Genomic DNA, 530,761 nt, shown 5'->3' on the forward strand with positions numbered 1-530,761 from the left:
GAGGGAAGTGATTAAATCATGGGGTTGGTTTCTCCTGAATGGTTTAGCACCATCCCTCTTGGTACTGTCCTCATGATAGTGAGTGAGTTCTTGTGAGATCTGATCATTTAAAATGTGTGGCACTTGTCCCTCTCTCTCTTGCTCCTGCTCTGGCCATGTGATGGGTGTGCTTCCCCTTTGCCTTCCACCATGTTTGTAAGATTCCTGAGGCCTCCCCAGGAGGTGAGCAGGTGCCAGAATCATATTTCCTGTATAGCCTGTGGAACCATGAGCTAATTAAACCTTTTTTCTTTGTAAATTACCCAGTATTGGGTAATTATTTATAGCGATGTGAGAATGGCCAAATACAGACCTCTAGATCAAAATAAAGTGAACAACCTTGAGGGAAAAGAGAAAAAAACTGTAAGGAAAGGTGAACTTAGCTGAAAAAATGATCAAGATGCTAAAAATGGAGATTATAGTGTTCCCAGGTGGAGACACTCTACAAATGGATTGGTGCAATCCTTTCCCCCATGTTATGAAGCTCCTAGCCTTCAGAGAATGTGTTCTAAATCCTCCCAACATCCCCAACTATTATTACCCCATTAGTACCTTTGTGTGTGTGGGTGTGCTTTGAGACAACTTTTCAGATGAAAGATCGTTAAAAACAGAGAGCTCTGTGAAGGCTGAAGATCTGAGAAGGCTCAAGGGCTTAAGTGATTCTGGCTGTGATCAGCAACTGCTGAGATGCCTGGAATCAGACACAAAACTAATTGAATGGTGGAGAGTTGACAGATAATGGAAAGAGGTACAAGACTGGTCATCTGGAGAAAAACTGATGCTTTGATGAAACTTTCCACTTGTTTGCTCTCTACAGGCATGGACTATATTATTCGTGTTTCATTTTTCACCCCTAAAAGCAGCTGGCAGGATGTTAGGTGTAAAGGAGGCATGATTGTATTTTTGTAGAAGGAACGTCCATGTTGGATCAGTGATGCTTATCATGCCTACGCAAGCCTTTACCTCTTCAGAGTCTTTCTTTGTAATTTTTTGGTCTGATATTTCCTCTTTAGCCAGCCTGGGATTCTTCAAGGCTCTCTCACACTGCGCAAAATTCATGGGTGCTATTAAAGTCATGGGTGCTATTAAAGTGTGTGGGATAACACACTGCCAATGAAGCTTGTTTTAACAACATTGACCTTAGAAACTCAATTGTCCTTAGAAATGCTTTAATAGATCCTGATCATCTTCAGGAAAAAGTCCAAATATCTTATCATCACACTCTAGCCTTTGAGAAACTCCTTCAGTTCATCTCTTACCACTTTTCCGTATCAAACCTTGAAGTCCCCTGAATCTGCTATATTTCTGCTAGTTTCTGAACCTTGCACATTCTATTCCTCCCTTTCCAGGAATGTTCTTTCTCCTCCTCCTCCACCAAACTCATGCTTTGCTATTTTTTTTTTTTTTTTTTTTTTTTTTTTTTAACAATTGAGCTCAGATGCACGTCCCCCTCTGTCCTCTCATAAACCACCATAGCAGTCATCATGGAATCAGAATCACGATTCATTCCTTCCTTTTCTTCCATTCTAGATTAAAAGCTGCTTGAGAGTTAGAATTCTAACTTTTTTTTCATCACTATACCCCAAGTTCAAATGGACACACCTTGTTTATTCTAGGTGTTCAATAAATTGTTTGTTGAATGAATGAATGAATGAATGAGGTGATAGGCTAAAGAGCAATCCAATAAGAGGGCAGAAGAGCATTTCTCTGTTAAAAACCCCATTCTCTTCATTTCTTCATTGAGGAACTTCACTCAATCACTGTGATTGGAGCCACACTCTGGATCTCTGAAAGCTACTGCCATTATCAGAGCTTATGTAGGGAAGCCTCACAAGGAAGTGGAAATTCTTAACCTTGGACTCAGGCTGATATTGACAGCATGGATAAAAAATTCAAAATAAATGAAAGAAGTAGCTGATCTTGCCTCACCTGTCAATGCTTACCTTTAATAATATATAAGTCAAAAACTTTACGTGCTGCAACTTTTCTCATATCGGGGGAAAGAAGGTAGAGTTGGGGAGAGACCTATCCCAGCTCATATGGAATTTAGTGTTCCTATGGTTTGAAGTTCAGGTCAAACATTGGATATCCAGGGTCCTATAGCTAGTTATGGAAGAGGTGATAAAGGGTGAGTGTCTGGATGACTAGATGAATAAGCAGGTGGATGGTTGGATGGATGGTTGGTTGGTTGGTTGGATGGATGGATGAATGGATGGATAGATGGGAAGAATGGTGGGAGAAAAGAAGGCACATTGAGCAAGAAAAATTTATTGAACTTGGTAATTCATTATATAATGGAGACAGAGGAGGCTGAAAAGTTAAATATAATTAACAGTTTCCAGCCTGGAATACTAGGAGAACCATGATAAAAACTAGAAAAGAGAGAAGGGTAAAAGTGCTTTAAGAGCACTTCCATGCTTAGGCACAGATGAGAAGTGATTTTGTCTTCCCAACGCTGAAGGATTTATTCTGATTGTAGAGATAAGAGGAGATTTTATTGGAGAAGATTTCCAAATGTTGCATTGTTCCAATAGGATCTTCAAATTTGCTTTCCACATATTTTGCTCTGCTGAAAGGGTGAAAGAACTGAGTTAGTAGTGTATGTGTACAAGGATGTATGAGTATAACCTGAAAATGTCTCAGGTGTTCAGGAAAACTGGAGGTTCTGGTACTTAAAGCTTTCTGATTACAAAACCATAGCCACAGAGAGTTGCAGACATGAGCGTGAAAAGTGGATAAAATCAAAAAGGAAAATGCTTTTATATTCAACAATTAATAGTTATTGCTATAGATGAAAACAGGCAATACAAATACAACACATGAAGGGAACAGTGAAAGGACGTATTAAGTCTGACCATGGAGAGAGGGGTAAGTTGGGGAGGGATACAAGGGGTGAGCCTGTGTCATTGTGCCAGCCCTCCCACAACCACATACAGCATTTGGCAGGACTCCAACTCTGACTCAGGAGTGCCATGGAGTAGGGTTTTGAGTGTGAAAATGATGAAGTCATATAGCATTTGCATTAATCAGAATTCACAATCATACCCACGGGGAATGAATTCACCCCTGCCAACCTCCTAAAAGAATAGCTTAAGGGCATGTTAACATTAAGCCTAAATTGGGGACTGAAACAGTGCCAAGAGGAAAATTATCTGTAATAAACACCATTTGTCAAGAAAAATGGCCCAGAGTGCACAGAAGCAGGTAGACCCCTTGGCCAATGGGGGAACCCTAACTGGAGGATTCAGCAGGTGGTCCAAGAGGCAGATGGTCACTTCCTGAATCACAACCACATGTACCATGGGGATGTGTTATGGGTCACTTGAGAGCATTCTTGTCAGCAGCTCACCTGCCCGCAAGCCCAGGAAGTCACTCAAGTTTATATATAAAGGAGGAGGGTAGATATTGTTTGTCCTTCTCTCCTTTTTTTTTTTCTGGAGTAGGGGAGACAAAAAGAGAGCAACAACAAGCTCCTTTTACAAAAACCAAGGACATTAGCTTTTATTCTTGGACTGACAAAAATAGATTTGGGAAAACATTTTCTGCAACCCAGGAAAATAAGGGAATCTGAATTAGCATTTTGAAATTCAAACTCAAGACCTAGGGGGAAGGTTTGAAATCAGGAGTAAGATTTTCCTAGACAGAGAACAAAGGCTGGAGAGTTGCAGAGGAAGGAGCTAAGATAGCTCCCGGGGATTGGAAAGAGCACCTTTCTGTGTGCTTGAGAAAGGGCACTAGGAGAAAACACTACCTGGCTAAGGAAGTCCGAGGAAATACAGGAAGGGGCTGGAGCCTCAGATTTGAACACAAAGCAGCTCTGGCTTCAAACCCCAGCCAGACCATTCACCAACAGGACAGTATGGGAGTGATTTCTTTAACCTCTGGGCTTCGATTTCCTGCTCTGCAATATATTTACCCTTCGTGGTGTCTGAATACACCATTAAGTCCATGTGAGGCACTCACTTACCAATCAGCACAGAAAGGGAGCCGGGGAGGCTTCCCGCAGAAGCGTGGTGAAGCCTTTGAGCTAAATTTTAGAGAAAAAGTGGTGGCAGCCATGGAGCTCTGGAGAAGGACTGCAGATTGCAATTGTCTACGTTTTTCCAGTGTCCTCTTCACCGAGCCTGTCTGGAGTCTCTGTGAGCTGACTCACCCCTCACCTCCCTGGAGCCTCGGAGGCTGAATTTTCAAGGGTGAAAGGCAGCCCTTCTGTCTCAAAGTAGTTTTTTTTCTTTCCCAATAGATCAGGCAAGCTCATTGCCTGGGGTCTTTAAAGAACAAGTTGTCAGCGGTTAGGCATTTTTCACAATGCCTTTTATTTTTTTTTCATCTCTGATAGGTAACCTTGGACAGTCTAAGTGTCAGCTCAGGAATCTCATGGTGACAAGCCCCTCAGCAGCCTGTCTAAACTCACACTGGGAATAATCAGAGGCAATGGCTGAACTAAGAGGCCCTGGAAGTTGAGGAAGACTTGCTGGAAAGCAAGATCTCTTTGGGTTTTCCATCTCTGGGAGTTTACCCTGACAAAGAGTAAACTCGCAGATGAGGAGGAACATCCAGAGTAGAAGTTCTTCTGGCAGAGGAGGGGCAGCGTATTGAAGAGCCTGTCCACCTGCACTGGCCACCATGACCTTTCTTTACATACCTGAGCATCTTGCTAGGACATCTGATGTGTGCCAGGCATGGGGCTGGGCTCCAGAGCCACGAAGGTGAATAATTGTTGTCTCTCCATCTCTAGGGTTTAGACCGCTATTGAAGACACACACACACATACATACACACACACACGCCAGCGCAGCATGACATTTTTAGTGAATGGCAAGACCAACCACTAGAGGCTGAAATCAGAAATTTGGTTGTCGTCTTTGATACCTTCCCACGTAGAAAAAAGTCAGCCCACGATGTATCTTCTGAGAAGAGGCAGCCCACATGGAAGATACGGGATGTACACTCCCTCTTTGTTGATGTAGCCATAAGACTGAGTGTTTAATGCCCTCAAGGAGAGCTTATTTGTACATGAAAAGTCACTCACAAATTATCTTGATTTGAAAAGTTAATATTGAATGTATAAAGTTTAAAAATAAAGTTGTGTTCTTTCTCAAGCTTTTACTTTCAGCTTATAAATATTATTCTTATGTTTGTAAAAGTCTAGCAAAAATTAACAATCACTTAAAAGGAGACCTTGATTAATATATACGTCCCATTTATAAACTTTAAGGTTTTCAATTGTCTTTATAATTTTGATACATTCTATTTTTAGTACTTTAACAAAATTTCTCATGTGCTCAAGTCTTATCACTCTAATAGATTACATTAAACTCATAAACATAGTGATTCTTATGGTATTGAAAATATTCAAGTACTGTATATAAATCCAGTAAAAATTCAACTTAAGTCCAAATCAATTACTAAATTATTCGTTTTAATTGTGATCACAAAGTTTAACTGCTATTCCAATAAACCAAACTCTCTTAAGTACAAGAATTTCTATATGAGTCATACATTGCTCTTAGAATAATGAATTAATAAAAACTATATATTATTTTTTGGTAAAAGTGTGTCCACAAGTGTATATATGTATATGTATATATACACACACACACACAGTATATATATACACACACTATATATATATACACTATATATATACTCACACCATATACATATATACACAATATACACTATATATACACTATATATATACACGCTATATATATATACACTATATATATATACACTGTATATATACACACACACTATATATATACACACTATATATATATATACACACACACTAGAATATTAGCAATTGTTAATTCTGGCTGGCGGGCTTTTGACTGATTTTTATTTTTTTATTCAAACCTTTCTCTTTTTTCCAATGAATGTGTATCACTTTTTAATCCAGGGAAAGACATAATTTTGAAAACCTTTTTAGGTGCTTGTTCTGAGATGGATCTTAGGCTTGGTCCCATGGGGTTGTCCCCAGATGTCTAGAGCCTCTGTGTAACCTCCTTCCTGGGTCAATTGGAGGCTCAACCCACCTGCTGCTCAGGCCTCATGGTACATGAATTTGATGACTCGTTTTGTGCACAGATACTTCTTGTTTCAGGCTCTAAGGTTTATTATTACTAGGGTTTAATAAAGAGAGGAAACAGAGCCATACTTCATAGTCTGAGCATTATGGGCTATAAGCAAATTCAAGTTAAATTTAAGAAAAGCATTGATTAGAAGCTGTTCCCTCGAGGCCTGCTGGACAAGTTCACTGCTTAACTGGGTAACTGATTGCCTGACTGTCAGAGTGACTGAAAGACCAATGAATAAATGAATAAAAACATGAATGAAAAAATGATTTAGCGACTAGCCTTAAATGTTTGAATATATGTGCAAATGAATGGGTAAAATGACTAATTATGTAATCACCGATTGACTGACAGAAGCAAGGACTAGCTTGATAAATGAATGAGTCAAAGAGTCAAATGACTGCCTGGGGCTAAATGCGTGTGAATAATTAATTGGCTGAATAACAGTCACAATTGAATGGATGAAAGAGTACATGACGGACAATGTATGAGTGGCTAAACTGTTGACCGACAGACTGAGTCAATGAATAGGTGAATGAAAGAGTGAGTGACGGAGTGAGTGAATTAAAGGATTGTCTGACTTCCTGATTGTATGTATGTGGATTAGTTGACTGACTGAATAATGGTGCTTCAGAACAACAAAACAATTGAAGGACTACAATAAATGAGAACCTGACTGAATGAAGGAAGGACATTTGAAGGAGAGAGCCTATCACTGGAACTGTTTACCTTGAGGTTGTCATGCCTTCCTCCCAGCACAGCAGCTTCAGCCCAGTCCTGTGCAGCCACCTCCCTCAGTGTTCCTGGGTACCTGAGTCCCACTGGGCAATGACCAAGAGCCCTCCATGTTGCCTGGCCTAGGTCCCTTTTTTTCACTTCATTTGTGGGTGGAAACTGACCCAGGTTTGGGCATATTCTTGCCCTTAGGATTTTTTAACAAGTCTTGACTTCTCGGGATTGTCCCATGATATCTAAGAACACTGGGTCAGACTTGAATCTCAGGTCATTCCACTCCTGGGCACATTGGAAAGGATCTGGAATGCAAATCTTGGCTGGGGTCCTTCCCAGCCTCTGGTGGAAGACATTGAGACCTTCGATTCTAAGGACATTCTCTGTTGGGTGAGAGGTTCTATGGCACCAGGAGCTCTGTCTGGAGGCCCAGACCTCATCCACCTCAGTACATGGGGGCTGATGATCTGTGCAAGTTTATTCTCAGGCAATGTTTACCTGTTCGCTCTTTTACTGTCAACTCACTTGGTTTGGTCTTATTCCTCTAGCTTACCTGAAGCAGATTAATCCTTAAAAGAGTTTTTGTTTAAATAAACTCTTCCCTAGTGATCCATTCAGACTCAGCATCTGGGGACACAGCCTCCCACCCCTTCTCTCCTGCCAGCTTGAAGCTGCCTCCACAAAGAGAAAGATTTTGCTAAAAGGAGGCTGTATGTATTATCAAAAGATTAGTTAATTGGGAGCTCACTGAATGCCTCTTGTTTATCAGTTTCAAATCACACAGTGGATCTATTTATATTTGTTAAAGGAGCATTTTAGTAGGGTCTTTATTCTTGAAGGGAAGCTCGGAGGTAAGTTACCCCCGAAACTCAGAGTGAAAACCTGCCAAAATTTATGGGAAAGAGGCTGAAAATAGACATAATGTTTATTCATTAGGAGCCTCTCTGAGCGTGTTATCAGCTGTTGGCATGGAATTGGAACATCACCTATGAATGCCAGGCTGGAGTGAGGGTGAGGCTGACACGACCATGGAGACAGGACTTGATGACTGTGTGAAAAATCATCCTACTTGGTTTAAACCTAATAAACAAGAAATCCTAATTAGATGTCGACTTCCCCCTCAGGATTTGCAGAGCAGGCTTAACTTCTCCCAGGATCTTTGCAAGTGTGAATAGTCATTCTAATCCTGGGAATAGGACAGAGAATTAAACCAAGTTTATCCCTCTCTCTATCCAGCGTACCCTTCTGCTTCCCATTCTTGCAATTCCCACAAACTACTGGACTGTAGCTTCACACCTATTTTACTTACCCTGTGCAGTGTCTGGCACATGACTAGTTTTGATAAGTGATTGTTGATGATGTCAATAAATAAAAGAAAGTATAACCCAATTCATCCTCCAAAGCTTGGATCAAATTCCCATCATCATTTAATCTTTCCTGACCCCACTTACAACATGGCACAAAAGAAGCATCAAGAGCCTTAGAGTCAGGTCAACTTAGTTTCATACTGCAGTTCCTGCACTAATTAGTTGTGTGTTTAACTTCTCTCAGCCTGTTTCTTCTTCCTTATTATCACTATAATCACCATCATCACAATAATGACTCCTGTTGAGAGTTTATCATGTGCCAGTTTTGCACATGGTATGGGTCATCTTTTAATCTTCATAAAACTATTATGTAAGTTCTAGTATCTTCAATGTACAGACGAAGAAATTGAGACACATGGAGAACGAGCAATGGTAGTAGCTACCTCTTTATAAAACTTACTGTTTGCTAGCCACTGCTCTTAGCATTTTTAAAGCCACTCAATCATAAAACACCCAGTGTGGGCCAGTTTGTCTACAGATATCCTAAATTTAGCACTGAAATTTCTACATCCTGAGAAAACCCTCAGTCCTGGGCAAGTAGGACAATTGGTTTGCTCTACTCAATTCTCATAACCAAATGTGAGAAAGGTATTATTCCTCCAACTTACAGATGAAGAAACTGAGGCACAAGAGGTTAAGTAACTTTCCCAAGTCCATACCTAGAGCTAATAAATGGCACAACAAGGCCATCGGTCCCAGAGTTTAGCCACTGCACTCTGCTTTCTCCCAGGAAGAAAAAGGGAAATAATTTCTCTTTCATTAGATTGTTAGAGGCAATACATACTCTCTAACATGTAGTAAGGGTATAGTATATAGCTTACTTTTCTGCCCCTTCACTTCAAAACTCCTGCTTTATCTTCATCTTTATTTTAAAGGGCCTCAAAGAATCACACTAGCTGGTCTCCACTTTCTAACTTTCCATTCACTTCCAACCTGTCCCAGTCTTACATCTGCCCCCATTACTTGTCTGAGAAAGACCTCTACCCGAAGGTCATCAAATGGCCCATGGATTGTTTTATCCATTGGTCTCTCCAAAGCCCCCATTCTACTTCCCTGAACTATAAGAGATGGTCTGTGTGTTTGTTAAATTAAAGCAAATAGAAATGAATTGAGTTGGAATAAATCCCAAGGCATTTTACAACCCTGATCTCTCCTTCTTTTTTTAAAAAAATTTTTTTCCTTGGTTCCCATGACTGAATTTTCACATGTCTGAATGCTCTCTGTCAGACTTCATTGATCCCCTTTACCTTTCGTCTTCTTAAATGTTGCTGTTCAGGGTCTTCATCTGGCCTCCTTTGTTCTCGCTATGTAGTCTCTCACTAAGTTATCTCATTCACTTCCTGGACTTAACTGCCATATTTATAATGCTAAAGTTCCCATTCCTTTCTCCTGAATTTCAGACACATATAAAAATGCATTAATAAGAATAGCATAGGTTATGTTGCAATAATAAATAAACCCCCAAATCTCAAAAATTTTATATATCAAATACATATTTCTTGCTCATGATGCATGTCCAACACAAGTCAGTCAGAGACCCAGGCTGGTGGATGCTCTGCCACCTCCAAACACGTGTCCTCCTTAGTCCCTGTGGCAGCAACATTGTGAGCTGGAGGGTTGTGCAATAACTCTCAAATACTTTGGCCTGGAAGGGGCACAGATCACTTCTGCCCCCAGTCCATTAGCAAAAACTAGTCATATGACCCTGCTTAATTGAAAGGATGCTGGGAAATGTAAGAAAGCTCATGGACATAGAGTGGGCAGTAAATGCCTCTGCCAGCTCGGCTGGCTCCTAGACATCCCACATAGCCTTTAGCAAGGTAGTTCAGATTTAGCAATTTTCCCATGGAAGTCAATACCTTCTACCAAACTGTTCCATCTCCTGTATTTCTAATCTTTTAAAAGAAAAGGGTCAATCTCAGCACTGTATCTGGAGCTGTAACTTGCCTCTGCTCCCCTACTTTAGGCCACTTGTGAAACCTGACTTATTTTATCTCCTTGATTTTCCTTGTCCTTGACTTCTTTGAATCTAAGCCTACTTGCCTGTTCCTAACCCATTAGTCTAAATTTGCTTCTCAACAGCTCTTTGCTGGATTTCTGAAGTGTCTCCTATTACTCCAGCTGTTCACACTCCTTCTCTAATTCATCCTTCCTAAGGCTGCCAGAGTGGGCTTTGTTTGTTTTTCCTAGAGTGCTAATCCAAGCACACAATGTCCCTGCTTAAATACCGTTAATGTCTATAACCTTTTGAAACTCAACTGGTCCAAAACCTAACTTCTTATCTTCTCCCTCAAATCTCCTCCCCAGAAAGTTCCCCCATCTCAGGTAAAGGAGCTCCATTCTTTAGTTGCTCAGCCAAAATCCTTGACGTTATCTTTGGTTTTTCTCTTTTTCTCCCATTGCACATCCTATCAATTAGAAAATCCTATTTGCTTTACTTTTATAAGATATCCAGTATCCAATCAATTCTCACTAGCTCTCTCACTCTGGTCCAAGCCACCAACATATTTCACTTGGATCAATGCAAGAGACTTCTAATTAGTCCCTTGCTTCTATTTTTGCCCCTTTCCATCTATCTCATACAGATCAGTAAGAGAGACCCTTTCATAAATAAGTCAGTCAATCACTTCAGTGCTCAAAACCCTCCCATGGCTCCAGATATCATTCAGGGCAAAAGCCAAAGACCTCAGGATCTCACAATCTGGATACCAGATGATCCCATCTTGGACAGACATTCGCTTCCAGGACTCTCCCTTTGGATCACTCCATGTGGTCACACTGATCTCCTTTTTCTTCTTTGAATTCACCAAAGTCCTTTGCTTCCAGGCCTTTACTATTCTCTTGGCCTGGAGAATAACCCCAGATCCTCAGGACTGGATCCCACCCTTCGGGTCTTTCGTCACATACCATCTTCTCTATAAAAGCCTTCCTTCAAGGCTGATGTAAAATTCATCCTCTCCCATTGGCCACTCCCTGCCTTACTTTTTATCCATGCGCTTATCACCATCTAACACACCACACGGTTCTTCTTCTTTATCTTGTTTATCATCTGTCTCTCTCAGGAGAAGGTAAACTACATAGAGACAGGACTTTGCTGTCTACGCCTTTACTGATAGATACTTAGTGCCTTAAAGACTGCCTGGGACATAATAGGTGTGCAATATATATATTTTAAGTTGTCCTGAAGGTAATGGCTAATCTTCTTAGTACAGCCTTCCCCTATTTGTGCAATTTCTTTGCTGGCCATCCTACCTTCTTCTTCCTGGTTTTAACCCAGGATTTCTAAATTACAATCTGGACAATGCCCATCCTGCCAGCATAGATACGTTTTAAAAATGTTTGGGAAATACTTCATATTCTTGACCCTCCCACCACCCCACAAAATTGGCTAAGTTTCATAATACATAATGGCATAATGGAAAATTCAAGAAGTACTGCAAAATGTTTAATTTTGTTTCTAAGCTTACCTGTTAGTGAAATCCTTTTAGATGATTTGTAGTAGTATCCTGTGCAATTATAGTTCCAGTGTGTGGCTTTTCTGCTGTATTGGATCTTTTAGTTATCAGAATGTATCATATTACTTATTTCGTCTCATTGTGTTTTCTCATTCTTGAATTTTCAAATGCCTCTATGCTACACGCATATACACACACACCCATGCACACACTCACATGCATGCACATACTCAAGCACACACGCTCACTGTCCAGAGCAAACAACTACTTCTTTCTTCCTTTATCCAAGTGGTCACTTCCTCTATGAAGCCCACTTTGATCCCCTACTCCTCTAAACTACTTTTTTTCTCTCGTGCCTGCATCATGGCCTGGACAGTTGCTGATCAGAGCATCCCACTTAGTTAATTCCAGGTATGTAATCACTTGTCTGCCTTCCTGATTAGCTGTAGCTTCCCAAAGGCATGTGTGGTATCATTTCATCATTATATGCATGGCATGCAACCTGCTACCTCCCACATAGAAGGGTGACCTTCATCAATAGAAACGGCAACCTTATGGGTCTTCTGGAGTTAGGCCATAAGAATCCTTGAAAGCTTCTGCCTGGTTCTCTTGCATCTCTTGCTGTCAATACTTTCCCTTTCCAAATCCGTCCACATCCACCATCTGTGAGAAGCCCAAGGCATGTAAGGAAGCCTTTTGTAGGTATTCTGATAAAGAATCCCAGCTGAACTCCCAGCTGACAGCCAGTAGTACCTGGCAGCCAGGGGATGAGCCATGTTGGGCGTCCAGACATGTTTGGCCTTCAGATGGCTGCAGTCCCAGCCACTCTCTGCCTGTCACACATGGAGACCCCAAGTGAGAACCATTCAGCTGAGTCCAGTCAACCCGCAGAATCAAGAAAGATAAAATTATTATATTAACCCATTAATTTTGGTAGTAATTTATTAGACAGCAGTAGGTAAATGGAATAGTTGTCCCATCCCGCCTTGCCATGCAACATGTAAACAAGCTTGGTTTAAACTTCCCCTTTGTGGGCAACCCTGCTTTTTCTAATGAAGTAACTTTGGAATGTGAAGCACATCCTTTCCTATTCAAAAAGTCTTGTAAGCTCTTAGATCTGCTAATTAGGAGTAATCCCCTTTAGTCCAATTACAATGTGGTCATGGTGTACCTCCTGCTAGAGTCTGAACTAAACGACCAGATCCCTCCTTTTTCTTTTTTTTATTTTTCCTTTTTTTTTTTTTTTTTTGAGATGCAATCTCACTCTGTTACCCAGTTTGACTGCAGTGGTGTGATCGCGACTCACTGCAACCTCCACCTCTGGGGCTCAAACGATTCTCCTGCCTCTGCCTCCCAAGTAGCTGGGATTACAGGCATGGGCCACCATGCCTGGCTAATTTTTGTATTTTTGGTAGAGATGGGGTTTTGCCATGTTGGCCAGGCTGGTCTTGGATTCCTGACCTCAAGTGATCCACCCGCCTCAGCCTCCCAAAGTGCTGGGATTACAGGCCTGAGCCACTGAACCCGGCCGATCCCTCCTTTTTCTATCTGTGCAAATTTCATCCTATTTAAGAGCAGGATGTCTTTTTAGAAACCTTATTCTGTAAATACCATCTATTTCTGTTTGGTATTGAGAAGTGCTCCATGAGCCAGTGCCTCAGTGTGGATAAATTGTTGTGACATATTATCCTTTGGCTATCACCCACAAGATACAGTAATTGGCTTTCAACAATTCATCTTAAGACTTCTATGTGGCACCTTCTCACTTAGGTATCTCCCCAAGTGCTCCCACATTGTGCTCTCCTATTTGCAGAGCTCTTTCATCCCATGATGGCAGCATTTCATTTTCATGGTGGCTTGGTTTACAGTGGTTTCACAGTTCAATCCCTAGAGGTCAGCCTTATTTTCTTAAATTACAAAGTATTGGTGAGACAGGGTGTGCTACTTACAGCCCTCCACTCAGGACCACCTAAAGCAAAGCTGAGATTCGGGGTAGGAAGACAATTTAGGACCTGGAGACCAGCTCTGGGGTTTCCCTGATGGATGACTCTTCAGCTGATGAGACCCTGCAAAACATTAACTCCCTCATCTGAAAATAGACATCCTGCCTCCTTATATCCTCAGGATTATCAAATGAGATAAGATGAATTAAGCTTCAGCAAGCTCACTAGATGACCTCTAAGTTACTGTTCGCTGAGGTTCTAGCACAGGGGTTCCTTCTTAATGAAAATTAGGAGGTAGAATTAGAAGTTAAACATCCTCAAATTCACCCTTGTGCTCTTTTGCCTGCATCTTTCTTCTTCACTAAATTTGCAGCCCCTGGAGGGCAGGGACTTCTGACAATTGTCAAACCTCCTCTCCTCCACAGTGCCCCAGGCCATGCCATGCATTTAGAAAACCTGAGAGGGATAGAAGCTTTTCAGGGAAATAGAGTAAGACACAGGGCAACTGGTTACATTGAAAAGGAAATATTAGATATAAAAGAGTAACCTTAGTGTAACTGGGTACTTTGGATTCACCATGTTCTGTGATTTGTGCCCTGTGTCCACCAGAGACAACCACCACTGGCTTGGGAATGCCATCACTAGGTTTAAAACACATTCTGAAAATGACCAATCATTCATTAAAGAATGATTATTAATATGGCCATGAAAAATGCATGACTCATATTTAATAGCAAAACTAACTCTGTTGCTTTTGCCCACTGGTCCTGTTGCTGCCCACTGGAGACATTCAGGTAAGCTCTCACCTTCCCAGATACCAGGCCTCTGGGCTTTCGAAGTCAGTGACCGTGTCTCCCCACCATTTCTCTCCAGTCCAAACACCCCCATTTCTTCATTTGATCCTCAGGTAACTCTTTCTAGTCCTGTCACTATCCTGGACTCCCTTCCAGGGGGAAGTCATGTTTGTCTCTGTCAATCTAAGCACATCTTCTCTAGCAGCTTGTATCTAAGAAAAAAAATTCTGTTGCATAAATACATCCAGGGATTCTTGGTAGCCATGGCTTGCTCAGAACCATGGGGCAGTTGTATCTGAGCCTGGTGAGATTTTCTTAGTGTTCCTAAACCCCAAGAGAGACACCGTGTTTCAGCTCTGATCTGACCCAAAGGTCCATATGAGACAGTCTACTTACAGCTAGACTGATCCCTGGCTTATACAGGGCTTGCACGAACTCTGCAGAGACAAAGACCCAGATCTCTTGCTTACATTGCAGCACTGAATGAAAAATCAGAGGGAGGGAGGGCATGATTGGAGGGAAAAGAAAAGAAGGAAGGAAGAAAGAAGAAAGGAAGGAAGGAAAGAACAAAGAAGGGAGGGAGGGAAAGATGGAGAAAGGGAGGAAAGAAATCCTATTTTTTTCTGGAGTGTCTTCCACATTTTAAAGGCTCGCAGGATGATTCTGAAGATGAAAGACCATCAGTCATTACAATATTCATTGCACAGGATTTTACTGGGTGTCTACACTGTGCCAAGCACTGTGCTAGTCATCATGTACATCAACATTTTAGTTATCCATAGACATAAACAAATGGAGCTCCCACCCTAGGATCCGATATAGTACAGAAAATAGACAGGAAATAAAATTATGACAAAGGAAACAGTAACACACACTAGCAGCAATGAAGCAATTATATGATACCAAACTGTGCTGCTGTTGCTTTGCAGAGGACTTAATGGTCTTACCAGGAAATGAGTTTCCTCCATCCTCCCCACACTCAGTCAGCCATGGCCTCCCAGGTATTGACAGTGAAGCCAAGGACCAGTCTGGTTTGTAGTTATTAGGAAATGTCGCAAAGCTCGTGGTACTTGCAGCCATATCAGGCATAGGTGATGGATACAAGATGAATATGCATTCTGGTTTACCCAGGACAGACATGGTTTACACCTGCTTTCCCAGTGTAATTCTTAATAGTATACTCTGTCACTCTCAAATGTGTCCCAACATGGATGGTAAATTATATGGTCACCCCAGTGATAAAATATAATCTCAATCCCAGCTTCCCTTCAAGAAGAAAACTTTCCCAAATTTTATACAGCCTAAATCACATTTTATATCCAACACTTTTCCTAATTTCCTACTTGTTCTGACCCTTTCCATCATTATTGCAAATGACATCCTATCATCAACAATGGAGGTAGTGGCTGATAGTGATTAGAAGCCAGGAGTGTTTAATTTTATTTTTTTATAGATTGTGTGCATAATTGCCCTTCTGTGGACACTTACCACCCTGCGATTTGGAGCCCCCAACAATCAGTGTCAGGTGTGTGTGACTTTGAAGGTGTGCCACACTTTGAAGCACCAAGGTCCTGCTTAGATTCATCCTTGTCTTCTAGAGTGAGTTCTCGCCCAGATGAAAAAAAAAAAAATGCCAGTATTAAATAATCCCCAGTGAGCAAATATGAGGAAACTCGGACTTTCTCAAGGGCCCCAATCACAAAGGGAGTCAGAAAAACATCCTAAGACAAAGAAACATTCCAAATTAATAAGACAAAAAATCCTCAGACTGTGTCAGAAAATGTCACAATAAAAAGGGGACAAAGGGGAATGCAAGGTAAATTGGTGAAGTGGGTTTGAGACACCTAATTTCCTAAAGAAGAGCAGGATAGTATAGAGGTTTTAATCATTATAAAGATATATCCAAAGGGATAAAGAAGAAAAGGAATTGCAGCAGCAAAGCCAACTATTTCTTCCCCATGTGTACCCATCTTGGATCATCCACTTCCCACAGTTCTGGGACCCCTGTTTGTATGGGCACTGGAAGCCACTCCTAACTGGTCACACCTGGTTGGACCAAAGGTGGACGAGTGACCCCAGACAAATCAAGCCACCAACTACCGACTGGGTTGAGCTGATCCTTCCCTTTTGTACATGCATTCTCTCTCTCTCTCTCTCTTTTTCATCATAATTTGAGCTATGTGATACATCCACAAAGTTAGGCAGTATTAGATGCTTGCATTGTAAGATCATGAGGAATCAGGGTGACAATTTCAACCTTCTGCTTCCTCAACCAAGAAAATCAGAGACAAGTCACTATGATGACCCCCCGTAATAGAAAGTTGCTCCTAGTTCCTTGTGAAACTTTCAGCCTGAGTGTGTGAGTTGAATATTTTTTAATTTGGGAGGGGGGTTGTTATTTATAGGTTTCTGTTTCTTACAACCAAGAAATCTCTAACAGAAAGAGGAAGGCAGATCAAAGTAGGTTTGAAATGTCAAAAAGCTACAGTAAAGTTGCCCTATGCATTACTTTACCTCAATTCCACGGCGTTTTTCCTTTTTAAACTTCCCCAACAGACTCCAGAAAAATACTGACTCCTCCTCCTAGGGAGAAGATAGGACATCAACCAGTGAAAGGGAACCTGTCTTGGCAAAATGGTCCTTCTTGACAGTTCTTGAATCCAGGACAGCTTTTGAGGTCTGATCTCACTCAAGAAAGCATTCCGCTCCATGCAGTAGTGATGAAGGCGAGCAGGCGTGTGAAGATTGTAATTTTGGCCAGTGTGGGAGCAGACACAAAGACTGGGAACCGTAGGAAGCAGAAGACTTGTATGAAGCACAAAGAAATGAGGAGCTAGATTCAAGCACTGTTTTGAAGACTTTTATGTTTGCTGGCCGAGAATCATTATCAGTTACTTATTGAGGAAGGCAGAGAGCAGAACTCATTATCTGTCCCATATATAAAGAGAAGAAACTGTGTATAGTTCTATTCCACAATGTAGGTTCAGTCTGTCTCCATACATTATTTATTTTCATAAATTCATGAGTTAAGAACCCCTCCAAGCTGTGACTAAGTGAAGGTATTGCTCTGTCTAGGTAGCTGGGTACAACCACTGCAGTCATTATTGTGGGACCCCCAGGGAGAAGGCTGAGCTCCTTACCGTGGACAGCCTTGGTTGAGCTATTTATGTGGTTGACCATCCAGAAGGGAGGTAGAAACCAAACACAGAGTTCCTTTCCTTTTACTAAACCACAATGGCAAACGTGTAGATGGAAATTCGTAACTCAATCTGCCCTCCCTTTTTCCACAGAATACAACAGACATACGTGGCTATCTTGGTTTTTGTTGTCTTTTAAGCAAAATTACATTGAATGACTGATCAGGTTTCTGGTTGGTTGTCTTGGTGTTGGCCTACAAATCCTTTGTGGCAGGTGGCAAACCACACACATGAGAGCATGGGCTCTGGAGCCAGAACATCTTGGTTAACTCTAAGCTCTAGTGCTTACTAACCACCTTTCCTAGAGTCACTTGAGTTCTCTGGGCCTGTCCCCACATCTGTGAAATGGGACATTATAACTACCTCATGTAGGTTATCATGAAGGTTCATTAAGTTAAATATGCAAAGCTTTTAGAACGAGTCATAGCAAATCTGTCCAGATGTGGAATGCTGGCCTCCTTGATTTTCAAAGAATGCAGAAGACCTCATATGCCCAAAGCATTTATGTGTCTGTGAGTTTTACCAAAGATCTAGGGACTTAGAGCAAATACAGGTGAGTGTTACTGTAGAGCCCAGTGATCCTAGGAGTGCTTTGTCCTGTTCACTGGCCTCCTGAGGGCCCCAGCTTCATTTCACCTCAGGACTCTTTCTCTTTCCACCTCTTTATGTACAATACTGACAGCAAGGCTGAAGGGACCTGCCCCTGGCCAGGGGACATCTTTCTGCTTTCAGGGGGAAGCCATGGATATTTCTGTGATGCTGGGGAGATACAGGATGGACTCTCCTCTGTCCTTCCTCAGGATGATTGCCAGAAAAAATACAGGACTCCCAGTGTATTAGTCTGTTCTCACACTGCTAATAAAGACATACTCAAGACTGGGTAATTTATAAAGGAAAGAGATTTAATGGACTCCCAGTTCCACATGGTGGGGGAGGCCTCACAATCATGGTGGAAGGCAAATCAGGAGGAAAGTCACATCTTACATGGCAGCAGGCAAGAGAGTGTGTGCAGGGGAATTGCCCTTTTATAAAACCATCAGATCTTGTGAGACTTACTCACTATCACCAGAACAGCACAGGAAAGACCCACCCCCATGATTCAGTTACATCCCACCGGGTCTCTCCCACAATATGTGGGCATTATGGGAGCTACAATTCAAGATGAGATTTAGGTGAGGACACAGCCTAGCCATATTACCCAGTTAATCTGAATTTCTTTACATTTTAGTATAAGCTTGTCCCAAATATTGCATGGGGCATACTTACACTAATTTTTTTTTTTACTTCATTAAAATTAAAATTTAATGAAAACTCCTGTCTTTTTATTTGACAAATCTGGCAACCTTATCTCCCAGGTCCTTCTATTTTGCTCTTATCATGTCATTTGTTTATTGCCTCTTTATGTCTCCGTCTCCCCAGTCTCATGAGGGCAGTGATGGCATCTTTTCATTTTCACATTCTCAGCATCTATACAGTTTTCATCACTTAGTAGATTCTGAGTATGTGTTTGCTGGAGAAATGATACAAGAAGCATCATTTATTATTCTCTGTTTTGCACTCCACCTCAGGTACACATACTCACAGACACATCAACAGCTTTCCAAGCACGTGGGTTTTATTTCATTTGTTGATCAACCTGCAGTGTTTCAATGCGAAGAACTCTCTGTACCTCCCCTCCATGGTCTCATGTCATCTCAGCGTCTCAGCAAGGTCTTGAAATCGTGAAAGGTCAGAGCTCTCCAATCTGTAGTGATTTGGGTCACCATTTCCTTGAGACTTCCTTCGCCTCTTCTTTGATTAAAGCTGTGTTTGCCTCGTCGTCTCCTGCTTTTTTAGCAATTACACTAATTAAGCTAATTTTTCTTTGTTCTCTCTTGCAATTTGCATAAATGGCAAATTTATATATAGTGCCCTTAATTCTTCTATAACTGCTCTGTAATTAACAGGATGCTCAGGCTAAATATAAATAAGTGCAGAAGGAAAAACAGCCTTCTGCTAAAATGCTGATAAAGGCTGGGAGAAAAGAAAGGCAGAAGAAAGAAAACAATTTTAAGCTCTGTTCCTAACCCATTATGCCTGATTGAGACACAGTTGGAGGACGCTAGCTAAAGGTCAGCCACTGCATAGGTATCTCCAAGTGCCCTGTCTCTGGAGCAATTTCAGGACAGAATTTGGGCCATTTGCTTGCAATTATAATAACATACAATTTCTCACGGGGGTGGAGCAGTGTGGTATGGCAGTCAGTGGGGTTGGGTGTAATGCCTAGTTCTACTTCTTACCAGCTGGGTCACCTTGAGCTGAGGAATCACAAAGCCAAACACCTGAACTTCAGGTGCTTTCCTGTCACCACACAGTAGAACACGCAGTAGCCCTGTTATCCCACTATTTCTCAGATGTGAAAATATACAGTGATGGAGATGTGCTTCAAAAACAGTACTAAATCAAGGCATTCATCTACAAATGTGAATTAAAGTAACGACACGTAGCTATACATTAGTCCTTTGTTAATTCGTTTAGGGTAGTGATTACAAAGGTGGCCTTTGCCCCAAACTATGAGAATCCCAGAAGAGAACTTAGGAAACACCATTCTGGACATAGGCTTTGGGAAATAATTTATGACTAAATTCTCAAAACGAATTGCAACAAAAAATTTGACAAGTGGGACCTCATTAAACTAATTAAACAAGAGTTTAATATTCTAATATTCCGAATCTATAAGGGACTTAAACAATGGAACAAGCAAAAACCAAACACTTCCATTTAAAAAATGGGCAAAAGGCATGAACAGACACTTCTCAAAAGAAGACATGCAAGCAGCCAACAAACATGAAAAAATGCTCATCACTAATCATCAGAGAAATGCAAATTAAAACCACAATGATGTTGTCAAGGCTGAAGAGAAAAGGGAATGCTTACACACTGTTGGTGGGAATGCAAATAAGTTCAGCCACTGTGGAAAGCAGTTTGGAGATTCCTCAAAGCACCTAAAATAGAACTACCATTTGACCCAGCAATCCCATCACTGGATATATATCCAAAAGAAAACAAATAATTCTACCGAAAAGACTTACATATTCATTGCAGCACTATTCACAATAGCAAAGTCATGGAATCAGCCTAGGTGCTCATTAATAATGAATTGGATAAAGAACATGTGGTACATATACGCCACAGAATACATACTATGCAGTCATAATAAAGAATGAAATCATGTCCTTTGCAGCAACATGATGCAGCTGGAGGTCATTATCCTAAATGAACTAATGCAGGAACAGAAAACCAAATACCACCTGTTCTTACTTACAAGTGGGAGCTAAACATCAGGTACTCGTGGACATAAAAATAGCAACAATAGACACTAGGGACTACTGGAGTGGGGAGGGCAGGAGAGGGGCAAGAATGGAAAAACTAACTGTTGGGTATAATACGGTTTGGTTTTGAGTTCTCACTCAAATCTCATGTCAAATTGGAGGAGAGGCCTGGCGGGAGGTGATTGGATCATGGGGGTGGATTTCCCCTTTGTCATTCTCATGGTAGTGAGTGAGTTCTCATGCCATGTGATGGTATAAAAGTGTGTGAAACTTCCTCCTTTGCTCTCTCTCTCTCTTCTGCCACCATGTGAAAAAGGTCCTTGCTTCCTCTTTACCTTCCACCATGATTGTAAGTTTTCTGAGGCTTCCCAGTCATGTTTCCTGTTAAGCATGTGGAACTGTGAGTCAATTAAATCTCTTTTCTTCATAAATTACTCAGTATCAGGTAGTTTTTTCATAGCAGTGTGAAAATGGGCTAATACAGAAAATTGGTACTTCAAGTGGGGCACTGCTATAAAGACACCTGAAAATGTAGAAGTGAATTAGGAACTGGTTAATGAGCAGAGGTTGGAAGAGTTGGAAGGGCTCAGAAGAAGACAGGAAGATGAGGGAAAGTTTGGAACTTCCTAGAGACTTGTTGGATGGTTTTGACCAAAATGCTGATGGTGACATGGACAATGAAGTTCAGGCTGAGGTGGTCTCAGATGGAGATGAGGAACTTATTGGGAACTGGAGCAAAGGTCACTCTTGCTATGCTTTCACCAAGAGTCTGGCTGCATTGTGCCCCTGGTCTAGGGATCTGTGGAACTATGACATTGAGAGAGATAATTTAGCGTATCTAGCAGAAAAAAATTTATAAGCAGCAAAGCATTCATGATGTGGCCTGGCTGCTCCCAACAGTGTATAGTCATATGTGTTCACAAAGAGATGGTCTAAAATTGGAACTTATGTTTAAAAGGGAAGCAGAGCATAAAAGTTTGGAAAATTTGCAGCCTGACCACATGGCAGAAAAGAAAAATCCATTTTCAGGGAATAAATTCAAGCTGGCTGCAGAAGTTTATGTAAGTAAAGAGGAGCTGAATGTTAATAGCCAAGACAATGGGAAAAAAGTCTCCAGGGTATGTAAGAGACCTTCGTGACAGGACTGGAGGTCTGGGAGGGAATAATGGTTTTGTTGGTGAGACCCAGGGCCCAGCTTCTCTGTGCAGCCTCAGGACATGGAGCTGCTCCACTTCCAGCTGTGGCTAAAGGGTGCCAAGGTACAGCTCAGGTCTTTGCTTCAGAGGGTGCAAGCCCCAAGCCTTGCCAGTTTCCACATGGTGTTGGGCCTGCGGGTGCATAGAAGGTAAGAGATAAAATTTGAGCCTTTGCCTAAATTTCAGAGCATGTATGAAAATGCCTGGGTGTCCAGGCAGAAGTCTGCTGCAGAGGCAGAGCCCTTATGGAGAACCTCTACTAGGGCAGTTCAGAGGGGAAGTAGGGTTGGAGACCCCAGAGAGTCCCCACTGTGACACTGCCTAGTGGAGCTGTGAAAAGAGGGCCACCATCCTCCAGACTCAGAATGACAGATCCACTAACAGCTTGCACCATGCACCTGGAAAAGCTGCAGGTGCTCAATGCCAGCCTGTGAAAGCAGCCATGGGAGGTATACCCTGCAGGATGGCCACAGGGACTGAGCTGCCCAAGGTCTTGGGAGCCCATCTCTTCTATTAGCGTGCCCTGGATGTGAGACATGGAGTCAAAGGAGATTAGTTTGGAGCATTAAGATTTAATGACTGCCCTGCTGAGTTTCAGAGTTGCATGGAGCCTGTAGCCTCTTTGTTTTGGCTAATTTCTCCCATTTGGATTGGGAGCATTTACCCAAAGCTTATACCCTCATTGTATCTTGGAACTAACTAACTTGCTTTTGATTCCACAGGCTCATAGGTGGAAGGGACTTACTTCATCTCATATGAGACTTTGGATTGTGGACTTTTGAGTTAATGCTGAAATGAGTTCAGATTGGGGAACTGTTGAGAAGGAATAATGTGTGAGAAGGGCATGATATTTGGGAGTTGCCAGGGGTGGAATGATATAGTTTAGATTTGAGTGTCCCAAATCTCATATCAAATTGTAGGAGGGGCCTGGTGGGAGGTGGTTGAATACTGGGGGTGGATTTCCCCCTTGCTGTTCCTGTGTTAATGAGTTCTCATGAGTTATGATGGTTTCAAAGTGTGTGGCACTTCCCCCTTCACGCTCTTCTTTCTGCCACCATGTGAGGAAGGTACTTGCTTCCCTTTTGCCTTCTGCCATGATTGTTAAGTTTCCTGAGGCCTCCCAGTCATGCTTCCTGTTAAGCCTGTGGAACTGTGAGCCAATTAAACCTCTTTTCTTCAAAGTTACACAGTCTTAGGTAGTTCTTTACAGTAGTGTGAATATAAACTAATGTAAGTGCTATGCTCAGTACCTGGGTGAAGGAATCATTTATACCCCAAACCTCAGCATCATGCAATATATTCAGGTAACAAACCTGTATATATACTTCCTTAATCTAGAATAAAAGTTGAAAAAAAATGGTCTTTGGATCTTGGTCTTCATTCTACCTCTGGCTCTGTGACCTTGGGAAAATTGCTTAATGTGTCAAAACTCAAGTTCCCTTTTCTGTAGAGTGGGATACAACAGCCTCATGAGGTTGTTTGTAAGACTAAAGAAATATCATTAAAACACTTAGCATGGTGCCTGACAACTAGGAAGTTCTCAACACAATTTAACTTTCATGCTTGTCAAGTCACATAATTCAGTCCTCACTGGTTTTAGGTGAACAGATCACATTGAGTTTCATATAAGTATATGGGATCCAGACCTAGAACCTTGGGTGGTTCAACCAACAAACTCCAGAAAGACCTGTCCAAGGAGAGACTCATATTTCCCCCAGTCTTGGAGTTGTGATCATAATCATTGTTAACAACAACATCTATGCTTCATTTGTCTTTATTCCCAGAAAAGTCTATGGAGAGTCAACTCTGTGCCAGGTACTGTCCCAAACACTGGGCACACAGAGATGAATGAGACCTGTAACCCTAGTACTTGGGGAGACCAAGGCAGGTGGATCACTTGAGGCCAGGAGTTCAAAACCGGTCTGACTAACATGGTGAAACCCCATTTCTACTATGAATACAAAAAAATTAGCCAGGCATGGTGATGCGTATCCGTAATCCCAGCTACTCAGGAGGCTGAGGCAGGACAATTGCTTGAACCTGGGAGGTGGAGCTTGCAGTGAGCCGAGATCATGCCAATGCATTCCAGCCTGGGTGACAGAGCAAGACTCCATCTCTCAAAAAAAAAAAAAAAAAAAAAAAAAAAAAAGAGAATGAGACCCTGTTCTCCCGGTGGGGAGACATACCGGTAAAGAGATAATTCCAAACTGTGAGTCAGAGCAATGCTAGTCTCAGGTGCTCAGGGAAGGTGGGGCCTCTCCACATGGATCAGTGGCTTCCAAACAAGATTGTGTTTGCATCATGCACAGGTGGTCCATTTCAGTGTGAGAAGATTGCTTACAGTTTCTGTTCTCTCATTTTTTATATGTGCCATTTAAAACTTATGTTTTGATGTATATTTTATATTATGCATTATGTAATGCATATACACAGGAGTTCATGTTCACAAAATTTTTACTGACAGTGGAGTGATATCAAAGGATACAAAGAAGGATTGGCAAAGAGAAGATCAAAGAAATGGGAGTTAAATGAGGAAGGTTTATCTGAAGAGAAACTTGGAAGCTGTAAGCTCCATGAAGGCAGGGACTATTTGTCTCTTGTTCTTTCAAGTCCCCAGGTTGTAGAAGGATGTCTGGTGCATAAGAAACACTCAGTATCTACTTAATGAGTGACCAAGATGTGATGAAAGTGCAGGAGGGGAGATGAGAAGCCTCCTGAAATGTTCATGTGTTATGGCCTGAATGTGTCCCCCCCAAAATTCCTGTGTTAAAGTCTTAACCCCCAATGTGATAGCATTTGGAGATGGGACCTTTGGGTGGTAATTAGGTTTACATAGGGTCAAGAAGGTGGGCCCCCATGATAGGATTAGTGTCTTTATAAGAAGAGGAAGGGACATCTCTCTCTCTCCCCCAAGTCTTGAAACAAGGATAGCCACGTGGGCATGTTACAGTAAGACAGCCATCTGCAAGCCAGGAAGAGAGGCCTCACTAGTGCCCGACCATGCTGGCACCCTGATCTTATACTTCCTTCCTCCAAAACTGGGAGAAATAAATGCCTATTGTTTCAGCCACCCGGTCTACGGTATTTTGCTATGGCAGCATGGGCTAACTAAAACACCACACTTACATGACCTTGAAGTGGCTGTGAACTGAATGAATTCTTAGATCAGGGAAGGAGGAAGCATGTTTCAGAATCAGGGAAGGGCAGGGGCTAAAGTACATAGGCTGGAGATAGCAATGTGCTCAGGGGACCACAGCAGCTTGCCATTAAGTGGGAGATGCCTGTGAGGCTGAAGGACAGACAAGAAGACAGAGTCAGGTGCTGGAGGACTCCTAGGCAGGGTGAGGAGCTTGGACTTCACACTGAGGAAAATGAAATCACTACAAGGCACACACAGGGAGCAGCATGCGTGCCTTTTGGCTGGACACTGTCTAGCAGAAGTGGAGAAGGGAACACCTTCACACTAGCAAACGGCTTTTGGATCCAGAATCTCACTGAAACTAGTTTAATTTCCTCCAAATGTATGATTGGTGGTTGGCTGAGACATCCAATTGTTGTTCAACATGCAGGAAGGTAACTGTTGGGGGTCCCCAAGACCACACCCAGGTTTAATGATTCCCTAGGAGAACTCAATCACAGGACTTAGCCTATAGTCTGACTCAGAGCTATGGTTTATTACAATTTAAGGAGGTAGAGCAGAATCAGCAAAGTGAGAAGTTGGAGGGGTGAAGTCCAGAGGAATTCAGGAGCAAGCTTCCAACGCTCCTCTTCCAGTGAAGTCACACAGAACATGCACAATACCTCCAGCAATGAATGTGACAACATGTGCCAAGTGTCTACTGTAATATATTATATAACTATAGAATATAATAATATTATAATACCAGGGAAGCTTGTTAGAGGCTCAATGTTCAAGGTCTTTAATGAGGGCTGATCATGTAAGATACCTACATGTGCCAAATTCCAGTCTCCCAGAAAGTAAGCAGATGTTCAGCATAAACCGCAATTCTTGGACAAATAGTTGAGGCACTGTGAGTCAACCTCATCAGTTAGGAAAGAGTGGGAACATTCCCAATTTCCAGCTTCCCAGATACCAGCCAAGCACCACTTTGACAGCAGGACTTTTTACGGATGAGCAGTTTCAGGCCTGCTGTGTTAACTCTTCTCTGTAGAGTGGCCTTGAACATTATTATAAAGATGTACCCACCCACATGAGAAGATACAAAATGGAATGTACAAAAATGGGGTGACTAGAACCACTCTGACTTGAATTAGAATCCCAAATTGGCTTTCATCAAGCAACTCAAACTTTCAAAAAGCCATATAATAATGTTCAGCTCCTTAGTGAAATAAGGTACCACTAATGTCACATTGTATTAATGACAGTTAAAAGGGATGATGTATTAAAGTGTCTGGCTCCATCAGGGCTGGTTTGTTTTACCTTCCTGCCCAGCATGGTGTTCAGCACAGGAAAGGCTTCCAATAAACTTTTATTGATTGACGAGGTCTCTTTAAGTAGATGGTCAGCAGGGTGTCTTTTAAAAGACCAGAATCAAAGCTGGCATTGGTCAGCAAAAATTGGTGTCCATGAGTAGACATTTCCAAGGATTCTTGAGTGTCTCCGAGATACTTCCATATTTTTCTTGTCTGTTAGAATTCAAAGACCCATTCTTTAAACATTACATCACTGGGGAAGTACTCAATTTTTTAAAAAAAAAATTGAAAAGAGTTTTAAAATTTTGGTCGGAAGAAATATTTTCAATAATTTTGGGGGTAGGTGAACTCTTTTTTACTAAATTATTTTGTGAGAAATATTTAATGGTGTCAATGGAGACGTGCCTTTTGTACGAAATGTAAGTCATTGCTGGCCCCACAAAGGCAATCTTTGTTAGCTTCTCCAATCTTGGGTGATTGTCACTTTAGCATGATGCTAGGGAAAGAACACAGATTTTGTCTGAATTCCAGAACTGCTTCAACTGCTTGTCATCCTTCATGTGATGTTAGACCAGCTGGTTAAACTTTGTCTGGGTCTGTTTCTTCTATAAATGAGAATAAAAATAATCCCAAAATAGTTTTGTTATGTAGGTAAGATAGAATGATGCAAAGCTTCTGCATAGTAAGTGGTCACTAAATATTATTTCTCTTACTGCAGGTAAACGTTTGATTGTTTAGGATCTAAACTTAAGTAGTAGTTTTACCTCCAAACCAGCTACTTGGGAGGCTGAGGCAGGAGAATCACTTGAACCTGGGAGGCGGAGGTTGCGGTGAGCCGAGATAGCGCCATTGCACTCCAGCCTGGGAAACAAGAGTGAAATTCCGTCTCAAAAAAAAAAAAAATGCACTTTTATACATGGTTCAAAATAATAATCACTACTTTTTCATTGGAGAAGATGAGGTACTCACACTGTGTTAGAAAGATTTGCTGAGGGACAACACCCAGATCTCAGCTGCTTACAGCAAACATTTATTTCTGGATCACATCACATGCTGGAAGTTGTGGTTGGACCGTGGCTGCTGAGGTTCTGATGGGCTCTGCTCCACAAGTCTTGTTCCTGGATCCAGCCTGAAGGAGAAGCCCCTATGTGGGACACACCCATCCCTGAGACTGAGCAGAAGAGCGAGACCAAGAAATTACATGACAAGCTCCTGCTCAGAAGTGGCAAAGTCCCTTCTACATATATCCTGTTGATCAAAGCCCAACAGTAACAGAGCAGGAAGCACACTTGTCCCATGTGAAAGGGGAAAGTATTTGTGAACATTAATATGACCTTCTACACATCCATGTTCTCCCATGCCTCTGCTCTCTATAAATGATGTTTGTACACTTCTTTTAAATGAATGGTGCTTGACCATTTTTCTTGTCTGAATTTGGAGTAGCATTTCTCAAAGTATTCAGTGGACATCATCAGTGTTTCCCAAGCTCATTGGATCATAAGCTACCCTCTCTCTTTTTTCCTGTGCAAGTGATCATTATTTGGAACAAGCTTTAGGAAACACTAGTTTAGAGAACATACATTAGGTTTTAAAAGAACTTGTGAGGTTCTGAGTCATTAAATAAGTACCAGAGACAAATGGCTGGGGTCAAGGGCGGATTCACAAGGCCGGAGATGAACATGAGGAATTCTTTCGGAGCACAACCTGATATGATGGGCCCTGGAGCAGCAACTGTAGAGAAGGGAGGTGGGAAAAGGTAAAACCTGAATAGTAGAGAGAGTAGGTCAGCTATCAACTCCACGCCTGGCTCGAAGTATGCAGTCAACACACACACTTGTTGAATGACTGAATAAATGAATAAAGCCCAGGGAGGCTCAACTGGGTAGGGCAGGCTTGGCAGTGCCAAATGCCAGTTGGAGAACAGGATCAGAGGATTGAGTTAGTTACAAGGGTGCTGTGGAACCTTTATACATCTCAGCCTCACCTCCTCCTTCAGCCATGGTTTCAGCCAGCTTCACGCAGGTGTGAGCTGGCGATATCTCACCAGGGAATCTGTCACGTGTCTCCTGCTTCTTCTCCTGGACTTCTCTAACCACATGTTGGAACCTTGGGCACTTATGCATATACAACCCAGAACTGAGAGAGAGTTAACACCGATGGAGTAATTTTGACCAATGGGGAATGGGAGCTGATGAATAAATGTCTTACCCATCGACCTCCCCTAGCTACTTCTAAGATACTTTCTATAGGTTTCTTGGGTGCTTTATGATGGAGCAACCAGTTACTGTTTGTGTCCATATTGCTAATGCATCTGATTTTGACTTTACGTAGTGTATTACATAGTATAATGATATTATAATACCAGGGAAGCTCGTTAGAGGCTCAGTGTCCAAGGTCTTTAATGGGGGCTGATCATGTAAGATACCTACATGTGCTAAATTCCAGTCTCCCAGAAAGTAAGCAGATGTTCAGCATAAACCACAATGCTTGCACAAATAGTTGAGGCACTGTGAGTCAACCTCATCAGTTAGGAAAGAGTGGGAACATTCCCAATTTCCAGCTTCCTAGATACCAGCCAAGGACCACTTTGACAGCAGGGCTTTCTACGGATGAGCAGTTTCAGGCCTGCTGTGTTAACTCTTCTCTGTAGAGTGGCCTTGAACATTGTTATAAAGATGTACCCACCCACATGAGAAGATACAAAATGGAATGTACAAATGGGGTGACTAGAGCCAGTCTGACTTAAATTAGAATCCCAAACTGGCTTTCATCAAGTAACTCAGACTCTCCAAAAGCTATATAATAATGTTCAGCTCCTTAGTGAAATGGGGTAGCTCTAAGCCACAGTGTATTTATGAGAGTTAAAAGGGATGATGTATTAAAGTGGCTGGTGGCTGGCTGAGACATTCAATTGTCTGAGATGCACGAAGGTAACTTGAACACAGCATTGTATGGACTCTCCCTCCTCCCTGTTCCCTCTGTCTTTAGCCCAGTGGGGCAGTGTGGAAACAAGCTTCAGGAATTATAGGGACAGAGAAAAGCAGGCTGCCCAGCATGGGCTGTGAGGGTCAGGTGAGAGAAGACTTCCTGCAGAATGTGATATCTAAGTCCAGTCTTCTTTCAGAGAGAAGCTGTCTTTCTCAATACTGAAAATCTTGTGGAGCCTGAAGGTGAGAATCCCTTTCCCCCATCTCCTCTCTGCGGCAGAGGAGCTGATTGGATGCCCAGTTGCAATTCCTCACTTCTCCTGCTGTTTTGAAAGGTTCCGATAAGAGGGAAAATATCCTCTCTGGGGAGCCCTTGCCCTTTCATGATTTGCCAAACACCTCTTCAGCAAGGTAGCCAAGAGCCTGCTGCAGCCAACTGAGATTCAAAGAGAAAGCAGATCTAAATGAAGGGTTGGAGTGAAAAGACTGTGTTTATTGTTGCTCCCTGGCATCCTAGGCGATCTTCACCAGAGGAATTTCAGCAACGGGCTCACTGCCTGCAGGCAGTCAGGGAACGAAGGGCTTCTCAGGAGCAGCAGATACATCTGTTTAAATGGGAGAGAGGCCCCAGTGGTGAATTGGGAGCTGTTTGGTGCGCTGCAGGGCTACTGCCCTGAGTATTTCTTTGGTGCTTATCTCTTAGTAATGTTAGTTATGACTAAGTATGAAGCCCATGATTTTAAAAATGAGGGAGCTTAGGGAATGAGGAAAGACCAAAACTATAGTCTAAGCCCTTCATTTATAGTTGGAATCTGAGGTCAAAGCAGGGAAATGACCAACCCCGGGTCACAGAGTGCATGAGCAACACAACAGAGCCCAGTTACCCATTTCCAGCCTCCAAGGCAAAGGATGGTCGCTAAGCTTTTAAGCTCTGGCCAGATTTATTTCCTCCAGAGGTCTCCCGACATTCTTCCAGGCTCCAATATATGCAAGTGTAGAGATCCCAATGACCAGTGTTGGACAAATTATTGCCATAAATCAATTAAATTTCACATTCACTTACTGCATTCCAGTCATAAACTTGGGTTTGTGTTACGTCCTGGATAACGAAAGGTGTGAAGTCGAAAGCAGCATCCAAACAAAACACACTCCGCTCAAATTGGTCCTGCCCTCAAGATCTCACAACTTGGTAGGAGACATAGACTTGTAAATAATCAAATATCACACACTGTGAACAACCCAAAGGTTAATATTTCAGTACAGATATACAGCAGAACAGAAAGCCACGAGGGTCTCCATGGTCATCCGTCATTGTGCCAGATTGAATAGTATTCCACAAAAATTCAGGTGCACCCAGAACCCCAGGAGGTGGCCTTAGTTGGCAAATGGGTCTTGGCAGATGTAATTAGTTAACATGAGGTGGTATTGGATTAGGACAGGCCCTAATGCAATGACTGGTGTCCTAATGAGAAGACCCTGTGAAGACGTGAACACAGAGGGACATCATGTGAAGATGGGCAACAATCAGAGGGATGCATCTCCCAGGAACACCAAGAACTGCTGAAAGTCACCAGAAGACAGGAGTGGGCCATGGACTGTATTTTTTCCCAGGGCCTTCAGAGGTGCCTGACCCCGCTAACACTTTGATTGTGGACTTCTGGCCTCCAGGACTGTAAGAGAACACACTTCTGTTGTTTTAAGACACCCAGTTTGTGGCATTTTGTTGTGGCAACTCTAGGAACCTAAGACACTCATCAAGTTAAGGGGCTTGGTTTTATGCTGTAGGGGATGGCAGGTGCCATTTTAAATATAAGGCTGTCTCATATTTCTATGCTTTTCTGCCCTTTTCTCTACCACTCGAGCTCTACGGCATCATGGTTACCCTCCCCAGCATACACACAACAAGAACTTTCTGGGCACAGCTCCCATCTATGCAGAAAATTGGCCAGGCCCCATCCACAATCTAGATGGGTGTGCTGCCTGGACTCTCTTCCCAGCCCTCCTACCATCCATATCTCACTCAGCCATCCTCTGACAGGAGAACTCACATATTGAGCAACTGTATCTCACTGAACTCAGTCTATCTATCAACAAGTCTGTGAAATATGGTCACTTTAATCATCCCTTCCTATAGATGAGGATGTGCCAGTCTCCACATTCCCTCTACCACACCTCAGGAATCTCCTCTTAGTTTCTTTGGCTGATATCTGATAATCCCATCAATGAATTCATTCCAGATATGAAAGGCTGGCTATGCCTTAATATTTACTTGTCCCAGATATTTACCTTTCAACAGGGAAACCTAGAAAAGTAACACCTTATTCCAGTAGTTCCCAGCCCTGATTCTCATCCTTGGCTATGTATTGGCATTGACTCTGTTACAAAATTAGGAAAAGAAAATAGGTTCTACTCCAGAGACTCTGGCTCAGTGGGTCTGTGTGGGCTCTATCAGCTGAACTTTTTAAAAGTGCTATCTGTAGAATTCAGCATAGACTTCACAGCCACTCATTGGCTCCTGCCCTCTCTCAAAGACAAAGCTGCTTAGAAATGTGCTCAGAACTAGAGAACAGACAGTTAAATCTGTGTAAATTCCTTGGCTCCTACCAAGAAAAATTATGTAAATGCCTCCTTTCTTGGCCTGTAAATCCTTCTGGTTTTTTTTTTTCCAGTACGTCCATCTTTCTTTCTACAAAATTACTCAAAATCCACCTGTTTAATAAGTTCTCTGCAGACCCCTTGAATCCTTGTCGTTAAGACTTCATCTCCATTCATCAGCCTATGTTGAACATTGGCTAGGTGTAGTTTGATGATTTATAACACATTTACCAGGTGCAACAAGCTTGCACAGATTTTAGTTCCTAGAACCCTCATAATAACTCTCAAAGGTGGTATTACTACGCCCATCCTTGTGAGGTCCAGAAAATCTCATTCTGAGTTGGCAAAACTCTTTGTATTAGTCTGTTTTTACACTGCTATGGAAAACTGCCCAAGGCTGGGTAATTTATAAAGAAAAGAGGTTTAATTGACTCATAGTTCTGCATGGCTGGGGAGGCCTCAGGAAACTTACAATCATGGTGGAAGGGCAAGCAGGCATGTCTTACATAGCAGCAGGTGAGAGAGAGAGTGAAGAAAGTGAAGGGGGAAGAGCCCCTGAGAAACCATCAGATCTCATGAGAACTCACTCACTATCACAAGAACAGCATGGGGGAAACCACCCCATGATCCAGTTACCTCCCACCAGGTCCCTTCCTTGACATGTGGGGATTACAATTTGAGATGAGATTTGGGTAGGGACACAAAGCCAAACCATATTTCTCCTATAGTCAGTAATGGGGAGAAGGCAGGTTAGAACCCAGTCTCTCCACAAATCCAATACTCTGTCCATGAACCACAGGAAAGAATTGTCCAAATGCAAGTATAAAAGTAAAACCTCTGTCATGTACTTCAGGAAAAATGTACATCTTGGGGTATTTATTTACTGAATAAACTTTTCCTGGCTGTCCACATGTAGTAGGTCCACTCTTCAGTCAAGGATACCTAATGGATGCCCATTGTATTCTGCTCTCATGCTGCTCATAAAGACATACCTGAGACTGGGTAATTTATAAAGAAAAGAGGTTTAATTGACTCAGTTTCACATGGCTGGGGAAGCCTCACAATCATGGCAGAAGGTGAATGAGGAGCAAAGTCACATCTTACATGGTGGAAGGCAAGAGAGAGCATGTGCAGGGGAACTCCCATTTATAAAACCATTAAATCTTGTGAAACTTATTCACTACCATGAAAACAATATGGAGGAAAGAGCCCCTATGATTCAACTATCTCTAGCTGGCCCCAACCTTGACACGTGTGGATTTTTACAATTCAAGGTGAGATTTGGGTGGGGACACAGACAAATCATACCACTCATTAAGTGCCCAGCACTATTCCACGTGCTGAAAACAATAAAAGTCAGATAAGACTCATCCACTGCATTTAAGGAGTTAGCAGTCCATTGGGTGACACAGACTGGCAACCATAGTAGCAGGGCAGTGCATTGGTGCAGCCATAGAGACAGGCACACATTATTATGGGAGCAAAGAGGAACCTGCTCCAGGAGCCAAGAGAGGCTTCCAGACAAAGTGGCCACTGAGAGTGTTTCTAAAAAATGACTAGGAATTAACTGACAGATAGTGACAGAAGAATAATTTATACAGAAGAAACGACATGGAGGAAGGCTTGGAGTCAAGAAGTAGGGCTGCATGTTTGAGTGGGTGTGCTTGTGTGTATATGTGTACATGCATATGTGAGTATGAACATGTGTGTGTACATGTGAGACAGCAACAAGGAGCTCCCTGTGGCCTGAGGGTTAAGTGTGAGGCAAGGAGAAGGAGACAGGGTTCAGTAGATAGAGTCTTGTGGCCTTTTTCCAACCTCTCATTATGTTGTTTGGACTTCATCCAGGTTGTCATGGGGAGATATAGCAAATAGGAGAAATGGGCACTTTATTATATTATTTCTCTTTTAGGAAATTTCCAATATTCAGTACATTATAGAATGTATTTGTTACTGAGCAATGGGCTCGCTGTCTGATGATATGCATAGAAGTGAATACAATGGCACCAGCTTTTGAGAAAAGAAAGGCTTGATTGCAAGCAGACTGGCAAAGAGACAGGAGGCAGCACTCAAATCTATCTCCTGGAGCTGGAGTCTGGGGGCAGATTTTATAGGCAGAGAGTAACAATGAGTGACAGGAAAATGCAATGAGGTGTGATCTGATTGGGTCATACAGAGGTAGTGCTAGGTCCTTGGCTTCTAAGTTAGTACTGCAACAAAGCAGAGTACCCCTCACTTCTTGACTTGGTCTTTCATCCTTGATCCAAGTACTTAGGCTCTGCACGTGGTTGATTTTGTCATTGTGGCTGGCTTGGTGGGGGTTGGGGAGCGCACTGGCTTTCTCTGGACATGCTCAGGTCACTGACTTGCAACCTGGGGATCCATTGCAACTGAAAAACAACTCACCATTTTGTTACTGACAAAATTGAACTGGTTCTGCAGTTACATATTGATGTGGCAAACAGTGATATACTCACCACCCAGAATTAACATAGGTTAATATTTTGTCCTCTTTAGCTTAGAACTTTTGTAAAATGTGAAACATCAAAGATAGGGTTGAGGTTCCTTCTTAAGGCTTCTAATTCCACTCCTGCTCCTTGGGGACAGATACTGCTATCAATGTGCAATTAAGGATGAAATTTCCTGGGCTTACTTTGAACATTGCACTCCATGTGCACATTTCCACCTAGATTGCCTTATGAGTTTTTGAGACTTACTTAAATGGTAATATTCTGTATGTTGCATTTTCTCACAAAGTATTTTTCAAATGACATCATGTTTTCCATATCTGTCAATACTGATACCTGTAACCCTAGTTTCCTCATTTTAACTAATAAGTAGTATTTCATGAGAATAAATAGAACTCAGCTTAAATATTCTTTTATTGGTAAGAATTTTGGTTGTAATTTTTGTTACAAAGTTTACAATAAGTATTTGGACATGTGTCCCTGTGGTCGTATGTAAGAGTTTCTTTGTGGTATATTTCTAGGTATAGAGACTTGGCAACTAGTTATGTGGATTTTCAACTTTACTACATATTGCAAAGTACTTATACCAGTTTACCACTTATTGCAACGTATTATACCAATACATACTCTCACCTACTGTAAAATAAAATGGTATCTCATTGTGGGATTTATTTGTATTTTGTATAGAACTGGTGACTTCGAGCATCTTTTCAGGTTTTTCTTTTTAATATTTATTGGCCATTGTATCCATTTTTCAAAGACTTGCCTATTCTTTCTTTTTTTTCTCTTAGTTATTTTTTTCTTTGTGATTTGTAAATTATTCATTTATTCTGGACATTAACTTTTGTCCATTACATTTGTTAAATTTTCTTTTTTGGTATGTCTCTTAACTTTTTTTTTTTTTCCTGAGACGGAGCCTTTCTCTATCGCCCAGGCTGGAGTGCAGTGGCGTGATCTCAGCTCACTGCAACTTCTGTCTCCTCAGTTCAAGCAATTCTCCTTTCTCAGCCTCCCACGTAGCTGGGACTACAGGCACGTGCCACCATGCCCGGGTAATTTTTTTATTTTTAGTAGAGACAGGGTTTTGCCATGTTGGCCAGGCTGGTCTCGAACTCCTGACCTCAGGTGATCAGCCCGCCTTGGCCTCCCAAAATGCTAGGATTACAGGCATGAGCCACTGTGCCCGGCTTTAACTTCTGTTTATGGTGTTTTTGTTGAAAAAAAATTTTTACCTGTGATACAAATATGTTCATTGGTATTTTCTATAAACTGTGATTTTTTGGCTCATTAAAGAAATCCTACCCAATCCAGATACACAATATTTTTATATTATTTTTGCAAGTTATAAGCTTTGCTTTAAACTTGCTTGTGTGTAAGAAGGGATGTAATAATGTGAGGTAGTGATCTAATTTTATTAATTTACATATAGTTACTCAATTGCTCAACACCATTAATTGCATAATCCTTTCTTGCCCACTGATTAGTAATTTCACTTTATTTTTCAAGTTGATATATATGGGTGGATTTCTTTTTAGGATCTCCTTTCTCTTTCATTGATGTATATGGCAAATTGTTTGGAAAAATGGTCAGAACTTAATGTGAAAACAGTGGTAATGGTGGGTTAACAGCCTTTGTCACATGATTTTACTCTTTAATCCATCAATGTGGTAATTTGATTAATGGATTTTTCTAATATTGAAGCATTCTTCCATTGTGTGTGTGTGTGTGTGTGTGTGCATGTGTGTTTAAATACCTTGCTGGAATGCATTGGTTAATATTAGGATATTTACCTCTTTGTTCAAATGATAGTGCCAATATGTTTTCCTACTATTATCCTCATTTTTTTGGTATTGTTTACACTAGCCTCATAACTTAGATCTTACAATACCCACAGCAATGGTCTTAGTTTCAACCAGACATTTAGATTCTAGATCTCAGTAGGTCACACCTGGCACCAGGATACACAGAAGGATGCAGGCACCCCTTTTTGGTGACAGTCCTTGTAGCAGCTCACACAGTAGTCTATTGTCTAATCTCAGATCACACAAATGACAGCTCAGGTGCAAGGGAAAAAGACCACACAAGTGGATTTCAGAGCCATCATGTCTTAAATCCCCCACCTAAAATAAGATCCAGTATAGCTGAAACAGCTCCATGAACACAGTCTCTAGAGCCTCACAAGGGATGTGCCCAGTTACCAAGTGGCTGCACACGGGAAGGTCAAAGTTCTAGCTTCCCACCAGGTATGTATGATCTGTCCGTCCACAGTCCTCCTAGGAATGATACAACTTACCCATCACAGAGCTTTCTAATTTTTTTCTAACCATACATTATGTTGCCTGGAACAGGGCTGACATTCCACCTTTATCAGTTGCCCAGGATTAATACTCAGCCACATTTGTCCATTGGGAAAGAGAGGTTTTTTGGCTTTTGACCCTTACCCACAGCTAGTGTACCTTTTTCTAGTTTCTAGAAAAGCTTGCATAAGATAGGAGTTGTCTATTCCAAGAAGGTTTGGTAAAATTTGCCTGTGAAATTATCTTATGCTGTTGCTTTTCGGGGGTGAGCAGATGGTTGACTACCAACTTAATTTACTGAATGGTCAATTCAGAATTTCTATTTTTGTTGAGTCAATTTTATTAATTTTAATTTTTCTGAAAATATGAATTTCCTTCAAGTTATCAAAATTATTGTCATAATACTATTTGCAGCATTGCTTAATGATTGTTAAAATTTTTCCTGAAGCTTCAGTTATATTTTCTTTGTTGTTCTTGGTATTGTTTGACTCGTCTCTTTTTTCTTGAGCAATGTTATCAGAGAGCTGTTTTATCAGTGAACTACCTTTTTAAAAATAAACGTCTTTATGATGTCCTTATTTTCTATTTAATTGCTTTTTGATTTTATCTTTAAGTTTCATTCAGTTAATTCTATTTTTTCCTAGCTTTTGAGTTAAATATGTAACTTTTTGTGGTTTAATTTTTTTCCAATATATACATTTAAGAGAATGTATTTCCCTCTAAGTATTCTTTAAGTTGCATTACTCAAGTTTTAATGCATAATGCCTTTATCATCATTCACTTCTAAATTACCATTATGCTTTCTACTTTAACTCATGAATTATTAATAGTGCTTTTCAATTTCTAAACATATGTTTTATTTGTTTCTTTGCATGACTTCACTCAAGTAAGGTGTTAGCAGCCTATTCTCTTTTACAGCAATAAAATAAAAGGTGTCCAGAAAAGAAATTATGGTGGAGGCCACAAATACGTTGGGTTTATCTTACAGAACAAAAAGAAATAACCTTATTTCATAGATCAAGCATACAACTGCATAGAACAATGTTTATTTACTAAGTTTATTCTACTTTTTTATGGGTATGTTATCATTCAGCCGAGGTTTAGTTACTACACAAAATATGTAAGGAATACAGTTGGTTCTGAGGACGCACTTTATTGAAGTAACAAAACAAATATGTGAACAGCTCTGTGATGGGGCCAGCAGAGAGTCTATGGAATAGAAAAGGATTGCCCGGCCCAGAGATGAGTGGGAAATGAGGAGGGTCCACAGACGCTTCTGGGAGAGGATGGCAGGGCTGCACCTTGAGGAGGAAGCAGGAGTCTACCCAGAGAGTGGAAAATGGTTCTCCAGGCACAAGGATTAGCTGGGACAAATGTGTGGAGGAGGACAGAGTAGGTGGACTTGGCCATGATACAATACTGGCTTGAGTTCTGAGTCATTTCTTAGTGTCTGGGAATCACACCAGGAAAACAAGAGGATTAGAGTATTTGGATTAAGGTAGGCTCTTCCAGTGGTGGTTTGTATGTTGTGTTTCACTTCTATCCGTAATCCTCCAGCCTTTCTGAGGAGGCACACTGCTCCCTTGCTGGTGGGCCCAGGTGGGCCTTCCTTACCGTCCTCCAAGGGATAACAAAAGCTGGTCAGTCTCAAAGCAGCTAAAATTGTTCAGCTGCCTCACATCTCCACAGGTGAACAGAAACCATAGTCCACAGTGATTGGGCTCTCACCATGTGCCAGGCACTGTGCTTGATGCCCTACATGTGTTATCTCATTAATTTTGGAGCAAGCTGGGGGCAAGTCCTGCTACCATGCTTCATATCACAGATGAGGATACTGAGGGTTCAGGCTGTTAAATATTTGCCCAAGGCCACTGCCATGAGCTGAATCATCCATAGGAAATAATTTCCCAATTTGGGGTGAGAATTTTCCCCCCAGATTCATATGTTGAAGCCCTATTACTTCATATGTTGATGGTTTCTGGAGGTGAGGCCTCTGGGAGATTAATAGGCTTAGATGAAGTGGTAAGGGTGGGGCCCTCATGATTGGATTAGGGTCCTTATGAGAAGAGAAAGTAGAGGGCTTGCTTCCCCTCTCTCTACTTTGTGAGGACATAGTAAGAAGGCAGCCATCTGTCTGCATGCCAGAAAGAGAGCCCTCACTGAGGAAGTGAATTGGCTGGCAGCTTGATCTTAACCTTCAGGATTGTGAGAAATACATCTCTGTTGTTTCAGTCACATAGTCTAGGTGTTTTGTTGTGGCAGCCTGAGCTGACTAATACATTTTTACAGCTATTAGGTTGGTGCAAAAGTAGTTGCAGTCGTTGCCATTGAAAGCAATGGCAAAAACCGTGATTATTTTTGCACTAACCTAATAGAAAGTAGCTGAGATAGGATTCAGTCTCTTCAGGCCCAATACAAGAGCCCGTGTCTCCCTCTGTCTCACTGGAAAATAAGAGCATGGGCTCAATCTGTGGGCCTCACACAGGTAATAATGCAGACTCATGAACAATTCTGAACATTGCCCAAAGCTCTGCAGCAGGTGCATGTATACAGCATGGTCTCACAGGTAAGCAAAAGCAACAGCCAGCTCACTGTGCAATTTGTCAGGTAGGACGCTCTCAGTTAACAGTAACAGAACAGCCAAATAAACATGACTTAAACAATAGTGTTTTATGTGCTTTTTTTTCAACAATAAGCTGCCCAGAAGCAGGTGGTCCCAGTACTGACTCAGCCAGTACTGACTGAGCATCTTGACAATGTCATCAAGGACTCAAGTATTCTCCTGTCTTGGAGCTGTCTTTCATGGTGTATAAATCATATTGCCATACATGGTCCCAAGATAGCAATGGCAAAAGCAAAAGGGAGGCACAAGCGCTTTGGCATTTTTTATGTGTTTTTTTTTTTAGTCTATTTTTATCATGGAGTGAGAAGGAATATTTTCTAGAAGTCTCCTCCAAACATGGGAAATTTCTCTTTATGTCTCATTGGCTCAAACAGATTCACATAGGCAAGCTGGAGAGTAAGAGCCCAGTATCTTCATTCCCATCACTGGAAGAAGGGGGGTCTGCTAGGGACAAAGAATAGGGAGCAGAATTGTTGTTGGCAACCCACAGCATCTGCCACAGAAGCTCAATTTAACAGAGTGTTGTATTGCTGTTTGCTGCTTTCCACTTATTGTCTGTTGATTTATACACATCTATGATTAATTTAGGAAGTGAAAAAATTGCTTTACTCTTTAAGAAAGAAAATTTGTTTGACGGAAACACTCTCAAAGCTGAGAGTCAATCATTTATTCAAAATGCAAAAAAAAACATTTACTGAGAACCTACTTTATGCCACGCTACGTACTGTAGACAGAGAGATGAAAATAATTTTTCATATAGATAATAATAATAATAGTGGGTTCCTTTGTGGTAGAAGAATTACAATAACCTCTTTCTTTATTAGCTCTCTTCACCTCTAGGGATGATGGATCAGTACTTATCCTAAACCATTGCACTCTCCCCATTCTGCCTCAGACAAGACATGAGCTGGAAAGACTAAAATGTGGGGCAATGCATGCATGCAGGATTTATCTCCAGGGAATTTATGAGCCAAAGCAGACAAACACCATGAGGTGGTAATTCGAGGAAACATCACATTTGCTGGTTTATTTCACAGCAAGTCCCAAATTTCATAGGTCATAGCATCCTGGGTTTTCCATTGGAGGATCTACATAATTTTACGACTTCTTATCATCCCAGAGTTTACATTCCATGCAGGAAGCGGAATCCCACACCTGTGATCCCCTGACAACAGTCCAGGTCCCAGGTGTCATGAGCGAGTCAAGCAGAGGGAGTGGTTACTGGAGGAGCAAGCTGGCCTTGCAAGGCCTGGGAAGGGTGTGGGCAGAGCAGGGGTTCGGGCCTTTCACCTGAGAGCTGGCTGCAAACAAGGCTTAGAGAGGAGAATGAACAACAGCAACAACAGTAATAGTAAAAACGGCTCTGTAAGAGCACTCAGTATGAGTTCCACACTAAATTATTTAACCCTTACTTCAAACTTGTAAGGCAACTAAGGTATAGAAAGATTTAGAAACTTACTAGAAAGCAAGGGAAATGGGTTTTAAGCCAACATTTACCTGCCTCCAGAACTTTAACCAACACATTGGGATAACACAAGTGCACCTGTTGGCCCAGAATGGACTGTTCACATACATGTGGTGGAAGTTAGACCAGGAAAATAATTTGGGTCAGATTGTCATTTATTTGAGGGATGGCCATGAACTTCTTGAGAGTAGACATTGTGTTTCATTCAATGTTTACTCCTAATACCTGGTATATAACATGTGACTGATAGGTGTTTATTAATGAATGAATGGGTGGAAAGATGTTATACGATTTAGATCAATGGAAAGTTGAATTATGGAGTTTGGACTTCAACCTTTGGTTAATGGGGAGTCAGGAAAGTTTCCTGAGGAGGAGACAGGAGAATAGCACTGTTTCAGGATTGAGTTGGCAGTAATGTGTAAAATTTTCATTCTCATGTCCTATAAGGCACAGCTAATTTGATTGCATTCCACATGGGGAGTCCTGGCTCATCCCAGCCAGCTCAGCCTAGGTTGGTGATCTCGGCCTGCAGGTCCAAAGAGGTAGAGGAGTCTGGAATAGGCAATAGGGAAGTCTGGGAGCCAAGAAGTATAGCCAAATTCATCCTCCTCTGATATCTTTCCTGCCTGCCATGCATGAGTCCACCCAGACACCCCTGATGGCATTGACTTGGGGACGCTCTCCTGGTTCCAACTCCCATTTGTCACCTGGGTCTCCCATTTGCCACCTGGCTCCCCCATTTGCCACCACTGCCATGCATTTCCTGCCTGCCATGCATGGGTCTACTCAGGCCTCTCTGATGGCATTGCCTTGGGGACGCTCTCTTGTCCCAACTCCCATTTGCCACCTGGGTCTAATGGCGTCACTGTAAATTCCCTTCAGATCTAGCTTTTGCCCCCCTGCCTGTTCCTTGGGCTTAGCCCTTTAAACTCCTCCCTATTCCTCACACAATCATAGTCTCTTCTTTAGAAAGGCTGTCTTTGTTTTGTCTGAAGCATTCCCAGAGTTGTGAAATGTGTGCCTGGCTGTCAGAAACAATGATAGGACTCTTAATGTCTTGGTGCTTTAAAATGGATATGGATATTTCATTTGCTTGCTTTTTTATATTACCTTTGAAGTCTTGAAAGACAGGTACCCTCTTCTCACATTTTATTCAGATTGCCATTAGTATAAAATACAACTTAATTGACCCAAATTAGGACGCACTTTTGGAATGGAAACACACACACACACACACACACACACACACACACACACACACACACACACACACACACTGGCTTTAATTTTTCATTTAGTCCTGATTCTGCAGTTGAGGGCAAAGGAGCATGACTTTTGAAAGTGCCAAGGTGTATGTAATTTTTGAAGACAATGTACAAATTAAAAATAAGTTGCCAGCCTTCATGAGTTTTTGCATGTTCAGACACTGTTGATTGTGGGCAGTCAGGTGTATTCGGTGTTTCAGTGAGGCATGGAAGATGGATGGAAGAGAAAACATGGGGTTGTTAGCAAGGCCAGTGTTTGAGGAGCTAGGAAAATTCTCACTTTCTTAAATTGGTAAAGCTATTGGCAATATTTTGCTTCCAGAAAAGGAAGATGAGGAAGCTAACATTTGAGCAGGTACAATGACAAACTAATTTGCCTGCAAATTCCAAGTTCCATGGAATCTGTCCTATTCACTCTTTTCCTCTCAGAGCCTCCACACATGTGAAGGCCCCCTTCACAGGGAGCTGGAAGTCATCCTTCTGTGTAGCATCAGCCCACTGGCCAGTACCAGAATAGGCTTGCAGGGGCAAAGATAAGCCAGTGTCCTAGAAAGAGGCAGACATCAAAAGCAGCTAAGCCAGATTGGTCCTCATGATCACCCCACCTTCTACCCCACCCACCATCCAGATGTACCTGGGCTTGCCTGAGAGATTTCAGTGGGCCAGGGCCCGTGCAAGGGCAGCTGCTCAGAATCTGACTAAAGGCTAGGCTTTGTTTGGCTAATCGAGGTACAGGGTATGTAAATGGTTGAGATATGGAGTAGGGGCAAGGGTTTCAGACAATAGGGTGAGGAGAGAGAGAGACGACAGCTTCTTTAGGGAAGGGAAATTTGAGGGAAAAAAATGCTTAAGGAAGAAATTCAGAAATTTGGGCATTGATGTATGTGATTTATTTCTATTCTTTGTAACCTTAAATAGCCTTCAGGAAGAATATTTTTGAAGAAATCTACCTCTCTTTTCCAGGTTTTAGGAGTTGATGTATGATGTGGCCGAGAGGGGGTAGTTTTGAGGATGTGTATGTGTGTGTTTGTGAGTGTGTCGGTTTGTATTTTCATGCTTATGTATTGAGAACAGACTTAAGTATACACTGGGGCAACCCAAGAGGTTTTAGCTAATCCAGGTTACAGCATTTTACAGACCTCAGAGTCCTTTAAAATGGCACAGGATGAAGGTGGTCAATGGAAAGCCATAACTTCCTCATCCTACTGTACCCAATTCTGAGGACTCTGTTCCTAAATACCTTCTTGGATGAGAATCCCAGGGCAACAATGAAAGTTCCTAACAGGAAGTTATGAGGGTGCTGCTAACAAGGTGACTGTAAAGATTTGACAAATATCTCTCACACGACTTTAAAAAATGGGGACCAGGATGCTCACTAAATAGAGAAAATGCAAGGGATATTTCACACATCCTAAGTGAATGATAAGGGATATTGTACAACTGATATCCATTTACCATTTCTTATTCCTAAGTAATTTTTGTTCCCTGGAGCTTGAAAGAGATGCTTGACAAGGTTTTATAAAATGCAGGTTGAAAAAGCACAGCTTGCAGAGTGATTAAAATGCATCCTTATTGTGTTCTCCTGCCATCTATTTAATATGTGTTCAACCTTCTCCTGCCCCTGGATGAAAATAAGGCAAGTCCATGACTTGTCTGGTGACTCAGGTAACTGGCGGTTCTACAGTCATTTTAAGTCTCCACCACGGCCTTGATTCAGTAATTGAGTGCTCAAAGATATTAGCCCTATATCTCAACCGGATTTGATAGTGAGTGTTCCTCCTTTCCCCACATCAGGTGTCTTTAGGCTAAAAGCTTGTGGAGGGAATGGTGGAGACCTGGGGCCTGGCTTCTCCGTTTCTCAGTTTTTGCTTCTACAGTCCCCTGAACCCCAGCTTCTCAGCACCTTATGACCCCTTGAGGATTGGAGGAAAGGGAGAAAAGGTAAAGGAACAGCACAAGTCCCTTGCAAATACCACCATCATCAGCAACCCTAGCACCCGAGGACCTGGTGGAGGCCTGGACATTCTTGAGCACTTCATGAATCCTACCACTGAGACTCCCCTGACGTTCCCCCAACCCAGATGGAAGCAACTTGACTTGGGTGGATGCTTCACCTTTTCCCTCAGATTCTAGGAATCGAGGTTGTTCATGATGGATCCCACCCCTACTTGGGGCAGCCCTATTAATTGGAATGTCCCCATCCTGGCTTTCTCTCAACCCATCTCAGTCCCATACTGACTCATGGAAAACATTCGCATGTTCCTTGTTCCAAAAAACAATGGATCCCCATGCAGCAGGTGCCCTGAGTTTTACCCCCAAAATGGCACATCAGCCCTCCTCCACCCACTGCATTTCCTGGTTAGCAGTTATATCTCAATTGCAGGGAACACATTCCAAAGCTCTTGGGGTGACCCCATGGAAGACTCACCACACTTGACGTGACACCCATAAATACAATTGCATCTCTGAGGAAACCTCCTCAGCAATTTTCTTTCTTTCATTCCCTTAACACTCTTTAAAACCACCACAAGGGCTGGGTACAAAGGCTTACACCTGTAATCCCAGCACTTTGGGAGGCCAAGGCGGGCGGATCACTTGAGGTCAGGAGTTTGAGACCAGCCTGGCCAACATGGTGAAATCCCGTCTCTACCAAAAATACAAAAATTAGCTGGGTGTGGTGGCACATGCCTGTAATCCCAGCTACTTGGGATGCTGAGGCGGGAGAATCGCTTGAACCCGGGAGATGAAGGTTGCAGTGAGTCCAGGTCGCACCACTTTACTCCAGCCTGGGCAACAGAGCGAGACTATGTCTCAAAAAAAAAAAAAAAAAGAAGTAAAAGAAAAAAAAAAACACAATGAGGAAGAGGAGCCTACTGCTTGGGCAGGTCCTCTGACATTTCCTTCGTAAATTCCATATGTGGAGACCTGGATTTGAATCTCTCATCTGTTACCTCCTAGTGCTTATCATGAGGCTTACCATGAGCCTTCAGTTTCAACATTCTGTTACAAATTTGATTCAAGATTATTTGTGTGCCAAGAGAAACTTTAATTTTTTCTCCCTTTGGTTTCCCATCCAAATGTTCTGTGCCTTTGTGGTTTTATGACTCAGACTCTAAGACACACTAAGTCACAAGATGGAATGACTCACACCTGGTCTGTACTCTCTCTAAAGCTCTAAAAAAAGGATGGCTATATTGAACTAAGTCTGAGAATTCTAGAATTCTAGGTAAAGCAGATTTAAAATGGAGAGAGGTTTTTCATACTGAGAATTAAAGGAAGAGACCTCTGCATTATTCTGGGAATATGGTAGCTATAACCAGGTAAAAGTACCTGAAAAATGAAGGTGAGATACGGTAACATCTATTTCGGCATCTACTATATCCTAAGGTGAATTGCTGTGTGCCTTATATACTTATCATTGAATTATTCAGATTATCACTTAATCTTTAAAACAAACATGCCTGTCCCCTAGCTAGCCTTCATTAAACACCCCCATCCCCAACCTTATTGCTGAGGATATTTTAAAGAATTAAGGTTAAGCTGTCAATGTTTGACTTACTTCCTGTGCTTCCTCTTCATCAACCCTCTCCTGATGACCCAGATCTGGGCACCAGAAGAATGGAAGAGCTGTTGGGGTAATGTGGATGTAAGCAATCTAGGAAGAGTCCCCTTTCAAATCACAGCATCAGCTCAGCCTGGATGATGGTAGAGACCATTAATTACGTCCCTCCTACCTTTTCCAAATAAAGCATATTTTAAGTTAGTCAAGTGAACAATCTGGAAGTTGTTTCTTTTAACATATTTAATTCTGGCAGCTCTATTGAGTGCCTGCAGTGCTGGACGGGAGCTGAGTGTCAGGAGGGATTACGGATAGGAGTCCTGTATCTGTAGTCCTGCCCTTCAGGCATTCATTTGAAGGGGAGCAGACAGTGTTCACATGGATCCCTCAGATCCAGTTATGACAAAGGCCCTTGTGAGGGTAGGTGCCTAGAGCAACATGGGCCCAGAGAAGGAAGCTGCTGAGGAGAGATTGGAAGGGAGATTCACCAAGGGGAGCTTGCAGTTAGAGAAGATGTTGGGATTCAGAATCAAGGATTGTACATGAGGGTTTGTGTATGAGGGTTCTGGGCTCACTTTCCAATTATTCCTGAACTAGCCAATGTCACAAAAGGGAAAGCCAGACACATTCCCTTGTGTCTCGGGGACTTGGGCATTAATTTGCCTGGCATAATGGAGAGGGTATGGAATGTTTAAACACCTTGATCTTAGCTTCTATTCTGCTGCCAATCTGTCTTGTGACATCACACAAACACATTTTTTACTCTAAGCCTTCATTGTCCCTTGAGCTCTCAGCAACCTGCAAGGCAGGCAAGTCAGGATTTATCCTCCTCATCTTGTGCAGAAAACAAAACTCAGTGTCAGGGAAGGGAGGAAGGAATGCTCTGATCTGAGCTTTACAGTTGCCCTGCAAGGTGAGCTATCACCCTCAGCCTCATTTCACAGATAAAGCAACATACTAGAGAGACTAAGTTATTTTCCCCAAACTTGTGCAGCTGGCTTAGGCGAAAGCAGGTGTTTCCAGCCATGCTGGCCTGCCTCCAGACAGTGTGTTCTTCCACTTCTGCTCACACATTTGGAGCACAAAACCTGGGGTGTGATTTTCAGAAAACGTGAAACATCACCTGTTCCAGAGTGAAGACGTTTCATGCTTTAAAAAATCTAATAAGGCATTCTGCCTCCTGTAGCTAATCTCCAGCTCTGAGGCAATGTCACGAGTGGAGTATCATGGAAAAGACCATCGAACTTCGTGTTGCCATGCCTTTGAGAAACCATTTTTTCCCTTTCTAAAGCAAACTAAATATGCCATCAGTGAAGCCTAATTTAATAACCCTTTGAAAAAGAAGCTCTGGCCCTCATTAAAGTGGAAGCCACTTATTACCTTGTCTATCATCATCTGGGGAAGGGTCCCATGACCTACCATACCCTGATTCACCCCAAAGCCTACAATCAAAGCCATCTTGTGCTATTATTCTTCCAAACTCTTTCTTCTTCAAATACTATTACATTTATAAAATCTTGAGTAAAATGACTTTGATCTAGTATCCCAATATAGAAAAACATCATTAATTTAGGTGTCATCAATTCATACAATGTGGAAATCTGGGCTTATGTGAACTGCATTTGCTTTTCTACTTTGTAGTTTTCTAAAAGCCTAATGCTTGCAGTTCCATGAACTCATTTCATGTCTATCAAGTTCTGCTGGTACTTATTGCCAACTTTCCTTCAAATTGGTCCCTCTTATCTCCCTCTTTATTGTTTCCTCAATAGTCCTGGCCACAACTGTGGTCCAGTTGCCCCAGACTCTAATTTTTCCAGGCCCAAGTCAAGTCTGCATAGAACAGTTGGGTGATTTGCAGAAAGACCGCATTTGCTCCACACACATCTCTGGGAACCTCCACTCTCTGCTGTCTACAAGTTGAAGTCTAATCCATCTCCTTTTCCAGGTTTTCAAGACTCTTTATGTCTCATACATGCTCCTCTTCTCTAGACCCCTCCCTCTTCACTATTATCCTTACTTGAACTCCACTCAAAACATATTCTCCATCATACTTTCCCAAGATGACTTACTTTTTCTCATCCTGCATATCTGCTCATGTTGTTCCTTTTGACTAAAATTTTTCTCCTCTCCCACCTCTGGGAGACTGCTATTCGTGTTCTGGCTGGCCTGTGTTCATATTCAGGGCAAACTCAGAAATAAACTGTAAAATCTTCCAGGAAGATTTGCCTGACCTCTTAGTCCTGAAGAGGAATGTTTCCTTTGTGTTCTCATGGTCTCTCATACTTCCCTGCTGTTGGCCAATCACCCTGAACTATTTGCTGCTTATTAATTTGTCTATATCCCTTTTGAGACCATAAACCTGCAAGATTGGAATCACCCAGGTATCCTCAGAAAAATATCTGGTGCATGCAGATTCTCAGTCAACATTACATAAATAAACAACAAACAATTGAAGATAGGCATATTGATGATGAACGCTGCATGTAAGGAAACCACAGCTCAGTTTTAGTGATTTTAGTGATTTAACCCAACCGATTTATATTCTTCCTTCACACCATGCTTGATCCATCTCTGTGTCTCCAACTGCACCAGAATAGTGCCTTGGGCACACTAGGTGCTCAGTCAATGTGTTTGGATGAATAATAGTGCAGGTCATGCTGGCTCTGGCTATGACCAGGTGGTTTTCTAGGGGCTGGAACCCAGTGTGGCCAGGAAGCCGGCAGAGGGAGAGCTCAGTAGTCCCAGTGATCTAAAAGTGAGTCCCACTGCATCCGTTTTTGTCCTCTTCTCTGTAGTCACCTCGAGAAGGATGGGGAGGAAGTAAAAACAGCTGGGTGATCCCATTAACAACCAATAATCTGGGAATGCTGCTGAATTCGTTTGAAACTGAACTAGCAGTAACTCCCTATGGGTCCATTAACCTGCAGCCAAAATTAGATTATGTAGAAATAACATTAAATAAAGAGCCACAGTGCTCAGTTAATTGAGAGGCAAACTTGTAAATTGTAAGATCATTCTCTTTGAAAGGCAGACTATTCCATCACCTCAAGACCCTTGGGGGCACTCATAAGTGTCCAGTTTGGTGTTCATTTTAGAGAAAACACATTTTCTGTAGAGGCACTTTAGAAATCTATTTGTTGTAGAAACAGTCTGAAATGAAAAAAAATTACAAGCTTTGGAGTGAAACCGAGGTGAGATAGATTTAAATCTTAGCTCTATTACACACTAGCTCTGTGACCTTAGAGAAGTGACTTAATTTCTCTGAGCCCCAACAGTCTTGCCTCTTAACTGAGGGCAATGGTGGTAATAATATGTATCTCCAAGTCTTGTGAGGGAGGCAGGCACATCTAAACATCATTGCAATACAAGGAAGGAACACATTGAGGGATGGTGTTATGGAAGCAACAAGGAGAACCTCACCTGACCAAGAGAGCCAAGAATGGTGCCTCGAAGAGATGCCAGCTGGGCTGAATTCTAGAGCATGAGCAGGTGCAACTGGATTAAGGCCGGGCCACTAGTACTTGCTTTGGAGACAATCTAGGTTTTGATCACTAAGAACACAAGGAGATGGAGGTCAATTTACTAATCAGAACTCCTCGAGTTTTGATTTTACCCCATGTGACTGAAGAAAGAGCTTTAATAATGTGCTCACAGTGAGGGACAAGCGTGAATAACTATGGCTGGTTTCCAGACTGCCTTGACTTAGTTTTGCACACATTTGAGTCCAGAAGAGACTCACTAGGTCTCGGCATAATGAAACCAGGGCCTCTTGGTCATCGAATGCCCCTCAGAGCTCTCAGTCTCTCTAAGCAAACTCTGTACAAATTTTTAAATAACACTTCAAAAAAAAGCAGCAGCAGTCTTTGGCTGGGTGCGGTGGCTCACTCCTGTAATCCCAGCACTTTGGGAGGCCGAGGCTGGCGGATCACCTGAGGTCAGGAGTTCAATACCAGCTGGCCAACATGGTGAAACACTGTCTCTACTAAAAATACAAAACTTAGCCAGGTGTGGTGTTGGGTGCCTGTAATCCCAGCTACTTGGGAGGCTGAGGCTGGATAATTGCTTGATCCCAGGAGGTGGAGGCTGCAGTGAGCCAAGATCATGCCATCACACTCCAGCCGGGGCGACAAGATCAAAACTCCATCTCAAAAAAAAAAAAAAAAAAAAAAGAAGAAGAAGAAGAGGAAATGAACCAAACTATTGGTCTGGAAGAAGGTTGCCCAGCTCCATGAGAAACAAAATTGCAGCTCTCTGAGCTCAGGCCTCTGGAACTGCGATCACTTCCATCCCCACTTCAGGACAGCACCTGGCTCAAGACAGCTGCCTGTCCTTACTGGTGGTCACTTCGACAGCCAAGTGCTCCCAGCCTCTTCAGTCATAGGACTTGATTTGGAAACCCATCACCACCCTCCCTGCCCCGCTCTGGCTGTCAGGTTGTCAGGGCTCCTCTCTCCTCTCTGGCATAGCCCAGAACTGAGTACAGCAGACCAACAGGGGAGACTGGCCCAGAAGAGCATGAGGTATCCCATGTTTCCAATGGGATGCTATGCCCCTCTTCATGGTGTCTAACTTTGTAGTTCCTCCAGGACTTCACTTACACTCTGAGTACATAGAGGATCAAAAGGGGAAGTGGCATGTTTTAGTGGAAAAGACAGGTTGTGGCTCAGAAAATTGATTTAACCTCGGGTAAGGCACTTGACAATTCTTGGCCTCAGCTTCATAATTTTACTTACCTGTAAAATAAGAGTTGTTGTGGGAATTAAATGACAGACGGCATGAAAAAGCTTGGCACCTTACCTAATACATCGGATCGGCTCGAGAAATGGTAGACTTCTTTCTGTCTTCTCCTTCCTTTCCTGCCTCCCTTCCTCCCACTCCTTCCTTCCTCTCCTCCTCCAGCCATGTCTCCCTCCCTCCCTCCCTCCCTTCCTTCTCTCCCCCCAAGCCTCCATATTTATTTCCTTCCTACTAAAATTTTCTTCCACATTCCCTCTCATCCAGTCCTCAATGAATCCTGAGGACAGCTATCAGTGGTCACTCTCTTGGGCTTGAAATGGAACAGATCTTCTTGTTCCATCTCTTTCTGATAGCGCCAGTTCCTGCTGAGGACAGAACATTGTCTTCTTTTCTCCCTGCCTCAGGCAGATGGCAGGGAGTGTTGTGTGTTCCCACAAAGGAGCGTGCTGTCCCCGCTCCCGAGTCTCTCAGCGAGCCCTGTCATGGAAGGCATCCAGGAGAATGTGGAACTCCGCACCCGCTTTCTCAGAACAGAGGAGCATCCATGACCCTCAGAATCACAGCATTGAGAGGTACCACAGGATGGGCCCCATGTTTGAATGGTCTGTGCACTAGGGACCGAGACCCTGAGGACAAGCCTGTGATTGGTGAGAAGTCCTGCACATTGCACACTGTGCTTCAGCTGATGGGGGCGGCAGGACTGATTGTCATTGTCCCTACTTTACAGACTAGAAAACTGAAGCTCAGACGGGCTTAGCAATTTTCCCCAAATTACACAGTAGTTAGGAGGTAGACAAAGTTTGCATGCCTGGTCATGGGAATCCAAGTTCAGTGTTCTTTCATTATGATGTTTTGCCTCTGCATATTAAAAAACAAAAAACAAAAAACAAAAAAAAAAAACATGAATTTTCAACTGAATGTAGGTAAATAACCCAGGAACTTAATTATATTTTTTTCCTTCTGGTTCTGGCTTTGGCTTAGCTTCTACCTGAGAATCAACCTCTCCCTACAACAACTGTTTCTTCTTTTCTGACATTCTATATTCTTTTTTTTTTTTTTTTTTTTTTTTTTTTGTGACTGGGTATCACCCTGTCACCCAGGCTGGAGTGCAATGGCTCACTGCAACCTCTGCCTCCTGGGCTCAAGTGATCCTCCCACCTCAGTCTCCCAAGTAGCTGGGACTACAGGCATGCACCACCATGTCTGTCTAATTTGTTTTTGGTAGAGATGGGGTTTCACTATGTTGCCCAGGCTGGTCTTAAACTCCTGGGATGAAGCAATCCTCCTGCCTCAGCCTTCCAAAGTGCTGAGTTTATAGGCACAAGCCATCACACCTGGTCACATTCTACATCTTTGTTGGGGGCTGCACTATGGACCCATTATTCACGCAAAACCTGGCAATCATCCTGAACTCTTACTACTCCTAACCCGTGCCCCACTCCCCGCCGGTCGCCAATGCTCTCCTTGCCATGTACAATCAATGCCAGGACCTGTACCTTTGACTTAACAAATACCTCTTGCATCTGCCCCTCCTCCCTGTACCAACTGTGCCCCCATTCACTGCTCTGCCCCAGGCTCTTCCTCACCCAGTAAAGTGCAATGACCTTGAACAGTTTGCCTTTTTAAAGGTGTTTTCTGTAAATCTATGCTCCATGCATTGGTGGGAAGATCTTTCAACACCACAATGGATACGTTCAGTGGCCACTCAGTTCCTCAAAGAAGCAACTGTTTATGAAAAAATGTGCCTGAGCCAGGCATGGTGCCACAGTCTTTGCAAGCAATAGCTCTAAATCACAAAGTAACTCTACAAAGGAAGCTTTGTTATCCCAGTTTCACAGCTGGAAAGTGGCAGAGCTAGACCTCCAACACAGATCTGTCTGACTGCACAACAGTGCTCTCTTCATACCCCACACAGCCTCCCAGATAAAATCTTGTCTCCTTAATATCAGTTGCAGCCCCCGTCTCCTGCCTCCAGACACCTCTCACGCCCTGCTTTCCAGACACATCCCCCTTCCTGAAGTTCACTCATCTCCTGACATGGTTTTGTGTTCCATGGCTCCATTTGTGTTCTTCCCTCTGCCTAGGATGCCTTCCTCTGTCCAACTGTCCCCTCAAGCACCACTCAGCCGCAAGACTAAGGTTAGAATCCAGGATTATCTCACTCCGATCTCTTCTCCTTCCCATTGCAGAGCCCTGTCTCCCACATGGACAATTTTCACTTCATTCTAGGTTACGATGCTGTAATTGGCATGGACCAGGATGGAGAAACGCCACCAGGGAATGCTTCAGTTGGTAGTTAATATAAAGGGATAGGTCTCTGTTGGCTCTTTGTGGAAAATTATTTCAAGAGTTGATTTTTAAATGTAAGGGAAACAGGACTTTATTCCCTTGTCAGACTAATTACTGCACTCCTGAGTCATGCTGATGAGATGGCTTCAGAAAAACAACAGTTCTCCCACTGAGCCATAGGTCAAGGGGTTCTGGGTGTTTTCACAGAAGGTTATTGTTTTCAAGGGGGTTATTGATGGGCTGGAGTGTGAGGTTTCTTGAGGAATAAAACTATCACAATTAATCTGTTTAGAACTTCTGTATGGGGAGAGGGTGTTATTCCTCAGCAGTGAATGACTCAATGAAAAACAGAATATTCGTGGTACATGTGCTCCATGCTGTCAGGCTTGTCAATACCAAGTTTGAAGACAAAAAATAAAATAAAATAAAATAAACAGAAAAAAAGAAGGCTTTTTTTTAAGTGATTAAGGATGAAAGTGCTGGCTGCTGACCTAGGCCTCTGTGAATTTAGAACCCAAGATGATCCCAGCTGTGTGATGGGGCAGGACCCTTAGTGTGGGAGCTGGGCTCTGTCCCTCACATGTGGGTAGATTGTGAGACCCATATAGAGTCAGGGGACCTGAAGCTGGGTAGGGTCTGCAGCTGAGCTACTGGGGACTTTCTGGTGTCTCTTAGCCTCCCTAGGACCCACATTCATTTTCTATAAATGAGATTTGAGCCAATTCACTGTCTTCCTAATAATCACTGTTTTCTTGTAATCACACACCACTGTTCTCTTAAAGCTTTTCTTTCCAGTTAATTTAAATCAACCCTGTTTTAAGACTTTGCCATTTATGAAAGAATAATATCCATAAAATCATGGCTTTGATTTGCTAATTACATGTTTTCTAATTAACACTGTATCAGTCAGAGGGTCCTTGGTTGAAAGCAATTGAAAATCTTTCAGCCATCTTAAGCAGAGTGAGATCTTATTGGAGAGATTCTCGGGGCTCAGGTAACTTTAGGAGGCTAGAAGATCAGGCTTGAAGACAGTAGGGATTGAAGTTGTCCTGGTTGACTAGACAGCAGAACCACTGCATGAAACTGGGATGACTGGTCTCTGCGAAGCACCACTGCCACACCACTGTCACCACAATGAATGTGGCTATCAGACACCCATGTCACCATATCATCTATCTGCTCAGAATTCAAAATCACAGGGACAGTGTCTGGTTGGCCAAGCTCAAGTCACACTTGCACTCTGCCTACCTTGGGACAGGTGTGAGGAGGATGAAAATCTGGTCCCTTTGACTTCCATAGGTGGCCAAGGTCCTCAGGAGTATACAAAATGGGAGATTCCCCAATAGGGAAAACAAGGTGCTAATGGAAGACAGATTGAATAGTGGGTAGTAAAAACTTGAAAATAAAGAAAAAAACTCCCCAAAACAAAAAATAGGTATTTATTGCACTCATTAAAATAAATACATAATTATTTTTTGTATTTGAACTAGAATACATAAATACGAAAATAAAAAGTTTATTCGTGTACCATAACATCATAAACTCATGTATCAACCCCATGTACCACTCTGTAGGAAGCACTGGCCTCTCTAAGGATCTCTAAGGATGCTGCAGCTTTGGCCTTTATTGTACACTAGTGAATACTTCCGTTTTGGAAAGTATAGACTCATTTGTCTCTTTCTGTAAAACACTAACCTTGGCTTTTTTTGTTTGATTTGCATGGTAGCTATTCTTTACTTGATGCTTCAGAACCTGTATAGAGCCATTTTTTTACTGTTTTAGGTTGACTGTCCACTTCCACTTTATTTTTGATGTGTTCAGAATATCATGCACCCACACATCTTTGCATTTTACTAGGATAAGTAGCAAGCAGTTCAAAAAAAGAAGAACCTGAACCTTTCAAATGACCTTGATATCCTGCTATCTTTTGATCACAGTGTAGCTTTCTGGAATTCTCCAGGCCACGTGAGGGAGTGTATGTTCCCAATGTTCAAGATATAATTTTACACAAGAATTCTAGAGACAACATGTTCTGCATAGGGCATCAGAAACATCCAAATAAGTCAGAGTTCATTCCACTCTTCCTAAACATGTATTTGGCACTTCCTATTAAACTACCCTAAACCTCATCAAATAAATGTCAGTTTTAGAAGAAATCTTAGCAATAATCTTGTTCATTTGTATTGAGAATGCAAGTGAGACTTCCAAGATAAGGGTAGACTGGGCCTAGAATATTTTGGAATTTCTTCTGAAACCCATCATGGAACTTCTAGTTCAAATAGCAAGTTACCTTTTTACTCTCTAACAGATCCCATTTCTCCTGTCAGGGAAGACCACTCCACAGTTACCTGATACTTTATGCAGAAATCAGATTACTTTATGAAATAAGATTCTTTCTAGCGATGGAATTCTGGCTCCACAGAAATTAAATACATCTAAATGCACAGTTCCTTATCCATAAATGATAAGTAATCCCCATTTTTGTGTATAAGCATAGCATGCACACATACACATGGTGAAGGGAGAAAATAAATGGCTCCAAATATTTGGATGCTTTTTTACAGAAGTTAATATTAAAGGTGAAAATCCAAAGTATGGTTGGGAAGAAAAAGATTAGCAGCTGATCTGTTAACTATCCTTTTTAAGCTGGATAATTTCAAGGAGAGATTATGAAGAAGAATGAGAAGGAGAGTAGGAAGCAGGAGGAGGAGGAAGAAGAAGAGAAGAGGAAAGAGAAAGAGAGAAAGAAAGAAGAAAGAGAGAAAGAAGAAAGAGAAAGAGAAAAAAGAGAGAAAGGAAGAAAAGAAAGAAAAAGGAAGCAAAGGAGGAGGAGGAGGAATAAGAGAAAGAAGAGGAGGAGGAAGAAGAGGAGAAGGAGAAATAAGGGGAAAAAGGAGTTATCCTGGTCAAATGTGGAAAGATTCTATTCAAATTTCTGATGGTTTTTAGTGATTGAATGATAATAAGAGAGTCCTTATCAATAGAATTCTTTCAGCAGGATATACTTGATCAATTGGTGTGGTAAACAAACCTGAAAAGTATAGATTTCTGGGGCATGGCCTGCTAGAAAGTGTCAGTTTTGGGTATTTAATTATCAGAGTATAAAATGGATTTATTTCATGCTTAAAAGTTCCCTTTGGGTCAGTGATGAACGGTATGCATCACTTAGAAGCCCCACGTGTTATACATCAGGGCACATTCTGCTGTGATGCAAAAGGGCCCAAGATGCAACATTGGTGGTCTCAGACTTCTCATGCTTCATCTGCATATTGCATAAAAGCAGAATAGCTTTTTTGTATTATTAGTAAAGTTTGATACTGAATAAGATCTCTAATTCTTATGAGTCTGATTTGATAATTCAACCCTTTGTGCAATCTTTTTTTTTTTTTTTTTCTTGAGACCGAATTTCACTCTTGTTGCCCAGGCTGGAGTGCAATGGTGTGATCTCGGCTCACTGCAACATCTGCCTCCCAGGTTCAAGCGATTCTCCTACCTCAGCCTCCCGAGTAGCTGGGATTACAGGTGCTCACTACCACGCCCAGCTAATTTTGTATTTTTAGTAGAGGTGGGGTTTCACCATGTTGGTCAGGCTGGTCTCGAACTCCTGACCTCAGGTGATCCACCCACCTCGGCCTCCCAAAGTGCTGGGATTACAGGTGTGAGCCACTGCGCCCAGTCTCTTTGTGCAATCTTAATAGCAAATGTGGTAGAAGGCAAAGATGGTCACAAACTCTTGCCCTTCCTTGATTTCTTTGTCCCTTTTCCCCCACCATATCTCCTCTTCTACCTCTGGGCTCAGCCATGTGACTTGCCTGGGATGTTAGCCATTGTGACACAAGAGAGAACTGAAAAGCACTGGGCAATAGTGATTATTTTCTCTTGCTGCTGTTGGAACCCTGTGACATGTTAATGAAGCTGGACTAGCTGGTTGGAGGATGACAGTCCATATGGACAAGAGACAAGTACCTTAACTGAGGCCCCTCTAGACCACCAGCCCTGACAGCTGGTGGAGTCCCAAGGAAAAGGGGCTGACTGGTCAATGTGCTAGAAGCCAATACTATGACACCAGATTCTGAGAAAAGAAAAGCTTTTTATTGCAAGTTGACTAACAAGGAGATAGGAATCCAGCTCAAATCTGTCTTCTTGTGCTGGCTTGAAGTCTGTAATTTGACTAGAAAAGGTTTAGGGGGTGGATTCTGAGATTAGCAGGTGATTGGTGGAAGGAAAGAGGAGGCATGGAAAGTCCTTGGGTATGAGCAGTTATCTCTTCACGCTATCTCATGGGTTATGTGCAGATTCAGGGGGAGTTAGTATGAAACGTGGTGGAATTTCAGGCTGGGATGTCAGCAAGCTTGTTCTGCGCAGACTTCAGGGGGCTACATTGGTTCTAACTGATTTCAGCTAATTTTGTTCTCTTACAAGAGGAGGGAGTTTCAGCATTTCAGCAAGTTGTTTCTTTCTTTTTTTTTTTTTTTTTTTATCTTCCATCCTGTAAACTCAAGAATTTTTGTTAGTTACTGGTTTCTTTAACTCTTTGGGGCATGGTTTAAGTGGGACATGACAGATGTATGAGTGAGTCAGCCCAGCCCAACTGCTGCCCTACAGAAATCATGAGCTAAATAAATGGTTGCTTTAAGCTATTACATTTTGGGAGTGTTTTGTTACAAAGAAAAAGCCAACTGACATAGTATATTTAAAATCCACTGCGGCCAGATTCTAGCCTTCTTTTCACAACCCTCCCACTCCTCCTGCTTGTTCCTTCTCCTTCTATTTGGGATCAGGGCTCACAAACTGGTGGCCAAGGGTTGGCCAATGTGTCCCATGAAGAAATAATGTTCAGCCAAGATTCACTGCAAAGACCATACTTGTTGATTATGCTCAGTGTACGTCTGATTTTTTCAGGGCTCCTGCTATACTAACTGCTAAATATTTTCAGTATCAGCCCTGGTCCTGTGAACAAGTTTTGTTCTATTCACAAAGTATACATCAGAAGATTTTCCATGGAAATCTGGATTTATGGCTTGCCTAAAAAAGGGGATAGGGAAAGTCTGGGAATGTTGGACTAGGATTGGGCAGGAATGACCTGGAGCTGAGAATTGACTGCTCGTTGTCCAGACAGGGCTCGTGCTGCCAGTTCATCACTGTCCCATCATTCCTAGGTGTAGCATGCTTGTCTTGTTTCACCTATGCATGTTACCTGCCGGACCTTAGAGGAAGTTGGTTGTATGCATGACACATTGGCTAGCATTGGTTTGAGGGTGTAACCATGTACTGTCATGTTTTTACACATTTTGATCTCATTGCCTGGAATGTGCATCTACTTCTTGGACACTTTACTGAACCTCTGCAAATTCTTCAAAATTTAACTTAAATGCTTCCTGTTCTATGACATATTTCTCTCAATAAGGCTGGTTCACCTTGCTCTGTGTTCCATATGACTTTGCACATAATCTCTACTACAGCCTTAACATTTTATCCATCAGCATTGTTTAAAAACTGCCTACAACTATCATGTGACCTCCTTGAACACAGGACTACCCTCTTCCCCTACTTACCCCTTGAGTAGGGCATATGGCAGGGCCCTTAATACCTGTGATGGATTAAGGAATCAACTAACTAGACATTCTGGCTGAACGTCAGAGGATGATTTAATGCAATTTGCATTTTGTGTAAAACCAAACTTATGATTCTCTATGACACATCCTCTGAAGATTTCTTTATAATCAACAATGTTCTGCTTTGATTTTAAAGAGCTTCTTTTGGCTTCAGGACAAGCAGCGTATAAAGGAAATAAAAATTATTTAAAGTATAAGAAAATCTGAGTCAAGTATCTTTGAAGAAGTATGTTTAAAGGAACCAAGAGGCTGTTGGCACCAGAATGATCCTTAAAGCTCCCCCACATTCCTAATAAAAGAGAATCTGCATTGACCAATGGAATTAACTAGTTTTGTCAGGACAGGCTAGACTACACTTTGATAGCAATCCCCAGATCCAAGTGGCTTGACAGCAAACACACTGCTTTGCTACATGAACATCATAGTGGGCAGAGTGATCTATTCATCTTGGTCAGTCAGGGAACTGTGCCAATGGAGCCTCAATCTCAACTCATGCTTCCATGATCACTTGGGCAGAGCAAAGAGAACCTGTGGCCCATACACTGGCTTTTAAAAGTGTCACCTGGAAGGGACACATACCATTTTTGCTCCTATCTAGTTGGTAAAAGCAGAGCATATTGCCAGGCCTAACTTCAACAGGGCAAGGAACAGCAATTCTTCCACATGCCAGGAAAGAGACAAGTTGGAATATTTCTGAGCAAACAAGTACTTACCGAAATTTGTGATTTTACAAAGGACCTTCACTTTTCAAAATGTATCATCATCATCTACCTGCCAATGACCCCCCCCCAAGGTGGATTTAAAGTAGAATTTGACCTCCATCAGCTGGGTTCGGGTGCTTCTCTACAGTTGTTTCAGAATGCAAGACTCCTTTGTTTCAAACTGCCACAAGTAAACAGAAAATGAGAAGAAGAGACCAGACCCCCCCTCCAGATTATACCCACTCTCACAGACACAGAAGCAGTCCATGGCAGTATAGGGTGGAAAAGGTGGTGTTTGGGGGGATGTTGGGTGCTGTGGAGGCACAGAAGAGGGACACAAAACTGGACTTGGGGCAGATGTGCTGCATGAGTGGAATCAAGGAAGAGGTAGGGCTTGGGCAAGACCTTGAAGGGTTCATTGCAGTTTGCCCATTGGACAGGGGTAGAGAAGATACGAGGTCCCAGAGGAGAGGGATATGGATGAGGTCCTTAGGGTCATGACTCTGGTCAAGACACGATACCTGCCCTAGAAGGAAATTATTTACACACATGACCTTGAGCAAGCGCCTTCCTCTTTCTGATCTGTCTCCTGCTCTACAAAACAGAGGTTATAATCAAAATCCCATTTTTAAAAATAGAGCTCAACAATCTGATTCTTAATTTGCCAAGAGTATAAATTAGTAGAAATAGCTAAGAGTATTTCAAATAAGAAATACAATAAGATCAACTTGTCTTATCACAAGTAAAATCATCATATTCTAGAGATATAGGAATTAATTTTGCTCAAAACCTGGCATTATCCAAAGACTGGCCAAATCAATTAAAAGAACAAAAAAGAGAGTCCAGAATTCAATCTGTGGTATTTGAGAATTTGTGATGAGTTTCACTTCAAATCAATTAGAAAAGAAGTAAGAGTTTAAGAAATAGTTTTGACAATTTAATAACCATTGAAAAAGTTATCTTTTAAATTCACATTATATATAAGAATAATACACGGATTTATTAAACGTTTTAAAAACAAAATTTAGAAAGCATTATAATAAATATAGAAAAATAGTTTTCTTACCTTAAGTTGGAAACATTGTCCTACAGAAGGTTTAAAATTCTTGACACCATAAACAAAAGACTTGCATATTTGATTATAAAATTTTTAATATCTTTTTTGTGGGAGAAAACATAACAAATTCAAAGAAAAGTGACAGAGTAAGAAAAATATAGCAATAGATATATAATAAATGCTCAACAATCAGAATATACAAGAACTACTTGTGATCAATTATTAAAAATATTCATGAAAAAATAGGCATAGAATATAAGAGGACAATTAATCTGAGTTATGTAAAGGGCTAATAAATATGAAAAAATTCTCAATCCCACAAGATATCAAGGGCACATACATGGAAATCAAAAGATACAATTTTTATTAAGGTAAAAAATAAATAAAATTCTAGCTGTTTAAATCCATTGGTGCCTACATTGCTTAAAAATGGATATTCTCGTTAAGTGACAAGAAATTCAAACTGGTAGAAACATGGGCTATGAAGTCACACCACCTGGGATTGCATCCTGCCCTGTGTGACTTTAGGCAAGTTACTGAATCTCTCTGCTCTATTTTTCTCATCAATAACAGTGCCTATATTACAGAGTTATTTTGAAATTAAATATGGTAATCCATGGAAAATGCTGAGAATAGCACCTGGCCCATCGTGAGTGCTCAGTGATAATTAGCTTTTATTTTTCCACTGTCAGTGAGAGTATCAAAATTAGAAATGCATATGCAACTTTATTTATAGGAATCTGTCCTACAGAAATAACCACCCATGAGCATAAATTTAGATCTTCAGTAATAACCATTTCAATATTTGTAATGGTAAAATGTTGAAAACAACATAGATATTAATTAAAAGGAGAGGAGTCACATAAATTTTGCCTACCTCCTTTTTATAGTAAGTTGCATTTATTTTATGTAACAGTTTACAAAGAATGAGACAGACTCCTATTTATTAAGATAGAATAACCACTAAATATATATTATTATATAAAAAACAAAATAGACCGGGCATGGTGGCCCATGCTTATAATTACGGCACTTTGGGAGGCCGAGGTCTGAGGATTGCTCAAGTCCAAGAGTTCAAGACCTACCTGGGCAACATAGTGAGACTCTAGATCTCTGTACAAAAGTAAATAAATACGTAAAGAATTAGTTGGGAATGGTAGCAAATGCCTGTTGTCCCACCTACTTGGGAGGCTGAGATAAGAGGATCATTTGATTCCAGGAGGATGAGGCTGCAGTGAGCCCTGATTGAATCACTGCACTACAGCCTGGGCAACAGAGCAAGACCCTGCCTCAAACAGTAAAATAAAATAAATTAAAATAAATAAATTAATAAATCAGAGATAAATTTGAATAATACAATCTTTGGAAATCATTTCAAACATAATATTTGTAAATACATTGAATTTTTTAAAGAAAGAGTCACATCAGACTGTTAACAGTAGCTACTTTGGGGGAAGAGGATGTATTGGATGATGATGAAGGCAGATTTAAATTTTACCTTCACTAGTATTTGTTTTTAAAAAAAATTTTTTTATTTCAATAGGTTTTGGGGAACAGGTGGTGTTTGGTTACATGAATAAGTTCTTTAGTGGTGATTTCTGAGATTTTGGTGCACCCATCACCTGAGCAATGTACATTGTACCCAATATGTAGTCTTTTATCCTTCGCCACTCCCCACCCTTTCCCCTGAATCCCCGAAGTCCAATGTATCATTCTTATGCCTTGGTGTCTCATAGCTTAACTCCCACATATAAGTGAGAACATTTGATGTTTGATTTTCCATTCCTGACTTACTTCACTTAGAATAATAATCTCCAATTCCATCCAGGTTGCTGTGAATGCCATTGTTTTGTTCCTTTTTATGGCTGAGTAGAATTTCATGGTAGATATATATATCAGCTGGGTTCAGGTGCTTCTCCACAGTTGTTATATATATATCACATTTTTTTTATCCACTCATTGATTAATGGGCATTTAGGCTGGTTCCATATTTTTGCAATTGCAAACTGTGCTGTTATAAACGTGTGTGTGCCAGTATCTTTTTTGTATAATGACTTCTTTTCCTTTGGGTAGATACCTAGTAGTGGTATTGCTGGATCAAATGGTAGATCTACTTTCAGTTCTTTAAGGAATCTCCACATTGTTTTCCTTAGTGGTTGTATTAGTTTACATTCCCATCGGCAGTGTAAACGTGTTCTCTTTTCACTGCATCCATACTAACATCTATTATTTTTTGATTTTTTTGATGATGGCCATTCTTGCGGGAGTGAGGTGGTATTGCATTGTGGATTTGATTTCCATTTCCCTGATAATTAGTTGGTCATTTGTTTATCTTCTTTTGAGAATTGTCTATTGATGTTCTTAGTCACTTTTTGATTTTTTTTCCTTGATGATTTGTTTGAGTTCTTTATAGATTCTGGATATTAGTCCTTTGTTGGATGTATAGATTGTGAAGATTTTCTCCCACTCTGTGGATTGTCTGTTAACTCTGCTGATTATTTCTTTTACTGTGCAGAAGCTTTTTAGTTTAATTAAACTATTTACATTTGTTTTTGTTGCATTTTCTTTTGGGTTCTTGGTCATGAAGTCTTTGCCTAAGCCAGAGTCTAGAAGAGTTTTTCAGATGTTATCTTCTATAATCTTTATGTCTTCAGGTCTTAGATCTAAGTCTCTCATCCATCTTGAGTTGACTTTTGTACAAGGTGAGAGATGAGGATTCAATTTCATTCTTCTACATGTGGTTTGCCAATTATCCCAGCACCATTTGTTAAACAGGGTGTCCTTTCCCCACTTTATGCTTTTGTTTGCTTTGTTGAAAATCAGTTGGCTGTAAGTATTTGGCTTTATTTCTTGGTTCTCTGTTCTGTTCCATTGGTCTATGTACCTATTTTTATACTAGTACCATGCATTTCAGTGACTATGGCCTTAGAGTGTGGTTTGAAATCAGGTAATGTGACGCCTCCAGATTTCTTCTTTTTGCTTAGTCTTGCTTTGGCTATGCAGGATCTTTTTTCATTCTCTATGAATTTTAGGATTGTTTTTTCTAGTTCTGTGAAGAATGATGGTGGTATTTTGATGGGAATTGCACTGAATATGTAGATTGCTTTTGGCAGTATGGTCATTTTCACAATATTGATTCTACCTATCCACAAGCTTGGGATGTGTTTCCATTTCTTTTGTCATCTATGATTTCTTTCAGCAGTGTTTTGCAGTTTTCCTTATAGAGGTCTATTAGGTTAGGTTTGGTTAGGTTTATTCCCAAGTATTTTCTTTCTTTCTTTCTTTCTTTTTTTTTTTTTTGAAGCTATTGTGAAAGAGGTTGAGTTCTTGATTTGATTCTCAGCTTGGTTGCTGCTGGTGTATAGCAGAACTACTGATTTGTGTATATTAATTTTGTATCCTGAAACTGCTGAATTCGTTTACCAGTTCTAGGAGCCTTTTGGATGAGACTTTAGGGGTTTCTAGGTATATCATCCGCAAACAGTGACAGTTTGACTTCCTCTTTACTGATTTGGATGCCCTTTCTTTCTTTTGTCTGATTGCTTTGACTAAGGCTTCCCATACTTTGTTGAACAGAAGTGTTGAAAGTGGGTATCCTTGTTTTGTTCCAGTTTTCATGGGGAATGCTTTCAACTTTTCCCCATTCAGTATACTGTTGGCTGTGTGTTTGTCATAGATGGCTTTCATTACCTTAAGGTATGTCCCTTCAATGCTGATTTTGCTGAGAGTTTTAATCATAAAGGGATGCTGGATTTTGTCAAACACTTTTTCATCATCTGTTGAGATGGTCATGTGATTTCTGTTTTTAATTCTGTTTATGTGGTTTATCACATTTATTGACTTATGTATGTTAAACTATCCCTTCATTCCTTGTATGAAACCCACTTGATCATGGTGGATTCTCTTTTCGATATGCTGTTGGATTCAGTTCACTAGTATTTTTGTCTCTGTGTTCATCAGGGCTATTGGTCTATAGTTTTCTATTTTTGTTGTGTCCTTCCCTGGTTTTGGTATTAAGGTGATACTGGCTTCATAGAGTGATTTAGGGAGGATTCCCTCTTTCTCTATCTTTTGGAATTGTGTCAATAGGGTTGGTACCAATTCTTCTTTCAATGTCTGATAGAATTCAGCTGTGAATCCATCTGGTCCTGGACTTTTTTTGTTGGCAATTTTTAAATGCTGTTTCTGTCCTGCTGCTTGTTATTGGTCTGTTCAGAGATTCTATATCCTCCTGGTTTAATCTAGGAAGGTTGTATATTTCCAGGAATTTATCCATCTTTCCTAGGTTTTCTAGTTTATGCATGCAAAGGTGTTCATAGTAGCCTTGAATAATCTTTTGTATTTCTGTGGTATCCGTTGTCATATCTCCCTTTTCATTTCTAATTGAGCTTATTTGGATCTCCTCTCTTCTTTTCTTGGTTAATCTTACTAATGGTCTATCAATTTTATTTCTTTTCAAAGAACCATTTTTTATCTTTTGTATTATTGTTATTGTTTCAATTTCATTTAGTTCTGCTCTGATCTTTGTTATTTATTTTCTTCTGCTGGGTTTGGGTTTGGGTTTGGATTGTTCTTGTTTCTCCAGTTTCATGAAGTGTGACCTTACATTGTCTATTTGTGCTCTTTCAGACTTTTTGATATAGGCATTTAATGCTATGAACTTTCCTCTTAGCACCACTTTTGCTGTATCCCAGAAGTTTTGATAGGTTGTGTCACTATTATCTTTCAGTTCAAATAATTTTTTTAATTTTCATTTTGATTTCATTGTTGACCAAATGATCATTCAGGAGCAGGTTATTTAATTTCCAAGCGTGCATGGTTTTGAGGGTTCTTTTTGGAGTTGATTTCCAGTTTTATTCTGCTGTGGTCTGAGAGAGTACTTGATATAATTTCAATTTTCTTAAGTTTACTGAGACTTGTTTTGTGGCCTATCATATGGTCCATCTTGGAGAATGTTCCATGTGCTGATGAGTATGTATATTCTGCAGTTGTTGGGTAGAATGTTCTGTAAATATCTGTTAAGTCCATTTGTTGTAGGGTATGATTTAAGTCCATTTGTTTTGTTGTTGACTTTCTGTCTGGATGACCTGTCTAGTGCTGTCAGTGAAGTATCAAAGTCCCCTGCTGTTATTATGTTGCCATCTATCTCATTTCTTAGGTCTAGTAGCAATTGTTTTATAAATTTTGGAGCTCTAGTGTTAGTTGCATATATATTTACAATTGTGGTATTTTCCTGTTGGACTAGTCTTTTTATCATTATGTAATGTCTCTCTTTGTCTTTTTTAACTGCTGTGCTTTAAAGTTTGTTTTGCCTGATATAAGAATAGCTACTTCTGCTCACTTTTGATGTCCATTTGCATTCAATATCTTTTTTTACCCCTTTACCTTAAGTTTATGTGAATCCTTTTGTGTCAGGTAAGTCTCCTGAAGACAGCAGAAATTTGGTTGGTGAATTCTCATCCATTCTGCCATATCCATTTAAGTGGAGCATTTAGGCCATATACATTCAATGTTAATTTTGAAATGTGGGGTACTATTCTATTCATCATGTATTTGTTGTATATCTGAATACCTTGTTAATTTTCCATTGGGTTATTGTTATATAGGTCCTGTGAGATTTATGCTTTAAGAAGGTTCTAGGATTTCAAGGATTTGTTTTAAGATTTAGAGCTCCATTTAGCAGTTCTTGTAGTGCTGGCTTGGTAGTGGCAAATTCTCTCAGCATTTGTTTGTCTGGAAAAGACTATCTTTCCTTCATTTATGAAGCTTAGTTTTGCTGGATACAGAATTCTTGGCTGATCATTGTTTTGTTTAAGGAGGTTAAAAATAGCACCCAAATCCCTTCTAGTTTGTAAGGTTTTTTTTCTGAGAAATTGGCTGTTAATCTGATAGGTTTTCCTTTAGAGGTTACCTGATGCTTTTGCTTCATACCTCTTAAGATTCTTCCCTTTCTCTTGACTTTAGATAACCTGATGACTGGCCGGGCGCGTTGGCTCACGCCTGTAATCCCAGCACTTTGGGAGGCCGAGGCAGGCGGATCACGAGGTCAGGAGATCGAGACCAAGGTGAAACCCCATCTCTACTAAAAATACAAAAAGTTAGCCGGGCGTAGTGGCGGGCGCCTGTAGTCCCAGCTACTCGGGAGGCTGAGGCAGGAGAATGGCGTGAACCTGGGAGGCGGAGCTTGCAGTGAGCCGAGATCGCGCCACTGCACTCCAGCCTGGGTGACAGAGCGAGACTCCGTCTCAAAAAAAAAAAAAAAAAAAAAAAAGAAAAAGATAACCTGATGACTATGTGCCTCGGTGATGATCATTTTGTGATGAATTTCCCAGGTCAGGTGTTCTTTGAGCTTCTTGTATTTGTATGTCTAGATCTCTAGCATGGCTGGGGAAGTTTTCCTTGATCATTCCCTCAAGTATGTTTTCCAAACTTTTAGATTTATCTTCTTCCTCAGGAACATGTTTAATATCGTCCCAAACTTCTTGGAGGTGTTGTTTATTTTTTAAATTTTTTTCTTTGTCTTTGATGGATTCGGCTAATTAGAAAGCCTTGTCTTCAAGCTCTGAGGCTTTTTTTCTACTTGTTTGATTTTATTGCTAAGACTTTCCAGTGCATTTGGCATTTCTCTAAGTGTGTCCTTGATTTCCAGAAGTTGTGATTGCTTTTTATTTATGCTATCTATTTCACTGAAGAATTTTCCTTTTATATCCTGTGTTATGTTTTTTATTTATTTAAGCTGGACTTCACCTTTCCTGGTCTTTAATTCACTTAATAGTTGATCTTCTACATGGATGAAGCTGGAACCCATTATCCTCAGCAAACTAACACAGGAACAGAAAACCAAACACTGCATGTTCTCATTTATAAGTGGGAGCTGAACAATGAGAACACATGGACACAGGGAGGGAAATAACACACACTGGGGCCTGTCCAGGGGCTAGGGGGTGGGAGAGCATCAGGATAAATAGCTAATGCATTGAGGGGCTTAATACCTAGGTGATGGGTTGATAGGTACAGCAAACCACCATGGCAAACATTTACCTGTGTAACAAAACTGCACGTCCTGCACAGTATCCTGGAACTTAAAATAAAATTTTTTAAAAATCATCCTTCTGAACTACCTTTCTGGCAATTCAGAGAATTCATCTTGGCTTGGATCCATTGCTGATGAGCTGGTATGATTTTTCTAGGGTGTTAAAGAACTTTGTTTTGTCATATTACCAGATTTTTTTTTTTTTTTAGTTCCTTCTCATTTGGGTAGACTATGTCAGAGGGAAGACCTAGAATTCAAGGGCTGCTGTTCAGATTCTTTTGTCCTTGGAGTCCTCCCTTAGATGTGGTGTTCTCCCCCTTACCCTAGGAATGAGGCTTCCTGAGAGCCAAACTGTAGTGATAGTTTTTGCTCTTCTGGGTCTAGCCACCCAGTGGAGCTACTGGGCTCCAGGCTGGTATTGGGAAGTGTCTGCAAAGAGTCCTGTGATGTGATCTGTCTTCAAGTCTTGCAGCCGTGGATACTAGCACCTGCTCCAGTGGTGGTAGGAGAGGAGTAAAGTGGACTCTGTGAGGGTCCTTGGTTGTATTTTTGTTGAGTGTGCTGCTTTTGTGTTGGTTGGCCTCCAGCCATGAGGTGGCGCTTTCCAAGGCACATCAGTTGAGGTCCTATAGGGAGGATGCAAACTTGCCTCCGATACCTAGTTAAGTATTCAGGTTTCTCAGCCAGTGGGCAGGGCTGTAGAGCTCCCAGGAGATTATGACCTTTGTCTTTGGCTACCAGGGCAGGTAGAGAAAGACCACCAGATGCAGAGAAGGATAGGCATGTCTGAGCTTAGCTTCTCCTTGGACAGGGTTTGCTGCAGCTGCTTTAGGAGATGGGAATGTGGTTCCAAGTCCAGTGGAGTTATATTACCAGGGGAATTATGGCTGTCTCTGCTGACTTATACAGGTTGCCAGGAGAGTGGGGAGAAAGCTGGCAGTCACAGGTCTCACACCTCTCCCATGCAGCCTACAGTCCCAGAGGCTGGTCTCACTCCCACTGTGCCCCCATAACAGCACTGACTCTATTTCCAGGCAGCCAGTGACCAGGGCTGAGTCTATGAGTTTCTCCACTGAGAAAGCAAGCAGACTCACAGTTTTTTGGCATCTCAGGGAGACTGCAGCAGTGATCCAGTTCCTTCAAAGGGTCTGTGGATTCTCTCAGCTTTCCTGGTTTGTCCCTGTGGTAGTTCTTGGAGCAAAAGTTCATGCTGTGAATCTCCACATGCTGCTCTGTGCATCGGAGCGGGAGCTGCAAGCTAGTCCTGCCTCCTATTCACCATCTTAATCCTAGTATTTATATTTTTGTACAATATATATTTCTTTGGGCACTCAAAAAAATATTTTTGGCTGGGCGTGGTGGCTCACACCTATAATCTCAGCTCTTTGGGAGGCCAAGGCTGGCGAATCACCTGAGGTTGGGAGTTGGAGACCAGACTGGCTAACATGGTGAAACCCTGTCTCAACTAAAAATATAAAATTAGCTGGGCATGGTTGTGTAATCCACCTGTAATCCCAGCTACTCTGGAAGCTGAGGCAGGAGAATTGCTTGAACCCAGGAGGCAGAGGTTGCAATGAACTGAGATCGCACCATTGCACTGCAGCCTGGGCAACAGAGTGAGACTCTGTCTCCCTGCTCCCACCAAAAATAAATAAAAAAAACCCCAATATTTTAAAATTAAACAATGTGGATTGAGCCCTATATGCACCAACTAGACATGCTTCTAACTCAAAGATTCCAAGTCTCTACTTCTATCCTCCAGGCACTAGGGAGCTATGGATGGTTTTTGAGGAGTGATTGACCTGGTCACAGTCACAGGAATTTTTGAATAAACAGCTCTTTATTTTGTTGTTTTATTTTCCTCACCTACTCTTTCCAGTGTTTACATACTTTCTTCATTTTTCTTGCCAGCAATTGGCAGTTTTTCTTTAATTTTTTTCTTCACCAAGCCTCCAAGTTTATTTCTCTCTTAAGGTCTTTATTGTTTTCCTCTTTTCAGACAAAAATTAGTTGCTGAAGCTATTTCTTCTCTGCTGCTTGATGAGCCTCCAGAGACATTGCTTACAGCCAAAGAGCTTTATCTATGACTCCCCTAAGACAGTAATAGGTGGTGGGAAACAAGCCACAGGGATCAGGGGATGAGGCTTCTGGCCTTGTCTCAGCACTGGCCTGGGGACTCTCCCTCCCCAAGCCTCAGATTCCGTGCTAACAACAAGGCGAGGACAGTGCAGAGATCCCTGAAGACCCCATCCTGTCATGACCATCTATGACCCCAAGGCAATGAGTGAACACTGAAGTTCAAAAACATTGGTCATAGAGAAAGCACAGAGCCCTGCAGAACAGCTTGTGTCTCTCATATCAAGAGCTCAAAACTGCCAGCCCCCTGCTGCCCACACAGAGAGTTTCTCAGTCACTGGGCAATGGCTGGGCAGTGGTTTGTTCTATGGCAGAGACCACGAGAGAACTAACGCTGCTGCACTCACCCCAGCATGCAGCCACATCAGCATCACAGAGATCAAATGCCTCCTTTCCTTGATGGGAAAAAGGTTCTTACAGAGATGAAGGTCACGTCCCTTGCCCAAGGTCATGTGGCTGGGTTGGGGGTGGAGTGCCAGTGATACAAACAGGAGACAGGGAAATACTGGGTAGAAGAGGGCATTTACCCAACAAAGGCCCCTCCCTCAAGCCTGAAGACCTGCTGCCCTAAATGAGGACAGGCATTTCTGTTTTTGTGCCCAAAAAGTTGCTTTTGGCCTGCCATTATCCCCCTGCTGCCCCATATAAACCTGAGACCTTAGTGGGCACACACACAAGCGGCTGAACATTGAGACCAGCAGATCAGCAGACGAGTGGACCGGCACACCAGCAATGGTGGAAAGATGCAGTAGGGAAAGAAAGAAGAGGAGGGACTACTGGACAACAAGGGGTGTTCAGCTGGGGGCGGTCAGAGAACAGTCTGGTTGCTGGGTGACCCGACTCCAGGAGAAGACCACCTTCCCACTCCATCCCCCCTTCCAGCTCCCCATCTATCTTGCTGAGAGCCACCTCCACCACTCAATAAAACTTTGCACTCATCCCTCAAGCTCATGTATGATGCAATTCTTTCAGGACACTGGGCAAGAGCTCAGGATACAAAAGGCTGTCACACTGGCTCTCTGCCCTTGGAATAAGGCAGAGGGTCCGTTGAGCTGATTAACACACAAGCTGTCTGCAGATGGCAAACCTGAAAGAGCTTTGTAGCACACACCTACTTGGGCTTCAGGAGTCACAGGCACCCACCTCTTGATGTTGCGGTGGGGCAGGAGCCCAAAAGTACTCACCTCAGCCTCTGCACCTGCCTGTCTGCATGCTTCTCCTAGGGGTTTGAGCTGCAGGGCAAACAAGCAGGTGAGCCACACCCCTGCTACACATCCTGCGAGGGAAATCAGGGAACTCTCCCTTTTCACCAGTTCATTCAATAAGAAGCTCTAAGAAATACCACCCCAGTTCCCACTATCTCCCCACTTCTACCTCTCCAGGGAGAGTGGTCTCCACTGAATTGGCATTGAGGTTAAACAGATCTAAGTTTAAAGCTTTGGTATGTCACTGACTAGCTTTGTGATCTGATTTTCAAAAGGCTCATATCTTCACATGGGTTGTTCTCAATTTCAGATGTTCTACTCCTTCTTCTTTGCCTACATCCATCTTATTCTTATCCTTTAAAATCTCTATCAGGGATCTTCTCCCTGAAGCCCTCCTGCCTCCCCCAGTCAGGTTCACTCACCCCTCCTACCCTCTTGGTAAGCCCTAGATTTAATTTGTCTCTCCCACTGGATGATGATGCTTTTTCCTTCAGTCTCTCCCATGCGAGACTGTGAGCTCCAGGTAGAAGAGGGCCACACCTATATAGCTCCCGGCAATGGGCACAGAGGACTGTAAAATGTGAGACTTTCACAGCTCAATGAAAAGGGCTGTGAGAGCACAGAGAGGACTAGAATGTAACCATCGCAGGCTCCCTGTAGCTGTAAATTCCTTGTGGATGGCAGGTGCTCAGCACAATGCTCTGTACAGGTTGTTGCTCTCAAAATATGAAACAAAAAGCTCAGAGATAAGTTGTTTCTATTAGTCATTTATACCATAGTATGAAGTTGACTGCATTGCCTGCCTCTTAGGGATGCTAACTTTTAAGTTTCTCTCCTTGAAGAATTAAAAACTTGTTCAGGACCGTGCATCCAGAAGCAGCAGAGAGGAGAAGGGAGGGGAAAAGAGAGGAAAAACTAAAGCTAAAGGATGTCAGCTTCTCTGAAAAGACATTTAGCCCTCATGCCCATGCCTCAGGATGGCTTCTTTTAGTAACTCAGAAGTTTTATTTCCATGAGTTCTACCCCTCCTGTGACCCTCCAGAAGCATAAGATCTCAGCAAGGCCCTCTTCTGACGCTGATATCTCCATCCTGGGCCTGCCAGAGGCAGTTTGTTTAGTTCTTTACCTGCTGAGAGACACAGCCTTTATTTGGCAGGAAGTGTGAACAAACAGACCTGAGGCGATTTCTTTTCATCACCACCTACCTCCTAGAACAACTGTCCCTTCCTCCTTCCTTCCTTCTTTCTCCCTCAGAGAGCTTTAATGCCAAGAATACCAAATGGAGATCACAGTTCTGGGTGTGAGTCATGGTTTCACTACAGGCTAGCTCTGTGACATTCTGCCTCGGTTTCTTCATCTGTGAAATGGGACAAAGTCCTTGTCATCTCTTCCACTATGCAGTCAGTTCAGGTAAATGCATCAACGTCATGAATTCAGCGAAATGCATCACATCTTTTTTGATGGTAGGTGCCGCAGCTGCAGAAGTGCCTAAGACCAAGTTTGTGGGAAGGATTAAATGAGGCAGTGAGGAATAAGGACCAAAGTGTGGAATTATTTTCCAGAGGATACTTTGTCCATGTTCAGGACCTATGCTTTCCTGATCCATGGGGTCAGGTTCACTTCCTGGAGAGCACTGTGGTGCAAGGACGGTTGTGGCACGCGTGCCTCTTCGTCCACCAACCCATGGCAGAAATCACTGATCAACCCAACGTCATCTCAGGATTCTCCTCAATACAGGGCACCTGCAAGCCACTGACCATCAGCCGGAAGCTGAAACCTACATGCTATTACAGGAAAAAATAGCACAGCTTTGGAGTAAAACTAATGTGGTTTGAATCTGGTTCCTCTGAAACATTGAGCAAGTTTGACAGTCTCCTTAAATGAAAGTACTCATCCATATCTGTATAAAGAATATATTTCTGCCTAACTCCCAGGTTTCCTGTGATAATTAAACAAGACTAAATATCATGGAAGCGCATATACATAGTAGTACTCCTTTTCTTTCTTTCCTTTTCCCTCTTTCTTTCTTTCTTCTTTCTTTCTTTCTTTCTTCCTTCCTTCCTTCCTTTTTTTCCTTTTTTTTTGCACTACAGAGTCTTGCTTTGTTGCCCAGGCTGGAGTGCAATGGCATGACCTCGGCTCACTGCAACCTCCTCCTCCCAGGTTCAAGCAATTCTCCTGCCTCGGTCTCCCAAGTAGCTGGGATTATAGGCATGCACCACCACGCCTGGCTAATTTTCGTATTTTTAGTAGAGACAGGGTTTCGCCATGTTGGCCAGGCTGGTCTCAAACTCCTGACCTCGTGATCCGCCCGCCTCGGCCTCCCAAAGTGCTGGGTTACAGGCGTGAGCCACAGCGCCTGGCCGGTAGTACCCCTTTTCTACCCCTGCCCTTCCAATTCTAAACAGGTCTTTCCTCTGATTCTCGGTTTTTACCATGTGTAAAATATTATGCATAGTGCTGTTCTCACGAGGTTGTTTTGGAGTTTCAAAGTGCTGCCCCTTGCATATGACAACTCTCGATCATATTGAGGTAAGAAATTATAAGTCTTGGCTGGGTGTGGTGGCTCACAACTGTAATCCCAGCATTTTTGGAGGTGGGCAGATCACTTGATGTCAGGAGTTTGAGGTATTTTGTACTCAAAATACAAAAATTAGCCAGGCGTGGTGGCGTTCACCTGTAATTCCAGGTACTTGGGAGGCTGAGGCAGGAGATTCACTTGAACCTGGGAGGCAGAGGTTACAGAGAGCTGAGCTCACACCATTGCACTCCAACCTGGGCAACAGAGTGAGACTGTGACTCAAAAAATGAATAAATGAATACAAGTCCTGACTCTCACCCTCATCACTGTCCTCTGTGCACAACTAAACCAATGTGCCCCTAGCTGAAGTTCTAGCTTGCCTCAGTTTCCCTTCCATCCTCTCCCCAGTTTTGAGACTCAGTCAGCATAACTTGGGGAAGGGCCATTATTTCCAAGCAAATAAAAGAGTTAGATCTTGGTCCAGCGTGTGTGTATGTGTGTGTGTGTGTTTGTGTGTGTTGGGGTTGGGGAGGGTGGAGAGGGGAAAGATGAGTTAATTCATTCAGCAGCAGCCCTGACTACCTCCTCCTCCTAGTTTGCTCCATCCTGGAGGGTAGGGAAGTGGAGGCCAGAGCCCGAATGTTCCTTAGAACTCTTGGGAGTCTGGTTTTCCCTCAGCCCCTTTAGGACCTTTAGTACCTCAGGGAATAAATGTCCCCACTATGCATGCTCTTGTGAAGGAAGACAGCTGGTGTGTCTCAAAGGTTTCCCCAGCTATTTCCTCTTCCCCAGTGGATCCCACCAGGGCCTGATCAGGGCTCCTAGGACACAGAATTTAAGGGGGACCTCACTCCCAGCATCCTGCAAGTGCCCATCCTGCAATTAAGAGTGAGGGCCTCCTTAAATGTAGTCCTCAGTTCCTTGCCTGCCTCATCTAGCCTGGTCCTGAAAGTATAGAAAGAATTGAATAAAAGCATGAAATGTTAGATGGGAATGTTTGAAGGAGTGGGCTTTAGAGTTGGGCCTTCCAGGTTCAAATTCCAATACCACCACCACTTCAGTTATGGGACTTCCTGTAATTTAACTATAAATTTTTTTATCTGTAAATTGGAGATAATAATAGTACTACCTTCATACTCGTGCTGTGAGGATTACATTAGGGACTGCATTAGCATAACCGAGGAAGCATTAGTAAGAATAAAAGAACAATTTTTATTAGACTGTATAATACTGAAAATAATAGGGATCCTGGGGAAGTGAAAGAGAACATATACCTACCAGGTGGCTGGTCCTATGCTGGGTGCCTTATATATGTTTTTTCATGTTAAGCCTCAAAAATCTTCTCTATATCATGATGTTAAGAAATTAAGGCCACAAAGTTTCAGGAACTTGGCCCAAGACGTTCAATGGATATGAAAAGGTTGCAGTAGTTGAGCTCATGTCCCTGAAATTCCAAATTCTCTGCTCTTACCTTTTGGCCTAAAGCCATCTTAGTGTGGAAATCCATGCACTGGGTGCATGGTTCCTCAGCTGGCTCTTCATTAGGATCATCTGTGTGGCTTTATAAACATACACTTGCCAGAATTCCAGGCTTGGCTTAGAATCAACAATGAATCTGTGTTTTGAATAAGAAGCCCTGGGATGGGCATGAACTGTCAGGCTCGGGCACCATTGCAGGCTGAGTGACCTCTAAACTCTCTCTACCTCCAATTTTCTATGTAGAGCCTCATGAGAAAATGAGAGTGAAAATGATGATTAAACTGTAAGAATAAAGTGTCTTCCTAAGGAAAGGCTGGCACTTTCTAAGGACATATAATTAAAGCCCAATAGATTAAGATTCCTTTAAGAAATGAGTAATACAAAGATTAAGGCATATCTGATGTAGCTTCTTGAATGGCTGCTCAAAGATTTACAGGCAAAGGATAAATCAGCTCTTCTGAGAGAGAAGAAGATACATCTTATTGCTCACATCTGGCAGTGGAAGGTAAAGTGTGCAGAAAAGGAGAAGTGGCTGGCAATCTTCAAGCAAGGCAGCAGAAGTGCTTTTGCAAATATATTCTGGATGAAGAAAAAGAAAATCCCCGTCAAGTGAATGGTTTAGTTGTCAGTCATGAGTCAAGTGATTTGGCATGTCACATTTCTTTCTTGGGCAGGTTTTTTATCACACACAGAAAATGAGCAAAGGAACTTAGAGTAATTAGAAGGTAATGAAGTTGTCAGAATAAGCTATTGACCAAAGAGCAGACAAGGGAATAGATGAAAAATTTAAACGTTTCTAATTTAGCTGATCTGGAAGCTGCACATCCTTTGGCCATAGGGGAATTATCCTCAGTGCCTAATGAATGAGTTTTTCTGGGCAAAGCAGGGAGCATCCCAGAAGACAAAGGAAGAAGGAATTGGAATCAAAGTCCAAAATGTTAATGGTGATAGTAATAGAAATTATAATTAATCCCTTACATTTTTATCTGTCTTTGCAAAGCACTTGAACATATATTACCTCATTCAATTTGCACAGAAACCTAAGAGGGAAGAAACATCCAAGTATGTAAGTATGGAAACTTGAGGTCAGAGAGTGCAATCACTTACTTAAGGGTCGCACACTGGGAGGAGCCAAGATGGCCGAATAGGAACAGCTCCGGTCTACAGCTCCCAGCGTGAGCGACGCAGAAGACTGGTGATTTCTGCATTTCCATCTGAGGTACCGGGTTCATCTCACTAGGGAGTGCCAGACAGTGGGCGCAGGACAGTGGGTGTGCGCACCGTGCGCGAGCCGAAGCAGGGCGAGGCATTGCCTCACCTGGGAAGCGCAAGCGGTCAGGGAGTTCCCTTTCCGAGTCAAAGAAAGGGGTGATGGACGCACCTGGAAAATCGGGTCACTCCCACCCGACTATTGTGCTTTTCAGACCGGCTTAAAAAACGGCGCACCACGAGACTATATTCCCACACCTGGCTCGGAGGGGCCTATGCCCACGGAATCTCGCTGATCGCTAGCACAGCAGTCTGAGATCAAACTGCAAGGAGGCAGCGAGGCTGGGGGAGGGGCGCCAGCCATTGCCCAGGCTTGCTTAGGTAAACAAAGCAGCCGGGAAGCTCGAACTGGGTGGAGCCCACCACAGCTCAAGGAGGCCTGCCTGCCTCTTTAGGCTCCACCTCTGGGGGCAGGGCACAGACAAACAAAAAGACAGCAGTAACCTCTGCAGACTTAAATGTCCCTGTCTGACAGCTTTGAAGAGAGCAGTGGTTCTCCCAGCAGGCAGCTGGAGATCTGAGAACGGGCAGACTGCCTCCTCAAGTGGGTCCCTGACCCCTGACCCCCGAGCAGCCTAACTGGGAGGCACCCCCCAGCAGGGGCACACTGACACCTCACACGGCAGGGTATTCCAACAGACCTGCAGCTGAGGGTCCTGTTTGTTAGAAGGAAAACTAACAAACAGAAAGGACATCCATACCGAAAACCCATCTGTACATCACCATCATCAAAGACCAAAAGTAGATAAAACCACAAAGATGGGGAAAAAACAGAACAGAAAAACTGGAAACTCTAAAACGCAGAGCGCCTCTCCTCCTCCAAAGGAACGCAGTTCCTCACCAGCAACGGAACAAAGCTGGATGGAGAATGATTTTGACGAGCTGAGAGAAGAAGGCTTCAGACCATCAAATTACTCTGAGCTACGGGAGGACATTCAAACCAAAGGCAAAGAAGTTGAAAACTTTGAAAAAAATTTAGAAGAATGTATAACTAGAATAACCAATACAGAGAAGTGCTTAAAGGAGCTGATGGAGCGGAAAACCAAGGCTCGAGAACTACGTGAACAATGCAGAAGCCTCAGGAGCCGATGCGATCAACTGGAAGAAAGGGTATCAGCAATGGAAGATGAAATGAATGAAATGAAGCGAGAAGGGAAGTTTAGAGAAAAAAGAATAAAAAGAAATGAGCAAAGCCTCCAAGAAATATGGGTCTATGTGAAAAGACCAAATCTACGTCTGATTGGTGTACCTGAAAGTGATGCGGAGAATGGAACCAAGTTGGAAAACACTCTGCAGGATATTATCCAGGAGAACTTCCCCAATCTAGCAAGGCAGGCCAACGTTCAGATTCAGGAAATACAGAGAACGCCACAAAGATACTCCTCGAGAAGAGCAACTCCAAGACACATAATTGTCAGATTCACCAAAGTTGAAATGAAGGAAAAAATGTTAAGGGCAGCCAGAGAGAAAGGTCAGGTTACCCTCAAAGGGAAGCCCATCAGACTAACAGCGGATCTCTCGGCAGAAACCCTACAAGCCAGAAGAGAGTGGGGGCCAATATTCAACATTCTTAAAGAAAAGAATTTTCAACCCAGAATTTCATATCCAGCCAAACTAAGCTTCATAAGTGAAGGAGAAATAAAATACTTTACAGACAAGCAAATGCTGAGAGATTTTGTCACCACCAGGCCTGCCCTAAAAGAGCTCCTGAAGGAAGCGCTAAACGTGGAAAGGAACAACCGGTACCAGCCGCTGCAAAATCATGCCAAAATGTAAAGACCATCGAGGCTAGGAAGAAACTGCATCAACTAACGAGCAAAATCACCAGCTAACATCATAATGACATGATCAAATTCACACATAACAATATTAACTTTAAACGTAAATGGACTAAATTCTCCAATAAAAAGACACAGACTGGCAAGTTGGATAAAAAGTCAAGACCCATCAGTGTGCTGTATTCAGGAAACCCATCTCACGTGCAGAGACACACATAGGCTCAAAATAAAAGGATGGAGGAAGATCTACCAAGCAAATGGAAAACAAAAAAAGGCAGGGGTTGCAGTCCTAGTCTCTGATAAAACAGACTTTAAACCAACAAAGATCAAAAGAGACAAAGAAGGCCATTACATAATGGTAAAGGGATCAATTCAACAAGAGGAGCTAACTATCCTAAATATATATGCACCCAATACAGGAGCACCCAGATTCATACAGCAAGTCCTGAGTGACCTACAAAGAGACTTAGACTCCCACACATTAATAATGGGAGACTTTAACACCCAACTGTCAACATTAGGCAGATCAACGAGACAGAAAGTCAACAAGGATACCCAGGAATTGAACTCAGCTCTGCACCAAGTGGACCTAATAGACATCTACAGAACTCTCCACCCCAAATCAACAGAATATGCATTTTTTTCAGCACCACACCACACCTATTCCAAAATTGACCACATAGTTGGAAGTAAAGCTCTCCTCAGCAAATGTAAAAGAACAGAAATTATAACAAACTATCTCTCAGACCACAGTGCAATCAAACTAGAGCTCAAGATTAAGAATCTCACTCAAAGCCACTCAACTACATGGAAACTGAACAACCTGCTCCTGAATGACTACTGGGTACATAACAAAATGAAGGCAGAAATAAAGATGTTCTTTGAAACCAACGAGAACAAAGACACAACATACCAGAATCTCTGGGACGCATTCAAAGCAGTGTGTAGAGGGAAATTTATAGCACTAAATGCCCACAGGAGAAAGCAGGAAAGATAGAAAATTGACACCCTAACATCACAATTAAAAGAACTAGAAAAGCAAGAACAAACACATTCAAAAGCTAGCAGAAGGCAAGAAATAACCAAGATCAGAGCAGAACTGAAGGAAATAGAGACACAAAAAACCCTTCAAAAAATCAATGAATCCAGGAGCTGGTTTTTTGAAAGGATCAACAAAATTGATAGACCGCTAGCAAGACTAATAAAGAAAAAAAGAGAGAAGAATCAAATAGACACAATAAAAAATGATAAAGGGGATATCACCACCGATCCCACAGAAATACAAACTACCATCAGAGAATACTACAAACACCTCTACGCAAATAAACTAGAAAATCTAGAAGAAATGGATACATTCCTCGACACATACACTCTCCCAAGACTAAACCAGGAAGAAGTTGAATCTCTGAATAGACCAATAACAGGAGCTGAAATTGTGGCAATAATCAATAGTTTACCAACCAAAAAGAGTCCAGGACCAGATGGATTCACAGCCGAATTCTACCAGAGGTACAAGGAGGAACTGGTACCATTCCTTCTGAAACTATTCCAATCAATAGAAAAAGAGGGAATCCTCCCTAACTCATTTTATGAGGCCAGCATCATTCTGATACCAAAGCCGGGCAGAGACACAACCAAAAAAGAGAATTTTAGACCAATATCCTTGATGAACATTGATGCAAAAATCCTCAATAAAATACTGGCAAACCGAATCCAGCAGCACATCAAAAAGCTTATCCACCATGATCAAGTGGGCTTCATCCCTGGGATGCAAGGCTGGTTCAATATACGCAAATCAATAAATGTAATCCAGCATATAAACAGAGCCAGAGACAAAAACCACGATTATCTCAATAGATGCAGAAAAAGCCTTGGACAAAATTCAACAACACTTCATGCTAAAAACTCTCAATAAATTAGGTATTGATGGGACGTATTTCAAAATAATAAGAGCTATCTATGACAAACCCACAGCCAATATCATACTGAATGGGCAAAAACTGGAAGCATTCCCTTTGAAAACTGGCACAGGACAGGGATGCCCTCTCTCACCACTCCTATTCAACATAGTGTTGGAAGTTCTGGCCAGGGCAATCAGGCAGGAGAAGGAAATAAAGGGTATTCAATTAGGAAAAGAGGAAGTCAAATTGTCCCTGTTTGCAGACGACATGATTGTTTATCTAGAAAACCCCATCGTCTCAGCCCAAAATCTCCTTAAGCTGATAAGCAACCTCAGCAAAGTCTCAGGATACAAAATCAATGTACAAAAATCACAAGCATTCTTATACACCAACAACAGACAAACAGAGAGCCAAATCATGAGTGAACTCCCATTCACAATTGCTTCAAAGAGAAGAAAATACCTAGGAATCCAACTTACAAGGGATGTGAAGGACCTCTTCAAGGAGAACTACAAACCACTGCTCAAGGAAATCAAAGAGGATACAAACAAATGGAAGAACATTCCATGCTCATGGGTAGGAAGAATCAATATCGTGAAAATGGCCATACTGCCCAAGGTAATTTACAGATTCAATGACATCCCCATCAAGCTACCAATGACTTTCTTCACAGAATTGGAAAAAACTACTTTAAAGTTCATATGGAACCAAAAAAGAGCCCGCATCGCCAAGTCAATCCTAAGCCAAAAGAACAAAGCTGGAGGCATCACACTACCTGACTTCAAACTATACTACAAGGCTACAGTAACCAAAACAGCATGGTACTGGTACCAAAACAGAGAGATAGATCAATGGAACAGAACAGAGCCCTCAGAAATAACGCCGCATACCTACAACTATCTGATCTTTGACAAACCTGAGAAAAACAAGCAATGGGGAAAGGATTCCCTATTTAATAAATGGTGCTGGGAAAACTGGCTAGCCATATGTAGAAAGCTGAAACTGGATCCCTTCCTTACACCTTATACAAAAATCAATTCAAGATGGATTAAAGATTTAAACGTTAGACCTAAAACCATAAAAACCCTAGAAGAAAACCTAGGCATTACCATTCAGGACATAGGCGTGGGCAAGGACTTCATGTCCAAAACACCAAAAGCAATGGCAACAAAAGCCAAAATTGACAAATGGGATCTAATTAAACTAAAGAGCTTCTGCACAGCAAAAGAAACTACCATCAGAGTGAACAGGCAACCTACAACATGGGAGAAAATTTTCTCAACCTACTCATCTGACAAAGGGCTAATATCCAGAATCTACAATGAACTCAAACAAATTTACAAGAAAAAAACAAACAACCCCATCAAAAAGTGGGTGAAGGACATGAACAGACACTTCTCAAAAGAAGACATTTATGCAGCCAAAAAATACATGAAAAAATGCTCATCATCACTGGCCATCAGAGAAATGCAAATCAAAACCACTATGAGATATCATCTCACACCAGTTGGAATGGCAATCATTAAAAAGTCAGGAAACAACAGGTGCTGGAGAGGCTGTGGAGAAATAGGAACACTCTTACACTGTTGGTGGGACTGTAAACTAGTTCAACCATTGTGGAAGTCAGTGTGGCGATTCCTCAGGGATCTAGAACTAGAAATACCATTTGACCCAGCCATCCCATTACTGGGTATATACCCAAATGACTATAAATCATGCTGCTATAAAAACACATGCACACGTATGTTTATTGTGGCATTATTCACAATAGCAAAGACTTGGAACCAACCCAAATGTCCAACAATGATAGACTGGATTAAGAAAAGGTGGCACATATACACCATGGAATACTATGCAGCCATAAAAAATGATGAGTTCATGTCCTTTGTAGGGACATGGATGAAATTGGAAACCATCATTCTCAGTAAACTATCGCAAGAACAAAAAACCAAATACTGCATATTCTCACTCATAGGTGGGAATTGAACAATGAGATCACATGGACACAGGAAGGGGAATATCACACTCTGGGGACTGTGGTGGGGTGGGGGGAGGGGGGAGGGATAGCATTGGGAGATATACCTAATGCTAAATGATGAGTTAATGGGTGCAGCACACCAGCATGGCACATGTATACATATGTAACTAACCTGCACAATGTGCACATATACCCTAAAACTTAAAGTATAATAAAAAAAAAAAAAAAAAAAAAAAAAGGTCGCACATTACCCTCACTAGTGCAGGATTGAGACTTGAATTCTGGTCCTTCCAGCCCACAGCAAAGCCCTGTTAATTATACATTGACATGGGGAGCATTGAGGGTAATTAAAGAAATTGACAGACCGGTTAAATTAGATCCGTGCAATGAAAATTGCCAGACCCTGTTTCCTTTCTTCTTACATCCTTCCCTTCCTGCTTCCCTGGTCCCTTCTGCCCTCTCTTCATTATTCATTATTCATTATTTTAATCTAATGAAGTGGGTTCCCTGAAAAGAATCTGGGCTTCCTCTGTTTATTCTGGCTGGTGCTGCCAGTGGGGAAAAAGACCAAAAGATAATTATTTACTTAGCACAGTTTCTGTGTTTTGCCCATGATATGATTAGGCTTTGTGTTCCCACCCAAATCTCATCTTGAATTGTAATCCCCATAATCCCCACATGTCAAGACCAGGTGGAGATAATTGAATCGTGGGGGCAGTTTCCCCAATGCTGTTCCTGTGATAGTGAGTTCTCACAAGATCTGATGGTTTTATAAGGGACTCTTCCCCCTTCACTCAGCACTTCTCCTTCCTGCCGCCTTGTGAAGAAGGTGCCTTGCTTCCCCTTCACCTTCTGCCATAATTGCAAGCTTCCTAGGGCCTCCCCAGCCATGCTGGGGAGGTTAAGTCAATTAAACCTCTTTCCTTTATAAATTACCTAATCTTGGGCAGTTCTTTATAGCTTTATGAAAATGGAGTAATACAACTCACAAGGTCTCTCTTATTCAGTGCTCAAAATCACTCTGCAAGGTAGGGTGTAATTACCCCCTCTGTTGCGCATGCAAAAACTAGGACCCAGAAAGACTAGACAACTCACCCTAAAACTCCACTAGATAAGTTGTGCAGCTCCACCCAGTGTCTCCGTAATCAGTATTTACATTCTTTTTACTATTACTTCCATCTGCCAGGTCATGTTGGCTGGAGAACAACAGGCCACAGAGATGACAATTTAGCCATGAAGGTAAAGGCTGAGAGTGAATATGGCTCAACCTGCAAGTCTGCAAAGATCCTTCCAGTCATTGGCACATTGTCTCCCCAGGCTCAGCCTGTCCCATAAATGTGCGTCTCCAGAAATCTGTGCTCAACTCTGATCTGCTTGATCCACAGCCCTCCCCAATGATCTCTTCCATGTCATAGCTACAACTGCCCCCTTCTTATTGATAACTTCTCAACGTGTCTTTTTCACCAGACTTCTTTCCTGACCTAGAAATTTCCATATGCAACTGTCTGAGCAGCCCACCTGTCTGCTTCACATCCATGTCCTACTCGGCATATGTGAAGGTGACAAGATTACACCCCCTCTTTTGGGCTAAGTCAAACCCTAAGTCTTGACTCCTCCCTCTCCTTTACACTCCACACTGAATTACTCATCAAGGTTGGGGTAATCCTATTTCCCAAAGTTCTCTTGAATTCATGCTTTTCCTTCTGGTCTTAATGCCAGCCTCATGTCAGCCCCCCATTCTCTCTCACCTATAACAGTTCCAGTAGATTGATAGGTGGTCTTTTAGCATCTACTCTTTTCTCATCTCCAACCAACTTTTCATTGTAATGCTGGAATGATCTTTCTAAAAGGAATGAATATCTGGCTGTACCATGCCCCTTCTTGTGGTTCTCTTCAACTTCATGTTAAAATCCAAGCTATGCAGCATGTGATTAAAGGATATTTGTTACTTGTTTCTGATTTCCTTCCCTTTCTCATCTTCTATGTTTGCTATCTTCGAACTTCAGGCTCCAGAAAGCCCGAACTGCCTGCACCACCCAAGAATTCTAGCCTCTCTCATCTCTTGATGCCTCTGTGTGCTATTTCTTCTGCCTGTAGCACCCATCTATTTCTTGTCCTTCAGAAAAATTTCTATTTATTCATCGAGTCTCATCTCAAGTTCTAGCTCTTCTATGAAACATTTTCTTACTCATCCAGGAAAGCTTAAGTGCTATTTCCCCTCTATTTACCCTGAACCTTGTTACGCACCTGTGTCCTGGCTGTTGGCATGCTGGGTAGGAACATCTGTAGGAATGACCGTCTTCTCCATTTGACTGGGAACTCTTCAGGGAAAACACCAAATATCTACTTATTTTGGTATCTCCATAAGGGTCAGGAAAAAAAAGTAAACATTTCTTAAATAAATTTAAGTAATCATCCAGTCTGTAAACCTCTGTCTGACCCAAGCACACTTCAAAATATATAGGCATAATAAGTCTTCATTAGTCAATTACTAAAGTGTTTTTCCATTAGAGGGAATAAGCTTTATTTCTGATTTTCCTCTAAATTATTGCCAAATGAAATTCTTTCTCCTTCTTTTCTCTGTTCTTAAAATTGCTGCCCTTATAAATAAATTTGCACAGATATTTTGTGTATGGAAATGAAATTGATACTATACGCACCTATTGGAATGGCTCAAAATGATAATATCAAGGACTAGCAAGGATACAAAGCAACTGAAAATTTTATGCATTGCTTGTGGAATGCAAAATAGCAAGCATTTTGGAAAACAGTTTGGCAATTTTTTATAAATTAAACTTCACTTACAATACGACCCAGCAATCCTATTCCTATTTACCCAAGAAAAAGAAAGATGCATGTTTACAGAAAAGCTGTACACAAATATTTATGGCAGTTTTATCCATAATTACCAAAAACTAAAAATAAGTCAAATGTACTTCAACTAGTGAATGAATAAACAAACTATGGTGCATAGTTTGTGTACCATATGCATAAGTGCATAAGCAATGCAGTCATTCTCAGCAATAAAAAGAAACAAACTGCCTAACACATTGTATACACATGCAGCTCAGGGCAGACCATACATGTGGACGTACTTCGTGAGCAGTGAAGCACGTGAAGGTGCTTTATCATTTTTAGTCTGAGAATATTCTAACCTAGACAAAGAACTAAAACAGACTTATTTTTCTCCAATCACTGCCTAGACTTGTGCTTTGTTGAATTCCCCATCTTGCCCCTTGGCGGCATCCTAGGAAGACTCCATCACTCTCCTGCCACATCAGGAATAAAGTCCAGGCTGGCTAGTCCAATTGAAGCTGCCAATCTCCTTCCAAATGCTACCCTCGCTTCTTCCCTGACCTGCAGCTCCAAGCTTTTGTGTACCTTAGGGCCTTGGTGTGAGGAAGCTGGAGGGTGTGCACTTTTATTCCTCTTCTCTTTTCTCTTCTGTGTCCCCTCCTGTCATAGAAAAGGGATGGAGGAGAGGAAAACACCTCTATAATGGGCCAATTTTTGGTGTACTCCTTGAAGCCCTAACTCCCACAGAGATGGTCTGTGGAGGTGGAGCCTTCAGAGGATGATGGGATTAGTGTTCTTATAAAAAAGGAAGAGAGACCAAAGTGCTTTTTCTCTCTCTCTCTCTCTGTCTGTCTCTCTCGCCACACACATACACATGCTAAGAAAAAGCTATGCGAGGACACAGCGAGAAAACAGCCATCTACAATCCAGGAAGAGAGCCTGTACTTGGAACTGAACGCTGCTGAATTCTGGTCTTGGGCATTCCAGCCTTCAGAGCTGTGAGAAAATAAGTGTCTGTTGTTGAAGCCACCTCATCTATGGTATTTTGTTATGGCAGCCTGAGCTAAGACAGCCTCTAACCAGTGCTGCCAAGCCCCTTGCTTGGCTGTCACTGGCCTCTGCTTCTTCCAAAAAGGAGCTTCAGATATGCATTTTCAACAACTCTCTTTGCTTCCCTGTCATGAGGAATTGCGTGTAAGGAGTGGGGAGCTGCATCTGCAAGCTTCTGGCAGGAGGAGACATGTGAAGTAGAGCTACCACTGATGTGCATTAGATTAAAGCCACTGCCAACCAGCAGCCAATTGTAATGTGAGCTAGAAATTGTCTATTGTTGTGAGCTGCTGAGATGTAGGAGTCATTTGGCACCTCAGCAAACTAATCCGCTACTTGCCCAAGCAAATCAGCAGGTGACTACAAAAGCTGAGATCCAACCTTGGAATGTGATACCTAGGATGCACTATTTTGATTGGCCAGTCACCTGTAACTTCCATGAGAGATTCTCATGGAGTTGCTTTCTTTTGGCTTTGGGACTCGGAGACTCATCTCTTGCTATGTACACTGAATTCCAACTATGCTTCCCTGGGAAAATTCCCTTGATGTGCTAGTCTTCTATTTCTATCGGCTGGAGAGGGGATGGGAGGACAGGGGATGAAGCACAGCCAGCTCAGCTGTGTCTCAATAATTGTTGGAGGCATTGTCTCCTCATTGACCTTGCCATTATTTTTGGTTTTCTATAGATAGACTGTTCTCTCTCTCTCTCTCTCTCCATCCACCGCGCGCCCCCCATTCCCCGCCCCCCCGCCTCAGCATTGAGTTCTAGTACCCAGTTCCAGGATAACAGAAAACTTTCACTCGATAGTGTGATATTACTTCTATTAACACACACCCCAAGTGATAGTTGGGCAAGACAATCAAGCCATCTCTTCTCAGGTATAGGACTGCTAAGGCAGTCCTGCATTCTGAAAATATCACTCATTCACAAGATCATTTGCTCGTGCATTCATAACTTTAACAAATACATATAAAATGCCTACTGAACTTACACAGGTGATGCTTGAGAGACACCTGAGAATAATCTTTGTAAGGGCTTTATTTGTGCAGGAAATGGGCATGACAAAGGCATGGATGAGCATGAAGCCCACAGGGGGTTGCCAGAACTCAGTAGCACTGAAACATAAGAAGAGAGTTATGACTCATTCTGGTGCAAGTGAGAGAGACCCAGCTCCAATGACACCGAGAGCAGAGGGAAGTAATGTTTTGGCCCATGCAGTTGACAAGCTTGGGGATAAGTTGGTCCAGGTTCACAAACAGAGCTGCAAGAATCTGCCTCTGTCTGTGGCTCTTCTTTCTTTCCCGCTGGTCTCGCTTTCAAGCACTGTCTCTCCATGTTGTGGCTTCTAGCTGCACTCATCAGATTTTCTTAGGTTCAAGATAAGACTCAACTTCACTGGCAGAGTTTGTAGAATGAGCTCTAATTGGCTCTGGTTTGTGCACTTTGACATTTCTGAACCAATCTCTGCAGTCAGAGGGATGCACTATTCAGTTGGCCAGGACTGGGTCATCTGACTGCTCTGAAGGCACAAACAGAGTTGGTATCACCTAAATCACAGCGATTGAGAGTGGGGGAGGGTGGTCCTCTGAAAAGAATTTGGATATTTTTCAGAAGAAGGGAGAAAGACAACTAGACAAACAGACCACAATATCTACTTTAGAGAGCACCAGGGACTGGGAAAAGAGAAGGTTGGAGGGGTGGACAGGGGCCCATCGTGACAGAGGGTAAACTCTATCTTGATGGTAGGCAGGAGCCAGGAGCAGCCAATTTATGTTTTTGAAAAATCCCTTTGATGGCAAGAAAAGGATGACTTAGTTGGGTGATGGTGAGGGGTAAAGAGAAATTAGGAAGTCAGGGGCTCTTGGGATGTTCCTCTTTAGTTATGAGGCAAAGTCCCGGAGCTGGGAAGGACAGAAGGGATGTAAAATCCTTTTACGTGTAGAATATAATTGATGTGGAGGCTGGTCGCTTGTGGTGGATGAAGGCATGGGCCCATGTTTGCAGGCTCGGGGTCCCTGGGCTCTGCAGGCTGGGGTGACTCTGTGAGATCCCAGGGAAGCACTGGTTTCTCCCATGCTGGGCCTGCTGAGCTGCTAACAAGCAACGCTGAAGTAACACACAATCTACCTGCTCAGAGTCATGGTCATGTCAAATTTTGGGCAGTACATTCTGGGTGGAAGTCCCAGGGGAGCTTGTCAGCTTGTCATTTCAAAGCTCTAGAGAGGTTTGGTCACCCAGCCCCAGGAAAATGCAAGCAATTTTGATGTTAGCAAAGATCTTCTAAACAAACAGAGGCCAGTTTTCAGAGCAAGAAAAGGCAAAGCAAACCAAAGGCAATTAGTTTCACATACTGCAAATGTTACCCTGCTCCTTGGAGTTGCAAATCTCCTTCAAACTCTGTCCAAATTATGAAGTTTGACTTAGAAAATTGGAGGAAACGGCAAACACGTAATCCATTTATATTTTTTATTATTGAGAAAAGGAAATGTCAGAATTAATAAATGTATACTATAATCACACACTAGTGATACCAAGGTTTGGAGTCAGAGAATACTTCAATTTTAAGAGATTTTGAGTCAACAAATATTTATTGAGTTCCTACTGTATACCAGATACTATATAGATAATTTTGCAACTGGGCTATAATTCTCAAATTACAATTGACGGAATGGAAGCCCAGAGAAGGCCCATGACTTATTCAAGGTCAGAGAGGAATAAAATGCATGTTTACCCCACTTGGAGGGATCACATGAAGGTCAGGTGCAGGAATTAATGGTAAAACATTTTGTGAACTGCACTGGTTTGTAAAAATGGAGTTGGGTAGGCCGGGCGCGGTGGCTCATGCCTGTAATCCCAGCACTTTGGGAGGCCGAGGCGGGTGGATCACGACTCAGGAGATCGAGACCATCTTGGCTAACACGGTGAAACCCTGTCTTTACTAAAAATACAAAAAATTAGCCAGACGTGGTGGCGGGCACTTGTAGTCCCAGCTACTCGGGAGGCTGAGGCAGGAGAATGGCGTGAACCTGGGAGGTGGAGCTTGCAGTGAGCCGAGATCGCGCCACTGCACTCCAGCCTAGGTGACAGAGTGAGACTCCGTCTCAAAAAAAAAAAATGGATTTGGGTATTTTTTATTATTTTTATGGAAGTACTTGCTAACAGACCACTTTACCATGCACATCCGCTATGCAGGGAAATGCAGTAGAATGCTAGTTTGTCCCCATAGCCCCCTGAGCCCTGAGCTCACCTCTTTGAGATTCAAAACTCAAAGTGCAGTAATTACTTGGTAGAGAAGCTGATTCATTCTATCATGTTACTAAGCAAGACAGAAAGTAAAGAAATGAGGCTCAGAATCTGGAAGACCCAAGGAAATGAGCCTGAGTCCCCTCATGCCTCCTCCTGCACCCCTGGTTAGCTCTAAACCCTGCTGCTGACCAAATGAAGCATCAACCCTCACTTTGTCTGACAAGGTCTTGTTGATGGCCTGGCCAACTTACTCCAGAGCTCATCACTTGCTCACTCAGCAACAGTCACTTGCCTGGTTTTCTCTTCCTCGGACATGCCATGTTTATTGCCTTCTGGTGGTTTTTGACTTTGTTGCTCCTTTTGCCTGCATTGCAGTTCCCCTGAGTCTTCACCTGGCTCTTTCTTCTCTTTAGGTCTCAGATGGGGTGTTTAGAGAGGCTTTCCCAGCCTGCATGGTGACACCAGGCCCAGACTTAGCCGTCTCTAATCTATTTTTGTCTAATTGTGTTCATAGCACTTACTAAACTTTTCTTGTATATTTATTTGCATACTTGCTTATTGTATTTCATTCTCATCCCCTCCTACCCACATCTGAATTTAAAAGTCCTGAGAGCAGGGCAGAAGTTGGCCTCATGCAGGGCCACAGTGCACAGAACAGTAACTGCTATGCAGAAGACATCTGATATTTATTTTTTACAAAACTGCGCTTTATCACCAGAAAAAGATCCTGTAAAGTATTGCTGACTTTAAAAGCAAGGCAGGAGGAGACACTAGATGTGCTTGCATTGCAATAGAAACCCAATATCCAGTAACTACAGAATTCAAGAACCACGCCTTTGTGGAAACCTAAGGTCTGGAAATTTTCATGTCACCTTTTTTTGTTCCTATTTCTTGACACCCATCAAGGAAAGCCCAGCTCTTGTTGATTTCACAGTCATCATCCAGCCTCAGCAGGGTCCCTTCAAGATGTGTACTCTCCCTTCACCATGCACAGGGCCAGAAGCTGCCTGTGGTCCCACCTGTGGACCTGCCTGTGGATGGCTACTTGCTCCCAGGAGAAGCTCCGATGGGGTGCTGCCTTCCTAGAGGATGGAGGTGCGAGAGGGCACCTTGAGAGAAGGGCTGAGTGCCTCGAAGGACCTGAGCAGGACTCAGCTTGAACATGAAAGGCCCTGAGGAAGTGGAGGGTTCAGAGAGGCTGGGGAAAGCCAGGTATGCAACGTGGTCCAAATCTCCTGTTCCCTGAGTCTGGAAGCAGCTCCACCTGACACTTGTGCCCTGAGAGCACGGTCAGTTTCATTCCAACAAACTAAACCCAGGTTGTGGTGACTGAAATGGGGGACAGAAACAAAATACATCTAACAGAGGTGGTTTTGGAAATTGCCTTTGAGCCCCAAAGCCTCTCCTCCAAATGCTGTTCCTCTGATCTTGTCCTATACCTGACCTCAGCCTCTCGCACCCACCATCATCCTGTAGAACTTCACTCCCCCATGATCTTAATGTCATGCATTCTGGCATCTGACCACCGTCCGGTTCATTCCTACCTGTGCCCCAACCGCAGCGGTGCTCTGGCAATAGGAACTCTTGTGTTTAAAGCCATTCCCCACCCGATTAATGTCCTCTCCTCCCTCCTTTCCCCAGGGAAATTCCACAATCACTATAATCCCTTTTGCATAATTTTAAGTCTCCTTTTCTCTCTCTCTCTCTCTCTCTCTCTCTCTCTCTCCCCCCCCCCCCCCAATTGTATTCACTTGGAAAAACTCTAACTCTAGTAAAATTCAGCTGCCATTCTATTCCTCCCCAGCACCCAGTGTGGTCTGGCGGGAGACAAACCCACAGCCACATTGACTGGTCTCATTGAAATCTATGACCTCAAACCTTAGCACCTCAGGTGGCTTTTCACTGCTGCTGGGTAACTGCCCTAAACTTCCGGACTTTTCATTTCCCTTCTCCTAGGCAACCAGACTCGCCTTTTTGCCCGACAAGCCCCAGCACTTTCGCCCCACTCTTGGTTCCCAGTGGACAGCATTGCTCCCTACTTCACTCAGAATAGTGAGGTTAGAGAAAAAACAAAAGCTTCCATGCATCTCTTGCCACACCCCGGCACCCCAGCCCACACCCCAGTTCATATCCCAGCTGCCTCAACTGTCACTGCAACCTTACCCACCCACACATGGGCACCTGCACCCACCAGTCTGCCTTCCCACCGGAGCTGCTCCTGGACCCGTCACTCCTCACATTCTGTTTTTGCCATTCTGCTGTGATGTTCTCTACACAGACGGGGCCATCCCTGCAGACTGCTTTTCAGGGTCCCACCTTGGCTGGCTTCCTGGTACATCTAGCCAAAGGGAGGCAAAGGCAAGAGGTGGAAGGGCAGGGGAAGTGAGAAGTCAGGTGGATCCAGCTTTTCCCTGAACTTCCTGTGCTCCAGCCCACACTGCTCCATCTCCCAGTGGCTCTAATGGCTCCGGAGTCGCCCTAGCCCAGGGCATCCAGCATTTCTGCCCTCAATCCCCAAGTCTGGGGGTAGCAATGGCTTCTTCTCATCTCTGAGTTACCTCAGATCACTTGTTTGTCTTCTCACCTCACCCACCACCTGTGTAAATAATTCCCTGCATCAGCCATGCAAGATAAATAAGTTCTAGAGATCTACTTCACAACATCAGGCATATGATTGACAACACTGTATTGTACAGTTAGAAATTTGCTAAGCGGGTAGATCTTATATTGTGTTCTTACCACAAAAGGGAAAAACAAACAAAACAAAGAGGCATGGAGGAAATGTCTGGAGGTGATGGATAAGTTTATGGTGGTGTTGTGGTGACAGCTGCATGGTTGCGTACTCATCTCCAAGCACATCAAGTTGCATACATTAAATATCTATAGTTTTTGTGTGTCAACCATACCTTCCAAAAGTGGTTTAAAAATTCCTGCTGTTGCAAATATATAAACTCACCCCCTTTCTTGCTTAATCCCTGAATGATTCAATTCTTGGAAATAGAAGTGAGGTTTATCCTCTGAAGGTCTCATAAAAGTGTCTTACTAAGGCATATGATTAAGTTTATGATAACCTGAAGTTATTCTCGAGGAAGATCCTGCTTCTTAAATCAGGTAAAAATATGAGGAGTTGTGATATAAATTATCCCCTCCTCCCTGTTTTATCAAGTCATCATCGATGGCATTCATCTTTGTAATTCTCCCAGAGATGAGGTATTTGCTTCCATCCAGTGACAAATAATTGATCCTATTTTGACTATAGTCAGAAAACATCAGTCTAAGAATCACAGGATGGAGTGATGGAGTTGGGAATGGGCCCTCTCGCTAGTAATTATATGACCTGCTTACCGGGTCTTTTTGTCATGTCCGCCCAACCTTGGTCTCTGCTGGTCTAGAATTCTTTATTCCCAGGAGAGGACACTTCTCCCAGGGGACAAAACACTGGTTAGTTTAACCTGGAAGTTCACAGTGCTCTAGGTTAGTTGGGTCTCCTCTTTCCACTAAACCAACAGGCCAAGAAGGGGCTCACTATACTGGATGAATATAGTGAGCCCATAGTGATCCTGATTACCAAGGGGACTTTGGGTGTTTGTTACAAAATTGGAGAGGGGAGGGTTATGCCTTTTACCAGGGGATTCACTGGGGCATCTCTTAGAACTTTCATATCTAACAGTAAAAGTCAATGCAAAACTATAGCAACCGAATAAAGGAAGGCTTGCTGAAGACTCAGACATAATCCCCTACTCCCAGAAAATAAAAGAACAAAACAAATAAAAACCAAAATGCTGATTGAGGGCAAGAATGGTTGAGCTGAAAAAAGAAATTACAAGTATCAACCATAACCTCAGACAGACGCCTGAGTAGCTCTGCATATCTTTGTTTTATGTATAACAAGCAATGGATATGCTTTTCTTTTTAATTCCCCTACTATTTTGTTGAAGACAGTGGATGTTGCCTAACTTTACAACTTAGTTCCTAGGTCCCAGACCAGGAAGAGTCTGATCCAGACCTGGGGGAGATCCTGGTCTTGAGAAGGATGTGGTGACGATGGAACTTTGTGTCTCCCCTTGCTGGGGAGAAGGGGAGAATATTCTCTTTTTAATAACAGATCATGTTTCCACCTAACACGAGAGAACAAAGCTATCATCTGATGGCTGCAAACTGATAGAAATGAATGTAAAGGAGCAAAAGGAATAGATGTTCCCGGCCCTAAAACTGTTTGTTTGACATCAAGTCCCTTCCTTCCTTGCCCCTCTCTTGTGTGCTAAATGTTACTTTGGTGGCTTCCTAGTGAATCATACTCTCCCTCTGAATCTGGGCTGGCCCTTGGCTCACTTTAGCCTATAGATTGCAGTGGATGATATACCATGCAAATTATAGAAATGAGACTTAAGAAGACCTGGCATTTTTGTTTTCACCATGTTGGAATCCAACTGCCATGTGAAAGTCTATCTACCCTGAGAACTCCATGCTGTGAGAAAGTTCAAGCTAGCCACTGGGAGGGGCCTCATGGAGGAAAATCCAGGAACTCAGTGACAAGGAGAACCAAGGTCGCCAGACCAACAGTGCTAGCTGAGCTCCCAGCCAACATTCAGCAGCAATCCACCAGCCACATGAGTGAGCTGCCTCCGAGCTGGCTCCTCCAGGGGGCCCTGTGAGCCATCCTAGCTGAGGCCTGCTGAGGCACCAACAAGCAGTGGTAATGAAGCCCTACCCTAGTAGTAGAATAATGAGCAGACACAGCAGGTTTTATGTTTTTATAGCTTTTATTTTTTTTTACTTTTAGTTTCAGGGGTACATGGGCAGGTTGGTTCTATAGATAAATTGCACACCACAGGGGTTTGTGGTACATATTATTTCATCACTCAGGTAATAAGGATAATACCCAGTAGGTAGTTTTTTGATCCTCACCTTCCTCCTTCCCTCCACCTTCAAATAGGCTCCGGTGTCTATTGTTTCCTTTTCTGTGTCATCTGTACTCAATGTTTAGCTCCCACTTGTAAGTGAGGACATGCAGTATTTAGTTTTCTGTTCCTGCATTAGTTCACTTAGGATAATGGCTTCCAGCTCCAACTACATTGCTCCAAAGACCATGATCTCATCTTTTTAATGGCTATATAGTATCCCATGGTGTAATGTGGACCACATTTTCTTTATTCAGTCCACCACTGGTGGACATCTATGTTGATTCCATGTCTTTGCTATTGTGAACAGTGCTGATATGAACACATGTGTGCATATGTCTTTATTGTAGAATGATTTTTATTTTGGGAGTATATCCCCAGTAATGGGATTGCTGTGTCAAATGGTAGTTCTCTTTTAAGTTCTTTGAGATATCACCACACTGCTTTCCACAGTGGCTGAACTAATTTACATTCCCATCAGCAGTGTATGAGCATTCCCTTTTATCCACAGCCTCACTGGCAACAGGTTTTAAGCCACAGGATTGTGGGGTAGTTTGTTACACAGCCAGAGATAACTGGAATAACCATTATGCACCATCGGAGAAGGGCTTGGCCCTGCAGGCGTTGTTTCACCAGGCAGAGTTTGGCCAGTGGGAGCCTCTGGAAGGAGACTGACAGGCTAAAGGGAGAGAGGAGCCTCAAGGTGTGTTTCTGGCGAAGCTGCTGCTCTTCTGGTTCAAGCTGTTTCCAGAAAGACCCTCTGTGCTTCTGGTTTTGCAAGGCAATCCCAGCCCATTCCCCATTACGCTGCCTGTCCCCTTCATCCCTCCAGCCTGGGGTTGGGAGTGGCTTTTGCTGTTGTTCATCACAGTCCTGTTTTCCTCAATTCTTCCAACAGTTGTGTAATTAAATGCCCACATTAAATTCCCTCTATGAAAAATAAATAATTTCTGTTTTGCTGGTTAGATTCTGACTGATACATCTCCTGTTGCAATAAATAAGCCATCCCTGTTGTCTTCTACATCCTCATTTTTTTTCGATGCTCCCGATCTCCCATCAAAGTATAAACATGCTCTTACCCTGAAAGCTGGCCCCTCTGGCCTCTCTGATACATCTCTCCTCAATACTCTGCCTTGCCTTGTGGCCTTTGCACTGGCTGCTCTGTCCGCCAAGGAAGTTCTTCTCTCAGATGTGAGCAGGGCTAATTCTCTCACCTCCTCCAATCCTCTGTGCAGGCATCACCTTCTAATAAGATTTCATCAATCCCTACTTAAATGGCAGCCACTCTGTCCTTCCTCTGGCCCTCATAGTCCCCCTTATTCTGTTTCTTTATCTCTCCTTTTTTGCAGCGCTTATCATCTGTGAACATACAATGCAATTTTCTTATTTATCCTGTTTATTTTCTATTGTTTCTCTTCCCTGTTCTACATAAAGCTGATTTATCCCACGTGCCTTGAACAGGGCTGGCACATGGCGGATGTTCAGTAAACATTTGCTGAAGACATAGATGAATGTCCAAAGCAGAGAAAAGCTACACCTTTGTGGATGAAGCAGATGAAAGGGCTGACCGCCCAGGCTGCTCACTCTTCCCCTCTCCCTCAGTGATATTCTCTTTAGGACCTCATGAACATAGTTTAAAACACACAGCTGCAGAGTCCCTGAAAGCCCTGGATTATTTTGGCATATATATTTAGTGTGGGCTCACAACTTGTTGTCTATTATTTGTTACAAAGTTTGTTTTACAAACACATTCACTGAGTTTTAACAAGTGATACACCCCAAGATGGTCTGGGAGGGGGTTATCTAAATAAAAATACAGAAAAAATAGATTGTTTGCTGCAGAATTTCTCACAGCTTTTAATAAGTTCATGACTGTTATGAATTACCAAGAGGGACTTGGAATATTTCCCAAATGTATTTGACCACAGAACCCCTTTACTACGAAAGCTCTGGTGGGACACTTTGGGGAATACAGTTCTGTCTGCTGATATCAGCCATCCACTCATTACTATAATCATTTTTCATCACCATAAATATTTAACTCATATTCTTATCTTAATCACTAATACAGTTAGTAATTCTACATTAACATCAACCCTGCTGTTGTATGATCTTAATGATTAACTATTCATTTTAAATGATCGACTGTGGTTCACCCCTCAGTGCACAGTAATGAAATTCCAGTCCTAAGAAGAAGGTCAAGATGGTGGACAGGTAGAATGAGCTCTCTGGCGGAAAGTCAGACAAACTGGATCTGGTTCTGTCTTTATCACAGGTGTGTGACTTGGGGCAGGTAACAGAACACCTGTGCCTCAGTTTCTTGTTAGCAGAGTTGTCTTGAGTCAGTCTAGATGTTGACGCTAAGATTCCTCCCACATGTAGCAACAAGGAAAGTAAGCACATGTGTCTCTGTCCCTACCCAGATGAGCTCTGCTGGCATTACTTGGCGTAGACCTGCTGCTGTGTATTGTTCACTCTCTGTAGCAGGCACTGTTTTAATAGTCTCTGTCACAATGCCTACAAAAACCAGTGCTACAAATGCTTCAAATAAGAGTAATGAAGGAGAGAATGACTGGGGATACTTTACTCCATGAAGTTTATAACTTCAATGCTCTGTATAGAGCTACACCTCTACAAACTCTTCTCTCTTTCTCTATCTATCTATCTATCTATCTATCTATCTATCTATCTATCTATCTCTAATGTGTGCATTAGAACTGAAAAACATTATGTTGCAAGAGTTTAAATAAGTGTAAGAGACCAGGCAAGCTGAAGGAGTTTAGAGAAAGGGGAGATTATCTTTTCCCAAGGAAGGTTGTGGGGTCAGAGCTTGAGGGTGTTCTCTACTCAGAAAGAGTATTTCTATCTGTAATGAGAAGCAGGTCCCCAAAGGTTGAGTGTGAGTCAATAGCCCAGAGGTAGAATGTCAATTGGATCTGCTTGGTTGTTTAGAGGTTAGACTAGAAAAACTGTAAGAATATTTCCTTCTCCAAATGCTGCCTGGAGTCCCTGAGAAATCAGATGCTAACAAATCAGACACTTACTTTTTCAGTCCGGTCCCTTCATGTGGGACAATCAGTAGTTGAGTCCATCTTCCAAAGGAAAAGAAACAGAGCACTTGAAATAAAACAGTTCTACCTGCAATATTTCCAAGTCTTTGAGCCTGTTTGAATCCTACAGGTGACATATGAAATTCATCTAGAGATGAGTCTGACCATATGCACTTATGCACTTGTACTCATCTGGAAATTATAAAGATTGACTCCGAAATCAATCAAGTCTGAAGGTGAAGGAAAAAAGTCTCAAATAGAGAATTCCCTTTTCAAAAACCTGAGAGAAGCTCTGACAAAGAAAGATGTTACCCAAGATTGGAGATAGAATAGGCTGTCTTCTCGGAGTTCCAGGACTTGAGCAATCTGAACCCAGGTCCTTAAAACATGCTGTCAATTAAAGCCAAGGAAATCAATCTCAGAGTAATGGGCATCTGTAAGTTCCCAAATCTGAGCCCCATGCCAAATATGAATGGGAAAATAGTGCAAAACAAATCAAGGAGGGTCCTTTAGGCAGGACCTGGCCCTCCCACTAATTCTTCAAGTGATATTTGGCAAGTCTTTTCCACACACTGGGCTTCAGTTTCCCCACTTGTAAAATTAAAGGATTGGTACAAGATAGAATATGGTACATGCATAGAATAGATTCCAACATTTGTGCTCTTATAGCAAAGATGGGAATTGTCATTGGGTCAAAGCACTCTCTTCTACTAAACACAGATTCTGCCTCAGAACCCTCCTCAACATTGTGTTTGAAAACCTACCAGAGATCACCTGGGCATTTTTGGATCAATAATGTCAAAAATTCTTTCTGTGGTAAACATGCTTTTTAATTCTATGAAAACCAGGCTTTTTTAGGTCAAAGAATTTTGGCCATTCTAGCGTCTTCTCACTACGTTAGTACCACCTTCACAGGTTGCCTTCAAATGTGTAAATAGTTTAAATAATGGCTTAAAATTTCTACCCAGAATGTGCATGAACCATCATTTCAAAGTATTTGCACCTGAAAGCCACTCATAACCTGAAGTCCTTGATGCTGTGAGCAATCTTCCTGATAAAAAATCCATTAGAAAGACAAAGTCATAGGTGCTGGCGGGCATCTTAATGACTAAATCCCGACTGCTTTTACAACCAAAAATGTTTTTAATTGGACTTCCTTGGAGACCACCTCCTCTGTGGTGTCTTGAGGAATGTTCTTGCATGGTAACCTTGTGTGAAGGACACTTCACAACTTTGAGTGCTAATTATCCTCTGGAGGAAAGAGGAGAGGGATCCTAACCAGAAGCCAATTCCATAATCTAGTCAACTCTCCAGAGTTGGTCTTTTGTTATTTCAATTTCCTCAAGCTCCTTATTAGGAGGAACCTATGAACTCTTAACTGGGCCCCAGTTGAACAGAATGCTCAATTTTCAGTAAGCTTTTCAGAGCTCTCCTATCAAAGAGCAAGAGGCAAATGATGGCACAACAAGTTCATGTGAAGGAACTCAGAACAGCAAAAGATGCTTAGGGAAAAAAGAAAGTATGGCCTTACAACATTTGTTGTATTATTATGTAATTTTGTTTGTTTACTTTAGTTGCTTAAAACAGCAACTTGTTTTTGCTCATGCTTCTTCCGTGGCTCAGGAGTTCAGGCTGGGCTCAGCAGGGATGGTTCATTTGTGTTTCACATGGTATCAGCTCAGGCAGCACCACTGGGTTACAGGATCCAAGGTGGCCTCACTCACATGCAGTTGAAAGCCTTGCTTCATCTCTACCAAATCTCATTCTCTCCAGATGTTCTTTCATCAGCCAGGAATCTAGACTAAGCCTTTTACATGCAACTGGATTCTAAGAATACATATTATTTGCAAAGCTTTAATTTTTACTTTCCCTGAAATATTAGTCTTTTTGGGAACATCACGTTGTGGGCACCCATAACTTTGGTAAGGAAGAGGAGTTCTTGGTTCTTACTCCTGCCATTGGGATCTGCTTACTCTCACATCCCAGGCTACTTCTGGTTTGGAGATACAAAGTAACTAGGATGCTTAGACTGGGAAAACATTAGGAAGCTTTCAGTAATTGGCTTTCTTTGGTATAAGTTAGAGTAGAAGTCTCTGTGCCTCTCAGTGTGAGATTTCTCCAAACTTATCCCTAGTACGTAGCATTATGGAGTGTAAACCATTTGTCATCCTTCAAATCCACTGCCCACATGTACTGTGTCTGAGTTTATCTCATTACCCACCTGGCTGCAGACTTCAACAGCTGTTCCATTATCCCTAAAGAATCCACTTGTACCAAAGCATTAGTGAGCAATGTGGATTAATTGACAATCACAAAATGGAAAAAAATGTACATAGCACAACCCTCAGCAAAATTAAGAAGAAATATACATCCCATGTTAGACATTTCTCTTTTCTAATTCCCATCTCCTTCACAGAATCTCTGGGAGTTTTTTCCCTCTCCAATTTCCTTCCACTACACCCAGTCTCCCTGGATCCTTTCTCACCTCTGACAGATGTTACTAGGTCCTTCCAATTCATCTTGCCTCTATCATCTAGTGTGATTCAGCTCCTTCCTTTTAAATCTTGACCTTTATATTAAAACTTTTTTCTGTTTGAAGAGCTGAGCCTATAAAACCTCCAAGGTAGAACAGAGAGGAGCATTCTGAGCCAATTCTACCCAATTGTTCCACCGTCAGTATCACCTCCATCCTCACAACCAAGACAACAGCAAAAAGACGTGACTCTAGAAGCTTGTTCAGTGGCCTGGGCCTACTCATTTATTCATTTACTCAACAAATATTTACTGAGAGATCTTATCTATGTCAGACGCTGTGCTAGTCAGTAGCACAAGACTGAACAACACATGTCTACATGGATTTCACATTCTGGTGCATAGAAACTGGCACACATAAATAGAATGATTTATAAATGGACTTCAGTGTAGGAAAGAAATAGTGTTTTGATAGGAAATAGGAGAAACTTTTTTAGACAGGGTGGTTAAGAAGGACTTCCATGAGGATGGGGCAGTTAGGCTGAAATCTGAAGGATGAAGTGAAGCATTAAACTCTTTTCTTCATCCTGACATTTTCTTACTCTCCAGGAAAAATCCCAAAGAATGTTCAGAAAAGGAGAACATCAGCATGAATGACTAAATTGGCAAAGAACTTGGCATGTTCCAGGGAGAGTGGAATACTGTGAGTAAGGGGAAAATGGCTCAGAGTGAGGCTGTAGAGGCAGGTTGAGTCCTTCTTGTGTGGGACTTAGAGGGCCAGGTATTCTTCCCAGGGTTTGGTTGGGAAGTAGAGCCACTGCAAGTATTAGGAAATAAGGGATTTAGTATAGGTGTTGCTCCTTACACACATGTGGGAGGCACTGGGAAGTGATGTATAGAAGCAGGGAGTTGAAGAATGACAGCAACAGTCACTGAAACTCCAGCAAGGTGGACAGGTTAGAGCTGGCAGAAAAACCCAAATTCAGAAGCATGTCAGGCGCCTAAAGTAAAACCATGAAGGAGCGCTCAGGATGGGTCTCTGGGAGCTGCTGTCTCTGGGTAGCAGTAGCATTTGTGGAACTGCTGTCTATGGAGTTGCAGCCAAGTGTCTGAGTTGTGGTCAGGAGCTAGGAGGGTGAGCCGGATGCAGTGGATTATGAACAAGTGGTGCCTAATGGCCTTCTCTGTGCCTGTTCATGGCCTTTTATTACCACAGCTACCTTCTGAGAGTTGAAACCCTGCTTTCCTTCCAACCAGCAAGTCCCCCTCTTGGTTAACTCTAAACCAGAACCACAAAGGAAATGGGATTTTGGGAAACAGAGCATCCAACCCCCGAGCTGAGGGTTTAGCTTTTATGCTCTTAGAAAGGAAAGTTCACTCACCTTTACCACTTCAGAGCCTATAATAGAAAACATCAGTCCCTTACCATCTACCTTAGCTTCCTTTTACTCCTCCAGCCACCATATTTTTTCTATATTTGATTATGACTAACAGAGTTATTAAGCATCAAATTCTTCAAGTCTCCCCTTTTCTGATAGACAACTGAGAGTATCACATATTCTTTTCTTGGGCATTTAAGTTCCTCCCTGAGTTAACAGATGTCAGTGCATGCCCCACCCCTTCACAGGCTTAAAGGTCTTGGGGCTGGAGGGAGGACAGGTTTTGTAGACTTGACTCAGGATGCCCACGTGGGTACTATCCACTGAATGGTAATCAGGGGCAAGTTACCTATATGTGCTCCCAACTCACCCACCTGTGAAAGGGTATGGCAAACCCTACCTCATAGAATTGTTAAGGAGATAAAATTAAATAATGCATTATAAGTGGACAGCTTGTATGCAACATGTTTTATTCACAGAAAGTGCTCAGTTAAGGTTAATTCACTTTTCTTTTCCTCCACCATGCTGCCTGGACTAACACACAACTTTGGGATTAATCCTTGCCCATTGACATTATTGATTCCTATTTCTCTTCATTGCACACCACCAATATTGCAGCCATTATTAAGCTACAAAGGCTAAACCAATTCTTTCATTTATCACCCTTTCTAATACTTCAACACTATAATTAGCTTTCTTAACTGTAAACAGGCATGGTAATAATGGTCCCTAACTCAGATTCCTTATTAGGAGTGAAGGAGATAATGTGTGGAAAGGTGTTAGAACACAGCTTGGCACATAGGAAAGACTCAATGAATGTGAGCTATTCTTGTTACCCCAATCATCATTACTATGTACATTCCTTTTCCAAAGAAGTTGGTCAAGTCCTCTGTGGTGTGGTGGGAGGAGCCAACATGGCACTGGACCCTAAAGTTTCCCCATCCTCATTAAATGAGTGAGATCCTGGCTGGGCATGGTGGCTCACACCTGTAATCTCAGCACTTTGGGAGGCTGAGGTGGGCAGATCACCTGAGGTCAGGAGTTTGAGACCAGCCTGGCCAACATGGTGAAACCCCATCTCTACTAAAAATACAAAATTATCCAGGTGTGGTGGCATGTGCCTGTAATTCCAGTTAGTTGAGAGGCTGAGGCAGGAGAATCACTTGAACCCAAAAGGTAGAGGTTGCAGTGAGCCAAGATCATGCCATTGCACTCCAGCCTGGGCAAAAAAGAGCAAAACTCCACCTCAAAGAAGAAAAAAAAAAGAGTGAGATCCTGAGACAAAGGTCAAGGAAAGGCCTTGGTTGTCCACCTTAGGAGAGCTCTAAGCCTGCGGGCATCCCCAAGAGGTCATGAAGTGAACTTTGTTCTACTTCCCTCTGATTTGAAACTCTGGAGCCTTGTTGCCCAGGACAAATGGGCAATTTTAAGCTCCTTGAATGACTTTTTGCAGGAGGTCACTGTCCTTTTGTAAAAAGTCCAGATTTGTTAGCTGAAGGGACAGACCCATTTTGTCCCTTTCTAGGATCTTCAACATAATTATTTTTCTAAGTGCTTATATATTATTTCAATAAAAACAATAATGTCTAACATTTATTGAGCACTTAATGTATACTTGCCCTTATGTTGAATGCATAAGATCCACTATTTATCTCCGCACTGACCAATGAAGTAGAAGTTATTATATCAATTTTATAGAGGATAAGACTGATATACACATATATGCACACACACACATATATAAACACATACAGGCATATATACATGTATATACACACATATATAGAGATGTACATATATATAAACATATATTATATATATATACAACTGTTTGTGTATATATATATATAAACATTGTTCTAGTGGTGGCTACTTGGCAGTCTGAAATAATCCAGAACCCTTCCTGCTACTACATACAACATACAAATAGAAATGTTGGATAAAATGTTATAATTTAAAAGACAAAAAACGCATACACATAGCTTGGTTTTCAAGTAAAGAAAATCAGCAAGTACCAGAAACAAAGAAGGAATTGAAAGTTCAAGTGTTAAATATAAAATCTTAGTGTGGCCACTGAAGGGTAGGGAGTAGTATTGGACTCAGAAAAATGCCCAAATGTTTTTGGGCCTAGATTTCAATCTCATGTTGACATAGAAGATATTGTCTGAAGTCTATGATAGGAGGAAAGTTGGAACCCAGACTGCATAAAGCTGGAACTGTAAAAAACAACAACAAAAAAAAAACAAACAAACATAAAAACAAGCCTGAATTCTTGGTGAACATAGAATTAGAAGCTGGGTGTGGTGGCTCATGCCTATAATCCCAGCCCTTCAGGAGGGTGAGGTGGAAGGATCACATGAGCCCAGGAGTTCGAGACCAGCTTGGGCAACATAGTGAGACCCCTTTTCTACAAAAAATTTAAAAAATTTACCAGGCATAGTGGTACACACCTGTAGTCTCAGCTACTCGGACAGCTGAGTCAGGAGGATCACTTGAGCCTAGGAGTTTGAGGCTGCAGTGAGCTACAATTGAGCCACTGCACTCCAGCCTGGGGAACAGGGTGTGACTTTGCCTTAATAATAATAATAAGAAGAAGAAGAATTAAATCAATTTAAAAAAAGAAAAATAAACAATTTTAAAGAGAGTAGACTTAGGAAAACTCTAACCACCAACCTTGGATATTTATTAAAAAAAAAAAAAAAACAAAAAAACAACGCTTCTCTCCATCCAGGATTCTATGGAAAATAAAAACCCTAACCATTCATTGCAATTGGGTTTGGAAACTGAACTACACAGTGTGAATAGTTCAGAAATCTCAACCTACCAAATTAATATAAAAAATAATTTCTGGTTTATGGTACCTTTGGAGCCAAAACAAAGTGCTCAAAAACACAAATTTACTCTCCAAAATGCATGAATGTCCCACAAAGCAGAAAAATTAGCTCTTACTAAATATGTATTAACAATAAAAATGTACAAAACATATGAGGAAGTGACTCAGCACAGGGAGTTTTAATGATCACAATCATTAGGTGAACCAATGCTCCCAAGAAGTTGAGACAATATAACTGTCCAAAGGGATGATAAAATAATAACTTTTAAAAATTATTAAACAAGTAAACTGTAGGGGACAATTAGATATTTTTAAAAGACCAGATTACTTTGAAAGATTGGGAAGTTAAATGACTAGATATTAAAAACTGTTCCTGAAATTCCATATCCAATGGACTGATTGACTGTCAGACTAGACACAGCTGAAGAGATAATACAAGAACTTGAAGGTCAGTCTGAAGAATGCCACACAGAGAATCAAGACATGAAACATACGAAGGAAGCATAAGGAAATCTAGTGCATAGGATAAGAAAATCCATTGTTTCACTGGTAGGATTTGTAGAAGTAGAAAATAAAGAGATCAAGTAAAGGTGATATTTACTAACACAACTATGAACTTTCCAGAGTGAATAAGATGTAAGTTCTTAGAACATAAGCCCTGAGTAAGAAGGGTTAGATGAATCTTTTCAAGGCAAAATAACTAATAAGCAGTGGAGTCTGATTCATATAGACTCAATGTGAATGCAAAGTTTTGAATTTTAACCAGCATTCCTGAAGTGCAAGCAAATCTTCGGTATCTTCCTTGAGAGCTCAAATTGTGACTAACTCATAGCACCCTTAGTTTTGTAACAAGAGTCATTTTCTATCTGGCTCAAATCCAATTACAATCATGAAGCTGCTGAGCCAACATTTTCTAAATGTGTGGTTTTGTAGTTGTTGTTGTTAAATTTGTCCCATAAGATGTTCTTTTGAGGGTGGTGAAAAGTAGGAGTGGGGAGAGTTCTCTGATCAAATAAATTTGGAAAACAACTATATATGGTGTATCTTTTTGTAGAGGCATAGGAAATATTAGTATATTAAACTTTCTGATATGTCTGGAACAAAGACATCTGTTTGACTCCAGAACCCATTTCTCCCTAAATACCAAAAACTATTGACTTTCGGAAGACTGTGTGTCACAGCCCTGTACAATATCACAAATAATTATTCAACTCTGTTTGAATATTTTAATTTTTAGGTAATTCACTACTGGCTAAGGTAGGCCTCTCTGCTTTTAGATAGCTTTTATTGAAAGTTTTTTTTTTTAAATATTGAGGGAACGTGTTTCATCTTCTACCCATTGGTACTAATCATACCTTGTAAGATTACAAAGAAAATGTCTTAACCTGATTAATTTATGTTGCAGTGACAAATGACCACTAAATTTCAGTGATTTACAACAAACTTTTCTCTTTTTTGCTCAGGTATGTATCAACTCCAGGTGAGTAGAAGCTCTGCTCTTTGATCATCTTTATTTCAGGACACATACTGAAGAAGCACCCTCTGTCTTGGTTTTGTGGCCAAGGAGAAAATGGATAGAGGAACCACACATGGTTATCAAAGCTTAATTGTGGCAATCACTATGTTCTCTCACATTTCCTTGGTCAAAACAAGTCATACGGCCCAGGCGATTATCAGAGGACGGGAAGGTATGGGCCTTCCGAGGACAGGACGGCCGATATTTAAGAACTACCATACAGTCAATCACATAGTCAAATCTCTGTGTTAGAAACATTAGAAGACTGCTGCCATGTGCTCCACAGCCTTGTTTTCCCCAGCTTCTCCCATTTTCAGTTCTTTTTCTATTCTTTTATGACATGATATTGAGCCTCTTGGGATCTTTCTTCCTTGGAATATGCTCCAGTTAATGTGAATATTAATAACCATAATGACTGCTGGTGAATATGTCTGTGGCTATGCTTTGTCCTTTACTGGCATCATCTCTTATAACCCTCACAACAGTCCTGGGGATAAGTGTTATTATTCCCATTGTACAAGTGTTCAGATAGGTACACAGAGGCTCAGCGAACTATATTAATTTAACCAAAGTCACACAGCTGGCACACAGCAGAGGCTGTCTGAAAGTTCGGCTTTATAGGCTGTCTATAAAGCTCAGCTCCTAACCTCCAAAGCAGGCACTGTCTCTCTGTGTAGCTCTGTTCCCTGGATATGTAGGAGATGCCTGAGATGAGTTGATGCCTTTCTCCTTTTAAGAGCATATGCTGTGGGATGTAAATGTTCAAAAGTAAGAAGAAATTCTGTGATACAACAATTGAATCAAGAATAAGAATATGTTGGCACATCTTTCAGAAATGCAGTGTCCTCCGAGCACCTGGAGGCCCTCTATGCATTTAATGTACATTAAAACTGTACACTCTGAGTGCAGTCATCAACAGAGCAATTTATGGACATGATCTGGATCACAGATGTAAAAAACATTTTGTTTTATATATAAACTGATATTTTACAAGTGACCAACTCGAGCCCTGTGTTAAGGAGGATCTGGAGGCATAATCCAGTGGCATATCCCACAAGCAATGTCTGATAAAAAGAAGGAAGAAGGAAGCTATGCTTCTATATACCAAGCATTTGTCATCCCTGTCCTAGGGAAAGCCACCTCTATGATCCAGAGAATAGATCTTCTTGGAGAAACACTGGACCGATATTTAATTTTATAAAAAGAAGGAGAAAGCTAATATTATTTTAGCACCTACCACTGAGCATACACTTCATTTCACTTACTTCTCACAACACAGTGCAAATGAGTACAGTGCTCCCATTTTCCAGTCAAGAAGACGAAGGCTCAGAGCTGCCAGCTAACTCTTTCTGAGACCCACAGTGAGTAAATGGCAGAAACAGGACTCAGTCTTAGATCTGATGGACTCTCGATGCTACACTACGGCACGCCACCTTCTGAAATCCTCAGAGCTCAATAAAAAGTCCCACTGTTCTATGAATTTGTTTTGCCCAGTTTCAAGATATTTAACACTGTTCTGTTCTTGCCTTTCCTCCTTCTCACTGGCTGAAGTCTCACTCTTCTCAAAACACAAATGGCTATGAGGCAAGGCACTTTGTTGGACCAGATCGTGCCTCCTAAAGGTGGCAAGTTTGCATCACGACTTTACATAAATGCTCTTGGCACTGACAGCGGGAGGCAGGCAGGAGTGCGGCTCTGCCATGTGACAAATATAGAGCTGCTGTCCTTAAAGCTCTAACAAGAGACTAACCCTCAAGGGAGACGCCATGCAATAAATAATTTTTGCCATAACACATTTCTTTCTTTGCATAAATTTAACACCCTGCTCTCTGTACAATATGTGATCTTCCTGCTAACTCCCCATAGACAGAAATAGCTCTGGTAAGATGTGATAAAAGACAAGTGGCAGAAAGGAAGGGAGACATGACACATTGGAGAACTTGACTTTAGTGTCGGCTTCTCTACAATGAATATTATCTTTTGCATTCTTCATGGTTAACAATATACAAAGAAGGACTGCAGTGGGGCAGATCATTAGTCTGATGGGATCCCCATTGCATCAAATGAACTGTTTTTGGACTGTAAGATGCTGATTCCCTGTTTGCTCTGCCAGATGTTACCTGGCTTCCAGCCTTTCTTCTCTTCCCCATAGCAACGGTCACCAGACCACTTCCTTCACCCTAAACATGAAGGTAGCCCAGACACCAGCCTGCAGAGTCAATCCTGCCTCCAATAAAAGGGTTCTGAGAAATTCTAGCAAAACTCAGATATTTATCTAGCAGATCTCTGGTTTTGTGGCTCAGCTCAGGTTGTTGTGGAATTTTGAATGGGGATATGCAAATATACTTGGGGTCCTTCTTTCTGGAAATCAGAGCACTAACACAAAATTCTGCCTTAGATGTTTCCAATCTACCTAAATAATTTGTCTCATATTTTACATCCCCCCAAAAGGGCCTTTTGGCACCTGGAAAATCTTTAATTTGGGGGTAGTATCCTGTGTTCCCTTTGATCTAGAAAGCCTGCAGAATCATGGTGCTCCAATCTCAAGGGAGGAAGCACACTGTTTAGGAAGTCCTCATTCCTGCAGATAGAGGATGCCCTGACTAGGTAAGGGTGCCTGGTCAATACTCCTTTATTGCCAGAATTCTGAGAGCAGCACCTTTTCTCTTGCATTGTCTTTCTCCCATCTCATGTCATTCTGTTGGGAATGCTAATCACAGTCACACATCCTCTGCACCTCCAAGCATCAGTGTGACCATGTGAGCACAACCCCACCTCTGGAATCAGACAAGCATTTCACAGGACTAAAGTGAGGATAATCAAGTCACATGCTCAGAACTGGCCAGAGTTTTTCAGTTTCAAGTGACAAAATCTCCAACCCCCAAAATAGAACACATAGGCCTATGTAAACTGAAAACCAAGAGTAGATTTACTTCCAAAAGAGTCAAATCAAGGACTTTGAGGATGTGGTCAGGTATGGGTCTCTCTCCATGGACTCCTTGTCCTTTCCTTCACCCCCATATCCAGGTCTCTGCATTTGTCCGCGTTCTTCACTGTCATGTGGCTCCTCCCGATGTGATAGCAAAGATGCCCGTGGACAAACCAGGCTTGGGTCCATCATGTTGGCAATCTGGAGGAAGCCGAGCACTTTTTCTCCAACTGACTCAGTCCCAGGACTGGCTCTCATTTGCCCAGCTTGTGCAGGTGAGCCTATGACTAATCCCAGGTGTGATGGGTAACATTAGGTGCCAGCTTTGCAGAGTGAGGGATGCCTCATTGGCTGGTGGAGCATTGTTCTGGGTATGTCTGTGAGGGTGTTTCCAAAGGAGATTGACATGTGAGTCAGTGGACTGAAAGAGGAAAACCTGCCCTTAGTGTAGGTGGGCACCATCTAATCAGCTGCCTGCATGGGGCATGGCTAGAACAAAGCAGCCAGAAGAAAGGGAACATTCAGCTTGCAGAGTCTCCTCTTTGTCCCCAGTTGGAGGCTTTTTCTCCTCCTGTCTGTGGACATCAGACTCCAGGTTCTTTGGTCTTTGGATTCTGGGACTTGCTCCAGAAGCCTTTTGGGAGCTCTCGTCTTCACCGTCAGATTGGTGGCTGCACTATTGGCCTCCCTTGTTTTGAGGCATTCAGACTTGGACTAAGCCACACTACTGGATTTTCTCATTCCCCGGCTTGCAGATGGCCCACTGTGGGGCTTCACCTGTGTAACCATATGAGCCGGTTCTCCCCAGTAAACTCCATTTTATATGTACATATATCCTACTGGTTATGTCTCTCTGGAGAATCCTCATACACCAACCAAATAGCTTAAGCCACCTTTAGATGGAATTCTGTCATATGCAACTGTGAGAGATGGACTAATAGGTTCCTTTCTGAGGGGTCATTGACTTAGACCTTGGCATATCAAGAACCCATAGAAAGGAGATTAAGGCTAACGGAAGACATACCAGAGCATAAACCCATGTGAATTTGGGGAGATGATAAAAAGACAGAACTCAACCCCAGCTCACCTCTCTCATCTCTTTAGAAAAAGTCACTCCTGCCTAATATTGCATTAGTGGGAAGTTCTGTCAACCGCTGCACCTGGTATGGTGCATTCCTCCCTGTGGTGGTCAAATGGGCTTGGAGTTTAAACATTTTGTAGAAGTTTACACATGAGCACTGAGACTGATACTACATTGATTTCTACCACAATGCTAGTTGGCATCAAAAGTCAAAAAAGCCTCCTTATGGCTGAGTATGGTGGCTCACACCTGTAATCCCAGAACTTTGGGAGGTCAAGGCAGGGTGATCACTTGAGCCCAGGAGTTTAAGACAAGCCTGGGCAAGATAGCAAGACTCAGTCTCTACAAAAAGGTAAAAAATAAAAATTAGCTGGGTGTGATGGCACATGCTTACAGTACCTGGGCAGTGAGGTCCCATCTCTAAAAAAAAATCTCCTGGTTACTCTCAATGATTCAAGAAACATGAAAGATATGACATGAGAACAGTAATAACTAGGCTTCTGCTGCATTCCTATGACCTAGGCTTCCATTCTTATCACTCAGTCCCAGTCTAGGTCATTTGGTCCAATGTTTCAGTTATAGTTTTGGTTCCTGGCCTGATACATAAGTCCCCCTAGGACTTTGTTCCCCTAGAGATTGAAGCTGTATCCTTGAACCCCCAGCCAGTGCTGGAGAGCTACTGTGTGCTGGCATTCTTGCAGGATGACCATAGTCTGCCATATCGGTGAAAGTCATCGAGTCCCAAGCTCAGTTACTAAACATATCCACCGATACCACCCCTGAATCAACATGCCCAGAATTAATTGCATGCACCAAATCTCTTCTTCCCAATCTGCTCTTTCTCCAGTGCTCTCAGTTTTAGTAGATAGCATCACGATTTCTCCATTTTCCCAATCCAGAAATTCAGAGGCCATGCCTGAGTCTGTTTTTGCTTACCCCCACCCCATATCTAATCACCCAGTCCTACTGATTCTACTTCTGATAATTATTGTGATCTGATTCTCTCTGTATCTACTGCTATCTCCTTGGCCCAAGCCACCAGCATCTTTCATCCCAACGGCAGAGTTACCAGTTTACATTCTTGCCTTGCTCTCGCCAATTTTTCTCATAGCAGGCAGAGTGATCTTTTCAAAATACAAGGTCAATCCCACACATGCTGTCCTCCAATTGCTCCTCTTTATCTCAGTCCCTATTCATCCTGTAGATCTTAGATTAAATACAACTGCGACAGGTCAATTTTCCAAGACAACTTTTATAGCATCCTACATCTAGTCTTCATAATGTTTATCACAACTTGAATATACCAATTATTTGTGTTACCATTTTATGTCTATTCTCCCAGGTAGATTAAATTCTATAAATGGTAAATACTGTGTCTAGTTTTCTCCCCATTTCTCCAGAACCAAGTTCCCCATATAGTTAATGCTCAGTAAATATTTAATGAATAAGTTTATAAACAAATGTCACAGCGCATTCAAGCAGTGTCTAAGCAGAGGCCAAATAGTCATCATTCTGAAATGCTGCAAAGAGAAACTTCTGCTGTGAAGTTTGGACTAGATAATTCTTAAAGCTCTAAGTATTACTTTGATTCCCTTTTAGAATCTCATTGTCCTAATGTTAAATATATATCATCAGTGCTCAATGTTACAGCTTCAAACATAGAAGATACAAGAAGTAAATGCTGAGATTTCGCTATTTGTTAACCTATCATGGTAGGTACCATTTGTTGTTACAGTGTGTTCATTGTCTCATCTCATTTCCATTTTTAAGCCCTTTCTCCCAAATATGGGAGAGAGGGACAAAATTCTATTGACCTGATTTATCATCATCATAAACATTTAAGCCAACCAATCCAATAAATTAGGGGATGGTTTTAGACCTTACGAAAGGATTCACCAAAGGGGTTCCTTGAAACAGTAGGTTCTCTGATGGCACTTAAAATTGGATTTGATTTACAAAAATTTGATTTGCACATAACTATTCAGGAACATATTGATTGCTTTAAGTGAGGTACACTGGGACATAACTACCTTTAATCTTTTATAACAAAGGCAGCAATTGAAATTGCTTTTGCTAAGCAATTTTTGAAATTGAGGGTTCGATCTCTCTGCTGGCTTTTTCTCACTCAGAAGATTCCCTGTCTCCCAACACACTTTCCTTCTCCTAATTAAATGAGGTAACCATTTTGCATTATTTGTAGACTGCAGTGGCTGACAGAATCGTACTCGCGTCTTAGGGCTACTGAAAAAGCGGCCCTAGGGGCTTAATTTCATTTGCCTCCCTCTTTGTTAATACAGACACTTCTTATTCTCATTTCTTGGAAGCATTTTAGAGAGAATTGGTTTGTTGGTTATTAAAAAATGGTCAATTACCACGGTATTAGATGGACCCATATTCCCCAACCACAATGTCACTTTCATCCCATGAAAAAGTTTGTCCTTTGTGTGCATGTCTGTGTGTTTGCTTTATTTAGCTTGTGCTGTAGAGTGCCTAATAAGGAATCCTGACACTAGTTTGCACCATCTCCAGATTGAATTTCTTTATAGATCAGCCTTAGTAATTCATTTCCCAACTGGTTCTGATCAATACAGCTTGACTTGGCTTAAGGTTAGAGAAACTAGCACAACTGTGGCGTGCATAGGGTGCCTAAAAGCACCTCCTTCATAAAGGGTCTCTTTGATGGTGACCTGTCAAACTCATCCACGGCCTCTTAGTGGAGTCAGGGCCTGAGCTCTACTCAAGCCCCAAAGCTGTCATTGTCTTGTTCTCTTTGATTCTGTGAATCCAGAGGCCAGAGAGGCTTCTACGAAAACAGCATGGTGTGAGGGCAAAATCAGTAATGGCACATCAGGGTATGTGAGCCCCTGGCCCAGTTGTACTAAGAACTGACTATTGAGCTTCAGTGAGTGGCTCACGTCCTGAGATTCTGTTTCAGCATCCATAGACTAAGGCAGCCAGACCTGTTGATATCTAAAACTCCACTGAGCTCTGAAGTACTAAGATTCTGTGTAGAGGCAGAAAGTCCTGCTGTATTTTTAAGTATTTTCCTCAATTTTCAACAGCGTACTCTGAAATGACCACCTTTTGGGTAAAGGGAAGGAAAATCATTGTTTCTAGATCATGGAAAACTGCTTTCCCTCTGCCATAAGGATCCCAAACCAGACTTTCATACTTCCCAGCTGTGTGGTCTTGGCCAAGGCACGTGATCTCTTCTAGGTTCTGTTTCTTATTCGTAAAATGGTGACACATAGTTCTTCCTTTTACCCATTGAGGGGTGAGGATCAAATGAGGTCACAGATGATGTGAGAAGCACTTTGGAAGCAAAGCAGAATGCATAAAAGAGACTGTTTAATCAGGTGGCCATTGCATTTCCAGAGAACGGAGGCATGAACAACCCTCTGGAGTTTTATAAATCTGGCTTCCTCCTACTCTGTGCCCTCCCACCCTCCCCACTGTGGCTGTAGTTCTTGCTGGGCCAGAAATCATGGCTTGTTTACAACCTATTTGAATGCAGAGACTCATTAATGCAGGCAATGACACCCATCCTTGGGGACTACTGCAGAGATTCAGCCAAATAAACTCAGCCATCCTGTTCACCCCACCTGGACAAAAGCCGTAATACCTACTTGGTCAACCAACCAGCCAGCCAGTCAATGCTCTGTCTAACACACTGCAAGTACAGGGCTCACAAATGCTCCAGGGCAGAATCAACCTTGAGGATGAGCTGACCTCATATCCTTTTAAGTCAATAGTGACATTCATAGACTATTCAGTGATGTTCTAACAAGAGGCATGTCTATACATTTTTTTTCCTAAAATATTACTCATTTTTTTCTTAAATGGCACATCTGTAGACCCTCGGATCTGGAAATATAACTACATTCAACAATCATTTTTTAAAACTATTTATAATGTCCTGCATCCTTACTACAAGTTTCATATTAGACATGTTACACAAATGTTCTCACTTAATATATTCTTTGCAACATCTCTGTAAAACAGATATTCACTTAACAACATTACTTGAATGAATGAACACATTAAAAAATTAATATGGTTAAATAATGAACACTTGTTGAATGCTTTCTACATGCTAGGCATTTTGTTAAGCAGTGGAGATATAGAAATGAGCAAAATAGGCAAGGCAGCCATTATCACTGAGCTTATGGTCTAAGTATTATAATCTCCATTTGTAAATAAACAAGTTGAGAACACAGAAGATGAATTAACTTGCCCAAGGTATTCAGTAAGACAATGTTAGGTCAAGGGATCAAAAGTTAGCCTGGCTCTGGCCACAATGAAATGACTGATACAAATTTCTCTTCCTGACCCAAACAGTGATGAACCTATACAAATTGTGTAAAGCAAATGTTTTCAGGCATTGGATGTCAAGCAGCACAGGACTATCAACCTGAAGGAAAGAGAATCACACAAGATGAGCCTCATATTTATCCTGGCTTTCCGCTTCGGAGCACTCTCTCAACTTCAACACAGAGAAGTGAAACCCAAGTGAAAGAGTATTGCTAAACCAAGGAGGCAGACCTCATGTTTGTTCAAGAGTACCCAAGAGATAGGATCTGTAAGAGGCACACAGGTGAGACATATGTTTGGGGTTTCCCGTTGCATGCGCGCCAGGGCAAGACTACACAAAGCCTAACAGAGAGCAGCTGCTGAGAGCTGAAAACTGAAGGGAAGTTGCTGAGGTCATGGAGAGCTGTGACACATTGGAGGTTCAGCTCAGACAGAGTAGATACCTCACTGAGCACCTCAAGTATTCAGCTGAGACCTCAAGGACCAACTTCAGAAGGGCCAAACTATAGGAATAAGGACCCAGCCCTCGATTGAGGATCAATCCTTAGGATAAGGGCAAAATGAAGACAAAACCAGGCTTCAACAAATTAGAAAACCAGTTTTACAAAGGAAAGATTTGAAAATTCTAAAGTTGAAAATTATAATAATTAAATGTGTGTAATGACTTAACAGCATGTTAGAGATAACAAAAGAAAGGATTAATAAGCTTGAGATAAAATCAATAGAAATAATCTAACCTGAAGAATAAATGGGAGGAAAGCTTGAAAACAGGAAAAGCGCCTCATTGGCACACGGGATAATATCAAATGCCTAGCTTATGCATAACTGAAGCCTCCAAAGGAGACAATATGCAGGAAAAATATTTCAAGACAATTTCCAGACCGTCCCAAATTTTATAAAAATATCAGCTTATAGATCTAAGAATCTCAGCAAACATAAAGCAAGGTAAATACAAAGAAACCCTGTAGTAGAAGATGATATAACAGTACTGATTTTAAAGACAACAAAGAGCTGACAAAAAATATTATAAGCATATTTTTAGTAATAAATTCAACAACTTAGATAAAATTGAGATACGGACAAATTCTTTGAAAGGCATAATGTAACAAAAGTCACACAAGTCCTTTAAAAATTGAAAATTTATTCTAAAATGTATATGGAAAAGCAAAGGACCTGAAAAACAAAATAGTCTTGGAAAAGGAAAATTTGGAAAACTCATACTGTCTTATTTCTAGATTTACTGTAAAGCTACAGCAATAAATGCAGTGTAGTATTGGCATAAGGACAGACAATTAAATCAATAGAACAGAATGAGGGAATCTACAAATAAATCCAGACATTTGGATCAATTGATTTTTTTAAAAAATTATGCTAGCAATTTAACAGGGTAAGAAAATTCCTTTCAAGAAATAGAGGGAAAAGAGACATTCTAACACTTTCCTAATCAAACATGAAAATCAATTTAAGATGGATCATGGACATATATGCAAAAACCAGTCCTATTAATCTTCTTTAAGAGAAGGAAGAATATTTTCAAGCTCTAGATAGAAAGATTTCTTAGAAACTCTACAAAAATAACCCAAAAGAAAAAAACTGATAAGTTGAACTTCATTAAAATTGAAGACTCTTAGACACACACACACACACACACACACACACACACACAAACACACACACACACTTCTGTTGATAAAATGAAAGGGCAAATCATAGACTTGGAGGAATTATTCACAGGACCTATATCTTACAAAAGACTAATATTAATAATATAAAATAATATCTGCAAATTAACGATTTAAAAAATGATGTCAGCTGGGCACGGTGGCTCATGCCTGCAATCCCAGCACTTTGGGAGGCCAAGGTGGGTGGATTACCTGAGGTCAGGAGTTTGAGACCAGCCTGGCCAACATGGAGAAACACTGTCTTTACTAAAAATACAAAATTAGCCAGGTGTGGTGGTGCATGCCTGTAATGCCTGTAATCCCAGCTACTCGGGAGGCAGAGGCAGGAGAATGGCTTGAACCCAGGAGGCGGAGGTTGCAGTGAGCCGAGATCGTGCCATTGCACTCCAGCCTGGGCGACAAGAGAGAGACTCCGTCTCAAAAAAAAAAAATGATGTCATAAAAATAGGCCAATGACTTGAGTAGACACTTCATAAAAGATATATGAATGGGCAATGAGGTTGCAGAAAAAGCTCACTATTTTTAGTCATTAGGAAAATGTAAATTAAAGTCACAATAAAATACTACCACATACCTACTAGAATGGCTAAAATTAAAAACAAAAGAAGAAAGAAAATGTGGGCTAGAATGAGAAACAATGGAAACCCTCACACATGCAGTGGAGATGTAATGACAGACTTTGGAAAACTCTGGAATTTCTCACAAAGTTAAATGTACATCAGTCCTACAACTTAGCAATTCCACTCCTAAGTATTTACCCAAGATAAATGAAAAGACATTTCTATGAAAAGTCTTGTCTTAGAATGTTTATAAAGCTAAATTTAATATCTCTAACCTAGAAACAGCCCAAATGTCTACCAATAGGAGAATGTATACGCATGTAATATGTTAATTCAATGAACTGCTAATTAGCAATAAATGCTATGAAGTACTGATATCCACAGCAACATGAATGAATCTTAAGAACATTGTACTGAGTGAAGTAGCTAGACAGAGCACATACTCCATGGTTCATTTATATGAAGTTCAAGGACAGGCAAAACTAATCTATGGTGATTGAAATTAGAACACTGGTTGCCTTTAGGGCAGTGAGGATTAAATGAGAAGAACCGTGAGACAACTTTCTAGGATGATTAAAACATCCTTTATTTTTACTGGTATTTTTTAGAGGGGGGTATGTATTTGACACAACTCATTAAAAAATACCTTTTAAAATCTGTTTTCTTATGTATAAATTTGTCTCAGTTAAGATAACCCAGTCTGTTTGACTCCAAGGACCACATTTGTTCTACCACGCTATGCTGAATATGAGGCAAAAGTTAACACCTGGAAATTTTGCTATCCTGAAATGAGGCAGTGCATTGTGGAGAAAAAAAGAATGGACTCTTCTATTAAATGAACGTAAGTGAGCAAGCTGTTTATAAACTATAAAAGTGACAAATATGTATAATTATATTTAAATGTTATCATTACAAATTGTTAAGGCAGTATTGCACCCTACGGGCTTTGGAAACCGTGACCATTTGCATTCATTATCGATCATTGCATAAAAATAATCACAAAACTAAGTGGCTTGAAACACCAGATTTTATTCTTTCATTATCTGTGGTCAGGAGTTTGGGAGTGCAAACAGTCGAGCTGTCTGCCAGGGCTGCAGTCATCTGAAGGCTGGAAGGTCTTCTTCCAAGTTTGCCCCATGGTTGTTGACCTGTCTCCGTCCTTCACTGGATGTCTACAGGAGGCCTTAGCCCTCTCCACAGACTGCCATGAGTCCATGCGACATGGCAGCTGGCTTCCCCCAAAGCAAGTAGCCCAAGAGAAAGCACAAAACCAAAATGGAAGCTGCAGTGTCTTTTATACTTTTATACTCTAATCTTGGCAGTGACATGCCATCACTTCTGCAGTATTGTGCTGGCCACAGAGCCCTCCCCTGGTGCAAGTGGCAGGAGGGTGTTCCAGCATCACTATTTCAAGAGAAGCAGGGACCAGACTATCCTGCCCAGATAGTCTGCCTAAGCACTCTTACAGTCTGCCTGTAAATCTGACTTTTGAAAATGGCACCTTCTAATTTAGGCACCTGAATCTAATAAGTTCAATAATCAACCTACATTTCGTAACTTCTCCCATCACTCTTATATGTTCCTCGTGTGTTTAGTATCTTTTTCCCTTTCCTTTCCCATTAGACTGTGAGCTCTGTTAAAGAAACTCTGTGCTTTAATCTTCTTTAAAATTTTCACGGGCACTGTTTGAAGTTCACATTGATTTTCACGTAGCCAGGGCTCAAGCTGTGCTTGCTGGTTACAAACATTTTACAAAGCAGAACACCCAGAAAGTAAAGGTAACTGTCATAACGTATATCAATCAGTTATTTCCCCAATAATAGTGTATAAGAAACCACCTCCAAACTTAAATCCATATAACAACCACTTATTCTCTTGCTCATGGGTCTGCAGGTCAATTGAGAATGGGTTGATCTTGGCTGGACAGCTCCACTTCAGGGTCAGGGTCAGCTGGGCTGGGTTTCTTGCGGCAAGTTAGACTCAGGTCTATGCCACCTGGGTTCATTCTGGAACTCAAGCTGAGGGGCAGTGTCCATTCTGAGGAAGCTCCTCTCAGGTAATAGCAAAAGCACAAGAGGGACAATATAACCAGGCAATGCATGTCAAGTTTTCTTGCTTTGTGAATACTACCATCCCATTAGCCAAAGCAGGTAACATGGGTGAGCCTAAAGTCAGGAGCAGGGAAATACACCGTTTCTAGCGGGGGGAACTTTAAAGTCACATAAGAAAGGACATGAGCAAAGGAATAAAAATTGTGGCCAACAAATCTACTATGTACTGGCACAAAGTTACTAGAGCCATCTAAGAACTAAGTGTTGCTGAGAATATTTGACTTTCTGGAAATAGTTGAGTATTCTTTTCCTTTTAGAACTGAGAAACACTTGAGAAGTAAGTTAAACCTGAAAATCAACATGAGAGTGCTATGATACGTAGCATAGATTTTAGCAATCCTACTGTCCCCCACTTACTGGTTGGGGACCCTGTCACAGTTCTTTTAACTTCTGAGTGTTTTTTTGTCCAAAGTAAAGGCAAGATAAAAATCTATGCAGGTTGTGAAAATTAACATAAATTAACATATTACATATTGGTACTAGATGTTCTCAATGTCTGTTTCCCCATCTATCTTGCTGGAGAGGCAGGGAGGGTGGAGGGAGCTTTAATTTTCCAGCAAACTTGGGAGCCTTGGACTCAGTCAGGGAAGGACTCAGCTTTCTTGAAATGAAAAAAAGGTAATGACAGAGACTCTATACCACATTCACCCTCATGTTGCTTAAAGACAAAAGCATAATCAACCGTCATTTATCTAGTGCACTGAAATACTACGTTATTGCCATAGAGACATAATTATGAGTAATTAAATGGAAGTGTTTTCTAAAATCTTTTTGAATTAAAGTCTAAATATCTACCTTTTCACTCAATTCATATAAGCATAAGTTAAACACTGCAGCACATATCTTGTTTTGCTCCAAATCAAATCAGTGAGTTATTTGTGGCAATCTTATCAGAAGCAAGTGAATGAAATCCTCTCCAGCCTTATTGTGAAGGTACAGCTTCCACTCTCCCTTAGGAGTAGAATCTGGCTTACCAAATGAAATCCTCTCCAGCCTTATTGTGAAGGTACAGCTTCCACTCTTCCTTAGGAGTAGAATCTGGCTTACCAAAGCAAACTTCAGTATAACGTTGTTTTTTTTCTACATCTCTATAAAGGTCTGCGAGCAGGTCAGTAGCTTTTGAGAAAGCTCTTCCAACAACACTGGAATAAATTGGGGCTCTCTTTGCTAGAAAATCCCATAGAGGAATCCTTCAAGATTTGAAAGAGACCTGTGAGCTCTCATCACTTCTGACTCTGTTCCTCACATGCTAGAATCAGTCCCCACCAAGCCAAAGTACATTCTGCACCCAAAACACATTTCAAATCCATCTGCACAACCCCATCAGCAGCAACTTGGGTTACAACTATAGCCTTTTTTTTGGAGTTAAGAGTCCTACTCTGTTGCCAGGCTGGAGTGCAGTGGCATGATCTCGGCTCACTGCAACCTCCGCCTCCCAGGTTCACTAGGTTCAAGCAATTCTCATGGCTCAGCCTCTCAAGTAGCTGGGATTACAGATATGCATCACAATGCCCAGCTAACTTTTTTGTATTTTTAGTAGAGACAGGCTTTCACCATGTTGCCCAGGCTGGTCTTGAACTCCTGACCTCAAGTGATCTGCCTCAGCCTCCCAAGGTGCTGGGATTTCAGGCATGAGCCACCATGCCCAGCCTATAGCCTCTTAAATGCTCTCTCTGCATCTACTCTCATTATCATCCCAATTCATTTTCACATTGCAACTACAGTGGTTTTTTACAAACCCAGAACCACATCACATGTCTCGCTGAAAAGCCTTCCAATGATTTATCATTGTAGTTAAGACAAAAACTCAAAATTGTTAAGGGGTCATCAGGGGTCCACTTGGGCCTGTTTGCTCTCCTGCTTGTCTGTATATACCTCAATCTCATCTCTAGTTACTTAACCCCACTGTACTGAACTTTCTCCCAGCTCTTTAATATTCTAGTTCTTTCCTTCTCGGGATCTTTGCATAGTTGTTCCCTCAGTCTGAACCACCCTTTCCCCTACCCTTTACATGTCTGGTTCCCCCTTATCATTCATCTTAATTTAAATTTCACCTCCACAAAGTGGTCTTCCTTGATTCCAATAGATCTCATCATTCACTGCTACCACCCCATTCATTTCCTTTAGTATTTACCCTAATTTGTTATTGTAAATAGATTTATGATTTGACTTGTTTGGTGTCTGACTCATCCATTGGATGTGCGGTCCAGAATGACAGGAGTAAAATCTGTTTGTCCACCATATCATAACAGTGCACAGCCCTGTGTTTGGCCCTGGAAGATCTCCAGTAATTATTTCTTAAATACATGGATGGATGAATAAATGAATAAATAAATGCATGAGTAAGTGAAGGAGGCTAAGTCATCAATATTTACATGAATATCCAAAATATCTTCAAACTCCCATCAGATGGCTCTCCCTGGGGCATTGCCTGTAGAACGAGGAGTCTGCTCTGAAGTCAGGCATTGTCTCTGGGAGGACAAAGCAAAGCTTGGAAATAAGAGAGCCTGGATTCTCCTGGTCTTTGATCTGTTTCCAATTTCCCACATGACCCTCAGCAAATTTCAGAGTCCTTCTGAACCTTAGCTTCCTTGTAGTTAAAATGAGGGTTTGCAACCAACTCAGGGATACTTAACCACAAGGGCCATGACCCCTATGGATGTCCATCTTATCTTATCGTGGGGTAGTTAGCTTTCAAATTTTAAAATGTTTTTTACTCCAAAAAAGGTTAAGAAACATTGGTTTAGGTTAACTTTAAAGTCTCATATGCCTCTGATAATCTGTGTTTGTATAAAAGGAAGGCCCATGTACTGGTCAAGGTTAGATATGCTTGCATGTAACAGAGACCCCAAATGACAGTATCTTAAACAAGTTGTCTGTGCTGTTTGCATGTCCATCTCCTTTCCAGATGGTGAGCCTCAGAGGGCACAGGTTGTGTCTGTTTATCTCCATAGACTCAGACTCCAGCAGGGCCTGGCACAATAGCAGTTTCAATAATTGCTTGGCAAATGAGTGAATGAGCAGGTGTTAGTCGGAGGAAGGGGAGCAGCTCTTCTAAGCAGAGGAAACAACATCAGGAAAGATATGGGAGGTGGGGTAAATTCATCTCTGTTGGAGGCCAGTGTGCTTACTGGGGCAGAGGAAATGAAGGCGGCTGGTCAAGAAGACCAGCACTCAAATGTACTTCCTCAAATGCCCTTCTAAGCCCCCCATCAGGTATAATGCTAATAGCTGACGCCTTTCTTATATGGTGCCTATTACCATTTCTAACCATACAATTGAGAATTAGTGCATGGAGATTAAGAGTGCAGGCCCACTTCCTGGGCACAGATCTTGGCTCTGACACTTCCTAGCTGTGTGACCTCTGGCAAATCACTTAAACTCTCTATAAGGTAGTTTTCTCATCTGGAACATGAAAATAAAAGTGTCTATTTCATAGACTTGTTGGAAGGCCAAAATGAAAAAAATCACTTAAAGTGATTAGAATAGTGTCTTGATCATTAGTGCTTAGTAAATGTTAGCTATTGTTAGGTAGATTGTTAGATAGATAATATACAGATAGATTATATTTAGATGGAGACAGATGATAGGTAGATGAATAATCTGTGAGAGTAGTTGATTAAGGTATATCTACCATACTACAATATAAGAAAGGGCAAGAACACATGTTACTATTACGGAGGCAGCCTAGAAAAGTGTCTGGAATGGAGAAGGTGCTTAATAAATGTAGACTGAAAGCTACATTTACCGAATGCGAAGATGTGACTGGAAAGGTAGGAGAATGACATGGGATCTTATAAGCTGTCCTAAGAAGCCTGAACTTTTCCCTGAGAGCTGGTCCAGGTTCCTGAAGGAACATGAAATGATCTAATTTGCAGTAGCACAGAGACTGGACTGGAGGGTCACAGGTGGGGAGGCCTGGAGACCAGCCACTCCAGCTGAGAGAACAATCCAGGCCCTAGTCGATGAGAGTCTGGATTGAGGAAGAGGCAGCACAGAAGGAAAGAAAAGAGTTTTACGTTCTCTGACTTTATGCAAGTTGTCTCACTCAATCTTAGTTTCCTTATTGGGAGAGCAGAGCTGAGAACACTATACTCACAGGGTTTTTGTGGGAAATATATAAAATATAGGAAGAGTGATTCACATATACTTGGTGCAGTAGACAATCAGCATGTTACTCCACTTCCCTCACCGTTTTCCATCACTAAACACATTCCTCCCCCAAAACACACACGGTTAACTTTCTTTTCATTGGTCAATAATCAGGGAAATAGAACCTAATCTTCTAATCAGATACTCTTAAGAATGAAACAAACCTTTAAGATCAATTAGTCCTACTCAGAGATGTTTAGAAATGGAAGAGATCCTAGATCATAATTTCTCCATACACAGATAGACACAAAGGATCAGAAAGCAAAGGTGATTTTCCCAACATTGCACAGCTTATAGGCATTAGAGCTGGTCAGATTTATACCCAACTGTTGATTCCACAACCACCATTTCCTTCACCTTATCTGAAAGGTTGACCAATGTGTGGTGTGATGTGAGTGTTAACATGCAGGAGTATTTATTAACTATGTTCACAAACACCAATGTCAGTTAGCTTAAGGTAAAAAAGAAACCCTGGAACAATAATATCTATGATGTATAACATAAAAATGGTGTTCCAGGGACCGAGACACTTTCTTTGTTTACATTCCTTCGTTTCATCTTCATTACTATTCCTATTTTACAGATTTAAAAAAGCAAGTCTCAGAGAAGTAAATAATTGCTCCTAAGTGATATAATTAGGGCTCAAACATGTTAATACATTAAACAAGCTGCATTAAGTAGCTTGTATTGGAGCACTTATTGTTTGCTAAATACTCTGCTAGATACTAGATCAGTCCAACTGCAAACTGAGCTCTGTCTTTATTCCAAATCAGTGCTCACTCATGCAAAGCCCCAGTTGAAAACACATGTATTGCACTCGTGGGCTAATTTTTCTCTAGGATTCTGATTTTTCGGTATTAATTATTATTTCCAAATATATTTTCATTGTTTTCAACTATATTTTAAATATCTTTATTTCCTTCCTCTAACATGTCAAATTCAGTCTGTTTAACCCAGTGGATGTTTAATTGAGTCATAACTATGTAAACACAATATAATAGAATGGATTATATGTAAATGTCAAATAAAACAGAATCCTTTCCCAGAAGGAGCTGACAGTTTCACAGTTTTATACTAGGTGGTATAAGGATTCAGTAGATGTACTAGACTGTGGGGTGGAGGGAGGAGAACAAGACATTTAATGAAGGCCTATCTTGTACCAGATACTGTTGATTGGTGCTTCCCATATATTATCATGTAAACCCTCATAAGAGTCACTTCTGGTGGAAAACAGAAGAACATTGAGGACTCAGAGAGGCTGACTAACCTACCCAAGCTCACACTGCATGTGCTAGTGAGTGACAGAGGAGGGGTTCTGCCCCCAGCCTGACCCCCAAACCTACACCCTATTCATTAGGTCACACTATCCCTAGGAAGCAACCAAATAGTGGAAGAGGAGGAAGCCATAATTCTGAGTGGGAAGCTGTATCTCCTTTAACTGTTTTTTCACTCCCATGTTTAAAATCTAGGCATACAATGTTAAAATGGTAAGGGGATTTAGAGATTATCTGGTTCTAAGAAGGCAAGTAGGTATGTGTGCATGGCCAGTGGGAAAGGTAATTCCAACCTAACAGCTAACTAATCTTACCTTCCAATTTATCAGATGAGAAGTCCAGAGCCCAGAGAGGTAATGTCTTTGTGTATGTTGAAGACCATGAATTAATCCCAGGCACATTGATTTCTGTCCCATCCCTGCAGCTGTTGATGCAGTGTGAGTTGCTGGCATAAGGATGGCTTTGTTTAAGCTCAGGTGGCTGGAAAGGGGAAGGATAGGAATGGCTGAAGTATAAAAAAAGCCTTGGAGAAAATAGTTGAGATGGATCTGCACTTCCAGAACCAGAGGAAGAACTCAGAATGGAGACATATCCAGAGGTTAGAAGAGAATGGTCAAAAAACAGATAAGAAGACCCAGGTACTGGCAAAAAAGAGGGCAGTCCTAAGACCTTGGAAACAGCCAAGAGTAGTGAGACAAAACCATGAGAAGAAGTGGGGCTTGAAATCAATAATGAGGCCATGTCACAGGAGGCAGATCAGTCCCAGAGCTAAGAGGAAAACAAATATTAACTGGACACCATGCTGGTTATTTTTGGATGCGCTAATTTATTTAATTTCCACAAATGCATTGTGGGCTAGGTATTCTAATCACTGATATGTATATGGAGAAACTGAGGCTTAGAAAGGTAAATAACTTGTCACACAAGTGAAACTGAAATCCTGATCTTTTATTTCTAGCAAACTGATCTTTTCACTGGCCTAAGGATTCTCAATTCTGGGTGAAGTTTTCCCTCCCAGGTGTGTTTAGCAAGCTTTGGGGATATTTTGCAACTGATGTTTCTACTGGCATATTGTGGGTAGAAGCCAGGGATGCTGCTCAACATCCTACAAAGCACAGGGCAACCCCTACTAACAGAGAATCAGCCAGCCCCAAATGACAACCACGTTGTGGTTGAGAAGCCTCGGTCTACACTGCTGGTGTCAAAAACAATATATTTTGAAGCAAGTGTTTTGTATTTGAAAGTATGCATTCACTCACTAGTCACACATGTATTGAGTGCTACTACTTCTAGGCACTGTTTTAGACTCTGGTAATACAGAATTGAACCATTAAAATTTTGTCACCTTGGAATTGATATTCTAATTAATATACCATCAATAAATACATCAGCCAATAATAACACCAGCAGGTAGGTAGGCAGTATACAAACCATAGAACTGAAGGAGCTTATCTAATGACAGTGGCAAAAACATTCTAATGGAGGAAGAGAAATAACAGAGTTCTGAGCCCTTAACATTCAGAGATTGGAAAGAGGAACAGCATCCAGCAATGGGGCTGGAGAGGAACAGCCATGGGATAAGAGGAGAACCAAGAGGTGAGTTTCCAAGAAACCCAATGAAATGAGTGTTTCAAAACAAAGAGAGCAATCCTCTGAGTCAGGAGATGTGGATGCAACTTCTGGCCTCACCACTCCCCTCCAGGGAAATGGATCACTAGCTTCCAGGAACTCGGTTTATCTCCCAGTGGATTAATTTGTTCTTGTAAAAATAGGACTCCTGAAGTTTGCTGTGAGAATAAAATCAGTGAATGAATATGGAATATCTTTGTAAATTGCTTTATGAATAAAAGAGATCATCATTATGCCCTCCAGAAAGCCTGTGTGTCCAGATTTTGGTTTCATGGTTTGTTTATTTTACTGAAACCATAACGAAGTGAAGCTATTGATGGGAACAAAGGGAGACGTTTTCTGATATGGCGTAGCTTACAACGTGCATCAGAAACAACCTGATAAAGGAGTGCAGGGACGATTTTTTTTCCAAATTTGTTAAGAATGCTTTGGCTAAATATTTTTGCGTAATTTATTTTTAATAAGTTTACTTAATAAGCCATTTGCTTGGCATTAGAGTAGAGCCAGTGCAATCTATAATCACACTCCATCATCATATAGGGAGAGTATTTGAAGGCATTTCCCCAAAGAATATTTTGGGCTTTGGAAAAGGGAAAATAAAGAAGTAAGTGCTGGTTGAGCAGCCAAAAATACTTACTAAGGTAATCACTTGTCCTTTAAATCTGGAGCAACCTTAAATAGAGATCCTCAGTTTTTAAAAATAACAGGTGTTTACATTGCATTTACCATGCACCAGACACTGTTGTAAGCACTTTACACAAAAAATGCATTTAATCTTCACAACAACCCTATGAGGTAGATACCACTGTGATCATTTTACAGATTAGAAAACTGAAATTGAGAAACTAACAGAGGTCACTTCGCTACTAAAGGCCAGAGCTGGGCACGCACCCAGAGCATCCAGAGTCTGTGCTTGTAACCACACTTTCACATCCCTTCGACTGTAGAGATAAGCTAACAAACACGAAGAGGCATAGGGACTTAGCCAGGCTTGCTCGCTAGTTAGTGATGGAGCAAGGGCAAGTTTGCAGTTTCTTTGTCTCATTAGTCAAGATGATCAAATAGCCACTTTTTTGGCAAATAAAGATTCTAGCATTTTTAAGGAGATGTATGAAGACAAGTGTAAATAGTGAGAAAGAGGAGGATGGCAACTGAACAGCCACTACTCATAACTACTGGAAGCTGCAAAACACTGTCCCAACAAGGCCTGACTGATGCTCTTCTGTTCGCACCATCCATAGGCCACCAGCTCTGGTGGGCAAAACAGCCTGGATGGCCTATCCCTTGGGGATATCGTCAGTATGGTTTTGATGTTTTCAAAGGCTAAGTACCCATGAGAAGCAAAAGTCTCTGCCTCTGGCAATTCTGCAGAATTAGAATTCCTCAAGTACAGCTTCTCTGGCCATCCTGGGGAAATCAGTGACCAAATCAGCCAGATAAGTGTGACTCCCTCTGGAATCCATACAGGCTACAAAAGAATTAACAAGGCCAAATTAAGGGTTGTCAGAACTTGGGAAAGTCAAGCTATTTTCCACCCAGGAGCAATCAGTTAAGACCATAGAAATCTGGACAAATAACTAGAAAGCACATCTCAGGGAACACTTTCAGTCCAGTGAGCAATACAGAATGATTGTCCAGCTAAGCCTTGTCCATCCCGATTACCTCCAATCCTATTATTGGCAGGTCTCTGTGGAACCATCTACTCAATATCATCTCACCACAAGGTGCTACCCTGGATCTGCCTGAGGAGTTAATCCTCTTTCCTTTCTCTGCTTCCTCACTTCTCCCACTCTGTCCAGGAGAACTTCAAAACAAATTCTTCAAAGAGCCACATACTTCATTTCTGATCAATTCTGGTTTATTATAAACAAAGAGGGATATATATATATTATATATTATTATATTATATGTATTATATTATATATTATAAACAAAGAGGAAGATATATATTATTAGCACATATATATATATATTTATTTATTTATCCTTAGCATATATGTATGCTAAGGCTGATGGGAAAATACAGGAAAGGGTAGAATTGTTTCTGTATCTTTGACATTGAAAACCTGTTTTTCCTGATTGATCTTGGAGCTTACGTTTTTCACTAATCAAGGAGAGAGGGCTTTTTAATACATTTGTTGTTTGTGTTTAACAATAGAACAAAGAACATCAGCAGATTCCCCTGCTTAATAAAACAAAACAAAATTTTTCCCTATCATTGAACATTTATCAAAATATACAGATGGATGGATGGTGAGTGTAGGGATATACATAACGGAGCTTGAGGTTTACCAAGGCATTGAAGTCTGGTACTGAGTCAGAGAAAAAAAAACTATTAGAATATCACTAAACTACAGTTATTTTTAGTTATCTTGAGTGTCTACTATGTGTCAGGGATGGTGTCTGAGGCTTTACAGGACTCTTAATAACCCCCAGAAATTGGTACTATTATTGTACTCTCTTATCAATAAGAAAATATAAACTCAAAGATTGGGTAACACCAAAATTACAAAGCAAGTAATTGGCAGAGCCAGAATTTAATCTTAGTTTATATCTACCACACCTCTCCCAGCACAGGCTCTTATCCGTAAAGTCCTACTGTCTTCTACCAAATGATAATTGGTATTTATTTTGCTGAAATACAATAGATCTCATCCATCATGTAATCAGAGCCCTTGGTTCAATGGAGAAAATAACCATGAAACTCACACTCATGAAACCTTATATTCATATCCCAGTTGTGACATTGATAAGGTTCAGGACCTTGGACAAGCCATACCTTTTTGAGATTTGATTCTTCACGAAGTAAAGAAATGGAACTGCAATCTCTCTAAGATTTATAAACATTTGTACTGAATCAGATCTCATGCACCACTTCCACTGTCCTTGGCTACATGCCTCTTGGGCCATACTGTAGTTCCGAGGGTCAACTGGTCACTGAGAGCACAGACCCCAACCCCTGCTTTGGCCATTCCCACACAGCCAGTCTGATCAGTTGCACTCATGGGGTTTTGGTTCCTTCCATCATTTCTACACTGGATGAAATGACACCATCCCTTAGGATGAGGGATCTGTCATTTTGAACAGTCACTAAAGAAGCCAGGTGCTACAACTCAGAAGGGCAGGTTAGTTAGCTTCTAGGGCTTTCATCCAGTAACAGGGTTGGGAGGCATATTTGTGAGTTATACAGTCATCCAACGAATGAGAAATCCTCACTCCTTTGCCTCTAGGAGCTTTCAGTCTAGTAAGAAATTATAAAAGCAGAACTTACCAAAAGCCATGACAAATATAGCCTTATATTAAACTTAAATAGTTTGTGCTAACCTGTTTTATATTTTCTGGGACAGTTTTTTAAATTATCCATTCACTAGTACTGTGGGAATTCTAACCCAGTAGGAGGTTGTTGCATTGGACCCTATTAACTCCAATAGGGATGGCACCAGGTTCAGGAGGGTGAAGAAGAGACCTAGAGTCAGCATATAGACAGGGTTTTACTAGTAGGAAACGGACATGCGAAGAAGTCCAGTGGTGGTGAGCTGGGCAGGAGAACCACACCTGCTTGCAAAAAACATGCAGTTTATATAGCATTTTCACTTAGCACCTTTCCCCTAACAACCTCCATCTAGCAACATTCATTTAACCCAAAACAAAGGGCCTCAATCCCGTGTACTGCCCAGGTTCCATGGGAGGGTCCAGGGTCTCAGATGTTACTCACAGATAAACATTGGATATACGAGTTGGCTACTCCTGGATTGCCTAGCTCTGAACTCCAAAGACACATTCAGGTGCATCTGCCATACAGGGTCATTCTCAGGTTATGCTCAAGTCAAGTTATTGCTGTGAAGTCCATCTGCCATACAGAGGTAAAAGACAGAGGAAGCCTAGCTAATAAATTATCCCTGTATCCTCCTTGTAATAAGCTGCTCCACAGTGGGACTTCTCCTACAAAGCCCATTGTATTAGTTCATTTTACATTGCTATAAAGAAATACCTGAGACTGGATATTTTATAAGAGAAAGAGGTTTAATTGACTCACAGTTATGCATTGCTGAGTAGGCCTCATGAAACTTACAATCATGGCAGAAAGCAAAGGAGAATCAAACATGTCTTATATGGTGGCAGGTGAGAGAGAAGAATGAAGGAGGAACTTCCAAACTCTTATAAAACCGCCAGTCTCATGAGAACTCACTGACTATCATGAAAACAGCCTGAGTGAAACCACCCCCATGATCAAATTACCTCCCTCCCTCGACACATGGGGATTACAATTCAAGATGAGACTTGGGCAGAAAAACAGAGCCAAACCATATCATTTCAAAACTAATCATGCCTTCTCAACAGTCCCCCAAAGTCTTAACTCATTTCAGCATTAACTCAAAAGTCCACAGTCCAAAGTCTCATCTGAGACAAGACAAGTCCCTTCCACCTAGCAGCCTGTAAAATTAAAAGCAAGTTGGTTACTTCCAAGATACAATGGGGGTACAGGCATTGGATAAATTCTGCTATTCAAAATGGGATAAATTAGTTCAAAACAAAGATCCCATGCAAGTCTAAAATCCAGCAAGGTGGTCATTAAATCTTGAAGCTCTGAAATGATCTTCTTTGACTCCATGTCTCACATCCAGGGCATGCTGATGCAAGCAGTGGACTCCTACAACCCTGCGCAGCTCCTTCTCAGGCTGGCATTGAGTGCCTGTGGCTTTCCTAGGCACACAGTGTAAACTGTCAGTGGATCTACCATTCTGGGATCTGGAAGACAGTGGACCTCTTCTCACAGCTTCACTAGGCAGTGCCCCAGTGGGGACTCTATGTGGGAGTTACAACCCCACATTTCCTGTCTGCATTGCCCTAGTAGAGATTCTTCATGAGGGCTCTGCCCCTGCAGCAGACTTCCTCCTGGACATCTAGGCATTTTCATACATCTTCTGAAATCTAGACAGAGGCTCCCAAAGCTCACCTCTTGTCTTCTGTGCATCCACAGGCCCAACATCACTTGCAAGCTGCTAAGGCTTGGGGCTTACACCCTCTGAAGCAATGGCCTGAGCTGTACCATGGCCCCTTTTAGCCATGGCTGGAGGTGGAGCATATGGGATGCAGGACATCAAGTTCTGAGACTGCACAAAGCAGGGGGACCCTGGGCCTGGCCCACAAAATCATTTTTCTCTCCTAGGCCTCCAGACCTGTGATGAGAGGGGCTGATGTGAAGATCTCTGATGTGCCCTGGGGATATTTTCCCCATTGTCTTGGTGGTTAACATTAGGCTCCTCATTACTTATGCAAATTTCTGCAGCTAGCCTGAATTTCTTTTTGGAAAATGTTTTTTTCTTTTTTACCACATGGTCAGGCTGTAATTTTTCCAAACTTTTACGTTCTGCTTCAACTTTAAACATAAGTTCCAATTTCAGATAAACTCTATCATGTTCAAAGTTCCACAGATCTCTAAGGCAGGGGCAAAATGCCACTAGTCTCTTTACTAAATCATAGCAAAAGTTACCTTTAATCCAGTTCCCAAAAGGTTCTTTATCTCCATCTGAGGCCACCTCAGCCTGGACTTCATTGTCCTTGTTACCATCAGCATTTTGGTCAAAACCATTCAACAAGTCTCTAGGAAGTTCCAAACTTTCCCACATCTTCCTTTCTTCTTCTGAGCCCTCCAAACTGTTCCAACCACTGCCATTACCCAGTTCCAAACTCACCTCCACATTTTCAGATTATTTTTATAGCAGTATCCCACTCTCAGTACCAATGTAATGTATTAGTTTGTTTTCATGCTGCAGTAAAGAGATACCTGAGACTGAGTAATTTATAAAGAAAAAAGGATTAATTGACTCACAGTTCTGCATGACTGAGGAGGCCTCAGGAAACTTACAATTATGGTGGAAGGTGAAGGAGAAACAAGCACATCTTACAGGCAGCAGGTGAGAGAGAAGAATGAAGGAGGAACTTCCATACACTTATAAAACCATTAGATCTCATGAGAACTCACTCACCATCATGAGAACGCATGGGGAAAAATGTGCCCATGATCCAATCACCCCATCCTTCAATACATGGGGATTACAATTCGAGATGAGATTTGGGTGGGAACACAGAGCCAAACCATATCACTCATCATCTCAAGATAACCAACAAGTGGAGCAGATCCCCTGCTAAGCAACCTGCTGCACCTCCTTGCAGATCATTAAATGCAATGGTCATTATGCTACTGCATGCTTTGCATTGCTTCTGTCCTTCTTTCTACCTTTCTGTCCTTGTCTTCAGCATTAGTGCCCTGAGTGTGCAACTTCCAAATATAAAGCATTAATACTTAATCCTCATCTGTGGCAGTTTTTTTCCAGGGAACTCAAGAGCAGATAACAGTCATTGATACTATGTTTATATTTGAATTCAGTGTCCGTCTGGTTATAACTACCCTACTTCTCACTCCCAGTCTGACAGAAATCTTCGGTAAACTCATCCTTCCTTCCACAGTGTGGCTCCATGGGAAGAAAAAAGCTCAGTAGTTGGAACATTTTGGTGATACCCCTCATATCTGTCAGAGCTCCTTTGAAATATTCTAGTACCAGTGAATTGGAAAATGGCCCTAGAATACACAAAACAGGTCAGTGCAAATTATATAAGTTTAATATAAGGTTATACACATCATGTTTTGTTTTGTTTTATTTGAGACAAGGTATCTCTTTGTTGTCCAGGCTGGAGTGCAGTGGTACAATTATGGCTCACTGCAGCCTCGACCTCCTGGGCTCAAGTGATCCTTCCACCTCAGCCTCCTGAGTAGCTGGGACCTCAGGCATGCACCACCATGCCCAGCTAATTTTTGTATTATTTGTAGAGATGGGGTTTCTCCATGTTTCTCAGGCTGGCATATCATGGTTTATTGTGAGTTCTACTTTATTAATTTCCCACCAGGCTCAAAGCTCCTTGAGAGAATGAACTGTGGATGACTGTGTAGCCTACAAATATTCTCCTCCACCACCGCATACTAGATGAAAGCCCAGTGGCCATGTCTATATCATATAACCCTAAGTCCCAGCCACAGCTTTTTGATCCCAGAGAGAAGATCCAACCCTCTCTCCTGTGAATTTTAAGGTTAGAACAGAAAGAACAAAACTAAAAGGACATTCAAAAATTCTCTCTTTACCAATAACTAATGCAAAGTGTGATTGTATAAAACCACTACAAGAGCCATGTGGCAAGACAAGGTCAATGATGTAGAATAATCAGCTGTTCTCCTAGCAGCTGAATGTCTGCAGACAAGACACAGTCATGGTCCCCAGTGAGATCAACAAATATTAATTGAAAGGACAAAGAAGTGAATGAATGAATTGGTGATGGCTTCTATGACATTCTGTTAGAGGCAACTTGCCATGTCCCCTCTGGTTCTCACTCAAAGTCTACTTGAGGAATCTGAACTGTTCCTCAGACCCTGAGGGTGAAGGTCTCCCTCTAGCCAGTCCTTGACCTGGGTGAGACCCTAACTGGCCCTAAAACATGTGGACAGCTCTCAAAATGCACAAGTGAGCTTAGACTCCTTGGTCTTGCATGGTAGTTTCCTAAAGATTTGTCTCCCCTCTCTCTTGCACCCGCCTCCCACCTAATTTCCCACTCCCGTTACACTTGTCATCTTCCCCAACCCAATAAATGACAAGTGCCTGATCATCTGTGGTTAGATATTACCTTAAATTGGATTCAGTGCCTGTCTAATGCTCATTCATTCATTCAGTAAATATTTATTGAACATCTACTATGTTCCAGGCCACTGCAGATAGAACAGGGAACAAAAAAATAAAAATTATTTTCCTTTTGGGACTTGCATTCTAGTGTGGGAAGACAGGAAACAAACAAATAACCATAACAGTTATGAAGAGAAATGAGGCCAGGTAGGTAGAGCTGGTGAGTCATACCCATTCATTCAATAGAGTTGTGAGCACTGACTGCACAGGGACTCAGAAGGAAACGGGAACACATCTGGACTTCAAGAGGCTCAGAGGCTGGGAGGAGCAGAGACCAAGGGCTGCAGGAGATGTTTGTGCCAGTTTAAGTAAAGGTGAAAGAAGGGAGTGGTCCCTTCTACTGAGGGGAAGGGGATGGCAAAAGAAGCTAAGGAGGTCTTTGAGAAGCAAGGGGTACTTAACCTGAGCCTTGAATTCATTCTCTGAGCAAACAAAGAGGAGGCCTATCTTCCAGTTTGAAGGATATTCTACTTCATAGCCTTGCCACCCAAAGTGTGGTCTGCAGACCAGCTATATCAGCATCACCTGGGAGCTTATTAGAAATTAAGACTCTCAGGCTGACCCTAGGCCCACTGAGTCAGAATCTTTATTTAAATCAGATGCCCAGGTGACGCCTATGCAAACTAAACCTTGAGAAGCCCTTTCTCAACTAGTGGCTTTCAAATTTTGTGGTACATTAGAATTGCCTGGGTTGGGGAAAGGGCAGAATTTTAAAAATCCTGATGCCTAGGCTACAGCCCCTACCAATTACACCAGAATATCTGAGATTGGAAACAGACACAATTAAATTAAAAACTCCTCCTGGGGTGAAAGCCCTGCCTGATAAAATTTCTTTCTCACCTCAACCTATGTGCATTGTCCTCAGTAAATACTCAAGGGTCACACAAAGGGACTACTTTGTGAAACAAGAGATCTTAACTCTCACTTGACAAATAGGGCTACATTGGTCATAAACCCCCAGAATGCTTAATCAGAGAAAGAAGAATTTCCAACTGGTAAGTGGGGGAGGATGCGAAAATTTTCACCGAGTGTGAAATGGATTTCCCTGCCTGATGACAAGCTGGCAGATCCGGCCTCCTGCAGATGGCTGGGCTGCTGCAGACACAGTGTCGCATATCTGACACATATGTGTTGGGCTTAGTGTTCCTTCCTGCGCCAGAGCAGACGGATTTGGGAAGAGAGGACAGCGGTCTTTGGCGGGAAGGAGAGCACGCTGTCCCAAGTCCTCATCAACAACAGGCTCTGTTCTTGAGGAGCAGCCAAAACACGCATTTCTCACCAAAACTGAGTCATACTGAAAAAGCAAGAAGTGGAGCCAAGATGTAAACTTTTCTCAAGAACTTTCTTCCCAGATCTGCATTGGGTACCACTTGCCTATGTATATCTTTTGAGCCATTCCTCCTCAAACTCTCCTCTCCCAACCCTAAATCTATAGGAAGTGACCAGAGCTAAAAGCATGGGGGAGTGGAATGCTCTTGACTGGAGCATCTGAGACTTTGATGTGAATCTTGGATCTGGCAGTACTTGCCATTACACCTTTAAAAAGTGATGCGAATCTCTGAATCTCTTTCCTTGGAATGCTGTAAAATATAATTGTCCTCATCATTTATACTTTCTGTTCTTTCTCCTGTCCCTTTTACCTCACTGTTATCAAGGTTGGGGGCCAGAGATCTACTGGCTCTTCCAAGAATACGACGATTTAAAGGCAAAGTCAGAGGCCATGAATTTCAGAATGCTGGATGGGTTCAGCCATGAGTCAGTCTATCTCCAACTCTCTAGTTGCTGGTTTCTGTATTCTTACTCTATGCTAGTTAGCTCATCCACTCTCATGGGTCCATCTATGTCTTCATCCCAGTGGCTCACACATCTGTGTCTCTGGTCCCAGGCTTAAGCTCCTGATTCAGGCTATCCAATTGCCTCAAATTCAAATGTCCCAAACTAAACACTGTGGTGTCTCTGTTACACACACACACACACACACACACACACACACACACACACAGACAGACATCCATGCAAGCAGAGTCACGCTCAGCAGAACTTGGGCTTCCTCCAGCATACCCTTTCAGAGAAAGTCACCACTATTCACCCAGTTACTTGTCAAAACTTGTCTCTCACCCTTGATTCCCTTCCCTTTCTCCCTACAACAAATGGATTACCAGCCCTTATGGATGCCACAGCAGAAATGTCCCTCCATTCCTGTGCATTCTCCTGTCATGATCCTAACCCAGACCACTGTCCTTTACCATCCAGAGCACTACCCCAGTCTCCCAGGACTGTCCCAGGCTTGAGTCCCTTCCATCCACTGTTCTCACAGGAGTAGAGTAATAGATCTGGAATGCAAATCTGATTACGACCTTCCTTTCCTAGAGACATTCCTATGGCTTTCCACTGTTCCTAGGATCAAGCCCAAGCTTCTCAGCCTGCCTTCAGGAAAGACCCTTCAGGAACAATAGCAGGAGCCTTTGAAGCCTCAGCTCTCACTACCCCTCCTCACACAGGCTGCTCTCAGCATAGTAAACGTCTTTCTGTTTCTCAAATGCTCTGCATACCCTTTCTCATCTCTAAATGTGGATGCATTTTCCTTTCTCTCAATGCTTTTTCTCCCAGCTAATTTTTCCTGTCTTTCAGGCCTTGGATTTAGTTCTGCTTTGTACAGGAAGTCTATCCACACAGAAACTGGACTGGGTGCCCTGTTAATTTTTCTCATATGCTTCTGTGTCTTGCCTGTCACAGAGCTTAACTGACTGCTACTGTTTACTGACCAGAGCCTGGACATGATAGTAATCTCCATGAGAAGAGGAGGCTTGTCTGTAGGGTAATAGCTCTGTTCTCAGCACCAGAACAGACACTTATCAAATATTTATTAAATGACTGAAAGTCCCCTCCTGATCTCTCAATAACACATGAGGACAAAGTCTCATCAACCCTTAGTAGTCTGCAAATCCCACTGCAGCTCAGCTAAGACTCTCATCTTTTAATCAAGCTCCTATCACAAGACACTCCCCAAATATTTTTCTGTCTTGAGTTTGGCCTGTTTTCTACCCAAGAAGCATCTTTCTGCTTCCATATCTCTTTGATCTTTTCTCTTTCTCAGTTAAAATCTTTCTGTAGATAACCATTGTCTTCAGGATAAAATATAACCACTTCAACATAGCAAACAGACCCCTCTGAGACCGGACCCACAGAGTCATCACCTCAGCTTCATGTTCATCAGTTTCTACCTTCTTCACATCTCATTTTTAGGTTCCCAAATACTTCAGGGCTGCAGGGCTTTCTTATGCTTTTAAAAATATGGCTCTTTCTGCCTGCAGTCGCCTCTGCCTTTCCTTGTTTTCTCTGTCCTGTCTTGTAAACACCACATTGTCTTCAAAGATTTATCTCACCTATTTATAAAAGTATTTAGTGGCCATCTACTAAATGCCAGGGCCTGTACCCAGCAACAGGAGCACGTTGTTGTACGAGACTAACATAGGCATTACCCCTGATAATTTGGAATCTCCTGGGGGAAAACCAGAGGCTTGTGGTTGCCTTCCTAAATGTTACCTTTTCTGCTACCTCTTCCCCTACTTTATGCCCTGCTGTGCTTGTTCACACTTCTATTCTTGTCTCTGTTTACTTGGCTTATGTAAACAAAACCATACAGATCATGCAGGAAAGGGACCATGCCTGATTCATCTTACAGCCCCCACACTGAGCTCAACGTGGTCGATATTGAATAAATGTTTGTGAGATGAATAAATAAGAAGTTAATAATTTCTTAGTTTTTGCCAGTAATTGAGGCTCTGATGAGACACAAAATTGGTTAATGTGATGAATAAGATGGCATAAAAATGTTGTTCCTCAGAAGAGGGATGGTTCAAGTTGGGCATTCCAGTGGTAATAGCTCTATAGCCAAGGGATAGCAGAAAGGCATTACTCAGTGAAAATGAAGGTTGTGACTATGACAGAATGGAGGCCCCTCCATCGAAATCTGTATTTTCCTACTGGACTGTCAATCTGTGTTCCATCCCCATCTCTTGCATATATTAAGATGGGCTTGGTTGTTGTGAGTTCAGAGCAACACCTTCAGTTTTCATAACCTAATCATGATTTAGCAACCTTGAAATATTAAGATTCGATATACCTTTGCCACATGACCTATCAATATTTTGGCAGTGTTGTGCTAATGGGAAGCTGAATCTAACTTCAGTGTGTATTACTAAGGAAATGGACTAATATAATATAGTGGATACATGCTTCAAAATTATAATCAGTAGTAAGCAATGAACTTGATGGGCTTACAATAACATGGATGGTCTTAAGAACACAGTAGAGAAGTAGTCAGTTTAATAAAAGGAAAAACAAGATTTACAACACAATAACATTTATATACTTAAAATATACACACTCAAAATGCTATACATTTTTCACAAGGATACAAGCATAATTAAGGAACATGTATCACACATTAAGGTGGGTAACTAACCGTTCAAGGGGAATGAAGAGATTGAGGAACAAGAGGAAAAACAAACTGGAATGGAATCTTAAACTGAATGATGATGTCAATGTAATGTGAACTAATATGTTACCTGTCCCTAAGGCTTAATTTTAAACATTATTGCAAGTGTATGGGATTTTGACCCACTATCAATGTGATATAAAGTAGCCTCATACTCTAGATGTTTGTTGAGCTGATCCCTCTGCCCTTCCCTCTATGCTAGCCACAGTCCCAGATTGTTGAAGGGCACAATTATTCTTGGCTTAGACCCAACCTAGAAAAGAAGGTGAATTAAATGTAAAATCTTGCAAGGCTCTATCAGAAGATATAGCATAGATTTTAAAAAGGAGTAAAATCCCCTAGTCCTAGAGGACCAAAGCTTTTAAGCCTGAAATGAGTTACTGTCTCCTCAGGAGCATCTAACCAGATCCCTCACGATAAAACCTTCTGAGGCACTGTGGAGCTCTCCTCGGTGCTGAAAAAGAAGTCCCTCTGGCGTCTTTCCTGCCATAGATCCTGGTTTTGCTGGCAGAGACCTTCCTGTCTGACCCTACTCTGTGACGGCTGTTAACCACAAGTGTTTACTAAAGGCAGAGGTTGTATCTTAGAAAGAAATAGGTGGTCAACTTAGTTTTTATATATGACTATAATTGAAAAAATTATGCTAATGATTCTCTGTCTGGCTCAGCCTACTGCCTACCCCTGTTGTCTAAGTCTTTGTCTCTGAGTCAAGCCTTGTGTAACTTGGGTATGTAACAATGTAATGATACCTTGTACATACATGTTTCCCATGTTAGAATACCTGTGTCTCTTGGGAAAAGAGAAGTGAGAAAATTACAAAAATTGGGCTGAAAGAAAAAAGGTTTAGGGAGTACATAATTTACCTCATTTCAGCTTTTCCTAATAAATGTCCTGAATGAGTTTCTAAATAAATAAATTATTAATCTTCTATCTAGAATATCTTTCTCTTTCCTACCCTAAAGGAAATTCACCTAAATGCTCCTACTATACTTTATCTTGGAACTTTTTTCCAAACAATAAAACAAGTATGGGCAGGTACTCTTAAAAACAGAATTCTGGGTCAATAAAATGTGGTCCAATTTAAACAAAGAGCACTCTAGAAAAGCAAAAAGTTCTGGTCTGAGAGCACATATCATATAGGATAGCACAGTACCTGAATTCTTATTAGAATAACACAGAAAGGCAGATAATAAACATATATTGAATATGTACCACAGTTTATCCTTAGAAGAACTATAAAAAATAGGTATTTTACTCACATTTTCTAGGTTACAAAACCAAAGTTCAGGAGATTCAGTAGGTTTCACACAGTGAAACAAAACTAATAAACAGAACAAGGATTTAAACCCAAGCCTAGTTGATTCTAAAGGCCCTTTACTTTCCTTTATAATGATAAAATGATTCCTAGTTATTAAGCACTAGCAAGGTTGGCCATGATACTAAATATTTATATGTATCACCTCATTCATTTCTGCCAAAAGCACTAGAAGGTAGACATTGTTATTATTTACATGACACTAAAAAATTTAAGGAAGAGGCCAATCAAGCTCTTGTCTAAGGTTACACAGTTGATGAGTGGTAGAGATTGGATTCAAATAAGTTCTAGTTTTATCCAAAACCTCTGCTCTTACCATTCCTCAATAGTTCTTTAACCAACCTCAAAATAGATAACTCTAAAGTTCTTTCATCTTGAAATTGTCTTGATTTTTTTTCACTGTAAGCACGATCCTAGGACTGAATGCCTATCTTTATAGACTCTGCTCCAGAAATTCATTCGTGTTTTGTCATTAGTGGATCAATGCCTTAATAACATTTACCTAGGTGTCTTGGAATTGAATCAGAGGACACTATTGGAGTTTTTCATCTTAAACTCCTTTCCCATAAGTATGCCTGCAGGTGACCACAGAAGAGACCATGAGGAAAAAGTGGAAGCTGTGATTTCCACCGGTATTGGTGGGGGATGGAGAGAGAGTGACAGGTACATCATTTGATTGTTATAACCTGTAAGCTGCAAATAATAATATCTGGCAAACTACTAGCTTTTAAAGTAATTTCCATCCTGTGGAAAATTGAGGAATAAATATTAAAGATGATGTCTCTGAGCATCTTTCCCCCTGGAGGTCACTGACCATGGAAATGATATGGTTGGCTGAATATTTAGATGAGACAGGGTACCCTACTCAAGTGGCAGAGGATTGATCCAAGACTCCATTTATTCCCACAAGCCTTTCCTTGTCCTAACTTCCTTCAGGGACATGAGGATACTTTAGGGAATGATCTCATACAGAGGCAAAGAAAGTGATTTCCTGACTGATGTGATTTACCCCCTAACTTTCCCCACAGTTGCTCCATGAAACCTAAAATGTTGTCATTAGAGGCACCACTTTAGTTGGAAAGACAGCACTGTAAAGTGAAAAGATCATGTTATGTCATTAAATGTTCTTTGCAAATATGACATTTAATAAATGCATAATATTCCATTGAATATTTGTATTATTGAAAATTAAGGTTATTTCCATTTTCTACTGCTTTAATGCTGCACTAATTTAATACTTTTATATATACATCTCTATAAAAATCTATTATTTACTTAGAAGCGTATTCTAAGAGTAGATTACTCGGTCAAAAGTTCTAAAGCTGGTGGAGATGTGCATTGTTAAAAATTTTTGAGTAACTTTTTTCCAACCTCTACAATTTTCAAACTTTTCAAATACTTTGCATATGGGTTGCTGTTAAACCAAGTCCTCCCTACCCCCTACTTGTACCATTGGTTTTTTGTGCCTGTGTTCATTTAGCACATCGGGTTACCCTTATTACCCTTGTTAAATGCACTCTTACCAGTGTGAGCCCATCACCATAATTGCCCTTTAGAGTTTTGCTATGGCCTCAAACATATGATCTCCCCCTCCCAACATTGGGTCAAAACTAAGTATGTCTTCTAAGCCTCTAGCTGGATCATAGTTGAGGCACACCACATGAAGCCTCTTTCTAGGTGGAAATGAATCCATTAATAGAGCACAAATGTTCACCCAGCTCCACATCTATATCAGTACGTTGTGAGTAACAGACTGTCCATAAGGGTGCCCTTGAAAATCATTTCTGACAGCCCCTTGCACATCATTTCAGTGACGGCATCAGTAATGGAAAATTACCTGACACAGGGTTGCATTGGCTCCTGGGAATTACTATTTCTTTTATGTACATTACCACCACTTCCTCCCGCATGTACACATACAAATCTGCAGAATACTATGTCATAGCATGTTTCTGGGCAGGAAGTGATGTCCACTCAGAGGGTATGATAGTTAAACTCAAGACATGAATAACAAGGAGGGTCAGTCACAGGAACATTGCGGGGAGAGCGACATCAAGGTTGAAAACTCGCAGTCTCCCAGGACCAGGGCAGAGGACACTGCAGGACAGCGAGTGGTGGGTTTGACAGAATGGAAAACAAGGCCTGAAAGCTGTGGCAAGAGGAGCCGAGAGAGATACCATCTGGCCAGAGCTGACAAAGAAGTAGAGTGGAAGCAGCAAGCAGTGGGTGGATGCTGTTTTTATGACATTTTCTTCAAGTGGTTTTGAGTTCTGTTCTAAGATTTTGTTCTCCTTCAATCCAGAAACAAATCAGAATTTGTTTTTCTATTACTGATGATGTTACATGTCATCTATTTGTTTATTCCTTTTTAGTTTATGCCAGAAGGATTCTTTCCAACTCCAAACATGGGGGAGTATTTGTGTGTACATGCACGTGTTCTTTAAGAACATGTGTATGCCACCCAAGGTCTGGCGGAAGAAGATTTGCAAGTCAATGTTGAAGCATTACAGGAGACCAGAGCTGTCCCTGGCACCTCTCTGTGAAATGGAAGCGTCAAGTGGGGCTTTGCCAAATTTGGCCAAAGTGCCTCCTATTACTAATGAACAAGAGTTTTGGAGTCAGGAGACAAGGGTTCAAATCCTAGCTCAGTCACTGTGACCTTGACCAGCTTACTTCACCTCTGCCTCAACTATCAAACAAAAATTCTCTGGAAGAGTCTAATAAACCCACTCCTATGCCACCCTAGTCAATAGAAGTATACTGTCTGCTATAGCAGAAATTTGAGTCATTGTTCTAAAACTCTCCTTCCACTCATATCCCACCCCTATTTTCATCCTGATGAGACCTACTTGAGTCCTTCCCCCTAGTTCTGAGCTCTGGATTTCCTACCCTGTACTGGATGATGCTCTGTCCACCCCCAGGCTCCACTATCTTCTTGGTTCTTCTAGGCAGATGCACCAATTCTTAGGAGCTAGGGTGTAGGCACCCCTCTGGCAGAATGCAGCAGGACAAAGGAGCCCTGGCTGTGTGCTAGCTATCACTTGAGCAGAAGTCCAGACTGTGTATGCCAGAAAGTTTTCATATGCTTCCTGGACTCTTTCTGTGTCTTTATCTCTTGCTCAACTTACTATTTATTGGAGGTTTGGAAGATTCCACTGTGGCTCAGCTGTGCTCTGAGCACAGAAGTGGAGTTCTAGCCAGGCATAAACTAGAGCATTGAAGACAGGACAGCAGTGCCTTGGGACTGGTGGTGGAGCAATATTTACTCCCATTCTTTGAGTTCTACTTTAGGCATTTCTCTGACCCACCCTAAGCCTCAACCTCCACCTCCACCTTGAGGAAACTCAGGAGAGAAAGCCAAGGATCCAATGAGTGAGATGGGGTGAGGCCACTGAGTTTCTTGGCAGCCTCAGGACACCCACATTTTCTGCAAATCTATGTGATTAATTCAGAAGAGTACCTGACTCTCTGCCCCTGTGGTGGGAAGGCCTGAAGGTTGGGCTGGACAAGTTAAATTTGGTGGGAGTGGAAGGAGTAGGAAACTCAGTTTGTCATAGCCACAGATTCCAAACCCACCTGTTCATTTATAGACCTGATATTTTTATCTTCATTTCTCTGACTCTTGCATGTCACCTCCTGATCTATTCCAAATTTGAAGGATATACAGGTGTTGTCTGTCATCCTTCTTAAAGTTCCGCATGTTAAAGATTTGTGTGGAAGCTTCAGAGATAGTCATTGGAATTGTCATTTGGAGCCCCAAATAGTGCAGAGAGACACCGTTTCTAGCACAACCAAGTTGGAGGCTTTGGTGCTTCAGAAAACCTTGGTCTTACAGGATTTTCACCTGTGGTTTGCAGCATTTTCTACTATGGCTTTTTGTGTGACTGTTAAATGACAGCAGCCAAAGACTATTGGTGAACCTTGATCCTGGAGTCTTGCTGGCTGATTCTGACTAGAAGAGTACCACTGAGGCAAACATCAACTTATAGGAACAGGAGTCTTTCAGGCTCAGGGAAGGCCTAGCTCAGTGCAGGCAGAGCTTCAGTTTATGGGCTTTTTAGTCTGCAGTGGGAGGAAATATATATATGGTTCTTTTACCATATTTCTTAGCAAGAACTCTAAGCCAGGACTTAAAATTGGAAAAGCTACAAAATTCCACATGGATGACAGAGGCACTAATAGATGAGGATTAGACCTTAAAATGGAAATGCTGAGGCTAAATGAATCAGCTGCCCCACGCATGTTCTGCGAATCAGTTGCACCCTCACACGGATACGTTAGTCCAGGCTGTGATTTAGATTTCAGAGTCCCAGATTGTTGCTCCACCCACTAACCAGTGATGGATTCATCTGTGCCAAAAGGAGGAGCAGAGCCCCGTAGGGCATAGGGTTAATGTCAATGTCTCAGGTTGAGTTAGAAGACAATGTAATAACAATTTCACAAAGCTGATAGACAATAAAGATACTAAAAAGTTCTGTGTATAGGAACCTTTCCTTCTAAAATCATAGAATAATTCAACTGTTTGATAATAAACACCAGATTTATTGTCAAGCAGGAAAGAAAAATGAGGTTGATCATTTTTCTTTATTGTCAAGCAGGAAAGAAAAATGAGGGTGATGAAAACCCAGGGAAAATGCAGGTGATTTTTGCAGTGTTTGAGATCTGGGTCAAGTCTAGATAGCCAAGAAGGTTAAGTCCCAGAGGACAAGCTGGACAGGTGTGAAAGGAGGCAAAGATGTACCTAGGCCCAACATTCTTAAAGATGGAGCCAATGGGAAATAAGTGGTTTTGTTGTTACTAGGTCATAGAAAGCAGTAGGAACCAAATAAATCTAATAAAAAGAGAGTCAAGAACTGAGAGAGAAAACCAGAGTGACTCTTAGAAAAGGACTCTAGGTCCAATAAAGTGTTTAGAATATAATTCCCGAAGTTCCAGGTACAGACCACAGTTGGGGAAATTTCTTGGACTCCAGGATAGCCATGCCAAGTGGTTACACAGGTCTGAGAGGGGTAAACTGAGGCAGCTGGCACTATTAAGTAAGCTCAGGTGGAAATGGTGTAGAGAAATGTGCCCTGAGGGTGAAAATCAAAATAATTTATGGAATTGGGACCTAGGGAAGAGGTCGTCATGATAGGAATACTGGAAAGTGATCAAAAATTACTTCAAGGCGTAGGCCACCTGTTGGCCTGATGGAGGACCCTTTTTTAGAAGGGATGCAAAATTCAGGAGGGTGCATCTGGTCAAGAGTTGTTCGAACTATGGATGATTCTGGAAGGCCCAGCTCTCCTTGACTTCATTGTTTTTGCTGTGCTGTACTCACAGGAGAAAATGTAGACGATGCTTGAAAACCAAATTCCCTTGTCAGTAAGACAGCCAATGAAAAGAAAAAGGAAAGGAAGAATTTCAGCCAAGAAGGCATAAAAGGAAAGGAATCCATTTAAGATTAAATATGTTAAAAGTTCAGCCAATCAATTTTGAAGCGAGTTTAGAAACAAGGAGAAAGTGGACCATCAGAGGCACATGCCATAACTGCAGGGAATGCATGAGAGAGGGCATATTTAGCTGCTACTGAAGTCATACCAATTACCCAGACCTGAACAATTACAGAGCTAGGGAAAAGCAAAGCTCTGGGCATGAGGCCATGGCAGAGGCACCAAAACTCCCCAGGCCTGTAGGTTCAGAACTTCAGAAGCCTAACCTGCATCTCCAGCTGAGGAATCTGCTAAGGATGCTTCTGCAGCTGCAACCAAAGGATGTCACAGTGGAGGCAGGGGTGCAGCCACTGCAGCTCAAGCCTGGACAGAGCTCACACTCCTCGTGGCAGAGTGGGACAAGGTTATCCCAGAACTAACAAGAGGGATGAAAATGAAGAGTCTGAAAGCAAAGCAGCATGAGAAAGTAGAGAGTCTTAGGAGGTGGCCTGCAAAAGAAAACACACCACGGGAGTATCTCAACTTTACAAGCAGACAGAAATATCTCAGGTGCCACCTTCCAAGAGCAGAGGCAGTGTGTATAGGGGGGGTACAGTTAACACAGCCCCAAAGTTAACCTCCTAATGGGAGAGTTATTTGCTCACAGCTAAGGAATCTGGATAACTGGCTTAGACTTGTCAATATCCAGAAACCAAGTATTTCTTCACTTTCCCTAAGATATCCCTGAGATTTTCTTCTGGTCTTTGACAACAGAGATAATATAGTCTAGATTAGGAACAAGGCCCTGGGAATATCACTTTTCTAGGGATAACTAGTACAGGAGTTAGGATTTTCTAAATTGATTGTGGGGTGGAGGTTGGGAACAGTTGGGGGAGATTGGCACTGTGATGTTGTTGTTTTAACTATTTAGACTTCTTAAATGGTAAGACACATTTAAGAAGATAGTCAGGTTTCAATGAACGTGGTGGACTATATGGGCGTATACCCATTCTAGTGAAAAGTTGCCGAGGAGCAAGCCCAGGTAGGCTGGTGCCAGAGTGTTCAGGTGTCCAAGTCACCTCCCTTGCAGGGTCTTTATGTCACCATTTAATCTCAGTGCAGAACATCTGGGGGTTTCCATTGGACAAGATGCTGGAGTGAATAACAGAGAGTAAATATTTTTGCCTAGAGTTCAGGGAACCTCACTTTGGGTATTCTGTGGAAAAGGTTAAACTTCTACCAGCAGTCCCAGGAGGAAGAAGAAAGAAGAATTTGGGGGAACCTATAAAGATGGGGACAGTGCTTTCAGATCTCCTCCTCCAAATGTGAGAGCTGCAGCCCTGTCTGATCATCTCACTGGATCTGGAGGACAAGGAGTCTTCAGTAACTGTTCGAGGGAAAAGCATTCCCCTTTTGGATCAAACATGCACTTCCAGCTGCTCTCCAGGTACTTAGTTTTCTGCCCAAGACAGAAGAGAGATTTATCTAATTGGGGAGACTGAGTGGAGGCAACGGGCATCTTGTTCCTCTGTTGGGGAACCCTGCCAGGTCAAATGCTGCTCTTGCAATTTGAGATTTTCAAGTTCAGTTCAAAGGGAGATAGATTAAGAAGCCCAGGTATGTTCACACAGCTAATGTCCATTCTTCAATCCTGCTTTTCCATAATAAAACTTTATTTTTAAATCTCTCAATTTGCCAACTGTTGTGAACTGAAGTGATGTTATGGATTCTGCCATCTCAGACCTCAACAGTAACTTAGTGAGTATCAGAGATAATATCAGAGATTGTGGAGGGACCTCAGGAAAAGTGGAACTCTGCGGATGAGCTAGTGCTGCTTGCCTCACGTGCTTCCACACCCCAAGACTACTTTCCTCCTTCCAGTACTCCAGACCCTCTGTGATCTGATATGCTGAGAGACATTCCCCGTACACAGAATGATATCCCATGATAATTTATCAATATGTCAGGTACAAGGCTACATGCTTTGTTTGTGCCATCCTACATGAATCCTGTGAGGAGGTTCTATTTTTATCCCCATTTTATAGACAAAGAAACTGGCTCAGAAAAGTCACATGACTTGTCCATGGTTAGGATAATAGCAGGCAGCAGAGTTGAAGATTCAGCCCTGGCACTGTCTGACACAGAGCTTATGCCACTCCATTCTAGGGCCTTTCCTGACACTTCATAGAGGCAAGGATGAGGTCTATACCCTAACCTCCAAAGTAACTTCCACAGGACTTTCAACCAATATTGAAAAGGTGGCAGTGAAATTAAAAACAATGAAGAAACTCCCATGTTGTCCAGGGCATGGGCAAACAGGAGCTCATATATACTACTGTAGGCATTTAAGCACAATCTTTACAGAACTCAATTTATTGATGAGTAGGAATTTGTTCTAGGAAAATAATTATAGCAGTACACAAAGATATATGTGCAATGCAGTTCTCTAAAACATTATTTGTAACAGTTAAAAAATGCTTTAAACAACCTAAATATCCATCTCCAGGAGGACTGGTTAAATGCATTAGAGTAAATGTATCTGATGCACTGCACTGTGACCATTTACAATGATAATATAGATCTATATGTATTGACTCGGAAATATGTTAACTGAAAATGGCAAGTAACACAACAGTATGCATAATAGCATCTCGCTTCTCCAAAAAAACAAAAAAGTGTAAGTGAGTCCACATAAAAAAGACTAAGGACCCAGAAATCAAATCTCAGCAGTGAGGTAGTCTGCTCAGTGGTAATGAAGGAGGGCTGTAGCCAGGGGACCTAGATCCCTCTCAGTTCTTGCTCGTGACCATGGACAAGTTCCTGAACCCTCTCAGCCTCAGTCTCCTCATCTGAAAAGTGGAGATTGCTGTTGCTGTTCTTATCTTTTGCTGTTGACTTAAAGATTAGATGAGATGGTGCATGTCAAGTCTCAGCATAGACTATGGCACATTCTAGATACTTAGCACATGGCAGCAGTCTTGATATTTATGGGGGTACCTGTTCTAGTTATCTAGTGTGGTATAAGTAAATCCCCCAAAACTAAGTGGCTTCAAGCGATAACCACTTCGTTACGTCTCACAAAGTCAATGGGTCCCAAATTTGGGCAGGGCTTGGCTGATTCTTTGCTCTCTGTAGCATTGCTGGGGTTATTTAGAAGTGCTTGGTTGGTGGATGTGCTGGTTGGAGCACCCAGTGTCATTTCACTCCCGAGTCTGACACCTTGGTGTGGATGGCTGGAAGCCTGGGCTCAGCTGAAACTCTTGATTGGAGTACCGATCTTTGGCCTCTCTAGTATGATGGCCTCAGGGTAAATGGACCTTTTACATGGGGCTGGCTTCCCTTAAAAATACCGTTGTTGTCATCTTTGGAAAATATAATCTGCCACAGAACCTATATCTTACATCTCAGTGTTTTGCAGATATAAAATATACACATCAATAATATAAAGTATATCTCTATAGACAGAGCTTTAGGAATAACTTTATATAACTGAACACAAATAGAGACACGTATAAAGATAAGTATACATTCTGTAGCAGAATTGCCTTGGCTGAGGAGGCAGGCCTGTTGCATGTGAAGTCTGAAATGTTTGTGCAGAAAAGCGATGGAAAGAAGAAGGAGACGCTCGCTTGTATATATAGCGTAGGTTTTGCCCTTTACAATAAAATGATGTATTTCACTTTGCTTCCCCTGTTGCTATGGTATCTGTCACCTTATTTATAACTGTGTCTGTTCGGTTGCATCCATATACTTGAGAAGCTTCTCTGCTCTAAGAAAGAACCACAGCAAGCATGGGGGGTGCACTGGGGTGGGGCGGGGGGTGTGGTCAGGATGCTCTTGCTTATGCTGTTTCTCTGCTCTCCCTGAGTTGCCTCTCCAGTTCCCCACAGCCCTTAGGCAGAGGGGTCTTGCATGCATCCTGCACTCCCCACAACTGGTCATGCATGTCAGAATTGAGGTCTGCCCTGAGCTCTCTGTTACATTGCTAGCTGTGTGACATTGGGCAAGTTACTCAGTCTCTCTGAGCCTCCCTCTTCTCTTCTGTCTTCCCTTGGTAAAACAAGAAGCCTTTAGCAAAACTTACTAAGGCCTCTTTCCAATCTACCACCCTACATGGTTCTCTCAATTTCTGGAGAAACCTGATCCCTTTCCACTTGATGGCCTTCGCCTACCTGCCCTCCTCTGCCTGTTAGACTCTTCTTCTGCTCCTCATCATCCTTAATGTCACTTCTTCTGAGGAGCCTTCCCTGATCTGCCCATCTGTCGCAGATGTACTCAGTGCTCCACCTTTAGGCTCCCATTTCCTTAGATCAGATTCTTGGCAGTCTTTGGCACACTGGCTTCCTGCGTGTATTCACTTTCAACAGCCGGCGCCGGAACCTCTTCAGCCTCAGTCTGCTCTCTGGTTCCCAGAAGCCACCTTGTCTGAATGCAAGGGCTTGGGGATGTTTGTTCCCAGGGCTGAAGGGTGCAGAAGTGTACCTGCTTCAGCACCCTCATTCAATCAGGAAAACTCTGCCCTATCCTATGTCCAGAGCTCCCCTGTTGATTGACAAGGATTTGGCTTGCATTCACTCACTTACTCGTTTCCTTCCCTTCTCCATTACACCCACCATCCCACTTCCCCACTCACCAGGTTGCCCTGAGAAGACTTCATAACACAGGGCTGTCACTCATAAGCTCTTCTCAGGGTCACCTTCTGGGAAACCCATCGTGAATCACTCTCTGAACTAGCTGAACTAGGTCCCTCTGCAGTGCTGCCTAACTCTGCATCCTTTTTGTTTCCAGGACGCCAGGCACATAGCCCAATCCATATGCATTTTTTTAACTTTATAAATCTCTCTCAGCCCCTCTAGGCTGTGTGTTTTGTGAAGGCAGAGGCTATTTTTATCATGTGTACTATTTTGTGACATGATGTAGTTTTTGGAACAGGAAATGTATGCAACAAATGTGTTAAATGAAAAAATTAAAGAATAATAGAACGATTATCTTTTTATGATGACCACCTGGGCACCTTCATCTTTGTTCTCCTTGCTGCCTAAGATATCCTCCCTACCATGCTTCCATCTAAATTCTTTTACTAATTACAACCAGTAAATAGATGCTTGGAAAATGTCCAATGCCACTATTAATTTACAAAAGCAAATTAACATTAAACCAAACATATAAAGAACTCTTATAGCTCAATACGAAAAGGACAACCCAATTAAAAATGGGTAAAGGACATAGGTTGACATTTCTCCAAAGACATACAAATGGCCCATAACTCTATGAGAATATGCTCAGCATGACAGTCATCAGGACATGCAAACAAGACCAGGCCTGTAAAGAAGACTGCTGGGATGTGGGTGCATAGGATGTTCTACTCTGTGCTTCCAAATTTTCTGTAATGTTGATATATTCATTTTATACTTTTAAAAATATCCTGTAACTTCTCAAAGCTCAGTGCCAGTCCCAACTTCCATTTGACACCCATCCAGAATAATCCCCCATGCTACATTGTTCTCTCACTTTTCCAAATTTTTAGGTGATTTATGGCTTATATGACATGATCTGGCTTGTAGTTAAGAATAATGATATTGATACCTATCATTTATTGAGTGCCTTCCAGAAGTCAGACACTTGATATAGAATATCTTACTCAATCTTCTCAATACCCTAAGTATGTAGGTACTTTTATACTCCATTTCTGGATGAAGCAATAAAAGATGAGAGAAGTAAAGTAACTCATCCGAGGCCATACATCTGTTAACAGTGGAGCTCTGACACGTTCCTGGGCTCCCTGGACCCTTCCTCTTTAGCAGCCCACCAGTGGCAGCTCCAGCGTTTCTACAGGACAGACAGTAACAGACACCTTTGGCGCCTGTCCACATGCTATTAGTGCTTGTCTTCCCCACTGGAAACTTTTTGTTCCAAGGGGGTGGGACTCTCTGGCTGAGGGATTCCTCTGGACTCAGAGCATGGCCCCGCTATGCAGAGGGTGGGCCAGAAGTATGGAGGGTGAAGAATTCCAGGAGAGGCCCTCGACCCGAGTGAATTGGAGTTGGTGGATAAGTACCCCAGCTTCCTCGCCCCTTGGGTAGAATACACCAGAGACATGTTCTGCCTAGTCTCCCAGAAGTCCCCATGGGATTGGGCTTCAGTTGCCCACAGCAGTGCCCTGCTCGCGGATGCACCATGTGTTAGCTTCCTTCTCTTTCTTTGGGCCCCTCCCCATGACTGCTTCCTTGTATTCACTTCCAAAAAGAAAAAAAAAAAAACACCTACTTGTGTCCACATATCCTTGTGTCCAGGTCTGTCTAGGGGAACTCAACTTAGACAAGGGCCGTGAGGAGGGACTTACATCTGGAAGGAAAGTGGGTCTAGGAGCCTTGCCCTGATGCAACTTTTTTTTTTTTTTTTTGAGATGGAGTCTCTCTCTGTTGCCCAGGCTGAAATGCAGTGGCACGATCTCGGCTCACTGCAACCTCTACCTCCTGGGTTCAACAATTCTCCTGCCCCAGCCTCCCAAATAGCTGGGATTATAGGCATGTGCCACCACACCCAGCTAATTTTTGTATTTTTAGAAGAGACAGGGTTTCACCTTGTTGGCCAGGATGGTCTCTGTCTCTTGACCTTATGATCTGCCCATCTCGGCCTCCCAAAGTGTTGAGATTACAGGCATGAGCCACCAGGTCCAGCTGCAATGTTTACTTAGTTTTAAATGTTATTATTGGGGGTGGCCTCAGGGGAAGGCTAGTAAAGATTGTGGGTGAGGGGCAAGGCAGCCATAAATCTCTCCTGATTATCTGCTGCAAACCAGCCTCAGATACTCACACTATGAGCACCTGCTGTTGTCGCCTGCCCCTCAGCACCTGGCACAGTTCTGACCACCTAGGAGTTATTAAGCACTTGTTTACGGGTTTCACATGCCGACCTTATTTTGCTGAACTGCTGGCTACTTTTAGGATAAGAAAGAAGACTGCAAGTTGAGAAATCACATCTCCAAGACTCAAAGGGTCCTGTCATGTGGAAATGCAGATCTGCTCTCCCAGCAAGCCTGGTTGGGCATCCTCAATCTTCTGCTTCCAAGCTGTGTGACCTCGGGTAAGTCACTTGGCATCTCTGAGCCTCAGTCCCCAATTGTGTGATGGGAACATAACAGTGCCTAAGTGAGGGAGTGAGTCTGGGGACTGAAGGGGAAATTGGCATGAAGGGAGTGCTCAGGATTGGTGTTCACAAGTAAAGTCTGCTGCTGTGGGTTGCTGGAGTATTCTGCAGCTCTGCCTGCTCTGCCCTGGAGCAGACTCTTGATCCTGAACCCCAGACTTGCGACAGGGGCCTGTACTTCAAGTAACCTCTCACATCCGCTTCAGCCCAGCTGAGCTCCCCTGGAGCCCACTGGTGTCTGATGCCTCCTTGGGGCCAATCTCTCTAGGGATGCACTTGTCTCCTCTCAGCAGCTGTCCTCCTAGGGTGTGTGCTAGACCTCGGCTGATAATTGGGCTGCTCCAAGATGAAATAATAGTAATAGTAATAATGATTACTATTATTATGTATAAGCTACTCTGTATTGGGTATTGTACATCTATTCTCTCTGGTTCCCTAATTATTATCACTATTTTACAGATGCATCCAAAGGCAACGAGTGAGCAAGGGGCTGAGCCTACACTGGAGCCTGAGGTCTTCCCAGACCCAGAACTTCACTGCCTCATGGACTCATGGAGCACATCATCAAGTCAGATGTAGCTCCAAGAAGCCCTTTGTCATAAAATTTCAGAAATTGTCAGTTCATCCCGGGTCCACCCTGCATGCTTTCTGTGTTGTGACCCCAGGTATGCGCACAGGCTTAGGAGAGGTAGGTGAGGCCCTTTGTGCTTTGGAGAAGCCCAGGACCAGAGCGGGTGTGCAGCTTCACAAACAAAATGCTTCCCAGTACCAATTGCTCATATTGGGCAAATGAGGTCTGAAAACGAATATAAACCAGCCTACCCATGTCCTGAATTGCAGCCTTGTCTAGGCACTGCCTCCTGGCTAATTGCTTTTCTTAATAGTAGACAATAAAGCTGTAAAATCCATCAGCAGCTCAGGGTCCTGCTGGGCTCCCTATGCCCTGCAGCCTCTTAGGCAAGCCCCAGCACCTTGTGCAGATAACAGAAGGCATGGGATGCCGTGGGCCAGTGTGGAGAAGGTGTCCCCAAACCCTACCCTTTAAAGGTGGGGGTCCCCTCATTGGAAGGCTCCAGATATGGGATAAGAGGGGATTGGATGGATACCCAGAAAGAGGCTGAGCCCCAGGCAGACTGGGACTGGAACACTGGTCATCATCATTCACAAGCTGTGACACCTGGTTTGCCTCACCTGTTCTTCCATCCTCATCATACAATGGGGATAGTACAAGTGCTGCTGTGCATCTTCCTGAGGATCCTGTCTGAAAATCTGAGAATATCAGGTACAGGACCCAGCACAGTGCCTGGTACATGGAAAAGTTTGGGGCTCCCTGTCCTTCCCTAGCAATAAGCCCTAATTTTGCCTTCAGGCCTAGAATGAGGACTTCTAAAAGGATGAAGAGGGGAGGTTGAGCCAAGATGGCCGAACAGGAACAGCTCCGGTCTACAGCTCCCAGCGTGAGCACTGCAGAAGATGGGTGATTTCTGCATTTCCATCTGAGGTACCGGGTTCATCTCACTAGGGAGTGCCAGACAGTGGGTGCAGGACAGTGGGTGCAGCACACCGTGCGCAAGCTGAAGCAGGGTGAGGCATTGCCTCACTTGGGAAGTGCAAGGGGTCAGGGAGTTCCCTTTCCTAGTCAAAGAAAGAGGTGACAGAGAGCACCTGGAAAATCAGGTCACTCCCACCCTAATACTGCGCTTTTCTGACAGGCTTAAAAAACGGTGCACCATGAGATTATATCCCGCACCTGGCTCGGAGGGTCCTACGCCCACGGAGTCTCGCTGATTGCTAGCACAGCAGTCTGAGATCAAACTGCAAGGTGGCAGCAAGGCTGGGGGAGGGGCGCCCGACACTGCCCAGGCTTGCTTAGGTAAACAAAGCAGCCGGGAAGCTCCAACTGGGTGGAGCCCACCACAGCTCAAGGAGGCCTGCCTGCCTCTGTAGGCTCCACCTCCGGGGGCAGTGCACAGACAAACAAAAAGACAGCAGTAACCTCTGCAGACTTAAATGTCCCAGTCTGACAGCTTTGAAGAGAGCAGTGGTTCTCCCAGCATGCAGCTGGAGATCTGAGAACAGGTAGACTGCCTCCTCAAGTGGGTCCCAGACTCCTGACCCCCGAGCAGCCTAACTGGGAGGCACCCCCCAGTAGGGGCAGACTGACACCTCACACGATCAGGTACTCCTCTGAGACAAAACTTCCAGAGGAACGATCAGACAGCAGCATTCACGGTTCACAAAAATCCGCTGTTCTGCAGCCACCGCTGCTGTTACCCAGGCAAACAGGGTCTGGAGTAGACCTCTAGCAAACTCCAACAGACCTTCAGCTGAGGGTCCTGTCTGTTAGAAGGAAAACTAACAAACAGAAAGGACAGCCACACCAAAAACTCATCTGTACATCACCATCATCAAAGACCAAAAGTAGATAAAACCACAAAGATGGGGAAAACACAGAGCAGAAAAACTGGAAACTCTAAAAAGCAGAGTGCCTCTCCTCCTCCAAAGGAACACAGTTCCTCACCAGCAACGGAACAAAGCTGGACGGAGAATGACTTTGACAAGTTGAGAGAAGAAGGCTTCAGACGATCATACTACTCCGAGCTACAGGAGGAAATTCAAACCAAAGGCAAAGAAGTTAAAAACTTTGAAAAACATTTAGACGAATGTATAACTAGAATAACCAATACAGAGAAGTGCTTAAAGGAGCTGGTGGAGCTGAAAGCCAAGGCTCGAGAACTACGTGAAGAATGCAGAAGCCTCAGGAGCCAATGCGATCAACTGGAAGAAAGGGTATCAGTGATGGAAGATGAAATGAATGAAATGAAGCGAGAAGGGAAGTTTAGAGAAAAAAGAATAAAAAGAAACAAACAAAGCCTCCAAGAAATATGGGACTATGTGAAAAGACCAAATCTACGTCTGATTGGTGTACCAGAAAGTGACGGGGAGAATGGAACCAAGGTGGGAAACACTCTGCAGGATATTATCCAGGAGAACTTCCCCAATCTAGCAAGGCAGGCCAACATTCAGATTCAGGAAATACAGAGAACGCCACAAAGATACTCCTCGAGAAGAGCAACTCCAAGACACATAATTGTCAGATTCACCAAATTTGAAGGAAAAAATGTTAAGAGCAGCCAGAGAGAAAGGTCGGGTTACCCACAAAGGGAAGCCCATCCGACTAACAGCAGATCTCTCAGCAGAAACTCTACAAGCCAGAAGAGAGTGGAGCCAATATTCAACATTCTTAAAGAAAAGAATTTTGACCCAGAATTTCATATCCAGCCAAACTAAGCTTCATAAGTGAAGGAGAAATAAAATACTTTACAGACAAGCAAATGCTGAGAGATTTTGTCACCACCAGGCCTGCCCTAAAAGAGCTCCTGAAGGAAGCACTAAACGTGGAAAGGAACAACCGGTATCAGCCACTGCAAAATCATGCCAAGTTGTAAGGACCATCAAGGCTAGGAAGAAACTGCATCAACTAACGAGCAAAATCACCAGCTAACATCATAATGACAGGATCAAATTCACACATAACATTATTAACTTTAAATGTAAATGGACTAAATGCTCCAATTAAAAGACACAGACTGGCAAATTGGATAAAGAGTCAAGACCCATCAGTGTGCTGTATTCAGGAAACCCATCTCATGTGCAGAGACACACATGGGCTCAAAATAAAAGAGTGGAGGAAGATCTACCAAGCAAATGGAAAACAAAAAAAGGCAGGGGTTGCAATTCTAGTCTCTGATAAAACAGACTTTAAACCAACAAAGATCAAAAGAGACAAGACCATTACATAATGGTAAAGGGATCAATTCAACAAGAAGAGCTAACTATCCTAAATAGATATGCACCCAATACAGGGGCACCCAGATTCATAAAGCAAGTCCTGAGTGACCTACAAAGAGACTTAGACTCCCACACAATAATAATGGGAGACTTTAACACCCAACTGTCAACATTAGACAGATCAACGAGACAGAAAGTCAACAAGGATACCCAGGAATTGAACTCAGCTCTGCACCAAGCGGACCTAATAGACATCTACAGAACTCTCCACCCCAAATCAACAGAATATACATATTTTTCGGCACCACACCACACCTATTCCAAAATTGACCACATAGTTGGAAGTAAAGCTCTCCTCAGCAAATGTAAAAGAAAAGAAATTATAACAAACTGTCTCTCAGACCACAGCGCAATCAAACTAGAACTTCAGGGTTAAGAAACTCACTCAAAACCACTCAACTACATGGAAACTGAACAACCTGCTCCTGAATGACTACTGGGTACATAACAAAATGAAGGCAGAAATAAAGATGTTCTTTGAAACCAATGAGAACAAAGACACAACATACCAGAATCTCTGGGACACATTCAAAGCAGTGTGTAGAGGGAAATTTATAGCACTAAATGCCCACAAGAGAAAGCAGGAAAGATCCAAAATTGACACCCTAACATCACAATTAAAAGAACTAGAAAAGCAAGAGCAAACACATTCAAAAGTTAGCAGAAGGCCAGAAATAACTAAAACCAGAGCAGAACTGAAGGAAATAGAGACACAAAAAACCCTTCAAAAAATTAATGAATCCAGGAGCTGGTTTTTTGAAAGGATCAACAAAATTGATAGACCACTAGCAAGACTAATAAAGAAGAAAAGAGAGAAGAATCAAATAGATGCAATAAAAAAATGATAAAGGGGATATCACCACCAATCCCACAGAAATACAAGCTACCATCAGAGAATACTACAAACACCTCTACGCAAATAAACTAGAAAATCTAGAAGAAATGGATAAATTCCTTGACACATACACTCTCCCAAGACTAAACCAGGAAGAAGTTGAATCTCTGAGTAGACCAATAACAGGTTCTGAAATTGTGGTAATAGTCAATAGCTTACCAATCAAAAAGAGTCCAGGCCCAGATGGATTCATAGCCGAATTCTACCAGAGGTACAAGGAGGAACTGGTACCATTCCTTCTGAAACTATTCCAATCAATAGAAAGAGAAGGAATCCTCCCTAACTCATTTTATGAGGCCAGCATCATCCTGATACCAAAGCTGGGCAGACACACAACCCAAAAAGAGAATTTTAGACCAATATCCTTGATGAACATTGATGCAAAAATCCTCAATAAAATACTGTCAAACCGAATCCAGCAGCACATCAAAAAGCTTATCCACCATGATCAAGTGGGCTTCATCCCTGGGTTGCAAGGCTGATTCAATACATGCAAATCAATAAATGTAATCCAGCATAGAAACAGAACCAAAGACAAAAACCACATGATTATCTCAATAGATGTAGAAAAGGCCTTTGACAAAATTCAACAACCCTTCATGCTAAAAACTCTCAATAAGTTAGGTATTGATGGGACGTATCTCAAAATAATAAGAGCTATTTATGACAAACCCACAACCAATATCATACTGAATGGGCAAAAACTGGAAGCACTCCCTTTGAAAACTGGCACAAGACAGGGATGCCCTCTCTCACCACTCCTATTCAACATAGTGTTGGAAGTTCTGGCCAGGACAATCAGGCAGGAGAAGGAAATAAAGGGTATTCAATTAGGAAAAGAGGAAGTCAAATTGTCCCTATTTGCAGATGACATGATTGTATATCTAGAAAACCCCATCGTCTCAGCCCAAAATCTCCTTAAGCTGATAAGCAACCTCAGCAAAGTCTCAGGATACAAAATCAATGTACAAAAATCACAAACATTCTTATACACCAATAACAGACAAACAGAGAGCCAAATAATGAGTGAAATCCCATTCACAATTGCTTCAAAGAGAAGAAAATACCTAGGAATCCACCTTACAAGGGATGTGAAGGACCTCTTCAAGGAGAACTACAAACCACTGCTCAATGAAATAAAAGAGGATACAAACAAATGGAAGAACATTCCATGCTCATGGGTAGGAAGAATCAATATCGTGAAAATGGCCATACTGCCCAAGGTAATTTATAGATTCAATGCCATTGCCATCAAGCTACCAGTGACTTTCTTCCCAGAATTGGAAAAAACTACTTTAAAGCTCATATGGAACCAAAAAAGAGCCTGCATCACCAAGTCAATCCTAAGCCAAAGAACAAAGCTGGAGGCATCACGCTACCTGACTTCAAACTATCCTACAAGGCTACAGTAATCAAAACAGCATGGTACTGGTACCAAAACAGAGATATAGACCAATGGAACAGAACAGAGCCCTCAGAAATAATGCCGCATATCTACAACTATCTGATCTTTGACAAACCTGAGAAAAACAAGCAATGGGGAAAGGATTCCCTATTTAATAAATGGTGCTGGGAAAACTGGCTAGCCATATGTAGAAAGCTGAAACTGGATCCCTTCCTTACACCTTATACAAAAATTAATTCAAGATGGATTAAAGACTTAAACGTTAGACCTAAAACCATAAAAACCCTAGAAGAAAACCTAGGCATTACCATTCAGGACATAGGCATGGGCAAGGACTTCATGTCTAAAACACCAAAAGCAATGGCAACAAAAGCCAAAATTGACAAATGGGATCTAATTAAACTAAAGAGCTTCTGCACAGCAAAAGAAACCACCATCAGAGTGAACAGGCAACCTACAAAATGGGAGAAAATTTTCGCAACCTACTCATCTGACAAAGGGCTAATATCCAGAATCTACAATGAACTCAAACAAATTTTCAAGAAAAAAACAAACAACCCCATCAAAAAGTGGGCAAAGGACATGAACAGACACTTCTCAAAAGAAGACATTTATGCAGCCAAAAAACACATGAAAAAATGCTCACCATCACTGGCCATCAGAGAAATGCAAATCAAAACCACAATGATACACCATCTCACACCAGTTAGAATGGCAATCATTAAAAAGTCAGGAAACAACAAGTGCTAGAGAGGATGTGGAGAAATAGGAACACTTTTACACTGTTGGTGGGACTGTAAACTAGTTCAACCCTTGTGGAAGACAGTGTGGCAATTCCTCAGGGATCTAGAACTAGAAATACCATTTGACCCAGCCATCCCATTACTGGGTATATACCCAAAGGACTATAAATCATGCTGCTATAAAGACACATGCACACGTATGTTTATTGCGGCACTATTCACAGTAGCAAAGACTTGGAACCAACCCAAATGTCCAACAATGATAGACTGGATTAAGAAAATGTGGCACATATACACCAGGGAATACTATGCAGCCATAAAAAATGATGAGTTCATGTCCTTTGTAGGGACATGGATGAAATTGGAAATCATCATTCTCAGTAAACTATTACAAGAACAAAAAACCAAACACCGCATGTTCTCACTCATAGGTGGGAATTGAACAATGAGAACACATGGACACAGGAAGGGGAACATCACACTCTGGGGACTGTTGTGGGTTGGGGGGAGGGGGGAGGGATAGCATTAGGAGATATACCTAATGCTAAATGACGAGTTAATGGGTGCAGCACACCAGCATGGCACATGTATACATATGTAACTAACCTGCACATTGTGCACATGTACCCTAAAACTTAAAGTATAATTATAATAAAATAAAATAAAAAATAAAATAAAAATAAAAGGATGAAGAGATGGAACTAGAGTTGGTAGGGGAGAGCATCACAAAGCAGAACCATGGGCTGGACTTTCTGGAGAACTCCTTCTTCCCCCTCATCAGTTTCTCCATCAGGAAGCGAGACCCCTGGGACCAGGAGGGCCCATAGCCCTGCCATTGAATGTGGCAGGGATAGGACAGTGATGGAGGCCAATGCTCTGTGCCACCTTGAGAGAGAGCAGGACTGAGGAGGGGAGGGGCCAGGAGGGGATGGAGGAAGTAGAACGGGGCTGAGCTGTGGTGCCACAGAAGGAAGCCAGGAACCTAGGGGCCAGGAATCTTGGGGAACCTAGGTGCTTGACAGTGCCAGGTTCCCCAAAACAGAGACCCTTCCAGACAGGACCACCAGACCCTGGTGCCTCCCACCCAAGGGGATTGGGACTCCTTCTCCTGCAGCTAGGAAGCATTTTTTCACGGATATGAACAAGGGAAGGACAAACAGCCTCACTGGCTCAGAATTCCTTGTGGGCTATCAGGGAGGGGATGAACCCAGGAACCCCCTGCTCTCAGGACTGTCTCCAGCCACTCTCTCCTTCTTTGCCTGCAAATTTCCCTGCCTTTCCCGATCTGTTTGTAACTGGCTGTTGCCAGCTTCATCATTTATCGATACGCTCAGAACAGTTCCTGGAGCCCTTGGGAGGCAAAGTACTCCAGAGCCTTGTCAGATCAATACACAAGGGTGAGAAATTGTTGGAGGATTATAAGTAGTGGTTTACCCTGAACTCTGCCTACTGCAAAAGGAAAGGCCAAAAGGGAAATAGTTTACTTTCACTCCTGTATGGCTTTGCCATTTCAAAAGACAACATGAGTTGCTTCTAGCCCATGAGTGGCCCTCGCCTTTCCAACTGTAGACACCTCTTCTAATGGAAAAATTGCACAGATACGGGGTTCCCACCCCTGCTAATTAAAGAGTAGCTATTGATCCTGGAAGAGTCACTTATCCTCTCCAAAGATCAGGTGCTGCTTCCATAAGACTTTGATTGTATTAATAACTAAATTACATGGAGGATAGCATTTTATTTATTTTTATTTTACTTTAAATTCTGAGATACATGTGCAGAACACGCAGGTTTGTTACATAGGCATACATGTGCCTTGGTGGTTTGCTGTATATATCAACCCATCATCTAGGTTTTAAGCCCCCCATGCATTAGGTATTTGTCCTAATACTCTCCCTCCCCTTGCTCCCCACCCCCTGACAGGCCCCGGTGTGCATTGTTTCCCTCTCTGTGTCCATGTGTTCTCAGTGTTCAACTCCCACTTCTGAGTAAGAACATGCGGTGTTTGGTTGTCTGTTCCTGTGTTAGTTTGCTGAGAATGATAGCTTCCAGCTTCATCCATGTCCCTGCAAAGGACATGATCTCATTCTTTTTTAGTATTTCATAGTATTCCATGATGTGTATGTGCCACATTTTCTTTATCCAGTCGATGATAGCATTTTAGATCTATTTAGATGTTAATTCCTCCTCTGATTTTTCTCTTATGCTCACTGTGAACTTTCTGCTTGTCCAGAAACTTTAATCCCCTAATTATTAGTAATGCCTTTGTTTTCTAAGCTTCCATCTGGAGAAGAATTAACAATATCATTGAGAAATATTTGATGAATAAATACATAAATGAATGCCTTCACCAGTTAATCATAACCTATAAAATTGATGATGGGAATCCAGAAGTGGACTAGAAAGCTTCCTTAAAGTTTCAGCACTGCTATGTGCCTGGAGAAACCTTGGCCTTAAATGGAGAGGAGGATGAACATGAAGCCCAGAAGGACAATTTTTAATCTCAAGGTAAGCTAAACAGAGAGAGACCTTTCAGAACACAGACAGAGATGGTGGATGAGAAACGGGGTGGGAACAGAGAAAAGGAGTTGGGGGAAAAAGGGGAAAGCTGGTGTAAAAGGAAACCAAAGAGCCCAAAGCTAAGGTCCCACACTCAGAGGGGCTGAAGGTGGTTACCAGGGGTGGGTTAGGCCATGAGAGTGAATTGAAGGGAGGATAATATAGCATCAACTATCTGCATCTGTAATGGTGGTCCAAGCTTTGATCCCATCATCTGACCTGCTGCGGTGGGACCCTAGGGGGAAAGCATTGATGTCTCAAGTCCTTTTTGGAATAAGCTGCTATGGAAAATATTAAAATAAAAGTAATAAACAACAAAGGAGATAGAAGCTCTGATTCTGTAAGGTTGAAATCCATCATCTGAGCCATGGTAGGCTGTCCTCGGCAGTCCCTGCCTACCCTGTTTACTAGATGACAGTAAAGCTCTTAGGCAGAGCTAGGGCCTTCTGTCTGTCAGCAGGTGTCAGGCACCAACAGTGTGAGCACTAGTCCATCCCAGTGAGGAAAACAGGAATGGAAAGCCTGGCCCAGCCCTCACAGGACTTCTGGCCTAACACAGCATCAAACACAGCATGACAGAACAATCCAGAGAGTGTGGGCACAAAGAAATGCTGTAGGAGTCTCACTCAACAAACATACCAACTATTTTAGGATTCTGTGCCTGTGCAGAGAATCTCTGCTGCTGTGCTCTCCCTCCTCTACCAGTGGACAGAGGCTACTCACCCTTCATGTTCAGGTAGCAGAGCCTCCCTCCAGGAACACGCTGTACCCACTCCCCCTGATGGAGTAATGTAGTTGCGGTCTTGACCCTCTACCATGGGGGCTTCCTGAGGACAGAAACTGGAGCACATGTGGCTAAATAGTTGTTGGATGAGGCCGGGCATGGTGGCTCATACCTGTAATCCCAGCACTTTGGGAGGCCGAGGCAGGCAAATCACGAGGTCAGGAGATCGAGACCATCCTGGCTAACACGGTGAAACCCATCTCTACTAAAAATACAAAAATTAGCCTGGTGTGGTGGTGGGCGCCTGTAGTCCCAGCTACTCGGGAGGCTGAGGCAGGAGAATGGCATGAACCCGGGAGGCAGAGCTTGCAGTGAGCCGAGATTGCGCCACTGCACTCCAGCCTGGGCGACAGAGCGAGGCTCCATCTCAAAAATAAAATAAAATAAATAAAATAAAATAAAATAAAATAGTTGTTGGATGAATGAATAACTGATGGGTTTCGGAGCCAGCAGTTACTAGCCATGAAATGCTCAATGTGGTTGGCCTCTCCTAGTCTGAGCATCCTCATCTATAAAGTAAGAAAGTGGGTAGAATTTATGATTTTTTAACCCTTGCCCCACCAATCACAAAACTTTATCCAGATTTGCTTTTGCTGTGGCTTGTACTGCCCTCCCAAATTATGTTAACTTCATAAATGTAAAGTTATGTGATAATATTTAGTATGATTTTATAAACTATAAATTCCACCCCCCGACCCTACCATCCTTCACCTCTTGAGAATCATTGGTCACTCATGGCTCCATCCTCTCAATCTGAGGGTGTCTCCAGTTCTCAGGGGTGATTTTCACCAGTTTCCTTGTTCAATACAAGTTCATTAAGCATCTATTATGTGCTCTGTGTTGGGATAGTCTGTGAGCAGAGTGTCTCTGCTTTCATGGAGCTTACCAGCCAGCAAAGAAGGTAAGCAATGAGCAGGCAGTGAGGAAATGGTTCCACAGCTGTGGCTGTGATGAAACCAACATAGATTGAAAGCTTATGTGAAGCCAGGCACTGTGCCAAGGCCCCTATGTGCAGCATTTCATTGCAACCTCACAAGAGCTGTGCAAAAGCAAGTGCTACCATCATTTCTTGTCTTATTATTGTTCAAAGTGAGACTCAGAAGGGTCAGGCCATCCGTGTAAGGAAACAGCTAATCAGTGGTGGTCTTGCAGTTGGACCTGGGATTGAACACGTGTGGTCTGTCTTCTGCCTATGTTCTTAACACCTAGACCAGATTGAGTCCTATGTTAGAGAAGTCCAAGAAGCTACGGGAGCCAGAGCAAAAGCAAAAGCCTTTCAACAGCATGTACAATGCCCCAAGGCACAAGAGCAAAGTCTATGTGAGGAAATTCACTACCACTACAGTGGCAGAGGGGGTCAAGTGCAAGGAGGAGAAAGGCCAGATACTGGACAGGCAGCTCTTCTCTGCTCCTCCTCCTGGGTTTGGGGATCCTCAAGCCCCAGGTAGAGATAAATCTTTTCTGGTCAGGCACAGTGAGTTGGGCCCAGACCCATCCTAACTAATTGCCTAGAAGTGCTGTTTTCTTTTTACCTCCTGCCTTCTGGTCCCAAGACCACTCTTAGCTTAGCAGTTTTCCTCTTTTTTTTTTTTATTTTTTATTAACCAGACCTGACAGGCACAAGGATGGAGCCACTACTTGTTTCCATAATCGTTTGACGAGCACATAATGAGAATCGCTTATCAGATAAATATGCTGCAATTAGCTTGGAACCACAATGCCATCTGTGTTTTTTTAACACCCAAATGTGGTTGAAGTTGATGGCAGGAGCTCTTCTGAAGATGCAGAGACAGGCAGAATGACACCTGAGGGGGATCCCAGGAAATGACATGGCCAGGTGTTAGAGACAGAAGTCTGAAGAGTCTGGGCCCTTTCCTGGTGACTCAGGGCTGTAGGGTCAACTCTGGCTGGGGATCTGAAAGGAAACTGTCACTTCTTAAGGTTCTGAGCTCTGGAGGAGAGAGAGGTGGGCTGAATACAGCTGTTCCTTTCTTTCATCACTTCGCTAATTGGGTCATGAAGGGAATGAGTCTTTCCTCATGGAGAACACAGTGTATTGTTCATAGCAGTCAACGAATAAATATCTTCAAGATTGAACTGCATAAAGGTTTCTGTTAAGTCTAGACTGACTCTCTAGAAGTCTTGGGCAAGATGCCTGAGCTCAGAGAGTTCCTCCAAGTTTATCACCTGGAGGTGAGTGGTGGGAAGGATCCATGTATCAGAAGTAAAACAGATCCAAATTTGGAGAAGCATAGTTTTGTTAGGTTTGCTTTTGAACAGTTAACTATGAAATGGGATTGTAAGGTTTCTTAGCATCCCTGGGCAAAATTGTGGAGCTGATTAAGTTCGTCCATCAAGGCACCTGCTCCTCTTATCTTCATCTCTCCTTTCTCTCTTTTTGAGCTCCCAAGGCAATTCCTGGAAAGCTAGTTAACACTGGTCCAAAATGCCAGCCTCTGTTAGGGCTGACGTTTGGCTGCATGATATAAGAACCCAGCCAGGGTGACATAACCAAATGAGCATCTGAAGAGAAGTATATCCTACTAGACAGCAGAGAAATAAAATTAAAGCAACAAGAATCTATTTTTCTCACTTAGAAGACTAGTAAGGAGCTAATATTTGTGAGACTGTGGAGAAAAAAGAACTTTTATACATCACTGGCAGTGACGCAAACTAGGAAACCACATAGGAAAGCAGAAAGATGATATCTGGTGATGTTGAAATAAGCCTGCTCCACTGTCCTGCAACTCCAGTGCTAGCAGTGCCCTGGGGAAACACCACAGGTGTGCCCAAGCTGTCATGCCCAGGATGGGAAAGCCAGCATTGTCTGTAACAAGTGAAAAAGAATGAAAGTCAGGGGAGAGAAGGAAGAAAATAGGAAGAAAAGGGAGGGGAGGGGAGGAAGGAGAGGGGAGGGGAGGGAAGACTAAGGAAAGAAAAGAAACCTATTTATTTATCAATAGAGAAATGAATAAATTGTGAATACAGTTGTAAAATGCAATACCTAGCCATTAATGAACTAGACATACATCTATCAACATGATATCGAATGAGAAAAGCAAATCGCAAGATCCGTAAGTATAAAACCATAAAAATATATATGTAAATATTTTAACATATACAAAACTATTATTGCTTCCAGAACCACACATACATAGTAAAAACATGAAGCTATGGTTCAATAGGAGGGGTACAAGTTTTAGAACCTGATTACCACCAGGGATGAGAGCTGGACGGAGGGGCTTCCATTTTACTTATGTTTATTTATTTTACCTTTTAGTAGTATATGAAGAAAATATCTGATTGGAGAATTTTTATCATTTGCTGTACTTTTTAGTGTAATTTTATAATTTAGGCAATTAAAGATGAGCAGATGCTTGCATGTGTGGCTGTCAGAGCCTGGGTAGTGAGAGGACCCAGTGAAACCACTGGCCCTCAGCTGGCTAGGACAGGAGGTCTCCACCCTTTTCTAAGGAGTGAGGTTTGGCCTCTCCTCCTGGTTCACCATATCTAATTTTCTTGGGTTTCATCTTTGAGATTTAAAACATAATCAGCACCTCCACGTCAAACCCCAGATATTTCTGGCCATCTCTTAATAGATCTAAGATTGCCTCTGGCTTTTAAGGATATTATTTTATTTACTTTTACATACCAGGTAGACCGGATTCTTAGCCAGGACCTTAAAAGGCTATATACAAACAAAATGAGGAAGTGCAACAGAGGCGTTCTATAGCAATTTTGTGGAAGATAAAAGAGAAAACAAAGGCAAGTTTTTATGCAAGTATCTGGTCCCCTAAACCTATTCTACCTTTAAATGAAGTCAAATAGGGGCAAGGAGGAAGAGAGTCCTAAATACTTCCTGCCTATCTGCACAGCTTAATTTATTCTGTTTGAACACTAAACTTTCATAAGCCTAGTATCCTCAGGACAGCTGATCTCATCTTGCAGATAAACTGATTCACATTAATATTGATAATAACAACTATGGGTAGGGTCCTTCCCACTTGCCAGGCACTGTGCTAGGCATTATGTACATTGTCCCATTTAATCTCCACTACTGCCATAGGGGAAGGGATGCATGTGCTTGTTCTTACTGTATGTCTGCAAAGAGGTGAAGAGATGTGTCCAAGGGCACATGACTGGTAAGTGGCAGAGCTGGAACTCAACACAACAGCATAGCTTTGTGTGTTTGTGTGTTCATACATTCCTTATTGAATAGTGCCTGTTTATGCCATTCATACACTGTAACAAATCGTATCTGTGGTCCTTTGCACTCCCTCTGCTCCACACTGCCTACCTACCATCCTCACTGGGATGTCTAATACACATGTTGAATTTAATATGGGTTCCAGGAGTGTTTTCTTTCACAAACTGTTTCTCCCCAAGTCTCCTGTTTCAGTAAATGGCATCAGCATCCACCCAACAACAAAAACTTAGAAGATGCCTCAGGTTTTCTCTGTTTCTCAAGCTCCTTCCCATCCATCAGCAAGTCCTGATGTCTTTACCTCCAAATAATGATACGGATCTGGCCACTCACTGCCCCACTACTAGATCCCATTCCAAGCCACCATTGCCTCTTCCTCAGAGGACAGCAACACCCTCCAAGCTGGTCTCCCTGCTTCCATCCCTCCCTACCGCAACCCCTCCAACCCACTCCTCCAGAGCAGTCAGTGATTTAAGTGAAATTACTCATTGTACCCCGATTTCTACTCCCCAGTGGCTTCTTACTGAGGAGACTACATAGTAAGTATTGGCTTACCCAGCCCTATACACAGCCAGCTTTGCAGGTGTGCAACCTGTATAGCCATGCTCAGAAGGGCCCCTTGGTTTAATGCTCTGCTGTCACTGTCCTGGAATTCTTAAAAATATTTGAACAAAGGGGCCTGCATTTTCATTTTGCACTGGGCACTATGAATCATGTAGCTGGGTCTGTCTACACACTAGTGTGAAAGTTGGCATTTTTTTCACTCTCTATCTAGCTCCATCTGGTCCAGTGACACTGGTCTTCTTGCTGTTCTTCAAACACACCAGGCTTATGCCCTCAGCAGGGCCTTTTTCCTTGCTATTGTTTCATCCCAAAATGTTATTCCTCAAGGTGTGTGTATAGTTCCCTTCTTCCCATCATTCAGGAATTGGCCCAAGGGCCACTGCCTCAGAGAGGACTTCTCTGATCACCCCAGTGAAGAAAGCCCATTTGTATGCCCAGTTACTCTATCCCACTACCCTGTCCTACTTAATGCATAGTAATTACAACTATCTGAAATTGCCATATTTATTGTTTTACATAATTCTTATCTGTCTTCTACTAGAAGCAAGTAGGCTCAAGGGCTTGGTAATTTTAACCAGCACTGAGTAGGCACTTGGTGAATATTGGGGAGCGAAGAGGGAGGAGAATGGAATGGACCAGCCCAGGCCATTCTGACTCCAGAACCCTCACTCTTGTCCCTTTAGGAGATGTAGAATCTCCTAAGGAACCCTGCTTGCTCACCGCAAACTGGTTCTAGCTTCTGGAGATACAGCATCAGAGTAACAATTTCTGCATTTTGCAGGTCTTCGCCAGAACACAAATAAAAAACCCTGCCCTTTCAATGATCCTACTGGGCATTGCACTGTCTTCAGCCCACCTGACTACAAAATTCTACCTGTAGTCATTCTTGTAGCCATAGCTCATTCCTTATGTAACAATGTGCCGGGATGAGTAACATTTCCCATAGATGCTACAATCCATATGGGTCCCATCAAAAGTTATTAAACCACTAGGAGAACTCCCATTATGCAACACTTTCCCCATTGAATGTGTGTTCTGATTCCTCTCACAAAACTGGCAGATGATGAAGCTTACTGATATCCTGGGCAATTCAGCTTGCTTTTCAATAACTATTCAGAGCGTAGCCAAGGCATAGAACACAGAGTCCAGTAAATGCTTGCTTTGTAAATAAATTAATGACCACCCGCTATATGTCAGGCGCTATGTTACGTATGGGAAGCATATATTAATGGAACATGGAAAGAGCCAGAATCGAAGTGAGAATTACATTTGGCAGGAGCACAAGAAAGGACTGATCCATTCTTCCATGAGCAATGTGAATTGGGTCTAAAGGATGTCTAGTTTGTGCCAAGCAGAAGGGCAGACATCCCTGGTAGCAGAAAGGTGCATGTAAAAATCTGAGACCTCAAACTACCCAAGAATCTCTGCAGGCATTTTCACAAGCCCCTGCAGTTAGTAGCAATTAGAATCATCCCCAGTGTACAGATGAGAACACTGAGACTCAAAGAAGTCAAATAACCTGCTCAAGGCCATGGAACAGAGCCTGGTTTGCCATCTTTTCAACAAGGTTTTCTCAGGTCTTTTCCATCTTCTGGAATAGATCTGCACTTGTTCCTTGCCCTTTCAGGTCTCTGTTTGGACATCCAGAGCTTATAGTGAAATGAGCTGAGTTAGAGCGGATGCTACAGCAGAGAGACTCAACAGCCAGAGTTGTGGAAATGATTCATCTAAATAGTCTGCATCTTTAATTGGAATTTATTGAGGAGTTTAAAATCCTGGTTTGAGCCCTGGTCCTGGCACTAGTTTGCAGAGTAGTCTTACACATACTAATTGCCTGCTGAGCTCGTTTTCTCATATGAAAAATGGGCTTACTCCCATAACAGAGTTAATCCAATGAATTAATAGTATACTCCATGTGATGGTATTCTGTGTGCTCTAAAGAGCTGTATACATGTTGAATTTATTATTGTATTTTATTATTATATATCATAGTATATATTATGTTATAATATGCTAATGTCATATTATATGTATCATTAATAAAAATATTTTCACAAGGAAAATATATTTTAATAGCGGTTGCTTGGGACAAAATACCATAGCTTAGAGGAGTTCTTCAAACTTCAGGTCACAGTCCAATCACAGGTCCTGAAAACAAGGTGGCATTTTTTTTTAATGTAAGCGAATACAGTTCCTCATACATAATGAATTGTGACATAAAATTTAGCACTGCTGAAGGCTCTTGATCATAAAACTCTTAAAATCTCTACAATCAGAAGAAAAACCTAGCAATGTTAGAGACCAGTGATTAAAACGGACCTTGGAGATGGTCAAATCCCACCACCTCAGTGACTAGATAGAAACCTGAAGCCCAGAGAGAGAGGGCATGATTTGATCAAGGTCTTACAGCTGTGAAATGACAGAGGCAGCTCTCAAAGCCTGGCCTCTGGGATAAGGCACTAAACCAGAAAAAGACGAGCTTAGAAATGAGAGCTCTTGCCTTCTAGGAAATGTATTCGAGTATTTAATATTTATTGAACAGCTACTCTGTGCCTAGACCCATGCCTAACTTCAAGGAGTTGCCTATTTTTTAATGAAAGTTAGAAAAATATTAACAAAAATAGTACACTGAAAAATAAAAACTATTGCTGTTTGAAATAATTCAAGGAAGGAAGTAAACAAAGGAAGAGATAAAGAAGAGTGGGGTCGAGTCTACTTGAAGGTGGTCAGGGAAACCTTTATCAACAAGTGACGCCAAAGTCGAAAGCTGACGGGTGGTGTCTCTGAGCTTGTCTTGGTCTTTTCTTCGTGATCACAGGATGGCTGCTGCCTGTGGGGTATCGTGCTCTGTTCAAGTCAGGAAGAAGGGGTAGAGGAGGGACAAAGGCGATGCCGTGTGCTTATTTATTTTTAATGAGAAAACAATTATTACCGGAGGAGAAATTTCTGATTTTTTTTAGATTAATACGTGTGACCTGGCTTTGCCCAGCTGCGATGGATGATGAGAAAGCAAGGATCTCATTTCAGCTGATCACATTGCTTCCAAACGAGAGTGGGCTTTGATCATCAAAGAAGAAAAAGATGATGTATAATGGGTAGGTGGCTAACAGTGATTGCTACACATATCATTCTATTACCTATTCCTGTGCATTTCTTCATGGAATTCCTTCTACTCAGCACATGGCTTTTTTTATCTAATGAAAGAAATTAGCACATGGCAACCCTGTTTTCCCTTCCCTCGCCCTTCTTCCTGACTCACACAGAGCACGGCGCCTCACATTACAGCAGCCATCCTGTGGCCATAAAGGAAAGACCAAGATATGCTCAGAGACTTTCATTCTGATATTGACAAGCAGCTGAACCAATACGAGCAATAGGCAACTTCCAGATGTCTCTTTATATAACAGAAACAAGGTATATACTTGTGTAAGCCACTGTGTCCAGCTTTCTCTTACTTTTAGCCAAACAGAATCCCAACTGACCTGTGGCAGAGTGAGAAGCGACTTTGCACACCATGCAGAACACCCATGAGTTGCCTTCCTTATGTGATGTGCCTTCACTTACCTGTGCACCTTGGAGAAGGAGGGCTCCACATCTCCCTGGAATTCATTTCTGCACTGTCACTCAGGTGTCCAATGTGAAGTCAGAGCCACCACAGAACCACAGTCTCCAGGAACAATGTGATGCCTGCTGCCCTGCCCGCCTGCCTGGCTGAGAGCCACTGACCTCTGATCTTAATCATCCTGCCCTGTGTGATGTTGGACTCCTCCACAGCTTTTAATCTCAAACCCGTAAGTCTGGAAACGCCCCCCGAGTCTGTTGTCTCCCATGTCTCATTCCTCATCTACCTTAACTTCCCCAGTCTTGGTTTCCAGCTGCCTTTAAGAAGGACCCTGGAATGATATGACCATGTCTGATCGTATTTTAATCTATACCCTGTAAGATAGTGAACTTTGTTTTTCTAATAAGCATCACATTTCCTGATTCATAATTGATTATACATTATTAGCCCCAGCTTTTTGTTGGCCTGATTGTTTCATAAATTGCAGGCTCCCACTTTAAATTAATGCTGATTAGGACTTTTCCAGGTGCATTATCTTACCCTTATCTATATTAAATCTCATCTCATTTGCTTCCAAAAGCTCCCATTCTTCTCTGTTCTTTTAGTCTCTCTGATGTTTGTTGTTGTTTGGAATTTGGTAGCATCTGAAATGTAATCAATTTTCCTTCTTTCTAAATCATAAATGAGCTTAGAATAAATGTCTCTAACATGTATAGGAGAAGAACCAGGATTTATTGCCTACTGACTAGGTATCTCAGCTGAGATTCCCCCAAAATGCACACTAAGGTGAGGATTTGGCACATGATGTTTATGTGGAAGGTCAGTGAGGGGATGGAGGAAAGGAAGCAAAGAGTATGTAATTGAGGGGGTTATTGAGACTAGCTTCTGGGGCTCAGCCTACAGAAGACCCTCTGAGAGACTTCATAAAGTATTCCTCATGGATTCCTGCTCACCGTGACTTGATGGTTACTTGTGGTGGGGTGTAACATGGTTACCTCTTTGGCATTTACAACTGAGCTTCAGCCTAGCAAGCTGCTGTAACCAGAAAATGCTTTCAGGCAGAGATGGACACGGATGTTAGAGTAGGAAGGCTCATCCACAGGGCTGTGGTGATCTCAGTGCTAAGGATATATAAGCAGCTGCTACAGTTCACCCTTTGCACCACTCAGATCCACTCTTGCCACCCATTAAGAACACTTTGTCTTCCCACTGGCTCTGCAAGGAATACTGGATATTCCTTATCTCCCTCCTCTACCATTCATTCGGGATTGTCCTCTGCGTTGGCTGGTACTTCTGCTGGTATAAGTTGTTTTTCCAGTGGGGAACTGAGAGTTTCATCATTGAGGATTAGGAGCTCTTGACAGTATGACAATGTGGCAACGTCCTTGTCACATCATGGCTGATGCACTCCCCATTTACAGTTTGACCACCGGGCATGGAAGCACCAAGAAACACGCCAGTGAATCTGTTGAACTCCACACTTACTCCTCTCTGCCCCTATTGCAACCAGAAGCCCCAGCTCTTCCTGATAATCAGTCATTTACCTTTGCAAGTACAGGAACTCTCTGTTTTTATTTTTATTTTTTCTTTCTGGTCCACCAGCACGAAGAGTCCAACATAACCAGGAAACAACGATAACCTTAGGTTTAATAGGATTCTTCATGTGTTACTTGGAAGAAACATCCTTGTCCTAGGAAATATGACCTTTAGTCCATCAGGGCAAACAGTTGTGGGTTTGGGAGGTAAAAAATTTTCCAAAGAGATTTACAGGGAGTGATGGTGACAGGCCAACATGACTGATGCTCTTCATGTCCACTCCATGGGTCTATCCACATGCGTCTTCCCTAGACTTCCTGGCCTTCAATCCTCCAATCATATGTCTTTAGATTTCATCCAACCAGTGACGCTATTCACCCCTGTGTATAGCCTTTCCTCAGACCAGTTCTACCTCCACACAAAGCGGAGGCATGCTGAAATGTCCCCTCCCCACCTTCACGGACACTCCTGAGTGGGACTGAGTGTGGCAGGAGACTGTGGTCAGCATACTAGCAAATCTAGGTGGCCCACCGAATAATTAGGACTGGGATTTTCCTACTCCTTTACTGGTCATAGGAAGCCCCATAGGACAGCACAGGTGTGAGTGGTGGGAGAGATTCTGTTGCAACAGAGGATCTGGGTCAGCTGTTCGTGCAATTTATCTGTGCTCCAGACCTGCCTGAGCTTGACCAGCATGGGCCATTTTCATCACAGGATGATTGTTGCACACCTGCCCACCTTCATGACCTGGTAGATCTGACAATACCCAGCTTCTGCTGAGCAGCTCCAACTGCAGGGTTATTTGATGTTCCGTGATCAGATATTCAGTCTTTACTGAGATCCAGTAACATAGCAGGATCTGCTTTTTGAAGAGTGTATAATTCTCTATGATAGAAACACATCTTTGATCCAGAAACCTAGATGTCTACTCTGAGATTACCCTGTTGAGTTTGTCAGACTCCCTTCACAGTGTCCTTATTTACCTTGGATGGGTCAGGTATCATAAGATCTGCCATATTACGTGGCTTCATGGCAGAGAAACTTACTGTAGTCTGAACCTGTTGCAGAGCCCTCTCTTTCTTTTGGCCCTAATCAAAACTGGCAGACTTCCAAGGCATCCAATAAACTGTTGGAGCAGTATTCCCAAACATGGTCCATGCAGCTTCGAAATTCAAAGAGGCCCACTAAATACTGTGCCCATCTTTTATTTGTAAGAAGCTCAAGGTGCAATAACTTGACCTGTGGTTTGGAGGGCATGTCCAGATATGCCCCAGATGATTAGACACCTAATTTCACTAATGTGGCATTCACCAGACTCCCCATGAGTTTATCTTCCATCCTTTAACAGTGTCAGGGGTGCAGAAAATGATACCCTAAAGTATGGCACTATGACATGCTAAATACTTTGAACTGAAGGCTATTGGGAGGGCCTCAGGCACAAGGTTTCTCTGATCTTCCAACCCTCCTTTCTTTCTTCCATACCCTTTTTTTTTCCCAAGGGGAATCATAGAAACCAGAATTCCTCCTGTCCCCCAATGCAAGCCATATAGCCTAGAAGCTTACCCTCTGAGCTACCTCCCTGAAAATGGCTCATATGATCCTCATTATAGGGGGTCCTGCCTCATACCCAGGGTGATATGGCTTGGCTCTGTCCCCACCCAAATCTCATCTTGAATTGTAGCTCCCATAATTCCCATGTGTTGTGGGAGGGACGTGGTGGGAGATAATGGAATCATGGGGGCAGTTTCCCTCATATTATTCTCATCATAGTGAGTAAGTCTCATGAGATCTGATGGTTTTATAAATGGGGGATTCCCTGAACAAGCTCTGTTATTCTCTCTTGTCTGCTACCATGTAAGATGTGCATTTCACCTTCCACCATGATTGTGAGGCCTCCCCAGCCACGTGGAACTGTGAGTCCATTAAGCCTCTTTTTCTTTACAAATTACACAGCCTCAGATATGTCTTTATCAGCAGCATGAAAACAGACTAATACACAGGGGGAAGGAATGCTACACAAAGAGACCAAAAAGAATCTAAACAAACAGGCCTTGCTAGGCTCTCCTCCCAAATGCATTAACATTAGATCAGACCCTTCTTATCCAATCATGTTTCTCCACAACTGTCCACTTCTTTCTTAAGATTTAGCATAAAAATACATCATTTTTCCATGGCTCTTTTGGTCTTCACTTCTGGAGGCTCCTGTGTCACACAAAACTTTGTTAAATAAATTTGCAATGCTTTTCTGTTGCCACACTATCTTTTGTTATAGGATTGTCAGGCATGACCCTTGTGAGGAAAAGGTATTATCTCTCTGCCCCTACAACAGGCATGTGAGTTTTGGTGAAGACATAGCAATCTCTGGCATGTACATGTATACATATACATATGTGTATATATATCTAATTGTTTAGATTTGTCCAACAGTTCATCCTAAGCTTTGACAAAGGGAAGCAGGAGCAGAAAAGGGAAGAATGAGGATTGTCCTTCTCTTCCGTACAAGCACATTTCACTTCAGTTTACCCAGAGTTACAATAACATCTGAGTGGTCAATATTATGGATTCACTGAGGTAAGAATCCATTCACTGAAATCCAGAAATTATGTGGAACTGTACAGACTAAACAGACTTCAGCACAATTAATGCTGTTAGTAGATTCACCAATATTCCAGTTATTTGCCAATTCCATATAGGCATAATAGTATAAAGAATTAAAAGAAACAACAAAAATTAGAAATTGAGGATGACATATGTATTAATATCATAAAGGAGTCAGAGGGAACTTTCTAAGCAAGTTTTAAGCCACTCGGTTTGTGGTGCTTTGTTACAGCAGCCCCAGAAATTATAAGGAAGGAAAAGAATGTGCATAGACCACAGAAGAATTAAATTATTTTGCATGTCAAGAGAGTATAAATCAAAGCCAAAAGACAAATGATAGATTGGGGGAAATATTTACAACTCCTATGATAGATAAAGGTTAATAGAGAGAGCTCTTACAAATTAACAAGAAAAATGCCAACAACTCAAAGGAAAAAAAAATGGGCCAAGGTTAGGAATGGTTAATTCAAAGCAGAGATTATCCAAAATGCCAATAGACATAACAGCTCCTGGATAGAAACTGATTCATTTCAATATAAAGCCTCCTCTTCTGCACATTGGAGAATAATTTCATGCCGAATAGAATGGAAATAAAGTGGCTAAGCCACTTGGAATAGGGACAAAAGGGGTGCAAATGTGAGCTCTCTCTGATTTGAGCTCAGTGGGGCAAAACAGAGCTCCCAAGTTAAGCTACCTGGGAGACTTCCAGGCACCAAGAAGTTGCTGGAAGGACTTAGGAAGGCACAGAAAAGCTGTGATCCATGATTCCCATTTTGGTAAGTAAGTACCCACTTACTTATATGCAGACTCCATCAAGTCTGGAGAATGGAAAAGAGCCAGATCTATATTTGAGCCCATCACTGACATTTACTAGCTAAATGGCCTTGGCAAGTGTTATGGATTGAATTGAGTCCCCAAAAAAGATGCAGTGAAGTCTGAACTCCCAGTACTTTAGAGTGCCACTTTATTTGGAAATAGGGTCATTGCAGATATAATTAGTTAAATCAAGATGAGGTAATAATGGAGTAGGGCGGGGCTTTAACCTATGTGACTAGTGGCCTTACAAGAAATGAAGAAGAAACATGGAGACACATAAGAAAAAGTTGGCCATAGACAGCAGAGGTGGGAGTTGGAGGGATGCATCTAAACATCTAAGGAATCGCAGGGATTGCTGGCAAACTCTGGAAACAGGAAGAGGCAGGGAGGGATTCTTTTCCCTTACAGGTTTCAGAGGGAGCACAGCTCTCCTAACACTTTGATTTCAGACTTCTCACCTTCAGAACCGTGAGCCAATAAATTCCTGGGTTGTTGTTGTTGTTGTTTGGTTTGTTTTGTTTTGTTTTACAATTCCAATCCTTATTTATCAGAAAATAAAAGCTCTCTCAAGGGTACAAAATAAAATGCAGCTGAGCATGATATACAGACAAGATTTTCCATTTTTACATACAGCAGTTTTTTCCTTGGGACCAGAGCATTTCAGAGAGGTGTCTTTCTTATTGTGGTCTCTAAGGTATATTTGCGTAACCGAAGATCTGGCCATGGGTGCATCCCTCTAGTCCCTAAAAGGCAGAGTCTTTCTGTTGTTTTAAGCCACCCAGTTTGTAGTGCTTTGTTACAGCAGCCCCTGGAAACTAATACAGCAAGTGCTGTGAAGGTAGATGCCGTGTTAGGTACAAGTGCCTCCCACATAGTAGCCTCCCCCAAATCTGCGTCTTCTTCAAGTGTTCATGTGTTCAAAAGGAAGATACAATGCTGACCTTCTATTTTCTATTAACATGTATATAGAATACATTTTAGAAATTAAAAGTGCTAGAGTGCAGTTGGGTGCGGTGGCTCATGCCTGTAATCCCAGCACTTTGGGAGTCCAAGGTGGGCAGATGACCTGAGGTCAGGAGTTCGAGATCAGCCTGGACAACATGGTGAAACACTGTCTCTACTAAAAATACAAAATTAGCTGGGTGTGGTGGCACATGTCTGTAATCCCAGCTACTTAGGAGGCTCAGGCAGGAGAATCACTTGAAAATGGGAGGCGGAGTTTGCAGTGAGCTGAGATCGCACCATTGCACTCCAGCCTAGGTGACAAGAGCAAAACTCCATCTTGAGAGAAAAAAAGTGCTAGAGTGATGATTCCCAAATTGAATTTTAAAATAAGGAATTTTAGTCCTGTCTTTCTTCTTCGGGATCCAGGATGTCACATCTTATTTCAAAGGGCCCAGGAGATCTGATGTGCAGTCACATTTTGGGAATCACTGTGAGGAGGTAGAGGCTATATAGACATCTGAGGAGTACCAGTAACAGTGGGATAGACCACACAGCAAGAAGTAGCAGGTTACCTTAGAAATAATACTAGATTTGGAGTCAAAAGACCTGGGTTCAAGTCCCAGTTCTTCCATTTCCTGGCTGTGTTTCATTAAGTAAGACATTTTCATTAGTTTCCAATGTCTGTTGTAACAAATTAGCACAAATTCAGTGGCTTAACAGAACATACATTTTATTTCTTGTATTTCTAGAGGTCAGAAGTGTGAAACCATTTACTGGGCTGAGATCAAGATGTCAGCAGGGTTGCTCACCTTCTCAAGGCCAGGGAAGAATCTGTTTCTTTGCTTTTTCCAGCTCTAGAACCTCATTCCTTACATTCCTTGGCTCTTGGCCCCGTCTTCTACCTTCTAAGTTGTCAGTGTACCATCTTGCTTCAGTTGTTCCATTGGCAGCTTCTTCTGTGGTCACATTTTCTTCTGATTCTGTCTTATAAGAACACTTATTATTACATTTAGGACCCGCCCAAATAATCCAGGATAATCTCCCCATCTCAAAATCTGTAATTACATTTTCAAAGTCCCATTTGCCATGTATGGTAACAATCAGAGGCTCCAGGGATTAGACCTGGATTTCACTGGGCCTACTACAACCTGAACCTCTCTGAGCTTCAGTTTCCTTAAAACTGGGATAATGACGCTTACCTGTTAGGATTGCTGGTATGAGTACATCGAGTGATACATTTGAAAGCATCTAGCACAGGGTGCGGAAAATAGAAGCTGAACAGTATATACTAGTTAGCCTCTGGGAATCTTCTTGCATGGCATGTAGGTAGGGGTTGTGTGAACACACACCCTTGGTAAATCCCCTTGCCATGATGCTCCTTTCATAACTTGTACATCCCCACCTGCTTCAGCTAGGGAAAGATGCTCTTGGTTTAAGAATAGCATTCAATTTCCAACACACACCCAATAGGACTATGTGACAAACCAGATTCTTCTTTCTCTGAGTCTTGTGTGAAACGGATCTTGCAGTTTTATTTTATCAAATAGAAATTGCTTTATCTTTTATTGCTCTTTCAACCTTTAGGGAAACATAGTGCTATTTTTTTTAATTCTCAAAACCTTTTAAGATGAATCTGCCAGAAGATACCCATGGCTTCAAATAACTCTCCAACACCAGGCCCCTTTCTTTTAACAGTTCCTATTTTTCTCTTTTTCTCTCTGTCATAAATCTTCATTCCCTTTGTTTATTCCTGATTCATTCAGGTAGACACACTTTTCATACTGCATTCTTGAACCAGAGTTGTGTTGTTAACCTGTTTTAATTAGATCCCTGCTTAGAAATTTTAGAAGGCACATAAAATCCCATTTTTTTTTCCTTTTAAAATTTTATTTTTCTTGCTTTCAGCTGGGATTGCAGCAAATACTCTCTATCTATCAAGGTTGACAGGTCAATTGTGAGAACCTTTCCACCAAGTCTCTGTAAAAATACCATGTGTGAAGACTTTCAAAGAGAATTCCTCAAAACTCAAATCAGCTTGATGCACTGGCTAATGCAGCTGGTAGTGCAGAAGGGGAAAAGGAAGATGCAGCCACAGGGGCCTATGCTTGATCGTTCAGTGAAGCTGTGTTCCGCGGTTGTTCTGCAGTTTCCTAACTAACCGTGTGACCTTGGGCAAGTAACTTAGCCTTTCATTTTCTCAGGTTCCACATCAATAAATGCAGGTAAATTCACTTTCCACAATGTTGTTGTGAAACTTAAACTAAGTAATAGATGTAGAGTACCTGGCACAATTCCAGAGATGCACATGTATGCACATATCTCTCTCTGTGTCATCTGTCCATCTCTTCATCCATCTATCTATCTGCCTATCTATCTATCCATCCAACCATTTACCCATCTATCTAACTACCTACCTGCCCATCCATCCATCCATCCATCCATCCATCCATCCATCCATCCATCCATCCACCTACTTGCCCATCCATCCATCCATCCATCCATCCACCCACCCACCTACCTGCTTATCCATCCATCTATCCCTCTACCTACCTGCCTATACACTATCCATCCATTCATCCATCCATCCATCCATCCATCCATCTATTCGTTTACCTATTTATACAGATAGATAGATGTAGATATAATATAAACAGCTATGGCTATAGACATAAATGTAGATAAATGTTTTCTTCCACCATAGAAATAGGTAAATCATTTAAAGACATATTAATGTACTCATCAATCACTCATTTACTCATTCATTCTCTAAACATTTATTGAGCCTTCATTGTGATCTAGGCTGATGCTCAGGGATGTAAACAGGGCTACAATTTTGGCTTTTCTTTTCTGGCAAGCACTGCTAGTTGCCCACTGTAGCAGATGCTGTTAGTGCCACACCCATATCTCATCCCACTTATCTTTCTTGTTCATGTCAGCCTCACTTCCAACTGCCAGCATCTGCATCTCTTTTCCAGAGGGATTTTCCTTGCTCCTGGAACCCATTTTGCTGCTGGCATGGCAGGAAAAGCACCAGGGAATTGGCATGCCTCTGGGAGTTGTTGTCAACCAATGACTGACAAGAGCTGGTGTATCAATGCCCCAGCTCCCTCAGCACTTGCGTGAGATAACTACTCTGAGGTGCGATGTTTAACAGGACTTCCAGAGTTCTCCAGAGGGATAACTGCATTATGCATAGTGGTAGATGAATAGATAACACAACCTGTATTGCCTGTCTTTCCTTCCCTGTCTCTCTTCCCTACTTCCCTACTATTGATTTGTTAGCAATCAAATTCTGCCCCAAGGTTGGTGCCTGGCTACCTTCCACTAGTTGACCCCTGGCGATTAAGCTTCAGCCGTTCAGATGATGCCAATGTGCTAGGAGAAAAAGAGTCACAGAATGAAAGGAACCTGGGTGCCTGAATGACCTGGGGGCAAAGGCTGCCTGTATCCATGGGCTGCTCATCTCAGAACTGCTATGTGAGAGAGAAACAGAGGTATAGTTCTTTAAGACATATGCCATCAGGTCTGTTTGATACAGCAGCTGATGCTTTTAACTTAATTAGTACATCCTCTAGGAGATTTCAGTCTAGATGGGGAGAAAAAAGATGATGATATAAATTGTGCTCAATAAATGCTAAAATAATAGTGTGTATAGGTTTTCAGAAAAGCTTATGTTTCTTTCTTTCACACATTATCTCAGATAATCATCCTGTAGCTCTATGGGGTGGGTGATTAGCTCCATTTCACAAATGTCTACTTTCTAAGCCCCTGAGAAACAGAAATTCTTTCTGTCCTTGAATGTGCCATTTCCTTTTGTTTCTAGGCCTTCTATCTGGCCTGACCTTCTGTGACTACTGTTAACTCCACCCCCTGTGCAGCCTCTAGCTGACCACATGGATCCTCAGGTCTCAGTATATTTGAACATCTTAAAGAGTCTTTGCTGATCCCAGGAGAGGTCAGCTTTCCTGATTCGGGATTCACAGAGCAGTTTGGTGACATTCATCACGCTTGTCTTACCTGTTTGACGAATTGCATCTGTCTTGCTCACTGTTTCTTATAGAAAATTTTTTTATTAATTGAGCTCAGAGAGGCAAAGAGATTTAATCAAGTTACAAGAGGTAACTTAGAACACTGCCTGGCACACAGGGAGATTGTTAGCTACTATTATATTTGTTGGTATCATCAAAGCAACACTGCTAGAACAGAGCAGGGCCAGAACTCAAATTTCATTTCTCTCCTCCTATTGATTCCCAGACTGAGCAGGAGGAAACCCTCCATTCTGCTTCTCTCATCTCCCTCTCCTGACACTGGTCATATCTGCCTCTCAAGGATGCTGTATGTGTCTGTGTCTTAATTCCTCTGTTAAATGTGAGCTCAGAACAGGGGCTGTGTCTTATTTGTCTTTCTATCCCAGGACAGGTGTTCAGTAAATGTATGTGGAAGGATGAGAGAGGGGAAAGAAATTAGTGGAAATGGAGGAAAAGAAGCAGAGGGAGGTGTTAATGATTGGACATTGGTTCCCGAGGTGCCATTTCTCCAAGTTAATGAAAGTTCTCCATATAGGATTTTCAAGTCCTTTCCCACTTTAATTCAACAAACTGCAGTGTTGCTGACAGCATGGCAGAGTGAAAAAGGGAAGACTTTGGAGCTAACAGGCCTGGGTTCAAATCTTAGCTATTCTACTTCCAGCTGTGTGACCTCAACCTCTCTATGCCTCAATCCTCACATAGTGAAATGAATAACCATAATGTAATTATGGTAGCTAGATGACGTATTTTTGTAAAACACGTAGCTTGGAGCCTGGAACACAGGATGTACTCAATAAATGGTCATAATTAGTACTTTAGTACTTTTTTGAGCCCCCACTATATGAGTGGCACCATAAGGGCTGTAGCATGAACAGGGCTGAGACCCTGGGAGAGCAGGCAAGTGGCAGGTTTGTGCCACATTGCAGTCGTATCCATTTCTTGTGGCTGCTGTAACAAGTGACCACACACTCAGAGCCTTAAAACCACTCAAACTTGGCTGGGCACAGTGGCTCAAGCCTGTAATCCCAGCACTTTGGGAGGCCGAGGCAGGTGGATCACGATGTCAGGAGTTCAAAACCAGCCTGGCCAACATGGTGAAACCCCATCTCTACTAAAAATACAAAAACTATCTGGGTGTGGTGGCACACACCTGTAATCCCAGCTACTCAGGAGGCTGAGGCAGGAGAATTGCTTGAGCCCCAGAGATGGAGGTTGCAGTGAGCCAAGATCATGCCACTGCACTCCAGCCTGGCCGACAAAGCAAGACTCTGTCTCAAAAACAAAACAAAACAAAAACACTCAAACATGGAGGTTGGAAGTCTGACGTAAGCCTAACTGGGCTAAAATCAGGGTGTCAGCAGAGTTGAGTTCCTTTCCAGAGGCTCTAGGGGACAATCCTTTTCCCTGCCTATTCCAGCTTCTAGAGGGAACCCAAATCCCACAGTTAAGCCCAGCAACCCTGCTGCAGCTCTCTATGCCCTTCTAGTGCAGCCGCACCCTCTCCTATTCTCCTGTCCTGCCTCTCTCTGCTACTTTTCAGGACTCTCATGGCTACATTGAACCTGCTCTGATAATCTAGGATAATTTCTCTATTTAAAGGCAGGCTGATTAGTAACCTTAATTCTATCTAGAACCTTAATTCTCTGTTGCCATGTAAGGTATAATAACATACTCGCATGTTCTAGAGATTAGGATGTGGACATCTTTGAAAGCCTTTTTTTTTTTTTTCATACTAGCATATTACAGTGGTTAAAAGTACTAGCTCTGGAGTAACATGGACATTGGTTCTGATTCCAACACTGTCACTTGCCAGCTCTGTGACATACCGCATCAGCAGTCACTTTAACACTAATAAGTTTACAGTCTTCATTTATCGAATGAATCCAATAACAACCAGCACTGAGTTATTATTAGAAACAAATTAGATAATGCCCAGTATCAGGTTTTGCTGTATGACAAACCACACACAATTGAATGGTTTAAAACAACATCCATTTATTTATTTCTCAATCATGCCAGACAGTTCTTTTACCTCAAGGTTGTTAATAGGATTACATGAAATAATGTAAGTCATATAATATAAGACTGCAAAAAGTAAATTCTGCATTGTATAGACTGTAGCTATTGAGATGATAACAGAATGAGCCCTAGACGAAGAGTCTGGTCTCTGACACTTATAAGCAGTGTGACCTGGGGCAAATTATCTCAGCGCTCTGTGTCTTAGTTGTCTCATAAGTTGAGTGTGAATGAGAAAGGGATACCTGTCTCACAGGGGTGGGAGACTTAAAAGAGGCAGTGTAAGCAAATGGCAACATGATACCAAAGCTTCCATGGTTATAAGGAGAGGCCCAGAGTGGGTGTCAGGAGGCCTGTGTTGGATGCTCTGTCTGCCATAATAAGCTGGTTCACCCTGGGGAAAGCCCTTCTTTTAGAGCCTCAGGGGCCTCTAACAAAACAAGAGATTTGGACTCAGTTGTCTCTAACTGAACCCGAGATACTCCTCCCATGGAGTTGGCCACACTGTAACCTGCAATGAGAGTGCCTTTGGTCCCATCCCATCTCCGTCCTCTTCCCAATTCTCAAGGATGAGATGCTATAGTCCTTCTTTGGCAGGGTGACCAACTTGTCTCTCTCTGCCCAGGGCTTTCCTGGTTTTAGTAATGAAAAGTCCTGTATCCTGGGAAACCCCTAGTTCCCAGGCTCCTGGAGTCTGAGGGCATGGAGAGCAAGCAGTCCCCTTGGAGATGCCCGTCCAATTCTGAATCAATGAGGGAAGACTGAGGGAGACATGAGGCCGGAGTCTGTTCAATGGCGTATGACCCAGGCTGATTCTGAACTTCATAAGGAACACAGTGAGGAGACTACTGGGCTGAGTCAGCCAGGACCATCCTACTTAGAAGCAACTTCCTGAGACACAGTGCTATGCTCTGTAAAAAGCCCAAAGTTGGAGTCAGCCAGACCCACGCCCAGGTTAAAAGGGTATTTGTGTGACCCCAGAAGAATCACAAAACCTCTCTATAGATCAGGAATAATGACTTGCCTCTGCCTGCCTTTGTTGGAGGTTGATATATGAGGATCACATGCACAGGAAAATGCTTTGCAAACTGCAAAGAATGCAGAAATGATAATACTGACTTATTTTTTAGATAACTCAGGAAACATGTTTAAGTGGGAGTTGGGTGAGAGGTTTCAGGGCTGTTTGTTTGTTACACTATCGACTTTAGTTTAGAAAACATAAACTAAGACACATAAGATCAAACAGGAGACAGTAGAAGCCTGGTGACAAGAGAGATCCTAATCTCAGAGAGAGGAAAAAATCTAAATCCAAATGAGAAACAAATTCCAGTTAACGAAAAGGCTGCCAGTTATTTACTCAGGCTGTCAATGTAGCTTATCCAAGAACCAGGGCCAGATACGCCTTAGAACAAGGGTACAGGCATTGCGGTGAAACACACTTAAAAACACCTTTGCTATTTATTTACATGGCCAATAAGCAGCAGAGAAATCGATTTTACTCTAACCTGCAAGGGCTCACTGATGTTATCCTATAGTATTCACAGAGGGAAATCTGAACAGGCCGTTGGAGATCACCCAGGGCAGGTGTGTGCTGCCATTACCCCATCCTGTGCCATACACAGGACATTTCTGGCCTGCATTGTCTAGACTGAGCCCCAGAATCCTTCTTAACATACCCAAGCTTTCATTTTTTCACATAAGCAAACAGGCCCAGCAAGCTTGTATGACTTAATCAAGCATTGTTTTCTCTCATGTAAGCTATGAGAAGAAAAGGATCAAAGGAAAACATTAAAAATAACACAATATAGATTGATTATACTCTACAGTTAGTTTAATTAAAACAATTCTGTCAGAAAAGCATTAACTTTCCATCGCTGTTAATAAATATACAAATTTACATTTATGTGACCTAGTTTAATCAGACTACATTCCATTTTCCCTTCTGCTCGCTTTACTCACCATCATTCAATGCATGCAATTGTGTGGTTACTCTAGAGAATTTGTATTTTGACAGCTGTCTATGAGTTCATTACCTTGAGATATCAGACTTGGCTCTACGGTCATCCTCTTCAAAGTCGGCGACTGTAAACTGCATGGCTTGTGAGCAACTTTGTACAAATGGCTTCTATATTAGTTAGCTCAGGCTGCCAAAACAAAGTCCTACAGACAGAGGTGACCTAAACAACCGAAATTTATTTTCTCACCATCTTAGAGGCCAGAAGTTTGTGACCCACATGTCAGCAGGGTAGGTTTTCTCAGAAGTGTTTCTGCTTAGTTTGTAGGTGGCCATCAGTTCCCTGTGTCTTCAGGTGACCTTTACCCTATGCTTACCTGTGTCCAAGTCTCCCCTTCTTATAAGAACAGCAGTCATATCGGGTTAGCACCCACCCATATAGCCACACTTTGGCTTAATTGCCTTTTTAGAGACTCTATCTCTAGATAAGGTCACATTCTAGGTACCGGAGGTAAAGATCTCAATGCGTGAATTAAGGATGGGGGCAGAATTCCACCTGGAGCAGCTTCTTTTCCATCTGGGCTTCATCTCTGGGTTTCTAGACCTAGAGCAGGCGTCATCCGCTTCTTGCTTGCAGCCTCGTGCTCTCTGCCTGTTGGCGCCTCTGTGACATGACCTAGAGATACATATATCCAGTGGCCAACCCCTGCCTTTGGAGCTATAGGAAACAATGGGAAAGTGCCTGTAGAGAAATCTCTTCCTTCCCACTGCAGTAGACCATTCCAAGACACAGTGTCCAGGCACATCCCACACAGCCAAGAATCCTGCTGCATATTTTTGGGAAACTACAACTACCTCAGTAATGGGCCACTTTGTACCTTCCTATCTTCCTTCCCTACCTCTCTGCCCTCTTTCCTGCTGTATTGACTGTGTGTTTCTAATGCTTTGAAATCTGCGGTTTTACTGACCCTGGAGAGGCTGCCCCTCCCAGGACTTCTCAATTCTTAGAGGAAGCAAGTGACTCACCTGCAAGGGGGCCTTTCCCATGCAAACCTTCCAATCCAGAGCCCACACCCAACACCCCTTCTAATGAGTTCTTACCATTCAGGCTGTTATTCATTCACCTTGCCCTAATTACCCTAGGGCCCGGTACCAGACCACTAGAGAGCCCCTACACTCCAGAGCCTGCTGAAATTATTCAAACCAGCCAATCTTAAACCTGTTTACCTTGCTTCACTTATTCCATTCCTTCTCACAGAACCTACAACAAAGGCATTTGTCCCCCAACCTTCCCCCACCACCAACTTCCTGACCAACCCTGCTGCTTCCCTGTGTGGCCCTATGTGGCATGGCCTGTACCCTCCTCTTGGGACCTGTAACAATCTTTTCAATGACAGTCATTTTCTGATCTGTTGGCCTCACTATACCCGAATAATAATCAAACCTACACTGTAAAACAACTACTTCTTACTATCCTAGGATTTTATCTCCAAGTAAATATTAACACACCAGATGTGCCTCAGGCTCTATTTTTCTAGGATGACTGGGCTAAGGTATTACCCATAGGGAAAAAAGACATAGCTTCATTGCTGGCCCGCGAAGTTCCAGCCAATGTACTCAGACCATCGTTTATTTAATTTCATTTGAAGTAATCCAAAGTAATTTACAAGTCAAAAAGAAATCGTTTTATAGGTGTCATTGCCTATTGCCTTTCTCCAGAAAGATCAAGCAATGTAAAACTCATGTTTCTTTCTATCCCTGACAACATTTGTTTGCTGTTGTTTATTCAATAGAAGTTCACTAGAAAATTAGAAGTGGCTTTTATTTAATGTTACTTTAATTGCTATGAAACTATGCATTTTACACAAGCATTTTTCATTGTTGTTTTACTACAAAGAAATACATTGGGTATAAACTTCCAGCCTCGGATCTGGTGGCACAGCAGACTTACAGGACTTACCTAGCTGTTGTAGTGGAGTCAGCACTGAGAACTTACTGACCCCGGAGAGACTGCCCCTCCCAGGACTTCTCAATTCCTAAAGGAAGCAAGTGACTTACCTTCAAGGGGGCCTTTCCCATGCAAACCATCCAGTCCAGAGCCCACATCCACCACCTCTTCTAATGAGTTCTTACAATTTGGCTGAGAACTGGTCTCAGTCAAAAAAGAGTTAACTTTCCATCACTCTTTATAAACATACTATCTCCACTAGAGATAGTGGAGGCCCAAATTCCTGACCTTCTTGGAAGGGGATATATCAGGCTGCGAGACCCTCTGATTTGGAGGCTGTACACCCAGCTACCAGGCCTTTTGGTGTGGCAAAGCTGCTGCAATCTTACCACTTCTCCTCCTGAGCTGCATCTCTAGACCAGGGTCTCCTTTAACCATGCTGACTTTACGCACAACCTGGGACGTCAATCCAACTGGGGGCCTTTGAACTTCCCCTTTAGAAAAATAATGCTTGTTGGTAAAGCACTTTGAGATTCTTCCAAGAAACCCAGATTCTTGAGACAAGGTGTTATTATTTAGTTGATGAGAAACAAATACCCACCTAATAACCATAATTATATTGTCAAAACTGTTTAAAATATTCACCCTGCTGAGATGACAGTGATGTCAGGGAGTTTTGTGACTAGTAAACTGGAACATTATCATGAAATTAAAAAAGAAAAGTTACATTACAAAGTAATTCATTGGAATGATTTGATATTTCAAGGATAACCACCAAGCAATTTCAGGAACATGTAATTATTTTTTCACTTGCTATTTTGTGGTGCATTACTCAGTAGCTGTGTGGTTGACTGTGCCTTATAAAATAGAAGAATAAGAAACAACAAGTCATTAACAGCTCATAGTCTAGGTGGGAATACAGCTTGGATTTTCTTGAGCTTCTCCTCCTTTTGGAACTAGGAAACACATGTGGTGACAGCATTCTGTAATCTCTCATACCAGAAGCCCATGGAACATGGCCGCATATAGCCAGGCTCAGTAGATGCTGACGTGCTAGTGGTGTCCTCATTATTTGGTGTATTCGCTAGTCTCTGTGCTGTTGCACATGCTATTTTTGTTGCTGAAATCCCACTTTTCCCTCTGACAAACACTTAATTACTTGATACTCTTCCAAGCTTTATGCCATCTGCAAATTTAATTTCTATCATCCATGTCTTCATCAAAGTCAGCCTTGGTACAGTCACTTCAATTCTCTTTCTGTCTATACTGTCAACACCTCCCTGCTGTCCAAGGATTAACAATCCAAGGAAAATCTCCTCTGCAAAGCCTTCTCTGACTTTCCGGGGTTGATTTAGATATTCCTTCCATGGTATATCACTGTACCATATACACACTCCCATTTTAGATTTACCGCATTGAATAGAAATGGTCTATTCCCCTACCATATAGCAAGTTCCTTGAGGGAAGTGGTTGCCTGCCTTCCTGCCTGACTGCCATGAGCAGAAATTGACTAAGCCCCCATATGGGTTGGGCACTGTGCTAGGCACTGGAGATACAGTGGAGATAAAACTAGATATGCCTCCTGCCCTCAGGGAGCTTCTGATTTCATGACATTTTATTTGACATTGCAGTCTGAGCTTCTGGAACAAAGCCTTTTTAATAAATGTTCAAGGAACAAATGACAAAAAGATGAAAGAAAGGAAGATGGAGGGAGGAGAGGAAGAGGGAAGAGCTTAGAAGGATCTTCACAGGAAGGATATCAGTAGAATATGAAATGTGACTTCACATTCTGAAGAAGAATGGCCATATAGAAGACCATCTCTACTTCAGTTGCTCAGGTGGCAGAATGTAGAAGACCATCTCTACTCCAGTTGCTCAGGTGGCAGAACTAGGGCCAAGAGCTGGAAGTTACAGGGGAACAGAATAACCGTGTCAAATACCAAGGGACATAGAAAGAAGAAGCTAAAGTGTGTCTTCTCAGAGCTGCTATAAATGCCAGAAGATTGCCTAGCCCAATGCCTCTACATGGTAGGTTTTTGTAGAAAGGAAAATATGGATAAAAGAAAAGAACAGGTCTCCTACCTAAAATGAGACCACTTTTGTGAAACTGCTCAAGGCTGACTGGAATAACTTAGCTCCACTAGGGTGAGCAAAAGTGGTTCTATGGCCATGGATCCAAGGTCAACAAAGAATATGACACAGTCATTGTCATCCTTTGTTCCAGACCACTCCTGCATCCACAGAGCAGTGTTAGAGTTGTGTCTTCTGGTGGGAGAGTTCCATTGCAGCAGGATCACTTTAGGCAATGTAATGGAGTAAGTGAACCAACATGGTCACTAAACTACATTGGAGGGTGAATGCACAGACGGATAGATTCTTATGGACAATATAGGCATTCATTGACATTGAGGGTAAGCCTTAAAGAAAAATCTCAGCCACCTCTGAGAAGCCCACCGTGGTATCCCACACAAAATCTTCATTGCGTTTCCTTTACCTCACTTTGATTATAACCAGTGTTATATTTTTAAATATAGAATAATGCAATTCTAGTTCTGATATCTTAAAACATAGAATAATTTTTGATATTATTATTTTCCCCATAATTCACACAAAAATAACAAATCTCATCATTTTTTTTCAGAACATCTCTGCAAAGCAGGACAAGGGTATGCAAACAACTCCAAATTACAACTGCCTACATATGATCAGACAACTTGACCCTGTGCACATGACATTTGTCCCCAACTCCAAACCCAAAACCTCAGACTTCCCAAGGAGAGACCTGGTAGCCATTGGAATAGACTAAAGGCAGACATGGAGGAGGAATTAGGGGTTAGTGAAAACCCAGGGGGGTAGTGACAGTATAGTTAGAAAGAGAATAGAAGTTACTGTACCCGGGGTGACTTTGATGAAGACTTGGATGATAGAAATTATATTTGCAGATGGCATAAAGCTTGGAAGAGTATCAAGTAATTTGAGTGACAAAATTGACATTCTAGGAGAGTGGGTGGCCTGGCATACAATCAAGATATAACAGAGTAATGGATAAAGGAAGAAGAGAATATTCAACTGAAGCAAGGAGAAGAGAGGCTAAGCCCAGCTAGCTGTGATAGGTTTAGACAAGAGTGCAGATCACTTCAAAGTCCAGGCAGGGCACACAGTAAGTTTCTAGAGATTGCATATCTAGTACCAGAACAGGGCCCTTTGTAAATCTGCTCTCTGCTCCTAGGTCTCCTCTTTCCTGACTGTTTACCTGAACTTGAGGCCCTCAGGTACCTTATTGCATTATGACACTGGCAATGTACAATAATAATAGTCATTGTCATTTACATAATCTCATTTAATCCCCTCTACGACCTTGAGAAGAAAGTCTTTTAACCTTAATTTTCGTGTTAGAAAGCCAAGTTCAAGAATATTTAAATGACTTGGCCAAGGTCATACAGCTTGGAATTGATGAAGAACATCATTTTCAAGTCATGGGCCAAATATAACAATATGAACTCAATTGAGGCAAATGTAAGGTCTTAATTGGGAGCCCCACAATTATGTAAGCCCAGGGGAGATATGACTTAGCAAAAGTACATGGGGAGACAACTCTAGGTTATAGTTTATTGCATGTTTAATCAGGAGGGAAATCAACTCAACTGGCAAAGGCATGTGTGTGATCTCAGGCTGCACTGATAGATGTTCTCTCTATTGTCAAGGTGGATGACATGACTGACTATACTGAAATCACAAGTGTCTTACAAGTACAACAGTTGACTAAAAAGTAAAAAGACTAAAAGAGATCGTCAAGTCAACAGTGGGAACTTGCTGACTTTGAGGCTGGACCTCCTTCCACAACCGGTGCCCTGGTTCCCAGATTGTGGGAGAATACGGCAGGGTGCACCAGCATTAAACAAGTCCACTGTCCAGATACCTGTCTGTTGATTAAGATACCCTGAGTTGTTCCTTTTACAGTTAGATTTGTATTATCATGTAAACTTGTCTTTTCAGAAACGTTCTGATTCTAGTTCAGACAGAGCAGTAATCCTGTTACACATTTTGCCCATCTCAACTTCAACACACGTGCCGTATGGCTCTGCAATGGGCTATATTGTGTCTCTCCAAAATTCCTGTGTTGAAATCCTAACCCCTAGTGCCTCAGATTGTAATTGTATTTGGAGATAAGGTCTTTTAAGAGGTAATTAAGGTTAAATGAGGGCATATGGATGGACCCTAAGCCAATATGACTGGTGTCCTTATAAGAAGAGGAAATTTGGACACAGTGACACACAGAGGAAAGGCCATGTGAGGACATGGGGGGAAGATGGTCAGCCCCAAGCCCAGGAGAGATGAACCAGAAGAAACCAAGCAAACCAATACTTTGATCTTAGAATTCTAGCCCCCAGAACTGTGATAACATAAATTTCTCTGGTTTAAGCCGCCTAGTCTGTAGTGTTCTGTTATGGTAGCCCTGGGAGACTATTATAGGCTCCAACACTGCAGAACATGCTTAGTCATCTAGCATAAGTAGTTCTCCTGTTATCGACTTCATCGGAAATCCCTCAGTAATTGATTTTTATTAATGACTTCATTTGAAAATACCACGACTTCCTGCCAAGGGCTGTACTGGGAATCAGATATGACCAACTCCCAAGAGAAATGCAGTTCCTAGAAAATGAAAGGAGGTATTGTGTTCTGCTTTGGTCTGCTCAGATCCTGCTTGTCTCATAATATTTCTTTCTTATGCTCAAAAATTTATATGAATGTGTCTATTCATCTGCCCCATTAGACCATGAGCAGCTTCAGGGTAGCTGTTCTCTTAGCCATTGTTGTAAGGTAAGTGCTATTCTCCTTGCCTATGCAAGTGCACACACACACACATGCACACACACACACCCCACAACATACAGAGTTTCTGGTTCAATGAACATTAGTTGGGTAGATGAATAAAGCCCAACAAGGAAATTCCTGAGAATAATTCTATTTTCCGTGATCTTCCTCATGTAGAGAAAATACAAAGGCCAAGATCCACAAATCCACTTGTAATTTAGGCCTCTGAACAGGAAGCACGCTTTCTCATTATAACTTAATCAATTGGTCTCTATTTATCTGTCACTATGATTGGTTCAGAAAGCATCAGTCTCCCTAAGAATCCATGAGCTCTGTGTAAACTTTTAGGATGGAGTTCCTGAAAAGCTAAAGAAGGCAGCTGAGCTCAGGTCAGACTTTGATGGGTGGTGGCCTCTGCTCAGATATCATCTCTGCCTCAGGCCTCAACAAACCAGACTCTCCCTTTTCTATTTCTTTTGTGGCCATAATTACCATGATCTTCCTGGGCTGGACACCAAAGGCAGGCACTTCCTCCAGCTCAGTTCAGAGAGCGCCTGTATGCACATCTGTGCCAGCTTAAAACCCTCAAAGGTTCTCTGTGGTCTCTAACAAGTAGTTTTTCAAAAATGTCTGAGAAAATGAAACCATGCTTCACACTATTGTTTCACGATTTTGGTGACAATTCAGAACTTATCTTGCAATTTTCAACAGTGTTAAAGGAAGATATGTTATTTTAATGTCTGTGGAATAAGGAAGGTAAAACTTTGTTAAAAGGCCACATTCCTTCTGATGTCTCACAAGCATGACCTGGCTCCTACTTTCTGTCTCTCAGCCTCACTGGCCCCTTTTTCCTACTAGTCTCAAAACTCTGAAGGCAGCTAGACACTTGTGTATCCCATGGCATTGCACACTGTCTCCTCCCCCTGGAACTCTCTTCCTTGGTCAATCCTGCTTATTTCCCAAGGCACAGTCCTCATCACCCAAGAGAAGCTGCCCTAGTTTCCCTGCCAGCATCTTGATTGTGCCCCTGTGATGGAATTTGGGCTAGTCTTTGTTTTGGAGCCTTTCTCCCATTAGAGACAGACAGTGGCTCTCCCAAACCTGCACCTCCATGCCCAAGACAGTATCAGAGACAAGGTGGGTGTTCATGGATGTTTGGTGTAGGAAGGAATGAGAGCCAGAGAGAATAGGAAACACATTGGAGAGGGAACTCCCAACTCACACTCCTTGAACCATGCAGCTCCACCTGCCTCTTAAGTCTTCTGAGGCCTCTGGGGAGTCCCTAATCCATTTTATATCTTACAATTGTGATGGGTCCATGACAGAGTCTTGAGGCATCTGCCTAATTCACTTACGTTAACTCAGTTTGCTTTCCTGGGCTCGCTCCCCTCACCAGGCTGTTGTGCTTGGTGTTTGTTCACCAAGTCTATCAGCAATGTTGGAAATTTAATCGAGATGTATGAACTAAAAGAGAATGTACAGTATTGGCACATGTGTATGTTGGGGTCAGAGCTAGAGACATCAATCTTGCCTGAAAACTTGTCAACAAGGTGAAATAGCCGGATGCCTTATTCTCACAATTTTGTAATTCTCTTTGAACAATAACAACAAATGCACCATCCAGAAAACAGTTTTTTGTTCTAATAGATGTCACCTCCAACTACAACTGTCTACATTAAATGTTCTAGGTACCCTCTAACTCTTCTTGCTCAGGCCTGATTTAGGCCCAAACAATGGGACTTGGGAAAATAGAAAGAGGGAGATGAAAGCAAAGTTCTTAATGGAACCAAGAATGACAAAATAGTGAAATAGAAAGCACCATTTATCATATGAAAAAAGGATACATCATAGCTGCATACTTCATGTACTCAGTAAGGCTACATATGGTCTTATCTTTAACTCTTATTCCCAGAGACTCCACTGTTGGGACTCCTTTCAACATGAACAGCTTCTAAAAGGGACAGTAAACATAGTAGATAAGGAGACATAGTTTAGAGTCAGAAACGACTTTGGATGAGGGACTTAAACACACTGAACTTCAGTTTTCTCTTCTGCTAATTTTGGTCAATAATAGTATTTATATCTTTCCATGGGAATCAAAAAGGACCATTCAGGAAAAAACACTAATCAAAGTATCTGATACCTAGTAAGCACATTATGATTAGAATATACAAGTCTGAAATACAAAACATGCAATGTAACAATGGCATTTAGTAGGAGAAAAATCAACAGTGCCATATGGTTCTCAGTAATGATGAAACTCTGTCTAGTAAAATTTTTGAAAATAGACTTTCTGGAAGAAAAGCAGAAAATGCAGGGTTCTGTGGACACACAGACCTGGGTTTGAGTCCCAGACACTCTACATTTTATTTTGTAAACTTTTTCCTATCTTTATACTCAGTCTTTAAAGTGGGTTTAATAAAACCCTCCTTATGGAGTTAATGTGAGAATAAAAGTATAACATGCAGCAAGTGTCAGGGTTAGAGCCTGGCATGTGTTCAGTAAAGGGCAGTCATGATTATTAACATGAATCCTGTTGGGTTTCCACCAAAGGTACAATAAGAAGAGCACACCGTACTAAAAGAGGAATCCTGAGTTGAGCCCTGGTTCTTTTACCAGGAGGGGTTGGATATGTATTCTTTTAGAGGCCTCTGTTTCCTCATCTGAAAAATGAAGTCAACTATATCATTTAGCTTATTGCTGCATAGTTACCTCCAAATTTAGTGGCTTAACACAAGTTATTTATCTAGCATGTGTTGCTGTGGATCAGCAATTTAGGCTGGGCTGAGTTGCGTGGTTCTTCTGGCCTGGGCCAGGCTTCTTCATGTGTCTGTGGTCAGCTTCAGGCTGGTGAAGCAGCTCTGTCTTTCTTCCAGCTGGAGCTCTCCCCCTGTGTCTTCTATCATCCAGCAGGCTAGCCCGGGCTGGTTCACAGGGCAGTGGTAGGTTCCAAGAAAGCAAGAAGCAACACATGTGGCCTCTTGAGGTTTAGACTTGGAATGGTCAAAGATCACGTTATATTAGCCACAGTAAGTCATGAAACCAACCAGATCCAAGGATTGAGAAAACAAACTCCATTTTTGATTATTGGAAGAGCTATATAAAGTCACATTGCAAACAAAGTGTGTGGATACAGAAATGTCATAACTTCGGGTAATCAGTGTAACCCGCCACATCTCCCCTCACTCCTGTGACTCAGAAATATCTCCTTCTTTCAGTTCCCTTAGCTTTTACCTTAATTCAAACCCTTACCACTTTTAATGTGGTCAATAGTAATAGCCATCTATGTGGTCTCCCTCTCTCATAAAATGTACCCCTTTGATCTACACTTTTACAATATATAGCAAATCATGACACAGTACTACATCAAAATTGTAATGACTTAGAGATGGAACCCACATTGCTTCCTGTGGCATTCAGGGTCCTTCACTGTCTTCTTTTCCATTCATGTTTTCAATCAATTTCACACACCCTCATATCCTGCATTGCAGCTCACCTGTGGCTTCTAATCACCCCTCAGGTAAGCTGAGATGAATACCTTCAGATCATCTGCCCATAACCCCTTTCCTAGGAAGTGGCCCACCTATTCCAGCAGGGATTATAAGAAGAACTGTGTTGATGCAACTTGGACCAAGCCCTCTGGCCGCAGCTGATGTGTTCAAAGATAAACATATATATCAAGACAGCCCAATGAGAGTCAGAGTCCCTTCCTTGAAATTTTTGGAATTTGGCCCATAGGAATAATTAAGTGAGTCTGTAGTTTAGGCTGTAAATTGAGGGCCACTCTTACCATTGGCGACTTTTGTTCAACCTATCCTGGAGCAGTTTCCCTGGCTTGGTTAGTAAACCATAATATTTTGGATTTTGTGAGACAATTTTTTCCCCCCTTATCTAACTTTACTTTTTCCCTTTGGTCACTTGTAATCAGAAGAGTACTGAGTGGTACCAAGATCCTGTATTTTTGCCCTCTATGCCTTTTTTTTTTTTTTTTTTTTTTTTTTTTTGAGACAGGGTCTCACTGTGTCACCCAGGCTGGAGTGCAATGGTGTGATCTTGGCTCACTGCAATCTCCACCTCCTGGTTTCAAGTGATTCTCATGCCTCAGCCTCCCGAGTAGCTGGGATTACAGGCATGCACCACCATGCCCCGCTAATTTTTGTATTTTTAGTAGAGATGAGGTTTTGCCATGTTGGCCAGGCTGGTCTTGAACTCCTGGCCTCATGTGATCTACCTGCCTGGGCCTCCTGAAATGCTGTTTAATATGAGAATTAAAGAAATAACACACAGAAAGTGTTACAGGTGTGAGCTACTGCTCCCGACCCCTCTATGCCTAAAGAGGCTGCCTTCTCCCACCCTCCTGGTCTCACTCACTCTTCAGGGTCTGGTGTGGATGGCAGCTCCTCCATGACAACTCCCTGCTTTCCTAGCACAGCTGCACCATTGCTCCCTCTGCGAGACACCAGAACACTGCTGCTTCTGCTAGGGAGCTTCCCATTGTCTGGGTATAGAGTCTTAGCTGTGTCTTTCTCTTCATTCAATTATGTCACCCATTTATTACTTATTATACATCTTAGCTTAAGTTCCCACAGAAGGGAGAACCAAGACAAGGACCCTGTTCAGGTAAATTTTTGGAAGGCAATCAGGCGGGAGGAAACACAGGAGTGAGAAAGGAGGAAAACCTGACATAGGATGTGTGGATGTGGGCACCACTGTGGGAAATAGATTGGATCTGTCTGCGGCCCCCAGGGGAGCAGGCAGACTACCTCTAGGAATTGTACCCCCGAGGTGGAGTGGGAGAAATGCTTATCTAGGTGCATCTATATCCTGTTTGTGCCTTTGTGCCTGTCAGTGAGTTTTTTCCAATATGCACAGCACCAGAGAAATCCTGAAGTAGCAAATGGAAGAAATGCTGTGCATTCTTGGGATGCGAGTTATCAGTCTGAAGTGAGTAGAAGCTTGCAGGAAACTGTACACTGCCATCAAAGCTGAAAGGAGAGGCTGAGAGGATGTGGGTCAAGTCCTGAGCACTGTCTGGTACGGCCCATCTCATACAGCACTCAGATCAGTTTGTTTACTACGTTAAATCCAGTCCATGACTGAGCCTGCAAGGTGACAGTCAGCTACGATCTTAGGAAAAGTCTTTGTACACCAACCTTAGTTGAACAAGCTAAAGGCCCCACTGCCAGTGCTGGGTCTGAAGCCATAACTGATTTCTATTTTCTCCCCCATCTGCCACACATTACAGGCACACTTTCAAATTCACCATTTCTGTTGCATGATGGGTGGCTACTACTCCTGCTTACCTTAAGGCTTTCTGAATTTGACAATCCTGCCTCCTGATGGGCAGCTCCACTCACATGGTCACTTAAGTACTGTGGTTAGTTCTCAACCTCTAATAGGTCCTAGTAACACATGAGGAACTGCTTTTTTAAATGGCAAATAGTTTCCTGACATAGGAGGCATGGTCTTGCTCAAGAACCTTAGTGGTCTGAGCTATGATTCTTGAACTGGGGCTTCCAAGAGACTTCAAATTATATACCCTGGAAATGTCTAGTGCCATTGAGTCTGCTGGATCACATGGCCTAATAAGAAATCTTACTCAATAGCCTGGAACTGTTACACCACTTGAAACTAGGAGCCTCGGAGCCAGGCATGGCACTCCTCACAAGTGCGGTCACTGCTGCCTCCCAGTTTCAATGAGGGCTCCATAGGCTGGGTTTTGCTCTTAGTGGTTGTAATACAAGATGAACATATTGCCTTACCTTAGAAGGGATGTGCTGGAATACCGCAGACCACTGACACCCAGAAAACTTCACCGATATGGCAGACCCCTGAAACTTGGTAGGTTTACCTCCCACCATCTGGCGATCATGCATCCTGTCAGGGGATCCAGGTGAGTTGCTCATTACTGCTCACCAAGCTTAATATGATTGCATCAATATAGAGAACTCTTGTGATGTTCTAAGGACTGCCAAGATGATAGAGGTCCATACAGAATATATTATGATAAACTCCTTTTGATCCTCCTTAGAGATGAGCCTTGAAAAAAATGCATGACACATTGATAGCCACATACCAAGTACCACAGCTGTTGTTTCAGGAAAGGATACCATATCTTATACAGTAGTTTCAACTGGAGTTACCCTTGGTTAAATTTACTATCTCTTGGCATACAATCCATCTGCTTTCTTTCCAGAGATCTTACTAGTGGATTGAATGTGAGATACATGGTAGGGAAGATCATCTCTGCATCCTTTATGTTTTGATGGTAATATTAACACTGTAAATCACTCAGAATTTGACATTGCTTCTGATTTATTCTTGTAGACATGTAAGGGTTATGATTTCATGAACTTCCTCTTGGAGAGAAGTTTCAGGGGGTTCCACTTCTGGGGGAAAATCTTAAGAGCATTCACTTCACCATTCCTATCTTAATGGCTCTTATTACACAGGTCAGGGGATGAGTGCCTGAGTTATTCCATCTGCAAGGGATCTCCATCCCAATTATACACTTGGAAGCCAGGAAATAACCAAGAGGGTAGGCATGCACACCCACTGCACACCGTGGAACAGACTCAGACCAAGGCTCCTTCACTGCTTAGCCTTCATGAGCCTCCCATTTGGCTGGGGCAGGAAGGGTATGATGGTATTTCAGGTCTCCAGGTATGAGTGTCAACTCATAACACCAGCCCTCAAAAATATGTGGTATTTCCCTTCCCGCAAGTTTCCAGTTACTCCAGTACAAGTTCCTTTGCAGAAGGATCAGGGAAATATTAGTTGAATATACTTGTGATGATGTTGCAAGTATATATGTGTGTTCTGAACCTATGAACTGGCTTAGATCTGGAAACTAGGTGAGGAAATTTCATTTTTCCATTGTGCTTGACAGCTTTAGATTTCTTCTGTTTATATGAATCAAGCAACAACTCATTGGCTGCCAATCTGTCTTGCTACTAGGAACCCCTTGATCTATTAGCCATTGCCTTATGTCCCTAAGAGTCAGCGCACACTAGTTGTCCTCTGCTCTCACTGCTCATGACAGCAATGATGAGTATTTTGCCTCTGATGTTTAAGTGCTGCCATCTGCTATTCCAGAATCGGAACATCCCCGTTAACACTAGGCAGCCTCATTCCATAACAGCATTTTCTATGGCAAAACCCCAACCTAGAGGGTAGGCACCACTGAGATCCTCAACAAAACCAGCGCCCTGCTACTTTTCTTATTGTCTAAATGAAAAGGTTGTCCTCTGGACTCTAAAGGAATATTGTCAGGGAGTGATTTCTCTGTTCTTATAGAATAACCCATTCTAACACCCCTGCTCTGTGAGCCTTTTGACCTCTTTCTCAATATTCTCTACCCATTTACTATAGCCCATCATGTTGTTCAAACTTCACAAAGCCATTAGCACAGTGTATGAGGGCCAGCTTTAAGTATCTTTGCCAGGATATTTAAACCCTGAGGCATAGGAGAATATTCACATTTCAATAAATTTTTCCCCATCCAGACCTAAATTCTGCCTTCTCTGAACCAATTCTGTTTGTTTTCTCCAGATTTCTGCCAAGTGATATATTGGCTAACTCCTGTCATATTTTTTTTTGCATTCATGCTATTTCCTTCTAGTCTAACACTGAATTCCTCAAGTTATTAACCTGGAGCCATGATGAGAGGCTGCTGGATATTGAAGAGAGCAACCATAATTTTGTGAGGCACCTGCCTCAGGTGTAATGTTTTCAGGTCTCTCGAAAGAAAGAAAGAGAGGGAGAGAGAAAGGAAGGAGAGAGAAAAAAGAAAGAAAGAAAGAAAGAAAGAAAGAAAGAAAGAAAGAAAGAAAGAAAGAAAGAAAGAAACAAAGAAAGAAAGAAAGAAAGAAAGAGAAAAAGAAAAGAGAAGAGAAAAGAAAAGGAAAAAGAAAAGAAAAGAAAAGAAAAAAAGAAAAGAGATTCGCTCTTCTTACAAGAGAGAAATCTGGGCTTCTTCCAGCCCAGGGGTTTTATGGGAATCAAGAGGTTAAAGGTCCTTGGATTCTCCACCCAATTTAAGTCTTGGGGTCTGAAATTAACATAGAAGACCTATTGATGCTATGAACTGAGTTTTATCTGCAGATCATCATCTTTATAATGAAACCCAGGTCTAATTTTTAGTGCAATATTTTCTACAACTGCAAGAGATAAGGGTCCCTTACAATAGAGTACAGAGACTTTCTAGTTTTCATTGTGAGCTTTGAATTGATAGGTAGCTGTCCTGAACCTGTTATTTTTTTTTCTTCAAGGCTACTAACACAGTTAAAACAAAAACAAAAACAAAAACAAAACAAAACAAAAAACAACAAAACCCACGGTAACTACCAGCCCATGGAATTACCATTCTTCATTGGCTTTCACGTAATCCACAACCTTGCCTTCCACCTGTGCCTCTTTCTGATCCACTACCAGTGCGGGTCTTCAATATTATGGTGATACTGCACACCAGTGGTTATCATCACCCCACCTACTGCTGGAACTTTCATCTCACCAATGAGTTTTCCAGTTCCAGAACCCTATCTTGAGAGACTGCTTCTAGGACCATTCCTGGTACCAACTCTTTTAGTTTGAGCTTCCTCCGGAAACCAGGGCCTGAGAAAAGGACATGTGAGCTGGTGGTTTAGTTGAGATTGAATCCGAGGGAGCAGGAGTGAAGAGCCAGTGAGAGGAAGGGAAGGAGGAAGAGCCAAGGCAGGGTGGGTCAGTGGGGTGACTGCTATGGACAAATGGGGCCCATCCTTCCTGAGCACTGCAGAAGAGTGTCCAGAATGCCTCTGAGCATTTTCTTCCCAAAAACAAACCAGAAGAAGCAGGATCCCCCCATGTTCTAGAGGTGCCCCTGTGGGCACTAACCCCTATATGTTTCCAGGTTGCTCATGGGCCTTGCTGAGGAGAAGTCTACCAGTATCGAGGAATCAGGGTGGACCAGAAAGATGTATGATGTGAGCTTGGTAGGAGAAATAGCAGCATGAGGGGATTTCAAGCCTGCATGGCATTGTTCACCCTATTAAGGTCTCAGACAAGAGAGGATTCTAGCCAGGGCATGAAGGGATATGATGCATTATATGTGGTAAATAATTTTCTTTATTGCTTTATTTTTAACTTTTATTTTAGGTCAGGGGTACATGTGCAGGTTTGTTATATAGGTAAATGTGAGTTGCAAGGATTTGTTGTACAGATTATTTTGTCATCTAGGTACTAAGCCTGGTACCCAACAGTTATTTTTCTGATCTCCTCCTTCCCACCCTCCACCCTCTGATAGGCCCCAGTGCGTTTTGTTGCCCTCTGTGTGTCCATGTGTTCTCATCATTTAGCTCCTACTATTAAGTGAGAACATGTGGTATTTGGTTTTCTGTTCATGTGTTAGTCGGCTAAGTATGATGGCCTCCAGCTCCATCCATGTCTCTGCAAAAAAACATGATCTTTTCTTTTTTATGACTGCATAGTATTCCATAGCTTATATGGACCACATTTTCTTTATTCAGTCCACCAATGATGGGCATTTAGGCTAATTTTACTTTTTTTTTTTTTTTGCTGTTGTGAATAGTACTGCAATGAACATATACATGCATGCGTCTTTATGGTAGAACAATTTCTATTCCTTTGGGTGTATACCCACTAATGGGTTTGCTGGGCTGAATGGTAGTTCCCTTTTCAGCTCTTTGAGGAATTGCCACAGTGCTTCCCACAATGACTGAACTAATTTGCACTCCCACTAGTAAGGTATAACCATTCCCCTTTCTCCACAACCTTGCAAGCATCTGTTACTTTTTGACTTTTTAATAATAGCCATTTTGACTGGTGTTCGATGGTATCTCATTGTGGATTTGATTTGCATTTCTCTAATGATCAGTGATGTTGGGCTTTTTGGGGTATGCTTGTTGGTTGCATGTATGTCTTCTTTTGAAAAGTGTCTGTTCATGTTCTTTGCCTACTTTTTAATGGAGTTGTTCTCGTAAATGTGTTTAAGTCCTAAGAGATGCTACATATGAGAACTTTGTCTGATGCATAGTTTTCACAAATTTTCTCCCATTATGTAGTTGTCTGTTTCCTCTTTGATAGTTCCCTTTGCTATGCAGAAGCTCTTAAGTTTAATTAGATCCTATTTGTCAATTTTTGCTTTTGTTTTGACTTTATTGTGTTGTGATTTTGTTGTGAATGGTAGACTGAATAAAGAAAATGTGGTACACGTACACCATGGAATATTACACAGTCATAAAAAAGGAATAAGATCATGTCCTTTGCAGTCTTCATCATTAAATCTTTGTCAGTTCCTTTGTCCAGAGTTCCTATGTCCAGAATGGTATTGCCTACCTGTGTCCAGAATGGTAGTGCCTAGGTTGTCTTCCAGAGTTTTTATAGTTTTGGGTTTTAAGTGTTTATCCATCCTGAATTGATTTTTGTATATGGTGTAAGGAAGGGCTCTAGTTTCAATCTTCTGCATATGGCTAGTCAGTTATCCCAGCACCATTTATTTAATAGGGAGTCCTTTCCTCATTGCTTGCTTTTGTCAGCTTTGTCAAGGATAAGATGATTATAGGTGCGTGTCCTAATTTCTGGGTTCTCATTTCTGTTCCATTGGTCTATGTGCCTGTTTTTGTACCAGTATCATGCTGTTTTGTTTACTGTAGCCCTGTAGTATATTGTGCAGTTGGGTAACATGATGTCTCATTTTTTTGTTCTTGTTTTTGCTTAGGATTGCCCGGGCTATTTGGGCTTTTTTTTTTTTTTTTTTTTTTTTGGTTCCACATAAAGTTTTAAAAAATTTTTTCTGGTTCTGTGAAGAATGTCATTGGTAGTTTGATAGGAATAGCATTGAATCTATAAATTGCTTTGGGCAGTATGACCATTTTAATTATATTGGTTCTTCCTATCCATGAACATGGAATGTATTTTCATTCATTTATGTCATCTCTGATTTCTTTGAGCAGTGTTTTGTCATTCTCATTGTAGAGATCGTTCACCTCCCTGGTTGAAAGTATTCCTAGGTATTTTATGCTTCTTTGGTAATTGTGCATGAGATTGCATTGCTGATTTGGTTCTCAATTTGGCTGCTATTGTTGTCTAGGAATGCTAGTAATTTTTGTACATTGATTTTTTATCCTGAAATTTGCTGAAGTTGTTTATCAGCTGAAGGAGGTTTTGGGCCAATACTATGGGGTTTTCTAGATATAGAATCATTTTGTCTGCAAACAGGGATAGTTTGACTTCCTGCCTTCTTATTTGGATCTCTTTTATTTCTTTCCCTTGCCTGACTGTGGCACATAATTGTGGATTGACTCAAATGTTTGAACCAAAATATTCCCTTCCAGTTCTATAAATTTGATTTGTCTTACCCTGAGTTGGTACAACAACAACAACAACAACAAAAACAGGTGTTGAGTGAAAATGTCTTTCAATCAAGTATGTGGTGGCAAATTTCTAAAAACATCTGGATGCTTAGTAAAATTTATATTCGGTTTGCTCTTCTGTTCACACATACACACATACATACACATGGAGAGAGAAAAGAGGGGGAAAAGCATACAGAGAGAGAGAGAGGAAGCCGTAGACTCTGAGCATCAGAAACAAAGGGGAAAGTGCAGCCTCCTCCTGATCTCATCCTACTTCTCATGCTTGAACTCACATCTATAGGCCAGTGCTTGGGAGGAGGTTCCATTTTGCAGAGACTATGATATAGGGGTAGGGACAAGAGGCATCTATATATTGAGCTTTGACTAAATCATTATCCTAAGGAATTCTCTCATTTCAAAGCTTTGGTAAATTATTTTTTACCAGAAGTGAACAATTGAATCCACCTTTGGAGCAGACCATTCTTTGTTGTAGGAAAACTACCTTGCAGATGGGAAAAGAGGAGCATTGCCCCTCAAACTTGCCCTTCCTTGCTGCTCATAGCTATGTGTACATAGAGCAAAGGTCCCCTCTCAAGTGAAGAGTTTGAGATGCTCTGGATCCTAGCAGCTAACTAAATCTGTATGAAAAGGCACTTGTATCAAGGGCAGAGCTGAATGTCTACAATGTGTGTTTCCTGGAGAGAATGTTCTTCTCTATATGGCTTTTAGAATTGAATTTTCTAATTTGTTCCTAGTGGGGTGTGTCTGTCTGTGTGTAATCTTTTCACCATGGACATAAGGAACTGAGCCCCTGAAGATGCAGGAATAGCACGAGTGCCTGACCAGCATCTCCAGGTATAGCAGAATCTGCAATTTACCCATATTAGGTTGCCAATGCCCTATATATGGTAAAATAGAGTCAGGCAATTCCAAGATGAAGATCACCAGCTAGGAGCCTTGTACTGCTTTGGGACAATCGGATTCTGATGGGACTATTCTGCTGGAAGACGCAGCACAAGGCCAACCCACATGAGGAGGGGGATGCAGGGCTTCCAAGTGGCAGTGAGCTTTCTCTGGAAAGAGGAAATCTGAAAACAGGGGAGATGTGTCTGTGGGCAGATCTTACAGCAGGAAAAAGAGAGAACTTGACCCCATGGAGAGACAGAGATGTTCTCAATGTCTCACAGATAATGTGGGGAAAAGCCTGACTTCTGCTTAGTGAGATGGCCCAGGAGTGGTCATAAGGCACTAAATACAGGACCAGCCCCTGGGGAGAGGCTCTGACAGCAGAATATGAAAGTGGCTTTATCCTGTGTAAGTGCCTCTGAATTGCAATTCCTTTGTGTTATGCTCAAGCCTGCAGGCAGGTTCTGCTAAACCTCTCAGAACCACAGACTTGGGATGGTGGCAGAAAGAACATCCTCCCTTCTCCCCAAGAGGCACTGACCAAGCAATGAGGGTGCGTCTGGAACTGCAGTGTCCTATAGAGATGAGCAATGAGGGTGCATCATCCAGAACTGCAGTGTCCTATAGAGGCGAGAAATGAGGGTGCTTCCGGAACTGCAGTGTCCTATAGAGCAGAGCAATGAGCGTGAGTCCGGAACTGCAGTGTCCTACAGAAAGGAGCAATGAAGGTGCGTCCGGAACTGCGGTGTCCTATAGAAACAAGCAATGAGGGTGCTTCCGGAACTGCAGTGTCCTACAGAGATGAGCAATGAGGGTGAGTCCGGAACTGCAGTGTCCTATAGAGACGAGCAATGAGGCTGCGTCTGGAACCGCAGTGTCCTATAGAGATGAGCAATGAGGGTGCATCTGGAACTGTAGTGTCCTACAGAGACGAGCAATAAGGGTGCTTCCAGAACTGCAGTGTCCTATAGAGATGAGCAATGAGGGTGCATCTGGAACTGCAGTGTCCTATAGAGATGAGCAATGAGGGTGCTTCCGGAACTGCAGTGTCCTACAGAGAGGAGCAATGAGGGTGCTTTCAGAACTGCAGTGTCCTATAGAGATGAGCATTGAGGGTGCTTCTGGAACTGCAGTGTCCTATAGAGACGAGCAATGAGGGTCCTTCCAGAACTGCAGTGTCCTATAGAGACGAGCATTGAGGGTGTGTCTGGAACTGCAGTGTCCTATAGAGATGAGCAATGAGGGTGCATCCGGAACTGCAGTGTCCTATAGAGATGCCATCACAACACCAGTGAGTGAGAGATGCTCACCCCAGCTGGGAATGAGATAGAGCTACAGCGGGAAAACACCCAGGAACCCTCAGACATACAGGAGGGAAGGACTCTGAAAAAAAAAGGGATAGGGCAGGAAGGAATTCCTCCATCCTCCAGTGGGGCCACAGGAGCTGCAGGGTTTGGATTTTCTTCTTTTCCCTTCGAAGTATGTAATAGTCCAACTCAATTTATTACCTGGCTGATCTCTCCTTTTAAGTCACCTGAAACACAGAAAGCCAAAAAATTCCTCCAGAGCTATCTGATGTGTGCTGTTACCATCTTTAGGTTGAAAAAGGAATAATGAAACCCATATCTTCAGAAACTTAAGTCGTATTTTTCACCCTTTCCATCTCCCTTTACCCTATTTAATAGAGAAATTGAATCTGAGCTGAGATTTTAATTAAAAATCTCATAATAACATACAAAATCCAGAAGATAAGGAAATTGAATTTTAAATATGGATTTTCTTTCTTTTCTCTTCCTTTCCACATTTCCTGTTGTTTGGCATGTACAAAGTTTACTAGAACAAAAGGAGACAGAAAAACTTTTGGCATAAAAATGAACGATGCTGCAGAAGGTTTATTTTGGTGTTGGGAATCTCATTACCTTTAATTCAGCAACCCAGACCCAGTCCAAGGGCTGGGCACCCCCTCCTAAACCTGGGAGTTTGGAGACCCCCAGACCACTCACAGCTTGCTAAATAAATGACAGTCCATGCCAGAAGTTGAATACCTCAGAGGGTCGGGGAGGGTAGGGGTGTGACACGGGGGTTAAATGGACTAAAGTCTTTAATAGAGGGGGAAAGAAAGAGATTCCAGGAAAGAGAAGCTCTTCTGACAAGTAAGAATTTTCCTCCATTCACCTTATATCTGACAGACTAATAGTAACATTGTTTAATTATGGGATATACAACCCCTTTCTTTCATGATAGGGAGTTTAAGACTGCAGTTGCAGAAGAATAAAAATAAATCTCCCATAATCCCAGCACTTTGGGAGGCCAAGGCAGGAAGATTGCTTGGAGCCAGGACTTTGAGACCAGCCTGGGCAATAAATGGAGACCCTCTCTCTCTCAAGAAAATAAATAATAATTAAAAGTGGCCAAGCATGGTAGCATGTGCCTGTAGCTCCAGCTACTTGGGAGGCGAAGGAGAGAGGATCACTTAAGCCCAGGAGTTTGAGGCTGCAGTGAGCTATGATCATGCCACTGTGCTTGTTCCAGCCTTGGTGACAGAGCAAGATACCATATCTTAAAAAAAATTTAAATGTTTAACGTTTATGAATGATGCTTATTACTTTGGTTACACAAAAATTTTTAAAAAGCAAAAATGGCACTGTATTTCAGTTTCATAGAAAATTCCAATATATATATTACCAAATTATTGATGAATAAAAGACTCTTAGTCCCTTATTTTACATACGTAGTTCAATAATTACTTCAGGTATCTGGGACGAGAAGCCTTAGAAGTTGAGAACACTGACCCCCTGTTGACATTTTCTGGTGTTGTCATAAGCCAATTCATGGAGGGTATCATCACAAGATTTTAAAATCTACAGTGGCAATCCCTGATATAAAGAACCATCTGGAATGACAAGGGTAGTATAAAAGAAAAACATTATTCAATAACACTTGTTAAAGCATGGTAAGGTAGACTTTATTCAGGACCATCGCCATTAATATAGGGGCCACCGCAGTGGAATCTTGCAGTGAGGGATCTTGCAGTGGCTCAACTCTGAATACAGCATAAGCAAGTGGGAATTTATAGCAAAGGAACACTGTAGGGGCCAGTGGATAAAAAATTACTAAAAGGAAACATTGGGGTACAGGGATTCTGGCTAAACTGGATTCTTACTGAAGACAGGTCAGAGTTTTCAGGTATCACCTGGGGGATAGAGGAGGAGAAGGAACCTGATCAGATATTGAGGATGATCACATATTAAGGACTGGGGTTGGGGTGGCAGATTCTTGCTAAATTAAACAGGGTTCTCTGTTAAAATTTGATTTTACGAGGAAGTGAACAGATAGGCCTAGAAGATTCAAAAGCCTGACTAATGTTTGGCCAAAGAATCTTTATCAGTAGGTTAGCGTTTCCATGGGGGATTGAGAGGAAACAATGATAAGAAAAGCTGATATTTTAAAGCTTGATATTGTGAATTCAGAAGGACATGTTGGTGTGTGTTTGCTTAAACACAACCTCATTATGAAAATAATTTGAGGAAGTCCTTACACATAACACAGCAAGACAGAGAATAAAAATACATTTTAAAAACTGAGGCAAAGAGAAAATATGCTATAAGAAGAAGACGAAAACAAAATTTTAAAAAGTCATCAAGCAGAAAAGCATGCTGTGAAATTCTACACGATTATTCCAGTTGGGCCACAAACTTACTTCTTAGCAGGATGCCCTAATTTTGGGAAGGCACATAGGCCAGGCTTAAAATTAGCTTTTGGGTTCATTTCCATGCAATGGGTAAAGCTAGATGAAAACTTTATTCATTTGAGGAGCGATCTGTCCCTGGGAGAAAGAGCCACGTATGTTTTTCCTTAAAATTTTTTTTAAACTTTAGTTTTTATTTGATCTGGGAGAGATCCATGAAAAAACTTCTAAGCCAGTTTGATGTATTGTAGATGGAGGATTCATCACTCATTCAACAATGATGTGTTGAGTACCTATTATTTCCCAAGATCTGGGTCAGGTGCTGGTGATAAAGGAACAAATAGCCAAGCTCACTACCCACATCAAGCTAGGGGAGCCAGAGAAGCAAAAGGCTGATGACTCAGCAGGGGTATTTCCCTACAGTCTGGTATGGGTGTGCAGAGTTGGGGCACCCTATAATGTGGAGAGGGGGATGTCTCCCTGCAGTGTGGTGTGAGTGTGCAGAGTTAGGATACCCTATACTGTGGGGAGGGATGGCAGGGAAAGGGCAGTTCCAAAGAGGTAGAAACTGACATTCCTTTGGCCTCTGTGGATTTATTTCATTCACTCATTCTTTATTCATTCATTCAACAACACTAGAGAGTGACAGAGCCACAATTCCCTGAATCTCTCGGTCAACTGACACATCTTGGCACTTCATGCCTTTTTAACTGTCTCACGTCCTCATTCCTACTACACCTGCAATCACAGAGAAGTTGGTAGTCTTACATATTTCCATTCTAACAGTGATTTTTATTATATAATTTTTACTCCTCTAACAAAAGCAATTTTGCATCTGTCCCACTATCTGCTATTGTGGTATTACCATATACCATAAAGGGAAAAATGTCAGATTGGAAACTGTCCTGGTACCTGGGAGAAGAGAATCTTCATTCAGGCCTTCCCTGAGATATTTTTACTTGTGTGACCTTGAGCAAGTCAGCTGGCCAGCCTCTCTGAGCCTCAACATCTCACCTGTCAAATGGGGATTAAACAGTACCTGCCTCACAGAATGAGAATTAAATGAAATAATGGATACAGAATGCTTAGTATCCAGAGAGTGTTTGAGAAATGTGTTTCTTCTTAGGCTAGAAAGAGTCTTGGAGAAATGTTCCCGTAATCAATTCTGTTTCTCAACAAACATTCATTTTCACTGTATGTCAAGCAGAGCAAAGAGAATAAGAAGAAATATATAATCCTGCCTATTGGAGATGTGTCTAAATGTCCACTGGTTCAATTTCACCCGCCTCTGTGCTCATACAATTCCAGGGCCTCATTCCCAACTCCTACGTGAAAATTGTTTCTCATGTAAAAGATATATTTTTTTCCCAAACCAGTCTGCCAGACACATTCATTACCCAGTATAATAGTAAGTCTCCAACTACGGCCCACAGTGATCACCACCTCTTAATAATTTTGCCCTTGTGTAAATCCCCTTCAAAATTAAAGCTGAGCTTGCATTGTGACTCGGTTTGACCATTAGAATGCGGTGGAAGTGATGCTGTCTTACTTCCCATGCTGGGCATTACAATACCCCCAGTTTCCCTCTTATCTCCTAGAATATTCTCTCCTGAAACCCAGCCACTATGCTGTGAGAAGCCCAAGCCACATGCAAGGCCACATGGAAGGGAACCTAGGCCCTCCAATCATCAGCCCCCACTGAGCTCCCGGCTGACAGCCACATGCTCTGCTAAACATGTGAGTTGGCTGTCTTGGATATTCTAGCCTGGTTGAGCCCTCTTGTGATGGCAGCCCCAGCTGGCACCATGAAGAAGGACCATCCTGTTGAGTTCAGTCACACCACGGAATGTAGAGAGATAATGAAATGGTTGTTTTAAGCCTCCTTGTTTTGGGGTGGTTACATCACACTAGATCACTGAAATAACTAGAGTTTGCCATGTTCTTTGTCTCCCACTTGTCCTTGTATAATGCTGGCAAAGACATCCAGAGAAGTCCCATTGACCCTCCTAAGGACTTGAATGTCCATAGCAAGGGTTGGGTGCTGAGGGTCCCAACCCTTCCAATGTTCTGCTTTCTGTGCAGAAGTAGAGGAAATGCTACTGCCTTTGACATTGGGGCTCCATGGTAATTCTGCATCAGCCCAGAGTCTCACAAAGTCAGTCTTATTCAGAGACTGCTTTCAACTATCTCTCCAACAGGACCCAAAATTAGTCCAAGGGGATTGTAGTGGGTGCTGTCTGTGCCCTGCTGAATGCGTTGTGGCACATAAGGCAACTTCCAACTGCCAATATGTGGGCAGATGGATTTTTCTAGGACTTTGGGAGGCTGTTCTTCCCAGTGCTTATTGGGGTTTGGTGCATAAATATCCCAGTTCCCTCTCCCCTAGAGTAAAATAATGCAGAAGCATATGTTCTATATCATTTTCCAGAGCTTGCCTATGAGATTAAGCTCCAGTGCCTGCTATGGTATTTGGCTTTAAAATTCACCCTTTAGTGGCTTACTTCTCTGTGGAAACTCAAAGAAAGTCCTTCATGAAGACAGATGCCATTCTGTTTCTGTCTAAACCTTCTCCACACCTTAGCACACATAAATTGACTTAACTTTAAATAAGCTAATAGATACTTATCTAAAGATACTTACCAACTCAGTAAATTCAGTAACTGAATTCCAATTTCTTCATTTGTATAATGGATGCCTAAAGATATTTACCAGCTCAATAAAGCCTCTGTGTTTTGGGGTGGTTACATAACAATAGATCATTGAAATAACTAGAGTTTATTAACAGCTATTATGCAAGCTATTCTGAGGTTACTTGTAAGCCTCCGTTAAAGCCCCTAACACTCTCTCCACCATGTACCAGGTGTTCAAGGAGAGGACTGTACAGAGATTGAGTACTTACTATAGTACTAATGCATTGTAAGCATTATACATACATTAAGTCATTATCTTTACAACAGCCCTCCCAGGTAGATTTTTTTTTTTTTTTTTTTGAGACAGGGTCTTGCCTTGGCACCCAGGCTGCGGTGCAGTGCCACAATCATGGCTCACTGCAGCCTTGACCTCCCAGGCTCAGGCAATTCTCCCAACTAGCCTCCCAAGTAGCTGGGACTACAGGCACATGCCACTATGCCCAGCTAAATATCGTATTGTTTTTGTAGAGATGGGTTTTTGCCATGTTGACCAGGCTGATCTTGGACACCTGGGCTCAAGTGGGCTGCTTGCTTTGGCCTCCAAAGTGCTGGGATTACAGGTGTAAGCCATTGCACCTGGATTAGGGTAGCTATTGTTATCATCTCCGTTCCATAGATGAAGAAAAGGAGGCTATGAGAGGTGATGTATCACCCCACGGCCACACAGCCAGAGGTACATTTGGGATTTGAACCCAGGTTATATGACTCCAGAGCCCACCCAGGTAAGCACAGTGCCATGCTACTTCTTACCATGGTATAACTATTAGCTATTAAAAGAAATAAATTGACCCTAGGTTTTAAATGCACTTTAGATGCAGTCAAAATATTAAAATTCAAAAGTAAAAGGACAAACCTACTGTTTTGTTAAGTTGATCTATTATTTAGCTATCTAGCTATGTAAACTCATCCCAGAAATGACTTAGATTCTTTTCTGAGTAAGCCCAAAAGCCAAGGATAGAAAGTATGGAATGACAAACCTTGGGTCATTATATAGAAAAGCTTTCTAATGGTCAAAAATGTTCAACAATAAGACAAACTGCTTGAGCAATTTCTGGATCCTTAAGAGCATTCAAGCTGATGTTACAATCACTTCTCCTGATGTTGTGCAGGGGTTTTGTGCATCCAATCGTGGTTAAACTAGGAGACATTTAAGGCCGTTCCCTGAGATTCAACAAATCAAATTAGTTGGTGCTTATTACTTTAGAGTAGGAAAGTGTTTATTGCGTGTTTTCGTGAGACACTACCATCTTTAATGTGGATCTTATTTTTCTGCACATCTTCCTTCCATCCTGCCTTCCTTGCATGATTGTTACAAATAAGAAATGCTGCCTATGATAGGCAAGTGTGGTGGGGCTAGCAGAGGGCCGCTGTTAGGACGCAAGATGGATGCTCAGTTCTATGTATTCACCGCATAGTGCCTGATGCTGTGCTAAACCTTTGATGAATGATACCTTTTTCTTTCTCCCAAGAGCCCCCGAGGTAGGATTCTTATCCCTATGAGGTAAGAGCATTGAGGCCGAGAGAGGTGCCCAAAGTCAGGTTAATGGTGGTGCCACATCTGTCTGATTTCAGAGCCCTTTCTCCTCCCTCTAGGAAGCCTCTCTCCACAGAGAACGGTTAGGCAGCATGAATTGATTGTTATCCACTGCTCACCACGACGCTGCACCTATTCTAAAATAATCTCTCCTGAGTTTTGCTAAGAACAACAGGAGTGACTTAATTGAAAGGAAGGGCATTTTGAGGTTAGAGAAGGTTGTCATTTTGTTCTTTGATTGTCAGCTCCTAAAACATACACACAATTAGTGAACTCACTAAAAGCATTGCTTCTCAGATTTTTTTCCTTGATCCCACTGAAATTGTGATTGTTTTACAATAACTGCTACTGTGACACAAATTACCTTTAGCAAACATCACACATGCTTAATACTTTCACCAGGTGGAGGGGCTGCCTGTAGAACACCCCAGCCAGGGGGAGGTTGCCAGTCACAGCATGGGCTTCAAAAGTGAAGCAAACTCTTTACCTTTGAGCATCAAGTACAGACTTACCCAGGTGAGCTTCTCTTGAAATCAAACTTATGGATGGACATGCAACTTAAAAATATTAGCTGGACAGGTTTTTTAAAGTTTTTTGTTTGTTTGTTTCATTTTTGTGAGGTTGTTTTTGGTTTTGTTTTGTTTTGTTTGTTTGTGTTTTGCCAAAGAGGTCTTTGCTTTGTAAATGATTTTGCTTCATGTTCTTCAAATTGCAGCCCTGCAAAACAGTGCAAAACCTCTAGACTGAGATGTAGCAATACTAGTTGCCAAAGCTAACCTTGTGCAAGTCATTTCACTGATTTGGACCTCATTTCTGAAGGAAAAAGGGGAGGAGGGGAGAAGAGGAAGACAAGTGAAGAAGAGAGAGGAGTAAAGGAAGATGGAGATGAGGATATGATGGGGAGGAAGACGAAAAAGAAAGAGAAGGACAAGGAAGAGGAGAGAAAGAAGTGGAAGGTAAAAGGAAAAAAACATCAAGGGATTGACTATACACCTCAGGCCATCCTGGATCCAGAGGTCTGTGATTCTCTAATAGCATACAAGATTTATTTCCTGTATCTGATTGACACACACAGTTTTAGGTGCCACATCTGTCATTGAACACAGGATCATGCAAATGAGCCACATGGTAATACGGCCATCAACCTCAAAACTTGCTCCCATGTGGACCACAGCAGATCTGTAATATCTGACCTAGAATTGTGGTAGCTAGAAACAGTTGCATCGTATGTAAAACCAATGTAAAAACCTCCCATTGCAAGGGCATCAGGCTTTGCCATGCGCTTTGCTGTGGCCAGTGGGACATAGGTGCAAGTGATGTCAACCACTTCTTTCAGAACCTCCTGTGCCTTAGCACCTGCTCCTTTCCTGTTGCCCAGGAATGACTGTCCCTTCATTCTGGTCCCAGAGCAAAGACGTAAGTAAGAGAGCAGCAGACAGAACAAGGTCTGAACTGACCCAGAAGGGACAGACTTCAGGAGTGAGAAACAAACCTTATTGTTGTAAGCCACTCTGAGTGGGGCTTGTTTGTTTCTACAGACTTATTGTGTTATTCCAGGAACTACTAGTCACAGGGAAACTGAGGGCTAGGGGCAAGTGTGGAGAAATCACACGCTGTAAGAAGTGGCAGGATCCAACACTCCTCCAAACTCACTTCAATTGATGCCCAGCTTAGAGCTTCTGACTCCCACTGAGCTAGTTCCTGCCTGCATATTCTTGCTCTAGGTGTCTCTCTCTCTCTCTCTTTCTCTCTCTCTCCCTCCCTCCCTCCCTCTCTCTCTCTCTCTCTTTCTCTCTCTCTTTTTCTAAATAAGCTTGCCCAGCCTCCCCTTAGTTTCTGATCCTGCCAGCAGGGAGAAGCCAAACCGCACTTTCTCCCAGTGGCTCTGTTCTCAGTTCTAGACCTCTAAAGAATATAGGGGAGAACTTTCAGGTTGAAATGTGAACTCCTCTGTGGCACAAAGGACTTGCCTGAGCGTTGTGCTGAGAGACTCAACTAAATTCCAGGCTGGCTTCCACATACACTAAACCTAAACCGTGTCTTAAAGGTTTTGATTTAAACCTAGGTTTCTTGGCCATGCCAAGTCTTTAACTCAAGAAAATGCAAAGCAGCCAAACCACAAGATGTATGTGGTCCCAAAGCACATTGCCATACCATTTCCAGTATTTTTTCCACTTACCCTCCTTCTACAATCTTCTATTTACCCATAGCCTCAAATCCCTTTTTGGTTTCCCCCCCGGCTTTTTTTTTTTTTCTTTGAGACAGAGTCTCACTCTGTCGCCCATGTTGGAGTGCAGTGGCATGATCTCGGCTCACTGCAACCTCCGCCTCTGGGGTTCAGGTGATTCTCCTGCCTCAGCCTCCTGAGTAGCTGGGATTACAGGCAACTGCCACCACGCCCGGCGAATTTTTGTATTTTTAGTAGAGATGGGGTTTCACCATTTTGGCCAGGCTGGCCTCGAACTCCTGACCTCAGGTGATCCACCCACCTCAGCCTCCAAAGTGCTGGGATTACAGGCATGAGCCACCATACCTGGCTGATTCCCCCTTTTCTACTTCCCATAGCTCCTTTTTGTTCTCCCTTTACAAAGCTCAGCCACCTTTGTCTTAGTTGGAGTTGAGCTCAGTTTATAGTAGTCTGTCTCTCCTACTGCAGTCATTTAAAGAAAACCTGTCTTTCCACCTTCAACAGGTGTCCAGTGTGTTTCTCTTTGACATCAAAGACCCCTGATGGGTACCCCCATCGAGTATCTTCCATTTCTAGGAACTCACACTGGAAGTTTCCATTTCTTCTCTGAAAGTATCTTGTTTCTATCAATATACACCACCACCTGGCATGTGAACTCCTTCATAAACCGGTCCCTCTGCTGGCCTTCCTGACTCATTCCAACTGCCTGCCTTTGCATCTGGCATGTTGTCTGCCTATGGGACCCCTGTAGATGTGCAGCATCTAGCCTAGCCTTGGAATCAAGGGTGTTAACCTGGGGAAGGAAACAACCAAGCTGAGCATTAACACCTGACAAGGAACTAACTGTGGAGTAGGTCAATGCAAGGAGATGCATGTATCCCAGGCAGAAGCAACAGCTGGAGGAAGATCGGGAGGCAAGAAAACAATGCCTGCAAGCAGGAAAATGTTAAGACATTTTAAGAGAGGCCAGGGAGGAAATGAGACTGCAGGGTTGAGCTAGGCCAGAGCCACAGGAGGTCTTTAAGCAGGGAAAAGTCAAATGAGAGGTTTGGAAAGATCAAAGGGCACTGGGGAGGGAAACATTCATCTTATTTACTTCTCACTACCCAGCACTTAGCAGAGTTCTTTTCCAGTTATTCCTTAGCTTATTAGCAAATGTCTGAACACTAACATTTAACCACGGGCTTAGTCCATGCCTCATACTTTGCTAGGTGCTCCATGAACACCTCATTTTATGTTCAAAACGAGCCTAAGGGAGAGGCATTGTACTTATCTTCATTCCACAGAGGAAAAGCTAATGCATAACTTGGTCCCCTAATCTATACGAGGTTGAAGAGTAAGAAAGTAGTAAAGCTGGGGTCAGACTACCTGGGGTCCAGTTTAAAGCACGCACAGTCTCAAACACTGTTAGGAGCCTAGTGTTCTCCACGCTCCCTGATAAAAGTCACCTGGGGGCTTTGTTAAATTTACAGACCAGGAGGTCTCAGCTGGGTTCCCAGCAGTCTGCCACTTTGTACTAGTCTGTTAGTTATTGCAAGAGAATAACAAGACTTGCAAGAATCCAGGTGATTGTTGTTTACAGGGAAGTTTGGAAAACATCGGGTAATAATATTTGTTGAAGTGAACCACCTGGATGAGAAATGACAGCGCAGAAAAGGATTGAGGAGATGTGTGAGTCCTGGCAGAGGGCAAGAGGAGAGCAGAGGGAAATTCGGCCCTCTCTGAGTGTCGATGCAACCTCCCAGACCCCTCCAGGATCTAAGGCAGGCAAGAGCCATCACGCCCAAGTCATCACCGCAAACATCCAGAACCTCAGAAAGATGCAATAAGACCTGGGTACCTCTCAGCAGCAAGGAACCTTCTGAGATCCTTCTCTGGTGTCACACCCCGTGTAAGCTGAGCCAGTTCTGCTGAGGATGCACTCCTAAGTTCTTCCTGGCGCAATCAAGCTCACCACCCACAGCTATTAGGGGTGTTTCTCACATCTGGCCCGACCTTCTCCTTAAGGCAGCCCCATACTTCCCCCAGTGTATCATCCCTGGACATCAAAAAGGACCCTGAGGTTGCTGGGAATTGGCTTACTTCCAACCCAACCTCCATCCCCCACCCCACGTGTGCTAGCAGCCTATCCTGTAGTAACTACCACCTACATAGCAATCATCTGCATCTCCTCACTGAACACATGGCTCTCTGATGGCAGGAGCTGGATCTTCTAGCTTTCTCTTCCCAGCCACTAGTACATTTCATACTAAGCTTTCAATTGGCATGTGCGGCATGAATTCATGCAATGAATGAACGCAACCTACCCAGGTAGATAAAATTAAGTGTATCAAAGACCTAGAGCAGGAGTTGGCAAACTTGTACTGTGAGCAGCCAAATAGCAAATATTTTAGGCTTTGCCAGCCATATGGTCTCTGTCACAACCATTCAATTCTTCTGTTGTAATATGAAAGCAGCTGTAAATGATACACAGATGAATGGGTGTGTCAGGGTTCCAACAATATTTACAAAACAGGCTGTGGGTTGGATCTGGTCCAAGGGCCATAGTTTGCCAACCCACTGGCTTAACAATTGTCTTGTTAATTTGAACAAATTACCAACTTGTATGTTTTTTTGCAGTGTCCATCAGTTATTTTACTGAATTTATCAGATCTATAAGAATTACTGGATAGAGGATTAAATTATCTCTAAAACAGACACAAGGACCATCCACTTCTACCTCTTAATTCAGCTTATGACACTCCTGCCTAAGAGAAAGTTGTATCGCTCTATGCTTAACCAACATTGAGACTTGCGCCTTTCTCGCAGATTCGGCCTTGGTTCACCGTTGCAGCTCTTAGCTTTCCTCTCGACTCAGAAAAAAAACTTAGCCCAAGGCCTCAGCTCCAAGAACCAAATCCCCTTTTCAACTCTAGCCCAGGCCCAGCCTACTCTCCATCACCATCAAAGGGGAGCTCAGGTGAATGTTGTCAAGAGGGGCAGACAGCAAATCTAAAGCACGGGTAGGGTGCCTGACACTGAAGGCACTCTGTTAATTTTCCCTTCTCTCCTTCTTTCTCCCACTCTCAGCGGGAGGAACTTGCCACCTGCTGAGAAGATGGGCTGACTGGAGAGCAGCGGTGGTTGTTAGGCAAGGGCTCTTGGCATCCCTGGGAGAGTGACAAGAAATGTAACAAGCTCCAGATCGCACCTCCTTGTCCAACTGTTCCCACCAGATTGGCTTCTCACTTTGAAAGATTCCCCAGGCAGGTGGCTCAGGACAAAGAGACACCTCTGCGTTTTACTGCAATCAGCTTCGGTCCTCGTCCTGCATTCTCATCTAACACTTGACACTTCACACATTTTTCCTAGAGCCCTTTGACCTATTCCAGTGTTTCCCAGATCCAGACCAGTGCAGATCTGTGATGTTTCCACCAGTCCAAGGCGAAATGAAGGAAATAAAAGTGGCTGAAGAGCCCTTTCCTGTTGCCTTCTCCATTTAGTATATTCAATTCTAATTCTTGTCCTTCCGAGGACTTGTCAGAACCTTTAATTATATATTTATATTAATAGCCGTCTCCCTAGCAGTCTGTATTCTTCATGAAGAAAAGACCATGTTTGTTTTCCATTCTGAATGTCCAGTGTGAAGTGTGATTTTCACAATATATCCCAGCTGGCATGGAATGCCAGGTCCCGATGATGGGGCATCACCATCGTGGTCAGCACGCTGTACCGGTGGGTTCCAGCTGACTGTCAGCCCTGCCCAAAGCCAGGCATTGTGCTTGCTGTATACTAAGTTGCAGCAAAGTAAAGTATTTATTTATATCAAATATCAGCATCTTGGGGATGAATGTGGAAAGTTTTTCATAAAGCTAAGTTTAGTCAATTTAAATAACTTTAAGACAATGTTCTTTCCACTTTCTGATGTGAAAATACTTTTCCTTTTAAAAATGATGGTAGTAAGTTATTCTTTTAATATCCTATTTAGTAGAATAAAATTATTGGCAAACGATGTTGGTCCTAAAATCATTTTGATTCATTAGAAGTTCATCAAATCAAGGATTCAGGGAGCTTCTGCCTGACAATAGCTTTCATTATCATTATTATTAAGCTACAATTCACGTACCATATATTCAAAGAGTTGCACAACCATCACCATTATTTAAATCTGGAACATTTACATCACCCCAGAAGAAACCTGGTACTATTAGCGGTCAGTCCTGATTTCTACCCCAACCCCTTCTCCTGACAACCACTAGTCTGTTTTCTGTCTCTTTAGATTTGTTTATTCTGGATATTTTATATAAATTGAATTATGTACTACGTGACCTTTGTGTCTGGATTCCTTCAATTAGCAATATAAGTTTAAGGATCATTCATGTTGTATCATGTACCAGTACTTTATTCCTTTTTACGGCTGGAAAATATTCCCTTCGTATGGATATATCACATTTGTTTATCAGTTGGGTTGTTTCAACTTTTTGGCTATTATGAATAATATTCTTGTGAACATTTATGCACAAGTTTTTATTAGAAGACCTGTTCTAAATTCTTTTGAATATATACCTAGAAATAGAATTGTTAAGTTATGTGGTAACTGTATACTTAACGATTTGAAGAACTACCAAACTGTTTTCCAAAGGGTGTGCCCCATTTGACATTCCCACTAGCAGTTAGGGAGTTCTAATTTCCCTACATTCTCAATAGTACTTGTTATTCTGCCTATTTAGCCATCCTAGTGGGTGTGGTGTGCTATCGCTGTGGTTTTGATTTACATTTCCCTAGTGGCTGCTGATGTTAAGCATCTTTTCACATGCTTGTTGACCATCTGTATGTTTTCTTTGAAAAAAAAAAGTCTACTTAAATCATTTGCCCATTTTTAAACTGGGCTATTTGTCTTTGAGTTGTTGAGTTGTAAGAGTACTTTATGTATTCTGGATATTAGTCCCTTACCAAATATGTGATTTGCAAATATCTTATTCCTTCCTCTGGTTTATTTTTTAACCTTCTTGATGGTGTCCTTTGCACAAAAGCTTTTATGAAAACTAATTTACTGATTTTTTTCTTTTTTCACTGTGCTTTTGGTACCATATCTAAAAACCATTGCTAATCTAAGATCACAAAGATTTGCACCTATGTCTTCATCTAAAAGCTTTATAGTTTTAGTCTTACATTTTGATCTGTGATTCATATTCAGTCTATAATCCATTTTGAGTTAATTTTTATATACGATGTGAGGTAGGAATTAAAATTTATTATTTTGTATAAAGATATTTAGTTATCCCTGCATCATTCGTTTTTTGAAAAGGCTATCATTTCCCCTATTGAATTATCTTGGTGTTCTTGTCAAAAATTAATTGACCATAGATATGTAGGCTTATTGACATACTCTCAATTCTATCCCATTGATCTGTGTCTATCCTCATGCTAGGAAGGACCACACAGTATTAACTACTATAGATTCATGGTAAGTTTTAAAGTCAGAAAGTGTAAGTCCTTCAACTTTGTTTCTTTTCAAGATTGTTTTGGCTATTCTGGGAACATTGCATATCTTTGTGAATTTTAGGGTCAGCTCATCAATTTCTGAGATAATGATTTAGGCCATGATCTGTAGCAGTGTGTGAGGTAGCCTGACCAGAAGCCTGAGCTTGTCCCAATGCCAGCTCATCTCTGGGAAAAATACAGGCAGGCTGGGGAAGCCTTAGCGAATGGAACCCCACATGGATAACATGGGGCTCCTAGTCTTGAATTCCACTTTTTACAGAGCTTCTGATCCTTACATTTCCAGGGTTTTTACCTTTCCTGTGTCTTTGACCAAGGGAAAAATACCAGTGATTGTTAAAGAACTTTGCTACCATGGATGCCCAGAGCACACCGTGGTTGCCTATCATGGTTCTCATTGTGCTATTATCATTGGTTAGTCTTTTTCTCTTTTGGGAAACATGGCAGAGATAGAAACAAAGCCCTTTGTGGTGGTCATGACTCTTCTTCCCAAACTATGTTCTTCTCTGGGCTCTGGTAAATAGAAGTCACTCTGAACATATGGTTGCATCCTCCCAAGGTCCCTGGATGCTTGTCTTCCTTCCAGGAGAATGCAAGACAGTTATGGAGAGGCTGGGGGTAGGGATGGGGGGATCACAAATTCACAGAACATCAGCATTCAAAGATATCCTAAAAACTGGCCAGCTTGGTATTATAAATTGGGACAACTTAGACAGCCATTAACAATCTCTAATAAAGCATATGCATAAGCAATTCCTAGACATCCACTTGTTAGTATACTTTCTGGAAAAATGCTCCAATATAGACATAGAAGACACACACACAGAAGTTTATGGCTACAGGTTTTGTGAGAACACACACATGAGAAGCTCCCTAACTGTTCTTCTATAAGGAAATATATCAGTGCCTTGTGGTCTTGTAGTGCAATGGAATAGTACACAGAAGATAAAACAAATGCACTGATATGCAAGTCAAGGCACAGGTATATTGATGATGTACTGTTGAGAGAAAAATAGCAGGTTACAGAAAAACACAAAAGAGGCTGTGCTGCTCACTTAGTTAGCTCAGCCTGCCCTAACAAAATACCATAGACTGGGTGACTTACATGGTAGAGATTTACTTTTTTCATGATTCAGGAAGCTGGAAGTGTGAGTTCAGGGTGCCAACATGGTCAGGTTCTGGTGAGGGCTGCCTTCCAGGCTTGCAGACAGCTGCCTTCTCACTGTGGGCTTACTTGGTCTTTCCTCAGTGTGTGTACACAGAGAGAGAGAGAGATATCAAAGTCTCTGGTGTCTCTTCTTATCAAGGCACTGATCCCATTCATGAGGTTTCCACCCTCATGACCCAATCACCTCACAAAGGCCCCACCTCCTAATGCCATCACGTTGGGAATTTGGGCTTCAACACATGAATTTGGAGGGAAAACATGAAATCCATAACAATTGCCGATTCTTGCCCCCCCACTAGGCAGAATGGAACCATGTGGGACTAAGGCACAGAGAAGGTCATTAGCTTACCTATGGCCCCCAGCCAGCCTTCTCAGCCCAGCCCAGTGCCTTCTCTGCCATGCCATGTTGGTCTTCGCAGCCACATCCATTCCTGTCTGCCTCCATGATTACACTTATAAGAATCTGTGCTATTATCATTACTTTCTTCCATATGCCACCCTCTACTCTCCCCACCCCAATTCTACTTGCCTTGGATTCCACCAGGACTTCTTTTACTCTTCACCTCCTCTCCTATCCTCAGCAAGGAGACTTTCTTTGTCCTTGGATTGCCTTTGAGTCCTTGTGTCTTCTCCCAAGAGCTGTTTGCCCACATGTATTTATTTAGTCCACCAATGTGTGTTGAACACCTACTACATGCCAGATCCTCTGCCAGCTCTGGGCATTCATAAATAAGATGTGGTCTCAGCTCTAACAGTGTTTGAGGTTTAGTGGCAAATAGATGTAAAACCCTTCCTATATGCCAGACATTGCTATAAGTGCTTTCCAGAAGCAAATTCAATTAATACATTATCAGTCTCATTTTATAGATAAAGCAACCAAGGCAAAGAAGTTTAGGTAAGCTCCTCGAGGTCACACAGCTACAAGTGGTACAGCCAAGATTTGAACACATGGAAGGTAGTGCCAGGGTCTAGCCATGAAGAAAATCGTCATGTAAGCAAACAAAGAAAGATCAGTGCGATGAAGACTGTGAGACCCACAGCTCAGCAGACTATGGGAACCCAAAGAGGAAGAATGTTCAGGGAAGACTGCCTGGAGGAAGGGACCTTTGAGCTGAGTCATGAGGATGGTTAGAACTTAGCCAGGTGAATTAGACACGTGTTTTCCAGACAAAAGAAAAACCACATGAAAATGTCACGGGATCCCTGAGGTGTTGCTCTTCCAGCTGGAAGCTTCTGTGGCCAGTGGTGCCTTTGCCCAAGTTTTGCTCAGGCCTGTTGGGCTTGAGCCTGGCAGGCCCTGCTCAGCTTGTGCTACCACCCCAGATTCCACACATGCCAAGGACACAGAGTGGCAAGGGATGCATGAGCAAGCGAATGCAGGGTCCAGCTACTGTGCACAGCCAGGTATACTGGCTGCTGTGGTGTGGCGGGCAGCTCCAGGCACCAACACAGGAGCTGGCTCCATGCAAGGCTGTGGCTGGACCAGGTTTACCAAAAATGGCTTATACTTCAGGCTCCAGGGAATTTGGTGGCACCCAAAAGCTTGAAGACATCAGGAACTGCAGAGCCCCAAAGCAGGTGTCACAGCTCTGGCTTGGGGAGACCCTAGGTCTAGGTTCCCAAAAGGACCACAGCTCTTCTCTCCTTCTTGTTGCCTGCAACGTGGTGAGTAGGGAGGCATGTTTCAGCCCTATTTGTGTTATAGCTCTTTCAGTCCTGCCATTTGGCAGGTCCTAATTTTTTTTTTTTTTTTTTTTTTTTTTTTTTTTTTTTTGAGACGGAGTCTTGCTCTGTCGCCCAGGCTGGAGTGCAGTGGCAGGATCTCGGCTCACTGCAAGCTCCGCCTCCCGGGTTCACGCCATTCTCCTGCCTCAGCCTCCCAAGTAGCTGGGACTACAGGCGCCCGCCACTACGCCCGACTAATTTTTTGTATTTTTAGTAGAGATGGGGTTTCACCGTTTTAGCCGGGATGGTCTCGATCTCCTGACCTCGTGATCCGCCCGCCTCGGCCTCCCAAAGTGCTGGGATTACAGGCGTGAGCCTCCGCGCCCGGCCCAGGTCCTAATTTCTTGTCCCACATCCAGGAAGAATGAGGTACATGGACAATTGGAGGGTGGGCAAGGTGCAGAGATGCTTTATTGAGTGATGGAACAGCTCTCAGGAGACCTGAAGTGGGTAGCTCTTTTCCACAGGCAGGTCATCCAGTGGAGCCTGCAGCCCTCGACAGAGAGGAGACCTGGAGTAGGTAGCTTCTATCCACAGGCAGGTCATCCTGACTTCTCTGTAGCCCTCAGCAGAGAGGAGACCTGGAGTGGGTAGCTCCTACCTGCTGGCAGGTCATCCTGATGAGTGTACAGCTCTCAGCAGGGGGCAACCCACCATGGGTAGCTCCTCTCCACAGGTTGTCCTGTCATCTATCCAAAGCTGGCTGAGTCCAGGGCTTTTGTGGGCTTCAGAAGGGAGGACGTGCATGTTGATTGGTCCATGAGCAGCCATAGGCAGGCAGGAAAATAGCACCATCAGTTCCCACTCCAGTCGCGGAACTGACAACCCAGCCCCCAGGCTTCAGGCCATCCCTGGCTTGAAAGTGGGGCTTCACTGGGGACCCACTCCTTTCTGCCCAGAAGCCCGTCTGCCTCCTGCCACCATCAACCTGCTGCCCATGGAGCCCAGGCTGTTCGTACAGAGAGGCACCTGCAGGCCTGCACTGAACTGCCCTCAGCCCCACTCAGCCTCCCTCCCATGCTCATCAGTGCCAAAGTCCAGAGGGGGCTGAGACAGCAGGGGGCAGGCATGTCAGCACTGCCCTGAGCACACACACACCCAACTGGGTCATGACAGTGCCTGGGCTTGGCCTCAACTTTGCTCCAAAATTAGAACAGGCACCAGAGCGGAGAGAGGCCAGGCGGTGATAGCAGGCACTTACAAGCTTGCTGGGGGAGGTGGGGTTCCTGGGCCCCTGAGAGCACAGGGATGCCTGGGTCTGCAGCTGCAGCTAGGAGCATGCAGCTGCACCTGGTAGGGTAGGGCTCTTGACCCTTCAACTTGGAAGAGGGTGTGGCTCTCACCTGTTCCAGGCTTCCACCAGCTCCATGGAGTGTGCAGCCCTGGCCATGCAGGAACTGGAGTTCCTGCTGCAACTGGAGTCTTCATGGAGGCCACTCCAGACAGGCTGCCACCACCATCACAAAGAACCAGAGCGCCAAGGAGTAAGCATGTCGGCATCCTGTGAGATGTTTGGTAAGGCAAGACCAGAAGGATTGAGAGAAGAAACTGGTGGAGGGCAGGCAGAAACCCAACATGCCGTTGGTCCATTTCATATCCTTGCCCTTTCTTTTTAAGGCAACATAATGTAGCTTAATGGCTAAGTGCCCAGGTTTTGAATCCAGAGATTGCTTGGGTTCAGATCTCAGCTCTAAAGCTTCTTAGCTGTATGAATTTGGAGCTCATCATGTCTCATTTCCTCATCTGTAAAATGAGAATAATGTTGTGCCTGCCTCACAGGATTGAGGTAAGAATTTAATAAGTTTATTCACATAAGTTAATGCACTGTCTTACAGCAGTGTTTTGGACCTGGTACGTGTTCTTTATCGTCATCCTCATCATCTTTATTTGTTCATTTATTTTTGGAGCACACTTATTGTGTTACAGGATCATGCAATTGGAGGATGGAGCTCTGGGGGTAAGTCTTTAAGCTCATGCTTTCAGCTATTCTTGCCAGAAAGTGAACTCAAGGCTAGTGAGGGGGGATATGCTTCCAGCTTGTCACTTGGAGTAATGCGAAATGTCCCTACATGTCCCTTCCTGATGACAGCAGGCAAGGCCACTACTGAAAGACAAGGACTTCTATTAACAAGAAGCACAAAGGAGCTCAGCATATTAACATTTGACTTTGCAGAAGGAAAGACAAGGGCATTGAGTGGGTCTCAGAAGCAGATACGACCTCAGAGGACCCTAGTGGGATCACAGCCAGTAGAGAGATGCTCTCCAGGGGCCTCTGGCAGCAGGCGACCCTGAAGCCCACAGAAAAGACCCCAATGGTAATGATCACAACATTATTATTATTACTGTTTTTGACACTTCAGTCCTAACTTACATACCTAGGATGTTTTACATTCAATTAGCACTTATGTCTATTAGTTTATTTGAACATCACCATACCCGTGCAATTGAGCCGAAGCTGGTCTTATTTTTCCTATTTTACTGATTTGTAAATAGAGGGCCAGTTAAGTGAGGTGCTTAGTGGCAAACCTGGAATCCTAATCAAGACTCTCCACCTCTCAGGTCAAAGACTATTTTACTATAAATATATCCGTCCTCCTCACTGATTGTTCCTGAAGAACCAGGCTAGTTTGGGGCCAACTTAAAGAGGAGAATTCACCATCCATGCCATTGACATGAGCTGGCAGTGGCATGGCTGCTGCAGCCTGAGCACTCTCTCCTTGAGATGCTGTAGGGAACAAGAAGTCCTACACACCACCCACAGGAGGCTGCACTAGGTCAAGGGTTCCCAGACTTTGGAATCTGATGGATCAGTACAGTTTCAAAGAATATTCGTAAGGTTCCCAATTTTGTGTTTTGTAAAGTAAGAACACACACAAAAAAACAAATACTAAGAAAAACTCGACCATATAATATCCCAAAGAAAGAATATGTCAGCATTTCCTCCAAATGCCCCATAAAGGAGAAATAATTCAATGTGAGATAAAGGATATTCCCTGCAAGATAGCAAAGTGAGGACCTTACACTGACACACATCCCATTCAGGGCTGCTGTGTATGTTTGTACAGGTTGTGCAGTGCACAACTCCAGTGTTGGGGGTGCCATTCACTAGAATTGTCCCTATTTTGCCTTTTTTTTCTCATTTTCCCATAGACCAGCAGAAACTCTTTTTTTTTTTTTTTTTTTTTTTTGAGAGATGGAGTCTCAATCTGTCGCCCAGGCGGGAGTGCAGTGGTGTGATCTCATCACTGCAACCTCCGCCTCCTGGGTTCAAGCAATTCTCATGCCTCAGCCTCCTGAGTAGTTGGGACTACAGGTGCATGCTGCCATGCCTGGCTAATTTCTTTCGTATCTTAGTAGAGACGGGGTTTCACCGTGTTGCCCAGGCTGGTCTCAAACTCCTGAGCTCTGGCAATCCGCCCAACTTGGCCTCCCAAAGTGCTAGGATTACAGGTGTGAGCCACCAAGCCCAGCCTGGAAATTCTTTTTAAGAGGTAAACTGGCAGGTTGGAATACCTTCTATGATGTCAATTCTGTAATCTGCTGTGCTCCAAGGGAATATAGAAACCATCTGGTCCAGAAACTTCAAGGTGTGCTTCAAGAATCACAAGGGAATCTACCAGGTCTTTTCAAGGGCCACTTACTCTAAGCAGAGCACTAGTCCTTTTTGTCCGATAGCCTTACGTGCAAGCATTTGTTGAAGAAAGCATTTTGCAATAACACATTATTATTAACTAAAGTCCACATTTCACTTGATTTCCTTAGTTTTTACTTAATAACCTTTTTATCTTCCAGCATCCCCTCCACATCCTACCCCAGCCACATTTTAGTTGTCATGTCTCTTTATGCTCCTCTTGGCAGGACAGCTTCTTAGACTTTCCCTGTTTGCAATGACCATGACAGTTTTGAAGAGTACTGGTCAGGCATTTTGTCCTTCAACTGGGATTTGTCTGATATTTTCCTCAGGATTAGGCTGGTATTACGGGTTTTGAGGAAGAAGACTACAGAGGTAAACTGCCGTTTTCATCATATGTCAGGGGTATATACTATCAACATGACATCACTGTTAATGTTGACCTTGATCACCTTGCTAAGGTAGTATTTGCCAGCTTTTTCCACTCTGGTCACTCTTTTTCTACACTTTCTTATTATGCTGTTTGAAAGAAAGTCACTATGTATAGTCTACACTTCAGAAGTGGGGTGTTATGCTCCACTTCCTTGAGGGCGGAATATCAATATAAATTACTTAGAATTCTCCTGCACTGAAGGTTTTTCTATTCTCCCCCCATTTATTTATTTAATCATTTATTTTTATCAGTATGGACTCATGAATATTTACTTTATACTTTGGGTTATAATCCAGTAGTTTCTTCCTCCCTCCCTCTCTCTTTTCCTCCCTTCCTTCCTCCCCTCCTTCCTTTGCTTAAATTCTTCCAGCTTTGGTCACTGGGAGCTCTTTCAGTGGGTTCCTGTGTCCCTTTGATAGATCCTCATCATTATGAACTCTTTTTTAAGACTTTCTTGCTTTTTGTCATTACAAAGTTTATTTCGTATATTCACTGCCCAGTTGTGAATCAGCTGTTTCTCCAAGGAGCTCTGATTCCTTTTATTGGAGAATGGTATTAGCAACCAAGATCTGGGCACTAGGTATGCTGTTGCTACCAGAGTGTTATTGCTTCTAGATCCTCTCAACTGACAAAAGAAGGAATATATGTGTATACACATGGATATACATATATATGTATATATAATATATATGTATATGTGTAGGTATACTGACCAATCTATATATACATATCCATAAATATTTCTAATATAACCACCTGTATCTATATTAAACTAAACGTGAGTTCATACGGATGTCTCCAACTCTAATTCATCACTGCATCATTCTAGCATTCCGCTCTATTAATCTGTAACCTCCCACATCAACAGTGAGAAACTTGACTCCCTCTGCTCACCAGTCATTTACTTAATTGTTACATTCCAGTATTCATGATGGTGGTATCAGAATTGTTGACCTGTAACCTCATAGGAAGCAACTTTATCAACTAGAATACAATGTTTATGTGTAGTTTTTTTGCCTTTGGTCTTAACAGATTCCACTCATTTTTAAAACATATTAGGTCACTAACTTTTTTCCCTGTCTCCTTCAGTGAGGTTGTCTCATATATTTGTGATACAGTTAGACTGTTTTGACACAGTCTTCATTCCATCCTGTCATCTACTGACCTCCTGTTACTTGCATATATTAACATTCACTTTTTGTGTGTTAAGTTCTACGCGTTTTGACAAATGCATAGTATCATGTATTCATCATTAACATATCATACAGAATAGTTCCACTACCCTAAAAAAAACTGTCTGCTTTACCTATGCAACTCTCGCTTTTCCCTACCTTCCAAAACCTCAGGCAATCACTGATTCTTTAGCCTTCTCTGTAGATTTTCCTTTCCCAGAATGTCATGTAATTGGAATCATAGAGTATATAGCCTTTCGAGCTGGCTTCATTCACAATATACATTTAAGCTTCCTCCATGTCGTTCATGCCTTGATGGTCTATTTCTTTTTATTACTAAATAATATTCCATTGTATGGCTGTATCACAGTTTGCTTATTCATTAACAAATGTTCTATTGAAGAACAAGTCGACTGTTTCTAGCTTTTGTCAATCATGAATAAAGCTGCTACAAACTTTCATGTGGAGGTTTTTAATGTGGACATATGTTTCCAGATCAATTGGGTTATTTACCTAGGAGCACGATTGCTAGATCAAACGATAAGACTGGTCTTCACTTTGTAAGAAACTGCCACAGTGGCTGTATCATTTTATATTCTCACTGGCAATGAATGAGCCTTCTTGGTGCTCCACACATTTGCCAGCAATTGGTATTGCCAGAGTTTTTGGATTTTAAATAGATGTGTAGAGCTCTCCATTGTTTGAATGTGTAATTCTCCAATGGCCGAAGATGTTAAGCATCTTTTCATATGCTTCATTGCCATTTGTGTATCTTTTTTGATGAGGTGTATGTTTAGATCTTTTGCTTACTTTTTATTGTGGCAAAATATATGTAACATAAAATTACAATTTTAATCATTTTAAGTGTACAGTTCACTAGCATTAAGTACATTCATAAAATTATGCAACCATCACCAACATCCATCTCTAGTACTTTTTTTAATCTTCTAAAACTAAAATTCTATACTCATTTCACAATAACTCCCCATGCTTTCCTCACCATAGCATCTAGTAACCGTGATTCTTCTTTCTCTATGAATTTGACTACTCTATGAACTTCATATAAGTGGAATAATAAAATAATCTGTCACTCTGTGTCTGGCTTATTTCACTTAGCATATTGTCTTCAAAGTTCATGTTGTAGCACATGTCAGAATTTTCTTCGTTTTAAAGGCTTAATAATATTTAGTTATATGCATAGAGCACATTTTGCTTATTCACTCATTGTTCATGAACACTTGGGTTGCTTCTACATATTGGCTGTTGCAAATAATGCTACTATGAACCTAGGTATACGAATACCTCTTTGAGTGCCTGCTTTTAAATATTTTGAGTATATACCTAGAAGTGGAATTGCTGGATGATATGGTAATTCTAAATTTAATATTTTCAAGGAAGCATCATCCTGATTTCCATAGTGGCTGTAGCATTTTATATTCTCACCAATAGTATACAAGCTTTTTAATTTCTTCACATCCTTGCCAACACTTGTTATTTTCTGGTTTTATGGTTAGTAACCATCCTAATGGATGTGAGATAGTATCTCATTGTGGTTTTGATTTGGGTTTTTCTAATGATTAGTGATGCTGAGCATCTTTTCTTGTGCTTGTTCGCCAATTATATACTTTCTTTGAAGAAATGTCTGTTTAAGTTCTTTACTTATGTTTTAGCTGGGTTGGTTGGTTGTTGTTGAATTGATTGCATATTTTTTAAAAGTGAGTTGTTTTTATAATGGTGGCTTATAGGGTTCTTTGTATGTTTTGTATATAAGTCATTTATTAGATAGTGTTTTGTAAGTATTTTCTCCCATTCTGTGACTTGGCTTTGGAATCTCTTAACAATAACTAACACAGAGCAGAATTATTTAATTTTAATAAAGTCCACTTATCAATTTATGTTCATGTATGTTTCTTTTTGTATTGTATCTAAGAACTCATCAGCAAACCCAAAGAAATGTAGATTTTCTCCAATGTTTTCTTCTAGAAATTTTCGTTTTGCATTTATACTTCATTTTATTCTCCATTTTGAGTTTATTTTAGTGAAAGGTGTAACATATGTCTAGGCTTATTTTTTATTTACTTGATATGAATACTCAATTTTTCCAGCACCATTGTTTGAAAAGACCATCTTCTCTTCACTGAATTGCCTCTGCTCCTTTGTTGAAGATCAGTTGACTATATTTGTGTGGTGCATTTCTGGACTCTATTCCTCTCTGTTGACTGATGTATCTATTCTTTCACCATTACCATGTTGTTTGATTACTGTCATGCTATAGTATGTCTTGAAATTGGATTTTATTTGTTCTCCAACATTTTTTTCTTCTTTGTTATTTTGTTGACTATACTTGGTCATTGGCTTTCCATATATACTTTAGAATCATTTTGTTGGTGTCTACAAAATACCTTGCTGGGATTTTGATTAGATATGAATTTATAGAACAAGTTGGGAAGAATTGACAACTTAACAATGTTGAATATTCCAATCTGGAAACACAAAATATCTCTCCATTTATATAGATATTTTTATTTCTTTCGTAAATGTTTTGTCATTTTCCACACAGAGGTCTGGTACATATTTTGTTAGATTTATACCTAAATATTTTAGTTTTGGGATGCTACTACAAATCATATTAATTTTTAAATTTCAAAGTTCAATTGTTCACTATTGGTATATAAAAAAGCAGTGGACTTCTTGTGTTAATCTGTTTTCCAACAACTTTGCTATAATCACTTACGTTTTGGAAACTTTGGCCATCCTTTAGGATTTTTTTACATACACAAACATGTTGTCTATGAATGAAAACAGTTTTATTTCTTCCCAATCTGCATATATTTTTATTTCTTTTCTTTTTTCTTTGTTTTTCATTTCTTTGTTTGTTTTTCTTTGTCTTATTGCACTAGCTAGGATTTTTTGGTGTGATGTTGAGTAGAAGTGGTGAGAGAGGACATCTTTGCCTGGTTACTGAGCTTAGGAGAAAACATCATTTCACTTCATTAAATATGATGTTAGTTGTAGGTGTTTTTGTGTTTCTTATTAAGTTGAAAAAATTTCCCTTTATTTCCAGTTTGCTGAGAGTATTATCATGAATGTGTACTGTCAAAAGCTTTTTCTGCATCAATTGATATGATCATATTTTTCTTCTTTTATTTATTGATATAGTGATTTTGACTATTTTCAAATGTAGAGCCAGCTTTGTATATCTGGAATAAATATCACTTGGTCATGGTGTATGATTCTGTTTATCCATTGTTGCATTTTATTTGCTAATATTTTGTTGAGAATTTTGGCATCTATGTTCATGAGAAATGTTATTCTGTACTTCCCTTTTGTCGTACTTTCTTATTCTAGTTTGGGTATTAGGGCAATACCAACCTTATAGAATGAATTAGAAAGTTTCTTTCTGCTTCTATTTTCTAGAAAATATTGTGGATAATTGGTATCATTTTTTCCTTAAACATTTATAGAAGTCACTGGTGAAATCATCCAACCCTGGTGCTTTCTTTTCTGAAAGTGTATTAATTATTGACCCAAATTATCTAATAGATAAATATAGGCCTAGTCAGACTATCTATTTCTCTTTTGGTAGCTTATGTCTTTTCAAGAAATTGGTCTATTTCATCTAAATCATCAAAAAAAGATGCATAATATTTGTTATCCTTTAACATCAGATTACTAGTGATGACTTTTCTTTCTTTCTGATATTGGTGATTTGTGTCTTCTCTCTTTTTTAAAAAACTTGGTTAACCTGGAGAGAGGTTTATCAATTTTATTGATATTTTCAAATAACCAGCATTTTTTCTATTGTTTTCCTGCTTTCAATTTTATTGATTTTTGTTCTAATTTTTATTATTTATTTCCTTCTGCTTTAAGCTTAAATTGCTCTTCTTTCTCTAGTTTCTTATGGTGGAGACTTAGAATTTTTTAATCTTAAATCTCTTTTATTTTCTAATATATGCATATAATGCTATAAATTTCTCTTGCAGCACTGCTTTTACTGCACCAATTTCTGATAAGTTGTATTTTCATTTTTATTTAGTTCAACATATTCCTTTAAAATTTTTCTTCAGATTAGGAGAGCTCTCAAGGTGAGGGCATTCTAGGTTATGGGCACAGCCTGGTAAGGAGAAGTGAGAGAATGTGCCATGTTTATAAAACACAGATTTATTTCATATGACAACAATAAAATATGGGAGTGGTGCCCAACAAGGAGAAAGACTTAAGAAGTGAGAGGACAGATCATGACCACCCTCATGTGTCATGATATAAAGTTCAGACTTTATCTCAGAAGTAATGGAGAACCAAACATTCTACTTATTAGTTTTCAATGTAGATACTACACTTCTATCAGAACTCTATGTTGTTAGGTATAAGATTTATCACCCAGCATCTAATCAGTGTAGCTTATGAAGGACAATGGTCACAGTATCCTCATGTCAGGGAAATGTGGAATGCTAGTCCCTCATATACTACAGAAGCCTAAGCAAAGGAAACAGGATATGTTCCTCCTCCCCTAGGCTATACCAGGTTGTGCAGCTATACACACACAGTCTACTCCAGAATTTCCCCTTGCATAATGTGCATCAGCATTTTTTACATCTGTCTTCCCTCACTGAGAGTTTGGATGAGAGTGCAGTGGGTCCTGACTTTTCTTCTTTAGCATTTCCAATGACAAAGCAAAATTCTAATTGCCTGTATTAAATCCCTTCCTGCTCAGAATACCTGGAGGGATTTATCTTTTCCTGAAACACATATGGTTTCAGCATTTGATACAGCATTTGGCTCCAAGAAACAGGACATCTGATGTGGGTTAGATTTGAAGGCGGTAATGGCCCCATCTCCAGTGGAAAATCAAATGTTGGGAGTGCTTGGCTAATATTGGCTGTTTGACAAAGCATTATGAAAACAAATTGTGATCAGGGGACCATTAGCTGGTTTATAAGCAAAAATAAAAGGGATAGAATCCAGAAATATGGGACCTTGAAGGATCAGAAAACCTGACGGATTCTAAACAGGAATCAAATGGCAGAAAATATGATTGAGAAAATCTTTGATCTACATAGGCAAACAAGCAAACAAACCAAACTTTGCAAGAAAGATCAGATTAAGAATGTGGCCTGTTCATATAACTCTGATAGTCTCAGTGAACTATGAAGTTGAGAGAGAAAGGCATGGGGAGGAGGAAGGGGAGGAGGAAGCAAAGAAATAAGGTAGGCTTGAAAAATACATCCAGGAAAGATCTTTGGATGTGGTGATTGGCACTTGGAACTGATTGGAAGCAAAAAGTTTAGAAGTTGACGAAGATTTTGGGAGGATTGTATTATCAAAGAAAACACGTCTAGACAAAAAAAATCCTTAACAATGTGATAATTTAACAACCATTAAAACAAGCCATTGAACCTCCAACCTTCCATAAGCAAAGATTATGGAAGCTCCAAAAATTATACAGCCCCCAAAAAGAGCTTCTTCTCAACAGCTACTTCAAATGTGCTCCCGGAAGATAGGAAGCAAGGAAAAAGCTCCCAGAGAGTTAAGTCAGGGCCATTGAGGAAAACGAACATGGTAGTTCTACTGAAGGAGCAGCATAAAAGTCTAGGGAATTCACCCTCTGCTAGGGCAAGAAAGCTTCACAATGTCTGCACTGCACTCAGGATTTCCACCTTGCTATGGTCCAGCAACTGTTGTATGCCTTCTTTTCTCTCCTTTTATGAATGGGAGACATCACTGTGTAATTTCTATCTCTGTGGCACCATTGGACATGAAGAGAAAGAAATAATTAGTAATTTTAGTTTATAAGTCCCCAGATCTTTAAATCTTCTGTGTGGTCTTCCATGCCACCTGTCTCTTTCCTACCTGCAGGCTGGAAGTTAACACCCAGGATGACCTTGAGAATCTTGCACTGCATGTGGCAGTACCCACTAACCTGGGTCCCTGAATGACCATGTGGAACAAAGCCTTCTGCTGATCCACATTATATGGTGATATGAGAGAGAAATAAATATTTATTGTTTTAGGATATAAAAATTGTGAAGTTGTTTCTTACAGCAACTGGGGTTAATTACCCTGACTAATAAACACATTGAGCAACTATCTAAAGCCATGCAACAACTCAGAAAAAAATAAGCCCTGAGCCCCGGTCTCTTGATCCTAGTCCACTAAGTTTTCTACCCTTGGACTATGTTTTGTGCTGAATCTAAAATGACAGGGAACTCACTCCCTCGAGGCCCATCTTTATTCACTAGAATAATGGCATGGTCCTGTTGTTTTTCAGCTGACCAATCTTGTCCAGGTTAGTGAGCATGATGGAGGCATGGTCTGCTGACCCAATTTCTTTCCCTCTCCTGTGTTGAAAGATTTTATGAAGGACTGTAACTACACAATCACCTTCCTCCTTTATGAGCTTAGACAACATTTCCCCCTTTTTTATTACATTTACTGTCCTTGCTTGCCAAGGCACTTTTATGACTGTGGGAGCGATTGCCTCACTCTTGAGAAACTCGGGAATATCCCTCAGTGCTTCATATACCTTGTCACAATATTTTTAACAGCAATTCTTCTTGTGTTTCTCTGTGAGAACCTCTCGCCAGCATCTCCCCTGATGACACTGTGAGGGGCTAGAGGGCTCTGGCAGCCAGCATTGCCATTCTTGCAGCAGCAGCAGCAGCAATAGCTATTTCCCAGGGCTACGTCCACACCCAGCCTCTCTGCTGTCTTAAACTTGCCACCCATGGTCTCCTCCTGAATGTAAAGCCTTGTGGTTGGAGTTTGGGGCTTTCTTTGCATAGGAAGGGAAAAGAAATGCATCATCCTGAAATAAAATATGAGGTTCAGAGGAGCAAGAGCAAATGCACATCCTTATATGGAGGTTACTAGCAGCCATTATATTAACAGCAAGCATTTGTTTACAAAGTACTTTCATATGTAATCAATTTCTACCTGGTACAACAGTCTGGGGATGGGGACATTATAATTTGGTGCGTGATCTTCAAGATTCAGACCTTATTGGTCACCCGGGGAAGGCTCTGCCACCTCCACCATCATCCCCACTTTATTTAGATGCCTTTGTCTTGCCTGTGTTCTCCCATAATACCCAATGCTTATCTCTCTTACAATATGTATCTGTTTTGAGAACAAAGAAGCCATTCATCTCTAAATCTCAAACACCCTAACCAGTGTCCGACACATAGAGAGCAATCAATATTCATTAATCCAACATCAATTGAGCACCTACTATATGCCAGGTTCTGAATTAGGCATGGATGACACATGGTGAATAACACACACAAAGCACCTGATCTCAGGGAGGTTTAATTCATGGGGGAAGACATACAAGAAAGGTGTTTAAAAAAGTAAACAAGAAGGAGCATGTCTAGGAGTGACAACTGTCATGGAGACAATATGGCGGTAATGGTCAATGGTGAATGGGCAAGGAGGGGAAACTTGGTGGCTAAGGAGCCTCTTTAAGGGAAGATGTGTGAACTGAAAACTGAATGAAGGGAAAGAGGGAGCAGGAAAGATGTGAGTAAAGAAGAGTTCAGACAAAGGGAACAGCCAAAGTCCTTGCTGCATGAGAGGAATAGCACGGACAATGTTGCCAGGTTGGAATGAGCCTCAGTAGATGAAGCTAGACAGGCAGCTGGGGACCAGGCCATGCCAGGAGCCATGAGCCATCATTCTGAGAACAAAAGGAAGCCATTGCAGGGTTCAAGCAGGGGAGCATCATGATTTGGCTCGTGTTTAGAATGATCCCTCTAGACTGCTGGGTGGGGAGTGGAGGGCAGTGTTAAGAGTGGCCACAGGAACACCAGAGAGGAGTCTGCGGCTCCCAGCAGGTGCTGAGGGTTTGGATGAAGGCATGGGGTGGGACTGAGATGTGTTTTCAAGGCAGAGCTTCCCAGAGCACAGTATCCTGCTGAGATGGAGATAATCCAACCCCAAGCACTCGATGACATTTGTAAAGCATCTACCACACGGCAAATGCTTTATATTTGTTACTTCATCCTCGCATTTATATAACATTTATGGATCATCCTAGAGGTCAGGCACTAGGAGGTAGAAATTATTGTCTCCATTTCAACACTTGGGAAATTCCGTGTCAGGAAGAGATGTAGCCAAAGCCCCTGAACTGGAAACAGGATACAGGTCTAGCTCCAATGTGCATGCCATTTCAATTACACGAAACTATATTCCCTCCTACAGTTCTCTGTGAGGTAGAAACTCCCGGGGCCTTATCTCCTTCCTAAAATCACTATAACTATGAAGAGTAATCCTACCTGACATTCCCTGAACACTTACTATGTACTGGGCTGTGAGCCTGGAGAATGATGTACATCATCTCATTTAACTCTTGACAAGCCTGTGCCGAGAGGATGGAACTGAGGATCAGAGAGCTAATTAATTTGTCCAAGGTCACCCAGAAGTGACCTTGCAGAATAGTAACAATGCAGAATATTTGCTGGTAATACAAAAAATGACTTAGTAGTAGAAACAGATTTTAAAACCCGGCTCTGTTGGGCTCTTTGCCATCATGATTTTCTGTCTCCAGTGATACACAAATAGCATTTGTATTGCTCCCTGCTGTGTGGTGCTTTCTCAGAAATCACAGCAACTCCTGTAGGAGTTATTAAGGTTGGTGCAAAAGTCACTGTGGTTTTTCCTATGACTTTTAATAGACTGTGGGCCAGATCAGGCTCAGGTAACCAAAGGACCTAGAGACAGGAGGAGGCAGGGCTGACGCGGATGCCCGCCGAGGCTCCCGCTTGTCCCACTGTCTTGTTTTTCAGAAGTAAAGCAGAAACACAGCCCAGGGTTTACCCATGTGGGTCAACTTTCAGTAAGCACATCAAAGCACCTGAAAATATATCCCAGACAGATCTTTTCAGGCTTACATAGGAGAAACACCCCTGAAAATATTGACAACATTGCCAATGAAAGTGTTGAGCCACTTTTGCAAGTGACCCAAGACTAAAACTTTTTTTCTTCTTTGCCCAGAATGGCGTCCCCTTCATCTGTCTTACATTGTAATCAGATACAACCTTGATAGAATGAAAGCAGAGGTCACACTGAACAAACTGCTACTTTACGTGCTCAGAAAAAGGCTCCTTTGTAACAGGGAAATTACAGCATCTCTATAGAGGGATTTTTCTTAAAAAGACAGGCTGCTTTGTTCAAATGGTGCTGATTTCAGCACTGTGAGGAGATGGCCCTTTCAGACTGTCGACCTGCTGAAATTTGTGGAGTTCCTTTTGTTTGTAGAAACTTGCATATATTACAGGCAGTGTATTAAAATAGAAATTGTAAACCATTGTTAGGCAATGTTTTGATTGTCCAAAAAAAGTCAGATGAAATATAAACTGGTTCCCAATTTACAGTTTGCTTAGTGTCAGACGTCATATAGGCATGTATAAAATAGAGATCAACAGATCTCTGTTGCTGCAATCATGTTGATCCTCTTAAAAGGAGAGTCAATATTTTTAAGCAATAGTATTTTAGATCATAGTATTAGACTTGCATTTAAAAGGAAAACAACAGGGTATATGCCCCAAAGAAAGGAAATCAGTATATCAAAGAAATAGCTACACGCCTATGTTTGTTCCTGCACTGTTTACAATAGCTAAGATTTGGAAGCAACATAAGTATCCATTAACAGATAATTGGATAAAAGAAATGTGGTACACATACACAGTGGAGAACTATCCAGTCATAAAAAAAGAATGAGATCCAGCCATTTGCAACAGCATGTATGAAACTGGAGATCATTATGTTAAGTGTATCTGATAAGCCAGGCACAGAAAGACAAGCATCACATGTTCCCACTTATTTGTGGGATCTAAAAATCAAAACAATTAGAGTTCATGAACATAGACAGTAGAAGGTTGGTTTCCAGAGGCTGAGAAGGGTAGTGGGAGGCTGTGGGGAGGTGGGGATGGTTAATGAGCACCAAAAAAATAGAAAAAAATGAATAAGTCATACTACTTAATAGCACAACAGGGTGACTAAAGTCAATAATAACTTAATTTCACATTTTAAAATAACTTAAAGAGTGCAATTGGATTGTTTGTAACTCAAAGGATAAATGCTTGAGGAGATGGACACCCCATTCTCCATGATGTGCCTATGTCACACCACATGACTGTATCAAAACATGTCAGGTACTCCATAAATATATACACCTGCTATGTACCCAGGAAAATTATAAATTAAAAACATAAATTAACAAATGGTAAATTAGAACATTTAAAAATGTTTATAAAAGAAAAACAATCACAATAACAACATAACCAAACTCCTGAGTAATGTAACGCTTCCTATTATGTACAGGAAGAAGGGAAATGTATCTTAGAACTGTGGTGCTTTGCAATCAGCTGGAGCTAGGCCAAAATTTGTGAAATCATATTGCAAACCCAAGTGTGAAAATACGAGATGTGTTTGAGCTAAAAAACAAGTCTTTGTGTCAGTCGAAATGCCACACATGTCATGTCTCAACATGTAACGCTATCAAAAATTAAGCAAAGTGTTTCATTTTCCCGGTGTCAATTTTAACACCTAAAAATATTTTTGGCATTGTAATTACTGTTTTCATTCCATTAGGCCTTCTGCGAGTAGGAATGTTTTGTCTACAATTCTAATAATCACTTATACTTTTCATGAGCAGATTTATTGCTTCATTAAACCTAATTTTTTATAGCTAATAATAAAAGTTTTACCAAACCTAGTAAACCTCACAATTTTGTGCTTCAAAATTGTTTGTTCCTCACCCCCTTAATATGTTATGAATGAAATCAGTATTGTCATTTTTCACAAATAGACTATATGTCATCGTGATTTTCTGTTTCCAGGCAGAAAAGTCTCATTTTAGGTAAAATAAGAGTTGTAATCTCCTCTTGCAGGTATTAAAAAAGAGGGAATTCAAGTATAATATTCTTTAATTTGATTCGCAGTGCAGAATGTTTTTTAATGTAAGTCTAGGTGAGGAGGAGCTGCACTCTCTTTAGTTTCATTAGTCCATTGTATTACTTGCTAAGAAACAGGGTAAAAGTTTCATTAATAGAAAAATTATGAATGTCTTCCGTGCACCAGACCATAGTAAAGAGGAAAGATTCAATCCTGGAGGTAGCAAGATGAGCTTGATCTCAGATATACTAGGAAAGACCTACCTACAGCCAAGAGAAAGAGCACCCTTACTACATCCATATTGCAATGCAGCCTGGATTTGCATGACCAATAAACTTGCATCATGTTAAGCCATTGAGCTTTCTGGGTTTATGCATTACTGCAGCAGAGCCTAGCCTGTTCTAAGAGATACTTACTTCTCCAGGTTGTCATGTGTATCAAATGAGATATGCATGTAGAATGTCTAGGGCACTGCCCAGCATCTTGTATGTGCTCCTCAAATGATCCTCCCCCTCATCTAACCCATACCTAAGTTGGGTCATAAGAATCAATGAAGATAGAAAGGCTCAACCATGGCCCAAGTGGCATGTTATTTTTGCCTCGCCTCTCTGAATGTCATGACAGCCCAGAAAATGTTATAGAGCTTATGTGGCCATATGCGAATGACATGAGACTGCCAGGTTTACAGCAAATTATAATGGAGCTCTTGGGCTAACAAAGGCAGCCCTGGTCTGAAAGGTTGGAGAGCATTTTGATGAATATATATGAAGAGATGTTTCTTCTCTCCCTGTCAGGCCTTCTGCAGCTGAGATGATAAACATTTGAAGCTGCCTGGGCCATTCATCAGCTATGACATTCAATGGAGTTGGGATCACAGGTCAGCCTGATGCTGGCCGTGGGCAGAGACAGTCCATGAGTTCCTATCAGACCACTTGCTCAGAGTGAGGAACTAATTCCAATGACCCCAGGAGGAAATAGATTGTTTCTTTCTGGATACTAAGGGTAGAGTGCTGGGTTCAAGTTCCTTTTCTGCCTTAACCAGCTGTGTCCTTTGGGAGGATCGGCTCTCTCTAGGACTCCCTTTCCTCCCTGGTACATGGGTGGATGGGAATAGAGAGCACTTTGTACATTTCATGCAGAAACAGCAGAATCCACTTTTCAAGCAAAATCATTATGCGTAAATTTAACATAAAAAATGTAAAAGTAGAAATGTTTAGGTTGAAATAGGAACAAGGACGGGGAGACACTCCCAATAGCCACCTCACAGCCATCAGGCAGCTCCACAGCAGCCCTTGCTCTGCAGGATTCGGTTTGAAAACTTGAGGCATGGATCATCTCTCGGGTTTTTTTTGAGTTCTACTACTCTGTGACTTTCACTGTTTTTCTTCCACACCATTTACTGCGAGGTTTCTGCCCACAGTGGGGGCCTTACGCGGCCTGCTCTCATGCTTCTTGCTTTGCAACAGTCTGTCTTGGGTTTTTCTCAAACAAAGATGGGTTCCTTTTCTTTATGTTTTTTTTTTTTGTTTTTTTTTTTTTTTTTCTGACAGAGTCTCGCTCTGTCACCCAGGCTGGGGTGCAGTAGCACGATCCTGGCTCACTGCAACCTCCGCCTCCTGGGTTCAGGCAATTCTCCTGCTTCAGCCTCCCGAGTAGCTGGGACTACAGGCACCTGCCACCACGCCCAGCTCATTTTTGTATTTTTAGTAGAGACGGGGTTTCGTCACGTTGGCCAGGCTGGTCTCAAACTCCTGACCTCAGGTGATCTGCCTGATTCAGCATCCCAAGGGTTCCTTTTCTTTTAAGGAACTGGAAAGAGGTCGTTCAACAACTCTAAAGCTGCATGTACCCCTGAGGCTCTCCCCTTCTCTCTTTCCCTACCTTGGAGAAACAAATAAGATAATAATATGAACCGTTTCCTGTGTATTTATAGGACTGTGTTTTACATAAGTAATTTTAAAGTTTTACCCAGCTTAAGGGAAATATGAAAAAGAATGAGTGCAGGTGAGCCCACCCCTCTTCACCTGCAAGAGGGTCCCCAGACAACCCCCAGAGTGAACCCCCTCCAGGTGTCATCGCCAGCCTTTCTCTCTGAGCCCTCTCACCTGCATCCTGCCTGTATCCTGACTTCTCTCTCCTGCTGCTCCAAGCCTGACTGCCTCCCTCTGGATGTTGCTTTAGCTGTAGTCGGCTTCACTCTCACTTCCCACTTTGCTCTTCCAACACTGGCTCTGCTTTGTGTGGGGTAATTCCACCCCACACCTGCAGAAAGTAGGCCGGACCTGGTGTCCTGCTCCTCCTTGACACATTAGGAGACCCCGCCCCCACTCCAAACTCATCCTGGGCACCACATCAGTTGAGTATTCTTGTAGCACAGCCTCCAGGCCCCAAAACTCCATGCTGCTCTGAGCTCTGCCAGCTACAGAGCTGCCCCATCCTTCCTGTCTGGTAGGATATACATGCAGTCTCCACCTCTCTGACTTTGAACTCTGCATACAGTCAGTCTTTCTCATCCTCCACCTCTGATGATAAGCCTTGGGAAGTGTCTGATAACCCCCTCCAATTTCATCTGTGATACCTGAGGTGAAGCCCTCACCTGGCTCTCCTTGATTCTGTCTAGAAGAAAGTGGGAGAATAGAAGGAAGAAGAGAAGGTGGAAAAAGTGGCTTTAAAGTGCCCTGTAGCCCTTGAGATGTGAATCTTATACCCTCCTATTCCCCTAAAGGGAAATGGGAACAATGAAGATGATAAGTTGGTGGGTAAAACAACAACAACAACAATTCTAAGAATTGCTAACACATATAGTGTTTATTTCGTGCCAAACATTCTAGTCTCACTTGTTTGCCGTTGGATCCTTACGACATTGCAGAAAGCACTGCTGTTATTCCCAAAGGTGTTATTTTTTCAACGTGATGTAGTGAGGTCTAGTGTAAGACAAACATAGATTCAAATTCAGCTCTGTCATATTTTAGTCTTTTCACTTAAACAAGTCATTTCATTTCTCTAAGCCTCAGTTTTCTCACATGTACTACAGAAATAAGAAAGGAGATTTGCCTATAAATGCTTAGCACAGGACAGGACATAATCCCACCACACTGGCTTTTTTCTTTATTCAGAAGGTATTCAAAGTGAGCATTACAGAAATTAACATACCTAAGTGACAGGGTTAAAATATAGGAGTTAAATGAAAAGCTCAGTATTTTCTCCAAGCTATGTGGATCCCAATTCATTCATTCATGCATCCATTCATTAAATAGATACTTTTTGAGCACCATCTGTGCTTTAAGCACTATTTTAGGTAGGTACTAGGAATACAACAATGAACAAGACAGGCAAGCCCCTACTTTTACGGTGCTTATATCTAGTAAGGTAAACTGATAATAAACAAGTAACAAGAATATGTTAAGCATTTTGAAGTAGATACAGCAGGAATAATTTAATGTATCTCCATATGCCAATACACACATGAGCACACATATACATGCACACACATGCACATAACACATGCGCATGCCCAATCACAGGCACACTTGGATGCAAACTCACACCCACACACCTTTGCCTGTGTGCTCTTTCAGTGTCTCCTTTTACATTATCTTTACCCCACTCAGCCAGAGAAATCCATTGCCTTAGGGAGGATTAGGAGACTTACAGCAGTAATACTGAGAAAGCATCTATATGGAACTTTTGATTCCCAAAATAGTCACCCAGAGTATTCAGAGACTGGAGATGTCAGGCAAGACTTCTCCTGCCAGAAAAGAAGTGGATACTTTCTGTAGAGAAGAAGTGGGATACTTTCTGCAGCAGAAGAAGGCAGAGAGCTCTGTGGGTCCTCATCCAGGATGGAGATGCTGCCTTGGTCTCTGAAAATCACCCCTAACACTCAATGCTGGAGCCTCAGCCATAAGATGGGGTGATGCTGCATAATCCCTGTGTATGTGAGGGCTCCTCTTCCCCACCATGCTCACGTTAAAGCTGGATTGGTAAGCAGAAGGAAAAGAGTGAAGCGTGTGGAGGGGTGGCCCTGAGATGCTGCTCCAATCTTCCCATTTCTAGGAGATAAAGAAGCTTCCATGTACCCCGGTGGAGGGACTGGACAATGAGGTCCTGAGTGGACAGTGGACAGTCAGAGGCCTGAAGCTGGAAGGGGAGCCACTAAGAGCTGGGATATCATGGCTAGAGTAAAGGGTGGTCTCTACCTAGAGTGGAAAGTCACTGAAAGTTTCCAGTAAGGAAATTATATGATCCAATGCATATTTTTAAAAAGTTGCCTCTGGTGATGTGTAAATAATACTGTAGGGGAACAAGAGAGGAGTGGAGATTTGTCAGAAGGCATGCCCCATGCAAGGGGTATGGCCATAGCCACACAGCTAACAGCTGAGGCTGGAGCAGCTGGAGCCCTTCGGGTGTCTCTGGTGCTGTGGAGTCTCTCCATATGTCTCTTCCAGCATAACAGCTTCAGGGTCACCGGGCATGTGCGTATCAGTCTAGTACTCCAGGTTGTGCCATAAGAGAGTAAGTCAGGTGGAAGTTGCATCACTTTTCTAACCTAGCCCTGGAAGCATCACTTCTATTCTTCAGAAGCAAAGTACTAAGGCCAGCCCATATTCAAAGGGAGTGTCTTCATCCATTTGTGCTGCTATAACACAATGGCTTAGACTGGGTAATTTATAAGCAACAGAAATGTGTTTCTTCCAGTTCTGGAAGCTGGGAAGTCCAAGATCAAGGTGCTGGCAGTGTCAGTGTCTGGTGAGGGCTTGTTCTCTGCTTCCAAGATGGTGCCTCTTGCTGCATTCTCACATGGCCAAAGGGGCAACACTGTGTCCTCCTGTGGCACAAGGGCCAAAGGGCAAAAGGAGGTCTTGCTAGTTCTCTCCAGCCCTTTCATAATGTCCCTAACTCCGTCCATGAGGACTGAGTCCTCATGGTCTCATCCCTTCCCAAAGGCTTCACCTCTTAGTACTGTTGCATTGGGGATTAAGCTTCAACATGAATTTTGGAGGGGCACAAACATTCATAGTGGGAGACACCACCTCTTGTGTAGTCTGTATAAGAAGCATGTAGATATGACCACGTGAGAACTTGGCTACCTTAAGACTGCCACGCTGGAGAGGCCACGTATTGACACTCCAGTGAAGAGGCTAGGTGAGCCCAGCTTCCAGCCGTCCCACTGAGGCACCAGACGTGTGAACCCCCAACCATCCTGGACCCTCTAGAACAGCCTGTCTACCAGTGGAATGCCATCTGGTGGACCTCCACCAAAGCCTTGTGGAAGAGTTACCAGCTGAGTCCTGCTCAAATTCCTGGTCCACAAAATTATAAAATATAATTAAATGATGGTCGTTTTAAGTCATTAAGGTTTGGAATAGTCTGTTACACAACAAGAGATAACTGTAGTGTTGGGGAAAATCCATTATTTGGAGGCAACGAAAGGTTGGGAAGAGAGAATCAACAGTTCATTTGTAAACCTGTTAGGCTTGAAGTTAATGATGTTGTCAACAAGGCAGCTGAAGAAGTGAGGCTGGAGCTGCAGGGAAAGGCTGTGTGGGACCCATGGGCTGTGTAAGTGTCAGGGGTAGCTATGATTCAGCAGGGAAGCACTGACTTGCACACTTGATAGAAATTCTTGGATCCAGTTCAGCCACTCATTCATACATTCATTCATAGTGTAGGCCTGGGTAAGGTATTTCACCTTTCTCATTCTCACTTTCTTCATTTGGAAAATGAAGAGATCTTGTGCACATGTGAACCAACACTACCTGTATAAAATCACCCAATAGACCGGGTACAGTGACTCATGGCTGGAATCTCAGCACTTCAGAGACCAAGGAGGGAGGATTGTTTGAGTTCAGGAGTTCAAGACCAGCCTTGGCAATATCACGAGACCACCTCCCCCACCACCATCATGACCCCATCTCTTCAAAAAATTTAAAACTTGCCTGTAATCCCAGCTTCTCGAGAGGCTGAGGCAGGAAAATCGCTTGAGCCCAAGAGGTGGAGGTTGCAGTGAGCCAAGATCACGCCACTGCACTCCAGCCTGGTGACAGAGCTAGACTCCCTCTCAAAAAAAAAAAAAAAAAAAAAAAAAAAAAAAAAAAAAATTACTCAGGCATGGTGGTGACACATGCCTGTAGTCCCAGCCACTCAGGAGGCTGAGATAGGAGGAACACTTGGGCTCAGGAGGTTGAGGCTACAGTGACCTATGATCACACCACTGCACTCTAGCCTTGATGACAAAGTGAGGCCTTGTCTCTAAAACAAAGAAAAAGTACCCAAAAGAGCCTCTTTCCCTATGCCTTCCCTCTAAGACACAACAAACAGCCTAAACCGAAGCCCAATATGAGGATGGAAACCCTCATATCCGCCTGTGGTATTAATGAAGTAGGAAATATGGCTATTTATATTGTCATTGTCCAGGAAAATACCTTGAAAAGGACAATGTCTTAAAATAAAGTGTAATTTCTAAATTAAAAAAATGTTGAACATCCAGGTCTCAGGTGACTCTCCCATCTTGTGGAAACAAGCAGGAAGCCCACGTTATTATTTTCTTCTTTACTCAAAACACTGAGGAAAAAGAAATCTTCTTTTCCCTTTTTTAGTCCTGAACCACATTCACATCCCTGCCTCCCATGGAGACTTTTCTTCAGCTGCAATTTACAAATGTGAAAAGCTCCCCTCCAACCCCCACCCGAGACACACTTTATTTAGGAATAAGAAGGAAGGAGGGCCCTGCTGTGTCCTCCTTTTGTCTCCGTCTTCTTTCCTCTCACACGAGTGACACAGAAAGAGAAGGAAAATTATGCATCGAGGAAGGCCCTGAATGCAAGACTAAACAAACACGCGACAACCAAAACTGGGGTCAGAGGCCTGCTTTCCAAACTAGGTCTTGGGGGTGGGTGGAAATCGCGGGAGCTGCTCTATTGAAATTTGCTCTGGCTTCTGGGAGCCACATGTCCTGTCCAACATCCCCGCCCCCCACAACTCCCCACCACCAGACAAAAGAATTTCTCTTGTAGAAAAACAAGATCAGAAGACCATAATTGTTTAATTGTTTGTTGTTGTTTTCCTTAAGTAAAACATGGCAAGTGTATGTTAATGTATTTGGGGAAAGGGAGATTTGGCTGGAGGGCACAGGAGGCTGGAGGTGTATGCTAATTGCATGTTCTCTATTAAATCCTCCAGGTCCCTAAAGCTCCCTCCTCCCTGGCACAATATCACAGAGGTCTCAGAGGCTGCTTTGAGGCTTTTGCAGAGGCTGGAAGACAACCCTTTGGAGTTCAGCTATGATGATGACTGAGTTTTATTCTGGCCCCACGGTGATGGGCTATGCCACTGAGCCTGCCTTCTCCTGGAGAGAAAGGTGCCGATTACAGGCGGCAGGGTGGGGACAGCACAACAGGCGGGCCAGAAGCCCTGGCCCGAACTAGATTTGGACCTAGAGGGCTGCTCGCAAATGAGCTCAAGCCTTGCATGCGCCTCTCAGCCGCCGGCATGGACTGTTAGGGGCTTTTTGAAGTAAGAGAAATATATCTCCCAGCAGCCTGGGATGGAGGAGATAAAGGAATAAAGATTGAAGTGACAAGGCACAAAGTGAACAGCTGCTCCTGCTGGTTTGGCAAAAGGAAGGGTGGAGAGGTTTAGGGAAAGATACACCCTGAGCCTTAAAGGTGACGTCAGGGAGCATGGCCTTCCCACAGCCACGGTTCACTGAGGTATGGCAGCGTAGTGTCCAAGGGACCTTCCAGGCAGCTTGCACAAGCCTCTCCTCCTCCAAGGATGGAATCTCCCTGCCACCCACACTGCCACGTCTCTGCCCGATTCCTTCATGAAGGGCGACAATGCCTCCCGGACACACACCCCATATTTCCAAGGCTCTGACAGCTTTGTGCTCCTCATGCAGCCTTCAGACAGGCGCCCTCCCCACCTTCCTCCCGGCACTCCGTCGCTCCCGCTGACCACCATCATGCTATACCATGCCGGGTTTTGAGGGGTGAGCTGCTAATGGGAATGAATGTGGCTTGTATCATGTTTAGGAGGGAAGCATCCCCATCTGGTATCCAGAGGCTGGGGTTTAGCTCAGCTCCCATCTGGCTCCGCAGCTATAGGAAAGTTGCTCCTCTGCTTTCAATCTGTTATCCATCTGTAATGGTGGGATGACCTGGGTGATCTTTGAGTGCCCTTGTCCCTCCAGCCCCAGTGATTCTGTCTCCCTGGTACCACGATCACAAACTGGATATTGAGCTGATGAGTTTGACCCAGCATGGCTCCTCTGATGCCGGTGGGCTTGGTGTTTAAGGCAAATTTTAATTATAACTCTAGGAGGGTGCAGCACACATCAAAGCACATCACAGAGAAAATAGGAAGTAATTCATCAGAAAACAAAAGCTGTGAGCTCTGGAGACAGAGAGTAAGGGCTGTGTTAGTTTCCTCTTGCTGCTATGACAAATAACCACAAACTTAGTCGCCTAAAACAACACGCATTTACTCTCTTACAATTCTGGAGGTCAGAAGTCCAAAACAGGTCTCACTGGCCAAAGTCAAGCTGTTGGCAGGACTGTGTTCCTTCTGAGGGTTCTAGGGGAGTGACCATCTCATCCTTCTAGCTTCTCAAGAGGCCTCCTGCACACCTTGGCTCATAGCAGCTTCCCTCATCTTCAAACCAGCAGCGTAGCACCTTCCAATCGCTCTCTGACTCGGACAATCACTCTCAGACCTCCCTCTCTACATTTAAAGGATCCTTGTGATTACATTGAGACCTCCCAGATAATCCAAGATAACTTATTTATTTTAAGTTCAGCTGATTAGCAATCATGACTCACCAAGCCTCCACAATTGCACGAGCCAATTCCTTAAAATAAATCTCTAGACAGAGAAATGGATAAACAGGTAGATAGGTAGACAGATAGATAAATAGATAGATAGACAGATACACACACACACACACACACACACACACACACACACACACACACACACACCCTATTGGTTCTGCCTCTCTGGAGAACACTGACTAATAGAAACTCCCCCAAATGTATTATAATAATTGTCTAATACCTGTATTCCTCATTAGATTATAACTTCCATGTGGCAGAAAACAGGGTCTGTTTTGCTCAATCTGAAGCACACAGGGTACTAGTCAGCATCTGCCAAGACTCACAGCTCCGTGAGTTATGATGCTTTCTTCAATGCTGCAGGTTGGATGCAGGTTCACTCTTACATGTGTTTTCACATTTAAAGATCCAGCCAATGGCAGAAATGTATAATCCTCTTACAGGGGAAAAAGCAAGTAATTGAGAAAAATACAATCTACACTATGTAGGATAGTGCCTGACATAAATATTATTTATTGAATAGTGGTGTAGATGAGCTGCCTCTATAAAAGAGGAGAGAGTTGGGAAGGATTGGGTAGGCCCTGTACATTACCATCTCTTTTAATCTTCATAACAAGTTTTCCAATAAGGACTTGTAATTTCTATTTTGCAAACGAAGCAATTGTGGGCTAGAGTGAAAATCAAATCCAGTTCTCTCTGGCTCTAGCATCCAGACTCTTCATCTAATCTTTTTACCCTGAAGAATTATTGGGAGGATAAAGCATGGCAAAATGTTGTCTTAAAGGATTGACATTTACTATATAAGCACAAATTATCATTAGCAGTGGGAAGTTTGATTAATATGAATATGGACTACAAAAACAGTAAAAAGCTGATAGATTAAAACTCTCAGGCCCTTTATATCTTATGAATGTAAAGAAATGCTTGAAGTGAGAGCTAGAATCCAGGTTTCTCCTCCATCCAGGTCCTTTCCTACCACATCTCTCTAGGCCAAAGCTTCTTTTTCCTATGGCAACATGGAGTAGTTGACATGTAACTGGCGAAAATTGCATTTGCTTTTCACCATCTACTAGGATAAGAGAGGCAATGATCCAGTAATCCAATTGCCAAGTGCCAATTTCATTTGAGATAATTGCTGATAAAATCAGAAAGAAAACTTCAGCAAATCTGAAAACAGATTATGGCAGAATTCAGTGGCACAATGGGCTGATATTAAATATTGTTTCAGTGCTTGGGATCAGACTTCATACTGACTCTAGATGAACACTGGGCCACGGGATTTGGATTAAAGCCAGGCAAAGCCAGGTCTCCTGTTATTTATGGTACTTGGATTCTGAGTTGGAAGCAGATTCCTAAAGCAACCTTACCTGTTTCCACCTGAAGCTCACAACTATTACAGATTTGGATTCAAGAATAGCTTGACCTGAAATTGCAGTAATCTCACTGTCTGTGCCACTTATGTACTCCTGCCATCATTCCTAGCCTCACGTCCTAGGAGGTGGATATTACTTTCTTCATATAACTGCTGAGAATTTGATTCTTGCTCAAGTTCACATTGATAATAAGGGACAGAGCTAGAATTCAAACCTAGGTGGTTTGTTTTAAGGGACTTGATCTCCCTATTGGACCACACTGCCTCTTAATACGTTCTGAATGATGGTAGCCATATCATATAATTGAGGGTCAAAAATCTACCTTGGATAATCCTATTTAGCTTTCTACTATGATTAGTTTAATTTTATTACTGCCACAGTCTGCTTCATAAATGCAGCACAGAAAAAGCCGAATGTAATTAAAATAGCTAACTATTGAAACAGATGTGCATCTGCAAAGCTGAGCACCAATTGAATTTTTAAGCAACATATCGTATTTTATATGCAAAAACATCTCCATTAATTTGTTCATTCAACAAACAATTATTAGTGCCTTGATGCCAGCAGTCACTTTAATAGATCCTGGGAACACAGAGATGAATGTGACCCTGTATCTGTTTTGAGAAGCAGAGACTTTAGTGAAGGGGGATGACCAAAGAAATCATGTGATGACAAGCCTCCTCCTTAGTCACCCCTCTCCTTTACACCCAAGACCACCCCTCTCACAAGGCTTCTATCCCAGGGCCATCTGCAGTCCTTTCCTGCTCTCTGGCCGTGCCCATCCACACTGTCCTGAGACTGTGGCTCTGTGAGCTCATCCTTGTCTTCTCTGCAAGGGTCCAGGTTAATTCTGAGCATCAGTAGTGGCTTCTCTACTCACATGACCCAAAGAGACCTGGATGCAATAGTCAGACATATTTCCACTGCTTCCCTCGCCTCATGGAAATCTAGCACTTTCCTATGCAATTTCTGCTAAGTCTAGGGGGCTCACTTTCTCAGAGCTTCTTCAGCCTCTTATGTTCTTATTTTATGTGCTGTTTCTGTCCTACATCATGCTGACCTCAACATGAAAGCAAGCTCATTCCTAATTTCTGCATGCATGCACAAACACACATGTATGCATGTATGCAGACAAAATGCACACATGTACACAGAGCACACATATGCTCACATTTGCACAAATACACATACACACAAGCACACATACTATGATGGATACTTTTATGTGTCAACTTGACTGGGCTAAAGGGTGCCCAGATAGTTGGTAAAACATTATTTCTGGGTATGTCTGAGGGAGTGTTTCTTAAAAGATTAGCATTTGAACTAGTAGAGTGAGTAAAGAAGCTCTGCCCTCAGTAATGTGGGTGGGCAACATGTAATTCATGGAGGCCACAGATAGAACAAAAAGGCAGAGGAATGACAAATTACCTTTATCTCGCCTTGTGCTGGGACAATCACGTTGTCCTACCATTGGACACTGGAGCTCTTCAGGACTTTGGACTCTGAGACTTCCACCAGTGGCTGCCAGGTTCTCAGGCCTTTGGCTTCGGACTGAATTACACCATCAGCTTTCCCAGGTTTCCAGCTTACAAATGGCATATGTGGGACTTCTTGACCTCCATAATTGTGTAAGCCAATTCCCATAATATATCTTCTCTTCTGTATCTCTCTGATACATTTTGTTGGTTCTGTTTCTGTGGAGAACCCTCACTAATAAACGCACATACACACACACAAACACACACACACACACACACACACACACACACCACTTATAATAAGCATTCATGAGTTTGGTAAACTTTACTGAAGATTTGGTGCTGCAGGTGTGGGGGATGGGGATAGCATTGCACACCACACAACTCCCAGCTATCTTATTTTCCCACCTGCCCTCCTTCCTGCCATCCCTGCTCCCTACTATTCCCCCCAGGATTGTCCTGGGATACTCTGGATTCTTCTTTCCTTTACACAGAATAATTCAGCTCCCACCCCCTGCATGTCCTCACATACCTATCCTGTCAAACCCAACAAGCAGAGCAAAAGGCCTTCCACATAATGCTTTCACCTTCTATACATAGCCCTTGTAATTTTAGCTTAAAAAACTTGTTTTTCTACATGCTGCACTTGTGGATTAATTCACTTAGCAAATTCACTGAGCAATCCTGTGCTAGCACTGTGCAGGGGCAGTGAGATGCAGCAGTCAGTGGGACACTCAGCCCCTGCTTGCTCTCAAGGAGCCCATTGACTGGCAATTACAGCACTCAACTGCCTTGGTTAGTTTATCACAGGAAGGGGCATTAGATGTCCCAGAACATTCAACAACCAAGGTGTTGCTCTCATCACAGCCTGACCTTCAGCACAGCTTTGCCCCTACTCTGCCTCTTTCTGCTTCCAGATGAAGGAGTCCTTGGGGTCCCCAGAGTGACTGGCAGGTGCTCCAGATGTCCACTGAGCAGGCTGAAGGTGGGGGCCAGAGGAAAAAAGAAGCAGACAAGTGTTGGTGTCCAGAGTTTCTTGCATAGACAATGAGACAGACTGGTGGAGACAGTGACAGGGTATCCTGGATGAGGCAGGGAGGCAGGCAGCCTCAGGAAACCCATTACCAAGAAGCAGGCCAAAGGCCACAGTGGAAGCACCAGGCAGCCCAGCCTTGGGAGAGGGAGGGAGGCAGAGGAGCAAGGGCCACTGGCTGGGTAAGGCCGAGCCACAGATCTGTGTACCTTCCCTCTGCATAGCACACAGGGCCTCTCCCAGCATTCATGCTCATTCTTGGAACAGAGGAGGACTGCAGACGGCATTTTGTGGTTTTAAGGATACTTTGGGGAACCATTTGGAAAATAAATTAAGCATTGGCAATGGGAAAAATCACTCCAGAAGCGATTCGGATCTGGGCCTTCCTAGAATGGACTTCTGAAAGTAGGGCCTAAAGATTCTTTCTAAGAGGACAAAGCTGCTGTTTGTGAAGACAGAAAACTTTGGGAAACTTCCAGGGGAGCCAGGTAGGAAGCAAGTGATGGTTTCTGGGCCCAGGGAGGAGAAAGCAGACTGAGTCAGTGTCCTCCAGGAAGATGTAAACATGCACACACTGATCCCTACATGTAGGGATGGAGAGCAATGTTAAGGGCCAACTTAACGACTGCTAGCACATGTCCTGTGAATTAACCCATTTAATACCCACAGCAACCTATGAGACAGGCCTGGGGCCACAGTACATAGGGAGACCCTTACCTCGTCTTCATCCTTAGTCTGTCTCTTATCACGAGGGGGCAGACATTCAATGCATGGACTGTCCAGTCACAAGTTGAAGCTCAGTCCAGAAACCTGTTGCAATCAGCAGCCCCTTGGACACCCTGCAGGCCTAGGAGTGTCATGGCACTGTCTGCCCTGAGAAGGACAGGCCAGGGAAGAAGCCGTGTGGGCCCTGCAAGGCCATGGGTTAGAGGCTACTTAGGCCAGGAATTCCTAAGCTCCTCACACCTAGAATGTGGTGTGGCAGCGGGTATGGAGGATCCCGGTGAAACGTGCCCCGGTCCCCAGAGAAGGATGTGGCTGGAGGAGGCCAGAACAAAGCTCTCCAGAGCATGGCCTAGGCTGCCCTGATCTAAGGCAGTACAGCTTGTTATCATTGGTTCCATTCTCACAGATGAGGAAACCCAGGCCCCAGAAGGTCAAGTAACTTGCGCAAGGTGAGGGAGCTAAGAGGAGGCAGAGGTAGGATTTGAATGCAGGTGGTCTGACTGGCTCTCACAGATGGCTACCCCTGCCTCCTAAAACCTCAAGGCTCACAATAAGTTTGTGTCTGTGTGTGGCAGGGGGTGCGGGGGTGGGGGGTTAAGCAATTACTTAAAAAAAATTCTGTTTATTAATTTTTGGAGTTACATAGTAGGTGTATATATTTATGGGGTACATGAGATATTTTGATACAGGCTTTCAATGCTTAATAATCACATCAAGGTAAACGGAATATCCATTACCTCAAGCATTTATCCTTTCTTTGGGTTAAAAACAATTAATTAGATTATTTTAGTTATTTTTAAATGTACAATAAATTATTGTTGACTGTAGCCACCCTGTTGTGCTATCAAATAGTAGGTCTTATTCATTCTTTCTAACTAGATTTTTGTACCTATTAACTATTCTTCCTACCCCCACCCCACTATCCTTCCCAGCCTCTAATAATGATCCTTCTACTCTCTATATCCATGAGTTCAATTGCTGTAATTTTTAGCTCCCACAAATAAGTGAGAACACGTGAAATTTGTCTTTCTGTGCCTGGCTTATTTCACTTAACATAATGATCTCCAGTTTTATCCAGGTTGTTGCAAATTACAGAATCTCTCTTTCTCTCTCTCTTTCTCTCTCTCTCTCTCTCTCTCTCTATATATATATATATATATTTTTTTTTTTTTTTGAGATGGAGTCTAGCTCTGTCACCCAGGCTGGAGTGCAGTGGCGCGATCTTGGCTCACTGCAACCTCCGCCTCCTGGGTTCAAGCAGTTCTCCTGCCTTAGACCCCTGAGTAGCTGGGATTACAGGTGCCTGTCACCATGCCCAGCTAATTTTTGGATTTTTAGTAGAGATGGGGTTTCACCATGTTGGTCAGGCTGGTCTCAAACCCCTGACCTTGTGAACCACCCGCCTCGGCCTCCCAAAGTGCTGGGATTACAGGCATGAGCTACCACCCTCGGCCAGAATCTCATTGTATTTATGGCTGCATAGTTATCCACTGTGTATCTATACCACATTTTATTTATCCGTTCACCTGTTGATGGACACTTACGTTGCTTCCAAATCTTGACTATTGTGAATAGTTCTGCAATAAGCATGGGAGTACAGATATCTCTTTAATATATTGATTTTGCATCTTTTGGGTATATACTCAGCAGCGTGATTGCTGAATCGTATGGTAGCTCTATTTTTAGTTTTTTGAGGAACCTCCAACTATTCTCCATAGGGGTTACACTCACTTACATTCCCACCAACAGTGTATGAGGGTTACCTTTTCTCCACATTCTGGCCAGCCTTTGTTATTGCCTGACTTTTGGATGAAAGCCATTTTAACTGGGGTGAGATGATATGGCATGGTAGTTTTGATTTGCTTTTCTCTGATGATCAATAATGTTAAGCACCTTCTCGTATACCTGTTTGCCATTTATATGTCTTCTTTTGAGAAATGTCTCAACCAAAACAACCCACCAAAGTGAAAAAATGTGTTTGAAATGTCAAGTTTTCTTTTAAAAATGTAAAGTTTGCACACTAGACCAAAATATCCCAGTATTTGCTTTAACTTAACAATTATGTTAAATTACTAATATTAAACACAACCCATACTCCAGGAGGGCTTTCTGTGTTGTGCTGTGTCCTGCTCAGCATGCTGCTAAGCTCTCCCAGTTGAGAGCATCACAATGAGTGATGGAGGTCCACTGAGGGTGTAGGGCAACTTGATTAGATGTCTCTTTTGAATTAAATGTTTTTTCTCTTGGATTATCTACACTGATAAAATAAGCCATCAACTTCCTCTGTTTTGAGGAGCATACACCAATGGCTTCTGCCCACAAATTCTTATTCTTCAGTCCTATATGAGGCCATATAGGATACAGGAAAATGGTTATTCTCAATAAATTATAAAAAACAATAAAAACTGTGTGCATTTGGCCTGAGTGGAACAGGAATCTCCCTTATTCCCACCTGTCTTTCAGGGAGGGGGTCCCACTCATGGAATTGGTCAGATTCCAGGCAGGTGATCGACTGCACCCTGCAGGTCAGGACATGAGTGTGACCCTGTTTCCTCTCTCTCTCTCTCTAAATGGGTTCTCGCTCCCTCTCCTCTTTTACATCCACAGTAGAAGTAGTAAGAGGTGCTCTTTCCTGGACTTACAGGTGATGGTCAAGAGGTGATAAGATTGGCAGTCTGGTTTGGGGGTGGGGTAGTAGAAACCCCCTGGACTCCTACTTGAGGCCACTTGGCTTAGCTCATTTTATCAGAGTGCTTTGCTTTGGGGGCTGGAGCCCACATCACTAGGCAATCAAATCTCACATTTAGTTTTGCCTCATACTGTTTCCTGTGTGTATGTCTCCCTGTGGATTTTGTGTGTATGTCTTGTGTTTCTCGTGTGTATGTCTCCCTGTGGATCTCACTGGAAGGATGTCTCTGGCTTGGACTAAGATTCCGATGCGCCTGTACTCCTCAGCCATAATATCATCTTAGTGCCTTGGAAAAGCACCCCAAGCCCAGCCTCATTCCTTTATTCAAAACATGTGTATCGAGCACTTACCATGTGACAGGCGCTGGGAATACATTAGAGAAAGAAGGTGAAAACTGCTAGCCTCATTTTAGGGGACAGGGAAGACACTTGATGGCAAGATGAAAAGGTAAATTATATATTATGTTATAAGGTGAAAAACGCTAGTAGGTGTGATGAAAATAAAGCAGGGCAGGGGGACAGGGTCCAGTTTTAACTGGAGTACTCAGGAATGGCATGACCCGGAAGATGACATTTAAGCAAAGATTCAAAAGAGGTGAACCCAGGCCAAGTGAGTTGTGGCTAAGAATCCCTGAGGACAGAAGGCAGGTTCTATGCAAATGCTGGGGGCAGGACAGGGCCGGATGTCTGGGCCAGGAAGAGAATGGAGGGCCAGGCCAGGAAGGGCCTGCAGGTTTTTTCAGGACTGTGGCCTTGACTCCTGGTGAGGTGGGACCCACGGAAGGTGAACACAGTCTGAGGTCTGTTTGCAAAGGTGCCCCCTGGCTTGCAGAGTTGAGGAAACAATCTGGGGAGCAAGGTGAAAAGCGGAACAGTTCAGAGACCAGCAATTCCTGAGAGTCTACGTGAGGTCATGAGGCATGGTTGATTCTAAATTAATTTTGAAAGTAAAGGCAACATGGTTTTTTGAAGCATTAGGTGTGGAGTATGAGAGAAAAAGAGTTTTCAGCCTGTGCAATGGAAAATAGGACTCATCCTTGAACTGAGATGGAAAAAATTGTGAAGGCTCAGGTTTGGAGGGCAATTCCCTTACACTTCATCCTAAATAACATAATTGTTATTTACAGGGGTACTGTTTTGGAATTGGAATTGGGCTCTGCCTGTTAGTAATGGTATAAACATGGTTAAATCATTTAACCTCTTGAGGCTCCATTTCCTCACCTCTCACCGGTACAATGGGAATAATACCTTACAGGTTTGTTATGCAGACTGGCCGTAACTTGGTAAAGTGCCTTGCGTGGTGCCTAACACATAGGGGATGTTCGATTAATGCTAGCTGAATGAATGCTTGAATAAAAGAATGAGTGAATGAGTGAAATGCCTGTGGACATGATAATTAAGTAAGGAAAGGCCAGAATGTGAAAATTAAGCAGGAAAGGCCAGAATTATGTACACTGTGTGTTCATTCATTCCTTTTTCTACTGTGCATTTAAACACATAGGAAATTTGTAGGCAGCTGTGATTCCTAGTTTAGCCAACATTCTGCAAAAAGGTGCACTGCTTTGGTGGTAGATTTTAAACCTGTAAGAAAATGGGAAAGCAGTTGGTGACTTTCTTGTCCTACCTTTTTTGGTGATGAGCCAGGAAGACAAGGCAGCAATTGTTTTTTATTTCTTAACCAATGATCCAGACAGAGAAAGCAGGCTGTTGGATTAAAGTGTTTTACTCTTCTTCTCATTGGCATCCTGGGCAGTCTACAGCTGGTCCAGTTTGTTACCAAATAATGAGATGGATTAAATTATCTACCGGAACATAATGGGTTACTTGCTTAAGGGATAGAGCCCTGTTTTTAGCTTTTTCTTCTATCCCACATAGCGGCAAACCTGAGCAGGTAGAGTAGGTGCTTAACAAATACGTGCATGGAATTTGGTTCATTTAGCAACCACGTGTCAGGGAACAATGCCAAGCTTTGGAGTTATAACTCAGAATGTCACCCTCCAGGTGGTGGACGTGCTAATATTCTTACTGATTGTAAACAGGTAATGGGCACCTGTTACGTGTCAGATCCTATAGGAGACCTGACTATGATGTAATCCCAAACCTTCACAGTAATCCAATGAAGTATTATTATCCCTATTTTTAGGATGAAGACACAGAGGCTATGAGAATTAGACGATTTGCCCACAGTCCCACCATTACTATGAATCGAAGTCAGTATATTAACTTATGTCAGCCTGACAATTTTCATTACATCATGAAAAGAAAAGCCTCACTCCCGCTTGAATAAATATTTCCTCACCAGCCTGATGAGTACAGTGGGACCAGACTCAAATTCCGTGGTTCTCATCTAGCAAGTCTGGGTTTAATTCAGTTCAATTGGCTTTCTTATTTAAGCAAATAGAGGGCACCAAGAGCTGTTCCATGCACCGTGCAGAGACGAGGAAGAGACCCATCTATGGCTGACGTCGTGCCTGGGTGAGTGGGAACCCCAGTGTCATCCTGAGTCCTGCAGGGGCTTTGCCAGCTCCGAGAGGATACACAACAGACAAAGGTGCAATGGTTTATCAAGCTCCCTATTCCCATTTCCACCAAAAATATTGAGATGTTTTGATATTTTGAGTGAGAGGGAAATGGATAGAAAAATGAAGAGACAGAGGGAAGGAAAGAAGAAAAGAACAGTAAAAGGAAGGAAGGAAGAAGAGAAGGAAGAAGGAAGGAAGGAAGAAGAGAAGGAAGAAGGAAGGAAGGAAGAGAAGGAAGAAGGAAGGAAGAAGGGAAGGAAGGGAGAAGGGAAGGAAAGAAGAAAGGAAGAAGGAAGGAAGAAGGAAGGAAGGGAAGGAAAGAAGGAAAGAAGGGAAGGGAAGGAAAGAAGGAAGTAAGGGAGAGAGGGAGGGAGCAAGGAAGGAAGGAGGGAAGGAAATAAAGAACAAAGGAAAGAAGGAAAGAAGAAGGTAAGGAAAGAAGGAACAAAGGAAAGGGAAAAAGGAAGGAAGGAAAGAAAGAACAAAGGAAAGAAAGAAGGAATAAGGGAAGGATAGAAGGAACAAAGGAAAGAAGGAAGGAAGGAAGGAAGGTAGGCAGGCCTACTGAAGGAAGGAATACTAAATGCCAACTGTGTGAGAGACTCTGTGCTTGGTGACTTATATGAAGGAAGGATTACTAAATGCCAACTGTGTGAGAGATTCTGTGCTTGGTGACTTATATGAAGGAAGGATTACTAAATGCCAACTGTGTGAGAGATTCTGTGCTTGGTGACTTATATGAAGGAAGGAAGGAAGGAAGGAAGGAAGGAAGGAAGGAAAAATGTGAGTTACTTCTATCAGAGAATTTCTGTTCAATTTAAAACAAAGCCTTAGGTACAAAGAACAAAACCACCACGGTGAAAACTCAGAGATCAATTAGCAGAAGAAGACCGTATTCAGGGATTTGAGACACATTCCAGAGATAACTAAAATTGTATTATGAGGACTCTGCCTATTTTAAAAATTTCTTCGCAGCCATGTACCATAGAGGGGGAAAAAGAGGGATGAGATGCAGGATGGGAAAGCACTTTGTATTGGAAAAATAATGGTGTTGATACCCTTCAACAGATCTTCAAGCAGTTTGTTTCTTTGCTTAATTAATTGTAGATTGCAGAGAACTCATTCTGTGACAAGACTCTGTTCAATTGACATGACTACCTAATGAAATATAATTTTATACTATTTCAGAAATATCATCTACTAGATGTTGATTATATAGACATTAAAACAAGCGTGGGTTATTTGGCCATATTTTTCTTTCCTTGAAATTTTATCCTCATAGGTCTTCAATCAATTGTTTTGTTCTGTGTTTCTTCCTGTTAACACAAACCTCCTTTTCAAAGTTAAATTATGCTGTGGAAGAAGAATGCAGCTTTCAAATATTATAACAAAACATATATGAGATAAATAAATATCTATATATTTAGCATAAAAATAATTCCCAATTATTTTGGGGATGGTAAATGAAATCACCATCATTGTTTTTTGTCAATGATTCATAATGGAATCAGAATAAAGGAAAATATTCAGAGGGTGTCTATTTCAATAGATTTAATAAAATAAGTTCATAGACCATTGGAGGTAGGAAGATCTTAGAAATAGCCTTATTCTATATTCCATCGTTTTGAAGATGAAGCAATTAAGCAAAGAGAGGCCTATGACAATGAGTCACAAGCTCTTAGGCCTCCAGTGAGGTAGGTGGAGGACTCATGACAAAGGGTTCTCCCTCTAGCCTGTCCCTTTCCTGAACATCTGAGTTAAATGGGCCACCCGCTGTTCTTCATTCAGAACATTTATCACCACTTCTCTTTTCCATATTGATGTGTGAGCTTATTTGTTTCATCTATGTCTTCCTCAGAGAGAAGCACAGGGAAGATTCCATGAAGCCACAGCCCTTTCCCTGTTGTGCCTCAGGCCAGGCACATGGTGCTCAATGATTGCTGAATAGATAAATGAATGAATGACTGAGACACATTCTGATCATAGTAGACGTAGAGATGATAACCTGAATTTTCTGAACACCAGTTATAGGAGGAAGAAAAATAACACCTTTTTTGGCTCACATAGATTTCACTTTTATTCAAATGGATGTGATTTTTTTTTTTACGTAATTGACTTTCTAGATCTGATATATAACAAACTATTAAGTAATTTCACATTCTCTTTCACACTTGGAGCTGCAAAAGCCCTGAAACTTGATGCTTCTCATGAGTACAGGAAAGTATGCCATGTATTTAAAGCTCTCCCCACCTCCACCGCCTTAAAAATTCTCCAGATAATAGCTACAGGCATTTTTTTTTTCTAAATGCTGAAACTGATTATTCATAACTAGTTTTCCTTTTCTTTTGTGTTTTAAACTACCACAGCTCAGAACAAATCAGCCCAGTATGAATTTGTTGGATATGAAATGTAGGCAGATGGCTTAAGTCACTTATATTAAAATGTATTTTTTGAACCTATTAATGGAAATACTTGCCACAAATTCAGGGCTACAACAGTGATGAGTCATTTGTTCGTCTGTTCAGCTAACATTTACTGAGAACCTCTGGGCTCTGGCCTCCAGGAAAGCACAGCCCAGTAAAGGGGATGGGTGAGCCAGCAGCAGGCGGCCATGCCATGAGGAAGCCCAAAGCTCTGGCAGCCCAGTGGAGGGGCACTGCGTCCAGGAAGGGCATGGCAACAAGATGAGTTGTGAAGGAACAAGTACAAGTGTGAGGGAGCCACAGGAGGAAGGAGGGGAGTGTGGTGTCAGTAGGGGGACAGGAAAATGATCCTTTAGGAGGGAGAACAAGGGCAGAAAAATGTGGCTCTCCCAGACCCTGGAGTACAAGCATGAAGCAGACAAGCTATAAATGCGGCTATATTAGTCTGTTTTCATGCTGCTGATAAAGACATACCCGAGACTGGGTACTTTATAAAGAAAAAGAGGTTTAATGGACTCACAGTTCCACGTGACTGGGGAGGCCTCACAATCACAGTGGAAGGCAAAGGAAGAACAAAGTCACATCTTACATGGCAGCAGTCAAAGAGAGAATGAGAGCCAAGAGAAAGGGGAAACCCCTTATAAGATCATCAGATCTCATGAGACTTATTCACTACCACAACAACAGTATGGGGGAAACTGCCCCCATGATTTAATGATCTCCCACCAGGTCCCACCCACAACAAGTGGGAATTGTGGGAGCTACAATTCAAGATGAGATTTGGGTGGGGACACAACCAAACCATATCAGTGGCTCACAGTCCAGGGGCTAAGAGACAAGTCAACAGACAATTACATTATAATAAGATGAATGCTTTGTCTGGGGAACTTCAGGGAATTAGCCCATACCTAGGATAGGGTCTCCGTGGAGTGAAGAGGAGAGATCATGGTCATACATAGACCCTGCTCAAATAAGCGGTTACGTGAGCTCAGGAAGTCTTATGATGGGCCTGGGAAGACAGGCTATGAATACATATAGGGGTAATTCTGAGAAGGAAAAGTTTCACCATTTAGTGCAATGCCTCATCGACTGAGAAGCTGAATAACCTTTGGCCTCAATTTCTTTATCTGTGAAACAGGAATGATAATATCCTTTGATAGACGCTACACAAAAATCTAATTTCAAGTACTGCCCCAGCCCCCAGCCCAACCTCAACATTCCCAATGTTTTGGCCTCTTGACATCTTCTCAGCTTCCTTCTCAGAAATCTGTCTTAATTCTTGTTTCAGAAAACGTGGCTTCTTCAGGAAAAGTACTGTTTTAGCTCAGAGATTATTCAGACATTACTTCCAGCTGTGAGGAATCAGTGCAATGCACTCATGCTGGAATCACTGGAATTGTCTCTCTTCCTCTCCCTTGCCTCTCATGCAATGTCATCAGGACTCGACAATTTACCAAGTCCCCAGATCTGTACAATGCACAAAGGGAGATAAAGGAAAAAAGAATAAAAGAGGAGGGAAAAAGGGAAAGGACAGGAGGGAAGGGAGGGAGGGAGGCAGGTGCAATTTCAGCCCCTTGAAAAGGTAAATCTTTCATAAGTTAACAAAAAGACATCAGGACTAAGTGTGGCTAAGGTCCTGGCTTTTTCAGATCACTTCAGATCTCTGTGGCCTGGAGCAATCCAGTACTTTCCTGAAAGAAGTGAATACTAATCAAGAATAAGACTGAGCACAATAGGTGTAGGAGACTGGTCACATAGGAGAATGTCCTCTCCTGAAGGAAGTCCACGCGTGGGCCAGGGACACAGGAGACAGGCTGGGACACCCTGGGCAACAAACTCCTCAGGGATGCATGGGCAGCCCCATCACTGAGCAAGTTAGCACAGCCTCAGTTCTCAGAAAAGAACAGAATGGGGAAAAATAGAATCCTCTTTACTGAGATATTGTGAAGAGTAAAGAGAACATTCATGAAAAAGGCTTGGGTTAGAAGAAGTGCTCCACCCACTGGTTAGCTACTGTGATGATTCTGGATTTGACTGGTGAAGCGGGCAGGACCGAGGGTTTGGAGTTAGATCCGCTTGGTTCTGAAGCCCCCAGACTTACTGGTTATGTGTGTGATCTCAGGAGGCAATCGTTAATTTTGGAGGATGCTTAGCATAGAAGAGCAGATGGACAGATAGAGAGCACCCCGTGATTTGTTAAATGCCTACTGTGTGAGATACTCTGTGCTTGGTGACTTATGTGAGTTATTTTATTTAAAATCTTCTGCATTGATGATGTTCTCTCTGTTATTGCTATCCCCCATTTTTATATAATGAACATTGTAGTTTTCATTTTGTAGATGAGGAAACTGAGCCTCAGAGTGCTGACATGACTGGCTGGGGACACACAGCCGGACAGCTGCAGAGCTGTTGGATCCGCAGTTGTCTATCCCGGAGACCCAGCTTTGCTCTGCCGCATCTCAGATTTGACCCTCGGCCTCTGCTGGCCATCATGGTCAATTCCTTCACATCTTAATGGTTCCCTCGTCAGAGGGCCTTTCCCTCAGCACTCCACCTAATTTTGAGATGTTCCCTGAATCATCTTTATCATTGCACTTGGTCTTTCCCTTTCAGAGAACTTACAACAATCAGCAACTACATTCCTTTGTTACCATAATAAAAATATGAAACTAGTGTTTATTAAAGATGGATATCATCCTAATATTATTCTAAGCACTTTTCTTGTATTATCCCCTTATATTTCACATCAGTCTTATGAGGCCAGCTCTTAGCAACTGACATGTTAGTTTATTTCATTCCATAACAATGCTGTGAAGATGACACTGATATTTTAATTTCTTAGATAATGGACCTGGGACACAAGAGGCTAAGTAACTCCCTCAAGGCCATAAAGCTAGTAAGCAGTATGCATGCCCCTCCACTAGACTCTATGCTTTTTGAGGGCAGGGAACTTGTTCCACAGCCTGAAATAGTAGCAGGCACATCATAGACAGTCAGTAAACACTGGAGTCAATATAGAGATGAGTACCAAGGGAAAAGAACACAAAGGAGTTATGATGCTAGCGATGAGATTTTTTCTGTGCTCAGAAACAGTTGCTGTATCTCTGACTACACTGATTTATTATGCTGATTTACTGAGCTTTGTAAGTGCCCAGGTGCTGGCTTAGGTGCTGCAATCTGGGGAGCAGTGTGGGTGTGTGTACTTGTGTGCATGTGCACATGTGCTCATGTATGTGCATCTGTGTATAAGTGCATGCGTGCATGCATGTGCATGTGTGATGGGAAGATAGGTTAAGGTTGTGGAATATCTGTTGACTCTTAGTTCACCGTTATGAAGTTCTGGCAAAGGGACCAGAACTTGAAACTATATAAGCCTATGCCACCCCCAGGGAGAGAGACCAGCCACAGAAGGAACTGTTTTCTTGGTGCAAAGAAAAGAATTATGAGTAGAAGGAAATGATGGAAATGGGTTAATAGCCAGAGTCAGAGGAATATTAAATTTTAATGCTATGAGCAGAAGGGAGCCATTCCAGGCTATAGAGCATCCATTCAAATCATTTACGATATATTCCCCAAAGCCCAAAGTTCTATGTGGCTGGAGTAATATTAGAGGAAATTGTCAAACTAGGCATGGCCAAATCGCACAGGGCCTTCCTGGCTCAATAAAGAGTTTGGTCTTCATCTAAACCAACAGCACTGGAGACCCCTGAAGGGTTTTAAGTAAGGATGAAATAACCAGACTTGCATTTTTAAAGATCAGTCTTGGTACAGTGTAGATAACGGACAAAAGGGAGGCCAGAGGCCATGAGACCAGTGAGAGGACTGTGGAGAAGAGAGAGTAGGAAGAGAGAAGTGCAGTGAATCCAGAAATATTCAGAAGGAAAAGCAACAGGAAATGCTGACAGTCGCCGTGGGGGTGAAGGGGAGGGGGTGGTATTCAGGTTTCTTGAATAATGGAGAGGCCATTCATTGAGACAGAGAAAACTGAAAGAGAATAAGAGTTGGAGACTAGGAGAAGAAGAATAAAATAAAAGCTATTTGTAAGAGGATGGGCAACTATTTTATGAAAGGTAGAGATACAAAGGCAAAAACAAGACCACAGTAATCCTTTAATCAGGGATTTTGTTTGTTCTAAGGGGTCTTAGGCTAAATGGAGGGGCCTGTTATGAGAGCAAACTTGACATCTTGGAGAAACTATTAAATGACTGACCACGACAGCTCTCCCCACACAGCCTCAGGTTCTCGGCTAATTTTAAAGGCCTGTCTAGAAGCAAATTTTCCAGCACTAGGTGTATCTCTGTGGCCTTTGCTTGAAGTAAATTGTTCTCATGTCATTAAAACTTAAAGCTTCTTCAACAGAAGTGGCATTATGTATTTGGAACATAATGTTTTATTCCTCCCTATGTTTTAGAAAATCTAGAAAATAAATCAGTGCAAGAGCAATTCCTGGAGATGATTTTCTTTATCTACTTTATATATACAGTCTGTTTGATTTGATGAGAAGCTTAATTTTATTCAAGGGGACATGAGCTTACTATGATGATTATCATTTACTGAGCCCATACAGTGTGCAGGCAAGGTATGTATGAAATATTACTTAATCAATCCCAATATTTTTGTAAAATCAATATTTACCATTGAGGAAACTGAGGCTTAGAAACATTGTCACTTGCTAAAGGTTATCCATGACCTGGCACTGAAAAGCTGAGCTCCAAAGTCTGCATTTCCTGCTATGCCTCCGAGGAAGTGGCCCTTTTGTTCAAAGTAGAACAGTAGAGACTTCTTTCTGATTAGCACAGGAAGGAAACATTGCCACACATTGCTTGGTCAGGAAAACAAATAAACCCCGATGTACATTTGGCTTCAAACTTGTTGATGCTTGACTAACTGATGCCTTCTGTGAAATTCAGTCTCCAAAATTAGATTTTATTTTAGACTTTCTCCATATTCATAGACGTTCAAAGATGAAAGGTAGAAGGAAACCACTCCCATTGACTAAGTAACTGCTATATGCCTGTAGGAATATTTGACATAGGAATTATCCCCATTTTATAGTGAGAAAATGGAGGCTCAAAGAAAGGTGAAATAACTTGACCAAGTCATACAAACAAGCCAGTAAAGGCCGGGCGTGGTGGCTCACACCTGTAATCCCAGCACTTTGGGAGGCTGAGGCGGGCGGATCACGAGGTCAGGAGACCAAGACCATCCTGGCTAACACGGTGAAACCCCATCTCTACTAAAAATACAAAAAATTAGCCAGGGGTGGTGGCGGGCGCCTATAGTCCCAGCTATTCGGGAGGCTGAGGCAGGAGAATGGCGTGAGCCCGGGAGGCGGAGCTTGCAGTGAGCCGAGATTGCACCACTGCACTCCAGACTGGGCGACAGAACGAGACTCTGTCTCAAAACAAACAAACAAACAAACAAACAAACAAAAACAGGCCAGTAAAGACGGAGCAAGAATTTCATTCCAGTTGGCTAATTCTATTATCCCTTGATCAAGAAATATTGCCAAGGCTTTGTTTTGTCTATGAGAGTTTTAAAAAATCAAATTATTCTCAGGCTATAGAATGTTAACAGTGGATTTGAGTGACTTGTATCAATGTATGGCCTCTTGATTTTGCTGACTTAAGCATTTTCTATCTTTATCCTGGACAGTCAAGCACAATTTTTGTTTGATCTCAGCACCCAAGAGAGGCCAGTACTCAGACCAGTACTGAACAGTAGGGAAATCAACTGGGCAAAATTTGTTTACTAAACTGAGAATTTTCTATGCATTTAAGAAATCTTTATAAAGCATTTACTATATGTCTTGCCCTGTTCTGAGCACTTTCAAATATACTAATTTCATCTCCAGTGAGGATGAGGTAGGTGCCGTTGTAATCCTCTTTGTACAGGTGAGGAAACTGAGGCACAGAGATGTTAAGTAACTAGCTCAAAATCACACTGCTAGAGTGAAGCTGGCTCTTTAGTTAGGATCTTAACTGCTATGCTAGGCAGCCCTATACTTGGAAGAAACCCAGTTATTTCTTGGGCAGAGGCGTCGGGGATGCAGCTCTTGTGCTTTCCTTTGCCTGAGGACTGTGAGCCATCATCCATGGGCCCTACTGTATCCTTTATTCCTTCTCCAATGCCCCAAACACTTGCTTGTCTTGGATCTAACAGGGCAAAGGAAGTTCTCTCAGAGCTCAACAGGGTGCTGTCCATGTGCCCAGTTCTGATCAGGCCTCACGTTTCCCTTGAAGGAAAGAAGGGAGTTCAACAGGTATTGAGCACACACTGCGTGCAGCTCGGTGCTTTACATATAATTGGGGACATTGAGTGTTGGCAAGTGCCACACACTGTCCCAATTACTTTTCATGTCATTGAACATTTTTTCTCACAATCACATTACATGGTGGGGACAATTTCTCTCTGTTTTGTGGATAAGGAAACTGAGATACTAAAAGATTAAGTAATTAGCCCAAGGACACAGAGCCTAAAAATGGCAGAGATGGGATTTGAACCCACAAATGCTACCTTGAGAACCTGAACTCCTAGCCATTGTGTCTACAGCTTCCACAGGGTACCAGAGGCATAGAAAACACACCACTTTAATATTCACAACTACCTAGTGAGGTGACCACTTTTCCTCCCGTGATACTGATTAGAGAGCTTGGTTCAGAGTGGCCTGTTAACTTGTCCTAGCTCACATGATGAGTTAATGAGAGAGGCATGGAGTGAAATTCTGGGAGAGCCCAGAAACTGTGCTCTGTCTGTGGCACCAGGATGCCTCTCTGTCTCTGGCTTCTCAACCAGAAGCCACGTGTGTGCATAACCTGAATGAGGATACCAAACACTGCAGGGAGAAAACATAATTAACCAGAGTAGAAATCCAGTAAGCCAGTGCCAGATGTTTCAGGTAAAATTATTTACTACAGCACATTGCAAAAGGGTTTGGTCTTCTTTGCCTCCTCTAGATCTACTCTCAACCTTTTTCAACCACAGTCTCTACCCTCAGAGGCTTGCCTTTATGGAATACATCAGTTGGGCTCCCCTGATCCCTGACTTCGGTTCCAACTCAGCCAGTGGGAGGCATTCACAGGAGATCAGAGGGTGGAAGAGTAAGGTCAGGGTGTTTAGTGCCTTGGCTCCTTCCTGGACCTGCCCCTGTTCAGCAGGGCTGGTGTCTTCTATATTCAGCCACAGCTCCTGCTGGAGGCCTGCTCCCACCTCCACAGCTCTCTCAGGTTCTGACATCTGCTCTTTCCTGGCCTCTTTAGGCACAGGATGAGAAGGTCTCCCACTGGTGGCCTAGACGGCCAAACTCTTCCCTTTGTATCTCTTTGCCTTACCCACACCTTATAAATAGCTGTTTATGAAACTCTCTTTAATGACTCCTTTTGAGTACACCATTTGTTTCCTGCCAAGATTCTGACCAATATATGAAATAATAGGATACAGGAAAGAAAACACAAGATTCACTGTAGCATGATAAGAAAAAACTCAGAGGTCAGGCGCGGTGTCTCACACCTGTAACCCCAGCACTTTGGGAGGCCGAGGCAGGCAGATCATGAGGTCAAGAGGTTGAGACCATCTGGCCAACATGGTGAAATCCTATCTCTACTAAAAATACAAAAATTAGCTGGGTATGGTGGCCTGCGCCTGTACTCCCAGAACTGGGGAGGCTGGGGCAGGAAAATCACTTGAACCCAGGAGGTGGAGGTTGCAGTGAGCTGAGATCCCGCCACTGCACTCCAGCCTGGTGACTGAGCAAGACTTCATCTCAAATAAAAGAAAAATAAAAGAAAAAGTTCAGAATAGTTTTGTTGGAAACTATGTGCTGGGGGAAAGTGAGCATTTTGTGTGCATTAGTTCATCTCAGCTTCACAATTGGCCTGTGAAATGGTCATAATATTGATCCCACTGTGAGGCTTAGGTTTTCAGTAACTCTCCAAGAGGAAACAAGACCATATCTAGGTGATGCTGAGGTTCACAGTGCATCTGTTCCTGCTCAACAATGAGCAGAGGCATAGTGGGGAGACAAGAGCACAGGGAGTCAGCATCTCAAGAAAGACCTCCAAGCTACAGCTGAGCCCATGGAAACATCTTTGGTGCCTGTAAGAAAGAAAGGGCCACAACAGGGGGCGCACACCTGCCTTCCATCTAGTCTCCCTCCTGGTTGCTTACAGCTAGTCCCCATCCAGCACTAACTTGAGCCACAGCTTCTCCCTCAGCCCCACAAAGGAGGGACCTCCTGCTCACGCCACACCTTGTTCTGCCTGGAAGACTCTACTCCTTCCTAGTACCCAGAGTCCACTCAGAAAGGCAGTCCCATCCTCCTGCCCTCCCTTTCCTGTATGTTCTGATTCCCTGGGTCATACCTGGCTGAATTGTAAGATGCAATACAGGAAAGGGAGTTTTGTTTTCTTGAACCAGCAAAAAATGTACAACCCTATTGTTTTATTTCTTTAAAGACTGTGAGTGCCTCCTCCAGATCATCTGAGAATTTGATGGTAGTTGTACAGTAATAGAGCCAGGAGTTGAAGTGGTCGTGATAATTGCAGATGCCACCTCGGATAGAGGCTGTCAGTTGCTTCCTAAACATCAATTGTCCTCTATTCCTTACTGAGGAACTCTACTTTTGTTGGAGGATGCGATGTGCCCAGGGAAAACACTATAGTTACCAGTTCTGACCCTTGCAAATAAGGGTATCCATGTGTGATACAGTTTGGTTAATGATACTTAAGAAAAAGCCATTTGATGAGGCTTCCAACAAGGCGTCCTATCAGCTGCACAGACTCAACAGGTGCTGCGAATTTTCCCTTTAGCTCTTTCCCTTTTCCTTACTCCTGCCTGGAATCAGGTCATGATGCCCATGGTGGAATGAAGACAGCCCATTTTGGCCCTCTAAGTTCGATGAAGCAGAAAGATGGCAGGGGCGTGGCACACCAACAACATCTTGTAGCTGCTGCCCCTGGCTTGGGCAGCCTACTCTGGGACTTCATGGGGAGGAGGGTAAGACAAGGGTGAGCCTATTTGGTTAAGCACTTACAGGTGTGTTTTCTAATCCACGTCCCAGAATAATCTGTACGGCCCAGTACCACAGCCACCAGCCACATGTGGCTAATGAGCATTTGAATTGGGGCTCTCATTAGTGAATAACTGGTTTTAATGTTATTTTAACTAATTAAAGTTAAATTTTAAAATGGAAGCAGTGTAAGATTTTTTTTTCATTAAACACAATTTTATAGTTTGGATAGAACCGCATTTTACCTTAGGTGTTGAAAATTTTACATTGGATTGACATGTACTGTAGGTGCAAACTACACATCAGATTTCAAAGACTTAGTCAAAATAAATAAGAATGTAAAATATCATTAATATTTTAAAATTATTGATTATATATTGAAACAGTATTCTGGATACATTGGATTAAATAATCCTATTGAAACTAACTTCATCTGTTTCTTTTCACATTGTCAACTGGCTTCTAGAAAATTTAAAATTAAACATGTGGCTCACATTAATTTTGGACAGTGCTGCTCTACTGATGCTGCACCCATTCTATGCCCCTGGCGTGTCAGGTTCTGTGATAAACACTTTAAATACATGCCACTCATGGAGGTCCTAAAGTAACTGTTTGCAGGGGAGGGGGTAATACTGCCTTCATTTTGCAAGTGCAGAAAGAGAGGCACAAAGAGGCTGCCTTGCCCCAAAGCTCCCAGATTATTAGGGGCAGGCGCACAGTGGTATCAGACTCCTTAACTTGTGGCCTCAACCGCCATATGCTCAAGGGTAACTTACTCTTGAACTGTGCACAGATCATGATAGTCTGTATATCTAAGTTGCTAATGCTTGCAGACCAACAGGTATGGCTACGAAGACTGAGAGAGAATTTGCTCTCAGGATAAGATTTGCCAGAGGAAGCTGGAGCGTTGCACATGCCAGCTGTCATTAGAGGTGTGATAAAGTTGATCGAGGTTGCCCAGGTATAACCAGTAACCGCAATCTCTCCATTAACAACAAGCAATGGATTTTGAGGCATTGTGTCTCCTCTTGGTATAAATCCAGACATGGTGGTGATGAGGGCTGATATTAGTGGGAAGGCTAGTGCTACGCTAGAGAAACGCCAAAGAATGAAATTCACAGAGACGTTCAGTGAGTTTGCAGTTGAGTCACCAACAAAAGTCGACTTTGATTTTGAGAAAAAATGTTTCTCTTGTAATTCAGTGATCTAACTTAAGTCCACAATCTCAGCTTTATGTCCATTCTTTTTCCACAGCCATTTTTGTTAAGTTTGTTTCTTCCTTTCTTAACTAAAGAAAAACACAAGCCCAAGCTGGCATTTTTCTATGAAACCCGGATGTGTTCACATTTGCAGTGGGCACTAAACACTTTATCACCCCCTTGGTAGCTGTTCGGACACTAAGGGTAACTTGACACTGACAGAAATATTTTGTTTCTGATTATTTTGCCAAACTCAGATATGTGCAGTTTTGCTGTAAAACATTCTACTAATGTGTACAGAATTGTTTCATGTGTATCTCTATGCATCCTGACAAGAAATAGTGGACTAGGAGATGGACACGGATATTTTTACTACTGTGGCAATAATGTTTTACATTTCGACAGTGCTTTCCAAATCACAGCATCTTCCAAAGCACCAGAGGTGGTGATAACTTGATGCACTGTTGAAATACACCAAGTACTTTGGCACTCCAGCATCACATATAACCTTTTACACCAGGAAGCAAAGGATGGAGGGTTTTTGCTGCATTGAGCAAAATAACAAAACACATTTCTGTGATGGTTATGTCCAAGAGCTTAGAGCACTTTTCAGGGTTTTCTCTGCAAATCTTTATTGTTCTCATCAGAACTCAACAAACAACTGCTATTAGCTACCCTTTACAAGCTCAGAAATAGGGACAGAGAAAGCTTTGGATTCTGAAAATATTACCAAGTCAGGCAGTGACGGGGTCAGATACGGGCCCTGTCACCTCTCATCCTTGGCTCGTCTGTCCCCACCTGCCTGTGTACAGGATGGCCAGCTGACCCTGGACACACCAATTCGCATTATTTTCCATCATTACTTTTTGTGCTTATATTTGAAATAGAGAAAGACTTCACATTGAGAAACGTCCCTCCTTTAAGCTTGCCTTATTTTTTTCTCTCACTCCTCCTATTCTATATACCTTTCTTTAATCTTCCTTTGGTTCTCCTGCCTTCTTTTTCTCCATCACATTTTTCTTTCTCCTCCCCTTTTCTTTGTCTTTTTCCATTTTCACTGTCTTCCACATAAGATCATCTTTCACCATCCTCCTTCCTAGGATGGAGTTGCAATCCTATCTGGGGTTTCCTTCTCAAACTCAAGTGGTTATCAACCCCAACGCAAACTTTGTGGGGCATGTGCCTCCACATGTGGCCACTAGGGGGTGTGTGCACAATATCTGTGTGTGTGGTTATTTATTTATTTTATTTTTTTAAGCTGCAGAAAGACAGAGCCAGGATGGCTCGATTCTCTTGTCAAAGAAGAGAGCTGACGAGAGAAACTGAGGTTTCCATCCACCAAATACTGACAGGAGGGTATAGATTTGCAGGGCAGATGGATACAGAGACAGAAAGACAGGTGTCTTCAGGTATGTGAGTGACTGGGATTGAAGGTCTGATTGTATCCATCCTCACATTGGGTGGAGTGTGTGTTTGTGTGTGTGTGCGCACATGCGCGTGCGTGTGCATGTGTATGTGCATGCAAGCATGTGTCCAATTCTCCACTTACTATCTCTGAGTCACTTAAACCTTCTGAGCAACAGTTTCCTCATCTCTAAAAAGTGGTGGCTTGTGACTACCTGAATGAGGAAGTTTTTTGGAGCTTGTTTGAGTAAAATACAAGAGAGCCACTCATAGACCAAATAGTCCTTGGTGAAGGCACTCCAGATCTACACTGGGCTTTGAACTGTGTGAAGCCTCCCAACTTTGAAGAGTTGCTTTGTGTCCTCCCCCACTTGTGTCAAGGCTTTTCAGCCACAGTTACAAGTTTTGAAAAAGTATTTCCTGCTGTAACTGACTGGAGTCAGGGATCAGAGTGAACACTCTTGTCTTCCTCCCTGACACATAAATGACTGATTTCTAGGTAAGGATGTGCCATCTTTTGGTGCCTGCCTTACATGACAAATGAATTGGCCTCAGATGGCTGGGTAGCATTGCTGTTCCGGGACTGCATTTTGGGAGACACGGATCCAGAATGAATGCTGAGTGCTTGCTGTGAACTGACCTCTGGACCAGGCACTGGGGCTGGGCAGCTGAGCAGGCTCTGAGGACAGTGTGAAGGCAAAGGGGTCCACAGATGACGAGGACCAGATGTGTTAAGTGTGAACAGGAGCACAAACAATGCTGGTGGAGAGGACAGAGAGTGGAAAAGCTTTAAAATGCACATGGTGCCTATGTGAGCTTAATGCTTCAATTTCAACCTCAAAATGATCCTGTGAGGAGGATAGTAAGCAAGGCAGCTGGGGCCAAGCCGAGGTCTCTCTGGCCTTTGGTACAGTCGGATTAGGATTTCACAGTATGGCACTGCAGAGTTTTGGAGTAACTGGGATAGGATCCACCTTTCTTAAACAAAATGAAGAGGAAGCTTGTGGTGTGAACAGCAGTGAGAAGCTTGTAGTGTGAGCAGCAAATATGAAAACTTCCTCATAGACACACTCCCTACATTTTGTGTCTCCTCTGATGACACTGAGTTTGCTGCAGCTGTGTCTGACTTATTGCAGTTAGTGTCATAAAGGCCAAGGACTTGTCTTTCTCTCTCCAGGAGTCAGTAGGTGGGTGAAGAGGAGGCAGGTGTGGATTCTGGCAGACAGCGCTATGGCAGTGGGCTGGGGCCACAGGGACTTGCTGTGTTCTCAGAGATGGCCCAGTGTCACTGAGTGGGGTGGGTTTGGGAAGTACCCTTTTGTCTCTGGGGCTGAGAAGCTAGTCCCAGACCTGGATGTGAGAAGAAAGAGCAGCCACAGTTCCTTATTGCAGTGCGGGGCTTCCCGTCCAGACCTGAGCGCCTGGTCAGTCTAACCACAAACTCTGCAGATGGAGTAAGCAGCCCCAGTGCCCTGGCCTTAAGGGCCTTTGGAGAAGTCTGTTCTGTCCATGGCTATGTCCCCTGTACCCAGAGCAGTCTCTGCACATAGTATGTGCTCAGTGAGTACTGGTGTATTCTAGAGAGACCTCTTTTGGCCTGGAAGCCAAAAGACCTGAGTGTGAATACTACCTGCAGCTGCTTGTAGGAAAATCACCGGCTTTCCCAAGACCTGATTTCTCCTTTTCAAAAGAATCAGAGGGTTAGCGCCTGCAGGAAGGTGATCTCATGAAGATGAGCGGAGTGTGCAGCACAGCATGGAGGTGCCCCACAGCCAACGGCTCAGCCAGGTTGGTGGGTGGGGACAATTTCCTGAGCATCTCACAGAGACATTCATCTCCCTCCTCCCCGGAGGACCCTGCATGAGCACTCACAGCGTTTGGCACCTGCCTTCTTGGAAGGTTCTCGGAGAAGGAGGGTCTGGAGCAGAAGATTCAGTGCCCTTGCTGTCAGTTTCCCAGTGCATAGCCCTCCTCCACAGCTGCTGGTGGACTGACTGCCAACTCAGATCAGGGAGGGATGAAGAGCCAGTCAGGAGTGTTCCAGATTGCTACCTGGGAAGGCAGAACCAGGAAGGGAGAGAAAGAAGGGTCAGAGAGTCAGGTGGGCCTGGGATCCCCGCCGACAGCTGTGGAGCCTTAAGCAAGGTGGTATTAAACTGTCCCGGGCCTCAGTTTCCTTCTTTGTAAGTGGTGATCAATAGAATTTTCCTTACAGGGTGTTGCGAGAACCATAGTGAATCCTAAGTCATAAACATAGGGCTGGCACTTAATAAAAATAGTGATTACTCAAGGTCTGGACTGTCACCGGGGCAGATGGTCTGAATGGAAGACACAGAGGGAGAAGAGCTGTTAGAAGAGAGAGAGTCTAAGTGTTCCAATGAAGCCGCTGGGCATCCAGGCCCCATTGTCCTCTTCTAGCCTCATCCCAAACATTCTCTGTCCCCCTTTCCCCCTTTACAAGCAGCTGTCAGGGAACCCTACCATAGAATGTAAGTTCTGTGACACAGGAATATAAGCCAGAGGTGTATGCTTCCCTTCAGTTGTAAAAGGAAAAGACATTGTCCTATGAGTCCCTCCTGTTGTCCAGCAGGACTACTGGCATACCCCTGGTTTTGGGGGTGTGGACTGGGAAGCTCAGGCTCTAAGTTAATTAACAAAGTGGCATAGTGAGGCAGGTAGCAGCCAGGATGCAGGCATCCAGACTCCTGCCCTTCTGGGTGAGGGTGGTTTGGGAAGTGCCCTTTTTGTTTCTGGGGCTGAGAGGCCAGTCATAGACCTGGGATTGAGAAGAGCAGCCACAAGCAGCCTACAAGCCTGACGCTGGGCCCAGGTCAGAAACAGAGGTGCGACAGTCACAGGTCCTTCACTCAGTTGGCCAGGCCGGGGCGAAGCACCACGACCAGCAGTGAGGAGTCCACAGATGGGTGTCTGCCCAGCATCCCTGGAGTTACAGCTGAAGGGAAGGCGAGGGAGGCTCAGAAGGCCCAGAGGACAGCCTTGCAGCCGGAAAAAACCCAAAGCAAAGATCAGCTCAGCATTTCCGATAGGCAGAGTGCTGTTTTGGGTATTTCATTATGAGTTAACATATTTATTCTCATGAACTTCTTATGAAATAAGTTTGGTTGTCATCTCCACTTGACGGATGAGGACCCTGAGGTGAAGAAACTTGCCCAAGGTCACAGCTAGTGAGCAGCAGATCCATGATTCCAAATCCAGGCTGTTTAACCCCAGAGGCTTTGCTTTTAACTGTGCCATTTTTCTGCTTCTTGCAAGTTGAGACTGAAGAGAGCCATGAAGAAGACTCTTACTGGGGACTCTGAAATGACACCTTAGCCGGGGGAGGAGTGGAGCCTTGAGAGTGAGGGCAGTTGAGTACTCGGGTCTGGGACTTAGAGCTTCCAAGATTTCTACCACCTCCCACTCCCCTCGGGTTTGTAAAGCTGCCTCCATTTGCATTGGGAGTGCGGGGGGGCTGCCTGGGGGACTGTGGCGATTGTCCTCAGGCTATTGGCTGAGAGTGGTATGCCACTGACTTATTCCTCCAAGAGACATTTCCAGTACCCTCCATCCCTGCCCCCTGTACTACACACTGGTGACCTTCCCCCTCAAAAACAAAACTCAAACTCTGTCCCTGATGCTCATGGTCTACTGAAAACAGAATTACAGCTGTCTGTGAATGACCTCTGACCAAGCTGGGGGGACACAGAGAAGGGACTTGTGACTTGCTTTGCCAGGGAGGTCCTGAGAGGCTGTCCAGGGAAGGTGACATTGAGGCCGGGACTTGAGCTGGCTGTTTGAAGGCAGGAAAAATGGCAGGGCAAGGACTGGAGTCCTTCGCCTTCCTGGGGGACGTTTATTCCACATGCCTCGGGAAATCTGAAATGGCCTTGGAGAGCATTTGCTGGGGGTTGGGGGTGGGCGGAAGGGGACAGAGAGCATTGCCACCGACAGGCGGGGCGTCCCAGGGCCTCTCCCCAGGAGCGGATGAGCTCAGACGCGGCTCACTCAGCTGTGTCCAGGCACAGCCGGTTTATGACCTAAGAGAATGACAACCCAGGAGCAAGTCGGGATGACAAAGACGCCCAGAAGGGCACGCGCTTTTATGTAACCGACCTCTGAGCTGGCGGATCTCAGGAGGTTGGCGCTCTGAGCTCAGGCGCGGAGAAAGGACGGCGCCCCTGCCTTACTCTCTTATAAGTACGAGGGGACAGCAACGCGACATAACTTAGAGAAGTCCAGGAAGCTTTAGAGAGCAGGGCGGTCCCGCTGCTATTCCTCAGAGCGCGACTGGGGCGAACTGGGGCGCCCTTCCCAGCTCCAGCTCGGCCCTTGTCCCCTCTTCCCAGGATCACTCGCTGGGTGACCTTGGGCGAGCCACTTGACTTCTCTGAGCCCCAGTTTCCCAGTCCGTGCATCTGAAAGGCTGTAATAGCGTCGTGGGGCTCCCCACTCGGCCCTCAGGGCCAAAGGTGGGCGCCGGACACGCGGGAGGGGCCCTTGGACGCACCCCCTCTCGCAAACGCCCGGTTAGTCCCGGCGGACTCGCAGTGGAGAGCGGCCCCAGGAGGCGGCGGGCGGCGGGGCGGTGGGCGCCAGTGCGCAGGCGCGGCGCGGCAGGGCGGGGCGGCGGGCGCGGGGCGGGGCGGGGCGGAGCCGGGCGGGGCGGGGCCGGCGGCAGGCGCTGGGCGCTCGGCGCGGTGGCTCAGAGTGCGCGGGGCGGCGCGCGGCGTGCAGGTCGCAGCTGTGGCTCGGGTGCTGGCAGGTGCTGGCGGGACTGGCGGGGATCGCCGTGGACTGCCTCAGGGGCGCCGCAGCCCGCTCGGCCCGAGGGCCCGCCTAACCGCGCCGCCCGCGCCCGCTCCTCCTCGGCCCGCGCCCGGAGCGCGGGGGCCGCCGGCGCTGGGTACTCGGCGGCCACCGGGGATCGGGGCTGAGCGGTCGGTTCCCGCCCCCGTGCCGCCGCCGCCGCCTTCCGGCCGACCGCCCGGCTTGGCCGCTGCTGCCGCGTCTGGCCCCCGGGTCCCCGCCGCTGGGGGCGCGGGCGGGGTCGGGGGTTGCCGGGCGCCGCCCCCCGTGCGCCTGGAGTCCACATCCCGGGCCCGGCGGCCGGCGAGCATGGAGGAGAAGTACCTGCCCGAGCTGATGGCGGAGAAGGACTCCCTGGACCCCTCCTTCACGCACGCCCTGCGCCTGGTGAACCAAGGTGAGGCGCCGGCCGTTAACTGCCGGCCGGCGGCGGTTGGGGGCCGGGTGGAAACGCGGGGGCCCAGGGGGCCCCTCCGTGCCCTCTGCTGTCAGCGGACGCGGCGGAGACGGAGGCCCGGGTGGCCCCCGGGGTCGTTTGCACGGGGACCTGGGAGGCTGTGGGACACCTAGGGGAAGACCCTGATGTGAATTTTGGGGACTTGGAAGGAGAAGGCTGGGGCGCATGGGTGAGACTTGAAGGAAATCTTTGGGGACTCGGGCACACCCAGGGGAAACTTCTGGGTGGGGGACAGCGACCATCTGGGGGCTTCGTTGGGAACGAGGTTGAATTATGTCATGGAAGGGGAGCGTGTTGGACTCGGGGAAGTAGGGCGTTTGGTTTGTCTAAGGTACTGGAGAAAAAGCTGGAGGAAAATGGAAGGACTTGAGGGACTCAAATGCAGAAGAGGTGAAGGGAACAGGTGCTTGCATTGTTAGCGAAGTTTGGGGACCTTGGAAGAGGGTTGGGGTCAGACCCCAGCACCTGAGAGGAGAGGAGCTCCGTGGTCCCAGGGGAGGAGCCCAGTTCCCCCTCCCAGCCCTTTGTCTCTCCTGTGTCCAGGCTCCAACAGCCCTGGCGGGGCAGTCAGCCCTCCCAGGGGATGGGCAGCCCATGCCAAGCCTTGCAGGCTGGCCCTTGGAGAAGTCAGTAGGGGAGAAGAGGCCGGCAAAAGAGCACCGTTCCGGAGGGCGTTGGGTTGGGTGACCCTCATTGGTGGCTGGCTTGAGGTTCGGAATAGTGGTGAAGGGAGTCCTTGCCATTTTCACACGACTCCAGCCAGCTCAGGGTGTGAAAGATCCTAGGAAGTACTGCGGGTCAGGGATACAGAGATTTCTGGAGGCACGCCTACCCGGGACAGTGTTCCCCTGGCTTTTTCCTCCTGTGGCTTCCTGAATCATCTGCTGGCATGCACGGTAAATTAAGCCTTCCTTCCTGGGAGCAGTCTCCTACTTTTCCTGGAATATGTGTTTCAGATGAAGATGGGTGTGGGTGCCACTGGTCTGTCTTTTCTCTGGGAAATGGCAGCAACATGATCTGGTCAGATCTGTTACCTTTTGCAGGAATTACTGTGCACTGACAGTCTGTGGTTCCCTAGATGAATCGGATCTGCTGCTCTTAGTGCTCGCCCTGGCTTTTTTATTGTTGGAAGTGAAAGATGAGGCAGACATATTCTATTTGTATATAGATACCTATATTTTAAAACAGTGACCTCCAGTTTTTGCCTGTTTCAACCAGTTCTTCAGAGTAGAGTGTGTGTGTGGTTGACCGATGGTGGAGGAGAGACTCTTTACTGTCTCCAAGAATTTAAGAATATTTGAATTGTTGAACAGAAATAGACTTATGGAGCTCCCTCATTTTATTTTAATTGCAGGCTTATTTTTATTTCTTTAATAAAATGGGCTTGTGAAAAAGTGAATGGGCATGCATTCCTAAATAAAAGAAAAAAAATTAAGTTTTATTTCTATGCCCTCTGAACAGTTCTGCAGTTGAGTTTGTACTCCTGTGCCTGATGATTTACATGTATCTTTTATTGCCTGCTGGGCTGTCATCTCTGTGAAAGAAATTTCTTCATACATTGCATGAGATCCGTGGCATTGGAAATATTCTGGACTGTGGACTCAAGTGCATTTTTCCTAATAAAGTAGCTGAATCAAAGTTAGGTTGTACTCAATTAAGGAACAGTTAAACTGAAAGTACAGTGCGTTATCTTATTTTAAAAGTCAGAATTATTTTCTCTGCCGTGTTGCCATAGTATTGTGTTGCTAAAACGTCCAAAATTCTTTTGGATTCTGTGTTTTTACCAGTGTTAATGGCTTCCAGTTACTTGAAACAGATATTTACTGGGGAAATGTTGCCATTTAGTGTTTTTTAGGTATTCAACTTGATAAACTTACTTTTCATAGAAGTAATTCTTATAAGAAGTATATTTCTCACATGTGAAGGAAGGAGGAGGTGCTGCTCAGAATCTTGTCTTACTGTTAGTTTAGATGACTTCAGACTGAAACATTTTTCTCTTAAATCACAGGCTGATATTCGGAATGCAGAGCTTTATCATTTAAAACATTAATTACACGCTTATGTAACTGCAAAATTACAAGTGTTTTAAATCTGAAGCTACATGATTGTGAGGAAGCTTTGATTTTAAATCCAACCATCTTGTTATGGGCTATTTTTTCTTATTTAGTTATATTTGTGTTTGCCTCTAATGCAACTGTGTTTTCAGCAGTTATTCACATTGGAGTTGGTATTTCAGCACTAAATTGTAGAATGGGCCAGCATGGCAAACCTTAGCGTGCCATGTAATAGATATGTTTTATGGTATCTCTAAACTCTAACAAGGCCTTACATTTGCATAGTATTTTAAAGTTTCCAAGGCACTAGTTTTGTCCTCACACTTGCATTCCGGTAAGGCAGATGTTCATGTCTTCTCTTTTCAGGAAGGCAGCTGAGGATCCCAGCTATCTAAGCTTTTGGGCAACTGAGATTTAATTTGAAATCTCAGGTCTTCTGTCTCTGAAGAGGTTGTTCTTTCTTATTTTGGCTTCCTAAAATGTTGGAATGAAATACTTCTCACTTGCTAACTTCAGACCCTGCAGAAATCAATATAATTAGTATGATTGTTTCCAACTGACTTAAATGTGTAGGAAATAGTATATATCCTTTAGGAAGTTTATCCTGATTTTTACAGAAAGTTTCTGTCTGCACTTGCCTTCTTTGAAGAAGCAAACATTCACGGTAGATTTATCTTCCAGGATTTTGATGCTGAGGCCAAGAGGCAGTTTTGAATTAAAGCCCTCCTGTGACTAGTGTATTAGTTTAATAATCAATGCATTATGATAATGAAGCAGTTTATAGATGAGGTGTAGTCGTTCTTTAAAAATTCAGTGTTCGTAAAGATTGATCAACTTCCTAACTGAATTACTCTTTTTCTTTCTTGAGCTAGGATGACAATAAGAGATATACTCCTGTCTGGTATACATTGGCTTTTATATTTTTCCAGACTTGTGTTTCATCGTGGGCACTGATTGCTGATTTTATTTTCATTTTACCAGAATAACTGGTTCTCCTCCTCCACCTCCTAAATGAATTTGTTTCCCGAATATTTATTTATTTATTTTTTTGAGACGAAGTTGCCCAGGCTCTGTTGCCCAGGCTAGAGTGCAGTGACACAATCTAGGCTCACCGTAACCTCTGCCTTCTGGGTTTGCGCGATTCTCCCGCCTCAGCCTCCCGAGTAGCTGGGACTGCAGGTGTGCGCCACCATGCCTGGTTAATTTTTGTATTTTTAGTAGAGACGGGGTTTCACTGTGTTGGCCAGGCTGGTCTCGAACTCCTGACCTCGTGATCTGCCTGCCTCAGCCTCCCAAAGTGCTGGGATTACAGGTGTGAGCCACCGTGCCTGGCCTCTGAATTTGTTTCTCTAACAAAATTAGTGGTTAATGTTTATTTGATGTTAAAAGTCAGTCAAAGAAAATAGGCTTTGGGATCCCACTCCGGACCCCGCCTTGGTGCCTGTAGGGTGAATTGACATTGCAATTCTTGCCAAGGAGAGGTTAATTGCAGATGAAAGTGGTGTTGCATGTTTTATATTTGCTAGTAGGGGATGTGCTGACTCTTACTAAAAAACATCTTTAGAAATGTCTTATGCATTATAATTTAATCCAAGTCTCTGATATTGGTTTGGATGGTTTTCAATACAAGCCAAGTAACCATTAAATAAGATTACATAACACTGTATTTTTAATTATCTGATATAATGTATGGATTGGTGGCTGGCTCACTGCCAAGTTACATTTAGTTGTCGTTGATTACAAGAGAAAGTGGAGCTGAGGATTCAAGATTAAGGTGGTCCAGATTTGTGTCTAGGTTGATAAAAGTTTTTTGTTTGTATATCAAAATGGTTTTTATATCAGTTTCTCAAATATTACAATTCTTAGCATTACTTAGAATAAATATGGAGGATAAAAATATATTAAGGAAGGATTATTATTTTATGTACATCTCTTTGTAATCCACAAAACCCAGGGGCTTAAAACTTGATTTTTGGGGACCCCTTTTGGAAAACATTTCGGATTTGCTTGAATGTCACAGACTTGTAAAGTAGAGAGTAAGAATGAGAACTGCAGAACTGTATTTAGGTATGGTGCCTTCATGCTATAGTTTGTGATTTTCTGTTTCATCCAAAGGAGGATGTGATTATTTAGTTTTTAGTTTTTTATTGTTTTTCTTTGTGTTATCAGTTTTTTTTTTTTTTTAAGAAAATGCGATCACTCACAGTGTTAGATATGCCATTTCTGAGTTTTATACAGTGTATTATGATTAAAAGTGACCCAGTGATTGTGAGTTACAGGGTTTTGGTATTGGACATTAGTAACAGGCTTATAGAGAACCTGCCATGCTGGTTCTCTGTGTTGGGTCCCAGGGGTAGGGAGGAAAAACAGTCTGCACTGGTGAGAAGCTCCTGCTCTCCTCTGTGTGCGTTTGAGAATGAATTTTCGGTTTGTAGATGCCCTCTTTCCTAAGGAACATCTTAGTCCTTCAACTATGCTGAAATATTTAATGATTGGATGGCTTAGATTTACTGTTAATAAATCAGCTTGTGGACATTTTTGAGGCACTTGTTGGTACTGGGTCATGTTTGTAATCTCGATACTGGTAACAGCTCAGAGATGGAGAGGTTATTAGCCTAGTTTTTCAGTTGTAGAAACCAAGATTCTGACAGCTAAAGTGACTTGCCCATGGTGACATGCTTATAATAAAATGTCAGAGTGAAGGGTCAAGCTTTGTTCTTTTACAGGTCCATTGTTCTTTTTACCATGTCCTACTGACTCTCAGTAACACTGAGAGTCTAAAGGGCTAAGTTACTGGCCAACCTGTGATGGTATAATTAGTGAATGATAGAAGGAGAATCAAAACCCTGGCTTTTTTATGTGCAGTTTGTTTTTCCTCTAGCCTGTGCTGAATTGAAAGATAAATTATATAGCATCCATTTTCATACTTCATTCTTCACATTTCTGCCCTAAGATAAGTCCTCTGACCTTTTTCAAAATGGGTTGGATTGCCTGTTTTCTGGTGTCACATAACACCTGGTGCTCTTACGGTGTGATCCTCATCACACTGCTTTGTTTGGATCTTTGTCTTTCTTGGTAAAGAGTGAGTTCCTCGGAAGACAGGGCCTGGTCTTTCCTCTGTATCTTCAGCACCTAGCATACGTCTGAGCACAGGGCCCTTGGGAACTCCTGTCTTCATTTCAGTGTTACGTGTTAATTATCATTAAGGGTAGCAGAATCAGAAAGTATATTTGGAATTTAGCAGTCAGTAAAGAGCTTTGCTTCTTACAGCTTTAGAGGACCTGAATTGGAGGTGGGGATGAAGTCAACAGTTCTGCCCATATCAATGAAAGAAGGTTCTGAGTGAAATGCAGGGTTGAACAAGCAGAAAAGCATCCCAGTGCTCTTTAAATGTGGTTGCACAGTAGGGATCCTTCTCTAGGAGATAATGAGAAGATGTTGTCAGATCTGCTTTGAATCAGATGTTTATTTACTTTTATTCTTTCTTAAGGAATTTATGAAATCACTGCACTCTCATCAATTTGCTCTCCTTCTCTAAACTCCTAATGATATTTCTCATGACAGATTAAAAACAGAATTTTGGAAGCCCTAGTCACATGCCAAATAAGGTTTCTTACCTGAGAGAGTTATCCGCAGTTTCAGATGCCAAAGGGAAACTCCGAAAGCCAGAGGAGCGATTGAAACCGCAAATTGAGTGCCAACAGCAACTTTGATATCAAAAGCCCCATTTGCCTGTTGTCACCAGTCCCGCTGAGTGAAGATAGAATGACTTATATCTTCTACCAAAACAATAGAAGGAGAGTGTTCCTTGGCGTTGGGGATGATGATTATAAAAGCCACCAATTTGAGGCTCTTCCGTGCCAGCTGCTTTCTGTGCATTCTCTCCCATCCCCGCAAGATCTTGCAAGGTAGGAGGTTTTATTCCCTGCGTGCCTCCTTTATTTTTTTCAAATGAGGCCTCTAAGGCTCAAAAACACTAAGTAACTTGCCCAGTCAAGGTACACAGCTTATAAGTAGTCAGGCTGAAATTTTAAACCAAGTCTGCAGTATTTTGTTAAGATACTTTAAGAAAAGAGGTAAAAGGACAGAACTCAACATTGTTGTTTTTAAATAAATGTTTCATTATAGCAGAAGCCTCTTAGGAATTTCCATTGGTGATGAATTTTTAAAAGGGGTTACTGAAAATGTGTTTTACCAAAAAGGCAAGCTCACTTTTTTTTCTCCTGTGCTCTCCGGCAGTCTTCAGTAGGCATTCAAAGTAAGGATTTTTAAATATGTATATATTTCAGTGACCAAAAAGAAAATAGAAAAATATTCCATATAGAAAGCCAGTGAAATTCTTGCTGAAGTTCTGTCTCTTGAGGGAGCCTCCTAGAGGTGCAGTGCTCTTTGTATTTTAATACTTTGCTTATCACAAAAACAGTCGAGAGTATGATATCAGGGATTTATAGTCAGTTTATGGTATATTTGTGAATTCTTCATTCTCTAAAAATAGGTTCACAAAAGAAAAAAAAGTATTCCCACAGATAATGCTTTTGGCTTTCTGGAAGGGGGGAATATGTTTAAATATACTTGCCCTGCAGTTGCTAATGATAGTAGCTACCATTTATCAAGAGCCTTTTCTGGTTTACGTGCTTTATGTATGTTATTTCATTGAATTAGTTTAACAGTCTTAAAAGAGTAAGTCATTTTACCTTATTTTATAGATGAGAAAACCGAGGTCAGGAAGGTCACATAATTTGCCTAAGAACACATAGCTAGTAACTGGTGAATCAGGATTCAGATCTTTGTCTGCCCAACACTATGACACTATGTAGGGCACCTGTTAGCATCAGATAGAGGTGGAAGCTTTGAGTATGTCTTGTTTTTCATGTTTTACTTTTGTGGGGAATTTGGATTATGCAGCTCTTCAAATTACATGCCTAGTATTGGACTGGGTGAGCAGGGCAGTTGCGTACCATACAGAGGGCACACAGGGGCATGGCAAAACGGCATAGGAACTTTCTGACCAGTGGCAACATCTGGTAGGTAGCATTTACTTGGGAAACAGTGTTAACTCAACAAGGAATGAGCTGGTGCAGAAAGAGCCATGTGATTACAGGTGACAGCTTTCTAGTCTGTAATCCCCTGCAAGTTACTTTATTTCTCAGAGCCTCAGTTTCCCCATCTGTGAAATTGGGGACCTTATGCCTTCTTTGTAGGGTTGCTGTTTTAGACGTAAGTACAGTGTCTAACACATAGTAGGTGCTTAATAAACGTTACCTGCAATTTTTATAAAATGTTGTAAGACAGATGTGTGAGTATCGACATCACTTTTCAGATATAATGTATATAATACAAATTCAATACATAAATCATCTACTTTCATTTCTTAGGGTAATTTTATGTTGTTAGAATTATTTTAGTTTTCCAATCCAGGAAATATTGAAGGAGAAATTCAGTCTTTAGGAAGCTTCTTTCATTAATATCATGCACAAAATTAGCAGCAGCTCTGATTGATTTTTATTATGCTATTCAAGACACAGCACCTGAAGCTTAAATTAACAAATGAAGCTTCCATAAACAGTTTTAAGACTGCATATCTTAAAACATGTCTGGACACCCAGCAGCCTCTTTCCACAAGCACAAGATACCTTACTCTGAATTGGTAAGCTGTAAATTTCCATAATTTTTTACATTTCCATAATTTTTCGTCAATCAGCCCCTGCTGCTATTTTAAGAATTTTAAAAGGTGCTCCTAGCATATTATTGATGTTCTTCGTTGATATGATAAAGGGCAAGAGTATGTGAGGGCACCCTTTTAAATGTCTGTTTTCGATATATATCTTACACTTGGGGTCACTGTTGATTCGTGCTCCCATGGGAGAAAATATAGAAATTATGATGAAGATAAGGGGCAGTTTTCATTTTCAACATTTTTCCTTGTTCTTTCTCTGCTTCAATGTTTGTGCCGTTTGTGCTCTGCTTTTCTTCCACTAGATGGCGCTCCACATAGCTAGGTTACCTTCTTTCTTTCGCATTGGTAGCTATTTCTGAACTGAGTCTTGATCAATAAACGTGCATTGCTTTTGATTTTCATGCATTGGTATTTTTCATATTATTGATCTCTTAAGAGGCATACTTGCTAATCAATATTTGCAGAAAGCCATGCCTTTTTTTGTAGCCACCATTGCTCAAGCGCCTGAGGTATGCCTGGCACTGTAGCTAGGTTCTTCACACATTTCTTCATTTAATCCATGACTTTCACGTGAATTTAGTTTTGTTGTTCTCATTTTACAGGTAAGAAGTGGAGGTTAGAGGGATTTATAACTTGTTCGAGGTCACAAAGCTAACTTATATTATAGGGATTAGTGTGCCCTAAAGAAAAGTATACTCCAAAAACATTAAATTGAAAGCTTTTGTCAAATAACTTGTTAGGATAGTCTGACTTACGGTTACTGGCCATGGTAATATGTTTATTTTGGGGGAAAATTATACTCCTCACAGTTAATTTGCTTTGGAATATATAAATCAAATTCCCAAATCTGATTTGTATAAGAAAGCACACAACAGTAACAAAAGATTTGTCAGTTGGTGTGCAAATTTCTGCTTCCTCTTGCCTTCTGTTTACTGACTTGAGTGGGCTGAGACTTGATGAGTACTAGCTATAAAATGTGGGAGGAATTTTGGACAAAGCCAGGCTTCCTGTTTTAGTAACTTTTAGCAGGGCTGAATGCTGTTAACAAGTCCCCAGGACTTAAAAAATTTATCCTTTCATTTTATTCATTTATTCGACACATATTTGTTGAATTGCTGAGTTGACCTGTGTGTTCTGGACCATGACTTTACCTCACTGAGCCTCTATTCCCTCATCTGCACATGGCAGGCAGGATGCCACCTCAGTGGTTGTCATACATTTTAAAATAACTAAAAGAGTATAATTGGATTGTTTGTAACAGAAAGGATAAATGCTTGAGGTGAGGGATACCCATTTCCCTGATGTGGTTATTATGCATTGCATGCCTGTATCAGAATATCTCATGTACCCCATAAACATGTACACCTACTGTGTACCCCCACAATTAAAAATAAAAATTAAACAAGATTAAATGACAGTGGTTTCGTATTTGTTTAATTTCACTATAAATTTTTAACATAGAATATATTCGTTGTATCTAAGATGAGATTATTACACATATATTTCTGTTCCTCATATATTATCTTTTACAAATGAATACTTAAATAACTTGACATGTATTTATTAAAAATAAGGGCCTTCCCTTTCATAGCTGTCATACAATGATCCAAATTAGGAAGTTTAACAACCACACAGTGCTGTTATCTCATCTACAGTTCACATGCTGATGGCACCAGTTGTTCTGGTTTTGTCTTTTACAGGACCCAAGTCAAGATCACACATTTCGTGTAGTGTCAGGCCTCTTTAGGGTTTCAGTTTGCAGTAGCTGCTTTGTCCGCCTTTGCCTTTCGTGATAGGCATTTTGGAAAACTATACAAAAACTATACAGGCCAGTTTTTTGTAGAATGCTTCTCCATTTAGGTTGTCTGATGTTTCCTTAAAATTAGATTTGTGTCACACACTGTCTTGGCAGGAATGCCACCGAGGTGATGGTAGGTCCCTCTCAGCCCCTCGTACCCGGGCACACCACGTCTGTGTCGTTACTGGTGAAAAGTTCAATCACTTGGTTAAGGTGGTGCCAGTTTTCTCCTCTGTGAAGTTACTACTTTCCTTTGGTAATTAATTAATACTTCTGTGAGGAGATACTTTAAGACTATGTAAATAAATATCCTGCTCCTCATTAAACTCTCCCTCACATCTTTTAGATCCATTAACATTTCTTACCTGAATTATTACTGTGATGGTTGTAAAATGGTAATTTTCCAACAGTCATTCCATCTACATTTATTGGTTGATATTCTACTGAAAAGGAATCTTTTCTGCTCCTTCTTTCTCCCTCTTTCTCTTTTTCAATCCCTCTCTCCCTCTTTGTTATTCAGTCGTATCTGTCTTCTAAATTCATGCATTTTTCTTTAATTCAGTGGGTTATAATCCTTTACTATCACCGTGTAAATTGAAGCTCACATTGTTTAAGATTTGGCCATTGAGGGCCCTTTGCTCTGGCTCCTGGGTCCATTTGAGAGGATCATCCCCTAAATTGGCTTAGTATTTTTTTAATCTCTGTAACAGCAACTTGTTCTCTGCTTATCTTGTTCTTGCTCTGCCCTAGCCCTCAAATGAGCCATTTTCCCCAAAGGTGCCCTGGTTTCTTTTAGTGTGGAATGTTGTTTAGAAGCCAAGATCTGGGTGCTGGTAGTCATTGCTTTCAGGCTCTTTCATGGACAGCTGGGAAGTAGATACCTATCTGTAGCTGTACCTTCATTGTCTTTATGCGAAACTCTACGCCTAGGGACAGCAAACTTTTTCTGTAAAGGCTAAAGAGTAAATAGTTTGTGGGCTGTGCATTCTACTCAACCTCTGCTGTTGTAGCAGAAAAGCAGCCACAGACACTATGTAAATGAATGAGAATAGTTGTGTTCTGATAAAACTTTATTTATAGAAACAGGCAGTGTGCCATGGGCTGTGGTCTGCTTACCCTTCCCTGCTCTCAGCAGAGAAACTAGGAGCCCAGGCTTTATTACCAAACTTGGTAAAATTCATTTGTACCCATGCCTTCCAAAATAGGGGCACAATAAAAGTTATTTGCATGAATGAATTAATGATAATTGTGGGCTCTTTCTATTGCAGACCTCTCATGGCTCTTTTGGACATCAGTCTCTTATGACTTGTCAATTTGTTCAGGTCCTTGTTTAAAGATGAGAGGCTTTTAGAAACATAATGTGCACAATATGCAAAATAATACTGAGAAAAATGATTTTATAAACTCGTGAGGGTATTTTTCTTGTCATGATGAAATAGTTACCTTTCCCTAATGAAAGCATATCTCAAGGCATAGCCATACTGCAGGCAGAGCACATGGCCCCTGCTTTGGTCTGGTGTTGCTGCATTCTGCATAGGGTCAGCTGAGAGGCACGACTCCAGCACCAATCAATTGGGTGAAAAATTTCAAAATTATACCCCTTTTATTGTCTCAGAACTGTGTTTCTTCACAGTTTTCTTTATGTAATTTATTGCTCTAATTCATTCAAAAAAGGATTTTATTACAGCAGTGAGAAATCAGGGAGTGATCCCATTCTCAGAGAAGAGTATGCCATTAGGAAGGACCGTCTGTTTTTTTTGAGACGGAGTCTCGCTCTGTCGCCCAGGCTGGAGTGCAGTGGCGCGATCTCGGCTCACTGCAAGCTCCGCCTCCCAGGTTCACGCCATTCTCCTGCCTCCTCAGCCTCCCGAGTAGCTGGGACTACAGGCGCCCGCCACCACGCCAGGCTTATTTTTTGTATTTTTAGTAGAGATGGGGTTTCACCATGTTAGCCAGGATGGTGTTTTTTTTTTGTTTTGGTTTTTTTTTTTTTTTTTTTTTTTTGAGACGAGTCTCGCTTCTTCACCCAGGCTGGAGTGCAATGGCGCGGTCTTGGCTCACTGAAACGTCTGCCTCCCAGGTTCAAGCAATTCTCCCGCCTCAGCCTCCCCAGTAGCTGGGATTACAGGCATGTGCCACTATTCCCAGCTAATTTTTGTATTTTTAGTAGAGACAGGGTTACACCCTGTTGGCCAGGCTGGTCTCAAACTCCTGACCTCGTGATCCACCCGCCTTGGCCTCCCAAAGTGCTGGGATTACAGGCGTGAGCCACCGCGCCCGGCCAGGACCACCTATTGTTAATGCACAGAGACTGCCATCAAGGTGATGTCTGACACTGGAAAGAAACCAAGCGCTAGAGTACATCGCAGCCGATGCCAGCAGCTTGAGCATAAAGATGGAGGTTCATTCTGTTTAATGTGTCTCTGATGACTCTAAAATAAATTAGGCTTTAATTACTGCTTAAATTTTTATTTAATTTCAAAAATTCAAAAGTCGATTTTAAACCTGTTGGTGCGTAGCTTCTTTGGTGTTCAGCAGGCTATTCGTCTTCCTCTCTGTGAGAAGCAGCATGAGGTTCTGCTTGCTCCTTTCTCTAGAATCCAAAGGAGTGGTTTAACGTTCTGGGTCACAAAACAATCCTTGGATCTGTGGAGCATCCTGGCGTGCTGATAAAGGAAACCGAGCAGGCTTCTTTCCTCCCGTGGCTTTTATCTTCTGGGTCTTGAAGTGCCTTATAAGATTTTGATTTAACAAGTTTTACTGGTTTTTTTTTGTTTTAACGTGAGAAGTACTAAAGTGTCTCTTTCTCTCTTAGGCTCATTAGGAATGTCTCCTTTTTGACATGCTGCCCATCGTTTGGTGTACCACCCATTCAGAACCAACAGCGATAATCCCCTGCCCTGTGTTACACGGTTTCTAATAGCTTCAGAGAATAAGGAGACAAAAAAAGCCATGCCATTAACAGTCGATTGATTGTATTCTGGATTGTATTTTTCTCATCCCTTTTTCCCCCTTGGTCAGGGTTTTGCTGCTTTTTTTTTTTTTTCTTCTTCTTTCCCTGAGACAGAGTCTTACTGTCTCACCCAGGCTGGAGTGCAATGATGTGATCTCGGCTCACTGCAACCTCTGCCTCCCAGGTTCAACTGATTATCCTGCCTCAGCCTCCCAAGTAGCTGGGATTACAGGTGCCCGCCAGCACACCCAGCTAATTTTTGTAGTTTTAGTAGAGACGAAGTTTCACCATGTTGGCCAGGGTGGTCTTGAACTCCTGAGCTCAGGTGATCTGCTTGCCTCGGCCTCTGAAAGTGCTGGGATTACAGGCGTGAGCCACCCCGCCCAGCTGGGTTTTGCTTCTTAAATGGGCGAAGGATGTGTTGCTACCTGTGGAAATAGTAAGCTTGAATAGCTTCAGTTTCTTCATCTGTAAAATGGTCATGAGAGAATCTGTGTAGCATGTCTGGTGTATCTGTAAGTACTCAAAAGTTAATTAGGTGAGTAGGACAAGTTTTCTTGTTTTCCTCCTTCATGGAGCCCAGCATGGAATACTAGGCCCAGAATTGATACTCGTTGTATACTCCTTGAAATGTTAACTTAGAAGAATGTGCGTGAATTCTTGTCTCACCTGTCTTAGGTAGGGCACCATGTTACTTCCAATAAAAGGTCCATGGCAGAAAGTAGTCTTTTAGGTTTGGAGAGTGAACATTAAGGCAAAAGAGTAGCATAATCTATTCAGGCTTCAGACTTTTAGACCCTTTCAGGAAATCACTATTTATAGACTTCTGGGGGAAACACCCCTAAGACTGGTTGGGTGTCTGTTTCTCCACAGTCTTTCCTACTGGATTGGAGAAGTTGCTGTTATTTCTCCCCTTGTTCAGTAAGGATCACATGCTTAGGCTGGGCTAAGTGCTGGGATGCAGAGCAAGCTAATACTTTATCCCTGCTTAAAGAGTGTTCAGCTCAGTGGGGAAGTGGCCAAATTAAAAGACATTTATATTGTGGGGTGGAAGGGCTGTAATAAAGACAAGTGCACACGGCACTGTGGTGCTGCATGGAGCTTTGTTATTCCGATCTGGTGAGGGAGTGGGCACTTGTGTGTGACTCCTCACATAGTGGTAGAAACGTCCTGGGCTCCAGAGTGTGATGGAACTAATGCAAGTTCACTTCTCAGAGTCTCTCTGCTTAGTATTAAACCATGGCATCTCTGAGCTCGTAGGGCTCCCTGTCTGGCTTACAGTGTGCAGTGAATGCATCCCTGTTCTCTTCGCTCGCTCTCTGTGTGCCAGCTACTAGTGTAGTACCATCCTCTGTGCATGCAACATTGCATTTATCACACTGCGATCGTGATGTTTGGGTGGGAGTTCTTTCTCCAATGAGAATCCAGCTGCCTTACAAGCAGGGAATCTGACTCATTACCTTTGATTCCTTCTCCAGTGCTCAGCGTGGTGCCTGGGAGATAGTGGGCACTCAGTGTGTGTAGAATGAATAGCCAGTTGGTCTCAGCTTCCTCATTGTGGATGACAGCAATGAATTCATTCTTTCAGAATGCAAGTGAAAGAAGATTGAAAAAGTGTTTTCTCTTTATTAGAACTTCCGGATACTGATTTTGAGGAGAGATCTGCCATTTTTCAGATAGGTGTACCAAGAGTGTTCACTCTATGGCAGTGTGGGCACTAGCCTTGGCTCTGGTACTCAGACTCAGTTGGAGGTACCCCTCTGTCACGGAAGAGTTACTGGGCCCACGTACATACCTTCACTGCTCTAAACTCCAGGTTTTCACTTTGTAAAATAGGCACGACACTACCTCCCAGACACCAGACACACGATGAGGATTCAGTGACCTGCATCAAGATGGTGCCTACTAGACTCCAGGCCCTAGAGAGCTGGGGCATTTATCCTTGCTGGGTCTCCAGTGCCCAGAGCTGTGTCTGAAATGCAAAAGACAAACTGTGTTTGTTGAATGAATGACGTATGTGAAAGCTCTTCCTAGCAGTCTTATTTGGAGAATAAAGCTAATGCAGGAATGTGTGGAGAAATGGGACAAGAGGATTAGACAGGGACTAGGATGAAGGGCCTCATGCATGGCTAAGGAGTGCAAATGTGTTTTAAGGTTCTGGATCACAGCTGAAGGATGTCATGCAGGAGAATGGCGTGCTCAGCTCTGTTCTAGATGGATCGCTTGTGGGTACTGAACAGGGAGGTTGAAACGTTTTGTATTATGTGAGTTTAGAATTACATGTGGTCTTTCTAGACACCAGCCTTACTAAAATGCATTGCCCTGACTTTGAAGTTGTGGCTGAGGATGAGATCACTCAGGGAGTGTGTGGAATCAAAAGGGAAAGGACAGGGGAGGGATCCTTGTGGCTCTATCACCATTGAAAGGTTGGTCAAAGGAAAAGAATCCCTCAGTTCTTCCTTTCCTTGCTTACTTAGCATGACTAAATAAAAAGTTTACTGAATTCTGTAAATTACACCTAAAACTGTTTATTTGAAAAGTTTTTTTTTTTTTTTGGTGATGCATTTTTTAAGTAGGAATCTTAAAACTCATTACTTCCAGTGATGCTTACCTGCATGCTTCTTGAGCCATAAGCTGATGAGAATTTGGAGGAGAGACCTTTGGTACAGAGAGCTCAGCAAGTGTGGTGGAGTAGCTGGGGTGTCACAGGCTCCTCCGTCCGGAAAGCTTCCTGGCTCCTCAAAGCTTCTCTTCATTGGTGACCACGTGGCTTCCAAATTGACTTGGACTTGGTTCACACTTTCCATTTAGACGACGCGCTTTGTGGCTTCCCATCCACACCAGCACATGCATGCTGAAACTGCTGCTTTCGTTCTGAATGTTTTTGGTTAGTGTTGCTACTTCTGGTAGTGGTTGGACTTAGATCTTCATGTCCTGAATATGAATCCTGTTGCTTGATGAGGGTCTAGGTCATGCCTCGGGGGTACTCTGAGGATATGTGTGGAGTGCAGAGACAACATTCTAGACAGATATACACTTTTTATTATTAACAAACTTTGGCCACAACCTTTGATGTATAAATTGCCGGATTTCCCCAGTCCTTTCATTGTGGCTTTGGACAGGAGCAGGCTCACTTGTCTGCTTCAGGCTGCCTTTCTCTTGGGTTGCACCTCAGTTCTTACTTATTTATTTATTTTGAGTGGAGCATAGGGGCCTCTTCCAAAATGGGTAGAGCTCAGGGGCTTTCTTATTGAAATGGTCACATGATAAAAACGGGCTGAAAAAGGAGAGTTCCAGGAGAAAAGCCCAGAAAAGGGCCCCTCCTCAGAAGACAGCCTTTAAGCCTCTTGCTTACTGAAGGAAGCCCCACCTTCTAGCACTGAGGCCGGGTCTGATCTTCCAGAGGAGTTGGAGGAGTCCATGAGAATGGCCACCATTCTTGCTTGCTGCTGCTGATGTTGCAGTTTTGAGAGAACAGCGGGATCCTTGTTGTCCTCTAGAGACTTGAGTCTGTCACTGACATTTTTTCAGTTCCTTTGCTCATAGACCATACGAGGAATTAGTGATGTGTCAGTTGAGAGTTCACAATCTCATTGTTCATTTAATTCACTTTAAAGTTGTCAATTTCTGTGTGAGTAACCTGTAAAAGACACCTTTCCAGAAGAGTTTTGCCGTCTGTTTGAAAAAAAAATCTTTATAAACTTTCCTAAGTATCTGGATTTGGATTCCTTATTTGGAGAGAAAATGTTGGCCCCAGCTCACATCACATTTACATAAATAAAGCAGTATTTCTTCTGATTAAACCAAATCCCAATATTCACAAGAGATTTCATACCACCAACTTTGCCTTGAAGCCTGACACATGCAGTATGCATGAATCGAACCAGATGCCCAGTGGAAGTATGCAGTATGTCTTGTTTAGTTTCTAAGAATTCAGACTTCATTTGAGTTGGCTGATTCTCCTAAACTCAGGTACTTCTGTGCTATGCGTTATCTCTTATTTAACACCATTGGTCCAAAATGTTAATGAGCCAGTTTATATTGTTTAATAGTCTCTAAATTCTTTGTGGCAAGTCCTTGAAATCAAGCACTGTTAAGAAGATCACTCAATTTAGTTTAATAAGAAGTTGTATTCTTAAGAGATTTTATTTTAGAATGAGGTGTATCTGTGTAGGAAAAAAATGCTTTTTCTTTTTTCAAGTTTCAGATTCAGATGTTCTCTGAGACCTATTTGAAATAAGATGGAAAAACAAAGTGAGAGTGTATTGGTTTTCTATGGCTGCCATAACAAATTGCTACAAATTTGGTGGCTTTATGACCATGGGGTCCTGGAGCTCAGAAGTCCGCGTGGCTCCCACTGGGCTCATGTTACGGTGTGGGCGCTGCTGTGCTCCTTTCTGGAGGCTTCAGGGGAGAGTCTGTGCCTGAGCTTTCCAGCTCTGGAGGCTGCTTACATTCCTCGGCTTGTGGCCCCTTCCTCTGACTTCATAGCCAGCAACTCCAGGCTGAATGTTTTCGCTCTGCCATTTCTCCGCTCCTCTCTCTTCCACCTTTCTTTTCCATTTGTAAGGTCCTTTGTGCTGACATTGGGCTTACCTGGATAATCCTGGATAGTCTCCCTATCTTAAGGCTAGGTGGTTACTAACTTAGTTCCATCTGCAGCCCTAATTCCCCTTTGACATGCGACTTAACATTTACAGGTTCTGGAGGTTAGTATGTGGATGTCTTTAGGGGAGCCATTATTCTGCCTACCACAGAGGTATGACTGTGTGTGGCAAAAAACTGTTTATCAAGTACCTAGTGTATCTTCAGCCTGTTTTGTTTTGGTTTTTGAGACGGAGTTTCGCTCTTTTGCCCAGGCTGGAATGAAGTGGTGTAGATCTCGGCTCACGGCAACTTCCACCCCCTGGGTTCAAGCAATTCTCCTGCCTCAGCCTCCTGAGTAACTGAGATTACAAGAGCCCACCACCATGCCCAGCTAATTTTTGTATTTTTAGTAGAGACGAGGTTTCACTGTGTTGGCCAGGCTGATCTTGAACTCCTGACCTCAGATGATCCACCCTCCTCAGGCTCCCAAAGTGTAAGGAGCATAGGTATGGGGGCCACCACATCTGGCCTTCAGTCTGGTTTTAAATCTCAAATTATACATCAGCGGTCCTAGAGACATTAAGTGACTTGTCATTGTCACATAATTATTAATAATAATGATCTGTGATTTGTTGAGTTCTTGCTAAGTGTCAGATACCATACCAGGACATTTATAGACCATATTTTTCCCAACCTCAATATATCCCTCTTAGATGCATGACATAAATTCCATTTTACAAGTGAGAACACAGGCTCTTCTGGAAGTTGTGACTGATGCAGTGTCACATGGCTAGCTGATAACCAAATGCTTTGGACTTCATCAGTCTGATTCCCAAACCCATGCTGTTTCTACTAAATTACAGTAGATTAAAATGGAGGGGCCTTATGGAGTTACTTTGTCTTGCCTCCCACATCACAGTGCAGTCTTATCTGGACAATCTGTGTAGTATTCAGAGTGCCTGTCAGGGTATTTGTCAGGTTGTTTGGTATCATATGTCAAAATGACCAGGTAGTTAATTAATTGACTTGACAAATTTTCTTTGTTTTCCTTCCATCTTCCCACTTTTTTGTTTTTTTTGAGATGGAGTCTTGCTCTGTCACCTAGGCTGTAGTGCAGTGGTGCAATCTTGGCTCACTGCAACCTCTGCCTCTTGGGTTCAAGCGATTCTCCTGCCTGAGCCTCCTGAGTAGCTGGGATTGCAGGTGCACACCACCACGCCCAGCTAATTTTTGTGTTTTCAGTAGAGATGGGGTTTCACCATATTGGTCAAGCTGGTCTTGAACTCCTGACCTCGTGATCCACCCACCTCGGCCTCCCAAAGTGCTGGGATTACAGGCATGAACCACGGCGCCCGACCCCCATTTTTATTAATAAGAATATATTGTGCTCCTCTTTAACTGCTGCATTTGTTTTTCCCCCAAACACTGTCTTCTCATCTTAACACACTGCAGTTTGGGAAATGGAAATCATTATCCTTGCACTTGCTTTTCCCTCTGCCTTTTCGTGCTAGGTGTGTTGTATTATCTAAAGCACCTTTTAGGTAATAACACTGTTACCATTGAGTAGATGGGGAAACCGAGCATCAGAAAGGCTAACTAACTCTCAAGGTTATGTAGTATGTAGTAGAGCAAGAACTTCAATTTGTGTCCATTTGGTTTCAAGGCTCTGTAGCTCATGGCCTCAGAAACTTTTCACATTAGGTGGGTAAAAAATATATAAAAATATAGAGTAAGGATAAAAAAGGTAAATGACATTGAAAGATGGGAATAGAGGAAATGTTGAAAGTATAGTGACTTATTTGCCAAGTGAATTTTACCAGCAATTGATATAGTAGAAGTTCAGAAGAGAAAGATTATTTTAGGCTGTGGTCATTGTTGATGGCTTATGAAAGAGAAGAGATTATTATTTAATTTCCATAAAATTTATTCTGAGATATTCATAATCAGAAATAAAATATGTAATAATGACAATGATAACTACTATTTATTGCACATGCAATTCCAGGATCTGTTTTCCAGATCTTTTCATATATTATTTAATCTTTGCAATAATGTATATAGGTTACATATACAGATAGATAGATACAGCCATATATATTGATAGATAATAATTATCTTATAGATATTGTTTTGTAGATAATAAAACTAAGCCTGAGAAGTTAAATCTTAGTGTTTACTGATATGTAGCAGGGCACTATTAAAACTGAGCTCTGTTTTGACTTCAAAACCTGTGCTTTTTTTGCTGTGCTGTAAAAAGTGTATCTTATTCACAGATTTTTGCTTCCGTTCTGCATATTCAACATGGTCACTTGAAATGATTTCATAAAATATTGGAAAAATGTAGAGAAACTAAAAGTTTCTGACATAATAAGTAAACAGTTGTAAAGAATACTCAGAGAACACAAATATACATATTTAAAAGTAAGGCTAAAATGTGCTTGACTTATATTGAACCTGATGAGCTCAGTGACATGAAACAAACTAGGACTTGATTCAGTGATTTGTTTCCATTGCTGTCTGCAGTAGGTTGAATTATGGCCCCTAAACATGTCCTTATCCATTCCCCACAGTTTGTGAATGTTACCTTACATGGTAAAAGGTGCTTTGCAGAAATGATGAAAAATCTTGAGATGAAGAGAGTATCCTGGATCATTTGGGTGGACCTGTTATCACAGTGGTCTTTATAAGAAGGATGTGCAGGAGTCAGTCAGATAGGAGTATCACAACCAAACCGGATTGGCGTGATATGGCCATAAGCCATGGATGCTGCAGTTTTCAGAACAGGGATACCGTGTTCAGATGTGTCCTCAGTATCTGTCCATGGCTTGTAAGGAACCGGGTGCTCAGCAGGAGGTGAGTGGCTGGTGAGTGAGCATTACCACCTGAGCGCTGCCTCCTGTCAGATCAGCACCACCGGCATTAGAGTCTCATAGGAGTACAAACCCTGCTGTGAACTGCACATGTGAGGGATCTAGGTTGCATGCTCCTTATAAGAATCCAATCCCCTTGCACTCCTGTCTATGGAAAAATTGTCTTCCATAAAACTGGTCCCTGACACCAAAAAGGTCAGGAACTGCTGTTCTAGAAGATGGGAAGGGCAAGGAAAAGGATCGGAGCCTCTAGAAGGAATGCTGCCTTACATACCCATTTTAGATTTCTGGCCTCCAGAACTGTAAGATAATAAATACATTTTTGTTACTGTGTTAAACCACTAAGTTTGTAATAATTTGTTACAGTGACAACAGGAAACTAACACAATGGCTTTAAATAATTATGAACTTTTTAATAATAATAGTTGGAGACTTCAATACCCCACTTTGAATGATGTATACAACAACTAGGTAGAAAATTAGTAAGGAAATAGTAGATTTGAACAACATTGTAAGCCAACTAGACTCAACAGACATCTGTAGAATCTGCCCCCTGGTAACCACAGGAAATGCATTTTTCTCAAGTGCACATGAGGTGTTCTCCAGGATAGACCACATGCCAGTTCATAGAACAAGCCTCAGTGAGTTTTAAAGGATTGAAATTATGCAAAAGATATTTTCCAACCACAGTAGAATGGGATTAAGAATCAATAACAGAAAGAAATTTGGGAAATTCAAAAATATGTGGAAATTAACAAACTCCAAAATAACCAGTGAGCCAAAAAAGAACTCATAAGTGAAATTAGAAAATATTTTGACATAGATGAAAATGAAGACACTACATGTCAAAACTTAAGAGATACAACAAAGCAGTACTTAGAGGAAAAGCCCTATATTAAAAATAAAGGTAAATCTCAAATAAGTTACCTAACCTTCCATCTTAAGACACTGGAGAGCAAATGTGAAGTAAGCAGAATGAAGGAAATAACACAGGTTGGAATGGAAATTAATCAAATAAGAGAATAGAAAATTAATAGAGAAAAGTCAACAAACCGAAAGGTGGTTCTTTGAAAAGATCAACAAAATTAACAAAACTTTAGCTACATGGACTAAAAAGAAAAGAGAGAAGACTTATGTTCTGTAGATGTCTGTTAAGTGTAAAATTAGGAATGAAAACAGAGGACATTCCTTCTGACCTGATGGATACAGAAAGGATTATAGGGAATACTATGAACAACTATATGCTAATAAATTAGATACCTTAGATGAAATGGACAAATTTCTTGAAAGACACAAATAACTGAAACTTGAAAATCTGAATATACTGGTTTATAAATTGTTAAACAACAACAAAAAACCTACTCGTTAAGAAAAGCTGAGATCCAGGTGGCGTCACTGGTGAATCCTAGCAAACATGTAAGGCAAAATTCTTAATTCTTCACAAACTCTTTCAAAAATCAGAAGAGGAGGGATTGCTTCTGTCTTAGTCCTTTGGCATGCTATAACAAAATTTCTTAGACCGAGTAATTCATAAGCAACAAAAATGTATTGCTCAGAGTTCTGGAGGGTGGAAAGTCCAAGATTAAGGTGCTGAGAAATTCCTTGTCTGGGGAGTGCCTGTTCCTCATGAATGGCACCTTCTATGTGTCCTCACATGGTAGAAGAGTGAAAGGGCAAACAGGCTTTCACAAGCCTCTGTTGGCATTAATCCCATTATTCATGAGGGCAGAGCCCTTCTGACTTAATCACCTCTGAAAGACCCTACCTCTTTATACCATCACCTTGCAAGTCAAGTTTCAACATATGAATATTGCGGGGACACAAACTTTTAGACCATAGAAGCTTCCCAACTCATTCTTTGAGGCCATTATAACCCTGGGTCCCAAGTCAGAAAAAGACATCACAAGAAAACTACACATCAGTATCTCTTATGAATTTAGATGAAATCATCTTCAACAAAATATGAGCAAACCAAATCTCAGAACATATAAAAATGGAGGATTATGCACCATGACCATGTGGGATTTATCCTAGGAATGCAAGGTTGGGTTAGTATTCACAAATCAAGTAATAGAATACCTCATATCAAAAGAATAAAGGACACAAACCTCATAATCATTTCAGTGGATAAAGAAAAAAGCTTTTAACAAATTCTGACCACTTTCATGATAAAAAACACCCAACAAATTAGGAATAGAAAGGAACTTCTAAAAGCTGATAAAGTACAATATATGAAAACCCACAGGTACCATTATATTTGTGAAAGGATCAGGAACAAAGCAAAGATGTTGTCTTTACCACTTCTATTCCACATTGTCTTGGAGAGTCTAGTCAGGGCAGTTGGGCAAGAAAATAAAAGGCATACAGATTGGAAAGGAAAAGGTACAACTAAGTATTTGTAGGTGGTAATCTTGTGTATAGAAAACAAGGAATCCACTAAAAAACTACTAAAACTAATTAATTTTAGGACATTTCTCCTTCCCCCTCCCCTTTGCATTTAAATTCAAAATGGAATATTTCTTCTGATAATAAATGTAGTATATACTTTACTGGATTATAAGTTTCCAAGATTCTTGTCTGTTTTGTAGAACCCTGTGTAAGTACCACCTGTACAAATGTCTAGTACATAGAAGGCACTCTTTACATACTTGAATGAATGCTTATTATAGAAAAAAAGTGGAAGATGTAAAAAAGGTAGAAAGGAAAAAAAAGAGAAATGTGCTTTCCATAAAGCAATCAATTTGAGATAACTATTGGTTATATTTTAGACAATTTTCTTCATTCTCCATATGAAATTTTATATTAAGTTTAATATTCTGTCGTAGTCATTTTCTTAAGTCGTCAGAAAGTTGTGAATACTGTTTTTCATAGCTGTGTAGTACTTCATGTTACATATGTCATCATATTGTTAACTGATTCTTCACTAATGAGCATTTCCAATTTGGGAATTATTAATAATCCTGATTTGTCTGTCCTGTCTTTACACTCTGTCCATCTCTGTTCTTACCTTGATTGGCTTCCTAACCACCAGCATTATTCTTCTCCCTTTTCAGGTTTGCAGTTTAAAAGGTAGCAGTGCAACAAGCAAATCCAATGAAGTCATTCTTTTGTTTAAAAATTTTTCATTAGTTATCAGATTAGATCTTCAAGATTGTTTTAGGATGGTATTCACTGCCCTGCTTACCTGTCCAGTCTTATTTCTGCCACTCCTCTCTTTGACCCTGAGGTTACAATCATGCTGGATTTCTTGTCTGATTCATGAAAGCCACGATATATATATATATATATATATATATATTTAATGTAAGCCTTCTGTGTACTTTTTTTTTTTTTTAATCACAGGTGCTTTTTTATCTTATGTGCATATCAACTCATATTCTTATGGACTCAGTTCAGGTGTTATCACCTACAGGAAACTGCATTGTCACCCACTTTAAATTATGGCTTGAGTACCCACTTCTGATCTCTTAGAGCACGCTGCATACCTCTGTCATAGTCTCTGTCACACTGGATTGGAATCTTCTTTATGTCTCCCCTGTAGAGGGTATGCTTTGTGAAGGCAGGGACTGTGTATGCACGGTGCTTGAAACGAAATAGGTCTTCCATAAACGTTTATTCAGTAAATTCTGCAGTGAAGCTCTTTGTACACAAGTCTACCAGCCAAATAATTTCTTTAGGAGAGCTTTTTAGAAGGTGAATAACTAGGTCAGAGTTAATCAACATTTTAAAGGTTCTTGACTTACATCGTCGACTAACGTTGTCAAATTGATTTATAGATGAGTTGTATTAGTTACACTCTGCCATCATTGCATGTGAGCACTTAAGTGGGGCCTTCTAAATCATATTTTGTAGTAAGTTCTGTTAAGATAATTGGTGCTGTCACTGCTTGGGCCATGGCTGTTTAGGAAGATACCAAGTAGAAAGCATTTATTTGGCAGGCTTGCAGCCTGTCACCGTTTATGAGTGCTTGATAATGGGAACAAAATGTGCCAAACTAGAAAACTGAAGGTTTGGTTTTCCATTTCCCGTCCTGGTGTTTGGTTGCCTTTCAAATAGAATTTGTTGTTCCTTGATACTGTTAAATGGGCAGAGAGCTTTCTTTGGCACTCAGCATAATGATCTAAACAGTAATAGGCACACTGCCAGAATAAATGCTTTTCAGAATTTGGAAAAGCTGTTGGAGAAGCACTTCTTTCTGGTTTTCTTCTGGGTTTTGCGAAGTTAATAAAAGATGTCATTAATGTCACTGGACATTACATTAATGTATAACCTCAGAGTTGCTGATTAACTTATTATAGTGGCTAAAGTTGTCCATAGGCAGAAAGAAAAATAATTAACAATAATATATGCAGTCTTTGGATTTGCATTTGATAAAACCTGGAGTAGGATTACAGAGCATTTCCCAGTGTTGCCCTGGGAAATGGTAAATGGTAAATGGTCAGATTTTTCTTTTTTAAGCCTTAGTACGTAAGAAAAGAGGGGGAGGGTAGAATGAGCTCTTGGTTACCAGACTGGTTTCTGGAAGAAACCTCATGTTCTCTGAAATAATTCTTGATCAGTTACATGCTCAGATTGTCCTTATGCTTCTGCAGACCCAAATGTACCTACGTGTCATCTTTTTTTCCCAATCTCCATTTACTTCTTTGAGTTTTTGGGCGCGTGTGTATGCCGGGGTGGGTGAGAGGTGGCATTAGAGACTGGAAGCTTGCTGTTTGAGATGATGATTTCATTGTTTGGACAAGGGGTCTGATAGAATGGATATAAAATGGGCTCTGCAGCTATTAGCTGTGAGGATTTGGGCAAGTTAGTCTACCTCTGCAGCACTTTGCACCTCTGAAAAGTTGACTAACACCACCTAGTAGGTAGCAGGGATGTTGGGAGGTGTGTATGAAGGTCAGTGGCAGTAAATGAAGTATTTGTGAAGCACCTTATTAAACTAGTGCCTGGCCAGTAGTAGGTGCCCAACAAATGTTAATTCCTTTCTTTTTCATAAGGCTGTTTCCATCAGAACATCTAGGAAAGAACGATGTACGTAAAATAACAGGTAGTGCTTTGTTGTTCTCATGCTTATTCCTGGAGACAATATCATTATTTGTTTTTTTTGTTTCTCAGCATTTCTAGACATCAAATATCTTTCTCCACCCCCCAACCCTGTATCTCTTTTGCATTAAAAAGAAAGGTCAAAACTGAAGGGTTTTCTCTATCGAATTGTATTTATTAATTAAATACTCTTTGCAACTGGCTGATATTTGAAAGTTGCTGATTATATTTATGGACTCTTTTCTTTTACATTAAACATGTGGCACAGTGGTCTGACCTGTCTGAAAATATCTTCTTCTCAAACCAGTAATTATTACAGTTGCATTATACAGCACTGAACCCAAAGCATGATGGATTGTGGCAAGTAAACACATTCTGCTGCCATTAGTGGTTTGTTGTGGTTTGTAACTGCCCATGCTGGCTGTCATTGCCGTCAGATTGGGGTGTAGTAAGATGTTGTCATGGTGGCTATGGGAGAAAATGGAGGGAATTTTCTGCCCTTCGGAATCTGAAGCTAATTAGTCCCTGGAACTAAGTAGTATAAAGCATAGACTTCAGATTCGTACTCTGAGTTTGCATTATTCTTTACTTTTCCTTTATGAACAGAGGAGGATATTCATGTCATGAGGGTATCATATCCTTATGATAGAGGATATTTGTGTGATGAGGGCATCAGCCTTAGGTGCCTGGTTCTGTCCCCTGCATGGCTTCCTCCTGTCCATCTGCCGTCTCTTGCAGGGCTGAACTTACTCTTCCAGATTTGGAGATACTTGGAGTGTTTGATGCTTGAATCCTGTCATGACCTGCTTATTCTCTCTCCCTATCTAGGGCTGTTGGGACTGTCTGTTTCTGGGCCTGGACAGGACATTTTTAGATATGTTTAGAGCATAAATGAAGAATTCCCATTGGTTTTGATGTAAGATGACTTTGAATGTTCACTATTTTTGGAAGACAGGATAGCATGGTGATGAAGATGAGGCCTCTGGAATTGGACCGCTTAGGTTTGGGTCTGTCTTATCCCTGTGGCTTACTAGCTGTATGTCCTGGGGGAAGTAATTTAACCCCTCACTACCTACATTTCCTCAGTAAATTAGAGGTAAAATGTGGAATAGGTAAAAATAACCACCACAAAGAGTTAATGTGAAGTAATATGCTAACATATGTAAAGCATTGAGAAATAAAAATAAAATCCTAAGCCACCCAACTGACTGGGTAGACCCCTCTTGGCCAACGGGACCCCAGAAAAACTTTAAAAACTAAGTTTCCCAGCCAAGATAAGATGGAAGGCTGATCACGCCTTAGTACACTCCCTTCCTCACCATCGCTAGACCTTCTTCCCTAAGAGTTAAACAGGAACCAGCCCTGGAAAATGAAGAATGGAAGACTTTGGCTGACCCACTGCCTGACACCTGGGCTAGGCCCCTCCTCTCCGCCGGCTGTGCCTGGCAGCCACCTGGTTGTGGTTACAGAGCTTGCCTCCTGAGACCTGACCATTGCCATGAACTGGCTCTGGCCAGTTTCCAGCGGTTGCTCACAACCCGCCTCTGTGTCTAAAACTTCACCTTTGGACATTTAGAGCCTAATTTTACTGCATTTTAATGTTAACTCTCTACTGCAAAGTGAACATGGCATTTATGTAACATGTATGTTTGCTCATTACACATATGTGACTCCCCTTTCATGAATATTCACAGCTCCTCCTATAAGCTGTTAAATATGTATGTTTGGCCAACTTGCTTAGCATATTTAAAACTTCTGTTCTCCCCTTTCTTCCTCAAAGTCCTGCTTTAGATTTCAGCCAGAGGCTCAGCCTGCAGGTTGCAACCCTTAGAAAGTTCTCCTTTCCAAATTTATATATTTTAAGTTGACAATATTTATTGCCTGGGAGGTAGTAACATTTATTAAATGCTAGCTATTATTATTATTATTTTATAGATGCTATTTGTCGAGTGCTGTGCCAACTGTGGAGCACACGAAGATAAGAAATAGCTCCTGACATCAGAAACGCAGTTGACCAGGATGTGTACAGTGGCACTGTATACAGTGTGATAAATGCTGTGTACAGAAAAAACCCTCTCTCTCCATCTCAATTATCCTTCTTACTCAGTTCAGTTTTCTTCAGTGCGCTCCTTTGCCATCTGACACATGATCCATTTATCATGTCTGTCCCCACTACAATATCAACTCTGTGTAAACAGCACTTTGTTTATTGCTATATCCCAGCACCTACAGCAGTGACTGACATGAAGGAGACATTCAATGAAAGATATTGAATGAATGAATATTGAAAGTGCTCTGGGAAGAGAAAACAATAAATTAATGTGGATGAGACAAGAAAAATTACACAGAATGGTAGTTTTTAAGTTGGGCCTTACAGGATGAGTAAGAGTTTGCCAGGTATCTACACGGTAGAGAAGGACATTTCAGCCAGAAGAGCCAAGGTTTAGAGATAAAGTATGACGGTCTATGGCATGAGTGAGGGGAACCAGTCACACATGTTGTCACATCAGATCATTTGAGGGCCAGTTTTCCTGGATATTCATTTTTCCATTTGATTACTTTTTGTCAATCCCGTGTTCTCATCTAAGTTCTTGCTTATTGCAGGAATTTTTTTATATGATAGTTTATTTTTCTGTGTGAAGTTAATTTGCAAAATACCAGCTATTCCTGAGTGATATAATCACGCACAAATAGGACTAAATAATGATGATAAAGATAAGGGTGATGACGGTGATGATGGCATTTGCAAAGTCCTTCACAGGCCTTCACCCAAGCATTTTCACCTGTTACTTCATTTTAGCATCCTAGTAACACTATGAGGTATGCAGGATTGATTGGCATTTCAAGTTTATATATATATATATATATATATATATTTTATTTTTCTAGAGCCTCAAAATATAATGTTTACAAAGATACACCAGGCAAGAATCCTTTTAATACTACCAAGGGCCTTAGCTCCCGTCTGGTGTCTTTGTTGTTGACTTGTGTTAGGCAGTAAAGCAGTCTGGACCAGAGGGCACAGAGCAGCATGCCAGAGACTCCATTTGGGTTCCCAGTCAGCTTTCTGAGAGTGGCCGTATGCCCAGTCATGAGGCACTCCTGGACTCATCCTCTTCATGTGGTCTAATGGTTTGAGAAGCGAAGTAGAAGAGGTCAGTGAGACAGGGGGTGATGAGGTGAGTCTCTTTCCAGTACATTTCTAATCACTTATTTTTCTCTTTAAAGGTATCATTTTTTTCTCTAGAATGGAAGCTCTATGAAGGAAGGGTTTTTGTATTACTCACTTTTGATTCCAGATAGTCAAAACAGTACTTGACATGTAGAAAATAGCAAACATTTTGGATGAATGGATGCTAAATAGGTGGTAGCTCAGTTTGTCTACAAGTAGTAGTACGTTTTGCCCTAGGGCTCATCTGAGCTCCAGTTCTTGGATAAAGGGGAGATGAGGGAAATTTACACACAGCCCAGAGATTAGAGGTTTGCTAGTAGGAAAAACAGATGCTATCTTCATTTTCTAAGTGAAAAGACTGAGACTTAGAGAGGTTAAATAACTTGCCCAGGGTTATATGACAGGTTAAGTGGAAGAACTATTTTCAATCCCAGGTGTCTGATATCCAGTTGAATGGCTTCCTCAGCTTCATTAGAAAGGATTACTAATATTTGTTTATATGGAATCTATGCATATTTAGATATGTATGTCTTGTGTTTTGTCTCCCAGATGTTTTCAGCATATTAACACAGTTTGAATAATATTCCTTGGTGTTGTGTACATTCATTAAAAATTGACATGCTTAATTGTGACAGAAATTGATGTGGAGAAATATTGTTATCAGATAAGATCAAACATGAAGCATACTGCACACAAATACTTATTTTAAAACAATATATCTGATGAAAGATACGTGTTTAAAAGACCCTTGTCTTTTATTTTCTTAAAGAGGATGGTTTGAGCTAATGTTTGGACAAAATTATTTTTCTCTCCTATCAGGTATTTTGACCATAAACCTTTAGACCTATTTAAAACAAATTTTCTTCCTTTATTCTTTCCTTTATATTTCTTTAATTTTTCTCAGCATTCTATATCTTTTAAATGTCATATATTCATTGTCTAAGTATATTTGTTATTTGACACCATTTGTATTTAACATTACATGTAACACACGCTTCTTATGTTTGCTAGGCTGTAGTATTTGTCACAAAAAGAAAGATATTTTAACAGCTCAATAAATGAAAGAAACGTGGTTCCTCCTGCAACCTATCATGTATACCTGGTAAAGCTACTTATTTAGTAAGTAGCTTAGAGGTGCTGCTGGTTCCCAGGAGGGCCATTCTTGTGTCTCTTTCTGCTCATTGTTGGTTTCCTAGCACATGGTGGGCTTTAAATGTCTGTGAAATAAGTGAATTTATTAAATACCTACTATAGCAGATACTGAACTCTGGGCTAGATAGAGGAGAGGAGGGGAATAAAGATGATATTCTGCTTTCAAGATGTACATAGACATGAAAAATACATTAAGAGAATAAGGTGTTACCATGGTGATCCTATCATGGTGGAAGCGTGCCCCAAGCATGGGGAGAGCCCTTGGAGAACACAAGTCATGGATATGTTTGGAGGGAGTTTTCACAGGAATGGTACATTTGAGATTGTGTTGAAAGTGTAAATGGGATGGAAGGAGAAAAGGGAGACAGGATAATAGCACATACAAAGTCCTGGAGCCTCGATAGTCCATGGTGGATTTCACAATGGTGAAGAGTTATGGGTGGATGGCTGCTGTAAGGAAGGGAGAGAGGATGAGCGAGAACGTTCAATGTGACTAATTCCACCTGGGTATCTGTACTGATTAATGGAATGTGGACATTGCTCTAAAAGCAAGCAGAGTAATCTTTGTAACTCTGTTGGATTTAAGGGATTGTTCATAAGATGATTAGATCTTGTTACACAGAAGTGCTTCAAAAATTATATCAAATCATTGTTAAAAATTTTAATTTTAATGTGTTTTATTGTTTTCACAAATTGGTGCTGTGTGTGCATGTGCATAGGTGCATATGTCTATATACATGTGTATGTATAAGTGTGTATGTGGGACATCAGTATTCAGAAAACATCTCTATATAGTATACAAGTATGTTTATATGTAAAATTGCATATATAGTTATATGTAAAATTACGTATTTTATATAGTTAGATCGATTTGATTTTAACTGGTACATGTGCTGATACTGATCATGCTTTGCTTAAAGGAAGATTACTACCGTATTGATTTCAGAAACAGAACTAAGCGGGGAATGAATTTTTTAGGTCTTTGGGTTGTTATTGCCAAATTATTGAATAAGTAGCATTGTCAGGTATACGTGATAAGTTGCAGGAGGAACCATATTTATTTCATTTACTGGGATGTTAAAATAACTGTCTTATTGTGAATAGATACTGCAGCCTGGAGAGACAAAAAGTTTGCAGACCGACTTCAGATTCAGCTTATTAGGAGAAACACTTAAAAAAAAATTTATGCTCTTATGCGTACTGGTGTTTGGATTCAGCATCTAGAGATTAGAGAAAGTTAAGGATAACAATTCTCAGTGGAGTTCCAGGCATCCTTTTGAAAAATTATGTCATCCTTAACAACAGGGTGGGTTGAGAAATAGACCAATATGAGGAAGCAAGCCTACTGATATTCATAGTATAGACTTCATATTTGATCAGGAGTCTGGCTGTTACCAGAAGCATAGAAAGAGTAGATGTACAATTTGCAGCTACTAAACAGCATCCATGATTTGAATACAATATGGCATTGTAACTTAAGGAAAAGGGGCTTGATACTTACTGTAGTCAGCATCAAGGTAGTTCCTGCCTTGCTTAATAAGTGATGCTTATGCTTAATAAACATTTTCTGAATGGCTGTTAAATGTTTGTTCCCAGCTAAGCCTGAGTTCTTAACCCAGCACTGCTAATTATTAGTTGTGCAATGTTGGTTACTTTTTTAAGCCTTCTGTATTTTTCTGAAAAATAAAGGAACTATTGTGTGTAAAAGCCCAGTAATGTACCTGCTTTTAGTGAATGACCATCCAGTAAATGGCAGCAGCTGTTAGTGTGATTAATATTTTTAAATTATTGTCAAATTTTAGCTAGTAATATATTTAGAGAATTTCTTTTTTCTTTTTTGGTAATTCTGTCCAATGCCTTCCCCAACTCCTTTCAAAGTTTGCCTTACTAGCTAGACTCTAAACCCCAAGAGGACAGTGCCTGTTTTTTTGTTTGGTTTTGTTCTAAATTTACCACCGTATCTGTCATGGTGCTGGACAGATAATGTGTGTGTGGTAAGATAATGTGTGTCTGGCCTAGACTTAATATGTGTGTATTTGTACTAGTTTTTAACAAAAATAGTTTAAAAAGTAAAGCTATTGGCCAGGCACGGTGGCTCACGCCTGTAATCCCAGCACTTTGGGAGGCCGAGGTGGGTGGATCACGAGGTCAAGAGATCGAGACCTTCCTGGCCAATATAGTGAAACCCTGTCTCTACTAAAAATACAAAAATTAGCTGGAAGTGGTGGCACACAGCTGTAGTCCCAGCTACTCAGGAGGCTGAGGCAGGAGAATCGCTTGAACTCAAAAGGTAGAGGTTGCAGTGACCCGAGATTGCGCCACTGCACTCTATCTGGCCTGGCGACAGAGCGAGACTCCATCTCAAAACAACAACAACAAAAAGTAAAACTAGAGTCAAAAAGTTAAAAAACAAAAGTTTATAAAGTAAAAAAGTTATAGTAAGGTAATATGAATTATTTATTGAAGAAAAAATATTTCTTAATAATTCAGTGTAGCCTAAGTATACAGTGTTTGATAAAGTCTACAGTAGTGTGCAGTGATGTCCTAGGCCTTCACACTCACTCACTCTTCAGAGCAACTTCCGCTCCTACAAGCTCCATTCATGGTAAGTGCCTTATACAGGTGTTCTGTTTTTTATCTTTTATAGCATATTTTTACTGTTCCTTTTCCTTTTTGGCTAGATTTAGATACACAAATACCATTGTGTTACAGTTGTCTAGAGCATTCGGTACAGTAACATGCCACATGCCATACAGGTTTGTAGTTTAGGAATAAAAGCCTACACCATGTAGCCTAGGTGTGTAGTGGACTGTACCCCTAGGTGTGTGTAAGTGCACTCCATGATGTTCCCACAGAAACAAAATTGCCTAATGATGCATTTCTCAGGACAGATCCCCATCATGAAGTGACACCTGACTGTTTATGTTACCAGTGTGGATCTTCCCTTGCCTCCCCTTCCTCTCTAGTGGCTTTTAGAATTGCTTGCTTTTCACAATACTCTAGTGATGAGAAGTGATTGATCCCTAGTTCCTGGTCATCAGCCTAAGAACACATCCCCTTTTTTCTCCTGTCTCCCTACCTCTTACCTGGCAGGGAGAAGCTCCTGCCATTCCCATCTTAATAGTGTCAAAGTCACTTTTTTAGGTTTATAGGCTGCCTGTACATATTGAAGGTTAGAGCCAGTTTTTGTCCTCAAGTTTAAAACTCAGTAGGGACTAAAGTGTGGACAGTTGGTTATCAATATTAATACCTGTATCTTCAGAGTTAATATACCTTTTCAGATAATAGTAATAAATGAAAATAATATGACTTATTAAAAATCAAATGGGAAGTTTCTCTTTTTGTTTTAACCAAAGTTGTGTTTGTTTCTGAAGCCCCCATCTGTAGGTAGTGTAGAATATGAATCACAAGACCAATTTCTGATTTTTTATGATTAAAGGGATAAGACAAAGCTTAGATAATACAGAAGAGAGGATAATAGCTTGAATGTGGAGTCAGTGGGCAGCATGCTGATAAAGTGTTCCTGGCCAAATGAACCTGCTCTGTGGAAAGAATTTGTACTCTGTATTGTGTGCTCCATTTAAAAATTGGTAATACATGTAATTCAGAAATCAGGAATTTTTATGTTGGCATTATTAAACATTACTTGTCAGAGATATGGGTGTTTCTTTGCGTTTCTTTGGTAGTCACAGACTTAGGTATCTGTTTCATTCTGTTGCTGAAAATGTGACTTCAGCCTTAATTTATGTATATTTTTCTCCTTTAATTTTAAGAATGCTTTTTCTGCATTGATGCTTTCTTATTTTGTACTGATGGTATTGCTCTCCTCTGCCTCATTTCTCCAAATAATTGTGAACTTTGGAGTTGGGTTTTTTTGTATGTGTTTCTATGCCTGTCTGTATCTCTTTCACCTTTCTTGAGAGGAAGATGAATAGAAAGATAGAATATCTTCAGTTACTTTTCATGTCCCTAGATAATTGTGAGGTATCTATTTTTGTGTATGTGGCACTTTACTTCTCCAACCACTGTTAGGTACCTAAGGAGGGAAATTCTTTAGGTTTTAGGAACAACCAAAACAGCCCCCACACCAAAAAAAAGGAAAGAAAAAAAAAATGAACTGGAACTCATGCATTCAGTTAGCTTTATTCCATTTAGGTAAATACTTAGGGCGGGATAAAGGTAAACAATTCTACTGTGTGTATGTATGTGTGTATACATTTAATTTTAAACTACATGCAAGAAAACTGCCCTGGTTTACAAAGCTAAGGACCAGAGAGCCCCAGGAGAGAAGAAGGGGCAGTGGTTTTCTTGGTTGGAGAAGAGAGTTGACATTCATATTCATAGATTAGCGCAGTGGTTCTCAGTGTGTCATTCAGGAAGCCCTGGAGGTTCCTGAGACTCTCACAGGGGGTCTTCAAGGTCCAAATGATGTTTTATAATAAGACAACGTTGTTTTAGCCTTTTTTTACTATGTTAACATTTTTACTTATAATTCAGAAGCAATGGTAGGTAAAACCTAAGCCTCTTAGCAGAAATTAAGGCAGTGACAAATTAAGGCAGTGGCACCAAACAGTACTGGTAGTAATTTTCTTTTTCACTGCCTGGTGCCAACTTCTTTTTTTTTTTTTTTAAGCCAATTTTACTTAAGAATGTTCCTTGATGGAGCAATAGAAATGATTAATGTTATTTAATGTTGTTCTTTGAGTACCTTTTTAAAGAAAAATATTTGTTTGTGACAAAAAGAGAAGTCCATATGTATTACTTCTTGTGGATACCATAGTACTAGATAGTTGTCTCAAGGAAGGTATCAAATAGAATGCTGATAATTGTTTGGCAAAATTCAGGGATCCCTATGATCCAGTAATATGAGATAATGGATATGAAAGTACTTTAGGTAGTAGATTATTAGGATTATTAGCACTAGATACGTGGATTGTAGTACTTAGCTTTGCTTTGTATTTTTTTAGCTGAACTTTGTGTATCTTAAAATGCATTTCACATTTACTTGATGACAGTAATTCAAATACTTGTATATCTGTGGAACTAATCAAGATAGAGACAGCTTTATGTCTGGAGAAAGATGTAAGATATATTAAAGAAATTGGGAAGCAAAAAAGGAATATTGAGATATATGTTCTACTTCCAAATTAATCTGCATATGGTGAGGATCAAAATTCATTAGTTTACATATATATATACATATATATATATATATATTTCCTCTAAAACCATTTGTTAAATGAATGTATTTTCTCCACTGAATGCCTCTCTGTCAAAAATTGATTGACCATATGTGTGTGGATCTGATTCTGAACACCATTCCGTTCTGTTCCTCTGTTTGTTTTTCCTTAAGCCAGTACCAAGTTATATTGATTATTAGAGCATCTTAGTAAGTTCTTGAAATCAAGTAGTGCAAGTTCTTCAACTTTGTTTTTGTTTTTCATAATTTTCCTCCCTGTTTATATAAGGACCTTGTATGCAAGATCCTTTTGCACATGTATATGTGTTTTAGGATCAGCTTACTGATTTCTGCAAAAACAGTCTACTGTGCTTTTGATAGGGATTGCATTAAATTTATAAATCAGTTTTGGAAGAAATGATATCTTAACAATATTGAGTCTTCTGATCCATGGACATGGTATATGTCTTTATTATTTACATCTTTTTAAATTTCTACCAGCAATGTTTTGTGGTTTTCAATGTATAGGTCTTACACACATTTTATTAAATTTATCCCTATTTCATATTTTTTGATGTTACTGGAATTTTTTTTTTTTTGAGATGGAGTCTCACTCTGTCCCCCAGGCTGGAGTGCAGTGGCACGATCTCGGCTCACTGCAAGCTCCGCCTCCCGGGTTCACACCATTCTCCTGCCTCAGCCTCCTGAGTAGCTGGGACAGTGGGTTTGTTGTAGACTCCTTCGGATTTTCTGGATAGTTTTTTTTTCTCCCAAATCTGAATTTCTTTTATATTTCTCTTTCTTCTCTTATCATACTGGCTAGGACCCCACTACAGTGTAGCATAGATATGGTAAAAGAGGACATTCTTTCTTTTTTTCTGATCATAGGGAAAAATCATCCAATCTTTCATCATTAATTGTGATATGTGTAGGTTTTTCATAGATGTTCTTTATTAGGTTGAAGAAGTTTCTTTTTATTCCTGTTTTGCTGCAAGTTTTTATTATAGTAGTTGTTTAATATTTTAAAATACTTTTCTGCATCTCTTCAGTTGATGATATAGTTTTATTGGTCTGTTAATGTAGTGAATTACATTGAATATTTTCCAGTGTTAAGCCAGTCATCTACTTGGGGTGAGCCACACTAGGTGATCATGTATTATCCTGTTTAAATATTGCTAGATTTCAATTTGTTAAAAACTTAGTAATAACTTTTTCATCTTTCTTTATGAGGAATGTTGGTATGTAGTTTTCTTTTTCTTGTAAAACTTTTGTGATTTTGGTATTAGGCTAATAAAATGAGTTGGGAAGTATTCACTCTTTATTCTGGAAGAGTTTGTGTACAATTGTTATCATTCTATCTTACATGAGTTCACCAGTGAAGCCATTGGGCCTAGAGTTTTCTTTGAGAAAAGCTTTTAAACTATGAATTTAGTTTCTCGTATATAGAAGGCCTATTCATGCTATCTTTTCCTTTTTGAGTGAGCTTTGGTAGTTTAAGGAAATAATCTCATCTGAATTATCAAATTTATTGGTGCATAACTGTTAATAATATTCTCTGATTCTTATAGTGAATGTAGGATCTGTGGTGGTGTCAGTGTTATTCCTGATACTATTAATTCTTTACTCTTTTTTTTCTTAATCAGTCTGGCCAGAGGCTTATGAATTTTATTGAGCTTTCCAAAGTATCAACTTTTGGTTTTATTATTTTTTTCCAATATTTTGTACTTGTAATTTCTTTGGTATCTTCTCGTTATTTTTTCCTCTTCTGTTTCTCTTATTTTTTTTTTTTTTTTTTTTTTTGAGACAGAGTCTCACTCTGTCACCCAGGCTGGAGTGCAGTGGCGTGATCTCGGCTCACTGCAAGCTCCGCCTCCCGGGTTCACGCCATTCTCCTGCCTCAGCCTCCTGAGTAGCTGGGGCTACAGGCGCCCGCCACCACGCCCAGCTACTTTTTTGCATTTTTAGTAGAGACGGGGTTTCACCGTGTTAGCCAGGATGGTCTAGATCTCCTGACCTCGTGATCCACCCACCTCGGCCTCCTAAAGTGCTGGGATTACAGGCTTGAGCCACCGCGCCCAGCCCTCCTCCTTTTGTTTCTTGAGCCTGATTTACTAGTTTCTTCAGTTGTCAGCTTAGATCATTGAACTGAACCATTTGTATCAATGCAGGATCCTGAGCAAGCTGGTTTTCTGCCCTTCCTCCAGAGGCAGATAACCTTTAGTGTTGGTGCTGTATGTGTGTGTAGGCTAAATCTTCCATAGTGGGTTCAAGAGAATGTCTTCTCATCCCCTCCACCATCGCCATTCTCTCACCCAGGTGACCTATGGCTTTGGTTCCAACCCTTTGGCTGGAAGCTGTGGGGAACCTGTGGAGGTGGAGGAAGGCATTGATTGTGAGGGTTACTGACCTTGCCCTGGGGGTAGATGGTTTTTGCTTTGATTGAGAGTCTGTGATAATGCAAGCAGAGTTTGTTGTTGTTGTTTATCTAATCTCCACTTGTACCACCTGGAGGAGCTCTCTTAAGTACCCTTTCTTCTCCCCTAGTCGTGCTTGTGAGCATCTAAGTGGAATTCTGTGGAAAATGTTGGAGAATGAGTGTTTTCTCCCAGGTGTTTTAAACTATTACAGGAGCCCACATTTAGCCTCTGACGATTTGATAAGATTTTGATTGTTTTCTTCCTGCTTTCTTTTGTAGCTGCCACTTCTGTGTTCTGCCAAAGGTGAAGCATTTCTTGGGTCTCATCTCTCTTTGGAGGGGCTTTAGAATTCCACTCACCTGTTTTTGTGACCGTAACTCTCTGATGAGCTCAAAAATTATTTTGTCAATTATCCAACTTTTTGTCATTATTATGGGGCAAGCTATGTTCTCTTGCTGTTTTCTAAATCCTAAGTAGAAGTTGAATCTCAGCCTGCCAGGCTTTTAAATGCAAGCAGTTAATTACCTTTAGGACTTAGAGGAATAGCTGAATTAGAGGTAGGGGAAATATATCATGACAAGAATTAATTATATCAGGCAGAACATGATATCAGTGAGAAGACGATATTTTCTTCTTCCAGAATTTGTGCCAGTAAACAGCACTTTTACTCCCACTTCACCCTAGTGTCTGTTGGTCCTTTGCAACTTCTTATTTCACTTATCATATTCCACCATGATTTTTTTCTTTACAAGTTTGTTGAAGCTACCAAAATCTGAATTCCTAAAGGTTAGGGGCTTATTTTAATCATTGTTTCCCTAGCTGCAGTTTAGTGCCAGGTCTATGGGCCATCACTGGATGGATAGGTAGATAATTGGAGTGAGAAGAGTGGTGAAGAGTGGAGAAGAGTTGTGTAGGAAGAGCCGATCTTGGCCTCTCTGGAGGTAATTAGAGAATTGGGGGAATGAATCTCTGAGATGGAAGTAGTTACTTGGGTTTTAAGTGTAGATATGTGGCACTTTTAATATTTTAGAAAGTGTAGTTTAAGCAAGTAAATATTACTTTTGAAATGCAAATATGTGCTACAGAGATATGTATTCCCTTCTAGGGAAGTAAAAGTAGACTCTGCAGATGAGCCAAGGGCTGTGTGAGATAGAGCACACTGAATCCTTGAGCTGAGGGGTGCATTTAACTACAGCTAGAGAGATATATGGGCATGGATCTAGTATGAGAAAGCAGAAGTAGGAAGGAAAACTGTAGAGAGAGGGAAAGGTCATGCAAAAAAAAAATAGCAAAAGATAATCAGTGACGAAGAAAACTCTTCAGAAGCATTTTTTTTTGAGACAGAGTCTTGCTCTGATGCCCAGGCTGGAGTGCAGTGGTGTGGTCTCGGCTCACTGCAGCCTGTGCCTCCTGGGTTCAAGCAATTCTTCTGCCTCGACCTCCCAAGTAGCTGGGTTTACAGGCACATGCCATGTCACCCGGCTAATTTTTGTATTTTTAGTAGAGATGGGTTTTCGCCATGTTGGCCAGGCTGGTCTCGAACTCCTGACCTCAGGTGACCCTCCCGCCTTGGCCTCCCAAAGTGCTGGGATTACAGGTATAAGCCACCATACCTGGCACAAGCATTTTTTAAAACAAGTAATAGGGGTTTGAAAAAAAAAAAGTCTGTAAATATCCACTAGGCTGAACATGAAGGAGGCTACTTAATAGGCAGGTGGCTGCCTTGGCAGTTTCTTAACTTAAATTTCCATGTCCTGATGTATATATTTTATTTATTGCTATGTGATCAACTACCTCAAACAAAGTGGTTTAAAACAGTGTGGTGTTAACCCAACTGGGCCAGACACTCAGCATGGCTCATCCCATGGCTGCTGGTCGGCTGGTGGTCAGTGGCTGGGAACTCAGCTGGGAGCTTAGCTGGAGTTCTTGGCCAACTAGCTTGCCTGTTGCTTGCCCGTAGCTTGCCCATAGCCTTATCATGGCTTGGGCTTCTTAGAACACAGTTCACAGAGGGACTGTTGCAAGGGTGAGCAATCAAGAGGCTAAGACAGGATCGAAATGCATCTTATGACCTAGACAAGGAAGCCCCAGAATGCTACTTCTGCCACATTCTTTTGGTTCAGTCAGTCAGTAAAGTGAGTCCAGACTGAAGAGGAAGTGAATTAGACACCTCTGTCCTTGGAAGGAGTAAGAGAGGGAAGTTGGGACCATCGTCGTCATTTGAATGGTGATGAGCACAAACAAGGCTTCACTCTTTTACAAGGCAGACTAGCCCTTAGAGCCCATTGGTATCGTCCAGTTTGAATATCCCCACTTCATTCCTGGACTGCTCTGAGTGCCAGTTGAGTCAGAAAATCAGCTATGCTGTTAACAGTGGATATGTCGGAAATGCTCCGGCAGTCCTAAAGGCAGGTTTAGAGGAGTATTTCCGACGAGGAGATTGTGTCTTATGACCTCAGCAGCCCCTGCTTGCATGTCTTTTCTGCCTCTTCATCGCTACATTTTAATGGCTGTTTTCAAGGCCTTTAGGGTTTGTAAGTGTTTCTTTTCTGCATGAATTCAGCCTTATTACCTTTTATCACAAGCATCACAAGCATCTCTTGTGGTCTCTTACTAATAGGAAGCGACATACCAGAAAACTCTTCTCTTGGGCGTGAAGGGGGAGTCACAGGCACAAATTATAAGGTTATTAGGACAAAAAAAGTAATATATCAAAATAAATTGATAATGTTTTACTATAAATGCCTAAAACAGCAGACATTTATTAATGTCTTCCATATATCAAGCACTGTGCTTAGGAGTTGCTCTTTATGCACTGAAGTTATTTAATTTTTTTCAGTAACCATGGTATGTAAATAATATTTTCCTCCCTTTTACAAATGAATAAAGTGTTAACCAAGTGAGTAAGTTACCTATCTGAGGTCGTAAAAAGCTAGAAATTGGACATTCTGTTTGTATTATTCCATTTGACTTCTCAAAAATACATTCTTATTCTGTTAATAATTGGGCCACTGTTAGAGGATTTACATGTGATAATAGGAAGCAGTGCTGTCCTTTTGCACTTAATTACCATGGCATGATGGTGCCTTCCTTCCTTGATGCTGCCCTGTGAACCTAGGTTGGTGGCTGGATTCTTAAGCTAATGTGTTCATTAAAGGATGATGCATGGCTCTGTATGAAGGGGATGAATGGGTTAGAAGACATTCTCAACCTCAGAGATGAAAAAAAAAATACAGTTCTATCTATATTGCACTGCTCCAAGGAACTGAAGCTTTATTACATAAAACACACTTTCCTTGGGGATTCTTTTGGGGATGACAAATAAGAGAGCTTTTTAGTTTTAATTAAGGAATGCCTCAGCAGCAGTCTTCTAAGTGGTTCAACTACCGTACTGCATTACTTCTCACGAAGCAAGCCATCCTCCCTAGGGTGGCCAGAATGATCTTTTATCAACCAGACCTGATCACATAATTCTTGTGTTGAAAACTTTTCAAGAGATCTTAGTTTACATGTCCTTTCTTTGATCTGAAGTGGACTGGATTGAGCCCATCTGCTGATAGATTTCATAGCCCTGCCTACACACCTGTTCAGAACATTCATTAACCTTTGCTGTAATTGTCTCCCTAATGGCTTCCTTCCCTGCCTGCTTTGTTTCTTGAGCATCAAAACTTTGTTTTTCTTGTTTCTGGAAGAATTCTGCAGCCAGTATATAGTCTGTAAAATGTTAGAGGCATTCAATAAATCAATGAATGAAAATGGTTTCAAGTAATGGTGAAAAGTTGTTTTTTCTTCTTTTTTTTAAAAATATCATTACGTATGCATAGATTAATCATTCATTTAGTCATCTAAAATACGTTAAATATATACTCTGAAATACGGAGGGTGCAGAATTAAGAAAGCCCTTGATCTGGTCCCCATGCGCACAATCAGGTGTGGAGACAGCACTAATACCTGTGGTGAGCGTCGTGGAAGCATTGCACAAATGTACCTGTCATGGACAGAACTGGGTATTGTTTTAAACAAATCTGCATTACTGTACATTTGAGTTAGATCCATTTTAGAGTGGTTTTGCTTATTTTATATACTCTTAGAATTTACTGACTTAATATTTCTCATACCCTACAACCACAGATCAGTTTTGGTGCCTATTCTAGTGGGCAGGCACCTGATTATACAGGTAAAAGAGGTGGAACATGGCAAAGAACACGAGAGAGTGCAGTTGTGGTTGGGAAGGGTAGGTATTTTCAGTGTCTTTTTTTGGTGTCATTGTGATGTGCATACGGGAAATATAATGACAATACATGTAGGTAATACCAGTATCTTCTATGAGGCATTGTTTGTATTTGTTTTCTGTTTTAGCTCCTTAACAACAGTCCTGCATATTAAGCATATTATTATGTATATTTTGTCAATAAAGAAACAGAATGTCAGAAATTAATTTTGCTAAAGTTACGCGGCTGCTAAGTGGTGGAGCTGTAATTTAAATCCACTTCTGCCTATTCTTGAGTCAGTCTTTCTCCTAATCCACCTTAATGCTATTAAAACTCCTGATAGACTTGGCTACATGTGTATATGTTCTTTTATCTACACAAAATGCAAATTGCAACACTTTTCTTATCTGGAACTTGGTCTTTCATTTTAATTTCCTCTTTTTGGAGATATAAAATCTTAGATACGGGATATAGCCAGCAAGCAGCATTTTTGTATGACACATTATCTACAAATCTCAGTTTGTTCTTTCATTGCATTTTTTAAGTTATTCATTTTCACTCTAGAAGCATCAGAATGTTTTAAAGGCGTTTATCTTATTTACTTTCTCTTTCTGAGTTTTTAACCCTGCCAGGAGGGAGGAGGTTGCTCTGAATTTTTTTTGATCAAAGAGACTTTTTATATCATGTGACAATGAAAACTATTTTTAAGCAATTCCATTTTTTCTTTATCTGGTCATTCCTGTGCTAGAGTTCTTACCCCCTTCTAACCCCACAAAATTAAAAATAAAATATGAAGTTGTTTTGAGACATTTAAAATAAAGTTTCCAGTTGTTAGCCTATAACAGTTACAGTTTACAGTTGCAAGTTTATAGGAGTTAAGACTATATAATGGCTATAATTACCTTCAGGAGTTTAAAATGGAAAATCATGTTTTCCTGTTTAGTGATTTTTTCATATCATTAATTGAAGAAAGTATATCACTCATCCCAGAAAATCACTGCAGCTGCTGATAGACTTAGCCCCCAAAACATGGATTTCAAGAGGAGATGAAAGTTTAGCTCAGAGGTCAGAGGTCAGTGAGAGAAAATTCAGTTCATTGTGAGGTGTCATAAGCCAGGATTTGGTAGTTTGGTTCTTTTTTTTTTTTGTAACTAAAGTGGTTAGAAGTAATAGAGTGGAGCACGTACTGTGCTTCATATTGTGTCTCTTAAAGTTTTTTGTTTCCAAAGAATAGAAACTGACTTTGGCCAAACAACAAAACAAATTTATCAGAAGGATTTGAGGAACTCCTAGGGCTGATGGAAGACAATGGAAGTAGTTTTTTAAATGCGAGAACAGAGGCTACTCTGAAGAGGAATTATCTGGAAAGGAAGCAGAAGTTCACCTTACTCTCTTCAGGGAAGGCAGTTAGCTCTTAACTATGGGCCTTGGCTGGGCTGGGTGGGAAGAGGCAGGGAGCTCTGAAGATACTTCCTAGAAGAAATGAAAAATAAAGCTCAGAAAACTTGTGGTTTAGTTAAGGTCACTCAACTAGTTTATGACAAAAACCAAAAGAGATCTCACATCTGCTGATGGTTTAAGATTCTTTTATGTATTCATTTCTTCATCTGGTACTTGCCACACTCCAGGTGCTCTGCTGAGGGCTGGCATTTAGCCACGAGTAAGACAGATCTAAACAATTTATGGTAAATGCTACAAAGTAGTATAGGGTGAATGCTTTTGAAAGATGAGTAAAATGATTAACTAGGAATTAGTGGAACCTTATATTAAGTATATCGTGCTTGAATTAAATATTCTCACTAAAGGATGTGGTGACCATTGTTTTAGCCAAAAAACATGGACCTTTTATCAGATACAGATTCAGTACCTACTTGTTCTACTTAACTTGATAGGGAAAAAAATGACCCTCCTGCATTTGTTTCCTTCCTTTGAAGATTAATTAAGATGGTATATTGAAAAGTGCCTCAACTGTGTCTGCTGTTTGGTAGGCTCTCAATAAATGCTGGTTCCCATCTCCTCCTGCCTTTAAACCATAGCTAGAACAGTTTATGGTTGAAAGATATTTAACTTATAAAACAAACAGAAGCAAAATAGCTGAATTCTGAGCTCTTTTTCTTTATTCTGTTATGTTTTCTTAGAATTTAAGGTCTTCAGACATATCCAGTTGGTGACCCTTCAGCGTACATAAAGGCAGGATGCTTTGGCATTCAGACTTTTAAAAGGCTACATAAAATACCAGTCATGATATGGATCATGTTTTAGACAAAGTTTTTTTCTTTTAGCGTATTGTTTCTATGAGTTGCAAAAATTATTTCCTGAAGAATCAAATGTAGCTATTTGTCTGACAAACAAGAAACTTAAAAGGTATCAAAGAATGCTTAAGATATCTGAATACATTTGAAAGAACACGAATTAATTCAACAGATTTGAGCTGGAAGTAAGATTAGAGGAAAAGAAACATAAAGTCATACTATATTTTTTACCTATTGTTTAGTAAGATTTATAACTTTTTACCAGTTATCCAAAAATGTAGCTTATCGATTTTTTTTTTCTCTAGCTCGCAGAAAAGTTTGAGTGTAGGGATTTTTTGTTCTTCTTCTTTCATAGATATCATATAGTAGAATTTTCTTTAATGTCTTACATTTAGTCTCAGAGAAGTCTTGTCCTTGCAAAATGACCTTGTAATCACAAGAAGACATTTTCATATGCTGTTGTATAGTAATTCTCGCTTTTTGCACTCTTCGGTCCTTGGCCTTATAACGTATGAATTCTTTCACTGAATTCACACTGTCACATCTTGCACTTTTTGCACGCATTATTGAAGCCTTTTAATTTGCTTCACTCTGCTAACATAGGTAGTTGCAAGACCTGTAGAGGATTTTAAAACCACTTTAAAAAATACATATATTTTTATTCCTGACATCTTGTTGAGATATTCTTGTTTAAGTTGTTTAACCTTAATAATATTTGACACTAAGTCATCAGAACAGAACAGTCACAGGGCATTGCCATTAGGTGCAGTTTTGTCTCTTTCCGAGCTATGAATCTTCCTGCTACTGCCCTATATAAATGTCTCCCTAGACTTCCCAGTCCTGTCATAAAGGAACTTAGCATAGCGTTAAAAGTCCTTCCCAATCTGTCTACCTTTTCACTTTATCACCAGATACTCTCCCCTTGTACCTTCATGCCTTTGTCTCACTGCTGTTCTTTATTCTTTGAGAACATGGATATATCTATGAAGTTTTGCCAATGCTGTTCCCTATGCATAGGATACCCCTCCACATATCCAAGCCCATTTGTTTGGGCTCTGCTAGAATACTACTCATTCTGAAGTTTCCCTTGATTTTTTGACCTAGAAGTGTTTGTCTTCTATATATATTGTAATATTTTATTTGTACTTTTTATAAAAGTGCTTACAATTTAAATTTATACTTTACATTGTGAGTATCCACATGTAGTCTTTATTAAATCTTATGTTTCTTGAGAATAGGGTCGGCATCATATTACACAGTAACATAACTACCGTTTATTGAGCTCAGCGATGCCTGTCTCCAAAGTCCGTGTGTGCTTTTTCCAACCCGTCGAGCTGCTGCTTAGAATTATTATGTGTTAGGGAACATTGAGAGCATGTTGTAAGCACTCGGTAAATTCTGTTCAATGAAAGAATAAATGTCTCAATTTCAGTGGCATCTCTTTCTGCTGATCACCTCTTTTCCACTTCCTTTTTGTTTTTTAGGTGTATTCTAGATGTATTCTGTAGTAACCTCTAGCCACATGAGGCAATTTAAATTGAAATTAATCAGAATGAAATAAAACTAAGAATTCACATCTTCGGTCACACTAGTCACCTTTCAAGTGCTCACTAGCCACGCATGTGGCCAGTGGCTGCTATATTTGACTGCACAGACATAGAGCATTTTTGTGATCATAGAAAGTTATCTTGGACAGTGCTGGTCTTCATGTTTTGATTGCCATCAAGGTCATCACTGCACATCTGTGGTATGACTGTGTGATGTACTTTTAGGACAGGAATAACATAGTAGACAAAAGCGTCATACAGAAATATACTTGTGTATAATATAATAAAACACTTTTCAATGTTAGGTTATTCCAGAAGTACATTTTTCTGTAGACCTTGGGCACATGCACAGTTCTCTTAACTGCTTTAGGGAAACTGCTTTATCCAGTTGCTACTGTCACGGCACTATGGAGGGAAGCCAACATATTTTTTCCCTGAAGCTTTGAGCTTAAGAGAGCTAGCCAGGCTACAAAAGGCCTAACTCTGTAGCCTTGGTTTAGTTGGAAAAGTTCCCTGTAATGACCCTTGTTCTGTAACTTACATCTGAGGATTAAACGTGGCCTCCTGCGTTGGAATTGCCTTGGGACCCTTGAAATGGTCACACTGACACAGGAGTAGCTCTTTCATGTTCTGAAAGTTTTTTTGTTTTTTTTTTTTCTTCCCCCATGAACTCATTTAGTTCCACCTCAGCTAGTGAGGTAGTAGGTGATCTTCATGTTACAGATGCGAAGCTGAGTCTCGGAGAGGTTAAGTAACTCACCCAAATAAACCCAAAGTATAAGTTATGATAGTAGAGTTCTGGAACCTCCAACTTCAGGTTCAAAATTCTTGTAATTTTACCACGTCCATACCCTTGTCAATGGTAGGACTGCCACAATTGATTGGTTTTCTGAGTCAAGAGAATTTGGAGTTACTATAAGGATACTTTAGTCTTTTTTTGTGATCAGCATATTTAATTCTAGTTATATTCATATTTAAATTTGTATTACCTCTTATTAGCTCTCATAAATATGTAGAACTGAAGGGTGCAGTAAGTTAGAGTTTGTTATGTGTGGTTTCCAGAAATGACACTTGAGGTCTGCTGTTAATCACAACTCTAGAGGTAGACCTCAGCTTGCCTAAGCGATTGTCAAGGGGACCGAGAGCCTTCTGACTTGCTTTTTGCTTTTTTCTCAGTGTCATACTGTAAGTAAGTGCTGGCCTGTGATTTGAATGTATGTTTTTATTAGTTTTTATTACTTCATGTCTCACTAAATTAAGCTCCTCTTTCCATATCATTATTAATTTTGACTCTCTTACTGCAGGTGTCAAAAAGCTAGACAGTTGTGCTTGTCTGGAGGCTGTAGGTTAATATGCTGTTCTGGGAGTGCCAAAGCAAAAACAGGTGACAAAATAGCTCGTTTAAACGGTCACTTAGGGCTATTTTTGCATTTTCCTCTAAGGAACTTAATTTTACGTTCATTTTATGCCTCCTGTTTTGGCTTCATTTGTTCCCAAGCTTGAAATCATGGAATTTAACTTGGCTGGTTGTAGCATTTGTATGTAATACCTGTAATACAGTTTCTTTGTCAGAGGCATAATTAACAATATGATTTGTACATCTACTGCCTTCTGGTATTCACAACAGAGTTTGTAAACTTAATTAGTTCTTGGAATAGCAAATGTTTTGAAGATGATAAACACTTTCCCTCTGAATAATGTGTTGAATGGTTATATATTCATAGAAATTTACTCTATGCTACTCAAATTAGAATGCTGATAGGTATGCTTCTCAAGGTAAACATCACCTGCAGTTGCATATTCCCAGATTATATTGTCTTCCTGTGCATTTCACAGGGGAAATCAGACATTTAGCTCAGATAATTTAGCCTCCAGGAATATTCATTGTGGCTTCATTGTAGAGAGAACATCTATGCTAATGTCATTACATAGATGCCATTTTCTCAAACTTTGATGGTGATCATGATGATATATAGTAGGGGAGGAGTGGGTAATAACCAGGCACACCACTATAGCAGTACTTCACTTATTCTCTGCTCTCAGCTCTTCAAGATGTAGTCGAGACCAAAGAAGTAGCAAGAAAGCACTCTCAGCAGCTCAAAGAGATGCTGCAAAAAAATATGCTGATGCCCAGGAAAGCTTGTCTCGCCTTTTCTTTAGGGCCTTATTAACCATCAGTACATCACAGTTCTTAAAAAGTTTAGCTATTTGGTTTTCCAAAAAGCAATATTGAAGTAGAGGGAACAAATTAGAAAGACCTCAATGCCATTAGATTAGTGTTTTTCAACCCTAAGAGTTGGAGATGGGTCATACATGCCTGCGTTTTCCCCCATTTTTATGCATGGAGAAACTAGAGCTCAGTGAGGCCAAGTGATTTGCCAGAGGTTCTCTAGTGCTGAGGCTTGGTCTGTCCTCCAAAACCTTGGCCTGTCTACCACTTCCCTGCCCTGCTTGTGGTCCCTTGGGACCCTTGAGAGCTCTCCTTCAGGGCTAGCGTAGTCTCTGGCACATTGTACTTAAGACCTCCCGCCTGCTGATTCCCAGGTACTTTCCACTATACTTCAGGAATTTACCAAGAGGGTGTATCAATCAGGTAAACAGAAATCATGCCAGATATTTTAGCAGAGAGGATTGAATAGCAGGAATTGGTTAGACAGGTGCTGGTTGACCCAAAAAGCGAATGGGGAGTACTGAAGTGATACAGAAATAGTAACAAAAGGTTAGCAGCAAGCCATCACCCTCAAGGCTGGAGGAGCAAAAGAAGTAATTTGGAGGAAGTAGGACCAAGACCCTGTTAGTATTGTTACCTCAGGAGCTTGAAGAGGGTCCTCACAGGGCTGGGACTCAGACCTCCGAGAAATGGGTCCTGGCTTGCTGAGGAGGTATGGTGAGCGTGCTTCTGGGAATGTAGGGTAAAAAAATCACTGTAACTGCTAGAGTTTAGAACCATCACTCTGATCTGCTGCCAGGAACTGGAAACACAGTGGGAAGGAACAAGTCCCCTACCTCACATTCCCGATTCGCAGAACCTCATAGGGAGCCACTGGCAGAGGAGAAATGAGGTTTTCCAAATCTCTACCCAGCATTCCAGGACAGCGTATAGGCGGGTAGGTGTGGAGCTAAGAGACCATAGCTTAATAACTGGCATAGATGGCTTGTTTGTGGAAATGAAAGATGACTTCCACTTTTGTTAATTCAAACCTTGAGTATTCTTAAACGTTCATCAAGTCTCACCATGCTTTTTCATGAAGAATATCATCATTTATTCACTTGTATTCACTCAACAAAAATTTCAGAATGTGTGTTCTATTCAAGGTGCAAAACTAGTGACTGGGGATAAGATGATGAATAACACAGTTTTACCTGTCAAGCTAGTCAGCAGGACAGATGATAAAAATGTGTGTAACTCTCAGGGTTGAAAGGAACCTCCAAGTCCAACCTTCCATCAGATGATTGGATCCTTCCTTCTGTAACATTCCTCTTTTTTTTTTTTTTTTTGAGATGGAGTCTTGCTCTGTTGCCCAGGCTGGAGTGTAGTGGCGCTGTCTCGGCTCACTGCAAACCCTGCCTTCCAGGTTCAAGCAATTCTCCTGCCTCAGCCGCCCAAGTAGGTGGGACTACAGGTGCCCGCCACCACACCTGGCTAATTTTTGTATTTTTAGTAGAGACGGGGTGTCACCATACTGGCCAGGCTGGTCTCCAACTCCTGACCTTGTGATCCTCCCGCCTCAGCCTCCCAAAGTGCTTGGATTACAGGCGTGAGCCACTGCACCTGGCTGAACTTAAAAATATTTTAAAGACAGTTAGTTCCATCCTTGGTCAAATTTATTGTTAGAATCTTCAACTCAGTAATTTGTACTGGACCTCTTTTCTCTATAATTTCTATCTTTGGTCCTAATTGTACCATTGTTTTTTTTTACTGACAAATCTAACCCTTTTTTTACATAATATACAAAACTACTTTTGTTATAAGTTTGATTCTCTCCTGAATCATTTATCCTGTAGGATAAACATTTTCGTTTATTTCAGCTGGCTTTCCTAGGCAGTGCTCTTCAACTTTTTTCTATTATTGCCTCTTTTATGGAGCCTTTTAGACATCTTTTTTCCTAATTATCTGCCCGCCCCAAATAAATAGACTGCAGATATATTCTATATTTGTTTATGTATCATGGACCTTTGGTGAGCTGGCAACCGTAGTTCCTATAATTATTGGCAAATTCTTCAAACGGATCTAGTGGAATGCTTTTCTAGATTCCTGGCCCTGTTATTAGTCTTAGTGTTAGTATCTTAGCTAGTCATGTGTAATAAAGATCAACGAATTATTCCACCTCCTGTTTTTAAGATGAGAATAGAAGACAGTCAGATATCCATCTAAGGTACTTATTGTTAGTTTTAGTCAAAGTAAAGGTCTGTATTTATTCTTTGATTCTGTCTCATTTGCCCAGACAGGCAATGTGAAATGACTAGGAATCTGTATATTCAGCCCTAAAGTAGATCAGTCTGTTTTCAGTAGATTTGGCAAGTGGAACCCTCTAGAATGCGTAATTTTTTAACTAAACACTTTATGGTCGAAGGACAAAATGAAAACAAATGCCATTGACTGGCCATGGTGTACTTATTTTTTTTTTAACGAAATCCCTACGTTTTTAACGTGTAACTTGCTTCAGCATGTGAATGTCTGCATTTAACTTGACAACCTCCCTTAAAGGAAACCCCCAGTGGGAATGTCCTCTGTGAAGAGATAGCATCTGACTCTAGGCGGAGCAATATGTAAAATGTGACTGGAGAGTGACCTAGTATGCATAACACTCCCTGTCTTTAAATTGATATGAGAAGACAGGTCTCATTTTCAGTAATTCTGTAGCTCTATGCTGAGATATTTCATTTCCACAGAGGCTGTGACTATTAAAGTCTGTGCAAACTGATTTTTCATCAGTGTCTTAATTTTCTATCATGAGTAAATCTAAGTGACAGGATGTATATTTCTGCTGTAATTGTGTTTTGCTTTTAAAAAGTGTTTTATGCCTGTTTGGCCGTTTTCAGTTGGCTTAGAAAAAAACATTGAGTATGAGTAGAATTCTTTATATAAAAGTGACCCCCTTTAATATCATCATACGGAAAATATGATTTAATGTCTTAAGTTTCTTTTCCCGCCCTGAATTTACTCTGAGCCTTTACTGTGTAAATAGGGACTGGTTCAGAAACTGATGTAAAAATGTATGGACATAGAATGATAAATCCTATTTTGAATTTATTTTAAATAGTGTCAGTGTGTTATGGTACATCTAACCAACAGAAAATATTCGTTTTTTGTTCTATTAGATATGAAAGTAATAGAGAATAAGGTGCTTGTATTATATGGTTGTTATAGAATATCATTAGTACAGTCATATTTCTATCTCAAAGTGTGATAATGCCAGCGGGATAAATGAGAAAGACATTGAATCTTCACACAAAGGAAATGGGTTTTATAATGAGTGCAGTCTGAACAGAACTAATCTCTTTCTTGGATCATTACTTCACCTAATCATAAAACCTTTTTTAATTCAGATCCTTGCAGGATTCTAATTGGTGACCTCTGGAGCCTGATAATTGTTTAAGGTAGCTGGTCTTTTGCAGTATACTTAATGATGTTTGCAATTAAAAGTGAGAAATGTGATTTAACCCATAGGTGTAAATAAAAATGTAGATTTTCCTTTTTCAGTCTTTAATAGTTACTCCCATCCCCTCCTTCCCAAAGTTAGTGACTTAAGTCATTACTAACTTGAATTAGTCCGGTGCACTGGTTACCTCGTTTAGTCTGTGGACTTACTATTTATTTGATAAATGCATTGGGTTATATTAAGAATAATCCTCAATTATTTAGAATAGCTAAGGGACTGGTCTGTTTGGGAAGACAGGAACTCCTAGCCTCTTTTTTCCTGTTGTTTAGGTATACTTTCCTGCTTGTCATTTTTGATTTAAGTAAAAACTTAGCCAGTCTTTCTAGCCAGTTTCCGTAAATATTTATTTCAGAACTTTCCTGACTACCAGATAAAAATGAGTCATTAGAAGAGAAACTCACCAGTATTCACCATTGGGACCAATAAATCTGTAGGTGAACCTCAATCTCAGTCATTTGTTGTCCTCACCACTGTGCATAATAGCATGATATAATTTAGTTTGTACTATTGTACATTTATGATGTTTTTATGTTCCTCTTTTACATATCTTAGTAAATGGGGGTCATTAAATGAATACAATTGACTATCCCAATAGAATTCCATATATTTGTTGGAGGTGAAACTTAATTTGTTTCATTGACTTGTTTCTTGGAAGGTTTTATTTTGTTTTGAAGCCAGCTCTTGTAATTTGGTATCTGGGGAAACAAGCAAAACCTTTGAGAGTCGGACAATGCTGGAACCGAACTTTAGTTCTGCCATTTATTAGGTGTGGGAAAAAGGGAGTGGTAATTTCTGTCCCGGCACTCTGAGAAGTTATGAGGACTGAATGTTTATAAAGCCTCCAGTATAGAGTCTAGAATATGATAATTATTCAACTTGTTAGATTCCTTCTACCAGTTTTAGGGAACATCCCATCTTCAATTTCTACTCTTTGGTCCTTATTGTTTTAAAATTTTAACAAACCTATGAAATTTACGCATGTATTTAAAATTGTTAGAATATAGTACCAAAATCCAGTAACCTACTCATTTGTGAAGACCTTTGAGTATTTCCTCTTGTTTAAGGATACATTTATCTCATTGAAGCATTGAATGACTATGTCTTATCTTTGTGTTTCTCTTTCCTGTCATAATGCCTTTCATTTTGTGAATGACTATGTATAATTAAGGAGAAATTAATGTGACAAATGCTACACTGGTAGCATTAGTTTTCTTAAGAATTGTACAAAATTTTAATAATTCTGAGTAGTGTTTGGAATTTTTAAATGTATCTGGATTTGGTTCTCTGGAATCATTTTGGTGTCACAAATTCTTCTTGAAATCCATTCTATAAGATAAGAGCTATTGAGAGATAAACTTAGGTACATTGAAATTTTCTTTCCCCCCCCCTTTTTTTTTTTTTTTTTTGCTTAAAGACCTGAGTCTCTCTCTCTGTGCAGGCTGGAGCGCAGTAGTGCAGGCATAGGTCACTACAGCCTTGACCTCCTGGGCTCAAGCGATTCTCCTGCCTCAGCTTCCAGAGTAGCTGGGACTACAGGCATGCACTACCATGCCTAATTATTTTTATTTTTTGTAGAGACATTGTTCAGGCTGTCTTGAACTCCTGGGATCAAGTGACCCTCTTTCCTTAGCCTCTCAAAGTACTGTAATTACAGGTGTTAGCCACAGTGCCTGGCTAGGCACACTGAAATTGTAATGCCTTTATTTGAGCAGACATGAATTGGGCAGCGTCAGAGCTCAAGTGGTTCAGCGAAGGAGAGTGAGGGCAGAACTTTTATAAAATGTTTGTAGAAACAAGATGAAGAAAATATTTGATTAGTTAAAGTGGAAAGTCCCTAGTTAGAGGATAGTTGATGGTGCTTTTTCTGAGACGGAGTCTCACTCTGTCGCCCAGGCTGGAGTGCAGTGGCGTAATCTCAGCTCACTGCAACCTCCACCTCCTGCGTTCAAGTGATTCTCCTGCCTCAGCCTCCTGAGTAGCTGGGACTATAGGCACACGCCACCATGCCCGGCTAATTTTTATATTTTTAGTAGAGACAGGGTTTCACCGTGTTGGCCAAGATGGTCTCAATCTCCTGACGTAATGACCCACCCGCCTTGGCCTCCCAAAGTTCTGGGATTACAGGCTTGAGCCACTGCACCCGGCCAGTTGATGGTTTTTGATTGGTAGTCTCTAGTTCCAGGTTAGTTGGTGGTTTCTCATTGGTTAAGCTTAAGTATTCTCTTCCTAGTCTGTGGTCATTCACTCTAAGTTGGGTTTCAGTTTGCTTCCGTATGAACCCAAAGCTCTGGAGCCATCTCAGTGTACTGGCCTCCTCTCTTCCCCCCACCTTTTTTAACAGTATAAATAAATCATCACAAATTAGGAATTGTATTTTAAATAAACCTATATTTGCTTTGTGTGTTGTAGTTTCAAAGCACTTTCATAGGCATTTCTTTTGATACTTGTAATAACTTGGTGAGTTTCCCCAAAATGTAATAATCCAAAACATTTTTTCTCACCCCAAATCAAGATCTCTCTGCTACAGTAATACTAAGAAAGTAGAGGAAGCATGGACATAGGAATCAGATAACTTGGGGCTGGAATCCTGAATCTCTGTTGGATGTGGGACTCTAGCTTAGTCACTGGATGTCTATAAATAGTCATCTCCTTTCTGTAAATGAACATTGTATCTACTTTGCAGCAGTGTTGCAGAGATTGACTACTTGGAAGATAGTCGTTAAATAAATTCCAGCTGCTAATATCATTGTAATATTTTTGTTAATTAGCCATGATGGGTAGAATTAATTAATTTCTCCTTCTCTCCATCCTCCTCATTATTATTCTTCCTTTCTTTTCCTCCTGTCTTCCTTTTTGGAAATTTGACTGTCATTTTCTCGTGTGTATGTTTTAATCTTATGTGTTGTATGTATATTTAAGGACATTTTACGTACAAATATTTGCTCTGTTTTTTTGTTTGTTTGTTGTTGTTGTTGTTGTTGTTTTTGGAGACAGTGTCTAGCTCTGTCACCCAGGCTGGAGTGCAGTGGCGCGATCTCGGCTCACTGCAAGCCCCGCCTCCTGGGTTCACGCCATTCTCCTGCCTAAGCCTCCCGAGTAGCTGGGACTACAGGTGCCTGCCACCACGCCAGGCTAATTTTTTTTTGTATTTTGAGTAGAGACGGTGTTTCACCGTGTTAGCCAGAATGGTCTTGATCTCCTGACCTCGTAATCCGCCCGTCTCGGCCTCCCAAAGTGCTAGGATTACAGGCGTGAGCCACCGCACCCAGCCCTGCTCTGTGTTTATAAAAATCAGTTTTCCAAGCATTTGTAATATTTAGAGTATCGAGTGTTTCTTTCTCCCTAGATGGTATATTTATGCGTATTTATGATGAGCTTATTTGTCCTTATTAGACTGATATGTGTCTCTACTCTGCTTTGCCATTTGTTCATGGAATATTACTTGCAAGATTAGGCACTGTATGAATCAATCTAGTTTGGGTAGTTATAGTGTGTTCAACTCTGGTTTGAATGTAATGAGGATTCAGTTAGGTTTGGATTGCTTAAATAAAATAATTCTTTAGTGAAAACATTTGTCATGTTGGAGGTTAAAAAATTCCTTTTCAGATTAGCAGCTACAGTAACATTTTAGTAATTTGTCCAATAGAATTTACGATGGCTGTAAATACTCTTTATATTTCTTTTAAAAACAATTTAAATACTCCAGCTGGACTGTTGTACTATTTTGAAATCGATTTCTGAATGTTGAGCATCTTATATGAGCTTCTCATTTTATTATAGATTTGGGCCAATGCCTGTCCTTTAATTAAACTTTACACAAGAGTTAAGGTGTTTGGAAAAGTCGGGGGGGGGGTAATAACTCTATTGATCTTATTAATTTCCACACTAGTAGGTCATTGTGCAGGCTGATTTGAATTATTCAGTTATTTTCTGACCCTTTTATGAACTTCTATTAATAGTTCTTATAAAACAAGTTACAGTTTTTAGAAGAGCAGTTTTCAGCAGTGACTGCTAGCTAACTCTTTACAAACTCACTATACTCCTTTAAATTATTTTAAACATTCATTCATTCATTTATTCAACCATTTAGTAACCATTTGTGCAGCCATTATCCTAAATCACTATGCTAAGTGTTAGAATATAACAAAAATGAATAAATAGATGTTCTTAACCTTCCATGAGCTTACCATCTTGTTGTTGGGCACAGGAAGTGTGAACAATGAGTATATGAAAATATATTCTGTTGTGGTACAAGTTTTATACAGCAAAACAGGTCATTGTGAAGGATATTATCAATTCATCTGTGGGGTGAAGGGGAAGTTGATGTTTTAATTAAGAGCTGGAGGCTAGGCGCAGTGGCTCACACCTGTAATCCCAGCACTTTGGGAGGCCGAGGCGGGCGGATGACAAGGTCAGGAGATCGAGACCACGGTGAAACCCCGTCTCTACTAAAAATACAAAAAATTAGCTGGGCGCAGTGGCAGGCACCTGTAGTCCCAGCTACTCAGGAGGCTGAGGCAGGAGAATGGCATGAACCCGGGAGGCGGAGCTTGCAGTGAGCCGAGATTGCGCCACTGCACTCCAGCCTGGGCAACAGAGCAAGACTCCGTCTCAAAAAAAAAAAGAAAAAAGCTGGACACAGACTTGCAATTTCTAGGTTGCTCAAGAGATATAAAGTTAAATTAGATAAAATCTCACCCCTCAAGAACTTACTGTCTAGTATAGGCATGTACGGTATTTGGCAAATGCCTATATAGAACTTAACTGGACCAGGTATTGTTGTTCTTTGCAAATATTAAATTATTTAATCCTCATAAAAACCCTATGGGGGGCAGGCGCTGTTATTTCTACATTTCTTTGATGAGGAAATTGTGACTTATAAGTTACTTTCTGACAGCCATATAATTAAGTACCATAGCAGGGATTCAAACTCAAGCAGTTGGAGTCTGGCTGCATTATTTCAAAGACTCTTACTCTCTGAGGTTTTATGTTTTTGTTTTTTTTTACTGAGAAAGTTCTTCTTATTACTTAGCCGTTAAGAATTCAACAATCAGCAGTGTTCAAAAGGTGTCTTGGATGCAGAAAGTGGACCCTTTTGCCATTATTTTTATCTCTTCAATTTTGGGGGCCAGAGTACCAATTTTTACCTTAACTTAAAACCATGGAAATTGACCGGTTACATTAGGGTATAACCATGCAGGACCTTGGAGTATTTTTTGATTTAATCATCTTAGGCTTCAGTGACTAAAGAGCTATAGTCATGTCTCCTCTGCCCCTCTTTTTTTTTTCCTTCATCTACTTTATGCAAAGATTGCTTCTGTTTGACTCCTTTGTACTCACTTAACTCTGTAATTTGCTTATTTTGATGTTAGTGGAATTTATATTTTCATTTGGATTTGGACCTAGAACTGTCTCCTGATATCACACAAAATTCCTTCAGCCGTTCCTTTAAGTCCACTTTGAGAGCTCACTAAAGATCACCAGTACTGAGGTTCTGTAATTTCAAGCTGTTCTCTATACATTGAAGCAGTGCTTCCCGCAGAATGACTTGGCTGTAGGAGAATAAAGTGAAGGGATAAGCAGATGTGGCTACATTAAGAACGTCCAATGCTTGTGATTTACAGCTTTAGAACATTTTCACATCTCACTTCAGGAAAGAAGGAAAAAAGAGATTAAAGGGTGTAGTCTTTAATTATTTACAATAGCTAAGAGGTGGAAACACTCCAAATATCTGTCAACCAATGAATGGATAAACAAAATGTGTTATATAGCTACAGTGGAATATTATTCCGCCTTAAAAAGTAAGGAGATACTGCCACATGCTGCCCCGTGGATGAGCCTTGAGGGCATTATGCTAAGTGAAATAAGCCAAGCATGGAAAGACAAATACTGTATGATTCCTCTTATATGACACAGCTAAGCAGTCACATTTATATAAACAAAATAGAATGGTAGTTACCAAGGGCTGAGGGGAAGGGAAAATGGGGAGTAGTTTAATGTGCATAGGGTTTCACTTGTGTGAGACAAAAAAGTTCTGGACATCTGTTGCACGACAGTGTGGATGGACTGAACAGCACACTTAAAAATGGTTGACTATAAATTTTATGGTTTTTTTTAATAACAGTTTAAAAAATAAAAGGTATGGGCTTGAAGTCAGATATATCTAGATTTGAATTCTGACTGTGCTATTAGCTCTCTAACCTTTGCAAACTTCTTAACCATTTCAGTCCTCAGGATCTCACTGTAAAATGCAGGCGGCAGATCATATATTTGTTAGCATAAAGAGATAATTTAAGTCAAACACACAGCCCTGTACTTCATGAGTCATCATCAACAAAGTAATAATTATAATTTAATTACTGCTGGTATAAGTGACCCCTAAAATAATTTTCATTATTTTTCAATATTTTGCTGTGTAAATTTATGTATGGTGAGCTCAGATGGATATTTTTGTATGTAAAGGAGGTATTAGAAATTCTTTTTAAAGATTCCTTGTGGGGCTGGGCGCGGTGGCTCACGCCTGTAATCCCAGCACTTTGGGAGGCCGAGGCGGGCGGATCACGAGGTCAGGAGATTGAGACCATCCTGGCTAACACGGTGAAACGCCGTCTCTACTAAAAATACAAAAAATTAGCCAGGCGTGGTGGCGGGCGCCTGTGGTCCCAGCTACTGGGGAGGCTGAGGTAGGAGAATGACGTGAACCCGGGAGGCGGAGCTTGCAGTGAGCCAAGATCACGCCACTGCACTCCAGCCTGGGCGACAGAGCGAGACTCCGTCTTAAAAAAAAAAAAAAAAAAAAAAAAAAAAAAAAAAAAAGATTCCCTGTGTTTGCTAAAGATGAGGGGTTGGAGTTTTATTGTTGTCGTTGTTGATTTTTTTTTGTTTTTGCCTTATCAGGTCCTCTTTCCACCCTTCCTACTCTGCTCTGTGCCCAGAGGCTGATATGCATGGTACAAGACCTGTATCATAGATATATTTACCCTCTGGCTTTGAGCTGGGTTAAGAGCTATCCACTAGTGGTCAATAGCAGAAGCTTGGCAGGAGAGAGAAGTGAGCTCAAAGTGTATATTTGCTTTGGCCCTTGCTGCTGTGTCACCACAAATTAACTGCTTTCCTGTGTGCAGTCTGTAGCCCCATCAGGCTACCATATTAGTCTGTTTTTCTTTTCCTTTCCTGGCCCCTGCATGCCATTTTAGATGGGTAAAATATTCACGTGGTTAAGAGATTTAAAGCAGTGCAAAAAGAGATACAGTGAAAAGTATTTCTGTACCCTATCTACTTTGTCCTCTCCATGCCAAATAGATAACTAGTTTCTTATACTGTCTTTTGTTGCTTAACCACAGGAATGTGTGTTCTGAGGAATGCATCCTTAGATGATTTTGTTGTTGTGGACCATGATAGATTGCACTTAAACATACCTGGATGGTGCAGCCGGCTTGCTGTACACATAGGCTAGGTGATATAGCCTGTTGCTGCTAGGCTACAAACCTAGACAGCATGTTGCAAAGCCAGAGTACATGTTACCATACTGAGTACTGTAGGCAGTTGTAACACAATGGTAAGTATTTTGTGTATTTAAACATAGAAAAAGCACAATAAAAATACAGTGCAAAAGACAAAACATGGAATACTTGCATAGGACACTTACCATGAGTGGAGCCTGTGGAACTGGAAGTTGCTCTGGGTGAGTCAGTGGTTGAGTGGTGAGTGAATATGAAGGACTGGGTCATTACTGCACACTTTTATACATCTGGCAGCATGGAAGGTTTGTTTACACTATCATTGCCACAAACATGTAATGCTTTGTGCTGCAAGGTTACCACAGCTAAGCCATTACTAGGCAGTAGGAATTTTTCAGCTTCATTATAATCTTACAAGACCACTGTCATATATGTTGACTGTAATGTCGCTACATGATGTAAAACTGTATATCAATAGGGAGATGTTTTCTGTGTGTATATAAGTAAACATTTGTTTCTTACATTGTGTGTGTGTGTGTGTGTGTGTGTGTGAGTAAACAGTGCATTTGGTACCGATCTTTGACTATCAGAACATGAAGTTTCCTCATTTTGTGCAGTAGCCACATGCTATTTTATTCCAGGGTGTGCTCTAGCCTACTTACCCAGCTCCTGTTGATAAGACATTTAGGTGGTTCCCAGTGTTTTGCTATTAAAGACAATGCAGTAGTGGATAATTTTGTGAGTAATATTCCACATCTATCTAAGTATATATGTAGGTTAAATTTCTAGAAATGAAGTTGCTAGAACAAAGGAAAAATAATCTGTGTGTTTGATTATATGAGAGAAATGAAGCTACTTTAAAAATTTTACATTACTAAAATTTTTATATTGGAAACTTAACTTATTTAAATGCAAAGATTATTTAGCTATTTTTAGAATATTAGTGGACTTTAGTATATCTGGTACCTTAAAAAGGAAAAGAGGCCATTGCTTAGGAAGTTCTGTACTAGACCAAAGCAAAACAAATGAACAAACAAAAAACAATACAGATATTATTACTGAAAACAAGAATTCTGCAGTGAGAGGTTTGGTGTACATGGTTTGAAAACATAGCATTTTAATCCCCTACATTATCTAAAACCTTAATCACACATTTGCTTATTATTTCTGAGCTAGGAGATGGTATTGGTACCTTAAGCTGTTTGGTACCAAATGTAATCTGGGGATTAGTGAAAGTCAAATCCCCTATGCATTCGTCCTTGAAAATCTGATTGGGTTTTCTCTATTGGTGGCCTCACTTTGCCACAGTTAACTAGAGGGTCACATCCATCTTGGTGGATCTCAAGCATCTTTCCTCCCTCGGGGAAGATGAGAGCGGTAGTAGCAGGGGTTTTTGAATATGCAACTCTCAGTTAGGGACAGGCATAAATCCTTGAGACAGCTGTCTCAAGATTTCGTAGATAATTTTGTGCAATTCTCCATTTTATGTATTTCTGGATTTCAAAAAAAAATTAAGCTACTTATAATGCTCATTCAAGTAGAAAATAAAAATTGTTGATTGAACAGCATCTGCTAAAAACAAGAAAAGTTTTAACCAGTTTTGAATTGTATATTGGAAGGCACAAGGGCCTGAGAAAAGTACAGCATTCATGATTTAAACCAGGTCTGTTTGACTCCCGCGATGGGGCTCAGGGCTCTTTGCATTGTTGTGTGGTGCTTTAGGCTTGTTAAATGCAAACCTATATGCTTCTGATATGGCATCAGGCTTAAAAAATTTAAAAAAAATCTTAAAATATTCCAACATCATTCAAAATTTAAGATAGAAACAGTGCATTCTAGCAACTTAAGATTTGTAGGATGCTGTGTATATGTAGAGAGGAAATTAGATATTTTATATAGATTTTCTTTCATTTTCCTTTTTAAAATAACAGATGATCTGAAACTGTAATATGTGATAAAATACTTAATTCCTAATTTTTAAAAGCTTACCTATATGATTTTCTTACGACAAAATGTTAAGTGACACTGACACAAGGGAAAACGTGTGGAATTCTGAATTAATGGATTTAAATATTGTACATCTGGTGTGAGTTTTCAACAATTACTAAACTACTTTGTTTTTTTTTGTTGTTGTTGTTGTTTTTGAGACGGGGTCTTGCTCTGCTGCCCAGGGTGGAGGTGCAGTGACACGATCTCACCTCACTGCAAGCTCCGCCTCCCGTGTTCATGCCATTCTCCTGCCTCAGCCTCCCCAGTAGCTGGACTACAGGCGCCTGCCACCACGTCCAGCTAATTTTTTGTATTTTTTAGTAGAGACGGGGGTTTCACCTTGTTAGCCAGGATGGTCTCAATCTCCTGACCTCGTGATCCACCCGCCTCGGCCTCCCAAAGTACTGGGATTACAGGTGTGAGCCACCACGCCCGGCCTAAACTACTTTGTCAATTGAAAAGGAGGCAGTTGAATCTATTTTGACACACATACACATACCATACAAAAAAAAATTTTAGGACGTTTCAGTGTACCTGATTTTGTTGAATCGTCTAACTATGCCAAAGGTATTTCTAATTATTGCATAAATAGATAATGAAGGGTGGGATTTATTTTCTTCTAATTAAAGCTGAAGTCATGAATTGTTATACCCGGAGCAGCTGATGTGAGACTTACTGCTCTTTACTGAAGAAAACAAAACCAGTGTAGCTCATTGATACCATTGGTGCTACAATTTTCAAACTGTGTGTGTGTGTGTCAATTCTATTCATGGAAAATTTCTGAAAGAGTATATAAAAACAGTTGATTACAATTATTTCTGGAGTTGAAGTGATAGGAGAAACCTTAAAAAAATTTTATATCCTGTCATATTGTTTTAAATTGTTACCATGTTCATGTATTATTTTTATAGAAAAAATCAATAAAATTAAAGGTACTCTTCTATTTCTGTGTATATTTTTCCTTTACAGGTTCCACTTAAAATTAATTTTTCAGGATCAAAACATAGTGTAGTACAAGAAAGCAGACAAAATGACAAATTCATTTATTTGGTGACTTAGTCTTTATCTCTTCTTGGAAGCTTTGATTAGAAGCTGCAGATATAATTTGCTATTTCCTTCTCTTAGCCATCCTTTCTTATCTTCAGTTTCTACCCTGCTTCCTTCCGTCTCCCCCATCTCATCGCTCTTAATCCCTATTGTATAGTGTTTTCAGACACTTACCAATTCTTTGATGCCAGCTGTGTATCCAGTGATTCAATTCTGAAGCTAACTGCGGGAGTTAGCGTCAGGCCTCCTCCCCTCCCCACAGATCAAGGGCTTAATCCCACAAGACTGCTGACACTTCAGGTGCCAGCCACAATGTAATGCTCCGGCTACCCAGATTTCTGCCTAACTACAAATTTGGAGGCTCCAGGATCCTTCCTCAGGTTTGGTAATTTGCTATAATGACTCACAGAACTCAGGAAAGCACTTTGCTTACTGTTAGTGACCAAAGTTTCATCAAGGAGTGAGAGGCTTTGTCAGCATTTGTAAGTCACATGAGATCCTAAGGTTTTAGAACCAAATCGTTGGATATTCTAGTTCCCTTTTCTCATTTTAAACTTGAAGAACCTGCATCCTAACTGATATACTGTTTTCTAATTGCAAAGACAATTATTAGCAGATCTGAGACGAGAATCTAGAATTTTTATGTCCCATTTAGTGTCCTTTAAATTGTAATAATTCTTTGTTGCTCATTCAAAACCTTTGTTTAATAGACAATCATTTAGTTCGAAATGGGAGGCTGCATATTAGGATGGAGTGAAAGCTCCTCCGTGGTATTATGAAGCCCATTGGCTGTTTCAGTGGTGACAGAAGCCCCAGGCCCAAAGCCTCTAGCTTAAATAAATCTTTCATTTATCCCAAGATACTGTAAAAATCTTTCTTACTTGTTTTTCTGATATGACATAAAAATGGTGGGAGAGACTGCACAGGCACCTTGTCTTTGGAGCCAAACAAATCTGAGGGTAAATCTTAACCTTTGCCATTTATTGTGAAGTCACCTCTTTGAACCTCCTCTTTGTCATCTGTCTTGAGGATTGAATTATGTCATGAATGTGAGATATGTTGTTCAGGGATGGCACATATTAAATTCTTAAATGTTCCTAGCTTAACAAGCAAAATGGATAAATACGTGTATTCCTTTGTACAGCTGATGACGTCTTTGATACCTTCTCCAGGCTGTTCTTTATCCTTCTCTGAACCTGGGTGTCTATAGGTTGGTGCTTGGAGGTAACAGTACTCATTCATTCAGCATTCATGCAAGCACCTAATTTTGTATCTCTTGTGCAACCAAATACTATGGGCCATAGGGTGGATGAAATTTTATGCTAAAATTTTCTAGGATCTGGAACTTGCTTAGTTTAAGATATTTAAGAGTGAATAAATAGATTTTTACCTAAGAGAAATTTATGTTCCAGAGGGAGAGGTAGCACATTTTTTTTTCCATCTAAGGGTAGCAGTAGAGTTGCACGTAAAGTGCTTTGTGAGTATCAAGGTGAGAGTGATTGATTCTTCCATTCTTGCCACCCCATTGAGGAAAGAAACACTTGCACAGAAAAGGAGATTTAATGTGGTTGAGTCTCGAAAGGAGATGAAGATGAAATCATCATAACAAGTAGAGCGAAGAGCATTAGTAAAGACATTAGCATATAGTTGATATGTGTCACATGCAAGGAGGGAAGATTTGATTGGGGAGGTGGGCTACTGGAAGGTTGTCTAGGGTGTTTAATGCCATCGTAGAATCAGTTCTTGGTTGTAGAAGCCTTGAAAAGCCAGGCAAGATTGGTAACTAGGGATGTTTCAGCACTTTGTATCACTGAACTGTGAATACTTAATGGCTTTTCTTCTTTATTTGATCAGCCTTATCTAGTTATCCAGAAGACCTGAAGTAACTTATTTTTGTGTTGTTTATCTGGTCTGTTTTTCTCCTCTGTTGGTATGAGCAGTTGAGATTTGACTTTGTAGAGCCATGATACATGCATTTATTCCATTTATGAAGAATCATTGATGAAACCGGAAATGTACTTGAAAACATTTGCCTCAATTTAATAGTCCATACTTCAGTAGTAGTTGATTTCATGCCACTACAGAGCTAACCAGAACACCCAGCCCCTGCATTTCTGAGTCATACACTTCATGGTTATCTTTTTGCCTCCACAGAAATAGAAAAGTTTCAAAAAGGAGAAGGCAAGGATGAAGAAAAGTACATCGATGTGGTGATTAATAAGAACATGAAGCTGGGACAGAAAGTGTTAATTCCCGTAAAACAGTTCCCTAAGGTAAGACAGTGAGGTCTACACTGCAGGTATTTTAACCTGAATCAAAGGGGAGCAGATGTTTAATTTATATTCTGTTTGGTGTTTTTAGAGATGTTTTCTCTTAGCATCCCCCTACACACACTTTTAAAGTTAATTAAAAACTTAGTAAATTTATTCATTCTGTCTTTTCCCTTTAGTGTGAGTTACAGATTCCTGAAAATATATCCTTTTGAGTCAAACTAGCAGTGTGACTTTGGGAAGCCTCTTCAACTTCTTTCCACTTCAGTTTCCTCATTTGTAATATGAGGTTGGATGGTTTAAAATTACATGAGATAATCTGTGTTAAATGCTTGGTACATAAAGGTTCAAAAATATCATTGTTTATGTTTTATTTAAATGCTATTTTTCTTTTGTCTTCTGAATGTTCATATACATGATTCTTGCATACTGTTGTGTGTATTAGTAGTTCATTTCTTTTTATTGATGAATAATAATCTGTTACCTGAATATATCATTGTTGTTTATCCATTTGTCTAGGCACTTTTAATTTTTTGGTTATTATAAATTAAATTTCTCTGAACAGTTTTATACAAGTTGTTTCCTTTTCTTTTTCTTTTTTTAACGTTGTATTTTGTTTTAAGTTCTGGGATACATGTGCAGGACGTGCAGGTTTGTTACATAGGTAAATGTGTGCCATGGTGGTTTGCCCCATCACCTAGGTATTAAGCCCCACATGCATTAGCTATTTATCCTGATGCTCTCCCTCCCCCTGCCCCCATGACAGGCCCCACTGTGTGTTGTTCCCCTCCCTGTGTCCGTGTGTTCTCATTGTTCAGCTCCCACTTATCAGTGAGAACATGCAGTGTTTGCTTTTCTGTTCCTGTGTTAGTCTGCTGAAGATAATAGCTTCCAGCTCCTTCCATGTCCCTGCAAAGGACATGATCTCATTCCTCTTTAGGGCTGCATAGTATTCCATAGTGTATATGTACCACATTTTCTTTATCCAGCCTGTCATTGATAGGGATTTGGGTTGATTCCATGTCTTTGCTATTTGTACAAGTTGTTTCATAACCAGATATGTTTGTTACTCTTTATTAAATACGCAGTATTGAAAATTGTTGTGTATTTAGTATTACAAGAAATTGTCATACTTTTTTCCAAAGCACTTATACCTTGTACCATTTCCACAAACAATGTGTGCAGGCTGTAGCTGCCTCATACCCTCATCAGTATTTGGTGCTGTCAGCCTTTTTTATTTTAGCTTTTGATGGTATATTGGTATCTTCCTGTGGTATGAAGTTGCATTTACCTTATGATTGATCATTTTGTGCAATTTTTCATATCCTTATTGGCTATTCATGTATTTGAATCTTGAAATCTTTGCCAACCTCAAGGAAATGTTAGAGTTCTTTATAAGTTATACTCTTCTGTATTTTCTCTAAAAGTGTTATTGTAGCTTTTACTTTTAGGTCTATGATAGATCTCAAATGAATTTTTGTATATGGTATGAGATAGAGGCTCAAGTTCATCTTTTTTCCCATATGGTTATCTAGTTTTTCTTGCACTATTTGTTGAAAGATGTTTCCCTCCACTGATTGTTTTGGTGCCTTTGATGAGACAATCAGGTGAGCATGTAAGTGGGGGTATATTTCTAAGCTTTTAGTTCACTTCTTTTAATCTATTTATGAATCCTTATGCCAGTACCACACTGTCTTGATTACTATAGGCTTTTACATAGTGAGACATGAGTTTAGGTAATGTAGTTCCTCCACCTTTGTCCTTCTTTTTCAGGATTACTTAGATACTTTAGATCCTTTACAATTACATATAAATTTAAGAATTTCTTTGTTAATTACTACAAAACCATCTGCTGGGATTAGAATTGCAATCGCATTGCATCTGTTGAGCAATTTGTGGGAGATTTGACATCTTAACAATATTGAGTCTTCCCTTTAATTTCTATCAACAGCGCTTTGTACTTTTTAAGATAGGAGTTTTGTATGTCTTTTGTTAAACTTATTCTTAAATATTTTGTGTTTTTGACACTATCGTAAATTGAATATTTTTAAATTTCTATTTTCCAGTTTTTTTTCTAATATAAAATTTTGTATGTTAACCATGTCTCCTGCTACCTTGCTAAATTTAAATTCACTTATTCTAGTAAGTTGTTTTGTAGACTTCTTAGGATTTGTCATGCACATCATTATACCATTTGCTTAAATAGTTTACTTCTCCCTTTCCAGTTTCTATGCATCTTATTATTTTACTTGCATTATTTTGGCTAATATCTCCAGTGTAATGCTGAAGACAAATGAGGAGAGTAGGAATTATTCCTGTTTCTAATCAAGGAGGAAAGCATGCAGTTATTTTAACATTAAGAACAATATTAGTTACAGGTTTTTTTGGTAGATTTCATTTGCTAGGTAGAGGAAGTTCCCTTCTGCTTCAGTTTTACTGAGAGTTCTGATCCTCGGTGGTAAATTTTTTTGAATGCTTTTTCTACATCTATTGAAATAAACACAATGTATTTCTCTACACTGTTTATATGGTAGATTTTAATGATTGATTTTTAAAACTAAAACCTTTGTATTCTTGGGTTAAACCCTACTTAATAGTGATATATTATCTGTTTTATATAGTGCTGGATTCGGTTGCATCTTATTTTAATGAGTGATACTGACTTATACTATTTTTTTTTTGAGACAGAGTCTCACTCTGTTGCCCAGGCTGTAGTGCAGTCACGCGACCTTGACTCACTGCAACCTCCATCTCCTGGATTCAAGTGATTCTCATGCCCCAGTCTCCCGAGTAGCTGGGATTACAGACATGCACCACCATGCCTGGCTAACATTTGTATTTTTGGTAGAGATGAGCCTTCTCCATGTTGACCAGGCTGGCCTAATGTGATTTGCCCACCTCTGCCTCCCAAAGTGCTGGGATTACAGGCAGAAGCCACCACTCCCAGCCTGACCTGTACATTTTTTAAAATAATATTTTTGTCAGATTTTAATGTTAGTGTTATGCTAGTTTCATAAAATGACTTGGGAAGTGTTTCTTTCCATTTTCTCAGAGAACATATATCAGATTGGTGTTACTTATTCCTAAATATTTGATAGATTCACCAGTGAAGCAATCTGGGCCTGGAGTTTGATAATGAATTCAGTATCTTTGGTATGACACTAGACAGATTTCCTATGACATCTTTCGTGAAAATTTGTTTTTAAAAGGATTTGTACATTTTATCATAATATTTCAGTTACTACTTCAATTCTTTTTCTGATCGTTTCTCCTCTCATTCTTTTGAGATTTCAGTTACACATATTTCAGCCTTTTGTCACTCTCACAAAAGTTTCTGTGGCTCTGTTTTTTTTTTTCCTGTCCTTCAGATTTTATAACTTTTACTGCTGTATCTTAAACTCATTGATTCCTTTCTGTTCTCATTTTGCTATTAACCCACCAAGTAATTTTTTTATATCAGGAATCATAATTATCTGTTTCAGAATTTACATTTGAATCATATATACATGTATGTATGTAAAAATATTTTTTTCTCTCTTGGGATTTTCTATTTTTTAATTCATTGCAAGTGTTATTTTCCTCTCTGTCACTGAGTACGGTTAAATAGGTCCTTGAACATCTCTGTCTACTAATTTCTAAGTCTTCTAAGTCTTGGCCATCTTAGATTTATTTTGCACTGGGAGTCTTTTATCTTGATGAAGAGCCATATTGCTTCAGCCCTTTGCATTTTGAGTAATTTTGGATCGTATGCTGGCTATTGTGAATGTACATTGTAGAAACCTTGGATTCTGTTACTTTCGCGGAAGAATTTTGATATTTTTGTTTTAGCAGCTAATTAACTTGGTTGGATTCAGGGTATAAACTGTGTCTATTGGGTAAGAGTTCAAGTCTCAGTTCATTTCTTTCCTTAGTTTGGCTTTTTGTGTCTAATTTTTGTCACGTGATTCAGAGGCCAGCCAGAGATTTCAGAAGATTTTATACATAATATTTGGTTATCTGCAACTCTGACCGTCTTTTCTAGTATTCCCCCCTCACATTTCAGCACTATGGTTTTCTCAGTCTCTGCCACTAAAGCCAAAAGCTCTAAAATGAGTAAATTCACCCCAGGGTATTTCCTTTGCTGAAGTCATAACTTTCTTTCAGAATCTGCCTGTTTTCGATCAGTCTTCAGTGCTTCAGACAGTTAACTTTTATATTTTGCTGTGAGTTTAGGAGTTTACAGTTGATATTTATAGGTGGGCAGCCTGTTAGGAATGTTCTCAGCCATACCTGCAGAACTCAGGGGAATATATGTGTCTTGTAAACAGAAAATTACGTTACAAACATTTCATAGACAGACTCATTACTCAAACAAAACATGACTGGTGGAAACCTTTGTATATTGATTCTTTGTGCTCAATATGCTCTGTATACTTAATATGCAATAGATAGAAAGATGACCAGATTATAGACCCTGTCTTTAAGTAGTTCATAGTCTAGTTGATGATGATTAACCTGAAACTAATACTTTGTTGTCTCCAAGTTTGTAAATGAAATAAAATAAAGTGCAGTCATGTGCTGCATAGTGATTTCAGTCAGTGATGGACTGCATATATGATGGTGATCCCATAAGATTATAATACTGTATTTTTGCTGTATCTTTTCTATGTTTAGAAATATAAATATTTACCATTGTGTGACAATTGCTTATAGTACTTAGTACAGTAGCATGAGGTACAGGTTTGTAGCCTAGGAACAATAGGCTATACCATATAGCCTAGGTATACAGTAGGATATGCCATCTAGGTTTGTGTAAGTGTACTCTTTGATGTTTGCACAATGAGGAAATCACCTGACAATGCATTTCTCGGAATGTGTTCACATCATTATTGACTCATAACATCAATAAAGTGTACGAAATAAAATCTCAAATATTGTTTTTCATTGTCAGCTTTGAGGTAAGGGAAGAAAAATTATAATATTTAAATTATAATTTAAAATTTAATTTAAGATTTAAATTATAATTTAAAAATTATAATTTCTGTGTTTGAGATTAGAGTCCATTTCAAGTACTTACAATGTCTGAAGTAGACCATTTAGAAGTTACTGCTTTCAGGATACTGAAAAACAATATTTCTGCTTAGCATAATGGAGCATACAGGTTTCAAGCCAGCCCTGTTTCAAGCTAATATAGCACTGCAATCAGTCCTAAGAAGAAGCTTTCATGCTTGTGTCAGTTAATAGAATGAACTGGAGGAAACGAAATAGCTGGAATAGCTGTGAGTAGAGAATAGTGTAGTGTGGAATTAATGCTGATGGTACACTTCCAGCTTCTGGGGCAAGAGAGAACTACTGTTTGTGAAACTCCATCTGATAAAGTGATTTCCATTAATTGAATAATTTCTCTTCTGTTAATGAACCATTTTCAACACTCTTTCAATGGCACAGCATTGGACACAGGAATCATTTAGTGTTCAGACCTTAATGTATATTCACTCTCTTGAGTTATGTATCTGAGCTTATAAAGGGTGAAATTCTAAATGCTGTTTTATGATTTTTTTAGAAGTTTTTTTTAGAAGCTATGGAAATTGTTCTCCATGGGTTTTTTTTTTTTGCAGATAAACCTTAACCTCTGGTGCTGATCAGCGCCAGCTTGGAACATGGTCAATATAAACCCCAAATCAACATTGGAACAAGGTACCCTGTCTTTGAGGACCTACAGATACATTATGGTTTAGGGTTTACATTTATTTTTTTATTCATTGGTTCATCCGTCAGTGGATCCGGCTCTGTCTATACCTAGCATTTATAAAGAGTCTTCTCTGAGCCAGACATTGTTCTGGGAAAATCGAAGTGGTTAAGTCATGGTCTTTGGGCTAAAAAACTGCCAGTTTTTTTTGGTGAATGCAGATGAATAAGTTAATATTAATAATACAGGTTGCCCTGAAAGAACAAAGAAGAGGATCCTGGTGATAGGCTCAGAGAAGGCTGCTCTAAGGAGGTTGTCTCTAAAGAGTCTGGCTGGCTGGGGTCAGAAGTGAGATAGTGAAATTGAAGGGTGGTGACAGAGGAGCACTATATTGAAGCACAGAAGGCATTTGGGGAATTACAAGCCATTTAATTTGACTAGACAGATTTTTATAGAAGACATAAATGAAGTTGTAAGGGAGCAGAATGTGGGTGGCATTGGCCAAAGGTCCTGCAAAGTTAAAGTAGAGAATGACATTTGAACTGTTTTAGACGATGAGGCTTCTCCAGGTGCTTAATGATGGCAAACTATTTCAGGAGAGGGAATGCCACATGCATAGTCATGCTGGAGTGAAAGAATGCTTAGGGACCATTTTAAAAAGTGAGTTGTAATATGACATTAAATACGTTATATCTCTATGTATAATGCTCTGTTTTAAGTGTCTGTGCTATAATATTAAGTGAAAAAAGAAAAGTCAAGATACAGAAAATCCAGAATCCAAGTTGGGGAATTATTTGAAAAAGCGAACCAGAATCTTAATAGCAGTTGTTTTCTGGAGTATAGGTTTTCGTGATATTTTTCTACTTTACACGTTTCTGTACATGAATGTTTTAATAACTTAGTGTAACCTTTATTAATATAAAAACATTTTCCATTTTTTGGGCAAAATGTGCCTGAGGTTTTTACTCAGGAGGTATTTTTGTACTGTGATTGTGATTCTCAAGGTTTAGTGTGCTATGTTAAGTCTATAAGTTTAAATTAGGTTTATTAAATTTATTAATTTGATAATTGTCCTTTTAGCCTCTAAGCATTCTCATCTGTGTACATACTATCTGCAGTAACTTTGTCTTAACCAGCAAAAGTTTCTTCTGTTAAAAGTTTTTCTAGAATCTGAATGTTGGGAATGTGATATATTTGTTCTCTTCATATAAATGGTTAGGTCAAGGATCTTTGAGAGATAAAACATGTCTGTTCCTGGTGTTTCAGGGAAACTTTCTTTTTTGAAGTGGGCTTGCATTTTTTCCTTGTAGTATGTCATAGACAATTTAAAACCCTTTAAATTACTACTTGGTAGAAGCCTATTCCATGGAAATCATCGTGGATTTACAGATTTCCTAGGATAGGGAATATTTTACAGTCATAGAGATATGTTAAATGTTGCCATTTTTGTTGCTCCTGTTTGATTTTCAGAGACATAATATTTTTTCAGATAATTTATGTGAAAATGATTTTTGATGTTCACGTGGTAATTTACCTCTAGAAATAAAGTGATAATGTACATGTAGGCTAGTTTTTTGTATCCACAGTGCCAAAATTAATTTGGTTGTCTTAGACCTTTGTGGTGCTATAGCAAAACACTGAGACTGGGTCATTTGTAAAGAACAGAAATTTATTTCTTACATTTCTGGAGGCTGGGAAATCTAAGATCAAGCCACCTGCATTTGGTGTGTGGTGGGGGCCCTCTTGCTGCCTCCTCGCATAGTAGTATGCGGAAGAGCAAAAAGAGCCTCAGCTAATTAATTACCTTAGCCCTTTTAAAAGGCTTGAATCCATTCATAGGGGCAGAGTCCTCATGACTTCAGCACTTCCCAAAAGGCCCCACCTCTTAATTACCCCCACAGTGGCCATTTTCAACATGAATTGGAGGGGAAACATTGAAACCATAGCAGCTGGCTAGTTGGGATTTTGAATCTTGTTGACATCAAGGCAGCCTGATATTAAAAATAATCACTTAAGGATACATTTAGTTACTATGAGTCACTCCTAGTATTCATTAAATCTTGGGCCTATGATAAAGTAGAAAGGCCACTATGGATTATATAAATTTAGAGAAACTGGTTGGCGCATAATGGCCATTGTTTTATGATGGACGGTTCTCTTCTACTTTCTCATTTTGTCAACCTACATCTTGTAGTGGGAACTGGAAAGAAGAGAACCGGTAAGCGGCAGCAGGAGGAGTAAATCTTCAGAAGCTACATTTGTCCTGTTCTCAGAGGCTCTGGACTTGGGTCTTGTGACACAGCCCCTGTCTGTGAGAATTGGGAAGTTATTTAGGTTGGTATTTACAAATATGACAGCATTTCAGATGTATTGTGGAGGGAATTAAAATCTTAACGTTTGCTCTCCTTACAGTGCTTGATTATTGAGGCAGAAAGCAACACTTGAACTTAAATTTGAAACTTAAAGTGAAAATAAAATTGAAATTTGAAAATAAAATTTTCAGTAAAATTGAAACTTAAAGTGAAATCCAAAAACAGCCAGGCATATATTGAGGGGTTCCTGAAATAATCTAGTGATATTGTTTGGGGGCATATTATTATCATTGGTGTTATTTTCCTGAGCCAATGAATAATTAAAAATTTGATTATAATCCTTATATATAGGCCTCCTAAAATTTTTATTACATTTAAAAGACTAGAAACAGTCTATTACATGTATGTTTGTCACAAAGCAGTAAATTTAGAAATTAAAGTGTGTGGGCTGGGTGCGGTGGCTCATGCCTGTAATCCCAGCACTTTGGGAGGCTGAGGCGGGCAGATCACGAGGTCAGGAGATTGAGACCACAGTGAAACCCTGTCTCTACTAAAAATACAAAAAAAAATTAGCCAGGCGTGGTGGCGGGTGCCTGTAGTCCCAGCTACTTGGGAGGCTGAGGTAGGAGAATGGTGTGAAACCCGGGAGGTGGAGCTTGCAGTGAGCCGAGATCGTGCCACTGCACTCCAGCCTGAGCCTGGGGGCACAAAGTGAGACTCCCATCTCAAAAAAAAAAAAAGAAATTAAAGTCTGTGATGAATTTTGTTATATTTAACTCTTTAATTACATCTCTGCTTACTTTGAGGGTACATCATAGAGGATATATCTCTATGTCTATTGCTGAACCAAAAAGCAAAAATATTTTTAGTGGTTTAGCAATATACTGCTGGGCTTATATATCTTGGATATTACTATACTGATTATTTTGGCTCTGGGCTCCATAAGGATCACCAAATTGGACCAACTGAAAATTGCGTGACTATACTGGTATTGGAGATAGGAAATGTGAACAGAACATAATCCCTCTTTTCTAGGATGCAGTCTTTTGGAGGAAAATGGCAAAAATTCATGCCGTAGATTGAACTATAAATTTCCATTAAAAGAAATAATCAATATGTAATTACATGAAAAATGGACACATAATACAAAGGCAGACTGATAATCATGGTTACAGAGAAAGAAGTCAGGCTTATGAGCCAGCCTGACCTGTGCTTTCTGGCACTGGGTGCATCACCTGTGTCTGTTCTGACTGTTAGACCAAATGGCCACTGAACGCTTCCACTTGGATACCCCACAAACATCTTAGAGATTTGCCATGTCCGTATCTGAACTTCATACCTCCTCTTCTTGGCCAACCTTGACTTTTTCCTGCGTTTTTTACTTGAGTAAATGACAGACAACAGTGTATTTGAGTACTCATGCCAGATACCAGGACATAATTTTTGTCTACGCACTTCTCTCTCATTGACCTGCTTGCCTCCATCCTTCAGATACCATTCATTTACTTTCTAAATTATCATCTATCTCTCTTTACATTTCATTTCACTCCTTAATTTAGAACACTATCACCCCTTACCCTATCGATTGCAATAGATTCTTTGCTGTATCAGTTTCTTGCCTTTGATTTTAAATCTTTCATATCATTCACCCCACTTGTAGCCTGACTTTTGTAGTCTGGGATTTTCTGAATTAACGGTTTCATGTTTATGGGCTTCATAGCTTGTCCTCCACACACTTCCTCCTGGAATATCCAACCTTAAGCAAATGCAGATAGCAAGTATGTAAGTTAGCTTATTTCAGATTGTATATTACTTGCGTGTGCCTGTGTGTGTGCATGTCTATGTTTTTTTTGCTCATATTATATTCTGGAAAAGTTACTTGTACACTTCATTGATCTTTAGAATTATTAACGTCTAAATAAGTTGGGCTGTTTATCATTTAGAAATGGATATTAGGTTAAAATTACAGTCAATGGAGTAACACCAAATAATCTCAACCACTACTAATAATACCTAGTGATCTGTAGTTGGAAAATTAATATATTTAAATAATAGTATTTATAGCTTTAATATAGTAATCTCTGCAACAACAAAAAAAATCAATAAAAACCTTATTGAATAGTGCTATTCAATTTGGAGAAAAATAAGCTTTAACTCCATAAGTATTTATTGAGAAACGATTATATACGAAAAATGCTTAATTAAATGTGGGTCCTACTTGCTCTCAAATAATTCATAATCTAATAGGGGAAAGGATAAATTTTACTAAATAATATAGGATAAAGATTGAATTAATATTACAAAGGTAGAGGCACAGCATAGAATTTAAGGACATGATGGAGAGTTATTTCTAGAGAAATAATTATGGATGAAATTAAATTTAGTCTTTAAGAATAAATTCAGGACATTAACAGACATGAGGGAGAAAGGTAGAATAACTGTTGGGCTAGAATGACTTCATTATGGGGAATAGTGGATCATAACATTCGTGTAAATCATAAGGAATATATTCTGGAATGCCTTCAGTGCTTTACTTGGGCATGGAATTGTATATATCTCGAAGAGAATCCTGAAATATTTGTGATATTGAAATAAACACCTAAACACAAGTTTGGAATGACTTATTCTTAGGACATTAAAATGCCCACGTACAAAGTGATTGTTATTTTCAGGGGTGATTATCAGGATCTTGAAAATGATTATCAGTAATGCAAAGCTTGACTCAGTTAGCAACTATGCTAAGAAACAAGTGTTTTGTTTCTGAGGAGGCTACTCCATTTCATGTGAATGCCATGGTCCCAAGTCCATTGTTAGGTTTACTGTTGTTTAGAGTTTGGCATTTACTACACTGATATAATTCAAATGAGATCAGAATCCTGAATACTAAGAATGGGGATTTATTTAAGTAATCATTGTGTTAGTGGTCAAATTATTAAACTTAAAATGTCCCATTGAGCTAATAAAAGTATCGATCGGTTCTTTCAAGAGGATAAAGGGAAAATAAACCTTGTTTGTTCTCCCTTTGTATTTTTGTCCTTGGGCAGGAAATAGGTAAGTGTAGATTATAAACTAAAGATGTTCTTTGAAAGCTTTTGTTCTCCCCAGTAAAGTACAGAAAGCAAGTGCTTGAGTGGTGTTCTCCAAAGAGGAGTGCGTGCTAATACATTTGGGTGCTGGGAAAATACAGTAGAACTTCTATTTATGTGTAGACTTCTGTTATGTGTGTGTACACACACGGAGTGGTTTTTTGTGTGCGAGGCATTATTCTAAGCACTTTACTATTAACTCATTTAATCTTTATAACATAAGATAGACATTATTATTTCCTGTTGACGTGAAAAAAAATGGAAGAACAGAGAAGTTGAGTAACTTGCTAAAAGTTACTAAGTATCGGGCACTTGAATCCTAGAAGTCTGACTCCAGGGCCTATGCTTTTAAGAAATTAAACTTTATTAATATTTAGTGCATGGATTAGTACAGTACCCTTACATGATTCATCTAAGTCCAGTTATATGCACTTTGAGACAGTATCCTGAAGTGAAAGGGGCTATTCCACAGTGCAGGTCTCACAAAGGTATTAGTATTAGATAAACAATGTAAATTTATTTTGCTAGATGTGGGTCTGAAGTAGAATGTAAAACGGAGGATATAAAGAATTTTTTTTTGAATGTTTAGATACAGTGCAAGGTACAGTTCTCGATTTACATTGGTTGAACTCAAGATTTTTTTACTTTATGATGGCGTGAAAGCAAAACACCATTTATTAATTCATTTGCTTTCAGTGTACTGGGGCATACAGCTATTTATATGTGCCTGGTTGCAGATTTATGGATTATGTTAGCTAGTTTTAATTAAACATGTCCTCCAGTGGGCAAATATTACTGCAAAAGACACTGTTAATTAAGGGTTGTAGATAAATACAATTTAAATTAGTGACAAAACCAGAGAGCTGATCCTTCTTTTGTGCCTAGTACAACTCAGCCTTATAAAAAGATTAAAAACAACTATGATCCAGTTGGATATGACAAGAACAGTCTTCTCAGTTGGAGCTATTTCTCTACGTATGGTAGTGTTAATGATGAATCTTGGCCTAGATAAGTATTGCAGTATTAACCAGTGATAGAACAGGCTTATGATTTTTAGATAGATAAATGTGTGTGTGTATACACACACAGTACCCATTGAAGGAGCAAAGGTGTAAATATGGGTGGGGATAATTCTTACATTGCCTAACTTAAGACTGTGGAATATTTGAGGTAATAACCTATAGGTAGTATTTACATTTGCTGTCACCATGGAATGTACTGATGGACCTGCTTTATTGCCTTCCTCCTTTCTCACAGTTTCTTAGCTGTTAAACTGATTTGAGATATATACTGATCCTCGCTTACAATGGGGTTTTGTCCCAATAAGCCACTTGTAGGTTAAAAATATTGTAAGTCAAAAATGTATTTGACACACCTAAGCTACTGAACATCAAAGCTTAGCCTAGCCTACCTTAAATATGTTCGGAACACTCAACATTAGCCTATAGTTGGGCAAAATCATTTAACACAAAGCCTGTTTTATAATGAAGTCTTGGATATCTCATGTAATTTATCAAATATTGAACTGAAATTGAAAAACCAGAATGGTCGTATGGATACTGGAAATAAAGTTTCCTACTGCACGTGTTTTGCTTTCACACCATCATAAAGTCAAAAAATCCTAAGTTGAACCATTGTAAGTCGAGAACTGTCTATATCTTGTACTGTATCCAAACATTTTTTAAAAAAATTCTTTATATCCTCCTTTTTACTTTCTACTTTAGACCCACCTCTAGAGAAATAAATTTACATTGTTTATCTAATACTAATATCCTTTATTTTACAATTCTTCTCAGGTGTTTTTTTTTTAACATTTTTAGATAAACACTTAGAACTTAAGCTCAATTACAAGTCCTTGTTGGCCAGTTAGACCCCATATACCAAAAATGTGCTTCCTTTCATCTCCCTGTGTGGTATATTCTAGGTTTTGTTTTAATTAACATCTTGGGTAGTGATTAATACTTTCGGGGCATTAATTTCAGTTGGTATTTGTCATTCACTTTTGTATGCATGAAATATTCCTTGCCTGTCATAAGTTACATGCTGTTCTAGACAGTCATTGAGGTACAAAGATGAGTAAGACAGGGTTTCCGCGCTCAGAGAAATCACCATCTTGCTTCTCAACTTAGGAAAAAGAAGGCGACAGGCAGGTAGCTAGCCAGGCCTTAGAAAAGACCATAATGTTTGAGGGTATTAAAATTTGACTTTTTGATCAGTGACTGCTTTGTCATTTTTATCAGTGGTGTAGTGTATATATTGTGCTCTGCCCCCATGACCATACATGCAAGCCTTCAGGCCCTGCGTGGTGCCCTTCCCGGAGTTTGTCTGACTCTGCATCTCGCTTACCTGATTGCATGCAGCAGAATTGACACAATGCCAGCTCCAAGCCTGAGCTTTAAGAAAGACTTCTAGCTTCTGCTTTTCTCATCTTGGAAATCAGACACCATGCACAAGCCTATTCACGCTGAGGCTGCCATGGTAAGTGGAAGCTTAAGATACTCAGGTGAAGAAGAGTCAGGCAAACCAGCAGGAACTGAGGTCCCCGCTGACAGCCACCACTAACTCATGAGCCTGTCTGCCCCCAACAGTGCCGAAGTTGCTGAATTGTGAGCAAATAAATAAGATGGTTATTTTTCAAGACCATTCAATTTGGCAGTAGTTTGTTATGTAGTAGTGGATAACCAAGATAGCCTTAAAGTGGAACTTTTCTGTCCCTAATTTTCTAATTTGTGTGAAAATCAGTTAAGGTTGTGTGAAAATCATATAGTTTATACCTGTTAATATACCTGTTTATTATATTAACTATAATAAACTATTATATATAGTTAAACTATATATAAACTATTATATATAGTTAAACTATATATAAACTATTATATATAGTTAAACTATATATAAACTATTATATATAGTTAAACTATATATAAACTATTATATATAGTTAAACTATATATAAACTATTATATATAGTTAAACTATATATAAACTATTATATATAGTTAAACTATATATAAACTATTATATATAGTTTATACCTGTTACTTGCAAATAGGGACTCATAATTTCTGTAGAATATAGTTTGTTCTGAAAAAAGTTTTGATGTCTTTAATTGAATATAACATTATGGTCTTTATGGGATAGAACAGTTATTATATATTTATATGTGTGTTGGGTCAAGAAGTTTAACTCAATTGCAAAATGCTGTATAAGAAATTTTCTTTTTTTATCCTATGGGTCACTTAACTTTGTAGAATGTGACTTTTCTTTTTAAATACCAGAAGGTATCCCAGTCCATTTGTGCTGCCGCCATGAAATATTTGAGACTGAGGAATGTATAAAGCACAGAAATTTATATTCTCACAGTTCTGGAGGCTGGGAAGTCCAAGGTCAAGGCACCGGCAGGTTTACTGTGTGGCGAGGGCATGGTCCCTGCTTCTAAGATGGTGCCTTAAACACCGATTCCTCCTGAAGATTAGGCTTTGGTTCAGGAGAAGGACATAGGATAGGTGGCTCTGGGCAGATTTCAGCAATCCCTTATCCCCCACTATCTCCCCAGGGGAAGTGGTTTCTTTATTTTCTTTAATTTTCTCTGTGAGTGCCTGGGGGTAGGAGGGATTTTTTTGCAGATAAAGCTTTTAAGAAGGTTTCAACTTTTCTAATTGGGTGGTTTCCAGGGCTCCATACTCTCATGCTAGCCCACCCCAGATGAGCAAATGCTTGAGTTTTATTTCTCCCTGTAGATTCCTGGACAGAGATACCTACAGGGAGAAATAATTTTTGCCCATAGACTTCAGTGTTAATTTGCTTTCTGTCCAGTTTTTTTTTTTTTTTTTTTTTTTTTTTTATTATTGTTTAAAAGGTGGATGTGACGTTCCTTCCAACTCTGTACTTCTGAACTGAATGTGCAGTTCTTGGAGCACAGCAGTTTTGAGAAGCTGAAAGAAATCCAGAATGGCTAAAATTAAAAGCAGAAATGTGGTGAGGCTAGAGAGGTGAGCCAGAGCTAGCATGTTTGGGAAGGGCTTTTCACAGCAGTAGCAAAACACTAGCACTCAGGTTCGCAGGACAGTCACATCGTTGTATTTTAAGCAGAGGTGTAATATGGGCAACTTGTGTTTTAAAAAGACCTTTCTGTTGATTGAAGGAGATGGAAGTGGATACAGAGAAAGGACTCTACAGTGGTCCAGGGAGAGCAGATGAGGGCCTAGACTAGGGTGGTTGTGGGAGGACTGAAGAAAATGGACAGATTTAAGAGATGTTGGCCGGGCGCGGTGGCTCACGCCTGTAATCCCAGCACTTTGGGAGGCCGAGGCGGGTGGATCATGAGGTCAGGAGATCGAGACCATCCTGGCTAACAAGGTGAAACCCCGTCTCTACTAAAAATACAAAAAATTAGCCGGGCGCGGTGGCGGGCGCCTGTAGTCCCAGCTACTCGGGAGGCTGAGGCAGGAGAATGGCATGAACCCGGGAAGCGGAGCTTGCAGTGAGCCGAGATTGCGCCACTGCAGTCCGCAGTCCGACCTGGGCGACAGAGCGAAACTCCATCTCAAAAAAAAAAAAAAAAAAAAAAAAAAAAAAAGGAGATGTTTAGGAGGTAAAATCATTAACATATAACTAATTAGATCATTAACATGTATTAAACGCCCTCTCTATTCATGTTGGAGAGATAAAGCAGTGAACACACAGGCCTAGTCAGTGCCCTCGTGCAGTAGGTGGCAGGCTTCAGGCTTGAGTTACTGCGAAGACAGTGGCACCATTTGCTGGGCTAAGGGACTCTGGAAGAAGAGCATGTTTGAAGCTATGGTGGCGGAGTTTCCAAGTTCAGTGTTGAGTGTTGTGTTAGAGGTCAGTAAGATATCCCTTTATTATACTAATCAGCTTTTTGGTGAGCACTCAGTTATGGGAAACCTTTTAATGGAGACCGTGACAGGTTCTTGAGATTTAGTTGTTTATGAAATGACAGCTTAACTGTAATTGCTCCCCAAGGAACAGTGTCATGTCACAATTATAGTTTAGATCAATTAAAGCTAGTTCAGAAAGGCGCTTGGTCTTTACCAGTGAATAATATAATTATTGTAGCTTATACATCATGCAGTGAAACTCAGATATACTTACTATATGTTGTTATACCATCTTCATAATCACTTGAAAACCAACTCAGGGTATGTGACTTTTCCTGATTAGTGGAAACAAGCAGTTCAGCTAATCTTTAATGGAGAAAATAATGGGACTTTGGATGGTTTGTGTTTAAAAATGTAACATTTGTGTGTCTGTGAGAGATACAATAATTGACATCTGGAGAAAAATTATTAGTCTTAGGAATGATAATTTGTAAATTTGTAAAATGATAATTTCCATGTAAGTGAACAAATAAAATTATTAATGAATATTAATATTAATGAATATGTATTAATGGACAAATGAGGTTATTTATACAAATGAATATTAAAATGTATTTGCTTATTTCTTACTGTCTTGCAGATATAGTTTTTAAAATAAAAAATCAGGACATGGATAAGGGGAGATTTTATTTGAAAAGGTGACTGCAAGACCACAGAAAGGGACTATTGGCAATAGGGAGAGGGGATATTAAAAAGGGAGAAAGCACTGACCATGAGAACTGTAAGTTATATCTCAGAAGTCAGGCAGAAAAAGGCTTTCCTTTCATGAGTGAAGTGATTGAGGCCAGAACGGTGTGGGGCAGTGCGATGAATGGGTGGTAGTGGCAGGATGGGACAGTGATCAGAGAACACTACCCTGAGCTTGGCCTGTTTTCCAAAGGGGCTTTTGGGTGGAGCTTGTCTGCTGGTTCAGATTGAAGATGGGTCAAAGTTCAGGGGTCTGGACAAAGGAGAGAAGTGGAACCAAAGTTTAACTAACTCAGGACATATGTCTTTTTCTGATTGACCAGTGGAAACAAACAGTTCAGCTACTTTTTAAGGGGCAAAATAATGGGAATTTTGAGGGTTTGTGTCTGTCCTTGCTGTAGGTAAATAAAGGATCCTCTGTGAGTCTTATCTAAGTTATGTGGGTAAGAGTGGGCCTTTGCAACAAGCACTTTCCAGAAACACAAAAGGGTGGGGAGATTTTGTAATCATCACTGTTTTTAGGTGCACAGGGCTGCTCAGGTAAAATTCAACATTGTCACCGTGCTTAACACTTTATCTGATATTTTATTCTTCATAATGACCCTGAAATGTAATGACTTTTATAAGCCACACCTGGTAAATGTGAAACTGAAAACTAGAAATGCTGAGAAACCTCTGTGTTCACATTGCTGATAAGATGAGGGCACTGTATGATGACACCCCTTCAGAACCCATAGCAAGTGGGACATCAGGAGGTGTTATGGGACTAATGGCAAAGAAGACAACTATGCCGCTTTCGTTGTTTATTATTTATATCATCCAGAAAGTCCAAAATACATACTCAGTCCATCTATTAGTTAGGCCTTTTCTTGTTGCGAATACCGACTATGACTAGCTTGAAGGATTTTTTCTTTAAAAAAAGGAAAACAACAAAAAACAACAACAAAAAAAACCTACCTTAGGGTGTCCTATAGAATGCATGGAGGAATTGAACTTGCAAACTGAAAAGACAGTAATAAGAGCTTTAAGCCTAAGAAATTGTCTCTGGCTTTTCCCTCTAGCAGTATTTTTTACCTGGGCCACAATTGACATTTTAAACAGGACACTTTGGTGAAGGGCAGGACCATCTGTTTCTGATGCCTGACATAGGCCTTTGCCCCTGAGTCCCAGTAGTGACCCTAGTCATTGTGACAACCAAATAAACATGCTAAATATTTCCAAGTGTCCCACAGGGAGGTGATGCAACATCTGCAGTTTGAGAACCTGCCGGAGCAGCCAAGCACATTACCATTATTGTGACTCAGCTCTCAGGACATTCAGTATCCACATAATCAGTTCTAAATTTCAGAATCTCTTGATTTCCAGTCAAAGGCCAATTCCTCGGCCGATCTGGGTGGCCTGGGCCAGGTCATGCCATTTTCAGTGTGGTGGCTCCCTTGGTAGCCTTCTCCCACTTGCCATAGGTTCTGAAGGGGATGCAGTTCCACAGTAGGTGGGTCTTGTTCAGATAAAATTGTATATATCCACAACAGTTAAATTCATCTATTTATTACTTACTAATTTGGCATCAAGTATACGCAATCTGCTGGCTGCTCTCTTAGGTGATTTTCGTATACTTTCTTACTTAATTCATGCGACCTGCACCCACAGTAGGTAATATGGTCTGTGTTTTGTGGATGAAAAGTCTGAGACTCAGGAGGGTTAATTTGACTCAGGAGATAGAAGTAACTTGACTAGGGAGATACATGGTTGAACAGAGTTGAGAGGAAAAAGAAGGGAAAATAAAAGTGTTTCTGGTTGTCACAGTATTCATTTATGTACTTTTTGTGAACAAAACACTAACAGAAGTTAAGTGGAAAAAAGAAACCCCTAAAGGTATATAAAAGTCAATAAAATGCTTTTTCTTTTTACCTGGAATGCTGTCAAGTGACCTTTAATCAATCATGTCTTTCTATGGACTTCAGATTCTTCTGTATAAAATTAGATGTTTGGATTGGATGATTTCTAAAGCCTCTTAATTTTTATCACTTGGGAACTATTTGACCTAACTTAAGATGCAAGATAAATATGACTATTTGACTATCAAAATTTATTTTTGCTCCATTTTTGAAACCTATTAAAATAAATATAAATGAAATAAAAAGGCATAAATTTATGAAGATCACAAGAATGGGAGAGTGGGACAACAATAGGCAAATGATGTCTGTAAAATTTTGGTGCTTGCAAAATAAATAGATAAATGGTAACGGAGACCAGAGAAAGCAGAACCCTGAGCTGGCAGGCAGGGAAGAATTCAACCAGAAACATGTTCATTACTGTGGGAAAACTCGAGAGCGCTCAGGAATTGTAGGTAGCAATTACTGTAAAGGTGGATTTATGGATTAGAACTGACAAGAGTAGACTTGGTTGAAAGGTATAAGGAGTAGTTAGATCACAAGATGTTCTCATCTTATAAAACCAGGCATCTGCCCCTCCACACTCTAGCAAAAGACCAGAGGTTTCCTGAAGAGGTTGAATTGGACAACTGTGAGGCTCCAAGATACAGACAGATACAACTGAGGATGAGGGTGAGATATCACACTGAAAATGAGGGAATTGTTTCCTTTAAATAAAAGTGTGCGTGCTTAGTGATGGGATTCCCAGTATTCTGGCAGCTGGGCTTACACCTCCTCTTAAGAGATTGAGGAGTTTCTCTTCAGGGAAGTGCCTCGCCCAAGTGAAACGAAATACAGATACTGATATTTCAGTAGCTCTTGATAAAATAACTCAGCTGCCATATTTGCAATGAAGACTGCTGTTGCCAAGTCCCATGTATGAAAACAGAACTTCCAGTCAGCAATCCGGAATTTTTAAGAACAGATAGTAGAGGATTACCAGACATCTGAGGAAATCCCATAAAAGAGAAAGAGACCAGCTCACAAAATGGGGAAGGGGAGACTCTTGGAAGAAGCAGATACTTTAAACTCCAAGGCGGGGACAGGCTGCTGTCATCAATATCTTCAGAAAGGATGAGAAATTTAATTGTTTCCACAAAGTGTAACAAAACACCATAAAGAAGAAACAGCTGTAAGACAGTCGTATTCGTAAATATTTGATAGCAAAAATGAAGGAATCAGTAGGTATATAGGAAATGTATTTAAATTCTCCAGAAAGTAAAACAGAGAGACACAAACAATAAAAGAGAAATTTAGAGATAGCAGTCCATCTCAGGATGTCCAATGTCCAAATAATAGGATTTTCAGAAAGATAATAAAAGTAAATGGGGAGCTAGAATCAGGTGGGATTGTATGGGTCAGTACCCAGTCCCATTCTTGCTCCCCATTTACTCCACTTTTTCACTCTGTAGTAGTATTAGACTTTGTAAACTCTGCAAGTATAACTTTTATGTTTAAAAATATTTTACTGAAAATGGCATTTTAACAAGCAAAAAATAATTACATGCAAAGATTAAAAATATATATTTGAGTTTTGGTTGAAGACCAATAAAATTAAAAGTTGGAAGGAAAAAATACCACTTAGATTTTTTAAAGTGCTAAGTACTTATTTCAGGAAAATTACTTCAATTGCCATAGTTAGGTAAATTGAGGAACAATTTTCTCTCAGAAACAGCAGCACAGCAGTGGCATGGATCACGGAAGAAGTGGCTGCTATGTGAGTTTGTAATCAAGCATCTTGCCAAGGCGAACAGCTTCCTCCCTGCTGATTTTCTATTTGGTAGCAAGAAGTAGTCATGATTTACCTTAATTATAGCAAGGCTTTTAAAAATTGTGTGAAATTCCTGATTTTTTTTTGTATTCAAGATGTATGTATTGAGTGTCTGTTATCTGGCAAGCATTGTTTTAAACAGTTTATTTATATTGACTTATTTAATCCTTAGAACAGCCCTATGAAGGTAGGTCTTGTTGTCATTCCTATTTTACAGATGAAGAAACTGAGGTATAGACAGGTTAGGTAACTTGCCCAGGTTTACTCAGCTGGCAAACAGAAAAGGCTAGGTTTTAAATCATGGTAGTCTGGTTACAGAAGGCATACCCTTAATTAATTCATTACTATTCTGCTTGTTAAGGAACCACAGACATCTAAGTTTAAATAAATTGCCCACATTCCCATAGCTAGTTATTTTAGAAGCAATGAATTTTATTGTAAAGCTTCCATCAGCCACCGAATGCTTAAGAACTCATCTAAGCCAGTCCTCTCATTGATTGAATAACTAGATCCAAGGGCTGACCGGGTAGAAGAACCAGGTATTCCACAGTGACCAGTCTAGTGCATGTTAGAGACACCTGGTGTCATTTTTTCTCACCTACATTCTCATCCTAGAAGTGTTCATTCATGGTGATATTTAACGTGTGCTGAAACTGTTAGGATAGCAACCGAGGAATTCTGGGAAATTAGCTTCATTCACAGTTGTGGAATATAGCCATCACTGAAATAAATATAAAGAAATATATCAGGGTTTTTTATTTTACGTTTAGCCCCGTTTTATGTGGTGTGTGGGAAACATCATATTTTAATGCATGTAGCAGGAGCTTAAATATTTGCCATTAATCAATGATGTGTAGCACACTACAGTGTTTCTTAACATTCAAGATTAAGAAATTGCTTTCACATATAAATGCTACAAATTTGGTTGTTTATTTTTCCTAGTTCAACTTTGTGGGGAAACTTTTGGGTCCACGTGGCAATTCTCTGAAGCGTTTACAAGAAGAAACCTTGACAAAAATGTCCATCCTTGGGAAAGGTTCCATGAGAGACAAGGCCAAGGTAATATTAATTATAGAAAACGGCTAAGTTGTGTATCATGTTATATTATGTGCTCTTATATTATCCACTGTATTCATACATAGTTACATAAGGGGATGTATTTGTGATACTGTTTAGAAAATTGAGTCACTCTGGTCAGCTTCAGAATATGTAGTAACTTAAACCTGCATCTGTAACCTTTATAGTCATACATTAAATAAAAACATAATACTTAAAGTTTTGATTGCAGTTGTAATATGTCACCTTGTAGGAAGTAAAGTAATATTAAAATTATCATGAAAAGAAATAAAAGCTATCTATAGTCTCATCATTACTGTTTGCATTTTAGATTAGTGTTTTTGGAGTCTTTTTTTCTGTGCAGACCTTACATATAGTTGAGTTTATAATGTATATGCTTTTATTTCTTCTTTTTGTCTTTTATTTGATATTGTGTGCATTTTAGAATGTTATTAAAATTGATTTTAAGTGTAGTAACTGCTTATTGTTCTAACACATAATTGTTCTACTTAGATGTATTCACATTAATAGTCATGGTTTTTAACCAGCTAAAAATAGTGTTATTTTTATTGATCATTTTCTTAAATATGCCAATTCTGAAAATTTTCTCATATCATAATGTGTGTCACATTGTTTTCTAAAGACACGTGTTGTTTTCTCATTATTAAAAGATTTATATTACTGAGAACCAAATCCACATTGAGTGATCACATACCGTGAAATGTTGAACAATGATGTTTTAAACACAGGTGATTTAAACACAATCCAACATCCTCACAAAAAAGCTATCTAAACAATAGCTTTTATAATACAAATGGCCAGTATTTGTTTATTCAGCTGCTACTGTGAGTCAGGCGCTGTGTGAAACATGTTACATGCATTCCTTCATGTTATCCTTGGAAAAATGATGGGAGATAATATTTTCTTCATTTTACATGTAAGGAAACTGAGATTCAGAGAACTTGAGTATATTATCTGGGTTAATTTGAGAATTTTTTGTTTTTGATTAACACAGTTAATAAAACCATGGTTTTCTGACAACAGCACCCGTATATTTTCGACAGCATTGGAAAACATGACATGTTTCAGATTTGTGTGGGATACTGTTTAAAAGTAGATTCCCATACCTCTACTTGTTTAGGGTAGAAACTCAAAATGAATTTCAGTAGGTGTTTGAAATGATTCCAGTGCATGGCCTGGTTTTTTTAATTACTCACTAAACATTGCTCTCTTAAATTATGACTTCAATTCTCTGACTCATCTATTCTGGCAGTAGGAGAAAATGAAAACATATATTTGGCCAGTTGGTCAGAAATTATGTGTATTTTGCAGGAAAGTACTCTACCCTTGCTGATATCTTAGTTCACGCTCTAATAAGGCCATCTGGTAATGGGCTGCACGATATGAGCAGTGAAACCCACAAGCAGGATTCCACTGTCCCACTTATTTAGTTTGTTGTTAAGGGGGTTGGTCAGAACCACTGCTTGGTCAGAAGCAGTGTTTTGTAGCATACAGTGGTAGTTATCAGGGCATCCACAAGAATTTTACAGGTAGAAGGGAAACAAGGAAGGCAAAGCTTTATCTGGATTGTATGCCCGAGTTAACAGCAAGTGCCTGACTACCCATATAATGAAAGGGATCCTAAATATTATCAGCTTGGTGTCAGGGCTTGGTGGGCCTTCCAGATGATATTGTCATATCAAGGCTGTCTGCTGTTGGCATATTGGACACACAGCATGTCAATAGCCAGTGATCCTTTTTGAGGGGAGTCGGTGTTATGAAGTAATGCATGACTTCCCTCCTGGCCACCGTGGCCATTTTGCTGATGAGCACCTTGAGTTGCATGGAGACTGCTGGGGATTAAGGTGCTCTAGCATCTGCTGCAATGAGTCCTCTTGACTACCTGGCTGAATGCCAGCTCTGCATTTGCATGGGACACCCTGATTTTACATGATTGACCCTCTTTTCCAGATCACCCATTCACTGGTTCTTTCATTTCTATGTCTTTGGAAATCAGTATGGTGATTCTGCAAGTGGCTGATTGTGTATATTTCATCAAGGCACTCAGGAACCAGGGAGGGGAGTAGCATACATTGTGGATTTACAATCCACTGAACCCACTGTCAGTGGACTGAGACCAGAAGTCTCCTTACCTTCTAATCCCATAAGCCCCACTCTGCTTGGTGGCCCTCAGTGGAGTGGCATTAGGTCAGAATCAGTTCTGTTAATTCTCAAACTGTCTAAGTGTTTCCTCTGCTCGGTGTAAAGTCACTCTAGTAAAATGTCCGAGATCCTTGCTGGGATCTGAGATTCAGAGAATTTGAATATATTATCTGGGTTTATTAGAGAGATTCATTGTTTTGGGAGGACTAGGAGGAAGCTCACACACTAGGAAATATCATAGTTACTGTACGCAAGCAGCCTTTCCCCTGGGTTTAACATAGCTCTCTTATTCTCTGCATGTTTGGTTAAGCAGAGATTGATCGTAGGCCAGGAGATGATAAGGAGGAGGAGTAGTGAAGCATGAGAATTGTCATCTCCCTTCAAGGAACTACCTCGGCTGTGTAAGCAACATGGGAAAAACATCACCAGGCAGGCTTTTGCCGTGTGGAAGGCTCTGTGGCATTTCAGTATTTGAGTACTCAAAGTTATTTGAATCCTCCCAGACGTCAATGTGTTCTCAGGTTTAATTTATTCTTAGGTTTTCACTGTTATCCAGACACTGTCCTGAGTCTCACATAAGAGACGGCTGAGCATCTGTATTGTTATTCAGCCGCACACAGACTTGAACTCTGCACCTGTTTGTTGGCCCTGTCAACCTGTGGCTGCAAGCGGTGCACCCTAGCTTACTTCTGGCTCTTTGGGCTTGAACTGATAATGTAAAGCCCCAGTCTGTCATTTTCTCTCTAAACTCTTTTCCACCAGTTTTGTCTATCTCTTGTCCACCTGTACTCCTCTCCCCATTTTTGTCCCATACTGCGCTGTAGCCTCTGTCACATGATCCATCAGTCATTCTTTCAAAAGCATTTTACTGAGGGTGACCACAGATGATCATTTAAGTAACAGGTTTGCAACTTAAATGGATACTGGCCAGTCATGGTGGCTCATGCCTGTAATCCCAGCACTTTGGGAGGCCAAGGCGGGGTGATCACCTGAGGTCAGGAGTTCGAGACCAGCCTGGCCAACATGGTGAAACCCCATCTATACTAAAAATATAAAAATTAGCCGGGCATGGTGGTGCACGTCTGTAATCCTGGCTACTCAGATGCTGAGACACGAGAATTGCTTGAACCCGGGAGGCAGAGGTTGCAGTGAGCTGAGATTGAGCCACTGCACTCTAACCTGGGTGAAAGAGCAAGACTCTGTCTCCCAAAAAAATAAATAAATTAAAAAAAAAAAAGATACTACTAGTATCCCATCTGCTGTATTATAATCAGATAGTCACTGCCTGAATTCTTGAATATTGATTTCAGTTGATCCTTTTTACTAGTTTTAGTTTTCAGAAGTTATCAGTTAATATGTTTATTTCTAAAGAGATTCCCATTACTTATTATTTTAATCTCATCCATTTAGATTTTCAAAGTGTTCACTATTAAAATCTAATGTGAATATAATTTTTCTGCATTTATTTGCTACATTTATGAAATTATGGGAGTCATTATTGATGTATATTAGTTGGTTACATAGCATAATAATCATGACAGTGCTCCGGTCTGTTGAGCTTTCAGCTTGTGCCAAACTTCATGCTGGATGTTTTGCCTGCATCATTTATACTATACAATAATAGAATAAATGATAGTGATATAATAATTATCATTACTATATTTATCATTTACTGAGCGCTTATTATGTGCAAGGCTTCATCCTAAAGACGTTTTGTTTGTTAACTCCTTTATTACTATAACAGCCTTATGAGATAAGTACTGTACTATTATTTTCCCCACTTAAAAATCACCCCTTTAAGATGAGGGTAATGTAATCTGCCCAAGTCATACAGTTAATGTTGAATTAGGGGTTTAATGCAGAATTTCAACATCTGTGTTTTTCTCCAAATAACACATTGCCTGTCATCATTAATCTGTAGAGTAGTTTGGTAATAACTCCCCTCTCTGTGGGATTGTACCCTGGCTACAGCTATGATAAGAAATCCTCTCTGTCCAGCTTAAGTTTGTGATAGAAATAATAATGCTTGAATAATAATGAACAATTATAATCTTTCATTAACATCATTATTTTGATACTCTATTAGAAAAGGATAAGTGTTTGTTTCAATAATTTGTGCTTTCAGGGATGAATTGCTGTACATAGAATGCAATTTTTAAAACTTGAGCAATGAGAGAGATTCAGATCAGATGGTTGAAATGTTCTGATTAGAACAATGAAGAGTTGGCGTAAGATAATGTTTTGTATAGTCAAAACAAATTTCAAAGGAAATTTATAGAATATTATGGCAGCTTATATTTACATATATTCCCTTATATTTTTTCCTTTCATTCAGTTTCTGGCCTACTTCTATTAATGTGATGGAAGCTAGCATGTATTGGTGCCTATTATATGTTAGGCAGTGTACTAGGTAGTATATACACTGTCTCCTTTCGCCAGCATTTATATAAAGCTGTGCCTTGTATTCTCAGTAGTTCTGCATTAATATACATGTGCTACCAATAAACAGATTTTGCAAATTAAGTATTGGATTACATACAGTCTGTCTAAACTCACATGGCTAGTGACTGGCATAGCTGAGATGAAATTATAGGTGACTAAATCCCATGCCCATTTCCCGCTCTGTGTATTAGTCTTTCTTTTCTTTGTAAGAGTTCAAATTAGTCAAGTAACAGAAGTTGAATCCTTCAAGGGTGAAGTCAAGGGCTATGTGCCTCTAGCATTTATTTTATTATTGGCCTCTTGCTTAATTGTGAAATTAAAAGGTGGTATTGCCAGGAATTCCTGGGGTTCTCTTGGTTATGGGATAGCCTTTTTGAGAGACTAGAAAGATTTCTTATCTTTTGGAAATTAGCCTCAGATTCCTGTTAATCTTAATCTGTCTGATACTAACATTGGAAACAGAGACTAATGGAAGACCCAGATTCTGAAATCAGGACCTAAAATTGAAGGTTAGTTAGGAAAAGGCAGTGGAGCAAAATCAGTAGTTCCTTAACGATCTGTTTTTTTCTCCTCCTAATTTTCGTCCTGCATTTCCTTATGGAAACAAACAAAGATTAAAAACTTTGTCATAATTATGTAAAATAACGTAATAAAGTCTTTCATTTTGTTTTATTCACTGTTTTATTCTCAGATAGAATATAGTGCTTGGTATGTAGAAATGTTTTTTGAATGAATATGCGAACGAGCAAATTGACATAGCAATGAATGAATGTTTAATCATTCATTCAACGAATCTTTGTTGAACATCTGTATACCAAGCACTTCTCTAGACATGGAAAATGCATCACTAAGCAAAGCAGTCACAGTGTCTGCTCCATGGTAATCACTTTTTACTAAGAGAAGATAGAAAATAGACATGTTTTTAAAAATAAGTTATTTCAGATAGTGATAAGTGCCTTGTACCAGCATCACAGAGACGCACACAGCCAGTGTAGAAGTGAGCACGTGAGCTCAGCCAGGTTGAGAAGCACAAAAGAAGTGTGGGCAGTGGCTGCGGAGGGTTGAGCAAAGGAGACTGGAGAAGGTGAAGACACCCTAGCAGCGGAAGTGAGCAGATGATGGGGCTCCTACAAGTCAGCGTCTGGAGTGGGACATTATTCCAGCAGCAGTAGGAAGCCTTTGAGTGTGTGTAAAAGCCTGGGAATATCAGGATCACATTTATAGCTTAAACCTTCTTTTTTAGAGTAGTGTCTACTGTGACAACCGCTTGCCAGATGGATTGTTTTTATTTTGGGGGTTAGTTTTTATTTATTTATTTATTTATCTTTCATTTCTTATAATGACACGTTTTTAAATGTGATTTCTTTTTTCCTTTTTCCAGGAAGAAGAGTTGAGGAAAAGTGGAGAAGCGAAGTACTTCCATCTCAATGATGATCTCCATGTTCTCATTGAAGTGTTTGCCCCACCTGCAGAAGCTTATGCCAGGATGGGACATGCTTTGGAAGAAATCAAAAAGTTCCTCATCCCTGTTAGTACCATTTTTCTTGATAGTTAACTTGTACTTTAAAGTCTTTGCTTTAATCCTTGATACTTCTTGTCTGTAACTGTTATTTGCATAGCTCCTTTTCTGCTGTAAAGCTGTATGGACATCACCTCAAGTAGACCTTACATTGTCCTTGTAAATTACTGGGCATTATTCCTTATGTATATATGAGGTGTTAGAATTTCAGGAAGATTTAATAATATGGCCAAGGTTACATGGCTAAAAAACTTGCATAGCACAATCACTAGTTCAGGTTTTGAAACGCTTTTCCTACGATTTTATGTGACACTGTACAACTTTTTTGTTCTCCAACACAAAACCATTAGTGCCTCTGTGTGCCATGCACAGTGCTTGGTGTTGGCATGCAGACTTGAATAAAAGCAGTCCCTGCCCTCATTTAGTATAATATAATACGTAATTTAGAGGAAAAGAGAAACATCAACAGATGATTTCAGTACAACATGATAAATATAACAGACATAACCATAATGAGCCCAGAGGGGATGGGCTATTTAGCTAGCTTCTGCCAAGTATTTTGGATGTTTTGTTAAAAATTGACTGTCTGTTTTAACCCTTTCAGACACCTTCACATTGCTAAGGATGTGACAATTTAAAGGGAATACATCTCTACCTCTGTTACGAAAGTTGATTTAAGTCTTTTGTGTGATTTGTATGCTCTTGATAAAAGGACTTATTATGTCATTTGCATGCTCTTGATAAAAAGAATCGTAAAGCATCAACACTTTGGCTCTGCAGACAATTTATTTTAGAGAAGCTGACACATCTGCCAAGTAGTTCTCTGGATAAGACTGTCTTTGGTTATCCCAGGTTAGTTTGGTGGATTGACTTACATACTACAGCACATGTACTGTGATTATATTATCTGTGAGGAAAACAATTATTATATTTATAGGGAAAGGATATTTAAATCACTTTTGCCTTTAAAAAGCCAGGACATAGAATTGCATTAAGTATGTAATAACCTGGGAACTGAAATGGCTAGTATTTTCTTTAGTTCCCATGAGCAAATATGACAATCTATTTCTTCTTTTAGTTTAAAAACAAAATTTCTAAGGGCTTACTATGTGGTAGGCAGATGTGAACTAATAAAATACATGATCCCTCATGGAGTTTAATGGCAAAGAGTCAGATATGAGTCAGTTTTTCATATAAATGACTACAAAATTGAAACTATGGCGAGACCACAGCTAAGGAGAGGAGTAAGTTTTGGTGATCATGCAGTGTGGACCAGGCAGTGCAGATCTAGCCAGGTGAAACAGATTCTCTTTTCCAAAGATGGCTGCAGTAGCACCATTTATCCCATGACCCTTACGATCCTTCCCCAGAGGTAGACTCTAATTTACCTCACACAGAATCTGGACTGGCCAAAAAAGTCTTTGCCTAATGAAGGTCACCAGGATTTTCTACTGTTTTATTTTAAAAATTTTTCAGTATTCTTTCACTTAAAATACATTTTGAGTTAATTTGTATATTTGAGGTTAGTCTCTAAATTTATTTTTTTCTAGATGGATATCAGTTGTCCTAGCACCATATGTTGAAAAGACAATCATTTCCTCATTCAGTACCTTAGTACCATTGTTGAAAATTGACTAAACATAAATGTAAAGGTTTATTTCTGCATTCTCAAATTCTTTTTCATTGATTTGTATGCCTACTCTTAATGCCAGTAGCATGCTCTTAATTACTTTAGCCTTAAGTAAATCTGGAAATCTAGGTTGTGTAAATTGTCCACCTTTGTTCTTTTTCAAACATTTTTTGGCTTTTCTGGCTTCTTAGCATTTTCATATGTGTTTTAGGATCAGCTTCTTAATTTCTATTAAAAAAAAGCTGGCTAGGATTTGATAGATATTATATTGAATCTATAGATCAGTTTGGGGATAATTTTCATCTTAACAATTTTGAGTTTTCCAATCCAGGAACATGAAATGTTTCTTCACTTTTAAAAAAGATATTTTAAAATTTTTCTCAACAGTGTTTTATAGTGTTCAGGGTGTCAGCCTTTTCCTTTCCTTTTGCAAAATTGATTTGTAAATATTGTATACTTTTTGATACTACTGTGAGTGCAATTTTTAAAATTTCATTTTCAGATGATTACTAGTGTATAGAAATGCAATTGAGTTTTGTATATTGATTTTGTATCTTGTGATCTTGCCAAACGTGTTTATTAGTTCCAGTGTGGTGTTTTTTTAATAGAATCACTACAATGATTAAGTGGAATCCTAATTAGTGGAATACAGGAGCATGTCATCTGTGAATAAAGACAACTTAACTAGTTCTTTTCCAATATGGATGCCTTTAATTTTTTTAATGTAATGTTGTTATTCTATTCTATTCCATTCCACTCCATTCCGTTCCTTATGACACTGACTAGAACCGTGAATGCAGTGTTGTTTCTAAAATTGGAGGGGAAAGCATTCAGTCTTTCACCATTGGCTATAGGTTTTTTTTATTGCTACCCTTTGTCATGTTGAAGAAGTTCTCTTATATTTCTAAAGGATGAGAGTTTTTATCATGAATAAATGTATAAACATGGGTATTGAATTTTGCAAATCTTTTTCCTCCTGAGATGATTGTGTGGTTTTATTCTCCTTTATTTTGTGAATAATAGTGTATTACATTAGTTGATTTCAGATGTGAAGCCACATTTGCATTCCGAGGATAATTCCCACTTGGTCATGGCATGTAGTCTTCTTTATGTGTTGCTAGATATGGTTTACTAATAGTTTGTTAAGGATTTTTACATCTGTAATTATGAAGGATATTGGTTTGTCGCACAGTATTTTTCTGGAGTCTTTTATATTAACTTATACTATTTTGGGTGCCCTTCATTTCTTCCTGTGGATAGAGCTGCCATATGGTATTATTTCTTTTCAGCCTGAAGGTTTTTCTTTAGACTTTCCTGTAACCTAGGTCTGCTAGCAAAAAGTCTTTTGTTTTTCTGGGAATGTCTTTATTTTACCTACATCCTAAAAAACAGGTTATATAATTATTGATTGATCGTTTTTGTTTTTTGTTTCTCCAGCACTTTGAATATGCTACTCTGCTACCTTCTGACCTCTGTTATTTTTGATGAGAAGAGTCATTAATCATTTTGCTGTTCTCCTGTGTATAATCTGTTGTTTTTCTCTTGCTGCTGTCAAGATTTTTTCTGCCTCTGGTTGTCAGCAATTTGGGTGTGATGTATGTTTATCCTATTTGTTGGCTAAGCTTTGTGCATCTGTAGGTTTATGTTTTTCATTAAATGTGGAAAGTTTTCAGCTATTTAAACTTTTTCTGTCTTTCTACCCCCCACCACACCCCCTAATTCCAGTTACGTGTATGTTGATACACATGCTGGTGTCTCATGGATTTCTTACATTCAGGGTTTTTCATCCGTTTTTCTCCATGTACCTCAGACTGGATAATTTTAATGGACTAGTCTTCAAGTTAACTACTTCTGCCAGCTCATAGCTGTTATTGAACTCCTCTAGTGAATTTTTCATTGTTGGCAATACGCTTTTTAAATTTTCTTTTGTTGCAATTCCAACATCTGGGCCCTCTCCAAGACAGCCTCTTTGTACTGCTTTTCTCCCCCTGAGTATAGGTCACGTTTTCCTGTTTCTTTGCATGTTTCTTAATTTTTTGTTGAAAAGTCTGTATTTTCGATAACATAGCAAACCTGTAATCTGATGTATTTTCTTCCCAGAGGAGTTTTTGTTGCTGAGGTGTTTTTTAATTTTTTTTATTTTTTTGTCTTCTATTTCTTTAATAATTTAGTTGGAATAAATTTGCAGCCTGTCTTCCTCATAGTTACAGCTAATAATATCTCTGTTAATGTGTTTTTTTCTTGCGTTTATTTTTAAACCTGGCCTGCTAGGGATGTTGTCTGTGTCAGCACTGCTTAGTGGACAGCCAAGGGGAGCTCGTGTTCAGACAGCTGTGTAAGTGAGGTTTCCATCCTCCGATGATGGAGCTGTGTGTGTACATAGGGGAGTGGATCCAAGAAGACTCTCGCCATGTCCACCCTGGCTTTTCTGTTGCTCTGGGATGCCTCCTGTCTCCGCTGCATATATGTGCACTCACCTTCAGGAAAGGTTGTATGGAGAGCTTTGCCTCACTCTCTTCTTGCTGTCCATGCATATAGCCTTCCATCCAGCCAGAGGTGTGTGGCGAGCTTTTCAAGACTGTCTCATTTTCTGAATTATCTGTCCAATTTCTGGCTAGCCTGGTGGTCAGTTTCTTGACGCAACCCAAGATGGCAATACTAGGTGCATCCTTAGGCAAGCAGGCCAGACTCTCATATTTCTTACCTGAAATGTAGCACTTTTTAATGAATAAATATATTATATTTTCAGTTTATTGTGTACCATTAGTCAGTTTTCAGACTCCTAAAATGGTTACTTTGAACCATTTCGTCAGTTTTTATTTTGCTTTTTATGGGGGAGGCTTTGCTGAGCTCCTCCCTTAGCTGTACCAGAAGTCGCATGTCCTATTAGTACCTTTTGTTTTTAACTTACGTGATTTTGGACCTTGTTCCTATGAGCATATGCAGTTTTATTTCATTCTTTTTAATGTCTGCATAATATTTTATTATATGCATGTTCCAGAGTTTATTTAATTGGCCCTCAAATAATGAACATTGAGGTTACTTCTTATAGATCACAATACAAACAGTGATCCTAGGATTAACCTTGGACATAACTATTGGCCTATTTTGGCAAATATAGCTGAAGAGTAAATTCCTAACAGAGAGCCCACTGAATTTTTATGAGTTACTTTTAATGATTTCATTTAAAAACTTTTTCTCCATTCTTCAGGCTAACATACATTTGAATAGATTGTAAGCTCACTGGGTAGTCAAGTCCTGCTTACACATATTTACTCAAAATTTTAATGGCTTTTCTGCTCTTTACAATTCATGATGGTGTTAATGTTGTAATAGTTTCACTTTTCAGACGGGGAGTTAAAATGATAATTTAAAATGCAAAATTACAGAAATAAGTTAGTCTGTAAGCTACTATGAATGATTTGCATTCTCTACTAATTTAAAAGCATTTTTCAAAGACCAAGAAACTACTAACTATAATGGTTATATCAACAGTGTCCATTTGACACCAGGAGAAACAGTCACCTAGAATTTTAAAAAATTGTCTACAATCACATAGCTGTTAAGTTCAGGTGGTTAAATTTAGTCTTAGCCTCAGAAGTGATTGACTCAAATTCCATATTTCTTTCCCTACTACACTATTGTTAAATGTAGTTTTTCAAAGATGATATCTTAAATGGACGTTATAGTTTTTGTGATACTGTTATAATCACCTAACCTTACTTAGAACAATACTTTTTAATTTTTAATTTGTTTTTGAATAGGGCCTTGACTGTGTTCTTTTTGCATGAATCTATTTTTAACTTCATACAATTTAGTATTACACCTCCTAACACTTTTCAGCGGGTCAAATATTTACCATTTATATAGCACATTATATTTAGAGCTTTACAAATCACTTATTTAGAATGTGTTTTACAAATTATGTATTAATCTTCACACATTTTCAGTAAAATGGCTGGGAACATACTAATAGGATTATTTTAGAGAGGTTGAAATAATGATGGAAAGAATCAGATGTTTCCCCTGAGGTCACAATACCTGAAATAAGTCAGGGAAATAATTTATATTTACAATAAAATATTGACTCCATTCTTAATTTTTCCTGTCAATCACAGTTACTTGTATTGGTCATTATTTGCCTTCTCTTCTTCCTGCTTTGCAAGTGTTAGCTGATTATGATTTTAACTTTCTTTTTGATTGGTGTTCATATATTTTTAATTCCAGAATGCCTTCTACTACAAGTTTCAAGTCATTTTTTGCATTCTGCTTTTGAAAAATTTTTTAAAATAAATATCCTGAATTTCTTTCAGGTTTTTAATTCTAAATAATAAATAATTCAGGAATCTGTCTCCTCTAAATGTTCTATTTACACTCGAATATGCTCATGTTTCTTCTGTCTTAAAATCCTCTGTTCCTCCCTGCAAACTATGATCCTTTCTGTCTCGTTTTCATTGTGGCCATACAGCTGGAAGTAGCTGCCTGCCGTTAATTTCTGTGGCTTACTGCTATTTATTATTTATTCCACTGAAATGGATTCCATCTCCACCTTTCACCCAAACTATTTCTGATAGTAGTGGCTTTACTGTTAATGAATCCCATAGAATTAGGACTTGCTGTTTTGGCAGAATGTAAATACAACACTGACTTCCTGTGGCTTTTATAATGTAATATCTTCTTATCCTCCTCAGTTTCTTGCCACACCTTTTCAGTATACTCTGTGAAGATTCACTCCTTATGTTTTCATCAAAGACAAGCTTGTCCAACCCACGTGCCACATGTGGCCCAGGAAGGCTTTGAATGTGGCCCAGCACAAATCCGTAAACTCTCTTAAAATATTGAAACATTGAGATTTTTTTTTTTTTTTGGTAGTTCACCAGGTATCATTAGTGTTAGTGTATTTTGTGTGTGGCCCAAGACAATTCTTCCAGTGTGGACCAGTGAAGCCAAAAAAATTGACCCCCCAGAACTAAGAGTTGTATAGTTTTAGTTATTTACAGTTAGGTCTCTTGATTCATTTTGTTCTAATTTCTGTGTATAACATGAAGTATGTGGGGCTCTCACTTTATTTTTTATTTGTTTATTTGTTTATATTTATATGGCTTTCTAGTTATTGCAGTACCAGCTGCAGAAGAGACTACTTAAAAAAGCAGTTGACTGTAACTTATATCTGAGCTCTCACTTCTATTTCATTGATCTTTTTTAAAGATCTTTTTTAAAATTTGTTTTTTATTATACTTTAAGTTCTGGGTTACATGTGCAGAACGTGCAGTTTTGTTACATAGGTATACACGTGCCCTGGTGGTTTGCTGCACCCGTCAACCCGTCACCTACGTTAATTCTCCAAATGTTATCCCTCCCCTAGCCCCCCATCCCTCGACAGGAGCTGGTATGTGATGTTCCCCTCACTGTGTCCATGTGTTCTCATTGTCCACCTCCCACTTATGAGTGAGAACGTGCGGTATTTGGTTTTCTGATCTTGTGATAGTTTGCTGAGAATGATGGTTTTCAGCTTCATCCCTGTCCCTACAAAGGACATGAACCCATCCTTTTTTATGGCTGCATAGCATTCCATGGTGTATATGTGCCACATTTTCTTAATCCAGTCTATCATTGATGGACATTTGGGTTGGTTCCAAGTCTTTGCTGTTGTGAATAGTGCTGCAGTAAACATACATGTGCATGTGTCTTTATCCTAGAATGATTTATAATCCTCTGGGTATATGCCCAGTAATGGGATTGCTGGGTCAAATGGTATTTCTAGTTCTAGATCCTTGAGGAAACGCCACACTGTCTTCCATGTAGTTGAACTAATTTAAACTCCCACCAACAATGTAAAAGCATTCCTATTTTTCCACATCCTCTCCAGCATCTGTTGTTTCCTGACTTTTTAATGATTGCCATTCTAACTGGTGTGAGATGGTATCTCATTGTGGTTTTGATTGCATTTCTCTAATGGCCAGTATGATGAGCATTTTTTCATATAACTGTTGGCTGCATAAATGTCTTCTTTTGAGAAGTGTCTGTTCATATCCTTTGCCCATTTTTTGATGGGGTTGTTTGCTTTCTTCTTGTAAATTTGTTTAAGTTCTTTGTAGATTCTGGTTATTACCCCTTTAATTCTCATCCTGAGGCAGGACTTCTTGTAACAAACTTACTATTTCCTTTTTGATCCTTTAGACCTGAACTTTCCCTTTTTTGTAAAATAGATTACATTTAAATTTACCCATGTCTTAGCTGATGATTGTTGAATGGAGTTCAGGGTGCTAAGGAAGCAGGAGAAATCAAGGACCACTCCTAGAGTTTCGTAGTTGAATATTTTGATAATAATTTAAGATGAAAGAGCAAATTTTCAGGAATAAGATTATGTGTTCAATTCTGAAAATGTTGAATTTCACAACTTGTATAATTTTCTACTGGAAATGTACAAAAAGCCTGTGTCCCTGTGGTTCTTAACTACATGAAGGCTATGCTGTTGTGTATGTATATATATCCTTCCTCTTTGCTAGAGTGAAGTCCTTGGGTGCTGGGCTATGGCTTAATTCCTCTTTGTTTCTCTGTTACTTGGTTCATTATAGATAATCAATACCTGCTAGTTGAATTGAGTTGTAAATAACAACACCCATATATCAGTTTTATGGTATTTTAATTTTATTATAAATGTCTCACTTGCAAAGTATGCCCAGAGAAAGGTTAGTGGCTGATTATAGAAAATTTTAGCTTGAGGAAAAAATGCTGTAGTTTTTTTCTTCCTTTTTTACAAGAATTTATTATCACATTTTTATTTTAGCAAATTTGTATTTTGTTTTGTAAATTCAACTATTTTCCTAACCCTTTTTTCTATTAAGAATTACTTGCTTTTTGTTCTAAATATTTTTGCATTTCTAATATGAAGTGAATTTTGCTATCTTCTGTCTTTTGTGTAGGATTATAATGATGAGATCAGGCAAGCACAGCTCCAGGAGTTAACATATTTGAATGGTGGTTCAGAAAATGCAGATGTTCCAGTGGTTCGAGGGAAACCCACCTTGCGTACAAGAGGTGTACCAGCCCCAGCAATAACCAGGTAGGTGTAAATTTTTTTTTAGGTTAACATACCGTGGCAGCAGTTTTAATATTTCCTTTATTAGTAGCCAAAACCAGTTCTATCTGAACAAAACTTGTATTCATGTGGGCATGGTGGCACATGCCTGTAGTCCCAGCTACTCGGGAATCTGAGGCCAGGAGTTCGAGGCCATGGTATGCTACGATAGTGCCTGTGAATAGCTGCTGCACTCCAATGTGGGCAACGTAGTGAGACCCTATCACTTTAAAAATCATAATCATAACTTTTTTAAGCCTATGGTCAAACAATGTGATGTCATATTAAGGGGATTTACTTTGGAGTGAGATATTCCTGGGCTTAAATATAACCTGTGACACTTATTAGCTGATGATTCTAGGTGAATATTATTATTCACTGTAATATTACTTCTTAAATTTTTTTAAATGAGACTTGTTTTTTATGTAAGTAATCGCATTGATATGAAGATTGGGCTAGCAGTCACTTGTGTTTTGCCATTGAGTAAACCATCAGGCTAGTTCATTGCAACATCACCAATCCTAAGCACAGTGTGAGACACCAAGTCAGTGCCCACATGCTTGTTGTAATTTTATTCACTGTAAAAGCTCTGTGGCATCTGTAAATTCCTGAGCTGGTCTAGGCACACACATTTTTTATTTCTCTCCTTGGATTGGTGATTAATGTTAATGGGAAAATGTTTTGAAGAAGTCATAAATCTGATATGACTATCTCAAATTTATTTGAGAATTATTTTTAATTTTTCAATCTTTGAAGTCAGTGGAAAGAATAATGCAAATTTTTCAATTAAACTAATGACTATGGATAAATTTTTATTTTAGATAGAATTTTGCATGAAGTAATTTAAAATAGCATTCTTGTATATCTCTAAGTTTATTTGGGAGAATAAAAAGTCACTTCCTCAATTATGCATTGCTGATTAGAGCAATGTCAGAGCAGTTATGCAAGAAACATAGATATGGGTATGATACCTATGGATTTTTCTCTATTAATAAAAAGAGCTAATAGTAATAGGGTTGCTATTGATGATTTTATGAGATAATTTATGTAGGTACTCAGTAAATGGTAAATCTCTTTCATTTCTATTTTTTCTACCATTAAATTTACTTGAAATCTTAGGAACTTACTTACCTGCTTCATTATTTTCATGTGGCTGCTGTGACAAATTACCACAGATTTTTTTTTTTGGCTGAAAATGATAGAAATGTATTCTCTGATCGTTATGGAGGCCAGATGCCAAAATCACTATCACTAGGCCAAAGTCAAGGTGTTGGCAAGGTCGTTCTCTCCCTGGAGGCTCTAGGGGAGATTCCTTTCCGTGTCTCTTCCAGTTTCTGATGGCTACAACATTCCTTGATTTGTAGGCACGTCACTTTAACCTCTCCGTCCTCACACTGCCTTCTCTTGTATCTATAATCTTCTGCCTCCCTTTTACAAGGAGACATGTGATTATATTTAGGGCACACCAGGGTAATCCAGAGTAATCTTTCCATCTCAAGATCTAAATCACATCTGTAAAATTTCTTCTTCTAGATAAGGTAATGTAACTAGATAAGGTAACCTTGTCTAGAAATTTCTTTTTCTAGATAAGGTAACCTTGTCTAGAAATTTCTTTTTCTAGATAAGGTTCCTGGGATTAGGACAGCATAATTTTGAGTGACCTACTAGTCTAGTTAGTTTTATCTTTGCTGTGATAGGAGCTTGTACATTTACAAGCCAAATACAACAAAATATATTTTATTTTATTTTGTTTATTTATTTATTTTTTGAGATGGAGTGTTGCCCTGTCACCCGGGCTGGAGTGCAGTAGCACGATCTTGGCTCACTGCAACCTCCACCTCCCGGGTTCAAATAATTCTCCTGCCTCAGCCTCCCGAGTAGCTGGGATTACAGGCACCTGCCACCACACCTGGTTAATTTTTTTGTGTGTATGTATTTTTAATAGAGACGGGGTTTCACCCTGTTGGCCAGGCTGCTCTCTAACTCCTGACCTCGTGATCTGCCTGCCTTGGCCTCCCAAAGTGCTGGGATTACAGGCGTGAGCCACCATGCCCGGCCAACAAAATATATTTTAAAAACTCTTCTGAAAGTCTCCAAACTTATCCCTACATTACCAGTTTATGTTTGTTTGTTTATTTGTAAATGCAGATAAATAGTGAGTGTTCATTCATAAGTGGCTAGTTGCATTATTGATGCCATTGCAGACAGCAAACCTCCCAATCAAGAAATTATCTCCTACCCCTTTGAAATAATAGAGACTCAAACATCTGTCCTCAAATCTCACCCAAAAAGTGAACAGAAAATGCATATAGATAAGTAAAAAGAGAAACAGTCCAGGCACAGTGGCTTATGCCTGTAATCCCAGTGCTTTGGGAGGCCAAGGCAAGAGGATTGTTTGAGGACAGGAGTTTGAGACCAGTCTGGGCAACATAGCCAGACCCCATCTCTGCAAAAATAAAAATAAACTAAAAAGAGAAACATAAGTCTCCCACACATGACATTTATATGTCAGCATTCCAATCTTCTTAGTGAAATATAGATAAAAAGGTATCTCTGTATATATATACAGTTTATTTTTAGTGATATATATATATCTCTTATGATGAACACTATATGTAGTATTCATCATAAGAAATTATTTACCTGGTATATTAGTTTCCTGTGGCTGCTGTATATAACTTTATACAAGTAAGAGTAGTACACAGAAAAGTGCATGTTACAACATTTATTTTATATATATACTTATCTTTATATATATGTGTATGTAATAAAATTAACCCAGTGATATTTCACTTAAGATTAAATTACTCTTACACCTTTTTGCAGAATACCAGCACAGAATGAATATCCCCTCCAGAATAGAGTGTGGAGAATCGAGCACATCCGCTGCTGTTGTTTAGGGGATACTGTGTTCCTCACACTAGATCTGCCATTTTTACTGAATATAATTTATAATTCAGTTGTCGGTTTCTAAATTAAGTTGTTGAAAATGTTATGAACAGAGGAGGAAGACAGAAGTAGTTTTTTTGTTTATTTTGAATACAGTACCTGGACAGATACCTCCATCTGCACAGATGAAAACTCATCCCTCGTGATTACAGCATATGCATTGCTTGTCATTTAAAGTTGTTTTAATGTCTTGATGGTTAATATTCTGTGATAGCATTATTTTTAAGTTCAAATTTTAGACCCTAGTTTCAGTTTGTGGTGGAGTAATGATTGGTTCAGTGCCAGAGTTAAATACCTTTATTTGCGTACTTACGGTTACCACCTGTGTACTTGAAATCATAAGCAGCTCATATGCTAGGCACCAGCAGGGCACTGAACACACAACCCACTTTACTTCCTCCATATTATTATGGTCTTCCTTGGTCCCAAGTCCTTTAAACACCTTGTTTCTACAGTACAATGTTTATATTCATACGGCAGGAATTCAAAGCCTTCTTGGTACGTGTTTTCTCAAATCCTTTGTACAGTTTAGTCTACTGATTATTTTGCCATATTTCCTGTGTATTTAACCAACCCTAGGGTAGAAGCTTTGTTTCATAAAGTTGGTGCTTGTATTCTTCTATATCTTTGCTCACTTGTTTCTTCTGTCTCGCCTTTTCAAAATCATTATTACCTTCAAGTCTGAATTGAAACTCATTTTAACAAACACTTATATTGCAGCTACTATTGGTTGAGTACTTTTCTAAGGACTTTACAGATATTAACTAAGTTATGCCTCATCATAGTCCGATGAGGTGGGCACTGTTTTGTTAACATTACCATTTTTCAAATGAGGACAGTGAGACCAGGGAGGTAGATTCTTTGCCGAAAGTCATGCAGCTAGTGGTTGGTAGAGCCGGGTGGAATCCAGGCAGTGTGCTTTCATAATCCAAACCTCTCCTCTCTGCTTGGTCCTTCCCTTGTGTTTTGATCCAGAATAAGTAATAAGTTTTTTTTTTTTTCCCATTCCCTTACTGTAGTTCTCCCAGATAATTTTCATTCTAGCACTTTTATTGTGTTTTCATTATGGCTCATGATCACACTTTTAATACAAGATGAAAAGACTTAAATAGTCATGCACCACAAAATGACATTTTTGGTCAAGGACGGACAGAACATGTAACAGTGGTCTCATAAGATTATGAAAGAACTGAAAAGTCCCCGTTGCCTAGTGACGATGATGATCTTGATGATCTTGACCCTATGTAGTCCTAGGCTATAGGCTAATGTGCGTTTGTATCTTAATTGCATACGAAAACAGCTTAAAAAATAATTTTAAAAGTTAACAGAAGAGTACTGATAGGATAAAGATATAAAGAAAATATTTTCGTACAGATTCACAGTGTTTGTGTTTTAAGCCAAGTGTTGCTAGAAAAGAGTCAAAAAGTTTAAAAAAAAAAGTTAAAAGTTGACAAATTTTAAAAAATTACAGTAAACTAAGGGTAATTTTTGAAGAAAGGAAAATATTTTTAAAATAAATTTAGTGTAGTCCAAGTTTATAATGTTTATAAAGTCTACAGTAGTGTCCTAGGCCTTCACATTCACTTGTCACTCACTCAGTCACTCACCCAGAACAACTTCCAGTCTTCCAAGTTCCACTCATGGTAAGTGCCCTATCTAGGTTTACCATTCTCCATCTTTTATATTGTCATGTCTCCATCTTTTATTGTGTCTCCACTGTACCTTTTCTGTGTTTAGATATGTGTAGATACACAAACACCTATCATTGTGTTATAGTCACATACGGTATTCAGTACAATAACATGCTGAACAAGTCTGTAGCCAAGGAACAGTAGGCTGTATCATATAGCCTAGGCGTGTAGTAGGCTACGCCACCTAGGTTTATGTAAGTACACTCTGTGATGTTTGTACAATGACAAAAACACCTAAGGAGCTGTTCCTTAGAAGGTATCCTCATAGCTAAGCGACTGTATTTATTTACTCCTTTTTTTCATGAAATCACATGCGGTAACTAATGATAGGTGGTAACTAATGCCCAACTAATATAGTCCACAGAATAAAACTAAGGTAAATATAAATTGATGAGCAAATTAGGGTAGAAAATTACAAAAACCCAAGGGTAAGGTCAGTACACAAAAACGTACGTATTACAACATTCCGTAGTGTTGGCAGAATTGGTCTTGAAATTATACTTTGAGTTGCCTTGTGGCTAAAGATGAGGGAAATATGGCTACAGAATTCAGTGTCTAAATGTCCAAAACCAGTCACAATACATACAAAAGAAAAACATACTTGTTGGAGCCTATGAATTTCTACTTAAGACTTGTGAGAAAAATCTCCAATGAATAGCCATAAATTGGCCTTCATATGATGTGATAATATCTTCAATGGCATTCTTGTTTGCCATATTCAGTTCCTTAGTAAGTCATTTTTCTTTTGCCTTTAAAATCAACCTGAAGTCATTTTTTCTTTAATCATCTCTGCCATCCTTCCCAGTCTAATCCACACTACTCTTCCATTTTCAGTCACAATGATTTTTTCAAATTAAATGTGATCTTATATCTTCCATACTTAAAATCCTTCAGTGGCTCCTTTCCAGTTAGAAGGGAATCCACACTTCCTCATATGCACTTACATAATCCAGCACTTGGCACTCTCCTCCCCTATCTGACTCTATCTTATTCCACTTTTCCATTGTCTTAACTCCAGCGTTACTGGTCTCCTTTCTGTTGCTCCTTAAATAGACGAAGCTCATTTCTTTCCCAGATCCTTCACATTTATTCTCCTTCTCGTTGAAGGCTTTGTCTCCAGGTGTCTGGCCGCCTCCCTCTCAGCATCGCATCCTCAGCATACACGGTCAGAGAAGCCCTTGCCGAGCACGCAGTGTGAAGGGTCCTTCCTCTCAGCCAGAAGCTGGCTCAGAACCCCCTGTCCTGGTGGAGTAGTATCATTGGTCAAGCCAATTTACCTTATTTATTCACGTTGTCATTGGTTATTCCTTATGGGTAATGCAAATCCATAAAGACCCATGTGTCCCTCGTACCTTGCATATAGTAATTGCTCAGTAAACAATAATGTGAATAAAGTGCTGTAGCACATTCTTTAGCCTCTTTCTGATCAAGTGTTGACCACTGGAAATATTCTTTTGCTAATGCTGATCTTATTTGCCACAGGACTGGGTATGTGAAGGTACTGGTTTTGTCTGACTCAACAGTTGTGAGCCGTCCAGGATGCTGCCTTCTGTTCCTCTCCTAACACTCGGTGGCTTCTGTGCTGCTTTTCCATTGACCTTTGCTCTGGCTCTTCTGGCCCTTTCTTCCACGTAGGAGCAGTCCTACCTTCCCACATTTGATACCAGAAGCAGCAAGAAGAAACATGAACAAAAGAGATTATGCCCTCTTTTTAAGTATTAAGTGCGTGTTCCCAGATATTGGTGCTTAATGTAGTGGTTTTGTTTTAAGTGAGAACATTAGGCTAACCCAGTCACCCAGGGTCATTTATCAGTTTTCATCGAATCAGGGAAATTTTCAGCTACTGTTTCTTCCGATATTTTACTTGCCCCTTTCCCTGTTTCCACACTATGGGAACTGTCAGCTTAAGATAATCCTTTATAGTTTCTTTTGAGCATTAGATCATATGTTACTGATTTTCATGATGTCACATCTTTGTGACGCTGGTATTTTACCAGATGCTGTGATAAACAATAAACATTATCTGAAAATAAGTGTGGATCAGGAAATGAGAGTGACAGTGTCCCATCTGATCCCATGGTTTGAGAAGTTACGTAGCACCCAATATGCATAATTGCTGTTATTTAATAATGAAATAAAATATTTCCTTTCAATTATGATACATCTTATAAAATAATGTGTATTATTTTTCAAACAGCTGCAATGTTGTTGAGAAATAAATATGTAAGTTGTTTGGTACTCACAATTTAATTACCAAATTTGTTCCTTATTGGTTTGGCCTGGGGCAAATATCATGAAAAAATTACTGAAACACTAAGGACATTGTGAACTGAGAAATTTGGGGAAGCGTCTTTATGATATTGTCCTACAGGCTGAGTCTCTGCTCATTTTTCATTATTTTTTTGTCTGTTTTCCAGACTGGTCTATGTCTTGACCTAGCCTCAAAGTTCACTGCCTCCTTCGTTTGTATTTTGAAGCCAATCCGATGATATTTTCATTTCAGATGCTTTATATTTTCAGATATAAAATTTTCATTTGATTTTTAATAGTTTTTTATTTGTCTGCTGAAATTTTATATCTTTTTGTTCATTAGCAGGATCTTTTCTTTTGTAATCACACCCAGGTTTGGCTGCTGGCTGCTCACTGCTCAAAAGCCAGACACAAGACGCAAACACAGGAGGTGAGGGTTGATGGGAAGAAAAGCAGGTTTCATAGCGTTCTAAATGTTAAAATTTACCCTAGGGTTTTTAAAGGGAAACTTGGTGTGGGAGACACGTGGGAGTGCTGCAGAGCGTAGGGGCTGCGAGTCTTGTTCCATTGGCTGTCGTGGATAATCGCCTACCCGGAGGCCTGGCTGGTGTCACCTTGACTTCAGACCAGTGGCGGTGGACTCATTGTTCGTGATTCCCGCTAAGTGGAAGGATTCCAAAGGAGCTTCTTGCCCGGTTTAAGATTAGCCTCTGGAATTTCTTAAGCAAGAACATGATTTGATAAGCATGCATTGCTGGAGGGGAGTTTCTTTAGAGGGAAGGAATGAAGAGGTGAGAGGGGAGGGAAGGAAGAAGAAGTGGGTGATTTTTGAAACTGAGATCCCTGGTTATACTTTTACACATTATAAATTTTTGAGAGTTTTGTTTAATTCCTTGTCTGCTAATTAATCTGGTTATGTTAGAGTAAATATTGTGCTTTGAAAACTCTAGAATTTGCTATATTCCTCCAAACAGTGTTGCTTTTATTTATTTTTTTAGACTGTTTAAGCAGATAGCTTGATTGAACTCTAACTGCAGACTGTATCTCTTGGTAAGCAGCTAAAATCTCAGATGAGCTTCTTCATCCTTTTCAGGGATACTTGCAGTCTGCCCTGTGCACTTGTGGTTCAGTTGTCACTAGAGAGTTGGTGAGAGTTCATACACAGAATCTGTGGCTCCCTATCTCTGGCTCTCTTCCTTCTACAGTTCCTTCCTCACTTTCCAGCAGCTGTGGTTGCTGGAAACTTTGGCCTGTGATTCTTCAAGCGCAAAGACTCAGAGCCTTCCATTGGAGTCTTGGCTGCTCAGCATGCCCCCTGCAGCCTGTCCTCATTGGAAACACCATAAGAAGTCACCTCATTCAGTTACCTTTCTTCAAGCGTCATAACCCTTTGGAATCTACCTAGTCATTACCCAGTAACTTCAAGTAATTGCTTTTTGTATTTTATCCAAAGATTAGTTTTTTGCCTAAGGTTTGATTTGGTTTAAGCTTATGTTGTTACACCAGAAGTAGAACCTTGTGTGTTTTGAGAAAACACATGTGCCAGAAATTTCATATCTGTGGCTCTTCAATGCCTCACAACAGCCATGTATAAGCGAAATATTGTTATCTCTATTTTATACATGATGAAAGTAGACTACAAATGTAGAGTTATACATCTTCAAGTGTTAGGCAGTTAGTTGTTAGTGGAGTCAGGGTTAATACCTAACTCCCTCGATTGAGTTGTTGCTCTCCTCGGTTTCCTCTGTAGTTTTATATTTGAAAAATAATACTCCCAATGTTTGCTGAATATACTAAATTTCTTATTAGCAGGCATTCTCTCTGAATATAAATGTAACGTTAAAGTCGAAGTTCTTCACATTAGAGGAGGAACTTGATTTTTTAATGTTGAAATGTTATAATAAAGCCAAAGCCAAAGTATTATAATAATATCTTCATAATTCAATCAAACACGGTACATTCAAGCCTCCCAAGAATGTAAAACTAGAAACAGTAGAGGATGAAGTAGATCAGTTGATGAAAGAAATGCCGAGATAGAGAGGAATTAACAACGAAACCTTCATTATTAAAGTTTTATTTTGGCTGGGCACCATGACTCAGACCTGAAATCCCAGCAGTTGCGGAGGCCAAGGTGGGAAGATCACTTGAGCCCATGAGTTTGTGACCAGCATGGGCTGTATAGTGAGACTTTATCTTTACAAAAAAAAAAGTTAAAAATTAAAAATCAGCCGAGTGTGGTGGCACATGCCTATAGTCACAGCTACTCAGGAGGCTGAGGTGGGAGGATCGCTTGAGCCCAGGAAGCAGACGTTGCAGTGAGCCGAGATGGTTATAAAAACAAAAAGTTCTGTTTGAATATTCAAACCTAGTAGTACATCATCAATTGTACTTAATCCAGACATGCATATTACAAAGCCCCTGCTTTGGCTGGTAGAGCAATAAACAGTTAATAGAAGAAACAGTCACATTTACTTCTGCTAAATAAAACAGCACAGATCCTTTAATGGACCCCAAGTGGTGGCAGTCTTCATTGACTGCATAATTACTCCTGAACGCCTCTGAATTAACTGCCTGCATATTAACGCCCTTGGACACATCTATAGCAGCTGAGTGGGGTTGGAGTTGACCACTTGTCAGGATGATGAGGAACTGCGTTAACTGCTGTGCCAAAGAGCTTTTAAGCTATTCCCTTGTGATTGTTAATAGCACTATTAACAATGGTTTGGGTCAGAAAACTCTGGGTGCAACTCAGTAAAACTTCATCCTAGATACAGAGAATAAAGGCGTTCTCAGATGTGGAAAACACGTCAGTTCACACTTGTGTAAGCACTTCCTGAAGGCCCCAGAAGAGAGATTCCATCAGACATTTTCATTAGTATATTTTCATTAGTATATTTCCCCTATGTTTAATTATTGAAATGTACTATTTCCAGAAGTATGGAATAACTCCAGTTTGGGTATTATACATCTTTTCTGAGCATGTAGCACCCCGTGCTATACTTTGCTGTTACTAGGACCATATGGCAAAGCAATTACTAAGTGTGTTAATCTCCAGACTAGCTTGGGCTCATAGTAGAGAGGGAATGTGCCTTTTGCCCTTTGTATTGTTGGGTCCAAGCATGGTGTTGAAATTCAGTGTGTGCTCAATAACTATTCACTGAAATAGTAAGTGGAGATCAGGTTTTTAAAAGCCTGAGAAATCCGTAACTGCTTCTATGTCAGGATTACATTTACCACCACCCCAACACCACAGATTATATATTCCATGTGGCCTTCCCATTACCCAAAAGACTAAGAGCAAAGTACTATGAATTTAGCCTTGGACTGAATACATGTTTAACCATTTAATTTGCAGGCCTATTGCCTGCTGGAATTAAAAAATTTCTTTCTTTGCCCCTGAAGGGTAGCACATAGAAAAGAAAGCTTTAGAATCAGACCTAAATTCAAGTGTCACCACCACTGCTACTTAAGGGGCACAGGAAGGCTCCTTCTCTACACTTTAGTCAGATGGGGGCAGCACTGCCAATATTACAAGTTTCCCCTGAGGAGTCAAAGCATGCCCTGTGTAATGCGGTTACTGCCTTACTTGCCACACACACAGCCCCAAACAAAAGCTGCTTCCCGTCTTCCGCTTCCCTCACCCAACTTTAATTTAAAGAATATTAAAATACTTTAATTCCTTATGCTGTCTCCATTCTGGATATTATATATTTTCTTTAAAATTTTCAAAGCCTAAAACCATAACACCATTATACAATAAAAACTATAAGCATGATTGGCTGCTAAAACTGAATTTATTCTAAAAAATAGGGTAACTCACTGGTTTTCAATATAGAGCTTTTTCAAAAAATAACTAATCAAGAACCTTACTTTCAGAGATGCTTATTCATGTACCCTCCTTTCCCCTAAATTCCACTAAATGAGTGAAAAAAAATGTTTTAAAATCTGTAAACGTACTGGAAATTATTAAATTACTAAATGTAAGACATTTCTGGAGGAGAAAAAGTGATGGGACTAAAATGACAAGAAACATCGAGAATAATGCATTATAAAAGGCTGCCAGGGAGTTAAGAGTGTTTATAAAGAAGCCCAAAAGAAACTCTGAGCTAAGAGAATAAACACGGAGAAAAGAATTAAAATGACAAGTAAACAAATATACGTAGCTGTCAAGTCCAAATATAAAGATTTGGAAGAACTAGTGAAAGTAATAAACATGTGCTCTCTGAAACAATCAATGGAAACCTGTTTCTTAAAACAATTTAAGACGTTAAAGAAGACTGACCGGTCATCTGAATTTGTAGGAATTCTCTTTTCCAGCCCATTTGCTGACCAGCTTTTGAATGATCATTTTCCTGTGCTCTGCTCTTGCCTCCCCCTGTAACTGGTGCCTACATTTTATAGTCAGTTTTGTCTACAAAGCAGCCTTTCATTATCAGTTTATATTGAAGAACCATGTTAAAATCTGGGCTTAGATTTTTTTGACTTCACATTTTTTAAATTTTGTGTTTTTATTCGTTTGTTTAAACAATGGTGTCTTCTAAATTTTATGAGACAATTGAGTTTTACTCTTTGGAAGACTAAACCAATCACCATTAGGAGCCCTGTAGTTTAAAAAAAAGCAATAATGCCTCAACCGTTTTTATTCATAGTTGGTTTCATTAAAAAAAGAATAGCAGAATATTTTAGGAAGAAGTTTTCTGAAATTCATAAATTATTTCATCTTTTGAAATATAATGCAGTACTTAAGAAATACCAAACCTGTATGTAATTCTGACGTGCACTGAAATGAAGATTTAGAATCATTAACTCTAGGCCTTGAGATAGAGAAATGCACATTTCAGGATTCAACATACATAGAAAAACTAGTGTTAAATTGGCTGCTATAAAATTACTGGGCAAATTGGCAAGATAATTATAGAATTGTCATTAAGCAAAAACTTTAGGTAACGACCAGGTAAGAGGTTTTAAATTAAGTAGCAACATCAAATTCACCAGGAGTTTTTCTAAGTTTGGATTGTCTTGAGATACAAACTAACTTGAGAGTTAGTAATTTGAAATTATAACAAAAAGTGAACACTTACAGGAAAGTTATACTTTCCTTCCTTGTAATTTCCTGGAAAGAAAAAATATATATATTTAACCTACTGTAGAACGTGTGAATCTACTTAGAAGGTGAGCCGCATGGTCTCTGGGCGACACTCCTCTCTTGGTTACTGTTCCATTCCCACTGCCCACAACAGGGCCTGCGGCACAGCAGTCACCCAGGGCAGGTTCTGTGGTGGAGATGAAGGAGTGAATGCTCTCTAGGAGGCCTTGCTCAGTGCGGAGTGCCAGGCTGCAAAGACCTTGTTTCCTGTTCCCCCTTACCCAGCCTGGTCCCCTCTGTCTTTTTACTCCTAACACCAAACCCAATTCCATACAGTTTTTTAAGAAGAAAGAAAAACAAAAACAAAAACAAAAAACAAAACCTCTCTGCCTCTTACTTTATTAAAAAAGATAATTTTTGTCTATAATCTTTAATAATCTGTGATTCTTATAAGGCAGCCTTACGGGGCAATTCTGTATCTGTTGATTATGAATTTATATCTCTATATATGTAGACTAGAAGGCAGAATGCACTTATTTTGGCAAAACTTTCTTTTATGCATACACATTTTAGGAATTTAATATTGTGTTATTTTGATAATATAAAAATAAATGTCCTTAACTCCACTGCCATTTGGAATGTTTAAAGCCTTCCATTAAAAAAAATCTTTATTTTTAGAGGCGTAAACACCAAAGTGTTACATACTGAATAGAAAAGTTACAAGATATTATCTTTAAAATTGATTAAGAATATTATAGATGCTAAAGATTATCTTCATAACTGCAAATGATGTACTTTCCTTCTATAGTGTATGAAGTTATGAGAAATTTTATTAGGAAAACTGAATAGTTAATATTAGGGCCATAAATGTTTTACCAGAGTATGGTATGATTTATATTAATGTACCAATCAATATTAAAAAGTCCTTTTTTTATTAAGGAAAGGGTAGATATAGGAAAATGGTAATATATTTCCTAACTGGATAAAATTATGGAAATTTTAAATAAAAGAACACTCCATTGGGATGTTATTTAAATTGCTTGTTTCTCTACCGGGTTTACCTGCTCAGGCCATTCTCCCATCCAGTCACCCTCTTCTCCTTCCTTCCAACTCTGTGCCTACTGGGTAGTCTGTGTATTTAATCCCAACTAGGCTTGTTACCTGGCATGAGTACCCCACATCTCAGGCAGAAAACTGGACGACTTACCATGGAAATGAGTTTCTGTGCTTTTTCTTGCTGTAAGGTCCACCGAATTCCTTCTACTGAAATCAGCCTTCAGTATTCAATTACTTTTTATTAAAGCACTTTCTGATGGTGTGTTAATGAGCAACCACACTGGAGCTGATGAAGGGGAGACAAAAAGCGGAAAATCTTTGGTTTCTTTTAAAATCACTTGCATAGGCTTTGAGAAGACAATAACAGAGGCAAATAGTGTTACAAATTGGGTAACTTCTGACAAGAACTTGTAGTTGAAATGCTAGCCAGGGATGAACAGACAAGAAATGCAACTAGGCACAGATTCTCTCAGTTACAGCTCAGCCAGCACTTTTACATGTCCCGTGCAACATAAAGCTGGAGAAATGTTCTGCGCCTGCTGTAGACATCACCAACGGGAGGAAGCTTGACACCTGGGTTGCCAACTTATTTTTTCCTAAAGTTTAAACAAGATCCACTAATAAGCTAAGACAGTTTAGGGCAAAAGGAATCCAGTGAGTATGTTTATGTACTTTGGCTCTCTCTTCCCTACCACACTTTGGTTTTTCAGAACTTGTAATAGTTTTACTCAAAACCTCTTTGAAAATCATCTGTTTCTGAAGCTAGGTCATTAGTATCACAGATTTTCCTTAAATCCTTTTTGTGATAAGAGTTGAAGTTCAGCAATGAGGAAGTCATTGTATTTACCTGAGTAAGTCTAGAGTTTAAAAGGGGAAAATCAGAGACAAACAACTATTACAGAGTGGTTATAAATAAAGGAGAAGAGACATGAAGAAAAGAGTGCCATGAAAATACAAATGACCATGCAAGTAATTCCGCAGGGAGAGAGCGGATATGAACAAACAGAAGAAATCAGATGGGATAGTGCTGGCGGGAAGTCATCCCAGTTAAGGGTGCAAAGGCTTGGAGGCAGAAGAGAAGCAGGGCGTTCGAGGCTGGGGATTAGAGTTGGGGGAACTCTGGCACTGGGGAAGCCAGAGTTTCCAGAGTCACCCCTAACTCTTACTCACTGTGTGGCCTTGGGGAGCTTGGGGTTACTTCTCTCTAAGCCATAGTTCTTTCTTCAATAAAATGGAGATAGAAAGATAAGCACACACTTCCAAATCCTACTTAATTTTTAAAATTTCCTTTTCAAGGAATCAAACTGTGCTGTGATTCCTTTTTTGATTACTCAAAATAATTCGATACTAAAAACTGAATTCCTGTAGCACAGATACTTGATCAGCCCCTCAACAGAGGACCGTAGGCAAATTACTTCTCTGTCTTAAACTTATCTATTATCAAATGGATCATTGTTTCCAGAGAGGAAGGAATTTTTTGCTGCATAGTTCCAAAAGGCAGTAGAGCTGATAGTTAGAAATGACAGAGAAAGATTTTTGTTTTTAAATGAAGGAAAAAAGTAAAAGCATGCTAAAAATCAGAATTGGAAGACAGTGGGTGATACAGGCTTCAAAATAAATAAGGAGCTCTCTGTTATCAGAGACTTCACTGGGTACAAAGAGAAGAAAAATAACTCTCTTGCACTTAAGAATGTACTTCCTTATACACTGTCTTATTTGTCAATAATTTTACCAGGAACCAGTTTGTAACTTGTTAAATTGTATCTTGTAAAGTGCCTTGGATTTCTTTTATACTCTATACAATGTAGGATAAGGAAGCAGTTGCTCAATTAGTTTTTTTTTTAATTGCATTGAAGATTGGATGAAACACAGAATAAAGAAAAGAAATAACCAATAACCTGCTTCATAAAAGGGCTACAACCTCTGGATCTAAGACTCAGCTCATCAAAAGATGGTTTGCAGACCAGCAGCAGTGCTTGAGGGCCTGTTAGAAAAGCAGAATGTAAACCCCACTCTGGCCTAAAACAAGGTCCTCAGGCGATGTGGATGCGCATGAACGCATGAGATGCGCTGCCCTAGAACCACATTTCGGGTGGTCTCTAGAGTTGCTCAGAGTGAGAGCTGCCAACATCATCTCTTCAAAAGTTTTAGTCTTCATCAGCTCTGACAGTTTCTTCCCTGTGTTGTAAGAGACTATAACTGTAGGCTGTTTCGCCTTTTCCTTTTGTCAGCCTTCTCATTTGCATAGCAACCTTAGGCAAGGAAAACACTCTTAGAATGATTAAAGTTTATTCTCAGAAAAGCTCTCTCACAGAAATGAAGCAAGATTGTCAAATGTATTAGGAATGTTATAGGAAAGATACAGTTACCCCTCAGGTGCTTATTGTATCAGGACACAGACCTCAAATGGATCTCTGGGAAGGTTTTTCTCACTGTGACCCCTGATAGAAGACTAAGGCCCTGTCACTAGATCTTGCAGGCCCCACTCTGTAGTCAGCATGGGTCCTGCTGCATCTGAGTGAACTGGAGTCAGCTGTGTTTTCCCAGGTCACCAAGTTAGCAATGCTGGAGCTCGCTTAAGCAGTCAGGGCATCTACCACTGAATTCATTGTTCTACCTGCTGTACGTGGCTGCTTCTCATAAAATTTATAGACAAAAGCCAAAAAATTTAGTATGTGTTTACAAACTCTTATCAGACCACATTGCTGTTGCTAAATGTGTAAAATGAGAACTGACATGAGTTGTACTTTCTGTCTCCTTCCCTTATCTTTCACTAAACAGCCAAAAGGAAAGTATCAGGACAGAGTAGAAGCAGAAGTCTGTGTACTAATTACCACTTACTACATGCCTGTTTTAGGCTATGCACTTTACATACCCAGGGTGTAAACATCGCAGCTATTCTGCCATAGGATTTATTAACCCCAGTTTACAGATAGGAAAACTGAGGCTTAAAGATCAAATGACAGAACTGCATTTGAGTATTAATGTGTTGGAACCCAAAGTGTATGCTTTTTCATTACATCTTAAAAGTTTGTATTAGTCTGTAAACTAAATAATTCATTTCTGAGTGACTGTTTTTTTGTTTTTGTTTTTGTTTTTGTTTTTTTGGTATTTGTTCATTCAAAGCATTCTTCCCATGGCAGCTCACTACAAAAGCCTTCCTGGATTTTTTTCATATCTGAGTTTCAAGACCAGAAACCGTGTCACCCTGCTGAAAAACCCAAAAAGAAAGAATTATTGCATTGTAGACCATCCATTAATCTGCTTTCAAAACTCTATGCAGATGTGTTGTCTTTTTGCTCTTCTGTTACACTCAGTTTGTGGTACCCTATTCCTATCAATTTGGATCTGCTTTTCTGTTTTTAAAAAAAGTGTCATTGATTATCAAGTTCTCACTAATAGATGCTTTTTCTCTTCTCATCCCCATGTTATCAATCCAGCTGTTCAGCCTTGCCCTGAATGTTATTTGTAGCACTCAGTGAAAACTTTGCGATAAGACAGGATTCTTGTGTTAGCACGTCACCTCCATCATGTTAGCACGTCACCTCCATCATGTTAGCACGTCACCTCCATCATGTTAGCACGTCACCTCCATCATGTTAGCACGTCACCTCCATCATGCCTTTCTTCCACCAGTGTCATCTAAAGCATTGTTAATGCTATTGCTGCTTAATACCACTCCTGTGGAATTTCAGCACCTAAAAAACTAATTTTCAAAATATCTTTTATAGATAAGCGTCCAGAACAACTAGATATATATCAAATGACTTGTCTAAAATTGCATAGCAGATAAAAATGCCATAGTGTGATTTCATACACGAGTGGTGCATAACCAACAATGTCAATGATCGTGGAAGAGAAGTGTGGGCTTCTTGAATATATAAATGTATGTCTTTCAATTTGATGAAAGGCATACATTTATATATTCAAGAAGCATATTGAATATTTTGTAATTCATAAAGTACCTTGGATGGCAATCATGGATATTGGATAAGGAAAACAGGAAGCATTAATTAGTTTAAATATACACTAACTAATGAAAATGTCACAAAGGAGTTAGATGCACTATAGCTACAAACTACTCTTTAATCATGTTAAAGATTTCTCTAGATATATATACTGGAGATATACAAAGATGGGTAAGACACTACAGAAATTATATCACCATTACCGTTCAGAGTGATTGAAGTTTAAATAAACTGTTGATTTTTATTGAGTCAGTAAAAATTCTAACCACTTTATGTGCACTGTCTCATGTTTCTCTCCTAATAACACAAAAGTGGGCTCTATGTTTAGCCTCATTTCATAGTTGAGGAAACTGACCTGGACAGTTCAGACCCTTGATTAGTTTGAGTGCTAATTGTCAGGTAGATGTTAAGCTAGTAAGTACATGAGGAATTGAATCCTGATCTGATTCCAATGTTTTTGCTCATGACAACTATTTTTACTGTACCAATTGTTATGGTCTAGGATTTTAAAGAAAAAGCCTAATTTACAATAGTCATTAAAGGTTTACCTGAGGGTGAGCTGACGAAAAAGTGTTATTTTTTTCTTTTTACTGCATTAGACATATTATATTAGGATCAGGTTCAACTGCGAATACCAAATATGCACCTGTAGTGGCTTAACCCAGTAGAAATATTACGTCCTTCTCCTGCCCCACTTAAAACCTGTACAGTGGTGCCACACTGTCCTTCCCCAGCTCCATAGAGCTCGTGGCTCACTGTGGCTCCCCACTTAAAACCTGCACAGCGATGCCACACTGTCCTTCCCCAGCTCCACAGAGCTTATGGCTACGCTTTTCTTAGCCTTTCACTTTTTCCCTCAAGCCTGCTGCCCTTACAAACATGTCTGCATCCTATGCAGGAAGAAGAAAAGAGTGAAAGGGAAAAGAGAACGCCAACTATGTAATTTTAAAGAGTTTCCCATAAATCTCAGTCAGTGCTAATTAATATCTTATTGGCCAGAATTGGATCACAGGCCACCATAGCTGCAAGAAAGCTGCAAAATTGAGATTTTTTTTTTTAATGTACTTAGTATTTTAGAACAGTTGTGGCTTTACAGAAAGATTGTGAAAATAGTACAGAGAGTTTTCGTATATCCTGCATGTGGTTTTTCTCTATTATTAACATCTTACATTAGCATGGCTCACTTATTTCAGTTTATGAACCAATATTGACACATTGTTAACTATTATTGACAATACTGGCACAGAATTAACTAAAGTCCATTTCAGGTTTCCTTAGTTTTTACCTAGTGTCCTTTTTCTGTTCCAGAATCCCTGGAATACAACATCACGTTGAGTTGTCCTGTCTCCTTAGGCTGCTCTTGGCTGTGACAGTTTCTTGGACTTGTTTGTTTTGATGATCTTAACAGTTTTGAGGAGTACTAATCAGGTTTTTTTTAAGATGTTTCTCAATTGGGATTTGTCAGATTTGTTTTCATCATTAACCTGGGCTTATGAGTTTGGGGAACCAAAACCACAGAGGTAAAATGCCATGTTTGCCACATCATATCAAGTATACGTACTGTCCACATGACTTATGCTCATGTTACCTTGATAACGTAGCTGAGGTCATGCTTGTCAAGTTTCTCCACTGTCGAATTCCTCATTTTTCTTTCTTTTCTTACTATATCCTTTAAAAGGAAGTCACTATGGGGAACCCCTGATTAAGAAGTGGGGAATTACAGTTCACTTCCCCTAGGTGGAATATCTACAAAAATTATCTGGAAGATTTGTGCCTTCTCCCCTATTTATCTATTGATTGATTGATTCAGTCATTTCTGTCAGTGTGGACTCATGGATATTAATTTTATACATTGTGTTACAATTCAGTACCACTGTCTTTTCTTGCTCAGATTGTCTCAGCTTTGGCCATTGGGAGTTCTTTCAGTTGGCTTTGACACATGCCCATAATTTGAGGGTTTAATTCAAACATAATTTGAGGGTTTTTTTTTTAACACTTTCTTACTTTCTGGCACTACACATTGCTCCAGACTAGTCTTAGATATTTCTACCTCCAGTCCTAAAATCAGTCATTTCTCCAAGAAGCTCAGGTTCCATTTATTGGAGTATGGTATTAGAAACCAAGGTCAGGCTGCTGGCCCGCTTGTTGTTTCTGGGATGTGCTGAAGTCTGCGCTTTCTCAGCTGACATAGAATGGACATATATGTGTATGTACTAACCTATGTATATACACATATTTATGCATATTTAACCATCTGTAAATATATTAAGCTAAACATGAGTTCATAATGATGTCTCTGATTTTAATCTGTTCCCACATTGACCATTATAGCCTCTTCCCTTTGCTTATTACTCCACTCCACCGTGAGAAACTGGCTCCCACCATTCTTTTATTTAATTGTTGAGTTCCAGGATACATGTACAGTGACATCAGAATGGTTAACCTGTACTTACACTTCTTCCTGTAGAAAGTAACTTCATCAACTAGAACAGTGCTTATTTACGGTTTTTTTTTTCCCTTTAGTCTAACAGACTTCTCTCATTTCTAAGTTTACTTTTCTCCAATCCCTTCAATAAAATTGTTTTCATATGCTTTAACCTAGTTAAAATGTTTGTTCACATTCAGCATTGCATCCTGAGAGTCTCCTACTTCCTCAATAATATTGTGGTTTTTAGTGTGCAAACATGAAAATTCACTCTCTGTGCTGTGAGGTTGTTTGGGTTTTGACAAGTGCTTTGTGTCATGTATTCACCGTCATTTTGGTATCATACAGAATAGTTTTATCACCCTAAGCTATAGTTATTCAACCTTCTCTCCACCCCTTAAACTGTGTTAACTACTGATTTTTTTTTTATCATCTCTCTAGTTTTAGTATTTTCAGTATGTCATACAGTTGAAAGCATATAGTATGTAGCCTTTCCAGAGTGGCTTCTTTCACTTAGAAATGTGCATTTAAGATTTATTCCTAGTTTTTGTGGATTGTTAGCTCATTTCTTTCTACTGCTGAATCATTTTCTACTGTATGCATGTAACCCAGTTTGCTTATCTGTTCATCTATCGAAGGGCATCTTGGTTGCTATGAATAAAGCTGCTGTAAACATTTATGTGAAAGTTTTTATGTAGGCATACATTTTCAGAACCATTGGGTAAAAACCTAAGAATACAACTGCTAGATTGTATAATAAGGCTATGTTTAGCTTTGCAAGAAATTGCCAAACTGTCTAAGTGGCTGTATATACTATGTTGCATTCCAGGCAGGAATGAGAGTTTATGTTTTTCATATCCTCACCAACAATTGGTATATTCAGTTATTTATTTTAGTCATTTTAATACGTGAGAAGTGGTATCTCACTTTTGTTGTAGTTTGAATTCCCTAGTGACAAATGATGTTGAACATCTTTATTTGGTTATTTGCCATCTGTAGATCTTCTTTGGTGAGTTGTCTGTTCAAGTATTTTGCCTGCTTTTTAAGTGGGTCATTTGCTTTCTTATTGTTGAGTTATAAAAGTTTTTTCTGTGTTTTGGATACAAATCCTTTATCAGCTAACATGTTTCCCAAATATTTTCTTCCTTTCTGTGGCTTGTCTCTTTATCTCTTAATAGTGTCCTACACAAAGCCGAAGTCTATAATTTTAACAAAGTAGAACTTACCAATTTTTCTTTCAAGGACTTTTTTGATATTGTATCTAAAAACTCATCACCAAACTAATATAATACAGATTTTCTTCTGTGCTTTCTTCTCTAAGTTTTATGTTTCATATTTGGTTTTAAGATACATTTTGAGTTGATTTTTGTGAAATATGTCTGTGTCTAGGTGTCTACTTTTTTTTTTAGCTTATTGATATTCACTTGTTCCTATACCATTTGTTGAAAAAAAACATTATTTTCCATTGAATTGTCTTTGCTCCTTTGTCAGTAATCAGTTGACTGTATTTCTGAGGGTCAGTTTCTGGGCTCTGTATTTTGTTCCATTGATCTGTCTTTTCTTTCGCAAATACCGCGCTGTCTTGATTGTAGCTTTATAATAAGTCTTGAAATTATATATTATGAGTCTTCTAACATTGTTTTTCTTGTCAGTATTGTGTTGTCTGTTCTGGGTCTTTTGCCTTTCCATGTGTACTTTAGAAAATGTTTGTCAATGTCTAAAAATATATCACTTGCTGAGATTTTGATTAGGATTGCATTGAATCTGTAGATTAGTTGGGAAGAACTGGAGTCTTAACAATGTTATGACCATGAACGTGGATGTTACTCCTTTGAGTTCTTCCATCAGAGTTTTGTAGTTTTCTACATAGGAATACTGTACATATTTTGTTAAATTTGTACCAAAACATGCAATTTTTTTTTGGCTTCAGTAAATGTTTTTTGTTCTTAAAATTCCAATTATTTATTGCTGGTATGTAGGAAAGCATTTGACTGGTAACCTTTTATTACCTTGTTTTACTAGCTTATTAGCTATAGGAGTATGTGTAGGGTTTGAGGGGTTTTGGGGACTATTTTTGGGGATTTTTTTACATTGCCAGTGATGTCACCTGTGAACAAAGGAAGTTTTACTTTTTTCTTCAAAATCTGTATGAGTTTTATTTACTTTTCTTGTCCTATTGAAGTAGGTGGGACTTCTAGCATAGTGTTGAATAGTAGTTGTGAGAGTAGACATCCTTGCCTTGTTCCCAATCTTAAGGGGAAAGCATTCAGTTGCTCACAATTCAATATGTTGCAGGTTTGCTGTACATGTTCTTTCTTTTCTTGAGACAGAGTCTCGCTCTGTCACCCAGGCTGGAGTGCATCTAGGTGGCACCATCTAGGCTCACTGCAACCTCTGCCTCCCAGGTTCAAGTAATTCTCATGCCTCAGCCTGAGTAGCTGGCATTACAGGCGTGTATCACCACGCCTGGCTAATTTTTGTCTTTTTTCAGTAGAGACGGGGTTTCACCATGTTGGCCATGCTGGTTTCGAACTCCTGATCTCAAGTGATCCACCCATGTTGGCCTCACAAAGTTCTGGGATTACAGGTGTGAGCCACCATTCCTGCCCGATGTTCTTTTTCAACTTGAGGAAATTTACTGAAAGTTGTTATGAATGAATGTCGCCATTGGCCGCATGCTTTTTCTGCTCTATTTATATGATCACATGATTTTCCTACTTTGGCCTTGTTGATGTGGTGGGTTACATTGATTTTCTAATATTAAATCAACCTTATGTACCTGGAATAAATCCTACTTGGTTATGGTGTATAATTCTTTTAGCACATTATGGAATGGAGTTTGCTAATAGTTTTGAGGATTTTTGTACCTGTGTTCATGAGAGATGCTGATTTCTAGTTCTTCACTTTAGACTGTCTTTATCCACATTGGTTATGAGGAGGCCTTGTTCTTGTTCCCCCTCAGACCACATCTCATTCTAAGGAGGTCACAGAGCATTTGGGCTGGTCACAAATCTGGCACCTGTTAATGCTTTTCCTCCCCATCTCTGGCCAGTTGTAGCCTCTGAGGGTGATTTAGTATTTTGAGAGATACTTCCTTTGTCAGGTCCCAACCAGTGCTCAAGAATAGGCTGGGGACAGTCACCTCTGGCCTCCCTGGCTGGCCCAGACTGGTCCCAGCCTCTGATGAGTAATGTAGAAATACTTTGAACGAGGCACTTCCAATGACCAGCCCCACAGATTGGGTTAGGAAGTGTTCCCTCTGCTTTTATTTTTTGGACAAGATTATAGAGAACTGGTATCATTTCATTCTTTAATATTTGACAAAATTCATTGAAACCATATGGAGTTGATGCTTTCTTTTTTGGAAGATCATTAACTATTGATTAAATTTATTTAATAGACATAAGCCCATTCAGATTATTTAATTCTCTTTGTGTTGGTCATTATGAATCAGAATCAGTCACATTCATGTAAGTTAAAAAATGTGTGAGCTTGGAGTTGTTCATAGTATTTCTTCATTATTCTTAAATGTCCTTGAGGTCAAAAATAATGAAATCCTCTTCCTCTCTCTCTCTCTCTTTTTTTTTTTTTTTTTTAATTTTTCTGAGACAGAGTCACTCTGTCACCCAGGCTGGAGTGCAGTGGTGTGATCCTGGCTCACTGCAACCTCAGCCTCTTGGGTTCAAGTGATTGTTGTTGCTCAGCCTCCCAAGTAGCTGGGACTATAGGCACACACCACCGTGCCCAGCTAATTTTTGTATTTTTAGTAGAGATGGAGTTTTGCCATGTTGACCAGGCTGGTCTTGAACTCTTGGCCTCAGGTGATCCACCTGCCTTGGCCTCCCAAAGTGCTGGGATTACAGGCCTGAGCCGTCACACCCGGCCAAAACCCTCTTCATTTCTGATATTGGTGTTTGGGCTTTTTTTTTCTCTTTAGCCTGTCTAGAGGTTTATCAATTTCATCAGTCTTTTCAAAGTCCAGCTTTGGGTTTTGATAATTTGCTATTTTTGGAAAATGAGTCTTTAGCTGCGTATTTGCTATCCCAGACACACTGAAGAAGGAGGAAGCTGATCTGTAGGCAGCCAGCCTGCCAGCTGCAGTTCTTCCTGGAGGGCCTTATCCAGATGAGGTCATCATGCTGTGTCTGTATTCTCTGGGGTAGCCACACTTTTCTGTCCTTATGTTTTCTCAGGTTTTTGCTTCTGTGGAGCCATTCTTGATAGAGCCATCTCCTTCCTTCCTGACTTGAAGTCTTATGATTTACATTAGAAATACATGAATATGTTGAATTCTACCTCAGAAAATGCCTGTGTTTACTTAACCTAAGAATGTTGTTTTATTACCATGTGGTTGACACATTATTCAGGAAAGTATATTTTATTGTCTCTCTGGTGGAATTTTGGCATATATTTTGGCCTCTGGCTTTGCTCACAGCTGTTCTGAGACAGTTTTAAAATCTCTCTGAGCCTCAGTTTCCTTGTCCTGAGATAAGCAAGAAAAGGCACACCTCATAGTGTGGGAGTGAAGTTTGGGTGTAATCCTGGCATGGCATTATATAGAAGTCTTGGGTGCATGTGGCTTCTCCAAATATCACAGTTTCCTACTCTGTGTATTGACCAGAGATTAACTCCAGACTTCTATATTGTTGCTAGACGAACTGCCTAAATGCCTTAATTTCCTTTTGACAGACACCTGTTTCATGTTTGCTTTAGTTCTTTGCTTGTGACTTCCTTCTTCCTTTTTACAAAAATATAGAACATTGATTTTGTTTCTGAGGTATAAATATATGTGAATAACAGAATGTTAGAGACTATGATAGATACTGCTAATTTGACTCTCTTGGTTACAGGGGAAGGGGAGGAGTTACAGCCCGGCCAGTTGGAGTTGTAGTACCACGAGGGACGCCAACTCCCAGAGGAGTCCTGTCCACCCGAGGGCCAGTGAGTCGGGGAAGAGGACTTCTCACTCCCAGAGCAAGAGGAGTCCCCCCAACTGGGTACAGACCTCCACCGCCACCCCCGACACAAGAGACTTATGGAGAATATGTAAGTGAAGGTGTCAGACAACAGCCTTGTTCATCAGATTGACTTAATCCAGACTTAGCACTGGATATTGTACCCGCGTACGCTTCCTCACCTTGTTTTGGTTCTTGAGTATTCTACTTTGTTTCAGCAAATATTTATTGAGTGCTAAAGAAGTACTTAATACTAGAGGTATAAAAATGGCCTGATCTTTTTCATCAAATAGTTTAAATCTAAGGTATGGAAGAGGAGTTTGGGTGGTGGGGAGGTGTAAGACTAAGGTTCAGGAGACATATTTTCAAGCCCTTACAGGAATTTAATGTAACATTCTTGCATATTTCACTCCTGAATACTTCAGTCATTTAAAAAATAATTGCCTGCGTATACCAAGATGGTTTCCGCCTTAACTGTTTCCTTTTAAGCTACTCTGCTGAGTATGGATTCTTAGTGGAAATTCTTTTCAGTAAAGAAAACAAAAGTTCTCTATTTTCAATTAGTGCAAATCAGTTTTTCATTTATCATTCAGCGATTCTTTGATATAATTCATAGACTGACTTAACGTAAGAGAGAATAATAACCGTGAAAGTTGAGGGGGAAGGGAATTCTTTGATGTCCTCATTTACCATAAATGAAGAAAATAAGAAGCAATGGATAGGTGATTCATATTAATAATTGAAATTGTTAAAGTAAGTGTATGTGAACCATTGTCAATGAAAGGGAAGCAGTAACAATGATAAAATGCAAGTATCAGTAGGTTTTCATTGTTTTACTTTAGGAGAGATCTCTTGCTAGGTGCTCTGTGCCTCTTTGCATAGTTTCTAGAAGGTTGCAATAATCCCCTGGGCCTCAGACAACCTCTTCAACCTCATCTGTGTGGCCACTGGTAAGATCAAAGTCTTTGTCTTGGACATATTTAAGTTTTTGTAATTCCCTGAACATTCTGTGTCATCTTAGTCTTCCAGACCTTTGCTTATACTGCCTCCTCAGCCTAGAATGGTGTTCTTATGTTTCATTTGACTGTCTCCTTGTGTCCTTCTACACGTAGGTCAATCATTGCTAGGGAAATTTAGAGGTGGTAATAGCTAACCTGTTGAGCATTACTACAGTTCTTACATTTCTCTCTCCCACCTAGCTTGTGAACCTCTGGAAGGGCAGGAATGGATAGCTTTTATCTCTTTATACTTGGGAGAGAGTGCATACTGGGAGCCCACTGAATTATATTTTAACAAATCCCGTAATAGTTTTACAAGTTTGTTATTCAGCTGAGGAAGGATGTGTTTCCTCTCTTTGAATTCGTTACAGTTAAATGTGTTCCTACTTCCTAATAATCTTACCAGATGACAATAATAATTATGCCTCAGCTCTTCCATAAATGCTGAGTCTCCTGAAAGTATCAGGGACTCTAAAGGAGAGTAAATCTTAAATTCCTTTTAGGTAGGCCCAGTGTCTGTTCATTTCCACTTTGGCTTACATTGATTTCTTAGGTTTAGATTTAATACAGATGTGGTTGGATGATGTAGTAGAAATTGCCAGGCAGGTTGTGTGGGAAACCTGGATCCTATACCCCATTTTACCATAAATTTTAATATCGGGCAAGATATTTAACTTTTTGGGCTTCATAATCCACTTATTTCAGAAAGAACTATTGCCTTCATTACATGTATTCATCTTTCCATTCAATAAAGATTGGATTTCTACCGTGTGAGCCAGACACACATGTTGTCTGTCTCAGCATGTATACTCTAATTATTAGAGTCTGGAAATAAATTATATAGATTAATAAAACTGAAAAATTCTTGAAAGGTTAAAGTCCAAAGGAGGAAAAGCAAAAGCAAGAGACATTCAAGACATTTGGGTTTGCTGCTTGTACTTTTGATTGTTTTATTTATTTTTTATTTTTGTAAATGATAGGAAAGGCATTAAAACAATTGAATTGAGAAGTATTCTGTAGGATTAATTTACTCCCTTTTCCATCTGCTACCAAAGATAATGGGATAATGGCCCTGTAGAAGATTACCTGCGTTTTTCCAGAACCAGACAAAGGTTTAAGAGCTCTAAAGGAAAAAGTCAACCTTCATTGTTTGATTCCCACACTCACTCATGCCTGGCACTCTTCCAGGCACTGACTGTTACTGCAGCTGTGATTTCAACACAGAGCCAGTGCTCTTTCTGTCACATGGTAGCGTTGCCTTCAAATAACTGACGGTCATATCCGCCAGTGTTGTAATTTGGCTGGAATGCAGTATTTGCAATTTTATCAGCTTCATACAATTACAAGTCTTGCATACATAAAACAGCTGTGTGCTTTCCAGGTGTGCTTTGGGTGGTATAGTGGGACACCAAAGGAAAAGAAATACCATCATGAGTGCACCTCCTTCCCCGAGTTGAATTATCATCATGAAGGGTTCAGATTACAAACGTTATAGCTTTCCCACTTAATTTAGCATCTATTATTCCTGGCAGTGCCTTTTAAGATTACTAGTCAAGAGAAAAGATTTTCCTCATTTAGCTTAGCATTTTGTGAGCTGCCTTGGCACAGTTATAGTAAAAGCTTCAGTGGCTTTTTCAGTATAGTAAAAGCTTCACTGTATATAACAAACTTTGCTGGTACTTGGTATAAGGAGTAGATAAAGCCCTTCAGCTTGCTTACAGTGGCTTGCCATCAGTAGCACTGCCTTGCAGATACCCGTTTGACCTCATCTTCCTCCACTGACCCAGTTTTCTACTTCCAACTTTTCTAATACAGCTTGCAACCTCTGGCATAACTTCAGACCTTGGCCATTGGTCTCAACTGTTTGAAAACCTAAAGATTACTCACCCATCACGCTTAGTTTTGCAGCATGGTAGGGGGAATGGGAAGTAAATTCTTCTTAAAAAATTTTTTTATGTTGGGCTCGGCACGATGCTCACGCTTGTAATCCTAGCATTTTCAGAGGCCAAGGTGGGCACATCACTTGAGGTCAGGAGTTCAAGACCAGCCTGGCCAACATGGTGAAACCTCATCTCTACCAAAAAAAAAAAATACAAAAATTAGCCGGGTGTAGTGGTGCGCACCTGTAAACCCACCTACTTAGGAGGCTGAGGTGGGAGAATTGCTTGAACCCGGCAGGTGGAGGTTGCAGTGAGCTGTGATCGCCCCACTGCACCCCAGCCTGGGTGACAGAGCGAGACTCCGTCTCAAAAAAAAAAAAAAAAAAAGAAAAATCGTTTCTTTGTTTCTTGGATTTTAGATAGGGTGGGTGTATTATAAGATACCCAACTTAGAAAACCAAGGAGCTTGTAACACAAATAAATGGTTATTCATTCATGCATCAAATGGGAAAGTTGGCCATCTTTGAATATACTAAAATTATTACATGGAACTAGAACATCTTAAATTAGATTCTAAATTCCATGAGGGTAGGCACTCTCCCCCTGCCTCCCCTTCCTCCCACCCACCACACTTCACCTTTTTATTCCCAATAACTAGTATATAATGTCTGGCACATAGTAGGTCTTTAGTAAATATTTACTGAATGAATGAATGAATGGTCACAAGATGGTTTTTAAAAATTGTCTCCTGCAGAGAACCCACCACAGATGCCTTCTGTGTGATTTTTCAGTTTTATTCACATAGCAATTTTTATGTAACATAGTATTTAGTATATAGCTATGTAGAACAATCATAATATGTCCAGTTTTCAAAAGATTATTAACTTCTAAGGAAAAATTCTTTATCTCTAGGTTAATCTCTGGCTACTAGCTCAGTTTTTGGCACATTGTAAGCACTTAGTAAATGTTCGTTGGACTGAACCAACCCTATACAGAGACTTGATAACATTGTTCAGATGAAGATTACCATTGATTTTTTCTAAGTTCCTGGTAAAAGCATGTGATGGGAAGAAATATGATAGTATTTGAGAAAATAACTTTCCTAAGTTACTGTTGTCTTCTAGCACTGGACGGGTAGTCACAGGTTACAAATGAATAAGATTAATTTTGTTAGCTCCTGAAGGAAACAGAAAAACCTACTGTAAATCTCATCTCAGTATAAAAAGGGGCTTTAAAGAAGGATGTAATATTTGATGAGAAACTGCTCTCCACAAGGCACTTTGATATATGTCACGTTTTCCTTATAACCACCTACTATGATCTCTACTGTACAAATGAGAATTTAAGGTCAGGGAAGTTAAGTGCCTTGCCCAAAGTCACAGGACTGGTAAAGAAGGAGCAGATTCAGGATTCAAAGTTCAAGGCCTATGTTCTGTCTTGAAAAACCAGTGCTTTAAAAAACAAAACCAAAAAAAAAAACAGTGTTCCACTAGCCGAGGTTATAAATAAAATCTCTTCATCTTTGGAGAAAGTGTAACAGATGCTGCATGTTCCCTTCATCAGAAATGCCATAAAAGGGATTATAGGACACTGAATTAAATAACCTCTGTGTTCCTTGCAATTCACTAATTCCCTGGTTTTAAGCTACCCGAAGTAGGTAAATGGAAATGAACTGTTAGGAAGAAAGGGATGATGTTCGGATTAAAAAAATGAACAAAGCGCTACTAATACATTTATTGGCAAAAATAAGAATAACACTTTCATTTAAGAATTTCTCAACATCTGTACCTCTGAAAAGGGCTTGTCATTTCTTTGGAACTCAGAAACGTAATTTTTAAAAATCTCCTTGGAATATATCCAGTGATAAAGGTTTGATTTCTATACAATGTGTTTGGCTATATCAAACCAACTCAGTTTACTTTTCATCAACTTTCATTTAAAATTTACTATCTGAGGCCATTATTTCCAGAATAAAAGATGAAAAAAGATCACATCAGTGGTTTACTTAAACAAAATGAGGAAAATTCTATTTTTTAAAATCCTGCCACAATAGCTGCATTTTTCAGAAAGTATGCATTTCAATCTTTAAAGATACTCAGTGATTTTCAGATTATGTGTACTGCAAGTATTCTGATATAGTTTTAGGCCCAAGAAAAATTTAGTCAACGGTATCTGTTCTAGTTCTTTTTAAATACTTATATTATGCCCATTTTAGAAAACGTACTGTTAGCCAAAGTGAGAAAACTTGACAATTCTCAGGTATTTCCTTGTAAAATGTGCCTATTGAAATTCGTCTGATATTTCTCAAGGTGAGTTGGTGAAGATATTGGATCATTTATACTGTCATCTGAGCCAACTGTTCTTCATCGGAGTTACTGTAACAAAATATTCCCTGAGTGTGTATCATTGAGATGAACATCTGTTAGCAAATACATCTATTTGACTTTGTGATTATTATTACGGGAGTACGTATGACACAGCCATTTGAGTAGGATAGTCTAGCCATTGGTAACACCAAATCCATCTCTCAGTAATTCTCCTTTTCAGAATAACTCTCAAACAAGATAATTTAATGTGGTTAGCTTTTTTCCAAAATGAAGAAAACAGATAGTGGATGTTTTTTCAGTTATTTAAGTATAAATTTGGGACCTTCCGCTCTACTTTTAACTTAGTAAAATTAGATATAATTACAGTAACTCCTCATCTCTTTTTGGAGAACAAGAAGTGCCTTTTTTCCAAAATGACATTGATTTATTATTTATGTCCAAATAATTAAATAACTGACAAATTAATTAGGATAACCCAGTACACATTCAATGAGAGCACTTTAATAATTTAAAATGCTGGTGTAATTACACAGGAAAGCATGCCTGATGTGTCCTGGCGAGCCCAATTTATGAATTTCTAAAGTGAAACCATTTTTTATAAATTGTTTTAGGGTCAACATGCAAAGAAAACACACAATCTGAATAAATCAGCATCCCCCCTAACACTCAGTATGGTAGTTTTATCTATTATCTCTGTAAGATCTTTTTCATTTCCATTACTTCACCTAAACACTTGCATGTTATTAGCTACTGAAAGGAAAACTGTTTCCTCTTTACTGCTGCTCTCAATACGTCACTTTTGCACTGTATGTATAGGTTGTGTTCGTTCTCTGCAGACATCGACTGTGTGTCCTGCAGTTTAATTCTGACGCCATTTACCAGGAGTTAGCACAGACCCTACAGTTAAAGGCTTAGTCCCACTTGAGGTGCCAGTTGCAACTGGTGGGCCCCCAGGTTACCCACAACTTGTGTCAGACTTGGATGGAAATTGGAAATTCCCACAACCCCTTTCTTATGTTTGATAATTTGTTAGAACGGCTCAGAACTCAGGAAAGTAGTGTACTTACTACTGCTAATTTGTTATGAAAGGATACAGGTCAGGATCAGTCAGATGGAAGAGACACATAGGGCAAGGTGTTGGGGAGGGCATTCCACACCCTCTCCAGGCAGCCACCCTCGCGCGGCACCTCTGTGTCCTCACCCAGCCTGCAGGCGCTCCAAACCCCTTCAGCTGGAGTTTTTAATGGAGGCATCACTACATAGACGTACTTGATTAAATAATTGGCCATTAGCGATTGACTCAATCTCCAGCCCCCTCCCCTCCTTGGAGGTCAAAGGTGGGACAGCAAGTTTCAACCCTTTAATCACAGGGATGGTTCCCTTGACAGCCAGCCACCTCTCCTCTTTCCTTAGGGGCTTTCTGGAAGTCATCTTATTGATGTAAACTCTTCTGTGATGGAAAGGGGCTTTATGAATAACAAAACGCCCTCCTTTCACTTTTATTGCTCTTATCACTTAGAGAATTCCAGGGGTTTTAGGAGCTGTGAGCCAGGAGCTGTGGAAGACAATCAAGCTATACATTTCTTACTATATCATAGTATCAAAACTACCAAATCTAAATTTCTAACTCTGGTGTCATCTGTTCACGGTCCCCTCTCCCTGAATGCCCTATAAGCACTTTGAAAGCTGTGATATAGACCAACACAAAGGGCCTCATTCTTCCCCAGAGTTTCTTGTTAAGATGAATGGCACTACCATATAACCAGACTCCCAAGTTCTAATTCTTTCATCTTCCTTCTCTGTATTCAAATAGCTACCAAGTCTTTTCACTTGTTCCTCATGAATAGCTGTTTGATTTCAAGCTCATCTACATTGCCGTTGGTTTTGTTATGATGCTATTTTTGTGCACTATTTTATTCCCAGCACCTAACATATAGTAGTCACTTAATAAATACTGGTAGTTTGGATGGATGGATGCACAACAGACAGAGGTTGCCATAGCCTCCTCAGTTGCACCTTTGCTTGTAGTCTTGCTCCAGCTCGTTCCTTTCCTTAAATAATGTATTCTTCATACTACTTCCAGTGTACTTTCTAATATCTAACATCGGATATGCTACTGCCCTCCACCTCCCCCCATAAGGAAGAGAGCTAGTTGAAAATTCTAGAAGGATCTTAGTCTCTTCAGGATAAAGTTGAGACTCCTCTGCATTGTGTTTAAGGGCCTTCCTGAGACCTTTCATCCTCCTGTTGACTAACCCGACTGTCATTTTGCATTCAGTCTATCCCAATTGCCGTCCCTTAAACATAGCAGGAACTGTAAACTGTTTTCCCGAGCTCTTGGCTCCCTTTGAATGTGCTTTCTTATTTTGTCCATGCCAACTCTGTTTACTATTTATAGCTTTAGATCATGGAGCCTTCTGGACCTAATCAAGCATAGTTAGCAGCATCTTCCATGTCCCTTTAACAAATTATACCCACCTCTATGTTTACTTACTTGTCCTTGTCCTCAGTAGACTGCGGGATCCTTTAGGGAATGAACTATGTCTTTGTTTTATCGTAGTATACCCAGTCTCACAGAACCTGACATTTTGGAGATACTAAGTAAATATGCGGAGGATGGACAACATGACCTTTGTCAACGCCAACTAATTCTGTGTCGTGCCATGTGTTATGTATACTTTTCAGCACACTTAGTGCAATAAAATTGAGTATCTTAAACAAGTTTTAGCAAACATAACATGGTCCACTTAGTGAACTAATAAGTATGAAAGACAATGCAATTTAATATAAAGATTATTATTCTGAGAGGCAAAATACAGTCAAGTATCCCTTAACAAAGGAGATACATCCTGAGAAATGCATCATTAGGCGATTTCATCATTGTGTGAACACCATAGAGTGTTCTTAGACAAACTTAGATGGTAGAGCCCACTACCGCCTAGGCTATATGCTTTTAGGTAACAAACCTGTACAGCATGTTACTGTACTGAATACTGTAGACAGTTGTAACACAATGGGGCATCTGTGTCTGTAAACGTGTCTAAACATAGAAAAGATACAGTAAAAATGTGGTATTAAAATCTTACGGCTCCACTGTCCTATATGTGGTCCATAGTGACCAAAATGTCATTATGTGGTATGTGGCTGTACTTGGTTTCTAACCTCCTTTCTCTTCAGAGTGACCATCTGTTGTGTTTTTATGCAGACTATTTAACCTTTCTGGGCCCGAATTTTCTTTTAACCTGCAAAATAGTGGTGATGATACATAGGTAGCAGGTTAGTCTAAATGACGTTCTTAACCTCTTTCCAACTTAAAAAGTCTGCAGCGGTTTGAGTATGTTTGTCAAAATTTGGTTTCCACTCTCACCCTAAAGATGGTTTTTGAAATAAAAAATTGTGTTTTCATCAAATAGAAACCTTTAATTGAAAAGTAAGTTACAGAATAAACAAATACATGTTTTAATGATGGTAGAAACAAGCTAAAAATGAGTAGTTGTGAGCCTTTTGAATTCTAAAACATCTTGAAAAATGTTTTACAAAATGAGATTTAAAAAATACAGACTTGCCATCCCTTAAGATGTGTAAACTAAAATTGCCTTAGGGATTCTAATCATACTATTCTCTAAATCATTTAATTATGATTGCATCAGCTCTCTATTCATAGGAAGTACTTATTCACTAATATCTCTTGATATCTCAATGTTGTGTAATCAATTCTAAGCATTTGAGGCTGAGCTGATGGCTTAATCACCTTTAAAGGTAAGTATGGTAGGGCATTTTAAATGTAGTCATACAAGCTCATAAGAATACAAAAACTCCTTTCTTCAGCAGATATTTTTTATTCTTTGATTATCTAACTATAAGATGTTTGTTGAACAGAGTGTGGAATCATCCTTAAATCATCTCCTGAGGCTTGGTAGTGCCTACTTAAGAGAGGCACTAGGTACCTTTTCAAAGTCACACAGTCTATTAGGGTAGAGCTAGAATTTAAAGCCCAGCGTTCTGGCTCTAGAGCCCATGCTCCAGCACCCTGTCAATGTATTCTAATGGAGAAGCTAACAAATAAATGGGAAAAAATATTTAATCTCTTTGGACATAAAAGTTATTATACAGAATTTTGAGCAAGTGATACTAAGGAATAATTGGTTTTACCAATCCTTCTGCAACTACTGCAGGATGTCTTATTTCCTCATAGGACAGCTACCTTTGGTTAACTTAATCCAGGTTTAAAGAGTCAAAGAGATAGTTTTGAATAGGAGCAGAAATATAAACCTCCTGTTGTACGAGCAGGCCTCCCTTGTCTGTGTGTTCTCCAGCTTCATGACTCACTAAGGCTGTGTAAGATGAAAGTTGTCTTGAAGAAAACACTGTTGCTACCATAAATGGTGCCCTCATCTGTACATGGGAATAGAGGGACCACTGTTTTCTCTTTGTGATAAGAATAAACTCTTCTGAAATTTTGATGACTAGGAACATCAATGAAGGCCTTTAAGGGAAACGAAATGTATTTTTTAGTATACATGTTGTTATTTAATGTGGATTTTATTTAAGGACTCAGTGAAGTCATCCTTCTCACTTTTTTGAGAAAGCTAGAGCTCACCTGAAGCTTTAATTGTGACTAGTTTGGGGATTTTTATAGAGACGGGAGTTGTACTGACGGCAAATTTCCCCAATGCAGTGACTACTCACATAATTTTTGACAGTTAACTAATCTCAAAACTGCTTCAATTATCTTGTTTTCCATAGTGAGAAATTTAATTAAAACAGAGTACAGATTGTGAAAAGGTTATTTATGAAAATGCATTTTAAATGTGAATTGAAAAGCCTAGGGACACCTTTTTATTTTAGATAAAAAGATGAAGGTTCTATAATTTTTCATATTCATTTTACCAGAAGCCAGGGTAAGAGCAGTAGGCAATTTATTTGAAATGTCTTATCAGGAGCTTCACAAATCAATCTTTTGCCTAAATTGCTTGAAAGGTTGACTTATTTTAGGAATGTAAGACTTTAGGAAATAAGTTCAGATTTAAAATATATGAGTATGGAAGTTTTTTTTTTGGTTTTTGGTTTTTTTTCTTCCTACGTTAAAACAACAACAAAACACCTTATCAAGGAAGTGGAAAGCTCTAAAATGAAAATGTCATTAAGGCATGGAAAGCAAGTTGTGCTGTCATAATTAGGCTTGCCCGTCCAAGTTAGTTGAGCTATAATGGTTTTATGTGAGCTGATGTGACAGATGTAACATATCCCTCAGGTGATTTAGGGCTGAGGCAGGGAAAGGAACTTGTGAACCACTGGATTATTCCTTTGTTATAATGGACTATCTGCAAGAACCTGCCATGTTTGTTTTACAGTTTTCAACCAGCATTCATAGAACACGGTCTCTGCCTTTAAGTAGATAAGAGTCTAAGAAGGAACATAATGTTGGGGAGGAAAAGTAATTTTCTGTCTACCCTCTGAGTTCTTAGCTGGAATGTACCCAAAGGAAAAAAGTTTTTTGACATGCATATTTTATATATATGGGAGAGATACCCAGGGAATTAGTAAATCTCAAAGAGGGGGCTTCGAACTCTGGTTATATAGCATCTTCCATAAGGAACAGTAAATTTTTGCAGAAATGACTAGATAGTCTCTAGGGAGAGCAAATTCTGGAAAGGCAAATAAATGGAAGTTTGTTATGTAGATTCCTCTGTTGCCATCTCAGGCTAATAAGGGTCCAAAGTTATCTTGGTGGGCCTCGGTGTCTCACTCCTGTAATCCCAGCACTTTGGGAGGCCGGAGTTGGAGGTTTGCTTGAGGCCAGGAGTTCAAGACCAGGCTGGGCAGCATATTGAGACCCCGTCTCTGCAAAATTAAAATAAATTTAAGAAAATAAACTTGTGTTCAGTGATCAACCTTGGTCCCTCCTGGTAGATAGGGGAGGAGGGAAACCTTTGCCTTTATAAATTTATGTCTTGCTTTGATGCAGATATAAGAGGGCAGAGAGGGCAGAGAGCTTTTTAAATCTGCTGATTCTCAATTAGCTTCAGCTCAAAATAATCTTTATGCTAAAGTGGCATATTTTGGGTTGGCATGCCTGATCTCCTGGAGTAGTTGTCACCCCCACTTTGAATTCTTTCATATTTACTTGTTTATTTTAGGTGGTCAATCTGTTATTTGGATCCACAAGTATACATCTTATTTAAGGTACTTATCTTAGAGTAATGTAAGTACTTTTATTTTTCTTATTACTCTCCATTATACTTTAAGTTGTTAGTGGTAGGTAGGAGCTATGTCTTTTGATCTACAGGACCCAGTATATTTTGGTTGAGACAGGGTCTTGTTCTGTCACCCAGGCTGGAGTGCAGTGGTACAGTTAGAACTCACTGCAGTCTCAACATCCTGGACTCAAGCGATCCTCCTGCCTCACCATTCTGAGTAGCTGGCACCACATGTGTGTGCCACTTTGCCCGGCTAATTTTTTTATTTTTTATAGAGACAGGGTCTCACTTTGTTACCCAGAATGGTCTCAGACTCCTGGCCTCAAGCAACCCTCCTGCCTCGGCTTCCACAAGTGCTGGGATTACAGGTGTGAGCCACTGTGCCCAGCCTGGATTTCCTGATGCAGAGACGAAACACAGTTAACCTTGAGAATTAGAACACCTATAATTGACTTATGTACAAAGAATAGGGAGGAACAAACAGGAAAGTACAACTGCTTGATGGAATGTGGTAAGACTTTAGAGGAGACAACATTTAAACCAAACAGGAAGGGAATGAGTAGCACTCAGGTAGGAGGAACCAAGAGGACTCTGCGCAGACTCGATGTGATATTTAAAGGCATGGACACAGGGAGGATCTTAGTGTGCTGCAGTCAGCCAGAAGAATTTTGGTGATGTCCATTATTGATGAGGTTTATTGTCATCTTTATACATTTTTATTCTATTCATTTTGTTTATAGGTAGAATAGAGCATGAGGTACATAACAGGATGTGGAATAAGGACTATAGTGGTTAAAAGTAAATAAAATTAAAAAGCAATTTTAAAATAGAACTACATTGTTGGGTTGGGTGACAGAAGTGGAAGGCCAGTTGGCCATCTCGATATGTTCTTATAGTGTGGCATTATCCTGGAGGGTTCACTACAGTACAGGGTCTGGCCCTCAATTTTATAGGGCCAGACAGTATATCATAGGGGTTAAAAGCAAAGTTGGGAGCCAAACTGACTTTCGAATCCTTGCCCTGTCTTTAATTGCTATGTGACCTTACTCAAATTGCTCAACTGTTCTGTGCCTCAGTTCCTAATTCAAAGCTGGAAATACTAGGGCTTATCACATGAGATTGTTAAGTTATAAAGATGAGGTAAGTTGCCATGTGGAAAGTACTTGATACCTGACACATTAAAGGTGATAAATAATTTGTTTTTGGCTCAAAAATCTAATTCTTCAGTTTACCAATGTAGCTCAATCTTTCAGAGCATACTCTTGCTGTATATTGGACATTAATATATAAAAATTGTAATATCCAGTACTATTCACATGTGCTAGAATGACTAAAATTAAAAAGGTATTTTGAATTGTGGACTGGGATGTGGCACAATAGGAACTCTGATGCACTGCTGTGGGAATGTACACTGCTCCAGCCACTTTGGAAAAATGTCTGACACATTTGGCTGTCTGTTATGAGCACAGGCCTCCCCAGGACCTAGCAGTGGGTAATTCCTCAGCAGAGATGCACACTTAGATGCACTGGAAGACGTGTGTAAGAATCCTGTAGGCAAAACCTAAAAGAAGCAAAATGTCTATCAATAGTAGAATGGATGAACAAATTATAGTATAATCATTCAGTATTTTAAAGCAGTAAGAATAAACCAATTGTTGCTACACACAGCATTGATGAATCTCACAAACATAATACTTAATGAAAGAAGAATGGCACAGAATAGTAGATATTCTGATTTCATTTATATAAAGCTCAAAGCCGGCAAAACTCATTGATGGTGCTGAGAGTCAGGATGGTGGTTACTTTTGGGGCAAGACGGTGATTCAGAGGGAACAAAGGCAGCTTCTGGCAACTGTTGATGTCCCATTTCTTGATCTGAGCATTGGTTACTTTTTTACTCCTGCTGTGTGGCTTGGTTGTATTCACTTGGTGAGAATTCACTAAGCTGTGTACTTAGGATTCGTACCTTTTTATGACTTATTTTATGCTTGAATAAAAAGTTTAAAAATATGACCAATTTGTGAATTAAGAGAATTGATTAGACTAAATAGACCAGATGCTCTCATTTATAACAGAATAACACATCTTCCTTCAAGCAGATCTGTTATTAGACTATGCGATAATCTGAAGGTTACTCAGTAAGTCTAAAAGCAGATCAGAGAATAATCTTAATGCAAATATTTTAAAACTCTGATAGCTTGTTCTTAACATTTTCCCTGTATAGAAGCCTCTGCACTGTGAATTACATGTGCCTTCTGGTGGGCCAGTAGCCATTTCCCCTTCACAGTGGGACTAAAGACACTTGGCATCTCTCATCTGGCACATCATTCCAAGAGGGGCTGTTGTTCTCAAGGAAGAGCACTTGGAAGAATGAATGAATCCATATAAATCCATGACTGATTGAACGCTCACCCTGTGCCAGGCACTGGGAACACAGTGGTCGACAGGCAGATGAAGCCCTTGTTCTTGTGGAGACTCCATTTCTATTGGAAGACATGGACAATAAATAATACATATTGGGTATTGATGAAAGTCAGCTTCCAGACTCTTGCTGAGCATGACTACAAAAGGTGAAAGAAACAGTCAACAAATAAACCAAAAAATCTTTGAAGGCGTGAAAGCTAAAATGGTTAAAAAAATAATAATAACTGGGCCAACAGCTTGGGGGAAAATGAAAATGAAAGGCAATTTTCCTCTGAATCACAGAGAATGAAAAATGACTCATGTGACTATTTCCTCAACTGTCCTAAGAATGGTACATAGCTAGTATCATTCTAGATACAAAGGAAAGACATTAATTCATGTTATACACAGTGGATGTCTTAGGACATCAGGTTTCATTCTCTGGTGGAACCCTGGTGAGAAAGACTGCAATGAGCTTCTGCCAATTTCTAAAGAAGGTAGGTGAGAATGTGAACTGAGTCTTAAAAGAAATCTAGAGCCCAGAGAAGTTTTAAAAAATGGGCCTTAAGGGTCCACCCAGCTTAGGTGAAGGGACTGATAAATCCCCTTGGCTGTGGAATGGATCCCAGAGAAGCTATACTTCCAGAGAATGCACTGATGGTCAGCTTCCAATCATAGCAGTCCTTTGTGGGACTAAGGTTAACCTAGACTTACTAATTCCCCTATCCTGGAGAAATATAGCAACATAGTCCTGAAATTATTTTTTTCATGTGTAATTGCTGATATTCAATAAAAAAAATTACAGACATACAAGAAGGTACTATAATAAACTAAGGAAAAGTACAGAAGCAGACACAGTGGATTCAGATAGCAAACATTATACTCAATTATAATAAAGGAATTAAAAAATAAATGTGATGATTTAAACAGAACTGGAATGTATAGAAAAATAGACATTTTGTAACTGAAAAGAACTAAATGGATGGGTTCAGTAGCAGATTAGACAGAGCTGGAGAAAGAACTAGTACGCTGGAAGTTAGATCAGCGAAGCGTGAAGAGAAGAGACTGGACCACATGGAAAGGACCCTGAGCACAAAGTCTCTCATGTCCACCTTGCTCATTTAAGGCCCAGAGGTTCCACATGGTCTCGTCCCTGCACCTCTCTCCCAGCTCACTTCACTTTTACTTCTTGTCTTACTCTATTCCTGCTGCTATAATAAAATTATAATATTAATAAACTATAATAATTAGATGTAATTAGATATTTTAGATGGATAATTTATAAAAGAAATGTATTCTCACATTTTTGGAGGCTGTGCAGTCCAAGATCAAGACACCTACAGATTAAGTGGTCAAGACTTGCTCTCTGATTCATAGATGGTGCCTCTTGCAGTGTCCCCACAGGGCAGAAGGGCAAAATGGATGGCAGGGACTGGAGGGCCAGGCAGCTCTCTGAAGCCTGTCACGAAGGCATTAAACCAGTTCACGAGAGCCTGCATGTCTTAAGCACTTCGCAAGAGGCCCAACTTCTTAATTCCACCACAATGGACATTAAGTTTCAACATAAATGTTGGAAGTATACAAACATGCAAACCACAGCACCCCTCTACCTCATGGCCTTTATGCTTGCTGTTCATTCTATCTGAAATTCTCTCCCCCCTAGTCCCCTAAAATCCATGTGACCAGCTCCCTCACGGCTTTCACATTTGTATTCAAAGTCTTGTCTGTAAGGATTTCCCTGGCCATAGTGTCTAAAATCTCAAACCTCCCCAACACTCTCATTATCTTATATACCATATATTTTGCTTGGTTTTGTTTCTCTGCTTCCCCATGAGGACAAAGATACTTGTTTTGTTTTGTTTGTGTTGAATGCTATGTCCCCGGTGCTCAGCACAGTGCCTGACACCTAGTTGGCATTCAACAACATCTGCTTCCCAGGATAGATGGAAAGATGTCCATAAAAATCTGTAGCATGATGCAAGGTTAATATGGACCCAATGAAATTTAGTTATTCCTCCTTTTTCCTATCTTTGTGGAATTTCTGGTTTAATTTCATTTTCTTTAATTTTTTAATTTACAGTTAGTTTTCCCTTCACTTGTTTGTAGGATTTCTGACTTAACTTCATTGTTATTTTGTTTTTCTTTCAGTGTATTTTTCAGCACCTTGACAAATTAAACAAATGAAATTCTACCTCAGTTGGATATGAACTAAGAGAAGAGATCCTATGAATGATTGACACAGACATATTTTAAAAGGCTGTATTCAGATGTGGATAGAATAGCAGCTAATCTTTGTCAGTCATTACCTAAAAACCAAAGTAGTTAATACAAGTGATTGCAGGATGGAAATGTAGACATCACATTTTAGAGAAAGTTTTAAGAATTCATCATATTCTATAAAAGTCAAATACCTTGGATAGCTTTGATTTTTCTCTGATCTGACAGCTTGAGAGTGTTAAAAGGAATAGGTCTTCAGCTAAAACAAAACTACCTTTATTAGGTATGAACTATGCCAAACAATTTTCATAAATATTTTTTGGCTAATCTTCCCACAACCACTGGTAACAACCAGGAGGTATATTATGATTACCATTTTGCAAATTTTAAAATTGGGATTCAGAGAGATTAGTGACTTCCCCAAAGCCACACAGCTAGTAAGTGGCAGAGCTGGAATTTGAACATAGTCATCAGACTCCAAAGACTGATGCAAGGAAGTTGTATTAGTGTAGAAGTCACATAATATTTTCCTCACAGCCCTAAAATAAACAACTGGGCATGTGATTTAATTCTTAAATGATGACTTATTTAAATGATATGAGAAAGATTCTTATTTAGAATCATTGTTAATATGGTAATTTTTATCTTTAGTTGGCTTTGTGATATGCTCATAGTCTAATGAGTCTCAGAGGTGACACTGCATCGACCCGGATACTATTACCTAGAACCCCAGTGAAAACTGAATTTCTGAAAAGACTGTTTTCAGTTAATATTTGTTTTTTAAACTCAAATTATAAGACTAAGCTTTTAACGTTGCGTTTTATATGAAAACTTTTTACGTGTTGAAGTGACCAGTTATTATCGCAATTAAAGTTAGATGTCAGATAGCATAATTACAGTCTTTTAAAATGACTCAAAACTGAAACAGTATTTTAAAAATCACTCTTTTGTAAATTCATCTGTTCACTTAAAATGATTTTTCCTGAGTTTAAATGTGAGTTTACTTGTAACAGAAATAGAATTAAATAGGTCATACTGTTTCCTTTATCCTGGAAAATCTCTTCTTTTTAAAGCAAGATTTCTCTGTTGTTTGGCCACGTGTCGGTTTGAGTTTTATAGGTCGGGAATGACAAATGAAGAATCTCCACCTGTGTAAGAACACATCTTCCCTTCCTGTAGCCTGGCATCCGCCAAGCAGACAGCTCACCCCTGCCAGCTCGGTGCTGTTTCGAAGCTAAAAAGTCAGACTTGATGAATAAGCAAGTCTTTTTAATGAGGCAAACATTATTTATGTTTATAATAACTAATTTCTCATCCATGTTTGTTCAGTTTTTAATAATGTTCTGATATCAAAAGTAGAATACAGAGTTCCACAGGCAGTTTTCTGCTGAGGGCAGGGAATCTAAGACTGATACTTAATGTTTGACAGAAAATGATATAGGTGAGTTCTTGTCATCAAATTTTACAGTATTGTAATACAGACTGCATTTTATTATACAGTATTTCCTCAAGTTGCATTCTTCTCAAAGAAGCACTTAACTACATTTCCTGCCACTTGTCATTAATTAGTTCTTTTCATCATTTATTCAACAAACATGACCACATGCCTCCTATGTGCTAGACACTGGGAATACAAGAGAAAGGGCCTGCTTTTTACCCTTAAGGACCTTACAGACTAGTGAGAGGAGAGGAGGCAAAGAAATAATTACAGAAGCTATGAATATACAAGTTATTGGTTATCATGGACGCAGGAAGGAGAGAGGGATAATTCAGCCTGGAGTCTTCTTGTTGGCTCACCAAAAAGGTGATGTCAGAGGAAACAGCCTGTGCGGAGGAATTGCGGGTGAAATGACACAGCTGCTGCAGGGCCGTCACGCAGGTGCTGAAGCACACAGCACCAAGCAGCAGTGGCAGGCACCTCCCTCACAGCACCAGGCAGCAGTGGCAGGCACCTCCCTCACAGCACCAGGCAGCAGTGGCAGGCACCTCCCTCACAGCACCAGGCAGCAGTGGCAGGCACCTCCCTCACAGCACCAGGCAGCAGTGGCAGGCACCTCTCTCACAGCACCAGGCAGCAGTGGCAGGCACCTCCCTGGGTGAGTTGCTGAGGGCAGAACTGTGAGAGGCTTAGGAATTTGTTCTTTATCTTGTATCTTTATTTATTGGTTAATCTTCCCCTATTGTTCTCAGGACAGAGGAGTGCAGAGTGGAGATTTTAAGCAGGGAGGGAAGGGGTACAAGTGAGGATTTGCATTCTAGGTGTATAATTTTTGGAGGAATGTTTAGATAAGGAAGCATTAGAAATCCAGGATCAGTTACGGTCTCTGACTAGTCCAGTTGAAGAATTCTGAATGATTCTGATGAATCTAATAATTCTGAATGAAATGATTCACATTAGGAATGTAGAGGAAGCGGGGATGGGTGTGAGATAGATTTAGGGAGATTAAAAATAGCCTCATTGGCTAGTTAGATGACAATGGGATGGTAAAGCAGAAAGCACTGATTTTTCTCCAGATGTTAATGCCTTCCTAGGTGTGTGTGGACTGATGGATTCTCACCACAGTATTAGAGACCTCTTGTATCTCCTGCACTGCCTTGCTCACAAGTGCACGGTCTGATTTTTAAAGTGCAAGAAAAGGGATAAAACATCTTTGCAGTACATTTTGACAACATAGGGATGCGTTATATATGTATTTGAGATAAGGTCCTCCTCTGTCATCCAGACTGGAATGCAGTGGCCTGGTCTTGGCCCTGCACAGCCTTGGTCTGCAGCCTCCGCCTCCCGGGTTCAAGCAGTCCTTCCAACACAGCCTCTCGAGTAGCTGGGAATACAGGTGCCCACCACCATGCCTGGCTAAGTTTTGTATTTTTTTAGTAGAGACCAGATTTCTCCGTGTTGCCTAGGCTGGGTCTCAAACTCCTGGGCTCAAAACAGTCTGCCCACCTCAGCCTTCCAAAGTGCTAGGATTAGTAAAGGAGCTTTATTTAGCTTCTTCCAAAGGAAATTCCTTAGGTTGCTTGTGACTTTATACTGCCAGGTTTCCTCACTTTTGATCATCTGATGAATGGCTAGAGGCTCTGGAGATACATGAACCAGCTGAGGAAAATTCAGGAAAGAGGTGAGAGGACTAAACAGAGAAGGATTTGGCCTGCTTTGCCTCTAGAGGCATTCAGTCCAGCAATGTAATGAACATCTTTTAAGTCCTCATTATGTTCCAGGCACTGTTGCTACTCTGTGCCTGGTGTGATAGTGTGAAAGAATGAATAAGACACAATCCATATTCAGAAAGGTAGGTGAAGCAAAAAGCAAGGCATATTGTATGCAGCCCAGTAATGGAAGTACATATATTAGGTCCATTGTTGGCATAACAAAGGTGTCATGGACGGTTTTCATGGGACTCAGAAGTTATAACAGAATTGGAAGCTCTCATTTGAGCTTCACCTTGAAAAATTCACTAGACAGAGCAGGCCAGAGACTTGCAGGAAACAGCACATGAACTAGAAATAGTCATTGCATGGGAGGCACAGGACACATTGCAGAAAAATGAGTCTGACATGTAGACTGGGGCTTGTCACAATGGGGTCCTCTAGGAGCAAATATGGAAATGTGAAAAATTACCCAAAAATTTCAAATATAAAGTAAACCTTTCAGCATATCTGAGCAGTGCCAGCACTGAAGTGTAGTGAGTTCCTCATCCCAGGTCTTGGCAAGCTTTTTAAGAGTAGATTCTAAGCTTAGATGTTTGCTTGATCTAAATCTTTGACATCCCCTTCTATACTTTGATTCCACTCAATTATCTGTTGCGTTATAGCAAATAATACATTCACTATTTTTTAAATTTCTATCTTAGCCTCAGAAACATCTACTGAAGAATTTTATAATATAAAACTATGTAAATGAGAAAAAACGAGCAACCAGTGATTCAGAACACTAGAAGATAAGAGCATGAGGGAAAAAAGGGAGGCCTGCTAAACGCTCAGATCACCCAGTCCTCAGATAAAAAAATCTTAAGGTTTGGAGGCTCTTACTCAGCTCCACTACTCTCTCCTTTTCCTCGTTTTAATCATTTGCTGAGTCATTTGTTTATTGGTTAATCCCCCTTCACTGTTGTTCTCAGCCAGTGACCTCATCCCCTACCTTGTGATAAAAATAGTAGATGTTCAACAAGAATTCCCTGTGCTCCCTACCTGGAACCTTAGACACTGATTTGCAGTCACACTCAGCTTTTCCTCCTTTTCTCCTATTGCACCCTGCTTCATGCTTCCCTATATGTTTCAAGCGTTGTCCACTGAACAAATAATACTCGTCATAATGGAAGTACAAAATATTCACCACCATGGCCAAATCGAACTGTGAAATTGAAATCCTCCTGAATGAAATCTTGTGAAAATTGCAAATTTAATCTCTTAAAATCTTCAGTATAAAAATATCGAAGTCAATAACTCAAAGACCTAAACAATTTGAAAATTCAGATAAATTGCTAGTATTGTAATATCTGACAGAATAATTGAGTAAGGAATGAGTGTCATAACTGTAGGGTTAAAACAGTATACTGCTTAATATTTTAGTTTTTTTTTTATAATTCTAGTCATTTACAATCTTGATTCTTCAAATAAGCACAGAAATAGAATTCTTTGAAGAAGCATATTCTTTTCAAGCTAACATTACTAAAGTAACCATGATCTTTGCATTTTGCCCAACTGTGTGCACGATACAGTGACCTGGTTGCAAGTCTCAACTTCATCTTCACCCTTTCTGTTTCGTGCCCTCACACCAAGAGATATTTCATAAACACAACATGAATGATGTCATCCAAATTTAAATCCTTATTCCTTAACTTGGTCCTTCATGAGCTAGTGTATAATTTTCTGGGTCTCCTCTTCCATTTGCACCATACAGAGGAACCATAACAAGCTATTTGATTCCTTGAATGAGCTTAGTTCTTGTCTTCCTGTACCTCCATTGTTTTTCACCTGCTGTTCATTCTGCCTAATTTTAATTTTTAATGACTATTTTAATGGAAACTTCTACTTTCTGTGCTTTGAAGCTAATTTCTAGCATTGATACACCTGGGAAATTTTCTTCCACTTTTCTCTTTCCTAACTGGGCTGGTCCATCCCACCTCAGTGCTTACCCTTGACATGGCAATTGACTTGTAGAATTATAGTTGTCTCTTTAGTTGTCTGTCAGCTGTCTCCCACTACACCTCATGTCATCCTACTTACTAGACTCCTTTCCAACCATGGTGTCTAGCAGAGTGCCAGAAATGGCATAGGTGCTAAGTGATGAAGATTTAATTTAATAGGAATTTTCCTTCCATTAGGAGCCTCCAGCTTCTTTTAATTCATAAGAATTATTTGTAATGTCTGCATTTTGCTACTTACCTGATAACCAAAATCATCTCAAAGTATTTGTTTGTTGTCTGATAGCTTTCTCTCCCTTGATTGACTATTGGAAGATCATACTCAAATTAGTAATCTGCCTTCAGCTACTATGAAGAACACTGTGGCTTGCAAATTGTGTTATAGTCATATTCATGACTTCTGTTATTCCTCTGCCCCCATTTAATGACTATCATTTTATATTATACATTCTCATCAAAGTACAAAACATATAGCTCTTTGACAAATATTCAGTTGCTCTTTTCTAAAAAAATTTTTTTAAATATTAGTGATCATATATAAATTATGTCTTACTCCTACAAAGACAGCACCATCCCTTCATATTAATATTTATTTTACAAAGTTGAAAGCTTTATAGTAGCACACTATTTTGATTACTGTAGCTTTATAGTAAATTCTGACTTGGGAAGACTTACGGTCTATCCTGAAGAATGTTTCATGCGCAGTGGAGAAGAATGTGTATTCGGTTCTTTTTGAGTAGTGTGCTCTATAGATGTCGATTAGGTGTAATTGATTTGTATTGTTGTTCAAATGTTTTTTTTTTCTTTTTTGACCTTCTTTCTAGGTATTCTACTTATTACTGAAAGTGTGTTGATGAAGTACCCAACTATTATTGTTGAATTGTCTATTTCTCCCTTTAATTCTGGTAGTTTTGCTTCATGTATTTTGAAGCTCTATTGTTACATATATTTTTTATATATGCATACATGTTCATAATTATTTTACCTTCTTGATGGATTGATCTTTTTATCATTTTTTAAAATGTCATTTTTCTCTAATAATTTTTGTCTTAAAGTCTCTTTTGCCTAATGTTAGTATTATAGCTACTCTAGTACTCTTTTAGTTACTATTTTCATGGAATATCTTCTTCCATACTTTTCCTTTCAACCTGTTTTTATGTTTGAACTAAAGTGTGTCTCTTGTAGACAGCATGTGGTTGGATCATTTTTCCCATAATGCTAATTTCTTCCTTTTAATAGGTGTGTTTAATCCATTTACACTTAATGTAATTACTGATAATGTAGGATTTATGCCTGCCATCTTGCCATTTGTTTTCTACATATTTTAGGTCTTTTTTGTACCTTACTTCCTTCTTTTGTGTTAAATGTTTTTTTTTTCACTGCACTGCTTTATTTGTTGTTTCTTTTTCTACATTTTTATTTTTAAATTACTTATATTGCTTTCTCAGAATTAAACCAACACAAAAATGCTTTTTAATAGCTCCATTCTCTCCACTCATTTTTGTCTTATTACTGTCATACAAATTACATCTTTGTACATTGCATACCCATCAACATAGATTTATAATTATTTCTTTGTGTATTTGTCCTTTAAATCAGATAGAAGGAAAAGAGTTACAAATAAAAAAAAAGCTTATACTATCTTTTATATTTACCTAAGGATTTACCAGTGTTCTTTGTTTTTTTTAATGTGGATTCAAATGACCTTTGTCTTAACTTCTCCTTCATTTTTGAAGGATAGTTTTGCTGGATGGAGAAATTTTAGTTGACAGTCTTTTTTTTTTTCTTAAGAACTTGTTAATATGGCTTCCTATTGTCTTCTGGCCTTTATAGTTTTTGTTAGAAATCAGCTGCTAATATTATAAAAATCTCTTGCATGTGATAAGTTGCTTCTCTCATTCTACTTTCAAGATTCTGTCTTTGTCTTTCAGCAGTTTGACAATAACCATGTCTACATTTGAGTCTCTGAGTTTATCCTTTTTGGAGATTATTGAGCTTCTTGGATGTGTAGATTACAGTTTTTCATTAAATTTTGGAAGTTTTCAGCCATCGTTTCTCAAAATAATCTCTATTCCTTTCTATTTTTTCCTTTGGGTCTGTCAGTATTTATATGCTCATGTATTTTCATACATTTGATGCTGTCCCATAGGTCTCTGATACTCTGTTCATTCATCTTTTTTTCTCTTCCTCAGACTGGATTTTCTCCACTCATCCATCTTCAAGTTGACTGAGTTTTTTCTTCATCCTAGTTCTATCTGCTGATGAGCTTCTCAAATGAATATTTTACTTTAGTTATTATACTTCGCAACTTAAGAATTTATTTTGGTTCTTTTTTATGTTTTCTATATCTATATTAATATTCTTTGTTTGATGAGACACTGTTCTTATACTTTAGTTGGTTAGAAAGGGTATTGTTTGATTCCTTGACTACACAACTATCCCCTGTGTATACCAAAATCCACACATAATCAAGTTTCATAATCAGCCCTGCAGAACATACATATTTGAAAAGTTGGTTCTCCATATATATGAGTTTCACATTCTATGAATACTGTATTTTTTTAGTTGAAAAAAATCTGCAGTAAGTGAACCCACACAATTCAAATATGTGTTGTTCAAGTGTCAACTGTATTGAAAATAACCAAATTAAAGTCTTTGTCTAGTAAGTCCAATGTCTCAGCTTCCTCAAGGACTGTTTCTATTGACTGCTTTTTTTCTTGTGTAGGGACATACTTTTGTGAGTTTTTTTGCGTGTCTCAGTTTTTTGTTGTTGTTGTTTAAAACTGAACATTTAATGTGTAAACTCTGGAAATCAATTTTTTCCATGGTTTCTTGTTTTTGTTGTTTAGTGACTTTTCTAAACTAATCTTATAAAGTCTCTATTTCTTGTGCATTGCTATTGAAGTCTCCTCTGTGTTAGTTTACTAGTCAGCTAATGATTGGGCAGAGATTTTAGTAAATGCCTAGAAACTTTCTAATCTTTGCCAAGGGCCTCTGGGTGCCTATTGGGACTCATGCTTAACCTCAAGGTCAACCAGAAGAGAGAGCTCAGAGCCCTCTCAGGTCTTTTCTGGGCATGGATATGGCACTGTGCATGGTCCCGGCCTTCTAGATTGCCAGGAATAATTCAGAGCTTTACAAGACCTGTTTTGGACACCTCATTCCCCACTTTTCTTTTGAAGATTTTTGATTAGCCCATTGTTTGTTCAGTTTTTCTTCACTACCTCAGGCAGCAGAAATGTCAAACAATTGCCTTTAAGTATTTTCTTCAGATACCCTGAGGAAAAAGGCATTTTGCAAGGGGTGAAGTCTGAGTCAGGTCAAATGAAGACAGTTCTCTAGGAATGGCGTTTTGTCAGAACTCCAGCCTTATTCTGCCCCCTCCAGCAGCATCCAGACTCCTGGTGATTGTGGCTGTTGGTTTTCAAGGTTCCTTCAGAGCTGGGGAGTGGGGCATGGGAATAAGACAAGTTAGAATAGCGCAAAGCTCACTGTTCTTACCAGGATTCAGCCATTTAAAAAAAAGAAAAAAGACAATGTTTTCTAGAGCTCTGCAATCTTTTGGTTAATTTCCAGGGTTCTGAAAATGGTGATTCTGACCATTTTTACCAATTGCTCTTTGCTTTTGTAGAGAGAATGTGTGGAAGTTCTTCACCATTTTCACTCCTATATTTTTCTTTACACTATAAGTAGACATATAATTAAATGCTAGCTGAATTAATGGAAATTCACTAAAAGCAGAATGCTTCTTTCTTTTTAGAAACTTCTCTGAATGTTTTTGTACTTCTCCTGTTATGTTTTAGGACTATGATGATGGATATGGCACTGCTTATGATGAACAGAGTTATGATTCCTATGATAACAGCTATAGCACCCCAGCCCAAAGGTAAGAGTCAGTCTTTATTACCAGACCCCACAACAGAAACCATCCCCTTCCACATTCATATATTCTGGGAAAAGTATGGCAGTCAGCTAGAGAGGGTAATTGGCTTGCCCTGTTTTTGTATTTGTTTAAATGGAGAAGCCCTGTCTGTTCTAGCAACCAGCATGTATTACCCTACCCAAGTTTACTATAATGTTAAAGAAATCAGGGAAATAAAAACTGAAATTTTAGTCTAAAAATTCAACTTAAATGTTCAGTATATTTTGAGAAGGAACAATGGCCTCAAAGTCTGTGACTATTTAGTCTTAAGGCCCAAAATTACATTGGAAATGTGTAAGTATCCTACATTGTCAGTGCCTGGAGAAGAAAGTGTCAAAAGTTTTGTTTCCTATTCATAGAACATTTCAATTTCTAAGTAGCAGCCTCTCCTGTTTTCTATCAACTTCAAACTCCTACCTGTGAATAATGACTTAGTTGTGATTTATTTTCCAAAGAAATATTTACCCACAAATAATTAAATGTTACCAGAGGCAAAACAGAGCTTCATACTTACCTCTTCTGATAATATTACCTTGATGTTCATTGATACATGAACTTAGTGTTTCTTATGTTGAGAATGTTTTCCTAAATATGTGGAAACCTTTTGTTTTATGTTTAAAATTCTAAGTGGAAGACAAAGGTAGATATACACATAAAACAAAATATTGGCTTTGTAGTGATTCTGAAGCATAAGAAAATATGGACTATGAGGTGATTTTGATGAAACACAAATTCACTTTTGAACTCGTCCAGTGCCAGTCAAGCTTTGCACACATAGGTTCTCTTTATTTGTTAACTCTGGTACTGAGGTAGATAGGGATATAAAAAAAACTCTTTGTTTTTGCTCATACCAAATTTTATTCTTCTATAACTTGTAAGTTTTGAGTAGCCTTCAAACTTTGACTCTCAACTGGTCTTTGTTGGTGGAAGCCTGTATATCGTGTTTGTGCCCTTTGGTGTGTTGAGGGTAGACCTAACACTTACGGAGCCCAGTGACTGGCATGTGGTGAATGCTTGATAAGACTTTGTATACACCGTCTCATTTAGGTATCCCAGCAACTTTATGAAGTATATGCCATTGTTTTCATTGTATACATGAAGAAAAGGAGCACAAAATTAAGTAATTTGCCAGAAATTGCACAGAAAGTGAAAAGATGAAATTCTAAGTCAGATATTCTAACTCAAAGATATGTACCCTTTATAAATAAGTCCTTCTCAGATTTTGTTTAAAAACATAAATATCCACAAATATTTCAGTATGTAGTCTAAATATCCTAGCAAAGCAAGTCTCCCATCCCCACAGCATTTGCTGAGTGCATACTATATTCCTGGCACTGTTTCCATAAGTTCTGTAAGGCCTTACAGTGTAGGTTGTCTGAACACATCAATCCTGACAACAGTACTATAAAGCTGATGGTATTGCTGTAGATGAGGAGATCACATAACCAAGAGATTCTGGCACTTGCTTGTGACCGAACAGCTGATAAAATGGTAACAGGTGTGTGACTGTCAAGTGCATATTCTTAATCCTGGTACATTTGTGTGAGAGGCTCACTGCACATTTCTGTTAGTTCTGTTCCCGTATCTGTTATGGGATGTATATACAGTTATGTGTCATTTAACGACTGGGATATGATCTGAGAAATGTGTCCTTAGGCAATTTTGTCATTGTGTGAACATCATAGAGTGTACTTACACACCTACATGATACAGCCTGCTACACATCTGGGCTGTATGGTCTACCTGAACAGCATGTTACTATACTGAATACTGCAGGCAGTGGACACACAATGGTATTTCTGTATCTAAACATGTATAAACAGAAAAACTTCAGTAAAAATGTGGTATAAAAGATAAAAAGTGGTATACCCATACAGGTCACTTACCATGAATGCAGCTCGAAGGACTGGAAGTTGCTCTTGGGTGAGTCAGTGAGTGAGTGGTGAGTGAATGTGAAGGCCTAGGACATTACCGCGCACCACTGCAGGCTTTATAAACACTAAACGCTTAGGCTACACTCAATTTATTAAAAAGCCTTCTTCTTTCTTCAATAGTAAATTAACCTTAGCCCTCTGTAACTTCTTTACGTTATAAACTTGTAGTTTTTATTAATTTTTGACTCTTGTAATAATACTTAGCTTAAAACACAAATACATTGTACAGCTGTACAAATACATTTCTTCATATCCTTATTCTATATACTTTTATCTATTTTAATTTTTTTTTTTTTTACTTTGTAAATTTTTTTTTCCCCTCTGTCACCCAGGCTGGAATGCAGTGGCGTGATCTCAGCTCACTGCAACCTCCTCCTTCCAGGTTTAAGGAATTCTTGTGCCTCAACCTCCGGAGTAGCTGAGATTACAGGCATGTGCCACCATGCTTGGCTGATTTTTGTATTTATAGTAGAGATGGGGTTTCGCCATGTTGCTCAGGCTGGTCTTGAACCCCTGGGCTCAAGCAGTGTGCCCACCTTGGCCTCCAAAAGAGCTGGGATTACAGGTGTGAGCCACCACACCGGGCCTACCTTTTTGAAAATTAAAAACAAAGACATAAATACACACATTTGCATAGACCTACACAGGCTCAGGATCTTTGAGATGTCATAGGTGACAGGAATTTCTCAGCACCATTATGATATCTTAGCGCCACCGCTGTACCTGCAGTCTGTTGTTGACTGAGACGTCGTTATGCAGCACGTGACTCTATTCCGTGTGTTGGACTTTCAAATGCAAGCATGTTTTTTGGCTTGAACAGTATCACAATATAGTGATGTTTATGGTTCGATTCATTCTGTGGAGAAAAGAGAAGCGACTTAATATTTATTGAGTTTTTAATGTGTTTCAGATACTATGCTAAATGCTTTTTGTATTTGATTTCAGTAGATCTTCACAGGCATCAACCCCGTCCTATACAATAAATAGAGTTTCCTCCAGTTAATAGATGTAGAAACCAAGATGTAACTTTTTTTATGAAGTATATTTACAATACAAGATTATAGTCCATGTGATCTTCTGGTTTTTGATATTTGATATAAAGAACCAAACTTAAAGCATTTGCCCTATTAAATGCTGTGATCTGTCAAGGAGAGTGATGTCAAAATGTGACTGCAGGTAAACTGATAGATCACTAAGGGGAGCTAGCATTTACTTAGAGCCTGCTCTAAATCAGGCATGGAATTTAATCTGTTACTTATGTGTCTTGTTTTAATACAAATGACAACAGCAAGAGTTAATATACATGATGAAACTGAGGCTCAGAGAAGTAGGTGACTAATCCCAAATGTGAACCCAGGCTTTTAAAGCTCATGGTCTTTCTACTTGAAGCTCTGATTATATATTTATATGACAGATGATAAGCATTTATTCTTTGGTTATTTATTCAATCAGTGTTTATTGAATGTCCATTTTGTGCTAGGCATTATGCTTGATGCTTGGAATACAAAGATTATTAAGACGGAGACTCTATCCTTGAAAAGCTTACTGGCTAGAAAAAAACAAATGTAAATATTTTAAAACAATGTAATATTCTAATTATCGTGAGCGGTCTGAGGAGAAATTCATTGTTTTCATAAGAAGACTATGCTAAATTCTGGTTGGGAATACTGTGGACATTTACCTGAGAAAGTGAAGGATAAGTAGTAGTCACCAGGTGACAAACAGGGAAGAGCAGTTCACAGAGTAAGGCCAGCAAGTCACAGAGGCATGAAACAGGGAGTTTTGTGTGGCAACTACACATAATTGTGTAGGGCTGAAATATGTGGCACACAGGAGCTGTGGGGAGAGAGGGGCCAGGAGGAGTGACAGCATGTTTCCTCCACAGGGAGCTGAGACAGTGCCATTGAAGAGTTACATGTAAAGGTATGATGTGTTTATACTTGAATTTAGAGAAATTAATTAGATGACAGTTGTGAAGGCTGGATTGGCAGATGGTGAGCCCAGAGGCAGAGACTAATTAAGATACTGTTATGTTATAAATTATAAGCCCTTTAAATATCAGGAAAGATTCACTAAAAGAAGCATCTTTTGTGACAGCCAGTCTACCTTCTTTGAAGTGATCTTTTCTGTGCTACAACTTGTCTTACCTGAAGGAGTACAGAGAACTGTATGAGAAGTGCTCACATGGACAAGTACAGAAGCCACTGCTAGATACTCTTGAGTGTTCATTTAATCCTCATAACATGTCAAATAAACATCTGTCCCTTTTAAAGAAGAAAACAGTGGCTCACACAATTAGATAACTTGCTTCAGATCGTACAGTTTACACAAAGGAGACAAACTTTGAACTGAGGTCTGACTGTAACTATATATTAGTATCTTTTCCACTACAGCACTCTTAGCTTACACTGAATAACTGCTCTGCTATAAATTGAAAGGAAGCAGCTATATATAGTGTGGGGTGAAGAAATGGTTCTATGCACCATATTAGTTTACTATATGGGGCTGCCATAATAAAACGCTCCAGTCTTCTTAAGTCCTCTCTCCCGGGCTTGCAGATGGCTGCCTTCTCTCCATGTCCTCCCATGCTCTTTTATCTGTGCACTAACATTTCTGGTGTCTCTTTTTGTATCCAAATTTTCTTTTCTTTGAAGGACACCAGTCAGATTGGATTAGAACCCACTCTAAAGGCCTCATTTCAATTTAAATCAGCTCTTTAAAGGCATTGTCTCCAAATATGGTCACAGTCTGAGGTACTGGATTAGGGTTTCAATATATGAGTTTCAGAAGGCAAGGTACACAATTCAGCACACAAAATGCACATACTCTAACACCGGTTTAAGCACAACACTGCATGTTTCAGAATTAGGAACCTGATATGAACTAGTTAGGATAGCAGATTTTCAGATCATCCCCAGTATCGAATAGTAGACATTAACAAGGAAATCATCACGGCCATCATCTTAGGTTTCCTTTGTGCTTGGCATTATTTCATCTACTTTACATAAATTATCTCCCCTCTCTGCATCCCCTTCGATATTGCTAAATTCAAGTTTAAAAATGTTATTCCCAAATTCAGAGAAGTGAAGTTCCTCATTTCCAAATTCAGAGAAGTAAAGCCCAAAGAAATCACCTCGGTGCCAAAACATTCTCTTTTATACTGTCTCCATTGCCTTTCAGCTCTCCTTTTGTCATGGTTTTGATTACAGTTGCTGGGACTCATTCCTGTTTATATTTCCCATATACAGTATTCAAAAATGTAATACTTTGTGATGCTTTAAAATCTCTTAGGAATTCTGCTTCAATATGCACTAGAAGTTTTGCCTTATCAAATTTAGACTACCTTAAGCAAATAGGGAATTTAATTTATATTAAATATACATATTACAGTCGTAGGCTTAGACTAGTGAAATTAAGAAATTTGTTTTTCCACTTTTACATGAGATCCCTTCAGTGAATAGCATTTACTGCCACTGCTGTCAAGGAGCACCCAGTTTTCAGATGCACTGGTGGGCAGTGCCATGTAGCACTTGATGTCTTATCTAACATGTCTTGATTTTGACAATTCAGGTTCCATAAGATTTCATACGTAAATAGTTCTCTCAATTCAGAATTTGAAAGTACGTGCAATGCTACAGTTATAGTTCAGTATTAGTGAAGAATTCTTCACTTGGCCTCCTTTTAGAGTACAAAGCTGTTCTGCAGATGTTCTTTGACGTTTTATGCAGTAGGAGGGAGCACAGAGCAGAGGTAAAAGCTGCTCAGTCCCCCATGGCAGCCACTAGACATGGAGCTGTGGACCCTTGACCCGTGGCCAGTCCAGATTGAGATGTGCTGGAAGTGTAAAACTCACACCACATTCCAGAGACTTTGTATGAAAAAAAGAATGTTAAAAAAATTATTAAAATTAATTTCACCTATTTCTTTTTACTTTTTTTACATGTGGCTACTGGAAAGCTCTCTATTACAGTGTCTTCTCATAGACAGCACTGAGTTAAATGATTCTGGCTGTGTCTGTCTCTGGCACATACTCACTTATGGGTAAGCAAGACAGCAAGACAGTCCACAAGCCGCAGAGAGAGAACTGGAAAGCGGCCCCTCATATTCCTACTTTTTAAATTCCTATTTTAATGTTTGTATGTTATTTAAAATATAGCTTAGTAATATTATAGTATGCATAAGCACATTACAGTTACAAGTTCAAAAACATTTTTATTTGTGCCGATGTATTATCAGAAACAGAGACCGGTGCCACAGTGGTTAAGTCTGACGGACCTATGGTCAGACGCCAACTTTAACATTTACTGGCTCTGTAATTTGAGGTGAGTTATTTAACCTCTCTAAGCCTCCTTTTATAAAATGTGTAACTGTTTCTACTTGTGAGAACAGTGTAAAAAGATTCTCGTTTAGAGGGCCGGCCTGAAGGCTGAAAGAGACAGGAAAGCACGTAGTCTTTGTAAACTGTGTAGAGGGAAGTCTGTTGTCCACTCCGTTGTCTCTGCTTGAGGACTGAATGAGATGGTTTGCATAGGGAGGTAGCACAGTGTGAGCCCGAGTTCCTGCCATCCTTCTGCAGCTCTAAATTCCTTCTGCTTGTTGTTTCACACAAGAGTGGCTACGAAGAGCAGGTTCTGGGAAACCTGCAAGGACTGTGCGAGCAAATGTTTTATAGTGAGAGAGGAAACCTTGCAAAGGGCTTCTTTCCTGTGGATGGTCAGTGTCAGTATTTCCTGTGCACTGAGAGTCGGTAAGGTCAACAGCCATATCCTACCTGAAAACAAACTTGAGTAAGACAGCAAGGCGGCCTGGCTACCGTTGGGTATGATCTGTTGTGTGGAAGGGCTTCTTTCCATAATGACTTTTAAACTCCTGAGGTCCTCATTATTATGACACTCTTGTGTTACAGAAACAAGTTTATCTTTGGAGGTTTTACAGATTAGGAATTTTTTTCTTCCAATTTTCAAATACCTTGCATTCAAATCAGAGTACAAATGAGAATTCCCATAAAAAAATTCAGTATAGTTCAGGTACATTTCCCCATTGATTTTTGTAATGACCTTGATAATGCTAACATTACAGTATAAAACAAAAGTATCGTTTATCTAACTTCACACATTTAATGAGTAACAAGATTTTGACACAGTTACTATGAAGAGAAATATAAACTATTCTTTACAATATTGGAATTATTCTAATACACATTGGCTCAAAAATAGATGTTGATTACTTCCTGTGGATACACAGCTTCGGAATAGCTAGTATAGTGAATCAAAACGAATGGGTGATAATGACCTCAGCCCTCAGAGCCCTTCCTCTGCCCCGACATGGCTTGAATCTTCACAGACCATTTCTGCCTCCTGGAAACCCCTTGTAAATATCTTTATTTTATTCTAAGCTAAGTGGAATTAGTTTATATTTGATGTCTTATTTACAATCCTAATAACTATCATAATATTTTTAGTCTATGTTTCTGAAAAAGTATAAATTCTCCAAAGAACTGTTTGGCTCCTAGAGTGATCATAAACTAAATAGAACATAAAGGGTCTCAAAAAGTGCTAATAGAAATTGAGCATTATAAACTGTCAACAAAAATACTTCTAACACAGTACTATGTAGACATCAACAAAAAACAAGGGATATCAACCCAAATTACCCCCATAGACCCGTAAATACTTAATTCCCAAGACCCCATGGTAAGGGAAAAAAAAACAAAAAAAAGAGTAGAGACAGGGGTGAAAAAGTGAAGCTACAACCCTGTAAAGAAAAGAAAAATTATTTGGTGACGCTTGTTAAAGCACAGTAAGGCGGACTTTATTCAGGACCACTGCAGTAGATACGTGGACCACTGCACTGGGACTTTGCAGTGGGGAAGAGAGACCGGGCTCCACTCTGCATCTAGCATTGGCAAGTGGGAATTCGTAGCCAAGAAGTCGGGCTAGGGTCAGGAGATAGAAAATTACTGAGAGGAAACATCAGTGGTAGGGGGGATTTTGGCTGAACTGACCTAACAGGATTCTTGCCAGAGGCAGGCCAGAATGGTCAGACATCCCCTCCCCTGGGGAATGATGGAGGATAAGGAACCTGATCAGATACTGAGGGTGATCAGATATCATGGGTGGCGTGTTCTTGCTAAACTGGCTCAGCAAGGTTCTTTTTTAAAACTGGATTTTACAAGGAGCTCCACAGATGGGCCTAGGAGAAGGATCAGGAGGCTGACTAAAGTTTAGCCAAGCAGAGAATCTTTGTCAGCTCTGACAGGGAAAAGGGAAGGAACAGCCCAAGACTGAATGTTAGCATGTGTAAGTATTGCTGTTTATTATAGTTATTATATATTGACCATCTGCTGTAGTGTATCAGACACACACACACACACACAACCACCCTCTGATCTTAATTTTAACCTTAAAAGGTGGATATTATCCTCAATTTATTATTGAGAAAACTGAGACTCAGAGTTTAAGTAGCCTGAGTGACACTCTTAATGACATTATTGATTTCAAGGTCCATTTTCATTCCATTATACTAGTGTTTTTCAAAGAGTAGTACCCATATCATTGACGTCTCACAATGTGATTTCAGATGCTACATGGGCAGACTTCTTAAAAAATTGTAATGATTAGATTATAAAGTTATTGGAAGAGTATGGTTAGCATATCAAACACATGATTTTATGATTATTGCTATAATTCAGTGATGTCAAGTTTATTTAAAGTAAAAGAAAATTAACATGGAGAGTTAGTATGAAGTCACGAACAGGATAGATGGCAAGTATACTGCATATCCTGAGAGTTGTCCCTGAATGGCTGGGGTTTGGTGAATGCTGCACTGAGCATTTGTGTCACCAGTCAGTGGACAACCTGAAACACTGCTCATACTGAAAGTTTGATTAGATGAGTCTGAGAAGCAAGACTGAGCTTCTCACTAAGTTACAGTGTCCTACCAAATTTGATGCCTTGATTTTATTGAAAATAAGAAGTTTTGTATCTTCACCAGGAATTTCTTTAGAATTAAACTAATAAAAAAGGAAAATGTTTTTCAAGATTCATTTACTTAACAAAGTTTGAAGGAATGAAATATCTATTGCGTACTTACCAAGTGTGAGTTACTATGTATCTAGGTGCTCTCATACATATTCTGTCATTTAATTCCTAAGAACTTCTGTAGGATTGTCATTCCTTAATTTTACAAAAGGAGTTGACATTCACAGAATTTGAGCTTGACCAAAGTCACATAGCTAATTCATATCAGTTAGTCCTCATACTGTTCTCTTTGAGATCAAGCTTACATTCTTTTGCCTAACTCAAAAGCAACTAGTAAGGGGGAAAAAAATTAGGTTCCTATAAATGTAGAGAAGACCACCACATGGGATCTTCATGCATGATCTCCACAAGTGTATGACAACACGGTAGTGGGGCAAAGGCAAGCTAGTGGCAATAAATCAATTGCCACTGTCACTTTACTCTTTAATGTTCTTGAGACTACATGAGATTTATCACTAAGGAATTGTAGAATAATGGTAGTAAATGAAAACAAAGTCCACCAGGGAGATGTACTACATCATTTGGATTTAGCGCTGCCATCTGCTTAATAGCATTGAGAAGACTGCAACAGTACTTACGATCAACCATTCATAGCAATGACAGATGCTGCAGAGAGTGAACATACCAGGGAAGCAGGTTCATTACTAAAATGTAGATTATGTGACAGGGTTTCTAAAAAGCGCTTGTGTTGATGACCAAACCTCCAGTTTTAAATCTTCACTATAGAATTTTAAGTCTGTAAGATAAAGACCTACTCTAAAGTCTTTCTATGTTTCATTCCTCGTGTTTCATACATTCTTAAAATGTATTTATTTATTTTTTAAATAATTTTTTCTACAAATCTTGCATATATAGTCTCTTTTTGATGGAAGAGAATAATAACTTTTGTATAATTTCTGACTTTTAAAATGAGGTAGCATTATTGTTAGTAAAAAAAGACAGTGACTATAAATCCACAAAAGCTTGGACTTGAATGTCAGCTCTACTACTTTCTTAGCTCTACGACGTTGACTAGGTTGCTTCTTTGAGTCTTTTCTCTTCTGTAAAATGATGACTGTTTGACTTACAACATTGTAATTAAGTGAGATAGCAGATGTAATATACATAATAGTTCAATAAATTTGCTGTAGTAGCCTGTAGTAGGTGTTTACCATTGTAAGCATTTTATGGCCTTTTTAGCTACTTTTATTTTATTTTATTTTATTTTATTTTATTTTATTTTATTTTATTTTATTTTATTTTATTTTTCAGAGACAGAGTCTTACTCTGTCTCACGCTGGCATACAGTGGCACCATCTTTGCTTACTGCAACCTCCGTCTCCTAGGTTCAAGCGATTCTCCTGCCTCAGCCTCCCAGGTAGCTGGGACTACAGGAGTGCTCCACCACACCCAGCTAATTTTTGTGTTTATAGTAGAGACAGGGTTTTGTCATGTTGGCCAGGCTGGTCTCAAACTCCTGACCTCAGGTGATCTGCCTGCCTCAGCCTCCCAAAGTTCTGGGATTATAGGCGTGAGCCACCACACCCAGCCAGTAGCTACTATTATTATACCATTTTATGGATGAGGAAATTGTGGCACAGAGACCGTGGAACTTCCCTGAACTCATGGAGAGTGAGTGCTAGAGCTGGCATGTGAACCCAGGCAGTCTAAGCACTCTGCTATACTACCTCTCTATGTAACTGTTGTTATTATGAGTTTAAGTATTATATCCAGAAACTATTATAGTCTTTTCTGAGAACGTCTCCAGTCAATAAAATCCCAACAAATAATCTGAATAAAATTATGCATGCCATTTTGATACCTTATTTGTGCAATAAAAAGTTGTTAAAGGCTCATTTAATTTAGATTGTTTAGAGTCCTAAAATGTGTCAGAAGCACAGACTTGAGGACAGAGCTCTAAGTTACTTGTTGCAGGTTGACTTGTAATGGAGAATGTCGGTGCCTGAATTCCCCAGAATCGATTCATACCTCATTGTTAGACTCACAGCTTTAGAAACTGAAATAATATTCAGACATGTTGTGGATCATATTTTTCCCTTGTATTTGTCATCATGAAGGGATATGTTCCTTTTGGAAGGTAATTTATGAGTGTGCATTGAGAGCCTTAAAAATATTTGTGACTTAGGAGCCAATATTTTTGCAATAAGTGCCTGAACTTACAATATAACAGTGAGTGTCTGACAGTGCGAATATATTTAAGAGCCCTTTAATTGAAAAGAGTAAGCAATTTCTGGAGGAGTTCTGGGAAGGAGGAGGTTAGGTGATAAATTCAGTTTCTCAACCTGTTGGATAGATAGTAATATAATTAATTTAAGTGGCAGTGAGATTTAGGAAGAAGTTAATAGGTTCATTTGGGATGTGTTGAATTTAGGTTGTCCACAGAATTGTAACAATTACATTAATAATTGATATAAAAATGGTTTACATACTAATAAGTCATTATATCAATGGTAACTATATTTCTCTCCTAGTTTTTCTTAGTAGTTACAAAATGTATTATGGTTAGATTTTTACCCCAATTTTAGTAAGTAACTGAGTTGTAGTTTTATTTTTTGTATTCTCTTTCATTGATGTCTTAAAGTATGTGTACCCAGTGTTTTGACATGGTTAATCTCCCAGAAATTAGAGTAAGATAGTCAATTCCAAAGTATATTAAACAAGATAGAGTGAAAATATTATATGATTAGGAGTCAGGCCGACCTGACCTTTCCACTTCGCTGTGTATGTGATCTTTCACTAACCCTCAATTTTCCCACCTACAAAAACGTAGTGAGAGAATATACTTGAACAGTTTAGTGTGGAGCCTGGCACGTGGCACTTGGAATTTGTGATTGTGTTTTATGTGTCTGTCACTGCTGGGCATTTTGCTGGTGCTCTGTAAGTAGTACTGACTGTGGAGGGATGATCATTGGCACCTTCGTTATCACCAGGTGATAGATTGCTTCCAGCTCACCTCATATCTGCTCATTTTCTGTGCAGAGTATCACAAACCTAACTTGGAGCACACTGCAAGTGTAAAGGCATAAATGCTTTGCTTTTTTGTTCGTTGTTTCTTACTCTGATGCTTTTTTGTTCAGTGTTCTGTAAAGGACCAAAAAGTAGGCATATACATTAGAAAGTAGGAAAATAATCATTAAAACTTGCATGTATTTCCTTTATCTATCATTTATAAGGATTGCTGTACCACATGAAAATGAATTTATGTTGTTTGTAAGTTTATAAAATAGAAGTATTTCATCCAATTGCAACCTTTTTGAAATAGTTTATCAAAAGTATTGGATATAGTCTTAAACATTGCTAAATTTTAGAGACATTGGAAATAAAAAATACATGTAGGTATATAGCCCAATAAGACATCTTACATAGAGGAAAAAAAAAAACTATCCATATTGTCTTAGCCAAAGTAATATAATTAAAACAGTGTCTCAATTAAGGCTGCATAAAGATGTAGTAAATTAAAGTGTGACCATGGGCAAGTTATTTAACCTGTGCTCTAGAGTAAAATGGGGATGACAATAATAGTACTGACCTCATGGGGTTGTTGTAAAGTTAAGCGAAATGGAAAGCATGTCATATATGGAAAGCATATCACACATCGTAAATGCTATCAATAGCTATCATTAAAGTCCTACAATTCTTTATCTAAAACTGTCGAAGCTAAATATGTCTTACATTCCAATTTTTGGAATTTTGGAAAAACAATACAGGATACATACACATACCATATGTTAGTACAGCTCCAGTGGAGCCCTGCATGTGCTTCTCCAGGATAATGATTGCCCCTTGGATTCTTTGAAGTTTATGGTCAGGGAAACTGGTTACAAAGGGGTGTAAAGCATATGTGGCAATTTGAAAACGAAGGGGATTTCTTAAGGGAGCAGTGTGGCATTCAGCCTTGGCAGTTTCTAATCCCACCAAATATAGCAATATTGCTAGTGCTAGCAAGTTATTTTTAAACAGAGTGGATTAAATAATTGATACAAGACTGTTTCTTCTATTAGAAGTCATCACTTTAGCAAGGCCTTTTTTTTTTTTTTTTAATTGAGACAGGGTATCAATCTGTCGCCCAGGCTGGTATATAGTGGCGTGATCTCTGCTCACTGCAACCTCCGCCTCCTTGGCTGAAGCGATTCTCCATCCTCAGCCTCCTGAGTAGCTGGGACCACAGGCACGAGACGGTGCCACTGTCACTTTACTCTTTAATGTTCATACTCAGCTAATTTTCGTATTTTTTTTAGAGACGGAGTTTTGCCATGTTGCCCAAGCTGGTCTTGAACTTTTGAGTTCAAAGCGATCTGTCCGCCTCAGCCTCCCAAAGTGCTGGGATTACAGGTGTGAGCTACCACACCCGGTAGCAAGGCCCTTCCTGACCTGGCCCCAATTCCTTCTCTGCCTCATCTCAGGTCACTCACTCATGTAATGTAACCTGATACTGAGTTTCACAGTTATGGCTCATTTATACTTGACTCAATAACCTATTAAAATGTAAAGGCTAACTTGTGAAAGTACATTGTCATCAAAATCTTCATGGCTCCTTAGTTAATCTCAAATATACCTTTTGAAGATATTGTGGTTTTTAGAATTTTCTAAAATGGTGCAAACAGGACAATTTGCCTTTCTTTGTATTTTAGTCTTTGCCAGATTGCTTGCAACAGAGCTACCAGTTTCTTGGATGAGTAGTTACACCATCCAACAACCCTCGGTGATTCTCCTCACCTCACATCCCATTCTTCCATGTCCTATAAGTACTAAGGCTTCTGTGTTTCCGCAATGCTCTGTGCTTGCTCTGTCCTCCAGCGGAACCTGCTGGACTTGAGAATCCATCTCCTTTTTATAGAGTCCTGCAGCAGCAGGGACCCTTTTGTACTCATGTTTATATCACCAACACCTAATGCAGTGCTGATCAGAAAGGTGATCTATGTGTGTTCTTCAGTTGAATTGATAACGTGTAAGTTTGCATCTGTTTTAAACATTTCTTTATTAGAAACCCAGTAAGAAATCTTGTACCATTGTAAGTCTAATGTGAAAATTGATGTAGTCTTCAACTCTGGCTACGTGGAAGAATCACCTATGCAGCCTTAAAAAAAAGGGGGGGAGGATGGGAGGGTGCCAAGAAAATCACCTGTTATTTTTTAATCTGAGTCTTGGTGTAGAGCAGCTACTATAAATTCTTTAAACTCTACAGATAATTCTGATAAGCAGCCAAAGGTTGAGAACTGCTCTTCTTGAGTAATAAGTACTATATAAATTAGATAATATGTGTAAAGCACTTTGCACAGTGCCTACCAGTTAGTTGCCAAGGAAATACTTGTTTCCCCCAAAAATAAATTGTTGGCCTTTCTGTAATGTCTTCCATACATTCATTCTGCAAACAACTATTGAAACCTTCAGTGAGCCAAATTGTTCAAAAATACCTTATTCCAAAGGGAAATTTGATGTTTTCTATTAGAATATAAGTGCCTAACATACTTAAAACTGTCACTATTCGAATGTAAGCTCTGCAGGGGCAGGAATCTTCATCCTGTTTTGTTCATCAACACTTCTTAAGCACCTGAGATAGTGAGTTATTGTTTAGTGGGTAGATTCTAAACTGTTGTCAGTAATAGATGACCATTCTACCAGGCAAACCAGAAGGAAGTTTTTGTGCAGAAGAGCACAAAAAAAAAAAAAACGTGCAGTGGTCCTATGAAGAGATTGACTTGGTGTGCATTGGTAGTGACCAGTTTTTCAGTGAAGCTGCAGCCTACGGTGCCTAGGAAGGAAGGTGCACTAAGTGTCTATAGAAAGATCCATAGAGAACATTTTGTGATGGACCTTCATACCAGGCTCAGGAGTTCCACAGATTTTTTTTTTGTTTTGGTTTTTATCAATGAAGGTGCTCCCCATGCCCGTAACCCCCACACTGGTCCAAGTGAATGTCACCTTGCTTGTGGAGCACCCGGAGCCTGGCTGTTGCTTGCCCCACCTCCACTCCACTCCTGAGCTATCATGTCTCCCTACTGCAGCCCACGTGATATTTTCCGTATAATTACATGCTCTCATAATACCCAGCAGTTTTCCATCATAACTGCAATTTTATATTGAAGTGATTATTTGATCAATGTCTGTCTTCTTTTTTCAATCTATTCACTGTCCCCTCCCCCAGTGCCTACCACAGTGCTAGAACATACGTAGTGCTCAATAAATATTTATTGAATAAATATAGAGAGGTAGAATTTTACTTTACATCAGTAATGTTAAAACAAAGTAGGTATTCTTATCACAATTTCTTATCTGATTAAAATACAATACTATAAGTGTCGTAGTTTAAATTCTTTTAATGCTGCATATTTGAAGAGTGAGCCTGTATAATTTGATATGCAGATTGATGTAAGTTAGTGTGCCACCAGATTCCCCAGAAACACTAAAAACCATTTGCTGCCCTAACATTGTGTCAAAGGAAGATGCTGACAATCCCATAAAAAATCAAAAGGTATAATTATTTCACATGTGTAAATATTGCAGATCACAATCAGTGTTTTCCTAAAGAGTAATAGATATGGCTTTGAAATCTAAATATCAAATGTGTTTATCAGAAATCTCCTCAAAAAGATATGTTAGTATACCAGATGGAAGGATTGGCTGTAAAAACAAATGCAAGATTCACAAATGATCCAGAGAAATACTGTAACCTGGCTCATAATATGTTGATGGACCATTTCTAATGGTATCGGAAGAGCCAAGTAATCCAATACCAAAAGATTCCATGCCTTGACACCCAGTGTAGTTGGACTTGGGGAATCAAAAACAGAAATACAAAAAAATAGGCTTAAGGAACCCAACCTTGATCTTGGTCTTTCCTCAAAGTTGTATATTTTTTGAACTTCTAAGCACATATTTCATTTGCGGCAGCCTTCCCGGCCTTCCTGCCACTTGGTAACCAATCTGTGACCCCTTTTCTACTCTCCAGACCTTCCCCGGAACCTCAGTCTGTGCTAACAGTTCTCCTTATTACATGTCCCCAGTATTTCAACCTGGTTTTTCAATGTTAGGTTCCATGAAATTCTAATATGTAGTTTCAATACTTCATGCAAAGAATTGTCATTAAAATTACTCGTGATGTCTAGTGACAGTATCTGTAATTGATAGTATTTTGTAAGTCATCCTTTGCCAGAAAAAAATAAGCGATAAGGATCTGTTCTCTTGTGTGTCTTCATAAGAAATCTTAGTTTTCTTGTTAGCGTTTCTGAGAAATTAATTGATGTTTGAAATTAACAAGCTACAGTAAAAATACTGAAGCTTGAGTCAAAAGACATGTCTGAATTTGAATCCTGACTGTCATGTAATGTGTGACCTTGAGCGAGCCGCACAGTAAACCTTATGAAACCTTACGCTTAACTAATAAAGTGAGTAGGCAAATTAATGTTCACCTTCCTGAAAGTTAAATAAAATTATGAAGTTGCAGAGTACTAAGCAAACAAAGGGAAACTGTTGTTGGTATTTATTTTTTTAGGGTTGTGTCACCAAAGCTAAGTTCCTTACTTTTTTTTTTTTTCTCTCTTGAAATACAGAATTTTATTGAGAAACTGTTTAAAGTAGAAAAAACCCTGTCAAGAAAGACCAGGTGGAAAATGGGTTCCCAATAAAATGGAATTTTAGGGCAACAAAAGTCTAAAAGGCCGCAAAAGAGAAATAGCACCACTGTCATTTGAACAATGGCTAGTTACTCACAGTTTTTGGCATTGTTAATCACTGAATCTGGGTTTTCCTCTGAATACCACACAGCATGCACTACACAACAATTTTATCATAAAATACTTGCTTTCTACACACATTTTAGGACAAGCTACCACCAGAAACAAATCAATGCAAATACATCAGGGGCTGAACAAACTCAGTAGTGAGTGAGACACATTTTGCAGAGTCCTGCAAATGAGGGAGAGTTAAGGAATGAAATATTTTAAATATTAATTTTTAGACACGGTGCTATATTTTCTGCAAAAGAAAATTAACATTTAGCCACACACTAATGCATTTTATCTCCAAAGAAACTAGTGTACTGGCAAAGTATTCAGATTACAGTGGACAGCAGATACCGAAAATACCCCAGCCTTGCAGATCCCAAGGTAACAATGGCTTTCACTGACCACTCCCTTTGCCAGAGGTCCAGAAAGAATTGCAGCATGGTCACCTGCCTGCTTTACTTCCAGCTCTAAGCAGCAAACTTCAAGGAGCCAAAGAGGAGTCCCCAGTGGGCAAAGGGAGCAGAGAAGAGAAACATGGTAAATGTAAACCTAAAAGACAGTAAAATGGGATAAAATCCCCATTCAAATCCCAGAGATGTGGGCAAGTCCCCAAAAGTAGTTGTTAGATTAAAAATCTGGGCACACCTCACTTCCCCAAAAACATAATACATAGAAATTTTGGGGATAACTGGAAAAATAGAAATGCTTAATGAAAACCGAGCTCTTCAACTCAAACATCTCAAGACTAAAACACATCCTCTGTTATATCCAGGCAATGATGCCGCTTGCTTTTTAGCACGGATGCAGTTGGCCAATGACACCAAATGGCTTCATAGGGCAACTTTTTAGACCAAAGTCTAGGCCTGTGAGGCTTCAAGCAGCCCTGTAAGACAGAAGTTTCCAAAGGTTTCAAGGTCTGGCCCTTCCTTCCCCAACACAATGTCAAACACAGTATCTCCTGTCATGTTACATTTTATATTTTGAAATATGGAAGCATATTTTAAATACTCTTAAGGCATTTATTTTTCACAACATTCTCTGATTTCACATTAGCTTAAAATTCAATTCAGTCTTTACATTTCTCCACTGAGGTCGCCACGTCAGCATATTATATAACACCTTCTCCAGCACTCAGTGTGACCCGCATCTGCATGGTGAGCCCCACGGTCAGCCTCTTTGTTTCCCAGGTGAACCAACTAGATGTTAATACTGCTCTGCTACAAGGTAAAAGCTCCTGACTCAAACTTATTGGAAAAGGAGTGAAACGTCTGCAAAATGCACTTTAACAAGAGGCACTTTTTGCTTATGAAAAGAAACCAGTGAGTCCTCTAAGGATAATAAAAGGGAGTATTTTACAGTTAAGCACATGATTTGGAGTGAAGAATTCAGATGTTGCTCTGCTGGTCCAGGCTGTTAATACTCTTCTTGCTCCTCCTGTGGGCCTCCTTCATCAGATGTCACAAAGCCTTCATCTGTGGCATACAGAATGTCTACAATCCTCTGCAATACAGGGTCATTTTCCCCCTTGTTCTCCTGGCAATTCAATGTTCTATAGCTTTCCGAAGTAGAAATCCCTCTCTTTCTCCAAGTCTTCAACGGTAAGTTTCAATACATTGAGTGCTGCATCAACTCAGCTGCCTCATCGTGCCCATTGCGCACACCAGGGTCTTTCACACCACACCAGGGCAGCCTTAGGAGCCACAGCAGTTCTCTGTGTTGAGATGGGCCTCAGGGGAGCTGCACTGCTAGAACTGAGAGGTTTCTTGGGTGTATTCAGAGCTGGAGCAACGAGAGAGGGAGCCACTGCAGTTTCTTGACCTTGTCTGGCAGCCACAGGGTCAGTCTTTTCCATCATAATTTGCATCAAAAAACTTCTTGAAACACTGAACGAATTCAAAATTTTCCTGAAACTTTCCTTTTACTAATTTGTCCACAGGAATTATTTTGTCAACACCCATCCTCTTAAAACCTACTGGTAGTATTTTGAAGTTCTGGATGCACCCGTGTTCTAGCTTAGCTTAGAATTTCACTTTCTTCAAGGCGGTGGAGCCAGGGAACAGCATGTCCATAAACTGACACTAGGCAGCCCCTGAGCACAGCTGTTCGATCTTTGTCACGTTCAACTGCAGAGACTAATTGATCCAGGCCAGCATGTCATGTCGACTTAGATTATCACTGGTCACTGACGTTGAGTATACGTTCACTGCCATCTTCGGCTCTTGGCGGAACCGTGTCCACTGCCCGCACCCAGCTCCGGTTCCAGTTCCTTACTTTTTAGGCAAGAATGAATGTTTGCTGAATAGATTGTATGACAACAAAAATAAGGACTCATTTAAAAAGGACTTCTGCTTTAATATCATTAACAGCTGTCCTTCATATATGTATATAACACATTATTTCATTTAAACTTTACAACAGTCCTATGAAAGATTTTTTTTAAACTTTTACAGATGAGAAATTAAATTAACTTTAAGCTGACAGAGAATAAATCCTAAAGTCTAATTTCTGATATTTGTTTGGCTTCAAAGCCTGATTTTTAACTATTCTATGCCAGCTTCTAAAATGATTACAGTAAGATGGAGAAACCTGCTTAAAAATGAAAACCTGAGCCTATAAAAGTAAATATGGCATTGCACAGACCTCTCACATGGACATCAGCATGTCCTCTGTGAGCTGCACGCCTGGCCATTGCTGAAGCTTCCTGGCATGGTGGACTTGGGTGTGTTGGAGGAGTAAAGAGGCACAGTGGGGGCCGGGCGCGGTGGCTCACGCCTGTAATCCCAGCACTTTGGGAGGCCGAGGCGGGCGGATCACGAGGTCAGGAGATCGAGACCATCTTGGCTAACACGGTGAAACCCCGTTTCTACTAAAAAATACAAAAAATTAGCCGGGCGTGTTGGCGGGCGCCTGTAGTCCCAGCTACTTGGGAGGCTGAGGCAGGAGAATGGCGTGAACCCGGGAGGCGGAGCTTGCAGTGAGCCGAGATTGCGCCACCGCACTCCAACCTGGGAGACACAGCGAGACTCCGTCTCAAAAAAAAAAAAAAAAAAAAAGAGGCACAGTGGGAACTGAGGCAGTTCTCATAAGGAAAACATTATTCTCCTTGTCTCCTTTTTCTTGGAATCTAATAAAAATTAATAATTTTTTTTCAATTATGTAGAACCATCTGCAACCTTTTAAGCAACTTTGTAGTAGGAAGGAGTAGCAGGACATTGCCGTTTTCTGTTAAAATAAGAAAATAAGGTTAGCTATCTCTATATCAGAAAAATACAGGGATACTCACACGCCTTATTTCCGAATGCATTGCTGTGGCTTTTAGGGACGGGTTAAACTCTGAATTAATCATAAATTCAATCAAATTAGATGTTTTAGTTTTCTCTCATGCAAGGATGTAATCAGCTCCAAGCTCACGTGACAGCTTTCTGTAGTTACTAAGAATCCAGACTGCTTCTGCCCTTCTCTTCCGCACTCCTTCACCCTGGCTTCTATCCCAAGGCTCTTCTCATTCACAGTGGCTATTATACTTCCAGCTGCCAAGCTGAGGTTCAGGCAGGAAGAAGGGGGAAGAGTGGAAAGCCATGCCTCCTAGGTGAGTTGGCCTTCTGTTAGGAAATTTCCTGGAAGCTTCACTCCATAAATTTTGCTTCTATCTCATTGTCTACTTCATCTGCAAAAGGATTGATACATTATCACTAGCACCCAATCCCCAGCCTTATAAGGGATCTGTTGGTAAGAAAGAAGGTGAAGATGCATGTTAAACAGGCAGCAACAAATGCCTATTGGTTCTTACCTTTTAACATACAAATTAGGGATTTTTCTTTTAGATTTTTTTCCTTTTACTGAGATATAATGTACATACAGCAAAGAGCATAAATTTTTATTTATCTGAAAAAAAATAGTTCAGTGAAAGTTAACATACGTATACACCCACATAACCATGAGGAGAACATTTCCAGCACCCCAGAAGTTTCTCTGGCTTTTTCTCTTAGATGTTGCCTATCAGTTATCTTACCTCTAGCCATCTCCTTTTGATTCTGAATTACATGGCTTTTTTTTAGAGTACCCAAACATATCTCTTATTATTCTGAGAATGTAGTGATTGACAGTTAAATTAGATGGTAGTGAAAAACAGGTGGTGTTGAAAAAAAATCTACACTTGGCATTCGGAGTAACTAGACTTCTATTCTGATTCCATGTATTCTAGCCATGTGACTTAGACAATGTCTAAACTTTATGCCTCTGATTAGCTGCTTTCTTATTACTAAGCCAGAATGAATGCTGTTGTTCTGCTTGGAATGATTTTTTTCTTCATCTTTGTCTGGCTTTTCTGTTGTCAATTGAAGCATTTCTTTTTTCAGGAATCTTCTCATGTCCCCCAAAACTGGTTCAGGTATCCCACCTCTGAGTTCCTACAGAACTCTGGGTTTCTCGGTATCATCATGTTCCATTCCCCGGTTGACACTTGTCTCACTTGTACACTAGACTCAACATGGTTTATCACAAAGACCAAATCTTGTTGGCTGCTGCATTCCAAGGCCCAGCATATAGTGGGTGCTCTGTAAATATCTGCTGAACAGATGTCGAATGAAAAAGATGGTCTCTGAACCTCCTAATTTCATACTAAGATTATTCCACAAAACACAGTAGAAGTGGTGAGAGCTTGTTTTCTTAAATGGCAGAAAAATGTTGTTTTTAAACCTAAATTTATGAAATAGACATAAGAGCTTTATTGCAACTTTATTTTAAAGACGAAAGATAAATTGCATAGAATACATGGCTTATAATAGGTATTTGATAAGTGATATCTATTATTAGTGTGATATTAAATTTTATTTGCATGTCTTTGTGTCTCATGTGACTGTGACCTCATTGTCTCCACATGCCCATCATCTAGCATCAGATAGTAGTAGTTGCAATAGGGTCATTTCTAAATCAGTCTTGCCAGAAACTTCCAGGGCACATGCTTCCTTATTGCTTCCTCTGAGTAATCTGTCTTCCTGAGTTTTCTTACACAGAAGGTTGTACTCAAGCTTTGTGGAGAATAAAATAAGAGAAAAAGGATTCTGAGTGTCTCATGAGAGATTAAGGTTAAACACAAAGCAAGAACTTTCTGGCAGACCTGTTCGAGGGTATTACTGTGACAGGTTATTCAGGTTTCATCCCTAGAAGTCTTTGAAAGTGGAGAGATAATCATTTCTCTCAGATGATTAAGACAGTTTAGCCTGAAGGCCAGTGGTTGGGCCACATGACCTCTGAAGATCGATTTCTTCCCTTTGATTCAGCCAAGTACCAGTAAGTTCCTGCACTTTGTAGTGGAGATAAAGTTTAGAAGTATTTCATAGTAGAAAAGGGAAGGGACCAGCTGTAAAAGACAAAAAAGTTTGTGTCTCCAATTCTCTGGCAAACCTGTGTTAGCATTTGAAATCCTTTTATTTGACAAAGTGATTGTTATATCTGAGGTTTTGCAAACTTAGTTACAATAGGGTTAAGGATAATAGTCACCATTTATTTTGTACTGACTAAATGGCAGGCCAGTGACTAGTGTTTTGTGTAGGTGAACTCATTTAATTATTACTCATTCATTATCAGCCTGGCTGTAAGACAGCTGCAGCAGACACTTATTGAGCAGAAAGTATAAGCCAGATTTATTCATTCATTCATTCCTTCTATCAGTGTCTTTATTGAGCACCTTTTATGTCTGAAACACTTCTAGAAACTGGAACTTAAAAGATTTAACTGCCTGCCCGAGCTTACCCTGCTTCTAAGTGGAAGAAGAGGATTCAAAACTCAGAGAGCCTTTAATCCAAACTCTGGGCTCTTAATCATTACTGCATGCTAGGTCTCCATAACAATAATGGACTTTGTTCATAAAATGCTTTCACATACAATCGTAGTTGATCCTATAGCAGCCAGTGAAATACCTAGAATGTGAGATGGAGAGGCATTGGATTGAGGTGCAAAGAAATACTGAAGTTATTGATCGGGACATCTAGAATACTGTAGGACTGTTAGAACCCATGTTCTATGTCTGAGCTTGAATACTTCGCCTGATAGGAGAGCAAATGCTCCAACCCCAGTAAATTCAGTAACTCCTGTCAGGCTTCTGACTGTTTCATGGCAGCAGACTCCACCCATATAGTAACTTCTGGAAGATTATGGAAAAAGCCGAGACAATGGGCAGAAACACCTCCCGAGGGGAAACATTCTGCTGCTGGACCCTGTCAGGAGATGGTTTATGGTGGGAGTGAAGAGATGAAAGACAAGCCACCAGCATTTACAGCGACATGATCTGGGGCAGAGAGGGAGTAAGGAATGTCTGGTACCAAGGCTAGAAAACCTCCTGGAAGAGAACCTGGAACAAGTAATTGCCTATGGAGTCCCACCTGAGCTTGATGGAGCATCAATGCCTGTGCTTTCCTGAGGAAGGAGCCCTTGGGTCTGGAATTCCTGTGGTGGTCTGGGTTTCAGCAGACTGACTCCCTGGGGAGTATCTGGGTAGTCTAATATTGCTAATTTTGATAACATAAAACCTTGGTCTCAGAGAAATTAAGAAGAGCATTGTTGTATTTACACAGACCTTTGTTCTAATCCTGGCTTCACCACTTAACCAGCTATGTGATTTTAAATAAGTTTCTTAATTTACCAAACCTACTTTTTTTTTCTGTTTTGTGAAATGGGGTAATATCTACCCACAATGAGTTATAAAGTTTAATGTATGTATGTATGTATGTATATACAGATGTGTTGCTTAACAATTGGGATACATTCTGAGAAATGCATCCTTAGGTAATTTCATCATTAGGGGAACATCATAGAGTGACTTACTCAAACCTAGATGGGATAGCCTAATGCACACCTAGGCTAGATGATACAGCCTCATGCTTCTAGGCTACAGACCTGGACAGCATATCATTGCACTGAATACTGTGGGCAATGGTAACGGTGGTCAGTATCTGTGTATCTAAACGTATCTAAACATAGAAAAGATACAGTAAAAATATGGTATAAAAAAAGATGGTACACCTGTATAAGGCACTTACCATGAATGGAGCTTGAAGGACTGGAAGTTACTGTGGGTGAGTGAGTGAGTGGGTGGTGAGTGACTATGAAGGCCTGGGACGTTACTATGCACTATTGTAGACTTCATAGACATTGTATGCATAGGCTACACTGCACATATTAAAAAGTGTTTTTCGGCCGGGCGCGGTGGCTCACGCCTGTAATCCCAGCACTTTGGGAGGCCAAGGCAGGTGGATTGCCTGAGGTCAGGAGTTCGAGACCAGTCTGGCCAACATGGTGAGACCCCATCTCTACTAAAAATACAAAAAAATTAGCCAGGTGTGATGACGTGCACCTGTAATCCCAACTACACAGGAGGCTGAGGCAGGGGAATTGCTTGAACCGGGGAGGTGGAGGTTGTGGTTAGCTGAGATCGCGACACTGCACTCCAGCCTGGGCAACAGAGCGAGACTCCGTCTCGGAAAAAAAAAAAAAAAAAAAAAGGATTTTTCTTCAATAATAAATTAACAGCTTACTATAACTTTTTTACTTTATAAACTTTAGTTTTTTAACTTTTTGACTCTTTCATAATAACACTTAGCTTAAAACACAAACATATTGTACAACTATACAAAAATGTGTCCTTATTTCATAAGCTTTTTCTGTTTTTAAACTAATGTTTTGGTTTTTTTTTTAACTTTTTAAACGTTTCTGTTAAAAACTGAGACAGACACACACTACATAGTGTCAGGATCATCTACATCCTTGTCTTCTACCTCCACATCTTGTGCCTCTGGAAGATCTTTAGGGACAGTAACATGCATGAAGCTGTCATCTCCTAGGATAAGAGTACCTTCTTCTGGTTACCTGCTGAAGGACCTGCCTAAAGCTGTTTTACAGATCAAGTAAACACAGCTAAAACAGCTTCGGGCAGGTCCTTTAGGAGGTAACCAGATAGGTTTTCCTTTTTAATAAGTAGAAGGAATATACTCTAAAGTAATGGTAAAAAGTATAATATGGTAAATACACAACCACTGGCATAGTCCTTTAATTTTATTTTCTAGTATGATGTACCGTACATAATTGTATGTGCTAGACTTTTATATGACCGGCAGCACAATAGATTTATTTACACCAGTGTCACCAACACAAGTAATGCATTGCGCTATGATGCTACCACGGCTACAGCGATAGAAATATTTCAGCTCCATTATAAGTTGAAGGGACTGCCCTGGTATATATGGTCTGGCATTGAATGAAACATCATTATGCAGTGCTTGACTGTGTATATATACACATGCGCACACACTTCCTCTACAAAACCCAAAGCCAAAGTGTGCAAAAGTTGTCTCAACTCGCTGTCTTCACTTGATCTTCTTCTACTTTCTCTTGAACTTGATCTTTTGGTTCCCACGCTGCTACTGAAACAACTCTGTTCAGGTCCTCAGTGACCTCCTCTGAGCACCTTTGCCACACTTGATGAGGGAATCCGTCGTTCCTTCTGAAGAGCCTTAGGCCCTCACCATCTCAGAGCCTCTGGGCTCCTCTCTCTCTGGCTGGGTGTTCTCCATCTCTTGCTAGACCCTCCTCTTCTTGCCCTCTGCATTCTGGAGTCAAGGGGGCTCACTCCTTTAACCTCTTCTCCATTTGCTCTCTTCTCAGTGGTCTCACTGTCTCAGGTTTTAACGACCAAGAGCAATGATGATGACTCCCAGATTTATGTCTGCAGGTCAGACCTGTCTCCTGACCCCTAGATTCTCTTTCCAGCAGCCTCCTCTCCAGAGGAGGGTCTCTCAAACCTAACGTGTCCCAAATCAAACTCCGGAACTCTCCCTGCCCTGAAAGCTGTTGCTGCTATCCTCTTCCCTTTCTCTATAAATGATAATTCTGTTTTTTTTCTTGGAACCAAGAAAAATTTCCCATTTCACTCAACCGGGATTTTAAAAACACACACATAAGAAATGAAAGCCTCTCAGTGGCCTGCATGACCCTGCATGGTCCACCTGCCTTCTTACTGATTCTGTGGCCCTCTCCCTTGTCCTCTCTGCTCCAATTGCACTGCCTTCCTTTCTAGCCTTCAGCTGTACCAAGAATGTGTCCCCTGAAGAACTTGACATTTGATGGTCCCTCTGCCCACAGTACTGTGCCCCCAGATAATATCTGCATATCTCCTCCAATTCCTTCAAATCTCAGCTCAGATGATACCTTATTAGAGAGAGTTCTCTGACTAAACTATAAAATAACAATCTTAGTTCAGTTCTTCCAATCTCTTAGCTGCTCTAACTCTCAGTAGCACATCTGATCATGCGACGTATTATTTATACATATATATAGTTTATTGTCTGTCTTTCCCATTAAAGACAGCTCCATGAAAGTAGTGAATTTGTGTTGTTTATTAAATATGTTTTAAATAACTTGAATCCATGCATGAATGAATGCATGCATGATATGATTGTCTCATATTATTTGATTTTGTGCATGGCCACTGCTGAAGTTGGTAAGTGGCAGAGCCAGGACTCAGCCTGGTCTCACTAGAGCAGGAGCTCTCTCTCCTGCACAGTGCGGTGTTCATGCCCTCACCTCCCACTGGGTGATGCAGAGATAATTAACAACAAGGCTTCACTGCTGTGCACCCCAGTTTGCATATAAATGCAAGGGTAAAATGGATAACTTTCTTCTAGAGCAATGGCAAGACTTAATAAATCAGGTGAGTCTGCTTTCCTCATAGAATTTATAGAAATATAAGCTCATGTTAATGCCACAATAAGGTTCAGATTTTAATAGTCTCTGTCTTATGAAATATAGGGACTGTTAAGTATTTAAATAAAACCAGTTTCTTTTTTTAATTACTAATTTATAAGAGGAAAGGATCTGTTTTCTCAGCTATCATTTTAAAATTCTGTTTTGTCCCTGGGAGATAAATTTTCAGTTATGACTTTTTTAAAGATTTTATTTTTGCCACAGTCCTAGATTCACAGCAACATTGAGAGGAAGGCACAGATTTCCCACAGGCACCCTGCCTCTACACGTGCACAGCCTCCCCATTATCCACATCTGCCACCAGAGTGGTGTGTTTGTTACAATCAGTGAACCTACATTGACACATGATCATCACTCAAAGCCCTTAGTTGACATTAGAGTTCACTCTTGGTGTTGTAGATTCTCTGGGTTTGCACAAATGTGTAATGTCATGTGTCCACCATGAGAGTATCACCCAGAGTACTTTCACTGCCCTGAACATCCTCTGTGCTCTACCCAGTCATTCCTCCCTCCCCTCAACCCCTGTCAGTTGCTGACTCAGTTACATGTGTATACACTTGATATCAACCCATTTCTTAAAATAGGATTCTGTTGTAAACTGGGATTTTTGTTAACTCTTAATTAAATGGGGAGCAGGAATGATTCCTCAAATTATTTTAAGTCCTACTTCCCACTGTTTTTCCCAAATCACATTTTATAGCTTGAGAAACATGGTGAAATTATTTTTTAAGTTTGCCCTTGTTTTCCCTCCCCTGTCAGCACTGTGATGGATGTCCTCCCGAGCAGTGAAATGTCTAACAGTCAGGTTCACAATATCAACTCTGAAAGCTCTATAATTTAGAAAGCCAGACCTTCAATTTTTGTAAGCTGATAGGATTGCTGAATCTTTCTCTTAGAGGGGGATTCTCTGATTAAACTATAAATTTGGTTTGGCGTTTTCAATGGAAAATTATGTAAATATTCCAATTATTGTCAAATGAATGTGATTTTTAATTCCTAAAGAAAATTATTTATTTGAAACTTAAGTTTGTTTCTCTTTTCTTATATTCTTGGCACTAGTAGATAAAACATGCCAGTTAGGGAACTGAAGCTATTCCCATGTTAAAACTGTTTGTAAGGATTTGAGGGTAATCTCTATATTTGCATTGCTTATTTGACATGCTAGTTTCTCTGACTTTTTGCTGTCTGCCCCAGAAGACCAAGCTTTGTAGTCATGGTGTTATGTGAGATCTGAGACTAAGCAGTTGTGACATCGGGCTCTGTCCTCTGGCTAACTAGTTAGTGAATACTTCCTCCCTCATCACTGCTGGACAAGGAGACAGTTTTCCAGATAAAAGAATAATTCTTCAGGCAAGCGTAATGCTCACTCTGCCGGCCTCCTGAAATTTGCTGAAGCCATGTGTCCTAGGCCAATGGTTCTGAAAGTTTTTGATCTCACAATCCCTGTATACTTCATACTCTTAAAAACTAGTGAAGTACATTGCTGTGGTGTGGGGAAAAAAATTACTGAGAGCCACAACATGCTTTAATGTATGTGGTTTATATATATTAATATTTATCATATTAGAAATTAAAACAAACATTTAAAAAATTTATCAATCATTAAATGTAACAGTCAACCCATTGCTTGTAATCTATTTTTATGAAAAATCTCTATTTTCTTAAAAAATGGTAAAAATTGTGGATTCTCATTTATGCTTTTGCATTTCTTCTGATGTGATATGTTGTTTTGATTGAAGTAGTTGGAACAACAGATGTGTCACTGGCAAGGGGAAAGCAGCCCTTTCAAATAATAGACGATATTCTTCTTTGATACGACATCAAAACTTGGCAGGTAGTAGTGTTTGTTTGTTTGTTTGTTTGTTTGTTTTTGAGACGGAGTCTTGCTCATTGCCCAGCCTGGAGTGTAGTGGCACGATCTTGGCTCACCGCAAACTCTGCTTCCCAGGTTCAAGCGATTCTCCTGCCTCAGCCTCCCGAGTAGCTGGGATTATAGGCATGCGCCACCATGCCTGGCTAATTTTGTATTTTTAGTGGAGAAGGGGGTTCACCACATTAGCCAGGCTGGTCTCCAGCTCCCAACCTCAGGTGATCCACCTGCCTCGGTCTCCCAAAGTGCTGGGATTACAGGCGTGAGCCACTGCACCCGGCCTGGCAGGTAGTAGTTTCTTAAAGATTAGTTGTAACGTAGACTCTAAAACCATACCAGTAACCTTTTCATACTCTGTTACATTAAAATACCTTGGTCTGCTGTATACTTGGGTTTTTTGGCATCATGCATGCATCATTTGAAAAATGTCACTTCGCTGCATTATGCGTATCTTCAAAGTGCTGTTAACACATTTCATTATGCAATATCAAAAAAGTCATATTATCACCACTGATCTCAACAGAGATAAGTATTGACTTGACCATCAGTTTACAGTAGCAAATATTGGTTTTCCAAAGCTGCAGTTTTTACTGGAAAGCTCAGATTCTGTCATTGGTAATAAATACTGTCAGTTGTTTTACTTAAAGTGACAGGCTCACTTTATTCATTTTTGAGAAAATGTGAACCAGATACCCAAGTCTGAGTAAGCCTAGTTCATTGCTGTGAGTTATTTCACGTAACAATGATGTTTATGGAAAAGGCAGCTAGTTGGCCTCACAATGTAAGAAATGGCCCCAGGTGCTTTTCCTTGAGATCACCCTTGTACTTCAGTGTGCCCCAGAATTGCTTTCAAGAGCACTTTTCCCGTCATCATACAGAAGTTAAGAGTGTCTTTAATAGTTGAGATTTAATAAAATTAGTAAATGTTTACTTCATCAAGGACATTGTTAAGTGAAAATTCCTTAAAGAAAAGAAAAAGAATTCTCATGCAGCTTCGTGCCACTGCCTTGACTTTTGGTCAACAACCACCAACAATTTTACCCACCACATAAAAGGTCAGTATAGTGAGAAAGACACATAACATCTTAGTGTTATTCTGAAAACATTTTGACTTGATGAAACCCTGAAAGAGTTCGTGGGTCACACTTTAGAAACCACTACCCTAGGCTATTTTGAAAACTAAGATGCAGTAACACTGTGGGAGAGGTGGGCTCGTGATGGATCCAGCAGCAAGAGAAGAATAAAGCAAGCTGTCTGAAACATTTGACACCTCATGCAGCCTTCCCGTCAACTGAATCGTCCTCACATTGTAAGGCCCTTGAGGGCAGAAATATCATCATTGCCTGCGGTCACATGGACAGCAGTCTGTGCATGCCAGGGACACCCACAAAGAGAGGCTGAGCTTCTGCCTTACTCATCAGAACTGGCCCCATGTAGCCTCGGAATTCTCAGGGGAAGAGGGACAGGCTAACCGTAATGTATTTACTCTGAACACATTTAACAAAACAAGACGAGAATGAAGTTAGTGCCATCTCTTTTTCCAGATTAGATGACAGTAGTCGTAGCAGTGGCATTGCCCTAGTAGGAGCACTAGTGAACAAGGACCAAGGAAAAGCCAAAATTCAGCAAAGTTGTGGTCAGGTGACTGGACTTTGGCTGTAACTCTTTTTCCACCCAACTTGCATAACCTAATTCTGGAGCATATTATTCAATACCCTCCTGGGGAAATATTGTTAAATGTTATAAAAGAACTATTAGATAAGTAAGGCTCTTATTGAAAGCAGACTGGAAATTTTTTAGTCATTTACCTTAAAGGAATTTCAAATCTTCAGTTATGTATGATAATGTGAAAACAAGAGTAGTCCCAAAGTTTATTTTAAATATTACATTTCATTTATTTTGCTTTATTTATAAAAATTCCTAACGGTTATTGTAACAAAGGCTCCTTCTAAATAGAAAGGAAATACAAAACTAGGTCAGTCTAGAGCAATTACCTGGATTATGCATGACTCTTTACATTTTTCCTATCACATAATAAGCAGTTAGTAGGTGTTAGCTGAAGTCTTAAATTTTATCATGACGATTACAGATAAGATTTTCCTTAAAGGAACGGGGCAAAATAATCAAGAAAAATTTTTGCATTAAATTTAAATAGTACAGAACTTAGTAATGTGACTTCTAAAGGAATTTACTACCCCTTCGCCCACCCCCACAAACTGTCACAGACACGGCAACAAAACATTATTATTACAGGCGAGTTATTGAGACATGGACAAAGTTTTCAGTCCCAGTGTTTGTATGAGCCATTCGTGTATCTGTTGGAATGCTGCTACATGCTAGATGTCAGCACTGTCCAGAACAAATATGAATGAGGTGTCATTCCTGTCTTCTGTCTCAGTTTTCTTACCTGTAAAATTAAATAATATGTCTACCTCAAATAATATATTTTGAGAATTAAAAGATTATCTAAGTGCATTGTAAACTGAAAAGGACTTTTAAGAAACAGTAGTTTGAATCAAGAAGATGGACTAAGAGCCTATATCTGGTCCACCCACCCCTCCTTTTTAAAATCCCATGAAGTGACAGAAACAAGTTTTGAAAGATTCCTGAGAAAGAGGAAGTAGATGAAACCAAACCTCTGAAAAAAACAAAACCACACAAAACCCCATTCAAGAGAAGGGTGCTACAATGGTAGAGTGGCTTAGGGAAGATTTAACCCCCACATCAATGGCTATAAAGGATAGAAAGAAGCTCAGGGTGTTCTCATAACTGATTGAAGAACTGTCTCTGAAACAGCAAGGCTAGTCTGCTCTGCCTCCAACTCAGTAGTTCTGAGTGCAGGGTAATGGTGTTGGATCCCAGAGTAAAGCTGTAACAATGCGAGGCCAAACCTCGGGTAGTCCCACCCTCTGGAGGACCCAGGAGCCCCCAGAGACAAAGCGTACGTTACTAGCACATCCCACCTAATAGTATATTGTGTCCTTCTCCATAGCCACCAGAAGAAGCCTGTTTTAAATAAGGGGTAGCTTTTATACACAAGCAAACTGAGAACCTCAAAAGCAAAAACTAACACATATCTAAAATTTATAAAGCATTTAAGAAACATCATACTCAACAAACTGGAAAACTAACACCTTGAATAAACAGCTCACAGAATAGAAAATGATTATAAAATAAGTGACTAAATCTTAGATGGATAGGAAGACATAGCGTTCATAAAGTCCAAACCAGTTATAGAGTTGGGAATTTAGAAGTTAGTAGATGGCTAGCTGGGCGCCGTGGCTCACGCCTGTAATCCCAGCACTTTGGGAGGCCCAGGCAGGCACATCACGAGGTCAGGAGATTGAGACCATCCTGGCCAACATGGTGAAACCCTGTCTCTACTAAAAATACAAAAATTAGCTGGGCATGGTGGTGGCACGCGCCTATAGTCCCAGCTACTCCCAGCTACTCGGACGGCTGAGGCAGGAGAATTGCTTGAACCTGGGAGGCGGAGGTTGCAGTGAGCCAAGAGCGCGCCACTGCACTCCAGCCTGGAAACAGAGCGAGAGAGTGAGACTCCGTCTCAAAAAAAAAAAAAAAAAGAAGTAGCTAGTGAGATAGGAAGGAAACCAGGAAGTATAACATCCTGGGAGCAAAGTGAAGAAAGTATGTCAAGGAAGAGGTGTAGTAATCAGCCACATCAGGTAGTTACTGATTGGTCACATAACATGTGGATGAGCATTGACCATTGAATTTAGCAACTTGAAGTTCAGTGGTTGCCTTGATAAGGGATGAAAAGTTTAAGAGGAGTAATGGTGGTGATTGCGATGAAGTTGAAAGGCTAACTGGTATAATCCTAGAAACTAAAAGAGAGGAAATCATAGAGAGTGGGATATATGAAGTTGAAGATTGAAGTTATTGCTAATGGCAAGATCCTAGAGTGTGACGTGGAGGGATTGGCTAAAGGAGGTCAGGTCAGTGGACAAGAGGAGCCAGAAAGTTGAGAGGCCTGCGTATTTGAAGGATCATCCTCCCATATGCTGAAATCACCAGGACTCAGGACAATGATGCTGTTGGGAGATTGAAAGCTGGGTGTTTGTTCAGAAGAGTGAAGCATGATGGTCTGGAAGAGGCAGAGGTGTCTGTACCTTAGGGGAGGGAGGAGTTAGCCACAAAAAGAAAAATACTCTCCTTTCCTCTAGGCCCATTGTATTCAAGCCATTTTTGCATTGCCGTAAAGAAGTACCTGGGGCTGGGTAATTTGTAATGAAAAGAGGTTTAATTGGCTCACAGTTCTGCAGGCTGTACAGGGCCTCAGGGAGCTGTTACTCATGGCAGAAGGCCAAGTGAGAGTGGGAGCGGAGAAAGAACAGGGTGGTGCCACAGGCTTTTAAACAACCACATCTTGTGAACTGAGCAAGAACTCACTTATCACCGAGGGGATGTTGCTAAACCATTCATGAGGGATCTGCCCCCGATCCAGTCACCTCCCACCAGGCCCCACCTCCAACACGGGGGATTGCATTTCCACATGAGATTTGTAGGGGGACAGACATCCAAACCACATCACCCAGTGATATCTCGGCTGTGGAAGTTAAAGAAAAAAGTGGAGAGGGTTGCTGGGGAAGAATTGTCATTAGAGGTAAATCAAGTTTTCATTGAGCAAGAAACTTTCAAAGAAGAGATTGAGACTATATAAGGGATTTTTGCTAGTGATGGAGCATGAATTCCAGAGGGTGCAGTGACAGAATTGCAGGGGAGGGTAGGAGATGAGGACAGATGGGGGTATGCAGAATTTTAGGTGTGCTAAAGACAAAGAGCAACGTAGTGATTTAGAGCTTCCTGAGCTGACATAAATACAAGCAAAAGGCCTAATGAGATAGTTCCAGTGAATTTAAAGTAGAAATTGGTGGAGAGGCTCAAAGAGGTTGCAGGAGTAGAGGAAAGACAAATGTCAGGAGTTTCTTCTTAACCCCACTCATAGAGGTGGGATGACCTGGGGAAGGTCGACTTCATCCCACTTGAGTCCTTGCTCAGGGTTTGTGGTCTTCCTGTTGACCTCTGTAGATGTAGGGTAGAAGGCCTAAGTAGACATGAACTTGGTCTCAGTGCTATGATTTGTTCCTTGACACCTATCAGGAGAGGGACAGAGGGACATGCTGTCTCCTGATGTTAGGGGCTATTTCTTGACTCAAGTTGATGGAATTGATGTAAACCTCTGGGAAATCCAGGAATGATGCTGAGCACGCCGGCTTCCTTTGACCCGTTGTAACGGGGTGGGTCATGGAGAGAGGGTAGAGACATGGTCCTGGTGCCAGGAAGGGAAGCCCCCCTCTTGATCTGTTGAGAGAGGGGCCTCCCTGATCCCTTTGATGGAGTTGAGAAGTATTTGGCCTAATGTGTTTTCTTGCCTGTTATCAATATGAAAAGTTGTGTCCATAAATGAAGAGATTTTTAGTGTTTTTTCCCTTTGCCATATGTTGAGGTTTTAGTTTATCGCTGGGAAATAGGACATGTCTTTGGTTAATAGACATTTGAGGTACAAGAAACGAAATGCTGTGAAAGCAATTCAGATGGAACTGACAGGTATGAGAATGGGGCCCAGCTGCTCCCAGCTCCTCGGCTTGATGACAGTCTTGCAATAAATAATCAGAAACTGGGTGAAATGATAGCAAATGTCAGTTTTAAGTTTTCACTTGTCAAAACTAAGATTGTCTCATCACCAAACCATTGCTGGACCTAATCCTGCTACCTTTTATCTTCTTGTGCATTAAAAAACATTCTTTACCCTCATTTTTATTATGCTGAACTGTGTTATAGCACCTCACAGTAAATTTCCAGTCTATGCTCATGTTCATCACTGCTCCCTTCATTTAATAAAGGAGGTTTAGTTTGGTCAGAAAGGAGTTGTTAACTCTTCTGTTTATTAGTCACAGGACCTGTCATTTACAGTTCCAAGTTAAACAATTGGGAACTGTCTCAGTCAAGGAAATCCCTTTCAGTTTTATGGTGAGGTTACTCATTTATCTGTGCAACAGAGATAAAATTCTCAAGAACATCAAGGTTGTATTTGTCTGAGGAGCCATTATGATGTAACTTCTGACCCTTGGAAAGAAGACTGAGGTTCATTTAATTTAGCACTGAGTTTCCAAGAAGCATTTGCCAGTTTATTTTCAACAAAATGAGAAATTATGTTGACTACTGTGGAGCTAGATGCTGTGAAAGAGCCATGGAAGATGTTAGAGCTGCCAGGAGACCTGAGCGGCGTCTAGACCAGCCCCTGATTTGGCAGATGAACAGGAAGACTCCCACGTGGAAGCCACACTCCCAAGGTGGCACTGCAGGTAAAGGCCCAGGCCTTGACTGACAGCTGGCAGACATTTTTGTCAAAAGCTTTAATTGAGTCTCAATTTCAATTCTCAAGACAAGAGAAATATTCTATTAATACTTTAATAGCATTCTCATATTTAAAGCTATCATATCTTAAGCAGGAAAGCCGTGTTTTTTCTTTTGTTGTTAGTTTCTGCTGGTTTATTATCTTTTTGAATATGAAAATTGATCTGCTCTCTTTTCAGTTAGTCCCTCTTCTTCTCACCATAACTGTATATTATTCCGTGAGGGAAAATTAGGACTACAGAAAGGAAGCCAGAGAGAGACTAAGGCAGTCACAGATCACTATGATCATGTGGCAGCATGTTTCATGTGGGCCCGACTTCTGTTTCTGAGCATGAGGAAGGATCATTAAAGCCCTAGGGAGAGCAAACAAGAGAAGTTCTGGAAGAGCAAAGGCCATGTCAAAGTGGGAACCAATCACATAAGGTGTCCACCCGTGGTGAGCAAAAGCCACCTGTAGCATTTGTGTTCAGCACATAGCAGTGGTAGTGTTCTGAGCTTTGAGTGTAGGTGCTGCCACTTATAAGTTGAGTGACCCTGGGCAGATGGCTCAGCTTGGGCCTCAGCTGCCTCGTCTATAAAAGCATAGAGTTTTTTTAGATTAGGTGAGCTCATGCACATGAGAAGTTGTCAGTAGGGCAGTGGTGTAGCTCACAATAGTTGCATTCCTCTCACACTCGTTTTTCTTCTAAATTTTTTTAGGAATGCCAGCCCTTAATTTGAAGACCATTTTTTAAAACTCTGTGGCTACATGTACCTCTGTGGAAAAATTGCACATTGCTACTTGGTATATTAGGTCAGCTGTAGTAGTGACTATTCTGTAATGTGTTAAGCCAGCGGAGCTTAACACAGCCCATTTCAGAGAGCTTATTTTATACAGAGAGCTCAAATCATAACCTCCGTGTTACACCGTATTTAATTAGCTTGTAAGGATATGATTAAGCCAGGATAACAAGGTGGGGCCTATATTCTATGTGTGGAAGAAGTATTCTAAGGAATATTCCGGTCCAGGCATTTGTCTTTTTTTTTTTTTTCTGTGATGGAGTCTCGCTCTGTCGCCAGGCTGGAGTGCAGTGGCACAATCTCAGCTCACTGCAACGTCCGCCTCCTGGGTTCAAGCAGTTCCCCTGCCTCAGCATCCCAAGTAGCTGGGACTACAGACGTCACCACACCCAGCTAATTTTTATATACTTTTTTTTAGTAGAGACAGGGTTTCACCATGTTGGCCAGGATGGTCTCGATCTTCTGACCTCGTGATCCGCCCGCCTCAGCCTCCCAAAGTGCTGAGATTACAGGCATGAGCCACCGCGCCTGGCCTGGTCCAGGCATTTTTCATCAATACTTACTATATTTGATTGAACTGCTTGTTGACACCTAGATTTTCCAACCTGTTTCCTGCCTCTGCTTTGCATATTCTGTTTCTTCTGCCTGGAAGACCCTTGCTGCCATTGCCTCTGTCCATTCCTTCTCCACCTGTCTTCACCTTCACCCTCAGAACACTGTGCAAGCACTGCATGCTCCAAGCCATTCATGACACACTACACTAGAGTGATGGAGGTGCCCCTTCTCCGTATACCCACTTAACATATGTAACGTGAGGGTCTCCTCCAGGCCAAAAGAATGAGAACCAGGGCATGCTGTCGTGGGAAACCAACCTCACTCAGGGATACCAGCAAGGTTCTCTTTGGAAGTGGCATTTAGGTTAAGGGCTTGAGTTGGAAATAGCCTGGAGGACAGGAGAGAAGGGCCTTCTGGCAGAAAGAGTAGCAAATATAAAAACTCATGCCCACATGTTTGAGATAAAAAGGAACATAGCTCCATTGCTTACACTTTTCTCATAGGAATGGCCATGCTGTGCCGTAGTCATTAAATGTGATGATTAGTCTCTGGTGTCATTTTCCTGAGAAAGAAAACGTGGGGGAAAAACTCCGTGTGGTTGTGACCACAAGTCTGGCCTGTGTAGTCACAGAGATTCAGTTATACTGTTCTCCATGCAATTTAGCCTGGCTTCTTAGCTCTTCTGGTCTGCAGTATCCTTATCTGTCAAATGGGTATGGCAGTTTTACTATCCGAGGCCGGGGGTGATGTGGGATCTCAGCGGCTGGTGTTCAGTAGACATTCACAGCAAGCATCTGTGCTCCTCAAACTGTGACTTCCTGAGGTGTTAAACATCTGAGCTGGATCATTTTCCATTTTGATTAGAAACCTCTTGATTGTATGAAATTGGAAGAATGGGGATGTTTATTTCCATGACAGTCTAAGATAACAAATTCAGGATGGTGGTTTCCCTACAAAATGGAGTGGGAAAGAGGAAAGCCTGAGAGGGTACATGGAAACTCTTTCTCAAATACTCAGAATGGTTATGGCTGAGTAATCTAGACTTTTCACAAGTCTATTCCTGTAAAAAATTATTCCTAGTTCAAATACATTGTATATATGTAGGCTGTTTTGCATCATCTGCAAAATGGCAGTGAGAACTCTTCCCTCTTGCTGTCAGTGATGGCTCTTTCCTCGTGCTCTCTCAAGGATGTTGTACATTGGAACGTGGATTTGCCTGTACTTTGAAAAGATCCTTGGCCTCATGTAACCAGACTTGTGACTGGACTGCAGAGATCCATTTCCCTGCTCTCCTGTCCCATGTGGCCATGGCTGCTGAGTCCTCTTTTCCCAGCAGCTTCCGGATGGTGATGCAACAGTGCCGGTCAAAGAAAACATTTCATCTGGGCATTTGTTTTTAATGTACTATAAAGTACAGCACCCACAATTCATGCAGCACCGGGTTCTCTGGTAGACGAGGGTGTAAGAAGAAATAAAGTCTTTGCCTTCTGTAAACATCCCATCTATTGGAAAGGAGGTGTTTACCTCCTCCCCCACTCCCACAGTGCCTTGCACAGGCCCAGCCCTAGCTCTTGGCACACTGGGCTAGAATTGTCCACACACATCCTCCCTCTCCGCAGACTCCCAGTCTTCCCAGGTCAGGTGCTGTCTTTGTATTCCCTCGTGCACTTTTAGGCACTTACTGTGTGTTGCGTGGCCAATTGTTGTGGTTAAAATGTCGAAACATATTTATTATGTATTAAAATTAGGGAGCTAGACAAGGGTCCTTTGATAATCCCAAAGTTGACACTTCTGCTTTAGAACTCTGTGATCTCGGTGGGAATTTCTTTGAATTTTCAGTCTTGCCCTTCATTAGTTGTCTTTAAGTTTTACAATACGTTATTGAATACTGTTGAAACTCACAGCCAGATGATTTTGTCCTTTGTTTTGTTTTGATCACTTGCAGTGGTGCTGATTACTATGATTACGGACATGGACTCAGTGAGGAGACTTATGATTCCTACGGTGAGTGACTGGCCAGAGCATGTGAAGAGAGGGAGGAGAGATGGCCGTAGAAAGACCTTAAAGATATTAATGGGAAGAGAATAAGGACATTTGGACTCTGAAACAGCAGCTTCCTGTCAATTCATTTGTGCATGTCTAGCTATTTTTAGGGCTCCTTTATTATATAAATATTTGAAGAGGACTAAAGACTTGCTGAAGATTGCATGAATCCAGATTCTGAACTTAAATTTTATGTTTGAGTTGGTCGCCGTGTGCTGATTTTCTCACAGAGTAGTTTTTCAAACTTCAGACACTTGATAGCTGGGTCTTTTTGAAGTGTCTTTGTTTCCTGACAGTGAAGGGAAATGAAGCAATTGAGACTACAGCTCTAAAGTGATTCTCCCACCTTCATCTTTATGTTTTAATTCATTTCCAATCTCAAACCCTCTGAAAAAAATTACACTGGGAGTCATTTCATAAAGGTTACAAAAGCACTGAGCCAAGGAGGAGATACAGGGTCTGTAAGCTTTACAAAGGGCAGCAGCTAAACCCCTCTTAATTCAGTGGAGCTGGTAGAGATGCTGGGGACTTCATGTCCAAAGTCTCACTATGCAGAACGATGACAGGTTTAATAATTAAAAGAATTGGCGGCAGCAACATAATGGTAGTAAGAAGAGCCCTTGCCGCAGGGCAAGGAGATCAGAGAACATGAAGCTTCAATCAGTTGCAAAGCTCTGATGAATCCCTGGTACCCGGTGCAAGTATATCAGGATTGTGGTTAATGGATGTTAGGACATTTCTCTTAACAGAACGGAAAAACCATTTTCCGGCGTTAAACCTTTTGAAGTGCATTTTGTTGTATCACCTGCCTGAAGCTGTGATGGCTGCACCTTGGATTTTTTTTTTTTTTTTTTTTTTTTTTTTTTGTTATCCGTAACAAACACTTAAGAGAAATATGTTGGTTTGCTGAATGCAGGCTACCTAAATTGATGCAAGTTAGCTTGAGGGAGTGACGTTGATTGCATGTTTTGTATCAAAAGAAGAGGTCATTTTAAGCATTTTTCCTTCACAGCTTTTTAAATTGGTCTCTGTGGACACATGGCTTTTAAATTGCTGTATGTTGCAGCAGGGATGTTAACTGTTTGATGTCCAAGACTTATAGATAACTCATTAAAAGTTATCTTCAGGCTGAACAGGTGTTTAATTTCAGGAGATAAAGATGATAGAATGTCCCTGGTTATTAATACCTTTGTTCAGTACGGATTTAGCATTATGATGAATGAAATCTGACATTATGTCGTTAAATTCATTTCATATTCATGAAGTGCTATTGAGAAGTGAAGTTCAACCCAATGCAACTTTCCTTCAGTCTTTCCGTGAAAGCGCCTGTGAAAAATGAGGTCATATTTCCCTTTCTCAGTCTGCCCCTTCCCGTTTTGCTCTCCGGTTTTCTTCTTTGTCTTCACAGATGTTTACCTATGTTTTTTCTTTGTTTTTGCTGTTGGAAGACATCTAAGTGATCCTTTTCCCATTCTCTTTTTCACTCATAAATGTCCTGATGTTTAGCAAAAGGCAGTTCTCTTTGCTACTTGAGCTTGTAAACTGTTGTTAAATGAGTAACCAAAAGGAAAGTCCTTGCGAAGTTGGTTACCATTTCAGATACAAGAACCGTTTATCTTCCCACGCTGACGAATTTTGCGAGTGAGATGATTATTTTTCCTTGTGTTTGTAATTTATTTAAGTAAATTCCTTGTTTGTTTTTCTTTTCAGTACACCAGGGGTATATATTTTCAATATGACATGTACCTTTGGTTCAGGGCTAAGTTAGAGTCTGAAAAATGAAGCCTGTGGGATTCATGGCAGTGATCTAATTGTGATTCATCTTACTGATTGTAGGGCAAGAAGAGTGGACTAACTCAAGACACAAGGCACCTTCAGCGAGGACAGCAAAGGGCGTCTACAGAGACCAGCCATATGGCAGATACTGATTGTACTGTCTGATGTTGTGAAATAGCCAATCTCCACCAGTCCTGTATACTGTTCAAAGTAATTTTTTTCTATGAACAATCCCTTTTTAAATAAATCAGAATGCTTAAAATCTGAATGGATGGAACTTAAAACTACTTTGTTGAAACATCAACCTGGGCAGAAAAAAAAAAAAAAAGACATGTAAAATTTTGTTATTTCCAGTCTGTATATGAAAAAATAGGTCATCAAAAGGAAAAAAAATAACTTTGATTAACTAGTGTTAAACAAAAAATAGGTTTACTAAATATGTTAATCTATTCTTTTAACATAAGCCTCACCTTTCATTTTAAAGGTTTCCATAGAATTTAGTTATTTTATCTTTCAGCCATATGCTAGTTTTTTTTTCTCTTGCCAACATGCGTAAAAAGGGAAGCCAATTACAAGTGCAAATAATGTGGTATTCTTTTGTAACTCAAGTCTTGAAATGTTCTGTAGTGTTAAGCAAAGTCTCCTCTTGCTTGATACTAAATAAACTTTTGAAAGAAATTTTGTGTGTGTGAGCTAACAATTTCATGGGTTTTTTTTTATTTAAAAAGGCCTTCATAAATAGTTGTAAACAGGGAAAGAATTCATTTAACAATGCTTGTCATAAAAGGGTCACACTAAACATTGTACAACTTATTTTAAAAATGGTATAAAATTAAATGTACCATTATATACTCACCATAGATTTAAATGCTGTTTAAAGAGTCCAAATGGTATCGAGCTGCTTGAGTGGCACGTTAAACTACGCAAAACCAAATCTTGTTTAAAAACTGGTTTTAAAATAACTACTGGATTTTCTGAAAAAGATGTGATCAGTTTTCATCTTGTTGAGCGTTTTTTCACTAGTGCAACTTTGGATTTTTTATGAGAATTTTGGTACCTTAATGAACACCTCGCTCCATGCTGGAAGCACTAAGCACAAAGCTTTTAAAGACTTTCTGGCTTGACTAATTGAGGTCGCACTCGCCAAGGCTGAGGATGTGTAACCCTTAAACGGTCTTCATTTTCAAAGGTAAATAAATCAAATAAGATTTTAATCTCACTTAATTTATCTTAATATAACTAATAAAACCAGGAAGATTACAACTTAGCAAGTTTCATTATCCATTTTAGAAAAGTTTTAAGATCACCTAAATTCTCATTTTAAAAAGTTTAATTTGTTTTAGTAATCTAAAAAGCCTTAGTTTAGTCAGTTTAATTGGGGCCAATTACTCCCTATTAAACAACTGTAAAACCTCATAACTAGTTATTTGTAATACATTATTTGGTTAGTAATTGAGGGCACTTCTTAAAACTGACAAATATTTAATAAAGTTTATTCTTTAATCATTAAGCTTTTTTAATTGTAGATTGTGTAAAATGTTTAATTTTTATTTCTTGGGGGATTTTTTTCTGTTTATGTTGAGTAAAAAGGTCTTTTCTTTTGTTAGGAAATGTCAGCCATCTTGGAATGTCACAGGAACTGGTTGAACACCTGAAGCAAACAAAGGTAAGTTTGCCTTTTTGTTCCAATTATCCTGACCTGTGTGGAAGATGAAGACAATTTCACACTTATCTGAAGTCACATGGAAAATTTCCCCTGCTGGTTTCCTAGTACAACACTAGTGATTGTGTCAGATTAACTCCAAAGGTCAGAAAAGAAGCTTCCTGAATGTAAACAGGTCAGACCCAGGAAGCTTCATTATAAGCGGCAGAGATTGGAGGCTCAGGTCATCCTGATATTTAAATATTCAGATTACTTTCTTCAGAAAATATCTAGCAGTCTAGTCAATAGCATGAAAAAAAAAATTCCAGATTATTCAGTAAAAAGAGCAGTTTGCCAAATTTAATATATAATATCCCAATTTTAGTTTTCTATGTGCGTGCATAGGCAAAAAAATTACACAGATATGCTGGAAATTTTTGACAGTATTTATCTTAGTCTTATGGAAACATGGTTTTCTGTGCTTCTGAATTTTATGAAACAAATGATAAGTATTATAAAATGTATTTTATAAAAATTACTTCATAAAATGTAAAAATCTGGGGACCTATAAAGGAAAAGTATTATTATTTTTGTCTCTCTTTTTACATTTTCTTGATTTTTTTTCTAAAGCATCAAAAAATACTACTTAGGCCCTGATCTTCCAGAGAGTCTTACTTTTTCAGTGTTTGTATTTGAGCTCTGCCACTTAGCAGTGTGACTTTGGGCAAGTCTCACTTTCTCCATCAGTTCAGTGAAAATGATGCTTATCCCATGCAGTTGTTAGAAGAATTAAGATAATATCATCAGAGTGTTTTGTAACCTGAAAGTGATACAATCATGTAAAGTTTAATTGTCAAAGTTGTATTCACATATTTAATATATATGAAAAATATGTGAGCTTGGTTTTTTCCCTAATAGCCAAAATTAGCCTGAAATAATTAAATTGCTTTTAGAAAGAAAATAATTCTCATCATTTTTGTAGACCAAACTAAGTTTATTGTATTTTCTGTTTGTTTGTCTGTTTGGATTTTTGTTGTTGTTCGTTTTTCTCTTGTACGGAATGGGAATGTGACGTCCACCACATCTCTGTAGTGTGTGATGTTATTGAAATTTTTCACAATTTTTTTCTTTATTAAATAATTTTTTTAAGGAGTTGGCATACAGAATAATAAGAATTATGGAGAGGTAGAGGGTCAATCCTCAGGTGCTATTCAGAGTTAATTAACAGGAAATACTGTACAATTTTATGTTTATTGTCATTTTTTCAAAGCTTCCATAGCTTTATCAGACTGTAAAAGGAATTGTGACCCAGAAAGGCCCAGATCACTATCCGACAGGAACTTTCCTACTTGGCCTTTGAGATCTTCTCTTATCTGGCTGATGCTCCACCAGACCTGATTTTTTTCTATTTCCATGGGAAGACCCTGCTATAGATAAGCCAGTCTTCTCACGTCTCTAAGAGCACATTTCATTGTTCCCAAATCGCTTCCCCCTAACCTTTGTTTTCACCCCCTTGGAATTCATTTATTTTCTCATATGGCAGCATATATGGAACATGAGCTCCATACTGGACACAACAGAGGCACTGGTCATACAAAGACTGATAAGACATGGAACCCGGTATTCAAATACCGCAAAACCGAATGGAGGTGACAGCCCCATGACACACAACTTTGCTATTGCCTGTATCTTTGCATGAAGAAACCATACCCGTCCTTCAGAACTCAGCCCCATGCCCTCTCTTCCATGATGTCCTCACCAGTTAAATCAGGCTGTGATCCTCCACCCTCTCTAAAGAGCATGCTTGGTTTATATTTCCTCATTTTAGTATTGGTATCATATGACACATATTGGTTGTAAGTTGCCATAAAAGCCAAGCATGTGCTTATCACTTTCTGTAGATTATTTTATTGAATCCTCACAGCCATAAGAAGGTATCATCTACATTTTTAAAAAGGAAGAAATTTAAGCTTCAGGAGGTGAATTTCACACTTATGTTGCTCATGTACCTTATAACTGGTAGAGCCCGGATTTGAACCGATTGACTTCAATCCAGAGTCTTTGATCTTAACCATGTTGTTATACTGTCATTCTTTATATTACAGTGGCTCCTCCCTTAGATTAAAGGCTCTTTAAGAGCAGAAGCCTTTAATTTGTGTTACCTTGTATCCCAGAGAGTATCTCACACAACACTGAGCATTGTGATAACTGCCCCCTTCTCTTTCTCTACCCCGCCCCTGCACCAGATTCCTTCATGGAGAGAGTCTTTCACTTGTTTAGGTTCTGAATCTTCTTATACTCAGGTATTCCAAGTCAAGTCAGTATCATTATTTACTCAGATATATTTCCTGAACACCTGCTGTGTTGCAGATGGTAGGAAGACAGTGATTAAAGACATCATTGTTGTCCTTGCAAGTGCCACAGTCTACTGGGGAAATGGGCAAAGACCACGTCTGTAAAGCTCTGACAGAGATACATGTGCTTTCTAGGCACATGGAAGGGAGATGTGTAACCCAGGCAAGTTGGTCAGAGGTAGCAGAAGGGGCCCATGGAGATATTAAGACCAATAGAAGATAACCACACAGGGCAGGTACTCTCAGAGCATCCATACTTCCGCTCTGCCCTTCACCCGCTTTGTGACCTTGAGTCAGTAAGTTAACCTCTCTAAACAAGAGTCTAAACTGCAGGTTCCCCACTTATAAAATAGACATAGTCTATATATATATTTATATATATATATGATATATAAAATATCATAGTCATGATACCTTAGTATTGCTGTGAAGATTAGAAGCATGCCTGGGACAAATAAAGGTGTTCACTCATTGGTTGCTATATGTAAATATTTGCAATTATAAGAAAACATGATCATTGAGGAAACTTCAGGTATATTAGATAATTAGAGAAAGTAAGAGACCATGCTGGCTGGGTAGGACAAGGGACATGTAATGAAGGGTCTTGTAGGTTCTGCTAAGAAGCTCAAATTCAGTGCAACCATTTTCAAGTGTAGTATCCTCTTTGCCTTTAAGCTTGGCCTACTCCATTCCCTTGGGCAGATATAGTGCCTCATTTAGTCTGTGTTCCAAAAAGAACTCTACAAGCTTCTGTTTCCACTGGTTAGTGATTTTACAGTGCCTTAAAAAATAGTTGCTCTCACTTTTTCATCCTCTTGTCCCCATCTCTTCACATAGTTATTTGACAGTGTAAGGGTTTAGTAAGTGAATGGTATTGTCACTGTGAGCAAGATGATTCCTAACAGGCAGTGTTAGGAACGGTTAGCCCAGACCCCAAAAAACCCACACAGTCATGTTAACGATACTATAATTTAGATAGTCTAGCTCCCTTGTTTAACTCAAAATGAAAGACTCTGGTCACTGTATACAGAGACAGGTTCCAGAATGTAAAACTAATGATTTGAAGAAAAAATAAAATTGTAGAGTCAAAAGTTAAATGAAAATATGAGACATTTTATAGAATATGTGACAAATTTAAGGAATAAAGTTTATTTTCTGTGCAAACAATATCTACTATTTATATTGATATTCAGTGTTTTGTAGGGACAGAAAGGAAAAAATCCATCATTATTTTAAAATAACAGTCTATTTTATGCCTGATTCTGTTTCTATTTCTGATTGGGAAAGGCTACAGATCATTTTTCAATCTGAATTTCACCCTCCCTTATCGATGGAAAATCCCGTCCAGTTGAAGTTGATTCTGACTGACATTCCTGTTTCAAAAATCTCAGTAATGTATTTCAGTGATTAGCATCCATTGCTGAAATCATTTTTCAGATCTTAATGTGATGAGTCCTTCGGTGACTTTCAGGATAATGCTCAGCCTCCTTGGCTCTGAACCTCAAGCCGTGTGTGATTCTGCTGCTGGCCTGCCCAGCCGCCTGGAGCACAGCATGCTCTGACCCCAGCCCACTGTGGTCCAGCCCTGATAGATTGAAAACCATCTAGAGCTTTTCTATCAGTGCCATTCTCTGCCTGAAGTAACAGTTCCGTACCCCACTCAAATAAATGCACACAAATGAATGAACACAACTCTTACCCAGCTCTTGGTCTAGCTAGCTGTTGCTGGCCTATCCAGACTTCCCAGTGGAGCTTGAAGCATCCCCTCACCCTGGAGGCCCTCCCTAGCCTGCCATCTTCGCAGCTCTACTATGGACCCTCATCTTGCTCTATGAATTCTGCAATACAGCATCCTGAGATTGGCTGTTTACCCTCCTTTCCTCCCACCAGATTGTAAATATCTTTAGGGCAATTACCATGCCTTATGCCTAGTAAGTGGTAAATGAACAAGTCGTTGGATGTATGAGTGAATAAAGTGGATGTGGTAGCTCAGTGGCTGATAGTACAGGACAATGTACTAGGTCTTGTTTGGCCTTATTCGATTAAATTAGTCATCCTTTCATTTGAGGAGAACTTACCAGGTTATTAAGTTCTGTCCTGTGTGTTTATCTCATTTGAACTGCTGCTGGCGGGATTTGTGTGTCTGCTGCCTAACACAGGTCCTAGTACCTAACAGACAGTCAAAACAAGGAGATAGAATAAACAAACAGGTACCATTGTGAAGTGTGCGGGGATGGTGGTGTTATCCTGAGGCTAGATTTCTGTTCTGCTTGTTGGTGGGTTTTTCTCCCTGACTGCAAGACTTGAAGTTCCTTAAAGATAGAAGAACCATGTCTTATTGGACTTGTACTTCCAAATCCTAGCACACTGCCTGGCACATAGACATAGTGGGAACTGACAGGGTGTTCAGTGAGGAACGAATGAGTGAACAAATGAACCTGTAATTCTTGAAACACTGACACTGAGCACTTTTCAGTACAGACAGTCCCTACTACAATAGTTTGACTTAGAACATTTCCCCTTTACAGTGGTGGAAATGTAGTACATGTTCAGTAGAAACTGTACTTCAGATTTTGAATATGTATCTTTTCTGCAGCTAGCCATAGTGGTATGATACTCTTGCCATGCCAGGCAATGGCAGTGAGCCATTTTGTTTTTCACTTTGAGTACAGCATTCAAAAATTACTTGAGATATCAAACTTTATTATAAAATAGGCCTTGTGTTCGATGATTCAGCCCAACCGTATGCTAATGTAAGTGTTTTGAGTATGTTTAAGGTAGGCTAAGCTAAGCTATGATGTTTGGTAGGTTAAGTGTATTGCATACATTTCCAACTTAATGTTTTTGACTTACAGTGGGTTTATGAGGACATAACCCCATCCTAAGATGAGGAGCATTTGTATTAATTTGTTTTCTTAGTGGAAGTGTGATATTTCTCTAACCATTAGATTTTTTTCAATGATAAATGCGAAGTTGGAAAACCAAAATATGCCCTTTATTTAGTCAGTAATACATGTGCTTGGTACAAAATATATACACACAATGGTGTTAATTCCCACCTTTACCCCCACACACCCACAGGTAACTATTTGTATTGATTTTCATGTATCTTTCCAGAGATAGTCTGTGCATAAGTAAAGCATTTTTTTAAATTATCACTATTTTTTACATAGAAAACAATATACCATTTTCTCCCCTTGTTTCACTTTGAAGTATGTCTTAGAGCTCATTTTCTGTTATTTTATACTAGAAAGCTACCTTTTTCTTTTTATTGGCTGAATATTTATATGAAAGAGCCATAATCCAAACAACTACTGACAGAGATGTAGTTAGTTTCTAATATTTTGCTCACATTAAAGGCAATGCAAGAAGCCATGTTTATAAACATCTGTGGAATGAATTTTTAAAGTAGACCTACTGGGCTTTTATAGATGTTTCCCATAGAGGTCATGGTGCATCTTCATATGCTTTTGTAAAAGAAACCTATCTAAATGCTACATGTATTCATTATGATCTATAAGATTAGCTCCTGTGGCCACACCAGAAACTCATCTGCTCAAAAGTTGGTTTAAAATGGTCTTTTATACACAGCATGGCGTCTGGCATGTGGCAGGCTGGTTACCCTGTGTGATTTAGCGAAGAGATGCAGGGCGTGCTGGGTCCAGTAAGGACACCTCCTGGACACTCGTCTGTGTCTTATGGGGAGAGCTGAAAGTCCTGCGACCCTTCCTCAGACTCCTGCTGGTCTCCTCACATTCCTGGAGCTTATTTACATCAGCAAGTGTATTGTTAAGGGCTGGCCCGTGGTGGGGCAGGCTTTGTGGAAAGTAAGGTGGCCACACCAGGGTAGCAGGAGAGGCCGACAGGCTCTCTGAGGAAACAGACAGGATCTCCTCTAGCACTCCCCTGCACGGGCTCATTGCCCACCCTCTCTTCTTCTCTGGTTATCCAGATCCTCCCATTTCTTCAAGATCTTTTATCTCTCTCAGCCAAAAGAGCCTTCTCTTCTCTCCGCATGAGAATCCTGGCTGAGAGGACTGGATTGGCAGATGTCTCATTCTGACCTGCCGGTTGATGGGATGGTGCTGTGTAAATGTCCTTCATCCCTTGTATGCTCCTTGAGGGTCACAGGTGTGTCTGTCACATTTTATAAACCTGAAAGCATTCAGCACAAGCCATTCAAGAAATATTTATTGGTTAATTAAGGCAATGCCCTCATCAATAGATTTACTGTATTAGATGTTTAACTTTTTAGAGGATTCACCTTTAAATAACAGTTTGCATCTGATTCATCCTAGCAGTACTGATGCTTTATGCAGGTGACACTGAGACGCCCACCGTGTCCCTGGCACTCTGCAGCAATAAAAGGCTAGAGAAGGGCAGGGATGGTGCAGAGGAGAAAGGGATGAACTTGCTCCGAGGACAAAGGAAGAAATAAAACCTGAATGGAGTTTTGAAAGTCGAAATCTTGCAAGCCAGGAAGGGAGGAGAAAATGTGAAGACATAATAAGCTAATACAGGTGGGAGAGGAGGGTGTCAACCAAGACATGAAATGGCGTCATGTGTTTTAGGAACGTATAAGCAGCTGCTGGAATATAACATGCTGGGAGAGAAATGAAAGAGATGCATCTGGAGACAGAGGAAGGGGCTGGGTCCTATGGAGCCATCGGCGATGTCCTGAGTTGTTTTGAGCACACTTTGTGGTATCAAACACTTACCTAGGGCCTGGGACTTGTATGACCAGAGTCGTGAGAAGTCAACATCACCACAATGGCCATTTCTCTGCTGCGATTGGGTTTTTTGTTTGTTTGTTTGTTTGTTTTTCTGATCACCAGCCAGTTTTTTAAATAACAGAGTTTTGTTTCGTATGACACATCAAAATAGGTTCTTTGGGGTTAGGTAATACAATTTAAAATATATCTGAAAGTTCAGTCTCTTATCAGGTGACAAGAATGCAAGGACTCTGCCAGGGTGGACCCCTAGGAACTCATAGGTTAATATTTGAGGTTTTATGTAAAACAAGGCATTGCCATGCTGAAATCACTCCATGAATATCATAATGGATAGTAGTGTAATCATCATTAAACCAGTTAATCATTTGTCTGTCTTTATTGAACACAAATATTTTATGTCCTTAATTTTAACGATTCTGTTTTGCATTGTTTTCCATAAACGTCCTTATTTCTATTAAGTGTCCACTTGCCTGAATCCTCTAAACCCTGCCATTCCCAACAGAGCATATGGTTATTATTAATTTCTTGATATATACAAATATATTTCATTTTCCTCTCTTTCAGGAACTTTCCTTCTATTTATGCACTGCTTAAGAACCGTCAACTCACCAACGTGCCTAGTCAGCAAATGAATCCACTTGGGAACTTGAAAAACATCTTAATTAATTTTTGTTTGCATAATTTTGTGTTCTGTGACATGTTTTTATTATATGGTATGCTTTTAATTTGGAGAACCTACTTTTTTAAAAAACGGAAAGAAAATCTATCTTATTTTGTTGACTCCCAATAACAAAAAGAGAATGATTTGTATAGTAGTTAATAAAGGCTGCCTATTGAAATCTCTTCTACTTTAAACCTAGAAAAACAAAGTCTTGTTATTTCAGCACAGCTCTAAATTGTATACACTTGAAAACCATGTACAGCTGCAACTCACTGCAAGAAGTCAAGATTCTACACATATTCCACATTTGAAAATGATTTATCCATCTCAGTTATGGACTAATAAATATGAAAGTATTATGCAAAAAGTATTCTGTCACATAAAAGGTTAATTATAAAGGCTTCTGCGGGAAGCAGAGTGGCACTGTCAGAATAGAAACATGATTTTCATGCCTCAGTGTAATTTGTTATGGAACATAAAGGTCATAATCCCTGTGGACAGTATTATTCTCTTCATTCTCTTTTCATCATTTACTAGTGCATTGTGATTTTAATTCAATATGCCCCGGGAGGATGTGTTGTATTTCTTCTGTTAGAAGCTCACACAACATGTTCCCTGGACTTGGAATTTTAAGAACTGTCTTGCACATTGTTAAATTGTTGCTTTCTTGCCTCAAAGACACATTTTTTTGAGGCATTCACTTTTTACAGCATGCCATGTTTGGAGCATTGTGTTAACGACAGAATGACTTCAAATAGCTTAGCTTTTTCTTATCCTCGTATGCATCCTAAAACATAATTCTTTTGTACCTTTTAGATGTGTCCAGTACACATTTCTCTCTCAGAAACGCGTAGAATACAAGCCTGTGTGTTAGAGCGGTGGCTCTCTGCGGCGAGTCGGGTGCGAGAGTGAAGGGTAAATGTCTGTCATGAGGGCGAGCTCAGGAGAGCTACGGACAGCTAGGAAGCAGCTTCAGGCACCCTTTGGTTCAGAATTAATTTTAAACAAATAGGAACTTTAGAATATAAGTCAGACTATGGTAAATTGAAAAGAATTTGAACTTTTTTTTTGCTTGCTTCCTTTTTACCTGCTGAGTCTCTAATACAATTCACAAATCTACAAGTAAAATCCCATGGATTCAAACCTTCTGACTTAACTTCCATCTGTCCCCTTCTCCTTGATCCCACTCCTACAACCTAATTTTGGCTTCTTACTTTACTGCCTACATTATTTAATTCATTAAGCACATTATTGAGAACTTAACTGCTGGGTACCGTCTAACATACTAGAGAGAGAGCGGAGAAAAAAAACAGAGGCGGTCTTACCCTGGAGAAGCTTAGATCCCCCTGGGAGGAACAGGCCAAACACCATGAGAATGTCAGGTGCTGACGGAGCCATGGAGAAAATTAGACCATGGTAACAGGAAGAAGTGCTAGACTTTAGTTTGAGTAGGCGAGGTAACATTTTAGCAGGGGCCATAAAAAGTAAAGAACTAAGCTACATTAAGAGACTAGCAAGTGCAGAGGTCCTGAGGTGGGAGCATGCTTGGGTACTTGAGGACCGGCAGCAAGGATGCCAGAGCAGAAGTAATGGAGTGAGCAAGGGACAAAGAATTAAATGAAATCAGTGGGCTGGTTGGGGGCCAGAGAATAAAGTGCCAGTGTTGAGCTTTAATGGGAGCTGATGGGCAGATGGGAGGAGGAGTTGACAAGCACAGGAGTAGTGTGATGCAATGTGCATTTTAACAGAACCACTCTGGCAGTGTCTGAGAATAGCCTATGGGGCAAGGTGGAGAGACCCACTGGAGGCCACTGCTATGAAGGTAAGAAGGAATGCTAGCATAGTCCGGGGTGGTAGGGTGTAAGCACTGAGAACTGGCCAGACTTCATGTGTATTTTGAAAAAGTAAAGCCAGTAAGACTTAGTGCACAGATTGGTTGTGAGATACAGAAATTAAGTTGGATGATCCAAAGATTTGGGTCCAGAGGCACTGGAAAACTAGAATTGCCTCTTTCTGAGATGGGGACATTTTAGGAGGACAAGGTGATTATGTTAAGTTTTGAGATACAGATCTGGAGGTGGGAGAGATCTCAGCTGGAGATAGAAATTTAAGAACCGTCAAAATATAGATGTCATTTAAAGCTGTAGTTTGAGTGGAGATCAGAGAACAGACCATGGAATGTCGCATCACTTGTAAGTCAGTGAGATGAAGAGGAACCAGAAAAGGAGACCAAGAAGGAGCTGCCATGAAGGAAGAAGAGAACCAAGAGTAATGCCCTGGAAGACAGCTGAAGAAAGCATTTCAGGGAAAAGGGATGTGATCCTTTGCTGCAGATAGATAGGTCGAGAGAAATGAAGAGTAAAGATTGGACACACACAGTAATAACAGAAAAGTCATCGGTAGTCTTGATTTACTTCATAGAGCGAAGGTTTGGAACAGATTCAAGAAGAATGGGAGGAAAGGAATTAGTCTAGTCAACTCTTTCAAGGATCTTACTTTAAGGAATTGTTGGAGAGGGGTATAGAGTTGAGAGAAAAAGCTTGAGTATGTAGGAGAGATAAGTGAGGGTTGCTGGAGAGATGTCCATGAGCAGGTCTGTGCGCACACATTTTGTGCACGCACGGCCTAGGTGGGTGCAGAAGCAGGAAGGTAGATAAGACAGAGGGCATAGCACTCATCATGCCAATAGGTTCCACAGTTCTGCTGCTGCCAAAGCTATATGACGTAGACATTAAATGGCGCATGTTCTACCATGACCAAAATACTTCAGAGCCTCCTACAGCTTCCAGGCTAACTTGCAGATTTCTTGGGTTATCACACACGTTCCTTCATGATTTTCCTCCTACCTACCTCTTTAGCCTGAAATTTCCACTATGGTAACTATCAGGTAAATTCTAACTTCTATGCCATCTTGGCATTGCTATCTGTCGTTTTATTCAAGATTTTCCTGCTCTCAATAGAATGAGTGATTTTCAACCAGAACATGGACATTTTAGGTATTAGGAGATTCTGGATCATATTTAGATGGCCTCCTTAGGGCTTTAGTGAGGGAAGGGAGGTGCTGCCTTGTTCCTGCCAGGTGGAAGGAGAAACGGTCCAGGTTCCCCATTTGGCCTCTGTTGACAAGGGGAGGGGGAAGGAGGGCCTTCTTGTTACTGCTGGGTAGGTTCCAGGTCTTAAAAAGCTGCCACTGATACCACCCTGACTCCACTGGCATGATATGTGGGTGTGTGATGGCCTCATTACCACTGAGCAGTGGATGATAAAACTGACTCTCCACTACGCCTCTCTGACACCACCCCAGCTGGGAGGGAGTAGGGTGTCTCCTTACTGCCACGTGGAGGTCCAAGTTTTTCCCATAGTGTCCATTGACACTATTGGGTATCATCACCACCAAGCCGACATGAAAGTCCTGGCTTTCTGCTTGGCGTCTCTGGCAGCAGGCACTGTTCCACACCCGCATGTATTCTTCACTAGGGCCACTAGGAGCGGCTTGTAGCTCTTCAGATTGGCTGATCTTTTTCACTTCTTCACATGTATCCTTTAGCTGGTCCACCTCACTCGGCTTCCTCTAACCCAGTGATTCCCAACTTTTTCAGGGCATGGCACGTAAAGAAAATTATAATATATACAAAACTCATTGGGGTGAGTGGAGGAGACCCAGAGCTTATTAACCCTAACCCAGCCCCAAGCTGCCCCAGAAGCTGAAGAAAATCAATGTTTTTGTACACCTTTCACCCATTCACAGCACAGTGAAGCTCCCAAGATTTTAGCCAACTCATTCTTCAAGACTTAGCCCCAGAAACTCTAACCCACAACACCCCATACCTATGTCATCAGACTATGTTAGAGTCATCCTAACAGTTTCTGTCCTCCCGCTAGGCTTTACAAGCCCTTGTCTCAGTCCCTTAGGGCTGCTATAACAACATACCTTAGCCTGGGTAATTTATTAACAATAGAAATGTACTGCTCACAGTTCTGGAGGCTGGGAGTCCAGAGTGCCGGCAGATACAGTGTCTGCTGAAGGCTTGATCTCCACTTCAAAGATGGCACCTTCTGTGTGTCCTCACATGGCAGAAGAGGATAAAAGGATGGGAGCTTCTGTGACCCTCTTTCATAAGGGCACTAATCCTGTTCCTAAGGGCAGCCTAATGACCTAATCACTCTTTTTTTTTTTTTTTCTGGATACCGGGTCTTTGCTCTGTCACCCAGGCTGACAGGCGGTAGTGCAGTCATAGCTTGCTGCAGCCCTGAACTCCTCAGGTCCCACCTTTCAATACTATCACATTGGATACTAGGTTTCATCATATGAATTTAGGGGGACATCAACATTCAGACCACTGCATTCTACCACTGGACCCCCAAAGTTCATGTCCTCACATGTAAAAATATTCATTTCACTCCAGTGACCCCAAAAGTCTTAACTTTTTCCAGTACTAACTCCTGAGTCTGAAGTCCACAATGTCATCTAAATCAGATATGGTTGAGACTCAAGGTACAATTTATTCTGATGCAAATTGCTCTCCAGCTGTGAAATCAAATGTGGTTCCAAAATACAATGGTGGGACAGGCATAGGATAGGCTTCCATTGCAAAAGGGAGAAATAGGAAAGAATAAAGGGGCAATAGATCCTGACCAAATGCAAAACCCAACAGGGCAAACATTTAAGGCTCCACAATAATATTCAACTCAAAAGTTCTACATTCTGGACACACTGGGGTAGGAGTTGGGCCTCCAAGGATCCACAGGGCTCTACCTCCATGGCTTTGCTGGGTGTAACCCACGTGGCAGCGCTCACAGGTTAGAGTTTCACGCCTGCGGCTTTCTCGCTGGAGTTTCATGCCGGTAACTCCACCAGTCTAGGGTCTCCAGAGTGGCCCTGCTCCCATGGCTACCCTAGGTATTGCATTAAAGGGGGCTCTCTGCTGTAGTCCTGCCCCCACCCACAGCTCCACTAGGCAGTACCACCTCCCAAGATCTTCAAATGCCTTCAGGGTCATTCTTCCATTGTCTTGATGAAATGCACCAGACTTTGCCCATTCATGCTAATCTCCTTATCAAGTGGTCTCTTTGCTACACCTTTGGTATGAGTCTCTCATGAACACATTTTCTCATTCTCTGCAGGCTGAGATTTTTCCAAATTTTTGTTCTGCTTCCCTTTGGATTATAAATTTCATCTTTGTTTCTTCTTGCATTTTACTATAAGCTGTCAAGAGAAGTCATGCCACACCCTCAATACTTTGCCTAGAAATATTTCTTCTGCTAAATATACAATTTGATCGCTTGCAACTTCTACCTTCCCCAAAACACTGAGACATGAACACAATTCAGCCAAGTTCTTTGCCACTTTGTAACAAGGATGGCCTCGCCTTTAGTTTCAAGTAATACATTCCTCATTTCTGTTTGAGACCATCAGAATGACCTTTTCCATCCATATTTCTGTCAACATTCTGTTCACAGTCATTTAGGTCATCTCAAGAGGATTGAGGCCTCTACAGCTCTCCTCTTCTGAGCCCTGACCAGAATCACCCCTAAGGCTCCTGTCATGGCAGTATACCTCAAAACTCTTCCAGCCTCTGCTCATTACCCAGTTCCAAGGCCACTTCACATTTTTAGGTATTTGTTACAGCATTAACCCACTTGTTGGTATCAATTTTGGTCTTAGTTTGTTGGAGCTGCCATAACAAAATACCTTAGGCTGGGTAGTTTGTAAACAATAGAAATGTATTGCAGTTCTGGAGGCTGGGGAATCCAAGATCAGGGCACCGGCAGATTCTGTGTCTTGGTGAGGGCTGCTCTCTACTTAAAGATGGCACCTTCTTCGTGACCTAACATGGTAGGAGGGGACAAGGGAGCTCACTCAAGGCCCTTTCAGAAGGGCACTAATCCTGTATGAAGATGGAGCCCTCATGACCTAGTCACTTTGCAAAGGCCCCACCTCTGAATACTGTCACATTGGGTGATCCTGACCCACAGCCTCTCAGGAGGTAGTAAACTCAACTGGGGCCGCAGTCATCTGAAGGCTTGGCTGGGGCTGGAGAATCCACTTGCAAATTCAGCTTCCACTCACAGGTCTGTTGGCCAGATGTCTCCACTCCTTGCCACACGGGCCTCTCTGGAGGCTGCCTGAGTGTCCTCACAACATGACATCTGGCTTCCCCAGAGCAGGTGTTGCAAGGGAAGGAGAGTCCATGTGAGGGGCACACAAGACAGAAGCCACAGACTTTTATACTCTCATTTCAGAAGTGACTTCACATCGCTCCTACCACATGCAATTTGTTAAACACCACTCCTGTGCCATGTAGGAGAACACAAGGGTGTGGATGCCAGGAGGCAGGGCCACGGAGGACTGTCTTGGAGGCTGGCTCCCACCTGGGCAAGGTACATTACATCTCTGTGCCTTAGTGTCCTCACTACAAAGCGGCGATAGTACTGCCTACCTCAAGGGGTTGCCAGAATTTAGTGATATGCCTGCCAAGCCCTTAAAATGAGGCCTGACACATAGTAAGCACTTGATACCTATTGGCCATTTCTATCAGGGTAATACTCCCGCACCACACACACACACACACACACGCACACACACACACACACACAGAACCAGTGTAGAATGTTGAAGCCATCCCTTCACCTCCTGCAGTTCTGCTGCTCCACTGATCCTCCATGCCGGATCCACATCTTCCCCTCTTTCCTGCCTTGGCTGGGGGCCACATCATTTCTGCAAGATGATTGCAGCATCAGCGACACTCCTCAGGTGTCTATTCCATTTGTAACCCATCTGTAATTTGCCCTTTATCATGCCTTCTATTAATCTTCCTAAAGTGCAAATCATTTTCCCAACCCCTTACACCCTTTTAATTGCCTCTGGGGTAAAGCTCAAGCTCCCTGGTTTGGTCCTCATGCCCTTCACCCTCTGGCCCAGCCTCCCTCTCCGCGCTGCTCCCTCCCCATATTCCATGCCCACTGGACTCACTGTGTTCCAACGCTGCAGCTGGCCCCACACACCTCCATGGTCTATTCTTACCCACGGCGTCCAGGTCCTCCTCACCTGCAGTGTCACTCGATCCCAAAGGCGTCCCTGACCCTGTCAGAGATATTCCTTCCTCTTCCCAACATGTGCCCCGAGAGCCCAGCCCTTCCATCTAGTGGGTGGTTTCACGCTGCGCGGAGGTGCCTGCCTTGCGTGTCTGCCTCTCCCCCAACCCAGCGCCTGGAACCTGGTTCTGGATGCCCCAGTGTCCCCATCCCCTGCATCTGCCTCCCTAGGTGCTTCCCCTTGTCCAGGCATAGAGAAAGGTAGAAATCTTGCAGGTGGGAGGGTGTAGTGAGGAGCAGGGAACTTACATTTCTCAAGCACCTCCTAAGACTCACTGAAGTCAGAGCATCCTCCCAGAACCACATAAGGTGGGTGTGTGTAGCCTGAACTGGAAGACGGCGAAACAGACTGGTGATGAACAGCCACCCGAAAACCTCACAGCCACTGCCTGTGGAGCTGAGGTCTGAGCCCCAGGCTTGCCGGCCACCGCACAGCCTTCTAGGAGTGTTAGGCCATCAACAGCAGTGCAGAATATAAAAATATAGAACACATTTTTATAGCACAAAGGAGTACAGTTTTATTAATTAACATCAGAAGATTTCATTGACAAGAGAAATGCTTCCCATGTTCCCTGAAGGCGTTTAGATAATTTTACAAATGGAAGAAATGTTGCAGTTTCAGATATTGGCGAAGCTCACTCTCTGCTCTGAGTCCCTTTCAAAATCCCAAACTCTCGTAGCCAGTGAGGGGCCCATTAAGAACGGTGCATCCACATAGCCAGCTCACCAGGAAAACAGGGACATCTGCTAACGAATGCAGGAAACTCAGAAGTCTCTTCTACTAGGTTGCATTTTTGCTATTTAGGTATCTTTCTTTTGAGGTAACAGACAAACAGAGATACAGAGATAAAATAGGTACATACATAAAATTGAAAAGGGTTGGCATCCCTCCATGTGCCACACAGCAGAGGCTTTCGCCGGTTACCACATTTCAGGAGCTACTTTGGAGTGGTGGGGTTTTCATGAACCCAGCGTTTGCACTGGGGCTAGAAATGCAGTGTCTGCTCGCCGGCACCTTGCTGGCTGCTGCAGAAGCAGCTGCTGCTCGGGGTGTGGGGGCCTGGCCTAACGTTCCCTATGGGCTGTCGGCTGTGGTTCTGCAGAAGCTCAGCATGGACTTGCAGGCTGCAGCTTCCTCCTGGCTGGCTGGCGTGCGTGGATCCCCTTGGCATGCCACGAAGACTTTTCCTTTTGGAAACTGCCCCTCCTTCTCTCACAGGTACTCTTTTGTGTCCCCTCTTCCTCTCCTGAGGCAGCAGCAGTGTAGTGCCTTCATTCAGGCACTCGTACTGCAAGACCTCCTCTGTGCTGACACGCCTCCCCTACGTCACACAGCTAGTGGGTGGCCCATCTTTGCAACGAAAACCTGGCATAGCACTGGCCTTTTGAGGCGTGTTCCCTCTAAGGCAGTGACCTCCAAGGGCGGGGTGAGGACACTTACACACCAGCAGGAGCCAAGCGAAATGCTTGCTAAGGGAGAGAATGTGCCCATGGCTTCTCCCCTTCCACCAGCACATGTGGCCAAGAATCTGCCAGCGGCCGCTCCTCATGCCTGGTGCACCTGTTGAGCATTTGCCACCACTTGTCATGCGAGTGAGTCACAGCCTGCCTGAAACTGCACTGTCTCTGCTGGGGCTTTACCCCGGTTTCCTTGGCTGGTTCTCCATCTCCCTACCTGCTGCTTCCTGAGCCCTTGCCCGCCTGGCAATCTTCCTAGCCTTCTTCCCTCCAGAGGATTCCGGCCCCCTCTGGAGCTGCTTACCAGCCTTGGTCAGCTGCCTAACAACAGGAACCGAGAGGCTGACCCCAGACACTCTTCTGCCAGTTTCTTCCAGTCTTTGGCCGCATCAGTGTCAGATACAGAGTGTGTCCAGGCCGGCCTCTGATGTCCTGTTACTGGATTGGTTCTCCAGAGCCAGGCTATGCTTTCAACTTCTTTTCCCATCAGTCAGCTAAGCAGCGTGGAAGATCCCTCTCTGAGCCTCAGTCCTTTCATCTGTAAAATGGAGATACTTCCTTACCTACTCTAGAACGTTACTGAGGGACTCTCAAAGCCTGAGATTGGTAAAGTGGGCCATGGGCAGTAGAAAAGTTACATGGAAAACAGGCAACTGTGCCTCACCTATTCATTCACCAAACGCTGATGTGCACCTCCTATGTGTTGGCCTCTGCTGGGTGCAGGAGATGTAGGGAGGAAAGACATACCCCATCCCGAGCAGCTCACAAACTCAGAGGGAGGGAGAGAAGAGGGGAAGGTAGACAGGAGAGTCACAGACACACACATTTTCTAAAAACCAAAAATCAGACAAAGACTGTTTAGCTCTCTAGTCTAATATGGTATGTCAGCTGAACAAAATTCAGGGTGATCTCAAACAAAATGCTGTGATGTGCTAATTTGTTCTCTACCCCTGACTTCCCCAAACCATGCCCCTGGGGAAGCAGCCTGGAGCTGTCTAGGGGAGATCAGCATCCCTGGCCAAAGAGAATTCATCCCTTTCACGAAAACACTGCGGACAAAGGGCATGGTTTCCAAAAATGTCAAAAGATGATCACAGAGGTAAGATCAGAAATCTTCAAAAGCAGGAAGCAAAAGGCAGCACAGCCCAGGCAGCTGAGGCTCCTGCTGCCTGGGCCTCTGGCCGCACAGCACCGTCTGTGAAGCATCCCTAGAGGAAGCTTAAAATCCGAGGCAGTTCCTGGAGTGCTGGGCAGCACAGGCCTCCTCCTGCGTACTCTAGGTTGGGAGGGATCCGGTGTTCATAATGGAAACCAGGAGCTTTCCACATGAAGAACACAGGCCGCATTAATCATTCCAAAGACCACACTGGCTTGATTGAGGTGAGCTGTTCCTTCCACCCCTTAATTCCTCCAGCTCAAACTAACCGCTGCAACTGTATTACAGGATATTTATTTCCCCAGATCTTTTTTTTTTTTTTTTTTTTTGCCTACACATCTATTATACTGAATAATTAAGGTCAAATTGTAGATACTTAAAAGAATTCTTTCCTATTCAACACTATTAAACAACATGCCTATTTCTCTGCTTCCACATAGCCAACAACATGTTGCTTTTGGGCCACACTGTGTTTTAGGTTTCATTTATTGCCAAACAAACACACAAACGTCCAGCTTTCTGGCTTCTCTTGGGAGAGCGGATGATCTGCAACTGCGGCCTGCCTTCCATGTGCCTCATGGGCGGCTGGGTGGCGGGCCGTGTGGCCGAGGCACAGCCCGGGGTCCCCCCTGTTCTCTGTTACCCCCAGCCAACCTGCTTCAGATACTTGCTGGTAACTATTCAGCCTCATTTTCCATTTGCAGTTGACGTCTATGGCCCAAGCAGTGAGGCCTTGTCCTATACATTGTTTTGTGGCACAAGGGAGTCAAATTAGCTAGAATAACTAGCAACCCAGTCCTGTGACTGTACCACAGTAAGATGGCTGCATGAACCACTCAGCAAAATGTCTGCTTATGCCCGTCTCCTAGTCCACCATGAGTGAATGGGAAGGAGGGGGGCAGGACTCCAGATGGCTGCAACGCCTCCACTAGGTTCCCTGGGTGGGCATCTGCCAGCCCCTCATTGATAACCTGCAGCAAGCCCGGAAGACAGAGTCATCCCCCACCTCCCAGTCCTTCAGGTGAGAAAGGAGGGGCCCTACCACAGCAGCTACAGGTGACAGGAGAAATCCCACACCTGAACAAGGGTCAACAAACAGCTGACCCCTCCCCCTAAAGCCCCCCCGCACCCCAGTCTCCCCCCAGTGCAGTTCTCCCTGCCCACTGGGCCTCAGGCTGTTCTGCTCCTTTCTCATCTTCACGTCTTGCGTTAAGGCTCTGATGGCTGCACTTCTGCGGATGCGGGACATTTTGGGTCTTGGGACCCTCCTCCTGCTGGTGCTCAGTCTCTCTCTATCCTTGCATCCTCAGAAGGCACAAGAGATGATTCCCCCTGCCAGAGAGCTGGCCTCTTTATCCAGGCTAAAGATTCCACCAGACACACAGCAGGTGCGCCAGGCATTCTCCGTGATCAAGGGAGTGAAATCCTGAGCAAACAGGCGTATCGTGGTGAGACAGGACCAAGATCCCCAGTAAGCCGGGACACCCCAAGGACACAGTGAGCGTGTGGCCCCCCAAAGCCCTGAGTTACAGACTCAGACCAGCCACTGCCTAAACCCTTCCCAACGAGTCATTTCCACCACACTGAGTACGTCCTTGTTGGTAATGCCTGGACAGGCGGGGGGATGCTCCTGGAACACAGCAGGTCCTCCATAGCTGCTCAATGTTCCTGGGAAGAGGAGGCCAGGGAGAGGGAGAGCTATGAAGGGTAGAGTCAAGATGAGGGCCAGCCAGAGGGCGGGACCCATGGCCTAATTCAGATTCAGACACTGCCTATGCTAGGCCTAGGTCACAGACATGCACTCAGGGAGGTCTCAAAGCACCCAGCACTCTGCCCTGTCTCTACTAAGAGCAGGGCCAGACTCCGCAGAGGAGAGGGAGATGCATTGCCTGTGAACCCAGGACCATGCAGGTACAGGCTGCACCAGGGAGATGCATTTCAGCTCAGGAGGAGGGCAGGAGAAGGGCGCCCCTACACTCCTGAACCACCCTTCCAGGTTCTGGGGTACATGCCCTTGTGACTGTGATGGGGTCAGTGCGGTGCGGTGGGCCTGGCTTTGTGATTTGAGGGCAGTCCCATAATCCTCTGAGCCTCTGTTTTCTCAGTTAACAAGTTGGGATGATAGCAGCAGCCTCATGGTGTTTGTGGAAAGAAGGAAAGAAAGAAAGAGAGAGAGAAAGAAAAAGAGAGAGAGAAAGAGAGAAATAAAGAAAGAAAAAGAAAAAGAAAGAAAGATGAAAGAAAGAAAGGAAAGAAAGAAAGAAAGAGAAAGAAAGATGAAAGAAAGAAAGGAAAGAAAGAAAGAGAAAGATGAAAGGAAAGAAAGAAAGAAAGAAAGAAAGGAAAGAAAGAAAGAAAGAGAAAGAAAGATGAAAGGAAAGAAAGAAAGAAAGAAAGAAAGAAAGAAGAAAAAGAAAGAAAGAAAGAAAGGGAAAGAGAGAAAAACCTGGGTAAAGCTGGCCCCAGTCCTCGCACAGAGCAGGCACTACCCCATGGCCTGTCTCCCTGTCTCTGAGAAGTGCCCCACGGTCCCCTCAGCCTATAGGCAGGGGTGGCAGGGGGAGTGGAGTGCAGAGAAGCAGAAAGGAGAATAAAGGAAAGCAGAAGCTGCCCCGACTCATGCAGACAGGCTCCTCGTCTGCTCCGTGATGACTTTCTATTTTTAGGTGACAGCGCTCTCTGTGACCTGCTTTGTAAATAGATGCTTTGCAGAAATAGATCGGGGCCATCCTGTGCGGGGTGAGAGGAGAAGTGGGCTGGGGACCAGGGCGCACCAAGGGGCTTAGCCTCCCTTCTTCCTCCAACAGGAGAACTGGGCCTTGAGAAATGAGAGCCAGGAGGACATCAGTTGTTGGACGAGGGTTACGGAGTGGCAACCCAGGCTGTGCCCCCTTTTCTGGGGCCATTTTGAGGGCATTCACTGCACAAAAGTTGTTTCCTTCGTTTTATCAGAATTGCAGTAAATTCAGCCGGAAAGAAAAGAGGATTCAGCTGGTCACAGCAAGCCCAGCATGATAAAAAGAGCATCAGCCCAAGATCCACGAGGAAGAGAAGGGACCTAAGCTCAGGTGCATTTCCTGCGGGAGGTGCTACACTAGGGACCCATACACGGGGAGTGTGGTCTGTAGTCCTGACAGCTGGGACCCATGGCCCCACTTGACTCCTGAGGGATACGACCCTCCGAGATTCTAGGGCTTGCCCGCGATCCGCAGCGGGAGGGGGCAGCGTTGGGATGGAGGGTCCCTCCGCCTGGCCCTGCAGCAGAGGCTGCTGTAGCTGCACCTCCCAGGTGCTCTCTCACTCCCGATGGGCATCGCGTCCCAGCCCTGGCCCCTGGCCCTCCCTGATGGCAAGCGAGGCCTGTGACAGACACCACCTCTGGGCCAGGTCACTTACAGATGATGTGCCTTCTCTGCTCAGCTCCTCTCTGGGGGGACAAAGCCACCTCTTGCACCCAAGGAAGGGGCTGAACAGCTGCCAGGACTCCCCGCAAACCCTCTGGGACCACAACACAAGTGGAAATAGTTCTTCATGAGGTGATCCTGGAGACAGAGGTCTTTTTATGTTTGGTTTTGCTTTTTGGATAGCCTGTTCTCATGAGTGCAGATTCCTGGGTCTATGTTTCTCCCCACTACATTTTGCAGTTATGGGTCCTAAGAAAGTTCTAGATGAGCCACATCCAACCTCTAAACCTCAGTAGTCTCATGTGGAAAATGGAAGGATTGCTATAAACCTGTCCCAATCCCTTACATCTTGTGGTTCTGGGTTTCTCAGGACCACTCTGCTTCTGGCCCAAAGCCCTGGATGGGCACAGAGAGGACACAGAAGGTGGGGCTGCCAGGTGGGTCGGGGCTGGCCCACCTCTCTCTGCGTAGGTGCCGGCAGCCCTAGTGGCCCCTCCTCACTGCCTTTCATTTCCTCCCTCCCTCTTCTGCCTCACATTTTAGCTACAAAGTCAAGTAACCTCTCCAGGCTCAGTTATCTGATTGAAAATCTAACAAACACTCTCAGTGTCCTACTGGACGCTCTCTCGGCCACTTTTGAGAACACCAGAAGCTTCTGTGGGCAACCCCTACACATGTTGGTGGCTTCTTGCCTCAAGTACTGTGGTTTTGTCTACCTCAGGAACGTGCTTGTGGAATGGCACCCCCAGAAGAAATGCTCAGCCAGTGAGAGAGGGCATCTGGTGGGTGGCACTTGAATGTCCTGGGTTCCTTGCCTCTTGCTGTGAGAATTCAGAAGCATGTTCCGCCCCCACTTTTCAGAGGGACCCAAGTGGGACTGAGCCCCAGGCTCCTGACCAGAGACTGCTCACAAGCACACCCTCTCTCGGCCTCTCTCCTGTCCCCCAGCCTCCCCACTGTCCCACTGTGCTTCCCCGGATCACCTCCCAAGGAAACGGTTTGTATCCTGTCTTAGGGGCTGCTTTGGGAGAAACACAAACTAGTAGACAGAATGATGTCCATGCTCTAATCCCTAGAAGCTGCAAACATGTTTTGTCACCCAGCAAAGGGGACGGTGTAGTTATGATTGGTGAAGGATTGTGAGATGGGGAAATTATTCTGCATGATCCAGCTGGGCCCCAGTGGAATCACAAGGGTCTTTCTAATGGGAAGGCAGGAGGGTCAAAGTCAGAGAGAGCAGATGTGAGTATGGATCCTAGGAGTGGAGTGATGTGCTTTGATGATGGAGGATGGGCCCATGAGCCAAGGAATGTGGGCGGCCTCTAGAAGCTGAAAGAGACAAGGAACAGAATCTCCTCTAGGGTCTCCAGAAAGAAACACAACCCACCCACAGCTTGGTTTTAGCTCAGTGAGACCCATACTGGACTTCTAACCTACAGAACTGAGAGAAAATAAACTTGAGTTGCATTCAGGCACTAAGTATGTGGCAATTTGTTACAGGAGAAATAGGAAACAAATACACAGAACTAAGACAACTTGGGCAGTCCTTGAGTGTAATGGGAAGAGCTCAAGTTTTGGAGCAAGGTGGCCTGCTTTGAATTACCTGGCTTTGCTAACCAGCTGGAAGGCTTTAGGTGAATTCCGCAACCCCTCTAACTCTTGATTCTCTGACCTGGGTTTTCTGACAGATTTCTGAGGTTGCTTAAGAGAAGACTCAGCAGGAGGTGGGTAAGAGGAAGAAGCCAGGGCAATTTATTTTTCATTTCCCTTAAATGCCAGCAACATTTTGCATTCTGCATAGAGAAAACATACCATCTCATTGCCTCTGAGGAAAAATATATTGCTCCTGTTAGTTACATAATTGAATTCATAGAAGTTGGTGGATTTTTATCATTTTTATTTACTTTCATGCGTTGTCTCACCCCTCATAAAAGGATTTGGGGATGGTTTCCAGCAATGCATGCATGCTATACATAAGGATGAAAGGAAGAGATGAGGACGTGTGGGAAAAAGCAACTGGGGTTGAGGAAATGAGACGCAGGCAGAGGAAGGTGGGATTGGAGGGCATCATGCATACCATAAGGCCTAAAATGGTCCCTTGAGCATCCCAGCAGCCAAGGCAAAAAGGACAGAGGATAGCTGCAAGGTTCAAGTGTCCAGAAGACACATCCTTTGGGGTGTGTGGAAGAACACACAGGAACACCCTAGCAGCCTGAGGAGGCAGGGGCTGGAGAGAAGGTCAAAGGCAAAGGGCAGGAAGGTGTCACCCAGGAACCTTCCTGGAAGAGGCAATGCATGCTTCCTCTTGCAGAGGAGAGTCAGAGGTTAGAGGAAGAATGAAAGACAGTCCAGGCAATGAGAGCAGTATGCCCCATGCCCTGGGAAGAAATGGAGCACGTATGCAGGGCATGCAAGCAGGCCACGCTTTGGGGGAAGGGTGGAGCTGAGGCTGGGAGGTAGCAAGGCCTCCATGTCCTGCAGCACTTTGCTGCCATGCTGAGGAGCTACAACTTGGCTTTCTGGACCGTGAAGGGCGCTTGGGGGTTTGAGTTGGAGACGCAACGTCATGAGATCCACATTTTAGAAGGAGCCAGCTGATATGTGGAGGGGATCACCGCAGCTGGAGGCAGCTCTCGTAGCAGTCCTTGGAGAGAGAACACATTTGTCGAATTCTCAGCTCGCTCCTTTCCCACTGCCCCAGGCGGTGTGGGGAATTGTCTAAGGGAGGTGCAGGAAGAATAGAGATGCAGGGACTGGCACAAGCCGGGGAAGCCAGAGCTCTCCCCTGACCCCATTCATCAGCCCTCCTGGCTCATCTGGTTTCTGCAGCCCCCAACCCGAGGGAGCAGATGAAGCCCAAAGCATATTCCCAGCAATATGGAGGCCACCTTGTCGAGCTGTGGTTGGTCCAAAAAGCCTGGGCTACTCTCAGACTCTAAACCACCTCATGCCTGGGAAGCTCCATCCATAGGAGCCCTGGTTTCCTGTGGCCATAGAAGTATCTCTCCTCTCTCCCTCCAGTCTCTGCAGGATGACCAGAGGTGCTTTTCCAAGATAGGCCAACCTGCACCAGCTGGCCCCACTCACTCTTAGGCACTCCTTCCCCCGCTCCTTCTGAGCACCCTCAGCCCTGGCCCCAGCCTGCCTCTCAGCCTCCACCCCATGCTTTGAATGCTGCCAACAAAGGAAGGTGGGTGGTCAGGCCCTAAATGGGAGATGAGCACGCTGAGGACAGCAGAGGGGCCTGCTGGCCCTTCCTAAGCAAGTGTGGGCTGGGGCCAGGATCTAAATTATCTCTAGGACTCTGCGAGCAGCTCTTTCTGCTCTCCCAGCTGACGACCGCTGCCATGCCCTGGCCAGCCCTGGCACCCAAAACAAAGGCAGCTTGTGATGAAGAGCGCAGGCTCCCGAATGGGACTCCAATCCTGGCTTCACCTCAGGGCTACCCACATTGCCTTGGGCAGGTTATGCCATCTCTGTGTCCTCTCGGCAGGGCAGGCTGCAAAATAGCAGCTCAGTCAGAGTTGGTGTGAGGATCAAATGAGAGAACAGGGGAGAGATCTCCGCCCTGAATCTGATTCTCCAGCCGGGGCCATGCTGGCTGCTGTTATCTTGATCATTCCCTTATCTGTTTAGCTGCAATGAGGGCTGTGGTGAGGGCTAAGTGGAAGCGCCCTGCAGACCCCAGAAGGGGAAGGAGAGCCGAAGTCTCAGGGGATCAGCAGTGTGCCCAGCACTTTGTGTTTGTTGAGACGGGACAGGCTTGCTGGACTCTCACTTTTCAATGCCGGTTTTGGAGATTTGTATCCGTTAGAAGCCTTTTGTTTCCAAGCCTCAGAACAACCCAGAACACGCTGGCTCTCAGCCAAAGGGAATTATTGATTCAAGTAAGCCAAAAAGTCCAGAGGATAAAGCTAGCTTGTCTCTTAAATCTGGTCCCTTGGGGCTGGTGCCATTCCCGGACTAACTGCTCTCTTCCGGTCTCAAGACAGCCAAGCCTTCTTCCAGGTGAGATCTGGTCACCCTTACCCAGCCAAGACTCTGTGGTGCATTCTGATTGGACAGACTTGAGTCACACGCCCCAGCCAAGACTCTGTGATGCACTCTGATTGAACAGCCTTCAGTCACATGCCCCAGCCAGGACTCTGGGATGCATTCTGATTGGACAGACTTCAGTCACGTGCCCCAGCAAGCCTCTATGATGCACTCTGATTGGACAGACTGGGGTCACTGTGCTAGTCCAAAAACAAATTGCTGTAGCCAGAGAATGAAGACTTTGAAGGGCTCCAGAGGTCTTGTTCTCCAGCCCTGGGTCTGAGGCTGAGGTGAGGATCACTTGTACACCAGAGGCAGAAATGGGGCACAGATGCCCTCTGGGTTGCTGCGGGCTGAAGTTAACAGGAAAGGCTCGGTGGAGGCCATGGATTTATGAAAAAGGCGAGGTTAGAAATGGACCAAAGGATGCCAGGGAGAGAAGAGAACATTGCAAACGGATGTTCAAATCACACCCCTTTCTCAAAAATCAGTGCAGCCCATCTGAGAGTTTGGAAATTTGGTGCCTCTCGGCTAAGGTTGCCGGATTAAGCAAATAAAAATATAAGATGCCCAGTTCAATTTGAATTTCAGATAAGCAACAAATAAATCTTTATGTATAAGTATGTCCTTTGCCATATTTGGGACATGTTTTACAAGAAGAAATAATTCATCGTTTAAAACTCAGATTTAACTGGATGTGCTGTATTTCACTGGGCAACCCTGCAATCTGCGCTCTCCCTTTGTTTTGAAGCATCCTCAGACCTTTCAAAGAGACTTGTTCTGTGTAAATGCTGGTAGAACTCACACTCCCTGGCATCATCCCCCAGAACGGAGATTTTCCAGCTCAGTATAACGTCAGTATCATGAGCAGCTTCCAGCAGTCAGAGCTGTCCCAGGAGGCAGAGAGTCTTCTCACAGTGGAACAGTTCTCTTCCCACTGCAAATTCCCAGGGGCAGAGAGCTCCCCTGGCCTTTGTCAGCTGGGCAGAGCTCTTCTGTTAGAAGATTCCATGTGCTGGAGTCCTCGCTTTTTTCTCATCTCTGGTTGGGACCAGAGGAAAACAGTTATTTTGGAGGGTGTGTCATCCTCATAAAACTAAACTTGCCCATGCAAGGGGTGATGGGGAGGGGGCTCTCTCAAGTTCTAAAGTTGGGTTATGGGGAGGGAAAAGTGTTGGCAAATCCTTCTAGCCCCGTAGCTAGGTCACATGATCCTTTAACCAAGCTTAATAATGAGCAGCAGACTTAGTTGCACGTGACAGAAAATTTCAAATAATTGTGATTAAACAATAGTTTGTTTCTTTCACATACAAATGATGTCCATAAATAAGTCAGATAATGCAGGGCTGATATGGGGACTCCACAGGGCCATCAGATCCCAGCCTTTCTCTCCATTACCTGAAATGCAGGCTTTCATCTTGAGAGTCACCTCACAGGCCAAGATGGCTGCTGGAGTTCCAGCCATTGCCTCCACATTCCATACCGCAGAAGGAAAGACAGAAACAGTACCCATCCCAGCTAAGTTAGCTCCTCTTGTACAATCTTCTTGGAAGTCTGACACTACATTTTAGTTTACATCTTCTTGGCCAATACTTGGCAACCACTTCTAACTGCAAGGGAGGCTGGACAGTGTCGTCTTTTGATGGAGAAAGAGAGAAGGAATGTCAGATGACCACAAGCAGTTTCTGCTATAAATAACAGAAGGTGCCATTTTGATCACTCAACTGACTTCAGAGTTCTCAATTGCTTCTGTTATCTTGGATGGAGCAAGGTAGATTTTTTGTTTGTTTGTTTTTAATTGAGACAGAGTCTCACTCTGTCGCCCAGGCTGGAGTGCAGTGGTGCGATCTCAGCTCACTGCCAACCTCTGCCACCCAGGTTCAAGCCATTCCCATGCCTCAGCCTCCCGAGTAGCTGGGAATCCAGGCGCCCACCACCATGACCAGTTAATTTTTTGTATTTTTAGTAGAGACAGGGTTTCACCATGTTGGCCAGGCTGTTCTCGAACTACTGACCTCAGGTGTTTTGCCTGCCTCGGTTTCCCAAATTGCTGGGATTACAGCTGTGTGCCACTGCACCTGGCCAAGGTGGGGTTTTATATCAGTTCCCTGAGCACACAGAAGTTCAAGCAGATAAGCTGCTCCCTCTGGCCTGGGAAGGGAGTCCTGCTTTTACTGATGGTTGTACATGGCCAGCAGTTTTCTAACCCTTTCTCCTAACAAAATCTTACCAGTATGAAGAACTGGTGAAATTGGAGCTGCTCCAGCTAGGACCAGGATCTTCCCCAGGACACCTCCTGGGCTGAGCCCTGGCAAACCCCCAGTTTATAAGGAACAGAGTTGGAAAACCACGAAACCAGCCAACCTTGCAAACCCCTTCCTGTTCTGAGGTCCTACTACTCTCAGGGTTGGTGATGACCACAAGGTCCCCTTTCTCCAAGGTGACCTCAGACACAGGCCTACCAGCTTTCTTGAAGATTCTATCATGGAGTACTCTGCTTAGAGTTAGGGAATCCCTTAAGGATCAGCTTTGGATTCAGGAATTCACTGTTGCCAAACTGTCATTAAAGGATAAGGCTCCAGGGGAGCTCAGGGCTCCCTCCCCTCACCCAGAGTCTGGGTCAAGGCCAGGCCAAGCTGAGCACAGCACTAGGGGTGGGATGGTATCTGGTATCTCTTCCTACTGTGAGAAGGGAAAGGACTTGGAGACTCAGTGTCAGCCAAGGCTCCTACTCATTTACGTCTCCTGCCTGCCCTCTGGGCAGCACCTATCTCCATGGCTTCCTCCAGCTTGAGAGAAGGTGGCCTCCTCCCCACCCCACCCTCTTGGAAACCAGTTAGGAAGAGGATGAAGACTGGTATGTCCCTTTGTGTCTGCTCCTGAATGGTGTATTTTGGGTCCTACCTAATCCAGCCCTCGGGTGGTGGTCCAAGCCCTCATGGGTGGTCACGGCTGTCTTCGTCAGTTTCCCTTGACCCTAGGCATGTCAATAGGCTGGTGACAGAGGTTTATGGAGAAGGGACTTGGGAATCCTGGAGCCTTAGCCATCTCTAATCTTTTCACCAGAAAAGACTCAGCAGGAGAACCAGTGAAGAATGACTTCCTCCCACACATGCACACTTCAGGAGAGTTCATCATTGAGGGGGTGTGGCCGCCTCCCCAGGGAGAGCCCCTCCTTCCTGTCTCACTGGGCTGCTGCCTTGTCTCTGGGGACCTGTGCGTCCTCAGGGCTGGGCGCACTCACACACAGCAGGGGCTTCATGCACACTGGGTGAGCTGAGGCCTGGAAGGGGCGAATGGTTGGGGCCACACAGTGAGCAGTGCATTTGCCATGAATGACAGACACCCACAAAGGAATGAAAAATTGCTTTAAAAAAGAAGCTGGTGTCTGCCTTACTTATTTAAATGTTTATTCATTTATCACTTACATTCTGTCTACCTCTTGGAAAGGATTTGGGAAGTCTTACAATATTGAAACACATATAAAAGAAGCAAAAAAAAAAACCTACACAAAATAAAGATCATATAAAAGAAACTAGAAAAAATATATATGTATAGACTACTTGTGCTGAAGTCGTTTCTGCCTCTGAGCTATTAATTTAGCTCCGAGGTGCCTGGAGGTAAAGCAGGAAGGGAAACATAGTCACATGGGCTGTTCAGCTCACCAGGTCGAGGGGAAATGACACTCGTTCTCCCTCACCTCTTCTCTCCCTCACTCTGCCTCATGGTGTCCACACCCGCAGCCTCCTCTTTAGCTTCATGAATAATGGTGAGGATCATAGCTTTGTCCACTCTTCAGCAGACATTAAATGCTCAGTCCAGCAGTTCTCAGCTGTTGTCACGATCAGCTAGGGGCGCATGTGACTGGTAATAGTTTGCATATCAAAGTATATGAATGTATTTGCTTGTTAAAATAATTAGGAATGGCTTCAAGAGCATCCCCAAAGCAGCTCTCAGAAGCAGCAGGGAAGGGAGGGGAAGCTCCAGCCTCTGCCAGGCCAAAACCCTTAGCCTCTGCCAGGCCCTTCCTCCCAGCATCCCTGGGTGTGCTGGCACTGGAGAGCTGCCAGAATAGCCTCTTCCCAAAGGTACAGCTCCGTGTGACAAGGAGGGTGAAATGGATGCCCCCTGTGCATCTGGGTGGGGAGAGGAGGAGGAAGGGACGGGGAGATGGTGAGGATCATCGCCACCCTGAGTGACGACCTCCAAGTGCTGTAGGAACGACCTTCTCCCCTTAAAGCGATGCCAGCCACACAGCTGAAGGAAAAATATGGGAGCCATTAGGACATCATGAAGATGGGGCAAAGGGTCTTGCAGTGAGGGGTAGGTGAAAGGAGCTCGCTGGGTCTGTGGAGGCCAGGTCTGCTTGCCAGTCAGTGGATGTGATTACTATGAAGACATGTGTGGGAGCAGGGATATTGCCCATTTTTGACCATAGCCCTTCCCCTTGGAGTGACCATGCTGGGCCAGGTGCAGTGGCTCATTCCTATAATCCCAGCACTTTGGGAAGCCGAGGTGGGCGGATCACTTGAGGTCGGGAGTTCGAGACAACCCTGGCCAACGTGGTGAAACCCCATCTCTACTAAAAATACAAAAATTAGCCCGGTGTGGTGGCAGGTGCCTGTAATCCCAGCTACTTGGGAGGCTGAGGCAGGAGAACTGCTTGAACCCAGAAGGTGGAGGTTGCAGTGAGCTGAGACAGTGCCATTGCACTCCAGCCTGGGCGACAGAGTGAGACTCATCTCAAAATTAAAAAAATAAGAAATAAAAAGAAGTGACCATCCTGTCCCATCTTCACTGTAAGAATACCACCTCTCTCCCTCCTCTCCTCCTGACAAATAGTTCTGATTTTGCTTGCATACTTCTGATGATGGGCAGCTCACTGTCTCTCCGAGGGAGCTCATTCCTTCTTAGACAGCTCTGACAAGACAGTGTGAAAAGCGTTAAAACAGAGGTTGACGTGGGAGATCAGGAACCAGAGGAGGGGCTCACTTAGTTCTGTCTTCCTCCACTGGACTGTGGGCAACTTGACTGCAGGGAGTGGGTATCATTAATATTTACATCTTCAGCCATGGGCACAGTGCTTAGCACACAGCACATGCATACTATACACGTGCAGATAGGAGTAGGCAGAGCGGAGATAGAGGGCAGAAAAAAATCAGGGAAGGGAGGATAGAAGAAAATTCATACTTGGCCGGGTGCAGTGGCTCACACCTGTAATCCCAGCACTTTGGGAGGCTGAGAAGGAGGGTCGCTTGAGGCCAGGAGTTTGAGACCAGCCTGGGCAACATAACGAGTCCCCCATCTCAGAAATAAATAAATAAGTAAGAAGAATTAGTACTTCCTCTTATTGATCTAAAGCTTGCTTTCCTGTTGCTTGTACCCACTGGCTCTTGCTCTGTGCTTTACATCATAGAGAGTGGATACAACCTCTCCTCCTGACAGCCCTTCCAGATATTGAAAGTGACAATCGCACTATGGCCCCAAAACACATGTTCCAGGCTAAGGATCTTCAGGCCCTCGATTCTTTTCCTATGCCTGAATTCTTTCAGTTCCCGGGCTGGTCAGGGGCAGCACAGAAACAACAGCGTGATAATAGCCCACAACCCCAACCCAGACAACGTGAGCTCATGGAATCCTCACTGCTCACACTCCATGCCAGAGAGCATGAGCTTATGGAATCTTCACTGTTGTCAGTTAGATTCCATCATTGCCGGCATATTACAGATGAGAGAACGAGGCATAGAGAGGATGAATGGGTGTCCTGGGTCACAAAGTGAGTAAGTGTCGGAGCAGGGTTTGATTCCAGGCAGCTGGGCTTGGGGATGGGTGGGCAGGAGCTGCTTCCATCGACAGGCACTGGGCATGGGGAAGGGCGGGCAGGAGCTGCTTCCAGCGACAGGCACTGGGCTTGTTCCTTCCACCGTGTCTTAAGGCCCCTGATACCCTGGGGTGAGCTGGAAACTCTCATTTAGAAGGTAAGGAACTAGAGCTTCTGAGGCTAAAGAACTTCCCAAAACTCAAAGATAGTGCTTCCTGGCAGATCTGGGACTTCTCTCTCCCTGCCCAGGTCAGGACCTGGATCCCACCCAAGCCTCTGACCCATGGTTCCTGCAGGGCCGAAGGTGCAGGCTGTTCATATGCACATGCTTTGGCTCACCCTGCAAGATTCGATTCAGTGTGTCTGGGGTAGAGCGCAGGGCCCAGGCATCCATATTTTTCAACAGTTCCCTGAATGATTCTGTATGCCGTCAGGTTGAGCATCCTTCTAACCAGAGTAGGGAATCCTATGATGCTAACTCTTTGGTGTTTGTCCAGTCTTTGCTGAGAAATCTCCGATGACAGGGAACTTGCTCCCTCTTAGATTGTCCAGCCCATCCCTGATGGTCAGCTTCCACTGAACTCACACAGCAGCTGTTCTCCTCCTACCCTGGATCCTTCTCCCCTCTGCTCTACCCTGCTCCCTCCCCCAGGAAGCTGACCTCTATGGCTTCTGGTTGGGTTCCATCAGTGGGGAATCTGGGTCAGACTCTGGGGTGTCTGCTCAGCGGGTTGGTCCCCACATTCTTTTGGGGCAGTGGTTCTGAGCACGACAGTGCTCTTCTGCCTGTGGCCACTGCTCCTGTCTGGCACCCTCATTCATGACTGTGCTTCTCACCAGGTTCTGGAAACCACCCTCTCCCCTGATCTCAGGCCCGGCTGGCAATGGCTTCCAACACTGCTGGTCTCTGGGGACGTCAGCAGCTTCTGCTGCTGCTCTTACTGTGCCCACATCTTTGCCCACAGTCCCTCTTGTGAAAGCTTGGAGCATCATTCCTGGCAGTCCACTAGAGGAAGTCTGCTGCCTCATCCCCAGGCAGCTCCCCAGCCATTTCAGAACAGTCTCTGTGCACATGGAGAACGCTTCTTCCCGCTGAAGAGCCGCCTCCGGCGTCTTCATCATCTCCCTGCTTCTTTTATTGCCGGGAGAACCTAGGCGAGGCTCACAGCATCCTCCACTTCCAGACAACTCAAGGCCCACCATGATGACTGGAGCCCCACTGTCTAGAAGATGAATGTAATATTGGTAAATTTAAAACCCTAGTATTCAGAAAGCACTCACCAATTTTACATTTTGAATGAGTTCCTCGAGGAGCTAAAGCTTTATATTGTATATTAGCCTTGCAGAAACTTGAAAAATGGGTTTAAACAAGTTAGTCTTTCATAGTGCCTTTCCTAGTGCTGACCCTGGAGGCCCTGGTCCCACGGTTATAACAACAAGCTCCAGAGAGCACCAGCTAAGCCTGGCACTGGGCCGAGTGGCTGATACCTAATCATTTAGTTTAATCTTTGGAACGAGTCTGAGGAAGGTAGACTCACAGCCCCACCCTGCAGATGAGGAAATGCAAGCCCAGAGAGTTTCAGGAACTTACCCAACACTGCACAGCCTTGTGATGCAGAGCCGGGGTTTACGCAGGTTTGGCTGCAGGTAGAATATACATGAGGGAGCAGAAAGAATGAGACTGAGAAAGGAGAAAAAGCAATAGCGTGTGTGTTATTGCCTGGGAGCAACTAGGGCTCAGTCTCTCCTGCGTCCCCCAAAAAGGATGCCTTCCAAAATTGCCTCCCCAGAGGCGGTGGCTGGACCTTGTGCACTGACACCATCCCCACTAGCTGGAGGTTGCCCTGCACTGTCATGTTACTCTAATCCAGCCAAGCAAGCTGGTAGAGGGCCCCAATCCTCCCTCCCTGAGAGGCTATGTTCTGGCGGCCTTGACCTCAGGTGGCAGTCACACATTCCCTGCTATCTCTGGGTGTGAAGCATCAGGGGCCATCCCAGTGAGTCCCCTGAATTCCAGACATGCTTATCCCTTCTGCATCACATGGGGCCAACCCTACCTTCTTGTGTCATCAGGGTTGAGTGTCCCCACTACTGTAGGAACTCTTCTCTCTGTCTGCTGGCCCACCAGCTTGAGGCCCCAAAGTGGCCAGGCAGCAGGCACAGGGTTAGATTAAGGGTAAACTTTACCTGTGTCCTGGTGGGACCATCTTGTTCTGGGAACCAGGACATTGAACCCAGCACACACTAGAGCTGCAGGGACGGGAAGCCATTTTCTTTGACGAAGTCACCAGCAGTGACAGTGAGGGGACCAATCCTCCTTCCACCTCCTGTTCCTAGAAGTGTATACTCCAACTACCGGCTCTGAGTCCTGCACACTGACCACGGGCTCACTGCACACACTGCAGCCCCCAGGACAGAGCCCTGGCCTGCTGTTGGCTGAGCTGCCATCTCAGCTGAGCCTGCTGCCTCTGGGTGATGTGGTGTCGGGAGGAACAGTAGATCCCATGGTCCTGCATGCATGATTGTACTGCCTTGGCCTGTGCACCTATCTGGTTCTGTGTGGTGCACAAACAAGCTGTCCCCAAAGAGCCATCCCCAAACTGCACGTAAAAGAGCAAAATAAATGTTGTTTTAAGTCAGAGGTCAGCAAACTTATTCTGTGAAGGACAAGGTAGTAAATATGTTAGGCTTTGCAGGATATACAGTTTGTCACAGCTACTCAACTTGCCACTGTAGCATGAAAGCAGCCTTAACACATGGGCATGGCTGTGTTCCAATAAAACTTCATTGACAAAAACAGGTGGAGGGCCACATTTGGCCCAAGGGCTATAATTTACTCACCACTGTGTTGAGCCACTAAGTTTTGGTGTGGTTTTTTTGTGCCGCAGTCAGTGGCTGGAGCATCTGTGCCTTTCCTCCATCTACCTCATCTCCTATCCCCTTGTCATGGCAGTACCTATCGTGCGCTTGTTACTGCTGATCAATGAGGGACCCAATGCTAGAATCTCATCCGGAGTGCTGCCTCCCGGGGCCACTTTTGGTACCATCTGTCTTAGTCTGGGTTCCCCCAAAGCAGATCCCAAGACAGACTTAGCCACTGGCAGACTCAAGGGTGATCCTGGGAAAAGAAGTAAGGCCAGAGGGCTTGTGCACCATGGATGGAGAAGGCACTGCACAGACTATGCACTGAGCTGATGATGCTTGGAGCTGTGGCCATGTTTTGCAACTGTCAGGGCAGGGGGCTGGGCTGAGGCTGGGGCTGGGCCACAGACGCGTGCCCTCCAGTGGGTGAAGGTGGCTCCAGGGATGTGAATTCCCCCATACTCTGAACATCCCTGGGTGAGCAGCTGCGGCTCTGGACACACCCTGGGGTCAGACAGGCTGAAAGATGTGGCTGATATAGGAAGTGGGATGCTGCCAGGAGACACTCAGCCCAGCCACAGCTGAAACCCTAGGTGGGCTGCAGGGAGGGGTGGAGAACACAAAAAGCATCCCCTTCAGCAGTGGTTTTCTTTTCTTTTTCTTTTTTTTTATTATACTTTAAGTTATAGGGTACATGTGCACAACGTGCAGGCTTGTTACATATGTATACATATGCCATGTTGGTGTGCTGCACCCATTAACTCATCATTTACCTTAGGTATATCGCCTAATGCTATCCCTCCCCCCTCCCCCCACCCCACGACAGGCCGGGGCCTGTGTGTGATGTTCCCCTTCCTGTGTCCAAGTGTTCTCATTGTTCAATTCCCACCTATGAGTTAGAATATGTGGTGTTTGGTTTTTTGTCCTTGTGATAGTTTGCTGAGAATGATGGTTTCCAGCTTCATCCATGTCCCTACAAAGGACATGAACTCATCCTTTTTTATGGCTGCATAGTATTCCACGGTATATATGTGCCACATTTTCTTAATCCAGTGTTCTCAAACTTCAGCTGCATCAGAATCACCCTGAGGCTTGTTATAATGCAGATTCCAGGGAACCGTCCCCAGGGTTTCAGATTGATTTGGTCTGAGCGGGGCCTGAGAATTTGCATTTCTAATAAGCTTCCATGCCCTGCTGCTGCTGCCGGTCCCGGGTCAATATTTGGAGAACCACTGGATAGAGAGAGTGGATGCTGGGTAGGCAGCTGCCAGTCTCTCTCGTACTTATCAAGTGGGCTATCCTTTGTGCCTGCTAAGGGTGTGAGTCTGTGTGTTTGTGTGTGTGTGCGCATGTGAGAGAAAGAGAGAGGGAGAAAGAGAAGGGGATTGATAGAGCCTGGTGTATCTATCACTAACTAAAAGTGTGATATTGCTGAAGTCTCCTTGCCTCCAAGCCTCCAAGTTTCCCTACCTGTACACTAAGGCTGGGCTGCACAATGGCCCACGGCTCTTCCAGCTCTGATGTGATGATTGTTTACAAAAGGAAAGGGCTCAAAACCAGGCTTCACAGTACACTGAGATTCAAACGCACCTCCCTTTCCAACTTTTGCAATGGAACTATCTCCCAGAAATGTTTAAAAGTGCTTAGGGGATAAAGAGAGGAAAGAAATGGAATGAATTGCCCAGTGAAGGGAAATCCCCAGCAGGTTTTTCTATAGACAAGTGCTGCGCATTCCCACAGGGAGCTGCCACTCTCAAAATGCTAGCAGGGGAGGCCAAGGATGGGGATCCGCTCAAAAGTAAATGAGGTCAGAGGCTCCCAGGGCTGAAAGGTACTCCCGGGGCTCAGCCCCACAGGTTGGCTTCCAGTCCTCTCAAAACAGAAATTCAGCAAGGCCAAACACCCTGTGCCCCTCTACAGCGGCTCAGCTGGGTGTTTTGCAGAAACTTGGGCACAGAACCCACACAGACTTCCCTTTGAGTCCTGCCTCCGACACTCAGCACTGGGTGGCCCTGGACAAGCCACTTGGATCTGCCTGACTCGGGGCCCCGCGCATGCATAATGTGAATGGGAATGGAACCTCATGTGGAATTTACCCAAGAAGCATTTGTGGCACACCTGAGTTCCCAGGATTTTAAGGAAGATTCCATAAAATAACATGGTGGGATTCTTGTAACAATAATTGTTTTGTCAGCAGTAACATGGTCTACAACAGCTACCATTACCAATTTTTATCACTGTCGATTTTCTACTCTCAATCTGCCATGAATTTCTCTGGAGTTGTTCCGTTAGGTTTATCTCCACCGTGGTGTGGGAGGGACCTTGCTGTGTAACCTCGAGCAGGTCACCTCACATTTTTGAGCTTGTCTTTTCGTGAGTTACAGGGTGGCTAATTACGTTTATTTGCAAGATTGATGTGAGAACAAACTGCGAAGGCTGCTCACGTGAGGACATTTAATGCATCATCGGGTCCCCAGCAGAGAGGAAGTGCAGACGGCAGGATGGCTGTGTTCGCCGCAGGCCTCCCCGCCTATGTAGGCACTACATTTGTTTTTTCTTTGTTAGATAAAACTTGTTCAGCCCTGACTATAAGCCAGGCACTAGGCTAAGAGCTTTCCTTGAATTATTTCACTTGACCCTGATTAGTTTATGGGTTAAGTGTAATCATTATCATCCTCTTTGTGCTTGTGAGGAAGTCAAGAACCCAGAGCGGGCAAGTGGGGGGCGAGGCAGGTTCACACTCAAGTCCTGCAAATCCCCAGGCTTGTTGTGCACCGGGGGCCTGCTCCAAGGACCCCAGACCAAAGGCCCAGCTGTGTGCTCAGGGCAGAACAGAATGGATGGACTTGCCTCTCCTCGAACGAGGCTCTTTCTCCTGCCCGGTTCTCTCCACAGCCACTGCTCTGTCCCCAGGTTGTGAAGATGCATGGGCTTGATTAGGCTGGGCTCAAGCCCTGTTTATCATCACCTGCACACCTTTCAGAAAGCCCCTTGCATTTTAAGAAGAGCGGACTTGGTGTCATGCGGCATTGTTCTGATTAGAAAGAACAGGCATGGCTGTAGAATCGATTCAGGAGTCGGGAGTCCGGCTGCTTTCAGAAGCTTGCAGGACAGGGCCTCGGAGAGCAGGACAGCCAGTCTGTAATGACGAAGGATGACCCAGCCTGCGGCACTGAGCTGAGGGGCGTCTTCAGGGTCTGAAGGTTCTGGTCGGTTCAATGAGATACTGACTGCAGAGCTCCCTCCCCATGTGGCATCTGGAACTATGGTGGCATCTCAGAGTGTCAGGAGCAAGGATTCTGAATACGAGTGACTGTGGAAGAATCCTGGATTTCTCCTAGACTAGCAGCCATCCAGCCACCTGTGCCAGTGAGATCATGGTCAGGCATGGACAAGGCACATGGCATGGCCTGTGAGCAATGGTTCTTTTTCAAGAAAAGGCTCAGGTTTCATGGCTCAGCAGCGGATGTGCCCCACACGTGGGTGTGGACTTCCTCCCTTAGTCCTGTACTCAGGTATGCCACCTGCTCATGGGCTGTGGGTCCTGTGCCTATGTCACTCAGCCAACTCCGCCCCTTTCCCAGGAACAGTGAGCATGAATGAACACTTTAAACTCTTAGCTCATTTAATCCTTGCAACAGTTCTGTGAGGCAGATATTATTATTAGCCCATTGAACAGTTGAAGCAATTGAAGCAAAAGGAGATGTTGCGTCAAAGGTTACTCAGCTGGTAAGTGGTTCAGAATGGATTCAAGCCCAGGCCTCCCATTCTAACAGACACACTCCCTAGCCTCCTCTGGACTCCCAGGGCTTATTAGCTCAGGTGCCACCAGCTCCAGGAAGACCTCTTGGCCCTGCCAATGGAGTGGCCCTGCCTTGATTCCTGTTTTCCCCATTAGAATGACACGAGGCCCTTCTGTATCTGCCTCTCACATTAGACTTTCACCTCCTCTCGGGGGAAAAACTGTGTCTGGTGCTTCCCTGTTTTTAAAGCCCCTGAGCTGAGTCCTTGCCTGAGGCTGCAGCCTCCAGTGTTTATTGTAGCCTTGGGCTAGTTCCTCACACTCTTTCATCTGACTGTATTTGTCAAGGTTCTCCAGAGAGACAGGACCAGCATGATATAAATAGATATAAAAGAGGTATTTATCAGGGGAATTGGTCACACCATAATGAAGGCTGAGAAGTCCAATGACTGTCTGCAAGCTGGAGATCCAGGAAAGCCAGTAGTGTGGCTCAGTGCAAGTCTGAAAGCCTCAGAACCAGGGAAGCCTATATCATAACTCTCAGTCTGAGGCCAAAGGCCTGAGAATGGGGGTGATGGAGTGAGTCCTGGAGACTAACAGCCAGAGAACCTGGAATCTTGACATCCAAGGACAGGAGAAGAAGGGCGTCCCAGTTCTAGAAAACAGAGAGAAAGAATCCACCCTTCCTCTGCCTTTTTGTTCCATTAGGGCTCCCAGTGAATTGGATGGTGCCTGCCCACATTGAGAGCAGATCTTCCTCACTCAGTCAACCAGCTCACTAGTCACAGCTTAATCCAGTGAATTGGATACCTGAGGTTGACCTCAGGAGATGATGAGGGCTCCAGAAGATGATGTTTGCAGAATCCTCAGCACGTTGCAGGCAGCTCAGAGCCTGCCCAAGAGATGGATGATGCCCTTTCTAGCCCAGAGTTCCAGTTCCAGTTGATACCCCCAGGCTGGCATTGATGCCCACATCACACACGCATCCTCTGTGGGTGGGATCACACCAGAGCACTATTAAGTTGTGGGAAATTCACAGTCCCCATCCTGACCCTGGGCCTGGCTGGCATTCAATGAGTGTGCTACGAAGAGTTCCATGGGTGAAGGAGGGCATTCCTAAGTCAGTTGGCTGAGATGAGTTTTGAGCTCTTGAAGGCCCAATTCACACTGCACCATTTCAGTAAGCTCCAGCTGTTTACCGACCCAGTGTGGACGATGCTGCTAAGCATCCTGCATGCTGGAGGGCCCAGAAAGGCTGTGCCCCTGCCCCTGCCCCTGAGTGAGTGGTTCTAGGGTCTTAGACACAGCAAGAGAGGCCTGTATGCATGACCCTCCTTGACTATCACAGCAACCATGCATGATAGATACCATTATTCTCAACTAGCATATTAGGACAATTAGGCACCGAGAGGTTAAGTGCCCTTTTGGAAGTCAGAATTGGGTGCTGACCACTCCAACTGGGCTTCATACCAGCTACTCTCCAGTGGCCACTCTGCTGTATGCTCTTCACACAAACCCTCATTTGGAATTCCTATTTCCACTGACCAATGGACTCTTGGAATGCAGGGCTCCTTTGAGGCCAAAGGTTCCTTTGAGGTCCACTCCCTAAGAACAATCTGCAGGAGAGGCAGCATAGGGGTGAGGGTTGGAAACAGTGTGTCTAGAGCACGAAGTGGGCATTCCACAGACGCAGGCCTTTTAACGCAATTGTGTGTGCCACAGCCTAGTTCTGTGACCTTGGGGCTGTCTCTTCACCTCTCTGGATTTCCATTTCCTCATCTGTAAAATGCATGGAATTATATGATTCACGATTCCCTTCTGGCTACAACATTCCACGGGTCTGTCTGTCCAGTGGCACTTGGTCATCCCTGTAACACCAAAAGGCAAGCAGGGCAGAGTAGAATTGCAATTGAGTAATTAGAATCATCAGAATTGAAAAATCATCATCAAACCATGGAAGCTGCTTACAGAGTGTTCAGTAAATGATCTTCATTTATTGCTACAGATTGTGCCTTCATATAAGATTGGCAAAGCCCCCTAACAGCTTAATACTTCTAGAACAGATGTTGACAAACAATGGCCTGCCCCCTAAATCCAGCCCTCAGACTGATTTTGTAAATGAAGTTGCATTGGTCACACAGCCATGCCCATTTTCCTTCATACTTGCCCTGGCTGCTTTTGTGCTACAGATTGAGCGGTTGGGACAGAGACCATGTTCCAAAGCTTAAAATACTATCTGGTCTTTTACAGATAAAGTTTATTGATATTTGTCCTAGAAGATGAACAGTTAACTTAGCCAAATAAGTATCTAATATGTGAGATTGTGTCTTTTTGGCCTAGTCTCAATGGTGTTTTCTGACATTCCTCTACACATAGCTTAAAAGTTTCAGGTGTAGACCGGGCACAGTGGCTCATGCCTGTAATCCCAGCACTTTGGGAGGCTGAGGCAGGTGGATCATGAGGTCAAGAAATTAAGACCTGGCCAACATGGTGAAACCCCATCTCTACTAAAAATACAAAAATTAGCTAGGCGTGGTGGTGCGTGCCTGTAATCCCAGCTACTCGGGAGGCTGAGGCAGGAGAATCACTTGAACCCGGGAGGCGGAGGTTGCAGTGAGCCGAGATTGCGCCATTGCACTCCAGCCTGGGTGACAGAGCAAGACTTCATCTCAAAACAAAAACAAAAACAAAAACAAAAAACAAAAGAAGTTTCAGGTGTAACAACGTACATACTTTTGGTTCCTTGAACACTGAGATCTTTGCACCTCCTTGCCTTTGCCTGCGCTGTTTCCCCTGGTGGAAAGGCCATTCCTCCCAGCCTTCCCCAGCTCTCTTCCCACTTGGTCTCCTCTGTGAACCTTCACACACATCGCCTGGGCTGTTTTGAACCCCGGAGCCCACTGCTTGCACTTCTCTGGCATTTAAAGTCCTGCGTTCTTTGTGGAATCACCTGTCTCTCTCTTCCATTGGACTGTGTGCTCCTGAAAGACCAGGACCTTGCTTGTGTGGGTCACTGAAAATTTCCCATGCCCCAAGCAGGGTCTAGTGTGTGGTAAGTGCTCAGTAAAGATGATTGAGTGTATGACTAATGATAACCCGCCCAAACAGGAGCACCTGATTAATTCTAACATCTGTCAGTGCTTAAGTAGGAGCCTTACAAAGACCTTGTTATCCTTTTAAAAAGTTAAAAATATGATTGCCAGCAGGTTGGTACACATCTGCAAATAGCATTTCTAAGCAAACAATGGGAGTCTATAACAATTGCATTATACAATTGCACCGCGTGGAGAATTGGAAATGGCCTAGCCTTTATTCGGCATCAGGAGGACCTGGATGTACACCAGGAAGCTGGAATCTTAGGGGCCATCTTAGAAGTGTGGAAGGAAAGAGGAAGGGTCCCAGTTAATTCCAAGAAAGACTATAGCGCCAGTAACTCCTAACATCTAACTTCTTAAACTTTTGAGAATTTTAAAATCTTAGAATAGAAAATAACTTGGAGGGTTTTTAGTATTTTTCTTTTTTCTTGAGACGGAGTCTCGCTGTCTCCCCGGCTGGAGTGCAGTGGCGCGATCTCGACTCACTGCAAGCTCTGCCTCCCAGGTTCACTCCATTCTCCTGCCTCAGCCTCCCGCGTAGCTGGTGTGTCCGGAATTGGTGGGTTCTTGTTCTCACTGACTCCAAGAATGAAGCCGCGGACCCGTGTGGTAAGTGTTACAGTTCTTAAAGGCGGCGTGTCCGGAGTTTGTACCTTCTGATGTTTGGATGTGTTTGGAGTTTCTTCCTTCTGGTGGGTTTGTGGTCTCGCTGGCTCAGGAGTGAAGCTGCAGACCTTCGCGGTGGGTGTTACAGCTGTTAAGGCTGCAGGGCTGGAGTTGTTAGTTCCTCCCGGTGGGTTCATGGTCTCGCTGGCTTCAGGAGTGAAGCTGCAGACCTCTGTGGTGAGTGTTACAGCTCATAAAGGCAGTGTGGACCCAAACAGTAAGCAGCAGCAAGATTTATTGCAAAAAGCGAAAGAACAAAGCCTCCACACCGTGGAAGGGGACCCGAGCATGTTGCCACTGCTGGCTCTGGCAGCCTGCTTTTATTCTCTGGCCCCACCCACATCCTGCTGATTGGTCCATTTTACAGAGAGCTGGTTGGTCTGTTTTACAGAGAGCTGGTTGGTCTGTTTTACTGAGAGCTGACTGGTCCGTTTTGACAGGGTACTGATTGGTGCATTTACAATCCCTGAGCTAGACACAAAAGTTCTCCACCTCCCCTCTAGATTAGCTAGATACAGAGTGTGGACACAAAGGTTCTCCAAGTCACCACCAGAGTAGCTAGATACAGAGTGTCGATTGGTGCATTCACAAACCCTGAGCTAGACACAGGGTGCTGATTGGTGTGTTTACCAAGCTTGAGCTAGATATAGAGTGCTGATTGGTGTATTTACAATCCCTTAACTAGACATAAAGGTTCTCTAAGTCCCCACCAGACTCAGGAGGCCCAGCTGGCTTCACCCAGTGGATTCCACACTGGGGCTGCAGGTGGAGCTGCCTGCCAGTCCCGCGCCGTGTGCCCTCACTCCTCAGCCCTTGGGAGGTAGGTGGTACTGGGCGCTAGTGGAGCAGGGAGCGGCGCTTGTCAGGGAGTCTCGGGCCGCACGGGAGCCCGCCGCGAGGGGGAGGCTCAGACATGGCGGGCTGCAGGTCCCAAGTCCTGCCCGGGGAGGAGGCAGCTAAGGCCCGGCGAGAAGTCGAGCACAGCAGCTGCTGGCCCAGGTGCTAAGCCCCTCACTGCCGGGGCCGGCGGGCCCGCGGAGCCCACGCCCACCCAGAACTCGCGCTGGCCCGCAGGCACCGCGCGCACCGCTGGCAGCCCCGGTTCCCGCCCGCGCCTCTCCCTCCACAACTCCCCGCAAGCTGAGGGAGCCGGCTCCGGCCGTGGCCAGCTCAGAAAGGGGCTCCCACAGTGCAGCGGCGGGTCGAAGGGTTCCTCAAGTGCTGCCAAAGTGGGAGCCCAGGCAGAGGAGAGAGGGCTGCGAGGACTGCCAGCACGCTGTCACCTCTCACTGAGACTACAGGTGCCCACCACCACGCCCGGCTAATTTTTTGTATTTTTAGTAGAGACGGGGTGTCACCGTGTTAGCCAGAATGGTCTCGATCTCCTGACCTCGTGATCCGCCTGCCTTGGCCTCCCAAAGTGCTGGGATTACAGGCGTGAGCCACCGTGCCTGGCCGGTTTTTAGTATTTTTAAGTGGTGTCATTTATCTGCTCCCTTCCAGCTCCACGAAAGATTAATCCTGGCTAACAACCCCCTCCCTGCTCCATTCAGGTAAATATGCTCATCTTTCCTGCCCAAGAGTAACTATTATCATGTGTGTGTATTTGTGTGTGTGTGTGTGAGAGAGAATCTTTTTGCATTAGTTTATACTTCCAGTAACTTATTTATATGTCTCCAAACAATATATTGCTTAATTTTGCCTTTTTAGAAGTTTTACGTAAGTGTGATAATATGAGATATATTCTTCTGTAACTTGCTGCTTTCACTCAACAGTGCGCATTTGAGATTCATTTGAGTGGACCTGTTTAGCTACCACACCATTATTTTCTCTCCTGGATATTCAGTTATTTTAATAAATCAAAATGTGTTTATCTTTAAAAAATAAATCAATCTCATCGGGGGCATGCTGAACAATTTATTTGCCCAAGTATAAAGGAAGTGATTACTTAAAAAAAAAAAAAAAAGAAAGAAAAGCCCATTTGAATCTCTGAAAAGACTGGCAGTGGAGGCATGGCCTGTGTCTTCTTATCTTCTGTTTATACTACAAAGTCTTCCCTAAGACCCAGTCCTGCCCTGTAGGAGCTTAATGTCTACGACAGATCATCAGCCCATGTGGTGCCCCAGATGCACTCAACTGCTTCTATTCTGAGCTCTCTATGTCTTGGAGAGTCTTAGAATTTTGTGCAAACACTTGGGAACAGCTCAGAGAAGGGTGCACAACACCTAACTAGAAGATGAAAACTGTCCTTGGAGGAATTCCATGGAGAATTTGTTGCCATCATTATGCTGCCCCATTTATTCTCACATTATTCTCTCCTATTTCATTCCAGTCTGGGTTTTTTTTTTTTTTTAAATGCACAAATCTTGACTTTTCCTCTAAGAATGCCCACGTGGCTCCCCACCCTGGCATGCTGAGGGCTGCCCTCTGAGACCCTCACTGTTGCTCATCTCTGCTGGAAATTTACTTTAGAACTGGAGTGGCTGCCATGGAGTCCCACTTTCTTATGTCACCAATGGTTTCAATACATCATCATTAAATCGACTGACTGTGAGGTGTGGGGTGGGGGCAGGTGAGAGAAACTCATCAAATGCTGGTTGTCAGGAAATGTAGGAAAAAAGCACATCAGCAGAAGTGGCCAAGGCACATTTGGGAATTGACTTTTTTATTCTTTCTTTTGCTTAGCTCTGGCTTGAATTTCCAAACTCACTTTTGAATTTCAATCTCCATGTTAATTGCAACATACAGGTTGTAAGGAACTAAGGGGAGAGAAAGTCAATGTTCAATCAGGTTTCTCTGTGTACGTGTGCTTTTATTTTAAAAAATGATAAGTGCACAAATAGAGGGAAAAATAACAAAATAAGATTGAATTTTTGTTTTCGGCATTGGACAAATATGTTGGGAATGAATGGAGATAATTCTCAGTATTGTTTTATTAGTCATGCTGGGCACGTCACACTTGGGGTTTTATTACTATTTAGAACTTTTAAGTTGAACCATATGAAAATGCTGGCTTTGGGCCGGGCGCGGTGGCTCACACCTGTAATCCCAGCACTTTGGGAGGCCGAGGCGGGCAGATCACGAGGTCAGGAGATGGAGACCATCCTGGCTAACACGGTGAAACCCCGTCTCTACTAAAAATACAAAAAAATTAGCCAGGCATGGTGGCGGGCACCTGTAATCCCACCTACTTGGGAGGCTGAGGCAGGAGAATGGCGTGAACCCAGAAGGCGGAGCTTGCAGTGAGCTGAGACTCCGTCTCAAAAAGAAAAAAAAAAAAAGGAAAGAAAGAAAATGTTGGCTTTGTAAGTTAAGATGACCTAGCACTGGCATTTTCATATGATTCAAATTAATATACATTGATTTGCATTGCTACCTGATGAATGTCTGTTTCCTGCACTGATCTGAGAGCTCCACAGGGACAGGAGCCATGTTTGTTTTTTATACTAGGACTACCAGGATGTCTAGTAAACAGTAAGTGCTTGTTAATTATGTCATTGAAAAAATGCAAAATGACCCAAGAAAGGGGAATCACAGACGTGTGGGCTATGAGTAGGGGCCTCGCCCATTTAGCTGAGGCTGAAGTTTGTGTGATGCCAAGTGTCAGAACGCCAGGATGAGTGTGTCAACTGCCAGCGGGAGGCCGGCATCTCAAATAGAAAGAGGTCCTTGGCATCAGCATTTCAGAGGGACAAATGTAGGAGATTCCTGCAGGTATTTCAGGGCAGCTTCTTTGGGAAGCAGACTCTGAGATGGGCATGCACATGCAGGAATTTATTAGGGAGTGCTCTGGAGGTCACTTCTATGGGAGTAAGGATAGGAAGAAGGGTTAGACAGTGGGAGGAGTTGAGTGGTGCAGCCCCAGTAAGCCTTCAGCCAACCCCACCAGGAGCTCTGAGGCTGGGATGGCCCTTCAGAGTAGTCCTGAGTTGGAGGAAGGGGACTGTATCTATTCTTGACCAGTTATTGAATGTGGGCTCACCAAGAGGGGGCATGACCTTGGATGAGGTAAGTCAGCACTTGCAGCAGCTGGGGGAGTAAGTCCTTTCATTCTGAAGGGGGATCTTGGTGCATCACAGCATCCATTACAGGCATAATGAGACAGTGAGAGTCATGTGGAATGGATGGAGGAGAAGTACCTGCAGCCCACAATGTAAGTGCTGGGGGAAGTGGAGAACCTGGATCACAAGCGGTGCCAGGGATGCCTGAAGCTCCATAGAGACCTGAAAATCCAGAGGCTCTTGGGAGCATGGTGGAAAAGCTCAATGGATGAAAATCCCAGGACTTAACTCTGCTCTGAGCAGGTTAAAATTGGTCAGAGTTGCAGTTCTAGCACTTCTGGAGGTAGGGAAAGAGCCTTAGAAGTTCTCTTTTGGTATTTTTTCATAAAACCTCATTTCATAACAGGTAAGTGTACTATGAAACATGACAAAGTTACAATTCTGTATTTATTTTTCATTATGAAAATAATATGTCTCTGTTAAAGGAGGTCAGAAAAATACAGAGAAGAAGAAAAATGAAAATCAGTTATAGATCCCCTAATCAGAGATCACTATGAACACTTGGAAATATTTTCTCCTGTTTGCTATCATTCTCCTCATAGTTACCTTTGTTGAGTTATAATCAAACTGTTCTTGTAATTTTATATCTTGATTATTTACTCTAACATAATAAAGCATTTGTATTGGCCATATCTTATTTCCTTGAGTACCATAATTTGCCTATCCAATTTGTTTTCATATTCCTCCTATTGTAAACATTGATATGTTAAAATTTTGTATGTCAATGTCCACATATTCATCATTAATTACATTACTAGAAAAGCTTTCTAATATGGAATAACTTGATTAAAATATGTGAATATGTATTAGTCTGTTCTTATGCTGCTGATAAAGACATACCAGAGACTGGGTAATTTAAAGAAAAAGAGGTTTGATGGACTCACAGTTCCACATGGCTGGGGAGGCCTCACAATCATGGCGGAAGGCAGAAGGCGCATCTTACATGGCAGCAGATGAGAGAATGAGAGCCAAGAAAAAGGGGTTTCCCCTTATAAAACTATCAGATCTTGTGACACTTTTTCACTACCATGATGACAGTATGGGGAAAACCACCCCCATGATTCAGCTATCTCCCACTGGGTCCTTCCCACAACATGTGAGAATTATAGGAGCTACAATTCAAGATGAGATTTGGGTACGAATACAGCCGAACCCTGTTGGAATATTTCTACTTTCTTTGATTGGAAGAGGCTTTGCAAGATACTGATTTATCTCCACCCCCCAGCAGCACACTGAAGGAGGGCTGTGGTTGGCATCACACAGGCTGTGCCTCATTGTGTTCATTGCCTTTCTCCCGGCCACTCCCTGAAGTTCTCATCATCTCACAAGGCTCAGCTCTTGACTTAGCCCTGTCTCCTGCAAACTGAATTGGTCTAGCCCTTCCCCAGAACACCTATCAACTTTGCCTGACCTCTTCACTGCCCATTCCCTGGTCCCTGTCCTATGGCAACAAAGAGTAAGCATGTGCGGGCTTTGGTCTTTACATTGCTCACCAACCATGGGGGAGACCCATACACAGAGTATATAACAATGTTCTTAGTTGCCTTTCTATGTTAGTGAAGTTACTTTCCATGTTCTAACTATCAAAAAATAATGGAATGGACATTTTCCTTGGTTTCCTAAATCACCAATATAAAATTCTTCATGGAGGTTCATTTTGTGTGTGTGTGTGATATGTTCCATGCAAGCCTGAAGACCAGATGGTGTTCAGAAAAGCTGTGTGGAATAAATGAATGAGTAAGTGAATGCTGTTGGATGGTTATTATTTTGTACGGTTTTTTTTAGATTTGCCTATATATTTACCAATGTAGTTGCTCATTCTCTTTTCTGAAATCCTTTTTTTTTTTTTTTGAAATGGAGTCTCTGTTGCCCAGGCTGGAGTGCAGTGGCATGATCTCTGCTCACTGCAACCTCTGTCTCCTGGGTTCAACCGATTCTCCTGCTTCAGCCTTCTGAGGAGCTGGGAGTACGGGTGCATGCCAACATGCCCGGCTAATTTTTGTACTTTTAGTAGAGACAGGGTTTCACCATTTTGGTCAGGCTGGTCTTGAACTCCTGACCTCGTGATCTACCCGCCTCAGCCTCCCAAACTGCTGGGACTACAGGCGTGAGCCACTGTGTCTGGCCTATTCTGAAATCCTTTAAGCCTTCAGAGGATGATTTTTCTTCTGCCTGGAATGTTCCCTTCAGATTTTTTTTTGCAGTGAGAGGCTGTGGGTCACAAATATTCTCAGTTGGTAATTGTCTTTTATTGTGCCCTACATCTTTATAGATTGTTTTGCAGAACGTACAATTCTAGGTTGACATTTATTTTTTTCTTCACACATTGGAGACATTTTACTGTTTTCTGGCTTTGACTGTTGCTATTGGAAGTCAGTTTTACATTTATGGTTATTCCTTTAGAGGTAATCTGTCTTCTGTCTCTGGATGCTTTTAGAATGTTCTCTTGGTTTTTGGTATTGTTCAGTTTCTTAATGATTGGGATGGTCTGTTTGTGATGTGTTGGGCTTCCTGAATCCTGACCTGTCTTTCATCATGTCAAGGAAATTCTTTGAAATGTCCTATTCACATGTTCCCTCTTTGCCATTTTCATCATTTGGAAATTTGATCATAAAATGACAAGCCTTTTCACACTAGTCCCATTGTTGTTTTATTGATACATAATAATTGTACATATTTATGGGGTATATGTGATATTTTGATAGAGGCACACAATGTGTAATAATCAAATCAAGAGTGAGAATATTCATCACTTCAAACTTTTGTCATTTCTTTGTGATGAGGACATTTTAAATTATTCTCCTCTAGCTATTTTGAAATACACAATATATTACTGTTAACTATAGTTACACTACTGTGCTATTGATTACTAGAACTCATTTCTTCTATCTACCTGTATTTTTGTACGCATTAACCAACCTCTCTTCACTGCTCTCTCATTCTTCCCAGCCTCTGGTAACTATCATTCTAGTCTCTACATCCATGAGATCAACTTTTTAGCTTCCACATATAAGTGAAAATATGTGATATTTTTCTTTTTGTACCTGGCTTATTTGATTTCTGGTTTCATTCATGTTGCTGTAAATGACAGGACTTTATTCATTTTTGTGAATAAATAGTGTTCTATTGTGTATATATGCCACATTTTCTTTATCCATTTATTCATCGATGCACACTTAGGTTTCGTTTTTTGAGGAACCTCCATACTGTTTTCCACAGTGACTGTACTAATTACATTCCAATTAGCAGGGTACTAGTTTTCCCCTTTCTCTGCATCTTTGCCAACATCTCTTATTTTTTGTCTTTTTGATAATATCCAGTTTAACTGTGGTGAGATGATATCTCAACGTGGTTTTGGTTTGCATTTCCCTCATAATTAGTGATTTTAAGTATTTTTTCATATGCCTATTGGCCATTTATATGTCCTCACTTGAGAAATATCTATTCAGATCATTTGCCTATTTCCTAAAGGATTATTCATGTTTTTTTTCCTATTGAGTTGTTTGACTTCTTTATATATTCTTGTTATTAATCTCTTGTTCAGTAGTTTGCAAATATTTTCTCCCACTCAGTGGGTTATCACTTTACTCTATTGACTGTTTCCTTCACTGTGCAGAAGGTTTTTAGCTTGGTGTAATTCCATTTGCCTATTTTTGCTTTGGTTGCCTGTGTTTTTGAGGTCTTACCAAAAAAATCTTTGCTCATACCAATGTCCTGAAGCATTTCCCCAGTGTTTTTATTTTTCACTACTTTGATAGTTTCGGGTCTTACATTTAAGTCTTTAATCCATTTTGATTTGTTTTTTGTAGATGGTGAGAGATGGGTGTTAAATTTGATTTTAGATATCCAAATTTAGATTAGATATCCAATTTTAAATAATGTATGTTTTAAATATAAATTAAATATAAAAATTTAAATAACTTGAATATTTTGCATTTAGGTATTTCATTTTCCCAGCATCATTTATTGAAAGACTGTCCTTTCCTTGATGTACATTCTTGGCACCTTTGTTAAAAATAAGTTGGGCATAAATGCATGAATTTATTTCTGAGTTTCCTATTCTGTTTCATTGGTCTGTGTGTCCTTTTTGTCTGCCAGTACCATGCTGTTTTTGTTACTATAGCTTTGTAGTATATTTTGAAGTCAGGTCGTGATGCCTACAGTTTTGTTCTTTTTACTCAGGATTGCTCTGGCTATTCAGGGTCCTCTTTAGTTCTAAATAAATTTAAGAATGATTTTTTCTATTTCTGTAAAGAATGACATTAGTATTTTGATAGGGATTACATTGAATCTGTAAATCAGTTTTGGTAGTATGATCATTTTTACAACGTTAATTTTTCCAGTCCATGAACATGATATATCTTTCTATTTTTGGGGTGACTTCTTTAATTCTTTTCATCAGTGTTTTATAGTTTTCCTTGTAGATATATTTTAGATCCTTGGTTAAATTTATTCCTACGTATTTTATGATTTGTAGTAGCTATTGGAAATGGGATTGCTTTTCTAATTTATTTTTTCACTAGTTTGCTGTTGGCATATAGAAATACTACTGATTTTTGTATGCTAATTTTGTATTCTGCAGCTTTACTAAATTCACTCATCAGTTATAAGAGTTTTTTGGTGGAGCTTTTAAGGTATGTGTATGTATGATCACTTCATCTGAAAACAGGGACAATTTGTCTTCTTTCGTTCTGTTAAGTGAAAAGGTCATATACACAAACTGGCCCCCAAAAGCTGAAGGGGCAGAGGAAACAAAAAACAAAACAGACAAATCCAGTTTGTCTACAAAGTGTGTTTTATTGGGGAACTTGCAGACAGAAACATGGTCTGGGTTGCCACAAGACAAGTACATCACTGCACTGTTACTCTGCAGACTCAAGGCTTATATAGCATAGGAAAAGGTTAAACATGCTCCAGCAAGACAATTAAAGACAACCCTCCAGAATGGGCAAAATGCTGTATGTGTAATAGCCTATAATTTGTGCAGTAATATCAAGGTTGACATACTTAACACTAAGCACAGTAAATAAAGTAGAAATCAGGAGGCTTTCACACGACTGGGGCTATTCAGAAGTCAACATGGCAGATTAGCATCCGAGATGGAGTCACTTTTTTCTTCCCACTTTCCAGTTTGGATGTACTTTATGTTTTCTCTTGCATAACTGTGCTGGGAAGGACTTCCAGTTCTATGTTCTAAGAGTGGTGAGAGTAGGTATCCTTGTCTTGTTTCAGTTCTTAGAAGAAAAGCTTTCAGCTTTTCCCTATTCAGCATAATGTTAGTGGTGGGGTTTTCATATATGGCCTTTATTATGTTGGAAGTATACTTCTTTTATACCTACTTTGTTGAAGGGTTTTATCCTGATACAATGTTGAATTGTATCAAATGTTTTTCTGCATGTATTGAGATGATCATGTGGTTTTGGTTCTGTTCTGTTGATGTGATGAAGTATGTTTATTAATTTGTGTATGTTGGACCATCCTTATGTCCCTGGGATAAGTCCCACTTTATCGTGATGAATTATCTTTTTAATGTACTGTTGGATTCAGTTTGCTAGTATTGCGTTGAGGATTTTTGCATCTATGTTCATTAGGGATATTGGCTTAGAATTTTTTGATATTGTTGTTGTTGTGTCCTTGTCTGGCTTTGGTATCAGAGTAATCCTGGCCTCATAGGATAAATTTGGAAAAACTCCCTTCTCTTCAATTTTATGGAAGATTTTGAGAAGAATTGTTGTTTGCACTTATTTAACTGTTTGGTAAAATTCATCAGTAAAACCATCAGGTCCTGAGCCTTTCTTTGATTGAAGACTTTTTGTTACTGATTTAATCTCATTACTCATTATTAGTCTGTTCAGCTTTTTCATTTCTTCTCAGTTCAGTCTTGGAAGGTTTTATGTGTCCAGGAATTTATCCATTTCTGTTAGGTTTTCCCATTTGTTGGAGTATAGTTGTTTTCAATAGTATCTAATGATTCTTGATCTTTCTGTGGTATCTGTCATAATGTCTCCTTTTTTTGTTACTGGTTTTATTCATTTGGGTCTTTTCTCTTTCTTCTTTGGTTAGCCTAGCTAATGGTTTGTGGATGTCATCATTTCAAAAAATTAACTTTTTGTTTTGTTGATCTTTTGTATTCTTTTGTCTCAATTTTATTTCTGCTCTGTTCTTTTTTTCTTTTTTTTCCCTTTTTCCATAGGTTATTGGTATACAGTAGGTATTTGCTTATATGAGTAAGTTCTTTAGTGGTGATTTGTGAGATGTTGGTGCACCCATCACCCGAGCAGTATACACTGCACCCTATCATAAAAGACCCTATGAGTCTTTTATACCTCACCCCCTTAATGGTGACTCATAAATCTTTCTTCACTCTTTTTTATTCTAATTTCTTTTTTTTCCCTCTACTTGGGCAATTTCAAACAACATATCTTCAAGTTCATTGATTCTTTCTTCTGCTAAATAAAGTCTTCTATTGAAGCTCTCTGTTATATTTTTATTTCATTCAATAAATTCTTCAGCTGTGGAATTTCTGTTTCATTCTTTTTTATGATATCTCTCTTTGTTGAATTTCTTATTCATATTATGACTTCCTAATTTTGTTGAAATGTCTTATTTGTATTTTTGTATATCTTGTTGAGTTTCCTTATGATCATTATGATCATTATTTTGAATTCCTTTTCTGGTAATTCGTTGATTTTATTTTTACTGGGGTCTATGACTAGAGAGTTATATTCTTTTGATAGTGTGATGCTTCCTTGCTTTTTCTTGCTTATTGTGTCCCTGCATTGATGTCTGTGCATCTGGTGGAACAGTCACTTCTAAACTTTCTAGAGTGGCTTTTGTAGAGAAAAACTCTCACCCACAGTTGGGTCTTAGTATGTCACTTGGGAAGGGCATGGTGACTCTGTTTCTGGGTAGGTGAAATGGTACAGTCTTCATGCCATTTCTTAATCTATGTTCAACATCAGCAATAACTGTGGGCACCTCACTGTTTAGGCTATAAATGTCTGTGGTAGCAGTGGTGTTAGCATAGGTGTTTAATGTCCTCAGTGGCAAGGGCTTTTAGACTTCTCCTATTCTTATTTTTCCCACAATGGGGAGACGTAACTGAGGGGATCCTTCTTGGTGTCTGGCCTCATATGGTCTAGAAGCAGCTGCTGTGATTCTGTGTTTCAGGTACAAATGCTTGGAGTGGCTGTGGGGCCAGGGTCCCAGTCTCAGGTTCTCAGGAACTTATGTGGCACCTGAATTTTGGGGTATAGTTTTGCTCTGTGGCATGGTTGAATGTAGCTTGCCTGCAGCACTAGGATCTGTGAGTCTGAGATACCACCTAGCAGTTTGGGTCCAGGCGGTTGGTTTGTAGCTATGATTCTACCCTGGCCCAACTCCAGGGAAGAAGGGTTGCTCTGGAAGTTTGAGCCCAGGGTGCAGAGTATGGCTGTAATTCTGTAGCCTGAGCCAATAGGGCTGAGTAGCATCTCAGGTCCTTTGGGATGAGGCATTGTGTAGTGGTGACTCTAGACCCTGAGATGGTGGGGCTCAGCAATATCCCAGACCTTATGGAACCAGGTAAAGCAGCAGAAAGTTCCCCAGAGTGGCCAAACACAGCTGTCATTTGGACTCCGGAGGACAGGGAACAGTATAGTGATGACTCACTGCAGAGAGAGGGGTGTCTCAGTAGATCAGACTCTAGAGTGCTAGTCCAGCTCCAGGGAAGCAGGGTGCTAGAGTTGTTTGGCCTGTAGTGTGGGGTGTCTCAGCTCAGCCACTGCTCTGTTTTCCTGAGATGCAGGGTACTATGTCAGCTTAGCCCTAGGATGTGTAGCTGCTCAGGTCAGCGAAAGCAGCAATTTCCCAGAAGGTGATGTGCCTCTTCAGCTCAGGCCTAGGAGTGCGACTATTCTGGATGGCCCAGATACTGTTTCTCTGCAATGCAGGGCTTTTCCAAGGCACCATTTCCTCAGGAGGCAGTGTGCAGTTTCATCTCAGAGCACTTAGGGACAGGGCACAGCTACAGTTGAGAGAGGTAGATGGAGCTGTTTTGCCACAGCACCATTTACCCAAGAAGATCTAGCCTGAGGGGGTGAGAGTGGGGTAAATGAAGCAATTCCACCTCTACTTGGCCCCACGAGGAAGGGAGTAGCAATTGCTTACAGCTTGGCTTGGGGATGGGTGGCCACTGGGTGGGGGTAGTTTGATGGCAGTTTAGCCTCAGAGATGAAGGGGTACCATAGCTACTCACCCTCAGAGTAAGACACATTCCAGCAGTTCTTCTAGTTCCTAGATGGTGTAGCACAGTAGCAGATTAAACCACATGAGAGGGGCACAGTGCCAGCTCCTTCCCTGAGGGGACCACAGCTATGTGGCCTCCAGGAAGCTTCCCATCTGGGCTTAGTGCCTGTGAGGACTGCAGGGGACCCCAGCAGTGAGGTCTGAGATATCCAAGGTGTAGGTGGGGGCTGCTGGGATCCTCTTGCCTACCTTTCACTGTAGGGAGCAGTTCCTCCTGGTTCCCAGCTGATCCTGGTTGAGGGATGAGGTGGTGTCCTGGTGTTTCCTTCCATTCTCTGTGTGGCTGTCCTGACTTTCTGTGCTCACCAAAGTTTCTGTTACTCCTTTGACATACTCCAGTGCTCTCCTTTAGTTATTTTTGTTAAAATATCATTGTTTATTCTTTGTTCTGGTTGTCTTTGTAGAAGGGTTGAGCACTAGGGGCTTCTAGTCGGCTCTCTTGCTGATGTCACTCTCCTCATTCATTCTACTCTCCTTGATTTTTAACCTTGTGTTTATATTTTTCCAGCTTGATGTCTGTATGTTACACTCAGGGTAATTTCTCTAGAATCTCTTTCATGAATTCTTCCTTTATCTGTAGCCAGTCTGCTCTTTAGCCTACACATTAAGTTTTAAATTTCAATTATTTTATTTTTATTTAGAGAAGTACTACTTTTTAGGTCTGCTTGTTTATTTTTATCTTCTCCTATTCCTTATTCATGTAGTTTTCTCTTTTTTATGTTTTTAAACAGTAAATGTACCAATTTTATATTGCATGTCATTATTTCCACTTCTGATTCCACATTCACAGTGTCTTGTTTCCTCAAGTGTTTTGAGATTTAAAAATATTGTTAACTCATTTTCCTTGGATATTTATCTGCAGGAATTCTTTGATTACTGGAATGAAGTTGTATTCTTTTAGAAACAATTTGTATTTGCGGCCGGCCGCGGTGGCTCACGCCTGTAATCCCAGCACTTTGGGAGGCCAAGGCGGGTGGATCACGAGGTCAGGAGATCGAGACCATCTTGGCTAACATGGTGAAACCCCGTCTCTACTAAAAATACAAAAAATTAGCCAGGCGTGGTGGCGGGCACTGGTAGTCCCAGCTACTCGGGAGGCTGAGGCAGGAGAATGGCGTGAACCCAGGAGGCGGAGCTTGCAGTGAGCTGAGATATCACCACTGCACTCCAGCCTGGGGGACAGAGCAAGACTCCATCTCAAAAAGAAAAAAAAAAAAGAATTTGTATTTGCTTCATTTTAAAATAAATGTCAAACTTTGAGTCTATTATGGATTGAATATTTTTGTACCCTCCAAATTCATATGTTGAAGTCCTAACCCTCAATGTGACTGTATTTGGAGATAGGTCCTGTAGGGAGATGGGTAAGGTTAAATGAGGTCATAAGGGTGGGGCTCTAATCTAATATAATTTATAAAAAGAGGAAGAGACACAAGAGCACTCTTTCTGCATGCATACACAGAACAAAGGCCACGTGAGGACACAGAGAGAAGGGGCAGTCTTCAAGCAAGGAAGAGAGACCTCACCAGAAAACATCCCCGCTGGAACCTTGCTTTTGAATTTCCAGCCTCTGGTACTGTGAGGAAATGAATTTTTATTGTTTAAACTGCTCAGTCTATGGTATTTTGCTGTGGCAGCCTGAGCAGACTAATACAGGGTCTTTTAAACAACACTAAGAGTAATAATTTATTCTGTAAATATGCATGACAGCTTTCTAGTGGCTATGAATTCTCAGGGAGGTATTGTTTCCATCTACACAGTTTTGAGGTAGCGATGGGGAAATTTTCCTGTTGCTTCTATGCAGGTTATGTTTTCCGTTTCTTCCCTCATCTCTCCTGTTCACACTTATGGAGTAGATTCTAGTCCTTTGGGATTCCAGCTTCATTTGGAATCTCCTGTTGGACTTCCTACCACTGCCCAGCTCCATTTTTATTCTCCCACATGGAATGTGGTCATTAACACGGAAGCTCAGATGCACCAGGGCCCAGCAGAGAGCCCTGGTGAAAGCAGACTTCCCACTGCCTATCTCTCTGGCTTCCTTTTCCACTTTGATTTCTGGCCTCTGAGAATTGTTCTAATTTTTTTCCAAGTTTGGTAATACATTGAAAACATTACAAAACTGTCTCCAGCATCTGTGGTTGTTGTCCTGTGAGAGGATAGTTTGGGGTATTCAGTCTCCAACACTGCCAGAGATAGAAGCTCACTTAGTTCAGGACCATGTCCAGTCAATTTCTTCCTGGTGAGGCACTGGGGAGGGGAAGAACTCGTCTGTTCTGTGGGGATAGTGAATGTGGCAGACAGGTACATGGATGTCCCCTATGAACTACACTTCCTGGTATTCATTTCCTATCTGACATTGACTCTGAGTTTGGCCATGTGGCTTGCTTTGGCTAATGGGACATTAGTAGCCATGATGCAAGCAAAGTCTTTAAAAGTGTTCAGGTATTGGGGCTTTTCTTCTGGGAATCCAGTTGCCATGTTCTAAGGAAATCTAGGCTATGGGCTGTCAAGGAAGCCACGTGAAGGAGTTGTAGAAGATAAGACACCACAGAGAGTCAGGTTAACTGAAGCTCCTAGACAAGCTTGCAGCTGAATGCAGTGGCCTGGGTGAGCCACAGAGACCTGTAGTGCTACCCAGTAAACCCAGAAATAGAACCCCCCCCTTAGCCCAGGGCCAGATATCATGAAACTCTGTGCCCCAAGCACGACGAAGCCCTGGGCCAGGCACAGAGGGAGATTCACGCAATGCATGTCTGTTTGGTTGTGGAGGAAGAATGATGAGAAATAGTGAATTGATGCTATTTTAAGGCACTAAGTTTTGGGGGAAGCATACGCAGCATAAATAAACCAATGAGGATTGACCTGTGTCTCCAGTTTTCCCCAGACTAGGGACACACATGTAGGAGAGTTAAATCAGAGAGTCTGGTTGAAGAATTTCTGTCTTGGCTTTTTTTTCAATCCTCGTGTTTTATGTAAGCGTGAAGGCTGTCACACATTCCCTGGGGGATTTGGTGCAGCATCATCCTCCCTTGAGGCCTCATTTTCTTCATCTCTGACATGAAGGGCTTGGGCCACTGGTTCCTTGAGTTCCTCAGGTCCTTTGCAAATCTAGGTTTCAGTGTTCTATGTATACTGAACACTGGTTTGGATCTGTCTTCCTACTAGGCCCTCAGGGAGATAAGAACAGAAATAAAAAGCACCACCTCTAACCTTGTGAGTTTGGATTCCCAGTGGGGAACACGCCTTATAGACACATCCACTAGACTCACATGATGGCATAGAATCCAGGAATGCCTTTCAGGTTCTATTGCCTTTTCCTGTGGACTGGGCCCGCGGTTTGATGTATGAGTCAGGCAATAGGTATCCACTGCTCTCCTCTATCTGCCTGGATATAAGCTAGATTCTTGTTTTTTAAGAGACAAGGTCTCGCCTTGTTGCTCAGGCTGGCCTTGAACTCCTGGGCTCACGTGATCCTTCTGCTCAGCCTCCTGAGTTGCTGGGACTACAGGTGTGCATCACTGTGCCCAGGCATAAGTTAAATTCTGTAATCAGAAGCAAAGCGAGTGGGCAGGTCTCTCTGGGATGGTGCTTTGCTGCTGAGACCTGTGGTGTAAGATGAAGTTAACCCTTAAACAGCCAGGAAGTTTGCTCCAGACCACAGGGCCCTGCACATAGAAAAGATTTGGTAGTTTCAGGAAGAGAAGGAAAGCCACTGTGGCTTTAGACTCAGTGAAATGGGGCTGGGATTGGGTGAGGTCAGAGTGGCAGGCGGGATTCCACGTCATAAAGGGTCTGATAAACCATGGGGAAGAGTCAGGACTTTTCTCTTGATGGTGAAAAAGCAATGAGGAGTGGCATGGTTGGTTTTATGTCTTTGAAGATCCCTAGTTATTGCTGTTTGGAGACAAGCTTTTCGGAGGGAGGAGTTGGGGCTGGGATCAAGAGATTCAAAGGAAGCCAGGACAACGGCAAATGAGGGGCCTCATTCAGGCCTCGAAATCAGGTCAAGTGTCCACCCCCACACCAGTCAACTTCAGGCAGGCAAATGGAGCCTCAGCAAGGGTTTCATCAAGGAGTTTAAAATGGGAATTAGGGTGTCTGTGGATGTGGGGATGCTGGGGAAGCCAGGTCTGGAAGGGGATGTCAGAGAGTCACCCTCGGGGACTAAACAAGTTGGAGCTTGTGGGAAATGCAAGAGGCCGAAGCTATCTGGCCCCTAGACTGTGGTCATGGAGGGAGAGTGTGGGGGAGGGCCATGGAAACGCTGCTGTTAGGCAGTGTTCCCCCTCTGGTCACCGCTGCCTCTGTGACCTTCATTGCCTCTGTGTGCCTGGTGGGATCAGATGGTCAGCAGGGCTAGTGGTCAGGACATGAGCAAGGATGGCTGGGGCCCACCAGACAGCTCTGCACCTGCTCATACCGGAGAATGGCCTCTGCCTCCCTCCTACCTCCCAAACTACACACAGGTCCTCCCTTCTTCACCTCTATCTGAGAGCCACTCAGGAGGGACTTGGGGGGTGTAGACCTCTGCAGGCAGGAGCACAGTGCCAAGGTGACAGCACCCAGCCCAACCCCTGCTCCTTCAGCTTGCTAGAATTATTTTCATTTGCTGAAATTGGCTTTCTTCCCACAGTGTGAATTTTGTCTGCTTTCAGCCTCTTTGTTTCATATTCTGTGGACCCTTTACCTGAGAGAGATGAAGTCTTGTTTCAGTTGAAAGTTTCCGGGAGAAGAGCTCTGATGAGGCTGGATCTAGTCAGCTTCTCAGGCATAGAAGAGGGGGTGGGAGGGTCTGAGGAAATATGGCCCCTATGGTGACCCTGGAGAGGGATTAGGGGTGGGATGGGCAGTTTCCAGGGGAAATGGGTAGGGGTGTCCTAGGTAGATATCACAAATCTGTTGCTATGTTTTGCATGTTTGTGTGTCTCCAATATTCATGTTGAAACTAAATGCCCAACACAACAGTATTACGATGTGGGGCCTTTAGGCCCTGAGAGCTTAGCCCTTGCAGATGGGATTAGTGATCTTATAAAAGGGCTTGAGGGGCGAGTTCACCTCTTTCATCCCTTCTGCTCTGTGAGGACACAGCGTTCATCCCCTCCCAGGATGCAGCAACAAGGTGCCACCGTGGAAGCAGAGTTTGGGCTCTCACAACCAAACCTGCTGCTTCCTTGATCTTGAACTTCCCAGGCTTCAGAACTGTGAAAAATATTTTTTATTGTTTATTAAGTACCCAATCTGTGGTTTTTTCTTTTAGCAGCACAAATAGACTAAGACATCAATGTATCACCATTGAGCCCAGGTTACTCAGGCTGGGGGAGGTGGGAGGTGGTTTCCCTGGGAACGTGGGGGCAGACAGACTCAACAGTGACTTCTGAGAAGGAGAGAGAGAACTGAAGGTCTGATTTGGAGAGGCCACAGATGTTATCAGCCTAAGGAGCAAAGCCGAGAGCAGGCTTGGGAGAATGGATGTAAGTTGGGAGCTGAGTAAATACTGGAGGGAGCTGGAGATAAATGTGGATACCAGGTGAGGGGTCCTCAATACATGCCTCTTCATAGCAGTCTGGGTGGTCTGACTCAGATGGTCACTGCTGTAGCAAGCCTGGAAGGAAGAGGTTAGTTAGTTGTTCCAGAGAAGCTGGGGAGTGCTTCCTGGAGGAGGCAAGATTCTTCTGTGTTCCTCATCATTTTACTGAGTTGAGTCTGCTCTCCTTTCCTCTCTTGATTCACTTCCCCCATTTTTGGTGTTTATCACCTCTGCTTATAAGAGAAGTTAGGACTGGGCGTGGTGGCTCATGCCTGTAATCCCAGCACTTTGGGAGGCCAAGAGGCCAAGGCAGGAGGGTCACTTGAGGTCAGGAGTTCAAGACCAGCCTGGCCAACATGGTGAAACCCCATCTGTACTAAAAATACAAAAATTAGGTGGGTGTGGTGGCACATGTCTGTAATCCCAGTTACTTGGGAGACTGAGGCAGGAGAATCACTTGAACCTAAGTGTCCCTCAATGGATAAAGAAATTGGGAGATAGATAGACAGGTAGGTGGATAGATAGATAGATAGATATTAATAGATATTAATAGATGCAAATATATAATGGAATATTGTTCAGCCCCAAAAAAGAAGGAGATCATGTCATCTGTCATTGGAGACAGATGCTTCCATATCTTGGCTATTGAGAATCATGCTTCAATGACCAAAATATATAAGGAGTTCATATAACCCAATAGCTAAAAAATAACCCAATTAAAAATGGACAAAAGACCTGATATTTGTATCATTACATTTATTTTATAGGAGAGAAAACTACGTCTCAGAATAAATCAGAACTTTCCCCGGGCTAGCTGACTAGTTAAGTGTGGTGACAATTCACAAGCAGATCAGCCTGTGCTTGTACCTCCTCTCTGTGTTGCCACTGACTGGGGGTGGAGACCATTTCTCTCTCATTGTTGGGAGCAGAATTTTGCCTTTCCCTCTTGGGACTAGAAAAGCTTGCAGTCATTGCCGCAGGTGTGATGTTGTTTCTTAGCCCATGTCAAGATCAATTAGCCCTTCTCCATAGCTCCGACTCTCTGAACACTTCAGCCATCTGGCAATTATGAAGTCTTTCAGCCCGGCAGTTATTTCTTTGCTGGCATCTTGAATTTCTCCAGTTCCCCTTGTGACTTTGTTAGAGGTGTGGATGAGGTGACCCACAGTAATGTTAAATTGCATGTCTCAGGAGGCCTGGGCAGGTCGATTGCTCAGTGAAGCTCTTCGAAGTGTCCTTTTGCCTGGTACCCACAGGGAAAGTCAGGCCAAGGTATTTCAGGGACCCTGGGTGGAAGGCAGCAGATCTCGATCTGAGTCCCTCTTACTCTCTGCCTCTTAATCTCAATGGACATTTCCTCACTTGTGAAATGGTGATGACAATAACTCCGGAAGTTGGGTGGAGCTGAGGAGGTGACAGCTGTGGAGTGGCAGTAATAAGTTGGGAGCATTTCTCAAACTTCAGTGGGCATAGGGTCTCTCGGGATCTTATAAAAATGAAGATTCATTTGAAGCTATTAGATCTGGGATAGGGCCTAAGACTCTGCATTTCTAATATTCTCCAGTGATGCTGACACCTGACAGGAGGACCACACTGTGTGTAGCGAGGGTGTGAAGCACTGGGCAGATGGCAGGGATGAGGGTGGTTATTTGTCTAGACAACGAGATCCCAAACACAGAAGTTTACTAACAGAAAACCAAAATCACCAAGGGATCCCACAGTGGTAGAGAGAGTAGAGAGAAGCATGGCATCTCAGGCTCAACGCAGGGAGCACACAGGTCCATGGGCTGGGGTGGGTGCCCACACTTCCTAAGCTTGTACCCTGGTATGCATCCTAAGCACGTTCCAGGGGCTGTGGCAGGTGGTGCACAGTAGATGGAGAGGGAGATGCTTTAGTTCTGTTTCACCAATGACCAAACTGATTCCGTAGAGATTAGATGCCTTGCCCAGAGTCACACTGTAACAAGGGATAGAGCTGGGATAGGAGCACCCAGGCTGTCTTGCTCCAAGCCCATGGCCTCTCCTTACTGAAGGGCAGAGGGAGTTGAAGGGGGTGTATGTGACAAGAGGCTCTGACACTCCTTGGGACACTGGGGGATGGGAGCCCACAGTGTCCAGTTGCTGTCCCCGGGACACTGGGGGATGGGAGCCCACAGTGTCCAGTTGCTGTCCCCGTAGAGCACTCTCTTCTCCTACTCTGTCCCAGAGACTCACTCGGTTTTCCTGCCTACTCAGAGCAGCCGTTAACCTCATCTGTCCGTGGCACCCTCTGCCCCAATAGCCCCCGGCTGCAGGGCAGTGTGGCCTCCCAGCAGCCACAGGCTTGTCTCAGCGTATCAAATGCTTATAATTTTACATCATCTCAGTGTCCATTTTTAAATTGAAGCTTAATTTTTTATACCAGAAGCAGGGCTCAGTCCCCGTTGGCACAGTTGTTAATGATATCCCCAATCCAAGTGGCCCCAGGCAATGGCCAGAAATAAAACTGAGAGGTCTGCCTTACCTAGCAGACTGGGCTCCTGGCTCTTCTGCCACTTCCTTAAAGGAACCATTCAGACATTTGCCACCTCTCAGACACAGCGTGACCTCCTAGAAATAGTGCCTGCTTGCTTTAAACCCAGCATTAAAGCTCCCCACGGGAAACCTGTTGGGATAACACCCTGGGCCCAGTGAGGACGTTGGCCCATGGGTCACTCCCACCACCCACTGTGCCGTGCTCCCTGACCTCCCTGTGTGCCTGTGTACGTGAGTATGTGTGAGTGCGTGCATGTGTGTGTGTGGCCTCTATGCATGCTGTGTACTTCCCAGGGTCTGTGAGTACTAAAAATGCTTAAAATTTCACATTGTGGTTGTGTCATTGAAGCTGTGCCCGCCATCTGACCCCTGATGGGGACTCACGCAGGTAGGTTCCTGCTGGCACTCTTTTGTCTGGGCCTCTCAGCTGCTGGCGACAGTAGTTACCGGCTGAGTTGATAATGAAACTCAAAGAGTTTCATTCAAAACACCCTCTTAGTGCCTCGCCCTGGAAGCAGATCAGAAACTAAACTCACAGAATCAGCTGTGGGACACAGTGAATGCCCTGATCACCCCCTGAGAGTCTCATTTCCCGTGGGCCATATGACAATGTTCCAGCCAATGGGTGTGAATGGAAATGCGCAGCCGACCTCTAGGCCACACCTTTTATTCGTTTATATTTATTTATGGATTCATTGTTTTAGAGACAGGTTCTCACTCCGTTGTCCCGGCTGGAGGGCAGTAGTGTGATCACAGATCACCACAGCCTGGAACGCCTGGGCTCAAGTGACCCTCCCATCTCAGCCTCCCAAGTTGCTGGGGCTATGGGCTCGTGCCACTGTGTCGGCTAATTTTTTTTATTTTTAGTAGAGAGAGGGTCTCACTATGTTGTCTGTGCTGGTCTCAAACTCCTGGGCTCAAGCAATTCTCCTGCCTCGGCCTCCCAAAGTGCTGGGATCCTGACAGCCGTGAACCACTGTGCTCGGCCTCTGCATCTTTTAAGAAGAAAATGGCTTGTCTCCCAAGACCTGATTTCCTCCTTCCTCCAGCTGGAACTCAGATGTGGAACAGAGGAAGTGGCTTCAACAGTGCAGGTGAGGTCAGTGCCTGAAAGAAGCAAAGCAAAAAGAGGGAAGGTCCTTGGCGCTGGGATTCCCTGTGGGGCTGAGCAAAGACCCGCCCTGGACCCACACACCTCCAGGCCGTTACCAGCAAGAGAGAGAACTGGGTATTGTTGGACTTCGATATTTTTGGGCCTCTCTTGTAGCAGCTTAGCCTGTCCCTTCAGGAACTCATAATCAGTGGTTTCGAATCTTAACTCGGAACCTTGAGTTATTTTAGTCATTGAAGTTTTCCTTTCCTCAGAGATTGTTTTTAACCTTCCTGCCCAAGTCAGTTTCCATAGTGTGCTTTCTTATTTCCACATACCTCCCTGTCGAAGCACTTATGGTTATAATTTTGCACTTATGGTTGTGCATCTATGGTCGACATCTAGCTTCCCTACTGGGCCTTGAAGACAAAATTTGTCTTTCTTATTTTTGCTTACTCATGTAAGCACCTAATCATGTATCTCAGCACCTAATACAATGATGCCATTACTTTTTTAAAGCATGGATGAATGAATGAATGAATAAATGAGTGAGAGAGGAAGGGAAGAAAAAAGAAAGGACAGAAGGAGGGAAGAAAGGACAGGAGAAAGGAAGGAAGGGAGGGAGGGAAGGAGGGGAGGAGGGAGGATCTCAGTGATTAAAGCTTTCGGAGATGTGAAACCTCAGTTTGGAGTCAGTGTGAGATAGAGCTGGTACATAAGAAGATGGAAATCTTCTGTTGGTGTGCTCATCCCCCCACCTCTGTTTCTCCTAGAAACACCTATAGAAAAAGGGAGCTGTCTTTCTAGAGGTCTTGGGTCCCTGAGATCCAGAGAAAGAGAAAGGACTGGGCACAAAGGGAAGTTGCTGGTGCACTTTCTCGGAATCCTAACAATAACAAGACACCTTATCGAGCATCTTGGAAACTCAGAATCAATCTTCAAGCTGCATTTCATATGCCACCTTCTCCTGGCTCTCAGAGAGCCTTTCTGTCATCCCTCTGTACAGTGCACCTCTTCTTGTATCTTTTTATATCAGCAACTGCTAACTTACAGAAGGCTGGAAGTGTGGGACATTCTTCTGGAACTCTTTGAGAGTCTGTCCCTGACCTGCTGCCATCACCTGTGTGTCCTGTAGTGTGTGTTTCCCACAAACAAGGACATTCTCCTGCATAACCACACTGCATCCATCAAAATCAGCAGGCTGGCACTGATGCATGGCTACATCCCATCCTCAGACTCACCCGAGTTTCCTCAATCGTCCCGGGAACATCCTTTGTATACCAAAAGTATAACCTATTGCTTCAGTTATCACGCCCCTTTAGAATTCTTCTTTCCCTGACTTGGAGGGCCTTAACACTTGAAAATTTCAGGCCAGTCCTTATGTAGAATACTTCTTGCCCCAAACTCAGATTTTCTTGATGTTTCTTCAAGATCAGATCCAGGCCACCAGATTGTTGCCAATATCCTTTGGCAAGGATATTGCAAAAGCAACATGGTGCTTGTGTTGTCCCATCCCTTGAATAAGATAGAATGCCCCGTCCCACTCCACTGTGAAATGTCTTTTCCTTTACAAGTACTAAGTATTATTTGGGGAAGTTACATTCAAAATATGTTCATATTCCATTCTTCAAGATATGTTCAATATTATTTATCAGTATAAACTAGCAGTTTCCTGTTTTATTCTATGAATTATAATCTATTACACTCATTCTGTTGCTCTGGTTTCTCTGATTTGGTCAGTGGGAACCCTGTTAAGTTGGCTCCCATGTCCTATGGACATGTTCCTTTTATTCTTTTTACGCTACTTTGATCTCTGGCACAACATGTGCCAGGGTCATTTTGTACATTCCCTTTCTTAGCCTTGGACATAGGCATGGCTCAAGAAGCCCTGATTCCTTTTAGAAGAGAATGGTGGCTAGAGGCCAAATCAGGATGTGAGGTGTGCTCCTCACTAATGGAGTGTGGCTGCTTCCAGGCGCTGCCATTGGGCATTTGTGTCTATGTCTATTTCTGTATCTATCTGCATAGACTGAAACCATGAGTTGACTGAGGTGAGTGATTTCAATCCACCATCAGAGAATGTATTCTAGCTTTCACCCTTCTGTATTGTAAGTCCTTCTCCCACTGAGAAATCTAGCTTCTCTCCCCCTTCATATATTCACCCATTCAATGAATCCTCCTGTATATGTCAAATCTTCCATGTCTATTGCCACCACCTACCCCACACAGACGCTCCCCTACTCCAGCTTAGGCTCTGAATTCCTCTTCCAGCTACCCCATGCATGGCTGCCCAACTCCCCGTGCCTGGGCTCCAACACTTAACACAGAAGGCATTCAATAAATGCCTGTTGTGTGAGTGAAGGAAGAACATCACGGGTAAAGCACAGAGGGAAGGAGGGAGGAACCAAGTGGGTCAGTACCGCTGGAGCAGGAGCCTAGGACTAGCTTTGGAGCAGGGAAGATGGAGAGGAGAGCTCAGAATTCTGTGGAAAAGAGGCTCTCTGAGTCCTCAGAAGAGTAGGAAGTTAAGAGCCATCTTTTGGCTGGAGGAGAATAGATGAGACCTGTGTTTTGGAAGCAGCTCTCTTGCCAACCTATGAAGGAAGAGCTATAGGGAAGGGAAGAGAAAACCGGAGGGCCACAGAGTGACTCGGGAAAGAGGCAGTGCTCTGTGTGTGTGTGTGTGTGTGTGTGTGTGTGTGTATGTGTGTGTGTGTGTTTGTATGTGTGTGTGTGTGTGTGTGTAGAGGGGCCTAGGGGTCCAATCAGAGGCCATGTCATCTGGTGACATTGCGACCTTCTGTTACTGACTTTCAGTTCTATAGTTACTTCTGCAAATGGAAATGCAGTCTCTCTCAGATGTGATATTTTCGATGCTCTCATGTATAAATGCATAAAAAAGAGAGATTCTTTTCATACTTCATCTACTTTCTTGTCAGTCTCAGCTTCATTTTCAATTCCCTACTTCAGTGTCCTAATTTCCTTCTTGATGGATTGCTTGATTCCATCCTTGTCGGCTCACTGCTTAAGAAAAGCAGCGTGAGCGTGGGGTTGGGTTGTCTCTCTCTCTCCCTCTTTTTTCTTTCTTTTC

The 530,761-nt window shown here is 41.4% G+C and overlaps 1 protein-coding gene, 3 long non-coding RNA genes and 1 pseudogene across 26 annotated transcripts, besides 6 other annotated features; 2 read left to right on the plus strand and 3 right to left on the minus strand.

Moving 5' to 3' along the window:
• Nucleotides 1–50,669: 50,669 nt before the first annotated feature.
• Nucleotides 50,670–116,258, plus strand: LINC01591 (long intergenic non-protein coding RNA 1591). Of its 3 annotated transcripts, none has more exons than NR_026706.2 (6): nucleotides 50,670–51,053; nucleotides 104,635–104,651; nucleotides 107,715–107,891; nucleotides 110,297–110,409; nucleotides 113,036–113,291; nucleotides 115,966–116,258. It is a non-coding gene; the product is annotated as a long intergenic non-protein coding RNA 1591 (long non-coding RNA). The 3 variants fall into 3 exon arrangements; NR_120395.1 differs by having other exon boundaries at nucleotides 110,333–110,409; NR_120396.1 differs by lacking the exon at nucleotides 104,635–104,651.
• Nucleotides 75,881–76,513: an enhancer, noted in NCBI's record as "NANOG-H3K27ac-H3K4me1 hESC enhancer chr8:136271585-136272217 (GRCh37/hg19 assembly coordinates)". NCBI's record gives its function as "activates a minimal SCP1, AML or CMV promoter by ChIP-STARR-seq in primed H9 embryonic stem cells {active_cell/tissue: H9 hESC(primed)}" and the evidence as "EXISTENCE:reporter gene assay evidence [ECO:0000049][PMID:30033119]".
• Nucleotides 212,696–213,475: an enhancer, noted in NCBI's record as "OCT4-NANOG hESC enhancer chr8:136408400-136409179 (GRCh37/hg19 assembly coordinates)". NCBI's record gives its function as "activates a minimal SCP1, AML or CMV promoter by ChIP-STARR-seq in primed H9 embryonic stem cells {active_cell/tissue: H9 hESC(primed)}" and the evidence as "EXISTENCE:reporter gene assay evidence [ECO:0000049][PMID:30033119]".
• LOC101927872 (uncharacterized) lies at nucleotides 220,894–274,514 on the minus strand. Of its 7 annotated transcripts, XR_002956731.2 has the most exons (4): nucleotides 274,421–274,514; nucleotides 271,163–271,342; nucleotides 221,824–221,981; nucleotides 220,894–221,205 (listed from the first exon to the last, which is right to left on the minus strand). It is a non-coding gene; the product is annotated as an uncharacterized LOC101927872 (long non-coding RNA). The 7 variants fall into 7 exon arrangements; XR_002956732.2 differs by lacking the exons at nucleotides 220,894–221,205; nucleotides 221,824–221,981 and adding an exon at nucleotides 255,808–256,610; XR_007061188.1 differs by lacking the exons at nucleotides 220,894–221,205; nucleotides 221,824–221,981; nucleotides 274,421–274,514 and adding exons at nucleotides 272,067–272,569; nucleotides 273,404–273,867 and having other exon boundaries at nucleotides 268,241–271,342.
• Nucleotides 256,720–257,307: an enhancer, noted in NCBI's record as "OCT4-NANOG hESC enhancer chr8:136452424-136453011 (GRCh37/hg19 assembly coordinates)". NCBI's record gives its function as "activates a minimal SCP1, AML or CMV promoter by ChIP-STARR-seq in naive H9 embryonic stem cells {active_cell/tissue: H9 hESC(naive)}" and the evidence as "EXISTENCE:reporter gene assay evidence [ECO:0000049][PMID:30033119]".
• Nucleotides 273,867–274,166: a silencer, noted in NCBI's record as "silent region_19569". NCBI's record gives its function as "represses an Ori minimal core promoter by ATAC-STARR-seq in GM12878 lymphoblastoid cells {active_cell/tissue: GM12878}" and the evidence as "EXISTENCE:reporter gene assay evidence [ECO:0000049][PMID:35858748]".
• Nucleotides 273,995–473,055, plus strand: KHDRBS3 (KH RNA binding domain containing, signal transduction associated 3). Of its 15 annotated transcripts, none has more exons than XR_242372.3 (11): nucleotides 273,995–274,493; nucleotides 337,776–337,894; nucleotides 359,193–359,309; nucleotides 365,293–365,439; nucleotides 373,987–374,126; nucleotides 398,417–398,612; nucleotides 423,494–423,576; nucleotides 461,598–461,656; nucleotides 463,532–463,681; nucleotides 465,079–465,137; nucleotides 472,765–473,055. XR_242372.3 is itself a non-coding variant. In XM_047421269.1 (10 exons), the coding sequence occupies exons 2-10, from the start codon at nucleotides 280,428–280,430 to the stop codon at nucleotides 463,621–463,623; spliced, it is 1,041 nt and encodes a 346-aa protein (XP_047277225.1). In that variant the 5' UTR covers nucleotides 273,995–274,493; nucleotides 280,172–280,427; the 3' UTR covers nucleotides 463,624–464,149. The 15 variants fall into 15 exon arrangements, 9 of the variants coding, with proteins under 9 accessions (XP_047277225.1, NP_006549.1, XP_005250815.1 ...); XR_001745455.2 differs by lacking the exon at nucleotides 472,765–473,055 and adding an exon at nucleotides 466,451–466,463; XR_001745457.2 differs by lacking the exon at nucleotides 273,995–274,493 and adding an exon at nucleotides 274,572–274,722.
• Nucleotides 335,497–336,153: an enhancer, noted in NCBI's record as "OCT4-NANOG hESC enhancer chr8:136531201-136531857 (GRCh37/hg19 assembly coordinates)". NCBI's record gives its function as "activates a minimal SCP1, AML or CMV promoter by ChIP-STARR-seq in primed H9 embryonic stem cells {active_cell/tissue: H9 hESC(primed)}" and the evidence as "EXISTENCE:reporter gene assay evidence [ECO:0000049][PMID:30033119]".
• Nucleotides 440,123–442,571, minus strand: MAPRE1P1 (MAPRE1 pseudogene 1; annotated as a pseudogene).
• A 14,799-nt stretch (nucleotides 473,056–487,854) lies between the features above and the next one.
• LOC124902046 (uncharacterized) lies at nucleotides 487,855–489,987 on the minus strand. Its single transcript, XR_007061159.1, has 2 exons — nucleotides 489,753–489,987; nucleotides 487,855–488,618 (listed from the first exon to the last, which is right to left on the minus strand). It is a non-coding gene; the product is annotated as an uncharacterized LOC124902046 (long non-coding RNA).
• Nucleotides 490,897–491,086: a silencer, noted in NCBI's record as "fragment chr8:136686601-136686790 (GRCh37/hg19 assembly coordinates)". NCBI's record gives its function as "represses an EF-1alpha promoter that drives an FKBP-Casp9 reporter gene in an ReSE screen in HepG2 liver carcinoma cells {active_cell/tissue: HepG2}" and the evidence as "EXISTENCE:reporter gene assay evidence [ECO:0000049][PMID:32094911]".

The sequence above is a fragment of the Homo sapiens genome, chromosome 8 (genome assembly GCF_000001405.40).
Source record: "Homo sapiens chromosome 8, GRCh38.p14 Primary Assembly".
Classification (NCBI taxonomy): Eukaryota; Metazoa; Chordata; class Mammalia; order Primates; family Hominidae; genus Homo; species Homo sapiens.

Bases quoted from the DNA above. Each gene is read 5' to 3' on its own strand.
- KHDRBS3 (XM_047421269.1), top strand. From the start codon at position 280,428: ATGATGATTATAAAAGCCACCAATTTGAGGCTCTTCCGTGCCAGCTGC. The intron at 365,440-373,986 runs GTTAGTACCATT...TCTTTTGTGTAG, and splicing joins TCAAAAAGTTCCTCATCCCT to GATTATAATGATGAGATCAG. The intron at 374,127-398,416 runs GTAGGTGTAAAT...TCTTGGTTACAG, and splicing joins CCAGCCCCAGCAATAACCAG to GGGAAGGGGAGGAGTTACAG.